Genomic DNA, 506,706 nt, shown 5'->3' with positions numbered 1-506,706 from the left:
TTTCTATTACTCCAAATGTCACACTCAGTCAGGGGTACTCATGGAAGATGCAGGACCTGTAGCTCTGAGACACAGATCTCACATTAACTAGACTTTTTCTCAGGAGTTTTCCACCAGGATGTAGAGAAGCCTGTATGAAATGGGATGGTTGCATGAATTTGCTCATCTTCATTTTCTTCTAAGAAAAAAAGAGAAGGGGAATTGCAGTATTTCCTATGGGGTTCACCACACCACCAGCAACCACTCAAACAGTGTGCACTGGAAGGGGCAGGATTTTGACTGTAAGCTTTTTTCTGTTTCCTCTCTCTCCTTTCTGGCTACAGTTCAGTCATGTCCTGACACCCTGAGTGAAGCTGTGCATGTGGAGTATAACCTCAGTCAGCCTCTGCCGCCACTGTTGGGGGAGTGCAGCTACTTCAAAGTACAAAGACTGGGGTTTCTTTCTTGTAATTTTTCTTTCCCTTCATCTTTTTTCTTTCCTTTCCTTTTCTTTTTCTTTTATTTTTATTTTTCCTTTCCCCCTCCCCTTTTTATTTCCCCTCCCCTTTTTCTTTTTCTTTATGTTTTCCCATTTTATCTTTTTTCTTTTTCCTTTCCTTCTATCCGCCCCCCCCAGTGACCCAGCCTGGCAATTCCATAGCTCATCATTTGTTTAAGCACATCATGGAGATGACCAGGTTGTTTCAGGAAGGAGCAGGTGGGAGACAGCACAAAGAGCAACAGCAGCTACTTGGCAGAGGGCTCTGGGAGGCTGTGGCACCCAGTACAGCACTCACCCTTGGCAGGAAAGGATAAAGGGCTCTGTTTAGCCAGGCCGGCTGCCTGGGCCTGGGAGAAGGCAAGCTTGTAGTGCCTCAGACTTTTGAATGGTCTCTGAGAAAGCTGGAAGGTGTCTTTTTGGGTGCCCAAGGCAGCGTTTTCTAATGCTGAGAAATCCTGGTTTGACAGCAAGACGGATGGCTGACAGCTGACTGACTCCCCAGGACAGTGATTTCTAATGCTGAGAAGTGTGGTTTGTCAGCAGGAAGGTTGGCTGCCAGCGGCACTGAGACCTCACACAGCTGGGCAGAGCGCAGCGAGCCCTGATGAAGGGGAGGTTGGACCCAAAGGGGCAGAAGTGACACTCTCAGAGGAGAGCACAGGGCTTCTCTGGCCAGGCCAAACAGCCTTGCAGCTAAAGGAAGGTCACTCCGTCGTGCTGCCAGCCAGTCTGGTGCGTGGCCGGATGGTGCAGTGCTCAGAGCAGAGCTAGCTGTTTCTCAGCCACCATAACTCCTTCCCCTTCATCCACTGCTGCAGAAAGAGACTTTTTTGCCCAGGACTGTGATGGCCATACGAGGAGAATTGCATTTTGCCAATCTTTTATATACAATCACAGAGTCATAGACTGGTTTGAGTTGGAAGGGACCTTAAAGATCATCCAGTTCTCACCTCCCTGCCACAGGCAGGGACACCTTCCACTAGACCAGGTTGCTCCAAGCCCCATCAAAACTGGCCTTGAGCACTACCAGGGATGGGGCAGACACAGCTTCTCTGGTCAACCTGTGCCAGTGCCTCACCGCTCTCACAGTAAAGAATGCACATTCATAGCTGATGTAATACAGATTGTTTCTTTCTATTCATAAATGTCCGTTTATAGATGTACCTTCTGTCCAAAGGACTCAAATAATTTTATAAGCTATGTCAATATGGCACTGCAGTCATTGTTGTTTGACAAGTGAATAAATCAAATAGAAAAAGCAGAATTCATATACCTGCTGGTAAAAAACAGTGCTGTAAGTCCTTCAGTCTCCAACCCTCTGCCACTTTCAGTCCTGGGACTGGAATTCCTTATTTTCTCTAAAACAAAGCTTGAAGGAAACACAAGAATGTCTCAAGTAGAGTTTGTAGCAATTTTATGCATAAAACAGTGTTACACCAGCAGTGACATAAAATTAAAAGTATAATGTACCAGGAAAAATAACTGCTGAGAACAGCATGATAGCTGGATTTCATGCTGTTTGCTATAATCTTCTCATATAACGTGGCAAACACATTTCAGAATGCAAACACTCCAACTTGCTTAAGTTTTGAATGGGAATACAATCCACATAACAAAGACTAGGAAAGAAATGTTTGAGAGACACAGATTCCTCTGTATCTGCACATCTGTCCCGAGGAAAGGCAGGAGGAGAAGGTAAATATAATGCAGAAATATGGAAACATAGAAAGCAAAATAGAGAGAACACAAAGTAACCTTTCCCAAAAGCCCTTGTTCTATCAAGCAGAAAAAAAATCAGGGCCAAGATTTCCAATACTTCTGTACTTGGAATAGCACAAGAATATTTGGAAGCATGTTGTAAAATTGTATTTTACCACAACTGAAGCAAATTTACAAAGCTGTAGACAAAAATATCAGGCATATGCTATGGAGTCTCTCCTGGGAACCTCTGGCAGTGAAACATCACAGCAATCACAGTTGTTCAGCAGCTCAGCAAAAACTCACGGTGTGATGTGACGAAACTGAATGTGTACCCAAGGGACAAGCACACATGTCAGGGAGGTCATTTTGATCCTGTATGTAGCCTTGATGAGTCCAGCTCTGGAACTGGGCAAACTGTTCTGATAGCAATGTTTTTTAAAGGTTTCCAAAATTCTGTAAAGGTAAAATAATGAAATTATTCAAAATGCCTTTAAGAACCTCTTCCTTTACCTCTGTCAAAATGTAAGTTGAGAGGGCATTTGGATGTAGTAGTTACCAAGAGAGAAAAACACTGCAAGAACTTGTGATCAGAACCTAAACCCAGGTGAATTTAAGTCAGAAGTTGGAAAATCTGTGTAAACAGCACAGTCCTTGCCCAGTCCTTGATATGCTTGGCAGGAATTCTGCTGGAGGGTATATTTGTTTATGCTTGGTGGAGGAGAAACAGATTGGTGTGGAATGGGCAAAGATGCATGGTGGGCACAATTAAAAGCTACGCTTCCTCCATCCAGCACAAGGCAGCAACGTGGCAGCCTTCCTAGGCGAGGTGTGTAGGCTCCCTCTGCAGCCAATAGTGACAGTAAATCAAGAGCATGAATCACACTACTTATCTCAGATGTCTGTACTAGGAGGAGGCGGATTGCCTTATGCAGGCAGTATTTCTCTGTTGTTTGGACTGGGAGATGAGGCAGCTTCTTCTAGACACTTAAACTTCAGACAAAGTTCTGTGAGCTGAGTCCCAGCTCCGCCTGATGGCCCCTTTCAGTCTGATGTGACCAGGCATGGATGGTCCCACCAACTGCAGTCCTTCCTCTGGCTTCAGTCAGCTCCCAGCCACACACTGCTATAATCTGAGATCCAGGCTATCTGTAGTGTATGGAAAGAGTGGTCACTCCTGGCAGTATCTATATAGACATTACTTAGTAAGAACAGATTTCTTTCTTCAAACTCTGCCTTTTTCATGCAATTCAGCTATTCTCAGCTCCTTGTGTCCTCCCACTGTCACACTTCTTCTTGGTGGGACCTCTTGCTACTTTTCCCTTACAGTGGCCCAAGCCAAAGCCAACTCTTCTTTCTCACGTCCTCCTCCACATTCAGTATAGACACTAACACAGGCACTGCCTCTTGACAGCTTTCCAGACTGGGGGCATGCATGTTAGTGTTGGCTGCCCCTCAGGGGTCTGTGCCCCGGCATCAGGGGGGGCAGCCACCAGGGTCCCAGCAGAAGATGCCGGGGGCCCAGTGAGTCCCATGTACTCCACCATATCTTATTTACAGCAGTAGTCTCAAGCAGATAGAAACGGCATGGAAAATCTTTCTTAAGGAGCTGCTTCTGGGCAGTGCCACAAGACAGTGCTCCATCTCCCTCTAGTGATGCCTGGGAGAGGGGAGGAGGGTGGCAGAGCTCCGGTTAGACCATAGCTGGAGTTTGAGTGTGGCTCATGTCTTATGGTGAAGCCCTGGGAGGGCTGTTCACCTCTCTGGGGACCTCTCCACTCTCCACAGCTTCCCTCAGCAGCTTCTGTCCCCCCCACAAATGGATGACCTGAGTCATCGATGCCAGGGGAAGGACAAGCAGGCCTAATTAACTGTACAGGTCAGGTTGAAATAAAGACATTTCATCCTCAGGCCATGCCACAGACGTACCACACAAGGGGATACGTAGGGACACAGGAATCCGGGCCCTGAGTCCATGCCCAGACAGGCTTTTCCCTCCCCCAGCACATGGTGGGAAGCCCAAGTGCATACTAGACCAGTGGTTCCCATCTCTCTCTGCAAGACAGAGCTCTGGTCCAGGCTGAATACAACATTCATTATTGTGGGACGCAATCTATGGAAAAGCTTCAGTCTTATTCAGCTGGATCTAGCAGAGGCCACGTTAGAGGTCACACCATCCTGCTGCTGCCAGACAAGAGAGGTCTCTACTCCTGGAGACAACCATCCGCACGGGCAGCCTGCAAAGTGAGAGAGCAGGAGCATGCAAAATGGTCTCGTGCCCCATATGAGTGTAGCTGGTCTCCTTGGTGTAGGAATTGGCCATGCTTCATGCACTGCCCAGAAAATGCCCTGGATTACCTTCCCTGAGCAAGAGACATCCCAGATCTGCTCTCTCTGGGTAGCCATATGTGTTAGGGGATGAATACCATGCCTTTGCTCAGGTGGTGAGGGGGCGCCTTGGTCACATATCCAGGCACAGGGGGTGAGCGTGTGTCCTCCTGGGCTCCTTTGCTGCCATGTCCTGGGACTCGGCCGGTTACCAGCAGCGGAGCTGGGCAGTGGGGTGGCAGCAAACGCTGGTGGGGCAGAGCACTGAGGAGATGGGGCAGGATCTATCACCCAGCAATGAAGAGAAGGTCGCAGAGCACAGCCGTTCCCAGCAAGCTGGGCCTCCCCTCAGCTTGCATGAAGAACAGAGCCCGCTAGATGGCAATCGCAAGTCTAGGATGGCCAAGATCTCTGCAAAGCTCCTCAGGTTTAGCTCTCTGGAAAAGCGAGTGAAACGAATTGTAGCGCACATACCGGGAGCACACTGGTAGTTAGCGCTACTACTACTTGCCGTGAGCTGCTTAGGGATAACTGTCCGCGGCAGGAGGTTGAAACTAAGTGATGTCTTGGGGTGGTGGCTGATGAGAAACTGAACATGAGCCAGCAGTGTGCGCTCACAGCCCAGAAACCAACCGTGTGCTGGGCAAACATGAGCGAGGGGGCAAGACCGCTCTTAGTGTGCTTGATAGGAAATGCTAGCTGTTACCTGTAACTTCACTGTTAGAGACTTTTTCCTTAGGAATCTACTTTTATTTGAGGAATGGTTAGCTGGTTAAATTCACAGAATCATTAAAAATAATACTTTTTGTGAGGGACACCCAAGTGGAGGTCCCCCAGCTCAATATCCTGGTCCAAGTGGGTAAGATCAGGTTGCTCAGGTGCTTTTCTGGTCTCACGTTGAAGATCTCTGAGTATGGAGATTCCCTATATCTCTGGCCCCTGCTTCAAGATTTGTCCACTCACACAACAAAAAAGCCTTTCCTTTTATCTAATGCTCCAGCTTGTGTCTGCACCCTCTTGCCCTACCATACACCTTTGAGGCGAGTTGTCCGGCTCAGTTATACCCTCCCATTAGACAACTCTAGACAGCAATAACGTTCCCTTCACCTTCTAAATAACCCATTCCCACTGGAGTATTACACCTACAAAAATCCAAATGACCACATCTTGGTTAAAATTGTAACTTTTTCTAATAAAATATGCTTTGCAAAGCACTGGGCAGTTACATACATAAACCCAACTGACACATGGGTCCTGAAGCGAAGCTTTTTATGCTGCTTCATGAAAATCAGTGCCTGTGGTTCCCCCTGCGTGGTTCACTACACCCGTTCAAGGAAATGTGGTTTGCAGCAGTGGCGGCTGACACCCATATTTACATTGTGTGTCTGATTGCCAGGGAGCACGAAAGCTTTAATGACTTCAGCTGGGGTGAGGGCTCTGACTCACTAACAGGCTTATGACAAGTATGGGTGAGCTGACCTGACCGCCTGCCCCCTCTCTCTATCCCATCCTCTTTTGGAGGTTCCCACCCCAGCTGCAGGCATAGCTAAATGTCTCCTTATACACTCCTGCACTGCCATAAACTATAACCTGGCATGTTAAGGTAAACTAGCAGCAATTTTGGTTCTCTTTCATACACCAGGGCTGTAATTTATACATTCTGAATTGCTTATCCCACTGATTATCTAGAACTTGATAGATATGGAAAGCTTCATTTCCAAACTCAAGGAGCTCTGATAATCAGACAGCTGAATTGTACAGGATATATTGTGCTTATGGATGACTTGAGCTACAAGGAAAAGAAGAGGTTATCTCTGCACTCACAGGCAATAAATCAGAAAAAAAACATTAAAGGAGTAAAGCTGAGGGAGGAGAGCAACACGAGTTCAAAGTCACATGAACTCACTGGCTATGTGCAAGCTAAGCTACCTGGGAGGTGGGAAATTCTGCATGACTTGGAATTAACCTTGACAGCATAATATTTCTTAAAAAAACAGAGCACAATAAGAACAGTGTCATCCTAAGAGCCACTCTTGTTGCCACGTATCTCATTTAGTGAGTCAAATATTCACGTGCCTATGTACAAGTAGAGCAGATATGCAGAAATAACAGTCTAGCTCTGAAAACCTTTACTCCTGGTTAACACAAAACTCTCATTGAAATGTAAAGGTTTGACTGACTGTAACCTGTACCTGGATATTTCCACAGCCAGTTTGCAAAAAAAGTACTCTCCAAACCAGGAAAGGGACACAAAAGTCTCCCTTGACTCCAGTGATTTTCTATAATGACATCATGATTCCAGGCACTAACCCCTGCGCTCACTATCACATGCTGGATGAATGCTATGCCACCTCACCGCCCCATCCCAATGCCTTTGATCCAGGCAGACCCAGCAGCTGCAGCAGCTGCTGACATATGTCTGGAGGAAGAAAATTCTGTTCTGTGAAAGGTTTAAAGATGTCCTGGTTGGTTCGTTTGAAGCTGGTACAAACCTGAATTTATTTTATGAAGAAGAACTTTGTCTCGAGCGCGTGAAGACTTCGTTTTGACAAAATGGCAGTTTGTATTTTGTATTGTGTCATACACACAGTTTATAAATTGTTGAATATTCAAAAATATCAAAGTGAAAGCAGCTTAGCATACAAACCAGAAACATGTGTTGTAACAGGACTTTTTCTTCTGTCCCATGAGTTGAAACCTCAGCAAATTCAATTCCACTTCTCAAAACATGTCAAATTCCTCAGATGGACATATCCTACCAGCCTTTTCCACCACTGCTTGTTTCACCGCTTCCACTGCTGATACCTAAACCCCGTTCAGAGCTGCTTTACATTGATATTGGTGTTACAGGAGTCCTATCATAGCATTTTTATATGTGGGGCTACAATTTTGGGGGTTGTTTTGAGCACAGCTGTGCAAATTTTGTTGAAAAGACAACCTAGCACAGGTTTGCTCGGGACACTGGCCAGCTCTGCCTGGCATGCAGTGAAATACAAATGGAGGTTTTTCTCAGCTCTAATAGTCACAGCCAGACCTGGCACTGCTTAATTTAACAGCAAGGGTTGGAGGCCAAGATTTTCTGCTAGCAGAATCACGTGGGAATTGTAAAAGGCTCAGAATGTCTGAAAATCAGACAGCTTATCCAGATGGCTGAACAGCGGGCTTAGGGACACAACTTGAGGCAGACAGTTTCAGAAGTCTTGGCTGCGTGTACCAGCTGTAGGAAGGAAGGTGATGAGTACTGTTCCTTTTTATTGTGTAGAGATGAAGGTATTAAAATAACTAAGTCATATTGCTAGGTTAAGAATTCTTGCCTCTTATCTAGAGCATACTATATTGTCCCCATTTCATTTGGGTATTTGTAACTTTATCATGCAAAAGTCAGTCTTTACTAGTGAATGGAAAAGAGATCACTTTTATCCTCATAGTTGTATTTAGAAACGGGGAAAACATTTTCATTGCTGTATTTTTGCTTAGGAGAAACTAGAAAGGATATCATGGAAATGTGCTGGCATGGGAGAACTGGTCCTAAGTCAGACCAGGATAGGCTCTCAGGGGAGACACAGGGAAGCAGATGCTGACATAAGCAGCAAGAGTGCCGTTGTTTGGTCACCTCAAAGTCACAGAAAAGTTTGTTACCTATCCAGGTCATTGATTGCCTTTCCTCAGGACCCATTTGAACTGTGCTGGTAGCCCAATCCCAGCTGCCCCATTTCCTCAGCCCCCAAATGTGCAAGCATGTGGCCACAGACATGAGTCCCCGCTCCCCTGATCGCCTGTCAGGTTGTTGATTGTACACTCAGTCCTGTGACCCAGGCTGGATATGATGGACACACATACAGCTGTCCAAGGGGACATGCAACAGTCTCTGGCCATAGATGAGCTACTTCTCTGGAGCACATCTGATGAGATGCTGCAGGAGGGGACATGCCGCATGCCCCTTTAATACCTGCAGTGGCTGTATGGCCCGTTGTAGCTCAGAGGCTGGCTGCTGTGTCTTCTGAATCTCACACTTCCATTTGATCCCCATTTTCTTCAGGGCGGAAGTGTTAGTGTCCTAGAAGTAGGAAGCACAGAAAAGTTCATGTTCAGTTATTGTCCCTCAAAAAGAGGGGGGCTACATCCTTGGCCAAGCACAAACTGTCCCTGGTTCATGCTACCCACTGACCCTGCCGTTGTCCTCAAGAGTGTGAGACATGAGCTCACAATTAAATAGCAGGGAAAGGCTGTGCGAGCCCCTGCCCTGGTCGTTGTAGCTGGCACAGGCAGATGTGTCCTGGATGCACACCTCCCCTGTGTGCAGTCCTCTCTTGCCCTAAAGCAAGCACCAAATTGGCTGGGCGCTGCTTGCTATGGCCCTCATACCCTTCACCATGGTGTGAACGGATGCTCTCGGGTCACTGAGGGCTGCTTTTACTAGAAATTTCTTCTCCTTCCCTGCCAGGCACTTTCCCTTGAATGGTATTTAGGTCTTCATCTTAGCAATACTCACCCAGCACTTCACCAGATGTCAAATGTCTGTTCAAGCACTGAACCAACAATGTCCTTGCAGAGTTTTGATTTCCAAGTAGGTTGAAATCACCGCTTACATGCCTATCACTGCTATGCAAAGGCCAAAGAGCTTTACCTCTTCACTCACGGCCAACAAAGGATGGTGGCAAACTTGCCTCTCACCCCTCTGTGCTATCTTCCCTCTGTCATATGAAATTGCTACAGCCTTTTGAGCTTGATGAATTGTATTGCCAGTTAATTACAGCACAACTGTGAGCCCAACAGGCACCTGCAGGGAGAGCACAGCTATAAAGGGAAAGGGGGAGCAAGGTGGTGCTGCTGTTCTCGAGGCACTAGGTCCAGTTCAGTAGGAAGAGCTGGTAGCAGACACAGACAGGATTTTGCTCTCTCATGGGCACCAAATCATTCCCATATCCAGGTGTAGGTCCAAAGGCTCCATCCCCTGTGAAAGCAGGGTGCCTCCAAGAATGGGTGCCTGGAGATGTCTTGAAGCAGCACAATAAAGGACATGTGCCATCACGGCAGGGCATCCCACCTGCTCTGCTGCAAATGGGCTTTCTCAAGTCCACAGCAAGACCCAGAGCTTCTCAAGACACCAATTATTTTTCAGGATAACAGCATAATTTTTCTTTTTTTTCTTTTTTTCTTTTTCCTGGGGGAAAAATACAGCTTTTCACTGCAGAGAAGCTGAACCTTGAAATAGTCATCTTAAAACCCAAAAGTTGAAATTCAGGTGTTTCCCAAATAGAAGCTTATCAAACTGTAAATACCACCATCATCCACCATGATAGAGACAGTCATATTGCAGGAATTACATGAGAGGAGATATAGTTCACCTGAGAAGCCTGAGTATCCAAAAGTACAGAGGCATAAAACCCCATGATTCCCAGAGAAGTCAAATGCAGTGTCCAAATGAAATAATTTCAGTGTATGAATTAAAGAGAAATCTTTAAAAATACCTTTTTTGTTTGGTTTTTTTTTTCCCAGAAAACACATGCAGTAAACCCCCATATTTTTCAACAATAAACAGTTTAAAAAACCCAATTCAACTAGTTTTATCAAATTATTTTGTTTCAAATAATACTAAGAAGTAAAAACTGGTTAATACAGCAGAATAAGCCACGACACCCCCAGCAGACACATTCCCGACAGAGAACAAAACAATCTGTGGACTCTGGGTGGTTCAGATTTCCTAACTAACCTTTGCAGTAATCTTGCACATGAACCTTGCCTGTAGCCACAAACAACACAAACACTGGCTTCTCAGACGGACAGAGTCACTTCTGACTGCACAGGACCAGCTACTGTGGGACCCATTCCTCCACACACATCTGGGAGCTTCAGGCAGTGAACTGTGAACTAATTCATCTGTAGGGATGTGGTATTTCTCCCAGCTAAAACCATTTCAATCCAAACAGCAGAACCTAAATTTCACCATGATTCCTCATACCCAAATTGGTCTGCTGCATAGGATTTCAAAGCTGTGGAAAGGGAAGGCTCCTTTGGTAATGTGCTATTAGGACTGTATGATGTATTCACAGTTCATTCACTCTCTTTTAGAGTAGGAGTATGTTTTCTGGGAGTTCTGGCAGGATACAATCCTGCCATGTGCCAGCAGTGCCATACTGATGCAAAAATGCAAACCACACATTGGCATGTAATAAATAAGATGCAGAAAGCAGCAATTCACCTCAAATCAGCATTGGTAAAGCTTTACCTGCAGAACCTAAGTCCGGTTCAGTGAAGTGATCTTCAGAAAATATGTAGACCAAGAGGCATAAGGATGACAGCAAGAATGATCAGCTGTCTAGAAACTGCTATCTTTCCAGAAAAAATGGAACTGATGGAGCAGGTTGCCTTGAGAAGCTGAAAAGATTTCTAAGAATAGGTTAGAGAGTGTCTGTCGGAAATGGTTAATTTATATTTGATGTTATCTTGAAACAGGGAAGGGACTAGCTGGCCCTTCAACATCCCTTCCAGAGCTATTTTTATGTTTCCATGACAACTCTTTTGCAGCTACACTTTTTCACTGTATCAAGGCACTAGGGTACTCTAAGGTGACTCATAGAAGCAGTTTTTGAGGATTGACACGTAACACCCACATGTGAGTTGCTAATAACAGTTTTTACCTAGATTGATCCTCTTATTAATTATTTGAGGATTTTTTCATATAAATCTGTTGTGAAACCATTTTCATCATATTAGCATCCTCCTATTGAAATTCAGCAAAGGATGGGATGACAGTAGCAAGATCACACCCATTTTTGGTAGGGCACCGAGGGAAGAATAACATTTCCTGTAGTCGCTACTAAAGGAAGTTCTTTTAAGCAAGATTTTCCAGCTGGAATTTGCCCAGGTATTCCAGAGTTCATATCATCGCTCTTTTAAAGGCAATATTAAAACAAATGGCCACAGAGAATTTGAATTTGCATTGCCTGGCTGAGCTGCAGTGTTGGGGAAGAGGTGTGAGGAAAGACTAGACATAGTGCAGAACCAGTGCAGAAGAAGCTGCCAGTTTGGACATACTGGAAGAGAACCCAAAGAAAAAGCTGCAAACTGCAAAGTTGCAAATCAGCCAGGACCGATAAAGAAATACTCAATAAGCAAATATTCTTGGCCAGGGAATGGGCTCTTACAAGAGGTTTCCACAACAGCACTAGCAGAGAAGATGAAAACAGCTATCGAGTGACAGTGAGCTGGCGGTACAAGAGCGGAGGGTGAGGTCAGTTAGAGCAGGTGAGGTGGGGGAAATTCACTTTGCCTTTTGGAGACAAGCTTAAATTTTCCTCCCTAACTGGTATTCTACACCCTCCTTATGTAACTGTAGGAAAATGTTAGTTAAACAAAGTCTGGACTGCTACACTGAGCAATCTCTTAACCAGCCTGGCGGGCGGCTTGGCAATTGACTAGGATTCAAAAGCCCGGATGGAAAACTCTGAAACAGAAGCTCTTGCCACGTAGCACACTGGCATCCTGAGGAAAAGACCTTGGCCTGGGACCAGGTACTTCTGAGTAACAAAACCAACTCCTAGGACAAGCTAGTGTGGACACTTTCTAATTGTAATCTACACACTGTTTGAACAATTTTAGTCACTGACAGAAGTACAGGAGTAATAAGACCACACAAGTACCTATACAGACAGAAAGACAGCAGTTATGGAGTGATGTTACGTGCATGCTAAAAAATCCCCAGCCACTTGCTTCTCCCTCTCTGCAAACTGCTTTTCTTTATTTTTTTCCTCTTGCTGCACACCCCACTTCAGTTTCACATGACATTCCCACAGGACCAATCCAGGCCACATGCCCACAGGGGAATCTGCTGGTATCCCAACATACATCCAATGACCCTTTGCAGACCTTCTCACCTGGAGGTGCCGCCAGCTAGCAACAGGGAAGGCTGGGCCGCCTGGGGCAGGCGATGCATCCTGCCCCAGGGCCACTCCTACTGAGACAGAAGGCAACAGGAACATTATGAGGAGCTGGGCCAGATTCTCGTCTCACATGGAATAGTATTTAAGTTGGGAAGATACTGGTGTGCAGCTGCCGTGAGTGAGGTCAAAGTGAGCTCTCATCCACAAAAGGGAGTACAGAGTGGAGGCAGCTCTAGGTCAAAGTCATAGGAAAGGCACTGTGATGCTTAACTGCATTTATAGTTACTCTATATGTTATATCATACACTATGTTCTTCCTGCTCTTTCAGTCAGCCAGCAATCCAGGACTAAGTTGCTGAGGAAATGGCCTTTAGTTCTTCTACCTGTCCGCTGTGTGGCTTGTGGGGGCCTCTCCATCACTGTGGGAGGATACAGGACTTGGGCTGGGATAGCTGGCTGTACTCAGTCAACCTATTTAGCTGCTAAACACTCCTCTGGCATCCAAGGAAGATAGAGAAGGTAAAAATGCAATAGGTTGAAAGGAACTGCTGGGTTCTTCACAGCAGTGTTCGGAAATGAAATGAAGATGCATCCCTTTTATTTGTATTATCACGCAGTCCTTTCACCACACAGGACAATATCCAGGCAGCGGAAAGGGTTCTTCAACTGTGCTTCTCAGTATTACCAAGAGTGAGTGATTCTAGCTGTAACTCTAGCTACTTCAGATTAGGTATCTCTGGTCTAAGGGATTTGTTATGATTCCTTCTGTAGTCAACAGATAGAGAAAGGCAGCTGCAAAGGGGTGATTCACCCCACCCTAAAATAGATGGAATGAGTCATTCCCAGACAGGCTTATCTCCTTCCACTGATTATAGAGAGAAGAGACTAGACAAATAGCTTAGGTGAGATGCCATGGCTTTTAGATGGCTAAAATTAAATGAGTGGTAACCCACTCCGTAATCACAAAGGTCTTTAGGTTTCCTGGACAAATGATTTTGCTAAGAGATAGAAGGTTTTCCATCTTCCACTTGCAATGAATTTTTATCAACTGTTCTTGTGTATTTGGAAAAGCCCTGTCCAAACAGAGGTCTCAGCTTTCAGCATAATTAGCAGAAATTCCAGAGGAGGATAAATAGGGCTCGAGGCAGCTGGACCCATGAAAATCCAGACTAAGTTATGTGTGATCCATAGTCACTTAACAGAATGGGAAGTGTTTATTATTAGAAAAATAGATTTTGTGGTCTCCTCTCCCAGCACCACTTGCTGTAACAGTTAAACAAACACCAAGAGACACTTCATGCAGATACTGAACAAGCAACCTAACTGAAATGCTGGAAAATGAGAAGTTGTCTAAACCCAGCCCTTCTTCTGCAGGTATTTTGTGTACAGTCTACACCCTAGCCCGAACCTCTCCTTTCCTCTTCTCCTCTCTTCTCTCCTTTCCTCTCCTCTTCTCTCCTCCCCTCTCTTCTTCTGGAAACAGTGCGCATGTCAAGAAATCTCTGACCTCCTGACAAAGAAGAGGAGCAAAGTTTGCTGCAGCAGAGTAGAAATGTAGCCATGCAGTTTCTTAAAGCTTCAACTTGTTTTATAGCATAATAAATAATAATTAATGGCCCATTGCATAGCTCAGGGCAAAGCTGCTAAGAACAAGTGAAGTCAGTTTTGCTGGATAAGGTATGGATGGTTACGAGGGCAAAATGTCACAGCTCAGGAAAGATGGGGTGGTGGGATGGAGGGGGAGAGCACAGCTCCTGGACCAAAGCAGAGAGCAGAACGATGTCTTCAAACTGCCAAGACAATTTCCTGCAGCACTGGTATTTGCTTTGGTTGCATTTTCCATGTGACATATTCCAAGGTGGCAGAGCTTCAGAAGGATGAAGCCTACAGACAGTGGCAGTTTCTCTGGAGCCTGTGATGAAATTGAAATATCCCAGTGTAAGCAGAAAGCCTGTGATTAGTGGTGCAAGGGATACAGTGTAGGTATAGGCTTAGACGCAAAGAAACAAGGGTGAGCTGCTGCTTGTGAGTGTCTGGAGAACAAACCAAACCAAAGCTACTTCAGCACAGCTGTACTGAAACTGGGAGATCATATAGCTAAAATCTCTAACAGCTGCCAGGGCCTGATCATTTCTGGAACAGCTGTAATGATTTAAGGTGTTACCTCCTGTGATGAGGGAAGTCTCCATCACTCCTGAGGAAAGGAAGAGTTAAATAACAACATCCCACATCCCACAGCAGTCCCAGAGCTACTTGACTAGGGAAGCTTAGGCCACCTTGAAGCTACATAAGGGAACAAACCATTGACCAGTTGCAGTAGTAAGGAGTTAAAATCTTCGCTTCCCCTTTCTTTAGACAAATAAATCTTTCTGTGGTTGCCTTGAAGGAAAAACAGGCTGTGGTATGTAGACCTCTGGGAGAGATTTAGGCCACCCTTTGTGGTAAAGTGAGAGACCAGTGTGGCAAGGCTGCTGCAGGCCATCTCCTGCTCTGTGCTTCTTGCTAGACTTTGGCAGCATGTTGTGGCCATGCTGTGATGTGATGTCCCCCAGCAGCCCACATCTGAGGGAGATGGGCTTGTCCACATTATGCTTTTTTTACCTTCCTGTACTTGGCATCTGTAAAGAACAAAATTGCTGAGAAAACAGGTCACTGGAAAACCTCATGGAACAGGAATACATGAAAAAAAAACAGCATAATAATGAAATGAGTGAGTTAATGGCTCTTGGAGCTCCCTTTCCAGCAGCGCTGGGTGTGCTTTCCTATTTATATTTGATGGTGTTTTTCTCACCCCATAAGGACAAGTGGCACAGGCTTTGCTGCTCTGCGCAGAGGCACTCAGGAGCCCAGCAGAGCTGCTCACAGGACACCACGCTTTCTGCTGAGGTCCCCATCTGAATGCCTCTCTGCGTGTCTCCTACCAAGACTCCAGAGGCAAAGCAACAGAAAAACACTCTGTGCTAACACTTCCATGCAGAGAGTTGTTTCGGAAACTGTCGTCCCTGCCAAGTATAAAAAAAGGCATTTTACCTAAAGGAAATGACTCGGGCCAGACAACGAGCTATCAGATCCCTTCCAGATGGAATTTGTACTTTGAAACAACACTGTGCCCTGAGGAACCACATTACAGAGCAGGAGGCACTGACCTTGGAGGAAGCGGAAAGGTTTGCGTGGCTCCTGAGTGCCTGCTGCAGATCAGAACTGAGGCTCCATTTAATGGACACATGAAGATTTTGTGGACAGAGTCAATGGCAATATAATGATAAGTATGAAAAGGGGCATGGGAGAAGACACTGAACGGTTCAATGCTTTTGGAGGTAATTTGGTTTCTCCTAAGATGAAACAGGGGTAGTTAAATAAGTTATGGTCACAGGCAGGAGTCCCAGATGCAGGAAGAACATATAATGGTGCAGTAGTTACAGTTCCAAATGCAGTGAAACCCAGGACTATCAAAGTGATGCTGATACAAGCTTTATGCACCATGCTGTGGCATTATAAGGCCTGACAGTCGTTTTCTGTATCGTCTCATTGCACTGCGACTACCTCAGAGCTGGAGTCATGCCTGGCCATGGTGATCCCTTGGCTGGCAGCACTCATCCCTCTTCCCTGTGAAGAGCTAGAGTGGAGGAGAGCTGCCTGCGTGCTATGGAGCCTCAGAGTGCGGTTTATGCCCTTTTTTCAAGAGGGCAGTAGGAAAAAAGCCATCTTATAAGCTGTGCTGTGGAGTGGTGGTCCCAGGGATATGACTCAATTTCCTAGGTAAATCAAATCACAAGTGGAGCAGGCTTATGATTGTCCAAAAGACACAATTGCACAGCCTGCCCTGACCTTCACTGCCTCTTTGTCCAAGACTGGTGGTATCATGAGACGAGGTGAATCAGCGCTGCTTGCCCCTGTTTTTATGAAAGATGCAAGTGGTATTGCCCATGGCTGTTACATGATCCGCTTCCTCTTTAAAACTTTCTTCCAAGAAAAACATTCCTTCTCCATTATCTTCTCCTTTCTCTCCTCTCCCCTTCTTCCTAATCCCTTCTCTACAGACAGGTCATTTGTCACTGTTTTCTCAGACTAAATTCCCCATCAAAACGTCCTCCTCCAGACATGGAGAAAAGGGGCTGCAAGCATCCTGCATACCAGTCTTTAAGGCTTCACAATGCCTTGCACAGAGCAGCCATGGCTGCTGGCTCCAAAACTTTTCTTAGTCCCTTCTGCCTCAAAACACATATCTCGGGGTATTAGGTGATACAATGACTTGTAAATGCCATGAAAGCTTAGCTTGGGATGCTTGAGGAGCAGGGAAGGATCTTGTTCTGCTCTTCTCTGTCCATCATGCACCCAGCCTTGCCACACACTGAGTAGTTGGTAGTTTTTTAATCGAAACAACCAGCTCACAACCTCTATTTGTTTTCAGTTTTGCAGGACTAAAATTACCAGCAGGGTGCTGTGGATAAGCTCATGAAATTTCTATGGGAGGTCACGTACATGGCCTACTAATTTTGATGAACTTGATCGTATGCATATTAACTCAAGCACTCTACTACAGGTTTTTATATAGGTGTTTTCAAACAGCAGAAGGCAGGGCGGGTCACAGGAATCTCATCTACCTAAGCTGCAGGGCAGCCTTAGCTAGTGCGCTTTGGCAAGGAAAAGAGGGCATGGAGAGGAAGGACACCAGACTGTACACCGTCTATTCCTGCGTTGGTTTTGGTCTCTTGGGATTAACTTCATTGAAAGCAGCCACAAAACAGTTCCAACGCACACTGCAGCTGCAAACAGTGTAGGTACAGCACAAGGAACAAGGAGTTGCCAACTACTCTTTGGTAGTCACATGCCTGAAACCAGTTGCCATTGCTCACGGCTAATGTCTAGGGTGTGTTTTCACTCATCTCCCTCTGAACAACCACCACCAGGGGCCAAGAAATGTCCTCGGGCAGGGCATGGAGGAAAAAAGCCAAAGGCTCTTGCTTAAACCAGTTCTGTGCTTGCGTTTGCTTCAGAGGAGTCACCCCAACCACTGCACACAAACCAGAGAACAAAGTTTTAGATCCTCCGGACTGGATCCCGTTTCCTGGAGTCAGTGACTAATCCCCCAGGAATGGCTGTGGTGGGAGATTGCTGCTGCACAGCCCTGCTGCCTCACTGCTTGCCCTATGGTGGGCTGAAGGAGGCTCTGAGGAACAGCTGAGGAGCTCCACAATAAACACGCTTTTTTGTGTTGCCCAGAAACTGTGCAAACATCGTTGTTTCTCACAGTGATCCTTCCCATCCATCTCTGTCTACCTGAACACTTCACCTGGGGCTGGACGGATTAAGTATCACTGAGATGCTGGATGAAGGGTGGCCAGAGAGACCACAGGAAAAAGGACGGAGTGAACTCTCCTGGCAATGACACTTGAAATTTCCTCTTCAGGAGAGCCCAAACTCTCTCTATCCTTGGGAAGTGACCATCAGGAGCTGCAAGCTTTCTGTGGTGGGGAGAGCTGAGATCCTGAACCGACCTGCTGTAGTGATGAGAAAAGAGAGCAGGAAAGTAGAAGACAAAACTTTCTTCATACTGTCTTCATACCTGAGGACCTGAATTCATCTAAAATAGGGGATTTAAAGGTCAGGTTTCACCTCCTGGGGAAGAGTCAAGCTAAAACATCCCCCACCCCTCTTTAGCCTTCCTTCTGAGTCAGTGTGGGAAATAAGAGTCTGCATGTTGGAAAGCCCTTGTGCTCCAGCAAAGACTGGAAAACTTCCCCATTCCTGGAAATCCCCAGCCAGCTCCAGCAGCCCCAGGCTGGAGAGGTGAGCCAGAAATGACCAGTGTTATACTCCTGGAAAGCCCAACCAGCCTGCGGAGCCGGGCAGGGGCTGTGGAGAGCATCACAGTCAGCAGTGCAGAGCCATGTACACTGCAGAACAGCAGGACTGGGATCTGCACGATGGTGAACAGTGGGAGATGGTGGGAGAGGGGATTTTTCCTTCCTCCTCCAGCCTCCCATGTGGGACAAAGTTACAAGGGGTCAGCTCAGACTGGGTGGGGGGGACCAGCGTCTGCTTCCTCTGCATTTTCACTTTGTTTATATATGTTATTACTGTCTGGAAGAAATGTCTTCTGCATTCCAGACAGGGATAATGAAATCCATTAAGGGCGGGGGGAACAGGGACAGTGGGTAAGGCGTCCCAGGCAGCCCAAGCCAAGGCCTTGGCTGTGCAGAGGCAGCAGCCCAGTGGTTCCACACCATTGCCATACACCCTTAAACACAAGACTCAGCTTCCTTTGGCCTCCTCCCCCTTCTTCCCACTGCCTCTTCTTGCTCTGTCTATCCGGTTCCCAGGGGAATCAAAGTACACTTAGGAAGATGGAACTCATCAGTCTGGGGCTTGCTCAGAATATTTAAAATCTCTTTCTCATTAAGGTTTTTCACATCAAATTGGTTTGATAAACGTTTTGACCTCTGCATACCACTGATAAACTCTGATTATCAGTGGTATGCTCCCCTCCTGCTCCCCTCCTCCCTTTACCCTTACTATAAATATTTTGCAGATGCTCTGCTCATTTTTCTTCTATTATAGCCAGCTGGCAACTTTGTTGGCATGCCAAAGAATTCCAGTCTGTAGCAAAGCAACCTTTTAGTCTTAAACTCTGGATGTTTTCTCACCAATATGCCAATTAGTTGATACTTTTGCAATTTCTATTTAATTTTGTTATTAGACTGGTGGACAGAAAGTGTAACCTAGAATTAGCATCTTCAGAAAACACTGTCCACCAGAGTGAGAATATTAAACAGATGCAGCTGAGAAACATTATGGAAAGGGCCAATTTAATTTCATAGAATGTTAGTGCCTTCATACAAAATATTTAAACCAGTCTATAGCATTTTATAATATGGATAGAATTTTCTATTAAATTCCTTATGTGGGGCTAAAAGTTCACCTGCAAGGATCTCATCCAGTATTGAATTTTTATTTGTTGAATATCCCAGACATCTCCAACTTTGTTTCTATATAATAGTATTATTTTCATCCCTATTAAATGCTAAATGCTCTTCCATAGGAGAAGCAGCAAAGCAGCTAGCAAGATCTGCTAGGTAGTACCGCTGAAGGCATCAGCATGCATAAACTGTGCTAAGTCCATGAGGCTGACATCCGAGGAATGCACACAAAATCACGGGAAAAATTTGCTGGACACAGTCGATGTGGAGCCCCTGTGGTGCTTGTGTGCTGTGCAAGGAAGAGAGCTGGAGAGAGAGGAATTCAATTCTGTCCATGTCCGCGGCGAGAAGAACAGATGAAGCACAGGGGAGGGTGTTGAGGCTGGTTCAGTATAACCTGTCTTTAATGGAGCTCCTCAGTTTGGACCCTGGGGCACACAAACCCAGCCACACAGCCTCCAGGCAGCCCCAAGAGCAGGCAAGGTGAGGTTGTTTCTATTCACCGTACACCACACAGGCAGATGCCCAGAGCAATAGGCTTGTCTGAAGGAAGCCAAATTAAGCTTGTGGTTTTCAAGCGCTCCCAGCACTTGTTCCTCTCCCATCACCACCCCCATATTATTCCCATGCAGCAGCTTGAGGAGTGCTGAAGCAAACTGCAATAGGCAATGCCTTTTTCTCTTTCTTCACATACACTTTTAGCATAAAGGAGTTCACTGACCCGCTCCAACATGTAACATCACATGTGGCACCATAAACAGTTGTTTAAACATGAGTAAGAGGGAGGTGTGAGTATGACACAATCAGGAGTGTGGGTACGAACTGGTTAGGCAGGTGTAGCTGTTGGGAAAAACATCTACAAAGTTTAGCTCAGAAATTGAGAGGTTGATCTGTGGGTAAGTAGCAGAAAGATAGAAGGGGTAATTAATGTGAAAATCACTATGGTGGAGAAGACAAAGACAAGAACCCACAGAACAAGAGTGGAAAATCAGGGAGGTCTGAGGAGTTCCAGGAGAGGATGGAGCAGTGAAACTGAGGGAGAACAGTATTTTGAGGAGTATATTTGGCAAGTGGAGTGGAAGGAAGGAGCAGAAGCCAGATTGATGGTATGTCAGACAGTTCTGGAAGAGACAAATTTGAAATTAAGTTATGGATTCTGCTTCTGAGGCAGAAGTGATTGACTTGTGCATCACTGCTACTTTTATCCAGCCTACCAAATGAAAGGTTGTTTGCTGCCACAGCATGATTCAAGCATTTTCAAGGACCAGATCTGGAAGACACAGTTGGATACATTAAGCAGTTATGCCTAACTCACTTGAATAGATGCACTGGTAAAAAATCCAACACTGGCCTAAAATCTTTATGGATGCTCAAGGTAAAACTGCTTGCATCCCTGCTCCCTGCACACACGATACTTCCTCCTTCACCTCCAAATCCCCTCTTTTCCTTTGACTTGCTATTCAGATAAAGAGGCAATCACAGCCTGCCAGAAGACCAAGAGATATAGGAAATCTGACTGACTTGCTGCCTACTGACTCTTGGCAAGTGAGAAGGTTAAACAAATGGAATCACAGGCCACGTGTGCAGAGCCAGACTGAAACATGGCTGAGTTACTTGCTTCCCCTAGCTCAGCACCGCCTCTGAACCACAGCCCAATTCATCAGCTCTTGACAACTGAAACACTATCTCTGAACCCTCTTGGGACTAATCTGAGCCCTGCCGCAGTGTCAGCACACAGCCACCCTCCCGTCCCCAGCAGCAGCAACCCTAACCCTCTGCAGTCTCTTGGGATGAATCCCATCCCAATCTAACCAGCTTGAGAAGATTTGCCCTTTCCCTTCACTACTAGTGTCAAATCCAGCCAAGGTCTGAGAGCTTGAACTCCTCAGCTCCACCATTATGCACCTCTGTGCGTAAGCCCAACACAGCTCTGCCTTAGTCCTTTCCTATTTTCTCCTTCCAGACCAAGTGCTAACTGGGTAATGAACTCAACTATCTTGAACCGGAGCCCTCTGCAGTGACCTCTTCACCTGTGACACAGGGAAGTCCTGCAGCTCACAGCAAGCTGGGACAGAGACTGCTTAGTCAATGCGCCCAGTGGCCTGACCTGCCTTATGGGTGTGAGATCTCCAGTAGCAAAACAAAACCACTAAACAAAATAGAAAGCTTTTACAGTGAATACATAGCACAGCGTGAATGCGGTGGAGCTGAGGATTTTCCCATGTATATTATCCTGCCTGGAGAAGGAGAAGTTGGAGGAATATGGAAGGAAGGCAGGAAGGACAGGCAGGATGGGAGCCAAGATCCTTACAGAACTTGGATATCATGGTCCTGATTAAGCCATGGAGTTTTTCCATGGGCATGAAAGGGCCGGTATAGCTAGAGAGAGGTATAACTGGGGGAACAGAAGGGAAGCCTGGGTCTCTTCGACTCCTCTGGTTGCTAAGGCAGGGGATGCCAGGCATGCACGCTGCAGTACCTGCAGTACAGAGCAGGCCAGACGAATTGCAGGTAAGGGACAGGCCAGTGATGCAGAGAAGGAGAATTTCTCTTTTGTTTACTTATTGTAACCTAGTTTCCAGCCTTGTAATACAAAGCTAGATCCTGTTTCTTCCTGAGTAAACTCTTACTGTCTCTATCCTTACATTCCTTTGCAGCTGGAGGTGGTCCAAGTGGGACTCTTGGATTCGGTGGCTTTTTTGTGTTTGAGATAACTAATGCAATTAAAGGTCTGTGTACCATCCCTGTCTTGGCGTTTGCACTGTGACATCTGTTTAGCTTCATAAAACACAAGGACCCTCCCTTGACTCTTTCAAGATCAGTTAAATGGGAAGTAGACTCATGGCAAACAAGTTAGAGAAAACCGTGACTGTATATACACAGACATACTTGCTCAGAGAACTCATACATCGGGAGCCGTTCCTTATCAGTCCACAGGCACACAACCAGGTAGCCTGCAAAGTTGCTAGACACATAACTGCAATACCTGCAGAAGTTGTTTAAGTTAACCAAAAACCTGAATAGTAAATGTGAGGTTCAGTTTGACATAAATCTACAATATGTGTGTAAAAATCCAACTGTTTCCTAACCTGCACATATATGTATATCAGGCTCTCAGGCCATAGACAGCTTTGAACTTTTGACACTTTGCTTCACTATGCTGGGCCAAACAGAGTTATTTTATTCCCAAAAGAAGGAGCTTTGTGTGGAGTGCAAGTGAGATGAATCACTTTGGTGAATGGGAGTTTGCATCTCTCTTCACTTCCCCTGTCTTTTATCCCACCAGGTCCTCAAAAGCCAACAATGGCTTTAACCTGTACTGGCCAGCAATGATCCCCATAAAGACATTCAGGTAGTTGTGGATTGCTGATGCAACTACCATCCAGATGTGCCTATTTCTCGGCAGTAAGGCAAAGTGTAACATAAGTCCTGTGAAAGTTATTCTGCTCTCATTTAGACAACAATTCTCAGAAAGAAATTTGTATCTCTTCTAAAGCCTTATAACTTATGAAGGGAAAAAGGAAGCATAAAGCAAACATACATTTAAATGACCTGGATATGGGCCTCACCAGAAAAATCTGAAATGCTTCTGTGGTCACAAGAACAATTTTCACTCCGTGTTTCTGGACTTCGTAACACACCACCAAAAGCACTCAACACTGGGAAAGTAAGATCTCTTAATGGAAATATTATAGACTTGTAATTTGCTTAGGCTGCAGTTTCTGTAAAAAGATTTCTTACTATTCTAAGGAAATGAAAAACGTATGTTTTGTGTTCATATAAAAAGCACAGCCATTAATAGAGAAAGGCCAGTAAACAGCAAGAGTGTCACAGCAAAAAGTCTTGGTGCAGTTCTATTTTAAGGGCAGTTGGAAGCAAGTATAGACTGCTCTGCTGAAAGACTGTAACAGATTTTTGTGGACATTCAGCTTGAAATGTAATGGACAGCATAATCAATATTAAGTAAGTACTGAAACTTCTTTAAGATGGACTTCACTTTGGGCTCGAGTTCTGTTGCCATTTACACAAGGGTAATTTCCTTTCATCAGAGTTGTAATTCAGAAGGCACAAATCAGAACAAACTTTGTCTTTGGCCATGCTTAATTGTCATGATACAATTAGACAAACGAGCACTACAGAGGCACATTACCTTCACCTTACCCAGCATGCTAGATGCTGTTGCGGGTTTAAGGAACATTTTACCCAAAATGGTAGATGGCTTATTTTTTCCAGGACACCCTCTGGATTACAAGCCAAAGACTTGGGATGTGTCTACTTGTGGTGCCAAAATGTGGGGACAGCTAGATGCTTATAGGATTTACTTAGTACATACTGAAGTGTAAAACCTCAGTGGGGATCTCTGAGTGAATGATGCAGATTGTATTGCTGATAAAGTTGTAAAGCAGAAGCATAGAGTTGTACATATTGAATTAGATTTCCAAATATTTAAAGTGTGCAGATATATATATAGAATCAGCATTCTTCTGTTATTAAATCCATCAGTTATCTGTGAAGCAATGAATTCCAAGTAGGTCCTGGCCACCATTTAACAGTTCTGTGGAGGAAAAGGTATTTAAACAGTGACAAGTGACTTGAGGTGTAAATCTCTACAAAATAATAGGACAAATAATAGAAACAAAAAATGTTTCAAGCACCCATGTTAAAAAAACCAAGCCCCTTCATTTTATCTCGTGTCTAACACCCCAAAATGGAGTCACCCAACTTCGCTATCTTGTAATGACAAACTTGGTTTCACCTCTTTACAAACTCAAGCTATAGTGTTTAAACCTGAAACTGAATCCCTTTGCAGTTTCAGCATGTCCAGACCAAGGGTTTAGGTCTTGTCTTTTGTATAGAAACTGGCCCAGCTGAAACTCTTTGAAAATAACTGAAACATGCCCGAGGTCAGAGTGTTGGTAAGGATCCAGGTTTCTGATTCTGTCTCCTCTCTAATTTAAACCCTCTATTTGATGAATTTACTCAGAATAACAAAGGCTGAAGGCTAAATGGGCCTGTGGTCATGCCTGGAAAGCAAAAGAATATTGGGTTTTTTTACCGTGAAGAATTCATACTCATCATACTAGGAATTTAGACTGACTGCTATCATTTATAAGTACTACTTTGTCCAGGAAATGGAACAAGCTGAGAATTGTACTGTATCTCTAATAAAGAATATCTGACAACTGAAAATCAGCTTAAGCCGGGATTATCTAACTGTAATATTCTCAGTTAATAGTAAGTACATTCATGTTAGATAGCTAATGGTTTTAAACAGCAACTCACATGCACACCCACACAACCCTAAGCAGTGCTTTGGCACAATTTTTGGCATGTCTGCACTCCTGCCAGGGCTGCTCTGATGATGAGTTTCCCAGCGCCAAATGCGTGGTGCCTGACTGAAGCAATGCAGGACGAGCTGACCTGCTGTGTGAACTTTCATGGTTGTTTCTGTGATGTCTGGACCCTGTGGAATGTGAAAGTTTCCTGTTTCACCAGTGTACCATGACTTGCATTTTGGGCAGAGAAACATATAAACATAATTAGGTGGCTGGCAGCTAAAATTCCATATAGAAATGCAGTCAAGATCTGTGGCTTTCATTTCTATTTTATTTGGGATGGATTAATCTGATATTGCTCGAGACTAACTTGCCTGTTGCCTTAAGAATCTGGGAGTCTTCCAGCATGCTGTTTATGGGTTATTTGTGCCTGCCTGTCCAGAGTAAAGGTGAAGCAAAAATTGAATGATTTTCACAAGTAAAGTGTTCTCGATTGAAAGCAATCAGAAGATCCCATGTGTCACCTAGCTTCTTCCTGGTTTTCCTCCCAAGTATCAAGATACACAGCTTTTAAATACCCACTAGGAGCAGAGTCTAGGCTTTCATAACTCAAAACCCATGTATTTCCCAGCTGAGGGTGATGGGCTGAAAATAATTACCCTGTTCCCAAAGCAGCCTTCTCCTCTACCAATGCTGCTGTTATCTGTGACAAGGATGAACTCAAATCAATTTAAAGCCAATACATTATTGATTACCTTCTGGGTACGCGTGACAATATGTGGAGCCTCGGGGGATGTAGAAAAAGGAAAAAGGGACAGATAAAGGGCAAGGTCTGTGGCTGAAGGTCAGCAATTCTCTCCTGTAATCAGACACACAAATAACCTGTTTTTTCCAGAAACTACAGACAGGGAACTGCCTTTTCATCCACCTTCCCCACAGATGCGTAGGAGATGCAGGCTCCTGGTGTCACTGCCGTTTAACATTTCTCATAATACGAGGACACTGGAACTCGTAAAGACTTTAAAAGCAGTTTTCCACTGCAGGTCTTTAGAACCAAAGGAGGATTTACTGTAGTCTGTGATGGGGGAGGAGCATCTTGGGCAGATTGATTTCAGTGCATCACGAATTTCTGTCTATGGAGCCTGTGATTGTGTTGAATGGACAGAGAGGCTTTTCTAAATTGCTTTTCCAGAACATCAAGGAAGGACTTTTAAAAATGAATACACACAATGAGGGTATAGTAATTCAGCTTCGTCTCTTGCAAAGCACTCATAGGTGAGCTCTAGAAGCCAGCCTGTGAGAACTGCTTGATGTCTGGTGCCAGGGATGTGCACTGACACCCACAAAACCCAGAGGAATAAACTTCCCCTATTTTTTCTGCTTTTGTTGTGTAATACTTTTCCATTTTATGGCACTACGTTCAGTAGAAATGACATGTCTACTGTTTTATTTAGACTTCAAACTCCATTTTCTCCTCTCCATTTGTCAATTCTGCACACATATTATGTCTGCAACACTTCCGTATTAATGCCAACTATAGGTAATAGATCAGCTCCAGCTCACTAATTAATTTGGGAATCTGTACAGTTACTGGCTATGGCGAAGTTTATTTGCTCAAGCAATTATCAAACGCCAAGAAACATTTATTAGTAAAATAACACTGAATTTTTTTAGCTCATTAAGTATACATTGCAGGAGTATGTTTAAGAAAAACAAACAAAACCAAGGAAGAAACTAGTTGTTATGAAAAGTCTGTAATGAATGATGGAAATCTGCATCAGTTGCAGATTTCCATCCAAAAGATGGAGGTGTCCCTTATCTTAATGGAGAACCTTTTGTACTTACTTTGTATCCACACTGGATATAAGGATCAGTGGTGAAAAACAGCAGCGGGTATTAACCACACCTGGAAAACAACTCCCTCTGGACTCCTGCAACATGGGATATTTGCATTAGTAAACTAACCACGGCTGACACACAGACCTGAGCACCGACAGAAATATTTCTTTTTTTGCTTCAGTGTTTGCATGGCTTCAGCCTGTGTTAAGAACGGGCTCTGGGAGGCTGTGCTCACCCTTACGCAGGTGTCAGCACCAAGTGCCCACCAATCCCAACAGGCAGCTTGGTCGTGAGCTGTTTTAGGCACAGCTCACTGATATGCATGCAGGGACTGTAAGTGTGCTCTGTAAAGTCACAGGCAGCCCAAGGGAGTGGAAGAAAGTGAAAGATGCATAAAAATGATAGGAATATATGGTTATGTGGACCTGACTATCCTTTTTTTTTTTTTGTGATTTTAAGAAGGACATCTCTAACAGGAGGGAATGAGAGAAATCAGAGGAGGAAAAGGAGGAAATTGGACAATGTGTAAGAAAAATATACTAAGAAGGGGCAATATATACATATACAATATACAAAGAAAAGTCATGAAAAATGCACACAGAGCTCAATTTTTAGGGCAGAGTTACACATCTTTCCTATTTTTCCTCAGCAGTAAGGCCAAGATAAAAAGTCCCCATTGCATACTCAACACCGGGATGTGGGCTCACAGTTTCCCCAGCTGAGCTGACACAATTGCTTGGGAGGCCATGCTGTACATATTTTTGTGGTATTTATGGACATGATCTTTGTAACCGCCCTCCCTGCTTCTCAAAGGCAGAATGCTTTTTCAGTCCAACGTGAAAGTTTTACTGGAATATGACCTTTGTGTTTTTACAACTGATCCGGACCAGGGTTATCATTAGCTTAGGGATTTCCAAACACACTCTCCCAATCCCTTCTCCTCCTCCCAGGCCACTAGCAGTCTGCAAAACCTTGTAGCAGCCACAGAGGGATCTTTTATTTGAGGCCGTGCAGCAGAATTCTCTGATGCAGCTCGTAGCTATTATCATACCCGTTCTGCTTATCTACCCAGGGTGAAAACTAGGAAATGGTAAGGAACATCTTGTTGACAGAAAAAGAAGCTGCATTTGAGTGATGTCTTTATAGCAGTGAGAGGTTTTCCAGGGTTCTCTGTTATTACTCACACATTTTTATTATTGCTTTTAAAAAAATTTATAGAGCATCCAGACCATAACCATGCAGTTATCAAGCATTCCTATCTCCCAGATTGTTACTTCTCAGAGACAGAGGAATCTGGGGTGGAGGGACAGAGACAGGTCTCAGCTAAATAGAAAGGAGCAGGAGTTGTACCTCACGGAACTAAATTAGTCAGAGCACCTGAACAGCAATGATTTCTATCAGTGACCTGGGTATGAACATGAAGTTTCTGTTCAAAATCTGCTTTGGAAACATCAGAGTTTATAATTACAAATCAAGGCTATCATCCTCAGATTGATAGCATCTCAGTCCCTCACACAATTTTAAAAGCTTATTCATCATTTTCCATATGGAACGTGTTCAGAAGTTAAAAGCAAACCAAGCAAAGAACATTATTGTATCATTACTCTCCTACCATTACAAAAATACTATATCTTTTAGAGTTGCTTGCAAACAAACAAAAAGATAAAAAGCTACAGAAAAAATGTAAACATGGATGGATTTTTACAGTGACCACTGTGAGCATTCAATCTCATCACAGGTGCAGCCTGTATCATAGAATTTCACCCAGTTGATCATTTATTCAGACCAGTAACTGGCAACAGCTAAAGCTCATCTCCTAGAACTAGCATCCATCTGCTCATTTGATTCCTGAATTTGTGCTGAATTCCAGGGGCAAGCACCACTTTCTTCTAATGCCCCATCGCATCAGTCTGAGATACTAATGTAATTTACAGCTACTCAGAGGTCCCCCTTCATTGGCAGAGCAATGTAAAGAAGGTTTAATGTGAATGCAATTGAGTTCCAAACACATAAATAAGTAAAATTGCAAGTATACATGAGGTCAGCTGGTGAGGAAACCCAATGGCAAACTGTTCAGCTCTGGAAATCATGCTCACTTTCGCATGACAGAGAGTGGGAATTTATCATCAACTTCAGGGTTTTGTTCACATTTGTTTGACCTTCGGGGCATGTTCAAGTGCTCTTCTGCTTTCCTACGTAATTCATGGGGGGAAGCAAGGAGATCTGGGCTCCAGGAAGGTAGTAGCTCTGGGAAGGTAGTATATTTTGAGCAGTGATAGCTTGGATAACTAGATCAATTGATAGACAGAAGCTTTCTTGTTCATGGTTGTCTGGTCTACAAGCTATTAATTCTCACTGTAGAAGTACTCAGGCTTGGGTATAAATCTAGATACATTAATTAGAACATCATTTTTTAAAAAGACCAGTCCCTGATCAGCAGCTTCAGTAAAACTGAATATCGTCACTAAGGCTGACCTCTCTGACACAGTACCTGGGAGGAAAGGACGGATGGAAAGAGAGAGAATGGGGGAGAAGAAACACAAAGTGTTAAAAGAAGAGCGGGAGAAACACAGACAAAGAGAGGGGAGTGAACCACGCAGGGTGAAAAAACACAGGTCATGGAAGAGGGCGAAGTATGAAGGGGAGGTGTAAAGGAAGAAATCCAGACAAAGAGAGGGCTGGAGACTGAAAGACAAAAGGTGTGGGGGAGGGCAAAGGGGGAGAAGGAACTACAAGAACCTATTTCAATTATTGTCATTACTAGTGGAAACATTTTTAAAAACCTGATGGATGCAGGGTCCTCTCAAAAATCCACAAATGTAGCAAGGGAAGGTTTTGAACGCAGGGCATTTCTTTACACGCATGACTATGAAACCCAAATATTCCTCTGATCAATGAAGGGAATTGTCAGTGTAAATTATGTTTAATGCTTGGTCTTGACACTGGTAAGGATGTCCTGCACACATTATTTATAGCCTCAAGGAGATAGTCTATGAAAGTTTCTTATACAATGAATTCCCAATTTAATAGACACTGCCCTGATATTCAATAGAAGTATTTCATGTTCTTCATATATTCTTTTTTTATGGACTTCATCTGATCTCAGAGCAATAAAATCTTAGGATATGTTCTTACCAGTTAAAATTTAAATTAAGCATAAATTGATTTTACTGATTAACTGATCTATAAAGTCTCAACATGCCACTACCTGGAGATTTGATGAGAAGCACTGACTCTCTTTTGCACATCTTCAGATCACTTTTGTAACAGGGAGAGGAAACGTTTACATTGATACATTTTCATGAAATAAAAAAATTGAAGAATATGCTATCTGTTGGAATGCTTTCAACTAGACATAATACAGATACTGCTATGTTTTAGCTATTTTTCTGACATTTATACCTTTCATCCTTTTCTTATATCTGTAATCTGCTCTATTTTAATAGAACTATTTGCATGAGAAAAAGCTATCTGAGCAAGTAGAAGTTTCCAGGATTGGCCACTAACTGCTTTTAGTATGGTTATCAGCTCTGGCCATCTGTGTTTTTTCATATTAATTCTGTAAATGAATGCTTGCCCTTCAAGAATTTCAAGGACCAGGAAGTAGCAATAAACATCTTCTGCAGCTCCAGACTGAATGCTCCAACAATTATTAGTTGATGGGATATGCAGTAGAAATAATTATTTTTGACAGTACAATTTATAAGCGTAATTTCTTTTTGCTAACAAGTATTTCTGTATAAAGATGTGGCTGGCTTAGCTCTGTGCTTAATGAATTTTGAGCTGGTCTTTTGTGACGCAACCTAACCCAAAGAGCAAGTACATAATCAGGTAAGTAGCTCTGTGACAACAGTAGATCCTCATTTTGCATTATTAGGGTTTCCACTTAATTTGATTTTGTTATACAGACTGTAAATTCCAAATCTGTATTTTGTAGTTGGTAAGTACAGAGAATTAAACACCCGCAAAGAATGAAAAGAAGCGGTCCAATCTGCCGTCTATACTGGTAAGGCTGTAATGCTGGTAAAGGATGTAGTCATGATCTTATGATTCAGAGCTTACTCAGGTTTTGTTAATGGTCGCATAATTAGTTTTAATAATGAGATAATACCTAAGGATCCAATCTCTATACCAGTTTAATGTTATTGGGAGCTATAACCATGTAACTGGAAGCATATCTGGGTCCAGGAGCAGATACCTACTCAATGTCAGCTGAAGGAAAGAATAGAGCATATGGATAGGTTCTTACTATGCTAAGGCAAGTAAAACAGTGAAAATGTAATTGGATCCACTTTAAAGGAAATTTACATGCAATAAACATCATAAATTGTCCTTGTAAATGAGAAGACAGTATCCATGTTGTTAAACTGGCACAAAATTGAGATTTATGATTTTTGACAAAGTGCTTGACTAATAAACATCTTCATAAAATAAAACAGTTGATATCAATAAATGAATGAAGCCCACAAAACAGAACTCTGTGGTTATGTTTTCACCCTAAGATTGAGCACAAATTGACAATAATCTGAAGGGAAGGGACTGTTCTAAAACCATCCAGGGGAGGAAAAAGTGAAAAAACCCAAACCAAACCATATCAAAGCCAAACAAGCAAACAACAAAAAATTAAAATACACACACACTCATTTTTCTTACTGATTTAGTTAAGGGGGTTTTTAAACAAATAACCCTATTAAATCAATTATGCCTTTTATGTATGAGGAACATCACATTCTTTGCTAACTCTCTGGACTAAAGAAGCATGAAGCCATTCCTGATGGACAAATGCTTCTTTGGATACCAGTTATATAAGGCAATACATGCTACTTTGTAGATTAAATTCCACTAAATAAAGATGGCAATCTCACTCCAGCATGACTTGAACTGAGACTTAAAGGCCTATTAGCATGGCATGGATTCAATTTAATTTGATACAGCTTCCATACACAGATACACATCATGTAATCCTACCTCCTCACATGCAGAGAGGGGATTTGGACAGACATTTTGCTCTTGTGCAGCAAGATAAAGAGACTGTTCTGGTTCTGGTTCTGGTTCTTTGATCAAGTTAAAATAAACAAATTTAAAATAAGGCAGGAAGCTTTGACTGTGTCTACATTAACATTTTGGTTTGGCGTGGCTTGAGAGAACCTCCCATCATGTTGGTTTGACTTGCAGAGCAACTTTGGGACATCTTAGATTCAGAAGAATCTCCATCCCAGATGTCCATTAAATGTGCTCCAACTGCTTGGGGGATGAGAGGGTGTATGGGTCTAAACCAGCAATTTGCACTTTGGATGCCTTTGAATGACCTGTGTTGGGGACACTTTGCTCAGGGGACAAAACTGACTGTTGTCTGACGAAAAAACTCCCAACTGTGTGTAGTGTAAATATGGGGGCCTAAGTTCCAAATGGCTTGCTAAATCAGGCATAGGCTGTTATCACCCTGGCTTGGAAGGTGTATCTCTCTGAGCCCTTCTATTCACTTGCACAATATTCATTCCTCACTGAGGAAAAAAGGTCTGATTTGATACATTCTAAAGGACAGCAGGTGGGATGGTCAGGTTCCTGGAACTGACAGCAGAATCTTGGGAAGGAATGATGCTGAGATAGAGAGGAGAAGTTCAAAACCAACATGAAAGCTCTGTCAGAAATAAAAATGAAAATGAAATTCAAAGGCAATACTGCTATTCCCAAGGGAATTCTTCATTCTTCACATATTACATTAATGAAGACTCTCAAAGCAAATGGACCTATTTGCTTTCTTCAGAAAATGCTGCAAACAAATCTCTCAAAGCACTGAATATGTTGAAGGATGAAGTCAGTACCAGAGACTGTCTTCTTCAGCAGTCAGCATCTCATTGCAGCCAGACACCATCTCAATGCAACCACTGAAGAATACATTTTCCAAATATAATCACTACGAACGTGATTGCAATTTCATTCTGCATACTACTTCATATACAAATTGGACTTAGAAAATCCAAAGGAGCAGAGCAAAACATACGCAGGATTCTGGAATAAGTACCAAGGCTGAATTTAAGAGTGATTTAATGAAATTCTAAGTGATGTACTTGGAGCTAAATTGAAATTTGTTGGAGATTTAATGAAACAAAAAGAGGTATATAAAACTTGTTCCAGAAGTCAGAATAGCAGAGGTTATCTCTTCTGCCCATCAGAAATTAAATTCTCGGCAGAGAACAGATATGGGCCCAACTAATAACAGAAAGTACAAATATATCCAAATGCAAAGGTTTTAGCATCTTCATTTAAAATATTTACAATTAATAACTTCAATATACCATTTATCAATCTGGTTCAATTACAGTTCCTTGGGGATAGCGACATAGAGAAAACTACATTGTTGTAGAGTTTGGAAGGCAAAATTTGGCTCATTTGATAAAGGGGGGAGGTAACCTAATCCTTTTTGATAAAATGACAGAAAATGATGGTTTACAAGTCATTTTCTGAGTCTTCATATGCACAAATGTTCTCAAGATTCTTCCTTTCCTTGAATTTTCTAAACAAAACCCTCCTGGTTTCACAAATGGTTGCAGAAACGAATGCTGAGAAAAGGCAATAAAAATTATTTTAAGGTACTTGGTATTTACTTCATTCCAACAAGCACCAACTATCTAATGTTCATAGAAAAAATACTTGCTGTATCCATCTGTCTCTACTCTTCAGCATCCAATTGCAACTATACTTTCATTACTCAACTACTTAAAATGGAATTGAGAACAGCCTTACTGCTAATATGTATGCACTGTTTATTTGCAAAACAGATATGTGTTTTAAAATTGCGAAGTAAAATAAAATGGCAAGCAAGTACTCAAGTAAACAATTCTATCTTATTTACTTTCTGTGCTTTATTATTACATTTTATTGTAAATGGTTCCATTCTTTCCAGTAATAGTTTCAACCAGAGGTTATAGTTTCTTGGCTTTTATTTTAAGTGTACTTAAAAGTTAGTTGATTAATAAAGTGTATCTGTATCTCTCAGTACTTGTATTCTTCCTTCCAGGGCAACAGAAGGAAATAACTAGCAACTGACTAGAAACAAATGATCATTTTTTTTATATTTAATGATCTTTATTAAACCTGGAAGTTAAAGGAAACGGGAGCAGCACCAGACTGTCAGCCGGGTTCTCGCTATCATGGCCTGCAAGAAGAGAGTCCTGCGCCCAGGGCAGAAGCTAACAGGTGCCAGAGTTGGGCTCCATGTTTCCACAGAGGTTGGTACCACCAGATCCCTTTGTAAGATCAGACCTTTCTGCATAAGTGGTCACTCTTGCAGAAAAGGTGCTCTATTCTCATTTCTTGGGCAGCAGTTCAAACTCAGGAAAATGGAAAGAACTGGTACGAACGCATTGAAACCTGTGCTTTCTGTTTATTCCAAGACAACACTAACATACTCCAAGACATTGCTGATCCCAAACAGAAGTTGGAGATAAGAAAGTCTTACTCCTAGGAACTCTGCATACATTCAGCTATAGCAGCCCATGGTTTCAGGGTAATTATTAGTGGATTTGTGCATGGGTAGGCACCTCTCAGAACAAACGTGATCTGCCTTAAATCTGAGCACATCTAACATGGCATTAGATCAGCACAGCCACCACATGATGTTTACACTGATGTGAAGAGAGTGCATTGCTGGGTATCCCTTATATTCCACTAATCACTTAGCTGGCTAATGCACTCTGGAAAGGCTCCAGTCTGGTAGTGGGTTGCTGGCCCCCTCCCACAGTCATGACCATTCATTTTGTTGAGTCCTTCCGCACCCTTTCAGCTCCCAAATTCTCTCCAACTGTTAAGAATATGGTTACTGCTTGAGTGTCTGTATTCCTAGGTGCCAGCTTTCTAAGCAAGAGAATAACGTAGTTCACATACCAAGTCCTGGGAGACAAAACCCTCCTCTCCTTACCAGACAGACTCTATTTGGTGGGAAAGTGTTGGTGCTAGCCAGACCTATCTGTCTGGCCTAGCTATCCACCTGGAAGGGGAGGATAGGCAGAGGTGTGAGTCCTAACGGTTCCTGGAAAATAAAGGCTTGTGGCATGCTTGGTGTAATTGGAAAGCAGTGGATTGGTTTGTGGTGAAAGCCCACTCGGACTTCTGTTACATGTGTTTCTCTGGCTGGGAGAGAAGGGCGAGGTTAGGCCTAGACTCAGTTACAGACACATGAATTCCCAACTGGTCATGAAGGATGGATGAGTGTGTGGGAAGGAGAAGGGGCGGTGGGGGTCAAAAGGGGTGCTAGGGGTCACCCTACTAGTGACCACTGACCTTTCGACACAGCCGTCACACAGGATGACGTGATCCTGTGAGTTGCTCTACAGCAGCAGAATTTTCTTCCCTCGAGGTCAGAGGAACCTGTTAAAGAGATGGACTGAGGCTACTTTGGCAGTAGGCAACAAAACATCTGAGACCAAACATTCAAGCAAAAGAGCCAAGTGCACAGCGTAAAATTGTGAGTATGGAGGACATCTCAGCCACACCATTGTACAGAGGCACAGTATTCCACATGGGAAAAATTCTACTAGACAAAAGAAATCACTTTACAGAAATCAGTTCACAAAAGTATGAATGATTTCTATTGAGTGGAGTGAATTTATACTGGTTCACCCCTCTGGAGAATGTGGCTTCAGGTTTTTTTTTTAACCTTGATAATGCCTTAACTTTGATAATGCCAAACCCAGATCTCAACACTTCATGAAACTCTGCCCTTGGGTCCATGTTTATAATCTTCTACAGACAATTTCATTCCTCTTTGATGTTTTGATCTGTCATAATCTCAAAAAACTGGTACAGCATATCAAAGCTTTACTCTCACTCCTTTGTTTGCTACATATTTGGTGATAATTAGGTGCTTCATTTGCAGAAGTCCTTATGAAAAGCCTCTCTGCTGGAGCAGGATTACATAAGATTTTTATCTGTCCTTGTGCAAAGTGCAGAAATCTCCGAGGTCTCCACACTAAATCACAGAGCCTTAACCTTGGATCCTGTCCCATTTTCCAACCCTTTAATATTTTTCCTTGTGATCCAGGATAAAAGGAAGGTCTGACACTCGTTTACACCAACCCCAGCCTCTGCTCGTATGAATCAGACCCAAACAAAACAGAGATACAGGGTAAAGAAATATTGGATTTTCCTTTTTTTTTTTTTTTTAACAAGTTTTCACTTACACATACAAAAGAAAAAAACTAAACTCTCAAAGAAAAAAAAACTAAACTCTCAAAGAAAAAACCTAAACTCTCGAAGAAAAAAAGAAGACTCATAGAATTAAAAAATACGGTCTGAAAGTCTTTGTGTCAGAGGAAGAATTTAAAAAACAAAACAGATGACTGGCAGAGTGAGATTTGGTTCTTTTGGAGCTTTAAGAAAACTTCTTTTCCAAAAGCTGGAAGAGTGACAACAAAGACAGAATGCACATGGGATTTTGCACCTCCGCAACAAAATCGGCAGCAGAAATTGTGTCATGGGAATACAGCATGGGACAGAACTGAAGTTTCAGCTTGCAGATGCCAAGAACATTAAGAAATCTTGTAAGGAGCAAAGACAAAAAAAAAAAAAAAAAAGCAGTTTGAAATGCCATTTGCAAGGTGCTTGGTTTCTCTGTAATGCAAATAGTCATTTAAATATGCAGGAATGTGGATTTCTTCAGTTTGAATGGGAAAAGGAAATTGATTTACAAATACTAAGTGGAACAGAAATCTTAAAGCAAAAGTAGAGACAGAGCAACTCCCGGCACAGTGTGGAGTAAATACAGCATGTAACTGCCTCTTCCTGTGGGAACAGGTTTGGCTTTTGCACTATTACAACATAATAAAGGTGCTCTCCAGTGTAATTGAATACTAGGGATTTTACTCTTTAGTGATCCTCAGATTAGTATAATCTTCTTGGTTGTTCTTGGGCAACTGGCCTTTCAGGACTTTCACTGGTGTGCCTTCAAACAGCCCTCTATAATTGCAGCGGGGTGGAAGCCAGCTCTGTGGAAGGTGTGTTCTGCCTGGCCTCTGGCAGTCTGGTGGCTTCACACAGATGTTCCCATCAGGCTTTCAAAAAGTCTCACCCCTCAAGCTTGCAGGGAATCATCTAGGTTGTGCAGGGCCTGGGGAGCAAGGGATTTCCTATGAGTGATCTTGGCCGGCCAAGCAGCGAGAAAATCTTCCTCTTGCTCGTGGAAGAATGAAGAAAAGTTGAGCAAGCTGAAATAAGCAAAATTCCCATGGCCCATGCAGGAGCGGCTGTGCAGGTGAGAATGAAGCACTCTTGCTAGAAAAATCAAAATAGAGGAGGCTGCACAAAACCAGTCTGTTCATGGTACAGAAACCTGAAATATGCCCCATTTATTCGGGGACAGGCATTTAACAAAGCTTTGTTCTTTACCTCCAAAGGTCTTGTTGACTATTTGGACAGTCGCCTTTCTGCTTGCTGAGCTTTTCTATAAGAAGAAATGAAGCACTTTATCCTTTCTAAATTATTCAGACAGACGCACTGCCATTTCAGGCACAATCTATTTGTGTAAGGAGTGCATAATCCTCTTTTGTTGTTTCCATGGTCTTGTAAAATAATTTAAGAATTAAACATGTTATGGAATAATTCTGAGGAGGAGTCTCTGTGGGAAAACTGCATTAGATCATCAAGCCCACTTTTTCACAGCTCCAAGCTGTGGTCCCCATAGGGAAGATATACAAGATAAACTTATTTTACACTGGATGTTAGCAAAAAGGCCAAGAAATTATTTTTCTCCTAGTTAGACCTACAGAAAGCACATTCATATCAAAGGCATTAACAGGCAAGCACAAATTTCCATAATAACGTGAGAAAGTGAACAGAAAAAAGAAGACAATTTTTATCTTCGTAGTTAAGGATTGCATTAATTCACTTTGTATATTTCAGGGGCTAGAAACTAAAATGAAAAATATATCCAGAGGCAATGTCCTTCCTCTCATAGGGAGAAAAGAGTGAGCTACCTTCCAGGAGGACTACTCTATTTCCTAACTGGAATTGGTCTATTCATGCCCACCAAGATAAGGCTGCTGTTTAAGGCAGACTCCCCAGGGTCCAGATGATCTCTGCGGAGAAACTCTGAAGGGTTTAGCTACAGTGACACAGAGAGCCTGGCCCTCTCCTTTGTCTCCTGATTTCTGCTCCTTTAGCAGAGGAGGAATATTCAGATTTATGGGGCCCAGTTGAGGGCAGCCCAGCCTCACAGTGCCTCTTGTGACCATGGCAAAGCAGGATTTTGTGGTGCAGGAAGAACCACAAAGGCAAACAACTGAATTTCTTTGAAGCTTTCCGAAAAAATGTCACCTGAGACCATGAAGAGCTCAGACAAATTACAGACTGGGACTCCATGCAGAAAGGTGTGAAGAGGAGACTGCATATGTAAAATCATGAGAAAGAAGGAAGGTTGGTGGAGGCAGAAGAAATATCCCTCTAGCAAGTGAAAGTTGAAATAGTCTAGGTGATTCCCTGAAACTATTACTGTTTTTCATCCAGCCTTTAAAGGATCAACTCAAAGTAAACGAAGTCCCTAGGTAAGGTTCCTTTCCCTCAAAAATGTCTCAGTTAAGAGCCCTGTCTAAGCAAATCCAGCTGTGACTTTAGAATCATAGAATCATGGAATCATAGAATGGTTTGGGTTAGAAGGGACCTCAAAGCTCACCTAGCTCCAACCCCCTGCCACGGGCAGGGACACCTTCCACTAGAGCAGGTTGCTCAAAGCCCCTGTGTCCAACCTGGCCTTGAACACTGCCAGGGATAGGGCAGCCACAGCTTCTCTGGGCAACCTGGGCCTGTGCCTCACCGCCCTCACTGTAAAGACTTCCTCCTTACATCTAATCTAAATCTCCCCTGTTTAAGTTTATATTACCCCTTGTCCTACCCCTTGTCCTATCGCTACAGTCCCTGAGGAAGAGTCCCTTTCCAGCAGACTTGTAGCCTCCTTCACGTTAATTTTTAAATTAACATAGCTATTTTTAAAAAAGTTTAAGATTAATAAAAGGCAAAGGAAACTACAAAAGGTACTTTTTTAAAAAGCTTGTTTGAAGCTTTTTCGTTAGGCAGATGGCCAGTTTTGACAAAACTAACATTTCCATTCTTTAATGTAATGGAAGCAAGTTCCTAAAACATTTTGGTTTGGTTATATCTGAAATCATTTTGTCCAGGACCTATCACAAGATAGGGCACAGAGTATCCCCTTTGGAAGCATCAGGCACCCCCCATATCATCAGGGCCCAACCCATCTGCTCACAGGGGTCATTCCACCAAGTTTTAGCCTCCATTACCAAGTTCGTCACCTGCAGAGTGGAGACACAAGCTCCCCAGTCTCACACATTTGAATATCCATGCCAGAAAACATTTAAAGTATCCAAAAGAGAATCCCAGACTGGAGTGTGTTGGAAGGGACCTTAAAGTTCATTCAGTTCCAAACCCCTGCCACGGGCAGGGACACCTTCCACTAGAGCAGGTTGCCCAAAGCCCCGTCCAACCTGGCCTTGAACACTGCCAGGGATGGGGCAGCCACAGCTTCTCTGGGCACCTTGTGCCAGTACGTCACCACCCTCACATTAAACAATTTCTTCCTTATATCTAACCTGAACTTCCCCTGCTTGAGTTTAAACCCATCACTCCTTGTCCTATAGCTACACTCCCTGCTGAAGAGTCCTTTTAGGCGCCATGCAGACACTGGAAGGCTGCTATGAGGTCTCCACGCAGCTTCTCTTCTCCAGGCTGGACAGCCCCAACTTTCTCAGCCTGTCTTCATATGGGAGTTGCTCCAGCCCCCTTATCATCCTCATGGCCTCCTCTGGATTTGCTCCAACAGTTCCATGTCCTTCATGTCTACCAGCATACCTGGGGTCTTGTGGCAGATCACAGAATCATAGAATGGTTAGGGTCCACATCTTCTTTGGGCAACCTGTTCCAGCACCTCACCACGCTCATAGTAAAGAATTTATTCCTGATATCTAATCTAAATCTGCCCTCTTTCAGTTTAAATTCATTCCCTCTTGTCCTGTCACTATAGGCCTTTGTAAAAAGTCTCTCTCCAGATTTCCTGTAGTCCCCCTTTAGGTACTGGAAGCTGCTATAAGGTATCCCTGGAGCCTCCTCTTCTCCAGGTTGAACAACCCTAACTCTCTCAGCCTCTCTTTATAGAAAAGGTGCTCCAGTCCTCTGAGAATCTCCATGGCCCTCCTCTGGACCTGCTCCAGCAGGTCCATGTCCTGATTATGTTGGGGCCCCAGAACTGGGCACAGCATTGCAGGTGGGGCCTCAGGAGAGCAGAGTAGAGGGGGAGAATCACCTCCCTCAACCTGCTGGTCATGTTCCTTTTGATGCAGCCCAGGATACAGTTAGTTTCTGGGCTGCAAGCACACACTGCTGGCTTATGCTGAGCTTCTCATCAATCAACACTCCCAAGTCCTTCTCTTCAGGGCTGCCCTAAATCCATTCTCTGCCCAGCCTGTAGCTGTGCTTGGGATTTCCCCAACCCAGATGCAGGACCTTGCACTTGGCCTTGTTGAACTTCGTGAGGTTTGTGTTGACCCACTTCTCAAGGATGTCAAGGTCCCTCTGGGTGACATCCCTTCCCTCCAGCTTGGTGTCATCAGCAAACTTGCTGTGGGTGCACTGAATCCCACTCTCTGTGTCGCTGACAAAGATGTTGAAAAGGATTGGTCTCACCACTGACCCCTGACGGACACCGCTCATCACTAGTCTCCATTTTGACATCAAGCCTTTGACCACAACTCTGCGTGTGACCATCCTGCGAATTCGTTATCCACTGGGTGGTCCATCTGTCAAATCCATGCCTCTCCAGCTTAGAGACAACGATGTCATGCAGGACAGTGTTGAATGCTTTGCCCAAGTCCAGATAGGCCACTTCAGTTGGTCTGCCCTTATCCATCAATTTCGTAGCCTCATCATAGAAGGCCACCAAACTGGTCAGGCACTATTTGACCTTAGTGAAGCCATGGTGGCTGTCACCAGCCACCCCATTGTTTTTTATGTGCCTTAGCATGGTTTCCAGGAGAACCTGCTCCATGATCCTGCCAGGCACAGAGGCGAGACTGACTGGTGTGTAGTTTCACGGGTCTTCCATTTTCCCCTTTTTAAAAATTGGGGTTGTATTTCCCTTTTTCCAGTCATCGGGAACTTCACCTGACTGCCATGACTTTTCAGATATGACGCACAGTGGCTTAGCAACTTCATTCACCAGCTCCTTCAGGACCCACGGATGGATTTCATCAGGCCCTATGGACTTGTGCAGGTTCAGGTTCCTTAGGTGATCTTGAACCTGATCCTCTCCTAGTGAGGGCTTAAGGTCTTCATTCTCCAAGTCCCTGCATTTGTCTTCAGTTTTTTAGTATTTTCCTATGTTGATTCTGTCAGACCCATTGCTGTTGCTAAACAAAGAGCACAGAAATTCCCAACCAAGTTTTCTGAAACATGCCATATTGCGAAGAGGCATCAAGTACCTCCTTTCTATGTTAACAAGCTATTAAAAAAAGAAAGAACTATGGTGAGAGCAAATACAAATAACATTTTTAACTCTCTTACTTGTTACCACAGAAATTCCTGAGTTTATGGGGGACAACTTTCAAAGAAGGTGAAAAAAAAGTATTTTACTATAGGCAAAGAATATAGTATCATTGAATGGTTTCGGTTGGAAGGGACCTTAAAAATCATGCAAGCCTCCTGCCATGGATAGGGACACCTTCCACTAGACCAGGTTGCTCCAAGTCCCATCCAACCTGGCTTGAACACTGCCAGGGATGGGGCATCCACAACTTCTCTGGGCAACCTGTGCCAGTGCCTCACCACCCTCATTGTAAAGAATTTCTTCCTTCTTTATAATATGAATCTATCCTCTTTCAGCTTAAAGCCATTCTCCCTTGTCCTATCACTACAGAACCTTGCAAAAAGTCCCTCTACAGATTTTCTGTAGGCCCCTTTAGGTACTGGAACACTGTTATAAGGTCTCTCCTGACCCTTCTCTTCTCCAGGCTGAACAACCCTAACTCTCTCAGCCTGTCTTTATAGGAGAGGTGCTCCAGCCCTCTGATCATTTTCGTGACCATCCTCTGGACTGGCTTCAATAGGACCACATCGCTCTTGTACTGGGGTCCCCAGAGCTAGACACAGTACTGCAGGTGGGGTCTCACGAGAGCGGAGTAGAGGGGCAGGATCATCTCCTTTGACCTACTGGTCACACTCCTTTTGATGCAGCCCAGTACACGGTTGGCTTTCTGGGCTGCGAGCGCACACCTCTGGGGCATGTCGAGCTTCTCATCAACCAACACTACCAAGTCCAAATTTGTCACCAAATTTGGGCCACCACATTTGTCAAGCACAATTTGCTCCTGCATGAACCCATGTTGACTGTCACTGATAACCTCCTTACTTTCCAGGTGCCTTAACATAGTTTCCAGGAGGATCTGCTCCATGACCTTGCTGGGCACTGAGGTGAGACTGACAGGACTGTATTTTGCTGGGTCTTCCTTTTTTCCCTTTTTATATATGGGAGTCATATTTCTCCTTTTCCTGTCAGCAGGAAATCCACCAGATTGCCATGACTTCTCAAATATGATGGATAACGGCTTGGCAACTAAACCGGCCAGTTCCCTCAGGACCTGTAGATGCATCTCATCAGATCCCATGGACTTGTCCACCTTCAGGTTCCTTAGGTGGTCTCAAACTTGATCCTCTCCCTAGCCAGATTTAATTTTTCAGGACTAACCTGATCCCTGGCTGCTTAAGACAGTTTCTCTATATTCCTCCCAGGCTACCCATCCATGGCTCCACCCTCTGTAGGATTCCCTTTTGCGTTCGAGTTTGTCCAGGATCAGCCTGGGAACAAAGTCATGTCTCAAAATCTATTACCAAACTTTCTTTAAATTGTCCTTCAGCAAAAAAGTAACAGCCAGGATTAGCAAAACAAACTATATTCAGATTGGAAATAATCAGATCAGAACAAGTCTAACAAGAGAAGAGAAAATGTGGCACTTACAGCTCATAGAACAGGTTTAAGCTGCCTGAAGGATAGCAGAGAAGTGATCAGGCAGCTCAGGAGTGTGATTTCTTTTGCAAATAACTTCTAAGTGGAGATGTGACCAGCATGTTGTGTTCTGCAGAAGGCAGTAGCCAGAAGCAGTAAAAAAAAAAAAATTAAAAAAAAAAATAACAACTAGCCACAAGCAGCAGAAAAAAATTAACAATGCCAAGTAAGCTAAATAGCAGATGCTATCAGTGCATCACAGTGATAAGGTGTGATTAAAGACATCTTTAAGCCACTTCCAGGCCTCTCCCTTCTGGAGAAGTAGCTAGAAATGCATGGGTAGTTTCATTACCTCCTCACCAATGGGCAGCCACTCAAAGACAAAATCTGCTGCAGGCCCCCAGCTTTTCCAGGAGACTAAGCAGAAGAGGGTAGTCTCCTCCACCCTTGCCTTATGCCTGTTGTAGAAAGGAATGGAGGGCCACAGCCATTAGCTGATATGCTAATGTTTGGATTTTGAGAGAAACTGCTAGTGTAGGATGAACTCCACCTCCTGCCTCTTACAGATTAGATTCTCTCCATCTCACTAACAACTTCTGTTAGCTCATGCTGATCACTTAATAAAACTCTCAAAGAGTTGTTCTCACCTCATAGTTGGGTGTTAGAAACACAGGTTGAAAACCATGGCTATTGCTGAGTCCTACAGCACACTCAGGGCAAAACTGGGAATAGAGCTGAGATCTCCTGACTCCCAATCTTGTGCCCTGCCTGAAGAGGCTTCAGCCACAAAATTACATAGGAGTGTTTTGAATGAGAGGCAACGTCCTGCCCCTAGAGAGGGACCCAAAATGGGGCTCAAAAAAGAGGAGGTCAAAGCACAGTCTCTCCTGCAAGGAGTGTAACCCAGATGAACCCAGTCAGGTTCTGTCAGTCAGATCAGTTCAGTTTAATGCATTTAAGCTAGCTGACACTACAAAGCTCAAAGTTTTTATCCTGACCCACAGTTCACCAGACGATGAACTATACTTTTCTGGGAACTCGTGGTTATTTTCCAGTTCTCAAAAACTGAATATTTCATAATACTTTATTATTCATGAATCATGCAAGCATACCCAAGCCCCATCTTTATGATATGCTGGCACTGAGAATGGAACTTAAAATCCTACATGGTCAAACTATTCAAAATGCAGAGGTAGTACTTGCATATTATATCATTTTTATGTCAGTCACACATGATTACATAGAATTTTGCTGGTGTTGGAAGAAGTAGGGAGAAGACTTTCTAACCATACTGTACACATGTATTTGGCTTTTTAAAATAACTGGAATTAAAAATAATCGTTTAATACTTGCAACATGCTTCATAGCTGCTGAGCTAGCATTGCAGGGAAAGTTTAACTTTCCTGATTTTATTGTTTCTGTGCAAATTAAATTCTCAGCGTTAACTCTATTAGATTAACATTGGTGAGCGACATTTTAATAAAAAAAAAGAAAGGGAGAGAGGAAACAGTGCTGGCAGATGATGGCTGTTCTTGAAGGTAAAACACACACAAAACAAACTGGCCAAGGTAGGGACTGCAGATTAGCAGAGGAAAGTATGCCTCTGGTGATAATCGAGTGTATTTGTTTAATAACAATACTTGCCACTATTACAATAATGACCTAGAGTTTTGAAGTGCTCATTTCCTCCTTGTACTGTTTGCCACTTTACAAGGTGTGGATATGACTGAGAACATAGACGATAAGAGCGATCACGGAGATTAAATGAGACCTTCTCAGGCAGGGAACATGGTTGTGGTTGAGTGGGCGCAGCAATGGGCATGGTACCATGGGAAGGACACAAGCAACTCTGGCAGGACTCTGTTGGAGGGACAGGAGGCAGAGGCTCAGCAACTCACTTATCAGGACAATTTGTAGATTAATTCCAGAGTTCCTCGCATAGATGAAGGCTACTGTGACCTTTTCAGTGAGATATCGAGGTGGTTTGCCATTGGCTTGCCAGAAGATTTGAAAAGGGCGCTCTGGAGGTTCAGCTTTGAAAAGAGGGGTTTGGCCTACACAGAAAAGAGACTTCTGGAGCGTGTCCAGTGAAGCAGTACCCTGGCACAGCTATAAAGCCCACTTGTGATTTTCAAACCTCTAAGCTGCTGTGTAACCAAACACTACACCAGCCATTGATTTGGATATTAAACAAGAAGTACCCCACTTCCCTTTCTTCTGCAGCAGTCCTTCCTACCTAGGGGTCTGGGAAAGGGGAACTTGACACACGGGGAAGCTCTGGAGAGAACTGAAGTGCAGGACTTCTCTTAATCCGCTCAAGCACTTGCGCTCCTTGAACAACTTGGTATTGTTATTTGCCTCCCCTCAGCCTTCTCTTGAGGAAACCTGAAGGCATCCAGCGACGGGCCTTGGCACCCACCTCCCCACACACCACCGGCCCTGCTGGACCGAGGGTGAGCTCCCCGAACCGCGCATCCCCCCGCCCCTTCCCCTCGGCAGCCCGCTCCCCAGCGCGGAATTCCCGCGCAACGCCCGCCGACACGTGATCCACCCCCCTCCTCCGCGCGCGCAGAGCCCCATCCTCCGCGCGCCGGAGCCCCGCCGTCACGTGGCCGCGGAGTGATGTCACGCCTCCCACCACCGCCCCCCCCCCCCCATCCCGCCCTATCCGCGCGTAGCGGCCGAGTGTCCCGGGGCGCGCGGCGGCGCCGTTCCGCCTTTCGGCTGCGCTCGGCTGGGCTCGGCTCCGCTCGGCTGCCGGCGGCGGGGACGGTGGTAGCGGGACGCGGTTCCCGCACATGAGGTGAGCACGGCTCGGCGTGAGGCAGCGGTGGTGGAGGGAGGTTGCGTGCACACATACACACACACACGCACACACGGTGGCGGGCGCTGTGAATAGGCGCTTTGTGTGCAGCGACCACCTGCCCCCGCCTCCGCCGCCGGCCGCGGGGGGCTGCAGCCGCCGCTGTTGCCGGAGCCTAAGGGGAGACCCCTCTGCGGGGCGCAACAGGAGGAAACTTCTCGCTTCGCTTCCCCAGAGCCACGTTTTGCCGGCGTGGGGAGCGCAGCCCATGCGTGGCTGTTTGTTTGCGTTCACTTTGTTTGTAGTTCTATGGGGTCGTTTTCCCTCCCCGCGGCGGTGACAGCTGCTTGCGGCCGTGAGCGGTAGGACCTCGGTGCCGGTTCGCCGCCCGTCGGCGGGTCTCTGCCGGTCCCTCAACCCCGAGCGGAGCCGCGGGGCATGGGGGCTCGCCCCGTCCATGACAGCGCGGGTCCGGCTGCGGCCCCAGCGCCGCCGCCTCAGCCCCGCTCCCGGTGACCGTCCCGGGGGAGACCCTCGTGTTGCCTCGCTCCGGTAAGAAAGGTGTCCCCGGTTGTCCCGGTGCTCCGGTGGGGCGGTTTGTCTCCGGGGTTCTAATGTGAGTCCGGGAGAGCGGCCCGGCTGCGGGGCTCCGCCGGGTCTGCGCCTTCGTCTGGCAACGGGGGCTTAAAACACCAAGGTTTTCTGTAGCTGTTAAAGTAATGGAATAGCCTGCTGTCGCGTCAATTTAACCAGGAACCTGAGCTTCTAACTTCCAACAGAGCACGCGGAAGACTTTGCTTTCTCTCGCACGGCGCTTGGCAGCACAAGCCTTCTGCTGTTGCCACTTGTGACATTCTTAAGTTTCTCCCCGGTGAAAAGACTCGTTAAATATTGCTGTAACAGCACTGCAAATTCTCCCGTTTGTTTCTATAGTGAGTGTGAGCATGCTTATTACAGAACTGATATAAAACACTTGAAAATCTAGTGCTACTTTGGTAGAAGAGGTAGTTTCTATTTTATTTCTTTTTTCTTTCCTTTGTCCCAGTGGGTTTCAGATTAGTGTGTGTTATTAAAAAAAAAAAAAAATAAAAAATCATATGCCAAAAAATACCCATACATTATTTTAGAAAGGCCTTCTGATGTCCTAGATTAACTAGGAGTAAATGAATTAAGTAAATGTCTGTCAGTGAACTGCTTGGCTCTTGTCTCGGGACACTCATGGAGAGCTGTCAATGAGATTCTATTTACTAATAGAAGAATTGCATAACAGCCATATGAACCAGAGTGAAAAAGCATTTGAGTAGAACGAGGCTTGATATGAGCTCAGGGTTCTCGTGAGTTGAAGCCAAGCTCAGTGCCAAGAAGTCACTCTGCAGTAGCAGATATCCATCCTTCCAGTCTCTAAAAATACTGGCCCTGTGCTATTATCTTCCCTCTTCCAAGAGTGCATCTGCTAGCAAAGCATAAAATGCTACCTCCTCCCTTCTCTCCCCCTGAACCGAGAGATGGATAACATCAAGTGGAGAAGAGGCTAGGCAGGAGGCTGCTCCTCTCATGAAGCTATGTAAGCATTTCACAAGAGGGTTTGCTCACTTGCCTCATCATTTTTTTTTTTTTTCCCTCTTTTCTCTCTTTTTGTATGTTCCCTACTATGTTACTTTTCTTTCCCCCTGCCTCATGAGGAGTTTGTGCTCTTTTGGGGGAGAAGCAGTGCCTGGAGAAACGTGAAAGCCAAGTTATTGTGCGAGATGTTGACAATTTCTAAATCCTACTGCAATAATACCCTAATCACATTCCTTTTGAGAACTGATTGTGGGCTAGTTCTTTTTGCCCAGGGATAATGCTTGAAATACCTACAGAGCAAAACCAAAAACTAGAACAAATCAAGTTAAAGCTTAAGTGCCTTGCTTAATGGCAGAGATAGACTACTGAAAATCCCAGGGTGGGAACATATCTGTCCATAACATCTTCTGGGGTTACAGTTTTGAGAAACTGTCTCTCTTGCTGTGTGCATACTTCCTGCACATCTGAGAAGCCTGTTGTCCTGCTTCATTCCTTGGAGTTGCTGTCTAGGTGCCTGTAAATGCATGCAAGTGATAGCTCTCCATTTGAGGTACCATGGGGCTTGTTTTCAGAGTTGTCAGTCCTTGCTTCTCCTTATGTTTTGAGGGTCATCTAATAATGCACTTTTAGGGTATAGAGGAAGTAGGGCAAGTAGCTGTAATTTAGGTAAATAGATTAGAGCTCATCGCTGTCAAACTGCTGGAGACAAATGTGAGTCTGGTGAGGTGTGGAAGCAACTGAAGATCTCTCTGGTACTTAGGACTAGCTACTAGTCCAGGTACTTGCCCAGGACTGCTGGAGCAGGAGTACACAGCAGTGAAAGAAAGCATCCTTCCATTGTGTAGAGATCCAGAATAGGATGGCCAGTAGCGCCTGAAGGTGGTGTGCTGAACTTTAGACCACCTCTGGAGGAGAGATCCTCCAGCCTAATGATCGGTGCATTTGCCTTGGAAGTGTTAGTTCTTGACCAAGTCCTTCCTCTGCAGGCAGATCTTGCATTTTAGCTGAATGCTGTAGTAACATATGTGTATATTTTCTAAAGCTGCCATAGCCTGCCTTCGTTTTTGTGCCTGGAAGCCATTGCTGTTATTCAAAATACTGTAAAACAAGATGCGTGGGTTTTCTCACCTAAATCTATAGGAGGAGATGGGTAAAGTGGAGAGCCAAGTTTGTTCAGTCATTACAATAGCAAAAGAATTTCTACGCTGGTCTGTCTGTGACTCTGTAACTTCAGTAGCTGAGGATGTTCCACTACTTTTCTCATAACTGCCGAGAGACAGGGAGCTATTGTTGGTTGCTGCAGATGTCTGGATTCCCAAAGGCACTGGGACACCCTGAGATGTCTCTGGGGACTTTGACACTTGAGTGCTTTCTGAGGACTTTGTTTACAAGGACTTGCCCGAGACATCAGCATGATAGCTCTAAGGGAGATCTAGAGATTCATAGGTCTCTGAAGGCTGGGAGAAGTCTTGTAAACACTAAATCTTCTTCAGTATTTGTATGGTGCCTAGGGCTGCTGCTATTGAAAGTAAGTTTCAACAACCTGAATAAAATCAGATAAAAACTTGATTATCTCCAAGATGTAAGTGTTGATCTTGCTGATGTTCTGCTAGTATTTATAGCATTGATAGTCTTCCAGGATAGAAAATACCTGAATTCCTGTTACATTTTTTTGATGTCTGGAAACAAACCCAATTCTCTTTCCATTTTTGGGTAATGTTTAAGAAGGTACTACATTTCATCAGCTAAAATACTTTCCCTACCCAAGAACTTGGAAGCAGAATAGGAGAGCTATCAGCACCATCTCTGAAGGTATTTCTAGACTACAGCAGTTTTCAGCAGGACACCCTTCCAAGACCTTTTCAAAAGTATAAGTTTATGAGAGTGGGGCTTGGCAGGAATCGTAGGTAAATTAAATTGATGTTCCCATTGTCCTAACTCCTGCCCTAATAGATGACTTAGTTCTGCCTTAGGCTATTTCAGAACATTAATCCAGAAAGTCATGGATATGTCTCTTCATAGATTTAACATTGCATCCATCTAGATTTGTCATGTTTGCTGATTCTGAAGAGCAGCTAGTTGAATAGTTGACACAGAACATTAGGAAGGGAGAAAGTATAAACAAGTACTAGCTGTTGTTAGCCATGTGGGTTTCTCATTAAAGAACTGGTGTTTCACAAGTAGGACTGTGCATCATTTTTCTCTGTTTCTAGTTGTGGCTGGGTACTTCAATTCCAATCTAGCCCTGCTGGACAAAGGATTGAACATGGGAAAGTCTTCAGTACTGCAGTATATCTTAGATGTGATCAAACCATAGAATATGGTCTCAGAATTGAGGGGCACACAAGGGGGACCTCTTTGGTTTAGACATGGGGAAATTGAAAGCAGAGAAAGACATCAGTGTGTGCCAGTTCATGCAGCAAGTCTTGTCTCTTTTTCTGTGCTCTTCAGTGAGCTGGGTGTGTGTTGACAGACACTTCCAGACAAAAGAACTGGAGAAAGAACAGAGTAAAGTTATATGCAGTGAATGAATGACAAATTTGCCTGGACTTTGCTTGAGCTAGAATTTTGCCTGGAGTGCTAATATGCCCAGTAAACAATTTGGGGCAATGTCACATTTTGATTTTTCTTTTATCTTCTCCTGTAATTTACTGCATCAAAGGCCTTGTTGATGCAAGTTTTCTTCTAGCTGTCTAGAACTGAAAACGCTGTTGAAGAAACTGCACATATCCCCACCTTGAGACTCTTGCCTGGGTCTTATGGGCTGTACAATATCCACAAAGGCTGGTTCTGCTTCAGCTGAATCCATCAAAAATGAAGTTTAACACTTGCAAATTCTGAATATCGTAAGGAAATAGAAGACTAGAGAGTTGATGCAAAGTGCTCAGGAGGGTGGAGTGGTAGCTGTAAATTGGTGATGCAATATCCATGGAGCTCTAATTTTCGCGCTCAAAATGCTTAAATTTGTACAGTTCAGCACATCGTTGCCAGTGATTTGTGAATAGATAAAGGGATTGTACTAAGTTACCCAAGGCCCTTGCTATCTCTAATGTCTGATTCTGTTTAGAGTGGGATTAACTGTATATAAATCACTCCTGCTGTTGTGTAGCGCTTGGGCTTCTTAGTGCATTTTTCAGTGTGCTTTCATTAGTAAGTAATAGTACACTAACCAAGCCAAGAATTACTTGTCTTTATAGGTGACATCAAGTTTAAAAAAATTATGTTCCATTTGACTTTTCCTATGATAGGAGGATGGGTTACTCAAGATGGAAAAACTGAGCTGTGCTGATAAAGAGCGGGGAAATGTTCCCATTGCTTTTGGTCACATCATACATGCTTCTCTGCTTTGGCCTGAGAAATAGAAGAATATGCTCAGCTGGATGGAGATGAGAAGGTAGTCAGAGATGAAGTGCTGGTTGGATCTCTTTTAGGACAGCGTGGGCTTGCCGCATTTGTGTGCAAGAAACTGAAGAGGCTGGGCAATGGCTAATGCCTCCAGGTGGTCCTGTGGCTTTGGCAGCACTGAGACAAACCTCAGGTTTGGGCATGTTCTTGGTACTGCAGGTCAGGGGAGCTCAGGCGCGTGAAGTGTTTGAGAAGGTGGGTTCTGAAGGTGGGCAGTAGAAGTGGTGTGGATGCCTCTGGCTGCTCTGCAGTACTGGCTGCCACAGAGGCTTGTGCTTCTGGGTCAGAGCAGGGCTTCTGATTTTGAAAGTGATCATCCAGAGAATAAACGGTTGTGTTGTGCTTTGGAAGGAGATGCTTCTGGGGCCCCTTATCTTCCCCTGTGAGTGTAGGTGTATTCACACAAAGGAGATGTAAGAGTGTGGTGGCAATGGTATTCCTCCAGATCCTTTTTCTTTTCATTTTCTTGTTTTCATTTTTTTCCCTTTTTCATTTTTTCCCATTTTTTGACTCTCTCCCGCCCCCCCCCTTTTATTTTGCCATATCTTGCATGCAGTCTCTAGTACCTTTCTGTAACCTCAAAAGGTTAAAAAAATTTTTTGAAGTATTTTTTGTAGGGGAAGGGAGCTTAGTTGACAACAGGAATTGTGCCTTGCTGCAGAAAGGCATTGTTTGAGGTGGAGGCTTCTCAAAGAGGTGTAAGATTTTTTGATTAATTGAATTCAGCACTTAACCAGTAAAGGATCACTGTCACTGGCATGAACAGTGTACATAGTGTATGGTTATACTGTAAACCTGTACTTTTACTTTGTAAAACTAGGGCTGTTTCACTGTTGCATCACTGGATCTTTGGCCATTCAAGGAGTTGATTGTAACACTGTTTGAAAAGCCTTGTTTGCTCTGATTTTAATGCAATTTAATCCAAGGAAAAAATATGTCAGTATTGTTGTTTACTGTAATAAGAAACAGTTTATTGTTGTTTATCTCATTATAAATCAGTGGGGAAGATTATCCTAATCTGTTTCCTACATTTAAACCTAAAGATTACATTGTGTATTAAAACAATTTCAGTGAAATTACTGAGGCCGAAGATTACTACCACTTCACTGTCTCTTGTTTTAACTACAGGTTGGTTTACCACCAACCTAAAGATGTTTTCTGTGGGTTGTATTCCTGAAAGCCACTTCTTAATGTTAAGATGAAGGAAGATGAGATAGAGAACTAGATACTTAATTTTGGACTTAATGGTTAAAAGCATGCGATCAGCATTAGCTGTTGAGAATCCCTGGAGTTAAACACTTCTCTACGGCTAACTTGCTGTGGCTACAGAAAGACAGTGCTCAGTATTTATTATTATGTTTGTTCTGAAAGCAGAGAAATGCCACTATTAGAGATTGCTTCTTGTTAATACCTGTGATTCATTGCAGAAATACTGTTTTGAAGTGACTTGGTGCTCCCTAGTGAATTTCTAGTAGTCATTTCCTATCTTGTAAAACAGGAGTGTATTAATGGTGCTTCCTTTATCCCCCCTCTGGCAAATGAACAGTTGTCATAAAGCCCTGCTGAATCAGGATGCTGACCTCTTTTTGCATCAATTCCAATAATTACACCCTTTGAGAGGTGATTTCCTCCCTTAAACAGTGCCAAGAAAATGCAGCCCTCGCCACTTAACGGGTTTTTATCTCTACAGCTGAAGAATTATGGGCATTATGGTGCACAAGCTGTAATCTTAATGTTCATGTTTAACTATCTCTTATGGAAAAAATACAGATGTGACACACACTGAGCTTGGGAGTGCGGGTTTTGTGTGCTTGTGCATACTTTTTTAATTATGCTGAGGACTTGAGTTTCACATTCAATGTTTAAAATGCACTTACGCAAGAGATGAAGTATCCTGTGGGAAAAATAAATTGGCTTCTAATAGAAACACAGCTCACCTCCCTTCTTCCTTCCTCAAAAGGGGGAAAAGTAGCATGTTAGGAGTGCTTGCAAAGCTTGTTAATTAGACTCTATTACAGGTTCCTCATAGATAAAAGTCCAGTTTCACAGCCATTCTGTACATACACCTACAAGGAGTTTTCATCTCTCCCATAGCCCTATATTTGAGCACTTTATCTTCCATGGGAGCTATAACAAATCTTTCGTTCATGAGAGCCAAAAATGCTGAGGGGGTGGGAAGGGGAAAGGCAGCCTATAGCAGACAATTCTTTGGCAATCTGTATGTGAGGAAAGATTTGTTTTTGGTTCCCCATGCACAGGATTTCTTTGTATTTTATTAACTGGTGTAATTAAACTGTTTATATATACATATATTTTAGTGAAATATGTTTAAGTTTTAAAATAAAAAGATTCATCAAGTTTTGGATTTCATGAGATATGATGTGGTGTTTCTAAGCTTTTAAGGCTCGTTTAAGTTGTGGTTTTGTTTTGTTTTTTCCCAGACGTTTTATCTAAAAGTTTGTAACCGTATTTGTCTTGTCTGTGCCCTGGCATTTCTGGTCTTTGCAAAGCTCATCATCCTTGTTGTTGCTAGAGAATTATTTAGGAGATTATTGGGCTTTTGCTGAAGTTCAGGCTCCTTTCCAGTGCAGGTTGTAACAGCTGTTATGCAATTTAAACACTTTCTCCAAGGTCTGAGTAGGTGTAGCAGAAATAAAGTGGTATGCTTCTCTCAGAGCAACCTAAAGTAATTCCTTCATTTTGATTGTTCAAAACTTGCCCTTTTAATTTTTGTCACCATTTTACAAATACTCCATGCAGCCCAGGAAAAAGCTAAGAAATTGTCACTTAAGCCAAGGAGTGAAAAAGCTTTTGCAATTTTTTTCTTCCTTTTCCTTTTGCTTGCTAAAGAATTAAGCAAAACACCACAAGCCCATTCTTCTTGAGATGAAAAGCAAGACCTTTGAATGAAACCCCTCGTTCATACACCTGAAAGCAGTCAGGCATCTGATATGACTTCAGAATGACTGTTTAATTAGATTTAGAGTCATTTAATTAGACATAATGGTATTTTAACAGCTTACAGAATTACCCCATCCAGATTACATACTGAAGGTGTGTGTTCTGTGGGAAATGTATTTGTGTGTATACAGTGTATGGGATTTTTTTAAGAAATGTGCTTGTGTTTGTCTTAAATGACTGTCAGATAAATATGGGGTTGAACTAAATGACATGTTTACTTAGCACTAATTGCTGTTCCTGAATGGTACTTAGAGTTGTTTTGTGGAAGCATTCATATATATTCTACCAAGAGTGTACTGTGTAGTTGCATTTTAAAACTCATAGGAGGGTAATCATGTAGAACATAGCAATGTGCCTCATACTGATGAGACTTTCTTTTATGAAAAAACTGAATCTCACTTTGCTTATCAAACTGTTTCTAGAGAGTGATGTGGAACATTAGTGACCCTGCATAACCTATTTGAATTTATGCTCCAGTCCTCATTTCAGTTATTTATTTATCTGGCTAGACTTGTAATATTTTTTTTCTTCCTTCTTTTTCCTAGGGTGGAGGGAGGAAGTTTATACAGCTGAACATCCTCTACTTTAAACTGTTCCTTCAGAAGGAATTTGTATAGCAGCTAAAACTTGTAGATGAGAGTGACTGGCTGTTCCAGTGACCATACTCCAAAAGCAGAAATTTTAACATTTTTGCAGGATGCATTTGCCCAGTCCAGATATATGTTGCTCTTTCATTAAGTTTTTCTGCTGTGCTCTAGGAAACAGCACATTGCCATGCTACATTAACGTGCTGTTCACTGTTACTTTTGTCTTGAATCAGCGATATGCTTTATATTGAAGCTTTCTGTAAGAAGCTCTGGCTAGGCACTGCATCCTTGTTCCCATGTGAGAGTTTGTAGCTTGTCTGTAATGTTAGTTGTATATGTTTGTGCAACTGCTGCTTTTCTTCACTTGAAAAGGAGGAAGGTGGAACATGGCTGTGATAGTGCACTGCCAAATTAAAAGAAGCTATGACTCCAAGAATACACATACGGTTTCTTACGTAGGAAAGTATAAAATAATTCTTTCACTGCAGACCTCTGTTCTTGCTCAGATGGTTTTATCTGCTACGTTGTCTTGTATGTGTCACGTATGATTTAAGTATAATTTTGAATTTGGTTAGTGGTTAGACTTGTACATACAATAACGGTGATATTTCTGCTACCCAGTGCAACCCACAGTTGTAGGATAGTGAAGTTTTAATTACTGACTTTGCATACTTATTTCTGCTTTTCCCACTTTACAAATAGCTGCCCTGATGATAATGTTAAAATAGGCAGTGGGCAGAGAAAGCTGCTTCATGTATGAACATGTCAGTGATCTAATTATGTCGAGAGGTAGCTAGTATAACATGATATACATTTGAGTTTTTGGTAAAGATTTGCTCTATTCTGTAATCTGACTTTAGCTTGCTTATAAGTTTGGAGAAACAGAAAGTTTCCCTTAGCTAGCTGTTAATCTTTTTTAGAGCTTGAGGGCTAAATCAGCAAAGGGTGATACAGGTATGCAAATTCAATTCAGACTTGGGTGCCAGTGAACTGAGTGATATCACATTGGAATCTTATTTTTCTTTCTTTTTTGTTTAGATATTGAAGAAGGATAAAAAGCTGCTCAAAGTTTTGGAAGGTTGAATGTGATCAGCATGAAGAGCTTAAAAGCAAAGTTCAGGAAGAGTGACGTAAGTATTTCTGCTCAGCTTGACTGCTGGTTTCCGTGCTGGAAACAAGTTCTTCACTCCCACCTTGATAAGGTTGTAGATTAATGAATTACAGAGAAGAAACTTTTCCAAGAACAAAGGCAACAGTATCGAGTAGCTTTTTCCTATTCAGAGTGCAATTATCTGTTATGCAAACTAATAGTATTTCACTACCTTGCTCCCTATAACTGACTTATGCACATGTATGGGGTCTGCAGAGCTTCTGTTAGATTGTGCTGGTGCCTAGATTTAAACTTTGTTCCAGGTATAGGGTTAAGCCTAGTGTGGACTTTACTAGCTAATCATATATCTGTTTAAGCATAATACCATTCTTATCAGTGTGGTGCTTGAGCACTGAGTGAAATGTCTCCTCAGTCTGTGGCAGGGTTTCTTTGTCAGCAAGAATACAGGAACTAGCTGTGCAATTAGGGCAGCTGTGGGTTATCAATTCTAGTGCAACAGGAGAGGTGCATATGCGGCTTGAGGAGTGAGGGCATAAATATGGAGGTCCTACAGGAGACCCTTCAGAACTGCATTTAGAGAGACATTGTGTTGCATATCATATATTGCCTCTTGCTATAGTAGGATCAGTGGAGACCCAAGCTTACTTCCCTAGGAGTAGCAGAGCTGCTGTAGGCCAGTCCTGTTCTTGTCTTTCTTTTCCTACCACTATTCATTCCAGCTTTTTATCATGCACTGATGTTTAATGCTTATTTGATAGTGTAGTGAGCAATCCGTGAAATAGGTGACTTTGTTTAATTAGCTTTCCAGATTTTGTGTGGGATTTGTAATGAATCTCCATGATCTGTGAAGAATTTAATGTTCCATCCTTCATCCTAAATTCGCATGCTGCTTTGAAAGAAGAGATGTATTGTTTGTCATGGCCAGATTCGCCCAGGATCCTAGAGTAGCCATGTTTGGTGAAGATGCTTTAGGTTTGAAAATGGAGCTTCTTCAGATGTTTTGATGTTCAGGAATAAAATTGCACTTGGGAGTACTAAAGTGTACAGATGGTCTCATGGCACACCATTAGAGTGGTGTGTTTAGCTGGTTTGTAATGCACTTCAGTAGCTGTGAAGAAGGTAGAGATGCTGTTGAGGTGTAATCTGCAGATGTGCTGGTTCCTGCTCAGAAAGTCTTCTGAGCTACAAGTTAGCATTTGGTGCAGCTGCTGTATTTGATTCCTAGCAGCTCTCCTTCAGTTTAGCAAGAGCTCTTTCTAAAAAGACTACCTCTATAAATGAGCTAAATATGTCAACCAACCTTTGGGAGCAGTGGGAAATGCTTGTAACTACTTAAGTAGTGTTTGGCTTTTGTTAGTCATCAGACTGAATCACCCATCAGCATAGTCTCTTGTGCCACTTCACAACAAATAAAAAGTAATGTCACAAGTCTCTGGTGTCTCATTTAACTGAATATGCCATTTGGTTTAGAACTGCTAGAATTTTGTGCTCTGACATTGTTGCTCCTGTTGCAACGAGTAGCAGCAACTGCTATTTTGAGTTCACCTACACCAATAAAACTTTTTATAGGCATCTGCTTGAGTAATGAGAATGATCCCTTGGCTAATACGTGAACAGACTTGGTGTTATGGAAGTTAGGTGTGCCTGTATGTTAGGATGACTTCATTCACACTTTTATGGTACTTGGCTGGGCTGCTGCTCTAGAGCAAAGGCTAAGTGACATGCGTGATGCAACTAGATCTTGCTGTAGCTAGTCCACCCACTGTTATAAATTGCACTGGTTCACTTATTCCTTACCTACCTATCCTTGATAACTCATGCCTCTCTCCAAAACCAAGTGGAGTCTGAAAGTAATTGCTGTTTTGATACTACTGCTGATAACTACTGCTGTCTGCTGGCTGGAGACAAAGTTGACCACAAAGGATTTTTCAGATACCTAAAATTTAGATATGCAGCATTAAGAGCACAGCAGTCTAAATCCGTGACAGTCTGGTTTCCTCTGTTTTGAAGCCAAACCTTAAGGGCATAATTCAAAACAGCCAACAGGAGCTGTTCCATACTTTGTGCAAGATAAGCAAGGAAAATTATCCTTCTCTTCAGTTTTCAGAAGCTGCCCGTAGCTATAGTTCATGAGGAGGAGGAAGAGGAGGTGGCTTTAATTGGAATTAGTTGTATTTGTATCTAAATTTATAAGGCTTTTGGACTGCGGATAAGTGTAAAGTCAGCAGGGATGGAGGGCCTCTTTTTCTCATCCCACCTCAATTGTGTTTCTTTCTGGAGGAAACCTTTTTTGTCTTATTTTATAGAACTGAAAGTGTCTTGGGGAAAGGAACAGCACCTTTCTCTTTAAGCTCATTGGTAGCATAAAGAAAAAGGAAGAAGTGAGAAGTAGGAATAAGTCTTCAAGGTGTGTGCGAGAAACAGGAATTACACAAACACTTCTCTAGCAGTAAGGCTGTTGACATAAAACTGTATGCTGGAATGTAGGAAACTTCACTGGTGTATTAAAGCTCTCTGGGCTGTTCTGGAGTGGATGAATTGAAAGTGTGCGCAACTGCTGTTATTCATGCATATGTATCTATGTCCCTGTTGTGGGACTTTGCTTTGGTGCTGTAGCTACACCGGTCTTGCAGCTTGCAAAAGAGATGCCCCTGCTCCCTCTTCTTTCATCTCTGCACTTCTGGTTTGGTGGGTATCTGACCCTGAAGTGAGCCAGTTGAGGGACATAAAGTGATGGAAAATTAACTTTGTGGGGTGAGTTTTAGCTAGTTACCTCTCTGCTCTCTCTCACTGTAGAGTCAGGAATGGTGAGAGGAGCAGCAGCTGTTGCTTGGCTAAGCTGCATTGTCAAATCACACCCGGAGATTATTGGCCTAAAGCACAGTGGTGGATATGCCAGCCAAGTAGTTGCAGGAAGATCCAAGTAAATAAAGCTGCTAATTGTGATATTTAGCAGAATTGATATAGTCCAAAGCTGAGAGATGGGAGAGTGACTCCTCACTTCATGCTTTTGCTGCTGAGCTCACCTCATTCGCTCTTTGTGTGTGCAGGCAGCTCCACTAACGTTTTCCTTGACACACTCAATCACTGTGAAATCCTTCCTGGGGGTGACTGTTGCCATGTGAACATGTGTATTTGAGTAGAGGAATGAGATTTATCACTCTTGTCACAAATGAGTATTGCCAAAGTGTGATGTGTGGTTACAGGAGGATGCTTATGGACTAGAAATCTGTGGACAGGATGCCTAGGAGGGAGCACATGCTGAGACTGGAAGCTAAGTTGTGGATGTGCAGACTTCAAGAGTCTGTAGACAAAAGAAGAGAAATTGCACTTATGTCTTGACAGAGCAACTAGTCCTGAGAAGCTGTATGTTCTCCGCTCTTTCCTCACCTCTTGTTCCTCATTATTAAACTCAAAACCTACTGTTAGTAACACCTAAAAGCTGACAACCTAAAAGGATGGCCATTTTAATTGTTGCAAAAGACTGTATTACATGTAACGCTTGGAAAAGTCAGTGTGGTAGTATTGGGAACTCTCACTTCAGAGCTTGAATTTGTTTATAGGCTCTGTAATTTATTCACACCATAGAGAATGAATGCTTCTACCCAGTAAGACAGAAGTTTTTCACTGTTTCTGCTTGGAAAAGCAGACTTTGAAATAATCCAATTAAAACAAAACCAGTGCTACTGATGTCTTACTAGGCCTCTTATTAATTATTTGAGATGGAATTGTTTTCTGAAGTAAATAGTCAGTTTGTGGCCTGGCTTGAAAAGCATCTAGAATCTTAAACAAGCAGATGAGGGCAGAGTGGATTTTCAATACTAAGCCTGTCTAAACATGTTTTGTCTGTTTCTTAAATGTGTCAAGGTGCTCACTAACATTTTTAGGCACCTACACAAATTTAAATACTTAGCTCTTTCATACTAAGATGTAGGAACAGAGGGGGTCTGCTTAGGTAGACTTGTTTTTAACTGTGTTCTCGGTTACTCTGGAAAAGGCATAGTGTGAAGGCTGTTATGGGTTGGATTGTTTTCACTCTCTGATATATATCTGTAGGTGAAAGCTGAAAGTTTTCAGGACCATTTTCTGTGAGTATTGAAGATCAGCTGAAAAACACGTCTTGCAATTTGATAACGGACCAATTTTGTTCTAATTGCTAGCTTGTTCACTGGACAAGACCAAGATTAGAATTGGGATTTGTTTCCAAATATCTTCAATGCCGAATAATTAAAATAGTGGAGTGTCTTTTAAAATTGAAAATTGACTGTGTGGTTCATCAGAAAAAGTAGCTATTGTAAGAAGCAGAGCCAAGAAGGGCTGGGATTTCCCAATGCTAATTGCCAGCTCTTAACTTCTGGTATTTCTGGAAATGCCTATTTGTTGTATTGTCATGTGGGAGCTGAAAAGTTTGCAGTTCTTATGAAAATTTCTGCTTTTTAGCCTGTGGTCTAGTCATTGTTCCATAAATCAAAAAGTGATGAGGCAGTTAGGTATGTTGTAGTGTAAAATCTCAGTCTTAATCTAGACACTATGCTAATTAAGGCTTGGCACTTCTTTTTAATGCTCAGCGTTCTAAGTAGTAGGCTCCCATTCAACAGTTTTTAAAGTATAAAAAGCTACGTAGGGGTCTGGAATGGAAAGATTGCTGGGATACATTCCATTGAAATTGCTGTGTTCCCATGTGCTCTGCACTAAATGTGTGGGAGAACAAAACTTGGGTGGGGCAATTTCAAAAATAATAAAGCAGGATTCCTTTAAACAGCCCTTAAATTCTTTTATCCACTGAAAGCTACAGTTCACCTAAAAAGGAGTATGTAACTGTCGAAAATTCCACTATCAACTCTGTGTACATGTGCTACTTTCTTTCAAGATAATTGTGGAAAAGAAGAATCCAAAACAAAACAAAAAAACAGCACATATGCAGTGTTTAGTCTGGCTAAAAAGTTAAATAGCAATGTTGTCTGACCTCTTCACCCAGTTATTTAGAAAATGAACTACTGAAACTTGCTTTTATTTAGGTGTCCTGCTTTTAGTGAGTGTTGAATTAAATCGGCCTGAAACACATTATCATGGTTGTAACTTTCCCTCAGTTTACTGTGTTCTTCAGTAATAATTTTTGATTCCACTATACAATGTGTAGGGTAAGACTTGATCTCCGGAATGTCCTCAACCCAACTCTTTTTGGGAAAGGAGGATTTAGCCTTCTCTTCCTCTTGAAACAACTGCCATGGCCCTTCCCTCCTTCCCTCCTCCTTCCCTCCTTCCCTCCTCCTTCCCTCCTTCTTCCCTCCTTCCCTCCTTCTTCCCTCCTTCCCTCCTTCTTCCCTCCTTCCCTCCTTCTTCCCTCCTTCCCTCCTTCTTCCCTCCTTCCCTCCTTCTTCCCTCCTTCCCTCCTTCTTCCCTTCTTCCCTCCTTCCCTCCTTCCCTCCTTCCCTCTTGGGTTCTACCTTGCACCTCATTTTCTGTTCCAAAGCTATTTGGCTTTATGCCTTCAGTTCTGGACAGCATAAGGCTCTGCTTTAGTCAGCTTGCTCTCCCAGCCAAAGCTTAAATGCTTTGTGCAGAAAGAGGAAACATGTTCTGAGTCCTGCAGTGTATAGAGTAAGACTGTTGCAGATAGTTCAGTGTGAGCCTCTTGCTATCGAGTAGTGTCTTTTCTTCAGTATTGACAATAGGAATGTACACAGCATACTTCTGAAGTTACCTTATTCAGGAAAACTATAATTCTGGTGCACTTCAGCCTTCTGTGCTGAACATCACCCCCGAAGTTACGTAGCATATCTCAAGCAAGGACAGGTCGCCTGGGAATAATACAGAGAAATTGTTCGAGCAGCCAGGGATGAGGTTAGGAAACTTAAAGTCCTGACAGAATTAAATCTGGCCAGGGACATTAAGGGCAACAAGAAATGCTTCTATATAGGTACATCAAGGATAAAAAGAAAAGGGAAAATGTTGGCTCTCTCCAGAAGGAAATGGGAGACTGGTTACCTAGCACATGGAAAAGGCCAAGGTATTCAGTGACTCTTTTGTCTCTGTGTTCACCCACAAGAACTCCAGCCACACTGCCCAAGCTGCAGAACGCAAAGGCAGGGACTGTGAGAATGAAGAACTTCCTGCTGTAGGAGATCATGTTGAGGAATTTTAGATGGTCTTGAACCTGATCTTCTCCTACAGCAGGAGGTTCTTCATTCTTCCAGTCCCTGCCTTGTGGCTCTTGCCTGCTGGTTGGTTGTCTCTGGGTGGGAAAGTACATAGGTTTGGCAGAGTGTTTGAGGCTATGTAACTTTGAGGTATTCTAGAAACAACCTGCAACATCTCCAAATGGTTGGGACAGCAAGGGAAGGAAAGACGTTAACTGACAACTGTGCTGTGGTGTTTGGAATTACAGTAGATGAACCTGGGTTGGAATTGGCTTACTTTGAATAAACATAGTTATTTCCTAAAACGGGATTATAGTCTAGAGTATAGCAGAGAACATCGTGGTTGGGTTCCCAACCAGTCTTTGTCAGTCTGTAATAAAATGTCATTGTAAGTTTCAAATTCATGATTCCTTTGGTGCTAGACCTATGTCTGTTAAGTGTGCTGTATTCATTCACAGATTGGGTTGATCATGGACAGTTGCAGTCCTAATCAACCAGTCTTATAGTCTAGTTGCATAGCATATGCAACACTGTTAAACACTGTGTTCAAAGTCAGAAGCAGCTCTGGGGATCATAAAATCAACTAGGTTAGAAAAGACCTTTAAGATCATTTAGTCCAACCTCTACCCCAGGACTGCCCAGACGACCACTAAACCATGTCACTACAGGCCTCAACTACATGGTTTGTCAGGACAAACCTGCAGGGCTGACCTCACTCACCCACTTGCAGTTTCTCTGTCCTGTTGATAGCACATGGTGTTCATCCAGGCTCTGCTTTCCACGCCTCTGTTTGTCTCAGAACCACTGCCCTAAGGAAAAGTCAGACAGCTGCTGCACTGCTTTCCTTTTGACTGCCACCTCCACCCGTGCTTGTGCCCCAAATTAGGTGAGGAATAATGTCTCCCATTATTATTAGCCCTAGAGTCATATTCTTACCAACACAGAATGACATAGGGCTAATGATTCTTCACTAAGTATAGGTTGGGGAAGTGTCTCCTTTTCCCAGGTGCTGTCTGCCCAGACCCGTCAGCTTTGTTATCCCAGACTTCTTACTTGCTCATCCATCTAGAGCCGGAGGCAGGGCTGGAGGCTGTGTGAAAGGAAACATTGATTAGTCACTGGTTGGCCACAAACACAGGTCTGCCCTGCCAGCCAGAGTGGTGCCTGGCAAGCTGAACAGTTTGCATCTGTGTTCTGATCATGCCAAGATGGCAGGTTTGGCCATCCTCATGTGGTCCCTCATTAAAAGGAACATATGTAAAACACTTGCAGAGATGAAGAGGAACCCTCCCTTTATGGAATTTTTTAAATGGAATTAAACCCTGTAGTGTTACAGGCAGCAATATACAAAATTGTAGTATATGAGTGCAGGAGAACCACAATGTGAAGCTAGCCAGTTTGTTGACAGTTCATTACTAAATCAAATACCAAAATTAAGCAGCATGAAGTGGGGGTGGGTAGGAAGAAGAAGGGCAAATTGGCATATACAAACTGGAAAAATGTAGTATTTTTAAATATATTGGTAACAAGAAAGGAATCTTTATTGTGTAGAAACATGCCTTTTGTGTCCCTTTAAACAGAGCACAAAAGTTCAAAGGCCTGAGTTTGGAACAGTTGGAAAAAAGCAATTGTCATTTTTTCATTTATTTGTTTATCTTTAGTAAGATTTAAATGTAAGTAAAATAAATTACAAATATGATAAATGAGCAGTCTGTGTGTCCTTTCTGTGGTACACTATATCCGCTCTTCCTTTTCGGCACTACTTGTGCCTAATCTGATTTAAAAAAAAAAAAAAAAAGTCTGTCCAGCTGTCAAAGTTGTCAGTTAAAACTCATGTAAAGGAGAGGATTTAATGAATGGTCCAGTCTTTGTGTTTGAAGACTGTTGTCTTGTGTTTACTAAAAAAAAAACCAACAATTTGCTGTGAATAGGTGCCGTAGTATTATCTAAAGAATGTAACACCCATATATTTTATTTTATTGGAGATTTGAGCCTTTTCATCCTATGCTTTTATTTTGGGAGCCTATAAATGATGTCTGCTGAGGAGACAGCAAATGTTAAGGAGTTAATGAAGCTGAAACAGATGTATTATTTGCCTTATTGAAGCAATATTTTCTAGTCCTATTCTTCAGGTAAATGCCCAGTATTAGGAACATGTCAAGCCCTTTTCTGCTTCCTCGCTTCCCACACTTAGATCTCCTTGAGGTTCATGCTGTGCATGTTCTGAAGGTCTGTGAAGCTTAAGCATAGAGGAGAATGAGGGTATCAGTGGCCATTCTTCCGAGGAAATACAATGAGGCATTCAGGGAGAGCTGTCAAAGGTCAAGTTACTGAAGCACTGCATGGAGCAGGCAGATAGAAGGAATGAGGCTGAAGAGGCCTTTCTGTATTTTAGTTGTATAAGGGAGTAGTTCTCAACACAGCTGTGAGGAGGTGCTTTCGGTTGGCTGACCGCAGGTTTGTGGGCCAACATGAGGTTGATGGGTGATGTTCAGGCTTGACCGTTTTGTGTTAGCTACAGTGATTAAGGAAGTGTCTAAAAAATGCAGATCTGTGTAGAGAAAACACTATGCTGGCATGAATAGAAGGCTGAAAGCTAACAAAGTTTTTTGCTGGTGAGAAAAAGCTCTAATACCACAGTGTCTGTCTCACTGTTAGGACAGTTTTTGTGCTATAGCTCCGTGGTACAAGTGTTTTACGAACAGCTGCTCAAGTTTTGTTAACAGATGATCTGACTCTAAGGAACTTTTGAAATATTAGACTTTTAAATGTGTCACTTTATTGGGAATTGATGCAAGGCTAATGCCTATAAATACAGTCATTCATACTTGACTGTAATTTAGTTGTGTAAATAACCAAGACCTGACTTGCAAGGCTCTTAGCAACCTGCTATAGTTGACCCTCCTTGGAGCAGGGGAGATGGACTAGACTGTTATTCAAACCTGACCATTTTGTGGTGCTGTGTAAAGATTAATAACTTGAAACACATCATATAGGAAGCTTGCAGTCATGTTGAAAGATACAAAGCGCTTTTTATAAATTAGAGGTATCTTATCCTGGGCTCTTGGCTATCTGAAAACCTTGAGGCTTAGCCCCAGGGAAAGCTATGGTGTCCTTGCCCGTACCCTGGTAGTATAGCTGCCTGGACTTGTGAGGTTATTCTGACATGTAAAAAACTATTTAATGAGCTATTTTTTGCTGTTTCTAGACCTAAACTATCTACAAGTAGCTGCAGCCTTAAGCTTTTAAAAATACCCTTTGTGTCGGCAAAAGCTGGTGTGGTCGAATGTCTTAACTACAGCTGCATGATGTCTTTGTCTCTCAGACTTGCAGCTTGTATTCACGGGTACTGTGCCACAGTACTTTGTTGTATTTTGCCTTTTACAGAGACTTCTTACTTTACATTGAAGTATTTTGAGGTAGGATCCTCTGTCAGTGCTCTTCTGGTGTAATGCCTAACGTTAGTGCTACTTTATACTATTTGGATTTTGAGAGGTCACACAGTACAACTAGCAAAACATAATCTGAAACTCAGTTTACTGCTCTACAGCTGTCTGAGGTGTCTCATTCCCCAGATATGCTACATGTGCGTATCTCAGATGAAATATACAGTTAACTGTCCAGAACATTTGCATTGACTTGATGACGGTGATAGAAGCAAAGGTGTTTTAATAACTTTGCAAATAATGTGGTTACCAATGCGTATGTATGTGTCTCACATACCTGTTCCACTCTGTTCATGGCTGCATACCTCTTTTCTTTCATCTTTGCTGTGTGCAGTGGAAACCTCTTAGGAATCTTGTAAACTTGGGTAACCTGTCTGCTTATCCAGAGACTGAAACAGTGCTCTTTGAAGTCAGAAGAAAGACTTTAGTCGGCTTGACTGAGCTTTGAATCAAGAACCAAAACCAAAATGCTGGTTCTGTGGAAACATATGGTGAGGCTCCAGTGAGGTGTGGATTTCCCCTAAATCTAGCATAGAAATGCACATAGCTATTGAGTGTGCTCAGATTGGCAGGTTATTCAATAGTGGCCTCTTTTTAGGGTCTAGAGCGTGTTGGGGTTTTGTTGGGTTTCCTCCCCCTCCCCCTTTTTTTTGCTTGGGGGGGTGTGACTGCTTATGAGATGACATGATCCTGTTCAATAGGAACAGTGGCAACCCCTCAGTGACCTTGTCCTTTTGCGGTGTATTTCAGGTGTAGAATTTATAAATGTATAGGAAAGGCTAAGTGAAATGCAACACTTGAGATGTAAGTGAACTGGGCAATCTTTCAGGAAGTGTGAGCTTGTGGAGTGCTAATCGCTGCACTGCTTGTGAGTGGTTTTATTGCACACTGCATTTGCAGAAGACTTGCTGCATTTTGAAAATACAGGAAGCTGTATCATGCGCAAGAATTATTAAGAAAAGTTACATGGCAGGTCAGTGAGGGAAAGCTAGCGCACTGTCAGATTCATATCTTCAGTTGTTTTGCCTTTGTTTCTTCTTGTCAACATGCACAAAACGGAGAATGACATTGTGTAGTAATGCAGCCAGATTTGAAATGAAAATCTATATACAGCCCTTTTATGGAGAGATGACAAGATATGGTTGAAGACAGTGATTTGTGACTGCAGGTATAGAAGCTGTAAATGTGCACTTGATTTGGAGGTTGATTCTTAAAGGCCTTTGTAATATCGTAGAATCATAGAATGGTTTGGGTTGGAAAGAATCTGTAAAGGTCATCATGTCCAGGCGCCCTGCAGTGAGCAGGACTATAATAAGGTCTTCCCAGAGCCTTCTCTTCTCCAAGCTGAACAACCCTAACTCTCTCAGCCTGTCTTCATCGGAGAGGTGCTCCAGCCCTCTGATCATCTTCCTGACCTCCTCTGGACCTGCTCCAACAGGTCCATGTCCTTCTCATTTTGGGGGTCCCAGAGCTGGATGCAGTACTGCAGGTGGGGTCTCATGAGAGCAGAGTAGAGGGGCAGAATCACCTCCCTTCAGCTGCTGGTCACACTTGTTTTGGTGCAGCCCAGGATACAGTTGGCCTTCAGGACTGCAAGTGCACATTGCGAATTCATGTCTAGCCTTTCATCCACCAGCACCCCAAGACAGTCTTCACAGGGCTGCTCTCAATCCCTTTTGATCCCGCAGCCTGTATTGATACTGGGGATTGCCCTGGCTCAGGTGGTTCACATGTGCCCACTTCTTGAGCTTGTCTAGGTCTCTCTGGATGGCATTCCGTCGCTCAGGCATGCCAGCTGCACCACTCAGCTTGGTGCCAGCTGCACCACTCAGCTTGGTGTCACCTGCAAACTTGCTGAGGGTGCACTCAATCCCACTGTATTTCACTGATGAAGTACTGGTCCCTATACAGACCCCTGGGGGACACTACTTCCAGTGATCTCCATCTGGACATTGAGCTGGTGACCACAAGTCTGTTAAGTGTGGCCGTCCAGCCAATTCCTTATTCACCAAATAGTCCATCAAATTAATCTCTGTGCATTTCAAAGGCATAATGTTGTGGGGAACCGTGTGTTGACCATGTTATTTTTATGTGTTTACTGGGGAGGAAGCTGGACACCTTAATTCTTCTGGCTGTGGCTAAGGGAACCTGAACAGTATACCATGTGCTTAGGCTTTATGTAGTTGCTCGAGAAGGACTGCAAGTTCCACCTACCTTGGAGTGTCTTAACTGCATTTGCTGGTACAGTAATAGCATACTTAAAGGTGGGATTTTTGTGGATGCCTGTTTGCCTACCCACTTATGTTCCTGTCTTCTGTTGGTACAGACAGCTGTTGCTATATTTGTCTCACAACTGTCTCCCATCATGTCTGTCAAGGCGTGATAAGTACAACAAACAGTGGGTGTGCATCCTCACAGTTATGTTAGGATAGGTGTTGCAAACAGTGTGTGAGGCGCTGTATAGCAAGAAGCTGCCCTTGGCTTTGTGTTGGGCAGCAGGTTTTTTTTTTCTCCAGGAGTGAATACCACTTCTTAATGCATATGTTGTTTGCTTGTAAACTTGAAGTTGCACAGGGTGTTTGGGTTTTGTTATTTGTAATGTAGGTTCCTTGTTTGCAAGCCAGGTCTCGCTCCAGCTGGATTGCTCTGCTGGTTATTTAGCATGTTGTGCTCTCAAGAGGAAGGTTGTGTTATCCATGTGTTTGTGAGGACCATCAGCTGAGGTTAATGTCACAGCAAAAAAATTCCTGAAAATTTCCTGTTGTGGTGCACTTCAGCTATCTCCATTTACTCTGATGATGGTAAGATGCATGAGGTCAGATGAAGGCTGGATTTTTTTTTTTTAATGTTTCTGAGTAATGTTGCTTTCCTTAGAGGATCATTTGAGGGAGAACGTAATTTTTTAGTATATATTGCTTGCTAAACTATGATACAGTGAATGGGACATGGCAAACGTGAGCAGTGTGTGGAGAAACGGCTACAGGTAAGTTGCTTCAGGCCTCTCAATCAGTTTCTGTTACATTGACTAGGACTTTGGGATAATGTATGGTGTGTTTTTTCTCATTTTTAAATGTGGATGCTTGCTCAGTCATTACACATTAGGTGGTAAACACCAGATTTTGTTATTTTTTTTCTTTTAATTTGGGCTAGATGGGGGAACATGGGACTATCCTCTGGCCATAGAAGCTTGTTTCCAGGCTCTTCTCTTTCACTAAATCATTGCACGGTTTTGTGCAAATAAGCAGGAAGGGCTGAATTTTCAGTCTGTAAAGTACATAGTATCTACTTTGTGTAGCTCTGCAGTGTTGTCTAAGGGAAGGCACCAAGTCCAATCTGAGGTTTTCTGATATGAAATAGAAGAACATTAAGTGTTCTTCAGGGATCAGGAAGGCGGGTTTAGTAAGTTAACATGTAGCCGAAATGTACTTGGCATTTTTTAGTGTTTTCCTTCTGGTAGCATAAGAATGTAATTGTTCTGCCATGGTGTGTTTTTTCTCAATCCCTACAAGGGAGTTTCCGTGCCTGGAATTTAGATTTATAATTTTTTTTTAATTTTTTTTTTCCCCTAGCCTAACATATCCTGATAATTTTAGATTAAGGTCAAGTCACTGTAATTTATTCTCAAAATACTAAGTTGTCTGTTTCTGCAATGATGTCTTGGGTTGTGTCTGTCTATAAGCTAACAGAAAAGTTTGCCATGTAGAAATTATATATAAATATTCCTTAATGACAGATTTCTTCCCGCTCTTCTGCAATAGCAATTGTTGCACTCATTCCCTTTCTCCCATCTCCTGTTTAACTCTCACAGGTTTAATGACAGGTTTAAGGCAGAATTTTCATTTTCTTAGATTTATGTTTCATTTTTTAACATGAATAGTTTTTCTGATTTTCTTCATTGGTCTGTAATGACCTATATAGTGCTTAGTAGTTTCAGCTTTATAAATGTAGGGTTGTTTTGGCTTTCTGTACATGCAGCAAACACAGTTATGAAATTAAATCATTTGACTTAAGAAACACAAGTTAACCATTTTTAAGTAGCTTGTACATGCACTGAAGGTGGCTGTAAACAAACAGTACAGTCCCAAAGGGAGGGGAATGGATACTGTAAATCTCGCCATTGGAATTGACTTAATCTCCTAGTTGAACAGCATGAGAACTGCCAAGCTAATGCAGTAAAGGAAGTGTTAGAAGACTGGAAGAAGGGCTCAAACCTTCATATTTCAATACAACCTTCTGCAGTCTTTTGCAGGGGCTTGTTATCCCACTTTCACATCTTTAAAGTAAGGGAGAGGTATGTAATAATATTTATATGGGGTAATTGTGGTGGATAGAAGAATAATTCTGCAGTGCTCAAATACTGTGGGAACATGGGGGCTGTGTAAATTCTCTTAAGGAGAGACAAGCAGCTTTTACCATGCCCAGCTTAACTTCTTTCTCAGCTCTACATAGCTCGAGACTCCTCAGACTGTTCTGACCTTGGTATGTCTGCTGGCTGTTGTTGTAAACTTCTGTCTCTTGAGTTTCCTGCTGTTCAAAATCTGTGGGTAGTTAGCCAAGGTGCTGCTGTTGCACACTGCTGGAGATCTGACCTTCCTTGCTGGGCACTTGAGTTTGTCTGAGATGCATGTAATAGGACTGGATGAGGTTTGCATGGGCACTTCCATCAGTAAGATTCAGAGGGATTATTTTTAAATATGGAAGCCACAAATGGCCCTGATGATAGTCTCCTTTAATGGTCTTTTCTGAAAAGTAGAGACCTATGTTCCTATTGACAAGTTGCTCAGGACCTTGTAGGACCAGATCTTTTCCATTTTAATAGCTCAGTTCTTTTCAGTAGGATTGCTCCCAGTTTTTGTCAGTGCATGATCACAGTCTGACCTCTTTCTCCTTTGTTTCCAGTGTGTGTGTGGGATTTTGGATGAATTGTCAGTTTTCACACACAGCTGAAATGCATCTTCTTTTCAAGTATGTTTGAGTAATCCATAGTGATTAAGCAAAACAACTAGGAAAGAATGTGATCTTGCTATATGCCATGATTGTAATGACCCCCTCTTTGAAATAAATCAGTTGTTTGTCAGAAGACTCATGTCCGCATAAGCACAGGGCATTGCTGCAGACAGGAAGTGCCCTAGTCTGTTGACCTTGTCTCCCAGGGAAAATCAAAGCTTTCATTAAATTAAGGGAAAAAGCCCCAAACAACCCAACTTGTCTTAGTGGAAGACAAAGGCAATAATGTGTGTAACTTTTTTTAGTTTACAAATGTGCAATCTGATATTTAAACTGCTTTTAAAAGCTCTTTTAATGCAGCTAAAAAGAGTGAGGTCAGATGTATTTTCTTAGGGCTATATTACACTCCATAAGGGTGAACAGGAAATGGTTTAAAGGAATGCCAAGAAACCTGTATTCCCCAACCAATTCCCTTCTTTCAACCAGCTTTATTTTGCACTGCGTGCTTCATGTGTTGTGAGCATTTCTGGGTTGAGAATAGGGGAAGGTTTCAGTGTGTTAAGTTACATCATCCAAGCTCCTTTGCCTGCAATTTAAAGAAGAAAATGACTGGATTTAAAATACAACTATATACAGACCAGGTGTGGGGAAACTGAGATTTTGTTATGTGCATCTCTGATCTGTTAGAAGTGGTGGGAGTGCTACCTTATTAACATTAGAAATGGTGATAGTTTGATGTCACAGGAATATTCATTGTGATTTCCAATCGTTACCACTGTTTTCAGGAATTTACAATTTGAATTTATGCAGTACAATCCCCATTTATTCACTTCATTCCATGAATTCTAATCCTCTGTTTCTCGATTTTTCTTCAAAGCAGTCTTCCCCTCCCCCCCCCAGGTCTCCTGCTGCAAATGGAAGTAAGTCTAGAAAATTAAAAAAAAAAACCACAACAGAACAACTTAAATATTGCTAAATCCGTGCTCTTACAAGCTTACAAACAAATAAAAATGAACAAAAAGCCCCAAACCTGGATTTTTTGAAGTGTTTCTGTACAGTACACTCACTGAAATATGTAAGACTATGTTTCTGTCTCTGTGTTTTGCTTGTCACCCTGAATATCCAGTTAAGAAATACAACGGAATATCTCCTTGCAGAAAAGAGTAATTGGAAGTAGATATTCCAAAAAGCCACAGGGGGAATAGCTTGCTTTCTGGAGGCGTAGTGGCCTGTACACAACATGGTTTTGGACCTCCTGGTGTTCATAAGTGAGGCAAGTCCCTTCCTCTGTGAGGAAGGTTACCTGCTAGAGCAAGTCACCTCTTTCTGAGACTTCGAATAGATGTAACACCTGGCTTTGAGTCTAAAAGCCCATAAATTTTTTTCATACCTTTTCGATGTGGCTGTTACGAGTAAGGTGGTGGTTGTACCTATTGGCTGGTTAGTAGGGAAGATCTGGCAAATATTTGCTATGTTTGCCAGTGCTGCCACAATGAACATGTAAAGCTAAACCAGAAATGTACTAAATTTCTTCATAGTGTGTGTGTGATAGTCTTGTCTCTTCATGAGTCATTTCAAACACATACACATAAGTGTAAGTTCCAAAACTAACCTACTGCTTATCTTAAAATATCCTTAAATAGTCACATTAGGCATCATTCTGTGCTCTTTCAAACTTGGATATCTACCCAAGATGTCTGAAGTATGACAAAACTAGATAAGCTGACTAGTAGTGTTGGTACATATTCAGGAGTTCAAACTTACTAATTTTTGGCTCCTGTCTTATTCAGAAGACACAGTTGTCATCCGTAGCTTTTGAACATAATGATTTGGCTTTCCAGGGTTCAGCAGCTTTGCTGACTGCCTAGTTTAGGTGATCTCTTATAACTGTGTTTACAGAAGTCAGAAATATTTGCACAACAGTAATTATTAAAGAGTGCTAGGAGCTCTGGTTATGAAATCCAACACCTATAACAATAATTAACACGGAATGGTTGGGTGGAAGGCATGTAGTATGCTAAGAATCTACAATTAGGACTGAGCGCTTGCTACATGACATCAAAACCTTGGTTGTTGAATACTGCAACTCATTAGGCATGTGGGCAGGTTCTTATAATGAAATTAGAGGGTCTTCTCCAGTTCTGTAGGCTTAATAGTTTTTTTATGCAGTTAATCCTTATCACCTATGTGGTTTGTTGCAGCTTTGGATTGTAAGGGGAGACTCAAAATTATGGAACTTCTGGTGTTACACCCCTCTTTCTCCCTGTATTTCTGTTCAGATTTGTTTGTTCCTGGGCTGCTGTGGTAGGGGAAGACATGTTTTTCTTTCTGCTTCAGGACTACTCTGGCAAAGTTAGCTTGAGACCTTAGCTGGATCTTTAACACTGCTTGCCTCCTGCAGAGGTGGGGAGGGCACTTCAGTCTCTGTTTGTGGGAAAAGGGTTGGGACATTTGAGATTGTCTACCACTGCTGAGCCCTGGAGAAAAGTTCTTGGTTGGAAGCAAAACAAACAAAAAACAAAACAAAGGAAAAGAAAATATGTGTATTGACATGAAGCCTGAGTTTTATTTGAAATAGAAAAATAAGAGCTTGCACTGACATGAATCATCGTCCATGTTCTGTTCCTTGTTTTCTCTTTAGCTGATGGTGGGTGGAGTTCTGAAGTATTTCAAGCTAAACTAACTTCAGAAGACACTAACTTGGGAGAGAGTTGCCATTAGCCTGGGCTTCCATTGTCCTACTGCAGCTTTGAGGATGTTTTTGGCATTTCTTCATGTGGCTTTTTCACACTGCCCTTGAGACATTGCGCTTACCAATAGATCTTAGTTGTTGTTACTGCTATAATGAAAAGCATCATTGCTAAGCTGTGTCTCCCTCTCTCTTTCCATATCCCTGTGCCATTCCCAGCAAGCTTATGGTGTATCTGTACCGCAGAAAGCTAGTACGGGGCCAGGATCTTGTAATGCTTGGTGCTGTTATTTTCATTCCCTCTTCTTGCCCTTGCAGTTTGAGAGGTTCTTCTCTTATAAAGTTTCATTCTAAAATGAAAGCCACATTTCTCTTTCACATCATACCTAAAAGAGATATCGTGCTTGTTTGTGGAGCAGTGGGTAAACATAATTTGTGCTATGCATGCTTGCTGAACATTAATAAATTCCAATCACCCGAGCTGATGAAAGACACACTATCTGTTTCTGGCAAGAATTATATTGCATCTAATTAGGCCCAACTTAAAACATAGCATTTCATAAGCAAAGTTAATTACAATGTTCTTAGTCTTTGTTACAAGAAAGCCTAATGGTGGGGAAAATCAGCAGTTGATGTTGATTTGTGTTCTCTTACTTAATGCTTAGCTGTGTCAGTCTTTTAGTATGTAAGCTTGCCAGACCTGCCATGTACCACAGTTGATGGGGAGAACATAATTTCAGCTGATGAAAACGACAGGAGAGAATCTTATTTCTAGTAGTGGAAAGCAGTGTAGTGTTCATGCAGTTCTGCATCTTCAGTGACTCAATAGAGAGAGAGTTTTTAAGGGAGTTAACCAACTGACTTGTTGTGTGCAAGATGATGGGGTAGAGTTGCTGTGGTTGGTGCTAAAAGTCCCAAACATTCTTTTTGCAATCTTCCTTAACTTCCTATTTCATCCCTCAATTTAAACCTCCTTTCCTAATAAAAAGTCTACCTGATTTGTGTTGTAAATATCACTACATACTCTATAAAAGTTGTAAGAAAATAGTGGCCTTTTTAAGAAGCATCATATGAGTATTTTACGGTGTTCTTGAGATTGGGAAGAGTCATTCTTAGATTTCTTAGGTTTTACAAGGTCCTTTGAGCAGCAGAACTACCAAGGCCTGGCTTCTCTGTATGGTTGTTTTTGTACTCCTTCTCCACCTTATCTCAGGTCTTCCCACTCTGGCCTTCAGTGTCTGCCCTTTCTGCTCTTTCTCTGACGTATGTGTAGAGGCAACTCTCTCCCATGTCCCATGTGCCTGCTGGGCATTGGGCAGTGTCTGCTGGGGCTGTTCCAAATTGCTAAAGCAAGTAAGTGCAGTTAGCTGTTTGGCATTTGACAGATCAAACAAAACAGCTAAGCTCATGCTGCAGCCTTTGGTGGAAGCACTGTGTTATTCTTGTAAACATAATCGCTGTTTTTCATGAAACTTGCATGAGCTTATTTATCTTGGAGACTGCTTCCTAGCTTTCAGTAATCTTTGAGTAGGTGTACTGGTATAGAGTGATTGCATAAACTTCTTGCTGGGGGTGGGGTGGGGGTTGGGGAAGGAACTGACACCAAATTAAAAGCTATTTTGGAAGAAATAATTCTGGAACAAGAGCAGGACCCTCAGACCCATATTGCTGAGTTTGCTAAAACTAGCCTTACCACGGGCTGTAGGTTTCTCTGGCACTTGGTCACGAATACCAGTAGTGCGAACAGAAAGCTATCAGCTGGGACCAGTTTTTAAAGCTGACAATTTATATTCAAGAATAGGGATGTGGTTTCTGCCTATGCTAAATAAACGTTTTAGGGGATTCGATTCCACTCTGTAAAATAGATGGAACACTAAAAGTAGTGTTGCATTGAACTCGTTTAATAAAGCTACTTAACATGGCTGTTCTGGAGACTGTCTTTATTTCGGCAAGCATCTGACTACACTTGCAATTTGAGAATAATTAAGGGTAGATTGTTTTTTCTAGTACTTTGTGCAGTGGCACTTTCAACCACGACTGGAGCCCTGAAATGTTAGGATCACTTAAACTCTGATGTGTATCTAACTCTACAGTTTTGTGTATAATAAAGAGATCTCAATCTTTTGCTACATTGCAGTATTTTTTTTTTCCCCTACCTGACATTGTACATCTTATGTTGATGTGTGTAACCTCAGCCCAAAGGGTACAGACATATTCTGTCAGTGTCATTGATTGTTTTGAAAACTCAAGTGGTACATCTTTCATCCTACTTCTTGCTATTTTCACACTGTCGATGCAGACAACAGATGAAAGAGTTAGAATTAGAGGGTATTTTTTCATTATTGTAATCATGCTTCATTGCATGATGTAAATTTTTCTGCTTCACCTTTCAGAGATGGAGATTATTGACTTAAGTCTGAAGATGCAAGTATCTCATTATGCATTGGTCTGCGTGGCTTTCAGGAATGCTGTCTGCCTGGTATCTACTCTGTCCAGGCTGCTGCCTCCTCTGACCTGTCAGAGCAGCAGTTAGGGGAAAAAAATGTACTGAGGTGCCTTTTTTCAGGAGACTTTGCCTAAAACCAGGTAAAGTTACATGCTTACATGCAAAACTGCATGTTCTGTATAGGAGATATTTGTAGCATTCTTTCTAGGTTCCTCAAGAGCTTCTTGCAAGACCCTATTACCTGGACAAGTGAATGGTCAAGATGTGCTGCTCTATTACCAAGTCTATCAGAGTGATTTCTGCATCTCAGACAAGTGAGGGATGGACAAATTCTGCAACATGAATTTGGTCTTTCTGTGAGAATGAACTCTGTGGTCTTGTTTCCCATCCCTTGGCTTCCCATCTGTCTTCTGAGAAGACCAGCAAGCAAGATGCTCCACTACAGGGTATTGACATTGATATTGTACAGATGTAGTGACTTTCATAATCTTTCTCTCTTAAGCACACACATGAATCTAAGGGCAAAAAAGAATTGTTTAGAGTAGATGAACCAAAACAGTTGTGGGACTAACTGCAAAGAGATTTTGCACTTTTCTGCGTGGGGAGGCGTTGGGACTTGTAGCAAAATGCATCAAACCACAGTCTGCATGGCTTTGAGGAATAGAATACATAGTTGTGATACCATTTCATTTGAGCTGTACTGTTTCTACTTGTGGTGTTTCAATAGTGCAGTTGTTTTGTGAGCCTGGGATGCTCTCTGGAATGATACAGAGCATGTGACTGCCTGTCATCTGTACAGTATAAAGGCTGGAGCAGGAAAGTACATTCTAAAGCAAATCTTGGAAGCTTCCATTCAGTGGTAAAAACAGGACTTTGCAATGCTGCCATTTGTAAAACACAAGCAGTCAGTGACCTCTTCGTTAGAATACTTGAATGCCTGATGCAGGACGCTATAAAAACTTTACTACACAGACGTTTTTTTTAATTCATTACTGGAAGTTGGGTTTGCAAGGAAAAGCTCTGGTTCCCATTTTCATCTGAAATATGAACTCTGCTTTACATTCCTGACCCGTAACAGAGCTATTCCAAAGACATGCTTTTTCTCCACCAAAGCAGCATGTGTTGAATTATAATGGCCCATCCTGCAATGCAGACATTTTAATTTTCAACAGGCGTGGATGTCTGCAAGGGGGTGAAAGTTCAGGGTGAGGGGGAAGGCTAACTCAGAAAATATGAACAGAAATATGCTCCTTTCCCAACCCTCTGTTCTTTAAAGCAGTCTCCCTAAAAAAAAGAAAAAAAAAAATAAAAAATTAAACCAGAAAGAATTTTAAAACGATTTTTATCTTGGGAAGAACTTGGTGCCTGTCTGAGGTTTTGGAATGTAAGTAATGAATTAAAAGCCATCTTATGTTTGTGTACAATTTCACAGCATTTAGATGGTAGGGGAAAAATAAGCCTTTGTCTGAAGGCTAAAAATAGATCTGTAATTATGTATAATAGGCAAAGATAACTGACTGTCTTGCTTAGCTGCTTAGCCTTGGCATTTTGGCCTAGAATAAGGGGAGCCTTCTGCAATCAGCGCTTTCCATTGAAAACACTGAAATTCTTCACGCCTTGTAAAGCATGTTGTCTGCAAGTTGTGTGCATGTTGTTGAGCTGTTTAATTTAGGCTCCTGCTGTATCTGTTGCTCACTACTCATCTGGCTCCATTCCAAGAAGATGCTGAATCGTTTGCCAAATGGGGTATGAAGTTCTTGCTGGTGCAGTCTAGTTGCAGCTTTCTGTAGCTTAGGGATTAAGCAGCCTAAGAGGTAGCTGCTGTAGTAATAAAGGTATAAATCATGCTGTAGTTCTGAAAAAAACAAGGGTGGAGAGTTTGAGGGGGAAGTTGTGTGTGAGTAGCTGAAAAGCTTAGACTGTGAAGAGCTTAGATGGACTGACTGTTGTAGAGTTCTAGAAACCTCTAGACTTCCTCAAAGAAGAGGAGCATCAATTTTTTTTTTCAAAAGCATGTCCACCTTGATATACATCTTCATGGAATAATGCTATGTGACATTAGAGCAGTAGACATGGCATGTATTCCTTCTTGTACGTCCTTAGGCAGTCTTACGAAGCAGGAGAGTGTTATGTATACTAACATAATAGGGGACACATCTCTGCTGAAAGGATCTAAAAGTCCTGTTTGACAACAGGACTTAAAGTAAGATCTAAGAGCTCTTATTTTGTATTTTAGTACTTATTTTGTATTTTATTTTTTATCAGTGTTTGTGTCTGTTCAGCAGGAATGCTGGAAAAGGAGGAAATTGTAAAATCAGTGCAATAAATGCTAATCAAATGATGTTTTCCTTGTCCCTAAACAGCCTGTAGCCTCTGTTGGCCTTGTTACTCTGGCTTATTGATTATCCCTGAAATGTACAGGGATGCATGTACTTTCATACTGCGTGAAATTTGTGCTCAGTCTCCCTGTAACAGTTTCAAAATCCGTATGTGGAAGTGTGTGCTTTTTCTTTTTTCTCTTTAATTGAGTGCTTATAAATATTCGCTTTCTCCTGTCTGTGCTCGTAGAGTGACTGTAAGTGAATGTTTTGGAAAAAATTAATCTTTTTACTTTTTTGAAGACTACCCGTGGCTGATACAACTGTATGGAATACAGGTAAATACAGATAATATAGCTAAGTCTAGTTGGTGGTGGAACGGGTTGCCATGATAACATGCTCCATCCTCCCACATAAGCAGTTAAGGAAACTGGAATGCTTTAACCATGCAAATCAGATATAATTGTACTCTTTGAATGGATTCTTTGCCTTTTTTTGCTGTTGGTGCAAGAAACGCCCATTTGTGCTGTCTGCAGAAATGGAACAAAAGTATTCTTCAGTACTGTGCATCATCATAGATTTGTTGAGTTCCTTTTTCATAGCTCTTTGCAGTTCTCATGTGACTCTGTTTATTTGCAGGGCTCCACAGTGTATTTCATAGATACAAATGATTGCAGGCTCAGTTTAGAAAGAGCAATTTCAAGATGAGTCTGCAGCTCTCTTCTTTAAAAATAAACATGAGTATTTGTTCCAGCACGTGTCACTAAATACCCACTCTTTCTTTGTCCCAGAGATTGTATTAAATGAATGAAATAATTGGTATATTTTCTACATTTGATGGGGAGAAAGCCTATTTGGATGATGTTTTCAGTATGATACATACTTACTAACTGTGCAATCCCTAACAAAAGCAAGCAAACAAGAAAAAGGCCATTGTGTGTAGCAGGCTCCTGTTGCACATGGTGTTAATACGCCCATATGAACTAGGATTTGGACACAATTATTTTGTCCATTATGTTGAAATTCTAGCTATGATGGGAGGGTAGTTTTAAGTGCTAACTACTTTGATGGTTGTTTTCTTTTGTGTGCTTGTGCTCTGCTCAAGCCCATGGAAATTGACTGACTGTATCCAACAGAGACGTATTTTACCAAAATGTATCTTGTGAGTTCTGCCAGAGCTGTCTGGGAGTGATCTCCAAGGGAACCAGGCTTTTCCTGGCACAACTCAATAGCTCTGTCTAAAGTAAGTGCTGCTGGTGTCTGCCTTTGTGCAGTAGCAAGAAACACATCATTTTTTATTAGACACAAGTAATTAGCTCTCTGCTTACACACTAGTGTTGTATTTAGAGATCATCCATGTGGGACAGGCTCTGCCACCTCCCTGAACTCTCCTCTCTGGAAGAGTTCAGGGTTAAGTCCCAAGCTCCCAGAGTTGGAAGAGACCATATGTTGAAGCGTGTTCAACTTCTGGGGTTGAAAATAAATCTTTCTGTGCTCGTCTCCCCACTGATTTTTCCTTCAGCCAGCTAAAAGACAGTACTGACTTGCTCTGGTGAGAGGTGTGCATGCAGCCAGTGGAATATGTAATGAAACCTAAAGTCTTATGCTGCTTTTTTTTTTTTTTTTGGTCAGACTAAATACTTCTTAAACATAATAACTTTTGGTGGCTTAAAAATAATTAAAATGTTTCATTACAGTACCTAATTTTTCTAGTTCTACTGACATGTGGGGATTTTTTTATTGCCCTTTTATAGTGTGTTTGCCATCTCATGCAGACAACATACAGATCATAAACAACATAGTATGCTATTTTGGACTTTACATTGAAATGCTATCATGTCTGTTTGCAAAATATGTCTTTTAAAGTAGCAGTGGCATGACTGGTATAGTGCTTGCAGTAACTCAGAGCATGTATAGTGTGTCAGGATGTATGGAGTGTGTTGATAAAGCTCAGTTAGACTGGCTGTCATCCACTTTCCACTTCACTTTTCCTGTCTGACATGAAATGTTTGGAGAACTTTTTGCATAGGCATAGAAATAAAAGAATGACGCATTCTAAAACAAAACAAAGCTAAGGAAGTGGCTGGCTACCCGTGAAGCTCAATATTAATCTAAAATTTTTATTTCCAATTAATGCAATATTACCAAAGTGCCTTTCATTTGCCAAAATGTTTGTTGCCTTCATTAAAAAAACACGCAACACAAAAAACAAGACTGCAAAAAACTCCACCAAAACAAAACAAAATCCCAAATCAAAATGAATTGGAGTGGTGGAATTCTCCTTTCCCTCATTCATACCTGATGTTGATTCTTTGCTGTAATTTCCAGTGTGAAAAGCAAGTGCGTAAAAGCCTCCCAGCTCTTCCTATCATGCCATGGAGGCTGTAGATAATGTTCCGGTAATTGTGAGCTAACCTTCCAGTAATCGCGAAGATGTCTTGTGCTATTGGCAGTATTGGTGTTAAAATGAAGTGGCATTGGAGGTGGCCAGCCTGTAGAACAGCCCAGTTTTACCACGATGAACACAGTAAAACCAGTTCAGTGGCTGGGCAGCCATTCACCAAGCAGCGTGAGGCAACGTGTTGTGTCAGGGACTTGAGTACAAAGCCTTGGACAGCTGCAGCACAGAGGTTTAATTTGTAGTGATGTTGCAGAGTGCGTGCCAAAACTTTCCTCACTCCTAAGGAAACACTTTCCAATGCATAATCGTTCAGCCTCATAGTGTTCTTCGGAGATGCTAAAGAGCATTTTGGGTTTTTTTTCCCTCAAGTGGATAGCAGGGTTGTATGGTGAGGTTATGGAGTACTTGTCTGTTCGCACTTCACTGTAATTTCTGCAGTCACTACAGTAATACTGCTCCCATATTTTGCTAATTGCAGTATCTTCACTGTAACTTTTCCTGGAAAAGTGACAGGAGGCTGCTTTCACTTTCTTAGCTTTGTCAGTCTTTCCCATTCAAACAGCATACCAGGCCAAAAACCTATAAAATTTGATTTCTCAGGACTGTTGTGAAATACTATGTGGAGTTTTCCCAGTAGAAGTCCTTGATTTTTTTATTTTTAGGGTAGTGAATTGTTTTAGAAGGATAAACCGAAACTGATATGTGGTATTTGATACTTTGACAGTTTAAAAAAGAATAAAAAAAATTCTGACACGCAGGCCAAGTTTTTGAGAGCTTCCTCTTCAAATCAGTATTTAGGTACATAAACAAGATATTTAACTTTCAAAATATCTGGTGCAACAAATAGTTCAGTATTTCTATAGTGGAATATGCATGGCATAAAGTATGCTTAATGTAACAGATGATAGCCCACTAAAGTTGAATCCTTTTATAGTAAAGATGTGTCCTCAGCCTCTGTCAGAATGACTGTTTTATCCATCCTTAGTTTTTTATTCAAACACTGAATTAAAGTGTGGCTGTAGCCTGTCCTCAGTTTAGGCTTCAACCCTTGACTCAAGTTGTCATTAAAAGCTCTTGCAAGAAGATTATAGGAATTGGTGGCTGGGGTATGAGGAGACCATACAATCAAAAGTATTGCAGCTTTCTGCCTGAGTGGTTAGGGCAGCAGAGCCAAATCTGGTGGTTTTAAACCAGACGTCCAGAAAATGTTGGGCTGGTGATACAGCTCTTGCCTGTTGAATTCAAGATTACTGCCTTGCTTTTCTTAATTGTCTTTCGATACTTGAGAAAGAGCTAAGAGATTGTTAGGGACCTACAGCATACAGTTTGCTTGAGCGCAGGGGTTCATTTCTTGGGAGGTGAAGCATAGATGAGGAGTAGCAATGCTGTTTTTCCTTTCTACTTTCCATCTCACTGCTGCAGAAAAACCGAGTCATCATGTGTGGTTACCTGCTTCTTTAGGGCAGTGTTTCTAGCATGACCTAGCTGTAGTTTCTAGCATCAGGCTGTATGAACACTGGTCTTCTGCTGATTTTTGTTCTGCTGAACAGGAGGGGGAATAGGAGCTGTAGTGCAAAAGGCAGTGGGGCCAAACGGATTTCTGTTAAGAACAGAACAGTCAGATTGAAGGTCCCTAGTCTTTTGTTTTGGGTAGCATCTGTCAGTGTGTATGTAGTGAAGAATAAGCACCTGGCAAGTGTGTGTGATGCTTCTCCATAATACTTTCCTAGCTGCTATTTTCAGCTCAAGCAGTTTCTGAACATGGAAATTCATTTCTTGTGGTTTGAATGAATCTCTCTTCCAAATCTGTAGTGAATCTTTCTACCTAATATGTGATCAGTCCCTCCTTGAACCCACGTGTTGTGTCTGCAGCATCCTTTGAAAGGAATTCCACAAGTCTACCACTGACTTTATTTTGTTCAGTTTTGACCTTGTTCCACTTCCATGTGATGGTCCTTCACCGTGCTGGAAAAAAGACACTGAACAGTTGATCCCTATCCACCTGCCCCATATTACTGTTTTTTGTCAACTTTGTATCCCCCTTAATTTGCCTCTTCTTTGAGCCTGAGGCAGCCTAGTCTATTCCTTCTTCATACAGATGCTGTTTTGGATCATCTTTGCACTTCTGAAACTTTTCCAGCTCTAATGCCGTTTTTGAGAATGAGAACAATGGTGCACATTGGTGAACAGCTTGAATGTACAGTTGGTGTACACTCCATAGTTACTCTCTTTTCTTCTTTATGTCTTACTTGATGATTCCTAACACTTTGATTTCATAGGGATTGGGCTGGGAGTCAGGAAACATGGATGCACTTCCTCACTCATTTATGTAGTCACTTGGCTTCTTGGTTTCTGATGCTTCTGTAAATTTTTATGTTGATGTGGTTAAGTGTGGTTACTGTTACGGAAAAGGTTACTCAGTGTATACTCTTTAAGTGACTGCCAGGGCCCTGTCTCTGTTGCAAAGCAAGGTATTACATAGGGGGGAATTGCATCATGGTGATTTTAGAAAGGCTTTGGAGCAGTTAAATTTCAATCAGTCCCCAGTAATTTTCCCTTGCTAGCTTTGTCACTATGAGAAATGAAACTATTGCTGCTTCTCATTTTTCCTCACTTTTCTTGCTAGAATCAGGGTATTTTTCTGGTAGAAACTGACTTGAGTTGTGGGTGGATTTAAACTACCTACAATAAAAAGTGGATTTTTTAATAGGACTGTTAGACATTACATGCTTAGTTAAGGCATCTGTGCATAGCTTCTTAAATGGTGCCCTGAATATAATGAGGACAAGAGTGATAACTGAATGGTTACCATTAATTCCAAATGATTTTGTGAAATATTTGAATAACTGAGGCATTGATGACTTCTATTGTGTATATTTGGGTAATCAATAAATTGAAGAGTATTTTACCTGTTATAGGTAGTAGCTTCAATTTACTTCATAGAAATATTTTTCATTCAACCTTTACATAATGTGAAAAATAATATTCTTTGACACTTACTGTATACATATTCTTAGTTGATGTGTATTCTTTTCTCTTCCCTAGATATTTTTGAAAGGGAAGCATCTTTGATTTGCAAATAGTCCTTTAAACTCTTTTTTCTATCATTTTCATGTTATTTAAGTGTGAAGTAGTAATAAACCACAAATTACTTTCAAAGTTTATGAAGGCAAACTTTTTTTGAAGTTCTATTGCTGCAGAAAAGTGTAACAAGCAAGTAGTTAATTATACCTATTTAGCTGAGCAGTGTTTGTAACAATAATGGTTGATGCATTCATGAAGATTACAAGAGCAATACGCATTTCTCTAAGAATAAACCACAAGAGAAGGTTTAAGAATATATAACTTGGAGACTTCTAAAAACCTCTGCTTATTTGTGTAATACCTTTTTAAACTAGCTAGCCAGATGGATTCAGGGAATGCTTGTGCATGTCACTTATGTCTAACGCCTTTCTATCTCCTGGGACCAAACTACATTACATCATATTTTATGATTACAAGACAGAATTTTAGTGGAACTTGGCCATATGGTTGAGTCATCTGTTCTCTTCAGTTTTGGAAGGATTACACTAGCATCTTCAAAAGACTATTAAATTTATTGGGGTTTTTTAACCCATAAAATTCGGAAACCTTCTGCTGTCTCTGGCAATGAAAACAGCCTCATTGTCCTATTATTTATTTGATTATTTATTTAATTAGGTTATTATTTATATAATCCTTTACAGTTATTAACTAAATCTGTTAAAGATGCTATTACAGGATGCAAAAAAAAAAAAACTTCTTCTATGTTATTTTGAGTTTCCTGTCTCATGAGATGGAAGGGAACCCCAAAGATGTGATGTGGATTCCTAAAAGAAACAAAAAAACCCAAGAAACACGTTATCTACATTTTTGTCATGACTCACAAAGCTCTTGGGCATTTTCTTTTCTTCCTTGAAGAACTTAAAACCTGTTACAAATCCGTGTTCTCCCTCTCTTACTCCACACTTCCACATAAATTATTGAAAAAGCATGTTTTGAAAAGGATGAGAATTGACTGGCCATTTGCTCCTGGGAACAGTTGCAATTGGCCAGTTGTTTATTCATAGTTATTGCATTAAATGCACTCCATACAATACAGTATAGCCTTAGTGTGCAGTCTCAATCTCTGAAATGTATGTAAACATAGGTAATGATGGGGAATGTGACTAGGGATATTTGTCAGGTTGCTCTGCTTATAAGCATCAAAGGGGTAGGGTGGCTTTAGGGGAGCATTTTATAAGGTCTCTGTTATTGTTAGGCTTTTCTCTCTCATGTCAGCCATTCCATGGACCCTGACAAAGAGGTTATGGGTGTAACAGGGATGATTTGATGGTGGGAAAGGGGCTGATAGCACAGCAGGCCCACTGGGATTATGTGTTCTGTCTCCAAAGAGACCAGGCGCTGTACTGTCCTTCAGGATTTTATGCTTTGTGCATCTTTTCATTGTAGATTTTTAATTCACAGTGGCTTTGTATTTGGGAGGTGAAAATCTCTAGGTTGTTGAGCTGCTGAGCTCTCTTATTATAGAAAATGTGCATGGATCTTGTGAAGAAATCAGAATATAAACTAGGCAACCCGAGTAGGGTTTCTCGATATAGCAGCAACAGTATTCCTCACAGAGGGGCATCAAGACTATGGCACACAAAGCATTGGCAGCACTTATCTCTTAACAAGAAGAGTAACTTAATGATTGTGGCATGCAAATATAATCCAGCCTAGAAGTAATTAATAGGAGCCAAGTGAATCTTTAATTAAAAAAAAAAAAAAAAAAAAGAGGAGTCTGTGACTTCTGTCATCTTGTGTGAATAATCCTGGCGTGTTTGGTGAGGTGCAGGACATCCAAATTAGCAAGAGCACTATAACAATAGCACTTAGTGCTCTAGTAAATCACACATGGATAAGAATATTCAGATGAGAATGGGAGGATTATTTATGTGTAGACTGGTCCGTTAATGCTGAGCCCTGGGGTGGTTCTGCCAGGCAGCAGACAGCTCTATCACTGTTTGAACGGGCAAGAGTTAAGCCCCAGCAGTAGCTTGGGGCAGCCCAAACTGGGTTTCCACCACTGCCTGGAGGATGATGTGACAGCTCTGGCCCTGATCAGGTGGAAGGTGAGGCTATCCATGCCTACTCAACAGAAAATCTGCATAAGAGCTGTGCATGTTGTTATGCATCCCTGTAAAGAAATGGAGCTCCTAGTGCAGATGAGGCCCAAGGGAAGGAACCAGGGTGAGTGCCTGCTTTGTCTTTCTCTCCTTTTACTTAAGGCCTGCCACATGTGTGCCGTTGAATGTTCCGCATAGAGAGTGATGCATAAAAAACTTGTCTGATTCTCAGTGCAGGTGATGTGGAGGATAAACAATGTGGGAAGATGTGGTGGTGTAAAATCTCACATGCTCTTCTCTGGCTGCTAAAGTGGATTTTATTTTCACGCAGAGCAATTGCTTGCTTTCCCAATTTTTAAATCCAACTGAGAATCTATCTTAGGTATAACTTTTGTTTGACTTTTGAATTATCCTTCACTGCACCCATGGAAGTAAAAGCAGCTAAGCTTAGTTTCCTGTTTTAACATTTGATTTTGGAGACTGACAAATATTAGTTTTAGAGGTTAATCCACAGCACAAATGTCTATTGGTGGCCTCATGAGGATCAGACAGATAGTGAAACTTTTTTGCCTTCTTTTGTAGTCATGAAGTACTTTTGGAGATTGAATTGAGCTCTTGAAGACTCCAAACAAAATAATGTCTTGGAATAGGGATTTCTCTCTATGTACGCACTGTGTTTTGTTTGGCTTTGTCATGGGTTTCAGAATAGAAGGCTATAACCTCGTAACAGTGGATATGTCCTTTACAAGAATGACAAATTAAACTATAAATAGACTGTTTTTCTACTCTGAATAGTTTTGAGATTGATATTTTGTTATGAATTTTGAAATTGTATTGCTTCCTACAATGGCGTTCTAGTAGGTATAAAAAAAGAATGTGAAGTGGTTCTAAAAACAACCATCTAAGATGTTTTCTGGTGCTTGTGGAGAATATTAAGATGATGGAGCTTTGTCAAGTAAATACTTGAGTCCTGCTGGTAGATTAAAAAAGGGAAACCACTTTCATTGTGAGCTGTGGTATCGTGTAGACATTTGTAACACAAAAATAAAAGTGCCATGGTAGCTTGTACCTTATGAATACATCTTACAGTGTAGTAATACTCATCAATTAATGTAATTTTCTAAACTGAGTGAAAACCAGTTTACTATGCAGAAGTGGCAAGATAAGCAGTGTTTGGAGAGGTTTAGCAGTAGACAGGAGGAAAGATGGAGCCATAGGACTAAAGTGTCAGTCTTAGAAAGCGAGGTGATGTTGCAGTCGAGTGGGTTCCAGCACAATGAATGTCGATTTGTCTATCTGAAAGAAAAATCCATCAAGTACCTATGTTCTCTGACTAAATTTACTAGTCAACAGAAACTGGAGGGTGCTACCAGAACTCTAGGTAGATGTAGTCAGATTAGATACTCATACCAAGAAACAAGTGGTGCTGAATTTAAAAACAATGTTGAAAGCTAACAGGCGGTTCCTGTTACTGTCTCTATCCAGAAAGTTCTGATGTATGTATGCCTTGGTCACTGGGCACGCTCTGATCTTCACAGAACATTGTGTCTAACACAGTAGTGAGGAATGCAAGACAGTCAACACAATAGCTGAATAAACAAACTTCACTTGCATAGTTGGCATTGTCCTTGTATTGTACAAGCTGCTTACTGCAGAAACACATTTGCCAGATAAGAGGTGATATTAGGTTGTCCAGCCAATTTCACTTTAAATCTCATGATTTCTCTTTTTCTCAACTGACTGTGAAGCAGTTGTGCAGCAGAAATCCTGAAAACTTGAAAGACCTTATGTGAGTTGCTATTTGACCTTGATATATACCTAAAATCTGATATTTCAGTAGTTTTTTGGTCTTAAACTTTACTAGAAAGTAGTCTTTTCCATGCATCTCATGCTGATGATAAGTTTCTTGTTTATATATTTTTAGTAAGTGTAAGGAAAACCTGAGGATTCTTGGTGGTCATTCGATAACCATTGGAGAAATGTAGGGATTTTTTAAATCTATGTTTTGACATGCCACTGAATTTTTTGAAGGAAAAAGCTGCCCTGTGTCCAGCAGCAAAGAGTAGTTCCATTAGATGTATTTTAGTTTTAGTAACATTTACTGAGTAATTTCAATATGGGAAGAATAGTCATCGGAGTTAGTTCTAGCTCAGATCTTTACAACTATGAGAAAAGGCAGAACAATGAGAGATGATCACTTCAGACAGGATTGATATAGATATTTTATTTTTAAAAAGTCCCTTGTGTTTTTTCCCTGCGTTAAGATAAACATTGTTTCATTTATACAAATACACACAATTAACTCTTGGCTTTACTTTATTCTGTCTTACTGAGAATGATGAATTGCATGTGGTGGTGTTACTGTTACACCCTTTGCTATCTCAAAGTAGAGATAAATCTCCAGTTGCTGTATTGGTGATGTGTGAGGTGATAACGAATGGGCAGTAGCTGGGCTTACTGTCAATGCTCTGGGGGTATGTTACTAATGATTTAGATCTGTTTTTTCTTATTTTATTCTAATGCCTCATGTGTGAGCTTTTTGCTCATCACTTCCTTTGTCTCCACTGGAATGAAACTGGTTACATGAAAACATCAGTAATTGCTTAAAAGAAATTAGAAGCCTTGATGTACATAGATGTGATGTTAACATGAGATCTCACTGTTCCTCAAATGCAAAGATTGATTATTTTATCTTTTTAAAAGTCTTAAAAGTAGTAGCTGAAAGAAAAATACATCGTGGCCTTTACTGGGATGTGAAATGAGCAGCATATATGAACTGCGTGCGTCTCAACCCACACAGAACTCTACCCCATGCCTCTAAGCTCACTAGATGTGGGTTAACTGTATTCCTTGGTTGGGTGGACTGTGTCATGCTCTCCCTTGGAGACTTCTGGACTCAGACTCTTTCTTACTCTTACAGAAATGAAATCTTACAGCTGAGTTACGAAGAGGCTGCTTATGTATGCTTTATTAACTATGCAGATTCCCTATACTAGGCTATGACTACTCTGCCTTTAAAGTCTGAGCGAAATTGTGGAACCAAACACAGGTTTGTAAAAAAAAAAAACCACAAAACGACAACAATTCAAGGAATAAAACCAAAACAAAACACAAAACCCCAAACAAAAGCAAAACAAGAAACTATCAGCAAAACAGCAAACTTTTAAATGCATTTCTTCCCGTTCTTCTTTTCATTTCTCTCTCAAGTGTTCTTAGAGCACAGCTCACAAGCTGCTGCAAATTCCAGTCATCATTTAAGCAAAGACCATACTAACTTTTTCCTACAACTCCTCTCACCATCCCCCTAAAGCTGCAGTCTCCAATGACCATTTCAGTCAGGTCATCTTTCCCCTTCTCTGCTGGTGAAAGACCCTTTCATTTCACAGCTTGCAGTCCCCTTTTGCCAGGAAAGTTTCCAAGCAGCCTCGCTGGCTGACCGAAGTGCCCTGCTGAGTGACTTGCAGTTCAGTTGCATTATTCTGGGGTTCAGCATGAAAAAATGGCTTGCTTGGATAATAATCACTTCTTTATGTACAGAAGCTACCCAATGAATGGGTAATTATCAAGGTTTACTGACAATCTACTGTTAGTCTTTTGTTTGCAGTCCTTGTTCATTCACCCCAACTCTTCCTGCCTTCCCCATGGTGCTTTTTACCTCCGGTTCAGATGGAATTCATGGTCTGACAAAAATACAGTTGCCAGTGTCAAACAGACATCATGCATTTTGTGAGGACAGTTACCCCTGCTGGGCACAGGAGCTCTCAAAGCAAGAGGAGGACAATAGATTAACACTTCTGGTTGTAAAATGCTCACAGGTTACTTGCATTACTGCTGCTGTTTCAACCGTTATAGAAATGCGTGTGTAAGCTCTGTGAGCTGCGAATGTTTTGTCTTCTGATGTAAATAGAATTTATATTATTAGCTGTCAGTCACCTAAAACAGGGAACATGGATGGTCAAGCAAAGCTGGAAAAGACTATTTCTGTTGCAGCAATTAGTGACATGTAGATGATATCACTACGAATTACATTGAAAGCCATTGTCACGCTCTGTGTTTTTGACAACTTAATTAGAGGTCAAGACCTCACTTGTGGTGAAGTTAATGAACATAGCATCTTTTGGCATGGCCTTCAGAGTGCTGCCCAGTGGAGAGCAGTGCAAGAGAGGTCAGCTTGCAATGCCACTGGTGCAGTGTTTGCACCATGGGCAGACTGAAAAGTACAGGAAAGAGCTGGAGCTACACCAACTGAGAGACGCCTGGGAGACAGCAGCTTCTGTCATCTGCTGACCTCTGAACGTCCTGGGAGCTACTGCCACAGATTTGGATAAGATGTTGCTGATAAGCTCAACATCCTGCTCTCTCTGCAAGGGAGATTCCCATTCCCACCACAGAAGCTTGCTACTGGCAAATACAATCTCCAAATTGGGGATGGAGGTCAGGGAAAGGTGTAGCCTACTTACCCACATACCACTGACCCCTAGGTTATAATGTTTTCAGATAAGCTATTCTTTTGAGAAAAGCCATCGTCTGTTGTTTTCACTTTGTGGGATGTTTTATCTAGTGCATGCATTACCTACAATGGGATTGTTCTTGTTTTTAAGACTCTCTTGGGAAGTCCAACACATATGGACTTTCGTGGTTGACCTTGTGATGCAGTGGTGTTCAGTGTCTTTGCCATGTGATTGTTTGTGACGCCAGTCTTTAAGTATTCCTTTCCTTTTGAGACAGCGAGTTGCTGAGTTTGAAATTACCAGGAATTTCAATTTGCTACTCAGCTTCCCTGCAGTTCTGATTTCAGTGGAGATAACATCACTCAGTCTCCAGTAGGTTTGCAACAATGCAAGGTCACTTAAATCATCTCCTGTAGGCTGCATGCCAAAGATAAAGAAATAAAGTTGTTGTCCAGTTAATGTTTGCTCAGATCTTTGCACATGGAAAACACTGTGTACAAGTGCTAAGTAGAGCTACCAGCTCTCCTAAAATGTTGTTATTTCTTGCATGACATTTACCAATAATCTCAAAGGCAGCTGAGGTTTAATATCCTGATGTGATGGTGTTGGAAGAAGAATTAGTACCTTTTTTAATATCTTTTAATTCTTGAGCTTCTCTTCTAGAAAGGAAAATTTTCACTTTGTGATAGAGAAAACAATATGTAAAATAGTGCAAGCTTTAATTATAAAAAAATAGACTTTGATATAAAGGTTTCTCTTTGGACTCAAAACAACCTGTCAACTCGTCAATACAGTGTGTGTGATCCCAATAATGGAGGACTTCTACTAGGCAATTTCATCCCCAAGAATAGGGTACCTACTCTATTAGTATCTTGCAATCATAGAATTATCTCTGGGTTTGCAGAAGAAATAACCTGTGCATAGATAGAGGAAGGTTAGAGGAGGCAGACGGTTGACAACTGTCAGTGCAATTACTGTCAGTAACCGCTGCTGAAGTGTGTGTCTGTGGCGGATGGAGCTGCAGTTTTGAGAGTTCAACCTATCTCGACAGTGATCATTGAAGGTGGTGTGAGCACTCTGCATTAGGCTTGAGTATCGTGCCCTTTTTAATCACTAACCATAAACTGACGGTGTAAATCAAGCCCATCAATTCTCCCCTGCTCTCTGCCTCACTCATTCCTTTAACCTTAACCGGGGTGTGCCTTGTGCAGGAGTGGCTTTCTATCCTAAGCATGGCTAGCTCTATCTTGCCAACTTCTTTCTCAGGTCCCTAAATGTTTAAATATGGAAAACACTTAACTGTTAGCAGAGAGATGTGTCTGAGTGAGGTCATACGTCGTGGTTTCCTATCTGAAAAGTGAAAATTCAGACTGAAGAGCATACTTGAGAGGGATGTTAGATTTCAGTCAGAAATTTGAACCTATCTCTGCTAAGCCACCTGATGTTTGTATTTTGCCTTACCATCCTTTCAGCTGTCACTGTGTTGTACTTGTGATTCCTTGCTTCAGCATGGCAGGTAATTGTTGCAGTTAGGATTTATTAGGGATGATGGATTGTCTGCTTCCTTGCATAATTATACTACTATTAATAGGAAAGATTCACTATTCTTAGGCATGACTGAAAATGTCTTGTTTTATCCAAACCCTTGCACTTCTTGAGCTTTAAGAAGTTTTAATTTGTTTCTTCATACGTAGTGCCCACTGTTGCTACCTAAATCCAACAGTATGCAAATGCTAACAAAAAATCCCAACACTACAAAAAACCAAATCCACATCCCACCCCCAACCTGAAGAAGTACTGAGTAGAGCACTGGTTTTGCTGTATGAAGCTGAAACATGTCTCATGAGCTGAGTTTTGCATGTGTTCACAAACCATTGTTATTGCGGAATGTTAATTGTTTGAAGGAATTGTTGATAACCGTTTGGCATGTGGCCTACAGAAGCAGTGCAGGAGGGTGGGGCAGGTGGGTGGGGATAAGGAAACCCCGCATGAGCCGTCTTTTCCAGGGTCAGATTCTTCCAAATTCATTATGTGTGTGTTTACCTTTACACTGAGCTGACGAGGGTTTTTTATTTGCGTGTTACAGGTACAGCACCATCTGCCATGCTGGACTACTCATTTGGTTATCTTGCAAAATTTGCAACACTCTTAACACAAAACAAGTAAAAACCAAAACAAAAACCCCTTAGCTTTATTGTGTTGAAAAGTACCTGCTTAGCTGCTCAAGTCTGCGTTTGTTGCTCTGTTATTATACTAGAGATATTCCTGAAGACCCTACTGCTCACTGTGTTAACCTTCAGTTTGATGTGCCCTATGTGGGTTTGCTCAGCATGTTACATGTCTAGACATCTCTGACATGAAAGGAAACATTCATTTATACTATCTGAAAGAGTGGTAGTAACAGGACTGAAACTTGCCATGGGCTGTTTGGTGGATGGTGCAATGCTAAGTGGATGAAATGTGAAAGTCAGTAGGCTTAGATGAAAGCAAGGAGAGAGTGCTGAGGAGCCTAGTGATAGAGTGAGCAAGGTAAGGGTGCTGAGGAGCCTAGAATGTGGCACAGGGGCAGCTGAAGAAGGGGCCTTACAGAATTTTTTGGGCAACCTGGATAAGTGGAACGTGATAATTTGTGGGGTTGCAGTGGAGGAAGCTTGATGCAGTGGGTTTAAGAAATTATGGTTTCCGGTTATGTTGGCCACCTCAGTTCTTCCAGTACTCTTGCCAGAAGAGAGTATCTCTCATGTGCATGTTTTCCAGGAGAAACAAATGCTGATGCTGCACTACAAATGGCAGTTCAAGGTGGCTTTTACACTGAACAATATTAACCATAGCTGGGAGTATCCTAACAAGAAATTCAGAAATTGTATGTAATGCAACAGTCACTGTCTCTGTTCAGAGATCTGTTCTGGGCAGCAGTGGCTGTGCAGTTTTTCATTACATGAGGCACTGTGAGACCCCTATTGACTTAAATGCCTCCTGCTTGCTTTCCATGTCCTGGGTACCAGGTCTTTCTGGGTATCACATGTATTCTCTTTCTCTCTTTTTCCTGAAGAGGATGGGTGATAGGGCTACAGTTCTCTATTGGAATGGACGTTTTTGAGAGTCTGTTGCATGCCATTTATTTTATTAGCTGTATCTTTAACTTCTGTAATGCACTGTACAATACTGCTGTTTTCAACACGGTGGGGAAGAAAAAAATCAGTTCAATCTTATCAGGGGAATACTTGAGCAACTATTTACGCCTGCATAGTTATTTCTTCAGTATGATTTATCCCTAACTTAATCTTGAAAATAAAATTAGGTCTGTAAATAGATTCATGTAACTTGCATTATAGTTAAATGTGTATAATTTTGAGAAAGCTTGAATGTGAAATTGACATTTCATCTACAATAGAGATGTTTATTAATGCCCTAGAATGGAATCTTTATTGCCTTAATGAAGAAATGCATAACTTTTATATGGGCAATACAGCATGATGGCTTTTAAGCATCTTATGTAGAACACAGCCATTTTAGTTTATAAATGAGCATAAATCTGCTGCACAGTGATGAAGGGAAACTGCATGTATCCTTTTGTTTTCCAGTAGCAAAACAAAATTGCTGGTACAATTTAACAAGTGTTAGATATTATAACATAGACTCATAGAATGGTTAGGGTTGGAAAGAACCTTTGAAAACATGCAGTTTGAAGCAGATTAGGTATGTGGCAGTCTCTAAAATTATTCATTCCTTTAACAACTCTGACTCACAGCACTTAGAAGAAGAGACACTAATTAGATATAGAACTGAAACCAGTGGTCAAAAATAACTACCAAATCTTAGCCTAGCCTTCAGCCTCTATCACTTTCCTCTAAGCAGGAAAAAGAATTACCAGCTTTGTGTGAGAAATAAGGAAATGTACACTGACAGCCTTTGCTTGACACCGAGATGGATTTGATAGAACCAAGTGTTTTCAGGGTCCCTGCGAGAGACTGTGTCACTTAACGGTTTGTCCAAGTTTGGTTCTGTTTAGTTCTTAAATATGAGGGAATCTGTTTAGCTGTAGAGATTAGTAGGAAAACATTTTTTAAATAAGGCACCTTCAAATCTTTCTTTAACTGTGTTTGTCTGTGAGTGTTTTTTGTCACCAAAAAGGGTATGGTTGAAAACTGCAGTAAAGATGAATTAAAGTCTCTGTTCGTGTAAGAGACTAATACCACGTGTCATAGAATCTTTTACTATTAACACGAACATGGCATCATTCTGCAATACAGTCACTTTCAGAACACTCCAGGCTTCCCCATCCAATATGTGTGTATCTCCTAGGGGCAGCTTCTACATACTGAGGAGTAATTAAGGAATCTCTTGAGTCTCGGATGTTAATGACAGTGTAATTATAGACAAGGATGTAGTTATCACAGCAGCTTCTCATTGACTTTTGATCTTGGTTCTTTCTTGAATTTGTGAGTTGGCATTAGCATGCTAGCTTTCTTAGACCAGAACACTGCATATTGGATTACATGTTAAGAGTTCAATTTAATAAACTGCTTCTTGAAGACATAACCATTTTTGTACTATAACACTGAATGCGCTCCTGAAAGCTGTTCTGCCAAGGATTTTCAGCAGTCCTTAATCTTAACATTTTCCCATAGCTTATTCTGTTTCATATTTCGGAAGTAAACTGGTTATTTCAGGTCATGAGAAAATCTTAAATTAGGTGTTGTCTTTCTCTTTCAGAATATGGGTTAGTATTGGGTTAGACCGGGGAGAGGATGGGTGTGTATGTGTAGATTAACATGTTACCTGCCATCTCCTCCTTTCTTTACCAAGATAAGAAAAAGAAAAAGAAACAAGAAAATAAGTGCAGGAGTTAGATGCTACGAATGCTTTACAGTCATCTTGGTGACTTGTGGGTAAGGGTGATTCATCAAATATCCTGTATCTTACATGACTGAATAATAAAACCCACAGAAACAGGACAAACTCCAAAACTAAAAGCATGATATGCTGTCAGACAAACAGTGTTAGCTTTAGAAGATTATATTTGCAAGTAAAATACATTTTTTTTAACATCTGCTTTTCATAATAGGCTCCCTTTAAAGCATGAAACTCCCCAAATGAGGAATATACGTCTTTCATTTTAGGTGGAGCTTGCTGCTTGGCTGGCCACTCATTGTCATGGAGTCTAAATACTGCTAGAGAAAACAATTTTTGTTGGTGATGTAATTAATGCTCTAGAGTCTACAGAGGTTTATTCCAGTGTTGTAAGAATAAAGAATGCTTCATGTGCTTTTACCCACCAGTCACACCACTGCCATAACAGACGGCAGTTGCTCTTTGTCTTCTGCATACCACTGCCTTTGACAGAGCTGCCATTCATAATCTTGGTTCCAGGTGGTGGTCTTTCGACCCTTGTCTCCTCTCCTGCTCAGAGTGCACTCTTCCTAATGTTTGGTGGGGTTTTTTTAATTATTTGTTTTTTAAATAACTCATAACGTGGAACACTTTCCTCCTGTTTTGGTTTTCAGGGTGTGCACAGCTTGTGGAGTTAGTTCATATCAGTTTGAACTTCTCACAAGTCCACAGAGAGAAACATCAAATCTTTTGTTCAGCTGGGGGCAAAAAAGTCTGTGTAGAGCATCAGGAGAAAGTGGGACTGTAAGTTCAGTATTTCTCAAGGAGTGTAATAATATGAGTTTAGTCATTCTGAAAGTTTTGTAGAAACCGAAGGCTAATGAATCGTTAGTCATACTGAACATGAGCTGACTGATATCAAAGAGAAAGCCATAGTCTGTTAAAGATAACTCCCCTGCCTGTAGCAGGGTGCTAACACTAAATCTAAATGCAGCTATTTATTGCACCAGATTGCTTTCTTCCTGAAGACTGGGTCCAGACTAGGAGGCATGGATGCAACTTAGATTCGTTTTCCAGAGCTTGTTTTGCTGTGACCACATGGGATACAGATGGTTAACTGTCCTCTGTTTTCTTAGTCTCTTGTTAGATCCAGCTTGGAGGTCTGGTAGAGGAAGTAGGCCATGTCCTGAGAGTTCATAGGGGGAATCATCACTTTAGGAAGTAGCGTCCTTTTCCCTGATTCAATTGATGAGAAGGATCAAAAAGACTTTGTGGGTTGAGATTGGAAGGAGCTAAATGTAGGGTGGTCATCTTTTCTTTCAGCAGCACTAAAAATGTGCCATCTATCTGAGTGGTTGGTTTGTTTGTTTTAAAGACAAACGTGGGGGATAGAAGCTCAGTAAAGCTAGTTACAGTCTGCAAAGGGCAGTTTCTTAACCTGTTACTCTCTACAAAGTGTGAGCTGGGAAAAGCCTTAAATATTCAAAGTTTTGGCTGGCCTTGTGTTGTTAGGGTGGGGTGTGAATCAACTGAGGCACCTCATCCACATTATGTATGTGATGAAGGTCTGGTGGGGCCAGTGTAGCTCCAAAATAGAAACCAGGACAAGATAAACAAATAACTTTTTAAAGTACAGTAAGAACAAATGGATTATTTTATTTTTTTTTCCTGCACTACTCTTCTACAGAGTTTCCATGTTAGAGATCATCTTCAGTGATCACTTAGGCCCTGGCTTGAACCATTAAGTGCTTGGGAACCTGTGCTGCAGGGATTGCAAATTACTTCTGTACGGTTTTCTCTGTGCTATTTCTTTGGGTTGGGCTTTTGCTTCAGCTTTGAATGGTGATAAATTCTGGAGAGCTTGGACACAGTGCTGGTACTAATAATATTTCTCCTCTCTTTTTCTTTTACTCCAGACCAATGAGTGGAATAAGAATGACGATCGGCTGCTGCAGGCAGTGGAGAATGGCGATCCTGAGAAAGTGGCTTCATTGCTGGGTAAAAAGGGAGCCAGTGCCACCAAACAAGATAGTGAGGGCAAAACTGCGTAAGTCCAACTTAAGCATGTGATTTAAGCACAAGGGGGGGAAAAAGCAGCTTTGTATGTGTATGCCACCGCCATGAATCAAGAACCAGTGACCATCCTAAAAATGAAGTTTTCTTTTTCATCTGAAGACAGTACATTCTGGAAAGCTCTTTGTGATAGTCTGTAATTCTACATTTAAAATGCCATTTCAGAAACACAAACCTGTTGAGGTAACTTGAAGATGGATTGCTGGGTAGATTGGAGCCATTTTAGGACAGGGTATTTTGGAACTTGGTATTGTTATGGCACCCTGCAGACTGCACACTCCAAAAGGCGTTAATCTTTGGGGCTATTTTTTCCCATGGACATTGGTTTAATGGCATAGAAATTAAGATAAATCTTCTTTCTAAGGGGTTATTTTGAACTGAATGGTGACTGAGTTTTAAAGTCTTGCAGATGCTAATGATTCGTGCAACTCTCCCTTGTTCTGATTATAGTTTGGCAATGAAAGTCTTGTATGAACGAGATTCCTCTTGTAGTCTCAATACATTTCATATATTCTGTTTTCTTCCTCTATTCTTCTTTTTGTTCTCCTGTGAACATTCTGAATTGTGGAAGATGAAAGATTCCAGGAAGAAAATTACAGCCAAAAGATTGCTATCCTTAAACTTCCATTCTTATGGCATGAAAAGATGATTAAATGGATAAATGAGAAATAGGCATCCCATGACAGAACCAAAGCTTTCATAAAATGCTGGATAGGTGGGAAGAAAGGAAAACATTTTCTAGTCTTGGGAGAGGCAGCACAAGGTACTTTATACCAAATTATAAGTTCTAACAAATTACCTCTGGGTTACATTTATTGAGTCACACTCCGCTTCTTGCTTGGTCTGTTTTAGTTTCCTGCAGCTGCTGTGTTTCTTTTCTGCATCTGAGGAAACTAAATGATGGCCATGACTCAAAATGACCTGCACTTTCTTACCAGAGAAGTCCAAGACCTCTAATGATTTCAAGTGGGCTTTTTTCACACTTTAATATGTTTTTAATTTTAAAAAGTTTCATACACATGCTTTCCTTTTGAAAATAATCAAAGCATGACTTCCATTGAATCTTCTGAATTAAAGCTATGATAGCATCTCGTGTTTTTACAGTCAACATAATTTCAGAGTTAGATTCTTAAGCTGCACTGCATCTAGTGTAACACCTAGTTTTCACAATTCCTAAATAATTTGATACTACGAATTTTTCTAGGGAACCAACTAAGACTGAAATGATCAGTGAGTAGATACAAGCCTCAACTCTTAAGAGACAGGATTGTTGTAACTGTAGGGATCTGGTGCAGTGATTTTCCGCTTCACAGAGATGCACTACAAAATTCCCCTTTTTCTTTTCAATTGCAACTACAAAGAAGTCAGTCACTATATATTAATGATGCTGTTACTAATAATGATAATTGCTTGGAACAAATGTGAATTAATGCTATGAAGATTTCTGCTTCTGCTTGTTTTGTGTGCTCATCTAATTGTCACTTTTTTAGTTATTTCTGTGTAGTGGTTTAAAAGACTTAAGAGAGAACAAAGAAAAATAGTATTGCTGTAATACAGAAACACAGCATGTCAACTCTCATTCTGTTTCCAATGCTTTAGGAAACTTCGCAGAATTGCTCAGGTTATTTCTGTCTTCTGTTTTGAAAGATAAAGGCTGACAGGTGTAGAAACAATGACAGGGATCTAGAGAGGCAGAGCTGCCAAAGGGCATCATGACCCAGAAACATTATCCAGTATGGCTTATTAATAATGGGCAGTGTCTTGTTTGCATTTTTCCCAGTTCAGAGTATTTTTTTAGTGTGTGCAGAACGAATTAGAGCCATCATTTCTATAGAGGTAGGCTTCTTTCTCCTGCACAGAATGCAGTGCTTCATTCCTGCACAGTGATGAATGATGCCAGGGCTTAGTTCCTGCACAGTTATGGGTACCTAACATAGCTGGTTTGCCCTATCTCAGAAGCTCTGCTTCAAGGTGTGGACCCTGCTGCAGCCCACCACTGAGGTCTGTTAGTGTCCCACAGAAGCATGGTGCTAGTTTGTCAGCTACCTCATCTGGAACATGGGAGACTCTCATGCTGGGAAATGGCAATCCAGAGAGGTTTTTTTGGGACAACTGGCCACCATCATGCTCAGATTTCACTGTTTACAGTTTAGAAAGTGGTTTGCAGTGCCATGTGGGAAGGGAGCTCTTTGGATGAGTGGTCTATTGATCCCTGTGAGTATATATTGATGCATTTGTTTACATAATTAGACTGAAGGTGACTAACCAGAACATCAGGATGGATTCAGTTATATAACAACACGCATAATGAGATTAAAGACTTTGGAATGCACTTGAAAGCTAAAAAAGGAGAAATAATTACATGTTGCAGTGCAGGTTTGTTAGGTCTGTCATTCTCTGTTCTCTTTAAGGTTTCTTTTAAAGTCTTTCTCATTCGTTTTGTAAATAATCCTACAAACAAAATTCTTGATGCTGCCCAGATATTTATCTGAAGTATAGTAATACATTACATTATTTTAAACAGAAGATGGAGGTGACTCTAATTTTTCATGTGTGCTCCAGCTCTGGCTTGGTTTTGGACATAACTATCTAAATTTCACCTGTGTCCTCATTTGCCTTTGTCCTATACATCATTTTCTTCGTGGCTTGCCCACAAACAATAAAATAAAAGTGCTTAAATTAATGAGCATCTTCATTTAAATTTACCAGTGAATTTCTTAAAGGTGATATTTACAGATTTTCATAAGGCAGTTTAAGTGTCCAGCAGCACCTCTTAAAGAAAAGTATTTTAAAAATATAGCAGAGTAGTTAAATGAGTTTTTTAAGACTTGCCTGACTTTCCATACCACCACCCTGCCTCTGACTCAGTCCTTTCTATAAACAATAAATCAATTTTAAGGCCATGAAGCAAATCCACCTTTGGCATAAGCTGACAGCCCCATTGTTGCTCCCACTTACACAGCACAGACTATTGCCAAGCACACTTGTAAAAGAACCTATCTGGAAATCTGACTCTGCCATTGTAGTCTTATTCTGCCAGATAGGGATTTTTTGTCCAGCTTCCTTAAACAACAAAACAGTACTTTCCAGTTTGGAATTTGATCATTTAAATCCCACTTAAACTAACAAAAAAGCGTTTTCAAAGACAGCCTTTTCAGGAGGGCACAGTGTTAATTCATGTACTGCACTTTTCACAAGAGCAAGTGATCAAATGTGCTGTTATTTAAAGAAGCTGCTGCTATTACTGTGGGGAAGGGGGAAAGGGACAGAATTTTGGAAGGCTTCACAATGTATAAATGGCAGCACTTCCTTGTCCTAAAGTTATTTTGTCTGTGTGCCAGTCCATCACTGCCATGTTGGCATGTTTCTGCAAGGTACTGAACTAGAATTGAATGCTTATGGCTATTAAATGAAAAAATAATAGGTCTCTGTAAATTTTTTTTAACTGCACTTGAATCAGCTGTTGTTTCATAAAATGAGTCTGACAATGGTACAAAAAAGCTTTAGAAATCTCCACAAATTCACTCTGTAAGGACTCATTCACTATTGTCAATAGTAGTTAGTAGAAATGATATATTTTCATTTGAACCAGAATGTTCATGCCTTGGAGGCTGAACTGAAAATCCCAATCCTTTATATTTATCATGTGCATAGTATTCATTTTTCTTCTCTCTTTTGGATCTTATTGTATAAAGAGGTGTGGTGAGTGGCATGAAATGTATCACTGTTCAAAAGGTAAATCAGGTTTTAATTACGTTTGCGAGATCCTTTCTTGTATGTAATAATATTTATCTTAAAGGAAGCTACTGGAAGAATACAGATTTACTACAGTCATTATACTGTTTTAGTTGAGAAAGAAAACCACAGAAAGTGGTTTAGACAGCTGATTTTCAAAATTGAGAAGTCCGATGAGCCTATGAAATGGAAGAGTAATTGTATTATCCTCCCTTTCTTGGCTAGAAATTGCTATAAATCCTCTAGGAGGCAGGGGGCTTTGAGCTAGATGATCTTTAAGGTCCCTTCCAACCCAAACCATTCTCTGATTCTATGATTATTTTCTTGTGCGTGTGTTGAGGGTCCTCTGTGTAACACTATGCTCTAGAAGATGTTTCTTTTGTACAGAAACTGTGTCATCTCTTAAAATTGCCTTAACACTTAAGTAAAAAAGCATGCTAGCTTTTCTTCTAGTCTTTTGAAAATTGGACCAGTGTGGGAGGTGCAAGAAAGGTCTAGAGCTTCAGGATTGTCATCTCTCCAGGAATGGAGTTCACCGGTGTTCCAGTGACCTGATATGACCCCTGACAAAATATTTTATAATTTACTTTTATCAGAATATTTAACTTATGATGGTCCAGATGGTCACAATAATGTCTAGGTTTCAGAGCATGGACAAAATAAGGAATACCACAGTGATCTCCACCTGTGTTTTATCTCTAGCCAACAGATGGCTGAAATCTGGTTCTTATTCCAAAATTTCTTGTAAAGTTTATTTCCGTGGAGGTTTGGGTGTAAAAGCTTTTGTCTCTCCAAAAGTTTATTGAAGTTCTTTTCAGGTTCACATCCTGATTGTTCCTTATTGTTCTCCCTCTCCCCTGCAGCACTGTTAAGAATATAATTCAATTAAGATGTTGATATTAAGTTCCCTGAAAAACTGATTTCTGCTTTAGACTAACACTAAGAAACATTAATTAAACATCTGGGTATGGTTGGGCAAAGCTGTGCTCTGTCAGAATACTAAATTGGGCTAATTAACTTTCCGTTCCTTTCAGTATAAGACGATTGTTAGTGTATAGTGCAAGGACTTGCTCTTATCTCCATAACGGAGGAGTAGTACTTAACTTTGATTTTATAATTTGGTGATACATGAAAAAATCCACATTTCATACAAACGTTACTGTCATTATCAGCTTTTTAGTTGTTAGCTATTCTTTAGATAGGACTTGAAATCAACAACATTCAGGTTCTATCATATGCATTTTTAAAGCAATTTTTTAGAAGACATTTTAGTATTTTTATATCTTGATGTTATTAAAACAAGATAAATGAACAGGCCATCTTCTGAAGAGACAGAAATTAATGCTTTTAAATTTGATTTCAATTATGAAGATCCTGGACTTCACTTCTGAATAACTAATGTTTTTTACTTTCTCTCATTAGTGATTTCCTATATTGTAAACCAAACAAATGCCACTTATTCAAAGAACAAATTCCCTATTTCATATAAAGTTCTTTGAGCACTGAAAAACATCTCAATGGGTTTTGCATCTTACATGCACAGGACTTCTTGCGGATGATAGCTAGAGTTCGAAGGGGAAACAATCAGTCTGTAATTTCTTCTAGGAGCCAGCTTGTATCTTTCTTTTCATACAGGCTGATAGGATGGCCATTCTGAGTTATGGCCATTCTGAACTATTGCGTTTCATTATCAATTAGTATGCCTGCTGTCTCAGAAGAAAGCAAGTAATCTTCCGAAGGGCCCCTGTACACATGTTTGGATAGCCTGTGAGCCTCCTGTTCCACTCCTGCTCACGGGTAGGATCAGCCAAACCTGTAACGCAGCATTAGGCAGCCTCTGGAATTCCCTGTAAAGCAGCTCCATTTGCAGGGTTGCCAAATACCCAGATTTCACCAGACCTGGCCAGGTTTCAAGAAGTTTGTCAGTTGCTTGGATCAGAGCATAGCCTAGATGGTTGGAAGTCTGTACGCCTGGCTTGAAACAGCTGCAGCTTGGCTGACGTGGAGGCAGAGCCCAGCGCCCCACTTCCGCATAAGGAACGCTGTGGCTGGCAGGGGAGCACTGGGAAGCGTGCCTCTCGTGTCAGGCCAGAACCAGGCTCTCTAAGGCTGGAGGGGACAGGGCTAAAGCTGCAGTTAGATTTATATCTACGTAATGGGCTGCAGTTGTTTTACATGTTTTTCAAAGACTTAGGCAACCAAATGAGCTATGTGTGTATGTTTTAATTACACAAACTGGCTGCTACTGGATTACAAATGTACTCTGATCTAGAAAGGCAAAGGGAACAGACAGCCAAGACAGAGCAGTGTGCAAATGTTTGATTTATTTCTTTTTTTGTTAGCTTCAGAATGGGGTCTCAGGCAGTAGAATATGCTGGTGGCTGCTTGTTTATTGGGTTTATATATCACTGCATTTTCTGCTGCCTGCTTTACAGGTGCATGCTGTGTTAGCGAAGTACTAACTGGAAAATGTAGGAAAGCTCTGAAGTTGCCTTTTCCTGCACATGTCTGTCTTGCAATCCATACTCTTCAGAAATGTGGAATCTTAAAAGCTTTAATAGTAGAGTTATTCTGAAATGCAAAATAAAAATATATTGCCATAATCATTTAAGGAGTTTATAAAAACTGATGTTAATAGGCCACCTTAACCAAGTGGTCTCTGAAGAATGTGTTACTACTAACTTCATTACTGTAAGTACATATTATTGCACTTGGTTTGCAACTCCCCTATGAAGTCAGAGAAGTTCACTTTATACAGTTTAATAAAAAAAATAAATCCAACTAGTTCTGTTGCTTCAGATCTGAAGAGGTCTTAAGTATTATAAGTGTAAAAGGCACAGAAATTTCAAACACAGCACATAACCCTGAGCTATCCTTTGTCGACATCCCTCATGTTGCGTAAGGATATCCATGCTCTGAGGTTCTTGGAGCACTATACACAGTTCTTGAGCCTTGCTGGATTTTCATGCAATAAAAATATTTTCTTTAGATTAAATTTTACTCAGTTATTCTCAGCCTTTCCAGCCTTTTCCTGGCCTCTTGTTATGCTAACATGGTTTGGGATTTCCTTGCTTTCCTTAGACTTTTGATGCACTAAGGTGGTTACTAGCTTTTGCTGGCCAGCAATACCAAGTTGGAGGATGAAAGTCAAAGGAGATGCTAGTCATTGCTCTCAGTTGAGCTTAATTTTAACTCTGAACTCTATTCTGGCCTTGCAAGAAAACACAGCAGAAAGCTAGCTGGTTTTACCTAACTTGGGAAGGAAGTTATGTTGATCTGGGCACATCCATGGCAATCTCAGGGATTTCACCCTATCCTAAACAGATGTTTTGCCAGAAGGCATATATATTGAGAAGCTAACTGCATCCTTGTAGGCTTTCAATGTGGGATATGTGTTTAAAGAAACTATCAGAAGGAATCTTCCCTACCCGTCTGCTTTAGAGGCACAGGTGACACTGCTCTCATTTCTAGACCATTTAAGCTTTTTGAGACTTTACTGTTTGTTGTACTTTTTCTGTTTTCCTACCCTACAACACCAAAAATAAAAGTAGCATTTCAAAATTTCAGGCTTTTCTGTCAACAACTTTCAGAGTGCCCTGAAGCTTTTGCTTGGCAGAATCTCTGTTGCAGTTTGCTGACGTTAGTTCTGAGGGACTTTAAAAATGGACACGCTGCAGGAAACTTCGTGTGATAATCTAAATTGTGAGCACTTATGTTTACGATTAATGGTACATGGAAGAATAGTCTGTATGTTTCAGACTTGAAGTGGGAGTTTGTGTTAGTGTGGTAATAGAGTTTGCCAAAGAAAACTCTGTGTGAAAATGGAACTGCTGGAACACAACCTGAGAATGAAAAATATAAAGCTTCTGGGGATCCCAGAAATCTCTCTGAAGAGCAGCTGGGTGGATATTTTTGCTGAGTTTGAAGGCTAAAATCAGGAGTCTGTAGCTTGCCAGCTCCTGTGTTGCATGATGCAATTGCTTCTTTTCTATTAAGAAAACAGCCATTCAGCAGGCTTGCTTTTTATTAATGTCTTATACCTCGAGGTGTGTATGAGTGAAACAAGATTTCTTACACTACAAGGCAAAGCTGGAAACTATATGAAAACTGGGGGGTTTGGATGGGGTTTGGGTTGGTGGTTTTTTGGGGTTTTTTTTGTTTGTTTTGGTTTGTTTTGGTTTGGTTGTTTATTTGTTTTAAAGCTGTTCCAGATACATGCTAACACAGAAGTGGCATGTAGGGTTTTTGCCAGAGGGTTTTGTTTGTATCAGGAGAGGACAGATGCCATCTCATGTTTGAATGGAAGACAGGAGAGACACAGGCTGTGTGCATCACTTCATTTTGCAGTGGATGGTGGTAAGGGGGAGACAGGAGAAAAATCTCTCACAGCTGATAATAAATCTATACTTACCTATGTAAACTTCTTAAAATCTTAACCTGTCTGCACTCCAGAAGATGATACTAGCAACTCATTAATTGAATGTCTTAAAACTCAGAATACTTAATTTTCTTCGTTTGTAATGGTGCCAACTCTAGCTTGAAAACAAAATGTATTTCCTGCAACTGTTTTTCCTAAGATGATTTTTGCACTCTTGTGGCTGCATCCCTGTCTGTGACAGGATCACGACACAGACTGCCACCACTTAATGAAAAGCCACATCTCTTAGATTTACTCTTAGGAGGAGATTAAATGGGTGCAGTGCAAAGGTATGGCTTTTATTTGTTTAAAAAATAATAAAATCCTAAAGAAATAGTAATTATTGATAGCGGTACCTGTAGATGTCTGATATTCCCTTTAAGGCAGTCTGATTTGCCAAACATCTGAATGGTTCCTCCATAATTAAGTGGCTGGCTGTTCCTAAGACATATATTGTCTCGAATGAGTAACTGTCTGTTGATAATGTAGTCAAGGAAAGATAAAGATTCTGTTTTCCCTTTCACGGGGAAACATTCATGATTTAATCTTGGTTTTTAGGTTTAAGGTGAAATTCTGTGTTCTGTTACTTCCTTTGCACTGATGGGGTGCAAGCTCCTGTGACTGTGTGATGAAACAGTGGAAGGCAGCTTTAGTTTTCAGCTGGTTTTCTTCCCTTTACCTTTCTTCCCTTTCTTAGCCTTTCTTCCCTCACCAGCCACACAGATACCTACCTACATGTGCTGGTGCAAGGAAGAAGCAGACTCGCACATGTGCTGCTCATAGGAGCATAATCCTTGCTGAGTTACTTAGCTGCTTTGCTGAGAGCCCTGTCTGGGTTGGCAGAGGAAGGCAGAGAACACCTTCAGTTTCAGGACCATTACGGGACTTTCCCAATCTTTAAATCTGAAGGTGATAATTTTTGTATTAGATTCAGGATGAGTCAAAAATTTGTTGTATTTAAAAGGCTTACTTTTGTCATTGTGGGTTTTGTTTTGGTTTTTTTTTTTTTCCCCCTGATAAAATCTCAAACCATTCACAGAAAAATAAACTGTATTCTTTTCTAATTACTGATCATCGTGCTACATGCGAAAGGAGACCACACTGGACTTCCTCCTGAAGGCACTTCCTTCATGCACAGAGTATGCTCTAGTGGTACCCACGGCTCTTTCTCCTCCAGCTCAGGTCTCGGGCACTCTATCACTTCTGCCACGCAGCCTGTGGTGGAAAACAATCAAAAGCCAGGTATCATATAATGTATTTATTTTTGCTGTTGTTACTGAAGTAGGAATTGAGGCTTTTAGGGATAATAGACACTGTAAGCTACGTTCTGCCTCTAAAATGTGTCAAAGATCAAGTCAGCACAGAAAATCAGCCAGGTTATCAGTGGGTCTCTTTCTGACTGACATAGCTGGTGTACTGCTTGCCTGTCTGATCTGGTAGCAGTGAAGCTTGAATATCTTCAATTTCTATATATTTTTAGTCAACATTATGAAGACTTCAAGCAGATCTGTATCTTTATCAGTCTTGTTTGTTTGTGTAAAGGTATCGGTCACTCAGGAAACTATAAATCATCGAACTGTTTGCAGACAAGTCAGAATTTTTAAAAGTCAACAAAGAGTCGACATGCATTAGAAAATTAAGAAGAATGATCTGCCTTGGGGAGGGATGTTTTTACTCAAAATAAACGTTCACAATGAGTGTATGTGAGTTCATAGTGTATTTCAAACATTCTTGCACTTGAAATATTTTCAGAGCACTCAGATTAAAATGGCAGAGAACAATAGTATTATATACTTGCATGTAAGTTTGACTTCGTTCCATGCTTGTCATAATAGAAAATAGCAAATATAATATTCACTTACCCTCCATAATTCAACCATGTTCTTTATTTGCTTTGGATTTTGGTAAGTAATGTGTCAAACTACTTTCAGGCCCTAGAGAAAATCTGCGTTACAGAGAATGCTAATTCTGCCCTGAAAAAAACCTCTGGAGCATGACCTTGTCAAACAGAGATGGAGCCCCCTGATTGAGTGTAATTTTTCAGCTCTTTTTGTTTTTCTTTTCACAGATGAAAATTTCCTACTTTAAAGGTTACTGTCTTAAATTAAGACTTTATATTTATTTTTTAATTTTATTTTATCATGTTCCACTCCTCTTTGTGGCATTTTCCCTTGATATATGGACCACCCAGTTGCTCTAAGACAGCTGTCAAAATAATATTCAGTAAGAGGATCATGCTCAGTTTTGCAGGATGTAGCTGTGCAAAAGATTAAGCAGAGAACCTAGATATGGCAGACCCATGTCTTACTGCTAACACCACCTTAGGCAGAGCTCAGTTGGCTCCATTTTTACAAGTCTGATCTCTAAATGTAAATTAATTCTTTTCTACCTGTGGTGAAATGATTTGTAAAGAAATGTTTTATGTGAGCTGAGTAGTAAAAATTACAGCCCTTTTCTATTTGAGTTAGACTGTCTGGCACTTAAATGAATTCTGGAAACACTCATTCTCGGCCTTTTAGCAAAGACCAGCTTTATCTGAACTCATGTTCTCTCTCTGTCAGACACCGATTGAAGAAGTCCATTCCCTTGCTAGCTTGCCTTCATAAGCAAAACATGGAAAAGTTCCTTTTCCCTGAATAAAGGATGGGATTGTTTAGGGCAGTTGTAGGTGCTTCACCAGTTGATATCTGCTATCTGTAACAAATCTGCTGCTTAAAACAAGCTCAGGAATGTCATACACAACTGTCCACTCTGTTCAGTCACCAGGCATTCATAAAAAGCATCTCTCAGTGCATTTGAAAATGTTATTTGATTAAAATTTCTGGTCAGGAAATTTTAGGTCCTAACGGGACTTTGAGTCTTGTAATTGTTCTCCAGTTGACCCTGGATCTGATGAAATTTTGCAATGTGTTCCTGCATTGCAATGTGTTCCTGCAACTCTCAAGGCCTGTTTACTCCAACTGGGCCTTGCATTTCTCCCAGAGGACACAATTTTTTACTTTACCTTGTTAAGGACTGAGTAATTACGAGACCTGTACGTTCCCAGTAGGAAAACCAGTGTCAACCAACTGATCTTCATCAGCTGCTGCAGTGGTGGGTCTCAAATGCTACTTGCTTCATTTCTAGATCCAATGAAAAAAACACTGGGAAGGGTGGCTATCTCTCTCCTTCACTGAAAGGTCTGGAGTCAATAATAAAAGACCATCCTGTCCCTCATGAAGAATAGAAATGTTATACAGCAGTAAAAGAAATCTATCTCAAATCAGTTCAGGCTGGGGTGTCAAGATGTGGTACAGGCTCTGAGTGTTGGTACAGGCTTACCTATTGTAAAGGGAAAATGAACTATGTTGTAGTTGGATTTTAGGCTGAATGAGAGTCTAACCCTCAGCGTGGCCCTTGCTCCAAATCAAGCCTTACATGTTTGTTTTTGTTTGCCTAAGTCATTGCACAACCAGGAAGTGGGAGGAAAAGTTGTTTGCTTTCATATCAAAGAAAGTTTATTCATGAAAGATGCAAGTAAAATGCACCACTGCTTAAGGCTTCCAGATGGTGAGAACGCCAGTGGTCGGAAACCTGCAGCTTTTGCCTCAAATAGTTTAGCAAAGTTTGTGGCATGTGAAGAATTACTCTGTACTGAAATGAATGCCTATAGACTTCTTTGTTTCAAGAGCTTCCCTTGCTACACACTCTCCCTCACTATCTAATACTAACGTGTTTCAGTTTTGGTTTTTTGGTAGTTTGTTTTTTAAAAAGTTTAAAAAACAAACAAAAAAACCCAAAACAAAAACAAACCCAAAACCAAACACACACACACAAGAAAACCTAAACAGTGGGGCACTTAAGTTTAAAATTGGTTAGAATTGCTCCTCAAGGGGAAGTTTTTGCCCAGCAGTCTGTCATACTCTGACTTAAATATGACTGTAATAGGTTCATGCCAGTCTGGAGTCATTCTCCTCTCTCTCTGGAGCAGGGCTGATTTCCTTGTAAGCCAGTTCAGTTTACTAGACCAGCAGCTAACTAACCATGTCCCCCATTCCCCTCCCAATTGCTTTTACATTACTAAGAGAAAACATTTCACTACAGGGGTATGCAAGGGATAGTAGCAGTACAAGCCTGTAGGGAGGGGACACGGAAAGAATTGGGAAAGTGATTGGGAGGGAGCTGTAGCAGACCAATGCTACTTGGCTTAGGTCACTGTATAAATGACTTAAGAGTTAGACCTTACCACCCACTCTTTTCACAAGACTCTCCACATAGCTTCTATATTTTTGCTCTCACCAGATCTTTACATCCTTCATACATGTTCTCTCATCTTTCACACCACTTGTACTACTTACAGATGACGTTTCTTTCATCCCATCAATTTGGGAGAAACGATATTTTTAATCATTTCTTACTCAAAAATATTTTTGGCCACATGAAACAAAGCATCTGCATGTGTGATGACTTGATGAGAACTGGCATGGGAATTCTTTGCATTGGTGGGACTGATGTGGTGTTTGTAGGTGCGTAGCCTGAAAGGGGTTAAGTTTTTCTTCTCTCTTTGATACTGTCTTTGCCATTTGATTTTACCTAAATAAAACTTCTTTTGCTCTTGTGTATTAATGTTGCATTTGACACCATTGTACACAGTCTGTCTATAAAACATCAGTGTACCAGATTTAGCCCAGTTATTAATATTCACGTGTTTGTTATTCTTATGAATATTGTCCAGTGTAAGTGAGCTGAGTGCATGCTTCACAGCCTTCCCAGTATATAAGTGACTTCAGGCATATTATGTATCTACACAAATGTATCTGAACATGTTTCTGTATTTGCTGGTATGTTTTGCTGGCTAAATCAGAGGTGTTGGAATTTGTCAGGCTCCTTCCCCCAGCCATTTTCCCAGAGGCTGAGAAACATCTTCTAAAGAAGAATATTTACACAGTCATTGGTCTCCAAGTACATGAAGTTTTGATTTTGAGTGACTAGAGAACAGCCAGCAGCAGTACTTTTTATGCGCTTGGAAGTGTTAACTCTTCAGTTTGTTTATAGCAATACTAAGCATGAGGATGAGCACACAGGATATTTTTATATCTGCAGAGAATGGTTCAAAACTGAAGTGCTGTCTGTCTGCCATTTGCAATGAGCAGTCAGTGTGGAAGGACTCCATGTAGGAAGTGGGGTAGTTGCTGTACTGGATAGAAGATTCTGTTCCAGGAGCACTCCTGTTTTGATTAGTTCTACACCCTTTCCCAGACCTTGTCTGTAGGTCTTTTTCTCTGTTGAGTTTTCAAGAAGGCTGCAAAGAAGTCTATGGCTTAGAGAAGCACAGAGTTGCAGTTCACATACTATGTGCCAGAAATATCTGTTGAATTCCTGCCTGTTACTACCAGTTTCCCTGGTTATCACGCTGAACTTTCAGTGTTAGTTTTTACATTTAGAGGAAGGTGTTGTTCAAAATGTAAACTCTTAAATACAGTGGTTGGTGTGGCTACATGATTTCTGACTTTCCCTTTAGGTTCCAGGGGAAAATCCCTGTAACACAGGGGTGCATGATGTTAAAAATGAATGTCTCCTTTAAAAGATATTAGAAAACATTTCTGGAATGCTGGCTCTTTCAGTTTGGGCCTTTTGAAGGTCCAAAATGTTCACATGCAATTTCATAGTAGTTGAAAGTGTTTTTGTCTTGAATTTATTTTTCACCTTGCTTCCACTGGAAAACAGCTCTGTATACCATGCTGATATTAGTAGGACTCAAAGGGAAGCAGTATGTCTGCCAGTATTGTGCCTATATCTTGAGACTCAGCAGTGTTGACATGATATGCATCAGGAGGATATAAATTTATTTGTTTTCAGAAGCTTTTCCTTCATTTTTGCTTCCCAGCAAACTTAAGTCAGCAGCATGTGTATAGGACTGCTTCTGTGAATCTTGAAGTGCCAAGAATGTGTCAAACATGAACCTTCAATTGTGAAAAGGCTTGAATTCAGTATAACTTCTTTGGTTTTTTCCGTAATTATATCTTTGGTAATTCATGCTGTTGAATACATCCTGCCATGGTATGGTTGGTAACCTCTGCAATTTCCTGCTGTTCAAACAAGCAGGTGCTTGAGGTGAAAAGCAACACCAAAAGTTGAAAAAATACAAATATCCAGTAGCTTTGATTTTTCCAAGTTTAAAATTGGTTAAGGTTTTGGTTAAAGACTTGGTTAAGTCACAAGCACTAAGGTTTGGGTTTTTTTTTTCCCCCTTTACACAGAAGAAAGATGAGCTCTGGAAAGGACATTGCAGAAGCACAACTTGATATAGTTTAATTTAGGAGCTCAGTCCCCTTTTAGAGGAACTAGATTTTGTCCACTGAAATGGGGAAACCGGGACTGAGTAGAATGACTAGAGCAAAGTCAATCATTGCGAATGTTTTCATCATTAATGCCCAAGCCAAGGTGTTCTGTGGGGATATATTACACCACTAGGGACATTAGTTTAGAAATTGTGTGGGACTAGATGCACGTAAGTCCATGGGTTAATGAGAAAACAGCCTGTGTAGAATCAGAATTGTTTAGGTTGGAAAAAGCCTTCAAGATCATCAAGTCCAACCATAAAACCAACACTGACAAGTCCACCACTAAACCACGTCCCTAAGTGCCATATCTGCATGTCTCTTAAATACTTCCAGGGATGGTGACTCCACCACTTCCCTGGGCAGCCTGTTCTAATGCTTAACATCCATGAAGAAATGTTTCCTAATATCCAATCTAAACCTTCCCTGGTGCAACTTGAGGCCAGTTCCTCTTGCCCTATCACTTGTTACTGGGGAGAAGAGACAAACCCCCAACTCACTACAACTTCCTTCCAGGTAGTTGTAGAGAGCAATAAGGTCCCCCCTGAGCCTTCCCTTCTCCAGACTAAACAACCCCAGTTCCCTCAGACGCTCGCCTTAAGACTTGTGCTCCAGACCCTTCATCACTGTCGTCCTTCCTTGGACCCGCTCTGGCACCTCAATGTCTTTCTTATAGTGAAGGACCCAAAACTGAACACAGGATTTGAGGTGTGGCATAAAAGTATGACTGCAAAAACTTTTTGATTTGCCCTTTCACTTTCAGAGCTATTATCTTCTTGGGAGGCAGTGGAGGGATGCCAAAAGATCTAAGGACAGGGAGGGGAGAACTTGCCAGTACTTGATTTGTGAATGAAAGAGAAAGGAGGTCTTAATAAAAGAAAAGTGACATGTAAATCCTCTCTTCCAGTTTTCACCTGGCAGCCATGAAGGGGCATGTGGAGTGCCTCAGGATCATGGTGACACATGGTGCAGATGTGACAGCCCAAGACGGTGCAGGTATGCCTCTGTGAACCTACACATGTGGTATAATATACTCAATTTGCCTATATAGTTCTTGATGTGCAGAGTGCAACTACAGATTTGATAGCACTGCTTTTCCCCACATACCTTGTAGGAAAACCAATTGTAACACTTGCAGGTTTAGGCATACTTGCTTTTCTGCATATAGAATCATAGAATAGTTAGGTTGGAAAGGACCTTAAGATCATCTAGTTCCAAACCCCCTGCCATGGGCAGGCACACCTCGCACTAAACCATATAGAGTTCAGATTGTAAAGTCCTTAAAAACTTTCAATCTAATACTATAAATGACAGGATTTATAGCAGACACCAGAAGTAAAATAGTTGAATATTATTGTTTTTAAAATTTTATTTATTTTTAAATAAAATGAAGGAAAAAGATCTCCCTCCCCCAACTTCTTTTGTTAATTTCATGTGAGGCTTTTTACAGTTTAAATCAAGATCTTCCATGTTGCTTTTATGTGCATCCAAAGCTATTAACCCCATTAACTGTTACAGGAGTTGCAGTAAGACATTTCCTCAGGATTATGAAAAGAGCTGATACAGGCCAAAAGAGAGCTGAGAGCTATTAAGTATGCTGTTTCAGCCCACAAAAGTCCTATGCCTTAATTGCTACTTCACTAAGAGAATGATGGGAGCTGAATTTGAAATTGGCAAACTCTTCTTAATAGATTTTGGTGGAATCTGTGCCCAGCATTTTCTCTGGCTAGCTGAGTCACCTGAATGAGCTGTCAGCTGAATGAGCTGTCAGCATTCCGTCTTTCCAGTAATGACCTGTAGATGTTGGGCTCATGGGTTCTGTCATATGTGGAAATGATTTGCATCTATGAGGAAATGTCTGTGATAGTAAAGAAGCATTCAGATTATACATAATGATAAGAGAATACATGTATGTGATACAGACTATTATTCAGAATTCATACTTCATCTTGCCTCAGGATTTATTAGTTGTTTGGATAATAAGACGTTGCCTGCTCTCACCTGAGAGTGTTGACCCGGTATTCATTAGGGAAAGCCTTGGCTGTAATAGTCACATTATTTACAGTCAGATTCTGTTGTCAGAAGTGGCTCTGCCTGTATCGAGTACTAAATCTTGGCTCCTTCTTTTCCTAGTTACACAGATAATTTATTCTTTTGCTGTCTTGGCCTTTTCAATTTTTCAGATGCTCTATAAGATGGAACAAGAGGGTAGACTGCAGTCTTTTTGTCACAAATCCATAGTCAGTAAATCACTATTGTATAGCTAAACATGCGCTCATGTGTGCTAAATACATTAACAGAAGAGGGAATTATGAGACGCAAACCCAAATAGGCCATGTTCTGAGTCTTCTACATGCACTTTATGGATGATACAAATTTGTCGTAGTGTGGTTAATTTGCCTGGTTTTGTTGGGTTCCTTTTTCATTGCCAAATGGAATAAATCATGAAGACACTTGAGAGATAGCTCTCTACAAGGGAGGCTGAGTAATATAAGAAAATTGGGTTTTAAGACGCAAAACTGCACAATCTTAGATTTACCTCTGCCAAGGTATAGTCTGACACAGTGTTTGTGTTATTCCTTTGTATGAAGCTAGACATCAAGATTATTCTGTTACCTGCCTGAACAACAGTGTGTCATAAATGCATTCTGCTTGATGTAGCTTTTTATTTTATTTTCTCTATCCTTACTTTCACATGTTGTGATAGGAATAAGATGGATAATTCAGAATTTTGCCTTTGTCATGGAAGAGTTTATTCCTGTGCTTTAGTGTGATTGAATGCTTAATTTGCTTTGCTTTTATTCATTTAGGACACAGTGCCTTACATCTTGCAGCAAAGAACAGCCACCCTGATTACATTAAGAGGTTACTTCAGGTAAAGTATATTATTAACTTACTTTTTGATTTTCGAATTTTCCTTTTGTTCTTCTAGATTGGTTCCACTAGATATTGGCACATTTCCTTCTAATAATCTGCATCACACTCTTACACTTTCACCCTGTCTCCTTGAAATTAAGAGAGGTGCTCTAGTTTAAAGACCTTTTAGGCACTGAGAATGGATGATAGAAAACAGTGTGGTATCTTCCTTGAATGTTCCACAAACACAGTTTTCCATGTGCAGCTGATCTGACATATCAGGGTTGGGTTTCAAGCAGGTTGCAACTTTTAACTTCCTGTGTTTTGTCTGTGTGGTTGTATGGCTTTCAAGTAGATGGGTTAAGAGATGTAGAGGAAAAGGAGTTTTTACTTCTAGGGGGATTGTGATATTGTTCCACTGGAATGCTTTCTGTCTGTTGTTGGCCACAGAAATGTCTGTTAACTTTGAAGTCAAAAGGAGAAGAAACAAAACCAATTTAGATGCAAAAATGCAGAAATACTCAAATCCTCAGTGGAATGAGGCAAAGGACAATGAGGGGTTTAGAGAGGGAGCAGAAAGAATGGAGAAAGAAAATACAGAAATTATGATGAAGGGAAGATTCTTGTGGTATTGAGGCTGAAGACATGTGTTAGTAACTAAGGAGAGAGACATTGTCCATCTTGGCTCCATTTCAGAAGGCCAAATGAGTTTTGGTGGAGATGTGACCAGAGGAATGGGACAGCCTTTTAGGAATTTGGAGTTATCAGTAAGACTGTGGCAAACCCACTTGAGAGCAGTTGTAAGGAAAGAGAATGGATCTTATATCCGAACTTCTAAATTGCTTTTCCCTGGTTACCTTTGGGCTCTCCAATTGTCCTGTGACTGACCCCTGTCAGTGTCTCTGACAATACTGTCCAGTTACACTGATTCACCTCCATACTCGTTGAAAGCCGTCTCACCTGTTCCTCCACACCTGAAAAGGGTTATCAGGTCTTTTCCAACCTAAACGATTCTATGACCATTAACCACTGAGGCTCCCTTACTGAGGGTTTCACTGTGAACATTTAATACTTCCAACACAAACCCGTTTACAGCATAAACAGTGACATCAAGCTGTCACTGGTGGTATCGCATGCAGCAGCATCAACTCGGCAATTAGACGTCTGTTTAATACCAAATATCTGCTGGCCGTTCACTTGCTAGCTACAACCACGGAGTGCTTTTGTTTATATTTTCCTGATTTTATTACAATATGCAGATTTCTAAATAGGTTTGTAAATGCACACCCATTGGTAATACTCTGCAATAATTCATGCTCTTCAGATCGCTTTGTTTCTGTGGACCAGCTTGGTGATATAAACTGTACCTGTGAGGAGTGCCTAATCTTGTCATGATGGAGGTGAACTAAAACAGGCTAAATAATTATTTTAAACAGGCAGAATCTTTACCTTTTTGTTACAGAATGTGGTAATCTATGTGAACCTGTTTTCCCAGAATATCTAAAAAAATGTTGGAGGCAGTGCTACATTTGAAAGTCAGAAGATTAATATTTTTGGAAGCCCATTATTTCAGGGTCGTATCTTCTTGTGTCCAAAGGAGAGCAATGAAACCAGGTCTAGAAGGGTCTGGAGCACAAGTGCGGTGAGGAACAGCTGAGGGAACTGGGGTTGTTTAGTCTGGAGAAGTCTCAGGGGGGACCTTATCGCTCTCTACAGCTACCTGAAAGGAGGCTGTGGTGAGGTGGGGGTCGGACTCTTGTTCCCAGTAACAAGCAATAGGACAAGAGGAAACAGCCTCAAGCTGCACCAGGGGAGGTTTAGATTGGATATTAGGAAAAATTTCTTTACAGAGAAGGTAGTAAGATATTGGAACAAGCTGCCCAGGGAAATGGTGGAGTCACCATCCCTGGAGGCATTTAAAAGATGCATAGATGTGGCATTTGGTGGCATGATTTAGTGGTGGACTTGGCAGTGTTGGGTTAATGGTTGAACTCAATGATTTTGAAAGTCTTGTCAAACCTAAACTATTCTGTGATTCTCTGATTCTTTTTCTTTGATGTAATCTAAAACTAAAATCTTATGTACCAAAAGAAGTCTGGATAAAGATTTGAAATGACTTTTTAAAAACTATTTATTTATTACTTTGAAGTCTAGATTGATCAGTAGTACCTGGTGGCTTATAACACCACAAAATGTAACTGGATTGTTGATGCTTTAGTTTTACAAATGCAAATGAAGCCTTCAACAGAAATAATACAAGACTAAATGCATTCAGTTTAAGCTGGTACCAAGAAAGAAGAGACCAGATTGGTAGAGAGGAAAGCTGTGCCTTTCTTCAGTATTCTTTTCTGGAGTAGCCCATAAAACTTTTGTCAAAGATATTCTGCACTCTGTCCTTAGCATCAAACATATGTTTTATTTTCTTGGCATTTCTTTAATTGCCCTTCCATTTTTTTAATTTTTTTTTTTCTCCTTGTTGAACTCTGCAGAGTAAATGTCCAGCAGACAGCACTGACAATTCTGGAAAAACAGCTTTACATTATGCAGGTAACTTCTTTGTTGAAAGCTTGTATTATTTATTTTGTCATGCTTCATATTCCTAGCTCCTCAGCCTGGTGGAGCATTTTAGATTCTAATTACATAAATCTAGTGACTCCATCTGACTGTTTACAAATTTCAAGGTTGGTTTTTTTTATAAACACTGCAAATACTGAATTTCAGTTAATTACAGTTATCAAGCTTAATGTGCGCACTTGCAAGTACTTAGCCACAGAAATACTTAATATTAGATTGATTTTTATTTCAGTTTTCAAAGGTTGTATCTTCTCATGCTAATTTGGGCCATGAATATCAGTTGTATTTCTGCATACAACTTGCTGTTCATCCTTTTAGTCTTTCGTTCCTTTCATGCTTGTCATCTTTATTTTTTTAGCTTCATGTGGTTGTCTCCAGGCAGTTCAACTTCTGTGTGAACACAAATGTCCAATTAACATCAAAGATTTGGTACGTACCTCTTCACCCATTGTGTACTTCAGATACTTGAGAACTTTTACCACCCTCCACTCCAGTCAATCTCAGGTGCAGCAGTTCAGAGCAATGCTATGCTTACATTTCTTCTTGGAGTTCTCTTGTGGAGGAAGTTCCTTCTGCAGTTTGCCATAGCAGAGGTGGTATTGTCCTCCCCATCCCTCTGGGAGCAGGAGGAAGAATGAGGGGGAGTCAGTGAGCGGCTGCGTGGTTCTGAATTACTGACTGGGCTTAAACCACGACAACCTCTAAAGGTGTCTTCCAGTTGAGTTAGTCTGTGTATGAAATTAAGTACTTTGCCTTGTACTTAGTTAAAATTACCATTTTTGTTGTGAAACTACTCAAACTTCCAAGATCATGTCATAGCATTAAGCAAACAGCAAAAAGTATTTCTACTCTATTCCTAATGCTTTGCAACCCCAGTGGTCAAGAAAGGAATAAAAGTAAACCCAGCTACATTTACGGTACATCAGAAAAAGGTACTGATAGCATCTTGTTTGTGTTATACAGAAGTGAAGTTCATGACTGACCTTGAAATCTCAGTGTGCTGTTTGTAAGTGGATGGATTATTATTCAGAGTTTCTTTAAATGAATTCCTAGGATGGGAACATACCTCTGCTGCTTGCGGTACAACATGGTCATACAGAAGTCTGCAAACACCTTCTGGATCATGGAGCAGACATCAACACCAGGGATAAAAATGGAAGGTACAGCAGGGTTAACATGTTAATTCTTCCGCAAGGATGACTGTCAAATGAAGCTTTCTCCTCAAGTCCTTCCCAAAATAGTTGTTTGGTGAAAACATGTATAGTGAAATATATATACACCAAAATAGTGAAAGAATGCCTTCTGTACTATACAGCATATACTGATTGTTGAGAAAGCTTACAGAATTCTGCCTAAAAGGAAAGGTGAAACAGAAACTATGCAACTATAAAACTAATGTGCCTGTAAGATTTCCCTTAGGCTACTATAGCAGTAAATCCCATTTGTAAGTAATTCCTACAAGAATCTGATTGATAGCACTTACCCACACAACACTTTGTACATGTACAGTTTTAACTGCTGCTCTCTTCTTGTCATGAGTTAGTTTCTATAACTTAAATCCTAGAACTGTTACTTAGGCACAGCATCTGTGGAGGGTTCTTTTTTCCACCATAATGCTGCCACAGCAGCAAAAGAAAAATACAGTAAAGCATGTACATACAGAGATACGTATATATCTCTATATGGAGATGCTTTTGTCTTAGAAGGTGCCATTTAGAGATTTGCTGCATTAATAGATAGTATGTGTGTGTCAGAAAACTTTTAAAAAAGCAACATCCATGTAGTGAAAAATGCATTTGTTTTGATGATACTGATGAAGATTTAAAAATTGCACGCTATTTTATAACCAGTTGGTTAAACTGTGAAGGTAAAAGAGGATGCTGAGAAGACTTGGCACTTACACCTGATAGGAATCTTGATTATTGTATGTGATACAATGCTCATATTGTTCTTTGGCAGCACCTGGGTGGATAAGACTGAGCCCTAACTTGTTTTTTATCAGTCAAAACTTTATTAGTGCACTCTTTGTTTTAAGTTGTCTAAAGAAAACCCCTTTGTCATCAGTGCTTTGAACCTGAGGTGCTGCCCACTCTGGGACCTCTGCCTTTCCCTCACTCTCTTACTGTTTAATCAACAGACAGCGTTAAGAGTTTCTAGTTTAATTAGACAAAAGTGTTTCTGTCATAGATAGGACAGACTTGCATTTTTGTGTTTTCTCTTTTAAGAAAGTACTGTGTATAGAAGCAAGAAAATGATATAACATGGAATATACCATTTTACTTCTCGCTTTCCTTCTGGTAAGGAGAGTGACTACTCTAGTATCTCGTGTTCACAAAAGTGGTTAAGTTTTTACTGAAAAAAGGAGAAGTCTTATTGGGAGAGGAAGGGGTAACCTTTAAAAATGGCATCTCAGATTTCATCTCTTGTGCAGACTAAATGAGTTCTTTTGGTAATCTAAAATCATCCCTGTGACTCTGGAAGTGTTAGCCAAGTTGCCAGTAAGGACTACGTTTTAGCACAGTGCTGCAACAGCCATTACTTTTCCAGGGCTCACCCACTACAGGGAGTATGTTCAATTCATCAGTCAAACAATTGTCTTAGTATCTAGCAAATATTATCACTGTAGTAACTTTTCAGTTTCATATCTGCACTGAGGAATGTCTTTGCCAGTGAACTTGGCCAGCCTATTAGGCATGCTTTCGTGTCAAGAAGGGAGAGTTATGCCCAAGCAGAAAAGCAGTATTAGGTTGTGCTTGAAAGGTGTGTCTTTCTGTGTGTTTGTAATTATTCTGTACATCTCTTCAAGTAATTGAGATACAACCTGTTTGTTAGGAAACAAACACTCCTTCTGTATGCTACCCTTACTGTAGGATCTGGCACTGTCCAGCTACCCTGTGTTAGAGAGGGGATCTAATGGTACTCTAATGGGCCTTTTTTAAAACCCTGATTAGATCAGGGTTTGAGGTTTGTTCTGCTTTTTGTTTGAAATCTGTTTATTTTGTCTTAAAAGAAACATGTGAAAGACAGCAGCAATGAAATAAATGCTTTCATATGCCACCACTTGCAGAGCTGTAATTGGAGTGTGGCAGTGAGATTTGATAGTCTGACTTTATCCTGCAGCCATTTCTATGTATGAGTCTCCTCTTAGCCTCAGGAACCCATTTTTAGACATGTTTGGAGACCTGTGCAAAGCATGCCAGGTCTTTGCAGAAGGTCCAGCTGGGGAGTGTGGGGAAGAGGAGGATGGATAGGCTGGTGTTTGTAAGGAAAAACAACAGTTACATGTATGTGTCAATACATGATAAAATCTTGGGCCTTATTGCACAATAACCGTCACCTTTCTTTTCCTGAAAAACGAGCTGCTGCTTAAAGAGTACACTGTTGACACTTCCTCTGTGTTTCTGTTTTATCTGTTTTGTCCAGAACTGCTTTAATGATGGCTTGTGAAACTGGTAGCCTTAACATGGTGGAAGCCTTCCTTAAGAAAGGTGCAGATGTCAATTTAGTAGATGTCTTTGGACATAATGCCCTGCATTACTCCAAGCTCTCCGACAATACAGGGATACAGAATCTCCTGTCATCAAAGTTATCTCAGGATGTGGGTATGTAAGAGATGCAGACCTGCAGTTTGTCACTTCTTGAACTGTCTACATGTGTTTAGCAATGCACAAATTTACTTTATAAGGTAGCTTGAAAAGTTTCAAAAATCATCTTCAAATATGATCTGGCTGAGGCTTCCCAAAAGCAGGAAAATGTGATCTTTGGCATAGATTGTAATATTTAGCACGGGATAAAGTACTAAGCAGGGCAGAAGCAGTGTTTTGGAGAAAGAAAAGGTAAGCTGATGTAGCAGCATCACAAAGTCTTGCGTACAATTTGGAATAGATCCTTTTTTATTATGTGAAAGAGTAACATAGAGCTCCTCAGTAGAGGGGTTGGAGAAGGAACTAATGCAGACAGAGGGTTTTATGGTCAAACTGATGGATCTCTGAAGTAGGAAGATAATGTTCAAGAATGGTGAGAGACTATAGGAGAAAAAGAATTGTCACAATCCTTCAAATTTTATCTCAGCACGAAACCCAAAAAGCAGTGGAGAAACTATATGGTTCAAATGGAATTTGGAAATTAAAAGTATATTTCTCAGATTTCAGAGAGGAATTCAGAAACCAAACAAGGTATTTATGGCGTGGGAAGCAGAGCTGAGAGACGGGTTAGGGAATGGCAAGTAACTTTTTCTTCCACAGCTGTTCTTAATGCCACTTCTTTTCTGCTTCACAGATACAAAGTCACCAACAAGAGCAAAGCAGGTATTAGTCCTTTTGGTTTTAAAAATACAAAATATTGACTTGTAGCTTAGGAAAAAACAGTAATTGACATGACTAGAAACAGTAGTAACTGTCACTGTGAGATGTACTGCCATAGACTGCTTTGTAATTTGTAAGGCTGTTGTTGCTTTTTTAACTTTTCAGAAACAACACTTTTAGATTTAGGTTGTCTCTGTAACAGCAGGCAGCACTCTCAGTGAGATAAGGAAGGGAGGGCATGTGTGTCTGTGCACATATGTGACAGCAAGATACACCACTTTTCTCATGTGTAATGTAGGAGTTTGGCTTTTGGGCTCCCTATCTGTTTAAACTGTAGAGAAGGTGATCTAGAAAAGTTCCCTATTTCTAAAACATGCAATTGAAGGGTTATCCCTGGTTACATCTTACTGGAGACCCACACCCGTGAGAATCCTGGAAGATTTAGGCAATTAAATTAATTTCTTACATTTTTTATTTAGTATCATATCTTGGAGTGCAAGTAGACCCTGTAGACCTGCTGGTGGCTGGGAAGTGGATAAGAGTGCATTGCATTGGTTCATTCTTTCTCTGAGTGGAGAGATGGGTTTTTCAGGGAGCTCAGGTGGTGGAGAGGAAAGATGGTAGCTGTTAAGAATTGCATGACTGGACTATGTATTAATGGAAGTCTTTAAGATCACTAGTGCTAAGCCTATTGTCAGCTGCTGCTTTTTCACTAAATCTTGTTTGTTTTCACTGAAGCATGGATTACAAGGGGGCAGGTTCTTACTGTCAGGCATGTTTAATATCTTTGTGTTAATAGATGTGGTCTTTACATAGAAGAAAAACAAGGCATTGCATGAGCTGCAAAAGTTGATATTAATATGGGATTTTTTTTTACTTTTTATTTTATAAACAAAACAACTTGCTGGGACTTTACTAACCAAACTAACAAACCTACCTTTTCTGGCTGGTGAAACTTTCAGCATGATCAAGGCTCTAAATTAAGTTCAGAAAGAAGTGGAACTCCAAAAAAACGCAAAGCCCCACCTCCTCCTATCAGTCCTATTCAGGTAAAGAAAAGACCAATTTTGAGATGCTTTTAAGGGATGAAGAGGGTTTTGAACATGATGTTAATGATGTGGGCTGGATTTGCTCTGTCACTGTTATTTTATGTGCTTGTCTTGCCAAGAGTTCTTTTCATGCAATTAGAATGACACCAAGAAAACACACGACACATGTGACATATGACACATGTTGGTTAGGTTAACTAAGTAAAATTGCTTGAAATGCAGCATGGTTTAAGATAAACCGTGCAAATTTTACTGTACAATTGTTTCTTGCATCTAAAGTATAAAATATATATGAAATATACAGTATAGAAAAAATGCAGTTTAATAGTTAGGTTTAATATTAAACTGGAATGTTACCTAATAGCAGCTACAATGTATATGTAATACTGACTCAGGAAAGCACTGAATTATTAGATCTGCTTTTTGAAACTAACTGACAGATTAGTGCAGGGAAAAGTACTCTTTAATGTGTGTGTATATATGGGCACATGTTACAGAGTTATATGTACATGTATGTATACATACTTATTTATATAAAATATTTTAAAACAGCTTAGTGATTTGTCCTCTCCACACTCATCAACATCAACTCCCATGACTGGAAAAGGGCAGGCTTTCTTTGCTGATCAAGTGTGCAAGGTATCAGTTTTCTGTTCTTATGAAACTTAGGGAAAGAAAGTATAGTATCTTAATAATCCATTTTGCTTAATAACCTATTTTGCTTTACAGTCTCCTGTGAATTAATTAGCTGAGTTTTAGGAACAAAAAGGAGTCCAAAACTACTTCAATGGCATTTATAAAGCAAGTGAGGATTACTTTAATCTTTACTGAATATGTTAGGAATGTGGTTATGAAAATAAGTATTAAGGCTGTGAGAGCTCATTAGGTAATACCAGCGAAGTACATGGCATTGTGCAGTGCAAAAAGTAGAGACTCTTTCACCAAAAGATACCAGGGAAGTGGTTGGTTGTGTTCTACCTGATCTTCACCTCATGGTAGTGAGGATTGGGCTTTTTTCTTTTAATATATGATAATATGCTGCTATTATTTATCACAAGGGTTGCAGCTTTCCAAACTATCTATGAGATAGTTGCCCATATTTCATTAATATTTAATGAGAATTGGGCAATGGAATTTGAATGGCTGTAGCAGATCTTGAAATATTGGCCACCTTCTACAATTAAACAAGACCCCAGAAGTAAAGGAAATCCACTTTGGCAGGCTTTATCCATCAAGATCTATACTGTCTATGCGTCTCTTTAGTGAACTGTCCAGCTTTACATCTACTCTCTGTGAAAGCATTTTCTTTTGGTGTCTCAACAGGAAGAATTCAGCTCCTTGAATCGAGATAACAAAGACAGACTGAGTGACAGCACAACAGGTATACAATAACACTTCATTCCTATTTTCATGTTTGATGAGGTGGTTTAGGTGGTGTGAGATGTTGCAACCTGGTCAGAATTCCTCTGTGCCTTTCCGCTTAGAAGCAGAGACACAGCAAGTACTCAGAGTAATGTTTTGTAATTTCACTCGCAGCTGCCCACCAAAACCTCCTGCTTCTGTTGGGTGATCTAACACGTTTCTAGAGGAAGAGTTTCTAGGAACAGTTTGCTTGCTCAGTTTGCTACACTCAGTCATCATGGGAATGCACTGTTCAATTTGAAAGGTTAGAATAACTAGCTGGTATTCCAGCTTTTTAAAAGTTTTTGAATCTTTTGTTTTTATTCTCCAAAGGTGCTGATAGTTTACTGGATGTGAGTTCTGAAGCTGACCAGCAAGATCTACTTCTGTTGATGCAAGCAAAAATTGCTTCTTTGACATTGCATAATAAGGAGCTGCAGGACAAGTTACAGGTGGCTTATTTTTCTGCTGTTCTAGTGCTCTCTTTAATCTGCTAGTAGAACAAAGAGCTGCTTCCATTTTTAAAGAGATGTACTGTGAAGATAATTTAACGAGCTTGTTGATGGTAAGATCGTGGAAACACTCTGCCCCGAGGGATTAAGTCAGTGTTTTGATCATCTCACTTTTCCCATAAATTACTGAATAACTTTGTTTATTATGATAACCACATTCTAAAAGATGTTGTTAACAGTTGTGTTAGCAGAATTTTAATTTGCATAGCTTTGATTATTAGCTTATGGAGATCAGCCCAGACTTTCAGAGGAGCTTGGCACTTGCTGCCTTCTCTCGCTGTAGATGACTAAATGGGAGCAGCTGGGCTTTGAATTTTTCTAAAACTTTCTTCCATGGTGCTTTAATTGTGTGTCTCTGGAGGATGTGGCAAGATTTCCTCACTTACTCTGTTCTAAAAAGTATAATCATGTACTTGCTTTTATTGTGCCATTGTTTGGGTTTCTTTTTGCATAGGAAAGAACACCTAGAGAAGTGGATTCAACTGTAGAATCTTATCGTCCAACCCAAACAGAATTTGAGCAAACAGCAGGTAGACAAAATGAGTTCTCGGTTCAGGAGCTTAAATCTACATTAAATGCCACCCAAACTCAAGAAAAGTTGACAAGCCCCAGTGAGGTAAAGACTAAGTACCTTCAGGAAGACTTAAAGGATGTGCAGAGGAGATTAGAAAATTCTGAAGACAAAAGAAAGCAGATAGAAGCTCAAGTCCAGTGTAGAGTCCCAGAAACAGATCATTTAAATAGCACAAACATTTCGGAAAATGGTTCCAATCTTAACCTGAAGTTCCAAGAAACTCAAAACAGGTATGAGGAAGCTATGAAAGAGGGTTTGAATGTACAAAGGCAAATGAAGCTGGGTCTTGTTTCCTTTGAAAGTGAAGAAACCAGTTCTGATCTAAGTCGGTTAAAGGTTACATGTGAAGAAGTTGAAATGCTTAAGCAAGAATTGAAGAGAGCGTTGGAGGAAGGGGAAAGACAAAAACAGAAAGTGAGAGAGCTACAGAAAAAGTTTGAAGAAAGAGAACAGAATGTGGGAAACAAATTGTCTGTGGAAGAGTGTGAGGAAATGAAGATGTCTTACTGTTCAGTTATTGATAACATTAATCAAGAGAAAGCATTGTTGATTGAGAGGTACAAAGAAGGGCAAGAGGAAATTAAGAGGCTACAGGACAAGCTGAAAAATCAGACACAATTGGAATCTAGTGCTGAAGCTGGAGAAATGAAAGATGCGATGCACGGAATGATAGATGAGCTAAATAGACAACTTAGTGAATTATCTCAGTTGTACAAAGAAGCACAAACAGAGCTTGAAGGCTATAGGAAGAGAAAAACTCCAGATGATATAGCTTTGGACTACATTCCTAGAGAAGAACATGAGAAACTGATGCAAGTAACAAGTTCTCTGAAATACAAAGCAGAGAATGAGTTATCAGAAATGAAATCCCAGTACACAAAAGTATTAGATGAAGCAGAAGAACTAAAGCAACTGTTAGATGCTCAGAAACAAAACTCTTTGCCCATTACTGAACACCAGCAAGTGATGAATGCACTCAGAAACACTCTGAAGGAAATGGAGGAAGAAATAAATGAGCTCAAAGGGCTGCTTACCAACAAGGAAAGTGAATTAAGAAACTTACAGAAGGAATTACTGGAAGAAAAGGCTGCAATTAATGAAGCAATGGTACCCAAGGCTACATATGAAAAGCTCCAGTCATCACTAGAGCGTGAAGTTACTGTTTTGTCATCCAAACTGAAGGATGTAATCCATGAGAAGGAGAAAGCGTCCTTAGATGCCATGCAACTGAGAAATGAAGTTTCACACTTGAAAGAAGAGAAAGAAGGTATGCATACTCTGCTTGAAGCAAAGGATCGGGAGGTGGCTGGTCTTCAGCAAAAGTACCATCAAGCTCAAGAAGATCTTCTTCAAATGAAAAGATCTTCTGAAAGCTCATCAAAACTAGAAGAGGATAAAGATAAAAAGGTTAGTGATTCACTGCATTGGAGGTATTTACATGAGTTCAGACTTCAGAACTTGTTGGATGGTGCATGGATGACCTAACAGACAATGCTTTGTCAAGAGTCATAGAGTGGAACAACTTTTGAGTGCATTTGCCCATCTAAAAATTAGATACCAAAGATGTTTTCAATATGTTTAACTCTACAGTTGGCTTCCCTCCCCTGTGGAGATATGAATGATGTTTCAATTTACCTCTTTGAAGTTCTGCTTAGGTTGGGTTCACATTATTCAGGCATCTGAAGTCAAAGTGATTTACAAAGATTTACAGCAGGAAGAGATTCCAAAGCAGACAAGAAAACAAAAGATCAGAAACAAACAAAAATTCACTATTTTGATTCTACTAAATCATCTCAACCTTAGCATTACTTCACTCTTTTAATTCTGCAGCTAACATATCTCTTACTACAAATTTCTTTATAAAAAGCTACGTATTTTGCTAGCTGTGAATAGCTGGCCTGTTTTTGGTATGTTTCTGTCTTGTGTTCAGCAGCAGTATTTGTAGAGGTGGTAAATGCAGTCCATGTTTGTAAATATTCCTGGCTTTCAGAGCAAGAAATGCATTTTCATAGAATCATAGAATGGTTTGGGTTGGAAAGGAACTAAAGATCATCTAGTTCCAACCCTCTGCCGTGGGCAGGAATGCCTCACACTAGACCAGGTTGCCCAAGGCTCTGTCCAGCCTGGCCTTGAACGCTGCCAGGGATGGAGTATTTACCACTTCTTTGGGCAACCTGTTCCAGTGCCTCAGCACCCTCACAATAAAGAACTTCTTCCTCATATTTAACTTGATCTTCCCCTGTTTAAGTCTGAACCCATTCCCCCTTGTCCTATCACTACAGTCCCTAATGAAGACTCCCTCTCCAGCATCCTTGTAGGCCCCCTTCAGATACTGGAAGGCTGCTACGAGATCTCCATGCAGCTTCTCTTCTCCAAGCTGAGCAGCCCCAATTTTCTTAACCTGTTTGGGCTAGGAGGTGGGTTAGAGAAACACTGTAACTTTTTGCTTACATGATGTCTCTGTCCATCGAGTTTACTTACATCTTGTTTTTCCCCACATCTTAAATGTGAGTCACAAATAACCCCAAGGTGAGACCCACAAGAATGTACAGTATGCGATGCAGCTTTTCATGAAAAGCTATTTTTTTACTCCCTAGATCAACGAAATGTCCAAGGAAATCAGCAAATTGAAAGAAGCATTGAACAGCCTTTCTCAGCTTTCCTACTCAACTAGCGCCCCTAAAAGACAAAGCCAGCAGCTGGAGGCATTGCAACAACAAGTGAAGCAGTTGCAAAACCAACTGGCGGTAAGTGTGATAATTTGTAAACCCACCATTATTCCCAGTTCTCTGATGATATGTGTGCCATTCTTCACTCTGCTTCATTTAAAATAGAGCACAGGGAAAGGAATTTTCATCCAGAAATTTTATGACTTCTCTGTTTGTCTGATACATTCAGGAACCTGCAAGTCACAAATTGTTCTTCAGATGTAGTCTTAACTAAAGAAAGCTGTTTTCCCCAATACCCCTTCTCAGATCAATAGTGAGGCAAAGTTTGTATACTTGTAGTGGCATGAAGTGACCAGACCTGTTGCTGGGACCCTGATTTGTGAAAAAGATGGCTGATGTGTGGTAGATTTGTGTATTTTCTCAAACACTTTCATCAGCTGAAATCTTTTGATTTTTTAAGCTAAAATAAGTTTGACTTTATGGAAGAAAGTAGTTACTGAAGGTATGAAGTTTCAAATCAAGCAAATCCATCTTTTTATAGGGAAGCACAGTTCATTCTCTGAAATTCTGAACTGCTTAAAGATTTGTCTTTAACTGTATTTAGTTTTGCATCAAAGGTCCAGTCTTCTAAGTTGGGTCATAATTACTATTGAGAGCAAAACAAAAGCTTGCAGTGCTTGCCTCTCCCAAGGAACACTTCAGTTCACTGCTGAGGGTGAAAAGGAGGTAGTGCTCACCAGAGGCCTTTGTTAAGAGCTCTGAAATGACTCTGAAAGGAGAATTCCCAGCCCGACATGCTAAATGGCTCACGTGGTGTCTGCTTTCCTACCTTCCCTAACAAACAGAAGGAAGAGTCAATATGCATATGGGCCAGAAAAATTCCCTTGCAGTGGGGAGGCACAAGTAGGCAGACAGTCAAGTAGTGCATCCTGTCAGGGTAAAGGCCCACGTTGTTTCTTATCCTAGTCCACCAAGTCTCAAAGGACCCTTCATCTCCCACTGCTTAAGGACCAGCAAAGTAGTATAATATGCAAAGATATGCAACATGTCAGGAAAGTGGTCAGGATTTAACACAGGACAGAAGCATTCTTTCCTTCCTGTAGGCTAGCTTTCCTAGCAGCTTCATGTTTGTTTGGAAAGATGGATTCTGGGATGTGGCAGTCTCTGATCATGGGAAAGGAGATTGGTGATCCTTGTTTGAATATAGAGTAATTAGCAGAGGATTTCATGGGTTAAGACCTTTGTAAGCACTTCCTCTTCCCTGGGAAGGCATTAGCTGACAGATGGGTCACTGATTTCAGGGAAGAGCTGATGTGCAGTTGGAGATTGATTTGTCAGAATTTTGCTGGTTTTCCTCAGTTCTGGTTGCTGATAAGCTCAGGAGTATGTACTCATTCCACATCTTTGCAGCTCAGTGCTTCTTACAACTGATGTCGTCTCACTCACTTTTCTGCTGGGATGGGTAGAATTAAAGTGTTTCTGTGGACCACACTTTGAAGCAAATGATGTTTTGTATGGCTAGGGATATAGTACTGTCTGAGCTGTTTTTTCATGCATGCATAAGACTATGGTTTGTAATTCCCCAGACCTCTCTAAATTTAATTGGGAAGTTCTGAATTAAACAGTTCTGAATGCTCTATGACTTTCTGCTATTTTGTAGGAAACAAAGAAACAACATCAGGAAATTGTCTCAGTTTACAGGATGCATCTTCTCTATGCTGTGCAGGTATGGATGCATATTGTCAGTTACACGGTGTTGGTATTTTAATGAAAGATGTTTCTTCTGCAGATCTAGTAAAAACTTTGCATGTTTTATTAAAGACATCCTACCCAAAAGGTATGACTGTTTAAGCACAAATTTAACACTGCTTGCTTTTGGGAAGTTGATCTGACTTACAAACCTCAAAAATAGTTTGTAAATCTTCTTAAAGAATAGAGAGATGCTTGAATTCATTTCTTCTTTTTCCCCTTATCTAGGGTCAAATGGATGAAGATGTCCAGAAAGTGCTGAAGCAAATTTTGTCGATGTGTAAAAGCCAATCCCAGAAAAAGTAGACAAAAAACCCTAGGAAAACTCCCATTGTTTATTAATGCTGTTATGGGTGTTTATCTAGATTTGCCTTAACATAAGATTTTAAATTGGCAATTTGCTGCTTTTGTGTTATTGTGCTGTTTGTGAGGGGGATTTTTTGTCTGTCTCTACCACTTCCCATGTGTGTTCATGTGTGCAGTAAGTAAGCACATGCCTGCTTTTCATATCCAAAATACAAGCATGTGCTTCAGACTTTTTACTTGGGCCACTCCATGTCATGTTTACCCTGAAAGTACTTCCTAGCTTTCTCCAATAGAGGGAGGTTAATCTCGAGGAAAGCACTCATGTTGCCTGGGTAAAGGTGAAATTCTCTATAAGGTCTTCTGTACTGTTGATAAGCTGCATCTTGTTATTGGGGATTAACTTAGTTGTTTGATGTTGTAGCACTCAGATTCCTGACTTTTTGCCATATGCAGTCTTTGGCAGAGCAGAAGTGAGGTATTTATGCTACGCCAGAACATCAAACAGCTATACTTCTTAGTGTAATATTATTTAAGATTAGCACACCATAAGGTAGGTGTCCCAACCCATCCAATGCACTAAGTGCACAGAAATTATTCCATGCTTCATAGTTTCCTTGAACTGCCTGGTAGTGGAATGAAAACTATTTCAAAAAGGAAAAATCATTAGTTTAAGGAAGTTCTGTACAAAGCAGTACAGAAATGCCTGTATAAACAACCCTTTATGATAGGTTTAGCTATCTATGCAAGTGTTGGCCATGAAGCTCAGGAACAAAACCAGAACATACACTTTAGATAAGGGATTCTAATGAACACAGGATGTTTACAGTGAATGTCAATGCCTCATACTTCCTAACCTCACTTTTGTAAAGATCTTCTCTTCAGTATATTTTTATTGGCCCTATAATGATTTTTTTTTTTTGTAACTAAACCATTTTTTCTACATAATGTTTGCATTAAGCTTATTAACAAATATTTTTAGGTAATCGTGTTGTAGAGTTTCTTCTTATACCCCTAAGTATTCGCTAATACTGAAGCATAGTGAAGTGTTTTCAATTTGTAAAAGATCTGTATGGAATAATAAACCTGTGTGTCAGTGTGGTCCAGAGCAGTGAAGTGTCAAATGCAGTTCAGCCTCCTGTTTGAAAAGGTGTAGAAATGATAGGTAGAGAACAGCAAAAGGTGTCAAAAATTTCTGCATGGTGTTTCTAGAGGCCAGGGGCATCAGTAAAGCCTTTGTCAGCACTTTTGAATTTCCTGTCAAATAAAAATGCCTGATGTGGTATAATATGAAACCATGGAAAAGTGTTTCTAAGCACACACTGCACTTGAGGGTACAACCATCATAACTAGCTTGCAGCTTCACTATGGTATTTTTATTATTCCTCTTAGTGGATGTGTCTCTAATAGAGAAATCTTCCAGAGCTATATAATCAATGAAGTTTATATAGAGTCATATTATGACAAAGAGTCAGCAGTGTCTCAGGCTGACTGGACTCATAGTGCACTTATACCAGATAATTCCTAACCCTGGCAAAACTAAAATGGATTTTGAAAGCAAAAAGAAAAATCACACCTTTGCATCAGTTAGACCTTGGTGTTACTTTTCTTGGGTGGTTTAACTCATGCCTGCTAATTTTGAACAGTATTTTGTAGTTAGATGGTTTTGAAAATGCTCCAAAGAAATGTGAAAAGAATTTTGCTGCAGCACTTCAAAATGAACAACAAGATTTCAAGCATGCTAATGCTGCAAAGTATAAAACTTGATGAACCATTTTGTAGGTTGCCTGATGGATTTAGTCTTCTACTTTGTTTTGGTTTGTATATTTATTACAATTATCTTTGTGGAATATTGAAAATTATATACTACAGCATAGCAAGTTTCTTTATATGTAATTTGCCAGAAGTTTCCTTATGCAGCAAATAAACTATTTCCATTTTTTTCATCTTCTTTTTGTGTGTTCATTTACTTTTTGTATTGAGGAAAATCTCACTACACTGTTTTAACATAGCACAAATATGTTCTATATCTCATGTTTAGATAGCTGTTGGATGTAACATGGTTTTCTTCCTGAAATTGCAGCTTGATTATTGACTTCCTTGATCTGTCCTTTGAATAGAATCCACTCCAAACCCTGTGCAACCAGTTTTGCACATTATGCCTTTTATCTGATTGGTAGGTTCAGAGCCATTTCTCACGTGGACATCCTGCTAGAGGTAACACAGGTTTTCCATTTGCCACTGGATGCATTCCAGCTAAGTTTAAAACTACCTTAGAGCAGTAGCATAGACTGGTGAGGTCCCATGATATTTCAAAGCCGCATTTCTCTATCAGTTAGCACTTCACACACAGAATTACAGTGAAAGTATGTATATGTGTAATGCATATGTATATATGGATATGTATGCTTCTCTTTAAACTTAGCAGTAGTTATACAGTCAGCCCTGTTGCCTTTTATCATCTGTCCTGAGTTTTATTTGAAAAACTGTTTTTTCAGTAACTTATTTGCTAATAATACCGTCCTGCCTGAGGGTGGAACACGGGAATAGCAGGAACTGTACCTCGCTTTGTTGCATCCTGGGGTCAGGTGGCTGGCTCTTCAGCCTCTTATAGAAAATTTCTGCAAGCTACTCAGCACTGGGTTTCCTTTGGAGAAGGCTGTCGACAAACTGGTGTGCAGAATCTGTTCATGGTGAGATCACCTGGCAGGGAAGATCATAGCTGCTTTGATGGCTTTTGTGCCATTACAAGCAATGGGCCTGCTGCCTGCTATCTCCTGTCTGAATTGCTGTTTGTTTTCCATGTGGATGCCCAGATGCCTGCTCTGTTGCATAACAGATACTGGATTTTTAGGGGCAGACCTGTGGCAGTCCTGCATTTCGCTTCCAAAGCTGGTTGTTGCCACATTCAGGAAGAAGTGCTTCCCAAGCATCCTGTTGTTCCTTTCCTCACCAAAGTGTATGCATGCTCCCACTGTGACTTGTGGCTATTTCCTGCTCACAGGTCCCTTATGCAGCAAAAGAAAAGTGGTCATTGGTCCCCCGTACCTGGTTTTGGAATGTTTTGTGTCCTATTTGTGGACAACATCAGTAAGTGTCATTCCCCCGAGGCTGGCTTTTCAGAGGAACAGGAGATTGAGAGTAATAGAAACAGTGGCCCGGATGGTTTATTCAGGTAACTCATTGGTAGGGGCACAAGGTGAGAAGCTAATGTTACCTCTTGCTGGCTGAGCATGGGGCTCAGTGGTGGCAGAAAAGCCTGCTGTTTTCCTTTCCAGCACTCCTCAGGCCAACTAAATGACAATGTGGTACGTGTCAGCACAAGACAGCAAAAGCCAAGGGAAGGCCATGCTGCTGTGTGCTGTAGTAAACCACAACACAGTGCCCTAGGAGAAGCAACCAAGAGCGGAACAGTGAAAAAACTGGTTGGAATCTTGTCAGATGCTACATTGCTATGTGGAGCTGTGATTTAGTTTTAAAGCCCACTTCATGGTGTGTGAGTTTTCCTGAGCGCTGGCTGGCTGGGGGAAGGAGGGACGTGGGGTGTGATTTCACTGCTCTGAATGTTTCAGAGCTAAATAAATTACCATTGCTATGCATATGTTGTGTTTAGACTGTAAGAGCTGCTCTCTGGGGGCCTTTGGCAGTGTGGGGAACCAGCCTCGAGCATGCAGGAGGGAGGAGGATAAGCAGAAGCTGGAGGACCACATGGTCCACAGGGGGAGAGTGTTGGAGCAGGCATGAGCCTTTGCCCATCTGACCTGCCCCCAGGGATGCTTGGGCTTCTGTTGGGCCAACCAAGACATCTAGTTGAAGATGCTCATTGCAGTGGGTTGGACTAGATGACCTTTGAAGATCCATTCTAACCCAAACCATTCTATGATTCTATGAAAGCATCCTGGGGCTTTCTCCATGCTGATGCCAACCATCATCAGAGCAAAAGCCAGACACAAAAGGCTGGAGCAAGCTGCCCTTAAACATGGCAGAGACCCATGTGCAGCAGGGAGGAATGGCTGTCTCAAGCAGTGTGGCCAGACTTGCCAACATGGGAAAGGTCCTGGAGCAGAGGCAGCCTCTCCTGGCTCCATCTGTCTGTGGGGCCGGGGCCTGCTGCTGTGGGAGGTTTCTGGATCCAGGCTGCAAAGCAGCAGCACAGTGGGTCATGGTGCTGCATGTGCGATAAACTCATGCAAAAGCTCCTGGAGGACGTGGGTGCTGAGGTTTCAGGGTAGCAGCGCAGCAGACGTGTTGTAACCCAGCACATGTCCTGCAGGCCCAGGCATAACCTGGCAAGTTTCTTCAAATGAATAGGAATGGGTTGGAGGCTCTTAGGACAGGTCAGTGTTTAAATCCGCTATTCACTGTGGTTTTGGTCTGCCACAGGGAGCACTAAAAGTGTCATGCCATGGTTCAAGAGTTTACCTGGAAACTTTCATCTGTAGCAGCACTGGTTCTGCAGACACACGTCACTGGAGGTGCTCGTGGGTGCAAACCAACTCTCAGCAAAACATTTCAAAGAACTGAAGTTTCCAAATGCTTTTCTTCATCCCTGCCTCCTCCTCCTCCTCTGTTTGGATCCTGCACTGATCTTTTTGAAAATAAAGGAGATAGATATACTAAGTACAGACCAGAACTACACTTGATTTTATGTCCATGTTCTTCTCAGGGCAGTAACAAATTAATTCTCCTCAGGTTAACAGCCATTTCCACAAACTCTCTGGATTAGAATAATATACAGTAGTGAACTGCAGCTGAAGTGAATTAAAATCTGTGATTTAATAAGTTTCTATTTATTTGAGGAAGCCTGAGATACATTTTTTGTTGCTACAGAATAGTCCTACCAGCAGACTCTGCTGCTGGTGAGAAAGCCATGTGCACTGGGTTCCCCAGGTTACGATAGTGTGTGACAGTGTCTGTTAGGAGAAATGATGGCCTCTGTCTTGTTGGACCCAGTGATGGGATCCTGGGGTGGTGTGTCACCAACATCATGCTCCTCGATGGTCAGGTTTGCCCCTTTGTACAAGCATCTGAGGTTTGTGCTCTCAGCCCTGCAGATGCCAGTCCCCAGTCCCACCGGTGGCTTCAGCAGGATCTGTTTTGTGACACAACTTGTCTTTTCTGAGGCATTTTATGGCAACACATCTGTCACTGGTTACAGACCTTTGGCTGCCCTGACACAGGGTCCTACTTGACGAGTTTAACGCAGGTATTTACACAATCATCAGTTTTTCAGTCTATGATTTTAAAAGCCTGCTTGTGTGCTGGTCTGTCCAGATTTGCAGTGTTGGCCTTCCCTGTACATTTTCCAACAGCCTGAAATGCTCAGACAGTTGGTAATGGGGCCTCCTACCAGCAGCTGGAGATTGGAAACAGGCACAACTTATTGACATCATCACCGCAAGAAGCTCGGGGCTGGAGCCCATCTCCTGCCTGTGCCCCCCACCATCACACTGTGTGCTCTTAACCCTGCCCAGAGTGATGCTGCAGCTGGTAACCTGCGCTCAGCAGCTCTCAGGAGGCAAGCATCAGTGCAGCAGAACTCAAACATGCTCCACGAAGCTGTCCCTTCAGCATGGTCAGTCTTCCTTTTGGGATTAGCCAAAACTCTGCCCGGTGATGGCTGGACTTGGAACCACTACACTCTTCTTGCATTCCCTGTCCTAAAGCCACAGTCCTGCACCCAGCTGCACGCTGGGAAGCCCTGTCCAAAAATGCATTTCCTGCTCTGTAAGCACTTTGCAGCTCATCAGGAGGCATCCCCCAAAGAAGAGGCTGGGGAGCAATGGGGGGAGCTGGATTAAGCTGCATTTACAGACAAATAAAAAGAAAGCATCCCTGAGCTAAACACAGCATTCCTTCCGCTCTGAGTCTCCCTTGCAGCTGGAAAACAGCAAACAGTGTGGGGAGTGAAGACACAAAGCGCAAAGGTCTACACTGCCCCGTTCCTAGAAATAGCTCCTCTGGGCCCTTTCATTCAGCAGCTGGGTGTGAACACAGCTGGCCAGATGTTGCAAGGCCAGATGCAGACGTGCCTGTGCAGATGTTGCAAAGCTGGGAGGCTGCAGCATCAGGGTAGCAGGGTCCCTGTGCTCGTGGGGAGGGCAGCGTGCACCCTGGTACTGCTCCTCCTACTCTGTCCCCCACACCATGGCCACAAAGGGATTGGGAGTGGGGCCACCCTGAAGCCCTGCACTGTCTGAAGGTGGCTGTGTGGTATTCACAGTGTTTCTAGAACCACAATTCTTGCTGCCATGTGAAAAGATCATGTCACTGCCCGACAACTGGCAAGGGGCAGGCTGGCAGTCCCTTCCGCTCACGGGTGTCTGGCAGTACACTTGCATAAAGCCATGCGTGGTAGCCCAGCCTGGCTTGTAGCATGGAAAAGCCTTCAACCAGCTGATGGCAGCATTTAAGAGAGCCAGAGCTCTCTGTGTGGAGGTAAACAGCTTATTGTAAAACTATGGGTAGAAGAGAATCACCACGAGAAGAATCTTTGATTCATCAGGTACACCTATAGAAGTTGCCAGGAATACACTCAGATGCTAGAACAAGACCACCCCAACCATTATACTGCTCAGGATGAACCTGGCCACGGTGTCAGCTCAGGCCAACCAGCAGTTTTTGCAGTTAACAGCCCAGGCCAGCTCTGTATCAGCCCACTCCTCTTTGCAGGTGGCCCTGCACCTTGCAGAGCGAGTTTTGTGCAGCGTAAACCCAACCGTGCAGTGCCCCAACCCCTCTGTGCCCAAGACCATCTCATGCAGCATATACAGAGCCTTGGGCGACATGGTCTAGGGTGAGGTGTCCCTGCCCATGGCAGGGGGTTGGAACCGGATGATCTTAAGGTCCCTTCCAACCCAAACCATTCTGTGATATACACAGGTAAGTGTAGTCTGGGAGCCAGCACCAGGACCCTCAGCCTGCACTGCTGGGGTCCGTGGGAGCAGCTTTGCACCTAAATGCTTGCTCCTCCTATTTCTGGGCTGTACTGAGCTGTGTATATCTTAATCTTAAATCCTAAAATTAATCTTAATCTAAATCTTAAGAGGGGGTCTGTCTCCTTGGACAGCCCTCTGGTTTCCAAGCAGACAGAGGAACTGTTTGGTGCTGCTGCAAACCCCCTGCAGTTGCTGCCTGATGGGGTGGAGTGGCTTCACACCTCCCTTAGTGCTGCAAATCCATTGCTGCACTCCATTGGCATTTAGGGGGTAAAATCCACACATATGTGCAGATAGGTTTACTACATAATTAGATAAATATAGGAAATGCATTGAGGCTTCCAGCTTTCTGCTGGCTTGTTCACTTCTGTTCAACCCCACAGCCTCCTCTGAGCTGCAAGGGTAGGAAGCTGCTAAATTCTCCATGGAGATCTTTCGTCATCCCTTCCCTCACTCTTACATGAGACTAGAAAACCCAACACCCCCTCCAGGCTCATCTGCAAGATCCCTCCAACAACACCACAAGATCAACCTCTAGATCTTGACCAGTGTCTCACTGGGGTTTTGATCTGCAAAATGAATGATTGGGTTCAGGGGATTTCTGAAGCGCTGACCCCAACTCACCAGGCTCTGCTATGTGCTGTCCCTCTGAAGGGAGTGACATTCCTGGTGGATATTCACTGTCTATTCATTTATACCTAAGCAACCCTGCCTCCCTCTCCCCCCAAAGACAGATTCATATGAGTTTCTGCCTCAACAGGAAGGCATCAAGCCTCTATTCTGGAATACCTCCATTTAAAAAATAATTTCATATTTGTTCAGTTCAACATTAGTGTTCTGTCAGCAAAAGCACTGTTCAGTGTTACTACTACTATTCATACATGTTTTGGTGAGACCCACCTGCTGGATTCTTAGGGGTTTACAAGCTGCTACAAAATGAAGTTCAAAACACTTAAAGGAAACAGCATGTGGCTTATTTCAACTTTTCCAACTGCTCTGCTAACCTTACTAAAGACTCATTTAGTCAGGAATATATATATATTTATTTAATATATATATATTTAACAATCAATTCCTTCCCATTACTAACTTCGAAACAGAGGTTTAGAACTCAATTGCTTTTGGGCAATTTTGTGCTCAACCATCTTCACAGATCCAAATGGCTGTGGTTGGGTCTCGGCATGTGAAAACCAGAGAGACACAAGAACTTCTCAACCTATTGAGAGGCAAGAGGTAACATTAGCACCAGCACCACTGGTCTTTTGTTGCATAAAGATTGTCAGGAGCAGAAGCCAGGAGCACTATTTTGGCTTCCAGACTGACAGGACCCAAGGCCTATTGGCAGTCATTTTCGGGTAGAACAAAAGAGGTGCCTTCTGTAAGACTGGAAGTCAGTTCTTACTCTGAAAAGCACAAATCAAAATAGCTTTTCCTCAAAAAGAGGAAAAGTCTCTTGTCAATTTTGAGGCCTCTGGATCTGGGTTGCCCAGAGCCCCAGATGCAGTAAGTCAGAGCAGCCAGGAAGCACCTACTACAGCTGATTGAACCTGGACAGGAAATGCTGGTTCCAGTTCCCACCTCCAGGAACTGCTGTTAGTTTACACAAGTAACTCTGAGTACTTACATGTACCATTTTATAAGAAAACAGGTGGGCAAAATCTGAATTATGACAAGTCCACTCTGTGATACTCCTAAAAAAACCCCATGAACTGTTTCTTCTACTGCAGGTTTAGCATTCTCTGCCAGGGGAAAAAACTTGTCAAGTAGTGGAGATAAAACGTATTAAAGGTATGTTTCACCTGAGTTCTGGATCTCATATAAAATGCAGTAGGAAATTAATCCAAAAGTGGAGATTAGCAGAATTCAAGCAACTTAGCAGGCCAGAAAAAGGCACAGTGGCCTTCCAGTCATTCTCTTCTTCACTTGTTCTATTTTCCTGTCTCTGAAGGCGGAGATGTTAACAGATTCCATCATATGTGGAATCTAAATCCACTCCTTTGCTTACTGGAGGGTGTTTGTAGCCAACTTCTCATGTTTTTGTCCATCTAGAACCATACTCACAAAGTCACAAGGAACACAGGCACCTCCCCACCTTTGTGTGTTGAGGCTGTGACTTAGTTCAGTTGGGGTTCAGATGCTAAGTCTTGCACAAATTGTGCATGTCCAGATGATCCCTGAGGTCCCTTCCAACCTGCTATTATAGTATTCTACATCTGTACTGGAATGCTACTATTTATGACATGCAACAGTTACTTTCTGGTATTTTGTGGTGTTCTAACTTCTTAGGATATTATTTCCATGACCACTGTTGGTAGGTCATAGGAGAAATTTTTCAAGTACTATTTTAAGAGGTAATATAGTACATCTGTAGGCAATTACATAAAAGTACAAATGTTAAGCCACAGTAATGTCCTTGAACACAATACAAGGAACTTTGATACTCTAAAATAAATCATACTAAGAAAGCGATGTGTTCTGGTTTATTTTTATCCTGCCACTCTGAGATTATGTAAATCATTCTTACCACTCACTAGTCGGGGATAATGTATTTATAACTCCCAATGAGACCATAACACATTTTTTTCACTGAAGAAACTGACACAATAAGCCAAAAGAAAATTCACCTCTAGTGAATACTTCCATCTGAAAAAATATAAAAGACACTAATTTAGAGTAATTTAGAATATTACTAGGTATCTTTATCAGTCCTGTAGTTCAAAGATTTGTAATTGTTTTTCAAATGTAAAATTTATTGCAATAAATGGATGATCTGCATGGAAGACAGTAAAAGTGAACTGCTGACACTGTGTACTGTCAAAGTACACTCCTGCTGACATAAGCAAGAGATGAAAAATGGTCAACAAAAGCATTTGAACTTAAATAAACCCAAAGGACTTGGATTCTATTGGACTGTGGAGCGATCAACTTGGTAACGTATGAACATACTGTTTTCACATGTGCAAAGCAAGATCTCATCTTCTGACAAAACCAAAACTTGACTACAGTCTACAGCTGTAGAAACTACCCACAGATCACTGAGCTCTTGGATGCCATCCCATGGCAGCAAGGCAGGAAGACTTTGGTCTCCTGCAGTGTGTGATCTGCAGTCTCTGCACATGGTTCAACACCTAGCTGGTCCAGTAGACCTCCTGCTTTAAGCAGGTTGTTTGCAACAGAAAGGTGTGAGAGGAGAAGAGCAAGTTTTGACCCAGTACAGCTTAACCTCACCACTTTGCAAAGCTGACACTGCAGAAAACTCTCCAGAAACTGCAGTCCCTTTTCAGTAAGTAAGAGACTGGGTCCATTTTTAGCAGTGATACATGGGATACAGGCAGACATTACTTTATTGCAGTTGACGAGTTGCTGAAAAAGGCTCCTGTTGCTGAAAAAGGCTACTGAGAAGGTAAACTGATTTTACAAATAATTTCAAATATGAAACTTTTCTCTCTTCTTATGATTCTTAGCAGCACTAGTAGAGTGTAGCAGGGTAGGAACTGGGACATGTACGTACAGAAACATTTCAGCAGCAGCATTCTTGTGGACATGTAATGAATTACTAGATACAAAACAACAGTACTGCCAGAACAGTTATGAGCAAGTAAATCCTGGCTTCTAACTTAGTTTACCAATTCACCATCAGTACTGCAGGCAAAAGGGTAAATTGGTATCAGATGAAATTACACGGAATTGAGTTAAATTAAGAATTAATTAAGATGAGGAGTCTAGTGGCTTCACCAGCAAAACATGTCGGCATTTGCCAGAAAGAAACCACATGCTGCTGTTAAGAAATCAGTTTGAAAATGTCACCCTCTTTCAAGACGAATTTGGTTTTATTTTTAACTCACTGAAAGTTAACCGGCTAACATAGAGAAAATATTCAGATTTTCCCCTGTGGAATTGCTTACAACAAGCCAAAGACAAAAAAGAAAAACCAAAACACAAATAAAAATTCTTGGAGAATACTGTAAAAAGCATCAATGTATTACATGAACACCACTTCAACATCTGTGCTGGAATCAGTGGCTAGAGAAGACCAGCTCTCCTTTTTGCCTTTTCAGACTTGGTTTTTTGAGTCGAGGCTAAGAAATGTTTGCAAGGTAGTAAAATGGAAGAGCTAAAAAACTTACAATAGCAAGTCTATTAATCTTTACAGCTTTCACTCAGTTTTATAGAAAAATATACTACTTTATATATCCATAAATATAATACAGACACCAAAACCACACACCTACATCTCTTCAGTAATATTCTCATCTGGACAACAATAGTATTCTACAAAACAGATCTGTCCATCTTCATTCCTAATCATATACTGCAGTGAAAGAAATCCTTGAGCATCTGTTCTAATGGACACCTTACAAGATAAAGCCAATGCCTTCGTAGATGGTTTAAGCAAAGAAATCTTGTACCTGCAGGGGAAGAAAAAAAACGAGTCATGTGAAGAAAACAAGTTGTTCAGAAAGGAGCTCAATCATTACTCCCAGTTAAAACCATAGAAAAACTAAAATAATAGAAATTAACCAGAATAATAGAAAAAATAATTAGCAACATGCTAATTTGATCTTATTCTGGTAACAACATCGGACAAACATTGCTATTCCTTAGCTTCTGATCACAAACACAGGCTTTTATCAGATGGGAAGTATTTCCCTCCTTGCCTCTACTAGTGAAATAAATGTTACAGTAACACAAAAGTTTAGAACACATGATCTGCCACAGAGGGCACTGATCACAGACTTCCTAACCTGTTTGTCTGGGTTTGGTTACAGTGAAATGCTTCTATCAAATCAGAGTCCTTAGAGTAGTCCAGATGTGCACTGCCAGCATTTCCAAAAGTAGATAACCTGAAAGACAAAAGGCACCACCTCAAAATACCTGACCTCAGCTCTCTAAAAACTCATCAGAATCAGTCCTCTTGAATATCTCAACAGATGTTTCACAGAACACTATTGGTTGTTTTGGTTTATTTAATTAAAAATGCTAAACTGTCTGCAACAGTGTCACATTTACCAGGTTGTTAATGTGTTCATTACTATGTTAATTAGATTATATAGTACTATTCCAATTCTTCTCAAGATGAAGCAGTATCCTAAAACAGCTCCCCCCTCTCCACCCTGAAAACTTCCAGTCCTTACCAACAGAGGCCAAGTATTAACATTTGAGTTGAAAGCACATTTTCCAGTACCTGAAGTAGGGTTTATCTGGAGACATGGTAATCTGCATAACTTCACTGGTCATATCCAGTTCAGCAAATGCTTTTCGTAATCCCTCTGACTGCAGGATGATTTTATTAACAACCTTTGTACTGCAGAAATCGAAGTCTAACAAGTCCTCAGGTTCTTGAGTGTTTATTTTACACACTGTAACTACACCTCCTTCTTCCAAGAACAGCATCAAGGGATAACCATAACCACGATAACACATCCTAAGGGCTGTTGATGTTCCTGAAAAACAGAATGAAATTTACATTCTTCAGAGAGCTAGCTAGCACATCTGATCACTTTAGAAAGTTCACATTTTACTGCTATACAGGGCACAGATCAATTTGATTTAGCATGTTTGGTCCAGATTCCAATAGACCAATGTAGCATGCTTAATGCAGCCTCCTAAGCACCACATGAAGTGCAAAACTAATTTATTTGTCTGTAGATACCAGTTCAAATCCCACTTGAGTTGAACTGTTTGTGTGACCTGTTTGTGCCATGTGCCAAACAGGTCCCACTAGCTGTGACAATGAAGCTGGATATGCTACAAATAGATGAGTGGCACTGGAAAATCCTCCATGGTCCTGAGGCTTTCTCTGGCTCACATCATCTTTCTTTACTATTCTTGTTACTTGTGCAACCCAAACTGAAGTTAGCACAGTTTAGCCTGCATTACGGTCACATCCTCCTTTTGCTGGGTAATCGTAATCTGAACATTTGGTTTCCCAAAATCCAGGTGCTGTTTGTACAGGGTACAGTTGACTTAGGTCTTTAGGTCAGAGTCACAACAGAAACAGCAGAGGAATGTGGAGTTCAAAACACAGCTGCAATGTTAGAACTACCCAAAAAACCTGTCATGGTATCACTTCAGAAAGTTCACATTTTACTGCTATACAGGGCACAGATCAATTTGATTTAGCTACTACACTACTACATGTGGGTACACAGTGCTTCCTTACAGTCATGCTAATGTGTAGTTCTTTTGTTTGTGAAAATAATTTTTGAACCACCACCAAGAAAAAAAAAAAAAGGTCATTTATAGGAAATAAAATTCAGTAAGACCTGGGTTTTTTTTTTTTGTTCTGTCTAAACAAATTAGTTCATGTAATTCAATATTTGTATACATAATTGTGAAGGCAGCTTCCCATGCACCTCTGCCACTGAAAAGACTACAAACAGGATCAATAATGCAGTCTTCCCAATTTTTGCAATTCACACAGTTGATAAGGAAGATTTAAAGTGTTCTTACAACACCTGAAGTGCTACCCAATCCAGCTGCAGATTTGTGATATTGTAGGTAAGTATAATTCCTCATTACCTTATCTGCAAGCTGGAGATAATATTCACAAAATAGATATAGGTGCAGCCTGAAGAAGGGAGGGAACAGGAGGTGCAACATAACAGCTATTCCAATGGGAGCAATCACACAGTGAACTGATAGTGCTACCTGGAACCCCTGCACACTTCTTTAAGCCTAGAACATGTCCTAATTCCTTGTTAATATGCTTCTTAGGATTTCTGAGGTAGCTGGATGTTCCAGGGTTGCACAAACCACAGAAATACTAGAGAAGAGATCACATTTATTATCGAGCTAATACAAAATTTTTTGTTACGACGACAAACTCCAAGCTATGTGTATACTTTCTCCCAGTGTGCTGATTTCTGCTACAGCTCACACCATTTAGTCAGCCTGAGTCCCCTGTAAGCCTAATGCGGATGCCCTGTGGCCTTAAGAGGTACTGACAGCTCTCCTGCCTCTTCATCATAAAGTGACAGCTCTCGTAAGAGGCTGCCCCCTTGCCCAAGCAGTAGTTTTAGCCTGATGCTGAGGGTATGTGCAGCCTGCCCTGCTGGCCACTTAAAAGCATGTGATAGTGTGAAGCACAGTCCTTATTGAAGGAACCCTGGTGCTCTCTACATCCATATCAACTACACTGGATGGGCTGCAGAGGAACTATTCTGCCAGCTGTGCCCACATTTTCCCCTTAAGTGGAGGGCACATGGGCACAAATTTGCATTTATGTGATGATCTGGGTCCCCAGATTGAAAAGAGATCAACAGGAAAGGCAGTTGCAGCATGTGTCAGTCCTAGGGCACAGTACCGGCCTCAGGGTCACAACTCCAGCCTAAACATCACCCAACTTGCCAGAGATGCTTGAACAGATTACTTGACATGTTTCCTTATCAAGAGAAACTATTTGAGACTTTCAGTCCTAAACAGAGCAAGAATACAAGCTGGGGCTGTGCACTGGACCTCATGCCACGAAAGGGTTCTCTCCCAAAACAAGCAGTTCTTTTGTGCCTTACACGGATCCAGGAAACATTATCTTCACAGGAAGACTCTCCTGTTTCTCAGATACCCCAACTGCATTGCACAGACGTATCACAGCACACACTTGTTTTAGCTTAAGGATCCTGCTTAACAGCAATAGCTGCCATGCTCAGAAGGACTGAAGGTGAGGTCAGAAGTCTTGCCAAGACTGTAAGTCTCCCTATAAGTTTCACTATATGGTTACATGTGATGCACACACACTGTCAAGGTTGCACCATACCTGGCAAAGAACTGGTACCAAAAATAGTCAAGCAGTCGAGAAGAACAGACAAATTAATCCGGAACGTCACTGTTTGCTCCTGGACAGCAAATTCCTGAAAAATTTCTGCCTGTAAGAGATGAAGAGAGGGAAGTTTCTGCAATTATTTTACCATTTACACTTATTTCCTTAAATTCAGTGCTTTCACTTTCAGAGATCACTGCAATACAAAGCGATTCCTACAGTGTAACACAATATTGATCAAAGAAAAATAGGTCTTCGACCTCAGAACTAGTAAAATAAAATCAGGACACAGCTGAAACAAAGTAGCATGGCGTAAGTATGAAAACCGAAACACTTGCTTTTCATAGTTCAAAACCAAGCTATAAATGTTAAAGCTTAAACCTGCCTACCTGTGGAGCTGGAAACATTCAGGGAACTATACCATACCTAACCCTTCTGTGACTTTTCTTCACTCTGAGTGTGAATAAACATTTCAAATAACAAAAATAAGTAAGAACAGAACAAAACAGCAAGTTCACCACATTGAAACGTGCTGAAATGTGCCTTGGACTAGCCTGATGGGGGTAAACTACTCCAGACTACCCTACTTGCCACTGGGCACTAGCTGCTTTGTGGTAACTGAAAGAACACAGTATCTCAGAAATAATGTAGGGTGACGTGAGGTACTTTTGAACAAGTAGTTACACGTTTTTATTGGCAGCCAAGGGGGCAAACCCCGTCCTGGGGTGCATCAGACACAGCATCACCAGCCGGTCAGCAGAGGTGATTCTGCCGCTGTGTTTAGCGTTGATGCAGCCTCACCTGGAGCACTGTGGGCAGTGCTGGGACCCACCATTTAAGAAAGATGTGAAGGTCCTTGCATGTGTCCAGAGGAGGCAACAGAGCTGGTGACAAGGCTGGAAGGAACGTCCTGTGAGGAGTGGCTGAGGGCTCTGGGCTTGTCTAGTTTGGAGAGAAGGAGGCTGAGGGGTGACCTCCTTGATCTCCTACAGCTTCCTGAGGAAGGGAAGAGGGAGGTGCTGAGCTCTGCTCCCTGGTACCCAGTGACAGGACACGTGGGAATGGTTCAAAGCTGCACCAGGAGAGGTTTAGACTGGACATCAGGAAGCATTTTTTTTACCAAGAGGGAGGTCAAACACAGGAACTGGCTTCCTACAGAAATGGTCGATGCCCCAAGCCTATCAGTGTTTAAGAAGCATTTGGACAATGCCTTTAAATACAGGCTTTAACATTTGGTAAGCCCTGAAGTGCTCAGGCAGTCAGATGATTGTTGTAGGACCCTTCCAACAGGGACTATTCTATTCTATACTTAACACCTCAACACTCTCAAAGGAACCTCCAGTCACTGTTCCTCTGCTCCTGCCCACACGTGCCCACTACTTAGCTTCCACCAGCACATGCTGGCCGCTTCATGAACCTGCTTAAGCCACTCAAATAGCAGAAAGGTAGCCAAACAAATACAACACTAGTGTAAAGAAGGACTTTGCAGCAAGGAGCAAGAGAAAGCAAGAGGAGATGCAGGAACAGGCTTCTCCCTTTTCACACACAACTCAGACTGCAGTTTCAAGAGAAAGCAAAGACACCGATGATGAAGGCAGAAGAATGGCAGAGTTAGGTTTGAGTTACTGTGATAAAATATTCCTCGACCCTTCCACTTATATCCCAACTACCACACATGCTTTCAAAAACAGGACCCAGCACAATGCCTGTTCTTAAAACAGTTACAAGTTGGATATGCCTTAAATAAAAACAAATAAAATCACTTGGAAAGTAAACCATTGTTAAAAGAATTAAAAATAAAAGTGTACCTTAAAAAAAGAAAATTAAAAGCAAAGCCAGCAGTCATGGCTACAAAAGAGGTAGCAGAAGAGCAAGCAAAGCTGCTTTTGACCTTACATTAGATGTCATATTAAATACAAGTTAAGAAGTCACTTAGGTTGCTATTTAACGCTGCCTGTATGGACACGGGTAGGTGAGATCCTCCACCTATGGTAACCTCTCAAGCACCTTTCCTGGACAAAGTCAGCACACGCAGAACCAGAAAGTGGAAGGGACAGACCCTTGATGGAGCACACACTGCTGCCCTGCAGCCGGAAGCGCTCAGCTCAGCCCAGCCGACGTGCTGTAGATGTGTGTCTGAATCTGTGCTCTCTTTCAGTGTGGACAGAATTCACTTTTTTGGCTTCGGGACAATACTTAAAGACAGACCCTGTATGAACTTGCTCATGCACCTAAGAACGGTCTGGTCGGGAGGAGCGGTGGGTTTAGGAGATGGCATCACATTAGACGAGGCTGCAGGCTCGTCTCATGAACAAACCAAGCAAAGGGCCGGACCCTTCCACAGCCCGGACACCTCAGGAATGACCACGGCCTCGCCACAGGGCTCCCCACACGGCTCCCGCTGCCGTGCCGCCATGCCAACGGAGCTCCCACTCTCCGACGAAACGGGTGGGGGACTCCCTACGGTCTCCGGCGGCGTTCGGAGCCGCTCCGCACCGCCCGCCAGCAGCATCCCACCTGGATGAAGGCGTTGGCCTGGACGCACTTGGCGTCCTCCACCGTCACCCGCAGCCCATTGACCGTGGCGAAGCAAGTGGCGTGGTCCTGGAAGTGGACGGCCCTGAGGAGGCTGGAGAGGTGCCGGGCATTGTCCAGGCTGGCAGTGAGCAGGTACGGCTCCGCGCTGCCGGGCGGCTGCGCCGACAGCGGCATACCAGCCCCTCAGGCACCGCATCGGAAGCGGAAAGGGGCTTATAAGCGCGGGCGGAAGTTAAGCGCGGTCGGAAGGGAAGCGGGGCGCTGCGTGGTGTGCCCGAAATGGCGGCGGCCAAGAGGAAGCGTGCGGGCCCGGCGGAGCGGCCGGGGAAGCGGGCCAAGGCGGCGCCGAGCGCGGCCGAGCCGGGTGACACGGCGGCCCCGGCGGAGTACAGCATCCCGCCGCCGGTCTCACAGGTACCCGCGGCAGGGCGTGCTGGGGACACAGCCGGGGTGGAGGGGCTGATCCATGGCTTCTGTATAATCCTAGCGCAAATAGAACTAACGTGTGAGGGTGTTAAAGTACGAGAAGAGCGTTGTTTTGGTGGATGGTTTGTCCCTGCCCGTGGCAGAGGATTGGGACTAGATGAACTTTAAGGTCCCTTTCAACACAAACCATTCGGTAATGCTGTGATTCACTCAAAAGTGAATTTTAAAGGTATTTTGAACGCTTGGATAATCCTTTTATGTCCGAAGGGTACATGGGAATTATGCCTGTTTCATTTAGGAACCGTCTTGAGAGGGTTTCAGTAATTTTTTTGCAGTTTGTTTAAAATAAACCTAAGAAGTAGCACACTGAAGTCTGAGATTTCGTCACGTGTAGAACACCTAAATTATGCTCTGAGGCTGCCACTCAGCTCCTGTGGCAGGGAAGGGGGGTGAATTATTTTGTGAATTATATTATTTTGTGAAAATAACTGCATTATTTTGTGAAAACAACTACATTATTTTGTGAATAAGCAGTGCATGTGGCTTGCTTGCATGTTTTGTATGACTGAAAAGCATTCCATAGGAACATACTATAGCAGGATAGATGACAGATCTTCATGTAAAAACGTAGGCCCCTGTGTTCTGTTCTGCTGCGAGAGTGATTCTGTCTGGATTGGGCAGATACTGTCAACAGCAAATGTTCTTCCTGTGTTTTTCTGTAATTACAGTTCAAACCTTTATTGTTGCTGTGTTGTAGTAGTTTAAAGGCTGGAAACTTCCTGTTTAACTTTTGTGTCTTTTTTTTTCCTAGGGTAAATGGAAGAACAAGGAACGAGTGCTTATTTTCTCTTCTCGTGGCATTAATTTCAGAACAAGGCACCTAATGCAAGACTTAAGGACATTGATGCCTCATTCTAAAGCAGGTGAGGCATCCTCCCTAACTTACAATTCAGATTAGGTTTAAAACAAGAACTTGTAATAACCTGTTCTTTTTAAAACTGTGCTATGTAACTGGTTTGGTGAACTTACACCTTAAACACCAAACCCCTTTTGAGCCAACAAATACAGCAACTGCCATTGTATCTGAATATTTTCTGGGAAATGGCTGCTATGGCCTCAATCCTGTAAGTGCACAGATACTTTTGATGTGGTGTTTGTTTATTGTATAACATGTCTGAAACAACTTGATAGTTTAAATCTTTCATATACAGCACTAATTTTTTTGCAAAAGGACTGACTGCTAAGAGAACTGCATGTGTTAAATTGCTCTTCCTGCCTTCTAAATGTTGTTCTTGTCTTCCAGATACTAAAATGGACCGTAAAGACCAGTTGTTTGTAATTAACGAGGTAATCCAGGATTTAAGCAGTGCTTTTCTATTTTCTCTGGAAATTCAATATACAAGAAGAAAGGGCAACCACGTTCATAAATTAAGATTACAGAGATTCAAAAAGTGCTCATGTTAAAACAGGAAGTGACTTTTGATTAATGAAACCTTTAATTAAACATATACCTTTGCCATGAAGAAATAAAACAGAATGTGCTTTCCTGTATAGGTGAAAGGTATATGACAGTTAATACTTGAGGAAAGCAGGGAAAAACTATGCAGCCAGGCCAAACAATACAGGACATTGGTAGTCCTGTATTGAAACCTGTATTGTTCTGAAACTAGAACTTGATTTCACAGCTCCTGCTCTAATGTGTATATCCTGGAGATCTTACCAGATTGCTTGTAGCTTTAATGAAGTTACTACTCCTCGTAATTAATATGTGAGATTTTTCAATTGAGACAAGTGCTTCAGTTTAAGTTTGGGGATCAGTTTTAAGATGAGACCTTTGCTTTTGAACTTGTTTTATTTTGGATGGGGAAGATTTTGGAGATTAATGTGGAAAGTTTTTGAAAATGTCTTCAGAATTTTGTATACAGCTAATTTGGCGTGTCTTGTATAGGTGTGTGAAATGAAAAACTGCAATAAGTGCATCTTTTTTGAAGCCAAAAAGAAACAGGATCTCTACATGTGGTAAGGAAATGTTATGTTTTCTTGTATTTCCATATATAGCTGGGGATGCTCCCATTGTATCTAAAATGTTTTACTGTAATAGCAAAGATATGTGAAGTAGTGTTGCTTAGTTGAATCTGTACTAATCTTGAGCTTCTGCGGGTAGTGCAAGTTTAAAATGCATGACCAGCTTTTGTAGACTTTATAGAAGCACCTTTCAAAGTTGTTCAGAAAGCAAGTATTTATAGGTATGTTAAAGGAACAGAAATAACTGGTTGGAGTGCACTGTAGAAATCCAGCATACCTTCTGGCTGCTGTTAACATTTCTTTTCTCTCTTCTCCCCCACCTGCCCTCTGCAGGCTCTCAAATACACCACAGGGGCCATCAGCTAAATTCTTAGTGCAAAACGGTAAGTTGTTTCACGTTACTGTGTTTAGACTTTGTTTTTTTGTTTGTACAGTTTTATGTAAGTATTAAAATTATCTTTTTAAAAAAAATCACTGTAGTTCACACTCTGGCTGAATTGAAGATGACAGGAAACTGCCTCAGGGGCTCACGGCCCCTGTTGTCTTTTGATCCAGTAAGTATATGTTTTATTTCATCGAGTGTGCTTTTGGGTTTTTTTGCATGACTATTGCATTTAACTTTGCATGTAAAATTACTTTTTTTCTTTGTAGATATTTGACAAAGAGCCACACTATGCCCTGCTAAAAGAATTGTTTATTCAGGTCAGTTTGTAGTTCTGCTGTCTAGTCTTCCTTCCTCATTGGAAATGTTTTTTGGCAACATATTTTAAAATATCAAGTGTTTTTTTTAAAGTAGTAGTTTTACACTTACGAACTTGCAGAAAAACTTCAAAGCATTAGGATCATGTGCTTAAAATCATGGGGATGCTTTTTCATGAGTTTTGAGTTTTGAAATGTAACCTGGGATCGGGATCTTGGAAAACTAAAATTAATTCAAAACGATCCATTTATGTCGGGTGTCTTTAAATACAGATAATAAGAAATACTGCCTTTCATTACAGATATTTAGTACACCACAGTATCACCCCAAAAGTCAGCCTTTTGTAGATCATGTTTTCACCTTCACTGTCACAGATGAGAGGATCTGGTTTCGGAATTACCAGGTTAGTGGTCTCTTTAGCTCTTCAGGAGGAGCTCAGTTCAGTAGTTTCATATGAAATCCATTAATTGCAATAAAATGAGAACAACCATTATTGTCAGGATATGCCAGCAGCTACTGCTTGCAGAAAGTAACCTCAGTATCCTAAAATTACTTCTTCCATATTTCTGGAGAGAACTGGTTTAAGTTCTGTGTACTTCAGCTTCCCTTCTGTTAGTTGTGATTCTGTGATGGTTGTCTCAGTAATGGCATGTACTAGCCAAAGCCTAAGCTCTGTTTGCCTTTTAACCGTACTTGCTGCTTTGACCCAAAGTGAGCTGGAGCTTGCTTTCTAAAGGAAGATTTCACGAACACCCAGTACTCTCTAAATGCTTGCTTGAAGCTAAAAGAACTGCTTTATCTGTAGAATTGTGTTTATACAAGTTTAGCTTATCGGTTTCAGTGGCATCGTGTCTTGGATTTAAATTCAGTTGCGTATCACCATATGCAAGGTGCTTACAGGGTCATATACTTTGATTACCTCACTTGGAGTACTGTGTACAGTTCTGGTGTCCTCAACATAAGAAGGGCATGGAGCTGTTGGAACAGGTCCAGAGGAGGCCACGAGGATGATAAGAGGTCTGAAGCACCTCCTGAATGAAGACAGGCTGAGAAAGTTGGGGCTGTTCAGCCTGGAGAAGAGGAGCTGTGTGGAGACCTCAGAGCAGCCTTCCAGTGTCTGAAGAGGGCCTATAAGGATGCTGGAGAGGGACTTTTCATTAGGGACTGTAGTGATAGGACAAGGGGTAACAGGTTCAAACTGAAACAGGGGAAGATCAGATTAAATACGAGGAAGAAGTTCTTTACAGTGAGGGTGGTGAGGCACTGGAATGGGTTGCCCAAGGAAGTTGTGAATGCTCCATCCCTGGCAGTGTTCAAGGCCAGGTTGGACAGAGCCTTGGGTGACATGGTTTAGTGTAAGGTGTCCCTGCCCGTGGCAGGGGGGTTGGAACTAGATGATCTTGACGTCCTTTCGAACCCTAACTATTGTATGATTCTATGACTAGACCTATGATAAATGAAGAAAGTATTCTTATTGCAGATCATAGAAGAAGATGCATCTCTAGTAGAAATTGGGCCTCGTTTTGTCCTGAATCTCATAAAAATCTTCCAAGGTAGCTTTGGAGGACCAACTCTATATGAAAATCCCCATTACCAGTCCCCAAATATGGTAAGCAGCTTTGCTTTTGTCTTCCCTTTCATTTAGAAATTAACTTGAAAGTCAGTCTGTAGTCTGTGGAGGAGAATCATGTGTGCCTTTCCCTGGGATCCTTTGTAGAACTAGAGTGCCCTAACTGAACCTAATTTGAGAACAGAGTCAATGAAAAGATGGCATTACATTGAGGATTTTGACAATTAAGCGAGAAATTACCACCTGTTTCTTTAATACCTGATTTCTTCCATTTTGCCTATTTGGAGCCTGATGAAATTCAAATTCTTATTTTTATAGCATCGACGACTGCTAAGGATGTCAGTGGCAGCTAAGTTTAGAGAGAAACAGCACGTGAAGGAAGTACAAAAGATTAAGCAACAAGAGAGTAAGGTGCTTATTAAAGAAGATCCCACCGAAGTGGTCTTTGAAACTCCAGCTGAAGAAAAGCCAGTGGAAATACAGCTTGTGAAACCAGAGTCAAAGCCAATTGTTAAAGATAAAAAGAAGCTACGCAAAATTCAGAGGAAGAAGCAGAAAAAGCTTTTCAGAACTGAGGCATCAGCATAAATGTAACAAATGTTAAAACCAGTTATATTGACATAATATTGTAAATACTTGTTTACTTGTTTTTCCAGGCAAAACTAACAACTTCAGTTTTAAGTAAACAAAATATCAATTTATTAGGATAAGTTTGCACTCGTTTATTGTCTTTCTTTCTTTGAGGGGTTTATGGGTTTTGAACAACAACATGGCAACAGGGAAGGGGAATAGGACACTCCAAATATTTCTGCTTTTGAGAATTGGCCTCTTATACTTGAAGACCTGTGGGAAACAGCTCACTTTAACATGCACAAAGAATAAAAATAACTGGGTTCTCATTGGTGCTCATCATGAATGAACTCAAAAGACAGCTTTCCTAGTCTGACAGCAGTAGAAAACTTAGAAATTTTAACTATAGGAATTCTGTTGTGGGGAGTGGTGTTAATTTTTTTTTTCATCTTCATAATTCCTAGGGAGTGCAGATGTTTATGACCTCTCCATTACTTATTCATAATAAAAAATCTGCTTTTGCCTGTGGTAGCTCCTGTACCTAATCAGGTTCTGAAGACTTGAAACACAGCTATAGGGGAGAAGCAGGTTAAGGGGGTTCTAGCCCTTAATACCAAATTCATTGCAAGTTCTCTGAAGGCAAGAGGTACATGCTACCTGTGATTTGGTATCAAAACCATGCACCTGCAGGAGCCTGAAGTAGAATTGCCCCTGCTTCTGGTACAACAACAGTGCTTTAAAAGCACAGAATTCCATGCTTTTCTACCCTTAAACATGCAAGAAACTTACGAAAGTGCTCTGCTCTTGGTTCAATTGTATGCTGTTTAGGTCGTGTGAGTCCATACAGATTTTTTCCACATAAAATCAGCAAGTAAGCTTCCATTATTGTTTGAAAGTTATTACAACCAAAAGCCTTGATTTTGCTCATGGATAATGTCTGTACTCTGCAGCACACTCACGAGCAGTAGAAAATACACAGTTTGGTTCACTGTAGTTTTTGCTCACTGATGGTTTACTTGCTTCAGAGCTGCAGCATGAGGTCAGCTTTAATTTGGGGCTGTATTCCCTTTAATCTTTTGGGAAGTTACTGTCTGGAATTCTTCCCTTTTGCCAGATGCAGTTAAATGAGTTACTATTACACTCTCAAGTTATTAGCTGGAGAAAGGAGTGTAAAACTACTCTCTTACAGAAAGTCTAATGGCATCAGCCTCCAACCAGACAAAACTGTAATTGAATGAGAATTTCTCTATAATTCTTTGCAATTGTCTGATTCCAAGGAACTTTTCTTGACTGATGTTAGCAAAGGTTACTTTGCTATTTCTTGGGGCTGTTTCTCAATTACCTGCCTTTATCCTGCTTTCCAGTTTCAGACCTCATGTCCTGGTTCTTCCAGTGACTAGCGCTGTCTCCCTGTCTGCTCCCCCAGCTTCCCTGCGTTTCACAGTCTTGTTCATGCCCTGTTGCTATTTGATTCCACTGCTGTTTTCAGCCTCTGCTGGTTTGGTGCTGAACAGACACAGCTGGCACAAGAGGAAGCTGACCTGTTAAGTGCTAAATTAAATGTTATCCCACCTGGCAGGACAAGGGAAATTCGTTGTCATCTCTGTAACAAGGTGGTCTGTATGCCATCTGAGGGGAAAGATTGGTGAATACAAGTATCTGCTCAGTTCACGTAGTGTAATACGAGTCACAGCGTATCTTGAGCTGGAAGGAACTCGTGAGGATCATCAAGTTCAACTCCCTGGTCCTTGCAGGACTACCTAACACTAAACCATATGCAAAGATTGTCATCCAGGCTCTCCTTGAACTCTATATGCTTGGTGCTGTGACTCCTTCCCTGGGGAGCCTGTTCCAGGGACTGACCACCCTCCCAGCGAAGAACCTTTTCCTAAAGTCCAACCTGAACTTCCCGTGACAGTATCATGGTTTAACCCTAGATGACAGCTAAGCACCACACGGCTGCTTGTTCACTCCACTGGCTGGGGTAAAGACAGTTTAATAGGTAAAGCAAAAGTGGCATGTGCAAGCAAAGCAAAACAAGGAGTCAATTCACCACTTTCCATGGTCAGGCAGGTGTTCGGCCATCCCCAGGACAGCAGGGCTCTGTAACGTGTAACTATTACTTGGAAAGACAAACGCCATCACTCCAATCATTCCCCCTTTCTTCTTCTTGCCCCAGCTCTATATGCTGAGCATGACATCTTATGGTATGGAATATCATCTTATGGTATGGAGTCAGTCTCACCTCTGTGCCTGGCAAAATCTTGGAACAGTTTCTCCTGGAAAACATGCTAATGCACATGAAAAACAACGAGGTGGTTGGTGACAGCCAACATGGCTTCACTAAGGGGAAATCCTGCCTGACCAATTTGGTGGCCTTCTATGATGGAGCCACGGAACTGATGGACAGCGGCAGAGCAGTTGATGTCATCTACCTGGACTTGTGCAAAGCATTCGACACTGTCCCACATGGCATCCTTGTCTCTAAATTGGAGAGACATCAATTTGATAGATGGACCACTCGGTGGATAAAAAACTGGCTCGATGGCCGCACGCAAAGAGTTGTGGTAAATGGCTCGATGTCCAGTTGGAAACCTGTAACGAGTGGTGTCCCTCAGGGATCGGTGTTGGGACCGGTCCTGTTCAACATCTTTGTCGGCGACATGGACAGTGGGATTGAGTGCACCCTCAGCAAGTTTGCCGACGACACCAAGCTGTGTGGTTTAGTTGATACGCTGGAGGGAAGGGATGCCATCCAGAGGGACCTTGACACGCTTGTGAGGTGGGCCGATGCCAACCTCATGAAGTTTAACCAAGCCAAGTGTAAGGTCCTACACCTGGGTCAGGGCAACCCCAGGCACTGCTACAGGCTGGGCAGAGAAGAGATTCAGAGCAGCCCTGCAGAGAAGGACTTGGGGGTGTTGGTTGACGAGAAGCTTAACATGAGCCGGCAGTGTGCGCTTGCAGCCCAGAAACCAACCGTATCCTGGGCTGCATCAAAAGAAGCGTGACCAGCAGGTCGAAGGAGGTGATCCTGCCCCTCTACTCTGCTCTTGTGAGACCCCACTTGGAGTACTGCGTACAGTTCTGGTGTCCTCAACATAAAAAGGACGTGGAGCTGTTGGAGCGAGTCCAGAGGAGGGCCACGAGGATGATAAGAGGGCTGGAGCACCTCCCGTATGAAGACAGGCTGAGAGAGTTGGGGCTGTTCAGCCTGGAGAAGAGAAGGCTGCGTCGTGACCTCATAGCAGCCTTCCAGTATCTGAAGGGGGTCTACAAGGATGCTGGGGAGGGACTCTTCCTAGGGACTGTAGTGGTAGGACAAGGGGTAATGGCTTCAAACTTAAACAGGGGAAGTTTAGATTAGATACAAGGAAGAAGTTCTTTATTGTGAGGGTGGTGAAGCACTGGAATGGGTTGCCCAGGGAGGTTGTGGATGCTCCATCCCTGGCGGTGTTCAAGGCCAGGTTGGACAGAGCCTTGAACCACGTGGTTTAGGGCAAGGTGTCCCTGCCCATGGCAGGGGAGTTGGAACTAGATGATCTTAAGGTCCTTTCCAACCCTTATGATTCTATGATTCTGTGATTCTATCCCTTTGGTCATCTGGGGTCAGCTATCCCAGCTGTGTCCCCTCCTGAGACCTTCTGCACCCCCAGCCTCCTCGCTGGTGTGAGGAGCAGAAAAGACCTTGACTCTGTGTAAGCACTGTTCAGCAGTAACAAAACCACCCCTGTACTATCAGCACTATTTCCAGCACAGATCCAAAACTACACCCAGTACTTGAGGTGGTCACACCAGTGCAGTGCAGGCCAAGACAGTCACCTCCTTTGGCCAGCCAGCTGTGCTGTATTTGATGCACCCCAGGGCACAGTTGTCCATTTCATCTGGCGGGACACACCTAACTTGTATTCAACTTGCCGTCAACCCAAACATCCAGATCTCATTGTCTAGTCCAAAATTCAGTTTACGCAGTGCCAAGTGACACACATGTAATCTGGAGAATCATAGAATACCAGGTTGGGAGGGACCTCAAGGATCATCTGGTCCAACCTTTCTAGGCAAAGCATGATCTAGACTAGATGTCCCAGCACCTTGTCCAGCCAGAACATAACTGTGTCTGACACTGGGGAGTCCGACACTTCCGCAAGGAAATTATTGCAATGGCTGATTATTCTCATTGTGAAAAATTTTCCTCTTGTGTCTAATTGGAATGTCCCTGGAAGTTATATGTGCCCATTATCCCTCATATTTTCCATGTGACTTCTTATAAAAAGGGAGTCTATCTTCTTTGTGGCCACCCTTTAAATACTGGAACATGAGCTGCTTTTCCCAGTGCTGAACAAGCCCAGGTCTCTCAGCCTTTCCTCACACCACAGGCTGCCCAGTTCTTTGGTCATCTTTGTGGTCCTTCTCTGGAGAAAAATGTGGCTTAGGCCAAACCTGAGAACTCTGAAGAGCACAGGTGTCAAAAACCCCCAGCAAACACTGACAATCCGAGACACAGGAGCTGCCTTGGCTGTACCTCTGAACAAACAAGCATTGATTGACAGACCTGAACATGAGCAGCTTGTGCCCAGGCAGCCAAGAAGCCACCAGCATCCTGGCCTCTATCAGCAGCAGTGTGGCAGCAGGGCCAGGGCAGTGATCATCCCCCTGCACTGGGCACTGGTGAGGCTGCACCTCGAATCCTGTGTCAGTTCTGGGCCCCTCACTACAAGAGAGACATTGAGGTGCTGGAGCAGGGCCGGAGAAGGGCAACAGAGCTGGTGAAGGGTCTGGAGCACAAGTGTGATGAGGAGCGGCTGAGGGACCTGGGGGGGTTTAGTCTGAAGAAGGCTCAGGGGGGACCTTATCGCTCTCTACAGCTACCTGAAAGGACGTTGTAGTGAGGTGGGGGTCAGCCTCTTCTCCCCAGTAACAAGTGGTAGGACAAGAGAAAATGGCCTCAAGCTGCACCAGGGGAGGTTTAGATCGGATATTAGGGAAAATCTCTTCACCAAAAGGGTGCTCAGGCATTGGAACAGGCTGCCCAGGGCAGTGGTGGAATCACCATCCCTGCTTAGATTGTCCCCGTGTAGATGATGCCCTCAGTGTTATGGTTGGACTTGGCAGTGCTGGGGTAACGGTCGGACATGGTGATATTAGAGGTCTTTTCCAACCTATTTGATTCTGTGATTCACTGAAATCCTAGCACAGGGCACTTGGTGCCGTGACACCGGGTGACCGTAAGGCCGCAGCCCGGCAGCCCGGATGGCAACCAGTCCCCGCCGCCAGCCGGGTGGCACACCCCCTCCCCGGGCACAGCCCAGGCCTCCCGGCACCCGCCCCGCCCCTTCCCCGGCCTGGGGCCCGCCCACCCGCTCGCTCCTCCCTGCGGCGGGCGGGTGCTGCGGGTGGCAGCGCCGCCGGCCCCGACTCCTCCCGCTGTCCCGTCCACGCCGGCCGGCGCTTCCCCCCGCTCGGAGCCGCCGCCATGAAGTGTCACTACGAGGTGCTGGGAGTGAAGCGCGATGCCGCCGAGGAGGACCTGAAGCGAGCGTACCGCCGGCTGGCGCTGCGCTGGCACCCGGGTACGGCCGCGACGCCCGCACGCAGGCCCCAGGGGAGGGCCCGGCCTGCCCCGGCGTCGCTTGGCCCCGTCCGCGGGGGTAGAGGCCCCTTCTCCTCGCAGGCGGCTGCGGTCGGTCGTGTGGCGGGGCCTGCGGGAGAGGGGCCGGGCGGCGTGTGGGTAGTGGCGGTCGGTGAGCTGCCGGGTGCTGCCGGCGGGCCTTGAGTTCACAGCGTCGCTGAATTGTTTTGTAGATAAAAACCTCGAGAACGCGGAGGAAGCGGCAGAGCAGTTCAAGTTAATCCAGGCAGCGTACGACGTCCTCAGCGACCCCCAGGAAAGAGCCTGGTGAGCAGTGCTTCGGCTTGGAGGAGCCGCTTTAGTTCTATCTGGGGCAGGACTTTGGTTCTCGCTGGGCCCTGTGGCATGTCAGCACATGCCTCTGGGGCAGGAGCAGTGCTTTGAGTCAGGCTTGGGTTGAGAGCCCTTCGGGGAGGCACAGCCCCCCATACGCGTCTCTTTGGGGAGGCACAGCCCCCCATACGCATCTCTTTGGGGAGGCAAAGCCCCCCTCCCATACACACCTCGTTGCGGAGGCACAGCCCCCCCCCCCATACACACCTCTTTGGCGAGGCACAGGCCCCCACATATACACCTCGATGGGGAGCACAGCCCCCCGTACACACCTCGTTGGGAAGGTACAGGCCCCCCATACACACCTCTTGGGGGAGGCACAGGCCCCCCCCCCCATACACACCTCTTTGGGAAGGCACAGCCCCCCCCATACACACCTCTTTGGGAAAGCACAGCCCCCCCCCCCATACACACCTCTTTGGGAAGGCACAGCCTCCCCCATACACACCTCTTTGGGAAGGCACAGCCTCCCCCATACACACCTCTTTGGGGAGGCACAGGCCCCCCATATACACCTCGCTGGGAAGGCACAGCTCCCCCCCCCCCGTACACACCTTGTTGGGAAGGCACAGCCCTCCATACACACGTCATTGGAGCAGCATAGCCCCCCATACATACACCTTGCTGGGGAGGCACAGCCCCACGCACACCTTCCTCCCGGTGTTTTGCATGGTGGTGTTGGGCTGGGCACTGCGGAGGGCTCTCGGGGACACAGCCACTGTTGGCCTCTGTTTCTCCTCCCCAGAGCAGGAGGCAGCCTGCTCGTTGGCATAAGTGTCCCTCTGGTCACAGTCCTGCCAGACTTAGGGGGAAAGAGCCAGCACCACGCTGAGTGCGTGCAGGTGTTTAGGGTGCTGTTGTTTGCTGCAGACGGTAAACCTTAATAACAACATCGTGTCATGTTTCTGTAAGAATCCTAATTTGAAATACACACACATCTCTTCTTAAGAAATCACTGCTTTACATGTTCTGTGTATCTTCTTTTTCAAATGGGCTAAAGCATCTACCAGATGATGCAGCCAAAAAGGCCTGTACTAAGTTTGTCCTCCTTGGAAGGACTGTTTTTCAATTTTTATATTCAATTTTTTTATGCTAATGTATGATTTAGGAGTTTGGTTTTTTGTGTGTAAGCATGGTTTGATTTCAGTAATGTCCTACCCATTTCTGAAAGCTGATTGAAGCATCTTGTGCATGTGCTTGCTAGCTGCCCGTTAAGAAATTGCTGCTATAGATATTGCAGATAAAGTGATAGTAAGTAAGCTAAAAGTCAAGAGAGAATACTTGCTGAGCCTGGCCTTATTTCTCTCTGAAGATGTTGGATATGACACACAAATTCAGGACACTGGGCTAAGCTGTACATTGAGGTGATACATGTCCCGTGTAAGTTTACTAGCACTGGGGAATGTTCTGTGTCTCTGTGTCCTTATCACTGTGAATTTTTTGCTAGGTATGATAATCACAGGGAGGCTCTGCTGAAAGGAGGAGTTGATAGAGACTATCAAGATGATAGTTTAGATCTGCTGCACTACTTCACTGTTAGCTGTTACTCTGGATATGGAGATGATGAAAAGGTAATGAATTAATAGCTCTTTAATGAATCAATTTGAATTTCATGGAAAGTACTGGCATTTGCTTCACATTTAAGAGCTATGTGTGGAATTGTTGAGCCCAGGTAGTAATAATGCTTACACAAATCTTTGCAAGACAGACTTATGCTGGATGCTTAGGGAAACTTTAATTCCTGCTTATTGCCCAACAGTTACTTAGTCATGATTTCCAACTACACCATACAAATACAAATGGTGTGTATATTATTTATGTCATATGGTAAAGCATTGTAATGCTTTGTAATACCATCTGTTTATTCAGAAATGACTTTAACAAGCTAGAATAATCCAAACTGGGGAAAAAAAAAAAATAAAAAATAAAGCAATATGACAACAGTCCTGAGGGAAGGTGTGCTCCCTATAATTGAATTGCCTGTTGGATTTTGAGATACTCATCATAACTTAAAAAGGTCCAGGTGATTAGAAAAATCTCTGCAGAAAAAATCGTTATCTGTGTTTGTGTTACTGTGTTAGAAGTGAGTTAGTAACATCTTAATTTAAAAAGAGATAGGATACTTAATAGTGAATTTTACATTTGGAACTTCCTCAGAACTTGATCCTGTGTAATCAGGAACTTATCAACATCTCCAGCATGCTGAAACATTTTTTTTCTGGGGGGAAGAGGGAGGTGTTAGATTTTAATACAGGTTCTTGATGTATGAGAGACTACACAAAGGAGATGGAAATAGAAGGAATGTGAGAAGATGGGGACTTTGTTAACGGAAAGGTCATGCTATCTAGAGCAAGTTCTTAGAAGGCTTTTACCCTGATTTCGAGTTGCTGTTGCAGGATTGTAGTATTTCTCTAAAATACACTACTATGGCCGAGCATTTTTACACCTATCACTGGGCCATGTAAAGTGAATTGTGGGGTTTTTTTTATGTTTAATTTCAGGGATTCTTTACAGTCTATCGAGAAGTTTTTGAAAAGATTGCAAAAGAAGAGATGGAATATATGACCCAGGAAGATATTGAAGAATTCCCTATGTTTGGCAATTCCCAAAGTGACTATGATACGGTAAGAGCAAGTGTAAATCTGAACTGAAAGTAACGCAGTTAAGTCATGACTTTGTCCCACACTGAAATCAGAGGAAAGGCTCCTGCTGGTCTTTGAGGTGAATACAAAACCATGTATCTGCTGTCTTTTCTATTACTATAGATCAGTACTATAAAGGAAGTGCTTGTGTTCTGATTCATAATAATTAGATGAGCTAAAATTGGTATTTCCTGTTGGACTATATTATTAACCAGGATTTTCGGGTAAGTTGTTAGACAAACACTTCACAGGGCTAACCATCAACTATGCCAATGAAACTTACGGGTAGTGCAAGGCCTATAAAACAAAAGACAAATGTTTTCTTTACTTCCTGATGAGAATAGTTTACCAGTGTTCCAATGCAAGTTACATTACAGAAAGGGATATTGAGACAATTATTTTTGTTTTAATAATATGTAGTGCCCTGCCTCATTTAGCAAAACTGCATAGCACTTATTGCATACACAGCCTTCAGCACATGGCAGATGTGGTGGCTGACCTGCAATGTGAGCTCCCACAATCATGCTCTTTGTCATCTACAATTATTCTGTAGTAAGATTTATTTTCCAAAACATTGCACGCTTTCCTCTGGGAAGCAAGAAAAGAAAATGTGTGTGGGACACTTGAATTCTTGTCATCTGGTTTGCCAAATATTTGTTGCGTTCTGCCAGACTTCCCCTTTTTTTTCTTTTTTTTTTTTTTTAAGGTTACCAGTATTCCTGTGTTGAAATTAAATAGTAGAGTAATAGCACTTTCCCCAGTGAATAATTGCACTTATCAGTGTACTCAGTTATTGTTCCTGGCTGCTATTTAGCGCCTGTCACTTTTAGTAGAATTATGCTCTGTGACTAATATTTATGAAATTTAAATTGATGCATACCTTAAAAATAAGTAACTTAAGTGGTATAAAATGTTGCTGTAGTTAGAAACAAAGTTACAAATCAAACTAAGAAGTGTCAGAATGGGTGTTTGAATGTCAGGTAAAATTACAGGATGGCTTAATAAATGGAAGTCTTTCCCAGAGAGAATATTTGTGTCTCTGAAACTGCTAAAATCTGTCTTTTAATTGAGTTCTCTTGAAACTGTTTGAGGCCATTGTACAGATAAGATTATAGACCCAAACCAGCTTTTATGCTTTGACACCTGCCTTGTTAATGTCCTTGAATCAGAATGCTGTTGTGCGTGTTTCGGGTTTTTTTTGGATTTGTTGTTTTACCAACAGGAAAAAAAAAAAAAGATTCATAGTGGTATTTTATGTGAAATAGCGTAGTTAAAAGGTCATTATCCCTGTTAAAGTATATTCAGATAAACACATTACACTGTCAGAGGATTCGAGTATTGCAGTGCTCACTTCTCTGCTCAGTGGGAGTATCATGGGAAAAGGGAAAAGAGTTTTAGAGGGGAGCAACAAAAACTCTATAGAGGCTGCAGAACCTGCCATGTGAATGCTCTCTGGTTCAGTCTACTGGGGTAATTCACAAGAAGCTTGAGAGGCATCTTTGCGTGTAGGTAGACCATTAAAAATTAAATGTTGAGGTGTTGATAGCCTATGTGAATATCAATGGCAGCAGGAAAATAGGAGATACTAGAAGAAGAAATATTAAACTATTAGATTAAATACCTTTATGAGGTATTCCAAATATAAACAGTAATGCATGTAGGAGCAAGTAGTAAAAAGGCAGCTTAATAGAGTAAGTAATGTAAGAAGGGAGTTTAGGCATATCTTTTCTCCTGGATATAAAAAATGCAGAAGGTTAATAATTATTCACAGAGGAACAGAGAACAAACCCTAGCATAATTATTATGCCATTTTATTAATCTATAATTTACTCATGAATAGTAAAAAGAAGGAGAATAAGGGAAGTAAATAATTTCTTTTAATATGAGATTCTTTTCATCACATTTCTTTTAATGTGAGAGCTAGAGGGCATCACTTCAACCTGTGGTCGTATAATTTGCTAACAAAACAGGAGTAATTTGCTAACAAAACAGGCATCTTCACATAGCCCCTTGTTAAACTGTGCAAGTCATGGCTCCATGCTATTGTATGTGCCAACAATTTGCATAGGTTAATAAAAGAAATATTAAATTCAGGAAAGCAAAGTTCATCGAGAGCTCTTCTGTCTTGCTGTGGAAGCAGAGAGAATATACAGGGAAGAAATAGCATTATGTACATGTGTTTGTTTTATTGTGCTGATCATTGGCTGCTGTTGGAAATCTATGGCTGACCTTTGGTGTAATTTAATATGGGGATTCTTAGGCAGTACGTGCATATGCCTGCTTGTAGACAGCGCACCTGATTCTGGTTGTGCTTTTCAGTTTGAGAGAAGTACACCACAGCTAAGTAACTGGGTATTAGTGTCAGTATGATCCAATCCTGCAAGGGGATAGTCTTTAGAAGTTACAGTTTGGAATAGTTTAGACAAGGCTGTTGATTTGGCATGGTCTGAAAATTTAAGGTTTCTAATAGAGTTTTCTCTAAATCTTCATGTGATTTGTTTATACTCTTGAGAGAAAACTGTGGCCTGCATAGAAGACACAAGCTGCTACAGAAGTCCTGAATTGTTTGATACGGTTTTTGTCCTACCCTCTATTCCCCTCTCCCCCCTCCACCGAAGTGACTTTGTTTGTTTGTTTTTTACAGGTAGTCCATCCTTTCTATGCATATTGGCAGAGTTTCTGTACTCAGAAAAACTTTGCTTGGAAAGAAGAATATGACACACGACAAGCTTCAAACCGCTGGGAGAAACGAGCTATGGAAAAAGAGAACAAGAAAACGAGAGATAAAGCCAGGAAAGAGAGGAATGAACTGGTCCGTCAGCTAGTAGCCTTTATTCGTAAAAGGGATAAAAGAGTACAGGCTCACAGAAAACTTGTGGAAGAACAAAATGCAGAAAAAACTAGAAAATCGGAGGAATTTCGGAGACAGCAGAAGCTTAAACAAGCCAAGTATGTAAATGTGGAACAAATCTTTTCTTTTAAACTTGGAGAAACTATCCATGATTATACCATATAGAGTTAGATTCTAATACTAGCTCCGCTTGCTCTTTTGAACATCTTTGAAAATACTATATATTAGTTTTGGTCTCAAGTCTGAGGTTTTCAAAACTTGAGTGTATCTCCATTGTACTGACATAAAGAAATCTAACATAACCAGGGAATGATAACCAGGTAACTGGCTGTAGTAGCACAGAACCTGTGTGCTTTTACTTACCTGTGGAAGTAAAGTTTAATAGTTATACAGTCTTTTTTCTTTAAAGGATCAATGATATTTTGGAATGAGGGAGGGAGAACAGGACTGTGACAACCTGGACTTAGTCAGCTTCATCTGCTTTAATGAAGAAAGTACCTGCTAAAAAGAAAGTGGGGAAAAATGAACTTAATTTTAATTTTCCTTTTAACTCTTTAGAAAGGACCCTTTCATTGAGCTAAATGCATTTTTTTGATGCTTTTATTTTCCGAAAATTAAGTAAAAGGAAGAAGTGATCTCTCAAATGTAAGCACAATTTATTCTTCCAACTAGAAGAGCTTTTCTTGTGCAAATGGAAGACGCTTAAATTCTTAATAAGAGTGCCCTTTAAAAATAATTGCATATTGATTGAAAATATATATTTTTTTTTTTTATATATATATATATGTATTTCTCCCTGCTCTCCCCAAGGGAGAATGAAGCAGAGTGATACATTTACTGACAAATAGCTTGATAATTCTGAGTCCAGGAACCAGCTGGAGCAAAATTTGGCTGTACTGAGGTGCACTGATTGACAGCTTGGGCCACACTTAGATTTGGAAAACTGAGCTGACACATTCCTGCAGAGCAGAGCCAAGGAGTAGTGTGCTTGTGGCTTTTGTGGGCCTGTACTACTTGTACCTTGCATCAAATAAAAGCAGCTGTACTGCTTTGAGGATTAAGTTGACTTCCCTGCTGTCAGCCTGATACTGACCATACTGCATAACATTTCCTGCCTGAAATTCAAGCAAGATTGACTTACATTGATGCCTTTTCACTTGTAGTGTAGGTGTGCCCATTGGCATCACAAATTGACTGCTCAGATTTCCAGGCCTTACAGACAATTGTTTGCTCCACCATAGTATGTTCAGGACTTTCCTCCTAAAATACCAGAGAACAACAAGTTGTATTTTAAATAATACTGTTTCTGTAATTCCCACCTCATTAACACAATGTAGAAGTTAATGTATTATTCTACTTAAAGGCTGGCTGAGCAATATAAAGAGCAAAGCTGGATAACTATGTCAGATCTGGAGAAGGAGTTGCAAGAGATGGAGGCACAATATGAAAAGGAATTTGGAGATGGATCAGGTGACGAGGAGGAATTAGAAGAACAGGAGACAAAAGGCATCGAAGGTATGGGGTATGAGTGGGTGATCTACGTTGGGTTGTTGCAGCCTAAATGTTGGCTTACTGCACTTAAAGCCTCAGATTCACAGTTCGGACTGTAGTGCAACTCCCTGCCTCCCTCTGAGGGGTGCCAGGCTACTGTCTGATGCTCTTTGGTGTTTTCCATGAGAAGACATCAAGCTACAGCTGTTAATTTATGCTAATGTATGATTTGGTGAGATGGTCTTGACCTGTCTGTGAGTCAGTAATACAAAAAAGGTTGAATGTCAGTGTTGCAACTGTTTGCTGGGGCTTTAAGAGCAGCTTACTCAAAAATCGCTCATCTGACTTTGTCTCTCTGATCCCCACTGATCTCTCCAGACAAACTGAATGATGAAACTGAAGAAGCTGAATTTGTTGATGGTCTGTACTGCCCTGCTTGTGACAAATTGTTAAAAACTGAGAAAGCGTAAGTGCTTGTGGTTGGGGATTTGGGGCGGGAGTGTTGGGTTTTAACAGTGCATTAATTTCACATAAGGGTCAGTGTTGTCTTTCCAGTAGAGACATTGTCAGGGCAGAGTTTTCCATACTTAGTAGTGATGGATTATGGGCCGGTTATTAATTTATATGTAAATATAACAGTGTTTGCTCAGAGCCACCTGCAGTAACAATCTGCTGCTCTTCACAGCATGAAGAATCATGAAAAGTCAAAGAAGCATCGAGAGATGGTGGCACTGTTACGACAGCAGCTGGAAGAAGAGGAAGGGAAATTTCCTGTGTCTTTGGATGGTGGATGTGAAATACATACCAAAGAGGAAGAAACAGAAGACATGCCCAAGCAGAAGTACTTTAAATTGGTTTTAATTGTATAGTGACTAATGATTTAATAAATCTTGGAGGCTCTCAGAGGGAGCTTCTTATGATTTATAGGTGTGTTAGAACTCACAGTATTGTGCAATTTAAAACATTTCTTAGCATCAGAGTTCTAGTAAAATGCCTTCATTAGTATGACTGAATTACAATGTCGTAGAATAATAGTCTAGCATTTTCTCTGCTTAAAGTTAGATGTGAAGGGAAAGTAATGATTGTTATTTTTCACAGAGGAGAACTTGCACAGGCCCAGTGTTTATTGATTCAGTACTTTTTTGGTACTTTATGTCAGTTGGATGCTGGCATAGAAAATGAGTGTGCTTAAAATCAGAATTGATGAAGTATGTTGCACAACTTCATTTTTTGAATGGCCAAAGCATAATGCCATCTGCCTAACTAGTACCTTCAAGTTCAGTCTGAGCAGAATAAATGTTTTACAAAATGCCGTGAGGAGTTTAGGAGAACTGCTCTTTTCATTTCAGGCATGAATAACTTTCTATTTGTGGTTCCTGTCTCCCTGATATCATGTTAAGAGGATAAGCAAAAATGTAATTTGGTACCTTCTTAGAAATTGTACTTGTTTTGGAGTTTATTTTTGGAAAGAGATAATGTTAAATTCTTACCTTTACAGACTCTCAAAGAAGCAGAGGAAGAAACAGAAAACAATGATGGTATGTAGTCATATTATGATATCCAGGAAACTTTACAACCCAGTTTTGTTATCTCCTAATTTAACTTTTGTCTTGAAAAATAAGGAAATACTTGAAATTCTACAGAACTTGAAGAGCTGGTATAATGTACGTTTTGTTAATCTCTAATTAGGGGGGAATAACACATAGTTGGCATTCTACTGACACTGTAGTTGTTGAAACAAACACATCCATTCCACCTTCACTCGAATCGTGTTACTAGTGTTTACAAATCTGTTGTACTCCAGGATCTGAGTTTGCATAATATGACAGATCTGTGCTGACAGCAGCAGAGTGAAATTCAAGAACTGCAAGCTGTTTCAGGCTTGAATGGCAGGAGTACCGTAGTGAGCAAACTCTTCTGTCTGCCTTCCTCATGCTTGATCCTTTTCAAGTCTTACCTCTTCTCTGCTTACTACTTCAATCTTAGCCTTGCCCCTGTGAGCTACTAGGTCCTGCCTCTTCCATCCTTTCCTGAGGTGGTCTTCTGTTTTCCCCAGCCTAACTCCTCTAACCTCCTGTTATGTGTTCACTTTCTGTGCCCTCTCCCACACCATCATTATCTCTCATCCTTGAGAAACTTCCTGAGATTTTCAAGCAACTGCATTTTTCTTGTTCTCTTTCGCTGGTATTGCACAGTCCAAGTCAGTACTGGCTTGACCTTCTTGTTTCCATGCAGGCCATCAGGCTCCTGCTCGACTCTTGCCTCCTCAGTTTGAAATCAGAACGTCCTGCTCTCACTGTAGAGATTGCATATAGGCACCGAGTCTGTCTTCCATCAGTTTGGTCATGAGATCTTCTGCAGTTCAGAGCTCAGACAGTAGGTGCCACTCTTGCATAGCATGAGCCGGAATCTTGTGCTGAGACTCTTCTGGAACCGTAACTTCCAGCCTCTGCCAAGCTTTATGGAATGCAGGGAGTTGCTATGGGTTTTGTTGTCTTTTCCTGAGGGTAGTTTAGCCATATTTTTTTTTTTTTCCAGGTAGCTGAGACTCTGTAAAGGATGCTAGAGGCAATAGTCACATTAATGTACTGCTGGGTCAATTTTGTTATCCTGCTTTTGGGAGCTGAGCTGTTTTGTTTTAGACATGCTCAGGGGTTGGTCTTTTGCCAAACAGCATGTATTGAGTCTACTCTGTCTTCTGGTATGTGGGAAAGGCTGCCACTGTTTCTAATGTTAGGAAGGGAAAATGCAGTGTGTTTATCTAGCCTCAGTCAGGTCAGTTATTTTGGCTTAAGTGTCCTAACACAGGTTTCTAGCACAGAAAACTTTAGTCTAAATAATTAACATTTTGCATGGTTATAAGCAAAGCCACTAACTTATAATGTGAAATGGCAGCCTGAACAGAATGAGCCCTGTGTATAATTAAAAGCTGCCTTCATTCTCCTCTTCTCTAGTTTTAGGGGCTGTTTTATTGGTGTTTCTTCCGTTCATCACAGGTGGCTTCATCTTTCAAAACATGAGAACTAAGGTTTTACCAGTTACAGTCTCACTGAAAACACACAGTAAAATTAAGAGGGTCCATGGCTTTCTGTTCTCCCCACCCAACCATGTTTGAGGTAAATGAGTATCATACTAAAAAGATCATCACTAGTGAACTTAAAGTAGTTAACTTGCATGTCTTCTGTTTGGACAGACTTACGAGGACTCTCTTGATAAAAGCGGTGATGAAGAAACAGTTGAACAAAAGGAGGTGCCCGCTGTGGACAAGCACAGTGCCTCAGCAGAGGAGTCGGTAAATGATGGCCAAAGATGTGTTGTGTCGGAGGATGCAAGTGCTACAGAAGATGTCAGCCAAGTGGATGAAGCAAGAAGTGAAGCTAAAAGGTGTGCTTACTTGCAGTGTTGCAGTCACTGTGTCACTGTCATGTTTGATACTGTCAAACTAGTCTAGATTTACCCAGCAGTGTGAACTGGGGGCTGCCTCACTAAATCAGAGCTGAATAAATATGGTAGTTAACAAGGAGTGCTGAGAACTGCTTTGAAAGTGGCATTTGACTGCAGATCCCTGCCGCATCACTTACCAGTAGCCAATTCATCACCTAGCTGAATCTTGAGTACAACAATTGATTGTATAAATTAAATGGCTTTAATTTTTTTGCTGGAAGCGATTGCCTTCTGTTGTGTGGAGGAAGAACAGGGGAAGCAGCGGAGATGTTGATGATTGAAAACTGTCAGAAGCTCTTAAATATTGAATGTTCCTGTGCACTGATCTTGGTTTCTCCTTGTCTTATCAGCCATACTAAGCCTAAAGGGAAGAAAGCCAAGGAAGCAAAAAAGTCTGCTAAGGCATCTTCAGAGCACCCAACGGTATGTCAAACTATTTACACTATTTAAAACTTGGTCATCTTATTACTACGAACAGGGTTAGTAGGTTGGTTGATCACCTTCAGTCGACAAATTTCTACTCCTAGTAGAAGCTAGGAGACTGAAACATCAGCTCTTGTCCTTGCAGAGAAGAGTGGACTGTATTTCAGTTCTAAGAGAGTTGCGAAAGCTCTGTATCCAAGACAGTTCAAACCAAATTAAACACCTGAAGACAGAACTCTTGTCATCAGGCAGGTGATGGGTGGTACTATCTGTATTTTTCCCAATATTGATGCTTCCCAGAAAGAGCAGATTCTTGTAATAACTACAGGTAAGACATACTAAATTCTCTAAATCAGAGTCCAAGATTGGTGTATAGTCAGGTGACATAAAAAGTATTCTCTGTCTTAAATGATTTGCAAGGTTTCTATTTCTTGTTCTGGGTTCTATGTAGTACTCTTTGAAATTTCAAGAAGTTATACTCGAGGTCTAAAAAAGTCCAAACATATTTAATTGTTAATCAGTTATGGAACATCTGATAGAAACAGCTTATTCACATCTCATTGTCCAAGAGAAACTGCATACAACAAATTGGTGTATGGCATTTATTACATCCTTCATACAAATGTGAACTTTTTTTTGCTTTTTCATCATTGCAGAATGAAGTTCCTATCCACTGTGTCACCTGCAACTGTGCATTTGCATCCCGAAATAAACTGTTTGAACACCTGAAAGCCACAGGACATGCAAAAGCCACACAAGCAGCAGCTGTAAATGGAGCTGTAAACACCAGAAACAAAAAAGACAAACGTAAAACCAGATAGAACTTTGCTACAGTGGCAGTCTTCAGAATCGTACATGAACGCTGTCCCGGAGCAGAGAGGTGAACATTGATTGTGTCTGGAGTTGAACAGAGAAGGCAAGTCCTAATTTTGGGGAAAAAAAGGGAAGATGAAACATAAGGAATAATATCTTGTGAAGAAACCCGTGCTTAGTTTTGGGTTTATCAGCCTTTCTTTAACAACTGACTTTGACTTGCCATCTCAGCAGCTTTCACAGTGGGGATAGGAAGTAGTAATTCAAATTCACCTTCTGTTCCTGTAGAAACTTACGTGGATAAAGTGCCCACACAGAGGGCTTATTGTTATTTTATTGTTATTTTATCACTCGTGTTGCTGCTTTTCTTTTGAGAGGGCTTAGCTCAGGGCGAGTGCAGCTAGCAAAAGGGCCTGTGCTTCTTTGGTCATCTGTCAAAGGTGAAATGTCACCCCAACATGGGAAAACACAGGCTTTTCTTCTGCCCTCCCCAAGAACCCTTTCAAAGTACTTAATTGCAATAAACAGCAGATAAAAGGGAAAGAGTAAGATGTCTAAGCTGGTTAATCAGTTTTGACAGTTCCTGTCGGTTTTGTACCTACATGCCAGGTGTTGCGGGAAAAAAAATGCTGGTGGAAGAGCCCTGCTGGGAAAAGTGAAGGCAGAAATGAATGACATGAATAACTGAATTTGTTCTGTTGTTTTTCTAATGAAAAACATGGGAGTTGTTATTGCACCTCTGTTTAAATGCATAAGTCTACCTGGTGGGATAACAAGCACCTGATTTTGCTGTGGAGGTGGATTTTACAAGGCTGTTGTCAATGCAGATGGCGAGAGCGGTGCTCAGTGTAGTATGTTGTTTAGGAGACTCCTATGGTGAAGTTTTCCAGAAGCACTGATCTTGCATTAACTAAGATATTCTAAAGTTTAAACGCAAAATAGCACAACACTCTCCTTCCCCCACATGTTGACAGGGTACCTTTATTGGGTCACGGTATTTTATTCAAATGTTAATATTTGACTGAAAGTGAAATGGTAAATGTTCCTGCTGACTGTTGACAATACCTTTTGTTGGGGTTTTTTTGGTTTGGTTTTTTTTTTTTTGGTTTTTTTTTTTTTTTTTTTGGAAACCAAAGCAAGTAACGAACTAATGATTGGAAAAAAAAAAAAAAAGGCGATTAAGTAAGAAAGAAACGTGGCATCTTATTTCAGCAGTCAGAATTTGTATCTTTGCTAAATGACTAATGGATGTGCTATGCAATCTTGAAAGCAGAAGGAGAAAAGAAAGGCGTGTTTTGGAAAGGATGATGACTGGATTAGAGCCACGTGATAACAATAATTACTGTTATTAGAAACTACAACTTTGTGCAAACATTGTGTTTTTTTCGTGCTCTAATTAGAGTGTATCTTTTTGATAAGGCTAAACAGTTTTAAGTGTGAAATCTCCAGTTGTGTTCTGAACAGGGTATTTCTCAGCCAGAGATTGTCTATGCTTATGTAAATGAAATCTCACAGACTGACCCTGCAGTATTACTTTTTGACTTTTTTTCTTATTTAAATAAAACCAAATACTTTATCATTTGTGTGTTTTACAAGTGCTTGTATGTATTGGGTGTAAAAGGTGAGGTTTTGGTTGCGGGGGCAGTGGCAGCAGCAGCCAGGTTCCACCCAGCTCTAAAGCACTGCGCATTGATGCTCAGCCATTCAGCAGCGTGTGGTGCTTCCGTGAAAACATTCATTAGAGCTGGCTGTGAACACTGTGGTACAAAGGAACGTGGCCAGGGCAGCAGCACGCACCCCACTGCAGTCCCTGAGGGATCCATGCATGCTGCAGTCCAAGCAGTGTCCTTCCTCCAAACAGCTTTATTGTTTTCTTGTTGCTCTATGAAAATTACTGATTTTTAGATTATATTCATAGATGAAAGATGAATATATGTCTGCCTCTTCATCTAATACCAAATTAATACTAATAGGGTTTTTTATGCTAGTGTCAGAATAAATGTGCAGCTAATGCACACCACCACTGTAGACTGAGCTGTATGATTACAAAACAGATTAGAGTGCATTCTTTATTAAACACTGTATCTATCAGACTGCTCTTAGAATACTGAGAAAGTATTTAACCTTCAGAATATGATTTTCTTATGCAGTGTATTCTTATGCAGTGATGAGTCTGGGTGGCAATTATCAGGGGATCTGTGTTCATCTCGTGTAAGGAAACAAATCAAGTCTATTTTGCAGCTGCCCTTTCCATGTGTCTCTCTAAAGCAGCGTCAAATACTTCCACAGCAAAGTCGACATCCTTTTTAGTAATGCACATTGGAGGTTTAATTCTAAATGTCTGAGAGAGAGAAAGAAAGAAAAAAAAGAAATCCTTAATACTGCATGGAAATAATACAGTTTCTAGCAGCCCATCTAGGTCAGCACTCACTTTCTGCCCCTCAATCTAACCCTAAGTGTGAAAAATTACATTATATGAGACCCACAGAGCAGGGACTGAGGCTTCTGATCAGTGCATTCTGAAGTGGAACAGTTTTGTTCTGACTTGACTGCATCCCACTCTTCTGACAAAGCAACTGCCTTCAACAAAGACTTGACCAGAGTCGGTCATGTTCACAGCTCTGTTATTCCAAACAGAGCTAGTATAAAACCTTAGATGGGTTTGTACTAAGAAAGAACAGAGACATAGCTGTATGTTCCTTTCTGGCAGCTTTGCTACCGGGAAAAGTAGTATCTATGGAGAGTGTCAGCCTCTTGCATTGTGTCAAGTGATTTGCTGTTGTATTCTCTGTCTTTTTTAAGGCCTCTAAGCAAATGTACCATGAAAGAATTGCTAGACACAAACTTTCAGTTAGGGTACTATAGCTTGAATGCACGTTCGTCAGGAAGGGTTATATGCACAGTTCAACTTGTCAAGAAGGCAGGTTCTTAAATCCAAATGTTTGATCTATATTATAATGTTTCCAAGAGTATTTAACTTACCTAAGAATCTTAAAGCTTTCAGTTTGAATTCTTCTGTCATCGTATCACAGGACTTTATGCAGCAAGAGTGAAATAACGGTCTTTCCCACCCACAGCTTCAGCTGAAGCTAACACTCACAGATAAACAGCACTTACGTGAGACAGAATCAGATTTTACTGCACTCTGTGCTGTTACTACCTGTGTTCTGGTCTGTGACTTGTGGAAGAACCGGTGAGGTGACAGCTGCAGTGCCCTATTTATTTTAGCCATCCTTCATCTCTCTCATACAGAAGCTGCTTCCTCTGTGTCAGAGCCCTTCACTGACATGACCAGCCCTGAGGCAGTTCTCTACTATTAACTGATGTGCTGCAAGAAGGTGGGTACAGCATAGTGCATCTTCAGTTGGGATGGGTTATTCCCAATCAGATACAGTTCCTGCTTTTGTGCTGCACTGCTGAGCTTGATATTAACAACTTTTTTATTTTTAAATTTTTTTATTTAGGTTGCCTAAATAAACTCTTTTAAATATAAAAATTAAAGGTCAGATGATAACCCAAAAAGAACAAAGACTTAGCAGGCCTGAATACAGCTGATTTCTTCTAATTTACATAGACTACAGTACATTGGTTTTCTAGGGGAAGTTGTCCCTCTAAAGGAAAACTCCAAGCTCAGAGCTAGTTCCACATACTTGAATTAAATAACTCCTGCCCAATTTATGAAATAAGCAAGATTAAACAGAGATAGTTCCTAAGAGTATAAGTTTTTTATTTTATTTACTAAAATTAATTTAACTTGAGGGAAAAGGGATGTAGTTCGTGAGGACAGAAAATAAGCTTTACGTATAATCAGAGGCTCAGTACCTGGCTGTAGAGTCCTCCTCTGCCGATCAGGACCCCCATCTCTTTACAGTCCTCTAAGATTTGACCAATTTCTTCAGCTGGAAGAGGGTGGCAATGGTCCTAAGGAAAGCAAACATTAAACTTCTCTTTGATATTCTAAACTAGTTCTGTGAAAAAGAGGTATGTTCTAGTCTTTCTAATAAATCTCACCCCATCTCTGGCTGTAAAGTTTAGCCAACATAGTTTATCTGCTTTCTAAGATGAGTTTATGCCATTAAGGCACACAAGTCACTGTTTACTCAAAACTTGTGAAATACTTGAAATGCTGGAATGTTCTGGCTCTTTTTTAGCTAGAGCAATGTTTTCTCACTTCATTAGCTGTTTTTTAATAGACAATCTTTCTATTCTTTCAACTGAAATGAAATGTGAAAAATCTTTCAATGGCACTGTAAATTGAAAGGAATAAATGAAGTCACTAACCTTATCTGTCACCATTTCTACTCCAATCATAAGTCCCTTGCCACGGACATCCCCAACAATCTTGAATTTATCCCGTAGTTTAGCCAATTCCAGCAGCATGTATGTTCCCACATCCTCACTGTTTTTCTGCAGACCATCTTCTTCAATAGCCTGGTTAAAATGACATACCGTGACAGTGTTGCAGGAAAAACTTCTAATAAAGTCTGTTAATCCCCATTTAGCTTGATGACACATTGTTTATCTCACTTCCTTGCAGACTATGTTCCTTCACTACTACAGTGCTTACATTTCTCTTCTCTTACAATCCTCTAATGTCACTGGAGTACAATTTAACATAGTATTTTGTTGTTGCTGTGGTGTTTTTCACATTTTACTTATTATTCCATAAACATCATCATAGAATCATAGAACAGTTTGGGCTGGAAGGGACCTTAAATCTCATCTAGTTCCAAACCCCTGCCATGGGCAGGAACACCTTCCACTAGAGCAGGTTGCTCCAAGCCCCTGTGTCCAGTCTGGCCCTGAACAGTGCCAGGGATGGGGCAGCCACAGCTTTTCTGGGCAACCTGCACCTCTCCAGCCTTCTTCTTGTCCCCTCTTGGGTACTGGAAGGCTGCTGTAAGGTCTCCTCTAAACATAATGCAGTAATTCATGCTCACATGGAGTCATAACTGAAAAATAACTGACTAGCAGATTATTTTCAAAATCTTACCAGAAAAATTTTAATTCTTTCTCAGTATCATGAGAAGAAAATAATTTGACACGGCATACCTGTATGTACTGGGCAGCAATTTAGGGAACAACCTGAGTGTATTAATTAGATTCACCAACACCATGCTTTTTAATCACCATCTTTTTTTTGTTTCTTCCTCTGCTCTCTGACACGCAGTCAGCTACCAGCCCTGGCACGCACAAACCATTTTATGAACTTAATATTTGCATTAAGAAAATTCACATTAAAAAAAAAAACCCAACCCAAAAATACAATTACAGAAATTAAAGTGGGTGTTTTCCTTTTTCTTCCTTTTTTTTTTTTTTTTTTTTAAATTTTCTTTCCATTTTATTCTTCCTGACATTGACAGCTCCTCGGACTTATTTCAGATCCAGGCTCCAAGTTACTTTATAGCCAAAGAAGCCCCCAAACATGGGTGTACTTGTAAACTGTTTTTTCAAAACCTTGTTATTTATATGATTAACCGTCTTATAAAATAGCTTAAAAGAACCCTAAAATATTCAGGAAAGTAATGTGAATAGAAACAATATTTGCTGTACATGATCAAAACAAAATGAACAGCGACGTACTGATTTTCTGCTGGATAATGACTGAAATATGTTGCAGCTTTTTTCTATTGTCTTTTTCATGAGGGATTTTTTTTTTTTTTTTTCCCAAAAGGAATTCTGACTTTAAATATTTTTAACTATCTGGTCATTACAGCTTTTTAGGCATAAGGTAAAAGCTGTGGAATTGAAAACAATTTTGCTTAGCATGTGTGCCAGAGAATACATTTGGTTTAGCTGATAATTTGTGTAATCCTATGAAAGAGCTGGCTAAGGCTTTTAAGAAAGCATTTTCCTACGTGTTTATTAACAAAGTAAAGAACATAAAGGAGACAAAGGCAATTCTGAAAACATATTAAGAGGGCTTCTATTCTTCAAGAGATGAAAACTTTGTGGTGGAACTAATCAGGAATTTTTCCTACACGTAGGGCATATTAGCCATATATGCATAATACATGCATATGTTTATGCACTTTATACATAATTTAAAAAAATGCCCACATATAACTTTATAGTAAGAATAAATGTAAGCATTTTTCATCTTTTGGTACAAGAAAAAGTGGCAATATATAGTATATATTAAATTATATATATATAGTGAAATATATAAATTTATACAACGTTCTGCCTACATCAAGAACTGCAGCTCCAACTGTGCAGGCCAAAGGGTTTCCTCCGAATGTATTAATGTGAAAGTTTTGAGCCAAGGAACTTGCAATTTCTAAAAGAAAAAGAACAACATTGATTACTCTTACAGTTGCCTTATGTTTGGTAACAGTATTTATGTGCTTTAACTGTTATATTTGCTGTGCTTCAAGCCTGATTCTACTGGAGACAACACAATACAAAGATTTTATTCTTTTCTTGCAAGTAGTCTGTGCAAAATACGACTATTCCTAAAACCTATAGTGTCTAGCAGATGCTAAAAACAGACTTCTTTTTTAAAAAAAGTCACACTTCTAACATATGCTGTCAGTTTTCCCCAGAAACTGACATCTACAAATCTCCTTTCCTAGATTCAGCCAGTCATTTGTATGAATGAAGCAGCTGGCCTTATAAACTTGCAGAATATTGATTACTTATACAGTGAATTCAGCAAGGATTTCGAGGATTTACCAGCTATACCTGCTGGATGCCTAACAAGGTCATCCCTGCTACAGTTACACAACTCACCCCATTTAGACAAAGCTTTGCGCGCGTATAGCACAGCACTTGGTAAAAAAATGTGAGCAATGAGAATCCAATTAATCTGTCAATTGACTGAGACAGAGATTACTCATAGAGCTCAGCTGTTTGACACACATCTCTCCAGTAGGTAAATATTGTACACCATATTTTGTAATTGCTCTATTTTAAATCTTAGCGGAACAGAACTCTTGAACCTTTTGTTGTAACAACAGCTGCCATTGGAAAGCCATTACCAATTCCTTTTGCCAAAGTAACAATGTCAGGGACTACACCATGTGTTTGAAATCCCCAGAAGTGGCTGCCTGTCCGTCCAAAACCTGTCTGTACCTTCCAAAAGAAAAATACAGAGAAATACCCATCACTTTCTCACATTTTATAATATGGTTTATTTTTCTTGTCTTTCTATTGTTACTGATTTGCATTAAACTGCAGCTATACCTGGAGGCAACTTGCATTAGGACCCTTACTCAGATGGCTTTGTGCAAAATACTATTTACTGTTACTGTAATTGGGTTTTTCTTTTGCATATGAAAGAGATAACACATTGCTATGTCTTAAGCATGGTGACATGCATAGATATGCAGCTTCCATTTCAAAATGGAGAGGAAATGCACTTTCTCATCACATTTCAAAAGCAACCCCATGATTGCTGATTTCTACTGCTGTAATGCTTGAGGTACGTATCACCGTCACTTTGAAGCATTTGCTACTATTTCAAAATAGCTTTAGCTAAGCAAATTCCATTTCTTAATTCCAATTCCAAATTCCAAAATATCTTTGCAGGGGTAGAGCAATCAATTCCCTTCTAGAGTTTATGTATGCCAACAACACTCATAAAAGGAAGTGTCATCATGGCAAGCCTCACATCACATATTTGTGTAAATTTACTGCTCTCAAAAGGTAAGGACTGAAGTCCGTGTCTAAAGTCAGAATACCATATAGCAGAATAAAGGTAGTAAAAACTGGAAGACTTCTATGTTTGGAAAGATGCACTGTGTTAAACTTAAGCTATGAAGTGTATAGCATTTAATTTAGATTATTTCCTCCAGTTGGATTCTTTCAAGACAACTTTCAGAGGTACCCCAAACTGTAGAGCTGCTATGTAAAAAAAAAAGTAACTCACTTCATCTGAAATACAAACACCTTGTCTTTCCCGTACTAGCTGAAAAGCTTCCTTTAAGAAACCTCTTGGGTACTGAACAGCTCCATTAACACCCTGCCAAGACAAAAGAAGAAAATGTCTTCAAGAACAGACACATAAACTGGAGTTCCACTGTGTGACTATCCTACAATAAGGAAAAATAGCAGCAGCCCTCAGGTAATAGCAAGACTCTCGTTTCAAGTTTCTGGCTTCAGAAGTGAAACTGCTTCAAGAAGTTCCTGCCCAGGTCACTCATTCCCATTCCACAAGGCAGTTTGCTGTTCTGTCAGTTGTGCTGGTATAAATGTTTGTGAGGCCATACTGTAAACTGGATCATTCTAGGAAATAGCTGATGAAAGATAAGCTGCTAAAACAAGTACCTTAAAAAGCTACATTCTGAGAAACCCAGAGACTGTGTTTGATGACAAGTTAACTATAGAATTCATGTCCCTTCTTTGGTTAATTTGTTTAAAACATTGTTTCCTCCATTACTGTTCACCTTGCCAGTTTTCATTCAGGCCAGAAATTCCACTCTACACCTGGACTGCAATGCCTGCTTAGACTTAGGTATGTAAAGGCTTAGGAGACAGGAAACCAGAGAACAGCTCCAATTTTCTCTGTGGTCACAATTCTCACAGTTTTTTTCTTGCCCTTCCTGTTCCCAGGATATATTCTCCATTCTTCCTACTTAAGAACCACAATATACAGCAGTTCTGAAACTAGGGTGAAGCACCAAGAGAATGAACCCCATGGCCATTGCTTACTGGAGAGCTGCTAAAAATATAGTGGACAACATGGTTGGGAAGAGGTGAAAGTAGGAATTGAGATAAGCTTACAAAACCAGTAAAAAGCAGTATGAAATTTGGAAGAAGCTATTAGACACTAAACAACAGCATGTATCATACTATTTAAATGCAGAAAAAAATGTGTGTGTTTAATCATGATTCTCTGTTTAACTTCATGAGCAAAGTTCTAGCTCCGCTGAAATCAGGAACAAAAGCTGAGATTTTAAATATTTCAAATATTTAAAAATCTTTCAAATATTTAAGGTGTTTAAGGTGTTAAAAATAATAAAAATCAGCAGAAGTCTGTGGTTAGGATGTAACTAAAGTTTGTAAGATTTGAGTGTTTCACACTATTTTTGCTATCACAGTTGAGAAATGGCAAACTACCTACTTGAATTGGTTCAGCGATAAATCCAGCTATTGTTTTTGGTACTGATGTATTCAGAGTGTCTTTGAACTGTTCAATGTACTGATCCTTTGCATGACATACACCTGTTCACAGCAGAATAGTTTAAAGGGAATTTACTTTAAATGACACAAAATTAGCTTCAAAACATGAAATTACACATCTAAGCAACAAGTATTATCTGACTGCATGTTAAATATCACCTACCAAATACACAAAAAAAGGCTAAACATTAAAGGACAGAGTCCCTTATTTTCTCTTAAACCATTTATACTCTAACAAATGACAAAACAGAAAACAGCAAGGCAAAGCTGCCAGATGATGTTATACATTGTACAGGTCAGTAAGCTGTAGGTTAGAGACAGCGTTTGTCTATCACCTACATAAGCGGAACGAATAAGAAGACACTTTCTCAGGGGTTAATAAACATTATTGTAAGACATGAGGAATTGTTAGGTTAGTACAGGCATAAGGATTCTGGAAAATACAGCTGCGTATCAGTCTATACTGAAATAAAGAACAGAGCAATTAGTATAGCTAATGATCCCATTCACTAGGGAGGGCAAAGCTAGAAAGAAAACATTGTTACCTATGCACATGAATTAAAATACTACAGAGTGCTTGTGGAAACTGTGCAAATAATTTGCTGTAACTGTTGTTAACAGGAGAGCAGTAGAGGAGCTTTCACTTTGTGCTGTGTGCAGAATGTTTTGCCTCATGAAAGACTCTTTGCCTATCATGGTCTACAGATCGTCCTTACTATTCATTCATATTACTCCAAAACAAAAACTGGAGAGCTGTCAAAATTTCAGAAACAGCTGTCATGGTCAGTGGTGGAAAAAACCAATCAACACTTCTGTTCTTCCAGATGTGCCACACTGAGTTCCACAGCTTCCAGAGTTGATCATGACGAATGCTGGAAACAAAGGCTGGGATTTTAAGAACAAATCTTTCTCAGTGGGAAGCAGATGCCTTATGCGCTCTGCAATATTTTCTTTGGTCGCTCTTGCAAATCCTACCCAAAGGTCTACCTTTCCTGAGGAGGTAAAGATAATCTATTTCCACAGCCCTCTAGTATTCTCTAATATAACAGCCGAATACTTCTTGTCATTGACCAACCTTCAGAACAGCTGCATTTTCGAACAGTTTGCACTGGAGAATCTCTACAATGGCTGCCTCCCCATGGACCACGAAAAACATCTGGTACCATTGTCTGCCAAGCATAAGAGAGATAGCTACAGGTTTGATGACACCTTTCTAGGAGATGTTTTGATCATACTTAGGGATGACTAGCGAAAAAAAACAAACAAAACAACCCCAAAAAGTCTGTTAGAGTCAAAGGGGATATCTAGTTCAAGCAACTTGTCTGAAAAACACTTGTGGAGTAACATTGAACTTCCCCCTCAAGAAATGGTGGAACAGAGACAGTTTTGGAACCAATAAGTTCCAGCAATAGTCAGTCAGTTGATAATTTCCTTTGTTTTGTTCTTTAAGTTAGTCAGCAGTTTTGGTTATCTAAGATTAATAGCAACATTTTTAGAGTTGCTAGTAGTACTTCAATAATTTGAAGTACGATAAAAATCTGCAAAATACAGAGAGGCAGGCAGATCTAGTAAAGGAATTACAGGCTGGAAATTTTGAGCTCCAGCCTTCTAATTGTGTCTGCTGACAAAATACCACATGACTTCAGACAACTCATTTATTGAGCAAGGTTGTGAGGCTGCTATAAAGGAGCCTTTCTATAGCCAGTGCTGTGGCTGAGCTATCACCGGAACAAACAGTAAGGTAGCCAATGCCAGCTTCCTGTCTGCTCAAGGGCAGGAAGATAACATATTTCCATCTATCCCCAGTTGATATGTCTCCTGTCTTGCTGAAACGACGGACATCACAGGGTTTTTTTCGTTCCAGGGGAGGATCTGCTTCAGACTAGCTAAAAGCAGCTTTGCACAGATTTGCCAAAACAAACTCGAGAAAAGGGCTTCAGTGCATTGATTTGCACCTTACCATGCAAGCACCAAACATGACTAAAGAACTGTGAATCACGACCACTCGTGTTATGGCTGTCCCGTCTCCAAGCATAAGTAACCTTATGGAGAAGGAAAGGGGACTCTGGCTCTTGTAGTTACACAGCAGGAACAGCTACAGTATAGCTAGTGACCATAAAGCACTTTGAGAACAGAAAATGTACTAATCGTTAAAATATTCAATAATAAACAGTTATCTAGATTATTTTTAAAAAACAAAAAATAGTAAAAATCTCACTGTTAAACAACCAAAGCCATTGGCAACACCATGCTTATAAAGACCAACAGATGTCAATCCCAGCGTGTAAGGGCTGCTTCCATGGTATGATCCTCTGTGCAAACAAACAAAGTACATGAACATCACTCATTTCCAAGAAGGGACTGTAGCAATGTTATTAGTTCTAAGAAGGTAGGTTTCTGAGCTACAAATTATTGGGGAAAATGTGCATTGTTACACTTGAAACACAAAGATCCCTATTGCCATTTTTTCTCTGGTCTTGGAAGACCCATGACTACTATCTGCACTGGTTTCCTGAAATTTCAAAAGTTAAAATTGTAAAGTAATGTTTTCAAGGAGAAAAGAACAATGATTGTAACCAAAAGCAATTCCAACGGTGTCTCATGAAGTTCTGCTGTAGCACCTGAGCCCTACACAGCAAACGTATCTGTTCTTCGAATCTTTGGAACCACTGCTCTCTCCAACAGATGCTGCCTATCATTAAGTCACATGGTGATTTGCTGCCAGTTTTATTGGCACATCAGTAGTTCATTAATGAGAATACACAAGCAAGGTGGGTACCCAATGTTCTGCTGAACAGAATAGTAGAAAAATATAGTGCTTCATAACCAGACCTTGAGGCTACCTGGGATGCATTGTAAAGAGAACTGCTTACACTCACTCCTGCACCACCTCTGCTGGGAAGCCAGAACAGCTTCATGTACCTGTGCAGTGAACTATGGTTCAGGGATCTGGCAGAAAAACAAGGTAGCAACATAAACAACAACAAAAAAAATCCTTTCACCAGGTTGGCTTTCAGCCACAGCAGTTCCCTACTGCGGTTCACTGCACCATTATTCCAGAGGTACTTTTATACCCCCACAAAGGGGGATACTGCAGGGGTGGAATGAAGGAAGAAAGCAGCAATTGCTGAAGCATGCTGTGGCTCTGAACAAAGGTCTGCCAAAGCACATTCTTAGCACAGAGACTAGATCCTCTTCTAGGTAACAAAGGCAAAAATTGTAGGCTGTGTTTTGTATGCAAGCTAGTCCTAACGTACTGTACCAAATCTTCAACTCCTGTTCTACTCCTTTTGGTTAAATAAAATAATTTTATAGCATTCTACTCAGCAGATCTGGGGTTAAAGAGTTCTCTATTATTTGTTGGCTTAGGCAGATAGGTACTGATGACATGCACAAATGATCACCATTACCTGAAAGAGATGATGTCGAAGTTACGAGTATATAGCCTTGCCATGAACATAGCCAAATCGTTGGCTTCTGACCCACTGTTGGTTAGATACACCACCTACAGGAGAATGCTTAGGATCAGTACAGCGCACCACCACCACCTTGCTCAGCATCAGGCCATGTAATTTAGTAACATCATGAACTATAACCTATCACTACCACAAGATTACTTCACTGCAATAAACAGTGTTGCCCATACACTACAGATGACAACTAAGGTCAAGCTTCAAGCTGATTTACTCAGAAAGAGTAAAGAAAAATCTTTAAGAGTTAGAGTCTTCAGATTTTCCAAAAATGGAACACTGATTTAAAGAAAAATGAAAGTGTCTGGGTCAAATTGAACATGACTGACTGAACAGAAATAACCTTCACAGAGGTAAAAAGGGCTGTAACAGTGTACCTGCATTTTAGTTACTAGGAGTGACATACACAGACAGAACCACAGAATAGAAGAGATAAGCAGTTTGCTTACTGGGAGCAAATGACGATTAAAGGTATATCCTGTTTATGAGTTCTGAGATTTGAAAACAGCTCAAATTCTATTGTCACCACTTTTAAAGTAAATTTTCAGAAGTGGTTGAGATTTTCCACTGCTTAAACTATTCAGATGCTTTACACTTTTGTTTTGTATTGTTTTGGTTTTGTTACTCTCCTTCCATTTCCAAGATTGCTTGTTTCCAAGTAACTTCATACTCTTCTGCTAGCCCAATTTCATTTTATCACCAGTTTATTTTACCTGAAAAAAAGCCATCATACTCTCTGACAGTCTATAGTCTCCATACAGATTTTCTTTCCACAGATATTGTAACTTGTTTATTTAATATATATTTTTATATTAAATGTTTCTTATAGACATCCCCTTCACCAGCCCCTGCTCCTGTCAGGAGCAAAGTACCTTAAGTGGATCTGGAAAAAGAGAAGTTAGCTTTTCAGCATACTCCTGGATTGATGGGTGCATATAGATACTAGAGATATGCCAGAGGCGAGCAAGCTGTTTCTGGGTAGCCATAGTTACCTTCCTGTATGTAGCACAAAAAAAGACAAAGGGGTTCATTCTACACACGTGCACTTACACATGCACACACCCATCTGTTATTAATCCTGAAAATTCAGACACTGTGCCATTTGCCAGATCAATGAACAAGTAGACAGAACAGATTAATTCTTCAAAATGCAGTGGAAATTGACCTTAATATAAACCATACATGACAATACAGTGAACTATATTCTGGTTTTAGGCTCACAATGCCACAGATTAACAAAGAACAAAACCAAAGTAAGCATCTCTTCCTGTATTTTATAGCATCAATCAATAGTAACATGCTTACGGGTGACAGTGACCAACACCGACAGTGACAATTCCAGCAAAGAGATCAAGGTATCTTCGTCCTTCATAATCAAATAACCACTGCATGTGGCCTTGATGCAGCAACAATGGCTCCTTGTAATACGTTCGCAATGAAGGAGAAATATTTTGTTCACGAATCTTCCGCATATGTTCATATGGATGGGACTGGGTGGAATAAAAGAAGTCAGTATCCGTTTACGCTTTCTGAAGATCCAGGCTAATGGAGCTGTAGTGGATCACATAGATCACACAGTTGTCTACAGCAGTTGTTCACAGAACTAAGACTTTAACAGATTCTCGCATGTAGAAGGTTCTACAAACCTCTGAAACTCAGCTTTTGAAATAAGATTTCTGTTCTGCACTTCTCTCTTCCTTAGTTTTTCAAATCAATAATGTAGCCAACATGTTACAGAACTGCCACACAGGTACATCTATAGGTTACATCCTGGTTGGAATGGAATTGGGTTTTGTCCAAACTACCAAATTTTATAATCGTGTTTAATGAACTGACTATTTCTAGCAGATAAGCCTATCACTCCAATCTAGTAATGCAGTCTTACTTAAATACAGTGTAGTATGTAAGACTTACTTTGTATTTTTCAGGTACAAAATCGCAAGGAGGCATTTTTGCGTGTGTGGAGACAGAGCTTTTCCATTTCTGCTGCCTAAAGACAACTACAAAATAGTAAGAGAATTATCAAACACTGATCAAAGTGCATATCTGAAAGAGTTTCTCAACAGGCTTATTCACAAGCTACAACCAAGGCAGGTTTCGTTGTGTGTTTTGGTGATTTTTTTTTTTTTTTTTTTTTTGGTTTTTTGAGATATTTTCTTGGGGGAACAAGAAGGCAAAATATATGTAGATTAAAACCCCCCAAAAGCACTTTTCTCTTATCCACTAAAATCTAGTTTTCATTTTCACATGAACTTTTATTTTGACAGGGGGTTTCTAATACAAATTCTTATCTGTGAGCAGCAAGAGCAGGAATCGTCTCCAAGGGAGTGAGCCAGGAGCCCAGGGTGACCGCAGCCCTGGTGGTACTCTTGGGGAGCAGGGTACAGTCTCAACAGACCTGAACAAAGCAGGGTCCACTGAGAGTGCCCACCTAAGCGGTCGAGATGAATCATGTCCAGGGTCCACCCAGGGAATCCAGTCAGGAGCAGCAGCAGACTGCCAGGGGCCAGAGGCAGGGCTGGAGACAATACAGGTCCAAGGTCCATCCAGGAGACAAGGCCAGAGGCTGCCTGGTGGCAGGGCTGAGGCAGGGACTGAAGGGTCAGGGCTGAGCTGAAACAGTGCTTGTGGGCAGTGGGCACAGGCTCTGGTTCAGACTGCTCAGGGCCCTGACAGCTCTCCCTAGCATCTTCTGTCCTTCATCCAAATTCCTGAAAACATTCACACTGTCCCACCTTCCATTTAACTGGAAGCGCAATTAAGCAGGTATCAGAAAAAGTTATCATAGAATCACAGGATGGATTGGGTTGGAAGGGGCCTTAAAGATCATCTGGTAAAATATATACTCTCTGCATTCCTAACATTATCTGCACAGAACTATACATTTAGTTTTAAACATCTAAGGTTTTAAACAATTTCTAAAACACGTTAAAATGTAAATAACGAAGAATAAAGTTCCCTGAAGTAAATTACATACACTGTCATTCCCCTTACAACCACTTACAGCACTAACGGATTAATCATCTACACGAGTCCAGTCTCAAAAATGTTAATTAAAGGCTGTAAGTTAGAGAAGTTCTGCCTTTGGATCACTTTCAAAGGGAACTGCAGCTAAAACAAAACCGCTTCTTTCCCCTCCCCGCACAAACACGGTGCTTCAACCAAAACCCCGCCATGACAGCGGGCTTCCAGGGACACCCTCTGTCCCCCGCCATCCCGTCCAACCGGCCAGCCTAGTCCTGCGGGGCTTTGGGCTCTGCGCGGGAATGGATTCCTGCTCTCGCTGCTCCCAGGTAAGAACACGGCCTCCGTGCGCAGCTCACCCCGGCAGAGAGAGCCCTTCCCGACGGGACGAGCCGCTTCAGCCCCTCACAGCCCCTCATCGCCCCCTCCCTCACGGCGCCGGTCGCTTACCGCTGCCGAGCCCGCGGCTGCTCCCCCTCAGCGGCACCGCGCAGCCCACCGCCATGTCGGCCGATGACGAGCCAGCACCGGGCGGAGCTCGCACGGCCCTGCCCCTCGCCCCGCTGCCCCGGGGGGCCGCTCCGCAGGTGCCGCTGGCCGCGTCCGTTCCTGCGACGTCAGGGGCCGAGGCCGTGGGGTCCGGCGGCGCCGGTCGCCATTGTCCCGCTTCGGTGTCATCTGGTTCTGTCCCGTCCCGCGTCGTTTTCTGTCAAAATTTGAATGTGCGGTAACGGAAAGAGCAGTTAGAGTGACAGAATCGAACAGGGTGGGAAAGAGTTTTAAGATCAAGTCCCACCACTAGCCCACTCCACCACTGAACCATGTCGCTGAAGGCCTCGTCTACACGGTTTGTGAACACTTCAGGGACGGTGACTCCACCACTGCCCTGGGCAGCCTGTTCCAATGCCCGAGCACTCTTTCGATTACCTGCGTCCCCTGGCACAGCTTGAGGCCATTACCTCTTATCCTGCCTCTTGTTACTTGGGAGGAGAGACTGACCCCCACCTCACTACAACGTCCTTTCAGGTAGCTGTAGAGAGCGATAAGGTCCCCCCTGAGCCTTCTCCAGACTAAACCCCCCCAGGTCCCTCAGCCGCTCCTCATCACACTTGTGCTCCAGACCCTTCACCAGCTCTGTTGCCCTTCTCTGGCCCTGCTCCAGCACCTCAATGTCTCTCTTGCAGTGAGGGGCCCAGAACTGAACACAGGATTCGAGGTGCAGCCTCACCAGTGCCCAGTGCAGGGGGATGATCACTGCCCTGGCCCTGCTGCCACACTGCTGCTGATAGAGGCCAGGATGCTGGTGGCTTCTTGGCTGCCTGGGCACAAGCTGCTCATGTTCAGCTCTGTCACTCAGCACCCCCAGGTCCTTTTCCACAAGCACCTTTCCAGCCACTCTTCCCTAAGCCTGGAGCATTGCATGGGGTTGTTGTGGCCCAAGTGCAGGACTTGGCATTTTGCCTTGTTGAACCTCATGCCATCGGCCACAGCCCATGGATCCAGCCTGTCCAGATCCCTCTGCAGAGCCTTCCTACCCTCCAGCAGATCAACACTCCCACCCAACTTGGTGTCATCCGCAAATATACTGAGGGTGCAGTCGATACTCTCATCAGTAAGATACTAAACATACAGCCCTACCACTGAGCCCTGAGGGACACCATTAGTGACCAGTCGCCAACTAGACGTGGCACACCATTTACTGCCACTCTTTGGGCTCTGCTATCCAGCCAGTTTTTAACCCACGCCCATCCAGGCCGTAAGCAGCCAGCTTCTCCAGGAGAACACTGTGGGAGACAGTGTGTTGTGAGGGAATGTCTGTTATCTTCACAAACAGTGGCTGATGTAGGAGCACAGGCTGGCCCCGTGCAGGAGCAGCAGCCGCACTCGAGGGGGATCCCAAGGCTGGGCATGGCAGACTGTGCTTGGCCCTGGCAACAACGAGCGTGAGGCAGAGTGGCAATAAAAAGTCACATCAGGTGAAACACCTGGAGGGGGTGTGATCTTTAAACATAGACAGGTGGATAAGGAGAGATGTTGTGAGAAGGATAATTGATGACCTGTGTCTTCCTTGGGTTTTTTTTGGTTTTTTGGTTTCTCAGCAAACCAAAAGTACTCAGCAAAAGAGTACTAGCACAACCTCCTACTAGGATGGCAAAAGTGCAACGCTTGCTGTTGCCTTCCTCCTTAACATTCCAGTTCCTTGTAATACTAAAAGAAATGAGGTTTGTGATGGCATTCTCTAGAATGGTAATTGGGATGCATCGTACTTAGACACAATTGCAGGTGAAAGATATTTCACAGTGATTTTGGTGATCATAGGCAGAGTGCTGATGTCACCCACCACGAGGGGCAGCTTTGGTTTTGCAAGAAAATTGCCTATTCTTTCTGCAGTGGGTGAGAGATTTGTGCGTTGTACTAATCAGGGATGTGCTTACATACCTTAAGACTCCCAAATGCTCAGCCTTTCGCAATCAAACTTTACCCTTGCTAACTTGAATTTCAGTTATAATTTTCATCAACACAAAGAGCCAAGAAGCAGCATGAGTAAAAAAGTTGCGAGCTGGTGCATGAACTGTCTGTCCAATTTTCTGGTTCAACTGCTTGGTGCATGCAAAAGTGGGTTAAATGCTTCGATCACGGAACTGTCCACATGCAGAACAGTGGGAGCCCGTCCTGACTGTGCTGGGTGTCTGGCTTTCTCTTTGTCTTTTTTATATATTATGTACTGGAATTTCATGAAGAAAGCTAGAATTTGTAAATTTTATCCAAGAACTTTTATTAAATTGAAATGCGAACACCATTGCAAAGAGATTTTACAATGTCAAAAGATTGAAAAGTCCTTCACAAAGCTACAGACTTCAGAACAATATTGATCTTACAAGTTAAATCGCTAACAGATTTTATTTAACCCAGCATTTTCAATATTAAGAACTTAAAAAAATGTGTTTTAAAGCATTTTTCTTCAGATACACTTACAAACAACGAAGAATTCCTGAGCAACAATGTTTATACCAGTATTCTGCAACCAATGTACACACTGCATATGAAATCTACTTTCTATAATTTTTTAAATTTTAGAAATTTACAAAACATTTGGATATGGATCATAGAATCATTGTGCTTCAAGTCATTCTGTTGCTACAGTAATGACACTACGATACCGTGTTCCAGACTGCATACAAATTCGGAAATTATAATGTAAAAAATGCCTAGCTTGTATCACAAGGCTAGCAATGAAATGGTTTGTGCAAATGGAAACAAGTTTGCTTCAAATATTGGATCATCTCTTTCTCTGATGGGAGATGCATATTATTCAGAACATGCAATTTAATTTACAAATATGTTTCTTTGAGGACCTGCTGGCACAATTAAAGGCAAGGAAATTCTAGAGACTTTCACCTGCGCTTAACTGCATGGCAGAAATCTGAACAAATACGATTAGTCAATGACTGCTGACACATTGTTTCTTGCCAGTACTTTTTCAGACCAGCACCCGCAGTATTGCTGTGTTTTACACAATGACTAAAAAAATCTATGAAGCACAATATAAAGATTTCAGAAGCCCAGACAGTGCTGAGTATCTCTGAGCAATACAATGCATATATGGAATTGAAATTTGTGTTATTCCAGATGTTTTTGTAGTTAGAATAAAAAAATCAGATGAAATAAAAAACCAAGATGAAAAATAAACAACACTAAAGCAGCCCAGGAGCACTTTCTGAGTATAGCTGAGCAGTAGTTTCCTCTTCCTTTTGGAATGAAGGACACAGGGATGAGAATTAAGAGTAGTCTACAGCATTATGAATATTAAAAAATATGATATGACATCATTATATTTCTGCATGTATTCTGCATGTAGAAAAATCTGCCTGTTCCTAGATGTGTATAATTTTCTGTCCTTCTGAAGGGATATTTTCTATAAGTTACTCCTACAAAGATTTTCAGCACCCTCTTAAAATCTACTCAGTACTATATGTCTAAAATTGACCACTGCAGTCTTTGTAGGAATCAAAGTTAAATCTTTCCATTTTCACTGATGTCAAAATGAGGTGAAGGTATTCGGCAGCTCACAAAAACAGACCCAAAAGCAGCATTGTCCAAAAATGGGGGAAAAAAAAAAAAAAAAAAAATTAAATAATGACAAGGTCCGAGACAAGCAGCATCACAGAGTAGAACAAGACATTAGACCTTCCAAAAATAAAGGAACTTTTAACATATCAGCACTCCAAGTGGCCACACAACTAATTCAGCTTTTTTTCTCAATTACTTTTGACAGATATAGTAGTTTCTTTTAAAAACTTAGCTTAAATGGAAGAGATATATTTTAAGCCTAACTTGGCAATTTTTCAAATTTATCACCAAGACAGGGACTTTCTGATTAAGGAAAATGTTTAACAGACACATTGTCACAGGTGCAAACTACGCAATGACCAGAAATGCCAAGAGACCATTTAGTAATATGCACAAAGGCCTTTTTCTCTTGGAGCTTCTAGGTCATTACATTATCTTCAATAAATAAAAAGTAGAAGAATGCTTAAGAATGATAGACATATATGGGAGACAATGTAAATGGATAAATACTCCTCATCCATAGTTCTGATGAAAAATTGAAGGTTGTTTTTAAAAAACAGTGTGGTATATTTTATTTCTCTGTATTTTTCCTTAGGAATGTACAAAAGCAGATCAGATGAGGGGTCTAATTCTTCAAGTATTCTGTTTGCCCTGGACCAGTGTCAGCTACATGGAAGAAAATCCTGTAACTGATAGAAAGTGAATGACCACTTCTCATGTATAGGACTTTTCCTGCTAGTACACAGTAGCTGATCCATAGGAGCTGATTTCAGTGTTTTATCAACTTTTTAGCATTTGATAAGGCTATACAATTTTTGTGGACTGTCTCAGGTAGCTGTGCATATTCCCACTTTTGATATATAAGTATTTTTTCTTTTTCCTCAGAATCTCATTTATCGCTTCTCTCTGTTCTACAAGTTCTTGTATTTTCTTACCTACTCTCCATTTGATCTTTCGGTTACATTTATTCTTCTCCCTCCCTCTCTTCTCAGCTGTACTCAAAATGCATGTCTACTCCCTCTGATTTCTCTAATTATCTACCTATGTACAATTCTACAGTGACTATACTAATCTTCCATTCTGCTACATGCAGCAGCAGTTGCGTCTCTCTTCCCATTTAGTGGTGGAGTTGGTAGTGCTACATTTACAGTTGGACTCTGACCTTAAAGGTCTTTTCCAACCTGAATTATTCTATGATACTATGAGCTTTAAGCTCTTTCTATCCCCATATATAATGTATTTTTATATTCCATTTATCTTTAATCTCCTGCTTAACATACATAGGAAAGACGAAAAAATGCCCTTATTTGTTTCAAAATGTTTTTTAAGGCAGTACCACAAGATTGTTCCAATTAATGTAATTTAGTCCCATCTTTCCACACCCACAAGAAATGAAGTCTGAATTTAGTGAGGGTATGAGACAGTTGAGAGCATTGCTAATCTCTATTTTCACTCATGTAGGGTCAGAGTTTTGAAGATTTTCTTCTCAGGAACTCATCAGAAAACAGGTCTTTCTAAATAGCAAGTACTGATAAATGCTTAGTTGCTTTGCTGAGATCCAGAATGAGAGCATCTCTGACAACTCAGCTTATTCAGTCCCAGTGAGCTGGGCACACAAGCAGTGTGTCCCAGGAAAGGGACTGATGTTTGGCTGCCAAGCTGGTCAGTATGCCTTTCCTTGCAAGATGGAAATGTCTCTTATTTTTTCATATTAAAACAATTTCATTTTGCTGCACATCTCAAATATCCCATCCTAGTACTACCAGTGCAACACAAGTGATGATTCCATGGCAAGCTGTGAGTGAACAAAAATAATGTGAACGTTACAAATGAGATTTTTAGTATCTTGGTAGAATGATTCACAATTTGACACACAAAGTAAAATGTTTTTGTCTGCCTTTTTAAAGGGAGAAAAAAAGAAAAAAGGTGAGGTAGCAATTCTTTGAGAATATAATGCCTGATCTCATGACACTTTTTCATTACATTTGTCTTTGTAGCTTTATAGAAGATGTCTGATATCTATCAACTGGGTTAGATGATTTTGGTTTCCTTGCACAACACCTTGATATTGTTTACAGTTAATTTACAGGCTTCATGATGTGAACCCCACATATGCAATGCTTCAGAGATCACAAAAAAAAATCTGCTTATTAATTTTGAACACCTGCTGTTACTGCACTTTAAATACTTCAAGGACATTTAAAGCAACTGTATATTTTCTAGCTGTTTGAACACAGACACATAAGCAGATATACCACAGAATTCACTGCTTTACATAAATCAATTATCATTACATATTTGGTTTACAGTTTGTTTCCAAACACATATATCCTCTTACTAGAATTATATAAGGTCAGTTTACTACATTTTTGTAGTTACACAGTATCACCATAACCACTCTTCAAGCTGCATTTTATGTTACAGTGAGTTTTGTGAGTACATGTCCCACTTCAGTAAGTTGTACTTGTTTAAAAGTCATGAATACCACACTGAAATACTAAAATTGTACATCAAATATATCTGCTAAAGAAAAAGGTCTAATAGAAAAGTTAAGATAAGAACTCATATTTGTCAATACTGAAGAAAAACTTAATAAAATTAGTCCAAGTCCAAAGGAAAGGTTACTAATTAAAAAGTATATTTTATGAGTTTTATAAGATTAATTACTTTGAAGAGCCTTCATGCTTTCTTTTAGGGCTTTTATACTACTAAACAGTAACTCACACTTTAAGTGACATATGCATAAATTTGACATTGAAAACACCATTCAAACTTTTCAAATAATTAATCCAAATGAGAAATTTGACTAATGGTGCAAGAGCTAGAGGGCTAATCCCTGTTCCTGGGGTAAATTCTGTTGCAGGCTTCATCGCTCTCTGTGTCAAAAGAGGTGTCAAGAGCATGTTATCCTCCATTGGTGCAGCATAATTTTACAACAATTGACTGTGTACAACTGCTGCAAAATCTCAAGTAATCTATTTCCTAATAAAAAGCTTAAAGAACTGCAAGCAAAAATCCTGTTGCAAACAGATGTATTTGAACATCCAGAGGCCCATGCACTTAGCTGAGGGTTATTCTGATTTTACAGAACACTAGTTTATTCTCTTCTTAATGTACTTTCAGGTTTTAAAGGCCACTTTCAGAAGGTGTTGCTCCCACCTTGAGAGTTACAAGGTGTTTTGGAAAATAAAAGCAAATCCAACGGAAAAAGAATCAACCTTTACATTGGTTCAGCTTAAACAATTAAATATATTAATGAAAATTGTGTTCACATTGTATTTGTCTACCAAATCCCTTAAAAAGTTTAGCTACCTCAGAGCAATGAGCACCTTCTCCACTCTGGCTGAATTTCCCTTTTCACTTAAAGCCGTGATGATTTGTCATATTGAGACATTCATCAGCAAAGGTGTGAGAGAATCTGCACCTCACAATGCAATCTGGGCTACAGCTATTTTGCAGCTTCAGTACCAATTTATGGCAAAGCATAATAACTCTTCTGTTCAGTTTTTCTTATGTGCGGATTACTGGAGGTACACATACAGATCCCTACAGTTATGTAGGACAAATCATACACTTGAAACCTGCTAAAAGTTGTGTCTCTGTGCCTCAGGTCCAAAGTAACTGATAAGACAGCAACAGCCTGCTGCTGACACCTTACCCCATGCTTGCTTTGGTTTAAAACAGTCATCTGTGGTTTACTGTAAGAAATCCACTACATCAGGAAGATCTTTAGGCTGTGGTTTGATAAGATTCTATAGCCTCTATGCATCACAGAAGGCCTGTAACAGCATGTCTTCATGTGTGGCATCAGGTGTAGAAAACAACAGCTTGGCTCAGATATGGCTAGCTGTGTAAAGAAAGAGAGTGTGTCTGATCCAGATCAGCTCTGTCCAATTCAGTCAGAAAAGTGAAGTGTCAATGAAGCACTGTCAGAAAGAGTATATTACCAGCTTACATACAAGCACGCAGACTAGTTTCCACCCTGCAGAATGCAAAACATTCCCGTTTTGACTGACAAATTGGTAGTTTCTTTGCAGTACTTTTAGCATTTCTAGAAAATTTGTAAGATATTCTACAAACAGTATGTCTACAGTAAAATTGTCCTGTTAACTACAACTAAACAACATTTTATGTTTATGTGCTCTCTGGAATAGCCACTTCATGTCTTCAAATGTTAAATAGGTGGCTGAATTAAGAACTTAGCATACCTCTCAACACATTGAGGAGAGCATCCAGTCTGCTCTGATCAACCTCTGGAAGTGGGCAGTACATTGTACGGAAGACACGGGCTCAAAATTTAATGTCTGAAGCAAAAGTTTCAGTGTGCATTAACACTGTGTGTTTACAGACACACAGATAATTAGTTAAATTCTAAAGTCCTGCCAGCGGAAGGGCTAGATAGCTCAACTGATCTGTGCTTGAGCAGTTCCTTGGCATGAAGGTAAAAGGTGAGAATCTGATTTGCCAAATCAGATGTGGCCTTCTGGGACCTTCAAAATCTGAAAGTCTCTTCTGGTTGGCTCTGCAGCAGGCTACCTGATACTGCAGGAAGCCTGGCTCAGCGCACAACATCATGAAAAGCTGAAGAAATGTAAAGCTGTTCAGGAAGGACAAGAACAGAAAAGAGCTCATCTATAGTAAATACACCTTCTTTCACATGTACAGTGATTTCCCTTACCTCATGTTTCCAATTTCCCCTGAAGCTAGTGATACTGGTGAAATACTTGGCCCAGTTTTAATCAGTCATCACTTGGTCATACTTTTCTGGAGTAAATTAAACTTCTGTTTCAAGAAAGGAGGACCACAGTAAGTTCAGAACCATTCCAGTATCATTTTGATTCTGCCTCAGTTACATGGGATATGAAGAATCCTCATTGTTCTCATTGCTGCTTCAGGGACATGTATCCAGCCCTTTTTCCTCATTCTTACCATTCAGCAGAGTTCTGACTCAGACTTTATGCCTTGTATCTTTGACTTTGTAGGCTAGATTCCAAATTACTGTTTGTAAGTTCATTATGAAAAACCTGACTTCAAACTTTCCTTCCAAGTAAAGAGAGAAGTGCAATGTCTAAGGATCACCACTCAACTCCTGATTGGCACTGGAGTACAAATTCAGTGGGAAAGAAGCTTTGCTCTCAAATAGATTCTATTTTAATTTTATAATTACAGGTGATAAAAAATATTTGAAAGAAATAATTTACAATTCAAATAGTAATACATTTGCAATATATTAGAAATATAGTTTAAAAATGACTTAATATTCTTAATTAGTAGAAAGTTTAATTTTATGCTTTGTATAGAAATTGTAGCTTTACTTGTTACCGCTTTCTCAGCAGAAGGAAAGAGAAAAGTTCCTAAGTAGTTAAATAGCATTGGGAAATTAAAAAATACTTTATTTTGGCTTTTTTTTTTTATGGTAGTATAAAAATAGCCTTTAAAAATATATTGTTAAACATATGGGCTTGTACTAGAGTAGAATTGTGTATTATATACAGTAAGGCAATATATCAAATATTGTCCTGATATTTTTTTCATGTTTGGTTTGATTGGACTAGGATATAAATGGGATGCAAAGTTTTCTTTCACATTGAAACAAAGCAAAAATATGTTTAGAAGAATTTGTTATTTTACTGTGATTTGTTGAATATATTCTCTTTTATATATGATTTGTCATATGTAAGAGCTCCTTTCTACTTAAGGATTGAGAAAAAATATAAAGAAAACTTAATCTAGTGACAGCATGCATTCAGAAGAAAATATGATATAACTGATTTAGGAACTGCTCAGATCACTATGGTGTACCGACTGATCTGTAATAATTTTCATCTTCGTTGAATCTGCAGTATTCCCTCAGATTTAATCAGTTAATAGAAGATCTGGAGAGATGAATAATTAGTTTACAATGTATTTTTCATAGCAGATAATATCAATTTCCTCATTTCTCTGTGTCAGAAACATGTGTGAATGATCCAAGGTTTACTTCCATGATTGTTACCTCAACCCACAGTTTAGTTTATTTTCTGTGTAATACACATAGGAAGCTAGACATTTTTAGGGAATTGTTTGCTATGTGGCTTTGTTTTACTGTACATACATACTAAGTATGTACTGTACGAACTACTAGTTATTTAAAGGGGGGAATAAAGGAAGATGGGTCCATGTAGTCTGATCCATTGTCCTCTCTATTCATCTCGCTTGGGGCTGTCACAATGTAGCTTGTATCTATTTCAGCTTCACTTTGCTGGACGTCCTGAGGTGTTTCCACTGCAGGTTCTTGAGACACAGACGTTTGCTGGTTCTGTGAATCTGGCATTAATACTAGAATATTATGGTCCACAACTGTTGAGACCTTGGTGTATTCTTTGCTGGTTCCTGGAACAGTGTATTTTTCGGTTTCCTCACTATTTTCTTTACATTTCAGTAATACTGCTGGGTCCACATCTTGTCTGACTTTGTGAACTTCTACATAATCCATTAGTCTAGGATTCAAAAAAGGTGACTGGTCATTGGGTCTGTTTTGTTTGACCTGCACTGTGGTTTGGTCAGTTTTGGAATGAAAATCCTCCATCTCTCTTTGATTTTCCAAGTTGTCATGGACAGTTTCAGTGATAGGATATAGTGGCTGATGATCTTCTTCATTTCCCACCGAAACTGGTGTAATGTTCATATTTGTGGCACCCAGTGTTATTGCATGTGCATCTACGGTACTGTGGTAGGCAAACATAGGAGGCTGACTATTAGGTAGCTGAGCTGGAGGCCATGTGGATGATCTTGGATTCTCATTGTTAAAAGGGATTATTTTCTGTTCTGAGGCTAGACACAGAATTTCACAGCTTCCTTTTCCTGCTTTGTTTTCTTGAACATTTCTTACGTGTTGTGTTTGAAGTGTTGATGGAAGGGCGCGGGACTCCTTGCACTTCGCAGAAAGCAAAGAAGGGCTATCACAGCTCCCTCGTCCTGAGTCCCTGTCTGTTTCCTTGGGTATCATTTTTGTGTTTCTTGTGGCATTGTCACGGCTTGGCATGAGTTGCTGCTCCTCACTGTCCTCTACCTCCAGATACTCTACCAGCAGTTCATCACAGTCTGATGTTGGAGGGAAACCGTGGCAACCAAGAGCACTCAATAATTCTTCAGATTTTCCTCTCTAAGGGCATAATAAGACACATTTTTTCACTGTTAACCCTAGGGTTTATCTGACTAGAATAATTGTGAACAATCTACATATTTAACATACAAGTACTTCAACAGTTATATCACAAGACCTAAACTGGAGCCTGTATTGCTACAGAAAATACTGGAAGAACAGAAGATTTCTTGAGTTCCCTCAGTGGGGAGACACAGTCCCAGAATTCATGTTTCTAAAATGGAAGGACTTGGGAACTTCTGGGAAGTACAGGTCTCATGGGTTTAACAGGAAGGAAATGGAGGAGAATGACAGAGCAGCTATGTCCTGTCTCCTCACCACCGCAAGAGACTCTGGAGAGTAACTTCCATAAGAACTGCTAGGAAGATCACACAGGCACTGGCTCTTGTGGTGTCCCAGGGAAAGTCACAAACTGCTCTTAAATACCCTCCTACTAGTACAAGGCAAGACTGTCTCACACATACCCTCTACACAACCAATCTGAAAATGTTGTTTATTTTCAACATTGATCAAATCAGCTGAAGCTGTTTTATACTTTATTATGGCAATTGTGCTTGCCAGTACATAATTTAGAAAAGTAATGGCAAATTCTTTTGTTGTTATCAGTGGTACTCACCTGTAACAGATGTTTATCTATGCCTGTTATCTTTGGTCCTGGAACTGGCGGTAGGATAAAGGCTACCATTCTGAAAAAACAGAACAAAGACACAAGGTGTAAGTATGGGCTCTATCTCTCTTTGTTCTCCTATTTGTTCTTTTTATGTTTAACATTTTAAACACTTCTCCCATATCTGACAACTCCCTGTTGGACCTCCACTTCCTGTCTATCTCACAAGCCAGGTAATCTACAAATCCAGTTACAGTTCATAACTTGCCCTTAGATGTATTTATAAGAAAGAGAATAGTACAAAAGTTATTCAACAGCAAAAGTAACACTGCTAATGTCTTTTTATTGTCCTTTGCCCCTTAACCTCCACTTCTCTAATGTCACTGTAACTTCATCGCTGGCCAAGAAACAGCTATGTGGGGCGCAGTTCAGCAGGACTAGTGGGCCTGGATGCACATACTTAGAATCATAGAATCATAGAATAGTTAGGGTTGGAAAAGACATTAAGATCATCTAGTTCCAACCTCCCTGCCACAGGCAGGGACACCTCGCACTAAACTATGTTGCCCAAGGCTCTGTCCAGCCTGGCCTTGAACACTGCCAGGGATGGAGCATTCACAACTTCCTTGGGCAACCCATTCCAGTGCTTCACCACCCTTACAGTAAAGAACTTCTTCCTTATATCTAACCTAAATTTCCCTTGTTTGAGTTTGAACCTGTTACCCCTTGTCCTATCACTACAGTCCTTAATGAAGAGTCCCTCCCCAGCATCCTTGTAGGCCTCCTTCAGATACTGGAAGGCTGCTATGAGGTCTCCACGCAGCTTCTCTTCTCCAGGCTGAACAGCCCCAACTCTCTCAGCCTGTCTTCATATGGGAGGTGCTCCAGCCCCCTTACCATTGTCATGCCCCTCCTCTGGACCTGTTCCAACAGCTCCGTGTCCTTTTTATGTTGAGGACACCAGAACTGTACGCAGTACTCCAAGTGAGGTCTCACGAGAGCAGAGTAGAGGGGCAGGATCACCTCCTTTGACCTGCTGGTCACACTTCTTTTCATGCAGCCCAGGATACAGTTGGCTTTCTGGGCTGTGAGTGCACACTGCCGGCTCATGTTAAGCTTCTTGTCAACCAACACCCCCAAGTCCTTCTCTGCAGGGCTGCTCTGAATCTCTTCTCCGCCCAATCTGTAGCGGTGCCTGGGATTGCCCTGACCCAGGTGTAGGACCTTGCACTTGGCTTGGTTGAACTTCATGAGGTTGGCATCGGCCCATCTCACAAGCGTGTCAAGGTCCCTCTGGATGGCATCCCTTCCCTCCAGCGTATCGACTGAACCACACAGCTTGGTGTCGTTGGCAAACTTGCTGAGGGCGCATCAATCCCACTGTCCATGTCACTGACAAAGATTGAACAAGATCGGTTCCAACACTGATCCCTGAGGGACACCGCTTGTTACTGATGTCCAACTGGACATTGAGCCATTGACCACAACTCTTTGCATGCGGCCATCCAGCCAGTTCTTTATCCACTGAGTGGTCCATCTATCAAATTGATGTCTCTCCAATTTAGAGACAAGGATGTCATGTGGGACAGTGTCGAAGACTTTGCACAAGTCCAGGTAGATGACGTCAACTGCTCTGCCTCTGTCCATCAGTTCTGTAGCCCCATCATAGAAGGCCACCGAACTGGTCAGGCAGGATTTCCCCTTAGTGAAGCCATGTTGGCTGTCACCAACCACTGCATTGTTTTTCATGCGCCTTAGCATGCTTTCCAGGAGAATATGCTCCAAGATTTTGCCAGGCACAGAAGTGAGACTGACTGGCCTGTAGCTCCCTGGGTCATCCATTTTCTCCTTTTTGAAAATGGGGGTTATATTACCCTTTTTCTAGTCGTCGGGAACTTCACCTGACTACCACTACTTCACATGACTGCCATACTTATCAACTGACTACTGCTAAACAGGATTTATGATGAGTGACTTCTGATGGCTTTTCCATCTATGCTTTCTATCTCTTCTACTCAGCCAGTATTTTTGCAAGACTTGTAAAAAAGCGATGATTTATGACAACTGTCTCTGATTTCAGAGCTGATGATTGAACTTAGCCAGTGTTCTAATAAATTATTTGGGAACTGGCAGACAGGTGAGCAGAAAGAACATATAACTTTGTTTCCTTTAGAAAATCAGGTCAAAACCAAAAGGTGTGTCTTCTACAGAGGCAGCGATGCTCCAAATTACATCTGCTGAATACTTACATGGCTATCCAAGATAGTCAGATCTAATAGAGACATGTATTTACCAATTCAGAATTTAGCCTGCTTTCCCAAGAGAACAGAAATACCTTGCTATCAGCTGCAAATTTAAAGTCAAATACCTGTAACTTGTAGTTTATAAGAGAACACAAAACCTATAGGAAGTTGAATCAAATGTTAGAAGTCTATTTTTAAAAAGGTTGCTGACATTTTCAACTCCATGCAATTGTGAAATTGGTGACTTACCTGTACCCTTTCAAAATCATTATCCAGCTCATGATTAAACATATAAGAGATGACAAGACACCAACGACGATCCACACAACCATATCTTTTACTCTATATTCTAAGAAACAAACAGAATTATTTAAAGATGCACATCTGCCGTATGCATAGTCAGCATGCAAAAAAGGTCTCAAATTACTTTTATTTTAAAAATTGGTCCAAACTGCCAAATGTAGTATTGAATGTAGAGACCTTTACTAGCATAGGTGGATCTCAACAATCATTGTAGTGTCTGATAATAAATATGCTTTTTATTAATAGCACTGTGCAGGAAATAAACTCTCTTGGAAAAATGATACAAAAATGTACGAAGAGGGAAATTTTGTCACAACCAGTTATAGCAATTGGGTTCAAATCAAATTACTCCAATACTGTAGTCCTTTAATTACCAAATATATATCATACAATTAATTAAATGGTGGCTTAAATGATCTAGGACTAGATATTTTTAAGGATTTCTATGGTAACATAACACTTTTTACATTGAGGTGTTTATTTCAATTTCATTCCAGATAAAACGTAATTGTAAGCTGTTACTGTTTAAAGGCAGCCACTCTTTGTTTTCTATGTAGCAGTTTTAATGCAGTTACTGGTAATCTTTTAATTAAAAACTACCATCATGAGAACAAATGAGGCACTAAACAGAAAAGACATTGTTTAAGTAAGTAAAGGAATTGATTTAGCTTCGTAACTCCAAAAAGTAACAAAGGGGAAAGCTGACTGGTAAGGTGCACGGACACTGAGAATTCAGTTACCTTAGCAATGATCTTACCTGTCCCAGGGAAACTATGGGATGTCAATCTGCAAAGGTGCCACAAACAGCTAACAGAAGTATTATGTGAACTTCCATGTAACAACAAACAATTACTGAAGGGATGCCTGGCCACTCACCAGTCGGGATTTGAATATACTTTTCTGGGCTCCATTCACTCCATGATCCATGGTGATCTGGTTTGCAATGAATCTGCATAATGTATGTCTTCCCAGGATTTAAACTAAACATTTTATACTGTGTTTGCTGTCCAACAAAAACAGTCTGGAAATTAAATAAAAATCGTAAAATGCCTATAAAATTGAGACATTTTTCTGTGAAAATCACAGCTGGCTTTAAATCTTCATAATGAAGCTGGGAATATAGAACAAATCAGGATAGCTTCCTAGTAATTGTCATGCAGGCATAGACTAATGGTACATTTATTTTATTTCTATAGTTCAGCTTTCTAACATAATTGAGTGGGAATGAGATCTGCCTCTGGTATACTGAGCAAATTAAACTGCTACAAAAACACATCACGAGCACAGGGCAAACAGGAAGGAACAATGCTAATGGTGGGAACTACAGTGGTAAGTGGCAACGAACAGAGATGGGGAAGAAAATGAAAAGAGAAAAGAAGAAATGTGGAGTTGGTGGGACTGCACAGGGTATTAAAAAGTGGATCTTCAATGGCAAGGGGGTGGGAAGTTCAGTGGCAGGAGGAAGGAAGGAGGAGATACAGAGATGTCTGGAAAGTACTGCAGCAGACAAGAAGGGCATGCAGCCAAACATGAATAGCTGTAGTATTTAGTTTGCTGCCCAGTTGTGTGAGTTGCACATCCTGGAAGTATTCAATTACTATGTGGCCATGACAACCATCATCCAGTGGCTATTTGTACAAACTTATATGATTTTACATAATGTCACTGAGCTTTCTGTTACCTAAGAAGTACTTGTAGTTAAGAACAAGCTATCAAAAAGAATCCCGGCTAAATGAGAACAAACGATTTAAACTGTAATGCCAATGCAGTTAATACATAATGGCCACAATTAAAAATACTTTATCACCTGCTATCACACAACAGCATCTGAGATACCAGTAGTCTCAGCAGGTAACTGCAGATTACACACAAGCACTTTTGAAAAACGATGAACTATTCACTGTGCCTGCTTCATTACTCTCAGGTGTGTGACCTGGCTGACAAAATCTAATTGACCAGAAAACACCATCTAGTGAAAACTTGCAACATCCTCACCTCCCATTCCTCTCCTTCTTGAGGCTTTAGTCGCAACTCATATTCAAGGGTAAGCCATCCAGATCTGACATCAGCCAGTGGGGGTGGAGACCATGTCAAGATTAGATATGGTTTTCTATTTACTGACTTTTTTAATTCCAAAGTTATATTCACAGGAGGATCTGGCTGTACTGTTAAAATAAAAGAACTGTCAGTAGGAGTCTAAATTATTTTTTCCTTGCATAGTAGGAATATCAAATGGTGTAAGTGGTGAGTTACCACTTCTTGTGTCTAGTCATTTAGAAATGGAGCTGGAATACAGGGATCAAGAGTTTCCTGATAAAGTAAGCACGGATTTATAAATTTAAAAAAAACCCTGAAGAACAGTTCATATGTTGAGTTTGTGTTGAGATTTGCTTTAATCATTTATCACCAGAAATAAATTTTTCTTACGTTACATTTATTGTTGCTTTTCCAACTGTGTTTCAAAGTTAACATCTTCAATGCTGTGTTATGAAAGCTGTGTTTTCCCATAATTGTATCAAAGTTGGCATATATATTTCGGACTGCTGAAAACACAGATGTAGCTGATGAAACCTGAAGCCCACCCCATCTTTTACAGTCAGAAAACACAACAGCGTGATCCCTACATGCATATGTAAGGATATTTAAAAATAAAACCAGTAATATTAAACCCCAGTCTATATTTCAAAAATAATCCAAAATGGAATGCAGGTTTCTACTACAGTCAGGCTTGCAGCTTCCTCAGTTCAGAGGTAAAGCTTGTGCACATTGTGCATGTATTTTATCACTCATACAAAGCTTCATCAAGTAGTCAGGGCATAGAGGTAAAATGTAAAGCCTTTTCTCTAGCTGCCAGACTCTCAGCAGCCAGACCCTTGATAACAAAATGTTTGTTGATGATAATGTTCCATTCCCTTAGAAAAATACCTAAATCCTTGTAAACAGTCACTCTGTGGAAAAACTCTGAGAAAAGAGATTACCAGTACACTGCTATAAAAAACACTAATTCAGCTTCTCTTGGGTCTGGAAACTACTTTTAGGCAAATCAAATTTAAGTGTTATTAGTTAAAAGATCAATTTGGTTTCAGTTGCTGGTAGAATGGAAAAAAGATTTTAGCTGGATGATGTTTCTTAAGGCTTGACTGCAAGAAATACGGAAAACCGATAAATTCTTATCTGAATGCATTTTTAAAGCTTTTAGAATTTTTAGGTTTCCTTTGAAAATAAAACAGTAAAGGGATGAATATTAATTCATTATTACACCACATGTTGTGGGCTGTGGGTGGTTATTAAGTTTAGGTGTTTCTTTTGCGGCTCTGGTGTTGTTTATAGTTTGTTTGGGTGGAATGTTGGTGGTCTTTGTCTATTCTGTTTTGCTGGTGGCTGATCCTTTTTCTCAGTAAGCAAGATAAGATCTTATTTGTTCTTACAATTTTTCAACTTGGATATAATACATACATGAGAAAAGCTGGAATTAAAATTCTTAAAACATATACTCATGAATTATTTGGTTCCACAGAAATGCTTTTTATCTGTTACCTATGTAAGTCACATCCACATAATGAGGATCAGAGACGTTACTTCCCATTTCATTTGTTGCTTTCACAGTAATATTGTATATGGTCCAGAAAGAGGTGTGCTTTTTATCAAAGTAGCATGAATTGGGGCCTGCAGTTCTGTAGTCTGGACATTCATAAACTTGTTCTTCTCTGAAATGAAAGAATTACAGTGATTAGACTGTGTGATTACACAGACTGTAACACTTGACTGATTACTAGTAGTTCAGCATTATTTAGGGCTGGGTCAGATTCTTCATGCCTGGCAATGTAAAGAAATTGGAAAACTCTTTTCAGACTAAAGAGTCCTTGGACAATTCCAGAGACTGTAGTAAGCATTTCCCCCCCCAAAATAAAGACTACAAAACTTGAAGAATTTAGGCTGTGTAGATGCAGCAGTGGGCTAATAGAGTGCAGCTCTTACTTTTCTGAATGCCATTACGCTTTGCATAGTCCTTACAGGTTCCAGAGAGCCAGTAGAAGTGATTGTGAAGTCTTCTAACCCATCTATTAAAAAACTGAGTATTTCCAAAGTTCATTTCACACTTACATGAGTTCTGCGTTTTAATATGCTTTCAGAATTTTGGTCTTTCATCACCTGTTCCTCAAAAACATCTACTTTGTACCTGTTCTCCAAATCCATTGCCAAGGTTCCCAACGGAGCAGGGATAGGAGAGAAAGTGGAGTATGTAGTACTTGTTTCAATGCTCCTCTGAGAGGCACAGTACAAAAGAGAAAGTTGTGGATGTGGACCTCACACTTTGCCCTGGCTGGCTGGACCAGTAGTTGTCTTTTTGCAATAAGACCTGGCTTTCATACAGCTAACACATACAGAGTTTAGCATCCAGTTGGGGCAGTGCAAGGCTGAGCAGTGCTGGGTGAACCAAAAATAGTTCACAGGACCCAAACAAAATATTCACTACTCCTTTAAAATGAATGTTTAGCACTTGATCTAAGTTTCAGGACCAAGATTACAGCAGAAACCAGGAGGCTTTCATAGCCTATGAATACTTGTGCAAAATAAGCATTATCAGAAGATGAAAATTTTAGTATCTGATCATTTTGGAAAGTTTTATTTCTGGGACTGTGTGGCTGAAGATCTACAGGACTGTGCATGCTATTATGTAGTTGCTGCACCATGGCACCTTTCAAGGCAATCTGTCTTTCAAGGCAGAAGAATTCACTGAAATTTGAAAAACCTGACATTATAGAGAGACCTTATTTCAACCTTAGTGCTATTCCAGAATGCATCACTTGGACAAAACCATGTCCCATGGAAAATGACAACTTCTAAAAGCAAAACCCATCAGGATTAGTTCTCCAGGATGTTCCAATAAAATACTGAATAATTGCACACAGCTTATTACCCTTCTTTGCTGTAAAGCAAAGTGTGGTTAATAGGATATCCTCCATTTGAAGCAGGTTTCCACCAACAAGTAAATGTTTCCTTTTCTGGAGAACGGCATTTTATTATTGTAGGCTTTTCAGGAGGCGACTGTCCTGTTAAAATATAAAGAAATGAACTGGTTAGTAAGTTTAATGCGTTATGTCAACTCTGAACTTACAAAACGATGGCAAGCAGAGCACAGCAAAATACTCTTTTTTTTCTACAAGGAAAGAAAAGCTTTTGCTTCATATTAGCATAGGAAAGGAAGAACTGTTCAGTGGTTAGGGCAGCAGCTGCTACTTTGACCTGGATTAAAAATCCTTTCTTACTGCAGCTGTGCTGAGGAGCTATGTTTTGGTTCCCTGGATTTAGCGCTTCTCTAAATCCAGATCTGAATAAGGGCTGCTCAGTGACTCCTATAGCATGTTCTATAAATGATTTAAAATACACTCTGCTATCCAATCTGTTTGCAACATAAACAATTTTTTCTTTAAAAAAATGTGTTTTAAGATGCTTCTGATTATTTAAAAAATATCCTGTAATTTGTTTTGGCTTTTACAGGAAAAAAAGAAAGAAGGTGTTTGCCTATTTGTTTATGTTCTTGCCAGTAATTTTCTTTTGAATTACCTATGTGGAGTGACTTCAAAGATACAAAGAAGCAGTTCTCATATTTCCTTGTAAAGTGACATTATGCTCAGTACTTAGGCTACTCCTGTGACTGCTGCCAAGCAATTTATAATTATTTGGATTCCTGATAATGTTTTTATATAATCAAGCAAAGCACTTTGAGTAGCACAGAGGAAAATGTTTAGATTTTTAATAGGATGCCAGTCAAAAGATGGGATTGAAACTTTTGCAGTTATGTATTTGTGGCAAAATATGGTCCTATTACATCAATAATATATATTTTCTACTATGTAGAGTAGGGACATTGATTTTCCAAATTTCTAATTGCCTAACCTCTAAATTGCTAAATATGAAAATGGGACATTTAGAAAGTACTTTTTTATTAACAGTACTTCAGCAATCTCCATGTCAAATACTGAATAATACAATCAGCGACAGAAGATTTGGCTAAAGTGTCTGACAAGACAGGATGTCATGCATATTTAATGTATCCACTCAAACCCACAAAACAGATAATTATTTCCATGTGATAGTAGCTGCAAATGTTACGCTCTGTCAGACAAGGCAGTGCTTTCATTTCGGTTACTAATGAACAAATGAATGATTCCTACACAAGTACCATTACCTGGTATCTACAGTGGCAGATGAAATCAACATGATTTTTAAATAAAGGGAGAGGAGCAATAGATTATTTAGGCACACCTGTATCAGAAGTGACTTCCTAGTAAATCCCAGTCTGTTTGTCATAGCCAGTTTGAGCAGAGGATCCTGAGTGGATCAATAGGACTAAAATGTGGTTACACACGAAGTATGTGTAAGATGCACTAGATGTTCCCCCAGCATTATGAAGTATCTGTGTGAGGAACCAGGTTTTCAGGGCTGCCATTTAGGCACCTTTCACAACACTAAGCGAGCTAGAATTTAAAAACAATTAACAGAACAGCAATCATCCGCTCACCTTTGGGAATCTGAATGCGTCTTTCAGAGCTCCACTCACTCCATTTTCCAAGGTCTAACATGCAACGGACCTGAACAACATACTTCACTCCAGGTTGTACCCTAATCACTTTGTACTGTGTCTGCACTCCCACAGATATTGTCTGGAAAAGAAAACGGACAGGAAAAACAATAAATAACTCAGCCTTTTAAATAAATAAACCATAAAGGAGCTTGTGTCACTGACTTCAGAAAGGCAAGGGTTTCAGTTGGGTATTCAGATGTGGATTTCAAAGAAGCAAAGGTAGTGACTTAAGAGAAAATCTCACTTCAGTGACATTGAGATTCTGACACTCAAGAACATATTTACTTGTAGACTTCCTGTAAGTTAGTACTCCATCAGATCGACAGTGCAAGGAACACTATAGGTAGTCCAACTCACAGATAAGCCCTCTGTGTAGTACTTCTCAGTGGCTAGTGCCTTCCTCAGGCCCTTTGACTCTCTTCAGAAGTCTTTCAAAACACAGAGCTTTCTCCATCATTAAAGCATCAACAATTTAGGTAGCACTGAGGCCACTTGACTATGATCTTAAGAACGGTATTTCATCCTGGCATCTCACCTGTGGGACTACTGTGGCCCACTCCTAGCAAGATAGTAACAGCTGGGAGCATCAGTGGAAACAGTGTGTGTGAGTAGGACACCCCAAACTTTCTGCCCCCATGTCCTGGGTTCAGCTATAGCAGTCATTTTTCTCCTGCTTAGTAGCTGGTGCAGTGCTGTGTTTTTTAACTTTCAGCCTGGGAACAACGCTGATAACACCGATGTTTTTAGTTGTTGCTAAGTAATGTTTATTCCAACCAAGGACTTTCTCAGTCTCATGCTTTGCCAGGGAGGAGGGGAAGCCGGGAGGAAGCAGAGACAGGACACCTGACCCAAACTAGCCAAAGGGGTATTCCATACCACAGCACGTCATGCCCAGTATATAAACCGGGGGGAGTTACCCGGAAGGCCCTGATCACTGCTCGGGTCGGGCTGGGTATCGGTCGGCGGGTGCTGAGCAATTGTATCCTCTCCCCTTGTTATTTCACTAATTGTTATTATCATTGGTGGTAGCAGTAGTGGTTTTGTGTTATACCTTAGTTGCGGGACTGCTCTTATCTCAACCCGTGGGAGTTACATTCTTCCCATTCTCCTCCCCATCCCTCCGGGAGCGGGGGGAGGAAGAAGGTGGGGGGGGGGAGTGAGCGAGCGGCTGTGTGGTTCTGAGTTACCGGCTGGGCTCAAACCACGACAGTTCTTTTTGGCGCCCAACGTGGGGCACGAAAGGTTGAGATAACGACAGATCTGACCAGAGTGTGTTTAATCATATTTGTGATAAGAATTCATTGTTACTACTTGTCACAATGGTGATTATTTGGCTCTCAGACTTGTTGCGCTTGATCTCAGAATTTCAGCATGTTGTACCTTACTTACAGCCACTATTTGCTGTTTTAGCGTTTATCGGCTGGGGGGCCTGGGCTAAGGTTCTTGTTTCACTGTACTTCATGGTAATGACTTGTAATACAATAGACTCATTGATCATGAAACTGGTCTGGTTTGTGCTTCCAGCGTGGCCATCACCACTATACATTGGGAGGTATATAATGAAATATTTTAGCAATTGCATATCTTTTTTTTTCTCCTCGGGGGGTAAACTTACGAAGGAAGCATTCTCTTTCACCCCCCGTTCCCCCACCAGCCTATTTGCAACAGCAGTTGAGAGTTCTGAAGGTTTTAGATGGCCTTTGAGTACCCTTGAAACCTGCCTGCTGATTGTGCTGGGGATCAGCATGTTGGCAAACATACGGAGTGTGTTTTACCCACGGCCATCCCGTCGTAGGAACATCCTATTTTGTTTAATGTCAAAAATTCAGCAGTATCAGGTTCGAATCTGGTCTAGGGTTAGACGACGATATAGGAGGACCACCAGGAGATTTTCCCTGAGGCTGGACAGTTATGAGTGGCAGGGTGTGTGGGATAGTATGGGCAAGTACCTAGGCCAGTGGGCCCCTCCAGTGCTTTGGAACTTCACCACTGAACAAGTGCAACATCCGGAAACACTAGTAAAACACTTAAACGAGGTGTGCTGTCGTCCTGGTTATACCAGAGAGGGACAAATTTTGGCAACATGCTGGGGCTTGGCCTATGCCTACAGAGCCCTGCTCAACACTATCCAGCACCTTCAAAGGGAAAAAAATGTCTCTGGATCTGATGGCAAAGCAACAGACAACGCAGCTATGCCAACTACAAGCACAGCAGCTACTCAGACCCTGACCACAACAGTCAACACAGCTACTCCAAGTACAGCAGCTACATCAACCCCAGTGACAAGCACAACAGCTACTCAAACCCTGACCACAACAGACAACGCAACTACTCCAACTTCAAATACAGCAGTTACACCAACCCCAGTGACAAGCACAACAGCTACTCAAACCCCGACAGCAACAGACAATGTGGCTACTCCAAGCACCGCAGCCACACCAACCCCAGTGACAAGCACAGTAGCTACTCAAACCCCGACAGCAACAGACAATATAGCTACTCCAAGCACCACAGCTACACCAACCCCAGTGACATGCACAGTAGCTATTCAAACCCCGACAGCAACAGACAATATGGCTACTCCAAGCACTGCAGCTACACCAACCCCAGTGACAAGCACAGTAGCTACTCAAACCCCAACAGCAACAGACAATATAGCTACTCCAAGCACCACAGCTACACCAACCCCAGTGACATGCACAGTAGCTATTCAAACCCCGACAGCAACAGACAATATGGCTACTCCAAGCACTGCAGCTACACCAACCCCAGTGACAAGCACAGTAGCTACTCAAACCCCAAGAGCAACAGATAATGCAGCTGTTGGTGTTACTCAACTCCCAAGCACAACAGCTGCACCAACCCCAGCAATAGACATTGCAACCACTCCAATCCTAGTGGCAGACACTGCAGCCACTCCAACCACAGTGACAAACACTGCAGCTAAACCAAATGTCCAGTTTGTGACAATGTCTGTTGCCCCTGTAAGCAAAAGCAGACGAAAGGCACAAAGAGCAACCTGCAAAGTGAAGAAAGATGAAGACCCAGTGCCATTACTATATGCAACAGCACCTGAACAAGAGTTACTACTACGTGGGTCAGAGGAAGAGGAAGAAGAAGAAGAGGTGACTTCTCGACCCCGGACCTCAACCGAACTACGGAATATGCGAAAAGATTTCACCCGTCTTCCAGGGGAGCACATTGTCACCTGGTTGCTCCGGTGCTGGGACAATGGGGCCGACGGTCATGAACTAGAAGGTAGGGAAGCCAAGCAGCTGGGATCACTTGCTAAGGAAGGAGGAATTGACAAAGCGATTGCAAGAGAGAAGCGAGCCCTCAGTCTTTGGAGGCGGCTCCTGGCAGCTGTGAAGGAAAGGTTTTCCCTACAAAGACGATATTACGAATCGCTCAGCCAACTGGACCACGATAGAGAAAGGCATCCAGTCCCTGAGGGAATCAGCCATTATAGAGATGATCTATCGTAGGCCGGACTCCAGGAACACATCCGTAGACCCAGATGAAGTCGAATGTACACGACCCATGTGGCGGAAACTTACACGGAGTGCGCCATCATCATATGCCCACACATTGGCATCAATGACCTGGAATGACGGAGTATCACCAACAGTGGATTTCCTGATTCGTCAACTCCGAGAGTTCGAAGACAATCTCACCCCTTCCATCATTTCAGCTGTGGAAAAACTGTCCCAGGAGTTCAAACAATTGAGAGACGATTTATCCGATCTATCCAGCTCTCCACGCGTACCAACCCATGTCTCAGCTATCAACAGAAGGCGCCCTACTGCTCGAGAAAGAAAATATAGGAGGTACACGCCACGGGCCACCCTATGGTTTTACCTGCGGGATCATGGAGAAGACATGAGAAAGTGGGATGGAAAACCTACTTCAGCTCTGGAGCAACGGGTGCGTGAACTGAAGAGGAGAACAATGGTCAAGGATGATCCTCCCAGGAAAGCTGCTGCTCCAGTCTCTGGCGAGCAGTTTCCCAGATGGAGCGAAAGAGCTGATTTTACTCCAGCTCCTGTGATAAGGAATACTAATCCCTTTCTACAAGACAGAAGTGGAGAATTTTGTGATCACTATTAGAGGGGCCCTGCCTCCAGCCAGGTGGAGGAGAGGGATAATCGGGTTTACTGGACTGTGTGGATCAGATGGCCTGGCACATCAGTCCCACAGAAGTATAAGGCTCTAGTAGATACCGGTGCACAGTGTACTCTGATGCCATCAAGGTATCAAGGGGTGAAACGCATTTCTATTTCTGGAGTGACAGGAGGATCCCAAGCGTTAACTATGCTGGAAGCTGAAATCAGCCTGACTGGGAGGAAGTGGCAAAAGCACCCCATTGTAACTGGTCCAGGGGCTCCATGCATCCTTGGCATAGACTATCTCAGGAGAGGGTATTTCAAAGACCCAAAAGGGTATAGATGGGCTTTTGGTATCGCTGCCTTGGAGACAGAGGAAATTAAGCAGCTGTCCACCTTACCCGGTCTCTCAGAGGATCCTTCTGCTGTGGGGTTGCTGAAGGTCGAAGAACAACAAGTGCCAATTGCAACCACAACAGTGCACCGGCGGCAATATCGCACCAACCGAGACTCCTTGATTCCCATCCATAAGCTGATCCGCAGACTGGAGAGCCAAGGAGTGATCAGCAGGACCCGCTCACCCTTTAATAGCCCCATATGGCCAGTGCAAAAGTCTAATGGAGAGTGGAGATTAACAGTAGACTATCGTGGCCTGAACGAAGTCACACCACCATTGAGTGCTGCCGTACCGGACATGTTAGAACTTCAGTATGAACTGGAGTCAAAGGCAGCCAAGTGGTATGCCACAATTGACATTGCCAATGCATTTTTCTCAATCCCTTTGGCAGCAGAATGCAGGCCACAGTTTGCTTTCACTTGGAGGGGCGTCCAGTACACTTGGAACCGACTGCCCCAGGGGTGGAAACACAGCCCTACCATCTGCCATGGATTGATCCAGACTGCACTGGAACAGGGGCAAGCTCCAGAACACCTGCAATACATTGATGACATCATCGTGTGGGGTGATACAGCAGAAGAAGTTTTTGAGAAAGGGAGGAAAATAATCCAAATCCTGCTGAAGGCCGGTTTTGCCATAAAACGGAATAAGGTCAAGGGACCTGCACAGGAGATTCAATTTTTGGGAATAAAATGGCAAGATGGACGCCGCCAGATCCCCACAGACGTGATCAACAAGATAACAGCAATGTCTCCACCAACTAACAAGAAAGAAACACAAGCTTTCTTAGGTGTTGTGGGGTTCTGGAGAATGCACATCCCAAATTACAGTCTGATTGTAAGCCCTCTCTACCACGTGACCCGGAAGAAGAATGATTTCAAATGGGGCCCTGAGCAACAACAAGCCTTTGAACAAATTAAACGAGAAATAGTTCATGCAGTAGCCCTTGGACCAGTCCGGGCCGGGCCAGATCTGAAAAATGTGCTCTATACCGCAGCTGGGGAGAATGGTCCTACCTGGAGCCTCTGGCAGAAAGCTCCAGGGGAGACTCGAGGTCGACCCCTTGGCTTTTGGAGTCGGGGATATAAAGGATCCGAGGCCAGCTACACTCCCACTGAAAAAGAGATACTGGCAGCCTATGAAGGGGTTCGAGCTGCCTCAGAAGTGATTGGAACTGAAGCGCAGCTCCTCCTGGCACCCCGGTTGCCTGTGCTGGGCTGGATGTTCAAAGGCAGGGTCTCCTCTACACATCATGCAACTGATGCTACATGGAGTAAGTGGGCCGCACTAATTACACAGCGAGCTCGAATAGGAAATCCCAGTCGTCCAGGAATTCTAGAAGTCATCATGGACTGGCCAGAGGGCAAAGATTTTGGGATGTCACCAGAAGAGGAGGTGACGCGTGCTGAAGAGGCCCCACCATATAATGAACTGTCAGAGAGTGAAAAGCAATATGCCTTGTTTACTGATGGGTCCTGCCGTATTGTGGGAAAGCATCGGAGATGGAAGGCAGCTGTGTGGAGTCCCCTGCGACAAGTTGCAGAAACTGCTGAGGGAGAGGGTGAATCGAGTCAGTTTGCAGAGGTGAAAGCCATCCAGCTGGCCTTGGACATTGCTGAACGAGAAAAATGGCCAGTACTTTATCTCTATACTGACTCATGGATGGTGGCAAATGCCCTGTGGGGGTGGTTGCAGCAATGGAAGCAGAGCAACTGGCAACGCAGAAGTAAACCCATCTGGGCTGCTGCATTGTGGCAAGATATCGCTGCTCGGGTGCAGAACCTGGTGGTGAAGGTACGCCACGTAGATGCTCATGTACCCAAGAGTCGGGCCACTGAGGAACACCAGAATAACCAGCAAGTGGATAAAGCTGCTAAGATTAAAGTGGCTCAGATGGACTTGGATTGGCAACATAAGGGTGAATTATTTTTAGCCCGGTGGGCCCATGACACCTCAGGCCATCAAGGCAGAGATGCAACACATAGATGGGCTCGTGACCGAGGGGTGGACTTAACGATGGACACTATTGCCCAGGTTATTCACGAATGTGAAACATGTGCTGCAATTAAGCAAGCCAAGCGGTTAAAGCCTCTCTGGTATGGAGGACGATGGCTGAAGTACAAATATGGGGAGGCCTGGCAGATTGACTATATCACACTCCCACCAACCCGCCAGGGCAAGCGCTATGTGCTTACCATGGTGGAAGCAACCACCGGCTGGCTGGAAACATACGCTGTGTCCCACGCCACTGCCCGGAACACTATCCTGGGCCTTGAGAAACAAGTCTTGTGGCGACACGGCACCCCAGAGAGAATTGAGTCAGACAATGGGACTCATTTCCGGAACAACCTCATAGACACTTGGGCCAAAGAGCATGGCATTGAGTGGGTATACCACATCCCCTACCATGCACCAGCCTCTGGGAAAATCGAACGGTACAATGGGCTCTTAAAAACTACACTGAGAGCAATGGGTGGTGGGACTTTCAAACACTGGGATACACATTTACCAAAAGCCACCTGGTTGGTCAACAGTAGGGGATCTGCCAACAGGGCTGGCCCAGCCCAATCAGAACTTTTACGTACTGTAGAGGTGGATAAAGTTCCTATGGTGCACATAAAGAATTTGTTGGGGAAGACAGTCTGGGTTATTCCTGCTTCAGGTAAAGGCAAACCCACTCGTGGGGTTGCTTTTGCTCAGGGACCTGGATATACTCGGTGGGTAATGCGGGAAGATGGGGAAGTCCAATGTGTACCTCAAGGGGATTTGATTTTGGGGGAAAACAGCCAATGAACTCAATTGTACGCTGTTGCCTGCTCTATAACACTTTTATAGCCCACCAGCTAGATATCTTCAGGTCACCAGCCATTGACCCTGACTTCCCTCCGATCATCACCTCAACAAAGAATGAATTTTGAGGAAACCAGACGAGCTCAGCAGTGACCAGATGAGTTTGGCGGTATCATCAGCAGGCAACAACCCAACACTACGTACCGTCCCTCCTGCCCTGAAAGACTATTACAAGAGATGGAGCCTGACATCATGGACTGGATGAGTTCAGCAATTTTACAGGGATTGGTCCATGGACTAGGGAATGATATCTTTCTCTGTGTATGGGTGTGGGTGTATATATATGTGTATATATGGGACAGGGGTGATGGTGTGCTGAGAGATGTGGGATCTGAGCATGACGTGAATGGTATGGAATAAGGGGTGGATACTGTCCTGGGTTCAGCTATAGCAGTCATTTTTCTCCTGCTTAGTAGCTGGTGCAGTGCTGTGTTTTTTAACTTTCAGCCTGGGAACAATGCTGATAACACTGATGTTTTTAGTTGTTGCTAAGTAATGTTTATTCCAACCAAGGACTTTCTCAGTCTCATGCTTTGCCAGGGAGGAGGGGAAGCCGGGAGGAAGCAGAGACAGGACACCTGACCCAAACTAGCCAAAGGGGTATTCCATACCACAGCACGTCATGCCCAGTATATAAACCGGGGGGAGTTACCCGGAAGGCCCTGATCACTGCTCGGGTCGGGCTGGGTATCGGTCGGCGGGTGCTGAGCAATTGTATCCTCTCCCCTTGTTATTTCACTAATTGTTATTATCATTGGTGGTAGCAGTAGTGGTTTTGTGTTATACCTTAGTTGCGGGACTGCTCTTATCTCAACCCGTGGGAGTTACATTCTTCCCATTCTCCTCCCCATCCCTCCGGGAGCGGGGGGAGGAAGAAGGTGGGGGGGGGGAGTGAGCGAGCGGCTGTGTGGTTCTGAGTTACCGGCTGGGCTCAAACCACGACACCCCACCTGATCATGTTTGAGAGAAAGATGATGATGACTCTCAGACCAATTAAATAGTACCTAGGGAATAACTGAGAGATGAAACAAAAAGGGTCAGCCTGAAAAGCACTATTAAGGAAGCATGAAAGTTTGTAAGGGAGAGGAAATTGGAATCTTTATCAGCAGCTGAAGCTCAGCTTGATGTGGTCAGAAGCTGACCAGCTAGCATCATGACTTCTGCTTGGGCCAGGCAGAGTAGCTCCCTCTCTGATGCTGTGAGTAGCTGCACTCCAGACAGCACGGGCTGCAGCACGCAGGAACCCACACCTGCGTGTATGCATGTGACCGTGCGGGTGCTTTCTCACTGATGTGTGTCTCGGTAGAAGGGATGTGGGTTCACTTTAAGTTAAAGCATCCATGTCCCCTGCTGAGGCAGTTGTACCTAGAGGAGTTTGTATTCGCAGGAGCTGGGGTGTACTTGTAACCTACCCTTCCTGGGAGAGGGGAATTTCTGCATATAGCATACTTCTAGGACTAGTTACAGAAATGTGTTTATAAATTTGTAGATGTCTATTAATGCTTTCAAGTGCCCAGTATTGTGATTAACCTGTTCTATTGCTAATACTGACCTTGACTGCAGAGTTAACAAATTGCTTATTAATTACATCTTAATGAATCAATAAACTGCTTTGATCCTGATTTGGCTTAAACTATATGAACTGAGCAGTCTCTTACTTTGATGCTTGGGAACAGACACATTGATGAAAATTACAATGAAATACTGTATTGGTGGACTACAGAGGTTTTTATACCATACAACATTAGGAAAATTGTACGAATACCTCGAATTTCACTGCATCTACAAACTATTACAGTATTTTTTTTTCTTGAGTCATATTTGGTTACATTAATTTTTCTATCCCTACAGAAACTAATTTCTTTCATAATACCAATGAAATTCAGACAAGACAACTCACCAAAAGAGCAGTTATACAATAAATATATTTTCCCGTTACCTCCCACTCTTCCATTCCTTCAGCTTTTAGTCGTAGCTCATAGTGATACACATGTGAATTAGGTCTGACATCAGCTATTGGAGGTGGAGACCATTTTGCCCAAAGGTTCGTTATGCTAGCAGATGTTTTTGTTTCTACAGTGAGGTTCACAGGAGCATCTGGCTGAACTGTGTGAATGAAAAGTTTGCCATTAAAGATTTAATTTTCTCTCAGGAAAAAAGGCACCTCCTTTACAGCTTTGTATTTCATCACATTAATTCCGGATCATTCAGCACTTCTGTAAGATAACAGTACAATAGCTTTTTTTTTCCTTTCTCTCTAATAATGTTTAACTGGCTATTGATTTACCACAGTATCAGCAAGTCTCAGACTTTGAATTTGCCAGGCTAAGGAAATACAAATTGTCATTTCATCAGGCTATTTTTGCAATATTAAAATATCAGATTTTTCATAGCTAAAAAGACTGACTACATTTATCATTACGATGTGTAGATTATGTGTATGCAGAAAGCAGAACAGAGTAGGAGTATGAAATACTACAAAAATCTGGCAGAATGCTTAAGCAGTTATTTTTACCCTCCCAAGACTGCACAGCCAGCAGCCAGAAAGATGTTTACATCTGGAAAAAAAAACCCTGGAGCAAATTTTCCAGCTATAATTAAAATGACAATAAAATATGGAGTTACTTAATTCATAAGTAGAATGCAGTTTTCACATCAATTAAAGATGCATATTTCAGATCATCTGTAGATAAACTGTTCACAGCAAGTTGCACATGATGAGGAAAGAAATCTCTCACCACTACTTGCTCTGGGACTAAAAGCCACATACATCTCCAACTAGTTTGTTTTTAATTTCATTCTTCTCTTTACCTATGGAGGTCACATCCACGTACTGAGGATCTGAGCTGTTACTTCCAATCTCATTTGTTGCCATTACAGTGATATTATACGTTGTCCAGGGATTAGTGTAGTTTTTATCAAAGTAGCAGGAATTGGGACCTGATGTTTGGTAGTCTGGACATTCATAGATTTTTTCTTCACTGAAATAAAATGATTAAAAAAGTTAGACATTTAGGAAATGAAGCAAAGCAGATAATATTCTTGTAATGGCCTAGGTTCAGCAAAGAAATTTGAAATGTTTAAACTTGAATATGATCCCACCTCTGGGAAACATTTTGGTGTCAAATGCTATTACCATAATGTTTCATTGCTATTTTTACTGCAGTTGTTCGGAATGAGGAATATGTCAACAAAAGAATGGAAAGAGAAATTTCCAGAGACAGCACAAGGCAATTAAAAAAAATGTTTAAAAGCAAGTTAAAAGGCAAATTAAACACATTCATTTTGACTAAAGAAGAAAAGCTGCTAAATATCTTCTTTACATATTTCCCGTGGAAAGTAACCTAATGGGCTGTATGGCGAACAAGTGGTTTATTATTTTTGTTGTCTGCAAGATGTTTATTTATCTGCTTTTTAACATGATCATCATCGCAACTGTCTCAAAAAATATCTGATTAATTCATGACCGCTTACCTATTACTTTTATATGGGTCTTTGGCTTTTTTAGGAGAGGGATTGTTTTGTACTCAATTAAAGCTGAAAAGGATGATGACTCGGAGCCTATCCCAGGTGAGAAGAACTGCATGAAACCAAAGCACCAGCTGAGATGGTTCAAGGATGCACTTTAGTCCCATTGTTATGCCCAACACACCACTAATAACACGGTCTCTTTGTTTCCAGGCAGTTTTGTCCCAATTCACAAAGAAAAGATGGGAATAAGGGGACTGTACCTGAGAGACAATGAGCTAAGAAAGGCAACTGTGGCCCACACCTGGTGTGCTTGGCAGTGCCTGGTGTTCAGTGGATTTAATGAAATGGATAAGCATTCCTGTCCATCTCTAAGCAGGACTGTTCTGCGCTGTGATAAGCATGACTTAAAACATTCGTTAAAATTTCTGTTTTGATCAAGATTGAAACATCTGGACTTTCATAAAATTATTGTTGAGTATGGTAACTTCATTAAAAGCTGCACCTTTCGTGATCAATACCAAATGACTTGGAATTTATTTAGGTGAAGCAGGGAAGTCTGAGGCTTTACCTTATCTATTCTGAACCTCCAGGGATTTATTCAAAGATACTTAATCTCTGAGCCTCCCTGCTTACTTGGCCCTGTTCAGAGACCTCTTGTTTTCAGGAAGAAAGGGCAATTACACAAAGAAGCACAAGTTAAGCAGAGTTGCTAAACATATACACATTTTATTCTTAAACAGGATGAATGAGTCACAGACTTAACCAGAAGATTAACTTCTGAGATGCAATAGCCACATCTGATTTTACTTCCTTTTTGGGAACCACGAGATTGGCTACAAATCCAGAAGGGGAAGCAAACATACTCTGTATCTCCAGATGGGGGTTTGCTTTGCACAGCATTGGACAAGCTCCTTGGCAGGACCCTGAGGGCAGCACCAGCTCTCACATACTGCCTGGGTCCCAGGTCCCTATGTCAGCCTGCTGCAGCAGGGCTGGTCTCCAGCTCCCCACAGCCCTGTCTTTCTCAGCTTTGCCCTGCAAGCCAGCCGCAACCCATGGGCTGACATCCTGGACCAGCCTGGCCTCAGCCTGCCCTGTCCCCAGGGAGGTGCTTGATGCCCAAGGCTGGGCTGCCCCCAGCCTGCCCTGTCGCCAGGGATGGAGGTCTTGCCCTGCTGCCGCAGGAAAGCCCCCACGGCCCCATGCTGCCTTGATGGTCCCCTCCTCAGAGAAGCATGCCATTCAGCTAAAAGCTGTGTGCCTCCTGATAAGATGGATAAACTACACCTTTCCCAACATGTCTTTAGACCAGTGGTATTTTAGGCCAGATAAGTTTCAGTAGGGACAGGCTGAAGGTTTGGGACTGGTAGTGGTCATGTTTTCTGCCAACAAGGGAAAGGCATTCATCTCATGTAGCCATTGTTGGCTGTCTGAGATTTAGGAGGGATTCATAAAAACACCTTTATAAATTAATGCTATCATTCCCTCGTTCTGTCATAATCATCACTTGATCATTTACAGAATACATATGCATTGTTACCTGTCCTTGCTGTAGAACAGGGTGTAATTGGTAGGAAGTCCTCCATCTGGGCCAGGCTTCCACCAACAAGAAAAGGTTTCCTTTTCTAGAGAATGACATCTTATTATCTTAGGTTTTCCAGGGTATGATTGACCTAGGGAAGTGCAGAAATCCAGCTAGTTAGAGTTGGACAATGTTTTTGGTTGTTATGATTGAATGACACATTCAGCAAGGAATGCTTTTCTGAGGACAATAAAATGATTTGAAACTACAGACTGAATTTGTCAAGTAAGCCTGCCTGGGAAAAGTCTCAAAGCTTTTAGAAAAGAAAACATATTTCTAAAATAGCTACTAAAATTATTTTACTTCTCTTTTTTACTTCTCACAATGAAAATGTGATTTTAACCTAAACTTAGAAAGTGTACATTTATCTTCAAATTAAATTTAAAAACTTGGAAGTAAATGTATGACCTTTTTTTTTTTTTTCCCCCTAAAATATAAAAAAATTTTTATCTTCAGGTCATCTTATAACTAAATTTCACCTTCAAGTTTGCAACAGAACTGAAGTTCCATTAATTGCACATATTTGGGGTAAATTATAGTCAAGACAAGCAATAAAAAGAAGGAATCAATGGGGTGGATGCAGTATTTTGTGTATTGGTAAACTGAATGTATTGATTAATTATTTCATAAAATCATAGAATCATAGAATAGTTAGGGTTGGACAGGACGTTAAGATCATCTAGTTCCAACCCCCCTGCCATGGGCAGGGACACTTCGCACTAAACCATGCCACCCAAGGCTCTGCCCAACCTGGCCTTGAACACTGCCAGGGATGGAGCATTCACAACTTCCTTGGGCAACCCATTCCAGTGCTTCACCATCCTCACTGTAAAGAACTTCTTCCTTGTATCTAACCTAAATTTCCCCTGTTTAAGCTTGAACCCATTACCCCTTGTCCTATCACTACAGTCCTTAATGAAGAGTCCCTCCCCAGCATCCTTATAGGCCTCCTTCAGATACTGGAAGGCTGCTATGAGGTCTCCACGCAGCCTTCTCTTCTCCAGGCTGAACAGCCCAACTTTCTCAGCCTGTCTTCATACGGGAGGTACTCCAGCCAATTTGAATATTCCCTGATAATCCCAAAACGCTTAAGAATATTTCCTGTTAAGACTACTTGCCATTAACTTCTACAAAGAACACAGACCATAAATTTACATACATTTTGACATGAAAAGCATGTGGCTTTTCAACCGAAGCTTACTTAGGTAACTTTTCAACCTAAGCTTTTACTTCATTAAAGTTCCATACCATTATCTCTAATAGTGTTACTATTACATGATGCTAATTCCCAAGCATGGAGTGAGTGTAAGGATGGGGTGATTGCCTTTCACCATTGCCACCACATAATCATCAAATTAATACCATAAAAAGAAAAGAGGACTCCAGCCATTTCCAAAATCTCCATACAAAGCTTTAGAAGAAAGTAATTTAAATACGTACAGGCTCCAGTGGTGGTCAGGAAAGATCAGGTAAAGCCTCAGACTTTTCTAAAGAAAGTGTTTTAAGGAAAAAACAAGTGTTTCAGGAAGTGTTGTACTTACCCATCAGACTCACTGCAGTCAGAGCAAGTAGCAGAACGATTTGAACTGATGACGTCAGTTTCTGCTTCATGATGTCTCCTTCTCCTCAGGAGGAAATACCAGATCAAAGGCTCACTGAAAAATATGCCATCATGCAGTAGTCAATAACAATGCTTAAAGTGTAATACGTATCACTTGGCTTGATCAAAGTCCTTTTTGAATTGCAGTTAATTGATTCTTGTTTTGCTCAAAAAGGTGCAGCAACACCTACGGTTCCACTTCAGAAGCAGAAAAACTGAATCACAGAGTAGTGAGTAGGTCTTTCTGAATGGGTAACAGCGCTAGGATTACAATTCTATAGCATTAACAAATCTTGCATATTTATTTGGCATCTTGAGATACTGTGTGCTTTTCTTAAAGCTCTTCATTTAGACTCATTAATTTATCAGAGAAACTAGCCTTTTAGTAACAAAAAGTATCCTGTTGACACAAAGAAGATACCCTGGTTTACCCCTGTTGATACAAAGAAGAGCTCGTCATATTTGAAACTCTGGAAGTCCTGAAAACAGAAGGCAAATAGAAAATAACCAGAATTTGTTTAGAAGATTTTTTATGATTTTTGAGCCAGTCTCATGTCTTCTGAATATTTGGGACTGACAATGTTGAATTCAGGACCACATGAGCTGAAGAATGCTACTCCTTCTGTGAGTTCCAATCATTGTTTTTACTGCATTTGATTTTGCAGTTAAGTGGAAATGCCAAGATCGGAGAAAAGAAACCAAGACAAAAGTAGTGTAACTTCACAGTTAATTTATTAGGTGAAAACGCAAGAGCGGATGCAGTTATCCCTCTTTGTTCAACCTTTAAAGACCAGAGGCAGTGTGGCAGAACTTGGCTGAAATACAGCGAGGTGCAAGCAAGAAGCCACCAGCTGCGAAGACCCAGCCCCTGCGGTGGGCTGACACCACTAGATGTCCTCAGAATTCAGGTTACAGCTCAGCGTGGCCAGGAGTCGCTGATCCTGCTAAATCTGATTGTTCAGCCTGTAGAAGAGACAGAATGACTTCAAGCAAACCTTCTGCTTGTCCCACCAGTACTCGTCCTGCTTGGAGATGGTTACTGGAGTCAGCTGTTAGATTCTCGGTAGCCAACCTCAGTCTTTGAAACTAAAGAAGAACAAATTTACTATCTGAATAGGGAACTCCTTACCTCAGCTTTCCACTCCTACCAAGTACATCTGACAGGTATTTGTATGCTTGAAACCCATTCAGTGTAGCACACCGTGGGAATAAGCTGTATCTCTGCTGAGGAAAAATTCTTTGTGGTTTATCAGATGACTCAATTTTCATGATGCAATTAATTTTCTGTATCAAGAAACTATGATCTGTCACCATATAAATGTTTTTTAAGCACAAAGGCAAATGGAAGTATCAGTTAATTTAACTGAGTCTAAAGCATGTTTACTGTGGACAGTGTGGAGAACAACAGTTGGCTACATTTCCATATACCACTTCTGAATATCCAGGCACGTTTCTTAGCTACAGCCTGGAAAATCGCATCTGGGTTAGTTTTAAGCTCACTTATAGCAATTTGTGCATATATAGTCAGTGGAAAGCAAGTAGTTTTAATATGAATTCCAGTTTTGTGTAAGCACATGCGATTTTATGACTGTGAACAAATGGCAGGCACAAGCAGTTGTGTTTAACCTCAGAAATGAGCTGAAAACTTGGTGTAATGTGGAGTGCAGACTACTGAGAGCACGCAAGAGCAAGGCACATTTTTTCTAAAGTGAAGGTGAAATAATGAATTATAAACAGTAACTGTTTTATATACATATGAGACCACTTACAATATTTTATTATCTCTAACAGTAGTTGGAACATTTGCAAAATGCAGCACTTTCAAATTGAGATTCATACTGTGCTTCCCCTTAGAGAACTGGTACCACGATTTAGTCTTTTTTACTTTAACAGATGTATCTCTTCTGTGTAAAGAATTGACAGACAAGAGAAACTGATTACAGTGGGTAAAAGAATGAAATTTGTCAATACAATGAAAGAGAAAGTGTCATCAAGAAAGAGCACTCTTCAAGGAAAATGGGATCATTTTGGAAACCGAAGACCTAAAGAACGAAATTAGTAGAAATGGGATGAAGTTGATGCATGTAAAACCAAGTATTTTTCCTTGGGAACATTCATTTTCTAAAAATGACATGATCATGAACTATTTCGGTAATGTGGCTGTGAAAAAGAACAGGACGCATACAGGGGAGGAATATGGTCCTATTACGGCCACAGATTAAACTCTACGAACAGTTTTTGTCACCTCTATTTGGGGAAAGAAAGCCCAGGTTAACCTATTTAGAAGAGATTTAGAACACAGCTAGAAAGATGAGCAGAAGACACAGGGCTGTCTCATGACGGCAATTTAAAGAGTAGGCTTTCTACTCCACACAAGGATGGTTGCCTTCTATAAACATAGCAGGAGATTCACATCAAAAGAGAGAAAATAAGAATGTGTAAACTCTAGCAAATGTTGGAACAGGAATAGATGGCCATAATTAGCTTACAAAATTAGAGAAAAATATTACCATCACAGCAGTGAGTTTCTGGAAGAGTCTTCCAAACACGATAATCCCATTTAGTTTTCCCAGCTAGTCTGATCTGTTATGAAATATATATGACATGGTTGGTTGTGGCAGCTGAGGACTGGACTTTGTGATCTAATATATGCTTTCCAGGCCTGTGTTTAATAATTCGAAGTTTAATACTTTGAATTATGAACAGTTGGAAAACTGCAGAAGCATGAGATGACTGGACATCCTATTTACATTCAGGATTTAATGCTTTCAAAATATTTTCTACTAAAGAATTATTAGAACCTCTGTTTATTTGAAGATTAAGCTTAAAAGCATCCTAGAAAAGCTTCATTCTGATACTTGTTTTGCTTTCTGAAGGAATGTGAGCAGCAGCAGAGCAGTGGCCAGGAGGCTCCAGGCACATTAACCATATTCCATTTGTTCCAGTGCCTATGTTTCCATGGTTGCCTTGTGTTTGGTATTTGTGGTTCAAATGTCATTTATAAAGCTTTTGCAGAGATGTCTTGTTTTTAAAAAATACTTGCTTTAGTAGAAAAAATAATGTCCACTTTGTTGCAACTACATCAAAAGTGCATCTTCCCTGTTTATGACTCGATGTTTTCATAAAGGGGTAAATAGCATTAATGAAGATGCTGTGAGGGAATGCCTCATTTTTAGGACTCAATATATTCTTTTATAAGGGGCACAGTGGACACTCATTTGCCAGAATGTCATGCAAAACCAAGGGTTGAGTAACTGATAATTAAACGATCACAGGCCTCCTTTTTCAGAGTTTTTATTTAATTCCAACAAAGTTATTACATTCTGACATAGTTGAATTTCTCCCTTTTAAGACAGCTGTTACACAGTATTCAACAGCTGCACATTGCACCTCAGGAAACAGTGCACCTCGATGGAAATTGAAATGATTACTGAGGTTTTAGAGTGCACAGAAGTGCACTCTAGATATTTCTGTAAAATAATCCTACTCTACAACTAATATTATTATGAAATTGTAGGTTTGAAAACTGTGCTTGCAATGCTGCTAAATGAAGCTGGAAGTTAAACACCAATACTGAAATCAGGTGCAGAGGAGTAGGGTTGAAAGAGAAAATGTCCTTGTCCTAATTAAGTTCTAGTTCATACATTCTTTTCTCTTTCTTTCTTGGCTATGCTGATGGATAAATATCTTGAGATTGACAGAGAAGTCTTTATTCAGTTCTGCACAGATGGAAAAATTTTCTATCTGAAATGTTTTCAGGCTTGCAGGAAGGGGAACAACTGTATAGAACCCACTCGCAATGACATTACGTCCATCACAAGCTTTGCTTGTGCTCCTAGAGAAATGTAAAGCCAAAAGAACTTTACCAAACAAGATTCACATTCCTACTAGTTATGATGATAAACAGTGTTCATCTTTCAGGCCTGGGGGAAGGCAGTTTAAGGAGTCTCAAAACACTGCAGTTCATTACTATTTGAAACACTGAACTACAGCTTATGAAACCAACTACAAATAAAGAACAAAATAAAGCAAGAATGTGATAGGCTATTAGACCATCCAGAATCCTACTGGCCATATATTCAATTATACTGGGGACATTGAATAAGTCTGTCTTACCATGCCAAGTTCTCAAATGCCAATACTGATATATGTCCATAACCAAGACCTGGGCATCGTTACCACTACATGTGTTTCTGAGTGACAGTGATGGTTTGCACCATACTGCGTACAGAACACTCAAGTACTTTGCTCAGACTAATACTAGAAATGTAACAAAAGCTAAAAACTGATCCTTTCCTACTATCTTTTTTTTTTTTCCTTTTCTGAATACCACCTCTACTGCCTTTGTTTTCCCAGTAAGACATGATTTAGCTAACAACAGTGTTCCCCTACCAGTCTCACAGCTCCTGAATATTCTGTTTTCTTCCCTGGTGGTCTGTACGTTTAGCCATAATTTTAGGCTTCTTATTTTTTTCAGCAGTCTTTTATGGATGAGAAAAGCATAAGCTGTAAAGAATAAAATTTTAGTGTTTGAATTTACATTACAATTTACATTACAACTTGAAAATTGCACTTGAAATGATGGAAGTTCATTTCTACCAACTACCAAGCCCAACACTGTTATCTTGTTATAGTAATTTTAAATATTATTTATATATAGCATTGTCATGAAATATCAAGTACAGTTTCCTACCTGAAGGATTCATGTGTGCGAGGAAGATTTTTGTTCCTCTCTTTTCCTGAATGTCAGATCACTTGATAACCTGCAAAGAAAAAAATTCCAGGATTAGTATATTATTGGAAGTATCACGACTTTATTCCTAAAACATGAAGAGCAAAAAAAAAAAATCACTTTTTGCATTAGCTGATTCAGATACTGACACTTTAAGTCAGTATATTTAAACATTGAGAGCAACACTGATTATAGTAGAATACCATGTTAAAATACACTCTCTTTCCTTTATCTGTTTGAATAAAAGCATGAAATTTTTTATCAATTTAAGATGCAGTTTAGATGTGACCAGTAGATTGTGCTAGGCTATGTGATTAAAGGCTAATAACCATCTACACAAAGGCTGAGACAGCATGAGACAAAAGTTGATGGGATTTGGGGAGGAACCCTGGCAGCTTAATCAGTGAAAATGCGGCACAGGGAATCGACTAGGCCTAAGACTGCCCAAGTACAGTCAGATCATTGTCCTTTGCGTAGAACATACCAGGAGGAGCCCACTGAACAAATCCCCTCTCTTACCTCACAGACTGAAGGGGTTATAGCACTTGTTAAGGATGCAGGAGGGAAAGAATTTGGGGAGGAAAGGAAGGGATCAAAAAGTGGACTGGGGAGAAGCAAGCATGGGAAAATAAAGTGAAAAGGGGAATAAAGGGGTTATTTAAGTGTCAACCGGTGGTTTCTCTGACTGAGATGTCTGCCTGATCACTGTAGTCTACCCTTTATTGTCATTAAGTCCTATTTGTAACTATCTGTTGTTTGGGTGTGCTCTGTTCTGAATGGGCACATTTGGATGCTAGTGAACTTTCAGATGGATTAGCCAGGGAGGAGTGGGACTGCAAACCTCAGATGCAACCGCTCCTCAGCTGGGGAGACCAGAGGATCTGAGGCCATCTGAGGCTCGGGCTGACCAAGCATCTAAGACCAGCCAGTAAAGCGATCCATTTGCTTTTTTTGCAAATACAGACATATACATGAAAACGTATATGTTAAATCTTTGTTGAAGTGTGTGGCCTCTGTGTGTGTTTGTTGTCCATGTGTCCACCAACTGGGACCAGCCTGCTCAGCTTTGCTACAGGCAGAACCTGAGGGTATGATGTACAGTAGCCTCACATCTATGGGGCTATCTGATTCAGCTGCCTCTAACAGGCTGAAATTAAATGTTTTACCCCCAAAAAGCCACTATGTTTAACTAATTGTTCTTTGACAACCCATCTGAACATGTTATGCTGTGAAGAAATAATTTAAATGAGCTTCAATGGGCAACTTACCTGCCAGAGCAAGCAAAACTGTTTATACATGAAATTACTAACTTCATCATACTATTTCATACAAAATCTTCTCACTTTAAACAATTTGAAACAAAGTAGAGTATTTTTACAACTGACATTAAGAATGGCCTGTATCACCTGGAGACCAGGTGGGAAGCCGTGTTACTCAGTTACCAGGGTATTCTTTTGTTTGGTTCCATTTAAGTAAAGCCTAATGAGAACAATAAAAATACCATGAAATTATTTGGCAGCTAAACATTATGCCATTACAGAGAATCAGATTTAATTGAGGGTGATAAATGATTTTTTATGTGTGTATATAAAACGGCATAGATAACATACAAACGAATATGGCAGAAATAATGTTTGCAATGAACGTATTCAACTATGACAAAAGGTGAGATGTGCTTTAAAAGACAAGGCTCAGTAACTGCTCTCTGGTTCAGAAAGGACAGAAATCTGGTTGCCAGTGTGCATGCTGGGAACACAGTTGGATTCACAGTTGGCTAAATAGAAGAATTCTCCCAAATACAAGCTGCCTTAGATCTAGATCACTTCAGAGACATGTAAAAAGTCACACAATTGTATTTAAAAGGAAGTCTGTTCTTAAGGGAAAATGGATGGTTATGATCACTAAATAAAAATAAACTTTTCTCTGGTTTTTCTGATTTCTAGTACTTGGTACTACATCAAAACATACAGTTCTATCCTACCAGCAAATTCTATTCTGCTTTCATTACTGCTTCACTGAAGAAGTGATATAATGAACTGGTGATGCATCCCTACATAATATGGCTGACATAAAAGCTGTTTTTCACCAAAGCTACAGTAATGCTGTAAGTACCGGCTTGTTCATGTATTAGTGGTCGGAAAGGATCACTGTTCGACAGAATTGATAAATTGACCTTATCTCCTGCATTAACTAGGATAATGACTCCCACCCAAGTATTTCTATATCAAATAATCATTATTCAAATAGTATTTATGACAGTCCTGAGAACAAAGATAGAATCCCACTGTCTTAAGCACTGTACACAGAAGAATTTTGGCTCTTAAGAACTGAAAAAGTTCAATTTTCAGTTTTTCAATTTTCAGTTGAAATTAACCAATTAATAATTGGAAGAAAGGCATATAACAAGCAGGTCAAAACTTGAATATATCTGGTTTGAAACTAAAAATTATTTTCAAAATATGCAGACTGCTATGAAGAATCAGTTTCAGAAAACCCACTTCAGAATGCCATTACAGAATGCCACAAATGCTTTTCAATCAAAGCCAATGCATGCAAATTTTCAAAACTCCAAAAGGAACATATGTCACTAAATATCAACATAAAGCATTTTGTTTCGAAATGTTCCAGTAGAACATTTTCTGGAATTTAAGCAAATAATCGCAGTTTTCTGATAACTTTTTTTCTTTCTCATTGAAAAAGTTTCATTCCCATGTTGCAATGAAAAATTTCTGACAATTTCTCTTTAATTATACATAGAATTTCAATGAACAATGCAATGGCACAAAATGTTATTTAGACATTTTGGGCCAAAGATGCTGGTGGAGAGGTGAGGAAGTTTATTTCTTATTAAGGAGAGACTAAAATGATTAAAACTTTACAGGAAGCAACAGAACAGGGCTTTAAAAACAGTAAAAGGAACACAGTAACAGAGAAAAGTGTGAAAGGTTTATGGAGTGAATCTGAGGGAAAGAGACAATAAGGAAGGATGCAGAAGGGGAAAAGAACAAATAATCTGTTGGCATGGGGCAGTAAAGGGTTGGATAAAGTTGTAATTTTGAATGTATTCCAATATTCCCTCTGAGTTTCAAAGCTCCATCTACTGGATCTCACCCCCAAATAGCCTTTTCTTGGTGAACTCAGGCAATGGAGCTGGGTGGAGGAGAAGCATCTTCTGTATCCCAGGGCCTATAAGCATCAGCAGGGTAGTTCTGAAGATAGCTGTGACCTTAGCTCTAGCACAGGTTCTTTATTCCCTCTCACTGAGATAGTCCATTTTGGCTGAGTCTGTGTCTGGAGTCTCTCCTCAAAGCTTTACAACTCTAGTAAGACTGTAACCTGGCTGCAGGGGAATAAATATTCAATCACAAATACCCTTAGTAATTAACATTATCAGTGGGAGCAAAGAAAACTATTGGACAAATAATTATTTCCCATTTCAGTGTTCTGTTTTTCAGGAGGTCCTCAGTATGAGGCTGTGAATGTAGCTGTTTCTTTGTCTTTTTCTGAGTACATGTTGTACATTTTACACTTGAATTGCTTAAGTGACTGTAGAGTTACTCTGTAAAAGAACACAATTACCAAAAATTACTACTCCCATCAAACCAATAGAAACAATCAATGTCCTATTATGTGTGAAGATTTCTCAAACATATTCCCCAAACTTCAAACTTGTTGATAAAAAAAGCTTTGTAGTTGCATGCTAAAGGCTACTACTAGTGCCATATAGAGATCAAGCGGCACACTTGTTGGCTAAAGGAATGAAACAGTGGGTTTTTTTGTAATCTAAAACTGAGGGAAAAATCCTTTCTTACAATTATTTGAGAGAAATTGCTGACAATAAAACAATATTTAACCTTTAACCTTTACTTTCCTGAGCTTAAAATAATTAATATTTTCACACTTTTAACCTAAAGCATTATAGTTCCTTTAATGCAGAAATATGTGGATGTGCAGAGAAGTATCCTAGCGTCATTTTATAGATTTCCTCTGGTACCTAATTCCTGTGTTTGACACATTTTATAAGCAGATTATTTTCTACAGGTGTTTATCTCAGTGGCATTAATCCCCAATGTCAGTAAAAACCACACAGCTTCCTTACAGAGAGTGTCTCATTACAGAAATTCAAATATTCAAACTATTCTGAATTTTCTACAATGCCAAACCAGTAACAGTATCACTACTGCTGAATCACAACGCTGTTAAGTTCCACACAGATGCTCATCTTCCAGCAAAAATGTCTTCATTATTGCAGTTCTGCAGTGGAAAAATACTGAAGCTCCTAAAAACTGCCATATGCATTCTGAAGCAATTCCCCCTTTGATCAGCATTACAAATTTTCTTCCTAATTTCTTCATGATGAATATATGAACTGAATGAAGTACAGCACTAACCTGATCTACCCCCCATCTTCATCCCAGGCTGCTATTCCTTGGAGATTCTCAGTCATGATGGATTGTGTTTTGGATTTTTCATTTGTTTTGCAGTATACGGAAATGACCCTGAGGTTGCAGACCGTGAGACTTTTATGCACTTGTTTACAGAAAAAAGACTTACTTACACTGCAATCTCTGGAGGTTAAAGGTAAGTTTATTGATGTATCCTTTCATTAACCCATTCACTCATTAACTCACTTGCTCTGTTCCTTAGAAACTGCAAGGACAGTACTGTGCCTCTTACTGATGAATGCATTTCTAACAGGTAGTATCTGCATTTCTGTCCGAGTAAATAAAACGCATCAAGAAACTACTTGAAGAAATTCATTTTGCAAAGAGCGAGAAACCTTCACTGTGCAGCAAAGGCAAGCAAATGGCCCAATGAATAAAGATTAACTAAATACAGGATATTAGGTTTTGGACTATGGATAGTATTTAGTTTTAACAAACTGAGGACATAAGAATGCCTCTCCCCTACTTCTGCCACCAGATATTTCTGATTAGGTTTCACATGAATGTTTTCAGTTCGCCCTACTACTCTGTGAACAGTTTATTTAACCACTTCTTGATTAAGCAATAAATAAATAATTATGAAACAGAATTTGGAGAAAAAAAGATTTCAAGGAAGAAAAGATATATTCTATACTAGACCAAAATCTGTTTTATCACCTTTCTTCACTTATTTGGTGAAAAAAGAATGAAATGAAGACCTTCTGGTTATAGCATGTATCGATGCATCCAGCTACATCTGTTTTTTCAGTGAATGTTTTTGATTCACTTCTATTGTGTAGCTTCAATGGTTGTGCAATTTTTCCTTCTTTGCACTCAGCCTCAGATTGGATCTATGGTGTGTATGAGAATTATCAAGTTTTATAAACCTTATTGTACTGGGTAATGACACCACCTTGGAACAGTGGAGTCAAGACTGGAGTCCTCTGCCTTTGAAAGATTATAAAACCTCCACCCAGTTTAGGAGCCAAAGGGGAAGGGATGATGATTGGGGATTGAAGTTGTCAATTCTGAACTGCTTGCAAGCAAAACCACCTGATTTTCACCTGAAATAAACTATGACCAGAATTCAGATGTTCCAGTAATGACGACTTCTTATGCCCAAGCACCTGAAATGTCAGATCAGCATGTTTTAATCAGACAAAGGCTATCTCACAAAAATGTCAAAAAAAGGAAAACGTAAGGGTAATAAATCTGATATATCAATGACATTTCTTTTAGAAGTATTTTAAATTTACAGGAAATCAAAGAAAAGGCATAAGCATCAGGAACCTTCATGCTTGCCCTCTATATAGTGGACTTCATAGTAAATTACAGCAAACTAGTAAATTTTACTAACAGCTGAAATCATTTTAAGTCTCCTAATTTACATCACTAGAAATCAATTATCAGCCTCCATAATTAACATCAACTCATTTTGTTTTATATTCCATTACGATGAACTTTAATTAGTAACTTTTTGTAGGCACCCAGTTACCTCATCATATTTCAAATGGTAAAAACATTCATTTTGCATTTAATCCAAAATATTTCATCCACAAACCCTGAAATAAAAACCTTATGCTGACATTTATGAAATGGCAGGAGGAAAAAATGCTGTAACTGGGTTTTACTTTAGGTGGTAATAACACAGGCTTTTAAATCCTTGCTTACATAAAACCTGACCTTTTCGCTTGATATAAAAGTCATTTTTATTGAAACTTGGATCCACACTTCAGTCGTTATTGTTACCTGCATCTTTTCAAGTTGCCTTTTCAGTAATGCCTTTTATGGTCATATGCCTTCATCTTGGCTGTATGCCCTAGGTAGCAGCGTATTTTATATAGTTTAAATGAAAAAATCATTGAAGAGTAACACAATCATATTTTAGATTTCTCTTTTAATTTAATCCTTGACTTGTTTCACTGACAGTATGTTGAATATATGATCTGACACTCTTTAGCAGATACTGGCACCAGACTTTCAAATCCAGTTCAGATTGTTTGTTTAACTGGGCATGGTAGGAATCTTGAGCCAGAGCAGTCAGATCTCTGCCTCTCTTAAGGTCTTCTAATTTGTGCACCCATCAGAGTGCATGAGAAAAGGACGGTTACACCTCTGACAGGGCTGTCAATATTACAGTCCTGGGTGGCTATCACCGGCACAGAACAAAGCATCTGCGAAGCAGCTCAAGCACACAGTATCTATTAGGGCTCTAAGAACCATCCACAAAAGTGGGTAAAAGAGGCATCTTTCCTTCCTCCTCCCTGCAGTTTTGTCCCAGGTGCAGCTCAGAGAGTGTAGGGTACTTGGCTTGCAAAGGTTCTATCTGAATGAAGAACACGTTTTGAGGGTTGCCTCGTGGTGGCTTTTCAAGACATCACAAATAGCAACAGGATCTTAAGAAGCCAAATCAGTTGCAGACAATACAGATGGGTAATTGAGGCATTATGAAGTCTTTAGATGGAAACGTACGTTTTAGAAATGAGTAGACGCAGTGAGCCACAGAAGTCTATTGGGTTGTAAGCACTGTTTTTCTGCCTTTTTTTCCCCCTCAGATTTCTTCAAGCTTAATTCTACCTCACTTTCAGAGCCCTAGCTACATTTAAACATTTGCTTATTTTTGTCTTACTTTTCATTTACATCTCTACCTTCTATGAAATATGCTGACAAGTACAAAAAATAACTAGCTGTTCAATAAACAGATCAATTCTTCTTCATAGTTAAATGGTGCTGAATAACATGCACTAAGGATACAGTCAGTTCAAAGGCCATCTCTGCAATGTTACTAAACTGCTTCAGATGCCTCCTGCCAATGAAGCATCACGCCAATGCAAACCTCATTTGTTCATTCTGAACTATAAACCTGAACTACGCAGCACAGGCATCCTGATCACACAGACTGAGAGTCACAGGTGTACAGATCTGAACAGAGAACCACTACCTACAGATATGCTATTGCCCTTTGTCAGAAGTAGGGGATGCAGTCAGAATGCTGTGTTACCCTACAAGACGAGAGATAGGCAATGACCCAGTTTTTGGAAGGATGAATAAACGCAGTAAAATATAGCCACTTCTCAAAGCGTTTTGTCTCTGATACAAAAATCAAAGAGGGCAGGTTTTTTAACAATGATTTCTGGTACATTCCTCCTCCAGTGGTACAAAAGAACAGTGCTTCTGCAGGTTGTTGATGTGCATTCTATTTCAAAATCTACTCCACTCCTTTAGTTTCCAGCTCTGATTTAATTGCTCAGCTATTTAACTGCTTGAACAAAATTCATTCTTTCAAAGATGAAACTGGTACTTGAAAATACTAGTGTACGCACAGAAGCATATGAAAAGAGAGAGTCATGGGCTCTTTTTTATGACTAAAACCCTCTGATCTGAGCAAGAGTGCTTACTTTTTATACCTGCGTATTCCTAGAATAGTTTCACAATTACGTGTATACAACACAAAATACAAATAGAACATCTCCAAATCAGAAGTGCACAATAATAACCATGTTGCTATACAAAGTATGACCATTTATTCTTAGCTTATTTATTTATTAATTTAAGCTTACTCCTTTATAGAAGGAATGTGATTCCTTCTACAGGATCACATTCTGATCAGATACATCTGTGAGACTAGATATACGCGAATATTTTCTTTGGGCATAATATTAAAGCTCTATTATATTTCAATGATCTATCCTGGGGACAACTGCAAATAGGAGATGCAAGAAGAAAGTAGTCTTAACATCCTCTATGTGGCAAAGGCAAGAATCTTCTACTGAGGAGAAGGCTACTAAGACCACCAGTGTTACAGGAAACATTTGTTATCCTATTTTTCCATGTGATGGATTTTGATATCATTAATACCACATTTTCTTCACATGCTCCATGTCTCATCATTTCACTTGTTAAAGCTCACTCACTCTCAGAGGATTTCATAGGCCAGACAGATCAATTTTTTGGTGTTATTACCAAGCAGAATTTCTTGAAATTACATGTTTGTACTTCACAAGGCTCAGTAATCAAGCACATGGCCTTAGTCCTTTACTATGCTGTCTGCATGAACCTCTTTACTTTGAGAGTCCTGCTGATTTGAACTTACTTTTGGAGATTTCTGTCTTCTCTGTGATGAGCATAATGGGAGTTACACACTGCTTTATTTCTTTAACCCTCAGTTTCATAGCATCTGAGAATTCTTTTTAATATAGTACCCGCAAAATATTGATTTCTACATATAGAATATAGAATATAGAATATGAAGTCTTAAAACAGTAGCACACTAAATGGATGTGAATTATTGAAAAAAATTATGGAGTTATTCCTGATTTGACATCATCTTGCTCAAGTTTTTCAGGAAGTAAGCATTTTGCTGCAGGAATCTGAAGGCTTACTAGCAGCTTCTCAAGGTCAGTTTTGCTATGGAATTAAGTTCACTAGTATACACTCTGATACGAAATTAATCTTATTTCACTGAATTCATGCATTTTTGCCACTCACTAGATTAAATACTTATATAAAATCAATCACTAGAAACTAAAAAGGACAAGAAAGAGTTTGTGCTTTTGCTGTCATACCAATGCAAATACTCCAGATTATGGGCTAAAAGCATCAACTGGATATGTAATCAATCAGTAGGAAGCATTGCTAGCATCAATAATATCTTTATCTTAAAAAGCACTTCAGAAACACAGGGGGCATCTGTTCAAATCAGACACATTTCTGCAGGCTGTCTGCAAGTGAAATTGGTAGGAACTGCCATTGGTTCAAAGGCTTTAAAACTAGGCTTTCAGTTTAAAGACTTGTTGCTGCTGTTCGTAAGACCGTATTATTTTTACACTCCTCAGTGAAAGTATAGCTGCTGGAGAACAAATCTTTGGATAAGAGGAGGGAAAAAAATTTCAAAGGCAGAGAATCATGGAGGATACTAAGCCTTCCAGGTACCAGAGGTAGGGAAGACAGAAATAAGTATCAGAAAGCAGGTGTATGTTCTGCTGAAGAAGAAAGAGAATTAGAACTCAGTTTCAGAGTTCTGCTCTCATCCCTGCCAATAGCTTTGTCTCTGACATGTTGGACATCTCTTGCCCACCTGCAAAATTGACAGACATAATATCTCACTGAGATGTTTATCTTTTTAACTGCACTTACAATTTCCATGTTGATTGAAATTGATGTTTCCAAGATACTTTGAGGACCTTAGATTGAAGGGATTATTCATGAGTAGAATTATTGCTAGTAGCAATTTTGTTGTAAATAATTAAAAATAAAATCCAAGTGGAAGGAATTCTAGTAAACATTTAAAAGAATCACTGAAAGACCTCTGGAGATTACCCCGTCCCACTGCACTGCTGAAAGTAGCGTCAACTAGAGCAGGCTGCCCAGGGTCATGTCCAGTTGGGTTTTGAGTATCTCCAAGGATAGCAATTCCACAACCCCTCTGGGCAACCTTTTCCACTGTTTGAATGCCCTCACAGAAAGAAGTTTTTTCTTATGTTTAAGTGGATTTTCTTATACTTCAGTTTGTGCTCATTGATTCTTGTGTTTTCTCTGGATGCCTCTGAGAAAAGCCCGGCTCTATCTTCTTTACTTCCCCCATCAGGTATTTACAACCATTGCTGATGCTCCCTTCAGCCTTCTCTTTTCCTGGCTGAACAGTGTGAGCTCTTTCAGCTTCTTCTCACATGAGAGATGCTCCAGTCCCTTAGTTATCTTAGCGGTCCTTTGCTGGACTTCAGTATGTCAGTGTCTTTTTTCCAGGCAGCCCTGAACTGGACACAGCACTCCAAGTACTTTAAACTTAAGACTGGTTAGTCCTTCAGGATAACACTCAAAACCCAAAGATAAATATGTAACTAATTCCATTAATTGAGAAAGGGGGAGATTACGAGGCCAGCTCTGAGAAGAACTTTGCATTAGAGCTCCACTATGCTCACTTTCCACTGGTGAATATGCATAAGAACTGGCACGGGGTTTCAGGAAATTCTGGTTCTAATCCTGAATCTCTTTTTATTTATTTTTACATGATATTTTTCCATTAGTCAAAATCTGATTCCTTTTTTAGAGGAACTGTGTTCATAACAAAAGCAGCAGCCAATGACTGAATTCCTTTACAAACCACTGTATTTTTTACTTTACAGCCAAACCATTAAAAAAGTCATATAAATTCTCAACCTGGGAACAAACTGTTGTTCTTCAGAAAGTTCATATGTTTGTGTTTGGCTAACTGCATGGAAAATAAAAGCTTTGTCATTTATTGATCTTTTTTTCTCTCCTTCCATCAGCATGCAGGTTGGTAACCCTAACAAGAATTATATGCCTGGCATTTCTATTTCAGTGACATTTTCAGTGATTGCACTGAAATTACATCCAAGAGCATTTTAATGATTATCACTTTACAAAAAGCTCAGAGTGACAGCACACTTCTCATTACTGAGGAACATGAGTCTTTTTGTTTTTTTCTGACATCTACAAAACATGCAGGTCTGTGTTCTTCCTGCAGCTTAACTTACACAATTATGTTTGACATTAAACCCCAACAAAGCCTCCCACTTATATGATGAAAAAAGTTGTAGGTCATGAATCTGGGTGGAGTACCTGACCATGGTGGGCTGACCCTGGCTGGATGCCAGATGTCCACCAGAGCTGCTCTATCACTCCCCTCCTCAACAGGGCATATGACAAAATGATAAAAGTATGATTTGTATGATAAAAGACTTCTGGGTTGAGATAAGAGCAGGGAGAGATCACCAATTACTGTCATGAGCAAAACCAACCCAGCTCGGGGAAAGTTAATTTAATTTTTTACCAATCAAATTACAGTAGGGTAATGAGAAATGAAAACTAAATTTTAAAGCACCTTCCCCCCACCCCAACTTCCCAGGCTTAACTTGACTCCCAAATTCTCTACCTCCTTCTACCGAGCAGTACAGGGGGACAGGGAATGGGGGTTGTGGTCAGCTCATCACACGTTGCTGCTGCTGCTCCTTTCTTCTCAGGGGAGGACTCCTCACACTCCTCCCCTGCTCTGGTGTGTGGATCTCCAAGGGCTTCAGGTGGATCTCTGATCCACCACAGACCTCCACGGGCTGCAGGGCACACAGCCTGCCTCACTGTGGTCTGCACCATGGGCTGCAGGGGAATCTCTGCTCCAACTCCTGGAGCACCTCCTGCCCTCCTTCTGCACTGACCTTGGTGACTGCAGGGCTGTTTCTATCACATATTTCCACTCCTTTCTTCAGCTGCTGTTGCTGTTGTGCCAGTTTCTCCCCCTGCCCCACTTCTTAAATACATTCTCCCAAAGGTGCTACCACCATCACTGATGGGCTTGGCCTTGGCCAGTGGTGAGTCCATCTCGGAGCCAGCTGCCCTTGGCTCTATTAGACATGGGGAAGCTTCTAGCATCTTCTCACAGAAGCCACCCCTATAGTCCCCCTGCTACTAAACCCTTGCCACACAAACCAATACAATGACTAAGGACACTGAATTGAGAAGATGGGCTATGTGCCAGCTATAACTATGGCAGCACAGAGGAAGAGAATACTCATCCCAGATTTCATAATGATTTATGTATCATTCTTCTCCTCAAGCCAGCAGATGAGGTTTGAATCACAGAGAGCTGGTATGAAACAAAATTATTTTCAGATAGTTCTGTTCTACACAGTGGTATTGACCTATGCTGATGGTGCCAGGGTACGATATGTGGCTTAAAGACTTTCTTATCCCTTATACCCTAAGTTGCATCAAACATTTCTTGGCCACTGCTATATTCGTGCCCTTGAATATAGTTAGTCTGTAATTTTGTTAGAACAAAAGCTCTTTCAGGAACAGTTTTGCAATACTGAGTCAACAGGAGTTACGTTCTACAACGTGGCAATAACACATGATTAAAGCTGAGACCAGCCTGGATAAAAAACAGGTTTTCCCATGAGCAGTGGAACTAATAAAGCTCAATTTTCTAAGAACTTGTTTCACCTTGCCACTGTAATACAATCCTGATATCCTCAATGATACTCTGTGGGCTAAGATACCAAAGGGCTGTGGCTGAGCTGGAGAGAAACTTGCACGTATGGATCAGCTTCTACATGAGTTGGCTTAAATGGCCAGCATGCAGATGCTGACAGTCTAGAGGGCTTTTGCCAAGTGGAACTCAATGTTAACCAACCTCTGCACAATTTTCCTTCCACATGAGGACCCACTAATTAGGGTTTCTCTTCTCCGTTCATTTGACAATTTCCAAAAAAATTGTATGTTTCTATTGGGAATCCTTGGGAATTTCACCCTCTTTTAAATATGATTTATTCTGGGCAGCAGGATAATACAATATTGGAAGGAATGGGGCCTGTAGATGGTGAGATCACTTCCCTAATAAACGAAGAGTAGCTTCAAATTTCAGAATATCCAATGATTATTTTGTGATTTAGAATGGTTTTGTATTTTTCTGGAAAGTCTGTAACAGTGTTTTGTTTCACTTTGAGCATGCTGTTCTCCACTACGGGTTTCCACCTGGGCCAACAGGACACGGGCTTTTTAAAAACCTGTGTACTACAAATTATTGCCTCACTTGGATAAAAGTAGAATTGTGTGGTCATTTGCCTAGAAACCAGGAGGTATGAGTTATATTATCATCCTATCGTAGGGAAATTCAATCCCAAATCTCTTTTTTCTTATGGCAGAGAGTAATCTGGGCTAGAGTTGTTCTCTACCCTTTTTGTTTCCACTCTGGGTATGAATGAAAGAATTACAGGGACAGAAAAAGGATAATCAGGACAGCATGTGACTACAGTTTAGTGTTCAGGATACTTGGATGCAAAAGAATGAGGTTTGCTTGCTCCTTGCCCAAATTTTCTGTTTATTGTACAGTGGCTACTTATTGTAAAATACATGAAGAGATCTGGTGGGCAGGAAACACAGTATTTTAGAATAGCAACACGAACAAACATTCAAGACAGCCTGGATCTGAATTCAGATATGAAATGTGATTTGCTGCTTAACTGGCAGTCTTCTATAGTAGTTGAGGAAAAACGTGAGAAACAAAGGATTTGGGTGACTGATCAGGATCTGTCCTCGAGCCCTGTCCAGCTTGCACGGCTGGTGACAAATTCACAAAGAAATGTCAGAGACACAGGTCACTATTTTTGTTTGGACAAAAGGAAAAGAAAAGGTCTGGGGAATCATCACAGAGTAGATGGAGTTGACTATTCAGATAAGATGCAGAATATAAGATGTGGAGGGAGAATGAAAGAGGATCAAGAGTAAACCCCTGCAGAGAAAGAAGAAAGACATGCTGCAGTAGTCAGGAGAACTATGGAAAACAGAGATAGAAGGAAAACTGTTTCCTGGTGTGTGTGTGTGTGTGTCTGTACACGTGTGCCTGCAGAAGGGAGGGGAGACTGAGGAAGAAGAGAAGATAGTTGTAGGGGAAAAGGGACAAAGCAACTTGTCTTTTTCAATTTTTCTTAAGGAAGAAATCAATTATTCAGCAATTTAATTGATATTTCTTAAACTGCGTATTAAATACTGCAAGTTCACATAGGAGAGCTTGTGGAGTCACCATCCTTGGAGACTGAAATCAGCCAACCATCTGTGTTTGCTGAATTAGACATGCAGAAGCATATATTTGTTTAACTTTCCATACAAAAGAAATGTTCTAAACACAGTCTTGAAGAGCAAATCAATGGTATTTGCCTGAACACAAGTAAGAAAGCCAGAAAAGCTAGCTGACCTTAACTCTAGACATACAACAGCTGCTTAAGTCAGGAAAGTGGAAAACCAAATATAACATGTTTGTTCAGAACTCCATGAAATGCTGTGAACATTTGGAGCTACCTAGTGTGTAGTAAACAAACCCGCAAGATTTATGGTCAGGAAGCACAGTATCCGTATGGGTTAATTACACTGAACTAGATGTAGCAGTTTTCACTGCTAAGATTAAAAAGACCAGTGGAGTACATGCTACTGAAGTTTTACTTCTTACTGGGGACACTGCTAGTAAAGAATTCAAAAAGCAGAGGTAACTGTGTGGGACATGCACACAGGAATGCTGCACAGAGACAAAGATAATGTGTCTGTATGTAAGCGGATTGTAAGAAATGCTCTGAAAATGGAAGTGTAGAAAGACCTAGCAGGGTCACCCAAATGTCATGGGTCCTATTAAAGTTAAGTAGAACAGCACAGAACCACAGAAAAAAGGAATAATTCATGTTGGAAGGGAGGTTGGTGGATCTCTAATTCAACCTCTGCTGAAAGCAGTCACCTGTGAGACCAGACTGGCTTGCTCTGGCTTCATCCATTCAGAGCTTGAAAATCTCCAAGGACGATAGTGCACAACCTCTCTGAGGCAACACATTCCACTGCTTGACTGTCCTGAGGGTGAACAAATACTACCCTGTATTTAGTTAGAACCTCTCTTGTTTCAATACATGCCTGTTGTCTTTTTTTCTCCCACCACACGCCACAGCAAGAGCCTGTTCTCATCTTCTCAGTAACTTCCCTGCAGGTACTGGAAGACTGCCATCAGGAAAATGCAAGCCCATAGTTTCCTTTCTGTTTATAGTTCTACTGTCCTATTGTCACTCTCTGGTTGTAATCCAAAACTTTTACTTTCTTGGAGCACTTATCTGAATTTTAGGCTGACCTTTTGATGCAGTAACTACATATTCGTTCTATGATGTCTGCAGCCTTTTCTCCCTCTTTAGAAGCCAATGAAAACAGTGTAAAACAAAAACTAAGTACCAATAATCAAGGAAAAATTAAAATGCACTTGACCTACATAAAAAAGTATGCCAGCAGCAACTTAATACGAACTTGTATTTTTCTACAAAAGGAAACAAAATTCAAATAGATCATGAAAGTGAACTCTGGCGAGCACTGCTGTTTCGTCATAGCAGCCTCAACTTGAAACAATAATTTTGAATAATTTTTTTTGAATGAGTTACATAGAAGAAATCTCATCAGCTCCCATAGAACTGTCACTGTGACACTGAACAGATCTAAACCTCACCAGAATATTAAAAATAGGTATGTGTTAGACAATTACCAAGTTGTGTTTTGACACTTGACTATCAGGCTTGTTACACTATGCATTTTGATTATCCCCCTCGTCATATCTTGCCTGTGTGGACACAGAAACCTACTTTGCTCTAAATAAACTAGGTGGTCTCAGCATGGAGGTAGGGTAAACAGTGTCAGGAGTTCAACAAAGAGTGAGAACCAGCCTGTGGACTCTTATACTTTCAGGAGAAATGGTTAATAACCAAACAGTCTGGAAATTAGGGAATAATTTATCAGCCTTCCCTAGCCAGTTTGAGAGGAACACTTCAAAACTTACACAAGAGTAAGTGTGTACAAAAATTGCCAACTCACTGCTAAAACAAAACCTATTCAAACTCTGTGTGCAGAAGAAATGGTTCAAGAACATTTCATACTTCTGAAGAAAGTACTTCTTGAAACTGGCAAGATTAGAAAGAGCTTAGCTTGGTGTAGCTGCCTATTGTTTCAGATGAAAAAGATTAGTATTGGCAGGAATTCATTTTTCATTGTCATTTTCATAAGAGCTGCATGTTCCCACATCTAGTCCATTCCTTTTAATGCCACTGACTCCTTCTCTGCAGACAGAGATAATCTCCAGGTGCTCATTTAAACCTACAGCTAAAGAATAAGAGACGATTTACTGGTTAGCACTAGTGTTTCTCTAAACTGGCCTGCATGGGAAGAATGGAGCTTGTGACAGAAAGATTGTTTGTCTGTTAAATAGAATCACTAGACAACAAATGTTTAGGTTTAAAACTAGTGAAGTGAATGCAGTTGTATCAGTAATTAATTATCAGTTCATTATTCTCAGTCCCTAAGATCCCAAGGCTCAAGGTACCTATTCATGGCCCTGGGAGCACATACATTATTCTCTTTACTACGGCAAGAGATTGAAGCTAATTCCTCAAGGGGGGATACAATAAAGTTTTATGTGTAGAGAAAAGGTAGTTTCTTGGCTTTATTCAACAACAGAAAATACAATAAGGTTTTAAGACTCTCATGTGCTCTACCACATTTTTTTTTTTTCACTTGTGCTTATGTGGTATAAGCCTTGCAAGTTTTGCTGATGTTGATGGATTCTTTTGCTTGGAAGGTGAGTGCAATGCCCTTTTTCACATGCAACATGCATATAGAATATAAGTAGCTTGTCAATACTTGAGAAAAAATTGAAAAGTTACACTCTGACTCAGAATGTATTCTAGATTACAGGAAATATTTCATCTTTATTTTAAATAAACCCATGCTGTTTATGTGGAATTAGTGTGGAAATGGGCTTAGAAAGATTCTAATATGATAATGCAGCAGGTCTCCAGTAGTATGTCCAGTTATTAAACTGATTTGAATACAAAAATAATAATCTTCTGCCCCCTTTTTTTTATAAACAGCTGAAAAGAAAATCCAAATGCAAATTCTTAGTGTTTTCTCATTGCCTTAATAAATAAACCATTAAGATCCCAGAGTGAATTTGAATAAACTAGAAAACCTTCTTGAAGCTAAAATCCAAGACATTAGAATCTCACTTGAACAAAACCCTCATCAAAATCTGATTTAGTCTTTTCTGATTTCTCAGTCACTCTACTGGATGCACTGGAAAGAATCCCTGGACACTCAGATAGCATTCCCTGTTTAACAAGTCAAAATATTCTGTACAAAGTGGATACCTTGGTGCTGGTGGAGTCCTCTCTTCACCTGATTTGTGTCTAAAAATATCTTCTGTACTACATATTTTTTCCTTCTGTTCTCCGATATCATTTGTCTATATTTTCTGAAAAGACACTAGAAGAACTAGTAGCATTAGCTGGTATAATTTTTCAGGTACTTCCCCTTACTGAGGCAAATAAGGAACTATTTATATAAACAAGCTGAAACACTATACACCCCTTATAGTAAACAGCTGATTTCAACTCCACTGAGGTAATTCCAATACAAAAAAATAGTCAGAACAACTTAAAATTTCCTGTAGCAAATTTCATTATAGCTTCATAATTTCTCTCACACTTCATAAACTGTACAGAAATTACTATTATTTTCATACTATTATTTTCATTTTCTATGAGGGCACAGTGAGTGAAATACATTGAATACAGCTGAAAACAAAACCGGAAGGTTATTTCACCATCAAAGCTTGTATGGCAAATACTGTATGTTGCTTCATGCATTAAAAAAAAACCAACAACAAAATGCAGTAAACCTGTAATCTTTCCTTTAAAAAAATGTTTGCTTTACTACGTTTTTTCAGTCTATTTTTCAGCTGATGTCTAATTAGATGGCTTTAAAAGGATCTAATGAATACCATTTTTGCACTACATAGTATTCTTAAACATGATACTGATAAAAGTAATCTGCATAACATTGTGTTTTTCCATGCTATTTTTTAAATTTCAGATTAAGATGCATTTCTATGGCTACTGTAGTACATATTAAGAAGAATCCAGAAAACCACAAATTAGGAAGGCGTTTGGAAGAACTTCTACAAGAAATAAATGTCAATATAGTATTCTTGGAAGCCAAGAATGGGGAGACTCCTGTGAAAGAAGTAAATCCGAATAACAAAACTCAGATTGCAAATTCAAGCCTCCACTGCCTGTCCCAGTCAGATCAAGTTTAAAGTTGTCCCTCAAATGTTTTTTACACTGAGGAAAGAAAGAAGAAAAACAAAGTTTATGCTGATCCAAACGCATTTGATAGAAATAGGCACAAACAATAACCTTGACACAGGATAGCACAAAAGAAGGGGAGAATGGAGCCACAGGTTAGGGAGGGGTTATATGAGTAACTGCAGCGAGACTGTACAGCCCTCAAGGGTGAGGACAAGCTGCTTAGATTCTCTTTAAGGAAGCACAGGGCCTGACTCCAGGAAAAGAAGGTGAAGCAGGAAAAGAAGATTAGTTTAAGCAGATTCTAAGCTCGAGCTGCTTTTCAGGAGCTGGATTTATCTATAAGGAAGAGGAGTATTTATATTTTTAACAATTACTGTCTGTCTAAAATATAAAATTACAGATGCCATTTTTGCAGCTAGAGATGAGGTGTTGCTGAATTTGAACCTTTACCAGTTTTATGTTTTGCTGTAACCACATACCCTTGATAAAAGTAAGCACTACTTACATAAAACACATACTGTTCTGTTAATGATTTATATATCCAGGAAAAGAAGCCCTCGGATTTATGTACACCACCACTATAAAGAACATGTACAATAAATTCTGCAGTTGTGAGGTAACAAAGACAATATTTTACTGCTGTGACTCTACAAAAGCACCCAAACCCTGATCAGTCACAAAATGTTTGGCTGTCTGCTCTCACCAATCTCAGCTCCTTTAGAGTAAAGCAAGCACCTCTGCTCCGTCAAAGGATAATGCAAATCAACAAGGTAAGAACGAGAAGAAACTACCAGGTTGTCTTGGTTATTCTAATCCCCTATTGGCTAAAAAAGACCACGTAGACAAACACAAAGCTGAAAGCAAACCAGCAGATCGAATTAAGGAAGCTATGAGGAAAACTATCAAGAAAATAAATTAGGAAAGACTTCCATAAAGTAGTTGTAGATAAAGGCATACTTGAAACTCAGAACTGATACTAATCATAGCATAAAAATGCCATGAAAAAGTGAATCTTGGCAGTAGAGAATTCTGTGGTGTAAGTGCAGACCTTCAATCCTTCCCCCAGCAGGAAAAAGACTGCTGCCTGAAGTATGGAGCTAAAAATATTCTGTCAAAAAAGTGGAATGTATTATTAAAGGCAATGATACTTTTTTTTTTTTAAATTTCCATAAGATTTCCTGTAGGTTTTACGCCACAATCTGTGACTCAGTCACAAACACATTCAGTCAGCTAAATTTATTTTTTTCTCAAAAGATCACTGGAGGCTATTTTAATGCAGAGGAAGGTTTTAGTGCAGGAACTCTCTCAGCTTTGAATTTGTCAAACAGGTGAACATGAAAACACATAAAATACCTATGAATGAACAAGCTTGCAATAGTGTGCTTGAGGTTTATTATCATGACATACCATCTTTCAATTGTTTTTGTTTTCTATACAGACAGCTGGCATACAGAAAAGAAGAGCAAAAACTGTGGGCAAGGTGCTAAGAGAAAAAAGGTTAATTAAAGAGACAAAATACTCCAGTCATTGGATGCCTTCTCTTCCTAAAATCATTGGTAAATCTCTATGAATATCCTCGTCACCTTAGTTTTATTTAAACAAGATCAAAACCAGGAGATGAACCAGGACCTACTGATACACAATATGTAACTGAGCTTCAAGTAAAATAACAACCACTTCTTAAATACCAATGAAACACAGAGCTTTTGTTGGCTGACAAAGCAAATTTTACACTCTTAAAGAGGAAGAGATTCTAATTGGGTTTGAGCCTAAATAATAAATTTCAGTTTCTACTTGTCCAAACATTTTGTGGACTTCAGATCTCAAGTGCTGATCTTGTTTCACTGTGTCACAGGTTGTGCAGCCAGTACAAGAGCTGCAGTAAAGGCAGGGCAACAGAGGCTCAGCAGATGAATACAGGCACTGATCAAGCTGCTCCTGCAGCTCTTGCTGTTAATGCTGCTCAAAAAGAAGAGATCTCCAGTGAGGGGCTGGCAAGGCAGCTGGGGCTGCCGCAGGAAGAGCCCATGGGATCTGGCACATGAAGGAGGAGAATGGTGCTCTATTATTGTTACTTTCGCAAATAGGACCCAAAGTTTGATCTGGAAACTTTAAGGATATGATAAGAAATGACTTTGAGTCAGGAGCACACATAAATAAAGAATGTATTTTATAACTGGGAAAAAAGGAGCTACACTGTTGGTATGAATTTGGCATGTTTTCAGCATGCTAAATAAAGCCAGTCTTTCTAGCTACAACAATGGCACACATGCAGAAGCCTAAGCTTAGGCACCTACACAACTTTCAAAATGAAAATACAAGCACCTGATAGATTTTGCAGATGAAGGATTTGCATGCTTTGATTTTGCCTAAGTGCCATACTAAGCACCTAAAAACATCTGGAACTGTCACAGGAGCTAGTTGAGAAGATTCTTCCTGCCTGACGGTAACATGCCCTCCTAGACATAGATAGTTTTTGCACTGTAACTTCTACCTGCTTCTTCCTGGTACCTTCCACATGCTTGCAATGATCTCCAACTCTCTGGATCTTATTTTTAATTCCAATAGCATACTAATTATGAAAGCTAGAGAAGATTATTATCTTGACTAAAGCCAATTAATTGGTCCCTGGTAACTCTCTGAAATTCCAAATAATAATTTGAACAATTAACCTTTTTCTAATCCGCTTGATTATACTGATAATGAGATTACCAGGAAAAATATGGATCCTATCTAATACAATTCAGATTGGTGTGACGAACAATCAGGAAATCTGATCTTAGATAAAGATGAAGATTTGAAGGAGCAAAGGTTTAAGTATGATATCGCTTGGCTGAAATGCATACATCTTGCAAATGTCTAACATCCCTTCTTCCAAGAAAACAACTGTTATTTATTAATAGCACATTTGAACAGTGAATATTTATTTCCTAGTTCTGTATTAAGAATAAAAATCCTCCTTCTTGCCCACTCTCTTTGTAATTAAGCTAAATATTACAACCACTTCTGATGAAAGAAGTGTTGGCTTTTCTTACACCAGAATAGTGGCTACACTAAGTGAAGCTCAGACATGCTCTGACAGTGACACTGCAAGAAACCTGAGTTGCGTGTCAGACTACTTACATAACTTGCAAAACTGTCCGCAGTAACTGTTGCTGTCAAAATCAGTGTTATTGAGAATAAAAAATGGCAACTCAAGATGAAATAGGAAAAAAAAAACCCCATTACTGGGAATATATACAATGAACACATTATATTCAGTTTCTTTAGACCCAAGATGAAACTCTCTTATCATTTACAGAATTATTCCTTCCATGACATTGCCAGGATCCACTTTTAATGCCAAAATTCAGTACTAAAATATTACATGAATCATGAAAAAGATCTCCAGCTTTGTCCTGGGTTCAGCTATAGCAGTCATTTTTCTCCTGCTTAGTAGCTGGTGCAGTGCTGTGTTTTTTAACTTTCAGCCTGGGAACAACGCTGATAACACCGATGTTTTTAGTTGTTGCTAAGTAATGTTTATTCCAACCAAGGACTTTCTCAGTCTCATGCTTTGCCAGGGAGGAGGGGAAGCGGGGAGGAAGCAGAGGCAGGACACCTGACCCAAACTAGCCAAAGGGGTATTCCATACCACAGCACGTCATGCCCAGTATATAAACCGGGGGGAGTTACCCGGAAGGCCCAGATCACTGCTCGGGTCGGGCTGGGTATCGGTCAGCGGGTGCTGAGCAATTGTATCCTCTCCCCTTGTTATTTCACTAATCGTTATTATCGTTGGTGGTAGCAGTAGTGGTTTTGTGTTATACCTTAGTTGCGGGACTGCTCTTATCTCAACCCGTGGGAGTTGCATTCTTCCCATTCTCCTCCCCATCCCTCCGGGAGCGGGGGGAGGAAGAAGGGGGGGGGGGGGGAGTGAGCGAGCGGCTGTGTGGTTCTGAGTTACTGGCTGGGCTCAAACCACGACAAGCTTGAATCAGAAAATAAAACAAATTCCAAAAGAAAAGACTTTGGTGTTTTCATTTTTCACTTTTATAGTGCAAAGCATTGATTTGATTTATTTCTCATTTTTAGTTCAAAATTTTCAGTGTCTGTGAATGCTAGGTCATTATTTTTCTCCATGGGGAGAAGTGGGATACAGAAATGACACCAGCAGTTGGTAAGCATAGGCAATTAAGTCAACTAGACTCTGTAATTAAGGTGTAAAGCATGTGAAATACTGAACTACTTCTTGTTTTAATCAGTCCCTTAAGAATACTATGTTGGGGGAAATAAAAAAAATCACATGAATTTTTCTTTTGTAAATCACTGCAGTTTCTCTGATTAGACAAAAGCTCATCTAAGCCATTATCTCTAACAATGACCAGTAACAAAAATATGGCAAGCAGTCCTCTAAGTTAATTACTGAGTTATTTTACCCTCTATACCAATCCCATGTACACTTTAATATCTTATTTTGCTCTGCATTTTTCACATTCAGACCAGTATATACAGAGAAATCTCACTGAATTTAGTATTAACTGAAGATACACATGGTACATCTGACTTCCAGACAGGAGCTTCTGCTTCATGGGGCAAAATATAACAAAAATTTCAAATGAACAGGTTTTCTATTAAATGGAATGCACGTAAAACTTGCATGATTAAAGAGAAACGAAATCACAGTGTTTGCCATAAGACTAAAAATATCCCCTTGTTCTCACTGTCACTTGCGCTAACTTTTAATTGGAATAATTCTGGCAAGTAAGCATGGATACATCTTCAAACAAGAAGAAAAATGTAATGCAAGAAAAGAGAACAATTCCTCAGAAGCTAGGAAACAAGTCATGTGAAGGCTGCACCCATATCAACACATTCAGGGTCATCCTTGAAAGTAAAATTGTAAGTATTTAGAGTGGAATTTCAAGCAGCTTTTTAAGCTAACCAAGTTATTTTCTATTTTATGGTCAAATCATCAACCTCTTTCTTATTCTGATGAACTGTAATTCACAAAAGTTAACTATTGATGGATGATTTATGTAAAAGTTTATAAAACGAACAATATCTTCAATTCTTTTCTTTCAAGAATGGCAACACTTTGACTATGTGCCATAGTTATCTTTCATTTACTTGACGAGCAAACTGAAAAATTCAGTGTTTGGTTTTCCAGACATTGATTTAATGTGAGACTTCCCATTTCTTTAATTGTGCTTACAGATACTTTAAATAACAGCACCTTGATGCTTGTCATACTGTGGTGCAGAATCAAACTGTGTCTCAAATTCAAGTCCATTTTTCTTTAAAGGTGTAGCCATCTTATACTGTAGCCCCATGCCCCTGTAGACACACTATTGCCATTGCTAGTGATGGACTTCAGACTGTACTGGCTTTGCCAGTTCACAGGACTGAGGCTTGTCAGGCTAACTTTGAACTTTTCGTGGCCTGCTTGCACCTTTTCTGGGCTTGTTTAGGCATAGTAATATTTTTCCTAGTTTAGTTTACTTTTAGTTTTCTCTTTTGTATGGTATAACTGTATTTTTTATTTAGAGTAGGAACATGTAGTTATTCTGATATGACGAAATATTTAATAATGGCATAATGATAGAGTGGAGAGGAATACAAGCCTAGCCTGATAGCAGAAGCCTTGAGAATGAAGACACAGGATGCAGTGCAGAGCTGTTTAGGCATGGGTTGATAAAAAAATTGGGACAAGCTGACACTTGAAATCCAGAGGCTATAACCAACTCACCAGTGGTGAGTTAAGGAATGCCTACATTGAGCCGAGAAAAATGAAGGTAATGACGAACAATATCTAAAATACTGTAAGTAGAGTGAACTTGGATGTAATGTAAACTGTCAGTCCAATGAATAAATAGCAAATGTATAAAAAAGGCTCAAAGTGTGTCCTAAAGAATAGGACAAAGAAACCATGAACACCAATATTATATTCCTCCTAGTGAAAAAGAGCAAGCAACCCCAGCATCATCATTTCACTCTTCTTAGTGAAAGACCGGGAGCACTGATGGTTTGCTCTAATGCTCACCCTTCCTTTCTGCTTGAGGCAGACTAGCATTGTTGACCTTAGCAGGCAGAGGCAGTGAAAAGATGAGCAGAGAAAAAGAGGTAGACTCTAGGAATCATGTGCACAACAATTTCATTATATTATTATTTTTGAGACTTCTGAAATCGTATTCTCCCTTTTTCTGTAACAATTAGATCTGGACTAGTAAGGATTCTTTGATTAGATTCTTCTATTATAATAAAAATAAATGCACAAATTTACATATAAAAAGTATACATATTTTGCTCATACCAAAATTTATAACACACTACTCCTTATCTACAACTCATTTAAACATTCAAATTTTACTTTCAATTTCCTGACCAGAGCTCCTTAATATTTCATGTTATTTCTCATAGAAAGGATGTTTTGATAGCTGTTTTTCAGATGTAATCTCTCTACTTGATTTTGCTAAAATCTGTGTCATCATACTACACAGAGAAACAAAAATACCATTGCAAATACAGGAGCATCATATGACTGAGTATCACAGATGCCATACAGGTCATCACAAAGAACTTCTAGTTCTCAGTTTTTACCTGCCTTTGAAGCATGCTTTTTTTTTTCCTCTCATTGCATGTATATAAAAAATAGTATATGTACTTGCACGGACAAAGAGGACGTGAGGAAAGTTTGAAAGGTTTATGTATGGAGCTTAATACACAGATTCAGTTCTAAAACAAATCAATGTAATGTTTTCTCATGCACATTCTTCTGCCGGAATTGCTTCTATAGTCAATTATCTTAATATTTGTTTCAAATAGTCTTCATAATGTGTAAACCATGCTCTAGAAACAAGACAGTTGCTGGCCTGGACTACTGACTAATACGTAATTTAGTGTGATGTTGCTACAGCAACCAAAAAGGTGGAATAGCATGTCATATATCATTTACACATTACTTGGAACGCCCAGCTTTCTAAAAGCCATTAATGAAGCAGAGGTGCTGTGATAAGGAGACAAGGGTGAATTAAAGCATTCTAAAATAGTTTTAATTTTTCTGAAGGTCCAGGGCAGTAAATGAAAGTAAAAAGCAGTGCAAATAAGAGTTAAGTACTTAAAAATAGAAGAACCTTCCTTTTTTAACAAAAGATATCAACATTTCTCAGGGCCACCTGTCAGAAGAACATGCTTCTAGATCACGGACAAACAACCTAGACTTCCTACTTCAGACTTCCAAGAGTGTGTGTTTGTGGCCCACATCATGGCACGCAGAAATCTTGTAGACTCTATGTTGCACGTAGTGAAACAGCTACTGCCTGAATTAAAGCTTGAGAGGTTTTCAAGATGGGGGCTATGGCTTTGCTCCAATGGACTTCCTCAGTAAATACATTTGGCTTCACTAAAAGTACTCTTGGTCCTCCAATACAAGCTAATTACCTCTTTTACTCCCTGCAGATATGCAAACTAATGTGAAAACAAACCCAGTATGTGTTCGCATGGTGGTAGTAGTGGTGATGGAAAATCTAGCAGACAAATTGGGAAAATTCAAATTGGTAAGTTTAATGATTTAGTAAAGCTATTTATGCATAGAGTTTGCAAGTGACCTGTAAAACACACAGTTTATAATGGCACTGTGAAAGAAAAGGTACTCATGATTGGGTTAAAATTTTAGATTCATCAACAGGGTGCACATTTTGAATAAGAAAGTGAACAAAACATCTGGCAACAAGTCTGGAGATGTTTTCCAGACTACAGCAGAAAGATTAATGACCTAAGTCTGTCAGGCTAAAATGGAAGCTTACAGAGGGACTGGATAAGGTTTTGATTTAAGAAAAAAAAGAAGAAAGAAGAGCAGTAAAACAATCTATAGAGTGGATAGGCCTGCTGCTTATTGTCAAAAAGGATCTAATTCTTTGCTTATGTATAAACACAAGAGAGTTTCATAATTACGTAAAAAGGGAACATTTTGTACTGCCAGCAATAGGAGAAATTCTGCAAGCAATGGAGGATGCCCAGTCTTTTTCTACATCTGAAGTACCACAGGGTTTCTGGCATTCACAAGAGAGACAAGTTTCTGCACGTCAAGACACTCCCTGAGAGCACCAGCCAGTGAAACCTCTTGAGTGCCCAGTGCTTTCCACGGCATCTTCCTGCACAATGGAGAACATGCTGCAGTACATCATTTCAGAGCTGGAGACCAAGGCAACATGAAACCAAGTGGAGTATAGAACCTTCTTCATTTTATTTAAGATGTTTGTGCAGGCACGATCAAGTTTTTGAAAATGCCACCTACTACATGGACATCACTGCCTATATGCCACGTGTGGACTGGACAGAGCTGTAAGGCAAAACTAAAGGAACTATAACAAATCTGAGGACAGGGGCAACTGGAAGAGGAGTGGGGAGGAAGAATTAGAGGTCCTTACTTTGTGGAGAACTACAGAGCCTGTAAATGTGTATGAATTCATCACCATAATCACAGAATCATAGAATCCCAGGTTGGAAAGGACCTCAAGGATCATCCGGTTCAACCTTTTTCAGCCAAACATGACCTGGACTAGATGTCCCAGCACCTCGTCCAGCCAAATCTGAAAAGTGTCCAATGTTGGGGAGTCCACCACTTCCCTGGGGAGATTATTCCAATGGCTGATTGTTCTCATTGTGAAAATATTTCCTCTTGTGTCCAAATGGAATCTTTCCAGGAGTAACTTGTACTCATTACCCCTCGCCTTTTCCATGTGACTGTCTGTAAAAAGGAAGTCTCCATCCATTGTAGCCACCCTTTAAATACTGGAACAAATAATGTGATGGAGAAGAATAAAATGGGCCTTCAAGATACACTGTCGACATCTCTGCAAAGGTTAGTGGCTAAGCTTCTATTCACACAGCTGTTGGTATCCTTTTACCACATTACATCATTGTTCCAACAAAATCTTCCCTAGACATCAACTTACCTAGGTTTACAATTCAGAAACAATGAGATACAATTACTAGCTAAATCCATCTAGCTGTGACACCCCTTCCTCCTTCTTGCATGCTTCTTGATGCTATTGAGCTTACTTACCTGCATTGAACCTGTTCGCGCATACACAAATACCCTTCCCTGTGGAAGCGTCTGTCCAATGAAATTTAGCCAACCACAAAAAGGAGCAGAGTTGCAGTGAGTCTGTTTCATTATCATCTAATACAGAGGACAAAGATCCCCAGACAGTGCAATAGATCATGGCCCTGAAAGGAGTCCAGAGGAAGCCACAAAGGATGGGGCACAGTCTTTCAGGACAGAAGCTCAATGCCATGCCTAATCATCCTCTTGAAGTGGTATTTCCATTGCAATGCTTGCTGAATGTGCTTTGAGCCTCTAAGGAAAAACACGTGTGCCAGCATGTAGACACATGCAAGGCTGTCAGAGATGTTCTGGGCAAATGGAGGAGGCTGATTAGATCAACAAAGACTGGCAGCCTTGCCACATGCTTTTTCCAAAGAACTGTTTCAGATGGAGGCCAGGGACCCTGTCATATCATGCCATCTTTTCTTACAAGGCATTCCAGGCTGCAGGCATAATCTCTACACTCAAATACTATCATCATATTGGCTAGCAAAGGGAGCCCTGGCTTTGGGTGAATGCATCATGAGCTGAATTAAAGGCAGGCCTGCAGGATCTTAATAGAAGATATGGCAGCACCAATTGCATATGCTAGAGATAGCAGAGGAAGAAGACACAGGGCAGCAGAACTGAGTTACACACCATAAGGACTGGAAAAGGGGAAATAGGGATGTTGTTCTTCAGTCTTTACTGAGTGTCAGCTTTTACGGAAGCTGCTCATTTGCCCTTGACAGCAAGCAGGGAAGGTCTGGGCAGCAATACAAAAGACTTATAGAAAAAAAGACAGGAAAACCCTGTTGGCACAAGTTATTGGAAGCAAAATCTCATTCAAGTACAGCCAAATGTCCTGTGTGCCCCATTAGACTGTGCCTTGGGCAGAGCATTTTCTGAGCTCGTACACAAATAGAGGCTATCTAAGGATCTGAGTGCCAAATCCAAGCAACTCCCCTTGCTTATCGTAAAAAGGTTAGAAAAAAAACCAGGAGGAAAACCTTTATTTTTATTACCATGGTGAGCTGACCTTGGTCAGCTACCAAATGCCCACCCAGCCACTCTTATCCCCCTCTTCAACAAGACAGAAGGCAGAAATAAGATGAAAAAATCTTGTGAGATAAAGGTAGAGGTGTCACCTACCAATTACCATCTTGGGCAAAACAGATCCAACCAGGGGAAAATTAATTTAATTTATTGCCAGCTCTGGATGGTGACAAGATGCAAAGACAAAATCAAAACAACACGCTTTCCCCACACTCCTTTTTCCCAGGCTAAACTTCACTTCTTCATTCCTGACCCCTCTACTTCCTACCACCAAAGTGGTCCAGGGGAGACTGGGGAGTGGGAGATTATGGCCAATATACACTAGCTCATCTCTGCTCTGCTACTCCTTCCTCCTCTTGCTTTTCTCCTATACTACTCCTCTGCTCCAGCATTGGCCCTTCCTTTGGGCTGCAGTCCTTCAAGAACTACTCCAGTGTAGGTCTTCTTCACAGGCTGCAGTCCTTTGGGAAAAAATATACTCCTATGTGAGTCCTCCAAGGACCAGAATTCCTGTCAGGAGAACCTGCTCCTATATGGGGTTGTCCACAGGCTGCAGTTCCTTCAGGAAATACCAACCTGCTCCAGCACGGGGTTCTCCAACTGCTGCAGTGTCAGTATCTGCCCCACTGCGGTCTCTTCTATGAGCTACAAGGGAACACCTGCTCTAATGCCTGGAGCACCCCCTCCCTTCTTTTCTGTCCCTGGTACTCACACTGTTGTTTTTTACACTTTTTTTCCTTACTCCTCACATGGCCATGAAATGTTTTAACCTTTCTTAAATATGATTTCACAGAGGTACCACCAGCTTCACTGATGGGCTCAGTTGTGTCCTATGTGGACCGTTGAGACTTTTGTCCACAGCTGGACAAAAGCCAGCTGGAATGAGCTGTGTCCAGCACAGGCAGCCCCTGACTTCTTTTCATAGAGGCCACCCCTGCAGCCCCCTGACACCAACACCTTGAGATCTACACTCAACATGCCTACTAACATTTCTGATGTGAGGGCAGAAAAGTCTTTCTGGCTGGCTGGCTCAACCTCTCTGCTGTCTATAGCTATAAAAATATGAGGATAAGAAGGAAGATGAAAGAATAGTTTGCAGGGGGTGAAGAGAGTAGATTTAGTCTCAAGACTAGGTAAAAGAAAAGGCAAGAATAGTCATAGTGGTGTGAAACTTAAGCAAGACCCTTTCGTCAATAAACTGCTGACGTTTTAACCAGTCAGTCTCAAGCTTGGCAACAGCTTAGATGTGGGCCTGGAGACACAAACAGCAAGGGCCATTGCTCTTTATTGTCTTTTCTTGGGGTGCAAAGTATTCATCTGCCTTCCAATAATTGTATCCAGGCTTGTATTAAGTTGATTTTATGGACAATACCAGCAGGCCTTAAACTACCTGAGAGTGTGCCCAGTAGATATCTGATAAGTCATGAGAATAGGGGAACATAACATACGACAGCAAACCTAAGCGTAAGCATGAAGAATCTAGGTGAGAACATTCATGTCTTGACTGTAAACCTCTTCATGGGAACAAGTTAACATCACAGCATACAGTAAGACTCTGAAGTCCTGAAAGAGATGAATCAGAGTGTTTCACAAAGTGTATAATAAAGCTGAACATGAATTGTTTTAAAGTAGCTTGTAAGTTACCAGAGCATCATGCAATATTCTGAGGAGTTCTCCAGAGAACGTCTATAGTTACATATTTCTCAACAAAACCTCTGGCCCAGCTGTTCATGTTGCCTCCATGGAAAGCAGCAGTGATGCCAGGACAACAATGGCGAAAGCAATGAACAAAAATGGCCTTGAGCATGTTTGTACAGGAACAGTTACAGGAACAGAGCCTGACAATGGTAAAATAGCCCCAAATCTTTAACGAGCACGTTGTGGCCAAAAGATGCCTACCCACTTCTGGATCAGGATGGACACCCAAAAAAGCTCTGAAAATGCAGAATAGCTAATTCTGAATTCATTAAATTAGGCCTAGCAGGTCTTCCACATACTGTAATTACTATCCCATTACTAATAGTCCAACACCTGAGGAATGATGTGGTCTTATCTGCAGATGCTAGTGTGACCTCAGTGTTGCCATCATTCTAAGTTCTGTTGTTTTCTCTATGAAATGGACACGGAGCAATTTTTGCATTGCTGAGTAATACTGTCAGAGCCACAGAAATATGAAACTGCCTGATTTTGCATTCAGCCAAACTACGTCTCATCCTTTTCCAGTTTCAGATGTATCAGCTTGTTGACAGCAAGCTGACAACAAAACCAAATGTGGACATTTAAGGCAGTAAGTAGGGCACCCTATATAACAGGTTTACATGCTGAGATTATGAAGTAGAAGAGAGGTAAGTCCTAGGTGGATCGTTCTAGCAGTAATGCAAGATTCCTAGGACAGCTTTTGCTTTACCTACTAAACTGTCTTTACCTCAACCCATTAGTTTCTTCACTTTTACCCTTCCAATTCTCTCCCCCACTCCCCTGGTGGGGGAATGAGCGAGTGGCTGTGGGGTGCTTAGCTGCTGATCAAACCACAACATGCCTAAAGGTCCCCATCCTGTTGGGACAGAGCTGATCTCTGAATAGCTTAGATCTCAAATGATGAAGCAGTTGTCTCAGTAACCGTTAACTGCCAGCATCAGCACTGGGAGGTCAGGCAGCAGAGAGAGGCCCTGGCCTGAGGAGCTTGGAAACAACGTACTTGTTACCAAATACAAGGAACAGGCTTTAGGTCTGGTGGAATGACGATCTCCTTAGGAAAACTGTTGCCTAATTTACTTTCTGTACTACACAACCTAGGCAGAACATCTTGCAAATATGTGCAGTAGTGACTACTAAAGAGATTTTGATAGAGAAGAATTTAATCCACGAATTCAAGTCCTGAGCTACTGGGATAGCAAATACCAAGTGTAATTATTGAGGCATTCCTCCACAAAAAATACGTATCAAAACTAAGCAAATATATCAAAACAGGTAAGTAGCAGACTGGGTTAGCAAAAACAAAACCGTGTTAACAAAACAAAACCAGTGTTACCAGATTAACAAATCCAATGTCATCAGATTAACAAACCCAGTGTTACCAGATTAACAAACCCAGTGTTATCAGATTAACAAAACCACTATGCTCAAGCACAAGAGTAGACTTTTCCTTCCATGGCTTCAGTTTTTCTTCTTAGGCACTGAAACAGCACCTGCATCCTCTAAAAGCAATGGTTTTGGTGAGCCGTGATTAGACAGCTTCTTTATAGGAATGCATTTTCTCTTGGATTGCCTTATCCTAAAAAGTCCCTTTACACACTTGCTTTCTCTAAGCCCCATCATTCCCTTGAGAGGCAGGGAAGGCCTCAACTGCTTTCAGATACCTCCCCTAGACCAAGACTGTTCCAATGAGAACACTGCCTGCAAGTACACCCTCCCCATTTCTTAATCCAAAAAAAGTTTTTTTTCTATTTAGTGCTCTTTTTTCTTGACTATACAACTATGTCGCTCTGCCAGAATCCTGGAAGCGCATTACTATAAAGTAAGCGTGATCCTCAAACGCTTGCTTGGAGGATGTTAATTTCAGAAGACACTTAATTGTCTTCAGGATCACTCCTTTCACAGTTCCTGTAAAGCTTGATGAATACACACTCACAATAAATTCTTAAAATCCAATCTGTAATAATTGCACTTCACAGGCTAAGCATATGAAATATTCATAAAGTCATGGCACTCTTCTTAGATCATTGTTTAGCAGTCCTGTATGTATCATTCTCTTTTCCTGACACAATAAAACTGGAAACTGGGACACCTTGTGCTTACACACAGAAGAGGAGCAGTTGCAGACATGGCAAGGGTTGCTGCTGATAAGCTCATGTCAAATCTGATTGTGAATTTAGAGGATGGCAGCAATCAGTCGGTATTCGCAACTCCTTTAGAAAGGGTCATTTCATAGAATCATAGAATCATAGAATAGTAAGGGTTGGAAAGGACCTTAAGATCATCTAGCTCCAGCCCCCCGCCATAGGCACGGACATCAAACGCACTAAACCATGTGGCCCAGGGCTCTGTCCCACCTGGCCTTGAACACCGCCAGAGATGGAGCATCCACAACCTCCCTGGGCAACCCATTCCAGTGCTTCACCACCCTCACTGTAAAGAACTTCTTCCTTATATCTAACCTGAACTTCCCCTGTTTAAGTTTGAAGCCATCACCCCTTGTCCTACCACTACAGTCCCTAAGGAAGAGTCCCTCCCCAGCATCCTTGTAGACCCCCTTCAGATACTGGAAGGCTGCTATGAGGTCTCCATGCAGCCTTCTCTTCTCCAGGCTGAACAGCCCCAATTCTCTCAGCCTGTCTTCATACGGGAGGTGCTCCAGCCCTCTTATCATTCTCGTGGCCCTCCTCTGGACTCGCTCCAACAGCTTCATGTCCTTTTTATGTTGAGGACACCAGAACTGTACGTAGTACTCCAAGTGAGGTCTCACGAGAGCAGAGTAGAGGGGCAGGATCACCTCCTTCAACCTGCTGGTCACACTTCTTTTCATGCAGCCCAGGATACAGTTGGCTTTCTGGGCTGCAAGCGCACACTGCCGGCTCATGTTAAGCTTCTCGTCAACCAACACCCCCAAGTCCTTCTCTGCAGGGCTGCTCTGAATCTCTTCTCCGCCCAACCTGTAGCAGTGCCTGGGATTGCCCCGACCCAGGTGCAGGACCTTACACTTGGCTTGATTAAACTTCATGAGGTTGGCATCGGCCCACCTCACAAGCGTGTCAAGGTCCCTCTGGATGGCATCCCTTCCCTCCAGCGTATCAACCGAACCACGCAGCTTGGTGTCGTCAGCAAACTTGCTGAGGGCGCATCAATCCCACTGTCCATGTCGCCGACAAAGATGTTGAACAGGAGCGGTCCCAACACCGATCCCTGAGGCACACCACTCGTTACAGATTTCCAACTGGACATTGAGCCATTTACCACAACTCTTTGCATGTGGCCATCCAGCCAGTTCTTTATCCACTGAGTGGTCCATCTATCAAATTGATGTCTCTCCAATTTAGAGACAAGGATGTCATGTGGGACAGTGTCGAACGCTTTGCACAAGTCCAGGTAGATGACGTGAACTGTTCTGCCGCTGTCCATCAGTTCCGTGGCTCCATCATAGAAGGCCACCAAATTGGTCAGGCAGGATTTCCCCTTAGTGAAGCCATATTGGCTGTCACCAACCACCTCGTTGTTTTTCATGTGCCTTAGCATGCTTTCCAGGAGAAACTGCTCCAAGATTTTGCCAGGCACAGAGGTGAGGCTGACTGGTCTGTAGTTTCCCGGGTCTTCCACCTTCCCCTTCTTGAAAATGGGGGTTATATTACCCTTCTTCCAGTCATCCGGAACTTCACCTGACTGCCAGGATTTTTTGAATATGATGGACAGTGTCTTAGCAACTTCATTCGCCAGCTCCTTCAGGACCCGTGGATGGATTTCATCAGGTCCCATGGACTTGTGCATGTTCAGGTTCTTAAGATGGTCTCGAACCTGATCCTGTCCTACAGTGGGCCTAAGGTCTTCATTTTCACAGTCCCTGCATCTGCTTTCCAAGACTTGGGTGTGTGGTCAGAGCATTTGCTAGTGAAGACTGAGGCAAAGAAGTCATTGAGAACCTCAGCCTTCTCCAAATCCATGGTAGCCAGATCTCTCGATAGCTTCCGGAGAGGGCCCACGTTGTCCCTAGTCTGTCTTTTATTTGCCACGTGTCTATAGAATCCTTTCCTGTTATCTTTCACATCCCTTGCCAAACTTAATTCTAGATGGGCCTTAGCTTTCCTAACCTGGTCCCTAGCTTCCCGGGCAATGCCCCTATATTCTTCCCAGGCCGCCTGTCCTCGCTTCCACCTTCTATAAGCGTTTTTTTTCCCTCTAAGTTTCCTCAGCAGCTCCTTGTCCATCCATGGAGGTCTCCTGGCCCTCCTGCTGCACTTTCTTCTAGTCGAGATGCAACACTCCTGAGCATGTAGCAGGTGATCCTTGAATATCAAACAGCAGTCTTGGGCCCTCCTGCCCTCTAGGACTATATCCCATGGAACCTTACTAAGCAGGTTCCTGAAGAGGCCAAAGTCTGCTTTCTTGAAGTCCAGGGCAGTGAGCTTGCTGCACGCTCTTCTCACTGTCCTGAGCATCTCAAACTCAACCATCTCGTGATCACTAGAGCCAAGGCTGCCCTGGAGTGCCACATTTCCAACCAGTCCCTCCCTGTTGGTGAGCACGAGGTCCAGCATGGCACCTCTCCTCGTCGGCTCCTCTATTGCTTGAAAGAGGAAGTTGTCTTCCACACAATTGAGCAACCTCTTGAGTTGCTTCTGCCAGGCTGTACTGTCCCTCCAACAGATGTCAGGATGTTGTTATTACTGTAATACAGAATAAGCCTGAAGTCAATCCTGTGAAGACAGGCTGGGAGAGTTGGGTTTGTTAAAACTGGAGAAGAGAAGGCTCTGGGAACAACTTACAGCTGCCTTCCGGTGCCTAGAGGGGCCTAAAAGAAATCTGGAGATGGACTTTTTACAAGGGCATGTAGGGACAGGACAAAGGCTAATGGTTTTAAACTAAAAGAGGGTAGATTGAGACTAGATATAAGGAAGAAATTTTTACAGTGAGGGTGCTGAAGCACTGGCACAGGTTGCCCAGAGAGACGGTAGATGCCCCGTCCCTGGAAACATTCAAGGTCAGATTGGACAGGGCTCTGAGCAACCTGATCTAGTTGAAGATGGCCCTGCTCCTTGCAGGGGGTTAGATTAGATGACCTTTAAAAGTACCTTCCAACCCAAACCATTTTATGGTTCTATACTGTTCCAAATCTCCAGAGAGATTAGCTTTATCTGAAAGGATTTATAAAGTTAATGAAAGATATTTCACACTATGAAGTTTTCTATCCTAACTGACAAAAGCAAAATCAAGGACTTTGTACTTTGAGGTGAGAAGGTTATTTCATTACTGTAGAGTGGAGTGAGTTAAGTTAGACAATGAAAGGCAATGATCAAAAACCTTTGATTGTTACTTACATGAGGAGGAATAGGAACAGAGAGAAGACTGCAGAAAAACACAGGTTAGCATATCTCTAATTAGAGGCAAACATCTTCACCACACTCAGAAACTGTTGTAAATACAAGTTTTGCGTAAACAGGATTCTTAAAAACCTCAGAATATCAAGTTACCTTTGCCCATACATTCACATCTCATGTACAGGGATAGTGATTTTGAAGAGAAAAATATGTTTTCATCTTTAGAAGCGTAACAGAAAAGGTCAAGGCTGCTGATGGACAGCATGTGATTATTTATTTAGTGACAATGTCAGGATTTTAAAACTTTGTTCTTACTTAATGCAGACCAAATAAAGCTTTAATATGTTAAAGCAGAATAAATACAAGAAAATCTTCTGTAAAATTCAGACAGCAGAGAGCTCTGGTCACCCAAAGACATTTCAAAAGACCAAGTATATTATTTCAATTTATTTAAGAGAATAATTCCACCGTGTTATGATGACAAGTACAGTATTCTGGTAAGGCCAGATTACATTTTAATGTAATCTGGTTTTAGACAAGATTCTTCTTTTAATGTAGTAGTGAATTATTCATAACTCATTAACCATGTCATTGTCCTGTATATGGTAATTGAGTGAAGGGTAGAACCAGAGTTTGTTAAAGAGATGTATTTTCTTGGTTTTTCACATGTGATTTTTTAAAGGCTTTATGAGTCTGAATTAGAACTACAGTCCCATATGAACTGCTGTAAATTCTGTTGTGTTTGTTTATGGCTGATTAGTGAATACGAGAAAGGGAAGATCCAGGATGCTATGGTTCGCCTTTCCCATTCCTAGCTGTTACAAAGCAGAGCACAAGACTTCTTACTGTGAATGCATATCTATAGAATTTTTCCATTTATTGTGTGAAAAAGGAGATACCATAAATGATGCTATGGTCCCTGTGCATTGGGTAAATCCAACTGTAAGAAAATGTCTATCTTCCAAACAGACCATCTTGTTTCTGAAGAAAGCAAATGTTTAGAGTTACTGTACTATTTGATTCTCTATCTACAATATGGGGAACATAAAGATCAGATACTGTAGATGCTAGAAGATAAAACGTTTTACACGCTCCCTCCCCACCTCAATCAAAACATTTATTACTTCACTGCAGTCTTACCTCTGAGCTAATGCATGTTTTTATAAAGCTGCCAGAGATATAAGCATACCCCTTCTACCTTCCCTCTGGCTGGGGGTTTGTTTTCTGGGCTCAGGGTCAGCTTCAGTAGTGGTGCAAGTGTCCAGCTTTGAAGACAGCTCTTCCAGAAAGCTCTGCTGAAAAGCCTCAGTGGATGTCTCCCCCATTCCACTCTGCAGTGGCTTTTAAGCTGAGGGTCTTATACTTGGTCCTATCCTGAGCTATACAGCAGCTGCGTTGTAGCTACGCCTGTGCTGGGCCAGGCACCCCACTGATCTGGACACTGACTCTGAGCATTGAACTTGAGTTTCCCGCCTGATCCCCAGCCTGCCTCATGTCTATGGACTTGTCTGGCCATCTGGGCTCATGGCTGAACCTTGCTATCATCAGGCTTATTTCGCCACCGTGGGGCTGGGCCCTTGCACAGAAAATGAACACATGTATCTCTGATACCATCACAAACTTCTGTCTCTACCTAGTTTCTTGCTGGGCAGTATATCATGTATTTGAGACTGCAGCTGGGACATTCAGACAATTTGGCTGAGCAGATCAATGAAGCGGGGAGGTCTCACTTCCCTCACTTTCCTTGCTGGTGGACACAAGCTCCCACTTCTTCAGTTTGGCAGCTGAGCTCCAAACTGAAAATGACCTGGACAAAAACCTTTTGTCAGGTTAGCAAGTTAAATCAACTTCATAAGAGGTGTCCAGTGAGCACCGAAGATGGTGCAAAGAAGGCTGGTGCTCACTGGTATATAGGAATAAAGGAGCCGAGGGACAAACGGGTGAATAGGACCTCCTTTTACAGAAGCATTCACTAGCTTAACTCAGCTACAGCATCACACCCAGTCCTAAAAAGTTATAGCCAGTTTCATGACTGATCACTGTAAAATCAAATTGTGCTATGTTACATTTCTCTAAAAGTTTATGAAGGGAGACAAAACAAACTAGAGAAGATAGTTCAGGTCCTTGAATAGTTTGCACAAATGTACATATTCTCACCAGGCTTCCTAGTTAATTAAGTTGGTAGCTTTGGTAGTTTAGAAAAAGGAAAGGCTGCACATGAAAGCAAAGGGGAAAAAAAAAAGGATTAAATCCCTACTTCCCATCAGCAGGTGGTGTCCAGCGACCTCCTAGGAAGTAGTTCCTCAGTATGTATAGAGATTGCTCTGGAAGACAAATGCCTTAATAATTACTGCCCCCTCTTCTCCTCCTTTATCTTACCTTCTATTGCTGAGCAGACATCATATGGTGTGGAACATCCCTTTGGTCAGCTTGGTATAGCTGTCCTATGTCTCTCCCAACCTCCTGCCCGCCCCCAACCTACCGGCCTTTGGAAGAGGTATGTTGGAGCGACAGCCTTGACAGTAGTTGACAGCTATTGCTCAGCAGTAGCCAGAGGACTGGTGTGTTATTGACACCTTTCTAACTACAAATATAAAGCACAGCACTATGAGGGCTGATATGGGGTAAGTTAACTCCATCCCAGACAGACCCAACACACTCACCCAAACCCAACCCTTCCTGAACTTGCCAATGCCAAAAAATTTACAACTGCACTGTGCAGAACCCAGGCAAGCTGCCTGACCCACCAAACTACAGCATCTTGCTTAGTTTTCATGATTAATGCTTATACAGTGTTCTTTATTGTATAAAATTATTACACAAGGGCTCCAAGAGGTCTGTGGGAAATGCATAAACACCAGAAGTGTTTATGTAATTACTACTCCCACTCCAGTGCACATTGCAGATTTCCATGGTATTGGACAGAGTCAGCAATGCTACTGGGTGCCTGATAAAAAATCTGGGTAAGAAACTAAGAGAACAATGTAAAAAGCTTATCTCCATTGCACAGAACTGGACTACAGAAACACATATAACAGTTCTCTCGCATAGTCCTCTATTTAGTTTGGCAGTTACACATGCACTTTCCCTATGCAATGCTCACAAAACCTTTAGCAGGTGGACAAAAAGAAAGAAAAATGCAAGCTGAAGGCCCCACTTACCAATGTGGTAACCTGTACTAATCTAAACAAAAGGTCAACAAAATAGGGCTTTATAAAAACTCAGTAACAGTTATCACTAAGATGGGCAACAGTGACTCTGAAGAGGCACCTGAAATGTGGGATTATACCCCTTTGCCTTTTCCCTTTCCTCCCATTTTTTCCCAAGGAACAACCTTCACTCGCACAGGTCAAGACAGACAATTGGGAAAGCTGTGGAAACACCGGCCAGACCTGTCCTGCAGGTGCTGCCCAACCATTGTAACCGCGGTGCTTGAGGGGATCATGGCTGCCATAAAACACTTCCCACCACAGGCAGCGCCTTCGCTTCATGAAGGCATAATTAAGGCTTTCATACTCTTCACTGTGTCCTGGGTTCAACAGTCAAAAGCTCAAGAGTGAGAAAACCTAATACTCCTGCATACATGAATCAGCTCTGGCCATTGCCTAGACCTGCAATGAAAGTATGTGCTGCAAGCTACCAAAATAATAGCTGCATTAGGCAGTTCCAAAGAGCTGACACTAGTATCACGGTTCAGTCTTCAAAAAACATTTCTGAGCTAAGGTAGATCTGTAATACATCAGTGATCTGTCACCCACAGTCTTCTCCACAGATCCACCACAGAGGCAACAACTGGGAGTAGAGGCTGGAAGAAACCACCTGATTCAGCCAAGCCACCTGCTGTTACGAATAACTATATTGCATAAGCCTGTTAATGAACTAATACATTTTAAAAGTAACTACTTCTTTGGCTCTGACTGTTCTTAGTGGGAGGTGATCCAGCTTATAATTGCTTTAACGGAAAAGAATAATCTTCCAATTTCCCACTCATATTTATCGTCTATTTTCTATCTACTTGTTCCTGGGGCTCAGATAGTTCAAAGAGTTTTGTATTTTCTTTTCCTCTCTGTCCTTAGTGTTACAGCCTGCCTTTGGCATTCCTCCTTCACTGCTATGGAGAGATACAATATCTCCTCTCAGCAGACAGCTGGACGAGGCTTTGGTGTATCTGCCTGTGACACGAGAGGTGGCACTTGGTGATCTTTAAAGGTCCCAGCCCACCCAAACTCTTCTATGATTTGATTCCTTCTCGGAATTTTTGCTAGGGTAAACAGATTATTTTTAAGGAATCTTCTTGTAAGAAAGTCTACTGAAAGAGTAAGAACAGAGCCTTTCTTTGCTTCTGCTCCAATTTTCATTCATGTTTCTTGAATATGAATGAGTAGAACTTCACAAATTATTTTTGTGTGTCTCTAGAACTTTGCATAACATCATTAACACTCCTCTAATTCTGCTGCAAATAATTCAGCTAAGCGGGCCAAAGGTCTTAGGATTGTATTTGCCAAAGCAATTTGCTTGTGTTTCCAACTAATGAGCTGCTGGCTGAAACAGTAATTTTTGTTATTAGTCCACTCTCAGTTGCATTCCATTCCATTGGATTTGCATTTTGAACTGGTGAATTTCATCTTGTTTGCATTGCTATCTCAAGGTCACCTAGTTCTTCCTGTAAGCACTTTGATACTAAGAGTGCGCTTTGCATAATGTAGAAATTTCATCACTATATTCCTAGCTTTTGTATCCAAGTGATTGAAACAAGTATTAAAGACTCAGATCCTCAATTGCCCTGAGGAATTTCAAAGCTAACACTCTTCTCCACAAGAGCTTTCCTTTCATTGCTGGTGTTATTATCTACTGAGGCACCTATTATCCACTGAGGCTGCAAATTTTCTTCTAAATCCTACTTTTCAATCCCAGTTTCCTATGTGTCAACAAAAAATATGCTTTATTGAAGTTAGATGAGATTTGCTGCACTTCTATGTACACAGGTATCAGATCTGTCTAGCTCAAACTACTTCAGCATTTCATTCTACTCTGCCTTTATTTCATTCTTTGTCTCTACCCTAAAAGAACTGTTATAAAGTTCTGCATACTTTCTAAATTACTCTGACCAATGCACAGCTGCCTGCATCTTTTTCTCCCAACCTCTCGTTTAATACAGATTCTATATATACAACACTCTTGAGTCATCTGAGAACAAACACATGTTCTGCTATGTGATGGAGATTCCCCATTCTCCAACATTAGCAGATGACTTGGGAACTCAACAAATCAGTTGTAAAAAGAAATCTTGTGTGAAACCTTGAAAAAACAAAAATACCAAGTGATTTATAACTGTACAAATCAATGCTGGAGAAAAGTTAAACATCTACTGAAATCTGTACGAGTTTATGAAATGAAGGACAATGTTGAAACCCAACCCTGTGTGTTGCTGTATGTTAGCAATTTGGGGCACTGTTCTCAGATCTGTAGGCAGTATGTTTCATATTAGCAGCCTGGCTTTCTGTCACTGTGTCTAAATCACCCTTGGTTTTGTGGTTCTCAGATCTTTAAAATTATATTCTGGTATTGTCTTACAAAGATTGGCTTTAGCCCAGACATTTGTCAATTCATCATTTCAGCCGCTTCAAAATGTTTTGTGATTTTAAAAGCAAATGCTTTTTTTTTTTTTCTTTTTTTTAAACTGAAATGCCTTATTTCTCACATATACAGTTTTGAGTTACAAACTCCAGTTCATTTCTTTTATGCAAGGAATAAAATTCTCACAACACATTCACATAAAAATGAAAACGCCAAACAAACAAACACAGCTTTTTTTTTGAGAACAAATTATTGTTAAATAAACAAACAAACAAACCACCTTTTTTTTTTTTCCCCTCTGGTGATACTAGTTTCTGAAAAAACACAAAATTTTCAGATGGCCTTTCAGGGTTTGCTTGTCCAACTTCATTCCATAAGCCTGAGGAAAATGCTTGAATATAACTTACCTACATACAAAGATGTAACACTATGTCTAGCTGAAAGAAAAAAGACGAAGTAGCAAAGTAACAGACTAATTCTAAGCCACAGGGTGTTTCATTATATTAAATAAAACTGACTTGCAAGTATTATTTTTTCAGTGGACTTGATCCTAAATCTGCTTCTTAACAAAGGTTGAAGTGTTTTTGAAAGTGTTTCCTCTGAAGTCTTTCCTTTCCACTCTCTGTCTCTTTTCACTAAACACAAAACCTAGTGGATATTACTAACATGTAATACTAACATGTCAGTAATATTCACTAACATGAGAATTGTTTACTCCAATACTTAAAACTGTGGTATAGGTACATTATTTAATTCTAAACACTAGGAGTTACTTTTCTTGGAGTAATGTTGCATTTAAGACTCAAATTCAAAGATTATATAGATTTTTGTTAATAACATGATACAGAAATATTCTATAACCCTAGACTAATGAGAATTTTACATCAGCAGTAGTTTGCTCATGGTTTAAGTTTCCAATGGACACTTGCAGCAGGGCACTATCCTAGCACTCCACATACCTATTTCTTGTTACTTAAATAATTCCCAAGTTATTTTCAGACAGAGAGTTCAAGGACAAAAGGAAAATCAGTACATCTAGTACCATTTGCACATCTAAGGCTAACACATCTGATCCATTTAAGTGAATAATTCTAGATATATATATCCCGTAGAGAAAAAGGGCAGAAGTAACAGTGTGATCTTACCAGGCTCTGTTCTCAAGCCGCCTCCACTGATTTCAGAAACCTTCTTTGACTCTGAATGTCCTGGCTGAAGTGCAGTATTGTGGCTTTCTTCCTGCCAATTGACACAAGAAGTACATTGTGTCAATATTCAGCTTATGCCTTGGCTCTCCCTATGGACACCTACCATAAAGTCCTTGTTTAGGCATTATTCCTGATAACTTACCTGAGGAAGAGACTCTTGCACAGAACTGAAAGGGTTTTGTTAACTTTTAATTTTTAGTTTTCTGGTTTTATCTTCTGGTAACCTGTTCCTATGATTTTAATCTCCAGATGAAAAGGCTTTTAATAATTTTTCTCTTTATAGAATTATTTTAAAAGCAAGTCACCTATTATTTCTGAATAACCAGACTGAGTCCCTGATTTGCCTCACATTAAGATACCAACTTCAGCTTCCCCACAAATCCTGCAGATCTCTGTACCCTTTTATTTCACCAGCATTCATAAAAGGTAGGAGCATAATGAATACATAAGAATGTATTTTGTAATGGTGCAGAGACGTTGTAAACAAAATTACCCTGTTGTGGAGGCAAGCTTGTTGAGCTCTCGCTTTAGCCTACAGCATCAAACATTACCCGAGTTGCTCATCCTCTCTGGAGCCTCGGCAATTCTCAGAACTAGTGACAGTCACCACTCTGTAAAAATTACCTTCATTACTTACTACCTGCTATCTATTGTTTTATACTTAACTGTGCTTAACACACTTTACGAATGGCTCTAAGCTACTGTGTGACCCAAAGTGCCATATCTTGCTAATTTTTGTCCTTATTTACCTCCATGATAATTGTTGTCCACTTTGCTCAGGAGTGATTTCAGTACTTCTTTCATCATCAAGAATTAATCAAGCAGAAGCAAATGCAGTATTGCTCTCTCCAGAGGTCTTCTAGAAACACCTCTAAAGAAACAGTTACCTCTGGAGATTTAGTGTGTGTACTCTAATCCATTTTTGAAGCACTTACTGTTTTAAACAGAACTCTGAAGAGAAAATAAAGATGTTTTTCAAAGAAAATATATTTTCCTGAACATTACATCATTATTGCAACTTAGACCTTTAAGAACCCTTACAAAGAAATCTTGCTCTGGGATTTAAAGTGGTCCCTCTAGCTCAAGAAGAGCTTTAGAATTCTTTTCTATTTTGGATTTGCTGTGGTTAACAAAATCAAATTCAGAACCTACTGATGTAATCTAAATTTCAGCTATTCTGTGTTATGTCATGTGATCTATTCTCATCCAGCAAAGCCTGATTCTGCCAAAAACAAATATGGCTTGTCCGTGTCTTACACTGACCTCAACAGAACATAAAAAAAACCAAAATAAAAGACTCAAGGACATGGGCAAGATGAAACTGAATTGGTACTGGGCCCTTTTAAAAAGCTTGTGAAAAGCTCTTTGCCTGTTAAAAAATCTGAAGTATCTCCCTATTAAGAAGTAAAGCAGTCTTTTTCTTGTGAAAATATGTGGTGGAAAATCGTAATATCAAATAAAAATCTTCAGGATAGAATGATTTTTCATTTTGTTTTTCTAAAGAACTGGCACAATGAGATCAATCCTCAGAGTTGGCATTCAAGAGTCACCATGATCTATGTTTTTAAAGAACAATGTAGCTGTTTAAATATACATTCTTCTGACCAAATTTATCCTTGTTGACTTCTGGTCAGTGTTAAGGGTCAGGCTATTTTTAAGTTTTAGAGATCAGCTGAAGATTACATTAGTTAATAGTTTGCTAGCAGAAAGCATACCTATAAATCAGTATTATTTTGGTATGTCTACAAGGGATCTCTGTGTTCAGCTCTAACTGTACTTCTGAACAAACTGCACTTTCCGTGCACCTGCAGTCTTAATTCGTTGGTGTCATGCTGTGGTTTACTGTATCATGTGCCTTGCCTGTGGAATTCTTCAACTAGCTAAGCAAAGAAAGAGTCTTTACTTGACTGTAAAATTAACAGTGTCTTGCTTATGTATTTTAAACTTCAGTGGCCTATTTTAGGCAACGGAGAAGACAGCTTTAGTGCCATTCACGTCATTTGATTTCAGTTTATGTTTCACATGGTAAAATACCAGCTTTGTAAAATGCTCCAGAATGTCTGCAAGAGATTCTCTAAAGAAAAATATGACTGACTTTTTGAGGCAAATCTCTTCAGCACAGCTGGGGACGAAGGCAGTGGGAAACAAAAGGCAGAGAAGGGCATGAATATTATCTGCCCATGTGGAACACTGCACGAATGCTGCACTTGGCAGGCCAGCGGCTGCAGTAACACATGTTGCTGCTCTGCATTGTGTTTGTGTCCCAAGTACTGTGAAACGCTCATGCAGCCTTTGTGCTAGGAGATTAGTAAAGAGCTAAGTCTTAAGTTGCCCTGTATCTTAGCAAGATTGTGCTGCCTGATTAACAACCCATTCTGTGGACAAGGACACGTGGACCTGACTTTCAGGGTGGATAGAAAATTAATCTCCCACCAAGCTAAATGTGGGAGGTTCTCCATGTGGAAAGCAGCAGAACCAAGGAGACTGGGGGCAGTTTTTAACTTATCAGTGCTATATCGAACCTGACTAAACTGTTTTTAGCATGGCACTGATTTACAAGCAGGTTTCTTGCTTCAGCTTAACCCTCACTAGCGCCTACACTAGAAGGCTGTGAGCCAGATTAATAAAGAAAAGCAAATAAATTTAACTAACACTATTAAAATTATGTAGTGAAATAAAAAAGTGAATAAATGGTAGAAAACTCATTAATCCATTGTTTTAACCTCTTTAATTTTTCCCATGAGGCAGTTTACATGGGAATTAATGAGCTGCCATTCATCAGTCATTGGACACTGACTGGTCGACATTCAAGAGGCTGATTGAACAATATAGGTGCTTATTTCATTCTGTCAGCACAACAGGATTGAGATTATTAGGAAAGAGACCAGATATTTTGAGCAAGGGAGAGGCCATCATTCTAGTTATACCAGTCTGAAGTTATTCTCATAAAACTCACTATAATATTAGCTTTTTACTTATATGGATTGGAGCAGAGGAAAATACCTAAAGCATGGTATGCTATATGAACCAAAATAGGGCATAGGATTTTAAGTTGCAGAATTAGTCCAACTATGAAACAGAAAATGGGGTCTCCTATCTTCAAAAGAAATTTCTCTATGTAGAGACAGATTGTTAGAACAATCTCCAACATACTTATAAATTACAGATGTTAACCTATGCAAGAAAAAAAAAAGTCCACATTTTGTAGTAGGGAATAATTTTCTTCTAGTCTTTTTTGGTGATGCTGAGCAGTTAAGTTACTCTATATGGTACAGTTCTATAACTTGAATGAGTTTCAGCAGTCCTGCCCAATAAACTCCAGATATTCCAACCTTCTCTGTAGCATCATTTCCAGCACTCACCTGAATCTGCAATGAATCATTTCAAGGAATGAAAGCCAATCACTTTTCTTTTGTAGAGCTGTGGGGTTTTTTTGTTATCTTAGCTCCTTGAACAGAGCAGATGAGTATCAGTCAAAGACCAAGGGAGGGGGTGGAGATGGTTTAAACTTCACACAATCACACTGAAACTCAGCCCGTTTAAAGCATCCTTTCTTCAGGAAAACACTAAGAACAATCCGTGTGGAGTTTTGATTCAAGTATTAGGACTTAGCTAAAAGTTAACATCAAGGTGGCAATGTAAAAGCCAATAAAAAACTAGTTCTTTATGACTGCTATTAAAGGATTATTAAAATGTCTAGCTGTTCTTTATAGCCATTAAGGCTGGCCCCACAGTCACTGACCTGTAGAAACTAGTGAGTGGACTGTTAACAGCAGTTAGCTGAAAAGCAAAACACAAGAGTGGAAATACAGTAAAGGCCTTTTTTAGGTACTGATGAGTGTTGCTTATTACCTGCAACAAGTTTCCCTCATGCCTGTTTGAATGAAGACAGCTCATGTTACAAATCCATGTATGACATACCCAGGCTTTGATGGAGTTACTAGGGAAGGGTCATAAAAACAGTGCATTGCACAACTGGAGAAGAGCTGTCAAGTCCAGGAGACCTACGGTTCAGCTACCTGTCTCCAGAATCACAGAAAGCAGCCATATACCCCACTGTGAGCTAGGAAAATTGGTTGTTATTTGGAGACTTTCCTGAGAGGATTAAAATCAGCTAAATACACAACAACAATTTTCCTCAAGTATTTGCTACAATCAAGTAGTATTCCATGCAACGGGATAGCATGAGCAAAGTCTGAGAAGTAAAAGATTTGGGAACATGATGTTGGTCCTTAAGCTTTGGCTACTGGTCTTCACACAGCCAGAAAAATAAACCTTTAAGGTCTAGTGGAAAAAATTATAATAGGGATGTGGAAGGAACAAAGTTGTATGGATCCAGTGAAAATTACCTCCTATTTAAGGAATCTAGTCCATACAGTCTAGACCATATCTACCTGGCTTTGGAGGCGTAGTACATATAAAGTTGTGATTTCTCATACAAAGAAACTTGAAATTTCAGGTATGTGTCAAGCACCATCTATTATCAGTGGTCAGAATGAAGGAAGCAGTTCCTCATCTAACAGGGTCACAGTCGTCAGCTAAGACACTGTTTGTACAGGGAGCGTAGGTTATGCTTTTCCCAATGCTAGGGGTGTAATTCTACAACATGCTGATGTACACCAATACTGCTATCTCTGGAAGCTTTCCTAACTAAACTTACTGTTCTTCCTATACTGCAGTTTTCTACTTTACTCAGTTTGGTTGATAGAGCTGCTTATGGGTCTGTGAGGCAATCACGGAAAGGGTTTGTTAAAAAAAATAAGCTACAATTTTTCTTGAAGCCTGAGTCATCTCAATGATTCAGCTTATACTACCACTAAACAAACAGCTGTTATCACTATGACAGAGTGATAATGAATTGGAGGATGGGGGTAGGCTGTAATTTCTTTATCTTTGCTCTTAGAAGCAATGCATAACGGAAATACTCTTCAGTTGACACCTATTCAAGGTTAATATTCTTTCTTAACCAGACCAAAATATCAGACCAAACCCCAACAAAGAGAGTGGTAGGTGCCTTAAAGTCACTTTCTAAAATTCATTATGCTATCATACTGAATCTTAAATCTTCAATACTTGTCAATGACATTGCATCAACTCAACTCCATCTTTTATGCAAGATGTGTATGCCCACAACAAACTAATTTTCAGCTGAAAGGGGACAGACAAACCTTTCACTTGAGACTGATGCCTGCTCTCCAGAGTAATTCTTTCCCCCACTATTCCTAGTTTCTGGCATTAAATGGTAACTCAGTTCAGGGTGCTGTTGCTCAGCTGACCCTGTACTGCAGGAACAGGAAAAGGGAGGAGAAAAGCTGCTTTCCTCCTCCTTCTGGAGCATTCCTGAGTTCTGGTCTCAACTTGCTGCTTAATTTTTACTGGAGCCAGGAAACAGCTACCAGGTGTTCACTTTGCCTTTGTTTCCAGGATCTGCTCAGCAGTGACAGTGTTTGCTCAGCAGTGACAAAACAGTGTTTTGTCACACACTGACCTGCCATTATCTATACTGCAAAGGACCATGTTTAAAGATTTTGGTGCTGAAGCATTTAGGGTTGGATTTTGGGATACTGTGGAATAGTGCTTAAACCTAAGTTCTGATACAGATGAACAGATGTTAACAGATGTAGGACTGTAGCTTGAAACAGAGCTTTCATTGCTCTTTAATAGATACAGCTTTGAAGAAGGAAAATAAAGATCATTACAAGTTTGTCCCATTAAAAAAACACATTTTCTCAAGTATTCGAACAGAACAACAGTATATGACATAAAACATAGGCTCAAGACCTTCCTGAAGTTCCTTGATTCAGATCAAGAACTTGACAAGCAAGTCTTCCATGCTAAAGTGAATGCCTCAACTACAGAGCTCCTGGCTTTGGTGAAATAGTGCTCTCCATCTCTTTACTAGTAATTCCATCTTGTTCTGATGATGCCTTACTCTATCTATATGAAGACCTGAATTTGAGGAACCTTGGAATGCCTCGTCCCTGTTTCTTTGGGCATAATCTTCAACAATGCTGTATTGCCCTGACGCAATCCTTTTGTACTACCCCTTCCTTGCACAACAGTAAGAAAAATAAAACCACTACTCACTATGCATTAGCAATGTCTTCCCAGAATAAAGATTTCCAGAAACCTTTCCTGGGGTGCCTCTTAGCTTTCCAAGACTTAGACTGCCCTGTTTCTAACAGGCATAAAATCTCCCAGCCATGTCCCTTTCTATGTCCCAGGCTTTCTGGACTGCTTTCTTTTGTAGCAATTCCTAAATCCCACTTGAATGTAATTAAAAAACCCCATCATCTTTTCCTATTTTCTTCTGTGTTCCTCCCAAAGGTTCATAACAGTGCTTTGTCCTACTTTCTTAATACTCCAGGATTTTAATGCATCTCTAGGCCCCATCACTGGCTTATCTCATTTCTAGCAACCTTAGATAGGAATCTACTTCTCCTTGAAATTTACATAACCCATCACAGTTCATTTTCTACAATACAGCAGCAAAACAGCCTTCCATCCTTAAATTAGTTAAATTTTCCTCCTTACCCCACTCCCTGCATGCTACAAGATGTACCTGCAGAAATTAAGTCAGACACAGCTAATTCAGTGTGCCCATTCTTTACATCTCATTACAGGACCTCTCATGGCCTCCATCAAGAGTACGCAGGATTAGATTAGGACTGGTCCTTAAAGAGTCCAAGGACCCTCAGGTAATCTCCCAGTCCTCACCAATACAATTACTACTGAGTTATAGGTAAGTCTCAACTTCTGTATCTCAACTTAGCCTGCTCAAACTGTTCCCTTTGTGTAGTTATTAAATATTAATTGAACCAGACAGCAAAATACAAAACATAATTCAGTAGCAAAAACATTCATCTGTGGTGCTGGACAGCCAGGATCCCTGCTACAGTTAATACTGTATTGTTTACGAAGAGTGGAACTACTGACAAAAGAAATTAAACTACTTTATTTTTCATAAATATTAAATATTAACACCAGTTAACTACTTGGCGACATGAGGCGAAACAATTCAGACTTTCAAACTGGAGAAAAAAAGGTAGCACTTTCATCCTAGTGTGTAAGATAAATAAACTGGGGCAGAGATTATTACAGGTAAAGGCCCTCTCAAGTTGAAAGAAAGCAAGAACCTGGAGGTGATTCTCAAAAATCCAATGAGAATGAATGCTCTAGCCTCTCAACTACTTTAACTCAAATTATAACAAGAAACATCTTCCTTCCAAATAATAATTAAAAATCCAAACCAAAATAACCCCCTTTTTTTATTATTCCCATAGAACTTTATGTCTCAGCAAATAAAACTGCCCATAAAACACCAATACTTCCTCATATATGTCAGGAATTTAGATGTTCCATTATGCATCAGGAGATTGGGAAGGGGGACTGAAAGAAGTTCTACTGAAAAAATCTAGATGCTACTGTGGAAAAGATAAAGAAACATGCATTTCATTCTGTAAATACAACAATTTAAAGGAAATACAGAATCAAAGAATTTACCATGCAATTCTTTATGAAAATCATCTTTATCTGAGTTCAGAATTTGTTTGCAGTAACAGATATTTTGCATGGTGTGTTGCATGCAAAAGCTGCAGTATCCCTTCATGCTCTTTATGGAGTCAAGTGTTGCTCTAGTTCAAGGAGTGTGTCTTTCTAAAGACCTCAGTGTCATAAAACTCATCCTGCTTTAAACCATAAAAGTTCACCCTTGACTTACACTGTTGTTGTGAAATCATATTCGGGTTTCTTGTGTCTGAAACATAAATTAGGAATCTGTCTTCCTGTCAGTATCAGTGCCATCCAGATTATCAAGCTAGTTTTGAGTCAAATGGCTTAAACATTTGCACTAGGATCACTGCATTAATGCAACCCTCCACAGGGGCTAATATATTCTGCTTTTTAGCATTGTGTAATGTAGACAATTTGCCTTACAGTTTTAGTTAATGAAATACTCTTTTCCACGTTTTCTTCCAAAAACTGTTGTGTAACATCACTGTGTGCTGTAAATAGCTTCCCACTTCCATCTGCTGCATGAAGTGTCTTCTCTAAATTGCTTTGGTTTGTAAAGCGTTTGCTTTTCTTAGCCTTACCACAGCGTATCATCTCTTCCAGACTACAACTGCCAATAAGCACCAGGCAATGGCACGTAAATGCTATACTGTTAATACAAATACATTGTTACTAGTTAAAGAGTATAAAAGAGTACATTAAAAATATAATTTTCATGAAGACATTTCACAACAGATTGGACATCATTCATCTAGGGAGTATTCCCCTTTATCGAGGGGCTGAACAGCATGGCCAGATTAATATCTTTTTATGATTTTATGGCAATGATGAATAAACAGTAAAAAATCCAGGAGTCCCTTGAGTTCAAGGGTAGGCAGTATTATTAACCATCTGATCTGAGTGCTCTGGGAGAAAACAGACTCTAAAGGCCCTGTAAATATCATATGGCTAACAATCATTATTCACTTAAATTGGGTTAGTGACTATATTGACAAAAACATATTAAAATGATAAATCAAGAGTTTATCATGGCTGATTTCTCTTACAGATTATATCAAAACATGATTTTTACCTATACCAGTCACTGCCACAGTTTCCAGGAAAGTTCCGATCAGCCAAGATAATGTGAATGATGCCAGGCCATTCTGAAACATGGTTGTATTGGGCTTACATGGCAAGGTTCTGGTAGCACGGAGGTGCTACAGGGGTGGCTTCTGTGAGAAGCTGCCAGAAGCTTCCCCCATGTCCAACAGAGCCAGCACTAGCTGGCTCCAAGATGGACCTGCTGCTGGTCAATGCTGAGCCCATCAGTGATGATGGTAACACCTTTGGGAGAACATGTTTGGGGGGGGGGGCGGGGGGGTAGAAACGTGCACAAGAGCAACAGCAGCCAGAGAGAGGAGTGGGAATATGTGATAGAAACAGCTCTGCAGTCACCAAGGTCAGTGCAGAAGGAGGGCAGGAGGTGTTCCAGGCACCAGAGCAGAAATTCCCCTGCAGCTCATAGTGCAGACCATGGTGAGGAAGGCTGTCCCCCTGCAGCCCATGTAGGTCCATGGTGCAGCAGATATCCACCTGCAGCCCATGAAGGACCCCACACTGGAGCAGGGGGATGCCCAAAGGTGGCTGTGACCCTGTGGGCAGCTTGTGCTGGAGCAGGCTCCTGGCAGGACCTGTGGCCCCATGGAGAAAGGAGCCCACCCTAGAGCAGGTTTGCTGCAGGAGCTGTGACCCTGCAGGGGACCCACGCTGTAGCAGCCTGCTCCTGAAGGACTGCACCCTGTGGGAAAGACACATGATGGAGCAGTCTGTTCCTGAAGGATGTACCCCATGGAAGGGACCCAACTGGAGCAGCCTGTTCCTGAGGGGCTGCACCCTGTGGGAAAGACACATGCTGGAGCAGTCTGTTCCTGAAGGACTGCACCCCATGGAGGGACCCACGCTGGAGCAGTTCATGAGGAACTGCAGCCCGTGGGAAGGACTCACATTGGAGAAGTCCATGGAGGACTGTCTCCTGTGGGAGGGACCCCGCACTGGAAAAGGGGAAGATTGTGGCGAGTCCTCCGCTGAGGAGGAAGGAGCAGCAGAGAAAATGTGTGATGAGCTGACCACAACCCCCATTCCCCATCACTCTGTGCAGCTTGGGAGGAGAAGGTAGAGAAATCAAGTAAAGTTGAGCCTGAGAAGACACAGGGGATAGGGAGAAAGTGTTTTTAGATTTGTTCTTACTTCTCATTATCCTCCTCTGGTGTTAACAGGCAATATACTAAATCAATTTCCCCAAGCTGAGTTGGTTTTGTCTGTGATAGTAATTGCTGAGTGATCTCTCCCTGTCCTTATCTCGACCCATGACCCTTTCATTGTATTTTCTCTTCTTTGTCCATCTGAGGAGAGGAATGATACAGCAGCTTGGTGGGCACCTGGCAGCCAGGGTCAACCCACAACATCACTGATAGCACAGTGACTTGCAGCTTTACAGTCATGTTCCAAAACAACATGCTGATTACATACCATTATTACTGTATAGATTCTATAATGACTACAGTTTCTAGATTTGGATTGCTTTGCTATGCCCTGTAGAAATACAGAAGATATGGTTCTTGTTTCAAAGAATGTGAAACCTAATAATTTTATGCATAAGAGTTTCTCAAGAAATCATACACTAGAAGAGGTCTCAGGAGGCCATCTAGATCATCTAAGTGCCCCAAGGAGGAATTAACAATGCTAATTTCATTCCTGAGATTTGCTTAATCTGCTCTTAAAAATTTCCAATTAGGGGAATTTCACAATCTCCTTAGGCAATGTAGGCTACTGCTTTATCTTTGTTATTAAAATATCCTTAATATCTGATCTGTATCTTCTGTGCTGCAACTTAATCAAAGTACTTACTTTGCAGTCTAAAAGCAACAAAACAACAGACTGCTCTTGTCTCTCTGCAAAGCTGAGAATCATTGGCTTGAACACTTCAAATAGATCACCCTTGTCTTACTTAGATTTATCAATCTTGATTCATTTTCTCATATGCCAGATTCTCCAGACCTCTAAATCTTCTTGTTACTCTTCTGCAGACTCTGCCAATCTTTCATGAAGCGTCATGACTCAGAATGACAAAGTATTTCAGTTGAAGCCTTGAAAATACTGAAAAGAATAGAAGTATCACTTTGCACACCTCAAAACAGACTGCTATTTATAAACCCTGGCATGGTATTTACTTTTTGCACAGCAGGATGACATTACTGAGTCCTGTTCCTCTTGCGTACCATTACACCATTATATGCAAAATACCTTCTTGAATCTTCATCACCTCTTTTATTTTGCAGTGAGTATCTGTGTTTAAGAGCAGCACCTTGCTCTCGTTTCCACTGAGTAACTTTTTTTAATCATAGAATCACAGAATGGTTTGGGTTGGAAGGGACCTTTAAGATGTTCTAGTTCCAACCCCCTGCCACAGGCAGGGACACCTTCCACTAGACCAGGTTGCTCCAAGCCAGGGATGGACCAGCCACAGCTTCTCTGGGCAACCTGTGCCAGTGTCTCACCACCCTCACACGGAAGAACTTCTTTCTGATATCCAAAAAGTTGTTGAGTACCTAAAAAGTTGTTGAGTACCTTTTCATAGGAATACAGTAACCTAACAAAATAACTGCTTTCTCTTCTCCATGAAACTGGAAGTCCCTCTCCTTTCACTGTTGTCTAGTAAATACATATGGTATCATGTTATCTACGTCACTAATGAAACACTGATTAGTTGCCACACCACGGAGTTAGTCTTGTGCAGCCAGTTTCAATCCATTCTTTAGCTCTGACTGCAACCCACTGACAACCACTGCACATCCAGCACAGCACTTTCATCTAGACTACATCTAGCTCATCTATGAAAATTTCATGAAACTGTACTGAAAGGCCACAGCGCAGGTGTGTGAGACCACTGATGCTCTTCTGTCCTTGAGACTTGTTTGCCGCCTTCAGAAAGAAACTGGATTGATTTGAGAAGATTGTTTCTTTTCTGTGGGAACATATGCTGCTGTTACTTATCTCCATGTTCTCTTCTGTATTCACTTCAGTGACTTCCAAGCAGTTTATCATCAAGAGATCAACTCATAGGGGGTGTCTCCGTTTTAACTGGCTAAGATGGATGATTAAGAGACATTTGCACAATTGATCATAAAACCTACTCTTCGCTCTCCTGCCCCTAAATCACATCTGTTGAATTTAAATTATCTTTGTTATAAATGTATTCCTTCTTGTGACTAGGCAGATCTAACAGTTAAAACACACAAAAGAAGTGCAAGGGTACCAAATGCAAACAAACTACAGAAACTGACTGGGTATTCTGTTGTCTGAAGAAAAGATTTTGTCTTCCTTTCTCCTTGTCCTCTTTCAGATTCTGGGAGGGCCAGGACAGGGCTGGCAGGAGAGGTCATGCCTTGGTCAATCCAGAACAGTGAGAGCAGAACGTCCTGCCTCTGCCCAGCATGGGGCTGCATTTGGTCACAGCTGCTGTTTTGTTAATGGTATAAACTTTGTGATCTCAGTGCACCTCATGACATGTGGCAGTTGAACCCCCACATTCATGGTCACCTGGAAGCTCTTCAAGGGCCCTCATACATTCTTGATACATATGACATATAGCCATGTAAATATCTCTATAAATTCATAGAGAAAGGAGTGTATAAATACATGTAAATGCATACACAGATTTCTTTTTAGATATATATGAGTTTATATCTGAATAAGTTCATATACAAAACATTGCTTATTAAGAGGTATTGAAATAAGCGAAGTTTAAATAAGAATAGAAAAAAATTAAACAAGAAGAAAATACAATTATGGTACCAACAGGTAACAGGACTGCTGCAAAACCAACCAGATCATCATGCAGTATTACTTGGGCAGTCTTTGGACTCTGTGCCCGTATCTACAGGATATGGGCAACATTGCCTACTAAAATGTAAAACCAGAACAAAAATTCAACTTTACAGGAATGTGTGTAGGGGCACTAGGGAAAGTTCCCAATGGGCCTTCCCAAAAAGACCACATCTATTGGGTAACTGATAGCTGGGTTGCAATTTCTGGAATCAAATTGTGCAGTGTGACAAGGGAAGGGGATTGCAGTTACCAAAGGGCCTCTCTAACATGAATGGCTCTCCTGAACTTGATGCAGCAGTCTCCTGTTAGGACAGAAGATGAACTCCTGAAGGCAGTGACCTGAACTTCAAGGTCACCTATACCTTACATAGCAGCTTGTGCCTTACAAACTCAGAATGAGGATGTCTCCTAACGTAACATCTAGCTGGCTGAAAGTAGATGCCAACAAATAATTCATCAAACTCACTCTTTTCTTCAACAATTTTGCAGCAGACATCCAGCATGGTTGTTCAAACCTACACAGTATTTCCCATCCAGCTCCAGGGGGCGCAAATTATGTTATAGCTGGAAGTAATGGCATCTCAATGAACAAGCTCTTCTTGATGCTTACCTGCATTGGGAGCACTTCACATGAATCCAGTTTGTGCTGGTACATTATTCTGAGCAGCCATAAACAAAGATCAGATTTGTTAAAATGTATCTTGTTTTTTAGTGGTAGAATGGGCCATCTTCTGGATTTCTTGTTTCTTTTCCGCTGTTCAGTAGGGTTTGTTATTCTTTTACTTCTTGTTGTGGCTTGAATGCAGCCTGGCACTACCCATCCTTTTCCTTTTAAGGGTTTGAGGAAGGCTGTCCCTTTAGGTCTGTGATGTGTCTCTCAACAACCCCTGAGACCTTCTGCATTGCCAATGTTTACAACTTGGCCACAACAGCCTGGGAGACACATCTGAACACATCTGTGGCCATGTTTGCAGCCATCCTTTTAATGTGTTTGTTAATAATTTCCAAACCCCTTCAGAAAAATGATACAGCTCTTGAAAAGAGGCTGTAGAATATAACCTCTGCTCCACCTGGGCTCCTTCATAATTCGTGTACAAAAAGGGGTCCTTTTAATTCTTTCACTACTCCTTTTACTACTTATTTATTGCATGATGGTATACTTTCTTAGAATATCAGAACCTTCCAGGGCAGCAGATGCAACTTCACAACCTCTTCTCCATTGTGAAATAAGATGTGCTTGTTTTCATTTGTATTTATTTCAGTGTATCAATATGAGGTTGGTTCAGTGGCATATAATGCAGCTTGTACTGGGTCACTGTAATGATCTCACTGCTCCTACCATTTGCTGGAAACAACATGATAATGGGAACAATAAATCTCCAACCAGCTGGTGCTCAACACAGCTTTATGTAGAGGCAGATGCAGATAACCTTCCAAGCATGTCAGATGAAAAGGGAAACTGTCACCAGCAACCCCAAGAGAAGCTTCCAAAAAACACTGCTAGCTTCCCAGCTGTACAGAAAGTACAAGAGTTTTCATGTTTGTTTTTCTAATTACAGGATTGAAGACCAGGCCTATGGCTGGTCAACAGTTAAAGCTCTGTTGTTCGAACTAGTACGTGTTTATATATTCCAGCAATATGCATATGGACGGATAATGGACTTGCCACAAAGAATAATGTCATGTTTTACCCAGCAGCACTATTAATATTATTCCAGCTGTATGGGTATTGTATTTCTGCAAACCACACCTCCCACTGGCCTGACAGCTCCCAGGGGCTTTGAATAGCTCTTTAGTAAAGTTCAAATTGGTGTTTTGTGGCCAAATTTTGGTTCAAGCATTGTTGGGGAGCATGATGTAAAAACTGCAGTTCACCATCATTATTCTTCTCCCACTCTGGCTCCAACTGTTAAAGATGATGGACTTGAGAGGCTTTTATCCAGCTGTTGAATTTCCAGGGCCAGCAACTCCACTTTACAAACAGCTGTTTCTTCCTTCCTTGCCTTTTTACTGCTAGAAACTTTTCAAGTTTGCAAATTTGCCTCAACAGTGTTCACTTTTTAAAGCTCCCTGGAATAAACTGTGCCCTTGATAGCTTGGTGACTGTAGTCTGTTAAGCACTACATGGGTATTTGACCCACTCTCAGAGTTTAAACTACTATCTGTGAACATCTGCTCATAACAATTGTCAAATCTTCATTTTGTTGTAGGCATCCTCACATGGTCTTCCTTTCAAAATGGAGGCATGTTTACTCTAATTTTACACCAGTTCCCAGACATGGTTTTCCAAATCTTTGCAGAACTTTCACACCCACAGGTCCAGCTCTGACAGTACTGTGTAAGCTGCAGTTGTATATCTTTATTATAAACTCTAGTAACACATCGATGTAGCAAATAGTGACTGCATGCTGTAGAAGAACCCCACATCTTGGTTTCTAGCATGCTGCTAAAGCAATCTGTGACAGAGCCCTCTGCTTCATTATAGTAACAAAGTAGTGAAAATTGCTCTACTTTAACAGCTTGTCTGAAGGCTGGTTTAAAAACATCCATTCCCTGTTTGGTCTGTAAGTACTAAGGTAGCAAAAATGGTTTCAAAAGCTCCAGCTATTTCAGAACCCATTCTGTCTTCTAGACACACAGCCCAGGCACATTTGGATAATAGTGCTCATCACCATTAAAAGAAACTTAGCACTGTTATTGTGCTTAGAACATGCCATAAACACCTGTTACTTCTAAAGTGCCTTCTCACTGCCTGATGTACGTTTTAAGTATCTTGGTTTACAAGCCACAAGGCCACTTGGTTTCTGTTTAGATCAACAGGACTCCTGGCTGTTTCAGAAAGGATATTTACTTCGCCAAAGCTTCCCACTTCCCCAAAAGCATTGTAAATATCTTTTAATAGACGCTACAGGCTAGTAACATACTGCTACTACATGCACATAGGAAAACAAACATCAGAAAATCAATTTAAGTAATGTTCAATGAAACTTTATTTATTGATTATTGGGGTCGTGGTGACCTGTCTCTCATTGTCACTCTTTCTTTTCTTTCAAAGCTGTTGTTCCTTTTTTAAGTGGTGGTTTTTTTTTTTTCCTGAATCCTGTGGTCCTAAGCAAGAACAAAACCAGTTCACAGCATAATTCTGTCTCCTATGTAATCAGCCAGAACTACGTTTTCAAAAAGGTGCTATGAAATTCACATTGACATAAGGCTAAGAGAACACATGCAGTACAGTCCCTGTTACGATATTATAAATAGCTGTTAGCACACTGAGATGTAGGCAAAAGTTGCCTTCCACCCTCTGCAACAAACTTTTGTTTCCAAAATCCCAGACCCATTGTCTTCTTTCTTTTGCTCATGTTTTTTTTTTAGGAGTGTAGGTGTAGGTGTCCCTACGCCTTTGGAGCGTAGTTGTCCCTACACACATATTCTTGTGAAGTTGTCTTTGTTCTGGCTTTCAAGTTTAGTGAGCAATGGTACCTTTACTTTCTAACACAGGGCAAAGACGAAGGACTGCCCCAGTGTATGGTGATCTACCTGGTTTGAAGGTAGGTGAAAGGGGCCTCTTGGTCTGGTTCATAGGTCTGGTCTGTTCTTTGGATGAGCTGGGTCTGGGTGGTGACTTCTTGGTCAACTTCAAGCCTTAGCCCTTTGCCCAAGGCATATTCAAATTTTTTCATGGTCCCCCACTTGTTCTGACACACTCCCACACCCTTCAACTGTACTTCCCTTTTATTTAACTTTCTATCTACATAAAAATATGACTTAATTTCATTATCTCTTATTAAGCATTTTTATAAACATATATGTATGTGTATGTGTGTATACGCATGCATATACAAGGGACTGTGACATACTTCTGGCATACAGAAAAAGACAGGGTTTCAGCTGTCAGCAGTTACAGGGTGTTTTGAGATCACATAGGGTATGGCCATGACCGTGACAAAATGATGACTCTTATAGATAAAAGGAGGACATCCTGGGCCTGAGGGAGCTGATACACTTCTGAACGAAGTGGGTCATATGGCTGGAAAAGCAGGAAGGGCTTGTGGGGACAATGGTCATCAGACTTTTGAGGGGTAGGTCTTCCAGCAGAAGTCGAGGGAATGGTGCCTGCACCATCTTGTGTCAAAGTTTTTTAACTGATACTAATGACATTTCCCTTGGTTGTAGCCATTCTTCACCCTTTCCTCATCTTTCTGAATTGAAACAGAAATTTATGTTGCTACCACTCAAACAAGGAATGAAGAAAGATACTTGATACCTTTCTTCAATCTATAAATAATGTAGGAAGCAGTATATAATAATCAGAGAGAGAATTTACATGTGAATAGTATTTTAACATATATTAGTAATTATTACAGGCAGATTGGGTTAATTTGGCATTACTTAGGCTAAGCAGGTATACAATGATTCAAGACACATGAGGTCAGGCTCTTCCTGGAGAGAAGAAGAAATATCTTGAATGCCAAATAGCCAACAAACTAATTTTTATTTTCCTTCTATTAAGACAAAACAGTATGATCATAATCGATTACATTAAAAAGACAAACATACTTTATCTTATTACATAAAACAAAGGCGCCACACAAGAAGCCCACCTTCAGATTCCCAGGCTTTTGTCATTAAAGCTGGTAGTTTAGTAGTTTAGTTAAATCTGGTAGTTATTACATCTTAATAGGCAATTTCTCTACTAATGTTTTTAAAACTAATCTTTACTCTTAACTTGAAGCATGTACCTTTTATTTTTTGTATTTTTAGATATTTTTGGTATTTTTATTCTGTATTTACAGAATCATGATCTACCTACCTTTCGTATCACCACAGCACATGACTTTGCCCTATCCTAACTGAAGTGAATTGTTCTTTATTTTCTCTTTGCATTATGATTAAGTAAAATAAATCTTTTAAAGAAAAAGCCTACTCTCTTTGGATTTGCTTCCTTGAACTCTGATGATTTCCCAGTTAATGTTTAGGGGTGAAGAGTAGCAACAGCAGCAATCAAATTTTTGGATCAAGCTGTGAGCAGATGTAGATTTGGCTACAAGCCATCTTTGCTCTTCCAAAGGCTGTCTCTTGTTTCCTCCAAGGAAGAAGTGTCACACCAAACACAAGCATCCAAAACGTGCTATTTATCAAGCAGATTATTCTGTCCCAAGCTATAAAACTTCAATTTTTATATCATGATTGCTCCTGATTGTTCTTCTTCCAGTTAGAGGCCTACAAGTTTTCAGAAATTATCAGTGCCAAATTTATTGACTTTTTTTAATGAACCAGTACATACTTGCTCACAGGGAATGTTGTGTATCACATGTTCACTGGAAGTGGAAATGTGACAATTTGGAAGTACTATTAATGTGGCATGACTTCACCCTGAGGGCACAAGGAATGTGCTAGGAGATTTGCCATGCTAAAAATCTCTGGTTACCTCAGGTTGTCAAGGGGTTGAAAATCAGGAGATCAGAAAGTTCCTCAAGACAAGGAAAACAAGTATCAGACATAATGAACATGCTGAATGAGATCGTCTCGGAGATCATTAACTGTAAAGCTAGAGAGATCATAATGATAATCCAATCTGTATACACAGGTGAGAGGACCCACCTAAATGCAATCCCGAACAGCACTAATCTTTCAGAAAACTGTATTTTCAACATTTATTTTAAATGTTAATTCTTTCACACTTTTAATTCAGCGACCTAGAGTGGGGCAGGGAAACATAAAAATAAAGCAGAGCGCCCTTGGTTCTTCAAAAGACAAAAACCCCAAAAAATTATATTATTTAGTGGTCTCTTAGAAATGTAAAATAATCCCTCACCTCCTTTTTGGAGCATGATGTCAGCCCACCCTAAAAGGAGTCTAACTGGACTCCTCTGCTTGGTTGGTCATACGCTACTACAAGGTATGGGGGTATATGGGATAGAGGAAAAGTCATCAGTCGGAGCCACAGGTGCACTTGGCATGTACATGCTGCAGGTAGGGAATAATGATTCCCATGTTAGGGGGCAGTCTGGGTTCAAGCTGTCTCACTGAGGGTGTTGTGGAGTGCATCCAGTGGCACCAGACCACCTCATGGGCATCTCATGCATTCTCCACAGTTACAATATGTGGACATGTGAGTGCACATACTGAAAGAGCTTCCGAGTACTATTCTGAAATGCTCACATGTTGCAAATACTTTCCTTGCAACGTTCATTATATAAATAAAAAGCATGGACTACGGAAATGAGTACGCACTTTGACATATACATTTGCTTGTATCTTTACAATGATTTTTTAAAACATTCTTTTCTTATCTGCCAGTTTCATAGTTATGAATTATGGAAAAATATGCATAATAAAGCAGTTTGCAAAAATGAATCTGCAGAGGATTTTCAAAGGTTAAACTATGCAGATCTCACCTTGAACTGTCCCATGGTAGTGAGCTGTATTTATGAATGCTTGAATTTGAGACACGACTGTTTTGTCTCTCAGCTTGTCTCTCTTCTCTCTCTTTTCTAGTCACAGTTAATGGATATCCTAAGAAATGCTCTTACAATAAATAGTTTGAGTTGAACATTTGAATTTGATGGAAAAATGTGTATCTATTTTTAAGCAAAGTAAACTTATGATATGCTTCCCCAGATTTATTCTCCAGATACATCCTTCAGATGAGTCATTGTAGTTACAACTAGATTCCTTAGTCATTCAGTCAGAAATGGATACAAATTTCCTCATGGTTCAATGCTTCCTAATTTCTTCTAAGAATTCGGATCCAAACTCTTTTGAATCCTCAACTGAAATATCCTGTATGGCTTATTTTGAAATAAAGATTAACCAAAACCTTTGTAAGATCACCAGGTATCTTGTAACTCTGAAGACAAAACTTTATGACTGCAATAGAAAATGACAAAAGAGTACAGCACATATAGATAACATCACAAGCAGTGCAGAATTCTACCAAGTAGAGGCTTCTGGGAATATGAAGTTACTTTCTATGCTATATACTGAATTATTCCTTAAGAAAACTTCTGTTGATCAGCTTTAGAAAACTGCCGTGCAATGTGACTGAACTCCGAAGGATTTTGGAGTTCAGTCAATATTTAGGAATTGTAACAGCTAACAATTCCTAAAGTAAGTAGGATGCTATACCCCAAGTAAGATGGGGTGATTAGATCATTCTGGCATTTATCAATATTCACATTTGAAAAGCATGAGAAAGATTTCTGATGGTGGATGCAACAGCTGCAAGTCTCATAAAGTCTGTGTACTTGCGTGATTAGAAGGCATTCCTTACTCGTAAATGCTGCAGTTTTCAGTATTGCCGATGAACTGAAAAAATCAGATACATAAAAGTCCAGTAAGATTGCCTGCAAAGACATTCTTACCAACAGAATTACCTGTGGCTCTACTGGAAATATCTACAAAAAGGTCTAGTCAATATGAAAGCTTTTTAGCAGGTAAGTTTTTACAAGGATTAAAGGTCATGTTAAATAGAACCACCAGCAACCACTATGGACCAGACCTCTGAGAGACTTTTCTCTCAGAGCGAGGTCATGATCTCTTCAGTAAGGCCAGGCAATAAAAAAAGACAGAAAGGAGGAAGGGCAAGAAAACACGAAACCTTCCTTCTCTCATTATTTAGCTCACAAACACACACACACACAGAAAGTCTGAATCCTTGATTTCATACTGTTTAATTAAATTGCTCCACAATGCTAACTTGGGGTGAGAGAAGGACTGCAGAACAGTACAGCTACAGCTGACCAATCAGTAAAAGATATTAAAATAATGAGACAGTTCTTTAAAAGGGTTAAAATCAGCCTCAAATGAAGTAAGTTCAGCCTTGCTGCCCATGCAGCAGGAGTAAGCACAGACTCATGTGACAGACTTTTAAATCAGAGCCAGGCTAAGGGGAAATGCAATAGCCATCAGAGATAAACGAGAATGGAGACCAAATTAGGGAATGAAGGCATCCCCCCAAAAGTATAGGGAACCAGTTACGAAAGTTTTTGTGAGTGAATTTATTAGAGCACTAGATTAGTCTAATTAATTAGTACAAACAAGAACTTACAGTACAGGCTGAACCGCCCTTTGATTCTACCTTGTGAAATCCAACAACCTATCTGAAAGGCAGCTGTACTGAAGGAATAAATGGGAACCAAAAGTGGTGCTGAAGCAGAAGCCACAGAAAACTAAGGTTTTCACGGCGGAGTAGATCTTTGGAAGAAGGGTATTGCCTAGCAAGAGTTTGGAACAAAAGCCTAACAGAATCCTGCCTGAAGGATAAAAAGTCTATTGATACTTACATATGTATACACAGGTACATAAATATATAGAAAACAACCTAAAGTTTGTAAATTGGAGATTCTGGAAGTACCAAGTTATTAGCTTCAAACAAGACAAAACCAAGAGACAGTAGGAATGTAGCATTTCTACTGTTTTATGAGTCTGCAATTAACCTGTGTTTAATTCTGTTGCAGAATACAAGCCTGGGAGGCCAGAATCATAGACTCACAGAAGTTTAGACCGATAGCCTGATGCAGCTGGAGGAAGTGGCTGAACTCCATTTGATTCACTACAGTAAGGCATGTGTAAAAGCCAAACTTTCACAATCTGTAAATGAAGGCCAGAGCTTTCAAAAGCCACCTCTGTGCCCAAATACCCTGTTTCTGGTAGCAGAACATTTGCTGTGGTGTTAATTTCAGCTGGAGCCACAAAAACTCAACACATTTAAAAAGGATCTAAAGCTGGGCAACAAAAAAAAGGATGATTATCCAATGAAAATAGCTTAAACACATATAAAGCCCTTCTCAAAAACGAAGATGAAAATTCTGAGACCTGAACCATCCCTCTGAGATCAGACCACTGCAAAACATCTCCCTGTCAAAGCATTACATTTTTCGCAAGAAAATTTAGTCTGACAGATTTCTATTTCAGTTTTAACAACACAAAATATGTTGGGATGACCTATCAGGCTTGGCTCCTCATTGCCTTTATACTAACTGCATTTCTCTGGATATTGTTTTTCTTCAAGATCTGCAAGCTCCTTGCCAAATTAGAGTCTATGTTCATCCTTGCATCGGATTTAACTAGGCTGTACTTCATCACAGAAGACTGATGTGCACTCATGCCACAGACTTTCTACAGATATTTGTTGCCATGAAAAGCACGTAAGGTAAATGGCTGCATGTTTTACATAGACATTCAAGCATTACTTGCTTAAACATGTTCACAGCCTGGGCAATCCATCTGCCTGCCTTGGGAGAGTGCCTAGTTCAGCTCAATATTAGCAAGCCAGATCTCAGAAAAAGAAAAGGATGATACCTGCAGCATAGCATTTCTACAGCACAAAGCTTATGCTGGTAATACGGACACAGAATCGATACACTGTCTTGCAGGCTGCTGCGCTCTCTAGAGGGAACTCAGCAAAAGAAACTGTATTCATTCCCAGAGTATTAATGAATTCCCAGGAGACTGTTTGAATAGTGAAAATATTACAGATGATGACGGTACAGTGTTTCAATAGAACACAGGGAAAATTGGCTAAAAAGACACTCTCGGGATCAAATCACACCATTTTCTTTACTGCCTGTCAGCTCAGTTACCAGCTTTTCACTCCCTTCTCTCTTTGAGATCTGTTTCCCTTCAGCCTCCGATTGCCAGTCTATGCCAATATCAAAGAATTCTGAAGATAATAACACACGCAAAAAAGGGTCTGGTAACTACTGAACGTACACACAAACGCAGAAGAAGACAACACATGAAGAATTAAATAATAGCTAGGGAACTGTAGATAGTGGAAGGTACGACAGCAGTTACGGGAGCTCCAGGACATTTATTTCCCCAACAAGCTTATTTTCATTAATGAATGACACAAATAAGGTATATTTAGGAAACAAAATCGATATAAAGCAGTAGTATCACAAGATTATTACTACCATGTGCATTAAAAAGGCTTTACAAAAATAAATGCAATCCTGAATGTCATTTTAAAAAACTTACAGGAGTGGCATCTCTGTCTGGCTTATTTCAGTATTTTAACAGAGACCACTGGCAAGTAAAAATGTTTTTTTTTTTTTTTCTTTCAGAATGAGAGCCATACAATATTTAGCATACTGTATTTAAATGATTTTACTTCTTTTTAAAGTTTTTAATTTCTGCTAATGAAACTACAGTCCATACTGTCCTTATGCAATGACACAGAACCCTTCATAGGTAAACACAAAGTAGGAACAGGTTTAACTGCAGTACTTACTTTTGCCTGGTAATGAAAAGTGTGTTGACCCATGTCAGTTCATGAATGCTTCCTTATCAAGGACTTGAAAATCCAGCATTTGAAAGAGTTTCACATGTGTAAAAAAAAAAGAAATGCAGAAAGAAATGGGGAGAAAAAAGACCCCAAAGTAGAAAAATAAACAAAGAAAAAGCCTGTAAGGTTTACAGCTCTGACTGCAAAATATTCAGCCTGGCAGCTCGAGGAGCAATACAACTGTATACTTATGCATGCTCTCCCCATTAGAGGAGGAGTCAGTTTTGCAACACTTGTGTTCCTTGCTCCAGGCAAAACAGTGATTCTCTTCAGTGCAAGCAATGTTTGGAGTGTGACAGCTTTAAAGGTGAGAGGTGTACTGTGGAGTGTAGGAATGCATCAGCAGAAAAATAATATTTTTAAGCATCAGCTACATACTCCACAAGTTGTTGTGGTTCCTTTTAAATGCTTATTGCATAGGATTTTCTTTTTTTTTCTTTAAGGGAAAAACTAATACTCCTTCAACATAAACTGCATCCAGAATACTCTTCATGCACCGGTAGCCTATCTTCTGTATTCTAGAACACCAGAAAAAAAGAAATTCGTTTCATAACAGAATGAAAGGTGTTGGTTTTACATCAAAAAGCTCACTTAACAGAAGAAAAAAAAAGTGGTTTGGTGTGGTTTTTTTTTGTTTTGGTGGTTTTTTTCTTTTTCTTTTTTTTTTTTTTTGGTAATTTTGTTAGCTTTTTCCTGTGATTTGAAAAGTTTCAGATTATTCAATTGGGGTTTGAATTTTACTGACATACTCAATTATTCACTAGTCATCCACCTCAACTAAAAACATTTTAACATATTCTTGTTAATCCTTTCATTGAATCACATTTTTATCTTCTCCATATTCATGCCAGTGAACTGAACAGAAAACAAAATGCATGCATGTGTAGTGAAAATTCTCTTAAGCAAGATGATTGAGCAAGAACATTCTTTTTCATAACAAAGCAAGTTTATGTGGTGTGGATGTTAAATTGTTATTAAAATCTCTCCTGTCAAGGTCAGAATTGCTCACATTTTATGACAAAATGGAATTCTACAGGCTATTTCAAACAGTTTTGGCAAGGCAGGCAAACATTTTCAAATCAAGAACACACCTTGTGATCTGTACACACAGAGATTATAAATCTTCAGGTCTGTTTCTTCAGTGTGGGCTACACTATCTGCCAGCTGCTGCTGAGAGAACAGATTCTGTCTGCACCACTACCTGTGTTTTTCCCTTCCATCCATCATGTGTGCTGTGATATCTGTCTGACTCCATGTTAAGACAGTTTAGGGAGCTAAACTGGTGGAAGACAATTCCTTTTTTTTCCACTCCTACTGTAAATTTCTGAGCACGCTCACTCTGAGGTCAAATAAATGCTGGCGATAGGGGAATGGAACGCATAACTGGCAGTAAAGACCGAGTTGATTGTATCATAAACTATGCCCTGAAATTGATCACATGCTCACAGTGTTAGCCAGCTCTGAGCAAATTCCAACAGTGACTTGCTGTGTTGACAGGGACGAAACTGCTGCTGGTAAATAGAGAACGTGTGCTTAAAAAGATGCTATCACCTCAGAAATGACAAAAGGAACAGAAGGTAGAACATAACAGGTATTTCACCAGCCAGAAAAGATGTAACAGGCTGTGGCTGGTTGTTTTATTTCTGCATCTGCTTGCCTCTGCTGAACACAGGGAGATCAACATGGGGAGGGGAGGATGAGAGAGGTAAGGTCCTGCCTAAAGAAGAGATTTTCAAAATGAAGGTGAATCAGGAAGTACTGTTCACACCATTACTATCTTAATTTCTGTAAAAGAAGCATATAATGTTAAAGTCTGCATGTACATTTCTTGCCCTAGCCAAAATAGTCTGTATTTGCCTGGAATCTGTTTGATGGTGAAAAAGAGAATAAAAGCTGAGTCACTAATGATTTAATGAAGGAAAAGATGAGGGATGAAAGTTAAAAACTATTACTGAGATCTGCAACAAGAGTAACTTCAGACATTTATACCTGTGCTATCCAGTTTATAGCTAGCTGACGTAATGCAACCTTGGTAACTGTGGCAGCAGGGAGTGCAGTGTGAAATAGTTCTTACATGTTTCCCCAGGATTTTGAGTTAGGTTTTTCAGCCTTTAATGAGCACTGTGTGCCTGTGGCTACACTACTAGCAATATTCAAGCCAGTTAGACAAGCCTGTACAGGCACACTCATCCTCTAGTGGAATACTGCCAAGAAAAGACAACTGTGATCCTAGGAACACCGGCTTAAGGAGAATATTTTAAGGTAGTAGTAAGATTTCATATACACAGGACACAGATCAACCTATGTTCAAGAAAGATTCCTTCAGATTAGGACAGGAGAAAAGAGATCCTTTACTAAAATGAGGTAAAGGATCTAAAGCCCGTCTATTAAAAAGTGACTTGACAGAACTAGGCAGGTTTAGTGTGACAAAGGTTGAGGCACAAAATGGAACAGGCATTTACATGTCCCTATAAACGTAATGTATGTTTATAAATACAAGTACAGTAAGCACTGGAAAACTCCAGTAGCTGTTTAGGCTAAAGAACAATGCTGGAACAAAAACAGGTAGAAAGAGAACACAAATAAAATCAGGCAGTAAACTAAAAGGATACTAACCACTGGAGTATGAAAAATTGGAGCAGAGTTTCAATAGGGTAAAAAAAAAAAAAAAAAGCATAGCTACTTCCAGAATAGAGCTTGGCCAGCCTCCGAAAGGGATTATCAGCTTGACTTAGCCTCTGTCATGTAACTGGGATATCCACTTTAGAAACATGGTTTAGGTCAGGATTTTAAGCTGCATCTATAGTCAGCAAAGAAAGATTCCTCTGTGGCTGGTCTAGCAGTATAAATAGTTAATTTCCAGAGACTGATTTATTTAGAAAAGTTCATAGGCTTGGAATCTGTTAAAATAAGCTATTAAAATTCCAATCAGCAGTCCCTAACATCAACAGACCATTTACAGAAAGGACGTCTTTGTAAATTAAGAGTGCAACGGCCTAACTTTAGTTTCAGTATAATGACATTTGTATCAGCATAACTTCACCAACCCCAGTGATGTTATTCTACATCGGAACTCCATCAGACTTCTGGCATTTAGGCAGAACAGAATTTCACTGTCCTTAAAACCAGCAAAATGCCATCACAACAGGAAGCACACAGGATTGAGAGAAAGGCAGGAAAGCAGATACAAGTTGGAGGAACCACTCAAAAGAGGCAAAAAAGTTTCAGGAAAGGGCTTCACAGGTGAAGAAAATGCTAAAAGGAGCATGTCAAGCAGTGAGATTGAAAGGGCACATGAGAAGAGTGTGCAATCTGTCTTTCCCTTTCACAAAGCGCTTATCTACCATAAACCTCCAGCCTTCCTCAGAGAATAAGTTTGTACAGGGATTGTGGCTGCTTGTCCCTGCCCTTCCCTACCCCCTGCAAAAGGGGAATTAAAAAAAAAAAAAAAAAGGCAGAGGAAAACAAACAGAGCAAGCCTCTGCTTTTGAATTTAGAGGAAAGAATATAAGAAGTGAAACAGGAATAAGAATTCATGGAACTACAGAGAGAATAATATTATCTTCAGCTGCTGCCTACTTTTCTTTACCATGACCTCCTCTGAAGAAGCAGCAGCCAAAACCCTCTGATGCGAGTTTCTATAGGGACAGACAAAATGTAGTCACAGGACATCTGCCATACAAGACAAGACATGGCAGCTGCCATGGCCGCTCACTCTATCTCACATCACCCATGCGCCTCAGAAGTCCCTCTTCTTGTCACACAGGAGGTTCACCCCAGAAGTACAGCAAGGACCCTTAGGACCAGGATGTCTTCAGCCCATTTTGACAGAGCTATCTGAGAATGGCCTATGACAGGCTGGCAGCTGATGCCATGCCTTCTTGTTTACCCACAAGTACACCAAGGCCGGCAAGACCAGAACATCTGCATACACTCCATGTCATCAAAAATATAGCCTTTCTTTGTTTCTGGATTTTTAGTCATGGACAAAAAGCACTGATGCTGGTTTATTTTCAAGATCCGTTCTCCACACATTACATTTCACATTACATTTGTGAGTCTTTTCCTCAGATACTTTCCTCACATACTCTCTGCACCCCTCAAACAAAATCACAACCACTTTATAATAGCCAGGACCTTGTGCCATTGTAACCGTTCCCCAGACCGGCAGTCTGCATTTAGGGCACTTTATTCTTGCACTCCTGTTCTTTGGGATATGTGAGACTGCCGTTTGCCACAAAAATCCCGTCTTTTTTGCCCTCAGACTTGCTGATGATCTTTGTATTGACATGTAGTGGATGGCCACACAGTGGGATCTCAGTGTGACGTGTGTGCATGGAGTGCACTAGCAAGCAGGCATGGCTTTGGGAGCCAGGCAGTCTCATGGGGAGATTGCGCCAGTGTGACTGATGGTGGCTAGGTGGCTGCTGACATGAGCAAAGCAAGGGAGGGCTGCCGGCTCCTGAGGGACCTCACACTTTCCGAGGGTAAAGCTGCCACGTGACTGTGGGAGGTAGGACTTCTGCCAGAAGCGAGGTCACTTCTTATCTTGTGTGAAAGTTGTCCTTTAACTAGCGACAAAGTATTCCCTTTACCACCCTTGCTGGTTGCCAGTGCAACTCCTTATCTGTGTTGGTGTAATAAAGAAAACCGGACTCCTACTAAGTGAGGTACAATGGGAAGACCTAACTAGCTCTAACAGTGCTGAAGAAAACTGAAAATCTTGTAAGGGCTGAATAAATTGATGAACAAATGAATTAACCAGATCTTCTCGTTTTACAGTTATTTCCATATGTTTATTTTTGTTTTGAAATGATAAGCACATCTTTGGTATTTACATAAGGAATATGCCTATCACCACTGAGAGCTGTTTTTCAGGAATCATTCTTATCTCATAATGTCCAATATATATACAAAATAGTTTGACATGTTTTTTAATACAGACTGAATATCAAGTTTAACTTCTTTAATGTTACGTTAATTATTAGTAACTTAATTTAGCCTTTTATCACTTGCCCTGTAATTCCCTGTAAATTCATATTCTCCTGTACAAGGCTGGCACATTCAGCTGAGTTTATCTGTTGATACAAATAAAATAACTCTTTAATTCAATGGGACCATTGTAGAATGTGACAGCTTCCTACTTCATTAAGCCCTGCTTGGTCACTTGACTACCTCCGAAAGAATTTCAGGAAATGTTCCTATCTCTTTTAATTGTGGACTGGTAACAAACCCATGGTTTTCATGGATGCCTTCAATGAGTATCTCATTCTCTCACAGCTGGCACATAGTTTAATTATAGAATCACAGAATCAGCTAGGTTGGAAAAGACTGTTAAGATCATCAACTCCAATCTCTACCCCAGGACTGCCAAGTCCATCACTAAACCATGGCACTGAGGGCCTCATCTACACGGTTTTTGAACACTTCCAGGGATGATGATTCCGCCGCTTTCCGGGGAAGCCTGTTCCAATGCCTGATCACCTTCTCTGTGAAGGAATGTTTCCTAATATCCAGTCTAAGCCTCTCCCCTGGCACAGCTTGAAGCCATTTCCTCTTGTCCTATTGCTTGTTACTGGGGAAAAGAGACCAACTCCACCTCACAACAACCTCCTTTCAGGTAGCTGTAGAGAGCGATAAGGTCCCCCCTGAGCCTCCTCTTCTCCAGACTAAACACCCCCAGTTCCCTCAGTCGTTCCTCATCAACCTGTGCTCCAGACCCTTCACCAGCTCTGCTGCCCTTCTCTGGACCCATTCCAGCACCTCAATGTCTTTTTTGTAGTGAGGGGCCCAGAACTGAGCACAGGATTTGAGGTGTGGCCTCACTGTGCCTCACACAGGCACTGCCCTGGCCCTGCTGCCACACTATTGCTGATACAGGCCAGGATGCCACTGGCCGCCTTGGCTGCCTGGGCACAAGCTGGCTTGTGTTCAGCCAGTCATCAATCAGCATCCCAAATAATAACCCCAATTATGGTTATTATTAAAACAGAATTTGAACATGGTAGAGGGAATAGGGATTGCATGCACTATCTGTATTTCATTTCATTATTCATTATATTTCTCTGTCAAAACCTCTCTCCCTCCAATTTAATAATGCAGAGAAAGAGAAAAACAGTAAACTCTATCTATTGTCAACAAATATGCTTTCATCTCATGGGAACATTCTTGAAGTAAAGGTGATATTCATCCTGACTTTCTTTTTTTTTGCTTAAGTTATAAACGAAAATATTTTTTGTATCCCAACAACTTGGTTGATGTGAGATGCACATGTACAAATAGTGGATTAACAACATAAGATCTAACCGATAAACAGTGATGCCATAAACACAAAGTAGTATTTACACAATAATATGATCTCTCTGTACTGGTACTAAGTGACAGACCAGTCAACCCTTTCAGAGGGTTGATACTGTTTTAATCTCTTTGATCTATAACTAAAGTTACACTATCATACATTTAGTCATTTCTTACTGGGTATTTTTACTGCTATGAAAAGCCTACTTACATTTCTAAACCAGAATGCATTTCCACAAAACTCTACATCTAATTAGCACAGTATGTCCAACAGAATCTCACGTTGTTTGAAAAGACAAGTAGAAAAAGAGGTGGTAATAAAAATAGCCTTTCAAAGGACTTGTCTCCTAGTTATTTACAATCTCTCTTAAATTGATTCAGTCTCTTCAAATATTCTAAATGGTCCCATCCAGTACTGTAGGGCAGATGCAGCTCTTTAAAAGACACTAAACACAAATAATGCTTTATTTCTAACATACACGATTATCTTACAAGCACGAGCTGTAAAAGTGTAGTTTATGTATTGCCCTCATTGTGTTCCTACTGTTTAGCATCTTCAAATGCCAGAGTGCTAGAACTCTGTCTTAAGTTTGGGATTGATCCTTAAATCAATCATTAATTGTTGAAGTAGATGAGGAGATGTACATGAAATCAATAAAGTGTTTAACATGTAGGAGGTAGAACTATATAACAATGATGAGATTCCTTCTGACTCTGTAATCTCTTCAGTTATGAACTTGGCCTAATGTATTTCTCCATGCCATTCTGCAGATGACTATCAGTGACAGCCATTATGGCCGAGAGCAGGGTGTCCTGAGTGATGTTCAAATTCAGCCCTGACTGCAGTAGAATGGCTATACAACCATCTTGTCTGAAATGTGTGCCTCAATGTATTCCTGTTCCTTGCTCCAAAACAATCTCAGGTGTCTGCTCTAACTTTGGGCCCGACATCTATCCTGTTCAACAAAGCTGAAAAATCTTTGCCTTTTTATTTTCGGAGTTTTCCAAGTTGTATCATCTATGTGATATAATGATATAATACATTGTATTATGAGATGTATCTATATTTCAAGAAAATTCTCCCTTAAGAATTATTGCCAATAAGTGTATTCAACAGAAAAAAATGCTCACTTCCAAAAAATCTATTGCTGTTCAAAATCATGCTATGTGATCATTAAAAATAATACTGCTGTATATTTGGTTAGATTGGCAAGGTTCTGGTAGCAGGGGAGCTACAGGAGGGCTTCTGTGAGAAGCTGCCGGATGCTTCCCTCATGTCTAACAGAGCCAGTGCCAGATGGCTCCAAGATCGACCCACCACTGGCCAAGGCCGAGCCCATCAGTGACTGTGGTGGCACCTCTAGGATAATGCATTTAAGAAGGGGGAAAACTTGCTGGAGAAACGCAACTGCAGCTGGAGAGAGGAGCGAGCATATGTGATAGAAACAGCTCTGCAGACACCAAGGTCAGTGCAGAAGGAGAGGGAGCAGGTGCTCCAGGTGTTTTTGTCCAGAAGGTGTTATAAGATTTAGTTTTTATCTCTCATTACCCTACTTTGATTGGTAATAAATTAAACTCATTTTCTTCAAGTCTGGTTTCGCCCACGATGGTAACTGTTGAGTGGTCTCTCCCTGTCCTTATCTCGACCCATGAGCCTTTCATTATATTCTCTCTCCCCTCTCCAGCTGAGAAGAGTGATAAAGTGGCTTTGTGGGCACCTGGTATCCAGCCAGGGTCATCTCCACCATGCTGTCTTATTTAACATCTGGGTAATCATTGGGTAGAAAAATGTATTTCATCACCCATTGAGTATTCCTTATCTTAACAAGAAAGCTGCTATATTTTGCCTTAGCTTGAATGATTAATGTAGTAGTTTATAAAATAGAAAGGTATGGCTGCTTAAGATTCTTCTCTCCCCCAAGTAACAATTACTGGCTATTGTTGGAGAAGAGATAGTGAACCAGACAGACCTTTCATCTGACTCAGTATGACTGTTCTTCTAACAGTACTTAGCAGAGTTTAAATAAAAAATTACAACAATAGGAGGCATGATGCATCTGTTCCTCTTGACAGGTGGATATTCTCAAGCCTCTTCCATGGAGTGAGCCTGAAGAAAGAGGTCTCAGTCATCATTACTGGATTGTTCAGAAATCAGTGAAAAAAATAGCTGGATCCCAAACAGGAAATTTGGAACTAGTTCCCTCCTACCAAGGCTATCCAATTTCCCGCTTAATTATTTTGAATCAAAATAATGTAATTGTTATTCGCGATTATCTGGGGGGGTCAGCTTTTGACCGGAATTGTACTTCCTAGTTAGAATAAATCGTAGAAGGACCATCAGCATACTAAAAGCATTCTAGCAGATCAGTTTAATACCAACATAATTACTAACAGTGAATCCTTACTTAGCTAGCCATTTCTCTGTTGTGTTTTGGGTTTTTTAATTTTTTTTTCCCCTTGTTAGTGAACTGTGAGTGACGGGCATAATTGCAAGAAAAAACAATTTGTCCATGATAATTGTCTCTCTCCTTAGTAATTACTAACATTTCTTCCTAAGATTCAATGAAGTTTTCTATGTGATAGTTTGTTAACAAGAAAAAAAGAAAGAAGTTACAATGCCTAATTTATGTTTTTAAGTGATGCTGTTCTACTGTAGTAGTCCAAAACTGGAAGAATGTTTTTTTAGCATATCCCTACTCTGATTTTAAGCTTTTTTCTGCTTCTATTTAATTTGAAGAACTAAATTCAGCAAAGAGACAAAGCCACACAGTAGAAAACTAGCAATGAAAATGGATGTGATAATTTCTTACAAACCACAGACTGAAAAGAAGAAATTAACACATGGAACTTTACAATGATACGACCTGAAGAGACAGATTCCGGAGACTTGAAAAACAGTAACTTCACATAATTTGCTGAAGTCATTTGTGGGACACAACACACTAATCAGAAAAATTCCATGGGAAGCAAAGTAAAAAATAAAACACATGGCAAACAAACAATATAATGTACACTCAAAGCACTCTGACAAGTAGAACTTGGATATGAATTATGTTTGTTTTCTTGGTACTTGAGCTTTAATATCCCAGTAAGACTGCCTATCTGCAGGGAGAGCAGCTGTTTTTTTATATTTTATTGTTTTCTTTAATCTAAAATAAGAATTTTTATTAAATGTATATGCCTTGCTCTTTGTGTGTAACAATAAATAGTTTTTTCAATAGAACTAAGTATTTGAAAAAAACCCTCAATAAATACTTAAAAAATTCTAGGCAAAATCATTAAAAAACCAAAGCTTTGTAAGATTATTTATGAACCACTCTCAGTTAGAAGCAAGTAGCAAAAATAATGCTAGTTTTGCCTGCTCACGCTGTTTCTCATGGAATTATTCCTAGCAATAATTACTAGCAAAGAGTAAGGAACTACCATTACAAAATTACAGAAAATGTGCACAGAAAATAAAGTGTAAAGGCAGCAAAACCAATTTCTTCAAATCAAATTACTGCTATACTCTCCTAAGGCCAAACATGCTCTGCTTAATTTAAGCACCCTTTTGAGGTACTGCTTCTCTAAGAAATAAAATCTAAAATCAACCTGCTGACCTTAGGAGAGGAAAGATAGAGGATAAGTCCCTAATTTCTCATGAGCCAATGGAAGGAGGTGCCTTTGGGATTTGTAAAGATGGAGATTTCAACAGCCCCTTTAGCTAAACCAGTTCACTCTGAGTGTTTTTTTCCTTATGTTCAATCCAAATCTCCCTTTACGACTTCTGACCACTGCCTTCTCCCACTACACACTTCTTAGAACAGTCTGGCCTTTTAGGTAGTTGAAGAATATAACTAGTTGAAGAATATAACTAGATCCTCCATTAACTTTTTCTTCTTCAGGCTAAACAAACCCTCTTTCCTCAACCTCTCCCATTGCCTCACATGCTCCAATCTAATAACCATCCTAGGGACCCTCTGCTCCAGATTGTTGACATTCCTCTTTATGGGGCACACAGCAGTATAGATGCAGTTACCCTCCCCTAAAATAGCACAATACGGTTGCCTGTTTCACAGTAATTGAATGTTCACAGATTGAATATTGGCTCATATTCAATCTGGCATCCATTATAAATCCCAAGCCTTTTCCAACAGGGCTGCTACCCTGCCAGCTGGTTCCCAGCCTGTGTTGATGCATGTGGTTACTCCATCTTAGATGCAGAAATACAAGAGCCTTCTTTTGGCCCGCTCCCTGGGTTTATTAAGTATCCTTTTGGTTGAAACTCTGCCACTTAATCTCTCAGCCTGACCTCACTCCCTAATTTACTACCTTTTGTAAATCTGGTAATGGTGATGTGTCATCATACAGGTTACTGATGGAACTATTTACATTAGACTACCATTAGACCATCAGAAGGTAAAACTAGATCTGGAAATAGGGGTAGGAACACTGCACACTGTCAACTAAAGCCACCCGAGCTATAGATATTAGATGTTCCTAATGGAAGAAAATGTCACCTCTGCAGAACAAACACTCCTAAAGATGTTTGGGTGTCCACAGCTACATGCTGCGGGAACTTCTGGTGCAAAAGGTAAGCACGTACATATTAGGATGATGGAGAAAGATGGCCACACTCCCTGCTGGGATTTAGCTTCAGAAGCTAATGTCCTAGTTTAGGCAAGAATCCAGCTGACAGTATTTCATTCAGTGGGTTTCAGAGCTAGAAAAATAACTCCTAGGTTCTCAGGGACAGTTAGTGGCAGCATGTTAGACCAACTCAGATGGGTTTAGGTGCTCAGTACCTGACAGAATATGCACACAATCTGCTGCAGAAGGTGCTTGTAGAGAATTAAACTACTGGTTTCTTAGCAAAACCCTTTGTTATTATTACTTTGCTGATATACACAGATAATTAAATGGAGGCAAAGAAAAATGTGGTTTTGTGATAGGTTTGCTCCTTTGTTCCAAACCACAGCTTTATGTTCATAGTTTTACAGTATTTTTGAAACATGTTGCAGTCTTTCAAAAGACTGCAACACATTCTGTTCTCCACACCCTTTACAACAGATGTGTAGTATTCAACATATTCACACCACTTCATTAGCAAAGAGATTATTAAATCAAGTTATTTGTGTATGAAAATGCCTGCTTTCTCCTCTTACATATATATTCAAGTGACAGGAAATGCTTTTAAAATGGAAGATCTAAGGTATAGGCGATACCACCTTGTGGGAGGAAATTAGGAGCTATCAAGCTTCTGGAGAATGCTCAGTTTCTTTTTTGCTTTCAGAAGCAAAAAAACCAATCTGTGGAATGGATTTACACAATCAAGTACAGAGCACACTGATATTCTGAGGTCCCTTTAAACCATTCTTCAGTTCTGAAGTATAATAAAGTGTACCAAAGTAATTTAGAAAAAGTATTTCTCTAAGCTGTTCTCAAAGACATCTAGTAAAAGAGGTTCTAAATTTCCAAGCAATGTTAAAGACAGTTTTTCCCACTGTTGTTGAAAAAGCCTGCCTTTTACAATTATTTTAAGGTAGCTGATGCAGACAATTACAACTGTTTATCTTAAATTATTGCACCAAATACTTACATAATCTACATATCTATGTACCTGATTCATAGGAATAGGAAAGTCTTTACATGCCTATGTCAATTTGTAAGTCTGCCTTTACAAGTGCAATATGCAAATGCAGAGCAATTGCAGAAAATCTGCATTTTTAACTATACAGAAGTGCTTTCATTCATTGTTTGTGGATTAAATACATGAATTCATTCTCTGGATTCATCTATTTAAAATGCCTCACAGAAATAATGCTTTGGAAAATATCCTCACTATTAGTTTATTTTTCGCTAATAGACTAGACTGAAGTATCTCTCAAGCAAAGCACTAGAAGGTACTTCGTTGTCGATATTTTATAAATATACAAAGACATACAGATTTTTCACTGGTCCTTCTCTTCTGTATATGCTCTTTAAAACAATCTTTTTTTTTAATCCTCCTAACAGGAATGTAGAATGTCCATGAGAGTTTTTGATAGAAGATGTATTTTCTCCTGTAAATTATGCTCATTGTTTTTTCATTTCCCATACAGGTTATCTGAAGTGACTCTTAAACATAGTGGTTTTCAGTTATTTGTAATCATTTAGATGGTTCCATGTAGAACTTTATTCTACATGGATTCTGTTTAATACTGTTTAACGTTTATTACCATAAAAATATTTATTTGTGAAACACATCAGAGCATAGTAAACAGAAAATACTTCAAAAACCCAAGAAAAATTTTCTCCCTCAGGATGTTAGTCCTGCATTTTTACTTTGACATGTATTCCCTGAGAATTTTTTTATAGTTCTCATGCATCCCATGCAGTTTTCAAGAAAAAAAGCCAACTTTAAAAATAGGATCTGTGTTAATAGAAATAATTTGGTGAAATAACATTGCCTTTTTAGACAATGAAGCAGAGAAAATAAAGACTAATTGAAAATCATTCTGCACCTTTGTGTGCTGGATTTGACCTCTACATGCATATGCTATTAATTTTCTATGCAGCCTTTGTAATCAAACACAGCATCACCAGCTGGTCAACAGAGGTGATTCTCCTGCTGTATTCAGCGTTGGTGCAGCCTCACCTGTAGCACTGTGGGCAGTGCTCGGACCCACCATTTAAGAAGGTTGTGAAGGTCCTTGAATGTGTCCAGAGGAGGCAACAAAGCTGGTGACAGGGATGGACGGAACATCCTGTGAGGAGAAGCTGAGGGCTCTGCGCTTGTCTAGTTTGGAGTGAAGGAGGCTGAGGGGTGACCTCCTTAATCTCCTACAGCTTCCTGAAGAGGTGATGTGGAGCCGGAGGTGCTGAGCTCTGCTCCCTGGTACGCAGTGACAGGACATGTGGGAATGGTTCAAGCTGCATCAGGGGAGGTTCAGACTGGACATCAGGAAGCATTTCATTACCAAGAGGGTGGTCAAACACTGGAACAAACTTCCTAGAGAGGTGGTTGATGCCCCAAGCCTGTCAGTGTTTGAGACATTTGGACAATACCCTTAACAACAGGCTTTAATTTTTGATCATCCCTGAAGCAGTCAGGCAGTTGGACTAGATGATCACTGCAGGTCCCTTTCAACAGAAAATATTCTGTTCCATTCCATTCCATTCCACTCCACCCTATCCTATCCTATCCTATCCTATCCTATCCTATCCTATCCTATCCTATCCTATCCTATCCTATCCATCCCATCCCATCCTAAAAAATACTATCAGCTAATTCTCTATAGTTGCCCACAGCTGAAATTTCAGTCACATTGTTACTGCGTGGCTCAAAGGTATGCAACATCATTGGAATAAAAAATGAACTTGTATCTTAGAATACAAATGACAGATGCTTGATAACCAGTAAGTGGAAATGTACGGAAGTTTTTAAATGGCTTGAGAGGAAAAGGGTATGAACCTGACTCCACAAATCCATGTACATTTTCATGTTAACAGTGATTATTTTAATGCCTATCATTACAACCTACAGCTGCCTGTTTCCTTCCCTCTGCTGCCTGTTCAATTACGTCATCTTATTTATTTTGCAGGATCTATTGTGAACTGAATCTAGGACTTGCACATTTTATCACATCTTTGAGAAAATAGGAGTTTGTAAGTTGCTTGATTCAGTTCACAGTCTTACTTCACAGTCAATTGTGTCAAAACAAAAGAGGCAATACTCCGTGACCTGAAATGAGCAGGGAAAAATCAGGAATAATCTATGAAGAATGACTAAAAAAAGTGCAATTTCACGCATGGAAATGAAGAGTGAATGAAAACATTATATACCTTCAAATATTGAAAACCAGAAAGGTCTTATGCCAGTGCTGCTGTTGAATTAGGAACTTCACCCTAAGACTCAGTGCAAAATAGGGTCAGAAACAACCCTAAAATAGCATCTGCTCTATCCCCAATACCAAAGTGCTTTCTCACTGAAAGACAGAGTGAAAGACATTCCTGAAAGACATTTTTATAACCTACTCTCAATGATTCAGCAATGGATTTCCACAATCTGCCAAGAAATGTACAAATCTAAAAAAAAAAAAAACCTGCCTTCTCCATCATTTCGCATAAATTCTTACATGAGAGTCTTCCTAATCTCTCACCTGTGATTTGGAACTATTACTGTTTGTGGTGCACGGAGCAAACACAGATTAACCTGTTCCTTTTTGCAGCAGCTTTTAAGCATTTGTAAATTGTTATCATATCCGTCTACTCTCATCCTCTGAGCTTAACTTCTTAAGATCAAAGATTTCAAGTTCTTCTCTTGTCATAAATTTATCCGGATTTTTGACAAAGCTTGATGCTTTCTTCTAGATTCTCTGATATTACTCTACCTCTTCCTGAAGCAAAACACTCCAAAAATGAGTGAGTTACTTTGGTTTAGTAATTGCTGTTGCTGAAGAGTAGAAGGAAAAATACACATCTTACAAACTGTACTGTTCTTTATATCCAACATAATACTTGCCCTTCTCACAAATTATAGGTTTTCCTAGTAAATCTGAAAGTAGCCATATGTCTAACTCAAATAGAATATTTTTATCTGCAAAGAATAACGGAAACATATGGCAGAACAGGAAGTCTTTCTTTTGCAAACAAAGCATGGTTTCAGTGTGCAAATAAATTTCATATTCAGACACTTGAAGTGATACACACCAAATAGTATTCAACAGGCTTAACACCTGCTCAGCTCCTGATCTACTATAGTTTATGTTTGCTTTTATTTTTGCAGAATTAGTAATTAGTTGTTACCCATCCCATTGCTGTGTGGCTATTTTTTTCCTACCTAAATTCATAAGTTTCCATTCTTTTTTGTATTGTTGTCTCGTTTTTCTTCATAACGACTTCAATTTTTAAAGGCTATTTTGGATTATCTACCATTGCAGTTTCACCACACCAATTTTATTTCGTTTCATTACTTTCAAGTTGATGTTTAAGGCAGTTAATAAAAATCCTGAGTAGTACTGGATACAAGAGGGGAGGCATATAAAACTCCACTTGATATAGACTTTTGATGCTGAACCACTGATAAATGCCTCTGGTTTGATTTTCCAACTGTTTTGTTTTCACCCTAATATAAATTCCATGTTTCCCTGCTAGCTTATGAGAATGGCATGTGATGAAGCATTGAAAGCTTTATTAAAATCAAGATATCTAATATTTACTGCTCCTCTATCTATGAGGCCTGCTATCCCCTCAGAGAAAGAAATCAAACTGGTTTGACATCATCTTGTTCATGACAAAGCTGTTAAGTTACTCATCTCCTTGTTCCCCTCCTGATGTTTATAGATAAGTAGTTTGATTATATTGTTCTATTTCTCTCCTTCAGAATTAAACACACCATTATCTCTGCCTTTGCTATTAAAAGCATTCAGCAGCTCATTGAGACCGACTTCTTTAATGAAAGCTAATCAAAATCTTTGACCTTTCCACTTGTTAGAGAACTAAAGTTCTCTTTGTCTTTCTCTTCTCTGTTGCGTCAGAGAGATTTTTCACATTTTCCAAACTGTCCTTCTTTAGTCACATCTCATTTCATGCCTTGTGTTTGGGAAAGCTTGTAACCTTGATTTATAACAAAACCAAGACCTTATGTTGTTAATAATTTGAGCACATTCATTCCTATTCAAAGGCTTTAAACAGGGTCTAAACCCAGGAAGAAAAATGTGCTATATTAGAATTGTCTCCTTTCCCTCAAAGGATAGGCAATGCATTTAAGAATCTCTCTAAAGAAAATACGTTCTACAGTAAAATGTGAAAAGGGTTCACTAGCAATATTTACTGTAGTAAACAAAATAAGGTCATGGCACAGCTCAAGCACTGGTCTATACCATTTAACAGCTAGCATGCTCCTGGTCCAGTTTTACCACTAGTAATGGTAGAGGATTCTACTAGTTCCTCATTAGAAGCTTTGTTTTCTTAGTCTTTCTAGGTTAATTGGGTTTACTAGGGCCTTACAATGATAATTGTCTACATTTCTGTCCCCTTTAAAAACTACCCATAAATTACAGTACGTCCATCTGCCACTGTATTACAGCCTCCAGACCAAGTGTCTAAGCAAACATCATTGAACCTCTCCTATGTTCATATAGTCAGTACAGGAAGTACCATCAGCTTGTTATGAACTGATATAGCTGAAAATCATAGAATCCTAGAATGGTTTGGTTTGAAAGGGACCTTAAAGCTCATCCAGTTCCAACTCCTCTGCCACAGACGGGGACACCTTCCACCAGACCAGGTTGCTCCAAGCCCCGTCCAACCTGGCCTTGAACACTGCCAGGGATGGGGCAGCCACAACTTCTCTGAGCAACCTGTTCCAAATCAGTAGGATAATTAATATGTATCACTATAAAACAGTGTAGCTTTCTTGTGAAGGACAAAGATGGGTAAAAAGTGGGTGGTGTTTGCTTGGACACTGGAAACAATGCCATCATCAGCTGTATACATTTGGAGGAAATAATCAGAAGTGTAAGTTGAAAGAGCATTCTTAGGAAACAAGAATTTTACACATGAACAACTGTGAAACAGAAGCACATTAGTATGGAATGCACCAACAAATATAAACACACTTTCTTAAGAAAGTAAGTCAGTCTCAGCATGCAAAAACTTATGAATTCTGTTCATTCAAAATTCAGCAGCTTGTGACAGAACATTCTCATGCCCTGAAGCTCACTGTAACAGAAAGCTGTGAGACAGAGGTTGCAATCCCAGATGAAAGAAAAACAAATTCAAACTAAAATGCAATGGTGTAGGTGCTAAAGAGAAATTTTGTAAAGGCAAAACAACAAAGAAGGCAAGGATCACAGACAACTCAAGAAGTCTCCATTGTGGTAAAAACAGCAGGTTTGTAAAAACAGGTCTAAATAAGTAATGCGTCAAAATCCAAATGGTTTTAATATATTTTTAGTATAAAAGAAACATAAAAGTGCATTATATACGTATAATGAAGTATTCAGTTGAAAGGGAATTTCCCTAAACAAAAAAATTATTTAAAGCAAGAAACGGCAAGAAGAGAAAAAACATGAAAAACATGAAAAGGAAAGGATTCTGATCCACATCTCTCAGTTAACCTCTCAATTATCTATATGCTCCCTGCTTGCAGCATTAACTCTTCAGCATAGAGATCTCTGTCTCTTCACATCTAAAAAATTCATAAACTACATCAGTAAGTTATACTTTTATGTTTTTAAAGTGGTTATTGATGCTGTAATGGAATCCTGCAGCTCTTGAACTGCAAAAATTACTATTTTTAAAGTTGTAGTTATTTTCCATTACAGATCTGCCAAAATGACTGACCTTGAATTGAATTATTTTACAGAATATTGCCTGTAAGGTGCTAGGTGTCTATCCTTGACTAAATCCTAACTGGTATTAGTTATAATATTGCTTAATACTCACTTTCTTAACGCACAAATCCTCTAAAATAAGTACTGCCAAAAGTCAGAGGTCTTATTTTGTATCTATCTCAGCCAAGATTCAGCAGAGATTGTGATACAGTGCTCAAATACCAAAATGATGAAAATGAAACATTTCACAGTATATTTGCTAATATATTAAACACATCATGGACAGGTAAAATCATTCACGCCTGTTGAAATCTAAAAGCACATACACAAAAAAAATTAGGTGCCATATGTTTTTTCTAAATGTTCCAGTAAAATTTGTTAGTCTAATTCATGTTGAAGGTAGCAAACAGAATAGGTGAATTTCTTTTTTAACTCAGAACCTGAAGTTATTGTAGAATTCAATACAGATGGCGACAACATTCAAAAAGTCCACATTAGTGTGATATAAAGCCACAACATATTTTACTCAAGTGCTAATAAAGTCACATTGATTTTTACAGTATGAAACTATGATGTGTTCCCTGCAATGACTAAATCCATGCTTGTGTATCATGGGTACCTAGGAACATTCCTGGGTATTGGAGCCCAACTGCCTATACTGTTAAATTTTTTGAATGGTCCTTGACAGATCTGGTCCCAGTCATCTGTTAGTCTCCCAGAGAACAGCAGATCTGGATACTAATCTGTAGCTTGCACAAGGGACTAGTTCCAGTAGGTGCTCGGCATGTAAATACAGTGTTTTGGAGGGCTAACGATTAAAAATATGGACATAGAATATTTCATGTCAGTTGGCCACCAAGCCAGTAGATGCAGACATAACGACTGCCTGGCAGAAAGGAATGCTGAAACTTTTTAACATGCATAGGAAGGCTACTGACATTGTACTTAAGTATATATTAGAAAGAAGAAAAAAGCATTTTATTTTTGTAAGTATATGTTATGACTAGTAAGATAAAAGTGGCGTTTTATACAATGTCAAAGCTGTAAATACTAATAAAGTATGATGTTCTATAAGACATGATACTTCATTGCCTGTTAGTTTACATATTTTAGTAGCATGACCTTCTTAAGTGTCCAAATGGCTATTTCGTAAAATGGAGCTAAACAATGAAGAGGGCAGCAGAGAAAAGTGTGTGAATTTTAAGTACCAGTGTTTGGTTCTGGTTTCTTTCCCCTGTACGCTGAAGCAGTCTCTTTAATTCTAAAGCTGCAGAGATGCGGGTGGAGAGGAAGGGACTATTCCTCGACCCTAACATACATTACTACTATTTGCCATATTTTCTGCATGATAAAGGAATAGGATTAAGGGAATACCCTCAGAGTCCGAAGTACTGTAATACGATTGAACTAATAATCTGATTATAGAATGAGCTGTGCACTGTTCAAGACAGTGAATGCACAGTGAATGCACATTGAATGCAGTATACACACAGACATGCACATACATGTATATCATCATTAGAAAACCTGCATCACAGTACTTCTGATATCATCTTTTGATAGCCTAATCTATTACTACTATATTCTTATTACCCCCTAAAATTTCTTTGGATCTAAAAAATTACCCCACTGTTGATTGGATAAAGAAAAACAAGATGCTGATTAATCCCATCTAATTTTAGTCCTGTAACAGACACATACATTACAAGCACACACTTTTCAACAGCGAAGTGGGCAAAATGTTAAAAGGAGCTGAGCCATCAGCTTCCTTTAAAAACTTCCAAGCTCCAAAACAATGTTCTAGGAAAGACTTGGTATCATGTATGGGAAATCTGACAAATTTATCTTAGAAGAAAAACACACTTTCCTGAATAGCCTACTTATTATGTGCCCTGTTAGGATTTTAAATAAAATAACAACAGGACAGGCTGTGGCAAATACTAAATGTATAATATATGCAAAAGTGTTGGTCAGATGCAGTGTTAAACTGGTATCTGCACTTCTTTATCTACATCACTGTGTTTATGAGACCTGAATCATGGTATTTTGTAAAAGGAAAATGGTTTGCGATTGGATTTTGGGTCTTTATGATTTATTGAGGAATTCAGAAGTTCTTCTTTTCTTCCAGCTTAATGTTAAAGGTAAAATCGTAGGCAGTCTCAAATGATAATTGGAAATTATGGTATCACATGAGACAAGACAATGAAAGACAGGGAACTGAAAGAAAAATTGTTTGCCTTTTGACATTAGGAGAGCTGGTGATCTTTAAAGAATCCCAACCCAACATATTAGTTGACATATGCTAGACAACATGTCATTTAACATGTATTAACTAAATAATATAAACATCAGGGGGCTTTGGCTTCAATAAGATTACTTAAAAGGTTAAAGTCATTCTCAGTGGAGTCAAAACTTTTAATAAAGTCATCTTTATTCGGATAAAAAAGCCCCCGATTCAAACTTTTACAGAATATAAATAGTCTAAGAGTAATTTACAGTTTTATTAAAGTAACTTATTTCATCTGGAAAACATGGAAATAGAAAAATGCTTTCAAAATTACTAATGCAGTCAAATACAGATTGTGTATTAGAAATCTTAATTGTTTTAGCTTGCTGAAATAGAAAAGCATGTAGAAAGATTATAAATCCAAGATCTTGAGATATGTTCAGCCCAAATGCCAAACAAAGAAATAAAAAGCGAAGTTTTAATTTTGGTTATTCATTGTACTTTCTTGATTTGTAGTCCATACTGTTATTTGGGTGTTCAGTTGTTAGAAAACTTCTAATATCTTAATATAGCCAAAATAAGAATAACCATGCACATTAAATGTACAGCATTGTCCAAAGAAAAAGAAAAACAAACCCAAGAAACTAGTTGTGACCGTGGGAACTGGAGGAAGTCAGGTGACAGCTTCTACCTTAGTGAACAACTGTCACTAAGAGACAATTAACCATGGATAACTTAGTCCCAAGCAAAAGCTGATTTTGCCACCTGGCCTCTTTAGGTCAAACAGAAGGCAGTTAGCTAAAGTAACTTAGACTGAACCTAAAATGTAACAAGACAATAAGCAGCTGCTGCAGTGATTTATGACTTCTTAAGCAAGGCTGGAGGTGATGCAGAAAATAGCATAGCAGCTCAAAGAAATAAAACAACTGCTGAATTGAGTGAAAACAGGACAAGCAAGGAATTGGGAAAACTACGGAAAGTGACAAGAACAGCCAACCTGCGAACGTTCAGAATGAAGAAAAGCTGAATCTACTTCTCAGTTACATCATTTCCAAGTGCTCCAGACTCCCAGGACATTTAGAGAACAGATGTAAGATCTCCTTAACAGGGATTATACATCACTGACATGTTTTGCACAGTTGTTTATGCAGCCAGTAAACCTTGTCCATTATGATATGGACAGTCCTTCGGCCACTGGCTGCTCAACCACTCAATCCCCAGAATGACAGTTTGGACAATGGATTCAACAGCCATGGGTGCATTCAAAGGATGAATGAAACGAAGTAAGCTTTTTGGACTTAAAGACTGACACCTTCCAGCTGCCACTGATCTCAAACCCTCTATTTAATGGGGCCTATAACACCATTCTGTAGGGCTAATATCCTACCTCCCTCAAAAATAACTCATTTTGTCTAGGAAGAAATGACCTAGAAACACCAACTTACATCAATTTTTACTTCGGAACTTTCTGTACATAACAGTTTTCACTCACATGGATTCCTGGGATTAGACGAAATGCTCTTTTGAAAAAGAAAAATGAGTTATGATCTTAATACTTAAAAAAAAATACAACTACTATAATCCAACCTTTCTCAGACATAATTAGCCATTAGCAGTTACTGACAGTAACTCTAGATTATTTACATGCAATGACTTTCTCATCAACAAATACAAGAACTTGGATTTTAATTCCAATCAGTCATGAAATTATTTAATTAAGTTCTGAACTCTAATTTTGCTCCAGGTCCCTTCCTATCTACTTAACTTTCCGTACATTTAGCTTACTTCTCTGAGCATAACTTTACTTACAACAACACATATACCCTCCATGTGCCAGACTGTGCACTGAAGACTTTTCAAGCTTGCTTCTTCTCCTCTCCTGCTGCTACTTACACTCCCTTAAGACTTTATTTGAGTCCACTGGGCAATCTCACTCCTGGCAAGCAGTATACATGGGTCCAAATCACAGGAATTACCACCTAGCATAGCTGCTATGCACAAGAGACATTACTCTAACAGGTAAGCTCTTCTGGCACTTTGATTTTTCTGTCATGCAAGATAGAATGATGCAGACAGGTCAGTGTTTTCTGTAAAGCCTGTTCTGTAGAGAATGTGTTTTTTTTAGGGGAAACCATATGGCAGAAGCCCCTGGGCCACTGCATATCAATTTCATTTTAGGTTTTGTCAGATTTTTCTGTTTCAGCATTTCCATGCAGACAGGTAAGGCACAGCTTGGCCAGGTTTTCTAAAATCTCTGTCAAAACAGGAACTTTTGTTGAGTTCTCTTCAACTTTTGAGCAGGCAGGTTCAAATCACTGGTACAGCCAGGAAGAGTATAACACTACATACCTTTAATCAGTCGGATCACAACTCTTAAGTATGAGACCATCAGAACTATGGCTATACAAGAAAGGTCTAAGAACAGGCCCTCGGATAGACAAATCTCAGGGACAGAAAAGACTGGGAGGATGTGAAGCTCAAATATCTATTTCTACCAATCCTCATTTTAGCTGTTGGATACACAATTGCTTTTCAATTGTGGGAAGTCTCTTTTCTGCATTCATAACTACAGTCTGCGTAACAAAGACATGAGAGCAGAAAGGTTTCTCATCAGGAACATATCCTGTCACAGCTGATTCCAACCAGTGTGTGGAAAAGAACTGTCTTTATCTTACTGTGGCTGTGATCAGAAATACTTATTTCTTTGTTGCCATTTACAGAGTTTAACATGGAAACATAAAAATCCTCCGAAAAAGCAATGGAAACAGTTTTACAGTCATACTCTTTCAGAAACCAAATGCATTATAAATAAGCAGGTAAAATATTTCCCTCAAGTTTTAGTTATTTCTTACCATTTTTGTAATTCTAGTGATCGGCTTGAAGTCTGAAAACGCCTACTTATCCATAAAATACACGAAAAAGCTGGTATCATTGAGGAAAGATTTTCTACCTTTGCTTTTTCTCGAAGGGATCAAGTAATGTGGAAATAAATACCTGAGAATTAATTAAAATAATCTGCTCAACAAAGTACTATAAGCCATGACTAAGCATAAAGGTATTTCAGTGTTTTGTCTTTGTAATTTTGTAATATTTCAGTTAGAATTTTTAGAAATACTTTAGGAAGAGATTAAGAATTCCTTGTGACTGCAGCTTACAGAAAAATTTACAGAGGTGAAAAAAAACCCAAATGCATGAGATAATTCTTTATTATAGTAAATTTCTCACTATGTTCACATAACTGAAAACTGCCAAATTAAATTCACACCACTGATAAAGCTCAATATTAATATAAATACTATTATTTTAGGTATGACTTATCAATGTCCTATAATTGTAAGACCTATTTAGAAGATAAATTCATTTAAATACCTAAAAACAGGAGATCTAAATGTAGTTATTACAATGGATATAGAATCTCATAAATCACACTTGAAATAAGAACTCAGATGAGAGAAGACAGAGGTATGTACCCAGACAGAACTGGAAATTACAGCAAAATCATCTTTCATTATTCTATTTAGTGAAGAGCAGCTGTACTAAATCTGAAGATGACAGTTCACTTTACGAGTGGAACAAATCAGCAGTTTGACAGGTCTTGCTTCCTCACTTTTTGCTGTTCCTCTTGCTTTTGGTTCAGTTCCTTCCTTCTCACTTGCAGTAATGCGGTTTCGCCACCCTGTCTCACCATCCATATGATCTCAAGATTAAAGATTTAATGAGTTAAACAGCTTCTGGTTTCCCAGGCTAGTTTTCTGGCATTTTAGTGAGCTGGCTATGCTCATGTGCAAGGTAAGCAATACACCATTTTGGCCAGAACTGGGGAAAGAGAAAAAAGATAGGGATTTCCCTTTCTGCCCTGGAAAGCTGTTAATGTGCCTACATCTGTTTTGTGTGACCACATCCTACTAGCATATTTTAAAGAGGAAATCTACTGTCCATTCATCAACTCATAGTCTGTATCAAAGTTTCAAAATCTATTAATATCTGCAGGGGAAGAGAAATGAAGGCAAAAGTTTTCTGTTCAATAAATGAAAAAAAAAAAAGTGAATCTGAAGATTTAGAGAAATCTGTAGTTGAAAGAATCAATCCTGAAAGTTAACTCTGTCAAGTAAAATACACTCTAGAAAGGTCACTGTAACTTGCCCATCTTGGAACAAGGAAGTAATATTTCCTCTTTTATGAGTTTGACTGAGCTGAACCGTAAGAGTCGATTATGTGCTTCCTAAGAGATAATACTTTCACAAATGACAAACCAGTATTCACCTCACTTAACCAGATGCCTATAACTGAGCTTGTAGCTGAGCTATATTGGGTCCCTATATGGTCAATGAAGGGAAATGGGCTCTTTTACAATATCTGACTCATCTCACCTACGTTCGATAAAGAGTAAGACGAATTTCTCTGCGAAGTGCCTACTTCTTCACTGCCTATGAACAAGGAGTCTAAGCAGGCTGTTGTAAGTATCCACACTAGAAGAACTGCAATCGCAGTAACAAGTTGGAAGGAGTTGAGACATAAACAGCAAAATATCAGAAAAGAAAGGAAAAAAAGAGATAGATAGTAACTATGCCTCATCATTACAGACAGCTGCAAATACCCTCTAGGGGCATATCTATGGAGACCCAAGACTTTACTCATGTCCAAGTATGATACCCAGTTTTTTTCCATGAAAGCCCACTCTTCCCCAAACCAGCAGAAAAATAATGGGAGAATCTTGTTCATCTTGATGAATGTAAGACTTGGACCTAACATCTAAATGAGATTTGTCTGAATGAGACACTTTCTTATAATAACATAGTAATGAAAGATTAAGGATAGATGAAAAAAGTATATACTGTAGTAGGAAATAAACATAAGCTGTAAGACCAACATGCTTTCTATGGTTTATGTGGGAGTCTTCAAAGAACACAGAAGATAGAAAGGGAAGTTCAAATGAAAATTAAAGAAATCACTGCTAGGCAATATTGCCTGATAAAATAACTGTCCTTCAGTCTCCCTATTCCATCTATTCTATTGTTGATTATACTCACTGGGATCTTAGGATAAATATTAAGGTCGCTAAGACAAAAAAAAAAAATAAAAATACTGTGAGTGTATCTATCTACAGAACACCTACCCTAAATGACCAACTGGAAAGCAATCTTATTTTTGCTGCTAATTTTTACTAATAATTTTTGGCAACTTCCACGTTCTGTTCAATTTTGCTTCTCAAACCAAGTTCATAACCTGGTATGTGGAATGCATACACCTGGGGATGAAAGAGCAGCCTTATTCCTCATGATTTGAAGGCTAGGAAAAGATAAGACAGAGTAAAATTTCGTTTAGAAGGAGCAGCTCGGTGGACACGGAGGGCAGAACTAGTCTGAAAGTTTATGATTACTAATATTTACTTATTGTAACCAAATAAAAGATTCCAACATCAGACAGACAATATACTTGTACTCATGCACATGCCTTTATAATCTGTAAAAACATTTTTTTCTTTTTATCATAGTATTTAAGATTTTTACTGACAGAAAAAAATAATTTCATATTATTAAGTAAACTGTGTACTGCAAAATGGCATACATGGCACCTTTTATAAATTAAGCATTAGTTAAGCTACTAATCCATTTAATATTTCTAACATCATCTCACTGATGTATGGAAAGAAATACTAAGACCTTGCAATTTAACTTCCCTTGTCAATCAGGCCACGGTCACGGATATAAATACCTGTGAAAAGAAACAGATAAGGGGACTATGTGGGAGAGAAACATGAACAATTTTAAATCTAAGGAGTGTTTTTGTTTTTGAGAAATTCTTATAATTATTTTGCTTTAGAGAAGAACATCAATTTTCACTTTCTATGATGGAGAAACATAAAAAAAGGAAAAAATCACAATTTTGTTACTAAACATAGGGTACAATTTCATGTGAAAGATGGAAGAATTGAATGTGCTGGCAGACTTTCTTAATTTTGTTTCCTGAAGTGCTTTAAAACAGAAATGACAGCTTTTTCATTATGGTAATCACATAAGATTTTTTTTTAATATGTGTAATTATGTAAATTCTGGGTTTGATACAAGCAAGGGCTATTACATTGTGGTTGGACATATATACAACGAAAGGTCATGTAGTTTGATTTTTCTATCTCTGTCAAGATATACTGTTTTATATTGATGTTTTCTTTTGTTATGAAACAGACCACAAAACACACCAGAAATCCTTCTCTGAATGCCCTTATCTTTCCACCTGATAAAGAAAACAAAGCAAGTGTTTTCCAGAAGGCTGTAATCAAGCCAAAGAGTGCTATATAAAAGGAAACTTTCTGCATGAATGTAATGGAAAATGGGAATTTCATGCATCCACCATCAGGCTAAAATCTAAGTTGTCCTTCCCACGTACTCTGGGTTTAAAATAACAAAACAGTGACTGTGTGGTTCATCATTACTTCAGCTCTAAAGTACTGCTAAGCATGCTAAGTAAGACTGGCCATGAAAATCACTTTACCATTTAATGCAAATAGTCTCACACTCTCAGAGGAAATGGCCACTACAATATCGAGAAAATCGGAAGACGTTTAAAGTAGGAAATTAAGAAATATTCAGAAAAAAAAAATTCCTGCATTTCCCTCTAACTTTTTGTGCAGACTTTTTATTATTTAATATTGGAAATACTGTTCTTTCATAGTCTTCTCTGTTTCTTGAAAGTGTAAAACCATGATAGGATACCATTAAAAAAAAGTAGAAACATGTCTGATCTATTGCAATTACATTTCTTAATACACCTTCAAAAACTGTAATTTGTCCTACTATGCATGATAGAAATAGCAGCCTTCTCCAACAATACATATGTCAATCCATAAACATTTCATATTCATACCTATGTGGTTCTCCACTCAAACTTTAGAGTTCTGATCTAACCCCCAGATAAAGTAAACCAGAATAGAATCAGATAAACAAGTTCACTGCATTAATACAAAAAAATAGGATCAGTATAGTTTGGGATTCCTCACCTTAGTAGGAAAGCACAGGATTTTTAAGACTATAATACTGACAGTTGGACCATGATGATGACAGTGTGTGTGACATGTTGTGGGAGACCAGGAAATCTGAGAGCAAGAAGCAAACAATAATGTACACCAGGTAAACTCAGAGCTGCTTTGCTGAGGCAAAAATTTATAATACTATACTGGATTATTTCAATGAATAAGTTAGTCCTCCACAAAAAAAAAAAAAAAAAAGGTTTCAGAAAAAAATAGGAGGAGCTTTCCTTACAGGAGATATCCTGGAAAATCTGTTTCAAGCGTACATTACAATAGGAGAGTTGGAACGGAATAACAAAATTAGCTGCTGCAAACTGCCAAAACTAAATGAAAAGTATTCGCTAGTTTTGACTAGCGAATTTGACTAACATTTAACTAAAATATTATTGTAGATGTACAAGCTGTCCAAAGCAGGTTGATAGTGTACATGCCTGGGTTCCCCTCCTGCCCTGAATGTAATCTAAGTACTAGTTTTGCTTTCCACTCATTTGTAGTGTGACAGCATGTTGTCACACTGCAAATGAATTCAATTCACTGTGGGAAAAGCTGCACAGAACTGTCACAGCAAAAAACGGTAAGTGAGTATCAAATGCCAACAAAACAGACACTTTCATTAATGTCCCTCCAGTTTAGAGAAAAGAATGTCATGGAGGACAGTGTCAAATGCTTTGCACAAGTCCAGGTAGACAATGTCAGTTCTGTAGCCCTATCATAGAAGGCCACCAAATTGGTCAGACAAGGATTTCCCCTTTGCATATTTTTCATGTGCCTTAGCATGCTTTCCATGAGAATCTGCTCTATGATCCTGACAGGCACAGAGGTGAGACTGACTGGTCTGTAGTTTCCCGGGTCTTCCATTTTCCCCTTCTTGAAAATGGGGGTTATATTTCCCTGTTTCCAGTCATCGGGAACTTCACCTGACTGCCATGATTTTTCAAATATGATGGACAGTGGCTTAGCAACTTCATTTGCCAGCTCCTTCAGGACCCGTGGATGGATTTCATCAAGTCCCATGGACTTGTGCACGTTCAGGTTCTTAAGATGATCTCTAACCTGATCCTCTCCTATAGCAGGCCCAAGGTCTTCATTCTTACAGTCCCTGCATCTGTTTTGCATAACTTGAGCAGTATGGTCAGAGCATTTGGTGGTGAAGACTGAGGCAAAGAAGTCATTGAGAACCTCAGCCTTCTCCAAATCAAGGGTAGCCAATTCTCCCGTTTCCTTCCTGAGAAGGCCCACATTATCCCTAGACTTTCTTTCGGTGGCAACATACCTGCAGAAGCCCTTCCTATTACCCTTGACATCCCTGGCCATACTCAATTCTATCTGGGCCTTAGCTTTCCTGACCTGATCCCCAGCTTCCCAGACAACGTTCCTCTATTCTTCCCAGGCTGCCAGTCCTCACTTCCATGCTCTATAAGCTTCTTTTTCCCTTCATACCTGAGAAAGCAGTATAATCTTCCAAAAAATGCTTTTCTAAGTTTTTGTTTTAACCCCAGCAGAAGAGTTTAGCTGCAGTGACTCAAAGTGACTTATGCTGATTTAGCCAGTTGAAAATCCAGACCAATAAATTTAGACTATCTTCTGATAATACTCCCAGTTAGAAAAAAGCAATGAAAGTCAATACACTGAAGGGCAAAACTTAAATGTGACTGCAAATTCTACACTCAACGATCCTAGTAAACTTATTCCCTTAATAGCAGAGGTTTTAATCATATCCTTTCAAGACCCATGAAATATTAAAAAACAGGACCACAAACCAGAAGTCTTTCAAATTCCATTTCTTCTGATTAAATAAAATTCACTCCGATTTTAAATAATGTTCAGTACAAATGGGTTATATATTATTAGACTCCATATGAACTTTAAATCATAACTAAAGAATCCAACTATAAAGGGTAAACATACAAGTATGGTTCATGCTTAAAGAAAAAAAAAAGGTCACCAAAACCTAATTAAGAGATTTCACGGGGAAATGAAAATAGCTCATGTTGTATGTCCCTTCCAACTGAACTACTCTATTCTATTCTAGTCTAGTCTAATCTATCGAAGAATTACAGATCTTAAAACACAATCTTATTAACATTTCTGCTACGGATTTGCAAAGATTTGCAGCCAGCATGGGATTAATATCCTACTCAATTCCTTTCATTAAGGTACTGCACATGAGAAATTTACTGCAGACATGCCAACAGGAAGAACACTTAGAGATCAACCAGAAGGAATTTTTAGCTGGAATAAAATGATCAGACACATTAACACTCCGGTATAGGCAAGCAGAGTTAAACACAACTATAAGAAAATTAAAATTCTAACAACATAATAAAATGGATTAGAATATTTATTTTAAAAAATCCTGCAATACCTGTTTCTGGAGCTGCCAAAATGTCAGTGAAGTGATGGGCTATTTAAACAGAACCTTGCAAAAACATGTGATGCAGCAGGGTCACGTAGATTTGACAAATTACATTAAAGGTTTATGTGGAGCTCACATTGAAGCGAAACAGGTACTACGTATCCAATACCTTTCTCTTCTGTGGACCTCACACCATCCTAACCAGTGAAAGTTACCGTCTTAGCAAAAACTGAAATCTGGTATTTGAAAGATTTTATGCTTTTTAGGAAAAGCATAGGTTTAAGTTCCAGAAGTAAGGCAAGTACTGCTTGTGTCTAGTACAGTGTAAAATACATAATTAATTTTTTTCTGTTGGATTCTAATGAAACTTGCATATAACTGTATTTTTAGAAGATTTAAAAGCTCAGTAAATTGAAAATTCCTGGAAAATGTTCAAGGGGAACATCTGACCTGCAGTTAATGAATGTGCCCTGCTAAACAGTGTGGGACCTATTAAAAAAAGACCAAATACCACAGGCTAAGAAATTCAATATTGCTTAAGAAGAGAGCTTCAGTCCAGGAAATCTGCAATCCCAAACAATCAAGAACATACCAGCTACCCGACCAAAGGGACCACTGAATGAAAGAATATCCGTTTGCCTAACTATGATTCTGGCGTCCTGATACCACATTGCTCCGTTAAATACTTTATACTTTATACTTTGGACAGATAGGGACTTTGTAACATAGACTCTCAAAGTACCCTCAAAAGTACTAAAAAAAAAAAAAAAAAAAAGTGTGTGTGTCAGAGAATAATACATTATATCATATTATCTCAAGCAAACAGGAATATACAAATAACTAAGCAAGCTAACAGCAAGAACCTAAAGTCCCACCTTCATAAGCTCCCAGTGTATGAGATATAAGAGTTGCTTGTGTTTTTTATCTGTGCTCTGTTCTACTCCCAGAAGAACACAGAATCACAGAATGGTTTGGGTTGGAAAGGACCTTAAGATCACCTAGTTCCAACCCACCTGCCATGGGCACGGACACCTCACACTAGATCATGTTGCCTAAGCTTTGTCCAACCTGGCCTTGAACACTGCCAGGGATGGAGCATTCACCACTTCTTTGGGCAAACTGTGCCAGTGCCTTACCACCCTCATAGTAAAGAACTTCTTCCTTATATCTAACCTGAACTTCCCCTGTTTAAGTATAAATCCATTACTCCTTGTCCTGTCACTACAGTCCCTAATGAAGAGTCCCTCCCCAGCATCCTTGTAGGCCCCCTTCAGATACTGGAAGGCTGCTATGAGGTCTCCACGCAGCTTCTCTTCTCCAGGCTGAACAGCCCCAACTTTCTCAGCCTGTCTTCATACAGGAGGTGCTCCAGGGCCCATATCATCTTCATGGCCCTCCTCTGGACAGCTCCAACAGCTCCTTGTCCTTCTTATGTTGAGGACACCAGAACTGCACAGACTTAATTCCCACTTTGAAAACCACATTAGCAACTACAGTTTCCTTGATAACTATGAACTCAGTGGACACTGAAAGAAAAAAACCCTGACCTACTTGTACATATACTGAAGATACAATCAAATGCACCTATTAACAGAAAACTACTTAATATCTGAAGCTGCTGAGAAGCTGAAGCAAAAACAAGGCATAAGAATTAGAACACAAGAGAGTACGCACTCTCTTCTGTTGGAACTCAGTGCTCATATGGGCTACAGAAATCAAAGACATATCTACACTAGTAATACTTCAGTTCTAACAATCACATATACAAAAAAGAAAACAGGAAGAATTAAAAAAATAACATAAAGAAGTTCAGACAGGAATTGTAAATATAACGTTAAAAATATAAGGAGAGGTATGGGAAAAGGTGCCATACAAAAGGGAAAAAAGTTTCTTTACTCTGTAATTTAGAAAAGAAATGATTATGTGGGCTTATAAAGCAATAAACAATACAACGAAAATATACTAGGCTGGTATTAATCAGAAACAAAAAACTAATAAATTCAAAATTGACAAAAAGAAATGCTTAAACACCCCTTTTTCTCAACCTTGTGGTTCTTTTCTTATTTACTATTGGGGGCTGAATATGGAGCTCTTCAGATATCACACAGGTCTCTTATTGCTGTTACCTAATAAGCTCTGTATCAGGAAACATAATTTCAATCAATCAATATTCCAAAAGCTTCTTCCTTGTCCTTATGATATATCCAAGTTTCTCACCACACCCATAACTGATGCAATCCTATCATCTCCCCAGAACTGTATCCTCAATTTTACCCAATTTCTCCATTCTTGTCCAGACAGTATTTGTCAAGTACTGACTATTCAGAAGACAATTTCGGCTACTTGTGTCATTGTCAATCTATGAGTCCTTTTCCTTCTAAGTCTTCCTTACTGTTCTCCTCTACCCAGCAGCACTAAGAAGTAACTTTTACCTTTCCTTGATCTTCCTCATCCAACACAACAGAGCAGAGTCTCTGCATGTAAATGAAGCCTCACAAGCAGTGACTGGGAGAACCTAACATGAAATTTTCTTTACTAAGCTGATTATTCTGTAAATACAAGAGATTGTTGCCTTTTTCTCTGAAGAACGGCTTATCAACTCCAATGAGAGGCTGAGTATCAGGAAAATGAACAACAGCTTTGATCCAATACAGCCAATTCTATTTTCTTGTGTCTGAATGGACTTAAATACTCCTAAGGAAACACAACAGTTTTGTGTTAGCAACCATCTGCCTCAGTATAAATCCCAAGCAACAAGCACTGAAATAATCATCTTCTTGCATGTGGGCCTGTTAATACCCTTAAAAAACAGAACTGGTAATCCAAATCCAGATCCTCTCTGTATTATTCCCAGCCAACCTGAAGGTCTGTTAACAGGACAAACATTATTACTTCCAAAAGAATGTTTTATCTCTCAATATCTCAAAAGCATCACCAGTACTTACTTAGGTTTTATCAAGACTGCAGACTGGAAATGGAGACACCAAAGAATATTAGCAAATCAGCTGAATGTTTTTTCTCATTTTTTCTATTAATTTTCTGGATTTGGTTCTATCACTTCTAAAACATTAAATGGAAACTGGTGCTTTAAATAAAAGTAATTGAAAACATACATGTTTTGCATTGTTCAATAAATAATCTGGAAAAGTGCACAACACTTACCACAAGATCAAAAAACCCAATAGGCATTGAGGCTTCCCTAAAGACCCCCTTTCTTAAGGTAGTAAATTGCGTATTGCTGGCAAGTATTACACAGCTTCTACAAGTTAAGCCCAACTACCTTGACTCTGAAATGCAACACTTTCCCTATTTACAGGCAGAAGACAGCTGTGAGAGCCACTCTTCACTTTTTTCCAATGCAAGGCTACAACTTCATAGTTCCGTACCTCCGCAGCAATTTCCTTGCTCTCTGAGCTAAGATGCAAACGGGCACAGGAGAAGGAACTCAGCTACTACTTACTTCTTGAAAACCATGTGCTGTTTCCTGGAAGATGCAGTGAGCCATAAGGGAGCATTCTTAAACACAGTCCAGCTTGTAAGGTGCTTGTTGGATCACAGTAAGCCTCGCTAAACTAATCGTACATATGATTATCTACTGCTGCTGTCAAACAACTTGAATTTAGGAAGGATATCGATTTAAACATAGTGGTAACTGTTCTGGTTTGGTTCTCCATCTAAGTTTAAACTAGGTTGTAAATTGAACACTTATGCAAAAAACACACTCAATGTATTGATTTTTTAAAATAACCATAGATCTTAAAGCCTGCTGCTGGCTGTATTTCTATTTGCTTGATTATTTTTGTATAAAAAAGACATGTAATATAAATACTACAGGAGCAAACAACAACAAAATGCAGTCAAGTATGCATAATTTTCTATATAACGAATGTCAATTAGTTTCAGGAACACTGGGGAAAAGCTTGATGTACTTCTGGCTAGTTGTTTCGGTTAGCATTATCTATTTCTACCTATTACTGCAGTGACACAAAGGTACATACTACAAATGTCTTTAGTTGTCTTGTTCACAGATTGCTACTGTGGCTGACAGTCTTTGTCTTAAACTTGATGGGTGACAGCAGACAAGTATATATTTGTTGGATTCGGTTGGTTTTTTTCTTAAGAAACCATATGTATGTTGAATAATATACCCACTAATATACAAAAAATTCGGACTTTATAAAATGAAAAAGTGTGTTCAAGTTTGAATGTTTCACGTGTCAAAACCTGTTCAGAAAGTGATTTATGAATACTAGGTTACCCTCATGAGAATCTTTATGCACCACAATCTAAGGGAATATAATTCACATGCAAAAGATTTGAGAAGAACATAGGACTCCATTAATTTGATTTGCATGTGACACTTTTACACAATAACATGTTTCCAATGACTACTCCTGAATTCATGTCTGAATTTCATCAAATAAATTAGACGTCCTTGGTACAAGATGGACCAATGTTACGCCTGTATTTTAAAATGGAATGAGAAAATTGTATTTGCCAGCATTTCAGATGGAAGAGATCTACTACACAAGTTGGAACACCTGGACATGTGGGTTTGGGTCATGCACACATGGACTGCAGTAAATCAACAGCATCAGAAATATCTCAGACTAGTTATGTGCATGCACATCAGTTGGACAGCACGTGCACAGGAGGGATGACATGTTCTGGATGCATCTAACTCACTTCAGGAGCAGAGAAAGGCTGATTTGCTTATTTGTCCACAAATGACCCTCCTGGAGACACTGCTGCTGCTCTGCCTATTCAGGATTGCAGATTATCCCAGAAAGTGGCAGAGTAGTAGATAACTTGCAGTAATTTACTGGCACACCGTTAAAGCAGTTAGTTGTTCTAAAGAAAAAAAAAATAATTGGACTCTACTTGCCACTCCCTAAATTAGGGGTAGCTGGTCAAGGTCACTCATATTAATGAGCTCTAGATTAAACATTAAATCTAATTCACATCTAATTCACATCAAACTCCTTACAGAATCCAGAGTATTTAACAAAAGCATGGATTTTACTGATTGAAAAGCAAAGAAAAACTGCCATAAAGCTACAGATAGAAGACAGACTAAGAGAGAATAAAGACAGATTTATTTGTACAACAGTAGGAAAAAAGCAAGGAGGGAGAAAAAAGGTCGAGATGCAGACAATGAACTGGGAAAAGTATCATGCTTCATTTATTCCCCTGATGTTCTGATACAAAATCTTAACAGGAAAGTGGTCACTCTCAGAAATGAAGCAATGAAAGTTTCAGGTTTCCCGTAACAGCCTTAAACGTGTTGCGGAACATCTGAACCCTCTTTAATAAGGAAGATCTTTTACACAAATTTTTTCTGTAACTTTGATGAAATGGTAAAAACAGTAATTCTGGTAATCAGTGATTTTAAATAATCAGATATAAAGAAGAAAGAAAGGAAGGAGCGCTGAAAAAAAAAGGAACGGGATGTAAGAACAGAACAATCAAAACCTGCCAAAATCCATTGTCTTTGGCAGGTTATTCTCTGTAGCGGAAAAAAAAGACCCACCAAGAAAGAAAATAAATCACAAGATAATGTCAGAAGCAATATCACTATGATAATCAGATGCGTCTCATTTCATAGTTTCATAGTTTCCTCTCATTTCCAGTTCCTTGCTTCTCTGTATGAGACATAGGACAGTATCACTATTGAAAAAGGTTAATCTGACATTATCTGCAGATAAAGTAACATTGGTTTTTTTTTTCTTTTTTTAATGGGCTTTTAACACCTCAAGAGATACTAATACAAGAAAAATACACTGTTAATACCTGGAGTTTAACAATTAAAACATAGGTCAAATTAAGAAAGACACTTAATCACCTTTGATGTTACGTGACAATACATTAGAAAAAAGCATAAAAAACTCCAGAGATTCTGCCAAACCATGTAAAATTTAATTGTTCATTCATTCATTTGTATTTATAATGAAGCTTCAACTAAAGTGTAGCATTCTGTTTTGCTTTAGAAAAAGAAAATGAAAAATATTTTAAACAGAAAACAACTTCTAACTTTCAACTTCCTTCCTCACTCAGCAAAAACAATCAGGCATTTTTCTCTTGCTCTTAATTTATCTCAGTTCCATTTGGATACTGATTCTTTTAGCTAAAAAACTGGGATGAAATAACACGTGTATGTTGGAGTGTGAGTTTACTTCAGTGACACATGAATTCATTCTTTTTACTAGAGAACAACGCTGTGCTTGAAACTGTTGACAACTATTCTGCATCTTGGTGTTCTATAAACTTTCTTATCAGTGGGAAATTTGTACTGGCATACTTGTGTGTGAATTTTAGCCTGAGTATAAAGCTACACAAAGATCAAGAAGACTGCCGGAGTTCATAGTATTTCAATTGCCTCTTCCTCATTTCATAGCTTACAGAAAAACATGTCACATTACTTTCTTTGCTAGTATCTATTTTATATAAACATTTACTTACACAAACGGAGTCTTTTAATCCATCTAACTGGGAAATGCACTCACTTGTTAGAATAATCCAAATCTGACATTTAAATCGGGTATATTTCATCTGTGTTTTTGCTTGTCCCCTACTCTTAAGGGACACCTGCACAGTGAAGAACAGACGGATCTTGTTCATCCCTGATAAGCTCACAGAGGCTTAGCTATAATATAGTCTTGCTTAATCCTCATTGGTTTTGCCTACTGAGCACAAGGCTGTTACCCTGACAACACAGCTGCAGTTGCCACAGCATCCAGAGCCACATGTGATGTCCAGGTTTACGGTATGGCCCAGTTGAAAATCTATTATTCAGTGCTATTTTCTACAAGTCAAGGCTAAAAATAAGATCGGTGAAAATCTTCCACACATTCTACATCTTCTCTTACAACCTCTCGTATTACTTACTTACAAAGACATTCCCTATATGGGATGGACACTTCTGACCCTCGGGAGCCACAAGAATTCTTGGTGAGCACAGAGTCTAAGGGAATGCTTTATTCAATGCATGTCATTTACATGTGATACGCAAGTAAGAATTAATCATCAGCTGGTGATACAAAACGACAGACAGAATTAGGAAACATATATAAAAATGCAGTAATCTGGAAAGTAATGATATCACAAACAGGGAGACAAGTCTACTCTTTTTAACTTTTTGAGTTCCACCCCCCCACCCCTCCCCAAAAGTAACTGGCATACATCATACCCAATGAACTGGTTTTGAAGTTGAGAATCATGCTAGACTATGCAAAGCCCATCATATATTTTTAAGCCTCACCTCACACCTTAGGCATGGTAGGCAACTGTCTATCCTCTTGATGCTAATTCAGGACAGAAGTAAGGCACAGAATTTCAACATTACTGACAGGCATTGGAACAGTTGCTGAGTGCAATGTGGAGTAACCCATGAATTCTGGATGACTTTGAAGGTTGCACATTATACTTTAAAAAACAATAAATGCATGGAAATTCTACAGCCACATACTACACAGAAAAGTTGATTAGATGATAATAGCATTATAACTCATTACTGGAGTTCAGAATAAATCAATATACAGTAATCTGTTACACTGGCAATTTTAAAGATGCACATATTCTTGAGCTTCACAGAGATAGAGGAGACTAGCCCAAGAACTATACATACAAGGTTCCAGTGCCCAGCTAAGTAGATGTACTTTGTTTCTATGAAATGCAAGAACACCACGTATCTGTCTTCCAGTGAGTTCTGAGCTTATGTCCTCTTTGTATGAGGACATACACAACTTGGTCCTCAGAGGTTACAGCTGTACTCATCACTCAACTGGGATGAGTTCACTCATCACTCTCCAGCACTCAGCCTAGCTGTCCTAGAACAGCACAAGTCCATGTTACTAAACTCTTATCTTCCAAACAGGCTGACTGCAAGCAAACTGCCAAGTGGGAATGACCAACAGCCTATACAAACTCCCTAACTTTGGAAATGTTTAGCAATGTCCTGGGTAAAACTCTACTCCGTTGTACAAATAATAAAACAGTATGGACAACTGAACTCAGCGAGGGGGGAAATTCTCTGGCACTCTGCAACCTACTAACATTCACATAACAGAGGAAGTGAGACCTCATGTGGCAAAAAACCTTCTGACCTCAGAGCTTGGGAGGTTACCCTGCATTTGCCTGTTAATGAAGCAACATCATTGTGAACAGCAGCACCAAATTCTACTGAATTTAGAAACTAAAATTAAATCTAGCCTCCTTCAAGCATTAGAAATAACAACAGTGGCCTGTGGTGTTTAGTTCTATCCAGAAACCCCAGAACAAAATGAGTCTAACGGAATTTAAAATTGAGAAACAAATCAAAAATTTAAAGCCAAACCCATGTGATTTGCACAAACAGAAGCCAAAAATCCTCTGTTGTTTCAGAGGCCATATGTCCAAATTAGTGCTGTAAGTTACGACTGATCATTTGACTCATCTCTAGTAAAATAAGCTGAGAATTCCGAATTAGCCTGGAGAACAAAGATTTCACAGGAATTTTTTTTTTTTTCGCTGAGAAGGAGGAGCATTATCGCTGCTGTAAATCAACAGAGCTACTGAGCCTCTGATACTTGTCCTAGAAATATTTCAGAATAAGTATGAAGTAAGGGTCAGCAAAAAGTTGCTGAGATTGTGCAAGCTCATCTATAAAGCTATTTGTACTACCTGGAAATATATGGCTGGGAATAATAAATGAAATATAGCAAACTAAGAACATGGAAAGGTAGAAAGATAATGGTTAATGCCTCATGAGTCACAGTCGTACAGCACTAACTGATAAGCACAAGATGTTGCAAGCTGTAATTTATAATGTTCTATCAGTTTCAATTGACTTAATAAGTTTCAGATCTTCTCTGGGTACATAATCATTTGTTCCGAATGGTTAGATTTAAATATTTCCATTAAAATTCTAGTCTCACATAAATCAACAACAAAACTTCAATGAAAAACTAGAAATTGATATAAACAGGTGAGGAAAAAGGAAAAAATTAATACAGTGATCAGTATTACAGGCTGTAATCTCAGCAAAATCTTGATCAAATCATTATGAACTTTGTGCAGCTAGCAGAGCAAAGTGATGGTAAGAAACCATGGTATATAAGGGGATTACTGCATGTTCACACAAATTCCTATCAAGTGGGAAAGAGAACATCAGAAAAAGCCAAAAGAAAATGATAATTTGAAAATTATTAAGTGGGCAATAATGGCTGGCATACAAAGGGAGGGAGGGAGCAGTGGGGCGCCAGAGTGAAACATTTGAAAGCTAGTTCTAAGGTGGATATAGAGATGAGATGGTGACAAGCTACATACAGTAGCAATATTTTAGATAAATACACGGGGAATAAGGCTATATTTTTCAAACTTCAGAAAAAGGATTTTACAGTAATTAAGATAAATGGTGAAAAAAGAAAACAAATGTATCAGTTCTGTAGCTGAATAAGGAAGGTGATATTTTAAAAATACTGTTCAGTAAGTATACGCAAAATAAAATCATAGTCAATCTAGCCAGATAATTCCTTATACTACAACAAAGTTATGCAGTGATGTAATGCAGTCGAGATTCTATACAAAAATTATTTTATTGGTTTAAATCTCTTCAAACAATTCTGACAGTGGCAGATTTTTTATCTGACCACATATCAACTAATTTAATATAAAAACAATAAACTGTTAAAAATCTTTTTTGTGTGTGTGTGCACTGGCTTATTTAACAGAAACTCACTATGTGCCCAGAACAAGTTAGTATTCTAACCTAACTCGCACTGGGCAAATTCAGTGCTAATGACTGCAGAATAAGAACGGGCTGAAGATGGCATCCTGGCTCCATTACCATGTGGCAGATGCATTGCCAGAAACAAGGCAAGAAACAGAAGAGGGAGGTAAGTCTGGAGAAACAGGGAGTTTTGCTTTGTCCCCTGCTGAACTGGAACCCTATAGTAGATGTTCATGGAAAGGTGACTTACTGATTTTAGTTTAGATGGAGCAAGAATAAAGTAATTAAAGAGGCAGATAAAAGCTTGACCTCATGGTTAATAGATTTCAGATGTCTGAGCCTGAATAAGACATTGCAATGGATCTTGTGGTAAAAACACTTGCAAGAGAAGGATTTAATCAATTGAGAACTCAGCAGTTTGTTTCTTAGCAACACAGGTCACCAAGAATACATCACTTGACTCATATAATTGATTTTCTATTGAATACGGTTAAATTTAAGTTTTCAGTTTTTCCTTTCAAGTATCTGAAGTATACAAGCTTACATGACAGAAAAGATCAGGTTAGCACAACTATGAACACAACCTCTCATGACAATGACTTTCCATTTTCAGGAACAGTGGAACAGAAAATGTAAAGAAAATTATTGTGGGTTTGAGAGTTTCTGGGAGGACTTTGTTGGGTTTTTTTAACACCCAACAAACTATAGCAAGTGGCAAGTGTTCGCCATCTGTCTGGCCCATATTTGTCAATTTAGACCTATGAATTTAAAACTATGAATTATATCGCTTTCAGAAGAAAAAGTATGAATGATCTGACTTTTTTTCCTACAGACTTACAGGCTACATATTAAATAACTAATAGAGAAAATTAGGACCTTGAAAGAATGCATTAAGAGAGACAATAGCAATTTTCTAAGATATTAAGATAGTACAGTGATAAGCTAGATACAGTAGGCCTAGTAAAATAATAATAAACCAAAGCGCATTTGGTGAATACTATCTGTGCTTTAGTCTCATGTTTCATAAATTAGAAAAGGTCTAAACCCCAAAATCTGAAAACTTGTAAAAACTTATTTTGAATAAAATACTGCCTATACCAAACTATTAATAATTATCTGCTCATTTCAATCCTGAGAAAGTTATTACTTACACAGATAATTGAACCACACAAAATTTGCATACTGCAGATATAAGACAGTGAAGAGAGACTAAGTGGCTTTCCAAAAATTATATTTAAAGTATTGCTTAAAAGAGTGCTCACTCTGTAAAGACTATGAGTACCTCACACTATCAATGCTCTGTGAAATCAGTGTTATAAAATACTTCACACATTTAAAAAATAACGTAAATACATAACAAAAATGGTAATTAGCCATTTCAAACCTTAATGATACAGAAACAGAACCTCCCTAGGAGTGACATTTTTATGAGAAATACAACCACATATAGAAAGACAGCTAAGGTTATTGGACAAAGATGTACCTATAGGAAAGCACCAGAGTTAATTATTAGAGATTCTGAAACAGGCAACAACTGCAAACACAGCTTTATTTGCATCATGTATTTTACATCCATAGCAGATTAAAAAAATCCTAAATCTACAGTTAAGAAAGGAACTTAATTTTCATAATGACCTTAAAAAGCACCAGCTGAGAAAAACAGAAAATAGTAACTACGAATGCTTAAAAAGGAATAATTACTAATGTGACCAATCTAATTTCAAATTCTTTAAAAAGAATGACTAGAGAATAAACAACAAGGTTACAATCTCACTCCTGTTGTAGGCTAGCACACATTGGGCAAGATAAAAGGAAAAGCAAAGTTAAGTGGATACAAGGCTTTCTGCAACAGAAGAAGGAATAAGAAAGAGGAAAAGATAATAATTAACTGAAAAAACTTCAAACAATCAGGGTTAATTCATGTTTAACAACACCAACAACAAGATTCTTACCTGGTAGTTCATGTTTACATCCCTAGAAGAACCCCGAATCCCTAAGTTCTTACAATCATATTCATGTAAGAATGGAAATATGACATTTAAATATATTTATAACAATGTTAATGTATGGAAAACAATGTTAAAAATGAAGTTACAAATAAAATAATATGTTGATAACAGTTGCTATTTTATTAAAGCAGGACTTTCAGTGAATGGCTTTCCTAGCACATACAGTAGTAATATGCATCTTTCTTGCCCGCTAACTGAAGGAGTCATCAGAACTATGAACACCCCTTTCAAAGATTAACTACTCAGGATTCCCAATCCATTGCCTTTTCTCATCTTCAAACAATGTATTTATGTTCTCTCTACTGCAGAGTCAGTGCTACCAGCCTAGCTCACCAAGAAATTCTTCTGAAAATTCTACTATTTATTTCCTTAAGTTATTATGAATGTATATTAATCAGACTATAACACAGACCAGTTGAAAAATGCTGATATTCTTGTGAAAGTATTACAAATCTAATTCGTAATTTTAGCCAGAAAAGTTATGAAGGAAGTTTTCATTTTATAATTTATTTGAAAACAGCTTTTCTGTACTAAATTAACTTAAATTTTAAAATAAAATTTTCATTATGGTAGGGAATTCAATCAAAACAAAGCATTCCTAAAAATACAGAAAACAGTGAATTTTCTTTATTTACAAAGGAAAAAACAGAGATAAAATAGTTAGATGACTTACATCATGTCACACAGTCAGGAGCTTGTGCAGGAGAAGGTCTTGTTTCACCCTTCTTGTTTCAAAAACTCTGGATTCTTTCAGGCTCCAATATCTGAAAGGAGAATTAAGCATAGGTTAAAAAGGGAGCAGTAGTACAGACACTAAAATAGGACAGAAAATTTTCCATTTCCTAAAAACCAGTGTAGCTTTCAGCATTATAAAACGCATTTTTTAATGTGATGGTGATTGACAGATTTTTCTCTTTGTCATAATTAATGATGCCTTGTCAGGTGTGTTCAAGTAATTACGGAAAGTCTAACAGCAAAATGAAACAATCCAAATTGCCAGCATCATCACGTATCTGTCATACAAATTTTCAATCACCACAGCTCCAATTTCAATTTTTGTATCATAATTAACCTTCATTACAGCAACATTAAGACATGCAAGTAATTCCAATAATCTTAATTGTCTCACAGTAGTAATTCATGTTTAACTACCTGCTTGTCTCTGTATTCCTTGTTTATGCTTTTCCTACACAACATTTTTTGGATTGCAGAGTTATAAAGACATTGCACAATTGAAAGTATGAAGTTTTAAGATGTGGCCAGCACACTGTACAAGGAAACACAGACATGTAGTGATATCTTTTCACCTCACCTTCCTCCCACCTAAATAAGTGTTCTAAAAAGTGCTAGCAGAAACTCAGACTCCTCAGTGATGGGATATGTCATGTAAAATTTGAAGAATTTCAGCATCCTTTTAGATGCAAATGGAGAAATAAAAACTACACAAAGTCTTACATAGTCTGTAAAGTAACACTTTGTCTGTAACAAAGTGATTGTCTCTGGTTGATGGAATTAATCATTTTAGAAAACATTACTAACTTAGAACAATTCAGCTAATGTGAACCAAAATATTCTTCATACAGCGAACACATTTCAATGCAGTTCAGCAAATCTATTACAATTTCCTATTAAGAAATTAGAGTTTCAACAGTATTAAACACCTTGTATCTTTTTTCTTTTTCAGAATTAAACAACACAATGAAATTCCACGCCAGAAAATTTATCCCTATAGCAATTTCAGTGCTGTTAACTTAAAAAAAAAAAAAATAGATTGTTTTAAGATTATTAGATAAGCAGTATTTAATGTTTGGAAAGCCCAGGAATGTAGTGTTATATGCATCAAACAACTTTTTTTGCTAGTCAGTATACTGTTACCTGAGTATACTCAAAAGAATTATTAGTTCTAACAAATTTGAGGAAGACTGCCAAAAATGATCAATACTGAGAGAAAGAAAGAATTAAAGAACAGAATACTTTTTTTTTTTTTTAAATTCTAGAAATGTTAAGCAAAAATAGCTAGTAGATTGATAATTATTTGATAATCACTGGATCCGAGTTTGCAGGTCAGAAGTTTTCACTATAGTTGCAGTGAGAAATAAGATATATCACCAAAAAGGAAAAATACTTTAAAAGAACTGTTTTATATGATATTCTGCTCATTTTCCAGAATTCTTAGACCCTTGTTAACCAGCATATTAACTACACCACACTTTATACAGTTCAGCTTTTCAACATGCACTGACAGCTGAAGCAACACAGTGGTCATTCACTTCCACCTATTAAGCAACAACCAACAAATTTTTATCTAGTTTTTTGTATACTTCTGCTTTCCTGTTTATTATTGCCTTCTAGGTTCATAGTTTCAATGTCATTTCACTTTCAGTTTTTCAGAAATGTCAAAGTTTGTATTAAAAGATTACAGTCCTAGTTCAATCATCTTACATGATATAAAAGACCTCCTAATGAAAAATATAAGCCCATACAAATGATTTAAAGGAAAAAAACCCAAACCACAAATAGTTTTTTTCTATCTTGCTGAGCGTGCAGCAACTGGATTTTTTGTAATCTTGACATGCTTACTATCTGTAAAATTCCAGTAGTAACAGGACCAAATTTGACTGGTGCAAATGTAACACATTTGTTTCCTACTACAGTCTTCACAATGTTACTAGAGAAGATCAACCCTTCCTAAGCAGACGGTTAAAAATATTTACAACTGGTCAGTAACCAGTTCATCTATAATAGTTGGTTGGGCCTAAAGACAAGACACACAGTGATACAGTATAGAATGTAATAACAAATTATAGTATTCTCAATATGAGGGGGAAAAAAAAAAGTTAAGGATATTTAAGAGAAAGAAAATCTTGTAACTCCTGTAAGTTAATCACAATAGGCATCCCATGGCAATGCATTCTTGTCCTGGTCTCTTTGCCTACGCTGTTCTGTTTCAACCATGACCAATATAAATCTGCCTCTTGCCCCTTTCTTCTTTTCTTCCACCTCAGTTATTGTTGTATACATCCTTCCACTCTGTCCAGCAAACCCCAGCTTCTCCATTCTTCCACTTTTATCAGAGCTGCCACTCTCTCAAACGAAGTGACTCTCTACCATTCTATGGCTTCCTCATTGTTTCATGTCCCCTGCATGTCTCCCAACCATACCCTCCTTGTTCACTCTGTTCTTGACTATAAAACGACCTTCACAGTTGCATGGAACCTTCCCCCACCCCCACCCCCAGCACTTCCCCCCAGCAGAAATGCCGTGTTTTCAATGGAAAGTGGCTTAATTTTAACTTTTTTAACACAGAGTGGCAGGTTACCTCCTGCCTTGTACATTAACTTTAATATGTGCAATACATATATTGTACCACCTCAGAACAAGTCCTTTTCCTATTTTTGATTCATCATTTAATAGTAAGAAGTGAAAAAGTGAAGTTTTTAGCAGGCCTGAAATTTGCACTTCCAGAAGTATGCAAAGAGGTGGCTTTCCTGCCATTTTGCTAGAATTAGCACTGCGTATCTTGGAGGAGGCGTTGAAAACATAAACAGAGAAGGATACATTAATGGAAAAATCCAAAGAAGGAAGAAAGAAACAAGTTGCTCCTCACATCTCTGTGAAGGATATAAAATAGTGTATTTGCCATTCCCGCTTGTTGCAAGAAGTATTTAATAATTTACATCAACTGGCTACAACATGTCTTGGGCCTTCTAGTCCAGTGGGAAAGAAAATTTTGACTCAGTCTGCTACAAGATTGATCAAATTAGTTAATCTTCTGATGGTGAATAGCCAAATTTCTATCCCAATCATACACTTGGAAGTGTAATGGTGACTGATCTGCTGTGTAATTCACCCACAAACTGTCACTATTTGGTTTCTCTATTGTGACATAATTATGAATGCAAATCATACTATCTGCTAAGACAAAGATGCAGAGTTTTTCTCATTCCTGTCTCAAAGACAGTACAAGCTTAGGCAACCAAGAATTTAACAAAGATATTGTGATCACATGTGCAAAACTTTTGGTTGCTCTGGCTATTGCAGAAAACCTTTGCTGTATCTCAAGATTCAGTTGTTGGCACAGCTAGAGTAGCTTCTGTTCTTTGAGTCATACATCAGAGGGATTTGAAGCATATCCACCCAACCACACTTCATAGTAATTGCACTTCCAAACAACCATGTTGTCTAATTTGGTAGGGGAACAACTTATCTGTGTTCATGGCCAAACAACAACAAAAGTTTAATCAATTCTGCTGCCTGGCAGCTCAGTCCTTAAAAACTTATCCAGAAAAAGAAGAGGACGTAAATATAAGTTGCTATGAAAATCTTGTTATCTCACTCAAGCTTCCTTTCTAGCTCCCTATGCTTGGGACCTATAGTTACAGTCAATTTCATAAGCTCTCAAAAGCTGATGTTGAATATTCTCAATAAATACTCTTGCATAATATTATACAGATAGTATCTATCAGCAACTAGTTAGAAAAGTTTCGATTGCACTCAACTTTATTTAACTCACTTGTTACAACATTTTTAAGAATGCTACATGCAAATTATACATGAGTGAGATGTTACAATCAATATCTACCATCTTGAGCCAAGACAGGCAAGCTAAATGGGTTACTGCAAAAAATAATGTAAAAAGTAATGTCATTAATGTGGTTAGATGAAAAGCCACACTACATCAATAACAAGGTCTGGAAAAATTAGTCCAAGTGCAAGATAAGGTGTAAAGTACAGCCAAGAGAAGCTACATTGAGTAATACTTTGTAGAGATGCACAGAAACTTAATCCTTTCAAATGGCAGACTAACAGAGGTGATGGAAAAAGTGCAGCTGTTTGTTTAATAAGCAAAACTATAATGAAATGTAATTAAAGATTTAAACTAACATGAATCAGTTCTAATATTAACTGCCAAAGTTTTATCCCAATTAATATCTGAAGAGCAATTGGCATTATCTACAGATCACTACTGATATGATTAGCATATCAATAATTTATGCTAAAATTGCTGGTGAGGATTAGTTAAATTAAAGACTCATGCCATGTTCCTTTTTTGGTTCTGCTGTTACTTCAAGTAGACAAAAAAGAGTTGAATTTAGGAAGTAAGCTATGGTTATGCTACATAAACTGTATGTGTTACATAGAATGTACATCATGTATTATTCAGATTTTCATTTTTTAGAAAATAACTCTTTCTTGGTACATTCAGTTCATCATCTAGATGATATTCCATAATGCTTTGTAAGTCTCCAGAGACAGCTGCTCAAGACACAGTATACCCGTGTTTTGATCCATCTCTTCAAAATACAGATCAAATAGTTCAGGGACTGAGATTGTCATCATGATACTTTCCTTGACTCCACAATTGCAAAGATAACTTCTTCAGCTCATCTCAGCTGATTCCAGGAACAAATTCTGACTCACTGCATACAGTGAACGGTTTGAAGTGCAGCAACAAAACTCCTCTTACCCATTTATACTTTATTCAGAGATCCAGACCTGGCTATTGATACTCTATATCAGTTATGAAAAAGCCAGTTTTAATCCTGACCAGAATTTGCAGTTTAACTCACATCACAGGCCACCAAGTACTCTATAAACAAAACAACACTCAAAGCCATTTAGACCACAGAGTAGCAAATCACCATCTACTTTGTCATGTGGATAAGGGAGTGAGTGAAGTTAAAATTCCTTGACCTATATATTGACTTACATTTCTATATCAAATTATTTATCTTTCCAGTCTGGGACTGCATGGCTTTGTACATCTAACAGGAATATTATTTCCAATGACTGGGGGAGGGTGGGCAAGGAGGGCAGGAAATATACACTTCACTTAGTGTGTAAGAAGTACTAATTCTACCTTTCAGGCCCTCAGGAGGGTAACCAAACAGTCTCAGAGGTATATTACTCCTTATGAATTAAAAAAAGGCTCATTTTCTAATGGCTGTGTCTGCAGTGAGGTTTCCTTTGATTTCAAAATCATGTCCCATCTTCAGAAAAAAAAAAAAAAAAAAAATCGACAGCATCAAGCATTACAAAGTTCACATTATCTCTTACAGCAGGTTACCGTTCCTCATACAGAGTTAAATTACAGAGTACCAAGTTATTTAGTATACCAGCTTAGAGAACATAATTTCTTTTCTAATATCAATACAGTATTATTAAAAAAAAAAAAGAAGTTGGAAAATAAACAGACTTTTATGCCAGTTCAAAATGAGTTTTTCCTCTCCAATATTATTGCTCTTCCCTCTTTTGACAACTGCTGTTAAAGTAGAGATACAGATTTTCTCCCAGGGCCAAGAAAAGTAATTGCAAAATGCATCATGCCAACCCCATTTTAATTTTTATTTTAAATGTATTTTTTGAAGTATGTCTTTCTTATGCACTAAACAAAAGCAATTAACAAAGTTAGTAATGATGAATTATTTTCTCACAACTCTAGGGTACAGATTTATGTGTCTGATTTATATATGCTTACATATATACATATACACATAAAAGTGTATTCACTAAATTTTATTCTGAAATATACAAAAAAATCATATACGTGATCTATCAACATTAAAAAAAACCCACCAGAGACAAATATACCATTGCCTTTATAATCATTTCACCTGCTTCCAAAATTTGAAGTGCGCAAAAAAGCCCATATTCTGAAAGAAAACGGTTAGTTCATGTACTTTGCATGACTGGAAAGCAATAAAAACCAAACAAAAAATCCCCATACAAAGAATACACAAAACCATGTCCATTCATAACAACATTTAATTTAGTGCTTCATCTAAAAACATTCAAAAGAAATACAGAAACTTATGGTATATACAATAACAAATTTAACAGCAAAAGTACATGTAATATGTTAGACCGTGTAATGAAAAATCCTCTTTCAGATTGACTGCTCTGGAATCAGTGAGAAATAGATAACACACAAGAATGGACAGAATAGGAGAGCACTAGGCTGCTAAGTTTCTCTTATAGTTTAGTTTCTTTTAAGAAAACATTTTACAGTCTAACATAGAATTACAGAATATTGCTTTAAAAGACTCTAACACCAGATCCATTTCCAACACTGCAAGCCAATCTAGTATAAAATATCCAGAAGACATGCCCGAATTAAGAAAAACTTGGCACTCTCTGTATCTAGCAAAAAGAATGAAGGATTTTGATGAAACCCTGACAAACATTATAGTTAAGACTGAAGAAAAGGTTGCTGGGCAAGACCAGCAAAGCAGCACAGTTTACATAGCAAAAAATATGGTCTACATCTGCTAGTTTAAGCTGTAGTGATTTCCAGAGATTGTTCTTCAGTTAAATGATAGGCTACAACACATTTTTGTGGGGACACTAAAATAAGTGGATAGCTCAGCATCCAGCTGTGGATAGCACACTGAGAATTAGTCCCAAGTTATATTAACTGATGAGCTGCTACAAATAAAACATGTTTAAAGTCAAATGCTAAACTAAGAAAGAAAGAGAAAAAAAAATCCCAAACTAGAAAATACATTTTAATCTTCACCTCATGCATGTTCTCAGACACCATCATCTCCTGTGTTTAAATCCTATCATAAATGATTTCTGAGTCATGATAAGGCAATATACAGTAATTACTGGCAATAATTATAAATTACAATGTGTATTTTTCTACTCCATTTAAACATATAGTCTGCCTATACAAGCCATCAAAGGACCACACCTGTCACAAATGAGATCCAGTATATCGGTCATAATGCCAAGTCAGACTGGTTCCTCATGATCTAGCAGCTGGCACTTCGTTGTGAGGACTAGTGTTTTGTGTTCCAGAATTTGGTTTTATTTTATTTACAAAATAAGCATAAAATTCATACTTTACCTTATTTGAAATTGTAAGTAAAAAGTATTAAATTGTGTAAGAACAGAAATAAAACTGTTCATATATATGAAAAAAAAAGTATCCAAGTTTACAACTTGATTGAATCTTTAAACAAAAAAATTAGTGGCACAGAACGGAAGCCAAAACATTAATGGAAAAGATAATCCTAAATCCTTTAAGTAAATTGCATTGTATCTCAACAATAAATTACTATATACCTGTTCTGGCCAGAAGCTAGAACAAGATAAAGAGATCTTACAGGGGCAGGAAGAACAGCCAAGTTAAGCCTTTGAAGGCTTATGTGTGTGTAACTGGGATATATAAAAGGTAAACTTGGTCATCGTTCCATCAAAAATTACTCATCACTAAATCCTTTCTTATCTTTTTAGATTACCAGCATTTTAAGGATTGAGCAAGGAAATACATCTACATTTTCCATCTAAGCAAATAGCCCCACTTTCTTTAATTCTCTTTTCTCTCTCTGAGCACTTTATTTTCTTATTGGTTATGAATGGACTGTTGATAATTAAATGTCCTGTGCTTCATCTATTTTATTATTCTGATTTGTTTGTTCTACAGCTTCACACTTAAGATTCTACTCGAAATGGTCACTTTAAAAAAAAAACAAAAAACAAAAACCCACAAACCAGAACCTCTTCCTTTCATTTTTTGCACATTCAAGTTTACAAGTCATTGCTTGCATTCTCTGGGAAAGTGGCACTGTTTTTCTATAAAAGCATGTCCAATCCAGAAAAACTGTTTTAATGAGAATTGCTTCAATAATGGTTGTGTAATCTCCACCCAGAACCTAATTTTAATGATTAATGGTTTTACCTTACTGCTTAACATACTTGCTAACTTGAAGGTGTTGAAATATTTCCTGCCTTTCAATGTGCTAGCAATACAGCATGCATGTATTTCATACCACATAATGAAAGTGTTTATCATACATCAGAACACTGTGGTAAATCCAGATTCAGTAAGCCCTTTGCTAGCAAATTTCTGTTTATGTTAGGTAAATTATGCGCCAGCAAAGAACATGCTCAATGGTTATTTACTGTGATATACATGCCTTTTTGAGCTATGAATTATATCTTGCTCAAAAATGACAATATTTCACAAAATCACCTATGGCATTTTAGGGCCTTAATCTTAACTTCTTTGATCACAGAGTTAAAATTTACACGTATTTTTTATATGTAATATATATAATTTTTTTTCTACCTGCTGTAAATCAGCAGATTGTTAGAGCTGCTGACAGGACTTGCTAGACTTCATAATACTAGGGCAAAATCATTTCCCTTAAATGCACACATTCTGTTCTTTCTTTTGTGATGATATCCTATATATTTAGTTTAGGAGTTTTACTTACAGTGCCAAGGTCTGATGTAAAACTCATTACCATATGAAACCTTTCTGGGAAAATAATGAGTTTTACAGATCGGATAAAATGTAGAAGAATTTTAGGCCTTCTAGTATTTTTGAAATATGAAATAAATATGAAAAGAAATGGAATCTAAACTGAGTCTAGCAGAAAAAAATCCTCACTTCAGTGAGGCAACATAAGAACATAGAAGAGAGGTAACAGAAAGAAATGTAAAGGACAATGAGCAGGTCCTGCACAGCAGAAAACAAAAGCTGACAGAATTAAAGTACTCACAAACTCACACTAACAGTGGTCAAGAAAAATTATAGTAGCAAAAGTTGAACAAAGAGGAGGAAATAAGCAAGATACCACAAAGCAGAGGCCAGAGAAATACTAGGATTCAGCTAGGGTCTGAAATGGAACTTCTCACAGAAGCACAGTGGTTTTTTAAATATTTTTATTTTGAGGAATTTTGCCCTTTCACAAAACAGGGTTTGAACTGTTACTACATTTTTGTTCCAAACACTATTCCAAAGAATTGCAATTAGAGCATTAAGAAAGTAAACAGAATGTAAACAGAAGGTACATGGCACACATACTATATGCGAGTATCTACAAAATTAGGATAAATAAGGTTTCCAATAGGACTATTAGAACATAGTATCTACAGTTCCCTTAAGAAGTTCTTGATACATACAAGGACAATGGATGCAAAAGAAGGAATTATATAATTTAAAATTTTGCCCTGTTTCAACTCTCCTTCTTGTGCTTCAATATTGAATCTGACCTCAGAAATTGGGGCGGGTCTTTCAAGTACATGAAACTAGTGCAGAGACAGTATGTAACATGATGCCAGAAGACAGGTCATCATAACACTGTGATAGAAAGGGTAATTGTGACTTTCTCATCAGCAGGTAGCAGGAAACAGCAATGCCCTGTGATAGGATTAATAAATTACAATGCTCAACAAAACCTTACATTAAAATTATTGAAAAATTACACCTCTGTAGCAGCTGCTGTTCTACATGCAGACACGTTATACACAGGATGGAAATCTCTACTTCTAATCTTATAAAAAGATTGTGAACAGTAGCTCAAAAATACAGAAGTGATGGGTACAACAGAAACACTATCTAAATATCAAAAACTGGCATAAGGAAAGCAATGTTACTTCCTGCATTTCACAGAAAAACTGAGCCAGAGATATCTATGAAAAACTGCTATACTCATTCTCTTCTCTCTGAACAAACAAGCTGATGGATGATAAATTCAAAAGACAAATAGAGTATTTCAGTTGGAAGTGACCTACAAAATGTTTGAATAAGTTATACTTATGTAATTATTCAAATTTCAAAAGTATATCATGGAGGAAGAAAAATATTATTGTATCAGTGAATTACATTCAGAATTCAGAAAAAAGATATTTAATTTTAATTCAAATAAGTAAATATGGGAAAGAAACCACACTGGGGCAGTAACAAACCAATCACTATTTTTATGTATATTAGTATTTTGAAAAACTGAACTTTGTGTTTGCAAAGGAGCTTTAAAAATCATTGGATGTTTTAAAAACACATGATTGCATGCACACACACAATCTAGAAATAATTTTTCTTCTGAATCTTAAAAGTTTCTGTAAAGCTGGGAGTCATAAGCCAGATGGGGTAGAGCTTGACTTCCCAAAATGTCCTTTAATTTTCCCCAAGTTGCTTTGTGATGGTTGTGACCACCAAGATCCATTCCCACTAGGGTTAACATATAAAAGCAAACTACATTCCTTAGCTTTAGACACAATGACCAAATCTTGAAACAACTGAATCAAAATTGATATGAATGTAACTGCTGCATTGTCTTATTTTGTTTGTATGAATGTCATGGTCTCCAAGAAAATGATTACTATGTGGCAATTTCATTTATTTGCTTTTTGGTTATGTTTGCCATTCCTGTGCTTTCCGCATCTGGTTCATCTCTCCCCATGGAAGAGAAATTGTTAAAAGATTCCCTAAAAGGGCTCCCAAGGCAGCTAATCACAGGAAGCAACTGCATAATTCCAGAAACAGAATTATATGAATCCTAGGTTCCACATATCATATTATGCAGTAAATTATTAAATTTTATATGTACAGGCCATACAATAAATGAGATTAATATGACACTGTGTATAAGTCTGTCAGGTACATTTACTTCTCTTTCAAAATTAAAACTATTTTTCTGTGCTTCACCTGGCCCATTTAAGTAATATTATGCATTAATCTGTTAAATAAAATAATCAAACCAAACTTTATTTGATTTAAAATAACTTAATAAACAGTATTTTGCACTTGCCTTTTACAGGCTTGGGCCTCTTCTTATTCCATATAGAATGAAAAATAATTAAGCCATCATAAAAACCAAAAAGTGCACACCTAAATCTTAGAAAGGCACCTTTCTCTAAATGGAGGATAACTACTCTGTTTCTGTAAGATTTTTCTGATGTGTGCAGAATGTACGGATTATGTGTTGGCAGCAGTTATGAGCTTTAGTGAAAGAACTTTCTGTACTGTCCATTGGCAAACTGGCTGAACAATAGAGTAAGTCGACTTCAAATACGTATTTCATTAGATACCATGCAGGAGAATTCTTGTCACAGAAAAAGTGACAAGTTTAATTTTTAAAATGGAAACAAAGAATTTATTAAATTGTTACGAGCAGCAAGAATTATGTTCAAAGCTATACTAAATCTTCAAATCCTCTTCGGAACAGAATTTCAAAAAAGAAGAAATTCTATCAGCAACTTACTAGTACTTGTATAGAAAAACATTTTACATCAGTAGCCACACTTAAAACTGTAGTTGAAATAGCTGTTTTGAATAGTAAGCCTGTATTTAGTATTACTAAGCTGTATTAAACTGTAATACTTACTGTATTTAGTATTGTAAGAGAAGTAACAGTATGGTGAGAGGTAAAACGAGAGAGGACAGAATGAGCTTTACTGTCAGAAATCATCAGTGAGAAGAAAAAAAGAAGCAGTGATGTGCCATATCACCTCTTTACTGACATTGAAGACATGTCTACCTGAGTATGTATCTTTACTAATGCTACTTCAAATGCAGTGAGGTATTCAGAAGAGACAGGAAGAAATAGGTGCATTCTTGATATTGTTAATGATTCAGTCTGACAAATGCTGCTACTGTGCTGTTAAAAAAGAACTTGTCATCAGTACCATTTCTGTGGGAGCATTCATTCTGCATAAAAAGCTAAACATACTGACAGTGAATCCTAAGGGGAGCAAGCAGCTTTTGAAACTCAAGGGCAGAAAAAGATGTGCCAGACTTTGAATGTAAATTGTGTAAAATAAATTGGAACTTACAGGTTTAGAGTAAGGTACAATATACATAGGAACACAGGCATAATTATGCAAATTTGAGGATACATGATCAGTGGTTTCTCAAGAAACAAAATGTGCATATGAAACTTAGTAGGAAAGAAGGATTGGGGCAGTAGATGAAAATCAGAAGACAGACACATCATCGAATGTAAAGACCTGAGGAATGTGAGGAGGGAAATAAATGGAAATATATGAGTAAGAATAATTCTGATTGCAGGACAAAATAAGAATCAACAGAGTGAAAAGAGTTTGAAATGGGAATAAGTGGTAGGATAGCTGGAGAAAATCGGAGGCAGAGTACCACACTAGTTTAGAGTCTTACTACTGGCTTGACTCTAGAGCGGTCTATGTTGTTGAATGGCTTGGGGTGATCCAACAGTAACATTAAGGCAGTCGTTGCTCTACAACACAAGTTTCTAACAGCTATACTTTCTGTCATTTCTTTAAAAATGTTTATTTGTGCCACAACTTACACCATGAACAGCTGAAGGTCTGCTTTGCATCTTTCATTAGTGCTTGTAATCAGTCATTCTATAATGAAATTCTATGAAAAAGTTTAATTTAGTAATTTTAAGTCCAACTCTTTACTCCATCATTTCAATATTCTAGTCAGATTGGATGTAGTAAAAAAAAAGAAACCATTTATGAATAAGACAAAGGTATTGTTAAACAAAATTGTATTTCAGTAGCCATCAAGCACAAACACAACACTATCCCTATCATCATCATCAACTCTTACAGCCAAGAAAAAAATCATCAGTTGAATCAGCCTGAAAACAAATTTATACTGGCATAAGATGAGAGAAATTGCAACTTGAAAGCTAAATCATTGTTATAGAAAAGAAAGTCCACACATATCTTCTCATAAAATTAAATTATATATATACTAGGATTATCATGCCATGATTTATCATTAATTTATTGTTAAAAGTAGCAACTGGACATGTTAGCCCATGGTCTCTCCTTTGTCTAGCTACACCAACATCCCTTTTTCTTCCCCCCCCCTTCCCCCCCACTAATTACAGTATCAGTTTTATCCTAATTAGCTAACAACTGTCAATTAAAGAAGAATTGTGAAAGCCTGGTATTCTACCAAGAACATTTCCAATGTACAGTACACTTGACCAATGTTCTCATTCAACATAATGAGAAGGAACAAGTATCCAAGGCTTTTAAGCGCTGGCATTAGTTGTAAGGATGCTAGCCAAATTCCAAATCACCTAGCCACATTATGCTTACTTGCACTCCCTCTCCACACTAGTCTTCATTTTATATCTTAAAAATATAAGTGAACAAAATTGTTAGTGCACAACACCTGTCCTAGTTCTCAAAAAAGAAAAAAAAGGCAGTTGCATCTCAGTAGCAGCCAAAAAACAAGGGATTCTAATTACATTACATACATTCTTTACAAATGCTAGACAAAACCTACAGTGAAAGAACATAAGTCAAATGGTGCACAGTTAATGAACAAAAAAGATAAAATACTAACTGATGATGCCTTGTGAGTATTCCAAATACTATCCAAAATGTATCAGGCCATTGTATATAAAGTAATGCATCCATAAAATGACAAACTCACATTTTGTAACTGTCTGGGAAAGTCTGGTCTTAACATGGTTTGTATCTTACAGAAACACTATGCCAGAGACTGAATTCAACCATGCATGACAAAAATGAACTATCTGAATTTTACTTACTACTTAGCTGCCCTTTAAAAAAAAAAAGAGAAAAAAAAAAAAGTGGAGAGAACTTTCATTCATCCATACCAAGCACATGATCATTCTGTGCAGAAAAGGATGACTACAAGAAAAATGTTAATATAATTTAAATTCTAACTGTATTATGACACATATGTGTATGGATGTGGGTAATTATTGTGATTGACTGGAAACATCCTTTGCCAGTATGTTTTACATACAATTTCCTAAGGCAGAGAAACAGTAAGTCAAAATTTCAAGGCTCTGTTCAAGCAGTTGAACTAAGACAATATGTGTTGCCTTGATCCCCTTTGTTCCATCCCTAATGGAACCCTCTTAAAGGGGTTAGCTAGCTATCTGTACTAGTCACACTGCTTGTCTCAACTCCAATCTCTAATCTTCAACTTTTTTTTACCTCTTGCCTACAGTCTTCCCCAGCTACTCCTAACATCCCACCATGGGATCAGTCTGCATGCCAGAATTTTCACCTTTCTGATGGAAGAAAATGTACCACATAGGTATTAAAGGAAAGAGATTGGTAATAAAACCAAACAAAAACAATTGAGAAAAATAAGTTACTCAAAAATGGGTAACCCATTCAGTAGCATCACAGTGACTCTTAAAAATGTCCTTAATTCCCTATACCTTTGTTTTACAAAATTGGTTAAAGCTGTACCTTCCCGTAATTTACTATGTCCTTAAGAGATGTATGTACTCATTATTCAGAGAGGTTCTAATCGGCTTTCTACCTCCTCTATTTCGCTTATGTGAATTTTCATTCTGTCAGGCAGTTTGGTTCTTTATTTCCATCACTTGCACTCAGCTTTTACTGTTTTGATGCTTTCTGGATAAAATGTTTCTTTGATCTGGAAATGGCTAACCTTAAAGCCATAGAATCTCTTCAAGAACTTTCAATGAATGACAGTAATTATATACACTTTAAAAAAAAGGGCGGGGACGGCTGCTTTAAGTCTTCAAAATTCTTATGAATTAAACCAAACAGCATCAATATTTCAGACGTTATTCAATATTATATGCCACTATTCACTGTAGTGAGTAGTGATTCCTGACAAATTACACTGGAGACACTGAACTCTCATTTGAAGCTGAAAAATTCTTCAGAACTTGGCGTAAATGTGGAATTGCTATAACTGAACAAAATGGAACCATATTGTCTTAGATACAACAAGCAAGTTTTGGTTCTGTGCAATAGGTTAAATTATATTCTTCCTTACTTGGTGGCCAGTATGGAAAATAATCAAAATATCAGCCATAACGCTATGCTTGTTCCTCATACTGGAAGTATTTTGCTGGAATACTGGAATTTTGCTATGAATACTGGAAGTATTCATAGCATCAGAACTTCTTTGTAGCTCTCTTGCCTTAATCTTGTCCAGTAAGCTACGGAGGTTTATTCAAGTTGAACCTACCTACTAATAATCCACTTTGCAAACAACGCACCCACTTAAGACTGTTTTCCTCCACACTCTGTACCTGTAGTTTTCCAGAGTGCATCATACGTTCTCATCAATGTTTTAGTGTAAGAGACACTTGTTTAAAATACAAAGAGGCTACTTAAGCAGTAACTGCCATTCTTGGATATATATTGTATGTAGTCATATCAGCATTGCCATTGTTTGTACTACAACTACTTAAGGTGTGGGACTTTTTTTACAGGACTTCTATAGCACATTCACATCTTGGCATTCTTCATGCAGATAATAAAAAGAGCAGAATATGCCATAGGAACCACAGTTCCCCTCCAGAGACACAACCCCCCAGCTTCAAAACAGGGGAGAGAGAATATTAAGATGAGCAGTAAATGTACAATCTATTACACAGTTATTGGAAGCAAGATAGCCCTTAAAACATCAGTTCAACCTGCCAGTCAGTTGCCTAATGTTCTTGCTCAAAAATGAATCATAGAATAGTTAGGGTCCTTAAGATTGCCTGTTTCCAACCCCCCTGCCACAGGCAGCAATGCCTCATCCTAGACCGTGTTGCCCAAGGCTCTGTCCAATCTGGTCTTGAACACTGCCAGAGATGGAGCATTAGAATTACTGGAGTGCTGAAAGCAGTGAGCAGAAAATGCAGCTTCAAAATACACAAAACAATGGAATTCTTCACGTAATGAACGGTAATGTAGTTTATTCATACAACGGCATGTTAAGCTAAGGAAGTCCTTACCACAGACCACTGTCAAAATATTTACACAGATCCAAAACTGTATGCACATGTTCATGGAGGAAAAAATTGAATTGTTTCAGGTTACGTGGATGCAGAAAGTCCCTTCAGCACAATCAGTGGTGGCTGGGAGAATGTTCTGCAGGGTGTCTCAGTATCACAGAATCATTAGAGTATGTTAATAGATCTTAATATATGCTTCCTCAGAATTTGTTATTGATCATTGTCAGAGACAGGAGACTAGGCTGGACAAACATGTGCTCTGAATCAATGCATCTAAAGGGTGATCAGGTATTGGAACAGGCTTTCCAGCGACGTGGTGGAACCACCATCTCTGGAAGTGTTCAAAACCCACGTAAATGAGGCCCTCAATGACATGGATTGGTGGTGGACTTGGCAGTCCTGGGTAGAGGTTGGAGTTGATAATCATGAAGGTCTTTTTCAACCTAGTTGATTTTACGATTCTAAAATACAGCTGTTGTCTTGTGGCAACACAGAAAACCAAGGTAGGAGTTAGAGCAGGGTTCCAGAATCATGGTGTTCTAAATGTCAGTATGGGCAATGGAACTGAGAGATGTAGCTAGCAAATAGCTGTGAAAATGTGAGCACAAACCTCAAGATCATGGTTTTCTGTTTAGCGCTTGATCCTCTTCTGTCCTCAATGGAGACATGAAGATCCAGAGGTGACAGGAGGAGAGTATCTGTGCAGAATGAATATAGTTGAAAGTAAAGTTCAAAGAAGATGTGATCATGTCAGAAGGAATAAATAACATTAAGTAAAAGGAATAATCAAACTACAGAGGGAAAGGTGGAAAAGAAGCCCTGTAAGAAGGGGAGGCTATTTATTGTCTTTGTATCTTCCCAGGAAAAAAGACAAGGCAAGCAAAGAACAAAGAACATAACATTCCCCAAAATGATACTTAAGCATGTTTGTAAGTGATCTTAGTGATGCAGTAACAAATTCTGGTGCAAAAAAGGAACCTCCTGAACCCACACATTCTTTCATTACTCTGCATCAGTTTAGTGCTACTACTGTCTGCACAGCTTCTACCTAAATGCCATTTAAGAATTCATTCAAATTCATTTGACTTTTCTTAATCGTGGTTGTATTAAGATGAAATAATTCCTCAGTTTAGTATCTTCAACATTTAGAAGTATTTTGATTGTCCTTTTGTAATAAAAGCTAGAATTCTCCCTTTCTAGCTTTTTATGCATACCACTATCATGTCCACATTATTCAAAATTAATATCCACAAAAGCTGTAGGCTTGATTATGTCACAAGCTCTTTTTTTGTTCTTCATACATGCAGTTTCTTTCAGGAGGGCAAAAAGAATAAAATGTAACAGATAATCCCTGGTACTTCTATTCTGTGCTCAACAGATTGCTGTCTGATGTCTTCTATTACTTTGACCATCATAAATACAACCTACAGACAATTCCGTTCTCTTCCAAAGCAAGTCCACAGGAAGATGCATGAAGTTTGAAATAAACACAGAGTTTTAAGTGAAAAATTCAGATGCATTCCACAGGCCACTCTTAGTGTGTAAAAGCTACATCATCGGAAGTACAGTGTCCTGTGGAAAATCAGTCTGGAATTTCCAGAACATTCCCAATGGCAGTCCTAGCAGAAAAGTAACAAATTAACAGAGCACAGAATAAATAACCTTATTATTTAAAAAATCAGTGTTTTCAGCAAGTGTAGAATTAGGGAAACAGTCACCTTACTAGTTGTCTGCAAGTATTTTCCTCTAAGCAATCTCTGAACTCAGCTTTCACAGTGCAGAACATAGATGTCCTTCCAAGTTCTTAAATCCAGGGAAAAAAATGAAGTAAAAATTGACTACTACATCATTCCACCACTACTCAGAATTCTGTAAGAAAGCTACATTAATTTGTTAAGAGCTAAATCAGACCTAGATGAAATAGCAGATCACCACTGAATTTAAATATAAGTGAAATTCCACATCTTTCTGACAATCCTAGCTTAAACAAGATTTTACTCTATCTGGGAAGAACCAATGTTATTTATAAACAAAATCAGTTATTTAGAATTCCACTGAATATGACAATGAACTTGAAGGAATACATTCCATAAAAAATTCTAAAGATACTGGAAGTACCAGCTTTTCAAAGTCCGAAGTGATATGGTAAGAAGTTCTAAACTGAATATAAACCAGTTCTGGTTTCCATTTTTAAAATCAACATAAATTCATGTTAGTGACTACTTACAGCAACATATAGCTATATATAAATACATATATATTGATTTCTGGAGCTGAGGAAAGATTTTCATGATGAAGGTAAAATAGATTTGTTGTTTGCCCTCTGACATACCAGAAACATATTCTGATGGTAGATACTCCTACTACAAATATTATATTAAAAAACCAAAACAAAACCAAGGGGTTTTTTTTCTTCCCCTAAAGTGTATTTTTATAACTTAACATAAAACTTTAAATATTTAAAAGGATTTTTGAACATCTGCCCTTAAAGTACTTTCCCCCTCTTGAAGTTTCCTGTTACTCGATTTATTCATGTGCCACTAATTCTACAATGACCTTCTCAAGATATAAATGATTGGCCAGTTATACATTAACTCTTGCAAAACTCAGTAACTTATTTGCATGTGAAGCATACGCTCTGTAAAACCACAGAGATTTAATCTGAAGACTTCTAGAGGAACAGAATCTGTGATATTCCAAGTTGTTTATGTCACCTGTTAATCATTGTCACTTTTGGAAATTACTCTTAGCTTGCTGTCTGCCTGTCATTAACCACTAGATGCTCTTGCTCCCGTCTTTTCTATATTAAATAAACCTTTAGGATTCTGTGTTGCACTGAAAGGTACTTGAAAACTTAATTCCATCAACTGTAGATCTTTTCCAGAGAAAAAACCTGGCCAATTTAAATTCCCATGGTATGCACTGTATTTTCCAGACGTACTTCTCTTCCCTGCAGTCCACATTTTTCTAACACACTCTTCAAATCGGGGGCACCGAAACTATGCACAATTACTTCAGCACGATTCTAAAGCAAAGATAAATTAGCGCAGACAAAAGCAGAGCAAAGTACAACGTCAGCGAGGCTCATTCCAAATCAAGCTCAGACCCCCAAACTGTCTTACCGTGGAGCCACAGGAGCAGCTGTATTGGCGCACAAACGCTTCTGAGACTTCTGACACAAACACTGCTGTTGAAAAACACCCTCGTAAACCTGTAGCACTCGTTCAAACTGGCAGAGCTTTCTTCAGCAGTTCTTGCTCTCCCTCCCCCTTTTCATACGGTGCCAACAGAGTAATTTGTGCCGTTATGTGAATCGATTTGGGGAAAATTACCCTGAATTAGTTTTTTCTCGTTTTCTTTCTTCTTGCCAGGCTTTTAGCCCGGGACTCCTCCGCTAAACACCATCTGCGTTAGCACCAAAGCGAATTCAGCGGGGAGCCGGGCAAGGTCGGGGTGGAATGGTGAAGTTTTAGACACATATTAAACAAGCAGCGAGTCCCAGCCAGGAGAAGGCGCTGGGGCAGGCGAGGAGCGCGGCTGAGGCAGACCCCGCGCCGCGCTGACAGACCTCACAGCAATCGGCGCGGGTCAGCGAGGACAGCGCTGAGGGGCAGGGGGCAGAGGCCACTAACCAGCTGTGACCAGCGGGGACCCTGCCGCCCTCCCCTGCCGCCAGCGCCCTCCGCAGCTCAGGGGCGGCTCAGGGGCAGCGCAGGGACAGCCCGGCGCTCGCCCGCTCGGCTCCAGGTAGCCCCTCCTCAGAAACGGCTCGGCTGCTCGTTCCCTAGCCAGCTCTAACCCGCCTTCCCGCCCGCTGCCCAGCGACCAACTGCCCGCCAACTACCGCGGCAGCGGCGTGCACCCGCTCCTCCTCCCTCCGAGCCCTCCCACCTCTCCATCAGCCCGCCCCGTCCACAGCCGCAGCCCCGCCCCACCTGCAGCGCATGCGCAGAGCGCCGCGCGCTCGCAGAGTGGAGTGGGGGGGTTAGCGGCGGCAGCGGGCGGGTGCGGGCATGCGCAGCGTCCGGTCGTCGTGGCAACGGGACGCGGTGTCGGGCGGTCGTGAGGCCGCCGCCGCCGCCGCCGCCGCGGGACATGTCGGAGATCTTGTGCGAGTGGCTGAACGAGGAGGTGAAGCTCTCCCGCAGCCTGGGTGAGTGCGGGCCCCGCTGCAGTGGGAGCGGGCAGGGGCTCGGGGGGCAGCAGGCTTGCCCGTGAGCTCGGGGAGCTGCCTGCTGCAGGGTCAGGATCGAGGGGGTCCCGCGGGCCAGCTCCATGAGCCCTCCCGCTTCGCCGTTGTCTAGATACCTCCTCAGGTACATTTTCAACCTTCATGTGTGCGACGGTGACTTTCGAGGTGAAGTTGTTTGTTCAAGGCACAAGTGCTCTCAGGGGGTATGAGGAGCTCAAGCTTCATCTGCTAATAAGGACTCCAGAGGATAAGAGTATTTTAATACGTTTGCAAAACAGTTTGCAAAGCTTTGCTTTACAAGGCAGGTGTTGTGCTGGCTTTAGTGAAGCATTTCTTCTGCAAGGAGGGAGCAAATTTCCGTGGAAGAGAAGCACTTTAGATCTAGCTTTGTTTTCCTTTGCATTTCTTAGGGAAAATTTAGTAGTTATACTTTATAGATATTGCCACAATCTTAATGATAATTATGACAGTGTTTGCTTTTTAACACTGAAAGTTATAATTAAATGATTAATTAAACTGTACCAATAGGATAAGGGGGAATGGATTTAAACTGAAACAAGGGAAGTTCAGGTTAGATATGAGGAAGAAGTTCTTTACTGTGAGGGTGGTGAGGCGCTGGCACAGGTTGCCCAGAGAAGCTGTGGCTGCCTCATCCCTGGCAGTGTTCAAGGCCAGGTTGGACAGAACCTTGGGTGACATGGTCTAGTGTGTGTTGTCCCTGCCCACAGCAGGGGGTTGGAACTAGTTAATCTTAAGGTCCTTCACAACCCAAACTGTTCTGTGATTCTATGATTGCCTAAAGTTTAATAACTACAAAATACTACTGCAAAAACTACTGCAAAATAACTACACTGAAAGCAGATTTATTAGTGGCTTGAAAACCAGTTACTGCTAGATCAACCTTCTAAAATTCCTCTGAATTATTTGATAAAGTTTGGACAACTTTTTTATGAAAATAATAATCTATTTTATTAAAATTATTGTATGAATTTTTTTTTGTTCGTTTTTGCTAACAACAAAACCCCCAAATTTAGTTCCAGGATCAATTTCAGAAGATTTTTCTAATGGCTACCTCCTAGGAGAACTTCTACATAAATACGATCTTCAGGATGACTTTGATCAATTTTCACAGAGCAGGTTAGTACATGTCGATAACATGTCTCTACAGAAATTAGACAAAATATTTAATTTTCAGGTAGGATTTGCTAATGCACAGCAGGAAAAACATCTAGATCTTACCAAGATTCGTTACATTTATCAGTGAGTCAAAAGCTACTTGTATTTGACACATGAATATGCTTCATATTTCGAGAGAGATTGGTAATTCTTCTTCAAGAAAATTGTGCATTTTGATTGAAACTATGATAATAGCAGGTTAGACCAAAAAGTTCAAAAGACCCTCACAGCTACAGGTTGGCCAGAGAAGAGATTCAGACCAGCCCTGTAGAGAAGGTCTTGGGGGTGTTGTTTGATGAGAAACATGAGCCAGCAGTCTGCGCTCACAGCCCAGAAACCAGCCATGTGCTGGGCTGCATCAAAAGAAGTGTGACCAGCAGGTGGAAGGAGGTGATCCTACCCCTCTACTCTGCTCTCATGAGACCTCACTTAGAGCACTGCATGCAATTCTGGTGTCCTCAACATAAGAAGGACATGGAGCTGTTGGAGCTGTCCAGAGGAGGGGCATGAGGATGATCAGGGGCTGGAGCACCTCCCGTATGAAGACAGGATGAAAAAATTGTTGCAGTACTCTACAACTTTGTAAAGATAATCTGATGTTTTCATCTTTCTTCATTATTTTCAGACATTGATTTTTTGACAACTATTTAGAGTTGAGGCAATGTTTTCTCAATTCCACGATATTTCTTCTGCACCTTAATTATTGCTGTGTGATAGTCATTGTATGGTCTTGGAATCCTGCAAAAAGCTATACTTGTCTAATCTTGCTTAATATCTATAAAGTAATATTTTGAAAATTTGGACTATGCTGTAAAGGAACAGCATGTTTTTCATGGATCATTTGGTAAGCTGGTGTCACTTTAATATATTTTATCGTAGCCTAAGGCAAGACCATACCTGTTGGGATGGTTGTGGGATAAATGTAGATTCATTTTTTAGGATAGGCAACCGTAATCTAGAAGGCACAAACAGAAAAGAATGTGGGGTCATTGTGACTGACTACTCAAGGTCTTCTTACCTATATTAGCTGCTTACATTGCACAGTTCTTAGACATAAAGGCAAGGGAATAATAATTGAGAAAATAAAACTGCTTTTTTAAAAGGAATACTACTGGAAAACTTTTTCCAATTTAGTTGTCCATATTTGAAAAAAAAAAAAATTGTGGCTTTCCCTGAAAATTAGCTTGAAATAAGATTTTTGCATTATGAAGCAAGGTTAAGAAATTCCATCTGATCTGATTACAGAACAAAACGTTAGGAAGTGGTATCATCACAGCTTCTCAATGCATGTGAGGTGATTTATGACAATAGGACCTTGACTAAAATGGCAGAAAAATTTTCAATAGTTGTGAGTGGCAGTTATATATAATTGTGTAAGAAATAAGGCATGAGCTATTATGGTGAGAATAATGAGCTCCTGGACTGTTTCGTCTAGGAATAAGGTGAGTTCTGTGTTACTGGAACATCTTAAGTTAAAATTGGACATTTCTGTAGAATTATGCTGTAGCTAAATTGACCTCAACAGCTTGTTGGTTCCTGTGAAAAAACTGTTGTGAACTCAAGTGATAGAGCAGTGTAGAAAGCATGATGTTCTGACTCAGGTTGAAGTTACGGATTTTTTAAATGAAATTCAATGTGTTAATTGTGATACACTGATGATTTATTGTTACTGGGTTTTGACCTGTGTAGATGTTGATTTTGAGTTCTTCCACAGGAGAATCTGCATATCAAGAGAAACATTAATCTGCAATCCACTATTTCAGTTTTGAATGTAAATTGCTCATTGAGACCATAATCTTTGTTTTCTACACTAGTCCAACCCATGTTTCCATTTCTTTTTATTGGCGAAATATGGCAAAGGGTTGTGAGGGTTAATGGATTATATAGACTTTTTTTTTTCTTTTTTTCTTTATAATCTCCCATATTTTGGCTACTTAGAGCTCAAGTGGATTGATACAGTTTATATAGACATTTCATTCTAACCCTGTTCTCTTTTTGCATGGTATATGATTAGCTGCAATCATCGTCAGTAACCTTTTGCTGTCAGATGCACTTTGTGTGTGTATGTATCAAGATTTATGCAATCCAATGTGTTCTCTATTTTTTCCAAACGTTATGCTGGTAGACCAATGCAGCTACGTGTACTGCAGTATAAAACCTAAGACAAAGAGTGTATCATATTATTTTAAGGAACTACTCTGTGTTTTCTTTTCCCCTACTATTTTCATATAAATGTCATGACCATGCTTGTTGAAGCAAGGTAGAATTGAAACTAAGTTTTTGTTCTTATTTTTTTTTTTGTGTTGTTCTTCTTAATCATATAGGGTTGCAATTGCAAAACTAAACAATTTTTCTCGCCTGGAGCCCACGCTTCATCTCCTTGGTGTACAATTTAATGAGAATGTGGCCCAAAACATCATGACAGGACAGCATGGGGCTGCAACAAAGCTTTTATATGAATTGTATATTGCTTTGGAAAAAAAGAGAAAGACAAAGCTCACCAGAGTAGCCATGGAAGGAATGAGACCTGCAGCAACTGTAAAGCTTAAGTCTATTGAAAGTGTTTTGTATCGAGAGGTAACTAACTGTGCCTATTTTGTATAAATATATAGGAAAAAACGTAGTAGTTTTACATGTACGTTCCAGGCATGATGCGTGCTTCCCTCCCCACTTTTTAAATCTCCTATTCAAAACCTCATATTTATATGGAAAAGAAACAGTCCTTAATCATATTTTTTATACAGAGACTGTGGGATTACACAGTTTATCTGTGACTCATGAGGATATTGATTATCTGTTGTTTGTGTTTCTTTGTTTTGGCTCATTCTGTGTTACGTATAGCAACAAAGGCTTGTAGTTGTTCACCGGCTGCCTTTTTACTCATTTGATAACTACAAATTGCAGACTGCACTGTGGTCTAGGTATCAACTTCAGCTAATTTCCCCTCCAGGAAACCTATTTATAATTGTGTTGAGCTTTGTACCACAGTGGTTTGGTTCCTTCTCTTGCACGTCTTTCCATATATTTATACTCCACTCCAGCCTGCAATAACCCTATGCTGAGTAATACAAAGAGGAAAAAACAAAGGAGAAAGAAAGACAGTATCTGAGAGAAAGTCAGTATTGATGTAATAGATTCTGCTAAGGACATTCTCGTCTTCAGCAGTAATGTTCAGTATATGCAGACCATAATTTTTTATCACGATGAACAATCTTTAAGAAGCTATATATCGTAAATCAAATTCAGCTGGGTGAAATGACACTTTTTTTTTTTCTGACACACTTCCTGAAAAATAGTCTACAAGCAGAAAGTTGTCCGACAAGCACAAGGATAGTACAGAACAGTCAAAACATGCCTTCACCTACAGAGGGTCCGCTTAAAGAACATAAAGGAACTGAGAGTGGCTCCTGTCAACAGAAAGTTTCAGAATGGTATTTGAATCGTAGAATAGCTGAGGTTGGAAGGGGCCTCTAGGGTCACTTAATCCACCCCCCCTGCTCTAAGAAAAGTCAACTAGAACAGGTTGCTCAGCACTTCATTCAGTGGAGTTTTGAATATCTCCAAAGGTGGAAACTTCATAGCCTGTCTGGGAAAATTATTTATTACCCTTCCAGCATTTTTTTTTTTCCTTATATTTTAGTTGAATTTTCTGTACATCAGTTTGACTAGAATAGAACAGTTCCAGTTGGAAGGGACCTACAACAATCATCTAGTCTGACTAGTCTGATCACTTTAGAGCTGACTAGAATTTAAAATATGCTATTAAGGGCAAGGTCCATATGCCTCTTAAACACTGACAGGCTTGGGGCATCAACCACCTCACTAGGAAGCCAGTTCCAGTGTTTGATCACCCTATTGGTAAAAAGTGCTTCCTGATGTCCAGTCTAAACCTCTTCTGATGCAGCTTTGAACCATTCCAATGTGTCCTGTCACTGGGTACTAGAGAGGAGACACCAGCACCTCCCTCTCTGCTTTCCTTCATTGGGAATACGTAGAGAGCAAGGAGGTTGCCTCTCAGCCTCCTTTCCTTCAAACTAGACAAAGTCTGGTATTGCTCAAGTTCATATTTGCATATTATTTTCAATGGAGCTAGGCCTGTTTTTTCTGAAAAATTCTCAACCATGTTTAGATATTCTGTGTACATTAGACAGGAAAACAGTTTGAAATTACTATTTCAAAATTATCATATTTAATTATTTAAATCTGTTTCTTACTGCTTCTGACTTAATTGTTTGATGTTGAATTTTAGCGTTTGAAAACTTTAACACCACGTCAGGTTGATTTGCAACTACAACAGATTTCAGAGCAGTTTGAAAAAAAATCTAAGGCAGCAGAAGATAAAATAGCTCGTAAACATATTGCAGAGCAACAGAAAATTCAGAAGCTCCAAGAGGAACGAAGAGCCCAAGAAATTGAAAAGGTTACTTCTTACATAGTTCTGAAGAAGTATTTTCTTAAGGTCTTGTACATAATGAGTTAAAGCCAGTGTGAATGCTTGGTAATTCTGTGCCACATAGTCATGTTTATACAAAAACAAAGAAAAGGAATAAACATAGCAGTCATTAATGTGTAGATATAAAGCCAATATACTGTTATAAGACCTTTAAAGTATTAATATTTTAAAATCTATTAATGTTATATTAAGAATATTTGCATATTGTCATGCTTGGAAAATATTTATAGATTTTAAGATAAGGTGCAAATTTTACTACTGTATGTGTTTAAGGTGTCCTTGTAAAAGAGGTTTGTGACATTCTTCACTAATGAAGAAAAGATGAAGCATTGATCGAAAGCAGGAAAAAAACACAGGGAAGGGGACCTATAGTGGGCATGGCCTCAGAACATGCAGCTCTGTGTAGCTGTTTGGCAAAGGAAAAAAACAGGAATTAACATCTTAAGATACGGGAACACTCATCCAAAGTACAGCCTAGAGTTTAGATAGAGGAATTGGCCAGCTATCCAAGGGGTGTTGAACCACAGTGAAAATGAAGTTGAATAATTTGAGATGTATTTTATATGGCATAAAGTGAGAGAGTCTGTGGTTATTTAGCTGTTCTATTGCCACTGCATGAACAAGAATGAAAAAAAAAAAAGTCCCTTCATGTATCTGGAAAAGAAAATACAATCAATATCCAAAATATTAAAAACAAAAATCGAAAAGAAAATTAATATCGTATTTCCTATAGTACATACTTATTTTTAAATATATTTGTCATCTTACATATTTATTTTATAACTATACATATTTATTTTTCAACTATCCTAGATTCTTTGTAAAAAACCCTTTTTTCCACTTTCACTGCATGTAACTGAAGTGCACTTCTAAGTAGTGTAATTCAGATGTTTCTTACATCTTGATCATCTGACACTCATTGTTCAGCAGTAATACTACATAATGGTATCCTTAGTTTCTGTACCAGGAAACTGGTATTCTGAGTTTCTATACTGAATTCTGACCTGAAACAGCTTCCACAGTAGAGCTTGAATTTAGTACAAGCCCTTAAATGCCTATTAGGCACTGAGCACAAACTGTTTTTTTTTTTACAGATGGGCTTCTATTGCATCACAGTATTTGCTAATGCACATAAGATGTACCATTTTCATAATGGTAGTTAAAAAAAAAATCTTCATCCTCAAATATTGAGAACATATACTAGCATATTGCTAAATTGTCAAATTATTCAGAATGATACTTGAAAATGCATTTTACAACATCTACTCCTTGATAGAAAAATGGCAATTTAGGAGTACAGTGGCTGAGAATATTATGAGACAACATTTAGCTGTGGACAAAAGATAAAGAATTATTTGCTTTTATGGCATTTTAGTGATCCACTTGGGGGGGGGGGGGGGGGGGGGGAAGTAAATTCAGACATTGCTGAAGCCTGGAGCCTGATAAGCTCTACTACTTTTTTCCTGGAAGACTTTTTTCCTAAGGCTTAATTACATTTACTTCATAGATACATAGGTAATGTATTAGGGCCATAGGGTGTATTTTGTTTCAACTCAAGTATCTGAACATAAGATATTAACTATTCAGCATCGTATAGGAAGAAAGAGACAAAATGAAATAATGGCCAGGATTCAAGAAGCTATTTTACAGACTCCAAAGCCACCACCAAGCCACACCATGAAAGCCATTGAAGCAAAAAAATGCTTGAAGACGAAAAGAGAAGCAGAGGTAACTACCATCTATAGTCTTTTAATGTTAATTATATGAACATGCAAAAGATATGATTTCTAGGAGCATTTAGACTTGAAAGTACTGTACTTGCGCTCTCCAGAAGCAGCTGATATAATGTTAAAAAGGTATAGTAGACTTAACCAGTGAAAATTTGGCTAAATATTAATGTAATTCTGCATTTGTTACTTAGTAAAAATTAGCTTTGATGTAAGCAAAAGTTCATATTGAATAAATACCATAGGTAGATACTAATTTCATTGCTGACAGCTTTTAGTTTACTGAGTAGAATATGTGAAATAAAAGTACTAATGTTTCCTTCTCATTTGTGCATGATGTTTTGCACCATAATGTATGAACTCTTCTGTAACACACACTATAACACTGTCTGCTCTATCAAAAATGTTAGTAACACCTGAAATAGACAGTAGTCATAGGTGAAATCAAGAGATGATGGCAGTGCAGCCATAAAAAAAAAATATCTCTATTATCTAGTGCTGGAGAGTACTTGGGTTGTGATCTTACAGTTAATGGATTGGATTGTCATCAGGAATGCAAATATTAGCAGTTTTTACAGCTGGACAATGGTGACAGATGCATCTAAATGTGCAGTGTACAAAAGCAACATAGTTGCTTTAGGGACTATCAGGGATAAATTCAAGGTACTAAATCTAAAGCAGGTCATAGCCAAAATATCTTGTTTCAAATGCCTGAATGGTGGGAATTATATAAATTACTGGAGTCCTGTGCAAAATCAGAATTATCTTGCAAAATGAACAGCTGCAAAATATTAGGATTTTCTGGGTAGTGGACACGGCTGGGAAAAGGGTAGGCAGGAAGGGAATGAAAGGTAGAAAAGGGAAATAGTCTTGTTTTTTTCTTCATCTAGCTGATGCTAAAAATATTTTCAGTGTAAACATTTCTGTTGTACTAACATGACATAAAAATAATTTATAAATCCTTAGTCTACTGAACCTTTGTGTTTTGTGAAGAAAAAGAAAAAACCCAACCCATTAAATTTTCTGTTGTTTCTTCAGGACACGTACAAGGAGATTAGTAAGTTTGAGAAGTCTATTGCCTACACTCTACGCAGCCAAGTCACTGACAGGTAAGTATTTGAATATTAGATTGTTAAGATTAGACAGGATCCTACCTCAGGTGCCTACTATCTGTGTAGACAGCTATTTGAGGAAAATGTGATATCTTGTTTAGTTTAAACTGTGATTGTCCCACTAGCAATGCATTTACTCCAGCTCCAGCACTGTTACAGTGTTTTCACCTTACTTTTAGTTGTAGTAGGGATGGCTCAAACTTCCTTCTCTCCTTTTTACCATATATATAGCAACACAGGACACAAAGTGCTTCTCTTCTCTGTTCGTTCCAGTCATTGAGTCTGTAAGGTCAGTTAGACTTGCAAAGAGACAAGAACGGTTGTGGATGTACATACACAGTAACACATATGAAAGAAAATAAAAGTAACCTTTCTCCTTAGAGTTATGTGTATCTTGATTTATTTGTGAATAATGTAAGTTAATAGTCATTCTTTTAGTGATATGTTTAAAATATTCAGAAGAGGTGGCACTCCTGCATACTGCTGTGGATACTTCTGTGTGTAAACAAAATGTGATTAATAACTCTGCAAAACTGCACTGAAAGCATATGGACATACTAAAGAGTAACCCGTCTTTCTCTGATATTCTATGAGCCATCCTAATTTCCTGTTTCTGTAGAATTTGACTTCATATTAGCAAATGAACTAATTAACAGTTGGCTCAAGTCAGTGCTGGCTGGAGCCCTCTTCTGGACTTAGTGGTCATTGTGAAGCACAAGAGCACCAAAAGTAACCACAGTGCCCACAAAGCGTGCTGTTGTGCCTTTGTCAGACTTCCACATAATTACACAGTAATCTGAATGAAAACACCTCTAAGAACTGTAATTCCTATAAAGTCAGTGATCTTTTTAATTTTTTCAATCAGTGATATACAAGAATCATTGCAAATACAGAAGTTGCAAGAAACAACTCCAGAAACTACAGAACAGACAGCAACTGAGCTATTAAGTGTTTATTCAGATGATGACTATATCAGGAAAATTAAAAAATGTTTAGAGGAAGGTACGTTTTCTAGAGAACAACGAGAAAAGAGGCGGCGAAAAATGTTAATGGACCAGTTAATAGCACATGAAGCTGCAGAGGTGAGAAAATGTATGCTGAAGTATATAACCCATGCACAATTAGTAACTTCAAGATTTGCTTACAAGTATAGAAGAATGGTATTTTTGGAGTTGAATAAATTTTGAGGCAATAAAGGGAGGTGTATACGCTTAGCTCTGAAAATAACTTCTATGCTATTGTTTTTCCTTGAAAAATATGGAAGGTTGTCCATTCTTTCTCACCATCTTTATGTCATACTTTATCCTTATAAATCATAAAGGATCAAATGAAGGCAGCAGAGCTAAGATTATTATATCAGTTGAAGACCTACCTTTTATTCCTCCCCCACCAAGTTGAACTTCAAATTATCAAAGTGTATAGTGGTTCTGAAGAAGATACTTCTTAAAAAGCAGCAAAAATGGCATTACTTGGTTGGAAACCTGTATTTACAAATATGTCATGTAAAGTTTGATCTGTACTGGATGAATTCTGAAATTTTAGTTCTGGGGAATATGAAGAAGCAAAACACTTATGTTGCAGATCAGATCTTTGATTTTTGATGCGTTATGGAATGAAAGATATCTCTCTGGATAGATACCTGCCTGCGTTGTGTCTAAAATGGATGTTATAGGTTATTTCATTTGAATACCATCCCATAAAGTCAGATTCCTCGTCAGATGCTCATTCAAAACGCAGCTCTTAGACTACTGACTTCACAGACCTTCTTTCTCATAATGATCATATCGAAACAGAACTGTGTAGCTTACTTGGTTCTGTGATTTCTAGTCATCTTTTATCTTAGTATTGCACTGTGGGTCCTTAGCTTAGGTCATATATGTTGAACCTAGTATATATCTCCACTGTTGTTGCATAGTAATAGCATCAGATGTGTGGCGTATCTGAAAAGTATGGAATTACACATATCTATATATATAAAGCATTAGCATCTAATGTCTACAGATGTTTTGGTGGTGCTAAGAAAAATTTAAGTTTGTTGGGGTAGGCATCTTCTCGATATTTATCCTGGACCTATATTCTATGAAAAACATCTATAGTGGCTTAAACCAAGAGTCCATCTATTCATCTTTCCTGTCTCTGAGCTCTCATTCAAAGAGGTTCTATGTCATGTTCTGGTTGATATGCATATAGGCCATGAAGAAGTTTTGCAACTCAGTTGTCTGAAATGACTATAGTCCCAAAACTTGCTCTTTGCCTGCTATCAGCTGTTGCAGCCCCAGTACAACGCCAGCAGTCTGGACTAGTGGTTTTGATTGTCATGGCTATCAGCTGATGGCCGTGTGGCCAGCAGCAATCACTGGGGCATTTGGTAGATGATAGAGCAGCTTTAAGCTGTTGAGGTCAGACAGCTGTTTCACCTGTGGTTGCAGTACAAGCCTTGTCAGTTTGAATGGAGGAACTGTTGCAATGTGCTGCCAGGGTCGCTCTGGTAAGGCTCCAAAGCAAGTACAAAATAACTTTTTCTTCCTAACTTCCCAGGAAGGAAAATCAGCGTTGATACAGGAACAATAGAGGTCACAGATTGCAGGAATTAAATGGAAAGACAAGTGAGCAGTTGACTGGAACTGTAGTATGACCAGATTATTTAGTGGTAATTTGGTTCTAAATTAGCAGAGGAACAGGTGTCTGTTTGGAACTCCGAGATTTCAGAAATTAGATGTTGCTTGACTTAGGAAAAGTGCGAAGCAAACAGATATTTTCTTTAATAAATAAATAAATACATAAATATACAAAATAGTAAAAATTACTTTCTCCCTTCATTGGACATCAAACCAGAAAACGTTTTCAGACTGAAATGTAGCTTTCTTCAAGACATCAGGGTCAGATTGTTATCTATACTGCATAAAACATGCACAAGATCATTTAGAGTCAAACAAATTTTGTCCCTTTAGAGTGCTATAATGTGTTTCATGTTCATACATGTAAATCTCTACTAAAAGTAGAGATCTGGCACACTACAAGTTGGAGCCTCGGAGAAAAAATACTTTACAATTACATGACACTCCTCTATGTGGAGCACAGGGGAATGCCAGTTAGATTTTCTTAGGCAAGAGTTGAAAGTGTTTGACAGTAACATGACTTCATCCCAATTGAATCTTAGATCTCCACCATTTCAACAAATGATTTGTTCTAAGTACTCATTATATTTAATACTCTCAGATTTTACCTCTCTGAATTTAAAAGTTGTCAGGAAGAAGTTATTGTCAGCAATAAATTGTGAAGATGAAAATGGGAAGGGAATTTTCACTAGTTTATTGCTTGTCAATCAAATAGATTTATGTATGCTAAATTGTAAGTTTTGGTCCTAAATTTTATGACTACACAACAGGAGAAAATTGTTTCATTTGAATGTAAATTAAACAAGGAAATAGATAGAAAAACATGATGTAGTAATTATGTATGAACAACAAGAAACGTAAATTATGTTTGCATTAATGTTTGGCCACTGGATGACACTGTTGTCTTGAGTAGGTAAACTAAAAAAAAAAAAGTGTGTATCATGTTTCTCAGTAGTAATTTTTCAAATGATTATGAATATGTCACATTTACAGTATTTATGATTTCTTCAGGTACTTCACAGTCCACTGTAAAAAAATTGATACTTACATGTTAGGTCAAAATGTTAGGTCAAAAAATTGTACTACAATTTTTATTTTGTGTCCTAGTATGTCCAGGAGTTTCAAAACTTTTCAACCTTAGGTTCTAATACTTTGTCAATTACTGTTTGTATGAAACAGTATGTATGCTTCAATAAGCACCCTTTTTGAAACTGTGAGTTTGGTATTCTGGATCCTAATTTGTCCATAGTGTAGTTCTGAGTTAATTGACGTTTCATATGTTCTTGTTCATCAGAAATTTCTGGCTACCTCTTTTTAGGCCTACTCAGAATGTCAAAATGTTTGATCATGTAGAATACTGATGTTCTCCACTGTTCAGTTAACAAAGAAAAGGTCTGGTTTGGCGGCTCTGAAGTGTTCTAAAGGAACTATTTCCTTTGTAAAGAGCACATTCTACTAGAGGAGGTGCTTTGATTTCTTATTAAACCAAATGTTTGCACCATACAATTGATTGAGTATGACCACTCTGTTAGGGTGAGTGCCCCAATCCCTTGTGAATTAGAATTTAAAGATTCATTTTTCCTCGGGTGGAGTACTTATTGCAATACCAATCCATGGCTGAGGATATGCAGTTGCAACTAAAGAAAACAATGAAGGTAATGGGAAGCAAAGTCTGTACATTCTCTTCTCTTCTTTGAAATCTTAATGAAATACTAAGCCCAAAGAAACAGTAGATAAAATTGAGGCAGGAAAGGGCATCATGTCTACTTTTACTGCCTTGACTTCGTGAATGTAAGAGACAAATTGAACAGATTAACTCTTCAGTAGGCAGTGCTACTGGAAAATTTTATCACATGACCTATATCAAATGACGCATAGGGTGAATATGAAAATATAAAATACATATAAAGTTCTTACTATTACATTGTTTTCTGTTTCAGTTGCATGCATGATGATAGTCCTATGTATAGAAAAACTGTGTACAAACACTACAAATAGAGTACAAAGCAAAAAACTTCCAAAATGGTTATCACAAAATGGGATCTAATTCACAAAATTCACTGCATGCAGGTGAAGCATTATGGGACTGCATCTTTGCCGTTAGAAATATCATGCAGTGTCCTGAGATTTAGTGCTATGAAAGAGGAGTGCAAAGCTTAGTCTTTTCAAGTCACCAGTATTTAATTCAAGTGTAGTTTATTCCCAGCAATTATAAAGGGAAAAGAGCTTAAAAATATGGAAAGAGTTTTGTTTGGAAAATATTGGCTTCTCCCTAACACCAACATTAAAGATCTAAATGAATTAGTAAGTTGTAGTTCTTATTATTGCAATTAAAATAGTAATGTTTCGCAGCTTAGTGTTAGAAATCTATTGCAGATGTGCTGGTTGCATTGTGTAGCACAGATCTAGACCTCTTCGTAGAGCTCTTTCATGAATAGTATAATAATATGTCATTTAGTTTGATTTTTCATTTACAGGTGATTTTATGTAATGTGTTCTGCCCTCTCTGTCACAGACAGCTGATGGAATATAAACCAGATTAAAAGAAAACAGAAGTGATACTTTACTTTGGTTTGGCTTTCATACTATTACTTACTGGCTTTACCTGTTCCTCTGTTCTTAGAAAAATGAGTTTGAAATCCTCAGATCAGTTTCTTATTTATGTTTTTAAATTTGAACAGATTTCATAGCATTTTTGCTACATCTGAAATAAATGTCCTGTAAATCAGAAATTTCCTCTAAAATTCTGCTGTAGGAGTGATATTTGGCAATGGAGCTTGAAAGGCAAGCTTAGAACTCAGAAGTAGTACTGGACTGTGAAAGTAATGAGGCAAAACTTTAGGTTAGGTGAAGCATTAGATACCAAGACCAGTCTAAAGAAGTGTAGTAGTGAGAAGATACTATTATGTTTTGACAAGTACTGTGAGAAGTCACAGTCCGCAGCCTTCGAAGTGTCTGTGCATACTGACTATGCTTCAAGCAATGGTTCAAATGATTTTATTATAGTACCAAATAGAGGATTCTATTCATGTCCCAGTGAGACCACTGAAACTGTTACCTGGAAGTCTTGTGTTTTCCTCTGCTCTGAATGCTTCCTCATATTCCCACTGTTCTGAATGGAGGAAAATGGAGGACATAATTACCCAAATCCCAAGAAAGAAGGGAAAATTTCATAGAATAGACTGATCAAGGATCCAGCAGAGTACAGCAGGGACTGGCAGACAGCAGGGATAAGTTAATTGATTTGAGGAAAGGGTGTTTCTTTGCATACTGAAGCAAATATGAATAAATGTATTTTTACTATCTCAGTTAAGGCATATATAGAATTCACTTCTATAGTTCTACAATTCTTATGTAGTTTACAAATATAACACTTAGATTTGTTGTTTTGGATTTATGTATCATATGAGCAGGTAAATGCTGTTATATTACTCCATATTCTCATATGAGACACTGTTGAGTTGTCTAGGAAATAGTTTATAAGCTCTGCTTAATGCTATAATTTTTTATATTATAGAAGTCTTACCGGGAGGAGCAACTAATTTACAGATTATTGAGACAAACTCAGCAGGAGCGGAGGATTGCTGTTCAACTCATGCATGTTCGACATGAAAAAGAGGTGTTAAGGCAAAACAGAATTTTCAGGGAAAAACAATATAAAGAAAGACGACTGAAAGAATTCCAGGAAGCTCTTGACAGAGAAGAGGTAAAAGATTATTTGCTCCCTGAATTGCTGCAGGGCTGTTACGGTACTTTCCTTTTATAAAATGGAATTTGTATTGTCAACTGTTAGAATTTAGGACTTTTTGATTTAAGGAATATATTTTTTTAGATAGGTTCAAAGTTGCAGCTAAGTTAATAAGGGATAAAGCTGAGCAACTTAAAGTCTAATTTTAATCTTTTCTTCCAAACTAATTTTAACTTTGTAGGAAAACATCTCTGTATGCTGAGTTTTAAAGGTAAAGTCTTGCAGAAGCAAAATGACAAGACAACAACATAAGATCTTGTTTAAGGAATCATGTTTTTCATTTCCTTTAGATGTAATCTGTTAACATCCGTTTTTGAGAAATGCTGGAGGACTTTCACTCATGATTGTTATTTCTACCTTGGAAAATTTGTTTGGAGTTGATAAATAAATTAAAAGGACTCATAAACCTGTGGCAAACTGCAAAGTGCTACACTGATAGTAGGCCATAATGTGATGGTAGAAATCACCAGGTTTGTTCCTGCAGGTTTGTTTTGCAGGTTTGTTCCTGCAAAAAACGATTAGCAGCTCCAAATCCTCCAACACAGCTGGAGTCCCTAAAGCAGCTACAACTGTTGGTTACAATATCTTTTTTAAATATGCTTTTGGCAAAAAGGAACACACTGTCACAAGAACTACTAATTCTCTACCAATACCAGAAATCTTTCTCAAAGATTGATTGGCATCAATAATATCAAATTATTTGCAGATCAGAATCTTTTAAGCTAAATTACTTGTCATGTGTTCTCAATGAGTATTCCACTGTGGGTTTCAGTGGAACTAAAAAGTGGTTTGCCAGTGCCTCTGCATAGTTATTTCTTATTTCTTAGGAAGAATAGACAGCATCATTTAATTTTTCCCTGCCCCCTAAGCACTAATTACATTCTTAATCTGTTCATCATGAAAGAAGTAATATATTATTTAGAAAGAAAAACCCTGCAATTTATAGAATGAATAAAAATTTCTAGATTTTTCTATGTGTTAATCTGCTTACTCGCTATCCACCTCTGGTGAGAATCTAGCTGGTTTTGTTTCTTGATTTAAATGAGAAAGTTAACTTTTGTTTCCAGGACTGTGCAGTTCTGCACTTTCATTTTCTTTGTAGTCTCAAATTTACTCTTTGAAAAAAAAATTCTAGGCTCTTGCAAAACAAGAAAAAATTGATTATGAAGAACAAATTATCAAAGAAAGAGAACATCATGAGAAAATTGCTGCTGAAAGAGCTCAGGCACATTATAAAAAACATTATTCTGTATGTTGGGAAGTGGTCAACCAAATCATTGATTTGTCAACACAAGCAGGAGACTATCGTCTGCTGACAAACAAGTGAGTATAGTAGTGAGTAGTGAGACAAAAATAACAGCATAGTTGTCAGACTTCAGAGTTCTACATGCTATGATTCTCTCTTCTGACATGTCCTAATAGCACAGAGTTTCTGAGAAGGTCCTAAAAAGGCAGGTAATGTCCAAAGGCAGGTAATGTCCAAAGGCAGTAATGTGGTTGTGCTGTAGGAGTATGTCCAGAACCAGAAAGTGGGGCCTTGTTGCTGTTGTTCTTTCATTAGTATTCAGTGATTAGACTATGGGGTAAGGCTTACAGCATTAGAAAATATGCCAAAATCTTCCTTGCCTTTTAGTGGAATTGTATCTAAAAATAATAAAGCTGTAACCATATGAAATACATATGATAATGTTTTATGGAAATTTTATAAATTTAGGCCCAGTAAGTACATGATAAAATAGTCAGCCTAGACACAGTTTAGTGATGATTTGATGATTTCCTTATCTGACACAGTCATGGTTCCAGTGTAAGCTAGTGTCACATTTGCTTGTACTGAGTGGTGCACAATATGTAGAGATACTTGAAATAGATTGATGTCATCTTACTAAATAATAGAAACTTTAATTTTGACTATTTGTTAAATTTAAGCTATTTATGTTGTTCATTTAGCAGCCATATAATTCTAATGTCACGTGTCAGCATCCTGTTTACATTTAGCTTGCTACAATATGCAGTTTGTCTTGTTTGATATTAATATTTTCCCTTTCTAAAAGAAAAAAAAATTAGCTTACTCTTATAATGCTAAATTAATTTTATCTTCCAGAAAAAAATTCTGGGTTTTTTTTTTTGGTGAGAGGAAGCTTTATCCCGCAAAAGGGAAGAATATTTTGGAGTAGGGAATAATAGCTATAGCAGAACTGTTATTACACAGCTCTGGCAGCCAGATGCTGTGTGATGTCACATTTGTGAAATACTGAAGCCTACAAGTGCCTATGTCTGTCATATAAGTAACCAACAACTTATGTAAACCTGTAGTAATTATAGAAAGGATTACAAATGATATCTACTTCAGCATATGCTTGTTTTGTGATTGTGATTCTTATAAATTTGGGTCCACTATTCTCAAATATCTAACCCTTTTAATTGTTGTTTTAGAATTCATTCTTTTTCTTTTTTTAAATTTATTTCTTCTGCAGCAGAATTCCATTAAAGCTGATGCTTGATTGGAAGGAACTTTTTTTTAATGGAAAACCGATATATGAACAAGCCTCAATTCAACCTTTGCTGAGTGAACCAAGCCCAGAACAACTTGTAGAGCTGAATAAAATGAATCTGTTAGATGAAAAAGATTATAGTGAATACAAGGTACATCAAACTGATAAGGCATAATGGAAGATAATACACTTTGATTTTTCATAATCACAAACATTTGTTGTGATGTTTCATTTTGTTCTTTTACAAGTTTCAAATATCAGATTTTGACGTGCATTTTCTTTTCATTGCCTCAGGTTCTATATGAAATATATGGCTATATTTTATGTCAATAGCAGTGGAGAACTGGTAAAATTTTAAAACACTTATAATTTCATTCTTGTATATAACATTGATTGTTTTTCCCTCTTGAGCTCGTAGGACCAATATATTAACTTGATAGTCTTAATTTCAGCAATTTTGAGTGAAAGCTTTCTGATAAGATTTATTAGTTTGAGAGAAGCATTTGTTTTACAATGGTAACATTAGTGAAAATTATTAAAAATGGCTGGCATTTTTCTTAACCTTCCATTAGCATACAAGTAACTATTTTTCAGGGAGCCTTAAAACTTTTCTTTAGCTTTACAATACTTTAATATAATTTCACAAGTTACAGGTGAAGTAGTAGTGTTTTCCTGTTTAAATGTATTGTACAATTTTTTTCCAAATTACATTAATAGTACTTTTCTTTGGGAGGAAAAGAAAATCATGCTACATATTCAGTCTTCTGAAATAATCTGTTTAACTAGAACATGGCCAAATCATGGCAAATAACCAATCTTTGACTTGTTGGGAATTTATAACTACAATATATACATAACTGCAATATATATTTTACCCACATCCTGAACCGATTGGTACATTTTCTCTTGCAGTGAGTATAAGTGTTTGTTACAAGTTTCTGTGATGAATGTCTGATAGCTCGATTTACTTTCGTTTCAATCTTAATATACATTTTTCTGATTATCTACTATTATAGTTTGTTATCTGCTACTCTGGTATCTATTTATAAAGTCCTTGTTCAGACTTTATCAACTCGTAATGGATTTCTCGATCACTTTCTTTAGGTGAAAAATGCATATATACAAGACCAACAGGGAGGACAGATGGGACAGACAGGCAGGAAAGAGTGGGGTGTTTTTCCGTCATACTGTTGTTTATATTACACAGTAGTAGTCTTCTCTGGAAGTAAAGCACTGGAGTTCTCAAACATTTAGTGACACATTTGAAGTCTCTTTTTCACTACCAGTCTGTTTCAACTGTACATCCACATAATTAATTTTTTCCCAGTTGTTCTTAGTCTTATGCCTTTCTGAATCAGTATTCCTGAAAAGCTGGTATCATATGACGTGTAAAATTTTTGGCACCAAATCATATTTGTGTCTTCTAAAACCCTAAGTAAATTACTAATACTTACCTTCAACTGCTTCTAGATAAAGGTATGTTGGCAGGGCATTCTGGCAGTTTATGCTGATTTTCTTAACCCTTCAGAAAAGCTCAGCAAAGGCCATTTTGCATCTCTCAAGATTATTAAGTTTACATTAGGAATACGGACTAAAAGTGTCAGATATATTTAATAAAATACAAGAACAAGATACAGTGCTGTCAGTCCACTGCACATTACACATTATATTGAAAATATTTGGAAACTACTATATCATCAGTTGTAGCTAATCACTTAATAAATTAATGGAAGCACCCAAAATAAACGTAACAGTAGGCACTGCTCAAAATATCAAATAATTTCCAGTTTAGATCAAGAGTGTTGACAAGGAGTTACTTAACTTTCACCTGGATACCTGAAAATGTGTTTCTGACGGATAAGCTACTTTCTTACAAGAAAGGTACAGCCTAGCAGTCTTCTGCTTAAAAGGGCAAGAAATCTGAAAGGTGAGTACGTTGAATGGGGAGCCCATTCAATTTGAAATTAATTTTTCCTCCTAGAGTTTCACACAACTGATCCATCTTTACTTATTGTTTAAGGAAGAATGGTTCAGATAGGACAAGGATTTGGGTTTTTTAAGCATGTTTTTTCAATTACATATTAAGAAGTATGTTTTCTGAGATCTATTAGAGGGGATATTGTGCAACTCAAGATTTTTTTTTATTTGGTTTTACTGATAAAAGTAGGACATATTTTTATTTAGAGTGATAATAAGTTACACTGTATTATTCTATCTAATGCACATATATTCAAAGTCGACAAGTTCTGTTCAAAGTTCTGTTAGTAGAATGTATGCTGTGAAAATATATCATTCATGTGAGTAAGTTCAGAAAAAGGTTGCATATTCTGCCTGGAACATAGATTCAAAACATTATCTTTCAGCAGAACTTTGAAACTGGTTGCTTCTGTTAATGGTGATTAAATATTTAATTTTAGAATGATATAATTGTTGAGGTTGAAAGGGATATGGAGGTCATTTAGTATCACCTCTTTGTTCAAAGCAGGGCCAACTTCTGAGCAACTTTATCTGACTCAGAACCTTGTCTGGTCAGCATTCAAGTATTTCCAAGGATAAAGATTCCACAGACTCTCTGTGTTTAGCCACTCTTATGTGAACTTTTTTTTCTTCATTATTTTTCCTACTTGGAGTTTCCCTTGCTGAAACATTTGACTGTGTGCTACCCTTTATTTTGCACCCCAAATGAGGTGGCAAGCCAGAGTCTATTTGGGAATATTATTGTATCTTTCAAACAGCTTTTTAGTATCCGGCAACCAAATAATAATTAATACAGGACTAGAATCACCCTCCATACTAAAATATTCTCTTTTAGCTTTTTGTACCACAAGTTGCACATCAGAGCTTTCCTAGTGCTAGAAGATCCAGTACTGGTAGAGTATATATTAGAGTCACTAATGGCAAAAAGTACAATTCTGTATTCACTTCTTTTGACTACATGCTTCCAATCTCATCTTTCTTCCAATGAGATTGTCAGTAAGAGTATTTTTGCTAGCAAAACCTCATTAAGCTGCATGCTGGTAACTCATAGTACTGATAAATTTATATTGATCTTAAAGTAGTCAAATTGAAAGTTTCTAATCAATATTTCCTTCCCTCAAAATTGTTTCAATTATATGGTGGCTTGTTTGTTTTGGATTGTTGATTGTTTTTATTTGGTTGGGAGGGTTTTTTTTTTGTTTGTTTGTTTGTTTGTTTTGTGTGTGGGTGTTGTTTTGTTTTGGTTTGGGGGGGAGGGGTTTTTTTGTTTGTCTGTTTTCTCTGTATTGTATGTGTGTTAGGAAAATATAGATATTTTAAATCTTTGTCCTTACAGATTTTCAAAGATTTATGTGTAATACTGGACAATAACATTGTGTGGTTTTTAGAGTGCTGACTATTAGGATACTGACCTTCTATTCCAAAAATCGGCTACTGATTCATTCTGTGGTATTGGTGAAATGATTTTTCATGTTTATGGAATTAAAAAAAATTATTCTAGGAATCGACGAAATTGTGGGAGTTGTAAGAGTACTTGTCTCAACTAGGTACTAGTGAATATCATTAATGCATAATGATTATGACATAATTAAAGCTTTTAACAAGGGTCTATTCTAAAAAATATTTTATTACTTAGTAGTATTCAGATTTGCTTATTGTATCTATCCAGTTTGTGTATAAATACATATATCTAGAAAGATGAAAAACCAGGCATATTAACAAATTATTTGGTAATTTGTCATTTATACAGAGTATGACAGGGGAATGGTGCCCAGATGAAGAGAATAGTGACAACAAACCTCCTCTTAATAATAACATATTGGGTCATGTGCTTCATAGACTAACGGAGATTTTCAATCCTCCAAAACCCATATCTTCACCTGCATTTCCTCCTTTTCCTATAAAGGGATGTATTTTGGGAAAACCTTTCAGTGGAAAAACTACCTGTGTAAAGTTTATTGAAAAAGGTAGAGTGGGTTTGTTCTGTTTATTTGTTTGTTTGTTATTCCTAAAATTCTTTATTTTATTATATAAATTTTAGTCTTTATTTGCCTTAAAATCCCACTTTTTTGTGTACTAGTTTGCAGTATTCAGGTACTATCTGTTGATATTTTGGTTCAAGAGGCCATCCAAGCTTTTCTTAAAAATGAAATGAAAAGTGAGCAAAATACGCTTCCACGAGACGCAGAGAGTTCTGGGGAAGAAAATGAGGTAAGCAATTTTGTTAATTTTGATTTTGGCTCCTACAGGGAGATGAGCATGAAATATGTAAAGAAGAAAGTATGTTTCAATTTTTTTGCTAGATTTCAAACTTAACTCTAAGTTTTGACTTACAAGACTTTGAGAATCAGCTTGAAATGACAGGCTTGTTTTTCCTTTAATATGTAGTTTCCTTTCTAATCCATTTTCTTTCATAACTGATACAACGTCAAGAAGAACTTACCACTGCTCGATGTATTAAAGAATCTTGAAACAGAAATACCTATCAATAGAACCGAAGGTGGGTATATATTTTACTTATATATGTATATAGACATGTAATATTACCAGATTTAAATGACAATTCCTCTTTCTCTTGTACCTTTGAGGTAATATCCATGACGTCTGAGTTTTCACAGTAGTTTCCATTACGAATTTCCTGTTTCCACACATTCCTAGTGTCTGAGAATAGCAAGTGAGGCTGCTCCATGAAGGAAAGTGAGCTAGGCGACAAGGGCAATAGCAAAGCAGGAAGTGCCAACATTCGCCCACAAAGATTGAGAATATCCACTGATGTCAGGGTCACAATCAGGTCCAGAGGCATTGTTCAGTCTGAGCCTCAGTCTGATGCTCTTCACCTTCTTTACTGCGAGGGCACGTTGCCAGCTAATTGTCAACTTGTTCTTCTCCAGGGCCTCCAGGCCCTTTTCTGCAAAGCTGATTTCAAGACAGTTGACCCCCAGATGGTATTGAAGGCGGGGGGGTGACTGACCATATACAGGACTTTGCATTTCCCTTTGATGAACTTCATGAGATTTCTGTCAGCCCTTTCCTCCAGCCCATCAAGGTCCCTCTGAAGGGCAGCACAACAACGTCGTTTATCGACCACTCCCCTCCAGTTTGCTGAGGGTCCACTGTGTCTCAATCGTGCAGGTTGGTAATGAAGACGACAAACTATATTGGTCTCACAATCCACACTTGGGCTACACCACTGATCACTGACTATCAGCTGCACTTCATGCTGCTGCTCACAACTTGAGCATGGCAGTTCAGCGAGTTTTGAGCCCATCTCACTGTCCACTTACCTCGTCCATATTTCATCAGTTGTCTATGAGGGTGCGAAGGAAGACAGTGTCAAAAGTCAATGTAAACACCACACGCTGATCTTCGCATCAACCACTGAGCCTGCCACCTCACTGTAGAAGGTTATCAGGTTTGTCAGGCATGATTTCCCCTTCCTAAAGCCGTGCTGACAACTCCCAGTCATCTCCTTGTCTTTACTGTACTTGGAAATGTTTCCATGCATATTTGCTCCATCAGTTCCTAGGGACTGAAGTGATGCTGGCTGGCTTCTACATCCCAAATTCCTTCTTCTTGCCCTCCTTGAGAAGAGGCGTGGCAGTTAAATTCTTCTCATCCTGGGCGTCTCCCTAGTCACCAAGGCCCTGCCTGTGGCAGGGGCGCTAGAACTAGATGATCTTTAAGATCCCTTCCTACCCATACCATTCTATGGTTCTATGATAAGATTATTAAGAGTGGCCTAGCAATGACATCATCCAGGTCCCTTAGCATGTGTGGGTATATGCCATCAGGTCCCACGAACTTGTGTGTTTCCAGTTTATGTAAATGTTCCTTAAGCTGATCCTCCCCTACCAAGCGTAAATCTTTCTCGCTGCAGACTTTCCTGCTAGTCTCTGCAGCTTGGGATACCTCAGTCTTTTGCATGTCTCAGCAGGTGCACGTTTTCCCGAGACTTCCTTTTGCTGTGGAGAGGCCTGTAAAATCCCTTCTTGTTGCCCTCCTGACTAGACATAAGAAAAGGCTTTTTGCTCATGAGAACTATCAAGCATTGAAACAAATTGCCTGGAGAGGTAGTGTAGTCTCCATCCTTGGGAATGTTCAAGATGACGCTGGGTAAACTATTGAGCAACGTGGTCTGACCTCATAACTGACGCCACTTTCTGCAGAAGGTTGAACTCAAACTAAGTGACTTCCAGAAGTTGCTTCCAACCAGAATTAATCAATGATCCTATGATTCTAGCAATTGTATATACTTTCTGTATAGATTTTTTTCAAAGAACAATAATGAGGCATATACTTCAATTATCTATATACAGTAATAAGTATTACAGTAATAGAATTGTCAAACTTTGCAATGTACATGTTTCAGGCAATTTTCCTGTCGGAAAGGATCCATCTTGGCAAGAAATTAAATCAGATAACAGTCAAGATGACCTATCTAAGGTTTGTAATCTAATTTTCACTTCTACTTTCTAAAGATGCATTAGCTAAAGTGGCTAAACTACTGAAATGGTGACATCCTTTTATCATTCTGAATCAATTTGTTGACCTCACTGCAATTATTTTCTGTTTGAAATATGAAAAGAGTTTATTATGAAAATCTATTCCTTTGTATCTTGGTTAGAGTTGTACATATTGTTAAAGTTCTGTATCTTCTCGTTAAATCTCATATTTACGTAAGATATGATATTATGCCATTTCTGGGTTAGCAAAAATGTATTTCTGATCTTGCTGCTGCCAAGCAAATAGATAATTCATCCCATGACAAGGTTTCTTTATGTTGAAAAATACTTAATTCTACAGTGACATCTTAGACTTCGTTGCTTACTGGAAAACACTTCAGAAGCTGAGACATAAAAGAATCCCTATGTAATTAATGCTGCTGTAGGAAACCATCAGTAGAATTACGGTATATGAAAATCAGAATAAGCTTAGAACCAGGACACTTAATTTGTTGTTTCTTGGTCTTTATATCCTTTGTTTCTCAACCTTGTTTCTGTCTTCATTTTCATGAGTGTAATGATGGAAATCTGTTGGAGGTTGCACTTAACCTAGGTCTTTTTTACATCGTTTGAAACTACTTATCCTTAAGAGATAAATATTAATTCTAAACTAGTAATACAATTAATTTAAATAAATGATATGTGATATATAAAGTAGAATCATACTCTTTTTAATAGTGAGCGTTGTGAACATTCTGAGCAGATGAATCTTACCCTGCACTCTTCCACAGCTATCTGTACGTGCCCAGCTTGGCGCCACATCACAGAAATTGTTGAAGAAAGGAAAAAGCATTCCTGATGAATTACTAATTGACATCCTATTGGAGGCCATTAAGTATGAAACTATAGCTTTTTTTCTTTAGTTATTTAGAACGTAGTTACCCAGCTTGTATTCTAGATTCAGACATTTCTCTTTTTTAAGGTATTTTTTGAACACTGGAGTCTTCTAATTTGAAAGTGGAGATAATTAGTGATTAGTGTGCATTTTGTGGTAGTAGTAGAATGCTAGCAGTAGAGTCTAGCCCTAAATTTTGCAGACATTATTGCGTACTACTGAAGGTAAGTGAAAAAATACACGACTATCACGTAGTCATTAAATATAACTAATGTGAATATAAATGTCTTTATTTTGTTGAAGCTATTCAGCATGTGCTAGTATTTTTTCTTTTAGGTTTTGTGAAATGAATAATCCAAACATTCATACTTTAGCAGATAGGTTGCTTATTTTTGTCTACTCTTGTTTGGCAGAAAATGATCTCAACTACCTAGATGTGCAATTAGTACTTTATTTTCCACATGAATATGATTTCAGTTATATTACTCCCATTAGTATATTTTAAAGTTATGAAACAGATTTTTCTATTTGCTATTTCAGTACAAAGGTACTCTGTAGTACAAAATTGTGTAATTACACCTCTAATCATAGTCTGTATACTGTATAGAAAAAGTGTTTTTGAAAGCTTTTATTCATTTTTAGTTAGGCTTCATGTTATTTTTCAGATCTAAAATCCATTGCTCTACAGTTCAGGATTTAATTATGTGTGTCATATTCTCTATTCAACAGGATATTTAATATAGTGAATTCAGAATGAGACTGCTAGGGCAAGCTTTTATTTAGGTGTTATTATTATGCTATCAATTCACTGTATAAATCTGGATCTTCATTTACTTTTAGACAAACACCACCAGAGAAGGGGTGGATTGTGGATGGTTTTCCGATGACAATTAATCAGGCAAAGCTGTTTGAAAAAGCCTACACCGGGATTGGTCCAGAAGCAGAAGATGTAAACTCTGTAAAGCTCTCACTTGTCATAGATCCCAGAGCCCCTAACAAGCCTCCTGCTACTTCACCTGCATTTGATATATCTGTATTACTGGATATTTCAGACACTGTGGTACTTGAACGTGTGGCTAACTTGAAGTGTAAGTTTCCAACTACTTTTACCAAGGTAAAATGGCAAGCAGATTTTGGTGTTTGTAAAAGGAAAGTTAAGATGTTTATAGTACTAACATATCTAAATTGTGAGTACTTTGCAACATAACAGCAAACTGCACATTTTAATTAAAATACTAAATTATAACAATATCTGTGTTTTCCTCTGAAAATTATGAAATCAGAAATTGTTCAGATTTCTTGACAGCTTTCTTCTCCGTTTGCAAGTATTTTTCTCCAGGAGATACATTTGGAAAGAGACGAAGAAAATTATAAACAAAGCGACGTGCCAACATTCATTCCCTATTTATTACTGCCTTTCCTTTGTCTTCAGTTAGTCAGTGAACAATCAGAAATTGTCAATTTTGACCACAAAGGCAAAAACGTGAAAGGCTTTTTGAGCTATGTTTCACTTCCAGACCACATGTTTTTAATTGTCCTTACTCACCTTGGCAAAACGTAGATTATTTTCATGAATTGTCCAGATTGTGAGAAGATTCCTTGCCATTGCTTTCACTCCAGGGCTTACACGGCACATAGTTTGAATTAAAGCGCCATTACCTTTAGCTTTTATCAATAGGTAGGAGTGAGGGTGAGGCAAAATCATTAGAGCTTCTACTAACAATGCAGTGAAGATAAATGTATAGACACCTGAAATTCTTATTAGACCTTGTGTTGCCAAAACACTTTGAAAATGTGATAATAAATGATATAATCTCAGAAATCCAAACAGAATTGATTTCATAAAATGTAACGTAGTGATAGAAAGAGTCAAAAGAGCAATAAAAAAACCCCAGAAATCTGTGAAAAAGGGCTTGTTTCTAATCAATGAAAGGGGTTTTCTTTAAATTTAGGAAAGACTTAAAGAGAGAATACTTTGTCTTCCGATGCAGTGGAATATGTACCCATTGATGTGAAAAGGAGTTGTTACTTCAAGGAAGATTCAGATTAGACTGGAAAAATACTTTCTAATTGTTATAATAGATAAGCCTGAAATAGATAAGTCCACCTGCAGGAATGCTCCTTTTCTAGAACTAGAGAGTTCTGTGACTAAAAGCGTATATCAGGAAATGTTAGATGATCTTAAGGTCCTTTCCAACCCTAACCTTTCTGTGAGTCTAGGATTGGCTATGCATTTAAACAGAGGAAGAGGCAAGACTCCGTCTTCAGGTCTTTTCCCTCTTAATTTTATATTTCTACCATTTTCTCCAACTTTTCCTTTTAGGAAGTTTGGTACCCAGTTTTTGAATGAAAAAATATAAGATCATGGAACACTGAAATTTTTCTTTTAGTAATTATCTTACTTGGTGTGAATAAGTATCTGCATAATTGCCTTTTTCAATATATGCTCATATATGCTGTTTTCTACACAGCAGATAAATCAAAGTCATCTCAGACTGAACAAGAGAACAAAAATCAAAATTCAGATGCTGTAATCCTGGAAGAGAAGATTGACTTCAGCAGAGACCAGGTGCTACATAGGTATGTTATACGAAGTACAAAGAAGTTGCTTCAGCCAAATGTTTAAGCATGTAATTGATTTGAATCTCATATGTGATCCATGATAGTACAGACATGCATAATGTTAAGAATTTGCTTAGGAATTTCTCTAATGTGAGACCTAAAGAGTACATTAATTTTTAGCACAATATAAATAATCCAAAAGGTAAGAATTCAGGTGATTTGTTTTTCCAAGTTATTATTCGAAGGGGATTTTTCTTTTTCAGAGATATATTGCACGAACCATACGTGTACACATACGTATATATATGTATCTATGCATACCTATATCTGACATCTGTCATGCATCATGTAACTGCTCTTTTTTTTCCTATGTTGAAAATGAATGGGTTGATGTGGATGGAGTGTTATTTTGCCAAAAATATTGCCTGGATTTGGTTTAGTATTAAAATAGATGGTCTGCTTTTTCTTTTGTTTATTATTTTGGTAAAATGTTTACTTTCCATTAGTTAGATTTTAATTTTATACATTAATATGATTTTTGTAGAATTTCAGGCTTTCTAGACACCTGGCCAAAATTAGAAAAATGGTTTTCAGTCCATCAAAATATTCTAGTGAAAGTCAATGCAGAGACAGAAGAAAGTGTTGTGTGTGAAACAGTGAAGGACATTATAATAGAAGAAATTTTCAAAAAACAGAATAGAAGTAAGTTTTCCTGTTATTACTTTTTACAAGACTTTGTTCTTTATAATTAAAACTAATACTAATCTGTGTAACTAAACATACATTTTACTGGCTTTGGAAGAATTTGGGGATGTGTGAGTCAGTGATAACTGACAGGCCAGAACTCTGAACTTCTTTGTTGTGTTTTTACCTTTTCAGAGGATATGGACCAATTTCGTGTGATTGTAAAGATAGTTTGAGAAAAAAAATAGAATATTTAAAGTGTCAATTTTATTTACTTAAATTTAATGAAGTAAAGGATTACTGAATTCAGTCCTTTCTTTCTGGTTTAAATGTAAGAAAGACTAACTTGTCATTATCAACATATATTCATCTATCATCATCAGCTTAAAAGCGTGGATAACTTGGAGTGGTTTTGACATGTGTTTTGGTGCATCTTTATTCCAATTTTCCTTTTAATCACCCAAAAAGAAAGAACCACCTAAAGAAAGGAAAAATGATGACATACCCAGGGGAAAAGATGCATCAAGTAAACTAGAATTAGTAGACTTCTGAATAACCAGGTTTTTTCTCCATAATTATTGCAAGAAAGTCTTGATGTGTCTTCTACCACCCCAAAAAAACCCCAAAACCCAACACCAAACAAATAAACAAAACCCGTAATAGCTTGAAAAGCAATCCTGACAGTCCTAGCAGTAAAAGTTTAGACCACTACTCGTGCACAAGGTTTCCAGTTCATTGACTCCTGCTGGAGTCAATGGCAGAATTCCTATTGATGCAAATGGAGTTGAAAATTTCTGGTTAGAATCCAGCTACCTTGTAGAAGTACTTTAATGACTATTTACTCCATATGGAGCAGTAATCCCTGTGGTCAGTAAATAATGTCTGATTTTATATTTGTGTTAATAGATTCCAAGCTGTCCTTCACTATTAGGTTTATATATCAGAACAGAGGTACGAGAATATATATTAATTTGTAGCATTCTGGGAAGGACACGGTAAGGCTAAATCCAGAGATTGCAAAATATTTAGCAGAAGCCGAAGTAGTTGGAATATTTTATGTGGCCAACAGTTTAGTTCATTTTATAAATTTAAATCAGGAGAATGATAGCAGTTTTTCCATTGAAGCAAGACTGTTTTTCAGAGACAGATTTGTCACACTTAAAGTAAAACAAAACAGAGCAGCTCTTCAAATATTAAGTTTCCTTCAAACAAAGAGACAAGGCTGTTCCAACAGTGGTTTAGTGCAAGCCTGTTTATTTTCTTTGCGTATTTTCAATCAACAGCAAAACTGGCTGGAGTTCGTGGTTATGATTCTGAACAGATAATGAATGTTAACTTAAAAATCTAGTTGTTGTAGGATCCTTCTGTGGTCACTGAGGAGAAGCTGGTATCTTTCTCGACATCAGATCTTAGGGTTGAATCATGCTCTGAAGCTGCTAATTACATTCAGTATTATTTTGCTATACTAGAGGTCAGCAGGGTTAGTTTTTCACTTGTTTCTTTCTCTAACATGATCTTTTCTGTGTCTTTTTACCCCATCCATCATCTTTCATACTTCTCAGCTTCTCATCAGAGTAAGGTGTATTTTCCATATTAGGCCAGATTTAGCTCAATTTATCTGTTATTTCTTCAATGTTTGTTTTTATTGATTCACTCTTTCCCAAGTCTAGCACAGAAGCTGTAAGTGTTTACGATCATTCTTTAGTTAAGCAGGTAGTCTTTGAAATGGTGACAGTTACAGTGAATCTCAGAATTGTATCAACACCACTGGCCTTGATTTACCTGGTAAAGAATTTGTTATGTATATGCATATATAATAATTCATTATCTTCCTGTTTTCCTCACAGTGCTGGTTTTAGAAAAGTATCAGTCCTGCAAAATATAAGCTTAAATGGAAAGTGATTTTGTAACTTTGGCATCACTGATTTGATTCATATATTTTTTGACGAACAACACATAAGTAATGAAATATTTAATCTGTTCCGTTATTTCGAACTTGTCAGAGTAGCATAGATTCTGTTTATTGATACTGAAAATGCATTTGAAGGTAATAATTGTATGTTCCTATAACAAGGATCTGCTACAGAAAGATCACCAGAAAAAAAAATTTCACCAGTTAATATAAGTAATATGGATGCACATACACAGGAAGACCTACTTCCTTCCGTTCCTGTGGAACCACCACCAATTGAACCAGGATCAGATGAATGGATTTATGTAGATGAACCACTTCCCAAGGTACATTAATTCATGATTGAAAGTCTTAGATATCAAAGTATATATTTTTCTCAGTATTTTATACATATTCTGCCTGAACCTGTTGTTTCACTGTGGTTTTTTTCTTCAATATTTTTCAATGAAAGATACACTGGTACTGTATTATAAATATTTAAAAATATAAATAACAGTTGCTACTAAAATATATAAAATAAGGAAACACACTTTAAAATTCTGATCTTTTTTTCTAAATTCTTCACAATGATGAAGAATAGCACATGGATGCCAAATTAATGATACTTTTTAATACTATGAAATACTAACATAATGTTACTAGGTCAGTTTCCTGTTTCTGACAAAGGCCAGTTGTGTATCTCTTAGAAAGAATGTAAGAATGGGGAAAGTGTGCACTGGTCTTTCTCCTAGGATACTTTTTTCTAACATGTTTTCCCCTGGGACATCTTCCTAGTTTCCAGTGATCTGAAATTTAGGGTTTCCTTGAGATTATTTTAAATCTGTGTCTTTGTGTTTAGTAGCTCTCAGAAGAGTTTTGTTCCGTGATTATGTCTGATTTCTTTTTTTGAAGCAATTTACATTTTGGTCTCCATGATACAGCTTGTATAATTATGCTCATTCTGGGGAAAAAAAAAAATCTGTCTCTCTGCTTTAAACCTGCTGTTTGCCTGGGTCATTTGAGGATGCTAGTTCTTGGATTGTGACATATAGCAAATAATAATGCTATATCACCCTCTGAAGGTATGCAAGATGTGACAGGCACCTATTACATCTTCATTTAATTCAGTGTTTCTTTGCTTCTTCAATACAGTCATAATCTCTTTAACTCACCTCATGTGGGCAGTTCATATGTTTAGTTATCATTCTTGCCCTTCTGTCTGTTCTACTGTAAATTTTTTGAGATGGGGAGCTAGCACTGCATGAAGTATTTGAGATGTAGATTTCAAGGCTGCTTAATATTGCTTTGTATTTTGTTCTGTAACTTGTTTCCTAATATTTACCTGTTTTGCCTTCATGAGTGCAACAACCTCACATATGTTGCATTTCCTCTAGCCATGGGCTTTATTTTGTATTTCATGACAGTCAGTCAGTCTGTCTGATTCAAAAATGTCACTTTTGCAACACTAGATAGTTGGCTTAGGTTTTTACCAGCTTTGGCAGTTGTGTACCATCAAATTTTGATACTTAAATACTCGCTTAGAATCTTCACCTAGTTTTTGAGCATATCCAAAACAACAGATATTGGAATATTCTGCTGGAATTTCCCATTCGTTTTGAGTACTGCCACTTTTTTCCAAATAAATCCGCAGGATAAAACTATATGTTGATACAGTGTCTATAGTCAGTTGTAAATAATTATAAATCAAAAGAAATACACCGTGAAGAAAAACTGTAATATGATTTCATGAGGTAATCTTTCTTATATTTGCTAATGTTACAGTTAAATGGGTTACCAAGAAATATATTGATTAATTTCTATGTTTTTTAAAAATTCACAGGAGGTACCTGGTTTTTTAGTACCTTACTGGGAAATGGTAGAAAATACATATATGAATACCATCAAAAGTATACTTAGGTGTCTAAGGGATGAACAGCACTCAGTGATTTATTACTTAGCAGATGTTAGGTAAGTAGAAATAGTAGCTTATTACATTAATATTAGTATTTACCTGGGGCATGTGTCTTTTAACGCCAAAACTATTTTTACCATAATTTACAGAAAAAAATTCCAAGATTATTTGAAGCATCCTGATCTTAAGCAGGAGTTTATATCTCTGTGGCAATCAGATTTTAATTCAATTGCTGATGACCTGCGAGATGATGAGGAAGTGAAAGCAGAACTACACCAAAGAGTTACTGTAAGTAAATGGCAAAAGTTAAAATATTATTTCATTGTATATATAAGCTTGATATAAAATGAATTTTTTTGTTTGGTTGGTTTTTTGTGTGTTTTTTTGTTTTGTTTTGGTTTTCTTTTTTTTGTTTGTTTGTTTTTTTGTTTTGGTTTTTTTTTTTTTTGCTTTTACCACTCCTCTGAAACTATCTCATTTCCTCTTGTACATACAGTATTCTGGGGTTTTGCCATATCCTTCTTATGTCTTACGTCTTTTTTTAGGTTATACAGTGGTATCCTAGTATATTGTAAAATAAGTATTTCTCTGCTTTTCTTTTCTTTACATTTTATGGTTTTCAAAGATTTTACTCATGAGTTTGGAGATTTCTATCACAAGCTAATAAATCTTAGCAGTAATTTAGTTTTTCCATAAATGATATAATGTAATATATGTTGTCTAAAACTGATTTGTACAAAATCCAGAGAATTTCTTTGAAATGTTTTGGCTCAGCTACATCTTTGCTAGGTCATACACGTACTGAGAATTCTTCTTCACAAAAACCCATAAGGGTAAAGGTCCTAAGAAGTTCAAAGCCATATTTAACATAGGCAGTAAGTAGAGCTCTCTTTGAATTTATCAGATTCATATTTCAGAAAAGACATGGGGTTTAGTTGAAACCATATCAGGAAATGCTCCCAGAAAGGGGAAAAAAATGCTGGTAACATTATTAGTTGGAGGGAACATAGGTGGAAGCATGTTTGAATTCCCTGAGCTGGAAAAAGAATTGGATCTCCTTTTCTATAGCATTATTTCGATAGAATGAAGTAGAGGACTTAAAAATCATCATCCATATTCTGAATTTCTACTACATTGAAAGACTGGAATCCCTCTGTCCTGTATTTTAGAAAGCTAGAATTAATATTTGGCCTTTCGCTCATGACAGAAATCTATGTTTGACATTATCCATTTCAAATTAGGTTAAGAGGAGGTGATAGTCCCATATGATGCAGTAAGGCTCAGATACTGTGATAAGGCTAAGCAGTTTGGAGTAAATATATGATTTCCAGAATTTCTGTTTCTGAATGACCCATTCTACCCCTTGTGGATCCCAAACCTGTGGGTGAATGTGAAGATGATATTTTCTCTATGCTTTTATGCCCTGTCCATTGTACTTTCCTGAATGTGAGAATTCTGTCATACAACCTTCCTTGCTGCTAGAAAAGGAGAAGAGAGGAAGTTAAGAGAGTGATGATCTGTGGAATGTTTTTCCTGAAACATTTCCAGCTTTCCCAGACTGTCAGCTGGACCCTTTCTGAAATACTGTCTGCATTGGAAGCTGCCAGCTGTGAAACCTAAAAACCAAATTTCTCTGATATCAACTGGAAAATGTGAATATCCGCCTCATTTTGTGATGTGTGAAAAATTCCTCAAAGGCCTACAGCCCAAAGGGCAGCCAAGGCTTTGGGATCATAAGGGTCTAACCTCAGAATTACTACTGATAAAATACGCTTGAGCAGCCCATCTCTGTTACACCCCCTTTCAGTAATTTCTCCAATTTCTCTCCATTGCTATCACTCAACATAGTCACTATGGGTTAAGCCCCCCTACTTGTCTTGTTCCAGATAGAAAAGGACTTAGCACATGCGTCCATTCTTTTTTTTTTTTCACCACCTGATTACAAGGAAGCCAATACATTTAACACTCTTCCTGCCGCCTTTCATTACACAGAAGTCTGTCACACTATTTCCATGCAGAGATGGCAATGGGGAACAGAATGCTTGGATGCATGTTGCATGCTTAATAGATCTTCGGTGCTGTCAGTAAGCTACATAGTGCTGCTATTAGATACAGTCCACTGGTTGAAGAGCCCTTAGTTATGAAAAACGTTGAAGAAAAAATGGCATGAAGCTATCCAAATTGGAAGAATTCTGGAACTCTGACATACTCCGAATTTTTCCTATATTTTTTCCCCTTTGAGTATTCTTCTTATAAGTGTATTAGTTAGAAAACAATTTAAGTGGGAAATTATTGGTGCAGTTGAGAGCTTAGCTATTCATATTCTTATATCTTTTTCTAGCTTAGATAGACTCTGCCTGAGGAAAGCAAAACAGCCTACACATTCATCTCATACCTTTGTATTATTCTCTGTGGCACATTTGTAAAGCTACTTTCTGTCAGCTTTCTGTAAGCACATGACTTGTTGATCAGTCTTTCATATTTATAACAATAAAGAAAAAGCCCCAAGTGGGAAGATGCCTTATGTACAGGCAAAAAAATTTAATTTTTAATAATAAATACGAAAAAGGTATTTAAGTTTTCTTTCATAGTTATTTCTCATATTTGATTTTGTGTTTTAGGACCTAAGAGATCTTCTTTGGGATATCTGTGATAACAGAAGGGAAGAAGCAGAGCAGGAACGTACTGATATCATGAATGATGGCTGGTTACCAGATCATAGGGGGATTGCAGTGAACCATTTCTTATCACTTATGCAGGTATGGCTCTACTAGAGTCTGCAGTGAGAGGGGACAATGACTTAGGTTTGGAGGACCTAAGTAAGCCTCAGAGCAATTTCATATGGTTGGCTCCAAATAAGTAAGGGATTGAGATTTAGATAAGCAAATGTTCATGCCTCCTCTGAATTTATCTAGAAAGTTAAAAGACAAAATATAGACATTCATACATTTAACTGTTTGGCAGGCAGAGAAAGTTATGAAAAACACTACTGTTTTAGTCCAGGCCTTCAAACTTTTAATCGGTATTACTTTTTGCAATTTTATCAGTACAATGAATCATCTGAGTTTTGTAACATGTATATTAGAGCTGTTTATCCTTCTGTGTTTGTACTGACATCTACTCTTAATTTACACATTACATAATTCACTGTAGACCCACTTCCTGTTAAAGTTGTCCTGTATTTCCCGTATCGCAAAATTATTGTAATATTACCAATGTGGCTTGAAATTTTACCTACAGACTGAATAAAAAAATAAAATGCAAGGAGTAGTTCTGATTATGTGATGTCATTTGTTGCTCTTGAGAAAACCTGCTCCAATATGACCTAGCTTTCACATCTCTTAACTTAAAGTTTTCAAGAGACCATGTCAATTAATTGATTCTCTTTTCACCCACATTAAGCCCTTCCTCTCATTCAGCCTGATCTGGATTACTTGAGGTCCTGAAGTAAAGTAAGATTTCCCTGTGACTGCTGTTCTAGGTGCATAAATTTGGTTTAGGGCTGAACTGGACTAGAATAGACTAGGCTAGACTAGACAGGCCTTTCTGTAAACACAGTGACCATTGTGGGAAAATTTTAAAGAAGACAATGAAAACAATACTTTAAACACATGCCATATGAAGCTACTTTAGCTGAAAAAACAGGCCTAAGCATCTTGGGGTGGGCTTCCTGCCCTTTAATTCTCAGTGTTATTTTTATATTTTTAATAAACAAGGGAACCACTCCTTTATCTCCTATGAGTGTTGTGGCAATTTAAGTAACATTTCTGAAGTGGTCAGTTGCTAGAGTAAGGAAATTATTAACTCTGGTTTGTAAGAGTCTAAATAATGCCCTAAATAAAGACTTAAGGCCACCAACTTAAGAGAAGTCAAAATATCAAGTAACTGCTGACCAAACCATATTCGTCCTGTAATTACAATATTTATAGGACTAAGTATTTAAAAATGTATCTTGAATTATATGCATAAGGGAGCCAAAAGTAATATTGCTGAGTTTATATCTTTTATTTTTCTACTTTCATATTCATATATAATTTTGCAATCCTAATTCTCTTGTAGCAGAATTTCATGGATATGTATGATGCAGTCCAGAGTAGATTCACTATGAATCTAATTTGATCTGTCTTGTGTGGATATGCAGACTAACCATTTAAAATTACAAATACATATATTAAACATATAGAAGTTTTATAAAGAAAAATACAAAGGAAAACATTTTTAATTTCTTTACTTAGTATATACTACCTAAAATAAAGGAACTATTAATGCTAAAATGACAAAACTAAAACTCTGATAACTAAATCTTTACGTTATGGCTTTGTTTGAGAAACAGCCAAAAATACACTGCTTTGGTATTGAGCTCTCCATCTGTGGGTTTTTCTGTGGGAAGTTATATATATTCCCCAGGTGGCTCTGTTACTGTGTGAACACATAGATTTGTATAAATACCGTTTATCAGATTTCTTTCCACCTTTCTGTGTACACAGTATTATACTAGAAGATAGTTTCTCCTTAATTTATGGATAAGTGCTGGTTTACACCACAAAGGCTTTATCCTTCGTTTTGTGAATGTGGTTTTGTGCATTTTCCCATGAATATTTAGTACTGTTTTGTCAGTTAGAAGCTAACACCATACTGTATCAATAAATCAAAACCTGACAGGTGTGCAGTGTTTTTTTAGTCTTCTTCCAAGATGATTCATAAAAAGATCTTCAAGACACTTAGGTGTGTAAAGTCTGTTGATTTCTTTGGTCCAGAAAAACTCTATTGCTTTTAAAATTTTCTCCATCATTTAACCCTTTGTATGTTATGTTATTAAGGATTTTATTTCTTTTGAACAGAAAGATCTGTGTAATTTGTTGATGTTAGTATACTTGCTACTGTAGAAAAATATGTTTTAATTAAATTTAATGCATCAAACATTATTTTTGTAAATATTTTTCCTGTTCTAACAACTAAGAGTTTTATTAATCCTTAAAAATACCAGTGTGAAGATGTTATAGATGCAAATAGAAGTATTTTGAATGCACTACAAATTTTCAAACAAATATGGTTGTATTTGCTGCTCTCCCTCAAACTCTTAAGATTTAGAATAGCTTCTGCTATTGTGTATTTAAAAATGTAACAGAAGTTTGTTCTGTCATGTTTTGAATTGCAGTATTTCTATCCTCTTTTTTTTTTTTTGAGGTTGAAGTGGATCGTTTCCAAGATACAAAGAGACTTCTTCATGATTATTATAGAGCAATGGAAGGAAAAATCCCAACAGAGTATAGTCAAGATCTTACTAGGATCCCGTTGCTAGATATTATGGATTTAGAGCAGAAAGAAGATCAAAACAACTCAAGAAGGTAGAAATATGTTATTAAATTATACAAATACCAACAAATACAATGTACTGATAGTTTTGTGGGTGTATGGGGAAATATATGTGTGTGTATTATAAAGGATGGGAAATAAGAATTTTTAACTAGGGATTATAGTCAATTGATGAGTCTTGAATTGTCTTATAGGTTTAGTTTATCGATTTTTTACTGATTTACTTATATAATTTTCATTAATGCATCTCAGAATTATAAAATATTTTAAAAGCTGCTTTAAGAAGAGATCTGGTATAGAATACTTTACTACTTCCCTCTGTGTTGCTGATAATTTTCAGCATAATCTTCTCATAAGTAAGTTAAATATTATTACAGAACTTTTAAAGGTTTAAAAATGGGTAATTAAATGGGTTATGTAATGAAAAATATAAATCAAAAGAGTCTTTAAATATGCATGCTATATTAAAAGTTAAAGCAATACTATCAAATAATTTCACAATATAAAAAATACTGTCAATAATGACACCTGCTTTTTTAAAATACAGTTCATTTAGAAACTATCTGAGTAAAGAGGCTGTGCTTCTAGCCCATGTGGAATATACCAGCAGCTCACGCAATCATCTGGCATAGTTTTATCCATCTATTATTATTCCTTAGCTTCTGTAGTTAAACTAGACAGTTTTCTTGTCATCCACATATTTAACCACTTTTGGTCATAAGGAAGTTCATCCGTTTTCTGTTGGTATGACAAATTTTGAAAATGGCATTCTCATACTCTTAGCATATTCTCCAATGTAGTTATAAATTAACACTTATTTAATAAAGGGGGTGTGAATAATGCCTTATATTTAATTTTTAAGGATTCCTCTGGTTTCTTGGAAAGTGACTGTACCAGAAGTAATTATTACCAAGTCAAAAAACAAGGAATCTCTGCAGAAAAGTGCTAAGGATGATAATTCTGAAAATGGAGTCACCACTGTTGGGAAAGATGAAAGTCTTATTACTGATACATGGCAAACAGCAGCAACAACAGTATCAAATATGGTAAGGAATGTTTTTACGTTTTACATGTATTTACTTAAATATTCCTGCATATCAGACAGTGAAAGCCTCCCATTCAGTTGGCCACCTAAACATGCAGCCTTCTCACTGTATATCTCAATGTCAAGCCTCTTGCTCCACCACTGATATTGAATATGTTTGTATTTCTATGAGGAGAATGTTGGAATCTGTGTATTATCAGCACTATTTATAACTGGCCTAATCATTCCATTACTGAAAAACTTAGAATGTTGACTCTATATGTCTACTTCTTCCATGATAAATTCTGCTGTTATCGCTCAATAGAAGCATGAGAAGAGGGGCAAGTTTTATCCTGTGATGCAGTGTTTGCTCAAACCTTTCACAACTTCAGAGGCTATGGTTACATTGTTTTTTATATATAGATAAAAGTAAATTAAGTTGGCTTTTCAAATGGTTGGTTTCTAGGTTCACTTTTTCTTTCCTCTTTGATAATTTTAAAGTAAGGAAGTATCTGCACCCTGACAGTGTAACTGTAGTCTTGCTTTGTATACTGTTGATTCTTGTATTTCTCACTTTTTCCTAGAGTACAGGTAATAGGTTACAAGAATTAAAACCACTATCTCTGTCTTGCATTTTTGCTGTAGAATTTTATATTTAATTAATTAAAATCTAATCAATTTAATTAGGTAATGTGTTCAGTTCTTGGCCCCTCACTACAAGAGAGATACTGAGATGCTGGAGTGGTCCAGGGAAGGGCAAAGAAGCTGGTGAAGAGTTTGGAGCACAAGTCTGATGGGGAGTAGCCAAGGGAACTTGGAGTGTTTAGTCTGGGGAGAAGAAGACTTATGGGGGACTTACCACCTCAAAAGAGGATGGAGTGAGGAGGTGGCTTGTCTCTTCTTCCAAGTAACAAGTGATAGGACAAGAGGTAATGGCCTCAAGCAGCGCCAGGGGAGGTTTAGATTGGATGTAAGAAAAAATTTCTTCACAGAGAAGGTGCTCAGGCATTGGAACAGGCTTCCAAGGGAAGTGGCGGAATCACCATCCCTGGAAGTGTTCAGAAGCCGTGTAGACGAGGCCCTTAGTGACATGGTTTAGTGATGGACTTGGCAGTCCTAGGGTAGAGGTTGGAGTTGATGATCTTAAAGGTCTTTTCCAACCTAGCTGATTCTGTGATTCTGTGATTCTATGATGTCTATCTCCTTTGTTTTATTTAAGTACTTTCAGCATGTATCAGCTATTTAAAACAGTACTTGAACAGTGTTGATACTACGTACTTTCCTATGTGTGACTATGGTGTCAAGGTAACAGGTGAAATACAGTTTAGAGAAACCGAAGAAGAAGAAGAAGGTCAGCAGCTAAACCTGAAAGAAAATCTGAAATCTTCAAAGCCATCAAGCAAAGCTACCAAAGATTCCAAAAAGCAATCTTCAAAAAAAACTCCTAAGAAGAAAGGTATTTGAAATGCAGAACTTGTTTTAGCAGTGCTTGAAATTGCTGAAATGTAAATATATGGCTAATATAGAAAAGAGATAGCCAAGGCATTTCTTTTGGATTTAGTTTCTCTTTTGAAATGTCCAATGAATGTGATGTATCAATATGCAAAGCTGGTAGTGATAAAGGAGTGTGGAGGCTTTTGAAAGGCGATTGCATTTAGTTAATCATATTAATGATTATTATGTAATTACTATGTGCAAATTATGATTATTTTGTGATTATTATGTGCAAATAAATATTGTAAATAGAACCTAGAAAGTAAATATTAATTTTTCTCTATGTGCTATTTTGGAATTTAATAGTTAGAAATAGTTTATCAAATTTAATAAAATTCCATTAAATTCTGTCTACTTTCCAGCCATAAGTCAGATATTAAAAGTACAGGAATAGAATGGATAAACTATCCAATACCTCAAGATATTTTGAAATGAATTTGTCAGCCATATAGTAATATGGATCTATCAAGGTCCATCAGTATTATATGTAACTGTATTATATGTAACTGTAACATACTGTAAAGAATGTAAAAATCTAATGGCATATATAGTCCTAAAAAAACCCCAGGCTCCCATAGGGATAAATCTTGCTCATAGGCCTGGCAGGAATCTGTCCAACCAGGTGAGAATACAAAACTAATTTGCAAAAGAGAAATAGACCTTAAAATCTATCTCTTTAACCTAGCAATCCAGGCAGTCTGCTGGAAGGAATTCTGGCATGCAATGCTGTTTATATATTTTTTCATAAATACTTCCTTAAGCAAGTAGTGCTTTAAGTAACTTCCTCTTTCTGCAAAATGTCATAGCTCCAGCAGGAAGCAAGGTTAGTAGCCTATGCCTAAGCCTTGGACTTTTTGTAAAGACATTCTACACAGCGAAAGAGGGGCTTAAGCCTTGTGGGTATGACGGTAACCTGAAATTCGGGGACTTAATTTCCAAGTCAGAAAGCTGTGAGTGAGAGTTATTATGCATAAGGCAGGTTTTTTTCTTTGACAGGCATTTGATTCAGTGCTCTCCAGTTGATTGTCCTCATAATAGGGTGAACAAGTAATAGCCACATACGTGCCTAATTTGTGGTCCACAGGAATCCTAATGTGTGCTTAACATCTCAATCCAACCAAGAGAGTATCAGATCTTCAGATTTCTAGATAAACTTCGTAATAAAAAACCAGCAGCTATCACCTAGTGTATGCTAAGTGGCTAGGTTGGGGTTTGTGGATTGCTTCTTGGAGCTAGATTTTTTGTTCAGACCTACATGACTTACCTGAAATCACAAACCTATAAAGTGAAAGAACTGCAAGTAGAACTCAGCTGTGCATTCCTCATGGTAGAAGATGAAGTATCAACTGATGTATCTGTAACTGATTTCATGACAAATACAGTATTACTATAGTCATCCTATTACAGAAGAGTTGTCTAGGATACAGCTATAGGCTAGTAACTGAGTGATACAAATTATCACATGTGATTTTATCACATTGAGATTTGACCATTTGCTTTATGTTGACCTGTATCTTGTAGATTTTTCTTTTTTCTTTTTTCCCATAACATTTCCATCTGCTTTTCTTCTAGGACAAAGCAGTTACAAACATTCTAATATTTCTGAGTAACAGTCAAAGTGTTGTGGCTGCAGAATTTCACGCAATCCTTGAAAAGCTGATAAAATACCTTTACAATGTCTGTTCATAGATGTGTAAGTTAAAATAAGTTGCAAAAACAGCCAACAGAATGGTTTAAAAAAAGCATGAAATAACATACCTCTCTTTTTTTTTCTTCCCCCTGACATATTATGATTTTTTAAATAGCATTATTATTTTCACTGCTTTGATGGTAACCAATGATGTTTACTATCATAGCATTTTTACTACAGTTTGCTAAACATGAATTTGCTCCAGAAGGAAGAGCTCTCAGTCAGAAGAGGTTTATGTGCTGCTTGTGGCAAATCAGTAGATTTTAGGGTCAAAGAGGACATTCTGGCCATCTAGGATCACAACAGAGCCACACCTGCTCATTCATGATTTTAGTATATTTTAGGATGTAATTTAACCAATTTTAATGCAGTTGTATGTGCTGGGTAGTTTTATGTACTGTTAGCATGTCTTGCAGATATCAATTACAGTTGAAGAAATCTAAATATCTTATTTTGACATAAGAGACCTGAGTAATCACTTTTGTATTCTCATAAATGGTCACATCAAGTAAAGTGGAAAGTGCCATTTTTCATTTAAAACAATATGCTGTCTCATAAGTGTCTGTATTTGGATACACAAGCTTATTACCAAAGTCCAAAGACTGTGGAGGTCTGTTTTCCTGCAGGATTATCTTCTACCGCATCTGTGGGTGAGGAGAATACAGTTCCTGTAAACCCAGAAGAGTTAAAGAAACAAGAACTGGCACTTAAAATAAAGCAAGAATATTTCAGTGCCTTGAAACACGAGGGTATGTTACTATTTGGTTACTTACATCAGGGAATGATTGTTATTCCTAATTTAGGTAGTGTCATAGTCAAAAATAGTGAGAAACTCTAGGCAAAATGGATAGACAAGTAAGAAAAACGGGAGAGAAAGGAGCGCCTGAAGAAATAATTTTTTTTTTTTTTTTAGGATGGTAGTCATCAATGATTTTGTGTTAAATATATTTAAAGTAGAAATGTGGTTTTCGTTCTTCTTTTTGTTGTCTTTTGCTTGATTTCATTTAATTTCATTTTCCATGATTAAGCAAGTATGAAGTATAAGCAAGTATATTAAGAGATTAAGTATCGCATCAGTGGTTAGTCATTCGTCAGTATTCAACTGGATTGAATTTAGTATTTGAAATGTTTTGATCTGGGAAAGAATTTGATGGTGATTATATATTTATTGATGCTTTTCTCCCTAATTACCTCTTCCACAAGCTGCATGGGATTCAAGCAACAAGACCCGGCTTTTGTTTATTCTTCCAAACTCCTTTCAAGACAATCCCTTCAAAAAACTATGTACTGTTCAGTCCTTCTGTCTCTTTGTCCATCTTACTGAATAACTTCCATTCCAACTGGTCAATTTCAGCAAAAACTAGATACCTGAAAAACAGAAATCCCAGACTGAAAATGAGTTGAATTTTTTCTTTTAAACACGTGTTTAGACTAGAAGAAAGAGACCTCTTTCTCACTAAAGAGAAGATAAAACCTAGCTGTTAGAGATTCTGTTTGTCAAGAGTTGGCAAGCCCCTCATCATGTATCTACCTCCATGGCAGACTAACTTTTGCATAGTACTTACTATGAAAATTAGAGGGCAAACAGCAGTTAATGAACAAAACACATATTCATAAGGCTTCTTTAGGTCCACACCACACCAAATGCTTGTACACCTACCACTTTCAACACGGTTTAGTCCAAAAGCATTTTAGGAATAAATACTCTAAGATTTTAGGATACTGAAGAGAGGAATGGTAGTAACCTTGAAGATCTTAATAGTATGAAGAGAAATCCTAGTGATTCATTGACACATTTTGTTTTCTTGAGTTTACTTCATTTTCATCTTGTATTTAACAAAAAAGCCAAGGTAAGAACTGAAGGAAGACTAAATATGTTGTGATATATCATAACTGCACAGGCACATAGCTGGTACATTTGAGGATCATAGTTTCATTTACAACTATGGTAACTGGATGTTTGAGCTTTTGCTTATCCGGATACAAAGAGACTAGCAAGTCACTGGTTGTGGACAGTTGCTAAATTTTTAATGTTGATTTCATATTCCTTTTACTCTGTTACTGTTAAAAGAGCAGCTTTATGAGTGAGCAGTACCTGCTTCTGAAGATGCAGATAGACAAAAATCGCTGTACAGTTATGTTTGTACCATACTGATAACAGCTACTCAAAGAAAATAAACACAGAGAAGTCACAAATAAGGCAGCCTTGTATTAATGAAAAGTGACTAGACAGGCAGAGAGAATCTTCTAAGGTACTTCCGGTTGCTTAGAAGCTTTACTTTTTGCCATCAAATAAAATAACCCTATTTGAGAACCAAATCCATTCTATGTTTAAAACTTTGAGCGATGACTATTTCTTGCTCAAAACTGAAATTGTACACTACTGCATTCTACTGTGAACTGAAAAATAGCATTAAAAGGACATGCTGTATATTTTTCAGGGTCCATCTTTCTACACTGGTTGCCTAAAGAAAGTTTCAGCTCCAAACCTAAGTATTTTGAAACCTCGGAAACATATAGAATAAGGATCATAATAGAAATAATTTTACAGTCTAGAACTTTGAACTTACTGTAGCTATTACTATATAAGATTAATTCTTTAAAAGATTCTGCAGTATAGAAAGTTAAATACGAAGAAGTCTCAAGTTGAATCTGAATTTTCTTTCAGGATTGAAAATAATCTCTAGCTACTCATCCTCTTTTCTTACTCTTCTTTTGTAAGGCTTTGAATGTCTTTCGGTGCCTGTTCTGTGTTCACTGAATACAATACGTTAGCTGCCTTTCCATCCAGTTGGCATCCTTTTCAGTTTGGACGTTGCTGACTTGTTCGTATTTCTTGTCCTTTTATCTCCTTCTTTTTAAGTATTAGCCTCTTAGAGACTGATTTTTTTTCCCCTCAGTTCTTCCTATTTTGAAAACTAAAAATAATGAAATTCTTAATGTTTTTAAAAGTTGCATGTAAATACTCTATGCATAACTTTGGTAGAGGTGAAGTATTTTCTTAGTGCTCAGTAACCAAACTAATTTCTAACCTGAGTTTTAGATATAGAATAGTTGTATGTGGGAAGCTTGGAACAAAATCAGTAAGGTTAATTTTAAAGGGCTGGAAGTTAGAAACAAGAAAGCAAACTTTTATTGTGACTGCCATACAGAATGATTTAGATGTGTTTTCTTTAAAATTTATCCATAACAGGTTACTCACACAGGCATCATTAATCTTCTAGGTCTGTTGCTGTTGAGGGTTAACTTAGTTCAGTGTCACTGCCTACTTAAACATCCTCTGCACCTCTGTATTAGTTTCATTAAGGTATTTGTTATTTTGTGAATTCTGATACTTATAGAAGATACACTTTTGTAAAATACATGGTGCAATACGGGTGATCTGAAAAATGATTCAAGGGTATGATTAATTAAATAAATAACTGCCCAAAAACAGGTCAACATGTTAAACTGTAGGTGCTTAATACTGAGAATTTTTGTCAAATTTTATAAATAGTAATTATTATGACATTCCTGTTTGAACAGAGGCAGCCACAAAATTTCGACTAGAACTTATAAAAGAAAAAGCTTTAGCATTTGTTGAAGAGCTAACAATGAAAGCAGAAGAGGCTTATAAAGATATGGAAGAGTGGCTTGGATCCAGGTTCTTGGCGGAAATGTCCAGGTAATGTATAGCTAATTTTAAACAGAAATTTTTTTTCAACCTAGGCTATGCTAGTAAAGATGGTTGTTTATATAAACCTGGAAAAAAAAGGTATAAAATAATAATTTAATTTAATGAACTGGAATTTAATTTTATTTGAAATACCTAAATGGTAATAACTCATTTCTTGAATGATAAAAAGGTTCTGCTGACAGCAGTAGAGTTAATTAGCAGTTCTGCTGGTTTTTATAGTCTACAGATCTAATAGATTTATGAACATCAGCAAACAACCAGTTATTCCGTTTAGTAGAAGCCATTGTATCATTTCAGTGGCTTCTGTCACTTCAGATTGTGGTGTTATTTTCTTTCCTGTGCTTTACACATGCTTGAAAATTCCACTTACTCTTATTATCACCATGTATAATATTTCTCAAAATTATTTCAAGGTCCATTTAAAAAAAAGTAAATAAAATGTGCTTGTGACTACCATATTTAGGCCATCTGGCATAGAACAGCCTATCCATATAATTAAAAGATTTTATTCTCCAAAAGAAAGGGGTCATTTTGCCTTTTGGAAAATCTTTCTTGCCTGTAATAACTTTTGAAACATACCTGGGACAGTGCTAGTTGATCCATGTCAGGGCAAGCCAAAGACAAAAGGCATGAAATGTAGGATGTGAAAGCTCTAACAGTCAGTAGCTGAAAGAGGGTGAGCCTTTGCCTTCTAGACGGTTTTATTTGCTCTTTTGACAACAAGCACTGCCAAAGACACAATGTTTGCAGAACAACATGTGCTTTGACCTGACATCTCAAGCCAAACCTATGTCTAGTTAAACATTATAAAGAGCTGACATCTTTCCTTATATATATTATACTCATTACACTTGAAACAGGAGTTCATATGCTCCTCCACAAAGCTGCTTTAGAAAGTGCTTTGTACATCTAGGATTTAGGGGCAGAGCAGAAGATAAGGCATTGAAATAGGATAAAGGATGATTATAGATGAAACATATGTGCTCCTCCCCTCTAAAATTTATGGAGTAAAGTCTCATCCTTTCATATTTTTCCATCAGATTTCTTCTGTGGCTTAGATCTCCCTTTATATAAATTTCTTACCACAGCCAGAAGGTTTCTTGCTGCCAGACGAGGGCTACACTTCATAATGATTTTGCTGAGTACAGAATTCACACAGAGAATTTGTAATTCTAACTTCAGGAAAGCTTTCAAAGTGTAAACACGTTAAAATTTGAACCTATGTTATTAACATTGTCTATTAGAAGTACTCACTGTTTTCTACATATACACCTTCACAGTGTTGAAAAACTGGTTGAGGTTGCACGACATCATATTGAGAGTTCTAGCAAAATTCAGTATGAAATTATTTTAGAAGAAACCGATTTCTTCATCAGCAGTGATGTAAAAGTGTTTCCTGACCCTGTTCCTTCACCACAAGTTCCACATATAGAGACCTCTGGAAGTAGTACTCTTACTATGTCACAACTTACTACACTTCATAAGCAGTTTCTTCAAGTGGCACCTAAAGGTAAGAAAATTTTTTCCTTTCCATTTCTGAAGGACTGTTCGTTTCCTACTTAAAATTGAAAATAATTGTTGGGAGCTACTAAACATTAGTTACCAATATTGTTAAAGATTCTGCTACATATAAAAGTAAAGCTATAGTGCAGAATATTGAAAATGTGAAATACTAGACTACTTGGAAACTTTTAATGTCTTTGCTATGGGCTTTATATCCTCAAGACCACATACTTTATTTTCCTTAAACGGGTGCCTCTGTAATACATTTTTAGGAGTGGTATGTATCATTCTTACTTTGCTTAGACATGCCAGTTTTTAACTTAATTAAGAATTCATAGGTCAGTGAACACTGAAACTATATTATTTTAAAAGACATTTTTAAAGAAATCAGTATTTTCATGAAACTATTAAATAGGGTCTAGTATGACTAGTAACAATTGTATTCTTCAAGTCAATGTGTACCAGTTGTTTTGAACGATTTGCAATTGTTAACTTGGATACATATTTTTTTCACCTTGATGTGTATCTGTTGTGTGCCTACCCTCTAATTCTGGGAACCTTGGTCTTAGGATGCTTGAAAGGATTTTCTCGCAAAACTTACATCTACGGTATAAATGTTACAAAATAATTTAGATAAGGCAGTTTTAAACTGAGATGGAAATTTGTTAAACAAACACATTTGCAGAGGGTTTCATTGCTGCCAGTGTTTCGTATTGTAATTATAATTTTAGTAGGATTGCCACCAAGATTGTGAAACACAATGTGTAAATGTGTACTTTCGAATCCAACTTTTCCAGTATAAAGAGGCCACAAAGGCACAATGAAGTTGAATTTAATTCTTTATGCGGAAATTATTTTCATGTTTATTTATGCAGCAATTCCAATTACATTTTGAGCATGATTTTCCTTTAGAGATGCATGTCATCTTATCTATAGTGTAGGAGCATGAGTGTGTGTGTAAGCATTCCAAACTCTTCAATAGAGACTAATTTTGCAGATAGTATTGCATATATAATGCCATGTGGAACTAAAAATCTACACATTTGTAATCATTACAGGTGAAACGCAGATACCAGTTTGACTGGTATCATTCCACTTAAAAGGTTTCTTTTGCTTTTAAATCATTTATTCATTAAGACATTTAAAACTAAAAAAAAATCGTCTAATACAAATGCTAGTGTTCTTGACATGTTAAAGACAGAACAACTCTTTTCCTTGTACTTTTGTAATAATTAGCAAGAAATCAAATGAAATCTTTACCTTTGTACAGTATTGTCTTTTTGATAATACGATATTCTCTAAAATCATAGAATCATAGAATAGTTAGGGTTGGAAATGACCCAAGATGACTTGCACAGCTGTCCAGAAAGGTAAATATCTTGACTTAATAGTCACCAGTTAGTAGAAAAATGCTGTTGCATGTTTCTGGGACAATGGTAGGACATTATTTTTTAAAATAGGTCCCAAAGAACATTCTGAGTTAGGATGGGAAGCACAAGCTGCGCAAGTGACCTTTGAAGTGCTTCCTTCCATTCTCTTACACACTTTAAGACCACATAAATCATATCCCAGATTTTCTAAGGCAACTACTCCCTTTCATTATAGACACTCCACAGCAAGAGTGGTTTTCTCTCCTAAAACATCAGAAAAATTTTTCACATCCTTCCGTCGCCCCTTGTTGAGGAGAATGCTCAACAGAAAATATACACATGCTTAGTAGTTAGTCTCTTACTGAACAACAGAGTGAAAACCACTAAAGTACTGGGCACACTAGCACTGAAACTGTTGGACAGGAACTCTAAAGGAGACACAAATTTATCTCTTTCTTGGAAAACCTCTAAAGGGATCTAGATGTGCTGCCAAACATCTTAGTCTTCTAATTCTTACTCACCTGGGAAGTCCTCTGAGCATTCATGCTGGAAATCCACACAAACAAGCAAGCAATGCATAGAGTATAGGGCAAGTCTGAACAGAATAAATCTACCAATCTTCTGTGCTATGTAAATAGCAAAATTCCTAACGTTGTTCTGAAAATGGAATATCAGTCTTATTTTCTATAGCATTATGGAGATTACATAAAGAAGAATTTTATCTAGAAATCCAAGCAAATAAAGAGTAATGAAGGAGGAATTATGTTGGAAGAAATAAACATGTGAACAGTTTTCTCAAAGGATATTTGGTAAATGTCAAAAGGATGTCTTTTCATGATGTGTTTAAAAAATTGTCAAAATTAAAGCAAAAAGTGGTAGTGTCAATATACTTACAAATTGTTTGGTATTTACTAAAGATGTCTTACAGAAATTGTAAACAGTTTTGTGTTTCCTAGGAATTTAAAGTATAAAGAACTGCTGATTCACCACAGCCAACTTTATTCTACCCTGCACGCTTGATTCTTCATGGAAGTACACTACTCGCCATTCTAAGCACCAGTGGACAAAAAATACAGCCTGTGCTGGACCTTCCTACTGACACAGGCTTTCATTTGATAAAGAAATATTTTAATTATTCTTTTTTTATTATTCCAAGTGCCATTTCCTAAACTCAGTATTTAGGATTATTTGCATTCCCAAATGCAGTATTTGTTAATTTCACTAACTCCTTTGATCAATTTGTTAACAGTGCCTTAAAATATTGGCTCGGGAATGTGCTGCTTTTTTATAGGAAGAACTGTGGCAGGTCTAAAAAGGAGCTACTAACACTTTTTTTCCTTCTTTTCTCTTCTACAGTCTCTTTGGATATGTTCTGTTCTTATCAACAAAATTAAACTAACCATCCATTAGATTTCACCTCTTTGATTGCCTTTAACACTATATTCTTCCCATCACTGCATATATTATCAATACAATTAGCACACATTTGGAATGGCTCAATTTTCTTCTAAAGGTGCTTCAGAGAATGCAGTTTTGGTAATGTTTTGCATTAGCAAACAGATCAATATTCTATCCCAGACCTTTCTTCTCCATCTTATGACTCAATTACACAATGAAATTTTATATTTTATTCATCTGTTTACAGTCATGATCTTCATGAACCATTCCAGTTTGAATTACAGAACTGATTATTCAATAGAACTAAACTCTTATTAGGTTTAAAAAACTTCAATATCAAATATAAAAAAAATGTTTCAAGTAAAACATAGAGGACAGCCTATGACCAAATTATATTGCTATTTTCATATTGTAGACTTGCCAATTAAGTTTTTCTGGGTTGCTAGACTTGGAATATGCTAGATAGTCTATTAAAGTTTTCATCTAGTTCAGCTGAAATATTACCTCTTTAGTAAAATATTTTGTTGAGTGGAATGGTCAGAATTATATGCTGACCTTGAATAATGTCTATAGATTATGCTTTCTCTTCCCAGGCATTTTTGTAGAAAGAATTCAAGACCTTATAGTAGTAATCCTCATGATTTGACTTTGATGTGAATAGAGTGAAGTCCATATGTGAGCATAGAAATAAGTTCATCATCTCTAACTTCACTTTGCTAAGACTGTATTTCTTTTTAATGTGCTTTTTTCAAAACTTGAAAGTAAGAAAGGTAAAGTTTGTAGACAGAAGAAGTATCTTTTGCTAGACAAACAATATAGATAGAAAATGCCTCAATTTTAGGGATATAAAGCCTTTAATCAGAGATCCAGAATAGATACCTCTCCCCACAGATAGTGGAAAATTTGGTAATTCTACTGATTTAGTTTTACTTACACCTCCTATTATATCTCTTACTAAATCATGTATGTTATTTAATTTCAGAAATCTCTATTTGCCTATAGTGTTCAAAAATCTATATATCCAATTACTTTTATGAAACATATTTAACATGTTTGTCTATGTTTTTGTGCAGTTGAGTATATATATATACGTATTGAGATTTCAGTTAGCACGATGAACTCTCCTTTCCCCTCATGGCATCTGTGCAGCAACAACCATACCTTATTCTGTGTAATTCTAAATTTAAAATCCCAATTATTGCTAATTAGTAAATATTGGAAATACAGCAGAATCAGTAATAATTAGGGAATAAATGAAGTGAAAATCACCTGCAGATGATGATGAGCATCTCGGTATCTTGAGGGGAACGAATCATGTTTTTGAGACTTTTGTCTTTTTTATCGAAGGACAGATGTATCTCATATTAATAGCTCTTAGACTACTAAAATTAGATGAATATAATTCAGCCTCATGGTTTCTTTCACTCATTCATCCCTTACAGCATTGCTATAAGTTGTGTAACTTGCACAGATTAGCATCCAAACTTCAAGTCAGGAATTGCTATGGATGTATTTTTCTCAGTGCAAATTGAGAGGCATAGGAATCTGTTTAAATGTCTTGGTAAATTTTGATAAAAATGGGATAAAATGTTAAAATGACTATCTCTAGTACAGGTTTACAATTGCTTCATATTTTGTTGTCTGTGTAAATTTATAATCTGAATCTTTATTCCAGTTTCCTGGTTTAGGGAAATACTTTCATACAGTGCCTGCTGACTAGTTTATCATTATGAAAGAGTGTCTTTTGTATATCTGTGCCTTATAACTGAAGCATGGTGATTGCTTTTTTATCCTTGTATCCCTTTAGATGTCACAGTCCTGCTTCACAGGGTATGCATCTAGTGTATGCTTATGCTGCTGTCATTCTTAAATGCTCTTTTTTGACCATTTATTTTTCTGTTTTCAGTTTCAGTAGTGTTCACATTCTTAATTTCTTCATTAAGGTGTTTTGGGGTTTTTTTGTATTTGTTATGTTTCTGCACTGCTTATGTAAACGTAAGTTCTTGTCAATGTCACCTTGTGTATCAACGAACGATAGTTTGGAAAAAAAAAAGAAGAAAACCAATTCTACTTCATGCAGCTTTTTCTACATTAGTTTTCCTTTTGATTCACTGATGACAAACTTTTATGTGAAAACGAGGTCACTTCACAAGTAGTACGGGCTGGCTTCCTTTTGTATTCTGTGTTCTTTCGATTGTACCATTGCAACAAATCACACCTTTTCCCATGCTCCCAGTTTCTTCCTACTAGTCCATCTCCTGGTTTTTTCCATGTTTGTTAGCCTCATTTTAAAAAAAACAAACCAAAACAAATAACACCCTCCCCCCACACCAAAACAAAACAAAACCCAACCAACAAACCAAAACAAACCAAAACAAAAAACCCTCATGTCATCTTACCTCTGTGTTTTGCCTGCACAGCTGCAGTGCACTGGATGCTGTGTGTGGTCTGGAACTGAGATTAGGCTGACTTATGCCTGTTGGTCATAGAGTGGATAAAAGCTGGTCATCTCCCTGGTTTTTCCTCAGCATGAGTGCTATAAGGATCTTTCTCCTGTACCTCGGAGCAGATCTGAAAGCAATTTAGAAGTCCTTCGTAACTGTAGCCTACTGACAAACTTGGTTCAAATTTGCCATTCTAAAATTATCAGTGAGGGAGAGCTGGCAGACAGACAAATTGATGTAGAGATATGCAGCCAACACAACTGTATAACCTTAATTACTTAGGTAAGCATGGTAAGTATATCATAAAGAGAGGATTTGTAATGAGTATAGTAATAGTTTAGATGGGTTAAAGAGCTGATCTTATGATTCGTGACTCTTAGCTATGTATTTACTGTTTTCGTACACTGTAAGATATGCTGTCTTTCTAAAGACGCATACAACTAATCACTTATTTTATATGTTTTTATACACATGATGTCCCAAACATCTTTTTCTAAGCTTTAAATCCTTGTGTTTTGAAATGAAAATATTCAAAACTTGAAAAAGTGCTATCATTGGAGGTCCATCTTACAGGGAATCTCCTCCCTGACAGCGGCTCACAAAATCTGCTCCAATCCCCATTTTTCTAATCAAAAGCAAATTTCTACAGGTGCCCATACACCTCAAGAAGCAGTAATCACTACAGAGATGTTACAGTGATTTTTTTTTTCTCCCTTTCATTCTCTGACTTCTGCAGTTGCAGATCTGTTAATCTTGCCCCCCCCCACACCCTTTTTCACCTTCTCTTGCAGTTTTCTGGCTGCCTGATATTAGAGAAGGTTTTAGTCTTTACCATATGTTAAGAATGCTTCTCCTTTCTTTTTGGTCCCGGGTATGGTACATGGGCACATATCAGGAAAAGCTTCTATGGTCTAGTTGTTTCTGCTGTCCATGTGAATCACAGCTTCTACCTCAGATTTAAAGTTGTTTAGAAGAATCTCTCATAATGGAAATGTATTTAAACTGCATGTTCCTAACATTTTTTAATAATGGCCTTTCAGGATGTTCAGAATAGAATGGGGCAGGCAAACTGTCATTTTTATGACAATGGCAACAAATAGTTCTCGCTTTGTCTAATGCATATATGAAAATTTACCCCTTTTGTAAAATAGAAAAGTGTGGTATAAAGACTCTTTTTCTTAAGACCTTTTAATGCATCAGAAATGACATTTCTTTCTGTGATTAGCCTAATGTAACCATTAATTTTGTCTCTTCACATATACATTACAATAAGGATGGGTGGAAGTCAGATTGTTTTTAGGTCATTTCCACAGTGTTTTTCTTCTGCTATTTCCATATCAATAGATTTCTTGTTGTATTGCCCCAGTCCTGCATGGAATTTGTCTTAATTATTTGACTGCTTTCTTTGCAAAGTGTACCTTATGGCAACAGTATGCGAAAAGAACCGTCAAATTAGTTGTCAAAAGTAGGAAATGCACTAGCTCTAGAGATAGAATTTTCAAAAATGTCAGCTTATGGCATTTACTCCTGCGAAATACAAGAATGACCATCTCGAGAACAATTTGTGAAAATAATGTTGAGAACAATCTCAATACTTTGAGAATGTTTCCATTTTGAGAACAAAATGTGAAGCTTCTCAAAGCATTAATAAAATCATTCTGTGGATAAATGTATTTTAAGAAGATCTGGTCAGCTACATATGCCATAGAACATCTGAACACATTTTGTGACAGGTATAAGATTGTGTATTTATAGACTTGCTCCAAGTTAACTTTTCTGTTAATGTCAGGTGATGTGGGCATTATAATAGGTTTGTGACTTCAATAATATGTTCCGGAGACATTCTGCCTGAAAGACCATTCTGAATTCTACCCCGTAACTCTGTTTTTCTTTGTTTCTAAAATGGTATTGATGCTGCTGCACTTTACTGGTTGCATATTCTGACAAACTTCTGATAGTCAAAAGGAAATTGGAATCAAAACTGACCCTTTCTTACAAGGGTCCTAGGTAGTCTCCAAGTGATTTCAGAGCAGATCTCAGATTTCCTTGTTCTCTTGCTGTTTATTGCAAGTCACAGTCTAGTCCCAAAATAACAAAGTAAATGTGGATGAAAAAAGAAAAACAAAACAAAACAGAACAACAAAAAAAGATATTTTGTTAAATAAGACCTATTTTATATTTAGTTGTTTCTTTTTAAATTATAGCCATAAAAGCACTGAAGCAGTTCAAAAGAAAGAGTAATTCTTCTAGCAAGAGAGAAGTTGGTGACAGAGGGAAAGAGAAGAAAGATTTGGAACATCGGAGAACAAAGAGGAATCGCCAATTTCCAAAAATATGGCTAACAAAATACGCCTGGTTAAAATATGATGATGAAAGGGGAATAATGTTTTGTGCACCATGTCGTAAGCATAATGTAGATTTGGGGGAAAACATTCATAATTTTTGTTCTGGCACTGATGATTTCAAGCTTGAATTTATAAATACACATCAGAGTAGTGAAGCTCATGCCTGGGCTACCTGCATGGAAGCTGCCAGTACTGCTTCACCAGATACGGCTTCTGCTGAGCAGATGTTGAAGAGCATGAACTCCATAACATTAGGTAGAGTAGAAAATATTTTTAGAACATGCCATGCTATTGCTAAATCTGGTCGTCCCTTTACCGACCTTGACTGGATGTGCAAACTAGATGATATGAAAGGAGTTGATATTGGTTCTGTATTTAGAAATGACAAGTCAGCAAGAATATTTATACATTTTATTGCTGAAGTGGAAAGAAGAGCTTTGAAAGAGAAACTGGAGAAATGTAAATTCTTTTCTGTTATTAGTGATGGAATCACAGACAGTATATTCAAAACAGCTGCAGTCGTCTATGTACGCTTTGCAAATGAGGGAAAAGTCCATTGCCAGGTTGTTGGGATACAACCTGTTCACAAAACTGATGCTTCAACTATGAAAAATGCAATTGAGCAAACATTACAAATAAATCTTCAGCTCAGTCTAGCAAGCCAAAACTGGTCAAGAAAATTAGTTGGGTTTGGAAGTGATGGGACAGATGTCATGGTAGGAGAAAACGGTGGGGTAGCTAAACTTCTGAGAGAAATTCAGCCGTGTGTACTGTCTGTGCGTTGTTTTGCTCACCACCTAAATCTGGCTTACAAAGAAGCACTGAAAAATGTGCAGCTGTACAACATCTTAATCAGTCTCTTGAGAAATATATATTACTTTTATCATAACTCACCGCTCAATAAGACTGATCTGAAAGCCACATATGAAGCCATTAAGTTACGCCCAGCTATTCCTTCTCGCATTGGAGGTTCCCAGTGGCTTCCTCGTCTACAAACAGCTCTACAAATTCTCCTTAAAGGTTATCCTGCAATTGTTCTACATCTGAATAAGGTAAATAATATTTGGATGTAACTTAAGGAAAAACTAATTGCTATAGCTAATTTTGGTACACATACCAGACATTTACATTTTCTATATTGATTTCCAGATAGAAAGAGATTCAACAGCCTCAAACCAGCAGAAAGTCAAAGGTCTTTTGCACCTCCTTCTGAAAATGGAAATAGTCAAGTTTTCTCACTTCTTGTTGGATGTCGTCAATGTCCTCAACATTCTGTCACGTGTTACTCTGGATCACAACTCCTCCATTGCAGATATATTTGCAACCGTGCAGTCAACATCGGAAACACTCCACATGTATCAAACAAGGTCTGGCACTTCTAACTGAACCATGATCTCTTAGAATATAATAAAAAGGTATTACATATTGGTTTGTATTCTGTATCTTTCAGAGCTGGTCCGAAGGAACGCCTGATGGAGACTATTCAGCACTTTCATGGTTATCTGCTTATTGGAAATGGAAATATTTCTGTAGTACGAACCAAAGTACTACATAGTCTGGTGAAGAGGCTACACAATTGTTTTTGCGATGCAAGTCAAGATGTTCTGAGAGCAACTACTATCGGAAGTTTTAAACTGTGGCCTAACAAAATGAAACAAGGTGTAGAACTGTGAGAGTGGCTATTGAAGTGCACTTCCTAAATTTACTAAGAGCATAAAACCATTTTTGCTTTGCCTCTGTTACAGAATTTGGTGAAAAGGAAGTGTCTGTCTTGATTAAACATTATGCAGTCATACTAGAAGCTGCCAGTGTGAAAGCAGGTGAAGTAGAAACTGAATGGAGCATGTTGAAATCAGAACTATATAACAGGTAATAAAAAAACTACATTTGTGTCTGTTTACTCAAAAGGATTATGGAAATACATTTAGTGATAGTTAACTATATTTCTTACCATGCTTTTTAGATTTCAGAACATCCAGACCTTGACATGGGATTCCGTGAACTCAGATTATTCAAAGAAGTATCCCAACATCCTGATGTTGGTAGATTTGATCCTAACTCTACCGGCAAGCTCAGCTGAAACAGAGCGAGGCTTCAGTCAAATGAAACTCAGCATGATGCATTTACACTCTAAACTAAGGTCTGAAAGTGTGACGGATCTTATGATAATTCAGATGAACTCTCCAGATATCAAAAAGTTTGATCCCCAGAAAGCTATTCATTTGTGGAATGCTACTTGGCAGAGAAAGAGAAGACAACAGGAAAGTGACAAATGATGACAAATCAAAGACCCAATTACTCCTCTGAGTTTGATTTGGAGACTCTCTGTGGAAGTGACTAGATTAAAATTGTTTTTATTTCACAGTCTTCTTGTGTCATACATGGGGATACATACAGATTTAACTGAATACCTTGCATGGTTAATGAGTGTAAAATTTATATTTTTTTTTTCAGAATGTATTAGAATGTTAGAATGTGGCTTTTCCTTATGTTCACTGCGGAATCACCAGTAGATGTTTACATTTACCCTTCTATAAACTGAAGACAATGGAAAAATAATGGAGTACCTTGTTACCTTGGCAACATTTGGACAGAGGGATGACTACCTAACTTCTAACTGTCTAACTCTGACCCTGACTTCTATCTGATTGTTTATTGCATTTAGCAGAGTCATAATGCATTATAACCACTGAGGTTTACTGTCATCTGAGTCTTCAATAGTTTGAGAAGCTTCATTGATTCTGAAACCCCACATTTTCTTTTCATAAATGTGTGGAAAATCAGTGCCTGATTTCTGTCATATGATTGCTTGACCTCTGTAGCCTATGAATTTTGGATCATACCTTCTCTCCATATCTGTATGTGTTGCTACTTTTTACTCACTTGTGGGTAAAGTTTTAACATGACCTTTCACAGATTTTTGTCAGACTTGGCCTTCAGAAGGAAGTCCTTTCCTACAGATCCATTTTCTATTGCTGATTATTTATCGCACATATCAGTCTTCCCATAGCAAATACTCTTACAGCCAGAATATGATTAATATACTTCACAACTTTAACCACTTTTGTTCCCTGTAAAAATGTTTGTAAGGGTTGCAATAAGAATGCTCTATCTTAATTTTTAATCTAAGAGTTGAGAATGAGAATTGTTTAGAGAAGCATCCGATTTAATAATTTTACGTGTTCTAAATGCAATTTTCTACTTTATAATTTCCAATCAATGTAAAGCATACCAGCAGAATATATTTCCACCAAGGAAAAAGCATTGATTTATATCAAAAGATGGCTAAAGTGTAATCATTCTTAGTTCTTCCAGCAGTGGTGAAGATGAAATAGAAATAATCTGGGAGAAATTTGAAGGTGAATGACCTCACATTACCCAACCCTTTCAAAACCAAGATCAACTGGGTACTTTCAATATGAAACATATCTAGTAATTGCAGAAGACATGCTATGTTATGCTATGCTTTGCTTACACATACATATGTATAGTCTTTTTCTGTGTGTCTTGCATATATATTTGTGCTACTTCTAAGCCTAAACGTTATGTCAGAAATAGAGTAGGTTTTGAGTGAATCCCTCGTTAAAGGATGTTAGTCCATTCTAGTAGAGTTAATCTGTAGGGATCAAAAAAAGAGATCAGTACTGTGCATTACATGCTCTTTTATAAAAGATCCATCATTAAAATCTTCATTCATGATTTCTCAGATAAGAAAAAGTGTTTAATTATGTTTTACCTAATAAGTGACAGAATATGTGTTATACAGGATACCTTATTAGATATATAGCATTGCCAGTTCAAAGTTTTTTCTCTTTAATCACCTGGTTTTTTCCCTCAAAGTCTTCAAATGGGAAGGTTTTAACTATAATGAGATTAGAAAAAGTTTGAAATATGTCTCCAGAATGTCCAACAGCAGAAGACAAAAGATAAAGTAACAAACAAAAGTATGTTTAGAATCTATGACACCGAAGTCGCTTCCATGATGCATGGGGGCAACATCACATTTTTAGTATTAGGATTGAAGGTAATCATAGAATCATAGAATCAACTAGATTGGAAAAGACCTTTAAGATCATCAAAGCCAACCATTAATGGATATGTTGCCCTTGGAAAAATACTAGCAAAATCTTAGTATCATAACAAGTAGTTGGAAATGGATATCAAGAAGTCATTCATGTCTAAAAATGGGATCAAATTTAGTCAGGAAATTTGAATACCGTATTTGCCCTCAATGTTTTTTCATAAGCTTTTAAAATAGTGCACTGTAGAATGTGTGGTTTGTTTTCCTTGGTGGTTTGGTGTCCTTCTGATTATATGGGGTTTTATCACTATCTGAAATACTTTGCTGCAAATAAATTTTGTTTCCTATGATTCTTCCTAACTGCAGCTATGGAGAGGGAGTTATCCTTATCCTCTCTGTAACTAATTCTTAGTGCTATGTTTTCTCATAACATTCCTTTTGTAGATGAAACTAGGAGAATTCCTTCAACCTTGCTCTTAGGACATGTTTTCTAGGTCTGTGATGACTCTTGTTGCTTTCTTCTGGGCATTCTTTAGTTTCCATATGTCCTTCTAGATCTGTAAATTCCAAAATTGTATGCCAGCAGAAGCCTTAACAGATCAGAAGAATGCACAGGTTATTTCCAGTGTATTCCCATCTACTTTCTGGCAATATTGTAATCTGCCATAAACCCAAGAGCCTTTTCCACAGAAATTTTACATTGGCGAGATGATCCCCATTGCCATGTTTATGCAGTTCATTATTTCAGCCCAGTGTGGCACTTGACTTTTATTGTATAGTGTCCTTTTTATCCTAGTCTGCATCTCCAACCTGTAAAGTTCACTATGAATTCTAATCCTGTTTCCAATGTGCTTGAAGTCTTTTCCTGCTTGTTTTCATCTGTGATGTAATAAGCGTATTAATTTGTGCAGTCTGTTTCCACAAAGTGCTTTGATCTGTTTCCAGTGAAATTTACTGAGTGATCTTGAACATCTCTCTGGTATTTCAAAATCCTGAATTCTGATTATTTTTCCAAATGTTTGCTATCCCTTATAATTAAAAGTGTCTCTACACATTTAATAAGTTCATCTTCTATTCAGACTCCTACATCATTCAACAAAAACCCACTGGGTGGTTTGGTTTCTTTTTTTTCAGAAACTACTCTTCAGGTGGGCAAAGCTGATTCTGGGAATTGTTTTCCCATTCTTTCCCAGAGGACATTATTTCCTTTTACCATTTGCAGAGTACAGTTTGCAGACACCAGTATTCTTTCCTCAGCACCATCTGTGTAGATGCCCTATTATAGCATTTCTCCATGATAATAAAGCAATTGCAAGCCCGAAATTAAATTGATGAATCACCTTTTGTCTTGTAATACAATCAGCTATTCAAAACCAGTTACATGCTCTGTAATATAAGAACAAATACATTAAATTGAGACAAAATATCTAATAATACATTGAGGAAAGTTATTTGATATCTTTATTATATGATTATGAGGGATTTCGTCTCTCTCTGAGACTTCCTCATTCCTCCTAGGTGTTCCATGAGGAGGAATTAGGTCACACTCAATTTGAAGTTTTTGAACTATTATGACTTTTTGAGGACACTTTGAAATTGACCCACATCAGGTATTTCAGGAGGAGGTAGTAAAGGAAAAGAAATTACCCTACAGCATATCAGCAATTCTATAATTAATATATAGAAAGTAGCTTAGCTCTGAAAGAAAAAGATGGTTGTTTCTTCACACTTACCTCAAAGGAAGAAAAACGTGCAGACACTGCAGATCACCTGACAATGCTGCCATAGGCTTACAGCAACTAATACCAAATTTACCTGAATACTATGTTCTAGCATGTTCTACAATACGAAGTTCTATAAATTGTGATTAATGTTTTAGTCTACGGTCCTTTAATTCCATTTCGGACATTATCTCTTGATTAATAATTCAAGGTTTTTAATTTCTTTGCCCCTCAAACACCTCTTACGTATATTTCTAAAGTCATGTAACTTCATGAAAAGTGACATGAGGATATTAATATTCTTTTAGATTTTTTTTGCAGAAAAACAAAATTCATTTAGGAAGCCAGAAACTCATAAGAAATACAGGAACAGCATTTTTTGTTGTCATGTAGGGAAATAATAGTAGGAATTGAACAGTTTAAACCGTAAGGTAATGTGAGAGAAAAAAGTTGAATTTCCAGAGTACTAGGGATCAGATGTGGGAAGGGAGATCTTTAGTAAAGCATGAAATAAAAATTATTTCATGGTAAAGCAGTAGAAAATTTGAGATGACAAATAAAATTTAATAATTTTTCCTGTTATTTTAATACAAAGTTTCCATTGGCTCCTTAGTGGCCCACAGCCTATTCTCTCCATGAACCACAAAAAAGTTACATGGTTTATTGAATGTCGTATGAAGTCTTCCAGTAATGATACCTCTGTGAGGTGGGCTGTATTGTGCTGCCTGGAAATCATCTGATTCTTGTGGCTTGAGGTTCTCATCAGAATACAAGTTTCTGGTTACTTTGAAATTATTAAATCAGCAATACAAGGTGGTTCAGTAAACAGCACATGATTTATCACAGGACATTCTTTCTCGAAGTAGATAACACAAAATCCTTCAAGAGATGACATCAGAGCACTGTTATCAGCCTCCCAGTATTTTTTCCCAGCTTTTACTTTCATGCTGAAATTTATGGTAGAAGATATGGCTTCAAGTCCAGGTGTTTCTCCCTGCTTTCTTGCTCTCCCGACAAACTTTAAGCTTTCCAAATCTATTCTTTTCCTCTTCTTTCTAAACTTATATATGTACTGGATTTCTCTTTTGCATTAAAATGTGCTGAGGGCATTACTTCTGGTTTTCCAAGGTAGAGACAAACACATCTACAGAGATTATAGACTATTAATTCAAATTGGCAACTTGAAAATTGATTTTTTATACTGACATTATGAAATTAATTTTCAAACACAGTCTTAATATTCCTACCACTTAAATCTTTCTTGATAAACTTAACAAATTTCACTTCCCTACTCCACTGAAAAGAAAAGTTGTTGACCATAGAGTGTGTACAGCTGTGCTTTTTCAAAATGACAAGTTTGGCTGTAAAAAGGAAAAAAAAAAAAAAAAGTCCTTCCAGTATTTCACTTACTGTGTTTGCTTTAAAGGTAATCTGAAAACGTACCTTTTTGATGCCATGGAAATGATTATAACTTGACCAAATCAGCTTTGTCTCTCAAAATTTAGATAATTTAAAACTTACTTTACTTTTTTTTTCTTTTTGTCATTAATGCAGAGATTTCACAGTAAATCCTCACTATGCCAGCAAAGTCCATTTCTGAAAGAAAAGACTCAAATGACTCTGTTAAATGTTGGTACACATAATTTTGTGTTGTAATATTGTGCATGAAGTGTGAAGATTCTATTTGCATATAAGCAAATCTATGTATATCTAAAAAAACAAGTAGGTTTTGTTGCACCTATTTTTATCCTATGATTTCTTAAAAATAAAATTGTCTGAGCTAGTTATAATTCCCACAAGCCAATTCTAAAAAGCTTTTTAAGCAATTCAGTTTTGTTTCAAAGTTTAACAGACAACAGTTTGTGTTTTCCATCCTGTTCTCTAACAGGATGCTTACTTCCAAGAGTAGAGATAGATTTATGATTCATTAAAATGGCACAGTGAAAGAAAAGGTTAGTAGAGTATATATTTGATTTGTATTCATGAACTGCTCATTGACTGCCAGTGTGGACTGTGCGAGTATGGGTTAGTGACCACAAGGCAGGTGAGGACAAGTATCAAAAGAATTGCAGTGTGCTGGAATATTTAACATTTTCACATTAGAAAGGCTGTGTATGGTTTATCTTAAGTAAGAAAATTCTGTGTTTAGCTTGAAATATACTACCACTATCACTAGTACATAATAGCAAAATAAAATATTTTCCCATACGGCCATGAAAGTAAAAAATAGATTTCATTTAACAAAAAAAGTCCATTTAAAATGGTAAATATGATTTATTATTTTTTTTATATTGACTTTCTTTTATTAGGTTTTATACAAAAGAAAGCATTTATTGGCATATTTATTGACATGATTCATTTGAATCTTGGAGCAAATTGCCTTCCTGATGCATGGATGAACTTAACGCTTCCACATGTAAGTTTACTACTATTTTCATTTCAATTGAAGTATTGGTTTGTGTAGAAGATGCAGCATTGTCTTTACTATGATAAAGTCAAGAGTATAAGTATTATAAGGCATTATCACTTTTTCCTTAAAATTCTTCTGTTTCACTAGAGAAAGATTCTGGAAGCCACTGTGACAGAAATAAAATGCTTTTTCTAGCAATTCCTTAGAAACCATTGAAAAATAATTTCTAGGAGTTGAAAGGAGGCTGTTCATGTTCTTCATTCCAAGACAGGAGAATAAAATCTGTAGCTGTATGACCTTATTGATTCAAGATTTTTTCAGATTTAGGAACATGGAAAATTGTAGTTTAGTCTTACCAAATCTTCCACCAGTGAATACTCTGTTTAATTTTACTTCCAGTTGTTGTTGGTAAACCTATAAACCTATGAAAAGGTTTCCTTGTTTTAGCATATTTTTTATAATTATTTCTGTCAGTAAGCCATGATTCAGATTAAGATTTTAATTGGATTTTACATGAAGGGAAACAGCTTTATTCAAATATTTTGCACACAGATGACAGCATGAGTAAACCATTTGAAAGCTTCTGAGCGGTGTATTCCCACTGAGTTTAGTGAAAACTAGGCACGGCTATCATCATCAGTATATTAAAATCTAATCTTAGCACAGGAAATTAATTATAGGGGGAAAAATATGAGTCAAACATGCATATATCCCATGTTCTTTATTCCTTGAGAACTTTTAGTGCTTATGAGTACAATTTTAGATTTAAAAACATACTTTACTTCCCTTAAAAGCACCATTTTAAAATGAGACTCTTAAATTTATGGTGAAAGCAAGAACTTACATACAAAAGGAAATGCATGAAACATAAGCTAAGATATATGTTTATTCTGCAGAAGCTGTCCTGAGTGGAACTCCCCATTTCATAATTTTATGACATAATAGAATTTCAAATAAGTTTTAAATTTATAAAATGTGGTATTGTACCTGCCAATCTTGGGGCAGTTGACATCTACAGCATTACCAAATTGTCTCAGTCTGTGTTGTCCCAGGCTCTTATTCCTGTAAAAATATATTCCTTCCTTCTTGAACTCCAGTCTGGAGCAAACCAGGCACTTTCCTTGACAAGGAAATCTGGCTGTGGGGCAGAAATAGAGTTACACAGTAGGGTCTCAACACACCAGTAGTGGAGAAATGAACTGTGCCAATTTTTTTTCTTCTACCACGTACAGCCTTTGCAACGCTGTGTCAGGAGATGTTACACGTATTTTATTTGTGTTCTGTATCCCACTTTGCTACCCACATATGTCTTCAGTGGTAAAAAGACACATGCAGCAATCTGCAAAGCAGCTTTTCCACTACTACTTTTTTTCTGACTGAAAATAACAGTGGAGCAGGGGAAAGCCATGTGGTGGTCACCTGTAAGAGTAAGGAAAATAGGGCCAAGGCACAGGCCCAAGCATTTGCTTGATTTTGTACACGTGCTGCTAAATTGTCAGTTCCATTTTTAGCACTCTCCCAGATGGAACATAGTTCAGGAGTTAGCGTGTAGTAAGGGCCATTATTTAATAGGCAGTTTAGATATAGACCACTATTTAGAAAGCTAGAGTATTTATTTAGAGGGATATCAACTGCACATACCAATTGGCCTCAGTGATGGACAGTGGTGATCTGTGGCTTGTTTTGTCTAGTGATACATGTCCTTTATTCATCTTTGAAATCTCACTGCAGAAGTCCTGTCCATCCTAACCAGGTAAAAGACCTAAGTATATGTAGCATATTGAAAGAGTATGTTTATGCATGCATATTTGACAATAGTAATGATTTTTGGTTTTATAGTTACAAAATCTGGCATCTGCATTCTCAGTGAACTCAGAACTTACTGACTGGCGCAGATTCTTGCTAGCAGCAGCACAGCCTTGGCCAGTACCATCTGTGACACAACTTCTCAAAACGCTACACAGCTTCAGGTCTCTTGATGTAGCTGGATCAGGCTTTGTTACGCAGGAATACTATATGCAGGTTATAATTCTTTTTTGAATGATATTCTTTCGTTAAACTCTGAACTGAATGATGCATTTTTTGGTTTATTCACATTCAGAAACTCAGTCTGAATTTTGAATGTTTTGGGTTTTGAGCATGCTTTCTAGTGTCTTCAGGAAACTGAAGGCCTAATACCCATCTTATCCATAGTTCCACAGATCAGGCTAATGAAGCTTACTTCTTACTTCCATTTCTTTCTTCCCCAAAAGTAAATTTCAAGTGAAAATCCTTCCCATTCAATAGAAACTATTCTGTGAGCACTTTGACTACTATTAACTTATTTTACATCATTGTATAGTTCACCAATGTTTTTCAGGAAACAAGTTTCCCGAAAGAGTACTAATAATATATTTTTATTCCTTTAGCAAAATTCTGCTCATTAAATTTTCACTTCCTTTTACTTTAGATTCTTAATCATGCTTCAGATGACTGCTGGTTCACTCTTTTAATGCATACTAGCTATATGTATCATATGTATTTGTAGCTATATATATTGTAGATATATATATGTCAGTTTCAGAACTATTTTCATTAATTTAAAACTTCCAGGAGTGCCTGCCAAGCCCTACGCACCCAAAAGTTGCAAAGAAAGAAGTTCTGCAAAGCCAGAAACCCCACAAAATGTGCAAGTCTATCTGCATCTATTTAGACTGTTGCAGATTATTTATTGATGCATGTTATTTATGGATGTGGTGATTTTTACTGAAGTGTTAGAGCTTAAAAATAAGCTAACAGTTACAAGACATGCAGATTGTGAATGCAAATTTCTAACACAGGTCCTAGTTCAAATATAATATTAACTGAGCAATATAATATTAACTGAGTGATTAATTTACTTCAGGATTGGAATTTGCTCACATGCAGCTAAGGATAGTAAATATGCAATGGTGTATGCTCATTTGTTTATAGGCTTACCCTCTGTTAGTTCTTCCAGATTTCCAGTAGCGTGATGACTCCGAACCTACAGTCTATACAGTTGCTTACAGACTGAAAAAGACTAAAAAGTTCATAAACGCACAGGTAGCTCCACAGCTATCTGTTTGAGAAGAGAACTATATCGGTAGGCACATAACTTAGGTGCACCAGAGAATGTTATGGGAACCTCCAGGGACTATCCAAAGCAACTCAGTTCATCAGTCTGCATTGCTCAGAAGATTTGCTCTGAAACCAATTCATATCAAATAAAAGTTGTAATGTCTGTCATCCTTATTTCATTTTTGAAAATATGACCGAAATATTCTTCACTTAAAACCTCATGAAAACCTTGTATATCTATACATACAAGATATATACTATGTGTTTTCTTTACAACACAAGACATACAAGGTCCTAGAGTTCATGTAACTGACAGTACTGTGACTTGGAAATTTTGCATATGCAATTATGAGAAGAACAGGAAGAGAATTTTTCAGACTTAAGTAAAATTTAGTCCTCTAATTTAAAATTAATTGATGAGAAACATCTGATTTTTTAAATTGCAATATTTGTTGTACCCTTTTGGACCAGTTTATGGCAAATTTTATGAGATCAGTGCTTGTTTCATTTCTTTCTTATTCATTTCTTTCTTGAAAAAGTGATGATTCACTTCCTGTGGAACATAGTGCACTAGAGAATTAATGAATCAGTGCAGTGCATAAAATTAAGGAAAGAACAATAGCAGAGAGTTAGCAAAATTATTGTTTATCAAATGTTATCATTGATATTGTAATATCATATACAGCAAACCATCTGATCTATTGCTGGTAAAGATTTCAAAAACAACATGAAGTCTTTTGTCTTGTTACTAATTTGTTCAGTTTTCCCAGCTAGCTCACATAAGGAAATAGCAGAAAAATAGCTTTATTAATTTCTTTTCCTTTCTGAAAATCTCTTGGAACTTCCTGTTTTGTTCTATGTCATTGTCTTGTTTCGTAAAGAAAACACATAGTAGTGCAATATTTTATATAACCAAGAATCTGATAATTCAGCTGAAATGTGGAAAAGGATGTTGCTAATGAAATTTATAGTTTTGTTACAATATTTTAAGTTAATACCTACGCTGAAAGACTATTGCATCTCATTAACAACTGTGATTCATGAAGATTCCCAATTATTTGAAATCTTTCATGTTAGTCTATAAATATAATAGGGAACATAGATTTTTTCATATGTTAAAATCTTTCAATAAATTGGTAACAAACTTTATTCTCTGTTTAATACTGAGACTTACATGCATTCAAAATGTCATGAAACTATTTATTTTATTTTACTGTATTAACAAGAAACAATGACAAGCATGTTCATTGAGAATAACAGGAAGAACCTTCTACTGCGAATTTGAGGTGCCCCAGCTGGCCCCTCTGTCTACACCTGTACTAGTAAACTATACAATGCTAGGGAACATCCCCAGGTAATGGTACTCAGCCGTCCATACTTTGATGTTGTTTACATGTTAAATCTGGCTTGGTTTAACATGCACCAGTTCCAAGCAAGTGAGATTTTCTGTAGGCAGTCTGTTCATGGCCATTCTGTTTTAGAAGGTAAGCTCTAGCTGATATTTCCTGTGTGTTGGGTCTAGTACTGGAGAGTTGGTTTTGGGCACAGTTATAGGTATAGCTCTGTAGGCATTACAGGACACTTTGTCTTCTTGTTGAGAGCAAGCAAGCACAGGAAGGGTCATGCCTCTATTCTTCATTATACTGAGCGTGTGGACAGTTTCTTCCAGAAGTACAGCTAGGACAAAAGCTATGATGTAGCCAAGGATACCCTAAAAGGATGAAACTAGAACACACATAGAAACTCAGCATCATATTCTGCTTCTTGGGCAGTATAGGTTTATAACTACCTAGTTCATTTTCACTTTTTTCAAGAGCATAGAGTCACTCCTATCTTACTCCATTTTCAGTAATTCCCAAAGTATCTGTTAAAAAGTACAGTTACTCAATTATTCTGATGTCATTGTAGTTAACAACAAACTTAGCTCAATTATGCCCAGAAATTAAGCTCTTAGTTACCTGTCTTTTGAACAGTTATAGAGCATGAAGACCAGTGTATTTCACTATGTAAAAATAAATTACTTTTTTTTTTTTTTTAATCAGGTTGGCTTATGGTTTAATGGAAACGAAGATGTAAGCATAACAGAAAGTTGCACAGAACCTTTGCCTTTAGATAGGCTAAGAGATCTCGTAAAGGTAACTTTAAAAACAGGTATCTTGAAGAGACCACTCACTATTCTAACCTATGAGGTCTCATTAAATGTTTCTTGGGTCTTTTTTTTCCATAACTGCTGCAATTTTTCAGTGGTTTTTAAGGACAGGTGGTGCCTCAAAATATGAGTTTCATGTATAAAAACTTCAAAGTTCAAAATAATGCAGAAAGAAATACAGGAATTGTCCTTCAGTATTCTAAATCATAGTCTACTCAGAAAGACTTAATTATTCCTGTTCTTCTCTAAACCACATTAATTTTGCTACATAGTAACTGGCTTTTTAAAGAATTGGAAGCAAATGATCTTTGCATCTAAGCTTGTGGAAGTCTCCAGGGAAGAAGGAGGTAATAATGTGATCTCAATACAATAAAATGTTTTGGATCTATTTGTCATGATACAAGATTCTATGAATTTCTCCTTGTTCTAGGAAAGCCCTCAATCTAGAAAAGAAAATATGATGATTTCTGTTTCCTTGAATAACATTTTTTATCTTGATTTACACAGTATTAACACATTTTTAAAGATAATATCACTAATCAGCAGTCATTACTTTATTTCATCTCTACAGTCATTGATTTCTGCTTAATTAAGTTCCACTTGTAGAAACTAATTTATGTATTTTTGTCCTTTTGTAGTTTTTCTTCAGTTTATTTGCCGATACTGGAAAAGATGCTGCTCTGCTCAACTATACTGAGATGCTACTTTATTTTGCCTCCCACTCTGATCCAGTTGAAGGTGTTTACAGAGCACTTAGCATTGCTACTGGAACATACATTCATAGAAAAGAAGCTTCTCTTCCATGTGCGGTAAAATATTACAGTAAAATATTAGATAATAGTAGTGGTTCTTGCAAATTAAAAATTAGCCAAATTTCTGTATATTTGTGTGTAGCTCCAGTCCTTACAAGGAGTCCCACTGATTTCACAGGAACTCTGCAAATAGTTCCACTGACTTTGGTAATAATACTCATAAGTATTCTTCCAAAAGTCTAAAAGTTTCCTTGCCAGGTAACAATGAAAGTTTAAGATATTTTCAGGGAACTGCTCCTTGTACAGATGAACAGAGGACCCTAATCCTAGACGACTAAGTCCAGCTATCAATCCTTAGGAATTAGACGGAAGTGTGCCTTACAGTGTTGCTATCTAAAGATATAAAAGCTCATATAATTTCTTTTCCACTATGTTTCTTTGGGGTATTTAGAAGTATATATACCTTTATGTTATTTTCAAGTGTTTTGGCTTACCCATAAATCAGAAGGATTAATAATTATTTTATAGTAAATAATTTAAAAAATTATTTTTAGAGCTATGATGAATGTATTGCCACATCAAATGAAGCTTTTGAACATTTCCGGAGTATCTTGTTATTTTTAGTCTCAAAGCTGCCATTAGTGTACTCTATGTGTCAGTTATTTATTATTGAATTATAAGTCATTTTTTGAGACGTAAAATTTATATCACTACGCACTTTGGAAAGAGCTTGCTCTTCTCAGTAATAAAATGTTTCACTGTGCTATCACAACCACAGTGACTCTATCATTTGCTTAATACTTAAAATATAGTTGTGCTCTCCAGAAACTATAGAAAGGGCATAATTTTACCACACAATGTAATTCTATCCATATTAATAATTACATTTTATCACTTCAAATAACAAAATATATTCTTGTACTCCCCTGTGTCTGCTTTTATTTGGCACAAAGGAGTTTTTGTCCATGAGAGACACTGAATAAGACAATTTTTTTTTACATTTCGTAGGAGAGTACAAAATGCTTCAAATTAGATACAGTGGATCTGAACAGTTTCCCTTATTTCAGTGGAAAGTTCTCATGTCACTGGATACAAAGCAACACAACTGTGCCCCTCCCTAGTGTTTTCTGCTTGGTTTGATCTGTTTAGTTGGGACTTTTGTAAGCCTCTAATTACTTGCACTGGCATTATTATGTGTCTACGACTTGTTAAGGCTGTGAGTCACTGTGGAAGGCAAAAAATTTCCTTCAATCTAGAATTCACGATGTATCTGAGAAGCAAGAGTTATACCCCATCCAACCTGAGAATTTCTTCATGCTTAGTTTCCCACTCAATGTATTTGCTCGGTGAATCCATGGTATGTCTGATGTATGTCTCACAATGTATTATACAGACTGTTTTTGTGCCTAATTCTAATCCCTTAGAAACCTAGAAATATCTAAAAATTAGATGCTAAGTGAACATCTTGCATGTGTGGATTCTCTTTGACATTATAGTAATCTTTTATAGGTTGGTGCTCAGAACCACAGGGTTAATAGAACATAATTTTGGTATTTCTTTCTTGTTATGCCTTGTGTTCCGTATTTGCACACTTCAACAATCACATTGAATAGAGAAAAAGAAGGGAAAACATAAAATCCTGTTCAACTGAAGTGAATGAGTTTTCACCACTGGCTTCAGTAAGGCCAACATTTCATGCAGGGTATTTCACAACCACAAGGTGGCAAAAAGTAAATTATGGGTTGGTATTGTGTCGCATTTGAGTCAAGCTCCATCAAATAGAAAGACATAGGTCCCTGGAGACCTACAAAGTGTTTTTCAGCTCCAAAGTAAGAAACTAAACCTTTGTCTGACTGTGACTGTTTACATGTGATCTAAATATGCCAGTTCCCACTAAAGATACTGGAAATCTAGTAAATATTATTAGTGGAATATTCATCAGTAGAATATAAAGAGCTATGCAGCCCATCTCAAAGAAGTTTTGTAATACATCTTAGATAGCCAGTGTATTATGCAGCAGCACCTGATTTAAGTTTAAGATGTTAATAGGGAAAGAGCAGACAAACATATTCTAGAGATTTCTCTTACTTTTACTAAGTTCATAGCAAAACCCCTTTCACTTAAAATGCTTGGCTTTTAACTCTCTATAATTTTATTATTGGTTGTGTAGACCTTACAGCTAAATGTAAACGGTACAGTGAGAGATAGAAAAGCCTAACTGCTGATATTTGGGTGATCTCCACTGCTGAGTGTTAAAGAGTTTTGTTAAAAAACACTCTGTCAATGACTCTGCTCCTTCTGTGTTGAAAAGGTCATATATTATGGCCTAAGACATGTAGCACGAATGTGACTGAATCTCAGCAGTCTATCCCTCCTAACGGGAAAATAAATGCAACTTCCTGTTGTTGTTAGTGGTTGGTCTACACAGGGGCCTAATCTAGTCAAGACGTTGTTCACCTGTGTGAGGTCCTTTCTTGCCTTTGTGCTCACAATCTCTACAGCTGTTTTGTTTGTTGGGTTTTTTTCAGTTGTTGGTTTTTGGTTTGGGTTTTTCTGTTTGCTTGTATTTTATCTTTGGCATCTCTAAACAAAGACACCTCATTGATTGTTCATAGTAAACTTCCAGTTTTTCTACATAAAGCCCTTCTCATTGTCTGTGAGCAGCTGGTGGTGAGACTATGTTAACTGCTAGCCTAAATGAAGTTCTTGCAGTGATTCCTTAGTTTGGACTAGAAAATTTCTGCTACTTTTTTCATGTGAGCATCCAGAATTATCAAGTTTACTCCTTATACAAACACAAAGTTCTTAGTAGGTGTTGTAATTTGTAACTATTAAGTATTTTTATGTTTTCTTGCTCAGAATCATATTAATTTCTCAGTGGAATGTTGGCCACGTTCCTGGAAAAAGATGTTTATTAAATTTCTACTAATGCCAACATTATGGATATTTCTGGACTTTCAGGATCTATCCCTTCATCCTACGGTTCAGTAGATAATTTTTTGTAACTTGACAATTTTTGTTTTGTAAGAACTGAAGTTTGGAATTATAATCCACTGACCCTTAATGAATGTCTAACTGAAACAGATGACCTACTGGCAGACAATTTAATTAACTAACACCAAGTATTATACCTATACTTTCTTAGGCTTTTCCTTATATCAACATACAGCAAGATGAGGAAACTTTAATAGAAGAAGAAAAAGAAGTCCTGAATTACATGGATGAAGGAATAATTTCAGTGGAAACTCTACTCAAAGTGTTTCGTACTGGAGGAAGTAAAGACGAAGATAATAATAGATTTAGTAATCCGGAGAAGGAAGGCAGCTATGATAAGGTAAACAGGTTGATTCAAAGAAGGTTTTGTACGTTGTATTTTACGTTAAATAAATACCTGCTGCAATCTCTGCTTTTCCCCAATTTTTTTGAAAGAATACATTGACCACATTTTTTTTTTCTTAAAGCATTTCATCAAAATATACAAAGAGTTAGGCAGTAAAGATCTGACACCCATTCCAGTTGCACTCCTTTTGAAGCATTCTTTCATTCAAGATTTGATCAACAGCTATCAAGAATATAAACTTCCAGTAAGTATTGCTTTCTGGAACCAAGAACTTTTTAAGTACACATACTGAAATTTGCATCATCCCAGAAATGTAAATGAAATTAATTTAGATACTGCCATTTTGCAGTGTAGCCCAAATATATAGCGTAGCAGGTTGGGATTAGATGTTTCCTTTTCCATGAAAACACCATTGATCAAAGACTGCTTTCTGACCTATTTTTTTATGCCTGTTTTGCTGGGCTATAGCTGCCTACAAGTTTTCTACTGCCTTGTCACATGTGGCATTGCCTTTCCCTCACCCAAAAGAAGGAGCCTGGTTGAATTATCTTCCCAGGAGGATCTTACTGCAAGACCCTATGAGATATGTGATAGAACACATTCCATCCCAGGCCAACTAGGCTGCTGAAAAGAGCATGCAGAGGTAGTACAGGTCTGAATGTTTTTCCCTGACATACTCTAGATCTTCCCTGTTACCTGCACCTATGTTTAAATGTGCATTAAAACAGTTGCACGTGATACAAGTTTGGGCCAGAGTATACCTATTAAATGTGTTGAACTATGGCAAAAATATGTGATACGTAGGGTATAAGAAAATAGTGTGAGACAAGATGAAGGGATGCTTCCATTTGCATGCTCAAAATTCAAACACGATCAGTCTTCACAAGCTTAAGATGATCAGCACCAGGAGCACATAATATCGCACAACCTTTAAATCTGAATAAGATGCATAATGCTCCAGGAGTAACTTTCTATTTCGTAATTATATTCATACACTTGTAAGGAGTGAAGTGCTCATCGCTTATTGTATCACTCGTAATCATTGTTAGTAAAAGACATGATATAAGAATAAAAGAATATATTTATTCTGTCAACAAGGGTTAAAAATTTGTATTTTTGTAGTAGGAAGAGATACAAAAGGACAATGTAAGAGAAAGACAACACAACTGAAGATTACAAGTATGAATGTGTATCTGTCCTGCCTCTGTTAATGTCTCAGCCAATTTGGGAAGATAGACACCATGGAATGTTAGGTCCTTCCTCCCTTCCCTTCTCGATTCTTTCTTCCTGACCCTTTTTATTTAATTGAGTACTGCATTTCCTCATTTGAATTTTTTTTCCAACTTCACTGGGTTTCTTCTAGACTAGGTTAACCAGCTCTCTGTTCTGTATATGATCAATCTCAAGAACCGTTCTTTACATAGGTACTTCATTTACTTTGCAACATTTAACATAGTGCAAGCTCCCCATGAAGACCGAATGTGTGGTCTAAAGTAGCAGTTAACTAGAGTGTAAACTGAGTAATGCCATATGCATATACTTTGCTATTTACAGGCAGGAGGGCTGCTTTTTAAAACCTTTTTTCACTAAACAATAGCTGAATATCAAGAGCAAAACATCTATTCTTTATCAAATTTCTAATCTTCCTGTACTACTTTCAGGAGGAACTATGTTATATAGCTTAAAGAGTGGACTATAGTATGCATTTAAAATTTACTAGGTACCACCAATCACCTATGTTACTTCTGGCTGGTAGGATATGTTCAGGGCAGTACAGTTATAAAAATTGTCAGTCTATGAGAAAAAGTGTAGGTCAGAAACTATTGTATATGAATCTTGGCAGTAGCTGAGGGTTTCAAAGCACATGCTCTAGGCCAAAGAAATTTCCACAGCTTGTCTACCAAAGATGTATTGGAATCATTGCATTTAAATAATACATTTTTGCACTCACTTGGCAGATTCATTTGATGCCTCTATCTACTGACTTGACAGTTAGATGATGCAGAGCTTCAATTTTCATTTGTAATGCTTAGAATTTCCTCTTGCAAGGGCTTATACTGACTATCTCAAATATAGCGCTTTATGCTTTCTATACTTAAAAAGGGAAGATTATATTCCTTGACTGGACTGGTAAATACAGGCTGCTGTTTTATGCATGAAGTCAACACTTCACAGTTTTACTTTCAAATTGTGACTAAGTGGGGAAGATCCACAAGTTCTTACTCAACTTTACAGCAAATTATATTCACCAGCAAACAGGCACAGTGACCCAGTGGCCATTGTTTTATGAAGGTTAGGATTTTGGTCAAAAACATGAACTCCAGGAAGAGTTTTCCTCTGACTATTCTGTATTTGGTGAACAGGTGCTGTTTGGGTTTTATTTCCCAAAACATTTCCAAAGTAAGTAAACAATATTTTTAGCATCAATTGTTTTTTCAGAAATTCTCCCAAGACTATAAAAATCTCTATAAAAATGAAATGCAACCACAGTGCTGTTATTTTGAGATCTTTTACAAGATAAATATAGCTAGTTAGGGTGTGGTTTCCAAGGTTAAAATCTTTCTACTACTGCAGTCATAAACAGTGGAAAATGAAATGTTTTGCTGAAAACTATAAATGGAATATCTAGCTTACAATTTTTTTAATTTGTGTTAGGGCACCTGATTCTTTTGGTCTCATGATGGCCTCTTGTACTTTAACCAATACTATCTCTGGTATAAATATTTGCTCCAGGTGAGATATGTTGTCTTTTAAAGGGAGTTTGTTTTCTTTATTCATGTACCAGTCATCTGGCAACATCCTTCATGATGATGACCTTTCTGTTAGCATCAGCCAACAAATAAACTTGGAATTTCTGTTACTTTTTCATCTGGGTTTTTTTGTTTTGGTTCAGTTTGGGGTTTTTTTCTGTCTTGATTAGTAGTCTTTCTGGTCTTCACTAGAACTTTCAAGTAGTTTGCCATTACCAACACTTTTTTTTCCATTTATCAGATGAAATTTATTCCTTTAGAATAGTTAGACCACACCTGTATGTGAGTGTGTGTTTATGAATGCACTTCATTACCTTTTGAATTAAATAAATGAGAAAATATTTTTAGACTAACAGATTTAGGTGACAGATGCAAGCCATTCTGCTTGCTCCACTGCAGAGGTTTGTGTATTGAGTTTGGTCTATTAAGGGATCTTTTTCAGGGCTGGTATTATTTCTTGTTAGAAATTTTGCCTTCTATCCTGAGTCTGTCACTGATAGATACAGTAATATAGGGACAACCACACATTTTAGTAACTCTGGATATTGATTGTGATAAACTTAAAGTCTGGGATTTATGCATGTAGAAATACATTCTATTTCTTAAATTAATGCTTTCATTAATCTGTTATTTTGAGGCATCATGATATTAATATAATTACTAAGGATAACAAAGTAGTTTGATAATTAGCATTCAGTTTGTTGATATAAAAAATATTATGCATTTCATAATGTTACTTTTTTTATCCTGCTTTCAAATCCTCATTAGTCCTTTTTGAAGATAGGAATATCATATTGTATTTCTATGTGTCTGTGTTTTGAATACATTTAACAAGCTCTTAAAATATATTTAAATTAGGCCCTTGGATTAAGCTTGTTTCTTCTAAATTGTCATATTATTATTGCTGTTATTGTTGGTCTTGTTGATCATTTCAGTAACATTACTCATATATTCATTCAAATAAATAGGAGTTCCACTGATACAGGATTTCTGTAGTATAGTTAACATGTCTTTATTAAAAAAAAATAAATTTGATAGTACGTTGAAAAATTATTACACAATCTGTTTATATTCACAGCAGCCATTTAATTTTACACTACTCAACAAACATTCAGAAATTATTAAATTATCATTTAAAAAAGTAATAATGCTTTCTCTCTAAGGAGAGTTCATACATATTATATTCACTAAGGGTTGTGAGGTAGACCATGTAGTTCACAGTCAACTCTAAATGCATACTTTGGCAGAAAAAAGCACTGCTGAATCACTGTCTACTCATACGCAGTAGTTGTAATACTTATGAAACTTGAGAAGCCTTTTTCATGTGGTGTTTTAAACGTCCCAGAGTGCAAGAGAAGGAAAATTCAACTCAATGTTTAAATACCTAGTTTAAAAAAAAGAGACCTATGTTATGTTTCTCTTTGTCACATATTCCAATTTAAAAAAAAAAAAAATCTTAGGAAATGCAAATATAAATGAAAAATACTGTTTATTACATTTTAAAAATTATTAAAATATCTATTCATGCAACAGAAACATTAAGTTTGCTTCATTAAACACAGACATAGTAAATCTGTTGGTGTACTATGCCTCCAGTGTTTTGAGGCTATTTAGTTTTGCTTTCCTCTGCAAAACTGTTACATAAGTAAAATCTGTCCAGATAAAACATTGTTAAATGCTGTTCTGCCACTCTCTTTTCTGCGTTGATTATAATTTTCAATCACACTATTCTTACTTTTAGACTGATATTTAAGATATATCTCTGTGGCATTGCTGGGGTGTAAATCTTCCACTTCCCACACAGATGAACACAGTGACAATACTGGATGCGTCTCTATAAATCATTTGCTCCACAATGATAAGTAGTAGATTGCTTGAGCTAATTTTTTACAGGAACATAGACTTGTACTCTATATTTGTTAGAACTCTCATAATATAGTTCACATTCTATCATGCCAGAAGTACTACAGTTTAAACTGAGATCCTTATCTGCTTCGTGTGGTAATGATAAGTACTGATAATGAACTTGCTGAAGGTTTCATTTGCTAACATTTACTTTTGTCGAACCGGAATTAAAACTACTTTTTCTGACTCCATGTGCTGAAAATGGCCTCCTTAAGCTGAAGTATTTCTTCGAGTCAAAGATATAAACGCTAGTACTACCTTCTAAAACAAAGGACTACTAAAATTATCGTTTAACATGGTTCTTCTGTACTTATCGAAATGCTCCTGATATTTTACAAGGCATGGGAGGCATCATTAAATACAGGCAATTTCTGTGTTTGAAAAAATGCTGTATCTTAAAAATGTGCACAAAATACATATTGGAGTATATATTTAAATTTAAACTAATTTATTTTATAACAATTCTGACTCAATTATTCTTCTAAAGAAAAATTTATTTGCTGACAGTACCAGAAAGTGATAGAAAGTTAAATTACCATTTACCTTTGTCTTAAACATTTAGCACATTATTTTTTAATCAAAAATTCCTTGTTAATCCTGCTTACACAATGGATAGTATAGTTGAAGTAGGAAATAGAGAAGATTGTGCTAATAAAAAATTATTGGAAATTAACAAATGAAATGACATGTTATAAAGAATGCAGAACTGCGCAAGAAAATAACTAAATGTGGCTATTATTCCAAATGCTAATTACTTACTTTCTTTTATTTCTTTTTCTTTGAAGTATTTTTTAAGTTCAGCCTGAAATATGACATATAAATAAAAGACGCTTTATTGAAGAATTTGATTCTGTTCTGAATAATATTCGCTGGTTTAAACAACAGTCTTAATACTCCTGTTTATTGATAAGTTTAAGCCAATGTTTAAGATCTCTGCTTACTTTAAGAACTGCATTTAACACACTGTAGTTTTCTAAAACTGCTGAATGCAATGACGTTATGTAGGTAACATGAAAACATCATCTCAGTAATATTAGTGCTAAATCATGAACTCTTTTAGAATTTGCCATGAAGAATATTCTTTCTGTAATTGTTGCTGTATGTTTATGTTTTCATTAGTGTGCTGAACGTACATAGTGCTTTAGCTGAATGACGGCATTGTTTTTAGTGCCCTTCTGAAAGACATGTAATCTAAGGGAAGTATAAATTATAGCAATGTATCTCCACTGAAGTTAGTTTTTCGTCATAATCTAGTCACTAGTTAGAAAGCTCACCCCATGGAAAGACAGGCATTTTTATTCGAATTTTTAGGGTAGAAGAAGCTGCAACGTAAAATGACCTTTTAATGTTTCATTTTCCTTTCCATAGGATATTAAAACCTTTTTCCAAAGATCCGAAGAAGCACAGTCATCTAATGGAAAAAACATCATCAATGTATGGAAAAATGATCTTCATGAATGTTAAGAAACTTTTTTTTCTTTTTTTTTTTTTAAGTTTATAAGAAATGCATCTTACATCTTCAGTCCTCCCTCCCATGGGAAAGGATTATTTGTTTATTGTTGTGGGGGTAAAATCCTGTTGCAATTATACATTTTCTGTTACTTTAAATTAAAAACCAACCATACAACAAGAAGAAAATACCAAGAGGGAAAGTTATGGCTAGTACATATTAAATAATCTGATGATACTTCTAAATAAAATTAAACCAGTTTCTGAATTTAAAAGAGAGCTGATAGTGTGTTCATTAGTAATTGGTATAAGAACAGAGTATTTCCAGTTCGTGTAAGTGAGCTAAGATATCTGGTGACCTTTCGTTATGTGCATACTTCATTGATTCATTTTTTTTTCACTAATTAAATGAGTTTTTAAAAACATGTTGCAATTCATAACTAATAAAATAACTAAATGAAAAAAATGTTTCTCAAAGTTTAGGATAAACTACCAAAAAGACATTATGTACATGAAAATGGAGTTCTTGTTGACAGTGGAGATAATGGATCTTTGCTAGGCAACCATCCTACATCTAACCCTTCATTGCAGCTGAACTCTGCTAGCACCCACTAAACCCCTGCAGGCTCTTTGTCAGGTGCAGCATCACAGGCATCCCAAGGGCATGGGTGGCACAGGGTGCTGCTCTCCAGTAACCTCCCCACTCATTGCGCTGCACCGAGCAGGCCCCAAACAAAGCAGTAAGGTAGGCGCTACATCGTTCGTGGTTCCACTGCTAATTCTGCGTATAATATTGGTAAGTCATAGAATTTACAGTGAGGTTCCACACAACTGTTTGCAGGAATCAACTAAAAGTCCTTTTTTAACCAGCACAGTGTGTTCAAGGGCACCATATCCTCCAGACACACGTTTCAAGCTTTTGTGATTTGTCTAGGTGATAGGTGTTTGTCTAAAAATCTCTATGGCGCAGGAGAACACCTAGCGATTGCCTTCTGTGGCAGATGAAGCAGTCTTGGTGAAACACTCTCCTTATTTGCTACTGATGTGGTTGTTTCTTTTTCCATATCCAGTCTGACTCTTAGTGGCTTTCCTGGAAATTGTTCTGGAATAGTTTTCAGAGAAATTTTCTTATTAACAGGATGCTGGTGTTTTCTTGCAGTTTTATTCAACTTTTCTATTCTCTTGTGGCTCGTGATTGGCTAACTATCAGATGATAGGAGCTATTTTTTTCATGGAATTTTTTAACATAAATATTAGAATACTCTTTTTAATTAACGAATCTGGAATTCAACACTGAGATGTCTCATACCCTCAGTTTACAGTGGTGCTCATTCTTCTGACCTACAGTTTCAAGTTTTCTCAAGACTGGATATAGCAAATAGGTAACTGATTATCTGAATGCTGTATGCCTTCTAATGTGCAATCTGTTAGCTGCCCAAGATGTAAATAAACCTTGTGCATTCTACATTGTTTTACTGGCTTAGCAACATAATTAATAAGTAAATACTTCCAAAATGTCTACTCAGAGCTGAGCATTGCTCTGTCATTCTGGGGTGCTTTTTTCTACGCCCGGGAGTACTCTGGTAACAATTACGCAAAACATTTAAAGCTTCCTTTCCCTGGTTTGATTCAGTAAGGTACTCTAACATATGTTGCTCTCTAAGAATACAGATAGTCCCATTGGAGTCAGTTAACTCATAGGGAACTGCAAACCTTTGCCCCATGATAAGTGCTATCTGCACAGAGTACTTTTACATTTTTAATGTATCTTTATTACCTTGTAGGCAAGCATGCATGACACAGGATAGTACTTGCATAACATTTGCTGATGTTCCTAATGAGGTTTCTAAATTGCTTGCTTGATATATAAAGCAATTATGTATCAAAAAACGCAATAGCAACATACAAAAGAGAGAAACTGGCATAGTTATACACAGTGACTAGCAGACCTACCTGTAAAATACATTCTTGTTTCTATTATGATAAAATAATAAACATTTTGTCAGATTTTTAGAACTTGCTGATGTCAAAAATGGCAGTTTTGATTCTTTGTTGATTAAAGACAGTCAAATTTTGAAAGGAATGTTGGTAGTCTAGTGGTAGCAGATCAAAGCATCTATATGTGATAGATGAAGCTCAGAATAGAACCCAGTAAGCAGGCAAATATAATGTTGTGTCTCTTCACTCTACACATTTTGTGCTAACCACACCAGCACATTGTACCTAAGTACTATCTTAGAAACAGATGTAACTTTGTTTTGCCCCCGCAAACCATGCTAAAACCTCAACATCCTTGTTTTACTTATGACAACAGACTTCATGATGCATACAAATTTATCTGCTTTGTTACCAGAATAATTTCTTCCATAACCTGTACAACTTGGTCAGAATTTCATATCTAATATTCTTGAAACATTACATGTATGTATTCACACAAGACTTTGACTTTTGTCTTCTCAAGTGAAAATATTACGTGGATAGAAAAAAATTACATTGCAGTTCTCTGCCTTTTACATGTTACAAAATCTTTAAATTTTTACTTTCTTTCCGTATTTAGTTTCTTTAACAAAACCCAGCTTTAATTACTAAGTGTTAAATTCTGACTTTGCACACTGGAGCTCCTCATGTGAAAATAAAAAGGTATTATTTTCAGAAAGGCTTGCCTAAAATCTGTAAATCTGAATGAAGTAAAAGGGAGCTTCAGCTACAGGAAACCATAAATTGCTATTTAGGTAAGGTTTTTCAAGTATTACTCCCTTGCCATACACTGTTCGTATATTTTACTTGTGGCCTAGAATGGACCATAAAACACAGAAGCACAGAATCACAGAAAAGTTGAGGTTGGAAGGGACCACCAGGGGTCATCTAGTCCAACCTTCCTGCTCAAGCAGGGTCACCTAGAACACATTGCTCAGCATTGTGTCCAGGCAGGTCTTGCATATTTCCAGTGAAGGAGACTCCGCAACCTCTCTGGGCAACCTATTCCAATGCTCATTCGCCCCCAGTGGAAAGTTCTTTCTCATGTTCAGGTGGAACATCTTGTGTTCCAGCTTATACCCATTGCCTCTTATCCTATAGCCTGGCACTACTGAGAAGAGTCTGGCCCCATCCTCTTGAAACCCTCCCTTGAGATACTTGCACATGTTGATCAGATCCTCCTGAGCCTTCTCTTCTCTGGGCTGAACAGTCCCAGCACCCTCAGCATTTCCTCATATGAGATGTTCCATTCAATAATGGGCCCACATTTTTCCCTAATTTTCCTCTTATTAATGCATTTGAAGAAGCCTTTCTTCTTGTTCTTGACATCTTTAGCCAACTGCAATTCTAACGGGGCTTTGGCTCTCCTTGTCACATTTTTGCATACTCTGACAACATGCCTATATTCATCCGAAGCAGCCTTTCCCTTCTTCCATCTCTGCACATCTCCTGCTTGTCTGAATTTTGACAGGAGTTTCCTTGTTCATCCATGAAGGTCTTTGCTTGATTTATTGCTCATGGGGATGCACCAGTTTTGAGCCTGAAAAACGTGATTCTTGAATATTAACCAGCTGTCTTGGAACTTTCTTTCCTGATCATTTATCATTACCAATATAAATTTTATCGTTACTGATAAAGTTTGAAATCAAACACAAATTGTGGAGCAATGTCAAATAATAAAAGGTGAAATAGATTGCATGGTGAGGTGACAAATAGTACATATTTATCTATGGTAAGAATAAAGGCATAATTTAAAAGGCAAAGAGTGTATGCCTTGACAATAGAAACTTATTTTTGTTGACAGTTACTGCTTCAGTGTAATTATCACAGTAGTTACTCTATAGACTTGGAGTTCCAAGCCTAATGCAGGGGCCCAGACATAAAAAAGGTCCTTTGACTCATGAAGGGAGAATGCTGAGTAGATTTGCATTCAGATTTGGCAGTAGAATTACAGTCATGCCAAGTTCAGTTTTCATATCTACACTTCAAGTGGGATGTTGGACACTAGAAGGTTTTTGGAGAACCACAAGAATGATGGGAAATCATGTCTTGTACCACAAAATGCAAGAAACTCAGTCTTCTCACTTCATCAAAGGAAAACTTAATGGAGGTTCAGGTATCAGTTTACAAGAATCCATGTAAGGTGCCTTCATTCTGGTAAAGACAAGATTCAATGGCTGGAACCTTAGGCTTCAAAGTAACGTACGGATTTTTAACAGGGAAGTAGATTATCTATTGAAGCAACTTGCTAAATGTAACAGCAATTTCCTCGTCACAGAGTTTAAAATCAAGATAGATAATTCTTTTAAACCCAGTTTGCGGTGGGAACTGAAACAAGAAATAACTGCACTTTTGATATTAAAAATACATAATTAAAAACAAAACCTGAAAAATTAGTTTGGCTTTCAGTCAACTGAATGCAACATATTTGGTCCAGTTTTCACACCATGGTATCTTTTATTGCTGTATTTCTTCTAAATTTCACTTGTTTCAGGTATCCTTGTGCATGCTGCATAGAAAATGCCTTGGATAGTTTGCCTTAGGAAAAATGCAATGGAGTTTATATTAACAATATTCTTACCATCATTAAAATTACTGTATTCCATTCCTGCAAAGATGTTCTTTAAAAAAAACAACAAACCAAAAAGTACTGCTGAATTAGAATGTCACCTGCATTTTCATTGGTTCACATAAAACCTCTCTGCATAAATACAACTCAACATTTCATTCTGTAAAGAATTCAGGCTACATACTAGACTGTTCCAGGAGTGTGATCCATCCTCTAGACACATCTCTCAGGAAGCAGTCTGGTGCAGAAAGATTCAAAACTTCCAAGTAACCAAAACACTTTTAAAGAGGGTTGGTTTTTTTGGTTTGTTTTTTTTTTTTCACTTTAAACAGTGGCTATGTGATGTCACATTGTCGCCATAATAGCAAGAAATGTTCCTCAGTCTGATCTGTGGTCCATACCTCAAAATTTCCACTGAGCACGAGGTTCAGCCATGGTTTCTTTTTGTATTCTTCATAAATGAAGGAAGCCTTTTCGTGAAAAGCTTCTTAGCTATGCTGAGTTTTCTTAATGTGTGAAGACTGCTAAAGAGAAGTTCTCCAAGCCATTGAAAGAAGCACAGAATGATAGCTACAATCTGAGAATCAAGCATACTGCACAAACTTATTTGCAATATTATAGTTACGAAATTAAAACAACAATCCGAAAATTTCAAAAGATGTAATATTGTTCACTTCATCAGTACAGATTACTTGTTTTGGTACTGCTTTTGTTGCCTCTCACAGATTCTATAACAAATATGGTCATTTGTAAGTAGAAAAGGAATTTTGTTTCTTTTCTGATTTTGCAAAATTTCCTTGACAGTAGGAACAATAATTATTATTATTATATGAAATATATTTTAAATAATAAATATTATTATTATTATCATTAAGTATTATGTGTAATGAAGATCCTGCAGTTTGTCATCTCATCTCAGGGCATCCCTGAAAATTCGAGGACAGTTGCAAAAGACTGCCCCTTTGAAAGGGGTAAACTTCTGCAATGGTTAACACTGACGAGTTTCCAGCTCAGGAGCAGCTCTGCTGAAAAGGACCTGGGGATCTCGGTGGACAGCAAGATGAACATGAGTCAGCAGAGTGCCCTGGCAGCAAAGATCAACAGCATCTTGGCATGTATTAACAGGAACATAGCTAGTAGATTGAGAAAAGTCATTAACCTCCATCAGTCAGTGCTCATTACGTCTAGAATGTGCGTCCAGTTTGGAGCCTCCAATACCAGAAAGACAAACGGCAGTGGGTTCAGTGCAGGGCCACCAAGAGGGTTGGAGGCTTGGGCACTTGCCGGGAGAGGAGGCACTGAAGGAATTGGGTTTGTTGATCCTGAGGAAGAGCAGGCTTTGGAGAATCTAACTGGGTTTACAATACCAATGACACAGTTACCAAGAAGATAGAGTCAGATTCTTTACTGTGGTGCATGGCAGGAGAAAAAGTGACAATGGACACCATTTTAGACAGATGTAAGAGGAACCTTTTGCCCCATGAGAAGAGTCCAATGGTGGAACAGGTTACCCAATGGGGCTGTGCAGTCTGGAGGTTTTCAAGACCTGACTGCGCAAAGCCCTGAGCAAACTGTACTGACCTCATGCAGATGCTGCTTGAGCAACAAGTTGAAATAGATGACATCTGCAGCTCTCTTCCTGAATTGTTCTATGATCTTAAATTTATTATTTTCAGTGGTACCGTGCAAAATCATTGATGCAATACAAGCATAACTCAATGGCTTCTAATAACTAGTTCTCCTGAAGATGAAAATGGATGCTATCCAGTGTTTTTGCTTATCTTACGAGCACCACGATGAAAGGAATGAAAAAGTGAACATAGTTTCATTACTGACGTCAAAAGGTATGATTCTGGCTGTTTCTGGTACCACTGTTGTTAAGTACAAATGACATCTTCCACTGTCAATTTTAAACGTGTGGTAGATTTCACCATTGGCTTTACCATATGTGCATTATGCACTTTATCATTCATTTATATACAGAAATTGATTCAATAGAGTTATAACAAAGAAAACAGAAATAAAGCATCACTATCTTCATTTAGTTTGGAAACATTCATATTGTAAAGGTAAATGTAAAGGGAATTTCCTGACCTTTGAATATTCTCTTCTTCATATAAAGATTCTCTGAAGCATTTTGAATCTCATTTCCTTTGTCTTCTGTAGTCACTTCACATTCTAGATTTCTCACTGTCATGGCTTCAATAGCAATGACTTTACACATCCTCGCACTTCAAAATAGCAGAGCTTTGACTTAGTAACTCAAGGCTTGACAAGCTTCTAGCTCATGGCCTTGCTACATCAAGGTGATACAAGTGGCTGTCTGCACTTTGAGAAAAACCTGTTCTTGTCTTGCATTATGAACATCATACCTGTTAATTAACAATTAGCAGCAGTACCTGCCAGTAACAAAGAATGTGCCCACACTGACTTCACAGTCCAGCTTACACAAAGACTTAATTTTCCTCTCTTTTTCTCATAATGGTTCATCTTTGCTTTGTTTCTAATACGTGTATATATGTACACATACATGCATGTATCTATACAAAAAGAAAGCTAAGACTTCTCTTGCCTAATCATAGACAGGAGTACATTTTCATCTGAAAAAGTTTCATTACATCCTGATTACCCATAAATTGCTGCTTTTCTAGCAAATGACATTTGTGCTCGATTTGATTTTTTTTACTTATAGCATTATAATCTTATAATTACAGCATTTTTACATACATACATACATAACATACATAAATTATAAATAAATTTATAATCTGATCCACTGCAGAACTTTACAGATATTATAGGTATCATAACATAGGTTTAGGAACAGGTCTTGATCACAGTTGGTCTTATGGAAACGTTGCTACTTCTAGTCAAATAATGTTTAATTATGTCAGGGTAGGATGTTTGTTGAGCATTTTTATTTGTTAGTAGAAATAACAGAACACACAAAAATCGAATCATTGTTGCCAGTATTTAAAAAACGAAATGTGCTGAAATCACCTGGAATTCAAAGTCCTGTGTACGCAGGGCTAGATTAAATACACGGCAAAACTCTGCAATACTATGACAGCTGAAGTCCAGATAGTACATGTTGCAATTGATTTAGCATCCTGTTTTCCTTTTTGGCCTCATAATGATTAATAGTGACACAGTGAAACCAGTGGTTTTTTAAACTGGGCATGTCATTGACATTGTTTGTCAGAGGAAGCCTAAAAGGGAAGAACGATGGTCTTGTGGTTAGGGTTCTGCAATAAGGATATCTTTTTTTTGTCAAGTGAAATGTAATATAGAGGTGTCGAAGCTGGCTGCAAGTAAGTTAATTAGCAAGTTCAGGCACTGGAGTCTTGCTGAAACAAACAGAGGCCGGTAATTGTAGTGTCATAGCTAAACCTAGAGCAACTTAACTTCATACTACATTCTGCAGCATGCATATATCCTTAGGGGATGAAAATATTTTTTCTGGAAAATGCCTCTTACATTTTCTGTTCTTCTGTTTGCAAAAGGAGCAGCAAATAGGTTTCAGCTTTGTTCCATGTCAGTGGGATGTCAATGAACCCACAGAAGCTGTTTTTCCTTATTTTTTAGGATGAACATTAATGTCTTCAGGTTTTCTTCTTAACAATTTTAGCAACAACTAGTTTTAACTTTAAAAGCAGTATGTTTTCAGTACCTCAGACTATTTGGCTTTTTTTCTCCCTTACCACTTTAAAATTTGTTGAATTAGATGAGCCCTCTTAATCTTAGTCTATGGCATATTTTCACTTCTCACATGAATTACATTGGCTACTTGATAAGCTTTAACATAAAGTACAGTTTTATTTTTTCACCAAGTAAACCATTGGACTTTCTTCAATCTGGTGCTGAGGAAAAAGAGAAAAGTATCTCTGTTACTTCATTCTTCTTGTGCTCAATTGTAAAAGTCCAAATGGTTAAAATGCAAGACTCCTTAAAAGATCCAAAGCTGAGCAAAGGAAGGGCTAGGGTGGCTTCTCAGAAACACATGAATTAGAAGTAAGAAACAGGTTTCCTCTGCTCTACCACTACCCGCATCTGAACATACAAACAACAAAAACAATGGTAAGGTAAGGAACAAAATGAGGACAAACTCAAAAAAAAAAAAGAGAAAAAAAGAGCTGGTGCTCAGATAAAATCAAAGATTGTTTCCTACCATCAGTTTGTTTTGGAGCATTTATATTCATATGGTGAACTTTTGTCTCTACTGAAATCAGTGGACTGTTTGTTACTGATTTCAAACTAAATCAAGTTTTCACCTGGTTTAAGAAACTTCATCCTAAAGCTCTCAACAAAAAGCCTAGTCATTTTTATTGATGGTTTTTAGAAAAGTGTTCATTTATGATTGCAAGAGATTAGGAGAAAGGGTGCAGAACCTCAGACTGATTTATTCTAACAATTACTCTCATTTTTAAAAATATGCACCTCTTCTTCAGATTAAATTACAGCTTCATGCTCCAGTGCCTGAACTTTGTTATGCTTTGTGTTCTCAAATGAAAAGCCTTTTCTTTTTGGAAGCTTGATACAATGACTTAATTTTTCATTCACAGAAAAAAAAATAAAGTTCTGATGTCTCTCCCCATACGTCTATAGAGGACTTTCCTCTATATTACTGAGTTCACATTCCGGAATCAAGCATCCCAGATATTTGGGCAGACTTTATAGTTCACCTTCTGTAAAGCCTGTCTAGCAATCAGGTATTATTTAAATAATCACAGTTCTCCTTCCTTCTATCCCCTCAATAAATTGACAACAAAGCTTTCTGATGTGTTTAAAAGTAGAAAAGGACAAATATAAACAAACCTATTACAAGGTATAAAACAACACCCCCTTAGAAAAATAGTAAGCCCGTATTACTGCAGAATATGGATGCAGTTTTGTTTAAAATGTGATATTGACACCAGCTATGCTCTTCTTGGACTTATGTAAGATCTTGGGTAAGATCCAAAATTGGATGTACTATTTTGGATATTTAGGTTGTACTGTATGTTCCTTTATTGATTAATATCTCTCTATTAATGTGATACTGCTAGATAAAGATTGATTTCATATCTTGCAGCTGCATCTTAACTTCGCCAATTCCCTATAAATACCTTTGATGCTGACACATACAAGTCTTTCAGCTTATAAATACATGACTGCACTATGAGATCAGTGTTCTTAGCACTTCACTGCAGAAAACGTGGCATTCTTTACACAAAGGAAAACTATTTAGTGTGCAAAAGCAGTTTAATTAATTGCCGGTGAGTATTACAGCTGATCTTTGTCACATCAATGATCTTGGAGGCTTAGTTATAAAACACTGAGCTCACCTCTGTGTTAGTTTTATATATGCATAAAAATAGTCTAAGCCTTCTCAGAAGAGGCTGAGAGAACAGGCTAAGCTATTAAATGGACTTAGGACTTGTAAATCAGGTTTTCAGATCTGCATTATTCATTTGTTCTTTTTAATCTGCAGACAAGTGTTGATCAACTTGGGTGGAAAAGTCCTTTAAGATCATCAAGTCCAACCATTACCCCAGGACTTCTAGTCCACCCCTAAATCATGACACGAAGGGTCTCATCTACACGGTTTAGAATGCTTCCAGGAACAGTGATTCCACCACTGTCCTTGGCAGCCTGTTCCAATGCCTGATCACCCTCTCTGTGAAGAAATGTTTCCTAATATCCAGTCTAAACCTTCCCCGGTGCAGCTTGAGGCCATTTCCTCTTGTCCTATTGCTTGGTACTGGGGAGAAGAGACCGACCCCACCTCACTACAATCTCCTGTCAGGTAGCTGTAGAGAGCGATAAGGTCCCCCCTGAGCCTTCTCTCCTCCAGTCTAAACACCCGCAGTTCCCTCAGCTGTTCCTCATCACACTTGTGCTCCAGACCCTTCACCAGCTCTGTTGCCCTTCTCTGGCCCTGCTCCAGCACCTCAATGTCTCTCTTGCAGTGAGGGGCCCAGAACTGACAGAGGATTCGAGGTGCAGCCTCACCAGTGCCCAGTGCAGGCGGATGATCGCTGTCCTGGCCCTGCTGCCACACTATTGCTGATAGAGGACAGGGTACTGTTGGCTTCTTGGCTGCCTGGGCACAAGCTGCTCATGTTCAGCCCCATCGATCAGCACCTCCAGCTCCTTTTCTGCCAAGCACCTTTCCAGCCACTTTTCCCCAAGCCTGGAGCATTGCATGGGGTTGTTGTGACAACAGGACACAGAACTTTGCCTTGTTGAACCTCATACTGCTGGCCACAATCCATGGATCCAGCCTGTTCAGATCCCTCTGCAGAGTCTTCCTACTGACTGAAGTCTTCAAACTTATTGAAGGTGCGCTCGATCTCCTCATCCAGATTATCACTAAAGATATTAAGCAACACTGGCCCTAACACTGAGCCCTGAGGGACACCACTAGTGACCGGTCACCAACTAGATATGACACCATTCACCACCACTCTTTGGGCTCTGTCATCCAGCCAGTTTCCAACTCAGCAAAGAATCCTTCTATCCAGGCCATGAGCAGCCAGTTTCTCCAGGAGAATATGGTGGGAGACAGTGCCAAATGCTTACTTAAATCCAAATACACAATGTTCATAGCCTTTCCCTCACTAACCAGGCTGGTCACCTTATCATTGAAGAAGATCAGGTTGGTCAAGCAGTACCTGCCCTTCATGAACCCATGCTGACTGGGCCTGATCCCCCTGTTTTCCCACATGTGCTGTGGGATCTCACTTAGGATCATCTGCTTCATGACCTTCCCTAGCACTGAGCTCAGGCTGACAGGCCTGCAGTTTCCGGGGTTCCTTCCTGCCCTTTTTATAGAAAGGTGCCACGTTGGGCAACCTCCATTCCTCATGGACCTGCCCACTAGATCAGGACTGCTGATAGATGATGAGGAGTGGCTTAGCAAGCTCCTCTGCCAACTCCTTCAGCACTTTTGGGTGGAACCCATCCGGCCCCATAGACTTGTGCACATCTAAGTGGAGCAGGAGGTCACTAACCATTTCTTCCTGAATTATGGGGACTCCAAACAGCTCCCCACCTCTGTCATACAGCTCAGGGAACTGAGTACCCTGAGGATGGCTAGTGTGACTGTTAAAGACTGAGGCAAAGGCAGAATTAAGTACCTCAGCCATTTCCTCATCCACGGTCACTAGGTTTCCCCTAATATCCAGTAGAGGATGGAGGCTCTCTTTGGCCTTCGTTTTATTGCTAATGTATTTGTAAAAGTATTTTTAATTTTTGTTTATGGCAGTGGCCAGATTTAGTTCCATCTGTGCCTTCGCCTTTCTAACTTCCTCTCTACACAACCTAACAACATTCTTGTACTTTTCATGGGGTGACAGTCCCTTCTTCCACAGGTGAAGGGACTTCATTTTCCTTCTTCTCTTCTTTTTCCTGAATTCCAGCACTATCTCCCTGTTCAGCTAGGCTGGTCTCTTGCCGCCAGTTTGATTTTCTGCACAGAGGGACTGCCTGCTCCTGCTCCTGGTTCTTGCAGATTTCATTCTTGAAGAGTGTCCAGCCTTCCCCTGGACCCCTTTTTCCTTCAGTAATGTTTCCCAAGGGATTCTGCCAACCACCATCCTAAAGAGGCCAAAGTCAGCCCTCTGGAAGTCTAAGGTGGAGGTTTTGCTGACCTTCTTCCTGACTTCTCAAACGATTGAAAATTCAATCATTTCGTGATCGCTTTGCCCAAGATGGCCTCCAACCATCACATCAACCACCCGTCCTTCTCTGTTTGGAATAGCAAATCTAGCCAGACATCTCCTCTAGTTGGCTAACTCACCAGCTGGGTTAGGAAGTAATCTTCCACACCCCCCAAGAACCTCCTGGATTGTTTCTTCCCTGCTGTGTTCCACTTCCATCAGACATCTGGTAGGTTGAAGTCCCCCATGAGAACAAGGGCAAGCTTGAAAAGGGTGAAACTTGTCCCAGTTTTTTGAAGAACACTTCACCTGTAGCTTCATCCTGGCTGGGTGGTCTGTAACAAACTCCTGCCAGGATATCTGCTTGGTTGGCCTTCCCCCGATCTTCATCCATAAACACTCAGCCTTCACACTTACAGCATTGAGTTCAAGGCAGTCAATGCACTCCCTGACATACAGTGCAACCTCATCACCTCTTTTTTCTTGCCTATGCCTTTTGAAGAGCCTGTAGCCATCCCTTGCAGCACTCCAATCATGCGAATTGTTCCACCACGTTTCCGTGATGGTGGTTATGTCATAATTTCCCTGCTGCACAATGGCTTCCAGCTCCTTCTCTTTGTTGCCCGTGCTGCGGGCACTGGCACAGATGCATTTAAATTGTCCTGTGGATCTGGACTCCAACCACGCTACCCTGTGGTTCATTTCTAGCGAGTCTGGTGTTATCCCCTTCCCTCTTCAATCCTAGGTTAAAGCCCTCTCTATAAGACCTGTTAGCTCCTGGGCTTTTCCCCATTTGGGACAGGTGTAACCCATCTGCTGCCAGCAGGCCTGGTGCCGTGGAGACTGACCCATGGTCAAAACCCCAAAATTCTGACACTGATGCCAGTCACAGAGCCAGGAATTAGTGAGATTCTTCTGATGTAACCATTGTCATTGACTGTGACTGGCAGGAGGGACAAGAACACTACTCGGGCTCTCGAACCCTGAACCAGTCACTCCAAGGCCCTGAAGTCTTTCTTGATACCAGAACTGAACAAAGTCACTCACCTGCTTTATATTTAGAAATGCAAACTCAATCTCACATAACATGTGTTTGCAAAGTCTTACATTATATCAAGTTGAATTAGATTGGTTTGACATGAGTTGCACAGTATTTTGAAGAATATTGTACCAGAGGTTTTCAAGATAGAATTGTTATGATGGTGTACTAACGGAGCTGGCTCTCAAAAATTCTTTAAGCTCAGAGTGTAGCATACACAGAACAGAGGTCAGGCAGATTTCTGGAAAGGCTGACAAAGTTTTGTCAATTTGTATTACAAACATAGAAGTTTTTGCACACTAAATAATTTGCCTTCATGTAAAGAATGACACGTTTTCTGCAGCAAGGTGCTAAGGATACCAATCTCACAGTGCAGTCGTGTATTTATAAGCTAAAAGACTTGTATGTATCAGCATCAAAAGTATTTATAGGGAATTAGTGAAGTTAAGCTGCAGCTGCAAGGTACTAAATCTTATTCTACTAGTATTTTATTATTAGAGAGATGGTAATCAATAAAGGAACATATATTATAACATAAATACCCAGTAAGCATAGCTTACACACAAAGGGAAGGGAAGGGAAGGGAAGGGAAGGGAAGGGAAGGGAAGGGAAGGGAAGGGAAGGGAAGGGAAGGGAAGGGAAGGGAAGGGAAGGGAAGGGAAGGGAAGGGAAGGGAAGGGAAGGGAAGGGAAGGGAAGGGAAGGGAAAGGAAGGGAAGGAGCTTTGCATCTTGCCAAGCATAAGGTTTTTCCATTTTCACCTGAGAACTGAAACTTCTTCAAAAGACAGAGATTTCTCTTATGTGATTAAGTAACTGTAGAGTGCTGATCTATGAGAAACATGCAGACCACAATCATTCATTCCCAACACGTACAACCAACAGTAGGTTGCCTGCATGCTAGTGGCTCATTAGATAAAACAGTTCTAGCACATAAACCACAGGCAAAAGTGTCATGTCACACCCACACCTAAATGAACCACTAGTACGTCTTTAGGGTAAATAAAAAATCTACATTGATCAATTTATTTTTTTTTTTCAGAACATTTGTTTATTTTTACAGGAAAACCCCAGTCTATTAGGTAATGAGTTTGTATGAGGACATGGTACAAAACATGGTAACATGAATTTCTGTATCTCTTCAAAGGTGGGAAAACCGATTGAAGAGATGAGTTTTAATTAATGTAATCAGCTGGGGCTTGTCATCTGAAATAACTGTCACAGACCATCTTTTCAGACGTAGTAAATTCTTGCAGCTGATTTGAAGGTACTAGGTTTTTGCAGTTTTACAGAAGATGAAAGGCTTTCAGAGTAAATTGCATGACAAACATCATTAGCAGAGTTGTCAAATCCATCACTATATGTAGTTACTGAAAATATTATGTTCAAGTAATTAAAAAAAAGCCCTCAGCCCCTTTCGTCTTTGCCAGGCATTCACAGATTGATCCAAAGATATGGCAACGTACTTGCAATTCATAAACTTAATTTAGATTTTGAATTAAGAATTTTCAGTTTGTGTACCAGGCCCACAGTTTTTTGAATTTGCATGCATGAATAATGCAAATTACTGTAACATTCTTGTTTATTTGAGGTGATCAAATGGGATGGAAATGAGCAACAGGTATTGTGGTTCATATTTTAATAATGATTGTCCTTTCACATCCAAGTTGCTACAAATTTGTAGCAACTAAATTAAAAAGCAATTTTTGAATGGTATATAAAAATAATGTTACTCCTACAACTATTTGTTAATACATGAAGAAAGAAAGAAACTTAAATGGAACAGCTGCTGGGAGCTATCTTTGCCTCACTGATGTCTGACAAAATCCTACTTGTGCAGTAAGCCCCCCCGCTCACTGCTTCTGAGCATAGGAAGCAACACTTAAGGGCCTTGATCACTAGCAACAAATCAGTTATCAAATCTGCTTATCTTTCCAAAACTTCTGTTCTGAGGCTTTCTAGCTCAATTGAATGACCAGTTCAAATTAGTTAAAGCAGTTTAACTCTCCATAGTCCACATGATGTCATATTCTCTGTTGCCAGCCATTGTTGAACCCTTCTGTTTCATGAGCTGAGTATTCTTACCTTGGAAAAGAAAATCTTAGGTGTTCAGTGCATATGAATTGTTGGTAATTTTTACATTAGTAAGTACATTTTAGTAGTAATCAGGACTTTAATACACTTTTCAAGGTGTAAGTATTGGCTCTGCTATGTAAACAGGAAAACATAGTATTTTGATGGCTTCCTATCTGAACACCATTTTCTCATGTGTATGTGCAAATGAGTCGATTGTCAGGAAACTTCAAGATTCTGCATGTGTTTGTAAAAGTACCACTTCTATGGAAGCATAAACCACTATTAGATAGCAGGGGTACCTGGGGCAGATTCGGCATACCTATACAGGACCCAAAACTGCCTATCTGTGGCAGAGACAGAACCTGCCTGTGTCCTGTTCTGATTCACAGTGCATTTCCCATCCTACATCCCTTGCTGTTGTGCTCAGCTACTTAGTTAAATCCAGAGTTCACATCAAGGTTTTACATGAGTGAACCACTAAAAGAAAATAAAGTGAAGCTGACATAAAAGTGCAAATAAGAAATTCTTAAGATTAAGAAGTCATTTTGGTACAGCCTTTCTGTGGTTTCAGAAAGGAGCAGAAATGAAAGGTTTTGTTATTGTTATTGTTATTGTTACTACTTTCAAAGTACATCATGGTTCATGATGTAACATTGTTGTTGGTTAAAATCCTGACATTTCCAAACTCAGTTTGACAGCTACCATGACTTCACTGGAAATGCATATTCATTAATTCATCTACTAATTACTGCTATCAAGGTCGCATTCATTAAGTCTCCAGTAAGGGTAGAACTGCAAAGTGCTCCAAGCCATACAGTTCTGTTAAAATGTTGGTGCTCTTTCCAATCTGCTTTCCTAAACAACAGTGTTCAGCGTTCAATTCCTCTTCCAAATTTCTGGTTCTTTTCAGGTGTTTGAATATTCAGGACAAGTGAACAAAAAAGACTGTTAAAGGATAAGGATGCTGGCAGGATTCATAGTTGACATTGCAGAGTGAGTTTCCTCCTTGTGAGATGAAGCTAATGTTTACTTATCTTAAAAATTAAGGTTTTGTGGGTTTTGTTATCAATAGCTTCAAATCAGTGTGCTGTAAATAGCTTGATTCCACTTTGCTTTTACAAAGTATGTTTGTGATCGTGTCTACATCCTCTTTGCTATGGGGCTGAAGGTAGCTGCAACAGACACAGGGAGCCTGTGCAGCCAAAGCCAACCTGCCCTGAGAAGAGGAGATGACTGCAACTTCTGCATGCCTTCAAAACTGTACTTAGCAATGCTAGCACTTGAAATGTACGTCTGTTTCTGTCTGTTGCAAATCCTCTTCTGACTTCTTCATAGAAGGAAATCAGTACTCACACCGAGCCAAGTCCTGCATGAGTCAACATAAAATCACTCCCAATTCTGAGCATTTCTCTGGAATGCTATATATATATTTTCCCTTAACTGCTGAGTGACAATCCACAGCCATCAGTAAAACTGCCCCATGAAGCCACATAGTTAGGCAAAAGGGCTGTAAAATGGAAGGAAAATTTTCTGGAGCAAAAACCTTGTGAATACTATTCTGCAGAAGAAACTATGGGCAGAGATTATAGCATCCAGCAGTTAAAATTTCTCCTGGCTTTCCTTTGAGTCTGGCTAAGTCTGTGGAGGAAAGTTTAGTAAAATCTGCTGGATCTGAGACTTGAAAGGAAATGAAACATTCATGAAATGGAATCACTGAAGGAAAGAAATGCAAATGCTAAAGATGATCTCAATTTGCCCAAGTGGAAGTCTAGCCATGTAGAACATGTTTCTACTGGTTTCTGGGAATGAGGGATGGGGAATATTTGAAGGCTGATGTTGCGCTTCAGTGTATCTTTTATAGCATAGTAATGAACTTACTAGAGCAGGTTGCAAGCTGTGAGGGGCTCAGACATACATGCCTTCTGGGTTGCCTTGGTCCAGGCTGCAATTCTAGTTGTGTGGAGGGGCCCATTATCTCAGTGCCCCTTATCTCTCGCTTCAGTCCCTGGCCTTTCCTCGCCGGGGCAGGAACCTGCTCTCTTTCTATGACCAGATGTGGATGGTTTCCCTCACTGGGCTTGGCTCCTCTAGGCAGCTGCGTTGTGGCAATTGGAGAACAGAGGTCCCAGACCACCAACTCTCCCATGGTTGTCACCGCTGTCTCCTTGAGAAAAGAAGCAAGCATTTAATGACTTTCCTTTCTACTTGATCGCAGGGAGAAACAGCAGACACTAAGAAAAGCACCACCTCATCCAGAAGTCCATGGCCAGAGCCATCCTTTTGTTTTCTTCTGTACTTGCACTTCGCATTTTACTGATCACTTTCCTAGCTGAATCTCAGGTTGCTACAAATGTGCCTTTCAGCAGCTGCTGTCTGTTGTGGTTTGTTTTTTCTCTTTGGCTGCTCGATATTCAAATTCTTGTTTCCCTCCCTGGTTTTCTCCTTCTTTTCTTTTTTCTTTTCAAAGCAGAGGTGATTTGGTGCAGGTTTATAGAACCTTCTGATTGTGAACACAAACACCTTGATGCTATGGCTCTTGCGGCAGTTACACTTCAGCTGCACTGGGCTTGTGGTATTTGTCTTGAAAACCGAAAACGGGGGAGGTATGCCTGTTTCCATGTTCTGTTACAAACTCCATTTCAGGCTAAGGTCACTGAAAGGTCACTGAAAGGTTGGGCAGCTCCAAAACTTATAAACAATCGACCATACTGTTTTTCACCAGCATTGCTTCACTTTCATATAAAGCCTTGGCACAGGTTTGTATGACTGTGATCAATTTCTGACTTGGCTTTGACATTTTCCTAGACTTTTAAGGCAACACTCCTTGCATATAACCTTCCATAGAGTGAAAGCTAAGGTAAAATTTGTGTCTCATGTACAAAACTCTGTCCAGACAGCAGTATGTGATGTTAATCCATACATATGGATTAACAGAGCCATGCATATACCTAACTCTCCTGTATGCATGTTAGTGGAGAGAAATCAGCATTATGTAATGGTAGAATACGCTGCCGATGCTGTGCAAGACCAAGTGCAAGACGGGAGCTGCTGCAGGAGCTGGCAAGGAAAAAGAACTGCCTGGCCTCTCTGAGCGTCTGCAGGTAGCCAGCTCCTCCTGCAGCACATGCACCTCTGCTGACTTCACGGAGTTTTTGCCAGTGGAGTTTATATTGTTCAGTGAGGTGAATAGCAAACAAAAAGCTCCTTCTTGGCCTATGCTGCACCTGCAGCAAGGAAAGAGCCGTGTAATAGTCTTTAGGTGCAATCACCCCTAAACTACAAGAAGGCATCACTTCAGGACGGTGTGTTCTGCACCACGCCTATGTGCCAACCCAAAAACCAGACAGACCTTTTGTCTTCCTTCTCTGGGACACTGTCTCCCACTCATGTCATGCTGACATTGCACAGGTCCTGAAAAACTTCTTCACAAGCACCGTGCTGGACATTCGGGAAAGCAGCAGATGGTGAGCCCTCTCACTGCAGGTCACTTTGTCCTACTTGTGCTGCCTCTGCAGGTATTGAGAGCTGTCTTTCCATCTCTCCCCAAGCACTGTTATTTCCACCCCTCTTTTCAGTTTTGTTCTTCTACTCCCTCCATGTACGATAGATATATCTCTCTTAAACCATAGTGCTGAAATTTAAAAGAACCATGATGCTTACATTGTTTGTCAGACCCATGTTGGGTAATGTGTTCCCTAATGAAACTTACCTCGTTTTAACTGTGATGACATCTGTTCAGCCCATGGTGGGCAGCCCAAGCAGCTAGGAGATTGGCTGCAGCTTGTAGGGAAGGCATGTGAGCAAGGCAAGTAGCAGCCCCGTGAAATTAAGCAATTAAGAGTCCAAGAGGACCTGACTAAAATAGGTACACTCAACAGCAGCCTCTCATTCCCAGAAGTCAGCTTTTGTATAGCATCTGGTAGATGTTTGCACTCTCTCATCTCTTTTATTGAATAAAAGTCTGAGCTCAGGGAAGTAATGGCTCCAAAATGAAGTTAGGTAAGTCTGTGGCCATGTAATACAGCAGGTGATAACAGTAGATGCAACAGTTAAAACAACTTTGTGATCCAGAATGTATAAGCAAACGAATGTGGAGAACTGCAGTTATGATAATATCCCAGCACACAGGGATTAGTGAGACCCTTAAGAGGGTGTTGTGTCTGGTTCTGAGCACTTCAGGAAAAAGCTGAAGGAAAATTTGGTGTCAGGAAGTGAAGGAAAATTTGGTGTCAGGAAGACCTGTCTAACTGAGTGAGAAGTCTAAAGCCCTAGATTTAGTTTACTTGTTCAAAAACACAATAAAATGATAATTTCATGGTTCACTACAATTACCTATATAGGAAAAGATTTCTGATAATTCATTTTTGTAAATAAAAGCAGACAAGATAGCTCACTGTAAGCTGGATTTAAACAAATTTACGAACACGAACTGACAGCTAATTTCAGGGGTGCAGTATTTCATCCTTCACTTTAAGTTTTGAGAAGACCAAATGTAATAACTCAGGCATCACAAATAAAACTGATACAGAGATGAGGGAGTGATATTCTTTGGACAATGTGTGCTGTAGGGCAGACCACACCATGGCAGTCTGTTCTGTCTAATAAATCCTCAGGTTACAATTACAGCGCACAGTGCAGCATGGTCTAGAGTTACCTCATCAGGATCTAGGAGTGAACCATGTTCATGATACACCACAGGGGCAGGCTGACATAAAGTCAGCCTAAGCTCACCTCCCAGTACATATTGCTATGATGAAATTCCCTTAAAGTCTTTGGTTGTTTCACTGATATGCGTCAGTGTAAAGCAAAGGGGAACTGGAAAGGCCTGTTAGTCCCGCCGCTGCACATTAGACACTACAGTGACACAGCAATCCCTCAAAAAGAATCGCAATGTAGAAAGTACTACTAATAGTAATAGTAATAACAACAACAACAATAATGATGATAATAATAATAACAATAACAATAATAATAATGATGTGGCAAACAGTCTTCTGCTGTTCCCTGTAGACCTGCTGGGCCCCACACCCAAAGATTTCCATTGAGCAGTCACCATGGTCTAGATTTCAGTCCTATGTCACCTTTCTTTTTTTTACAGTATTGACACACACCAACTTAATCCTCTAGAGATAGAAAGGCCAATCCTGTTAAATCTGTGGGTTTATCCTTCTTTGATCAGCACAGATAAGGAGCCATTTAAAAATTAGAGAAAAAAATGAAGCAGTAAGAATCGTTCCCTTGGGGTGAAGGAGGTGCCCAGCAGGTTTGTGTTACCTCGGTAGCTCATCTCTCTTATTTCTGTGGCTGAAGAATGTTCTTTGTGCTCTGTGCTGGCAGAAGCAGGGTGAAGCACCGCGAGTTTGCCTTGCAGTCATGGCTGTGGCACCTTGCTTTGTGGGAGCCAGTGGGGAAGAGCAGCTCTGCCCCTAAGCAGCTACATATGACCAAAGAGAAACATGGAGCATGAGGAGCAGAGAGGGATGGCAGGAAACGGAAAAAGTCAGTAAAGGGGGACTTTGCAGCAGGAACATAGATGGTGAAAGGAGACAGCAGCAGGCATAAACAGAGCTTTTTTTAAGAAAAAGAAGAAAAAAAAGAGACTTTCTGAAGGTCAATGGAGGGAAGAATAGAGCCTGTTGCTTGTAGAATCATAGAATCACAGAATCAACCAGGTTGGAAAAGTCCTTTAAGATCATCAAGTCAAACCACTACCCCAGGACTGCCGAGTCCATCACTAAACCATGTCACTGAGGGCCTCATCTACACAGTTTTTGAACGCTTCCAGGGATGGTGATTCCAACGCTGCCCTGGGCAGCTTGTTCTTGGGAAAAGAGACGAACCCACACCTCACTACATCCTCCTTTCCAGTAGCTGTAGAGAGTGATAAGGTCCTCCCTGAGCCTTCTCTTCTCCAGACTAAACACCCCCAGGTCCCTCAGCCGTTCCTCATCACACTTGTGCTCCAGACCCTTCACCAGCTTCGTTGCCCTTCTCTGGCCCTGCTCCAGCACCTCAATGTCTCTCCTGTAGTGAGGGGCCCAGAACTGACAGAGGATTCGAGGTGCAGCCTCACCAGTGCCCAGTGCAGGGGGATGATCACTGCCCTGGCCCTGCTGCCACGCTGCTGCTGATACAGGCCAGGACGCTGTTGGCTTCTTGGCTGCCTGGGCACAAGCTGCTCATGTTCAGCTCTGTCAGTCAGCACCTCCAGCTCCTTTTCTGCCGACCAGATTTCCAGCCACTCTTCCCCAAGCCTGTAGCATTGAATGGGGTTGTTGTGACCCAAGTGCAGGACCTGGCATTTTGCCTTTTTGAACCTCATACTGCTGGCCACAATCCATGGATCCAGCCTGTCTAGATCGCTCTGCAGAGCCTTCCTACCCTCCAGCAGATCAACACTCCCACCCGACTTGGTGCCATCTGCAAATTTACTGAGGGTGCACTTGATATCCTCATCCAGATCATCAATGAAGATATTAAACAATACTGACCCAGTACCAAGCCCTGGTGAACACTGCTAGTAGCTGGGCTGAGAGCAAGCCTGGAGAACGGGTCCTTGTTACACTGGGCAGTATTTGAAATGTGATAGTTTCTTTACCTGCAAATGTGAAAAACGTGAAACAAACTCTGGATGGTTTTTAAATGCTCACTGTAATGACAAGATGAAGACAAACTTGCACGCTATCTCTGCCAGCTGAGGTCCCATCGCAGCCTGCATATGTCCTTCTGCAATTAGTGCTCTATCTGCATATTTCTTTTTCTCCTGGTTAATTAGGCATAATGAATGGGAAGAAAATGTGTAATGATTTTTCCCTGCTATAGAGATTTTCCCACCCTTATGTTTGTATTTTAAGTGGAGGATAATCTTTCGGTTAATCACGTTTATTTTCCTGTGGTTTACTGACACTAAGTGTCTGAATGTAAAGATTACTCCCATTTAATTTAAATGATGTGGATGTAATTCATTTTGAATGGATAAACATCTCAGTACACAAAATTTGTGCAAAACCAAATCACAGGAATTATATTTCTTTTTGTTACCTTTGATAATGTCTGTTTACAATATGTTTTTTCAGTTGCAATTTCATTTTCTTTTGTGTTTTTCTCAGTTCCTCTACTTCTAAGTAGGTTTCATACTAGGAAAGATATTTTAAAAGTTACTTAAATACATATATATTATTACTCTGTTTTTGTGACCTTTTGTTATCTAATGTTTATCTAGTCCTCATTTGGTAAGCACGTTTTTTTAAAAACATTTTAATGAGTTCAGCATTCCTTACGAAGCTACATTCAAGCCCACTAGTTTTAGCCAATAAATTCTGTTATTCCTACGACTAACAGTCAGCATGGCTCTAGCTGACTTTCCAGTGCTGTTTGTTAAACCACTGGAAGACTGCTATGTACTGAGATGTGCAAGGAGCAGTAAAGGAAACCTATGCAGATATTGAGGGCTGCCTTCAGCAGCCTGATCCACCCCAGCTGCCACCCTAGTCCACTTTCCATCCCTCTGAACAGCACATACCTTGGTTTAGAAACCTATCATCATCCTAAAAGCCTGTCTCTGGAGGACCTGTGTCTCCCTGGAGGCTCTATCAGAGCACAGGGGTGTTAGTGTTGAAGGACTGCAGCATAGAACCCACAGAATAAGCATGAAGGGACAAACACTGGCAGGGTCAGCTCCTTGGTGGGGCACTCAGCAGAGCAGCCAAGATCCTTCCTACCCCAGCTTACCTCAGCTCCCTTGGTGCCACAGACACTCTGCCTTTGCCACACCACCTGCGCTCGACACTGGCTTTCCCCCTGGACTTTCAGCTTCCTCTTTTGCCCACTTTCATAACTCCAGCAGCTATTACCAAAAGTATTGGCAGTACTTGCGTACTGTACTGTGCCAAAGCAGACGCGGATCCTGTACCTACCCAAGTGCGAGGGAAGGGGAGAAGCAAGGGAATGCTGCCACGCTCGTGCCAGCATTGCCTGGCACCCTCGTGCCTGCACCCTTCTTCCCTTCCTTCCTCGCTCCATCCCACTTACCAGGTGGTGGAGGAGGCCCACAGCTACAGCAAATTAAATGCAAGTATTACAATCACTGTCTGAGGTTCCTCTCACTCTTTCACACTCTCAGCTCCCTCAAGATATTTTCTGTCCATCTGTTCCATTTTACTGTGATGTGTCATCATGTTGTCTCTGTTCACTCATTCCCTTTGTCCTATTTGATGAGGTCTACGCTTGCTTTTCATCTGGGACAAAAGAGTCCAGGTCTGCGTCATGGACTAGTCATATATTGGAATGGAGCCTCCTGTGTCCCCTTGGCTTTTTTTTTTTTTTTTCTGGATTTGGGTTTGCATGTGGGAACACTAAATATTAAGTATCCAAGAGCAGCCACAGCTGTTGTGGGCAGATTCTTAAAGAATGTATTGAGCTGAAACCAAATCAGGTTTTAGTAATTCACATTTTTAAACTAAAGGAAATTCTAAAACCAAGCTCATTAAAAAGAAAGAAAATCCAAACATATTTAATTTAAAAGTTGAAGATTGGGGTATTTTGCAGAATTAAAATATGTTTACAAAATTAGTAGTCACCAACACTGCAGGGGTTTGGCCCAGCATTGTGTTTGAAAAATGTTGTTGGGTAAATGCAGTGGTCTTATGGCAGGCGCTCTCCTGCCAGATCTCATAAGTGAGTAATATGTCTTGCAGTAGTTAATGCTTCTCTAAGACCTAGGAAAAAGAATAATAGGAAAACAGTATAATCTTCCATTTCTTGAACTATGCTTTAATTCAGGTTATTGTAGAGAATAGCTGAAAATATTATCCTGAACACCCTAAAGACTTAGAAACTAGCAAATAAACAAACCCCACGTTTTATATATGACTCTTAATATGACTCTTCTCATTACTGTTGTTGCTATATTTGTTACTTCGGAAAAAAACAAAACAAAACAAACAATAACAACCTCAAAAAAACAAAACCAATGAATTTCTAGCCTGTCCTGTAGTTCTGGGGTCTGATCTCATAATATTTGAATGTCTGACCAAAGCGTACACTTGGCCTTCCTGCTTTACCCTTCACCCAGCAATGTTTTTCTAACTTTCCAGTATTTTTCCCCCAGTATAATAGGTGTCCTCATTAATATGCTGCTGGTGTAAAAAACCCAGAAGATACGTTCTCATTTGGAACCAAGTTTTCAAAGAAGGTCAGAGTGAGAAATGTCAGGAAGCAACAAAACAGACCATTCCAAATCCTTTTTTTATGTAGAAGTCCTCCTCCTCACAGCTGAAGCTAGCCAGAAGATTTCTGCTTCCCAGCATATCTGGTAAAAAAGATAAAAATCTAAGTATGAAGTCTGTTTGAGTATATATGTAAGAGATGTTCCAATGAGATTCTGGTCTATTAGCTGCCTTTACCAAACTCTTTGCTAACAACAATAAGTAATACTAGCCATGATGATAACTATAACGTTTAGTCTTATACTGTAACTTACAAATATGGGTATTAATAGCTCCATTTCAACTGTTTATTGAGTTTCATAAATTCTGTTTCAGAGCTGCATGAATCCCACAGTTTGTCTTTCTGGCAATAACCTAAAGAAACATCCTATGGGAGGTTTTTTTAAAAAAGTGTTTAGGGTATTTTTTTCTTGAAGCTTTAATTTAGTAAGATTCAAAGACATATTAAAGTTTTGCACAACTTATTTATATTGATGGAGGATGGACCTAAATAGGTGTTAAAAAGCCATCTTGAATCAGCATCCATGACCCTTAGAAGGGATGGGAAATTGTGCCATCCTCTCCTCCTGCTCCCCACAGGTTTGAAAAGTAGGGAAGAGTGGGTCAGGTTAGGTCACGCAGGAGGACCGTCACCCTCATTCTGTGATAATTTATTGGTATCCCAAGAAACAGAGGAAACCCCATGCCACAGAAGCCCAACAGCTCCTGCCAAATCTCAACATGGGAAAAGTTCCCTCACAGTCCCAAGCTGGGCCATGGTTTTACCCATGGCTATCTGACCAGGGCACACCAACAGAACTCCTCAAACACAAGGATATCTGTACCCTCCAGTCATCAGTGTCTACATGACCTGTTTCCAGTTCTGCACACTGGGATGTGTCTAGAGGACCCACTTGGCTCCCGTAGATGCTCTGGGATCTCTCTGAACTGGAACGTTTGAAAAATATAGCTGGTATAAGCATGGTATCTACTAAATTCATTTTTCTAGGCAGACACTGATAGTAGACTTAAATCTTTCGTGTGCAGAAGCCTTTTCCATTTTTTTGAGCCAAATCAGAATCGAAACAGACTTTTGTGCTTGTGTTCTCAGGAGAATAAATGACAGGTGAACAAACAGTAAAAGAGGCAAACAGAAATGTTAATTTGTAGATGGCTTGCTTAGTTAGTCACTTTTAATAGCTGTAACAAAAGTGATAGTGCAAGAAGGCACTGGATCGTGTGGAGCGGTGAGCAGAAAGTGCTGAGGAGCTGATACATCACATGGACAGCACACACTTGTGAAACATAGGGCACAGGAAAAATTGCTTTCCCTAGTCATAGTGGTTGTAATCTGGATTTTGTTCATGGCCATAAAGGTAAGAGGGTCTAGGGTGACTCAGAAGCAAAGTGCTGGGACCCAAAGAGGGCTGGCAGACCAATAAAGCACAGATACGTTTTTGCTGGACCATCAAAACTCTAATCTGTTTTAACTGTTTTTTCCTCTCTTTTTTTGTGGAACTCTGAATTAGGAGGCAGAAGCAGTATAAATTTATTGCAAATGAAAAGTAATCCAGTCTTCTTTCAGCTTCTCCTGGGTACTTGGCTGCCCTAAGATTTAGACTCTCACAAATTTGCTTTCCTATCTCCAGGGCATAAGAGGCAGGCAATAAGGTGAGACAGATGGACACAAATATCTTTTAGAAATCAAACAGCTTCTGAAGCAGAGACCCAGAAGTAAAATAAAATGTGCTTTTGGTTCAGAGTTTTTCTTTATACTAGTTTTTTTCTTTTCATTGTGGTCCCTTTTTTCCCCACCCAGACAAAATGCAGCTATGACAACATGGAAATCCCCTGAGCAGCACAGCTCTGATAATAAGATTGTTCAGGTTCAACCAAAATATTATGTCTGAGAAGTCTTTTACTTTTGGTTTGCTACAGCTGAAACAGGAAAAAAGAAAAAAAAAAAAAAGATCAAAATGATAGCCCACTCAATTATAAACAAGACAAATTTAAAGTGAGAATGTATCATTTCCAGATAGCAATCAGTTTGCACAGGAGAACCCTCCTTTATTGATATTTATGGCTGAAAACGAGGTAGAAAATAGCTTGAGGGTTTCTAGAATAATATGATGTTGAATATTATTAAAGCGGAAATTCTTTTGCTAAAGCAAGCCAGGGGGAGGCCTTAGAGATGTGAAGTCACCAGGGCCCAATCTCATTGATTCAAGTTTGGCTTCAATGAACTTGGGTCAATCATAGGAAAATGGGGGTGGGGAGACATGAGGACTCCTAAAGTCCCGCGAGCTGACTCAGACCTCTGAAAAAGGGTATTTCCTGAAGGGATATCATGTGAATGGGGCAGCAATCCAAATAATTCTATAAGTCAAGTCCCCCTCTTTAGTGAGGGTCAGTCAGGCTATGGTGCTTCCATCCTCCAAGGTTCCTTGGCCCCATGTCCATCTCCTGCTCTGCTTTGCATGCGTGATCACTGTGGCCTGGCAGTTCCCTCTCCTGTTTGCGGGTGAGAAGTATTGTAGCAGACATCTACCCCCGACCTCACCTTGGTCTCTTTCTAAATTCAATGGAGAGAGATAAATATATTCAGGGATTTAGATTGCATTTTTCGAGTGCCTTTGTTAGGATGAGATGAATCATGCTCTCAGCTAGCTAGATGAGAGCAAATAATGAAAAGCTCTGACATTCACTGTAAATGCCTACATATTAACAAGTGAATCCAAGCCTATATTTATTATGTCTATCTAGGCTTCATGCACCTTCAGGGAACACTTTGGTGGGGAACCTCAGGGTCCTATCACAAGGAGGGGCTCAACACAGGTATGGGAGATACCCACCTTCAGTCACCCATGCTGAGTTCTCACAGAAAGAGGGCCATTTCTTCCCATTAAAACAGGACAGGGGAGCCTGCTGCTCCCTGCTCAGGGCAGCAAGTGACGCTGGAGGACAGTCTCTAGAGTCCTGGCAAGAAAGTCAGTTTTGTAGACACTAAAGCTGAGCTTTCATCATTTTGGCACTGGAGCAGTTTAAATTGTTTCTTTGCAAATGGATAAGCTGCTGTGGCTTCCGTATTGAGTCTTATTATTATAGTATTATAATTTTTCTGTTTGCTTGGGCATTTTTACCAACTTTGCCCTCAGTTTCCTTTACACCTCTGACACAAAACTTTTTTTGGTGCAGTCAGGGTTGTGCCAGAGCTTTCAGGTCTTTAGCTCACTTGTAGTTAGCCACATCAGTCAGCTGTGTACATAGCCCTGCATCACGCTCTAGTGTGCGTTGGTGTATACAACCACAGAGAGTGTGTAAAGGAAATATTTAACACCCCTTCTTATCCTCCGCATTCTGCCTCTGTTTTGTCCAAAGCCTGAAAAAATACGAGATGTACTGCTTTGTTCCGAGGAGCTAGGTTTTGCAGGATTAATCTTTTAAATCAGCTTTTCTAGGTCAGCATTGTGTTATGTGGGACTTCACAGAATCACAGCATGGTTTCGGTTGGAAGGGACCTTTGAAGTTCATCTAGTTCCAACCTCCCTGTGTGGGCAGGGACACCTCTCACTAGACCAGGTTGCTCAAAGCCCCATCCAAACTGGCCTTGAACACTTGCAGGGACGGGGCATCCACAGCTTTTCTGGGCAACCTGTGCCAGTGCCTCACTACCCCCATCATCAAAAATTTCCTCCTTATGTTTGATCTAAATCTACCCTCTTTCAGTTTAAAACCATTGCCCCTTGTTCTGTCACAACAGGTCCATATCTTTCACATGTTGAGGGCTCCAGAACTGTATGCAGTACTGCAGGTGGGGTCTAATGAGAGCAGAGTAGAGGGGCAGAATCACGCTCCCTTGACCTGCTAGACATGCTCCTTTTGATACCCACACTTAAAGAATAACAAATAATCACTCTTAATGTTTCTTATCTGGAAAATTTTTCTCACTTGGACCTGTGTACCTCTGTTGAGAGGAAAATGGATGAGAGGATTAAACCATGATCTCAGGAATATCAGCAGCAAAAATCCCGTTAGCCAAGCCAGGAGCAGTGTCCATGGAAAATGCTCCACACCCACTGGACTTGATCAGATTTGGCCCAATAAGTCAATGAGCCTGACTGAGAAGGTCCTTAGTTTTGAAGGGGAAAGCATATTTCAAAGTAAAAGCTCTGCAAATATCTTCATACTGGCTTCCTGCTCTGCCACTAGTCATCCTTGTCGGCATGTTTACATTTCCCCTTGACTGAGGTCTCTTTATCAGGCAATGGGTTTGTTCTGCTTCTAGTATAAAGTAACCAAGAGCGGGTTTCGCACACGCAGATACTGCACGCATGCAGCGTGCTCAGGATGACACAGTCAAGTACCGTATTGAGCATTTTCATCCTGTTTCTTCACACCACTCTTGGGGAAAGTGGTTGCACTTCAGCAGATGGTGATGGTGAGTCATTTCATCTTCATCTTTCCACTTGTGTATGATCCTGAAAAACCTGAGTTAATAGCTCAAAAATGCAGCTGCTGGGTTAAATGTGCTAGTGTTTCAGCATTCAGACTCCTGCTTTTAGTGCTAGTACCTGAGGCAGATGTTGAGCTGGAGGATACCTATTTAATTTAATTCCTGAGTTTGCTGTCCTTGTAACATCTATATCCATATGAAATGAAGGAGACCATAGCTGTATGCAGAAGGCATGCAAGGTCAGACCTGTTAATCCTCTCTGTTAATCCTCTCTCATTGTATCTAGTGTTCATGTGAGGAATTATGCCTGTGAACAGGTACCTCCTTCACTCTTCTGGAGTCCATGGTCACTCTGATCTCTCATCAGAGAGGAGTGAGGTTCTGGCTTTACCTGCTCTTGGCAGTTTCCTCCAAAGAAAATGTTTTAATGTACCTCAAACTTGGCCCAAACTCTTCCACCTCAAAAGCTAAACTTTTCCCCTTTTTCTTTAAGTAGCTTCATCAGGTGTAACTGCGGGATAGTCCCAGTCTTCCTTGTAGTATTGCTGAAGCAGCAACTCAAGCAGGGGGTTCTCACAGCCCCTCACTAAGAGCATTCATACCTTACTCAACTATAAATCAATTCAACACTTTAAATTTAGGCTTATTGCAGATTTCATTATCTCAGAGAAGTGAAAATTATTTAACTGCATCAAAACCAAAAGAGAAGCAATAAACCCACTATTTCAGTCTGCTGTCCCTTTTCTCGAAAGGGACATAAAAAATTGGATTTACATATAAAGTCCCAGATCTGTTAAGCTCTTGATTGTCTCGTACAAAACAAACAACAGTGACAGAGTTTATTGCACTGCACCTGAAGGACATGGGCTGTTGCTCACCTACTGCTAGTTTTAGGGACCATTGTTTGGGAGCAAAAGAGATTTTGGTTTTTAAGAAGATAGTGGCTGTGTTCCTATGCTACCTCACAGACAGGGAATCTCATTTTCCCATTTATGACATGTATTATAACACATGTGTATGTACACATATATACAAACATATATATATTTGTAAGGATATGTGTAAGTTTTTTAGTTAGAAGAAAACAGGGAGTGGCTCAGAACTGCACCTAACAACCTTGTTTTTCCTGTTTGCTTTGTATTTATACAGTCCGCAGCTGTTTAGAGCCAGCTCTGGCAAGCAGCTACGGTGGTGAATGGTCAATGCTAGTGATTTATTGTTGGTGTCACTGAAATCTTCAGGGCTTCTCAAAACCCGATATGATCAGACCTTTCCTTGTTTTGTCACTAGCTCCCAGTAAACCATAATTTGCTTAGAATTAAAGAAAAACAGATTCAGAAAATCCCCATTTTTATGATTTCTTTATGAGCCTCATGGTTTTGACCAACAAATTAAACAGTCCAGGGTGAAATCGCCCTTTATGGATGTTTGGCTTTCACTCTTCGCCTTTCCGACTCACCCTGCCTCCTGGCGAAGTGCCGCCAGCTGATGCAGGCATGAGCTCACCCCTCTTATGGACAGATGAGGGGAAAGCTCATCGCAGCACTTGCCTTCATCTCCTCCTCTTTTCTGAGCAGCTGCTCCCAGCCTGGCAGATGAGGTGGAGATCCCCAAACTCCCTAAGAGAGCTACAAGCAGAGCTAAGGAGGTGCAGCCATGGAAGTGGAGGTGCAGAAGGGAATGGGCAGGGGGAGGAGGAGGCATCCTACTGTGGGGTCTCATGGGCAGTACAGCTGGCTTCACCGGTCTTTGTACACAGATTTGTACGGCTTGTCCAACCCACATCAAGTGTGTTGTGATTAAAATGAGTTCTGCTTGCATCAGATCAGCACTAAATATTTTGCATTACTCTGTTCATGGAGACAGTCACTTCATTGACTTTGGAAATTCCACCATTGATCCTGCAGGTTGTTAGCAGTGCCTTTGGTTTCATGCATTGCTGTTATTCCCAGTGGCTTCAAATCTTAAAGCTGAAGCATGTCCATAGCCTGTGCTAACATTCTTCTCTTGGTAAAGGCTCATGAGGTTTCTTGAGATTTGAATGGTCCTGCTGCGTGTTGTCTAACCCAAAGAGACAACCATTTCTGTGAAGCACCTTCTGTAACTGTAGCTATGAGAGGAGTTTTCTCCTGCTAGAATCACCACATCTCAAGCCCTGCCCTGATTTCAGCACAGCCAGGGTCAGGGCTGTGCCTGGTCTGGGCTTCTCAAGGGAAAAATTATAATCCTGTAGATTTTTAATTGTGCAAAGAGTCCTTAGTAGTGTGAGTCATATTGGAGTCATCAAAACCATTTATGTAGCAAACACATTCATGCCTGGTGGTTCTGAGGTTTAAGTAAGAAGTGCAACTGAGACTATATGCATATTTATGTCACACAAAAAAATTACGCTCAACCCACAGAGGAACCATACCAGAAAAAGCATTTCAAATTGCTTACTTAACACTATTCCCAAGGTTTAATTATCACATACTCTATGGTTAGGATGTTATTTCCATGAATAAGGAACCACGTAATCATAATGTGAAAGTTCAGTGTCAAAGAGGTAAAGCAAGCTTTCCTTTCAGTGCAGTACCAAGGGTGCACTATGCTGGTTAAACCTAAAGTGGCTGTTTGAACTGCAAGACAAAACTTTTTTTTTTTTTTTCATTTTACAGTCATCGTTGTAGAGTTCTTTACTGTGAGGGTGGTGAGGCACTGGAACAGCTTGCCCAAAGAAGTGGTGAATGCTCCATCCCTGGCAGTGTTCAAGGCCAGGTTGGACAGAGCCTTGGGCAACATGGTCTAGTGTGAGGTGTCCCTGCCCACAGCAGGGGGTTGGAACTAGACGATCTTAAGATCCTTTCCAACCCAAACTATTCTATGATTCTATGATTCTATGATTTCTGTCATTTTCCAATAAGGCAGTAGTGGACAGATGAAAGGGTTTCTTTTTATATGCCATTTATTAATATGATGATTATCAGTTTGTGTGTTTATGCAATATCTGGTATATTAGCTTGCATTTACAGACAGCACCAAGCAATTTCTCTGTCTTATGTAAAGGAAGATCAGTCATCCTTACTCATAAGTTTTAATGTTGTCTTGAGGTAGCTATGACTATAAATAAGCCAGTTTCCTGGTAGTCACAAGAAAAGTCTTAGAGAGGCATAAAATGTGTCATAACTGTGCATGTGAGCTTTGGGCGTATTTATGTATATAAAATACTTTTTTTTTCTATTTTTATGCATATTCATGTCAGCTTACTTGTTATTCCCTGCATTTTGAATGTATGTATACATATATGCACACACTTATACCCACAAATATGTAACTTTATGTAATATACATTTCTGTTCTTTTATTTCTGCCCAGGTGGCTCAGGGCTGTGTTGGTCAAGACTCTCACCTGTGTGAAACTGCTGCAGGGCTTGTTCTAGATTTGCACTGACCTCTGTTCCTCTCTTTTGAATGTGACATTCAAGCAGAGAGGCTTTGTACAGCACCTGCTTTGCCCATATCTGTGCTGCACACATTATCCCCTCAAAGCAGCAGCACTGTTGGAAGATGCTGCATTCTGTTGTTCTTCAGGGAGAGCTGGGGTCCCCTGGGGACAGACCCACCAGAACTGCGGTGAGAAGGCAAGACCAATAATTGTTTCTGTGTGCCAGTTACTCATGCTGGCAAATGGCCACTAAATCTTAGGTCGGGGGATAGCTCTGCCTGCGGGTGCTGGATCAGTGCAGCATCAGATGCTCCCATCCCTCCTGCTGCCCACCACAGCTGCTGGTGGCAGCAGTACCCGTCCTAGCCGCTGCCTGTGCTGCTTTTGTGGTTTTCTCTGCATTCCTGACTTATGAATTTCTCCTCTTACTCAAAGCCTGACTCCAAATGCACCTGAGCTCCAAGGTCAAGAGGAAGCACTGCTGATAGCGACCGTATGGAGTGATGCTCTTGACTTACATTTTAAAGCAATAAAAATAAATCTCCTGCTTTCTCCCTGCTGTGAAACCATGACGATTTTGAATCTTCAGATGTGCTCCCACACACAAGGTCTGTCACTCCCTGTAAACTGGCAGGATTAGCCAGGGATCATAGGACATCACCGGCAGGGCTATGAATCACAGAATCCGAGTAGCTGGTCACCCCTTAGTGATCCAGTTCACTGAATGAGAGTGGCAGCAGAGACGATGATAATTTTCTCTGGGAGGGATTTTCCACTGGAATGTTTCCACGGTCATTTCCCTACACTTTTTGTGAATGTGAGTCACTGATACCCCAGAGTTCTTGCTCTTGCTGCTGCAAGAGCCATGAGGCGCCACTCATGGCAAAGTCATGTCTAAGGAGTGGGTAGGAGAAAACCAAGCAAGGGATCAGGGATAGTCCCCTGACATGGGAAATAACGTTATGTATTGCCACAGCTTCCCCTTAACCACTTGTAAAAGGAGGCAGAGGCATTCCTGTCATGAAGATCCACTCAAGGGGTCATGGCAATAATCCTTTCCCTGTCTGCTCAGCTACAGTGGGTGAGATTTCATAAAATGAGGCTGAACTGACAGTTTCTGCCAGAGAGGACTCCTCTCAAAAGCATCAGTCTTAGCTTCACTGACCTCATACCTGCCAAGTGTAGGACTTGAGACATTTGCTCTTAGTCAAACAATGATCATGTTATTAGTCACCAAAGCAAATTGCAGGAAGCCACGCATTCTGGCAGAAAGTCTGAGCTTTGCCTCCTGAGCCCAAATATGTGACATTTCAGAAAACTTTGCAATACAATCAAAATGGGGCTTACTTAGAATCGTAGAATAGTTTAGGTTGGAAGGGACCTTCCAAGGTCATCTAGTCCAACCTCCCTGAAATGAGCAGGGACATCTTCAAGTTGCATCATGACACCAAAATATTCTTGCTTTCCCAAAACCACCCGTCTCATTTTCCAGTCTTCTCAATAACCCAGTGACAGGCCAGCCTTTCACAGCATGGGCAGGAGGACGATCCTTGGGCACTCTTGGCCATCCTCAACACGGCTGGTCCTGATGGTGGTGCAGCAATGGCAACTGCTGAGAGTGCATCCTCAGCTGCGGGTCTGCTGCTTTGGAGCTACAAGGTGTTTGATGTACTTTCAGGCTGTCTTAAGGTGAAATTCCTATACAAATAACTCCAGTTGAAACTAGCCCTTGCTTTTCTCATTCTCATTGTTTGTATGAGCAATTCTCATATCCACAAAAATAAACCAAACCCTATAAACACCTCATTAAGATACTTCTCCCAAACTCAGTTTAAAAAAAAAAAAAAAAAAAAGAAGAGATGGCTATTAATTTTTGTTATTCTACCTATTTAAAAAATCTTGGGATATGGAAAAAAATGTGCTAGGGGACACATAAAAAGAGAAGAGAGACAGGGAGAGAAAGAAAATACTGTCTTTTTGGAAGCTAGAGTCACTTTCTTGCAGACATAAAGGTTTCCTATATAAAGTAAAACACTAATCACTGCAGTTTGCATAAAAGCTCTGCCTACAGAGTCTGAATAAGAGATACTTCTCCGACTTCTGTGTTTCACTTGGTCTTTCTTTTTCTTTGTTGTTTATTTGTTAGCCTTGAGCATCAGCCCCGGACACTTCTGGCAGTTACTGTGCAGAATATATCCCGCAGTGCATGTTTCTGTTCCATTTATTTTCCAGAGTGTTTCAGTCCTTGACTTGAATATGCTGCTTTTCAACGGACGTTGTGAACATTTCTTGCTCTCCTTAGCATGCCCAAGGATAGCAGGAGTTTGTGGTTCCTAATAGCAAAACCTGTTTGAGAAAGTTCTGAGATGATTTCCAGATGGAGTAGGTCCTGCTTTTACATTGGTGTCCTGTTTTCAGCTGTAACAAAGTTAATTTTCTTCCTAGTAGCTGGTGCAGTGCTGTGTTTTGGCTTTAGCCTGAGCATAGTGTTGATAACACACCAATGTTTTAGTTGTTGCTAAGTAGCACTTACCCTGGTCAAGGACTTTTCAGCCTCTCATGCTCTGCCAGTGAGGAGGAGTGCAGGAAGCCAGGAGGGAGCACAGCCAGGACAGCTGTCCTGAACTATCCAAAGGGGTATTCCATACCACAGCGCGTCATGCCCAGTATATAAACCGGGGGGGAGTTACCCGCTGCTCGAGTGGGGCTGGATATTGGCCAGCAGGTGAAGAGCAATTATATTGTGCATCACTTGTGTTTTCTGAGTTTTTATTTATCTTTTTTGTTGTTTTTCTGTATTAGTATTATCAGTATTGTTATTGTTGACATTATCTCTATTATCACTATATTTCACTTTATTCCAATTATTAAACTGTTCTTATCTCAATCCATGGGGTTTACATTCTTTCGATTCCCCTCCCCATCCTGCCTAGGGAGGGAGTAAGTGGCTGCATGGTACTGAGTTATGGGCTGGGTCTAAATCATGGGGTTTAGTATAAAGTTTGTCCACAACTTTTAAAACAAGAACTCCTCTCTCCCTGGCTCAAACTTAGGAGGAATTAAACTGCAGAGCTGACAGTGTATTTTCTCTGTTTTGCATTGGGACTCTTTCACAGATGTTTCCAGGTTGATATCGGCACCCCTCTTTGTCCATGGTTAATGGAAAAGAATAGACATGGGGTGTCTCATCTGATCTAGCAATCTGCGACAGAGTGGGGTTTTTGTAGTTCACAGACTGATGATGCAGAATGTACCTTTGTGCGTGGTAAGTAAATGAGCTTCACTGGCAGGCAAGTAGAGTAACCTTGAAATGGGCAAGTGGCTTTTAATTTCATTTTGAAAAAGCTTTCTTTGCTTTTTTATAAAACAGGTAGGTTGATCCTCTTCCTTTCAGGGAATCACATATAGAAGCAACCTCCTATACAATGGTGCTGCAAATCAAATACACTCACGGATTTGCTTCTGTAATAGCCTGCTAATCTCTCTTTAGGGACTTTTGGAGATGATGAACCAGACAATTTAGACATTGAATGCTTCAGCCAGCTGGAATTTAAGGATTCCTATAGCAGCCTGACCTGCAATTTTACCGAGCTGCCTCCTCACAACACTAACTATACCCTGGCCCTGTGGTAAGTGCTGCCAGTCCACCCTTTGGTAAACTTCTAGGAAACTAAATGCTACGTGCCAGTGTGTACATTGTCATATCGTGGGTAACAGGAGCAGCAAAGCTAGACAAAATTCTGTTTAAGACTATTTTACCAAGTTTGAATACTGTGTTCAGCAAAGAAGAAGAGTTTAGTGAAACTGCCTAATATAGCTGCCTAATAAGAAAAGAAAATAGCTGGAAGGGTCTGTAAAGGGCATTATAACACCAATCCAATAGTCCCAATCTTGCCTTTGTTGCTCTGGAACACCTCTATTTATGGATGTAGCCCAGAATGAACTGAGAACATTTTTTCTTTAAGTTAAATGATATTTAAAAAAACTCAAACCTTGCTTTACCAAGTGGAAAGTAAAAATGTCTTTTGAAGAGGCAGATCATTCCCACAGAAAATTCTTTGGCAAGAAGGCTGATTTTTCACTGCAGAGAAAATGCCTTTATCTAGCATAAGCAAAAATTAAGCAATTGCCTTCACACACACAGACATGCAAAAACCACACTAGAATGAGTATACAGAAACGCAACAGTTACCAAACACATCAGTTGTCTCCACTTTTCATTGAGGTCTTGAAACTCTTTTCTACCTTTATGTTTAAACTGAAGAAGATCAGATTTTATTTCTTTAGTATACTTCTGCTTTTCCCTTTGCCTGTTTTTCCTGATACTGAAAGATCCACAGCAACCAGCATCAGTTGTGGATTTTTTTAATCTTCCTATTCTAATTGTTACTAATTTTTTCCCGCCTAGTTTATTAGAATTTTTCTATTTTCATAAGATTCATTCTGGATTTTGACCGAAATTTTGTGACAGTCCTCAAACATGGGTATCGCACAGATGGAGGAATACACAGATGTAATTCTGACTCTGAAACTGTAACATATGACTCCTTAATGGCCTGGCTGACTGTTGACCCTGTATTTGCTACCACTTCAGTCAATAAGAAATTTCTCTTTATCTTCAGTAAGCACCTAAACCTACCGCCCTGCATTTAACAAAGGCAGCAGTAAGATAATTTTTAAAGATATAAAGTTCTTTAACACATACATCTCCAATTTCATAATTGCATTTTCCTGGGGAGCTCCAGGACTCTTTCTGTGACTCATATATTTTGATTATTGTGCTCAAAGACCACAAGGAAAAACACTATCAATCTTTTAAACCCCTTCTTTGCATGGCATTTTTTTTATTTCACATGGAATCTCACTTCATTTACTGTGAAATGAGTAACCAGGTTTCATCCCTTACTATGTTATAGTAAGACTGAGAAGAAATTAACGTTGTGTCACTTTGGTCAACAGTACCAAGGAAGACAGCAATTATGTGTGCTTCAACATGGAGAAACAAGAAGATGTGTATTTCTTACAATTCACTGATATACTCTCAAATAAATACATTTGCATGGACTCTGAGATAAAGAGAAGGGTCTGCAGGAGTCTGGTGGTAACTGACATTGGTAAGACACTTAACATTTTGGACATTTTTAAGATACAGGTGTTACTGGGAAAAAAAATAGCCCAGCTCAGAGCCTAAGCATCAATCTGGATAACACAGAGCCAGTATAAAGTAGTGACCTAGCATGTCATAGAGCTTTGACTGGGATGTGGCAGAGTGTGGTGTTCCACTTGCTTCGAAGCCAAACCTGACTAACTTCCATTCAAAATATGCACCTGAATTTTGGCTTATTGTAACACTCTCCCCAGATCTGGACATAGGTTGAGTAATGCACATGGGTGAAGCAGATGCTCATGAGAGTGGACCAACTGTCAAACAGGGAAATTTCATTCACGTCTCACTGGGGAATGTGTAGTTTCAGGTCCAACCACCCCATGTATAGCACGAGCTCAGCAGCTCAGGGACCACCAAGCTGCAAGATCTCACTTTTTCACACCTTGCTTCTTGGTGGAGCCTGTTGTCTGAACAAGGTGCTCAGGCACCCTGCAGCACAGAAGAGACACTGAGAGCCCATGAATGGGCTCGTCAAAGCCACGATGGGGACCTGCCTGAGCCAAGAAATAGGGAACTCAGGGGAAGAGGGGCTTTGAGGACTTATCCCTCTTGGAAGCTGGTCTCATTTGGGGGCTGCAGAAAAGCCCATGTAGGTAGCTCAGTTCTGCTCTATTGCCACATTGCTTTGTTTTTGTCAATAGGCACTGTGACATTCCTCTTTTATGAAACATTCTGCCCCAGTCCAATATTTTTCTAATAATATTACCTCTCAGTTTTATGTGCTGTCTCTGGCAGTCTTTCCTCTGGAAACTGTGGTTCTGCATTAAAGGATTAAGTATATGAGCGTTGCAGAAGGAGTGGGCATAATTTCTGGTTATATGTATTTTCCTGAGAGGAGAGAGGTGTGGGTTCTCTGTTCCTGTGAGAGCTGATATACACTTTACATGGCACATTCAGGAAGCCTCAGTGACACAAACACAGATCCCTGCAGACCTCAGGCACATCCAGCTCAGGCACAGCTTGGGGAGAGTCCTGAGGGCTGCATTTTGGACTGTCAAGTCCAAAAAATACCACACGTACTTGCACAAATGGTCATTTGACAGTATCCTTCAGGCAGGTCAGGTGTGGGTTCATAGTAAGGGCCACAGGCCCCTTTTCTATATCTAACACTGTCATATTTTGTCCCACCGCCCTGGCAGCGACAGGCAGTTGTACCCATACCCAGTCTGCTCGCTAGTGCCTTCCTCTCAGAGCAGCGATGAGTTCTGCCATAGGGTCTCCACCTCAGAGCACTGGCTAGAGGGACTAAATTTCTGGTCTCCAGGCAGCGCTACAGGGGTGGGCATGCTCAGAAATTGCATTCCAAGACTAAATGTCACATCCCTAGGAAGCACTGCCCCTGCCGGTCATACTGCTGATCCAGCAGGTCAAAAGCAAGCCCCTTTCAGGACCAAGGCGTAAGGATGAGCTGGGGCTTAGCATGAGGCTCGCCCAGCTCAAGCCAGCCCTCACTGAAGATAGGTCACCATGCAGGGGCTGTAACTTGAAGAGGACATTTTTTTTCCTACTTTTTAAAACCTGTTTATTTTGTCATAAGATTGTTTTACTCCTGTTACATCCTTGTTTGTTCTCATTTGCAGTTAAGCCTGAAGTACCATTCAACATAAACATCACATACCAAAAGGAAGCAAACGAGTATCTTATTCATTACAGTACACCACATTCATGGAAGAAATACTTAAGGGACAAATTAATACATCAAATAGCCTATCGTCAGGAAAAAGGTTCTTGGCGGGTAAGTAATGATGTATTGTTGACCTCACACTAATTTCTGAAATTACATGTTTTCAGAAATACCAGTGTCATGTAAAAAGTCTGCATTTCTAAGGTTCTCCAGCTGGGAACTCGAGAGGTGCAATATTTGGCATTTGGAATATACATCAGTCAAAACAATTCCAGACTGGCAGCACACATGTCTATTAGACACTTCTCTGGTCTAACAAAGTTTCATTCATTCGGGCTTTGCAGTGGGAAGAGAAGACATAATGTAACAAACCACCCTAAGGTTTGGTTGCCTTGCTCTTAACTGTTGTGGTTTTGCTGTCATTTTCTGTGCTCATCACTCAGTAAATCTTATGACCCCTTTTCTTATTTAGCAACAGCTTCTTTGTGTCCCTTTTCCACTGAGCCTCTTCCAGCTTCATGTGCAGCCCTGCAGCTCTCCCACACTCAGGCCATGTTTCAAGCTGCAGCTGCCTGCGATCTGGATCTGGTTTGGGGTGCCCAGCTGCTGGGACCTTTGTGTCCCCTGTCACAAGAGCAGCCAAGCAAATACAAGTCCAGATGTTTGAAAGCATGGATTATACCTGGTTTTTACAGAGCAAACACAGGACAACTGGAACTAGAAAAAAAGATGGATTCAGGCAACCAAATACATTTAAATGAAGAGCACCAGAGCTGCACTTCTTTCAGTTTCTTTCCTGTAGCTGCTCTTTTAGAAGTTGTCTTTTTATGCTGCACAAATGTATCTTTTCCCCCCCTCTCTCTTTTGAACTTTGCCAGGGAAGCATGTGTTTCCCACTGCAGTGCTGGCAGTAGCACAGCACAGTTAATACTTCCAGCTGCTTTTCAAAGAGCTTTTACCCCTTGCTTATTTCTTTTCTTGATACTGTCTGGACTACCTCTCTGTTAAACTAGACTCATGCCTCAATGACCAGCTGTATAATAACTAGAGACAGAGAGCAAGTAGCTCAGAACTACAGGGAGGCATCTGATCTTGAACATTTTGCTGAAAATCAAAGATTCTTTGCCTGTGTCTTCCAGAAAAATAATTGGATATTTTTGTGTGTTTAGACAATAGAGTCACCATACCTTCAAGCAAAATTATTGGGGAAAAGCCTTGAAAATGATGCATCATATGAGGTGAAAGTACGTTCTCAGCCCAACAGAGATTACTTTAAGGGAACATGGAGCGAATGGAGCACTTCCAAGAGCTTCAGGACCACAAGGGAGCAACGCTCGACAGGGAGTTGTAAGGGCAAAAACCACTTTGGTCCACCTGGAAGAAAGCAGAGCTAAGGGCTCTCGGCTCCCTGGCCAGCCCCAGGAGCAGCAGTGGCCAGAGCATGGGGAGGGATGAGCTCAGGGCCACTGCAGGGCTCAGCGCTCACAGGCACGGGGCACCCCAAAAGAGATGACCCAGAGAGCAGTTGTATCACTCTGCCTGGGGCGGACTCTCCATGCGTAATTAAATCTCACTCATGAGAAATACGATCAGATGAATTGCTGCCATAGGGGCTTGAGGAGGGTGCAAACGGAGGTGAAGTCTGACTCATTCCTGCTTGCTGCCTCTTGGCATGCAGGAAGATGGACCAGTTTGCACTGAGAATTTTAGTTAAGGCAGAGAGTGGTGAAACACAACCCATTTCAGGGCCCTGGATTTGTGTGTGAACATGGCACTTTCATCACAAATATGATAAGGGATAAAATCGCATCATTGCACTTGTAAACATGAATAATTCTCCTGGTCCTTGGAGTCCCTTCAATCCCCAGGGGCACCTTGCCAATATGTGTGTTAGAAGTCACTTCAGTGCTGCTGTAAGGATGTGGCAAGTGGTGGCTTCAACACACTCGAGGTGACAGCACTTTGAGCTACTCTAATCCAACCTGGGAACACAGTCTGGAGCTCAGCCAAGTGCTGATACTCTGGCAGCCTTCTCTTTCCTCCTTCAGAAAGACAGGAGAAATGTACCACTACACAGTCCAATGAGATGCAGGTGCAGTGCTTGGCATTAATTCCTGATTTATTATCTGGAGAAACACTACAAGTTACTGTTTCTTAAAGGTAAGGCATTTATATGCATTGGCTGATGTTCTTTCTTTTTCTTTAGACAGCAGCATGGTCATGGTTATAGTTTCCATCCTGGGATTCATGCTATCCATTGTCATGATTGTCCTGATTGTAACTTTTTGGGAAAACAGGTAATCTAAGTCCCCTTATATCGGAAAAAAATGTTGGAAGCCAATCCTCTTCTGACAGTCTTATTACTCTCCCTGTTACGCTTGCTATATTAAGGACTGTGCCCTTTCCACCTCTCGACTTCTATGTCAAGCCAAAGGCAGGCAAAGAGTAGAAGCGGACAGTACCAGAGAGGGTGTTGGCAGGCAGATGGCTTGCCGCTTTTATCATACTTCAGTCTTGGGCTTGAAACCCTGGGACCTTTGGGGAGCTGAAGTTACCACAAATCCAGAAAAGAAAGCAACTTGCAGGTTTTAGTAAAGTCCCAAGAGGTGTGGAAACAGTCTCCCAGGGAGATTGCCTCTTTCCTTATCATAGGCTGAGTCAGCAGGATGCTTGCTCTGCAGCTCTTGCAGAAGCAGCATCACAGAACTCTCTGCAACAAGGGCTTGATGGTGTCAGCCATCTGTCCAGATATATGGTGAAACCAGGCTCTACATCCCCCACCAATGCAGCTGTGGCAGAAGTGGGACTGGAGATACAGTAATTACGCTGGCAGTCCATTGTTTTGGGTTTTCTTCATATGTCAGCTATACAGCAATAGACAGCTGTAAATATATTTTAAAATACATGGCTACATATAAATATAGAATAGTTAATGACAAACTAAAGAGAATGAACATATACATGGATAATCTGGTGAAACCAGAATCTGAAGTGAAAAAGTCCCAAGTTTAGCCATAGGAAATGAACCTCTTGCAAGGCAGAAAGCCCAGGGCTGTTTGGTGGCATTCATAGCAGCTATATCTGCAACATCCAGCTCCACTGAGATCCAGAGAGATGGCTGCATGTGAGCTGCTTTTTGGGGACAGCACTTGGGTTGTACTAACTCCTCAATCACACACGGGATTGCCTGGGAATGTGCTAATTGGCCCTGCTCAAACCATGCCAAGAACAGTTTTAATAATTAAACCTTTTAGACACTGGACTTATCTGCCAGGGAACACTCTCTTGGTCCTGCTTTCTTTGCAAGTATAGATATGGCTTCAGATTTATAGCTCTTGTTTTTTAATGTTGCTGAGCTCCTGCAGTTCGTTAACTTTGGTAGGAGATCTGTAAAAGTGCTAAAAAAACAAGTGAAACTTTCTGAACACAGAGATTTCCCTTTTAAAAAGAAGAAGGTTTTATGCATGTGCATATATACCCCCATATGCAAACACATAAAAAAATCCCCAAAATATATTCATTTACATCTATAAGCATATTACTGCAACATTGGATGTCACTCAGGCAATATTCTCTAGGTGCTTCATAGCAGAGGGTTTCCAGCAGCACAACAGGAGAACTTTGATAATTGAGGCAGGGAAAATGAGCCCTGTGGGACAAGACTACAATACAGACACCAGAAGCACAGATAGCTAACGAAGGAGTGGAACAGTATGCAGATCTTTGACGTAGGTAAACATGCAGAGGCAAATATCAGCAAATTTGCACTTTAACCACAGCATTTTTTCTCACTTGCAGAAATTGGTTTCACTATCCAAAGCCCTGTTAACACAGCTACATGCAAATGAGCTCTTTGCCAGCACAATTTGCTGCATTTCCAGTACTTGAAGTGTTTTCCTTTAACTGTGACAATTTGTTCACTCAAGAGAACAATGACTATTCAGTGACCTTTATAACTCCTCTTGTTTTTGTTTTATTCTGAAACTTCTTTGTTATTTTTTTGAGTAATTACAGTCAGCCCTAAGGCTTTGTGAGAACTGATACAAATGATACAATATGAACCTCTGATACCTGAACATATCCCTCTTTTGCTGTTGTTGAACCCATTTTTGTCCACTGCTGCTTTTTCAGGATCAAGCCTGCTGTGTGGCCAAACCTTCCTGATCATAAAAAAACACTGGAGCAGCTATGCAAGAAGCCAAAAAATGTATGTACTTTCATTGTTGTTTTCACTGGAGTGTAGACTACTGTAAACAAACCTATCACTCACAAGAGATAGTACATGCAGTTGCTGCATGACCTGAGACATCATTCTGAAATTACTTCTACATTTTACTGAAGAGACCCCACATTTGCACAGGCAAATGCTAGTCAGGTGTATGGAAATAACAGACAATTCAACTAGTGTCTGAGCTTTGACTTGTGAGTAGTCGAAGAGAGCTGGAGAACTTGATACATGAAGAAACGATGAAGGAACTGAGTTTGTTTGTAGAAAAAAGGAAGCTCAGGATGAGGACTAATAATTACAACCTTCCAATACTTAAAGTGTAGGTAGGGAGATGGTGGGGGTACTGTTGCCACAAGGCTGCATGGTAACAGGACCAGAGGCAACAAGCTCCTGTGTTGCTTCAGGGCAAACTCCATCTGGATATAAGCAAGAAATCTTTCCGCATGAGAACAATTAAACTTTGTGTAGGTTGCCCAGAGAAAAGGTAGGGTTCAAGAGTAGGGTGACAGGGATCTGCATAACCCAGCCCAGGTCCTGCTTCTGGCAGAAGTTTGGACCAGTTGGACTCCAGAGGTCCTTTCCAACTGAGACATTTCAGTGATTCTATGAAACTGATTGTGGGGCTGGATGAGGACCCTTTGCAAATGCTCCTGGTGATGCCCATGCACCCTTACACAGCCAGCAGAGTTGCTCATGGACCATGCAGTACATGAACTGCCCTTCCTGATAAAAGCCAGATGGACAAATACTACAAACCATAAGCTGTGGCATTAGCCTGTTGCCTTGAAAGTATGCGCCTAGTGCATTATTTTTCACTAAGAAACTCATCAGCACTGTTCTCCCCAGTTGGTACATTATTAGCATGTTCTGCCCCAGAGCCAGTTTTAGGATCCACATGTACTTCCGCTAGTGCTTTATATTAATTTCTAAATATAACAATATTTAACAGGAGATCTAAGATGACTCTCCTACCCCCCATGCTTGCCTGTGCAGGATTCCTAATGTGTTTCGGGAAGCCGTGGCAAACTTTTACTTCCTTCACTGCTAAATTAGGAAGGTAAAACTGAAAGGAACTGCCTGGTTTGGCGTTCATTACTGTGAGATGGCAGGTGTGCAAATAGATGTGTGGCTCAGAAAAGCTTCTGAAACATGAATTCCCACCACATTGTGTAAAGCATAAAACACCCTTCAGTGGTGCTGCTTGCAGGAGGACAGTGGATAGGTACAGATTAATATGGAAAAGGATTTTAAGTCACCTGATATTTTATTCTTTGTAACCTATTGTTTAACCTGTTCAAGGTTACCTTCAGAGTTAAAGAAATAATAGATACCCTACCAAAATAAAATGAATTATCAAAGTGCCTTTTCTTTTAGGCTAATACCCACTGTTAACTGACCATGCTGTTCCCTTTGCCATGCAGAATTTTGACATAAGCTTTAACCCGGAGAGTTTTGGTTACGTTCATATCCATAAAGTGGACGGCATTCGAGCAAAAGCTGAACTGGAAAATTTTCTGCAGCCATCAACTGCTCCAGAGACAAACCTTCCAGAAAAAATTAGGAGCAGATCAGACCTGAAGATGATCCCTGCAGTGACAGACAAAAGCAACTTAAACCTGTCTGTGACTTGTGGAGGAATCTGGCCAGCTGAAGCCCTGCACAGACTTCTGGGCACTAGCCAGTTTGCAGTCGCTGAAGGAGATGGTGACTCCAGCACATACGATGTGTGCCACTGCAATGGGGTGACCTTGTGCCATGATGGTTTCAACCTTTCTTCTGCTCCTCCCCCAGATCCATCCAGCCAGCCTGAACCACAGCCCCAAAATGGTGACACCATATCCCAGATGCTACCTACCAGTGAAATGAGGCCACCAAACCACGAGGAAGCCTATGTCACGATGTCTAGCTTCTACAAAGTTCAGTAAACCTTAGAGGAATGACAGCATACCTTTTTTTCTCTAACACAAGCAGGACACTGAAGCTTTCTGGTTTGTTTTCCTGTATCCTGTGAGTTCTCATCTCTGCAACATAATGCTCGTAGTGCTTCATGGTACCTGCAAGAAAGTTGGTTCTCCCACATTTCAGTGATAAGTGGCCCAACTTCAGCTCTCAGTATGCCATTAGCAATCTCCACTGCAGCAGAAATTAAACTCAATTCAATCTAACTTTAATCTTCAGATCTGATTAATCCAGAGCAATGACACTGCAGTCCTAGCTGAGGATCACAGCAGGTCTTGTAAAAGATAATGAACTCCTGTTAACCTCTTGGTTGCAAAGTTAAGGCTTTATTAATATCTAAGCAAGAAATATGGCAACAAATTCAAGCTAAATAGAATCCAATCGCTTTTAAACAGTGGTAGGTCAAGAAGAACTCCTCTGCAGTCAGTGGAAGTCCATGAGTTTGCGAAACACCAGTAAATGAAAATTGCTATCAAACATTAGTTGCCTGGGGTTTCAGGAGCTTGGTCATCGCAAACGCAGTTTGCTGAGCCCCAAGGAAAAAGGACACATGGACTCATCTTAGAAGATGTTTTCTCAGACTGATTTTTTTTTTTTTTCCTTGAGATTAAAACAAAGCAAAACCCTCCAGCCACTACTTTTTACTGTTGATAAACATCTGCCCCAGAGCCAGTTTTAGGATCCACAGGTACTTCTGCTAGTGCTTTATATTAAAGATCTTCAGCATTTCGTGTATTAGCAATTTTAGTTAAGAAAACAAAACAAAATCAATGAAAAGCGAAGTCCCATCTCTTCCTGTAAACTAAATCTGGGCCATAAAATACATTATGTTGTCTTTCTCTGCAGCTCTTGTGCAAGAATTGGTGCAGCATGTAGGTACCGGCCAGGGCAGAAGGGCTAAGTGGACCATGTTTGTTTACTAGTGGTATTTCTAATGGCTGTGGCTGCATGAGAATACTTTGAACTTGGCCAAGTAATGTCATACAACAGTGCAAGAGTAACCTAGGAAGATGGATGGATGGATCCTGCCAGTGATCAGAAGACTTACAGTTTTTAAAAGGACCTTGTAAATTGCCTGGAGATAGCATTTTATTATCCTTTTTTTAAAATTTTTCTTCTGCATTATGATGGCGTAAGGCATCCTGCCCCTTCCTACTCACCTTTGCCTGGACTCTGTGCCCAGCTCTGATGGGTTCCTCTCATGCTGCCATGCAGAGATGGCTGAGCCACTTAACAGTCCCTCTGGGATGCTGTGCGTTGTGGAGCACACGCTTGGAGATAAAGCTGCTACAGCCACATGGTTGCATGACAGCCGAGCAGTGTGGCCATGGGAAATCCAAGCTGCTTTGATGCACTCTGAGGCTGGGGTTCACCTCACTGTGCAGTCTCAGTTCCTCCAGCTGCTTAAAACTGTCGTTTACTGAAATGTATTCACATTCCCAGAGTCTAAGGGTAAAAGAGTCCTCTGTCTTCATCAGAGCTGGTTGAATTTGTTCTGACTGGTAATAATCACTGAGATTATTACAGAAAAGCTGTATTTGATGTAGCCTGCTGGAGAAAAACAGCACTCCCAAGACAGCACTCCACCTTCTCCGCTTCAATCCAACACCAGGGGAATCTTCAAACAGGGAGAACCTTATGGTACCTGTGTGCAAAGGGGATGAGCATTTGGCTCAAGGCATTCCAGTGACATTTTACAGAATGGTTTTTATTGCTGTTTCTCACTGAATGGAACATTGATTGTTGCAGTAGGAAAGATGAAAAGCCCTGAACATTCATTTGCTTCATAATGCTTGTATATCTTTTTAAAAAGAGCTGCTGGTAATGCTCATACTGTGCTGTCTTGCACAGTGCAATTGTAGATGCAGACAGAAATTGTGCTGCAGAGATTTCTTCTTCCAGTAACATGGTGACAAACAAAAAGGGGATAGAGGAAGAAGCAAAAGCACATCAGAAAAAATCCTTTACAGTATGTGCTATGCTTGCAATTTTATAGCCAAAAGCATAAATTTGATGGATGTATACAGATATAAGCACCTGTAGCTTTGTTTTGGGAAAAAAGAAATGCAAATATGCTCCAAAGCACTGAAGCACCACAAGCACTTCAGGTCCATGGCCAGCTTTTGGATGCATAGCACATACATGAAGATACAGCCAAAGCTATGTCTTGACAACGCTTCACTGGGTCAGGACCAAGTAGCTTCCTGATTCTACAAGACAGTTTCCCCCATAGCTGTTCGCAAATTCCCATCTGTCTCAACATCCACACAGGGACGTCCACTCAGCTTTCACATGCTCCATGCACCTTCTCTAGTTCAGCATAACGTTCCTGCTCCGCACTTTCTGCCTTTCATGCTATACTCAGCTGCACACACAAAGATACGATGGTGACCCTGGCTTGCATGTATCTGCTCTATGACACCATGCCTGGAGCTGCCGGCTCCTCTTTGCACGTGCCCATCAGGCTTCGCCACCTCTTCTGTGCTTATGGCACAACACAACCTCTCCCCTGTCTGCGCTTCTCCCCCTTAACTACGCACAGCTCATTTGCGCTATGCAAACATCTCCTAGCAGCACACAAATGCTAATCTGTGAAATAAAATAAGTCTTTTGTCAGTTATAACACTGAGTCACAGTCTAATTTTAATGATGTTGAAAAACGTTGATTACCTCTCAAGGCGATAATTGTCCCCTGCTGAATTTATTAGTTTGTTTACCTCCTCTTGCGCACATTCATTAGGCAAGCAGATAAAGCACACCGAAATGCTATGTGTGTCGGTGGGGAGGTAGAAGACCAGCTATGCCTGGGGAGGCAGGGGAACTTTATGCCAGGGCAAAGGGATGGTTAAATGCATGTGATGTGCAGTGAAGTCTGTGCCATGAAATGAACGGTGAAGGGGTGGTCCCCTTGCTGCCACAGGGACGTGTGGCTGAATTTGAGGCAGTTTTAGGCAGGAACAAGCTGACCATGAAGCCATCCCTTCTTGCAGCAAGGGACCTGGCGATGCTGGCAGGGTATTTCTGCAGAGCAGGAGTTCATCTTCTTCCAGGTTTCTTAACAAAAGTGTTTATTGATTCAAACTCCTGTATTTACACACCAATATCACAGTGCTGCAGCCCTGGGGGGGGGGGAACATCAGCAGGCTTTTAGTCAATATGCTTCTTGCTCCAGCTAGTTATCTGTTTGGTTGTGGTTTTCTGAAGCTATCCTTTAAAATAAGCTGAAAAGTAACATAAAGGAGGTTTATCATCTCTGTGAGAAATTATTTTAGGGTCAAAGAGTTCCTTATTACTGTCATAATGAAGCCTTCCAAATTAGCACTCCCGTGTGTAACAGGACATTGGCAAAACAAAAGCTAATGTACAGACACACAAGAAAACCCTAATGATGCCAGGAAACGCAATTGTGAATTTGTACCGACTCTCCCGTTCCCTTTCCCACCCCGCAGCTCTACAGTTCGGTAAGGCGGGGTGCTCCTCGGCTTTCAAGCGCCACCTGCTGAATGAAGCTCCATGTCAGAGTCCAACATTGGCACACTCCTTGTTGTCATCAAACCATTCAGCTCTGAGAACGGTGATCAGATGGGAACGGGTGACAAAAACTCAAACCCGCAACGAACTAAACAGTGTTTCTCTTCTTTATGGTCTCTGGTCCCAAAAAAGTTGGGGCTAATGGAAGCAAAAGTCAGAGTTTCCAGGATTTCTTCATCATTAAAATGAAGTAGGCATCACTGTCCACAGAAGCACTAACTCCAGAATAGTAGTTCAAAAATTCATCTTTTGTAACCTAAGAATAAGAAAAACAGTGTCTATGATATGTGATGGCTCTATGTGCCAAAAGCAACATGTTTCTGTAATACCACCTCGCATTTTGCAAATAATTCTATTTCATCTCCTAGAGAAAGTCTGGTTCTTTGGTCAGACTGCCCTAATCTGACATTAGGAAGTGTCTGCAGAAGCTCTCATACAGCATTAGGTCCAATGACACTGAGGTTAATGGACTGAACTTCTTGCACTGGGAGACAGAGCTGTAGTTATGTCCTGGAAAAATGAATGTAAGAAAAGTTATTGCTAAATATTGACTGCATAACTTCGATGTCATGATGACATCAGGTTAGTCCAGCATTACCACTGTCACCAAATAAATGTAAGAAGCCTCAGAAGTTAGTCAAGCAACAAAAAATAAGAAACAAAGCAGAAATATATTGATGGAAATGTCTAAAGGAATAAATCTATGCCACAAATCCAGGGCTTCTCAAAACATGTGTGCCGTGGTAAAAATGTATGTGAGCTAAAAAAAAAAAAAAAAAAAAAAAAAAAAAGGAAAAAAAGATCAGAAAATTTTGAATTATAAAGTATCAGTTAAAAGTAAAAAATAAAAAAAAAAAAATACATTGCAGCTTTTGGCAAAAATATCATGTCCTCAATGAAAAAGAACAGATTTAGCTCAAGAAAATAAACACTGCTCACATTTTACCACAAGCTCTGCTTTTCCACTTGAAACCAGGCTTTATTTAACTTTCACAAAACATTGCATTCCTTTCTTTGTAATTTTTCCTACTTGTCAAGACATTCAACAAAGTCTGGATCCCATCCCCATCCTCCAGCTGCAGCTCCTGTTGGGATCAATGCCAACATTGTAAGCATGGAGGAAGCCTCGGTCCAGGTTTCCAGGGACAGGGTTGCTGTACCTGGGGTCCACTGCAAACCGGTGAGCTGAAGCTTTTGCATCCTGCAGTGCTCCCACCTCCTGCAGCCTCTGTTGGCGTCAGAGCTGAAGAAGTGCTAGAGCCAAAACACTTGCCTTGCAATCACGGGGACTTCAAACTCAGCAGTGTGGGGGGCTGTTTCAATTTCTGAGGCTGCTCTCAGCTACCTGAGGACTCGGCATAAAGTACAGCCCACTGGGAATCCTGCTTTCTGCTCACTCACCCCTTCCTCCTGAGCTGGCTGTGAGAAAGGATTTCCGGAGAAACAGGAGGGGGTTTAATCATAGTGAAAGTCATAGACAGTGGGCAGCTGCCGACAGCAGCAGGTTGCTCTTAGCGTTACCTGTTTTACCAGGGAAAACTGAGTGTACTGCTGCCACTGCTGCTCCCAATGTGGAAAACAGGAGCTGGGAGGCAAAAATAGCCAAAATCTCAGCTGGTGACAGTGGAGCCACAAGCCCAGCTCTGGGATGGCAAAGCTCTACTCTGCCGATGCAGCTGCAGAGGCTTGAGGCAGTACTGTGTAAAAGCTGCTACACAAAGGCAAGTTGGCTTTTATACAGCACTGTGTGCAGGGGGTTTTACCTGCTGCTTCCATCTGCCTCTACCAAGACAGCTTTGTGCCAGGAGACCAATGAATCAGGTCACTGAATATGCCTTGTGGTCTAGTTTCAAGAATATATGCCAGTGAGTGGTGCTTGCATAAAAACTCACTTGCTTAAACCAGAGATTTATGCTGCAGGAGAAAGCATGAGCCAAACAACAATTCTGGACCATATCAAGCCAAAAAATCTCCCTTCCAGGACAAAAACATGAAGCCACAAAAAGAGCACAGGGGCAAACCCAAAATGCAGTAAAGGATGCTGCAGGAGTGTTGCCTTTCCCTGGGGAACACACCAGGTGGAGAGGTTGTCCCCCATCTCCCCAACACACACCTTCTGCTTGTTCAGCGTGGAGGGTGTCACAGAGATGCTCTGATGGCTCAGGTGGAGGTAGGGAGTGGGGGCAGAGTTTGAGGGGAGGTATAAAACAGCCTTTTCCCTCTATGAGGGATCACAGGGCTCCACCAGCACTTTTGGAGCAAGCTCCGGTGCTGCCTAGTGGGGCAGGCAGCCTCAGCCCTGACAAGGTGCTGTGCCATGGGGCAGGATGGGGCTCAAGGTGCAGGCAAAGTCTTTGCCTCTGCTATTGGCCCACAGCCTTGCAGACTCAGATGCTCCTATGGTTTGTGCCATCCTGCTTAGCATCTGTTGCACAATCAGAAAGAAGAAATAGTGCTTTGAAAATGAAGCCAACATCTGAAAATCTTGATGCTGGCACCAGATACGATCGCGTGCATTGCCACCTACCTCCCAGTATCTGCCGTGTGCACTCTGCAACCACAGACTGGCAGGACAGCCTGCATCACCATTTATCTCCAGCATCTGCTGGGTCTGTAACCAGCACACAGCAGCCTGCAGCTGAACATGGGCACTTGAGCTTCATTTTTTGCTCTCCCAGATCACAATGCAGCAGCCCCAGCAGACAGGGATGGTGAAGTGCTAAAGGGTGGCTTGGGGCATCTGCTGTTAGGCCTGGTATTCCTCCATGTCTGATTCAAATCCCTTTAACTTGCCATTAATCTCTGCAAAGTGCCTCCAGTGAATCTCAGGTGTGTCATTATGGCTGCACACCTCCTAGTAGAGCTTTTCCTACCTAGCAATTGATGCAATGTGCATGTTTGTTACATGAATTTGCACATGTATTAATCAAATGATGTTTCTTACAGTGCAGGTTCCAGTTTGTGTTCTATGGCATCTGATTACAAGCAATCACATGTTATTCTTTCCCAGATTATTTATTTTTCCTGAAAGCCCTCTACCTTTTCTGTAGTTACCAGTTTTCACTCAGATTGTTCCCACAGCAGTGACAGGATACTGCCACAGACTTTGAATGAATCTGAAAACAGCCCTTGGAAGCATGCTCTGTACAAATTCTGAAATCACTAAATTGTGAAAAATGACCTCCTGATGATGAGCAACCTACCCAGCACACAATGAGATCCACATGCAGGCAGACCCAAGGAGCCAGGAGCTGCTCTAAGGGTGCTGGGGTACATCATCTGCAGCTCTCATGTATAGGGCCAGCATTGAGCCCTTCCACCAGGAAGAAGGGGTTTGAGCTCTCCCAGCTCATGTCCCTCAGGTTCCCCCACAAAACCCTCTCAGCCAAGCTCAGTGCAGAAATCTCATCCTGGAGCACAGAGCTCTCCCCAGTTACAGGCTCCCAGAGGCCGGTGGCAAAACTTTTGCTGGTTTTAAGAAACCACAGTTGCTGCCAGTACCGCTTCTCCCTTCTGAAAAGGTAAATTGCATTTAGGATTAAGTAAAATCAGGGAGTATTAGCACTGAAAAGACAAACTGGTTGCAGTTACACAGATTAAACCTTCCACTGTGCTTGATTATCAGCAAAACAGATCACTGTGTGGTCTGAAGACATGAGGCAGCATGTCAGAAGGAAATAGTGTTTTCGTCTTGTCATTCCCAGAGTCTATTCACATCATTTTATTTTTACTTGAAACACCGAAGACAGACAACATGACACCCTGTTGCGGAGGCAATTAATACATGAGAAATAAATGGATTCTACTCAGGCTGCCACGACATGTACAACCTCTGCTTAATAGTGAGTTTGTTTTTCATAGAAGGTATGTTGGCAATTCAGTAGCATCGCAGTAAGTAAAGGCTCCTCTTATGATCTATGACAATCATGAAGAGACTCCAACAGCTTCCAGTGTCAGCCAGTATGCAGGCTTCTGGAGGCTTATAGATCAAAGAAAATAATTGAGTTTGCACAGCCATTACTAGGGAATTTCAAGCAGCTATTGCTCATACTGAGATCATGGCTAGACAATAAAAGCAGAGTTTGCACAGCAACAAAACAGCAAGCACTCAGGACTTCAGTGTTTGAACCGTTAGCAACCCAGGCTAAGTAAGAACTGAGACTTCATCAGTCCAGCTCTTTTGAAAATCCAGCCTATAAGCCTATACTCCTTCTAGCTGGTTGCCAGCTGCAAATGGAGCAAATGCTGCCATGCACAAGCCATTTACTCCTTGCTACAGCAGCAGCATTTCAGTCTGGGAGAGCAGCATGATGCAAGAGAAGCATAAAGGAAAAGGAATGAGAGCACGAATAATTAGACAGTAACCCCTCCAAACACACCCCACCTTTCATTTTTCTTTCCTTTTCCTTTCTTTTTTCTTTCTCTTTTCTATTTTTTCCTTTTTTTTTTTTTTTTTTCCTTTGTGCTCCATTTCCCCTCTCTGTACAGGGAAGGGACAGAAGATCTCAGAGCTGAGACAGCCTCATTTGTGTGACCAGGGGGAGCAGGTTCCCATCTTTTTTTCAGCATCAGAAACAGAAGATGACAGGACAAGAAAGTTACAGATTCTTTTTTTCCCAGAAAGTTCCCTGAAGTCATAGCTTGGTCATAAACCAGTATAAATACAAAAAGTAGCAAGCAGCTTTCAGTGTAAGTGTGTAAAGACATCAGCTATCAGACCAGCAAAAGTTCCAGGAACAGTGAGAATTAAATACTATAACACATGAATGCCCTTTAAAGATAAGTCTTAGTGAGATGATCTCACAGCACAAAAAGAAAGAAATCAAAATGGGGAAAAAAGCTATAAGCAGGCTCACAGCGCTGTGAGACAGGCATACACAGGAAAGATGCCTGTATGCAGAGCTGTAAACCAGGAGAAACCAGGGCTTTAAAGAGCATTTTGCAGTAATTCTGGCCCATGTCCCCCCTTCTTGATTTTTTCCTCTCTCCAGCCTCCTGGCACTGGGAACTCACATTTTGCCATATGAAGACAGGCTGAGAAAGTTGGGGCTGTTCAACCTGGAGAAGAGAAGCTGCGTGGAGACCTCATAGTAGCCTTCCAGTATCTGAAAGGGACCTACAAGGATGCTGGAGAGGAACTCTTCATCAGGGAATGTAGTGATTGTAGTGATAGGACAAGAGGGAATGGGTTCAGACTTAAACAGGGGAAGTTCAGGTTAGATATAAGGAGGAAGTTCTTTACTGTGAGGGTGGAGAGGCACTGGAACAGGTTGCCCAGAGAAGTGATAAATGCTCCATCCCTGGCAGTGTTCAAGGCCAGGCTGGACAGAGCCTTGGGTGACATGGTCTAGTCTGAGGCATCTCTGCCCATGGCAGGGGGTTTGGAACTAGATGATCTTAAGGTCCTTTCCAACCCGAACCATTCTGTGATTCTATGTTCCCAGCAGTGAGCTGAGCAGTTGCTCCAATGCACAAGTGACACCCAAGAAGCCAAGAGATGCTGCAGTGCTACAGGTGAGAGGGCTGGGATCCTCCTGGGACAGGCTTCCTCACATTTCTAAGCCTGCCCAAGACCACCTCCCTTCCAGAATATTTTGCTTTTTATCTCTTCTATCCTCTGTCAAACAGAGCTGTATCTAACACTGGAGGAGGGGATATTCAGGAGCCACAAGGACCTACTGCAGATGTCTGAGAAGAAAGGAGTGGCTAGTCTCAGAAAAGAAAAACCATGTCAGAAATGCAGGGAGAAAAGGGAGAGATCTGCAGAGTGGCTGGATGACAGATCTGCTCAGTGGTTATGCTCCAATCCCCTGAGGCTGAGCCTATCGAAGCATCTGGGAATTATTTCTGGAGATTGTCTGTAATTGGCACAGTTACTGGAAGCTGCTATTATGGAAAATGAGCCTGTTGTGCATAAACTTAATCATGGGAACCTACAAAAGGGGGAAGTAAAGTCTTGCTCCTTTAATCATATGATCATAGTTTCCAAGCGTTCTTCATCATGACGATAAAATAGACATCTGTGTCTATTGAAGCGCTCACTCCTGCATAGTAGTTCATGAATTCTTCTGTTGTGACCTGAGACAGAAGGATTTAAAATAGGAAAATGAACCTTTATTTTTTTTAGTGTTGTAAGCCAAAACCACACATTAAGAACTCTAAATGAAACTTAACATCTGCTATTTCATGTTTCTAGTGGAAAGGAATCCACGAGAAAGAATGAAGCCACTGAAAATTTGCTAAAGTTCACTTCTTTGCTAGAAATAAGAGCTCTTGTCCTCCAAGAGCACTTGGATGGAAATGAAATGTGTAGAGTTGAACTAACATTACCAGGAACTGAAGTTAAAATCAGTGCTACTCAAGAAGACTCATGCATAATTTTTTCCAAGAATGCTATACTCTGGTTCTTTGCGTTATTATTCATAAAAGTGAATGGGATTTTGGTGCAACCCAGTGACAGCTAGGAGCTTTATATCCATTCACTAGAGAGAAAATGCTGTTGCTCTAAACAGCTCTTTCTCAAAGAAGCAAACATTCTTTCAAATACCCACACGTTTTGAACATGTTTCATCAGCATTTTGCGGTTGAATTAGCTTTAAAATGACCATTAAAAAAATATAATAAGAATCAGATTAACAGAAACAAACAGTGCATGTCTCTTGTGATGGCCTAACTCTTGAACTGTAGAGGTCATTCGTTGAATAAACATTGCATAGAAAAATATTTGCTCCTATTGCACTGCGCATTTGAGAACTAAGTGGAACACAACAGTGGGGAGAAGTGAACACTGTAGACTGTCCTGTCACCAGGAACTGATTACAAGTTTCACTGACCCCGCCTGTTTCAGAGGCGCCCAGCAAGATCATAGTGAAAAGGACTTTTATAGCAGAGGCTTAGCCTTGAGGCATTTCTGCTAAAAACATTTTAGGCTTTCAGCTCAGACCAATGTCATTAGTGATGCCTGATTCAGACACAGAAAAGTCACAGTCAATTCTCAGCAGAAAATGCAATTGTATAGGCGAACGTCAGGATTGCTGAACAAAAAGTGAGCCCTCAGAGTAATTTTTCTATAAGCTCAAACACTGTAGCATGTATGAGGTACAAGGCACTTAACCTGTGAAGGACCATTTTGGGGACCCATTTAATGTGTTCACTTATAGCACAAAAACCAGGAAGATTGTGCTTGAGGTTTGCTAGATGTCACCACTGCTGCAGAGAAGGAAGGGAACAACTCACACAACTGATACCTCTGAGGATGAGACAACAGAAAAACAGATGAAATTCAGCTCTAGCAAGTGCAAAGTCATTCCCAAGGGAAATAAAAATCATCACCTCCCTACAAACAGAATGTTGGAAACAAAGCAAGTGGAAGATTTGAGTGTAGCAGCCAGCCTTCAGACAGCTGGGAGGCACTAGTGTAGTGCAGCCATGAAAACCCAGGTGCAACCTCAGAAGTGCAAAGTTATAAATACATTACACAAAGTGCTGATGAAACTTTATCTAATTTGGCATTATGAACATCATCAGACCTAGAATATCACCATGTGAACAGCAATGATCCACAATTTCTCTGAGCTGAGACATGTGTAAGGTCAGACCAAAGAAGTTTGGAAACACATAACAAGAGGAAACAAAGCATACTTGGCTCAGTGATAGTTACAAAGCTGATGCAGTCCATCACAGAAGGTGCCCAGGTTTTATATCTGCACTGGAGAGGCAAGGTGAAGAGCAGGAAGGCCTATGAGCCCAGCACATGGCTGCTGGCAGCCTCTCCAACCCCACCCTCCCTCCAATTCTCTGTGGATAAATCTCTCTCTATTATGGACTAATTTCTAAGTCAAGTGTCTCAGTAATTACACAGTGGAGAAGTGTTAATTGTAAAATATTTCACATATTAGAGAACCTGCTTTTGAACTGGATCCTGGTACTTCTTTTCCTAAGAGAAAAATTCTCTAATGTATGTGGATCTTGAAAATCAGCCATCGTGTGGGTTAGTCTGAAGATACACTTAAAGTAACCTATGAAAGTAGAGCGTTAAGGCTACAAGCCTGTAAATGCAATCTCATGTCTATTCTTGTACCTCCTGCAGAGCCCCTTTGCCTCTGAATGCTTGAGCAAGCTGTGCTGCTAGTCCTACACAGATGTTAGGCATCCATTTTGCAGTCCTCCATAAATGTGACACAAATGCCTGTTTGGTACTGCAATCACTCACGTTTAATGATTTAAGTCTAATGTTGAGTCAGATGGTGATTTCATGGCTTGACATTTGGTGTTTTCACTTACCTTTCCATCTTTGTCATAGGGTGAATCAAAATTATCCAGAAAGGCCCTAAAAACTTGATCTTCTGTCCAGTCTCCATTCTGGTATTTGGGATGATGCTTTGCATTATACACCCCCCGTAAGTCTTCAATTGTTATGACACCATCTCCAGTCTTATCTAACTTCCTAAATGCCTGCATGATGATCTCTTTTCTTGCATTTGACATGGGAGGCTGTGAAGAAATATTAACAGAATCATTTAATTTCTGCCAACTACTTGACCAGTTCCAAATTCAAGTAACTGTATTGTTAATAGTAAACCTATTTCAGGGCACTTGGACAACAAACTGCTGACAGCTTACACTGTCCATGAGCTAGGAAGGGCAATATATCACCAAAAAAACAGTGTGATCAAGTCTATTTACTACCAATGTGATAGTAAATGGACAATAAGAGAGAAAATGCTAACTAGAACACTTTTCTACCCATTTTAAATATTTCTAACAAGAAATTACTTATTACTCTAAGCACTGATTATTTTCGTTCTAAATTGTTTAGACTTCAGCAGAGCGAAGAGGCTCCAACTAAAATCACTCACTCTGTGATTGATTAGGGAAAGCCACTACTGGATTAGTTAATTTTATAAGGAAACACATCATAAAATTACAGAACAAGAAGTGAGATTATTGGGCTGAACCACATAGGTACCTGGACTGTAATATAGGAATTGAGGTATCCCAATCATGGCAGCAATCCATTAAAAAATTAACCATTTATTTGCAACTCTTCCATTCTACTCTGCTCTGTTCTGTTCTGCTCTGCTGTGTTCTGTTCTGTTTTCCTCTGCTCTGCTATTCTCCTGTTCTGTTCTGTTCTGTTCTGTTTTGTTCTGTTCTTCTCTTCTATTTATGGGGAGCCTTACGCATTTCCAATAAATTGCAGAGACGTTGGTTTCTGAACTCTCTCATCCACAGAGGTGTTGTTTAAGGTGATTTTCTCCTTTAGCATTTTTAGATGGAAATAGAATATTTTAACTTCTCAAGAGTTACTGACTTTTTAAATAGAGCTATAGACTTTGCTAGTTACTAAGGTGAACAAATTGCTGCGTTTTGTGTTTGGCTAATGACAAATCAACGCTTTTCTCCATTTAGTGCAGTAGAAACATAAATTCCCAGACTTACTCTCAGTGTAACAAGAAATTCATCAAAATCAATTGTTCCACTGCCATCTTTATCAAATATCCGGAAAATCTCTTGTGCTTCTTCCTTGTCTATCATCACAGCATAATCATTTAATCCTTTCACAAACTCTTTGAAATCAAGGGTCCTGCTGTTGTCATCATCCATAATCCTAAACACTCTGTGGAAAATTTGCAAATTGAGGAGAATGCTTAGGAAAACTTGGAGAATGCTGTAGCGGTTTAGCACAGTGACAGCGCACAGAGAAACCTTCCTAAGGTAACATTTTCCCCACAGTCTGCTGATGAAAAGAAAAACCAACCAACAAATAAAACCCCAAAAGAAAACACCAAAAAACACAACCACCACCACCAAAAAAAAAAAAAAAAAAAAAAGAAAAACCACCAGAAAAACAAAAGGAGGGGAGAGAGAGCCAAAAAAACCCAGCACAATGACAGCAAAGATGAGCTGCTTAGATTGGGTGTCTGAATATTACACAGCTGAAGTGAGGTGAAGGCTGCCTTAACTGAGGGAGTCTTCCTATTATAGGAATATATATGTATTTCTATTATATATATACAATATATAAAAATTATATATACTAACTTCTATATAGATACTAACATATACATACACACTAACCTATATGTATATACACTAACTTATATATATATGTTAGGCATGTAGATGAAGTTTCAGCTGGTCACCTACAATTCCTCTATGGTTTATTGGGCCCAGGAGGGGTTCCAAGGAGATGAAGCTCCCCTTTCCTAAAGGTGGGATGACCCACACTCTCAGGGTGACTGCGGGAGGAATCTAGATGCCTCTCATAAGCTAGACAGCTGATAGACCATTACACACAAGGGAATCACACCCCAAAGGAAAGGAAGCACAAAATCCCCAATATTGAGATAATTATAGAAAATGCCAAAGAGAGAGGGAGGTGTTTCATGTTCCCTCTCTCTCCCTGGAGGAAGTTGTTCTGGGTCTCAAAAAAGCACCTTCCTCTGAGGGATTCATGATCCTCTCTCAGTCCTTCTACAGATAAGCCAATCAGTCCTGTTTCCAAAACACAGGAGCCCCAAGCTCAGAGTCTGTGGGTTGTGGCATTTGCAGTGGAATGAGGAAACTCAAGTTTTGGTCTCTGCTCAGCCCACGAGCCTCTTATTGCTAAAACTATTAGGCTGAATAATGGATTTGAGTTCTTAGACTCACTTGCCAAGTCCTTTGATGCCTGCAGATCCCCTTGCTAAACACTGCAGGCGAAGTCTTTCTACGGGGTCAGTGGTTTTGGACAGATTCCTTTTGGCCTGGATTGCCATCTCTCGGTCATGCCTTGCGGTGCCCGGCATCTAGAAGACAAAAGCACCCATACAGCATGGATTCACATGCACAAGGCAGAGTGCTGAAATCTGCCTTAGTATATGGAGCATCCCAAATCCCTCACTTGCAAGGTGCTGGCAACTCTCTTATGAGGACTCATTTTGACCCTCTACTTTCTTTTCCTTATACCCTTCTACCAGAAGAGGAATTTGCCAATCTGGGCCACCAGATCTGAAAGAAGAGCTCAGCAAATCCTCCTGTGATTAACCCGGATGGAAGCATGAAAGTATGGGTAAGAATTTGCTACCTACAGTGTATGAGCGCACTGAAAACTAGTGTATGCACCCACGAGGGCACCGCTGCATATCCACCCCAGCAGCCCTGCCAAGCCTCCTCAGCCTAGCCAGATTGCATTTGGCATTTGCCCACAGTTTGAGCTGTGAAAGCAAAAATTGTCCTGGGTAAGGACGTTTTCCTTTTGTTTGCTTTTATTCCATTGTAGTTCTAGCTCTCTGGAGAAGTGCTTTCTCTCATTACATGTCTGAGCTACAGCAATCACCCCAAGATCTGACTTCACCTACAGATGACACCTTGTACTATTTTAACACAATTGCAGGTCAAATTAATATCCTAAACTTGCACAGCATTTAACACTTCAGGATTTCAGGACTCTGACAACAGTCACATAAACCTTCCAGCTTCCCTCAGAGGAAGACAGTGGAATAAAAAGTGGGAAAACAGCCCAAGGACTTGCAGTAAGCACCACCAAGAGCAGCACACCCAGGCTGGCAGAGTCACTCCTTCTCCCATAGGAATTGTCTGTGCTTTCTGCTAAGAGCACCCGGGGCTGTCCATGCCCCTACTGACATTTTAGGGGCACATCGAAGCCTGTCTGCTGACGACATGCTCAGGTCTAGGACTACTGTTTCTTAACCTAGCTGTGGATCATGAGGCCCCCAGAATATTTTCCAGCCCTTAAAGCATCACAGGACCAGGGCACAAAAGAGTGACAGAAGGGCTGGTCAGAGTTACAAAAGAGCTCTCGACTTGGAGGACACTTGGTGCTCTGCTGAGGATGTTCTGGGGTGGGGAGATGAGGAAGATGGGTCGCCCTGCGAGGCACAGTCAGTGCGTGTTGCACTTTCAATCTCGTTGTCATTGCATGTGTAGAAGTATAAATTGAAACAATTAGAGAGAACTACTGAGAAACATGGAATGAGACTGTTTCATCCTAACTAAACCACTCCTGCCTACAGAGCACTGCCTATAACAGCTGGTAACGTCACATGGGCTGACTTCTGCAACCCCTTCAGACAACACCAGCTGGGCTTGTAAAAACAGAAAAATAAAATGTTTTTGCTTCCCCAGAATGGTTTCAGTACTAGCTTGTTGTAGAAATCTAGCATTGTAAAAAGGAGACCATTTCAGTTTTGCTCCAGCCAGAATGAGCAAAGTTCTTCTGGGAACTCATTAACAAGTGACCATAAAGACCTTAGAGCTATGTGAAATCAGCAGTCAAAAATGTTTTCTGCAAACAGTGATGTGTCCTTAAAGGGAGATGTTTAGCTAGCAAGAATACAAAATCCAGTAAGGTTACATAAACGCAGTGCAAAACTTATTTACATTATGTAATTATGTACTGTAACTTTCATATATATATAATGCTTATGCATCTACAGACAAAGTGCATAATGCATGCATAGCACTGTGCATTATGACTTTATACTATGTTATATGTTTGTATAGATCTATAAATACTGAGACAAATGTTGACATAATTCATCTCCACTCCATGCTGCAAAAATCTACCCAAACACACACCATAAAAAGAGTGTAGCAGCTCTTTGCCTCAAGTTCAGTGGAGTCATTTCCAGTATACCGCAATGTAACATCAAAGAGTCATTGCTGTGAGATTCACGAGTTGAGGCTAGGGAGGGATCATCTGATACGGTATCTACTATCCAGGGAGACTTTATAGTAGCTTTCCAATACCTAAAGGCATGCTACAAAAAAGCTGGACAGGGACTTTTTACAAGGGCATGTAGTGGTAAGGCATAATGGTTTTAAACAGAAAGAAGGTAGATTAATATTAGATATAAGGAAGAAATTCCTTGCTGTGAGTGTGCTGAGGCATTGGAAGAGGTTGGCCAGAGAGGCTGTGGCTGCCCCATCCCTGGCAGTGTTCAAGTCCAGGTTGGATGGGGCTCTGAGCAACTCGGTCTAATGGAAGATGTCCCTGCCCATGGCAGGGGGTTGGAACTGGATGATCTTTAAGGTCCCTTCCAAACCAAACCAGTCTGGGATTCTGTGATTATGATTATGATCTCCTGTACCTCAGGAGCCACTGAAACTGGCCAAATCCCAGTTATCTTGCACTAAGCAGCAAGTCTGCTTCTACACCTACAAGCATTTCTAGCTGAGAACTCACCATCTCTAGGCTAAGTTGTTCCAGTATTGAATGATTTTCTTTTCCAAATATGTTCTTTGTTTCTAGTCTGAATTATGCCCATCATTATATGTTGCCTTACTTTCTTTTACTACATTAAAGAACTAGCTACTAAAGTTAGTCCAGAAGCAGAGACTTGAAGGTCCCTTTTAAACCCTCTTTGGCTAAGTAATTAGACAGAGCTTAGGACTCTTGCTACAAAATGAGTTTCCAGATGTTAGATAATTCTGCTGTGGTTCCTGACCTTTTTCATTTTTCATCCAGTGTTCCCAATGAAGTGGGACAGAGCACTCTAATAATCTCACTAACACCATAGGGTGAGATCTTCTCATTTTTTCTCATGAATCATGGTTAAACCACTAATAAATATTATACATAGTAAGCATTTATGCCACTCTTTGCAAATCTTCTTCTTCTGTAATGTACAATAACAAAACCACCAACACCACATTGTTATACAAAACTCAGCAACTGGAGTCTGTTCAGAAAGTGACTGCACTTACACATTACACTAAAGCCGCTAAAACATGACCTGGCTTCCCGTGTCACACAGCAACATGCATCAGAGAATCCTTTCTATAAATTGAACAAACACAGAAAACCAGTTAGAAACCCTACTATATGCAAGCCTGGTCCATGGTAACATGTCTACCACTTCCCTATTTCTGTTGGCTGCTGGTTTAAGCTAAACAGCCTTCTAGGCTGTTAAAAGACGATAATGTATAGTAAGAAAAAAGATTCTGAATCAGAGCCAGGAGGAATCACAGCAATTCACATGCTCTTTTCTCTCCTTTCCTTTCATTTTGCTTTCAGCTCTTTTTGGATAATGTCAAGTAATTACAGATACAGACAGGATTTGCTGAATATAATAGTTCTCTGTATACCTTCCAAATGTGTTATGCATTAGTAACCATTAATAAATCAAGAAAAGGTCATAACCATAATTTTGCATGTTTTTAATTCTTATATCTTTTCCAAGAGGGATGTATGCCATTGTGAAATAAAAAAGGGGCTGGTTAATTTCATTCTGAATGCTAGAGAGTTTTGTTTTGCATAATAGTCTGAGCTACGAGCAATTACGATACCCACGTTCTTAGCATTGTTTGTTTCTACAGGCAATGTTGTGTTGTGAAGGCTTCACAGGAATGACTGCATTTCTTCTTAACAAGTAAAAAACCTGAAATTTTTAGTTTGGTGTTTCCAGAAGATCCTCTGACTGTTCAGCAACCAGATCCTTTTGCACACCTCTAAGCATGAGTCTTAAACCTGGCACAAGTCAGATTTAATATAAACTCAGCAACATTCACTCATATATTTTCCTTCAGCTGAGCTCAAAGGCCTCCAGTGAAAATCCTGAAGAACACCCCAGTGTGGCAGGCAGAAACCCATAGAGCCTCTGCTAGAAAGCCCCTGCCCTAGACAAACACACCACCTCTGAGCAGAATATCCCAGTATCTGGAAATAGATTAAGTGGCCTAGATCAATTGCACGCAACTGGTTTATTCCTAATAATTTCATCAAATTCTTAAAAGTGTGAAAACCATGTGAGTATTTGGCAACCATCTAAATACAGTATTAAAAATCTGACTTTCCAGCCCCCAGAGACCCCTCTGCCTCTCCACCATCCCCAGCATCATCTGGCTCCTGTCTTCTAGCAGGTGAAGCATAACTGCTCTTGCTATTTTGCATATATATTTATAGCATACATATATACACATTTTGCAAAATACGTGTATAGAGAGATATGTGTATATAAAAACACCCTAATCTTTGCTGAACTGCAGGCTCAACTGATCGGAGAAGCTTATGGTGAGCTAACAAGCAAGAGAGAAAATCCTTTACCTGCAATGTTATCCTGCACCCAGGGTTTCCACTCAGGACCTGGGAGGTGTCTGGGGGGCTGGGACGTCACCGTGTCCCACCAGCCTCCCCGTTCCCAGGCTCTCGCCAGGCTCAGGCAGCAAGTGGAGGGGGTGCAGGGCCGCAGGCTCACTGCAGAGCTTCCTTGTCCATCTCGTTTTACTTGTTTACACACCCGGCTGCCTTGCCCCCCCCTTTTTTGGGACGCCTGGAGTTTACCAGCCGGTCTCCAAGGTGACACTGGTGGCAGTGGCTTGCCCAACCTGCAATTACGTGGCTCCCCTGGGTGATTGCCGCTGGGCTGCCAGAGTGCTTTCATTTAACCTTTTTTGAATCTGTTTTTTTTCTCCTCTCTGCCCTCAAGGGCTTGGGAGGGAAGAGTGGAAGGCATCTCCTGATATCCCCCACTGAGACGCCCAAGGAAGCCTGCAGGAGGATGCGGCATCGCAGTGCCAGTGTTAGGCATAGCTATGCTTTGATGAAAAATTTGCTGGGTCAATCCATTACTCAAAACAAAATAGGAGAAAATAAGTAAAAGCCTGTCAAATGTGTTTCACAAAAAACAAGTTGCCGGCATATTTTTTTTTCCTGCTGATTAATTGCCATTTGGAAATTGGCAATGAATGCCAATTTGCCATTAATTGCCATTCTGCTGGCAGTGAGAACCTTTAGGGAGATGCTGAGATTGTGTTCATTTGCAGCAAGAAGAAAACTGAAAAGGTTAAACGCCCATACGATGAGGAAAAATTGCTCTCTGCCTAGACACAGCTATTCGCGACTCTGCAGAAGGTCACAAACATTGTCAGTGACACAGTGTAACACCCGGAGAAGGAATCAGTGTATTGATAAACTCCTTTAGGATGAAAAATAGCCTGTGTTATGCTCCCTGTCCCTCTCTGGCAGAAGCAAGCTCAACACACAGGGTCAGGGCTGGTGGTAATGGCAGTTTGTACAAACTGGTGCCAGAGCATACGAGGAATGAGAAAGAGAGCTCAGTCCTGGCCATGGATAAAAGAACAAGAGTGAATGCATCGTTTCCTGACAAGAGCAGAAAATTGTTTTAGGCAATTACTAGAGTAATAACACTGGCATCCTTAAAGGCTGCTTATCTCTCATCGACACGTACTTCCTGGTACTAAATCATAGCTTGTGCAAGACTTTGTATACGCTTTATATCTCTCATCTGGCAACTGACCGTATATTAATGCACAACCAGGAAACAATCTTTATTTAATCATTCAGTGATTCAAAAATATTGACTTTGTGACAATGCAACATCTCCCCATCTGCTATCTTTGTTTTGTGAATTGATCTCCAGAATACAGAAATGATAAGGGACTCCGAGTATGCTTGGGGCTGCTGGTGCAGGAGGAGCAGCCCCTGCTGCCTGCCGGCACACACTGCAAAGGCAAAACGGAGACTGGAAACTGCAGAAATAATTCTCATTCAACAACAACCCGGTCCTTGAAATTCAGCATCCCCCCGAGTAAAGCAATTCCTCAGATGCTAATTTTACATGGACTTTAAGAGGGGTGCATGTAGATTGGAATGGCAAGGATGGGCTCTCAAAAGCAGAAGAATAAGTCAATCTAATATCTAGATACTCAGCTGCCTTCTGTTGCCTCGCCTGCCCTCTGCCAGTGAGCCCAGGCACACACATGGATGTTCAGTCTACCTTCACACACTGAAAACTGGACTGTGTCATGTCTGAGCTGGTTAATAAGTTACGAATCTGAACAATTATTAATGGGCTTTCAGGTGTCTTAGATTGCATCAGGCTGTGATAAAGTTTACATGATTGTACTTGTGCTGTTTCTGTGCCCAAAGCTGTAAGCAGGGCTCAGTGAATTCAGAACTTAATCATAAAGGAGATTTCATCAGAACTCTGGAATTTACCCCCTCATTTTCTAACTAGCCCTGTATACCTATCTGTTTGATTTCTGGTTTTGTTTAGTCTGGACAGCCTGAAATGTCTGTTCAGTTTGTGCTCAGCACTGAACTGAATCTACTCAGATAACAATCGATGACCTCTGACACGATCTATACATTTATGACAGAGACTGAGATCTTGACAATTTAGCTTTCCAAAAAATCAGATTTCTTGTTGGAGTTAGGCAGGAGAGAAGGTATAAGTAATGCCTGGTAAATATTATAAGAAGTGTCCCAAAGAAAAGAGAGAAGCCACTGGGTATTTTGCCAAAGTTAGTTTACATGCACTAGCATTGTTTCTGTATGTGCTACCAGTGACCTTCACTACTGAGACGTTCTCCAGCAGAGAGAAGTGCAGGTATGAACACATCCGCTTGTAGTTGGTAGGGGAATCAGCATGGTGTTTAGTTTTCAAAAAAAACCAAATTAGCAGGTCAAAAAAAACCCAAACAAAAAAGGCAAACATGAAGTATCAAAACACTATACAAAGTAGACTAATTTTAGAGGATAAACCTTTGGGGTTTTTCTGCCATTAAAATTAAGAAAGTTTCACATACACCAAAAAAAGAAACCCCCATGGTAAGTAAAATTGTCAAGGGAAAAGTATTCTGATTTTAAACCCAGCTACAATCCAATTAAATTGAACTCCCAATCCAAATAAGATGCTTTTACATCCAAAATACTGTCTCCTTGTGTGGTTTGTTGTTATCTAGCTGAAATTAATTGTGCTCAGATTGTTCATCTGTGCTGGATTGTTCTCCAGCAGATTGTTCAGCTGGAGCTGAGACCAGCTGGCATTTGCAGACACTGCCTTTGCCACAGAACTCCTACCAAAGAGTCACATCCAACCTACATGCTGGTGACAGCCCCCAGCCCTGCTCCTCATGGGTCTGACCCCACAGCAGTGACCCTCAGCTCACCCCTCCACGAAAAGCCCTTCCAGCCCAGATAGTGCATGCTGCCAGCAGCAATGGATGAATTGCTCGGCCCCGCTGCACATCTTCAGCATTCCTTGCCTTTACCTGGTCTTACCTTTTCTTCTCACTCTGGGGAAGCACAAACAGATTTTTCAACACTATGTCTGCTGTTGTAGACATATATTGCTTGACAAATTCTTTAAGGCAATTTGAGATCAAAAGCGTTCCAGAAAAATGGGTAGTTATTTTGAATATTTTTTTTTCTTGAAAATCTACCACAAATCTCTTTCCAGTTGAGGAATGAAAAATTAAAACACTGGATGCTTCAGCTTTTTTGCTAAGAAGCTTAGCAAACAATGTTTAATAAAAATCAATTATTTGTATCCTGTGCCTTGAAATAATGAAACTTCAAGTTTTTAAAGATTTCTGGCGAAGGGGAAAAACCTTTATGCATGAGAAACTTCTACGCAAGAGAAACCCTCTCTCTTTCCTCCAGAGAAGAAAACAGTTAAGTGGACCCAGCGTTTAGTAGGATCAAATACCTTCTGATGCTGAAAAGCTGTGCTTGATCATTGCAGAGGGGAGGAGTAAGGAGGAAAAGGAAAGCAGTCTTCAGCTTGCTGTAACAAAACCCAGAACAATCTGTCCTCACTGAAGAGAACAAAGAGGAGAGAGCCAAAACCAGAGAAGAGAAGATTTCAGTTAGCTACTCCTCAAAGAGAGGCGTCTCTCTAAAGGCAGTCATGAAGTGCTGGAGTAGGCTGGGGTAAGAAGAGCGGTTGTGAAGTCTCTGCTCTTGGCACAGGCACATGCCAGGAGGGCATGTCTTTACCATTTTTTACATCCTTCCCAGTCCTCTGAAATGTAGATTTTTACAGGTATACGGGATCATGCAGGGGCCATTAGGCAGGAAGCGTAAAGGTGGCAGGGAAGCAATGTCAGTAGTTGTACAGGAGAGGGCAGAGGCTCTCTCTTCTAGGACACGTGCAAAGCGGTAGCGGCAGGAGTAGGTGGAGGCTGCAGGGAGGAGAAGCTGTACTAGTTGCCAGTGAGGGGAATGCTTTGCTTGTCAGCTCGTGGAGCCTGTATGAGTGCAGCTATTACTTAAGTCTGTGTGGTACCGTTTCTAAAATAGCCACAAATAGCAGGTATCTTTTGTTGTTGTTCTCATGAGCTGCTTCTCCAAATTACCAGAGGCTGTCTGGTCCAGAAACTTGCTAGTGCCATGTGCGTCAGGTGCTTTCCCCTGCCATGGCACACTCAGCATGGCAGCATGCTTCAGCATAGGCCTACCTACCCCAAAGCTACCTGCTCATCTGCTCTACTCATCAACACACTGGTGATAGATACATCATCAGCCTAGAGAGCTTAGTGATGTTCCAGATTCCCTTCTCTCCATGGCCTGCTCACTTCAGAAGTCCTTTGTTGCACAGAGGATTAGCTACTGTCAGGCTCTTCTGGACGTGTTGAGCCCTGAGATGATGCCACCTTGGCATATGAGCTGCTGTTTTCTCAGTGAAGATCTCAATTCTCTGGCTATGAAGAGCAGATTCTTACAGGGATGAATTAGCAGACTAAAGACCTGGGGCCAGATCTCAAAACAGATTAATGCCAAGTACAGCATTTACCCTTTCGTAATACTGCAGTTCTCAAAATCTTGTGTCTCTGACCACCAGAACATGAATATTCAACTCCTTCAGAAGTACTGCTGTTCAAAGAAGGCCCCTGCCAATTCTGACCTGGTCCCAGGAACAGTGAGAGCCCAAACATATGTACTTAGGGCCATTTTAGCCAGCAAGGATAATCCAGGCGTCTGCATAGAGCTACACAGGACTTACGTGAACTCTCCTTGGAGAGGAGCTGAAGGGGTGGCAGAATGCTTAAAGGTTCCAGATGAGCAACTGAATTATCCCATAGCTGTCTGCCCTCTTGCTGCTCCCCACTCTGCCCTCCAGCAACCAGCCATTTCCCAGCTTCCTGAGCTGAAAGTTGCACCTACAGAGTTATTCTCCATGAGTCTCTCTAGCCCCTCTTTGAACCTATTAAAACATTTGGCCCTTGTGAAAAATCTCACAGTAACAAATACCACAAGCACTGAAATGTTATATCCTGAAGGTCACATCTGGTGTTGCAAGCAGCTGTTCAGATTCTGGGGCATCCTCACTGCTGGCTGACGACTGCAAGGCAAGAGATCACATGGTTGACAAAGTCCAGCAAGACTGTGTCTGCCAATGGGTTTGCCAACATTGTGACCAGGGCTTTAACTCAGATTTGCGGGGACTCATGACTAAAGCCTGAGGAGAAGGAGAGGCATGGGGTGGCGCTAACACTTTCCATCTGAAAGCAGAGCTGCTGGCAAACAACTGGAGTGCCTGCAGAGCATAGGTGTGCATGCACAAGAAGAATAGAAGGAATTAAAAGCCTAAACACACTCCTCCTTTACTAGTTTCTTTCTGTATGCCTGGTGTAGGAGTCAGACTTCCAGGTTTGTAATTCCAAGCTAGGTCATCGGGCATGGCTTTCCGATTATGCTACTTTTTAGCCTTGGTGGAATTAAATCTGTTTAGCACCTGGTCCACCTTCAGAAGTCCTTAAATTTTAAGTCCCTGGGCAAGTGTCTCTCTTAGACTAAGTACACGCATTCCTTCACTAAACAGTGGACATGGGTAGGTGTCGTTGACACCCCCAAGGCAAGCCCACGGGAGTTCGATACCCGTTTCTCTCTAAGCTGTCAAGGGAGCTAGGCCCTCACAGATATTCGTAACACTCAGCAGAGAGACATGGGGGACCTGCCGTCAAGCCTGGAGTTCTGATCTGAGCCCACAGCTCTAACAGGACATCTAACATGGATAAAGATGAGGACAGGTTTCTTCTCCATTTTCTCCTGGGTTGTTAGAGTTTGGCTTTTGGATTAGTTTTTTCCAGTATCATTCTCCAGCATCCAGTCTGGGCATGCTCTCTGATACTGGGGGAAGCAGACCACTGAGACAGGATACTCCAGCTAGACCTTGAGAACTTCTGTGGCTTTGGAAATGCTAACTGGGAGAAACTGCCAAATCCCACTTTTTCTGGAGTTTGACAGCAAAACAAGTGTTTTTCAGATATTAGTGAGACCTAAATAACAGCCTCAGATGATGCAAGCCCTTCGAGCTTGGAGTTAATTTGATTTTAGCAAAAATCACATCCCTATGACTCTTTCTCTTTGAGGTGATGAGTGGGAGCAAGTCGCTGGCAGGTGAGGAGAAGAGTATGATGGATTTTCCCTTTCAAAGGCAATCCTGTGTTTCCTTTTCACTGTAAATTAAGACAAAAACACATTTAAAATTTCTGATGGAAAAGCTTTCTGCAATGCAGTTTCAGGTAAATCATAATGTTTGATAAGCCCAAAGTGCTTTGGCTCTGCTTGGATTTTACTGCGGATTGCCAGCCAGCCATCATTGAAACAATGAAACACAAAGATGCTTCTCTTTCCCCTCTGGCTTTGATATGCAAAATTAAAACCAAAACACCTACCCTACTTTTAAAATTCTGGGTTTTTTTTCATGTTTCTTCACATGGAATGAAACAGAGATAATTCCTTTCAGTAGCTGAAATCATGATCTCAATCTTACAGGTTTCCTTTCTCCCACACAGCAGGTTTGGAAATGGAGTTCAGAATGCCTTTCTGTACTGGTCTGTCTCTTTCTGTTACAATGACATTAAAGGCTTGAGCCAAATGGATAGTACTTGAAAGTCCTTTTTCAAAAGAATTCACATAAAGGAGTGCCTGTAAAATAGTTCCATCTGCTTACTACCCCCTGTGTATTACAAGCCACCAAAATGAAAAATATCACAGTGGTGAGAGGATTATCTTACAAGCAAGATATTTTCATGCCTTTGACACAAATGATTCTAATCTTTTGACTCCCATGGCAGCATAGAACTAGTGCTGGGAAAGGTCCTGAAACATGTATGCACCAAAAGCTTAATTCAGTGCAGGATGATACATGAGATTAAAAACAAACAAAACCAAGAGCTGTCCATTGCTTTGCCGCTTCACTTACAGCTACTGATCGCTAAAGCTTCCAAAATCCATATGATCTGTTTCAACAGTGAACACTCAATTACAGATGTATGGACTTGCACTGGACATACACATCATAAAATGTGATAGCATGCCTTAGTCCCTGAAAGACAGGCAAGAAATGCTGGGAAGTGCAGTAGTGTAGCCCTGTAATCTGGCATTGCCACTGCTGGCAGCAGGCAACCAGCTTTGTAATGAGTTTGTAGACCTTCAGGAAGAGGGCTTGCTGGGCTTGCTTTGTCTGAACCTTTTTTGATCTGCCTCTAGCTTGGTTTATCTCCTTCTTTGAGAGCAATTCCTCTAACTGACCAGCTGCCTATAGTAATTTGTTTTAATTTTATCTTTGTATAATGCAGTTTTATATAGATGGCAGTAATAGGTAGTAATTTTGTGTATAATGAGATGTTTATGACAATACAGGGTTGAGAAAGACCAGACTGGTACAATTGCAGAGGCCTTGAGAACTGGAGGCACAGCATGAAGTATAGAGCAGTACAGGCATGAAATTATAAAAACTGGGGCACAGGCTTGGCATTGGAAACCCTACAGCTCCTCATCAATAGTCAGTTGAAGAAATGTAGACAAGCAGCTGGACAAACGTGGGTTTAAGGGTAGCAAAGAGGACAAAGAAATAGCTTTTAGCATATATGAAATACACCACATACAGTAAATTCAGCTGTTACATGGAGCTGCAGACCAGTACAAAAAAAGGTGTGAATACAAGTAGGTACTAGAACATCAGGGTGATAATATCCCCAACAAAGGACACCAGAAGCTGAAGATTTATAGTATTAAGTCATTCAGCAGGCTGAAGATGCTGACTTTTAAGATCCAAAGGAAAAACAGAAGGGAGAGAATAATCCCAAGAAAATGGATAAAAACTATGTGTGTGTTATAATTTTAATTGCATTATTAATATTATCACTGACACTTTTCCCCTTATTGAAGTATTTTAATTACATTATTATTATTTCTTTTTTTTTTTTTTTTTTTTTTCTGAAACAATTAGATTTGGATTAGCTAGACTCTTCACATTTAAATAAAAATTCTTGGCTTTGCTTGTATGTAAGGTGTTTCCTTTTTGCCCATAAACAAGACCTTGAATGTAACAGAAGGGAGGAAGGATAACCATGAGGGCCTCTTCAAACTCAACTCCGAGCAAGGGGCCCAAAGGCACCCTATAAGATCCCTCCAGCTCTTTCTGAGGCATGTCACGCATGTTGCCAGCTGCAAACCGTATTAACAGGAAGTTTGACTGTTCTGTTGTGTGTGGTTATTTTCACATCACAGACTTGAGGTCTGTCCCAGCAGTTAGATTGCTTTCCTGTTTCCAAGTATTTCCCTTAAAATGGGATGGTGGGTTTTTTTCTTAGCTGGGAAGTCAGGCAGGTGATGTCTCCCTCCATACTGGCTGAAGGGTAGTGATGTCTCTGTACACCACTCACTTGACCCTTGATCCCTTTTGAGCATATAATGAAGAATGATTTTAAATAGCAGTGATAGCATGTGTTGGTTATGTCCAGTAGATTTGGCATCAGTTATTCAGATCTTACAGCAAAGATCCTCCTGCCCAGCTTGTGAGGAAATACGCCCCAGCTGTGACATGTTCTTTCCTTCTCAGCAGCAAGCTTTGTTCTCCTTCTGTCTTACCTCTGTTTTGACAACTTCTAGGAAACAAAAAAACTGTGTTAACTCCCCTACACGCACACAAGCTTTTCTTCCATGGCCCAGGTGCTCTCATCTAGCTGCAGGTTAGGTGGGAGTGCTGCCTGGAGGAGTAGACCCTAGCTCACAGGCTTATGCAGTGCAGTAGACATCTACAAGGCTTGTGTGAGAAGGGACCAAGAAGCATTGCATGATGGCACAGTTCTGCAGGCATGTGCTAGGAAGGACATCTGGCAGGGAAACGCAGAGAAGTAGGTACACCAAATGCTGCAGGAATGGTAGCAGGATTCCCAAAACTTTTCTAGCTTCACTGACCAAGTTACAGTGCCAAGTTACAAGTTACGGTTGCAGCTGGCAACGTGCGTGACATGCCTCAGAAAGAGCTGGAGAGATCTTATAGGGTGCCTTTGGGCCCCTTGCTAGGAGCTGAATTTGAAGAGGCCCTCATGGTTATCCTTCCTCCCTTCTGTTACATTCAAGGTCTTGTTTATGGGCAAAAGGGAAACACCTTACATACAAGCAAAGCCAAGAATTTTTATTTAAATGTGAAGAGTCTAGCTAATCCAAATCTAATTGTTTCAGAAAAAAAAAAAAAAAAGAAATAATAATAATGTAATTAAAATTCTTCAATAAGGGGAAAAGTTACAAGTTACAAACCCTGCTTTGTTTTGAGACCTTCTCCACTAGTAAGGTTGTAATTTCACTCCCTGGCAAAGTTATTGCTGATTTTAGAAGTGTGGCATCTAACGTGCAGTTCAGCCTGAGGCAATAGAGATGAAGCACTCAGTATCCATGCTTCCCCCTGAAGTTATTCACCTGGGCCATGACCATTTACACTAGCTAATGTTCTCACTCCTTGGTGTCTCACTCTATGTCTCTATTACTGGCACTGACATTGACAGGGACCATGCACAGTACGTACTACTAGCAGCAACTGGAAAGCTGTAATTTTCACAGCATCAACTCTAGGATACTGGCACAAGTCAGCATTTAAGTGTTTGTGAACCATTTCTGGCTGAAAGCTTCCTTTCTAAAGCCAAGTTGGTCTTACTGTCTCAAATGGATTTATGCTAGTGAAAAATGTTGTTCAGCCACACAAACAAGCAACCACACAACACAAACAAGACTTCAACTACTGCTGTGTTTCTGATACACCGTTCCTGCATTTGAGGCCAGATAGTGCTAACAAGAATTTGTTTACATTATCTACCCAGAAATTGCATAATCTGGCATGTTTGTTATCTACAGGCCGAAGTCAGTATCTTCTGATGGATGGAATCCTCACAAGCTTTTGTACAAACCATCGTGTGATCCGGATGTCACTGAAGATGTCTGTTTTGATGATGCCGAGCAAAAAACCCAAAACAAACCAAAGCAAAACCAAACCAAAAAACCCGGCTCACATAGTATCAGTGAAAAGTAACAAAACATTTATCAGAATAGAATATTACAATAACATGAATCCTAATTGTACTACTACTGTAAATATGTAAGCTCTAGTAATGGTGTGTTTAGTCTACCACCAGTTCCCTCTGCCTAGGACAGGGGCTGCAGCGTTATGCTGCAGTCTGTGGTGTGTTACTCACTGCAGCTTCTTTGTCCATGAAGAAGCTCTGCCGAGTGGCACCTCCACTGTGCAAGGCCAGCTCTGCCTCTGATATTGCCTGGTGTCATCCCCTGCCTGCACTGCCTGACCTGGACAGCCCTGTCCTGCCATCACCAGCATGGCACATCGCATCAAGGAGGAAGGTGGGAGCGGAGTCCTGAGGCTGCTTTGGCTGCTTTCAGCAATGTTTTCGCCCAAAGGTCAAGCAAACACTCCTCACTGCACTATCACCCCAGTGCTCGGTTGTAAGGAACCAGACCTTCTCTAGCCAAAAAGAAAACAGAGAGCCCTGGACATTTGGAAAATTTGGGGCTCCAAGCTTATGCTGGAGGATTTGTCATTACATGGCACCAATCGGTGCCTGTTTCTTAGGGACAAAGTGGGTAAATTGGGAGGATGAGGACACAGAGACCCCCGGCCAGGTCACCTTTCTGAGACGTTTGGTGGCGGACATCTAGCTGTTCTCTGACTGTTAGTGTCACGATTGGGATCCAAATTTGAATAAATTGTGAACTTTTTGCCTCCTTTTGCCCCAGAGCTGTGAAAAAGCAACTTTTTCCTCATTTTTTAAGAGAAGGTTGAATTAAAGGCAGTATGTTAAAAATGTCATTGGTAAAATCATGTGGGTTAAATCGAGTAGTCCAACACCTACCAAGGTATGAAGCACTCTGGTGGCCAGGACTGCACTGATGAATATAAAAAAGGTTTTGCCAGCAACGCTGACAGGTTTGTGGAGAGCAGATACAGAGTCTTGGTTAATTCCTTAAGCAGCTTGCATTATTGCAAAGCACATCAGCATTCCTCACAGTCCCAGACAGTGGCTTCTTAAATACTAGGCTTTAAATAATGAAGTAAGGCTGCAAAAGCCGTTCAGTGGAACTTTTGTCTCCCTTCCCCAATGCACATACAATTCTTTACCATGTTATTGGTAGGCAAAGTTAATGCTGCAAGTTAAAACAGACTGTAAATAAACACATTTATAGAATTGAGGCCTGCCCTTTCAAGTCCAGAGATTCCCCTGGTGGATCCTGTGCTTTGAATAAAACACAAAACATTTCTAGGCATGACAGTGTAGTTGCCTGTTTATCACCAACAGTGTAGGGCTGTTATTCAAACTGAGGCATGTGGAAACAAAAGAAAGCACAAAACACAACACATCTCTTATATAGGTGATGTGACATTTTCTCTCCAGGTTTTGGATTTTTGGTTAGGACATCTCTGGTCATCTCTGTCAGAAATCCTTTGTGGGCGGTGTGGGTAAGGCATCAGCCCTTAATGTTTAACTCAGAAATCAAGGAGTGCACTGAAGGAACTCATGGGTGGTACAAGGTTTTCTCTGCAAAGTCTGTTTACAAAGCATTTACATCTGCCAACTCTCTAGCCCAGGGACTTTCCCAGTAGAGCAATTTCCTGGGAAGAGACAACGTGTTGAGGCACAGGTTCCTGATGTCTGGTTCTTCTGGTGTCACAGCTCAGATCCAAAATACCTCAAGAGTGTAAGCATCCAAGGACACAACTGCTTGACTCCAACATTGGTACTGTTAGAACCAAAAAATCATTTCACCACAGACTGTCATGTTTTGTTGTTCTCCACAAATGCTAAAAGACTTCACAGTAAAAAATCAAAAGCTCAATTGGGTCAGCTACTGTCAACCTTGTTGCTGAACTTGCTCTTCTGGAGGAATACTGGTTTGACCTAACTACCCCAGAGTAAATGGAATTGCCACCTGTGGTTGATGAGCTGAGATTACCACACTGAATGTTACAACTTGGATCTTGCAGGAGGATCAACTATCTATGGACTCCAATAGCTAAATAGAATAAATAGCTAATCTAAAGACTGGTTTCATATTTGTTCTTTATTCAAACATACTTGTGCATTCAGACAATCTCTGTAACAGTTCCCAGAGAAGTAAGTACATAAGACATGGTCCGGTACTCCGTGTAACAGAGGTCTTAATTTCAACAAAAGTAGAATCAGCTCTTAATTCCTAAGGCCTGAGAGTAATTATTGTTCCTGGTAAACGGCGACTGAAATTTGATTATGTTGCTGCAGCATTTCAAGAGTTGTCTGCTTAATAAGAAGCAAATCCATCCCATTTTCTGAAAGTGTTTTTAAGGTTTTATTTATTTATAGCCCTAAATTTGTTCCAAATCACTCAGAACTAACAAGAGGGGGACACTCACTGAAGTTCATGCTGTTGCCCCCTTTAGCAGGGGGCTCCTGCCTCTGAGGGTACCTGGGATAGACTCTTCCTACCCACACATTCCCCAGTCTTGTTGTTGGGCACCATATCGGCTATCATTGCTTTACAACACATAAGCATTCAAACCTGCAGCTACAGTCTCTGTAATGTTAATCAGAGAGCTGACAAGTTTCAGGTGATTTGTAGAGATGTTTTAAGCTATAGTCCAGAAAACCTGACTCCAGCTGTCTAGGTCTTCCCAACACACCACTGAACTGTCTCTGAGAGATGATAACACAAGATAAGTAATTTATTTTGGGGCTCTGAATTGTACCACGCTTGCCCATGCTCTCAATCTCTCCCCCAACTCATTCCCTCCTTTTCCCTCTTCAGGGTACTCTTAACTTCAAGCAATGAGCCGTGCTTGGGTTAGATACATGAAATGAGAGGCAAATGCTACAGGGTGTTTGCACAGTAGCTGTGATAAAAGCCAAACACAGGCTTTTATCGCTGCTCTGCAGTCAAAGCTAGGCATTCTTAGACCTCAGGGGCCAGGCACCAGCATGTGCTACCAGATTTCTTACAGAAAATTTGAGGTGAGGCTGTGATCAGCAAAAGGTGTAAACTTATCCCAGAAGCAGGCAGAGCTCACACCTTCCCTGTCACCACCGCTCACACACTTTCCCACGCTTTGCCTCTCAACCCACTTCCTCTGTTCCATCCCATTTTTCTGCCCTGGGTTCACTTTGCTCATTCCTTTCCACATCACCACTGAAGGAGGTGATATACTGTGTCACGCTGGCTGCCACAAATGCCAGCCTCTTCTGATAGACTTGCTAGTGATTCATGAAACCTGGGCTTCAAAGCTGTTGCTAGCTCACTGAAACACATCATAGTAGTACACTGCTTTTGCATCTTCTTCTCAATTCCCAGAGATTTAAAATCAGCAGCATCTTCCAAAAAGCATGATGTTTTTACAGGAGTACTAGTGCTTATGGCAGGAGCCAGTCTCTGGGGAACAAGAGGAACACAGAACAAACAAAAAAATTTCCCACAAGCATCCGGCTTTTGTGAAGTTTACTTAGAATAGATGACCTTTCCTAAGCTTTGGAAATGATTTTGTTTGACAGTGAATTGTTTAACTCTAAGTGTTCGCTTGGATTTCAAAGGCTTAGCGGATTTCCACAGAGCACGTCCAGGCACTGTCTCAGCTGCTCCTTTGCTTTGATGTTGACTGAGTGACTCAAAACACACACCTTTAACCACATAAGCTGTTTCTGCGGAAGGAACCCAAGACTTTTTCGTGTCTTTGTGGATAACCCACATTCCTAAACCACTCCAATACCTGACCTTATTTATAAGCTAAATCTCAGCTCAGATCATGTTCCCCAAGGACGGAAGAAAAATGGTGTCTTCTGTCCAAGTTGGGCCCTGACTTTGGCTTTGGCTTTCTGATAGAGCTTTCAAAAACAGAAAAATCCTGAAGGTAATGGTGTGTAATGAATCAACACATAACAAGATGATGCAAAAGACTGGATGTTTATGAAGAGAAAGGGTTAAGATCCTTATCATGGTATGCAGAGCAGAGACTGGGATGAACAAGCAATACACTGGCAGGCACACCATGCCACTGTGCAGGCAGAGGTGAAGCAAGAAGGGCAGAGCAAGGTGAATTCATAACCCTGATCATTCACAATCAGTCAAATGCTACGTCAGAAGACTTAAAATTCACTGGGCAGGCAAGGTAGATTCATTAGCAACATGGCAATTAAACAACAGAATTTATACTGCTCTCTGAGCAAACAAAAATCTGAAAATGAGTAATGGAAGGTCAGTACTTAATAAAGGACAACTACCATTCTCTGAACTATATAGGCATACAGTAGCTACTTATCACAGTAAGTCTGAAGAAAGAGTGTGGCTGGTTAACTACACTGAGAGTTATTCACTTCGATAGTGATTAATTACACTGAGAGTGATTCACTTCAATACCAGTTAATGACACTGAGAGTGATTCACTTCAATATCCAAACCATCTCTGGAGTAAAAATAAAAATGTGCACAGACGATCATTCACAGAATCATAGAACTATAGAATGTTTTGGGTTGGAAGGGACCATTAAAGGTCATACAGTTCCAACCACCCTGACACGGGTAGGGACACCTTCCAATAGACCTGGTTGGTCAGAGTCCTGTCCAACCTGGTTTTGAACACTTCCAGGGATGGGGCATCTCCCACCTCTCTGGGGAACCTGCTCGTGTTTCAGCTCCTTCATTGTGAGAACTGCCTTCCTTATATCTAGTCTAAATCTATCCTCTTTTAGTTTAAAACCACTGCCCTTGTTCTACCGCTGCAGGCCCTAGTAAAATGCCTGTCTGATATTTATTGTAGCCCCTCTTTAGGTACTGGAAGGCTGCTATAAGTTCCTCCCGGAGCCTTTTCTTCTCCAGGCTGAACAAGCCCAACTCTCTCAGCCTGTCCTCATAGGAAAGGTGCTCCAGCCCTCTGATCATCTTCATGTCCCTACTCTCCAATGTCCTCGCTCCAACAGGTCCATGTCCTTTGTATGCTGGGGACTCCAGTACTGCAGATGGGATCTCACCAGAGCAGAGTAGAGGAGGAGAATCACCACCCTCGACCTGCTGGTCACAGTTCTTTTGATGCAGCCCACGGAACAGTTGGCTTTCCGGGCTGCGAGCACACGCTGCCAGGTCATGTTGAGCTTCTCATCAACCAACACCTCCAAGCCCTTCTCTTCAGGGCTGCTCTCAGCCCCTTCATACCCATTCTGCTACTCCTATGTCTTCCCTCATCAACAGAGAAAATGCCATCCACTGGATTATGACCCATGGCTCAGTATGGTTCACTGAACATTCTGCTACTAATCTTTAGCATCTGCATGCATCATTCATTTACTAATTATTCTGAACCCACGTATATTAAAAATGCCTAAGATGCAGAAAAAACAACTGGTATTCCAGCAGAACAGAGAGATGTGACAGTCCCAAAAGGGGACTTTAGTAGCTGTGCCAAGACATTCCTACTGC

At 39.7% G+C, this 506,706-nt stretch overlaps 9 protein-coding genes and 1 long non-coding RNA gene across 29 annotated transcripts; 6 read left to right on the top strand and 4 right to left on the bottom strand.

Annotated features, from left to right (window-relative positions):
• Positions 1–44,836: 44,836 nt before the first annotated feature.
• Positions 44,837–130,137, top strand: RAI14 (retinoic acid induced 14). 7 transcript variants are annotated; one of them, XM_030469671.1, is made up of 18 exons: positions 44,837–44,881; positions 54,786–54,877; positions 95,572–95,702; positions 111,108–111,196; positions 113,011–113,075; positions 115,546–115,603; positions 115,989–116,059; positions 116,684–116,790; positions 119,054–119,232; positions 119,909–119,937; positions 120,897–120,983; positions 121,536–121,622; positions 122,307–122,364; positions 122,718–122,836; positions 123,351–124,877; positions 126,068–126,217; positions 127,800–127,865; positions 128,117–130,137. In XM_030469671.1, exons 2-18 carry the CDS (start codon positions 54,842–54,844, stop codon positions 128,192–128,194), a joined length of 2,937 nt encoding a protein of 978 aa, XP_030325531.1. In that variant the 5' UTR covers positions 44,837–44,881; positions 54,786–54,841; the 3' UTR covers positions 128,195–130,137. The 7 variants fall into 7 exon arrangements, with proteins under 7 accessions (XP_030325531.1, XP_030325528.1, XP_030325533.1 ...); XM_030469668.1 differs by lacking the exon at positions 44,837–44,881 and adding an exon at positions 45,071–45,231; XM_030469669.1 differs by lacking the exon at positions 44,837–44,881 and adding an exon at positions 50,066–50,188.
• Positions 130,138–136,153: 6,016 nt separating this feature from the next.
• Positions 136,154–145,635, bottom strand: RAD1 (RAD1 checkpoint DNA exonuclease). 2 transcript variants are annotated; one of them, XM_030512292.1, is made up of 5 exons: positions 145,406–145,632; positions 142,886–142,994; positions 140,315–140,573; positions 139,875–139,973; positions 136,154–136,345 (listed from the first exon to the last, which is right to left on the bottom strand). In XM_030512292.1, the coding sequence occupies exons 1-5, from the start codon at positions 145,598–145,600 to the stop codon at positions 136,267–136,269; spliced, it is 741 nt and encodes a 246-aa protein (XP_030368152.1). In that variant the 5' UTR covers positions 145,601–145,632; the 3' UTR covers positions 136,154–136,266. The 2 variants fall into 2 exon arrangements, with proteins under 2 accessions (XP_030368152.1, XP_030368151.1); XM_030512291.1 differs by lacking the exon at positions 136,154–136,345 and adding an exon at positions 137,859–139,538 and having other exon boundaries at positions 145,406–145,635.
• A 10-nt stretch (positions 145,636–145,645) lies between these two features.
• BRIX1 (biogenesis of ribosomes BRX1) lies at positions 145,646–150,854 on the top strand. Its single transcript, XM_030512290.1, has 10 exons — positions 145,646–145,840; positions 146,664–146,775; positions 147,156–147,199; positions 147,801–147,871; positions 148,211–148,260; positions 148,358–148,431; positions 148,529–148,579; positions 148,879–148,980; positions 150,058–150,186; positions 150,466–150,854. The coding sequence occupies exons 1-10, from the start codon at positions 145,706–145,708 to the stop codon at positions 150,733–150,735; spliced, it is 1,038 nt and encodes a 345-aa protein (XP_030368150.1). The 5' UTR covers positions 145,646–145,705; the 3' UTR covers positions 150,736–150,854.
• A 5,220-nt stretch (positions 150,855–156,074) lies between these two features.
• On the top strand, positions 156,075–169,922 carry DNAJC21 (DnaJ heat shock protein family (Hsp40) member C21). Of its 3 annotated transcripts, none has more exons than XM_030512284.1 (13): positions 156,075–156,287; positions 156,520–156,613; positions 158,127–158,250; positions 159,181–159,303; positions 161,966–162,270; positions 163,536–163,687; positions 164,042–164,129; positions 164,349–164,504; positions 165,162–165,201; positions 166,857–167,047; positions 167,458–167,530; positions 167,731–167,733; positions 168,187–169,922. In XM_030512284.1, exons 1-13 carry the CDS (start codon positions 156,191–156,193, stop codon positions 168,349–168,351), a joined length of 1,611 nt encoding a protein of 536 aa, XP_030368144.1. In that variant the 5' UTR covers positions 156,075–156,190; the 3' UTR covers positions 168,352–169,922. The 3 variants fall into 3 exon arrangements, with proteins under 3 accessions (XP_030368144.1, XP_030368145.1, XP_030368146.1); XM_030512286.1 differs by having other exon boundaries at positions 156,087–156,287; positions 167,461–167,530; XM_030512285.1 differs by lacking the exon at positions 167,731–167,733.
• Positions 168,119–184,420, bottom strand: AGXT2 (alanine--glyoxylate aminotransferase 2). Of its 2 annotated transcripts, XM_030512287.2 has the most exons (14): positions 184,351–184,420; positions 182,851–182,936; positions 182,242–182,426; positions 181,809–181,932; positions 180,877–180,971; positions 179,685–179,778; positions 178,542–178,635; positions 177,408–177,508; positions 176,214–176,306; positions 175,285–175,417; positions 174,535–174,623; positions 172,625–172,774; positions 172,166–172,264; positions 168,119–170,684 (listed from the first exon to the last, which is right to left on the bottom strand). In XM_030512287.2, exons 1-14 carry the CDS (start codon positions 184,403–184,405, stop codon positions 170,574–170,576), a joined length of 1,509 nt encoding a protein of 502 aa, XP_030368147.1. In that variant the 5' UTR covers positions 184,406–184,420; the 3' UTR covers positions 168,119–170,573. The 2 variants fall into 2 exon arrangements, with proteins under 2 accessions (XP_030368147.1, XP_030368148.1); XM_030512288.2 differs by lacking the exons at positions 174,535–174,623; positions 175,285–175,417.
• Positions 184,421–191,489: 7,069 nt separating this feature from the next.
• On the bottom strand, positions 191,490–349,344 carry PRLR (prolactin receptor). 2 transcript variants are annotated; one of them, XM_030470009.1, is made up of 20 exons: positions 348,742–349,344; positions 346,230–346,317; positions 329,827–329,917; positions 288,181–288,243; positions 265,506–265,596; positions 223,554–223,623; positions 223,253–223,366; positions 221,371–221,443; positions 219,990–220,764; positions 218,802–218,915; positions 215,019–215,188; positions 214,147–214,313; positions 204,795–204,936; positions 203,190–203,322; positions 201,806–201,975; positions 200,264–200,433; positions 199,145–199,289; positions 198,215–198,314; positions 195,732–195,801; positions 191,490–195,115 (listed from the first exon to the last, which is right to left on the bottom strand). In XM_030470009.1, exons 9-20 carry the CDS (start codon positions 220,172–220,174, stop codon positions 194,096–194,098), a joined length of 2,586 nt encoding a protein of 861 aa, XP_030325869.1. In that variant the 5' UTR covers positions 220,175–220,764; positions 221,371–221,443; positions 223,253–223,366; positions 223,554–223,623; positions 265,506–265,596; positions 288,181–288,243; positions 329,827–329,917; positions 346,230–346,317; positions 348,742–349,344; the 3' UTR covers positions 191,490–194,095. The 2 variants fall into 2 exon arrangements, with proteins under 2 accessions (XP_030325869.1, XP_030325870.1); XM_030470010.1 differs by lacking the exons at positions 219,990–220,764; positions 221,371–221,443; positions 223,253–223,366; positions 288,181–288,243 and adding an exon at positions 217,219–217,351 and having other exon boundaries at positions 348,742–349,343.
• LOC115600721 lies at positions 225,548–228,431 on the top strand. The gene is made up of 3 exons (XR_003989119.1): positions 225,548–225,696; positions 228,077–228,173; positions 228,291–228,431. It is a non-coding gene; the product is annotated as an uncharacterized LOC115600721 (long non-coding RNA).
• Positions 349,345–349,626: 282 nt separating the features above from the next.
• Positions 349,627–427,627, top strand: SPEF2 (sperm flagellar 2). 8 transcript variants are annotated; one of them, XM_030470403.1, is made up of 35 exons: positions 349,627–349,772; positions 350,846–350,948; positions 353,312–353,564; positions 355,237–355,407; positions 357,028–357,168; positions 358,206–358,276; positions 359,145–359,361; positions 364,415–364,603; positions 365,781–365,968; positions 367,123–367,288; positions 370,865–371,081; positions 371,195–371,325; positions 371,548–371,614; positions 373,484–373,557; positions 374,348–374,451; positions 375,292–375,539; positions 376,923–377,031; positions 377,558–377,715; positions 379,772–379,935; positions 381,429–381,556; positions 381,650–381,788; positions 384,122–384,259; positions 386,688–386,848; positions 387,679–387,862; positions 389,146–389,296; positions 391,651–391,773; positions 394,550–394,688; positions 395,981–396,210; positions 411,812–411,918; positions 413,752–413,934; positions 417,033–417,125; positions 417,778–417,948; positions 421,037–421,225; positions 421,353–421,475; positions 427,255–427,627. In XM_030470403.1, exons 1-35 carry the CDS (start codon positions 349,715–349,717, stop codon positions 427,348–427,350), a joined length of 5,184 nt encoding a protein of 1,727 aa, XP_030326263.1. In that variant the 5' UTR covers positions 349,627–349,714; the 3' UTR covers positions 427,351–427,627. The 8 variants fall into 8 exon arrangements, with proteins under 8 accessions (XP_030326263.1, XP_030326262.1, XP_030326261.1 ...); XM_030470402.1 differs by having other exon boundaries at positions 367,120–367,288; positions 376,926–377,031; XM_030470401.1 differs by having other exon boundaries at positions 367,120–367,288.
• A 28,434-nt stretch (positions 427,628–456,061) lies between these two features.
• On the top strand, positions 456,062–475,309 carry IL7R (interleukin 7 receptor). The gene is made up of 8 exons (XM_030470362.1): positions 456,062–456,278; positions 463,207–463,345; positions 464,676–464,830; positions 466,464–466,618; positions 467,677–467,854; positions 468,714–468,804; positions 470,639–470,714; positions 472,157–475,309. The coding sequence occupies exons 1-8, from the start codon at positions 456,188–456,190 to the stop codon at positions 472,658–472,660; spliced, it is 1,389 nt and encodes a 462-aa protein (XP_030326222.1). The 5' UTR covers positions 456,062–456,187; the 3' UTR covers positions 472,661–475,309.
• A 429-nt stretch (positions 475,310–475,738) lies between these two features.
• CAPSL (calcyphosine like) lies at positions 475,739–491,485 on the bottom strand. Of its 2 annotated transcripts, none has more exons than XM_030470363.1 (6): positions 491,275–491,485; positions 486,879–487,015; positions 485,667–485,844; positions 484,509–484,718; positions 482,163–482,303; positions 475,739–476,481 (listed from the first exon to the last, which is right to left on the bottom strand). In XM_030470363.1, the coding sequence occupies exons 2-5, from the start codon at positions 487,013–487,015 to the stop codon at positions 482,202–482,204; spliced, it is 627 nt and encodes a 208-aa protein (XP_030326223.1). In that variant the 5' UTR covers positions 491,275–491,485; the 3' UTR covers positions 475,739–476,481; positions 482,163–482,201. The 2 variants fall into 2 exon arrangements, with proteins under 2 accessions (XP_030326223.1, XP_030326224.1); XM_030470364.1 differs by lacking the exon at positions 475,739–476,481 and adding an exon at positions 489,936–490,008 and having other exon boundaries at positions 482,175–482,303; positions 491,275–491,437.
• Between the last annotated feature and the right edge of the window lie 15,221 nt (positions 491,486–506,706).

Source organism: Strigops habroptila, chromosome Z (genome assembly GCF_004027225.2).
Source record: "Strigops habroptila isolate Jane chromosome Z, bStrHab1.2.pri, whole genome shotgun sequence".
In the NCBI taxonomy this organism is placed as follows: domain Eukaryota; kingdom Metazoa; phylum Chordata; class Aves; order Psittaciformes; family Psittacidae; genus Strigops; species Strigops habroptila.
Note: the sequence above shows the minus strand (reverse complement) of the source record. Positions and strands in the feature narration are given on the sequence as shown.

Coding starts and splice junctions, on each gene's coding strand:
- RAI14 (XM_030469671.1), top strand. CDS start 54,842: ATGAAGAGCTTAAAAGCAAAGTTCAGGAAGAGTGAC. Junction 54,878..95,571: donor CAAAGTTCAGGAAGAGTGAC/GTAAGTATTTCT, acceptor CTTTTACTCCAG/ACCAATGAGTGGAATAAGAA. Junction 127,866..128,116: donor ATCTTCTCTATGCTGTGCAG/GTATGGATGCAT, acceptor CCCCTTATCTAG/GGTCAAATGGATGAAGATGT.
- CAPSL (XM_030470363.1), bottom strand. CDS start 487,015: ATGCCGGGCACCGCAAGGCATGACCGAGAGATGGCAATCCAGGCCAAA. Junction 485,845..486,878: donor GGCATCAAAGGACTTGGCAA/GTGAGTCTAAGA, acceptor AATTTTCCACAG/AGTGTTTAGGATTATGGATG. Junction 482,304..484,508: donor CCTATGACAAAGATGGAAAG/GTAAGTGAAAAC, acceptor CTTCTGTCTCAG/GTCACAACAGAAGAATTCAT.
- BRIX1 (XM_030512290.1), top strand. CDS start 145,706: ATGGCGGCGGCCAAGAGGAAGCGTGCGGGCCCGGCGGAGCGGCCGGGG. Junction 148,580..148,878: donor TAAAAGAATTGTTTATTCAG/GTCAGTTTGTAG, acceptor CTTTCATTACAG/ATATTTAGTACACCACAGTA. Junction 148,981..150,057: donor TCTGGTTTCGGAATTACCAG/GTTAGTGGTCTC, acceptor TTCTTATTGCAG/ATCATAGAAGAAGATGCATC.
- IL7R (XM_030470362.1), top strand. CDS start 456,188: ATGACACAGTCAAGTACCGTATTGAGCATTTTCATCCTGTTTCTTCAC. Junction 456,279..463,206: donor CACTTCAGCAGATGGTGATG/GTGAGTCATTTC, acceptor ATCTCTCTTTAG/GGACTTTTGGAGATGATGAA. Junction 470,715..472,156: donor TATGCAAGAAGCCAAAAAAT/GTATGTACTTTC, acceptor TTTGCCATGCAG/AATTTTGACATAAGCTTTAA.
- PRLR (XM_030470009.1), bottom strand. CDS start 220,174: ATGGTGACAGATCATAGTTTCTTGATACAGAAAATTAATTGCATCATG. Junction 195,802..198,214: donor ATGATTTTGAAAGGGTACAG/GTAAGTCACCAA, acceptor CTGTTTTTTCAG/AATGGTAGCCTTTATCCTAC. Junction 195,116..195,731: donor TAGATAAACATCTGTTACAG/GTGAGTACCACT, acceptor TTATGCCCTTAG/AGAGGAAAATCTGAAGAATT.
- RAD1 (XM_030512291.1), bottom strand. CDS start 145,600: ATGCCGCTGTCGGCGCAGCCGCCCGGCAGCGCGGAGCCGTACCTGCTC. Junction 140,574..142,885: donor TGGTACCAGTTCTTTGCCAG/GTATGGTGCAAC, acceptor TCTGTTTTTCAG/GAACATCAACAGCCCTTAGG. Junction 139,974..140,314: donor CCAGATAAACCCTACTTCAG/GTACTGGAAAAT, acceptor TTTGTCTTTCAG/GTTATCTACTTTTGGAAATG.
- SPEF2 (XM_030470408.1), top strand. CDS start 349,715: ATGTCGGAGATCTTGTGCGAGTGGCTGAACGAGGAGGTGAAGCTCTCC. Junction 391,774..394,549: donor CAGTGCCTTGAAACACGAGG/GTATGTTACTAT, acceptor CTGTTTGAACAG/AGGCAGCCACAAAATTTCGA. Junction 396,211..403,619: donor TCTTCAAGTGGCACCTAAAG/GTAAGAAAATTT, acceptor TTTAAATTATAG/CCATAAAAGCACTGAAGCAG.
- AGXT2 (XM_030512287.2), bottom strand. CDS start 184,405: ATGGCGGTGGGCTGCGCGGTGCCGCTGAGGGGGAGCAGCCGCGGGCTC. Junction 180,972..181,808: donor TTTTTCCAGATCCACTTAAG/GTACTTTGCTCC, acceptor ATTCTCCTGTAG/GTGGTGTATCTAACCAACAG. Junction 174,624..175,284: donor AGCTGTTGTTACAACAAAAG/GTTCAAGAGTTC, acceptor TTTTTCTTTTAG/AAATTGCAAGTTCCTTGGCT.
- DNAJC21 (XM_030512284.1), top strand. CDS start 156,191: ATGAAGTGTCACTACGAGGTGCTGGGAGTGAAGCGCGATGCCGCCGAG. Junction 158,251..159,180: donor GATATGGAGATGATGAAAAG/GTAATGAATTAA, acceptor GTTTAATTTCAG/GGATTCTTTACAGTCTATCG. Junction 159,304..161,965: donor CCCAAAGTGACTATGATACG/GTAAGAGCAAGT, acceptor TGTTTTTTACAG/GTAGTCCATCCTTTCTATGC.